The following is a 576716-nucleotide window of genomic DNA, read 5'->3' as shown; positions in this document are numbered from 1 at the left end:
TTTTCTCTTTTCTATGACAATGTTGTGCTACACACAAACAAAAATTCACTGAAGTAACGAACAACACTGGAGCCTTCAGTTTTGGTGAATTCACTCTCTTCCAGACATACTTGTTAATTTTACATGTTTATTTGTAAATAGAGACAGCTTCAACATGACAAACGTCTCATGCATGTCTCCTCCTAAGCTGGTCTCATTTTAGGATGCGCACCTGAAGATGAGAACTCAGATTCCAAATTCAGATTGGTCCAAGGAATAGAGAAACATTTAAAGCTCAGGAGGAACATAATCTCTCTAACATGCCTCTAAATCCCTAACTCAGATAGTTATCTTGGTTTTGTATATGTTGTGGGGTTTTTTTCACTTAAACTGTCAGTATTAAAATACACCAGAGCACTGGGACAAACTATTTGAAACCTATTTTGTGAGGCAAGGCAAGACAGTTATAACTTTGTTTGGAATAAGAGTCAGAAGAAATATTTATAACAACAAACAATATTGTTATAAATTTGTTATACTATATATAACATACAAAGATTTGTTAAAATATATATTGATATACATTTATATAAATTTTAAAATTTTTTATAATAAAGTAATATTGTTGTAATAATGTACATGAGACAATTTAGTTAAGCATTTACTGCAGTAAACTAATTAACAAGTAAATTAATATAAAAAGACTGTGCCCTTCAATGATTTTATTTTTTCATTTTCTGGGAGTGTAATGGTGTGGAGAAATAGAAAGGAAGATCTGAAACTGAAATGAAATCCTTGTTGGATCATGCGTATCCTGAGTGTCACAAGTAGGATAATCTGTTCTCCAACACCTAATGTGTAAGGACAATATATTCTGTGTAAGTATGGCTCAACTGGTTCTTTGTCATAAAGTGACCCGGAATGAGCAAGCGCTACAGCTCTTCAGTGTTTATTACAATAAAATAATAGTAAAATTAAATAGAAGGGTCTCGTTGTGAAAGGATCTTGAAGGTCACCACTTCCAGAGATGAGGCATCCACAACCTCTCTGGGAAAGCTCTTCCATTGTCTCACCATAACAAAGATAAATACTTCCTTCTAATATTTAATCGAAACCTACCTTTGTTGAGTTTGAGGGAATTGCCCATTGTTCCATATCTACATGTCCTTGTGGAAAGTTCCTCTCCTGCTCTCTTGTAGCCCCCTTTAGGTACTGGAAGGTGCTCTAAGGTAGCCCTGGAGTTTGCTGCAGGCTGAACAACCCCAACTCTCTCTGCCTGTCTTCAGAGAAGAGGTGCTCCAACCCTCTGATCATCTTTGTGGCTCTCTGGTCTTGTTCCAAGAGATCCACGTCCTTCTTATGTTGACAAAGATTTCTAAGTCAGTGATGATTCATTGAAAAGGAAGAAAAAATTTGAGTTACAGTGGCATCTCAAGACCCAAGTGAAGCAGGACAGCTTCTCATTCCAGGAATATCAAACCTCTGTCCTTAGGTAATGAAAGTTGATTTGGTAATTTCAAATTAACCTACTCTGCCCTGCACATAGATTGTGAGTATGTTGCTTTTTTAAATTAATAATGAGTTTGATGTTACACAGGAAGGGTGAGAATAAAATTTTGAGTTGTCACTGCATCAATAATTCTCCCAGAGTCACACTGGGCATAACAGATGAGGACTTTTAACTATATGATGTGTTGCACCACAAGTCCCAAAAGCTGCCAGTGGCTAAGAACAGGAACATTTGTTCACACAGCATGGAATGAAAAGCTGCTTTTTGAAGTGCTGAAGTGAAGGGTTGTTACTTCCCAAAACGATGCCTGATGAAATGCAAGTACTTAAAATTTTGTGATTGAATGTGCTCATGATGTCACCATCAAGCATATTTAATGAGTAACATGATCTCTATCTGACCTGCAACAAAATGCCTCTCTAAGAAAAGCTAAATAATGATGTGCTAAAAGCAGAAAGTGTTCCTTTCAAAACTGAAACAAAATATTTCTGAGGAGGCTAAAGGTGGTTATGCAGCTGGTTTCAGGATTTTCTTGTAACAGTTACAGCGTTTTAGAACCATACTGGGAGTTTTTTCATGGCTTAATATATTTGCTCGTATTTCTAGATTTAGAAATTTATCTTAAAACAAGTCAAATGAATTATTTTGTAGCTTCTGATTTGGTCTTAATGCATCCCTGTGTTACACAGATTCAATCTAGGAACCAGATGCCGAGGCTGGTAGATGTGGAAATATGGTACATAGACATCCTCATGTATTTCTGCTTTTTGAGTTACAGGTATTTTTGGAAAGATAGTGTAATTTAGCATTAATGTAGCAAACAAAGAAAAAACCTGACCCTCTTCCCTTAGTGTTTCACATTTTTTGAATGGTCCCTTGCATAACTCTTTTTAAGTATATTCTAATACCTGCTTTAGCATTCCAGGTAAAATATCTTGGTTTTTTTTTCCTTTCTTGGCCTAAGCCTACAGGTGTCAATAACATTTTTTGCAAAAGGATTGTAGGTGGGAGTCACAAAGAAGTCCATGTTGAGCCTCTGCTTTACATGCCAAAAATCACCAGGAAATTCCACATGGAACAAAAACTCAAACTATAATGTATAATTTAAAAGTCTAAAAATTTTTCGTAGCTTTCAATAATTTAGATGTGCCTGTCTAGGGAGTAGAAAATAGAGATAAGTAGAGATATGGGAACAAGGTATGTTGTGTAGCATCACATTACTTCAGTGAACAGTGAACACAACCTAGCCAAAAAAGCTTCTTTTCCTCCTTTTCCTACCACTCAAACCAAAGAAAACTAGAATAAGTAATGGGAATGTAAATAAATTAGAGAAGCCTCTCAAAAGAAAACTCAGAGCATGAGATTTTTCTGAGTGAACTAACTCAGCATGTTGCCTACCTAAATCAGCAGAACACCTGCCTCCATTTGGGATCCAGGACTAAATTTTGTTTTGAGTCTGTGTGAAAGTCAGGTTAATTGCTCTTCTCAAGTGCAACAGGAGAAAGCTCCTGCCATTAATTACTGATAATTCCTCTGACCTCTGGGATGTGAAGGGAGAGAGATTTGGGCTTGAATTCCTTCCTAAGACAATCAAACCCTTATTTGTTAAAATCATCACCATAGAGCATTTTGGCATAGATTACTCATTCTCATCTTGCAACAGTTGTTTGTTTTCTTCGTTAGGGGATAATCTTCAATTATTGCTTCAACAAGCAGATGTGTCTTATTAGTTTTCTTTTTCATGTCACTGCTATAGTCAGTGAATGACAGCATCTCTTACTATAACCAAAGAAATACTGTGTTATGAAAAATAAAAATACCTCAGCAGGGAAAAAAAAAAGTCTTAAATTGTAGTATGTTATCTCTGTCTCTGGACCTGGTTTAGGTTGTTTCACATAAATTGATGTCTTGAAAGTCCCCAGCCTCCTACAGGCCAGGTGTTTATTGTTAGGTCAAATTTGACAGCCTGCTCTTTGCTGACGTTTCAGTAGAACCAAGACTAGTTCTATAATGACCTCTCAATTCCATCTTTAAGATAAGTGAAGAGGAAAAGCAGTTATTGCATGGATATCATTGAAGATTATCCAGAAGATAAAAAGAATTATGATTCATTAAAGCCATAGTGCAGCAAAAACTGCTAGCACCCTTTCCCATTGGAAACATAGGTTTCATTCTTAAACATCTGAAAAAATAGTAAATCTTTATAAGCAGATGTGATAAGGAAAGAAAGTAGATTGACAGGAAGCTAGTGATGGATATATAATGAAGATTGATAGAAAGCTAGTAAGAATGTGCAGGAAGTACTGCATGTATGTATATCTCAGAAGAGATGAAGATGATATATTGCATGATTTTTACAGATTTTTTTTAATTAAAAATAAAATCTAGAGCTTGAAGTAGTAACATTCATGTCCTTCACCAATACTATAGCTCTATGTTCTTTGTATGATAATGTTTTTATTCCTTGAAAGAATGGTAAATTATTTTGAAGAAATTTTTTGGGCAGGATTGTTGCTGTTAATTGTTTACTCGGTACACTAAATCTCAAACCCTGAATTTACACTTCACGTAGCCAAGTTTTTAAATGTGAAAAATAGTCAAAAACCTCCAATATAAAAAAGGTAATAAGAAATTAAATTTATTTTAAAATTCAGATTTTTTAGTGTCCCTTTCTCTTTCTTAAGTTTTCAGATAATTTCAGATATGATTTTATTACAACTTTTGAACTATGTCGCCAAGCTCTTTAATAAAGGGATGCATATGATTATTTAAATTTTCAAAAACCAAGTAACCTTTTATTTTTCGTTAAAATAGGTCCTGTACTCTTTGAATCATCAAGTTACATGGAACCTATATATTCTAAGAAATAAGGAGAACCTGAAACACTGAGCTATTTAGCCAGATTTCAGGATTCAGGGCTCTTTTTTATGTTTAATTAGAAATACTTCCACTCTAAAAACTATTTGCCATTAATTAAGATTTTTGTCTTAAGGATTGTCTACATAATAAACTTTGAGGCTCTTGGGCTCTCTGAACTCAAGTGGGCAAACCACGAAAATGGAGATTAAATAAAAATGGTGATGTGGCACTGCTTATCAATTGAGAAGGATTCCAAACCTATGGTAACACAGAAAGACAGACTTTGAACAGAATAGCTAGCAAGCACTTTTCTCTGTTTTGATTTGCTGTATCACCCAAGGTCCTTTTAACAAAACTGAAACGCTAAACCAGCTGGGCTAATCTGTTATGTTCAGTTGTATGCTTTTAAACCAGGGCACATTTGGAACTGAAATTGGCTTAAAACCCAGGACTCCATTCTGGCTTTCTTTGAATGAAAGGTCAGACTACAGGGTAGCAGGCCAGTTTCCTGTCTTTTCCCTTTATTCTGGTTGCTTGAGGGTAGCTTGTAGATTGTGCTAGAAAATATCTTGTCTAATCAAAATGCTTAGAGCAATTTTTTTCACACTGCTTGAAGGGAAAATGAACAACTATTGCTATTCTAACTCCCTTGTAGAAAACCATCAATTAAATAATGTTTTCTGGGAACTTCAACAAGTTTTATTCTTTTCACAGCCCAGCTACAGCTTGCGCTGACTTAATAAGATAAGTATATATGTATATACACACATAAGTATTTGATAATTTGTTAATAAGGAAATATGAATAACTCCTGCCGGAAAATATGGAAAATCCCTGCCAGGAAGAATCAAACCAGAAATTGCAAGTGGGGTAACTGGGAGTCAAAAGGGGAGTCCCTGAATGCCATACACTCTTATACCTACATGTGGCAGCATCAGAACACCATTTAAGTATCAGGAAAGTAAAGTATACGCATAAGCAAAAGTAAGAACTTAATGGGTACATGGTTCATTTGTCTACTTTGCAATGTCAACATCAAGAGTGAACATTCTGCCATGGATCATCTGTTCATAATTCCTGCAGATGGCTTCCCTGCCTTTACAGAGCATTTGAAAAAGCTCTGTTAAGAACAACACCAATAGTACATCATCTGGGAGTGCAGCTGTTATCCAGAGAGAAGTCAGATAGTAAGATGAAGGGAGAGGAGGAATAAATCAAAACCAGCCTGCTTGTGGCACTTATCACATCATGCTCATTTTCCTTTGCTGGAAATTTTAGCATTTATAGGAATGGAGAAGATTATCTGAAGTACAAAGTGTCCTTATGGATTTTACCACAAGGACATGCATTCTGGAGTATTTGAACACTTTTTTTCAGTCAAGTCATTTAATATAGTCCACTTTGGAGCTGACAGTGCAATGTTTACTGGATCAAAAGAAAACTCTTAAGTTTAGCATGTGGACGCACTTATAAAGTCACATTAGGTAAACAATGCCTATGACTAACTGCTTTAATGCAAAGAAATTATCATTCTTTCAGTTTCTCAATCTCACTGCCTAAAAGAAAGCAAACTGTTTCCTGTATCTGTACCTAAACTGTGAAATGGTCTGAAGGTTCACTTGCACACAGACTCAGGTGGGCTGGTTGAAAAGCTTCTTTTAGAAAGTTCAGAGGTAGTTATCAGCAACAAGACTATTGACAAACCTTTGATAGACTTGTCTTTAAAATGATTTAGTGTAAATGACCAGGATGAATTTTTCACAGAACTTTCTTTAGCCCTGTTTTCTAGGTTCATTCTGTCACAGAGCAACTTCTGAGCTGTATTCAACTGGTTGTGGAAAAGAAAGATCCCGAGTTAGTCACACTTTTGACTACCCAGAACAGTCTGGAATAGCAGTAGGTGTATCCACACACAAACTGGATGCCAAGCCCTATGAAACCACAGATAAAGTGCTTCCTGTAGCAGCTACTTTTCAAACTGCTATTTATGATATCCATAACATTTATAGAATTATCTAGTTTGGAAGAGACCTCCTGCTCCAAAGAAATCAAGTTAAAGAAGGTAACCCTCTTGTACAAGGGATATGAATTCTTTGACTCCTCTGAGCAGCTTGATGCTGTGTTTGACCAAATTTATGGTAATATTTTTTCTTTTTTCTTATATCTACTTGAAATTTCCTATGTGGCAACTTTAATCACTTGACTTGTCATTATGCTTGGCCCCTCTGATGGCAGCCTTCTCTTCTCCAGGCTCAACAACCCCAACTCTCTCCACCTGTTTTCATACAAAAGGTGGTCCGTATCTTTGATGAAATCTTGTGGCCCTTCTCTGGACTCAGTCCAGCAGATCCACATCCTTCTTATGTTCAGAGACGCAGAGCTGGATGCAGTATTCCAGGTAGGGTCTCACAGGAGCAGAGCAGAAGGGGAGAATCACCTCCCTTGACCTGATGGTCACACTTCTTCTGATATAGCACAGAATATGGTTGGCTTGGCTTACATAAAGATCAGCTCCATGATCTTGGCAGGCATAGAGGTAAGACTGAGTGACAATTCCCTGTGTCTTCTTTTTTTTTTTCCTCCTTAAACAACCAGTGGGAACTGCTGTGACTTCTCAAAGATGATGGAGAGAGGCTTAGCCATTTCATCAGCAGGTTCCCTTAGGTCCCATGGACTTCTGCATCTCTCAACGTTCTCACCTCACCTTAAATGTTCTCAGACCTGATCTTCTCCTGCAGTGGGCACTTCTGCATTCTCCCAGTTCCTGCCAATGCCTTCTGTGACTAGAGTGGTGTATCTGAAGCACTTGGTGCTGAGAAATAGAAATAGAATAGAGAAATAGAATAGAGAATAGAATAGAGAATAGAATAGAGAATAGAAAAAGTAATTGCGTACCTCAGCCTTCTCCATATCCTGAGTAACCAGGTGTCCTATTTCTCACTGAAAAGGGCTGACATTTTCCCTAGTTTTCCTTTTATCACCACCATATCTATAGAAGCTATTCTTGTTTCTTCCTCATGTTATGTACCCTTTCACAGAGAAATTTAAATTTGGTTTCTGATGAAGCCATCTTATTTTGTGGAGTAGCTGGAATTCCTTTGTGCTACTCTTGCGCAGCAGGTGCCCTCCTGTTGATTCTGTGATCCCTCTCCAGACTCTGGCCATCTCCTGCTGTCACTGGCATCAAACTGCCAGGATTGGGATGGACTGACTTCCCCTTCTATGATAACTTTAGTTTAAAGTCTCTTCAGAACTTGGCAAGCCTATAATCAAAGATGCTCTTCCTCTTTTCTGGCAGACTACTCAGTGAAAGCCTCACTTGCTTTATCTCCACAGCATGTTAAGTAATACTTAATCAAATAATAGAGTCATTATTTCTTCAGTATATTTCTTAGAATACTTTGGCTGCAAGTGGAAGAGTCCAGGTTATATAACGAATTTTATTTTCCTTCCCTTGATGTCATAACGTGAGTCAGATAAAGTCTTCAAGAGTGTAACTAATGAATCTATTTCTTTCATGAGCAGCTGCAAGTTTGACATTTTGACTTCATTTTCCCAAACTGCTATTATCTGCCATTTACTGTGGAGAGTAAGTACAGTTTAAATGGTTGAAATATATGATCAGCTAACTAAGAAAGAGCATATTGCTGCAAAGAGCTAAATATTAGTAAAATGTTGACTAATTGCATAGTGTTGTGACTACTTTTTATTCCAGTCCAGCAGTGATGGAAAAGACACATTGTTTGGAAGCATGTATTTAGAAATTGTCAGGTATGTCCAAGTCCAATGTCATTGGATAAAAATGTGCATTAAATATACAAAAAAATATGTAAATTTAAATAGATTCTGTTTTCTCTAAAAGGTTTGAGGAAATCATCTCACTTAATGAAACAGGAGAAAAGGTAGAAGAGGGAAAAGATGAAAATTAATTACATGAAATTTATTACATTGTAGGTATTCTAACCTGTGAATTCAATGAACATACTACATGCATGATGTATACTACATATTGTAGTAGTGGTGCTGCACTGTGTGTGAAATCTACGGTGCTTATTATAGGGTAATCATGCCAATACTTTTTCCTTTTTGTTTCCAAAATGCAAATTGCTATAAGCCAGATGAAGGGAACACATATATCAAATAATTTTTCTGTCTTTTTATAAATACCTATTTGGAAAAGTACTGTAAACAAGCATTATAAGGAAGTAAATTGCCTTCATTTTATTGGAGTTTTGTGTATTTTCAGGAAAAGCAGCACTGTGCACTATCTTAACAGAAATAAAGCTTCACAGATGTCTGACACCATCACTGGCTTCTCTGTGATGACAGAAACAATCAGCTTGCCTTCAAGTCCTGGCTAAGAGCCTAGGTTAGAAAAGGGAAGCTTCATTTTATTTGGTGCCCCTAGATAAGAAATATGAGCTTCAAGATACACCTTGGAGCCACAACAAACTTGAACTCTAATGGATTATTGTGGAAAGAGAGATCTAAAATCATTGAAGCATTCCAATGCTGCCAACAGCAATGTCGAGCTTGGGCCGGCTGCTGTCTGGTATCTCTGATGATCAGAGTTGTGGTGCGAAAGTGTGAGCCAAGGAGGTGATGATTCCCCCTAATATTTGGATGAAAAAACACTTTATGCTTTATTGACTGAAAGCAGCTGTCCCCTTTTTATCTGTAAGCAGATTCATATTAGATAGCCTACTGCTTTTTTCAACAGGTGAAGTGGGAGGTACCTAACAGCCAAAATTTTTAAATACGGATACTTGTGTAGTTAAATTCTAGCTGTTTATTTCTGCTGGATAGTATTTTGTTTAATATGACAGAAATCAAAGGAAGGACAAACCTTTCAGTTCACAACATTACAACCAGTCCAAATCTTTTGCAATGGAAGGCAGCAAAGTATATAAGGAGAAATGTGGGTTTTTTACAGTTCTATATTATACAAGCAGGAAAAGCAATGTAGAAGGAAACAGAGCAATCAGGCAGAACAAGCACCCTGGTATTTTGAAAGATTTAAAAATCAGTAGAATTACAATTTACAAAACTAAGATTTTGCTTTTTCAAAGAAATTTGTCATTCTTAGCCATAGGTATTTGAACAATTTAATAAATGCTCTGATCAAGGGATAGATTTGTGTCTTCTCTTCTTGTCTACGTCAAGGGTCTGGTTTTGGAGGAGTTATCTGTCTGGTAAACTGGACCTTCAATTATTTACTGTTGGAGCTATGGAAAGTAATTTTAATCCAGTTTATTAACTGAGGGTTAACAGAACTGTGATGGTAATAACAGTTTCTTTAGTGATTGTTGCTCCCACTGTTATTAAGGCAGGAGGTGGGCACCTGTGGAATCACACTGAAAAAAGGATAGAACTGCTCACAGTTTTTACTAAAGAATCTATATGATTCTGCCCTTACTGCGTGTCACCTGCTTGAATGTTTGCACACAGATGCATTTCAGCTTTCATTTTCACTCTTAGAAGAACAGATTTTTTTCCTCATTTTATCCATGTGTGATCCTTCTAAAATGACTCCTTCACTAGGTTGTAGTGGAATACATCTACTTCAGCTCTTCCCAGTTCTTTTAATTGATTGAGTGCTGTCAGTGTTATTAATACCATAAAAAAAACTCTTTGTCATTTAGAAGTGTTGACCATTTAGTTAAATTTAACAGCAATAGGAGTTATCCCATTCATGTTCATTATAACACCTTCCATTATAACTCTCTTTATCATTACTGATGACCAACTTAGGTTAATCAACCTTAAATATTCTATATAGTATTTCTTGTTAAGCATGATGTTTTTATTGAGATTTATGGAGAGATGAAAAAGAAAGGCAACGTGATAAAATGTTGGAATTGTCTGCCTGGGGAGGTGGTGGAATCACCATCCCTAGAAGTGTTTAAAAAAAAGACTGAATGTGGCACTCAGTGTCATGTTCTATTTGAGGTGTTATGGCATGGATTGGGCTTAATGATATTGGAGTTCTCTTCCAACTTTATGATTCTCTGATTCTATGATTCTTCAATGCAGGATTCTTGTAAGAAAGTATTGTGATTATGTTGTTGGGTTGGTTCATGATCTATATTCAAGAGAAAATTAGCTATGTTTTTAAAATTTTTGCATTGTTCTGTTAAAGAAATATTTTTTTCAATGGACTGTGTGTCTCTTCTGCATTTAATTTACTAGGAATCATCTGGATCACCTCCCTTGAGATTGGTTGATAAACTGGCACCAGACTGCATATATAGAATTGTTTGTGGAAAGAAGTGAGGACTACTGCAAGTAGCACACTGATGTGGTCAAAATGTATGAATAAGGATTAAAAAAAAAATTATCTTTATCTTGTGATGCAAGCATGCATAGCAGTAACAAACTTCAAACTAAAGAGAAGACATAAAATAGGAACAAGATTGCAGTGTAAATACAGAAAGAATAGCGATTACCATGGGAACATAGGTGTGATTAATAGTCAAACACATGATATGGGAAAGACAAGGTGAACAAGGGCACAGTAGCCACACCATTTTCCCTGAAGAGTTGGTTGACAGCTCCTATGGAATGAAGACAAAAGAAGATCTGAAGTCTGCATCATAAGTTTTTTGACATTCTGAACCCATTTAAATATTTTGCATTTGCCCCACAAAGAGATTCAGTGGCTGCTAAGAAAAATGTTTAAGTCTCCTACAGTTCAGGTAGAGAGCTAAAATTCAACTTCATGAGGACGCTATAAGTAACTGTTAATACACTTGAAATTTCTGTTATTAGCTGTTGTACCTTTGCTAGAGGAAAATAAGGAAGAATTATCTGCTTTCTCATATGACAGGTGATATTTTGGAAATATTTTGCTTAGATATTTAGTATGTTGCAATTTTTTCTTCAACTTTAAAACATTAATCTAAGGAAACTTAAAGCCTACTTATTGAATTTGTTGTGGTTTTGGAGTTTTTTTTTGTTTAGGGAATAGAATGCACATATTCTTAGGAAACTATCATCATTAATTACACTACTCAGAGAAAATTTATGTCATGCTAGAAGAAAAAGCCCTTAGTTTATGTAATTTAAGAAGTAAAATGCTTTTGCTGATATATGTTATTTTTGCTGATATATGTTATTTTCATTGGATAATTACTAGGAACTCCACTGTCAGGAAAGCGCTTTTGCGGATAGTGGCTTGACCTAGATGGGGATTTCTGCAGTGGTACATGCATTTCTTGAGTAGACTGGGGATGAAAAACTCCTCTTTCAGTTTTAAAATAATTAGATTCCTTCTACATATCTTCTATCAACTATTTGTGTCTTAACTGCATATACTATTTTACCTTTATGTGTATTATATGTTTTAATTGACAACAGTTTTAACTCTAAAGAGCTTTTTCAGAAGAAAATAAAAATGTTGTTCAAAATACTAATTATGAAATTTTCCATAATGGAATATTTCAAGCTGGTAGTCTACCTGTGTATGCACATAGACATGTATGCATATATTTATATACACACACATACATGGAGATATATGTATATAAATATATATCTCTGTGTGTATATACAATAAAAAGTGTGGGGGTTTTTTGTCTTGTCTGCTGTCTTGGTTCATGAGAGTAAATGATGTCTTAATCTGTTTTTAGACATAGATTTTCTGGGTGGGTAGTATCCACCTGAAAGCACACTTGCTCCCTTGTGTCTTAATTGAACTAGTTTCATTGTAAAAATGCATCAGATGAGACCTCATTTAAATTCTACACATTTTTAGCCTCTTTTATTAATTCCTGATGTGAGATAAAAACAAACGTTTAACTACTATGAATTTCCTTTGGCATGCCAATATTCAGTGTTCAGGTTATTTCAAAGTCCTTGGCCGTCCCTGGAATGTTTGATAATTTTCTTCTTTCCTTACACACTTGTATCTAAATATGTCTCTTAAAAATATTGTAATTATCTTTTGATCTTTTCTTATACCAAAGTTTGCTTTTAAAAAAAACCCTCTTTTCCTACTCTCTTGTATTACTTCAGTCCTTCTGGAATGCAATCCCTGATTTTCAGAAGAAGAGACTGTGTCACACATACATAAAATGCCACCATGCAGAGCTCCCCTTTCCCTGTGGCTGTCAAGTCTCAGGTCAAATGGTCATCTGACATTTGTGTGCTGTTGTTGAACCTCATTATTGCTGCACGTCTGCTCAGTAAGACAAAGGCACCGCCTGGCTGTGAACAGTTTAATGTGTTAAACAGGGTTCAGAGGGCTGCAAAGTGTGCTGCACAAAATGGAATGTATAAACTGGTACTTAGCTGTAGTACAGAAGTGTGCAATAAAATTCATAACTGTGAATTTTACTCAGTTTCAGAAAATGCGATGTGAGTTCAGGGACAAAGTCATGTCTGACTACTTAGATAATACGAACTCACTGAAACAGTTATGTGGAAAAACTCTTTTGAGATTTCTTTTAAATTAATATTATAAGTATAGTAGAAAAAAGTAAGTTAATATTCTTTCTGTGTATTTTAATCTCTTTTATCTTCTTTCCTGACCATTAAGTTATAGTAGGTTTTTTCCTATAAATGTGGAAAAAAATTTCATCTGAATTCATCCTACGATTTCAAAGTGAAAATGTGTTTGAGAAGACAATTACATATTCCTTCCTTAGTCAAGAGCTAAAATTTATATTTGAACTCTATCAGACTGGAGAAATACACTAGCTGGAATTCTAGATACTTGCAGTCCATCATACAAGTACACTAGGGGCTGAGTAGCATAATTTAGTTTTTCTATATGCATATTCTAAGCATTATGTACTAATGGATATGAAGATAATTTGAATTCTCTGTTATATTGTTCTTCCATATATTTTGTATTTGTTTTCACTGTTAATTTTTTCTGTTAGCATCTGCCTTTAAATGATCTTCATGAATATCTGTTCGCTGTTGGAAGGATGATTTTCTTTTCTTTTTTTAAAATTTTATTTATTTATGCATCTGTTTATGTCAGTGATAGAATAAAGTCTATAAATAATGTGTTTGTGGTAATGCCTTTTAAAGAACTCCGCACAGTGTCTTTTGTAAAAAATCTTTTCCTGCAGCAGGACACTGGAGATATCTGAAGGAGTACTGAGGGAGACAGAATCAGTCTCTAAGACTGATCAGACAGTGGAACAGGTTACTCAGAGGAGTGGTGAGGTCTTCACCCTTGAGGACATTAAAAATCTGACTGGGAATCCTGGAGCTGTGGGTGCTGCCACTGCTTTGAGCAGTGGATTGCAGTGGGCAGTCTCCAGAGGTGCTGTCTAACTTCAAATATTCTGTGACTGCAACTGTGGTGAGCCAAGAAAATGGCAGTTTTGTCATGCGCACACTGCAGAGAGCTCTGTTTTCATGCTGAGGAAAATGCTAGTATGCTCCCACCCTGTAACCAGAAAGGAGGAGAATGGCCCAGGATGGACAGGAGAAGGGAGCTGGAGGAGCAGTGGCTGTGCTTCTGGAATGCCAAAGTAACAACTAAATGTTCAAATCTCAGCTGCCTCTTTTCCACAGGTCTCTGCGGTTAAAATATTTTTAAAAGATGACCTTATGGATCAGCAAGAGATGAACTTTATTATGACCCTCACTTCCCTAATCTACTTAGCCTTTTTCCTCTGGGAGCACTGAAAGGATAGCACACTATGTGCTATATTTCTCTCTCTGAAAAATTCCCTTTACTTAGAGAGAAGATGAAATATTTCTGCTTTTCTTTCATCTTCTAACACCAGTATCCCTTTCTGCTTCTTTCATCCCTCAAAGTGTCTCTCTTCCTCCTAGAGTGCTTGAAAGAAAACACCTACCTCATTCAGTTATTATCTAATCTAGGGGCCCTTCCCTACTTCCAACAACCCCCCCCCCCCTTTCTTTTTCCACTTACCTCATTAGTGAACTCAGTCTGTATAGGCTTTCCTATCCACTGTGAATGCTGCTGTTATCATTCTTGCCTAGTGGAGGGGGAAACAACAAAAAAAAACCCAAGGATGCTATTCCTGCACTGGGAAGTACTCCAAATTATGGATTTCCTTTGCAAAACTCTTGGAACTCTATTCCACCTCCTTACCTCCCACACTGGGCACACTGAAAATCATTGTAAAATAAAAATTTTTAGAAGAAATAATCTCAGCCTAGACACAATGATAAAAACATGCTTTACTTACGTAATTAAACTATGTCATATGTTCAAACTGTCTCTGTCACTGTCTTGCTACTGTAGCAGTTATTATTGATACTTTCCAAAAAACCTTGTGCTCATTTTTCTGTAACTTTTTTTTGTCTGCGACTCACTTTCTCCTAGTCTTTCTGATGAAAGCAATATTCTTAGCATTGCCTTAAATAGCAGTATGTGATTTTAGATTATTCTTACTGTAGGTGGTGTCATGCATTTTAAAAAACACACTATTTTTTAAATGAAAATCCAAATTCTACCAGCACAGAGCAGTACAGATATTTGGGTTAGAATTTGTACAGGCACATCACTTGAAGAAAACCCACCCTGGTGTAGTTTCAGAGGCAAACTGCAGAATCCTGTACTGAATCTCAAATAGGGTGTAAATGTATGAGTGGTACCCAATAGCCAGTGCTGCTTCTTGCACCCAAAATATACTTCTCCAAATCTGCTCAGTAGAACTTATTCCTGGAGGTTTGTCACCAACTCTGGAGCTTAGAAGCTGTCTCCTAAGTGTGCTGGTTTCTAGGACCAGGCAGCTAGGTTACACCAAGGTACTGAGCAGTTCAGATGTATATTTTTGTCTCAAATGTTCTTGGTCTCTTCTCCCAGGCAGCTAGCAATAGCACAAGGGCAAACAGCTTCAAGTTGTGCCAGATGAGGTCCAGGATGGATATTAGAAAAACTATTTTCCCTGAAAGCATGGTTAAACATCAGAAAAGGCTGTCCAAGGAAGTGGTGGAGTCACTGTCCCTGGATGTGTTCAAGAAATGAGTGATATGTTTTCAGTGTCATGGTGGAATTATGTCAACAGTTGGAGTTAATAGTTTTGGAGGTCTTTTCCAACCTTAATTATTCTATGATTCATTTGAAACTTGAGAGAAAGTGAGCAAACTTGGCGCTACAGTTTTTTGGAGCGGTTGCCCAGGAAGGAGGCATAGTTTTTGAATTGAAACAAGTTAGATTGGAATACATAAATTGTGCATCAAGACAATGGACTTTCAAGGGTAACAGGAAGTGGACTCAAGTTCTGCTTTCCACACTATTTCTGGGGATGTTCTTTTCTATTTTCCACTGGCAAAACCACAATTATTCCAGTTCTCTGTGGTTCTCAATTTTTCACTCAGTGTCATCCATTACAGTCAGTCTTTGTAAATCTGAACTGTTATTCACACTTAAGTTTCTTCTAGGTTGTGGGAAACAGAATATTACTGTTTTTTTCTAGTAATACTTTAATGTATATGTTGATTTAAATAATCTTACCATATCTATATTTTTTCCATTTCTTTTTTCTTTTTCCACTACCCACCAAGTCTCAGTATCAAGCCTATTCTCTACTGATAGCTTTGAACAGTAGCTTTATCTGGGCAGTGGGGAATCTAGCTCTTCTTGCCTAATTGCAGTTTAATTTTGAAAATAAAATTTTCAGTTTGTCCTGCTTTCTTACACATGCTATCTTCTTGGGGGATAAATAAATTCCATTCTCTCTAGGGCTTATATAGTTGACTGGGCAGTAAATAATACTTTATCACTTTCCAACCTAAACATTTTCTCTGTAAGTCTTTGTTCCACCAGAAAGAGGAGGAGACATATTTAAAATTAATGAAAAGCATTAGGAAGATACTTTCTTGAAGTGCAGGAAAATAAGGGGAGGAAAAAAAGAGACAGCTGTGTCTTAGGAAATGGAGCTTTCAGGTTCTAATAGAATAAAAAGTATTGAAGCCTAGTCCAGTTAATAAACCAATTAGGTTTCTAACAATTTCGTTTTCAATTTTGAAAGTGTTGTGAGTTTTAATGTTTCTGAATCTCTTTAATTAATTAAAAAATAGGATTATTAATTGAGAAGAGGTTGATCCCTTACTGGTGCAAAAAGAAAAATGTCTTTGTTTTTCTCAGAATTTCAAAATTTTCTAGATTTAGTTTAATAAAATCACACCTTTTCAATATTGTTTATTGAGCAGCCACAAGAGCATGTGAATTCTTAACAGTGAAAGGATGGCTCTGTGTTCAAAGATAATCTACATAGCTTTTACAAAACAGGAAAATCACAATAAACTTCTTCATGCAAGTTGCCAAAACAATCTCATCAGGAAGAATTTGTATTGACATGGAAGGAATGAAGAGGGAAATTACAGAAATGAAGATGCACATCTAAATATATTGCAGTTTAAAACATTTCAATTTGCATGCAAATTGGATATTGAATAGAAAAATTATAAGAAAATTAACGTGTAAGTCCTTTTATAAATTAAGAGAATGTACAAAAAGCTGAAACACATTTTGCATGTGTCTCTGCTACTCTTTTGGCATATATAGTATGATTTTTTACTACCACTCGTCAATTAATAAAAGGTAAAAGAGTTTAGATTTAATTCCAATAAGACATATAATGCAGTACATCACAATATTATTGCAGGGCAGTTATTAACATTAATCATTATGCATATATTCTCCTTGATTTATTAAGCAGAAAGATGAAAGGAAAAAAAATTAATTTGAGGAACAAGGTCAAATTAAAAAAAATAAAATCTGCTTTTGGAAAAAAAAATTCAGCTGCATAAATATTAATCACATTTAGTTTTAAACGTGTCTGCAAATTACAGTCGATAAATTACATTGCCACTGGAAATTACATAATGAGAGCTGTTATGCAAGGGAATGCCTGTGTTACTGTATTAAAAATGATACTGCACTCTGCCTGCTTTTATCTGTCTATCATTAAAATTTATGTCTATTGGCCCAGCCACTCATAACAAACTCTCTTATTTTTGGATTAAATACTAATTTGTTATAGCAAAATGAGTGCTCCTATGCAGTCTTTTAAGACTATTGGAAATTTTTATTTACAAGTGCTGAAAAATAATTGAACATAAAAATTATTAATCCCCTCCAAAGAAAGAAAATATTTTCAACATTTCTTCACAAAGTCGCTTTTTTTGATTATACATACGGTGGTCTTATTGATATCTAGAAGAAGAATGCATGTGAGAAGGACAAAACACTTCAAGTTGATTGGCAAGATTTCATTATGGGATTTCATTATGAGAGGTTTAGGTTCATTTGTAGTTAGCAAACTACCCAAAATATAAATTAATTTACTGTGGATTAATATTTGCAGGAACAATATGGCTTTTTTAACATGATCATCATGCTTTATATGAATGTCCAAACATCTAATTCTCCTTTAGGTCTTCTGTCTTTTGTCTTGTGGCTTTGACTAACTTTGGGCTACTCTTTAGTTGTCCGTGTTACAACTGTAATTGTGAGGTTAAGTGAAGGGAAGAAACAATTAGAAAAACCCCATAACATTAATGATGACAAAAACCATTTCCAAATATGCAGTCAATGCTGATGTGGCAATAAAACACAGCAGAATTTCAAACAGAGCTGGTTTTGCTGTTGGTTTTGCTGTTGGATGTTTGAGGGTTACCAAACGGCATCGGGCAGTTTGTTTAGTGCAGCGTGTGTGGGTGGGCTCTTGCCCAGTAACCTCCATAGAAGTGCCTGGGTCTCATTGTGCACCCTCCTGGTAACTTTGATCTGTGAACTAGAAGGAGAATACTCTTGTAAAATGCTAGGAAAGGCAAGACCCAAAGGCAAAGGAGAGAAAACCCTGAGGTTTCCAGTAGTAAATGTGAATTATAGAACTGTCAAGCGAGAGTCAAAGAAAAAATGGGCAAGGAGATCTGAAAAATAAATTCAACTGAAAACTAAGTGTGACATTATTACTTTCTTCTTTACATAAAACCAGAAAAAAGTGTGGTTTTCTTTTTATAAACATGCCTGGCTACATGCTATGAAGTTCTCATGAGAAGCTTGCACTTTGAAAAGGAACTCTGGCACAAATGATCTATTTTTCTCTATAGCTGACAAAACTAGCTGTAACAATACTGGAATACAAACAAATAACACCTAAAAATATGTAATGAGAAAGAAGAAATTGTCAACCAGAACTATGGATTGAGTATTACTTCAGAGACTTGAAGGGTTATCTAATATTTAGGCGTATGGAAATACATACTTTTACATTCCATTAGCTACTTTCAAATACTCTAGGCACTCACCAGTTCTTAAATGTTGATGAGACTTTTTAATGTTAGTCCTTATATTGATAGTTTTTATTTGTGTTTAATTTTAAAGCACTGACTACTTAGTAATTCTTGTAACATGTTATTGTCAAAATTTATCATGTTCATGGAGCAAATACATAAATTCGTTGTCATAAGGATTCTTGTCTTAACTTGGACTTATTTTTTTTGTTATTAAAGGAGACTTTCCTGCTTAAAATTGTAACAGTACAAAATAAATGGATTGGTTCAGTGTCATGGTAAGATAATGAATGCATTTTATCTTTCTGTAGCATGCTAGCAATAAAGAATGTAACACAGCATGATGTTTGATATTTTCTAGCTATTTGTGTGGGTGGTATTGTTTTAAAACCAACTTAACACCTTTCAACAAAATATGTAGTAAATGCTCTTAACTCTTCTAGCTTGAAGTGTATTTGAAGTGTGTCTAATAGGAAGATTTTATGAGAATCTCATTGGACCTTAAAGTCCACTTCTTAGAACTAATAACAATAAGGGAAAACAGTAGAACTAAAGCCAATATTCAGCAGAACTAGTTCAGGGTTTTCTCCATCCAGATCCAAACATTTCTTAAGTTATTGCCTCTCAGATAATTCTGTCTTGGAAACATATATAACAATATACTGCAAGCAATGGAAATTAAACATACAAGTGGTCAAGCTTTCCTCCTGTTATGTCAGATATTTTATATCTTGCTTTGTAAAAAAACAACCAAACTTTTTTTTTCAACAAGAATTTTGTTTTGTAATTTTTATGTATTTATCAAAATGAAACAAAAAGTTACCAAGGGTAGAATAGATTGTGAGCCTTTTAGGGAACATTCTTTATTGGTACTTTTATGCTTGACTGTGCAACTAGAAAATCAAAATGCTTTCTAAACAGAATAAGACTACAATAATAGCTTTAAATACTTCCATTAGTACCTAGATATTCTAAAACTTTTTTCTTCTCTAAAAGATAAACAAAAGTAAGCAGCAAAATAAAACAACAAGCATTTCTGCAGAGGTCAATATATCATAACTATCTATGTATAAATAGAAAACATGGTTAACGTATGAAAGGATCATCAGCAACTCTTAACCAAAAAAAAAAAAAAAAAAAAAAGTTCTGTAGGGGAAACTGACAGGAAGAAATTCAGAATTCTGCTCTGGAACCTCTTACTGCGAGTTCATCCATAGCAAGGTAGTGCAGGAGTCATGGTTTCACCCCAACCACCAACTAAGGGCCACATGGCTACTTTACTCATTGCTGCCTGGTGCAGTGGAGGAGTGAAATGAAAGATTAAAACGCGAGAAAACTTGTGAGTTGACATAAAGTTTAATAGGGAAAGCACCCACCACTTCCCATTGATAGGCACATTTTTAGCCATTTCAGGATTTAAAATTTTGAAGATGATATTTTTGGATGACAACTGGCCAGAAGAACCAATTCTTAGGTGTAATTTTGATTAAAGATTCCATTTATATTGCAGGAATCAAAAGTTATTTATAATTTTATAAGGAGGCTTCAATTCTGGTATGTGTGACGAGGTGCATATTTACCTTCAAAATTATGCAATTCTTGTTGATTCTCACCTAATTGATATGATTTTCTTCTGGATCCTGCCTAGCAAGAGACATCAACTCAGCATTTTGGGAGGAGGTTTAGCTCTGCATGAAATAAATATTGTCATAAAATTTTATTATCATAAAAAAATGGTTAAATTATCGATGGGGATAGCATGGATCCCAACTACTATGATAACTTTATTATCATAAAAAAATGGTTAAATTATCGATGGGGATAGCATGGATCCCAACTACTTGATCCCAGCTACGTGAGCCAGGGCTCATGATTACTGAGGAGAAATGAATGGCCCATGGTGAAAAAGGCACTTCAGGTTCTACTGCCTACACCTACAATGTCTGGTGTTGGTGCTCTAAAGCAGGAGCCCTTATCCAACATATCCACCTAGGAGAAGACACATGATGTCTCTTGCAGTTAGTATAGTGGCAGATTACATTGCAGGAGCTGTGTATTGTACCTCAGAGTAGCAAAGAGTCAACAATTTTTGCCTCTGTGTGTTTCTTCTCATAGCATTATCTTTATACTATTTTTTCCTAGTAAAGTGTGTGAAAAGGAATGTCAAAATTCTGGGCACCGCAGTCATGGGGACTAGGGAGCCCTACCTAGCTCTGCGCCGTGGAGGTCTCCACTTCTAAGGGAAAGGATAATTAATTTGCAGGAGTCCTGCCAGGATTTTGAAGGAAGAAGGGAGTCATTACTGTACAACAATGATATTTCAAAGGCAGTAGGGTCTTATATGCATGAGTTTGTCTGTTAAGTGGACATCACCAAAATGAATTGACGCATCAACCTGACTCAAAATTTCATTCCAAAGCAGTACAATACTCTTAAATTTTAAGAAATACAAGTCAGTGAACATAAATACCATTTCAACACTGTTTATAAAAATAAAAAATTCTGGGTTTATGCATTACTTGGAGATGATTACACATTATCTTTGTCAGATCTGTTGTATGTTATAATTATGAAGATAGAGATTCAAACAACATTTGACTTCTGTAAAGCTATTTCCAGGAGACAATCACAAAATCTTATTTCCCTTCTCTCGGTGACTGTCTGCTTTTGGTCTTAGTCTCAACTACCTCCACATTCTGTCTGCCCTTAGTTTGAGGCTCTGTAAATCCTTTATTCCTTCTCTCTTTCAGTGTCACTTCTCCTACAGAAAGCAGGATCTGAGGATCTGTGCCTTTCTTGTGCTTCATCTCTCCTCTATACCTCACATCAGACTGTTCCAGATGAATGTCGCATCTGTCTCACATTCATCATGCTTCCAAGAAAGAGTTTATCCACTTCTAAAGAAAACTAAAACTCCTTTGCCTCCTCCACCCCTTTTTACAACTTTCAGGATTCAGTTAAATAAATGAAAAAAAAGAGAAAGATTTCCATGAAAATATTATTGAACTCTTCATGCTAAAATAACAGTGGGGCCTCCCTTCCTTCTCTTGTTAGGTCTTCTCTTTTGAGTGATTAACATTCCAATGAAATATGTTCAAAAGCAGTGCAGAAACCCTTTTAAGCATTCTACAGTTACTTTTGACCTATGTCTGAATCCTTGGCAGCAGTCAAGTGTTTGAGTCAGTCAGATGTATGAAAGAAATGGTTTTTTTCCTGTGCAGGAAGACATTTGAAGTTTCAAGCAAAAATATGCAGCTTGGCACTTCCAGTAGTGCTATGGCATTAATGAGAAAAATATATTTCTGTGTCAATTTTTTGTATAGTATCAAGGTGTATTTTTTTTCCTTTTCTGATTGATATTTCATTTATGGCTGCTCTAGCTGCCATGATTTCATGGTTGTGTCATCATGTTGGGATATAAATATCTAGTCCTGTACAGAAGATTAGGTCATGTGCCAGTGTTACAATATCTCAACTACTTCATGAAGGAAGACTGTGTTACTTCCTAAGACAAGGACCCTCCTAAGAGGTTCATCTTTTACAATTTTTTGTTATTCTTAGCATATGTTCCACACAGTTATTCAGATGTCTATGAAAAGGGAGGCTCATTTCCCCATAATTTTTATAACCATTTATAACATTAATATCTAAAAAATGGAGCTTTATGACTCTTATCTTCAGTTATCTTTTCCTCTGTGACATAGCTGAAAACACATTCCATTATCTCTAGATCTCCTCCCTTATCTTTTTGTCTAATAACAAGAAACAACTCCATATACATGAGAAGAGTCTTATCTTTCCCAAATAAGAATATTATAGAAGGAGGCTTCTTTAATCAGGTACTAGTAGTTTTTCCACGGGAAATTTTGCTTCATTATGTAGCCTGACTTTATAATTTTTCCCAATATTCTCAGTACTTTTCTTTTTTTTACAGAATTTATTCTGTTGTGTCCTATTACCTGTCACTATATCATGGAATTAAATGCAACCACATTCTTCTCAGTAACTTTTTTATCACTTTATTTTTGCCTCTGTTTATTTTGGGGACTCCCAAGTAATTCAGTAGCTGATTCTGCAACTTGAATTTCATAAGAAGGCTGCTCTTACTTCACTATGAGTTATGCTGTACAATGCAGAATTGGTTGTAAAATACATTGGCATTCCATCTACAAAATAAGATGAACGTTTTGTAATGGGAAGTAATGCTCAGAGAGACCTAGAATGCACCTTAATGTCTAGCAACAGAAACACATTTACTGCTGATAGGGTTGCAAAAGGCAATAGTAAGGCAAAATTTCTGTTTAAACGGAAAAATTCAACCAGTGCTTGTGTCACAATCAATCTGATTCAAGTTCCTTTACAGTATTTATTTATTTATTTATTCTTCCTTTGAAAGTAATTCAGATTTCATCTGTAAATAATAATGACTTGTGAGGCCTTATTTTATGAAGAGTATTTGAAGGCTGCTAATCCAGTTCCCAGGAATAAACTGAACTACCAACAGAGGGAGCATTGCACTGGAGCCATTCAGATTACTCAGTATTTTGAGAACAAGTAACTGAGATAATGTCCCAAAGGAAATACAGAAAGAAACTACTGACAAAATAGATACATTTTTAGCTCCTGTTTGCTTGGTTCCCAAAAGTTAGTTCAAGAGCCAATTAAAGTTTCTGATTAAAATGAAGCTCACTAACAATTTAAGGAAAATACAGAGGAAAGAACACTGGATTGAGAAACAGAAGATTCCTCCACCAGTAAGGCTTGCTTATTTGGGACGACAGCTAAAAAAGACAGCCTTAGAAAGGGTAGAAAGAAGGATGAATGGAGATATTCACTAACACAGAATCATAGAATGATTTGTGTTGGAAGGGACCTTAAAGATCATCGGTTTCCAGCTCCCTGCCATGGGCAGGGCATCTTTCAATAGACCAGGTTGCTTAGAGCTGAATCTAATCTGGTTTTAAACACTTCCAGGGATGGGGCATACATAAGTTCTCTTTTAGCAATTTTAACAATTTCTATTAATCTAGGGTGCTATTTTCTCCCCTTTATATTACAGTGGATTTACAAGCTACATTTATTTTCTGGCATATTTTATAGTTCTAAATAATATTACCATATTCTAATAGAATTTGGAACTTATCCTCTTCTGTTCTCTTCAGTAGTAAATAAAAAGAAAACAAAAATAAGGCATAAAGGCCATCATTTTATGTCAAGACCATCTGCTACATCATTTTGAATTTACTCCCTCTTACTGTCATTTCATTCAAAGAGTGTAGCAGATGGTGTGGAACCATCACATAAAGTACCTTAGTCTTCTTTTGTTTACAGGTATTCTAAAAAATCTGTCTATAGATCACTGTTAACTAGATACTCTGTAGGAAACCAATAAAGGTAGGTGACTATAATTAACAATTAATGACTCACGTCCTGATGTCTTCACTTATTTTAAATTATAGAGCATTAACCAGTGGGAAATCCTCCCTGAAGCATTTCCAGAGCAAAGAATGACTAAAAAGACCATTAAAGTTTCAGAATTTGCTCTAATAAACTATTATTACATTCACTTTCTGCTTTTGCTGTGTGAAATCATCTCTTTTAGAAACAAAAAACATTATTAAGTTTAGTTTCATGTAAGTCTACATGTCTCCAGTTACCTTTGTGTAAAAGGATCTGCAAATAAATGCAGTGGCAGGAGCAGCCACTAGAGAAAGGAACTATAAAAGACAATGTGGAATATTGACTGCAAATTCTCCTTGGGACTTTGTCCTCTAATATTTTAATGAGAAAGTTATTCTGAAGTTGTGCGTGCTACATAGCCCTTGGCACTTAACTTAAACGCCCCAGTCAGAAAACCATAATCAATTAAGAGGGAGCGAAAGAAAACAAATTATTCACAATGAGATTCAGAGTTGCAAAATTAGTCCCTGGTCTTAGCCATTTTTTTCAGGCAGAGCTCATCTTAGCACAGAGTGATCTTCAGAAGACAAACCAGGCAGTGTCCGTGGCTGTAGGTGGGTGTCAAGAATGCCTCAGAAGGATTTCTGTTAACACAGAGTGGGAGATAACATCAAATGGCATTTGTGTTTAGGTAAATCTACATCAGCTCAAATTTTGACTCAAGATTTTTTTATGGCTTGTGCAGAATAATTGTGTGAGCACAATAAGCAGGGTAGGTCTTGCAGGGATTATGGTTTTAGTACTGCTGAATTGCAAACAAATACGAAAGCAGGAAACGGTAGCTGAAATAAGTGATGAAAATAACCTCTAAACCAAGAGGAAATTTAATTTCACTGTTTAGTCTGTTTTACTTAATTGTGGTTAGTAACAACAGCTGGGATACCATTAAAATAAGTGTGATATAGTTACATTTTTTTCCTAATTAAAATATTTTAATGACTTTTTTACTAAGAATTTTTTATGAATTTTTTACTTTGATTATACTCTAGTATGGAGACATTTTTACTCCTCTTTGTGAGCAAAATAACAAATGTTAGTAAAGAATTTAAACTGTAAGATTGAACACACAAATAAATTCTATCAAAAGTCTGTACACAAACTCGTTTTTATTAATGTGCTATAGCTTGAGTATATAGAAATATAAGCTTTCAAAAAAAATGGCCATGGGATATTACTGGAGGATCAGACTCTGAGGATAACGTGTTTGGTTGTTTAATGTGAATTTTAATGGATTTTAAAGGTATAGTTTGTTTCTTGTTTTTCATTATTTTTTTGAGAAAATAACAGATGCTTGGAACTCTAAGGTGTCTACTAGACTACAAGAGACAACCTGTAAATATGAAAGTAAATTAGAGAATTAAGACTTGTCTTTGTAGCTTTTGTGCGAGCATTGGTCTCAGAGGCAGAAGTTTCTGATAACTTACTCTATTTTGACATTTACAAAAAAGCCACCAAAGACACATGACAAAGAAAAATGCCAGCAACAACCTGTGATGAGGGCACAGCGCAAGAAAGGTAGGACATCTGTTAAGTGTGCATTGCTTTTCATTCTTAGATCAAGCAAGATGACAAAAAGAAATAGATGCTTTCATATCCATAAGATGATAGGTTTCTTTTATCACGCAAGATCAACTTGGAAGTTAAAGCAGATTTTTCTGTTGACTTGAAGCACAGACAGAATTTTCTTTGCTTGTGTTTATGCTGTAGAGATGTAAAATCAAGAAATGGTTTTAAAGAAAATATTCAAGTAAAATCTAAGAGGATGCTGAGCTCATAGTGACCAGGAAAAGTATTGGAATAATTTCAAGGATTTTAAGCTTGTTGTAGACTCTATGTTTTTGCCTATGTTTTCCGTTTAGAAAATAGCTTGCAGTTAGTAGAAAAGTCAGTCTGCAGGTTTTTGCTAGTAAAAAAATCTTCTCCTGCATTTCAGAGACTGAAATTGAGTCAAATACATTAAAATTGTTTAATTGTGCAAAGTTTCTTTGTACAGGATTTTCTTTTGAGAACCCTAATAGTTAGCTGCTTAGAAAAGCTTAAGACATTTTTTGTCCTACAGGATGTGACTAAATCACTCCTTCTACATTTCTTTTTTTGATCTTCATGTGACATTTATTTCTTTTAATGTTTCTACTTGTCATTCTGCTGCTCATTTGCTTTTGTAATACCCAATTTTATAGACAGATGATTAAAATTCTGTTTATTATACAAGCAGGACTTCTATATTCTACATGGAAGTCAGATAGAAAATGCGTTTGATGACTAATGGTATGTCTGTGCAATCTTGTTATTTTGAAATACATTCTAGCATCCTATTGCAGAAAAAGTAATGAAATCAACTTAGTAGACCAGGTTCTGTTAAAATAAACAAAAATGCCGGTAGGGAATTTCTGTCCTGTTTTGAGGCAGGATTGTTTAAAGAATTCTGGTGTTCTCACTTTTAAATTAATTTCGCACTCCTAAATTAATTAGAAGTTTGATTCCTGAATGCATATATTACCGCCCTCAGCTACTTCAGGAAACTCTTATACACTGGGTTTTAAGCACAGTATATAAATGGTGATGCTGTTAGGCAGAATGCGTAGTGCTGACTTGTTTTTTATAATTTCAGAATTTCCCTTTCTTATAAATGTGTGACAAAATGTTATAAAACATACACTTCAAAACAGCTTGCTATGCTCATCTGACCCAATTGTTCAGTCTGACCAGGCTATATTATTAGCAGGCAGAAAAGAATATTCTTGATCAATAACATCATCCTCCATATATGTAAGACAAAAAGATACTCACGATAGCATATAGTCACGACTACACTACTTTATGTTTGTCTATAGTAAGCATCTGGTTCTTGAAATGCAGTTGTAAACCAGTAAATACAGTTTTGTGTATCAAAAAGAATCTGTTCGCTGATAAGAATTTTGTTTTTCTATGTGGCTTGCATTATTTTTAATGCACAGTTTCTTCTCTGAAAGGCATTCGCATCTGACTGGCATTAAAACATCCACCTAAAAAAGCACAAAGATCTTTTCTAAAAAAATTTTCTATCTCAAAGGTTAAGAGCGTGAAGTCAGCATCCTAATACAGTAATTTCTTTAAAAGTGTTTAAAAGGCTTCTTTGGTGATTTAAGCTGTCTGTAGTGATGGAATGTGTAGGTGGAAGGTAACAAAATCTACAATTATAGAAAAGATCTTAAAAACGCCTAAGACAGATCAAATCTCTTATCTCTTAAATTGTGACTGATATTATTTATATTTTTCAGGACTTAGTAGTTAGGGCTATACGTCAAGTACATACATAACTTTTTAAAACAGAAGCTAGTTCTTTAAGTCCCACAGTAAGAGTCAACTCATTGCAAGAATATAACATTTTTTACATTGGATCCTGCAGCTAGAAGTCATCCTAATGCCACTTTCTGTCTGCCTGGGAAAGAGGAAATCCCCCACTATCTCTATATCCTCTACCTACCCCTGTCAGAAGCAGAGTATGAGAGACAACACTTTGTACTGCTCTATCACTCATCCTGGGCAGACATGAGAGCAGTAGAGGCTTTACTTCAACACAAATATTATAAATATATTTTAGAAGTTTTCCATTGTTTCTACCACCAGTCTTGGAGACTGCCTTCCACCAGAGGAGTACCTAATTTTTAATGCAAAAACTGCTATTGTTTTAGAAAAATAAGTGCAACTGTTGATTCTCATTTCTTCATGAAATATAAAAGTAATTACTGTTTATGATGGGAGTAAAGAATTTCACTACAGATGCTTTTCTGCCTGTACATCTTAAGACAAAGTGGCCTCCTTTTACTGTTTATTTTTAATAAAAAGCCTTCTTCTGATTAAACAAGTCAGCTGGTGTAACAAATTGCATTAAGATGAGTTTTTTGGAAGTAACAATTTCCTCACTGTATCATGCTGTTAGATGCTCCTACTGTCAGACCTATGTTTGGATGTTGTGAATGTTCGTGTTTAGCAAAACTCAGCACAGCCTTGGAAAGGAAGGTGAGATCAGAGCTTGCCTTTTGGGGGAGAAGCCAGGTAATTTGAAGAACATTTAAATTGTGACTTAAAAATGTTTTTGTGTGACTTAAAAATGTTTTTCTTCAAAGGCAGGAAAATGGAGTAGCTTTCAAGTATTGAAAAAAGCTCCCAACTCTTTTCTCAATGAGACCTTCATTCTAATGCACTTGGGCTAGAATGAGCATTGCCAAACATTAGGCGTTTATTCCATTTATTATAATCTAAGCTTAACCTAGAGAGAGCATATTGAGATGCTATAATAAATTTCACTCTAAAGAAGTGAAAGAGAAATCATAACACTGAGTTTAAACATGCTTTGATTGCTTAACTCTTCCAGCAAAATATGTGCCAATATCTGAGGGACAAGAAGAAATGGCCTTAAGCTGAGGCAGAGGATACTCAGATTAGACATTAGAAAAATTTTCTTCACTGTTAGGGTGGTCAGGCATTGGAATAGGTTGCCCAGGGAGATGGTGGAGTTACCATCTCTGGAGGTGTTTAAGACACATCTGAATCCGGAGCTGTGTGGTGTGGTTTAGTGGTTTAGAGGTAACAGTGACAGTGCTGATTTGATGATTGGACTGGATGATCTTGAAGGCCCCTTCCAACCTTGATGCTTCTATGATTCTATTCCTTTTGGTAAATTATTTCATCTGGGAAGAAATAATGGCAACCCTCCTTATTGCGTAGAAATACTTGCAAAGATTTGAATTGAAAAATTTATTTTTACTCAGGTAATTCATCACTAGATTCGTTATGAGGGGGTGATAGAAAAGGTGTACTGTTTTTGTAAACTGAATTATAGAGACTATTTTTGCCTGTTCTTACTTTCCTTTTCATCTTAAACTAGTGCAAATATATATTTTTAGTACAAATATTGCAAGCATTTTTAGTCATAAACTACTAGTATGTACTTCAATTCATATTGCTTGGTTTGAAAGTGTAAAATATTCATGGTGCCTGCAGACATTTCTTTTCAGAGCTTCCCTTTGCTGTGTTTTAGTAAAATTTAAACATGTTACTAAACTTAAAATTTTAAATATACTCTTACATGCTGTTGTATGTTAAAAATGTTAAATATGTTATTAAACTTGAACACTTCTATGTAGAGTTAACATGCCCTGTCAGTGCTGGTAGATTATGTCGTCCTTTTTGATTAATTTAATTTTAGTTAGATAAATTGAGTTTAAAATTTTAGGAATAAGCATGCTGTCATGTTCCCATTTTGGCAAAGTGAGTAGAGAAAAAAACATACTCAAAGTATTTCTTTTTCATAATATGAGACTGCCTACACTAAAGGCAGGAGGGAGTAAATATGCATGGCTCTCTGAAAGAAAAATCTGTCTGCATTTGGCATTTACAATGAATCTTATAACCTCACTCTAGAAAATAATCACCCTACATTAAATTTTTGTGGCATTAAGTTTGATATTAGCGTAGTTTTAAATAGAGGCAACCATGAAGAAACTAATCTAGTGCCTATTTAGAGTTCAATCCTCTAGTCAGTTACGTTCATTGAGGTGATCTGCAAAATCAGGCTCATCTGACATTTCTGGCCACTAGTTCTCAAGATCTTGAGATCTTGACTTATCTTTTTCAGAAGAGCATGTTTTCTACTAAATTGCAGAGTTTTTCACTGAATATGTGCTGTTAGGTTTTCGCCATAGTGGTTTTCCAAAGAAGAACAGATGAACTGAGCAATTTTTAAATTTTAAGCTATATGACTTCTGTTAAAATCTCACTTTTTGGATCAGGGACAGAAGCTGATTATCATTTGTGTATGCTGGCTGTGGATACTAGAGAAGGCAAAAATATATGACAGAAGTATTCAGTTGAAAAACATAGGTGATACAATTCTATTTATTAAAAACGGATTCATATTAATATTTTATTAGAAATGGATGTACCACAGAACAAAAAATTTGGGAAAACATGCTCAGTTCCTTGATCAGCTGTTTCATGCAAGAGAAGGAACAGAATAAATTGAAGATGTTTAGAAAGCATCATCACAGACATAATTCTTGAATTCCAATTTGCCTAAACCCAAATGTGTCAATGTATATTATTCAGAAAAGCTCAGTTAAAATAAATTTCTTTTATTACTCTGTAAAAAAGGAGTTGTCAATTAATATTTTAAAGTTCATGATGATTCTAAGTCTTGAAAAAGCTTTTTTCATTTTGGAATTAGACAAAATTGATGCTTCAGAAATGACAATGCAGACTCTTTTGTGTGATTTTTCCTTTCATACATTTTAAAAACAAACAAACAGCATTTGCACATAAAGTGTTAAATAATTTTGACAGCAGGTATATTTCAGAGTAAATGGAGAACTGGGGAATTGTTAGGGAGAATGGGTGATCACCAGGGAAGAGAAGAGAGTAACAGTGACAGACACAATCTGGTGTGTTAGCAGGAATAAATGTGACCAGACTTGGGTAACTGCCAGGACTGTGATTGCTGCAAAGCCCCGTGCACAAGGAACTAATGGCAGGAGGAGGTTCATTACTCACCTCTTCACACCTTAAGTAAAAAAATAATCAACCACTCTGAAGAAGTTTTGGGTGACTCATCTATTAACTACTTCCAGTTTACAAAGCAAGTGGCAGCATAATTTTTATCCTAGTAGGCATTACGGATAATCCAAGCAGTAAAACAGACAAGATATTTCCTCAATAGGCCTCTCACTTTGAGTCCATTAGCATTGTTGCATACAAAATAGCCTAATTATATATAAGAAGAAAAAACAGTAAGCATTCTAATCACATCTGCAGGAAATATGTGTTTTGAAGTCTCCCTTTATGTTGTACTTATTTGTGTAATAGCATGTTCAGCGCTAGTGGAATATCCTACATCAAGAACTATAAAAACTTTTGACTTAGAGTTGCTCTTATATCATCTACATGCATATAAGGGGTCAAAAATGATGTTTGCAGGGTTCTTTTGCTGTGACAATGTAAAACTTCTTTTAGTAGTTCTTATATTATTTTTTTTATGCTTATGTTTCCACACTGTTGTTGAAATAAAGTACAGAGTAAGAGAATTATGGGTTTCTTGGGGTCCTGGCTCACAGAAACATTCCTGATCATGATGGCATTGCAGTTCCCTTGAAAATGATCGATATTTATGGGCTTTAACTGTATGGCAGAATCGTTTAAAGATACAAGTTGAAATATCATTCCCTCTAATCTAAAACAAGCTAGTATTACTCCTTGCACAACTAATAGAGAATGAAGCAGTATGTGAATCAGAGCATCTTTGGAATTTGTATGAATTTCTGTTCCTGTGTATATTCTGACCGCTGTCTTTTGGTAGAAGTGTTAAATAATTTAAGTGCAAGAATCAAAACATTGAAGTAACTCACCTATAATTTTTTGATAATTATTAACATGCAGGTAGTGGATTGCTTAATTTGGAATGCATCTAGAATATCTAATTTCTTTGTTTGTTTGTTTGTTTTCTGAAAGAGATGAGTTCTGGCACCAATACAGCAGCACAATTTGAAAGGCTCTGTTTTATCACACTGAGACTTGTAAATGGAAACAACCAAATAGCAGGTCACAGAACAGCAAAAAATTCCCAAACAATTCCCATGAAGACAGACAGCCAAATCTTTGTTTCAGTAGATGTTAATTTCCACTCTGTAAAATTTTAATTTACGTTCTATAGTATTTACTAGAACGCATTTCTAGGCCTAGGTTTTTCACAGTTTTGAAATCACTGCAATCCTATATTGATTACAAATATATTCGAAAAAGAGACAGATGCTTTTTTATTAATTTACACTTATGCAGAACAGAAAATTCATCCTGCAAACAATGAAAAATACATTAGTTAAATGGATGCTGGCTGTGGTTCATGAAGGTCCTAGGAAGGATGATTCTCTGAAGCTGCAAAGAAATTTTTAGAGACACATGTCAATTATAAGATTTTTTGGGCACAGAAGAAGCAAATCCTATGGCCACAGTTTTAATTTTGGTCAATATAGTAGATTTTTGCCTCAAGGAATAGTGGAATAGGTTTCTTATGGCAGCCCTGTAGGGGTGCCTCCGTTGCATCAGAGATACACGTCTGAAGCAAAACTGTGGATGCCAACTACAAAAGCTGCTGTGATTTGTATGAGTGTGGCGTGGGAGTGCTCAAACTGGATTTCCTTTGGATGAAACTTGACTGGAAACTAGATTCTATCTTTTAGTGTTTGTTCAGTTCATCAGATTTTCACTAATCCAGTGCTAGACTTTGGCACAGAAATTTGGAGCATGTTTAATGCCATCGCATTCTCAGCACAACCCCAGATATTCTCCTGGCCAACATTTGCCCAGGCAGGTGTAGCCATATTGTGTCTAGATTTTCACTTGTGTTGAGTGCCCATTATCTACAATAAAATAAAGCTTGATCCAAATGGAGAAACTCCTTCTTTGTATCTAGAAAGTCTTTAATTTCTTAAACATTCAATTATTTCCTGTTACAAAATCTGGAATTTAAAGGCATAATGCCAAAGGGCACACAACAGCAAGACATCTTTTAACTTTGGGTATTGATTTCATGTGAAATATAAATCAGGTTTTTAGATTTGTTTAAAGCACAAGTTTTAGTTCAGCAGTAGGCAAAAAACCCACAACACGTGAAAAAAACCCAAAGCAAGCAACCAACCAAACAAAAATGAAACAAAACAAAGCAAATCCCAAATCCACAACAAAACCAAAACAAAAGCCCAGTCCTGCTTTGATGAAAGCTAACCTCCAAAGGAAAACAATTTAATCTTGTGACCTCCTGTTTTATAACAACTTAGTCAGGAAGGAAGTATAGGGTGAGAGGTTATTGAGTTATATTTGCTGCTTGAATCTTGTTTTTTACCTTGAAATCTGAAAAGGGAGAAAAAAAATAAAGGAGAAGTAGTAGAAAAATTGAGTTCAAAATGAGGGGTGAGGCAGTCTACACAGGAAATCGCATCCTAACACTTTGAACTGAAGTAGGGTCTTACCTAAGCACAGGTCTTGTTGGCAAGGTGTAACTAAAGAGAGGGCTGCTTAATTCTTAGAGGATGACACAGGTCACAGGTCAGGCTTCTCTCTACCCACTGACAGGCAAACACAAAGGACATCACATGGAATGATCGAAAATTGAATTGTTTGAAGACTCTTTTGCACACCCACTTTATTGATTTTTTTAATTGTTAAAAGCATTTTATATTAGTAGGTCTGCATTATGTCAGCAAGAATAAGAATGTAAGCTAGGACCTTTACATATTAAACCTGAACTTTTAAAAACTTTTCTTTCTTATTTTTAAGGTTGCTATTATCCTTTGATATGTCATATTTGGAAATACTATATATTTCCAAATTGTTGCCAGATCTACCAGTATTTTACCTCAAAATGCCCTAATTCAATTGCAGCATTAGCCATTTAATGTAATGCAGAAGCTGGTTGAACTCCACCCTACATTTGTTATCTAATTGTGTGGCTAACAACATTCCCTGTAGCTTGATCTAACCTTTATTGCTTTAGGTACTTAAATAATAATATAGTAGTGACTGCATTAATCTGAACCCTTTTTTTTTTTTTTTTAATTTCCAGTCAATATGAATGGTTTAGTTGTAGTTCCAAATCTGTCTTGAAGAAAGACAGAAAAGAAAGTGAGAAGTTTTAGAAAGGTCTTTTTAAGGCATGCTGAACAAAACCCAGTGTCGTTAGCAAGTGAGAAAGCCCCATAAGCATAAGTAATCCCAGTTCAAACAACTCCCCAAGATCCACCTAGATAATGAAGGTTTAACAACTGACTGCACATGAAGTTGAAAAGCAATGTTCTATTCTCTTTAACTCAATGTTCTGTGTAACTGCTTTGTGTTTCTCATCAATAATGCAGCCAGTTGCAGTTGTCTTCATGTTCCAAGCTCAACTATAAATTCATTCAAGTTTCTACCCTCTTTTTTATTCATACTTCTGACTTAGAACAATTAATTCATTAAGTTTGAATTGCTTCTTTTGCAAAAATCTTTGTCTTTGCCAGTGAAATATGTCTTTTTTTTTCTATTTTCATTAAGAAACAAAAAAATAAACAATAACAAAAAACCATAAATCCCAGAAAAACAAGAATAATGCCTACAGAGATGCAGGGAACATGACATTTACAAATTGTGGAGTAAAGGGCCTCAATAATACAGTTTTTAGGATGAAGCCAAGAGTCAGAGAGGTGCAAATGAATGGTTTGCAAATTTTCTTGAGTTTAAATGAAATATTTAGAGAAAGATTACCCTATGAATCATTACTTTGACACATACTGATTCCCCAATCACTCTTCATTCTTTTAGAGCACTTTATTTATGTATCATTCAAGTACCCTTTAACTGTTGCTTAAGTATCATTCAAATCTTATTTGTAGTTAAAAGGAGTTATTTAAAAAGTGTAGAACACAGCTACCATGACCAGAGCTAATAATGGGAAATTTAGCATTTAGCAATGAAAAAATAAATGCATTCTGATTTTTAGAAATCAACCTGGATTCTGCTGCAATTATAATCAAACTTATTGAACAAAAATGAAGTTTTCTTATACAGAGAAAAAGAAAAAGAGAAAAAAATCACCACAGGTTTTACAGAAGTCCCCTAGAAATACAGAGTACTTTGAAGTAAGAGACTCAGAGTCCTGAGGTCTTTTTCTTCTGCCCCAGCTTCATCCACTCTTTACTAATGTAGAGTTTTATCTTTCCTGAATGTTTCTGACAGACTTTCCAAGACCTTATCCTTCCAAAAAAAAAAAAAAAAAAATAGAGAATTCTCTTTTTCCTATAATCCATCTTTTTTCCCCTCGCCTTTTTAGGTCAGTTCCTCTTTCTCCAGCTCAAGCCAATCACCTCCTGTTCAACCAGAAAAGACGCAACCTACCTCAAAGCTCTTCACCTCTGTTGCTTCTACAACAGTCCTCGTACCTCATGAATTTATTTTATACAGAAGCTCTTGACAGCTCCAGCCAAGTTTTCCTAATCCTGTTCCATTTTACATTTTCATTTAAATGCTGGCATTGTATTCTTGGAAGATGAATGCTTTCTTCTCTTCTACCACCTCTTCAGAGACATATCTCTGACTTCTGTTTCTGAGAGGGATGGAAAAAATTTAAGGAATATCCGTAGTGTTTCTGAAGGAAATCAAGAGGGAATAAAAATCCAACCTCTGATAGCCTAAAATTTTGAGCAATAATCAAAGTATTTTGTGAGAACAAAATACGCCTGACTTGAAATGCTGTCTTGGCCCATTTCTTACTTATTACATGAGTTCTCTGGCCTCAGGAGAAATTTGTTAAGTATTAAATACTTACCTACCCAATGTACTAGGCCATATATAATGATTTCTCTTTTAATCACAATCCAGAGATGTGAACTGTGGGTTTGGTTTTTTTTTTTGTTCATATTTCAATAGAATTGCAAGTCTTTAACTTCATGCTTTTTTCTTCTCTCAACAATTTTGACAATATAGTTTTTAGTACTTCCTCTCCACTCTCATCATTTTTCTGAGGTATTCCTTTATTTCTTTTAGATTTCAGCCCAAGTTGAATTTCTTTTACAAATGATTTGCATTCTACTTACATGTTTACTTCTACTTACAGGTTTATTTTTACTTACATGCTAAAGTAATTCAGCTTTAAAACAAATTCAATACCATATAAAAAGTATTCTTCATTTTTGCCATTCTATAAAAAGTACTTCTATATTTCTGAGCTTATAAAATCTTCAGATGCCTAATATATTTTTCAGTTACCACAAGCATTCTAAATGCATGTGGCTTATGTCACTACAGATTTCTAGCAAGGTGGTTTAATTCCACATTCATTCATAAAATAGCTTACTACGCATATAGGAAAAATATGACTATGTCAGTATTCTAGAATTTTGTATGTGGACATAAAATGCAAACGCAACCCATCAAAAATGGGTTTAAACCCTGCTAAGCATGTAAGAAAACACTTTTTCTTTGAGACGAAAAGTGGGTTTGTTGTAAATAGGCTGTTTTGGGAAAGGGAGGGAGTTCTGAGTAGAGAAGGCATGAGAAGAGAAATAAAATGTTAATTTACAAAATCTACATTCATTTCCATCTTAATTAAAAAATGAAGAACAATAACAGTAGCTGTACATTTGAAAGCACTTCTTTTTTCAGTTCTGAACAATAATTCATAGTCATGCTTTGGTATCATTTTAACAAGCCCAACTTACAAACCTGTCAGTTATTTGAAACACAAGGATAAACTACTGAAATATTTAATGCTAAGAAAATTCTACTCATTCAAATGTTTAGAACCAGACTGCACAAAGTATTTCAGAAAAAAGAAGACATCATAAAAAGCCATCTTGCTCTCTAGAGCACTGAGATTCTATAAACTCTTTTCTCTGGAGAAAGAGGTATCGTCCTTTAACCTTTTTAGAAGAAAGTTTTATTTCCTTAGTATTTTTCTGAACATATAAAGATATAGTTCTATATTTTGTATTTCTCTCTCTATGATGAACTACATTTTCCGTATTATTTCAATGTCTTTTTTTCCTAAGCTGTCATTATGCATTCCAAGGGAATAATTTTGTCAGATTTCATCGCAGTTCATGTAGTCTATTAGTTTTTAAAGAAAAATGAAACCCTATGTAACTAAATTGAAATTTTTCACATTTGGGATAATGTTTTTAATATATTTTAATATTTCTATATTTTTCTATACATATATAAAAATTAGATATCCAACATTAGAATTTTAAATATAAATTCTTAGGCATCCTCTTGGTTTGTTGAGAAAATCAATATAAAATTACTTCCCTACTTTCGAAGTGGTGAGACATAGAAGATAATTGAATAATATTACTGGTTTTGCTATAATTCACATACACAATTTTCTGGTAAGCAATTATACTGAAAGAAGAATGGGTTAATTTTATATCAGGATTTTTGTATAGGAGAGAGAAGTGTATGCACTTTATCTGATTACAAGCAAGATATTTAATTATTTTGTTATATTTATGGGTATTACTTCACTACATTACATGAAGATTCAATAAAGGAGAGAACGTGAAAGAGTGGCTGTTGCAAATTTGGTTATAAGTCACAAAGGTGGTTTCTTATGCCTCCTGTGACTATGTTGATAACTTTTTCCTGAAATAGGCCAGGGGCCAGGAGGTGAGGAACCCAGGCTTTTAATATCCTGCTGAAAGAGCCCTACCCTCTAACGGGATACCTGGATCTTCATGGCTGGAGAAAATGTCAGGGGTGGCCAGATATGATGCTGATGATATTATTCTTGTGCACTGCTGATGAAAGAAATTGTTGTGACAACTGTGTTAGTTCAGAGAACCCATGGCACCACCTATTATTTTCTGTAATTTTATTAGTGTATCCCAGAGCACTGTCAGGTGTTGAGAGTTAAATACAAAGCTTGCAGTTAAGCTCTTGGTTGAGGAAAGAGCATGAGGAATACCATGCCACACACCTTTGAGTTTATTCCGCTCCCATTTATTCATAACCTTGAACACTAAAAGAAGAAATAACTAGTTTTGTGTTGGCTACTATTTTAGCTAACATACAAGACTGCAAACTAGGCATTGTAGGCCTCTTGCTGAATGAAAAATAAAGTAGCCTTCATGATGTTTCTAAGCACTGATAAAAGAGCACCAAAGGATTCTTTAGCCTGTCCTTTGCCATTTAGCACTAGTTGATGAAATACTCCTATGAAGTCTCCTGCAGAGTGGGTTTGGATATCTGTATGCTGCCCTTAAGAAATGACAGAGCTTCAGACAATTTGTGGAGGAAGCACATGCAGAAGCACATAGGATATACACAGAGTGACAAGTTGCTTATATGTATCTTTTGAAAACAGAAAGCCTGTAATGCACAAAGAGACAAAATGCTTAAATCCTGTGCAAGCTTTTAATAGCACAAATCAGCACAAGTTATGAAGAATAGCCTGAACTTAGAACCTATGATTCAACTACAGGGGTCATGACAGCTGTTTCCTCTGTGGACCATGCACAGGTTTGGCTACAGAAGAACCAGCGATGGATAGATTATACAGACAGTAACTTCTAACGTGGTTGATGTTATATTTTCCACATATTTCTTTATATTTGCCATGTACTTTGCTGAATCATGAGAATGAGTCAGTCACAGAAAATAAAGCAAGTGAGCAAGTTTTCCAGGAAACTAGGGGCTTGTTTGACGTAGCCCAAAGTAAGTGTGAGGGATTTTGGACCATTACTTGCAGAGATAAATGCGTGGAAAAGAGGAAACTTTGTTCAGTAGAAGAAGAGCTTGAGATTTGGACATTTAATGAAATGGACCTGAATATGCTTAAATTAAGGAAGAAAATAGATTAAGTTGGTAAGCCTAAAGGATGACCTCCCAATGGGAAGAGCACACAGCAAGTAACTTAAACAATTTAAAGATAATTAATAATGTTGTGAAAAATTTTCACATGACAGGATTGAAAGAAAATTACTACAAAATTCTTTTTTTTTCGTTGTATGTAACCAAGAGAATAGCCTTTTTGTTAATCTTAGCACCAGAAGGTTTTGACTGTTACTTTAGGACTGTTTCAATTAGTGTCATGTGTAATTGTTGATAAATTCTGCCATAAAAACAACTGGCTTCATGTTGGGGAGATTTTGTGGTTTGTTTACTTATTTTCATTTATTTGTTTTTGTTTTGGCTTTTTCTGCTACAAAAAATGAAATTATCGTTGAACCAGACCAAAGGGAAAGCAAAAAATTTTTGAAAAGGGAACTAGGGAGAGCTCATGAGAACTCTAATAAACAGCTGGAAAATTAAAAATCTAGTATAAGAAAAACAGTGGAAAAATTAAAACATATAATCTTTGCATACGCACACAAATTATCAATAAATTATAGCAGAAACCTCTTGATTTCTCTTAAGAGCTCCATACATCTGTATAAACCTGCAAGCTATTTTGAATTGCTGACAGGTATATTGAGATTCCTTATCCTTTTGTTTATAATTGAAGAACTAAATGGATATACTACATTAACCTCAGAGGGAATGCATTGATTGTGCAGATTTAGGCCAATTACAAGGTGTTTAAGTCATTAGAAAGATGGAAGGTTTTGTTAGTAGAGCAGAATTGTGAAGAGATATGCCAATTCAATGCTAGCAAATTACTTTTTAATACAGAGTAGTGTAAAATAGATTCTATTTTGGAAGAAAACACCCTGAGGATAGAAAACAATTTGCTAATAGAATGCTGTGCCTTCTTTCTTACTTCTCAATATATTCTAGGAATTTAGAAAATCTTAAAGACCTAGAGTTGATAAACTAACTTTATATCTGTTGAGAACATATTCAGGAATAAAATCTAATTGAAAATCATGTTGCATGATTTTATAAAATAGTTACATGACTTGCTTTCTCTTTATAATTTGTTTGCAATCTGGCTTTTGTTTTATGGCCAGGCTGTGCGGTATTTTTCATCAAACTATGAGATGAGGTAAAATGAGGAGACTGCAGGTAGCTCAGTGGCAGAGTGAGGTAATGGATTGCTAAGTCATTCTTTCCTGCATGAAATATTCAGACTCAGCTATGTCTATTTCAGTAGGTTACCGTGCAGAAGAACTGATGATGTAAATATTTGCTGTTGGTTTCTTTATCTCTGAGCTATGCATGAGGTTCTACACTCAGAATAAAAGCAATAAACAAGGAAAGAAATGTCTGGTCTCTCATTTGTAACACCCTCGGCTTAATACTGTACCCAGGACTGGCTTCACACTAGATCCTTGTGCTTCACCTGTGCTGGAGAACACTATTTTCTGTGAGTCCAGAAAACAGTTTGTGTTTCCCACAAAATGTCCAGCAAGTTTGGTGAAATTTGTTGTTTCCCAGTAACTTCACCTAGGAGGAATAAACAAAACCAGGGATGAAATAAAATGGCTGGGAGAAAGACAGGATTTCTCTTCCAAATTAAAGGGCATTTACAGATATGTGAAAATTTTAACTACAGAAAGCTTTTTTTGAATGATCTTGTCACTTGGAAGAGATAATGGCTATATGGATGACTAAGAATCATTGGATATCAAGGAACATAAGTTGTCATTTTTGGTTTTTTCTAAATCTTATCTTACACTTAGGATACGGAATTATAACTGTAGGGACTATATCCTATACAGATATTCAGGAAAAAGGTTTAATAGGGAAAGATGTCAGAAATACATCTGAGATAACTAATAACTACTTATTTTAAGCCCCACACAGTAAGCTGATTACAAAGGCCATGTGTCCTGAAGTGACAGTAACAAGCATCATTGTCAAATGACTCAATGAGTGATCTGAAATATTTTTTTTTCTATGTTTCAACAGCAAGTCTCAAAATGATTGAATTTTATTTAAATTTATAACCTGGATCACCAAAAAAAAAATCAGTTTTTTGGGAGGGTTAGGTGAATTGGTGGAATGCCATGAAGCATTCCTTGGAATAATATTTCATTATTGTGATGAAGTACATTGTGATGCCTACACTCTTTTTTCCATCTCTTTTTAAAGATATAATTACACTGAAATGCAACAACTGACAAATATTTGTGGGATATATATATTGGTCCTTTCTGAAATACATTTTATTAATGCCAAATTTTGTTTTATGATGTAATCTGCTGAGGAAAAGAATGACCACAATTTTCTTTAATAATTTTACTGTGGCAGTTCTGTCCCTCAGAAAAAGATTACAGACTGGAATATCTAGGTAGGAAAAAACTAACTGCATGTGTCCTCAGTACTGTTGTTTGTTACTGGCTCATATCAATATAGACAACACCTTAATTTTCTCGTGTTTAATTACCATATATGTATTACAACCTTCATTCATGCTGCTGCTTCTGTGTTGTAGGAACATAAGACCTGTATTTTTAAGGGCTGCTTCTGATTTCTTATTTTTGTAGCACATTATGTCTTTTTAGAAACTATATTATGTTGATTGCTATATAATTTTTCCATCTTTCATGGCTTTCAGTAATGACAATACATTGGAAGCTATTACAGAGGGGATTCTTCTGGAACAGCAAGTGCTTGACCACTGTCTCTTGATTCTAACTGACTGGGGCATGACTTTTTTAGGTAAGCCTCTCTTGACTGAAGGCCATTTTTTTGTGCTGAAGTTGGTTGAAATTTTGGTGGTTTTTTGCCTTCTGAAATGTGGAAAACTAGGAATCTCAGAAATGGAGAAATATAAACTAGACTGTGTAGACAGGATAGAGGCTTTAACCTCTGCTGAAACATAATCACTACAGCAGTATGCACTTAATGATCAAACTGCACTTCTTCATGATTAAACTGCATTATTTATAGAAATTTTGGGGCAAAAATTATAGTAGGAAGTCCTAAGTTACTCTTTTTGTCATAGATCATGCAGCTTTACTTTGACCAGCTGGACCTTGGGAAAGAAAAATTAATTACCATTCCCTCTTGTGTGCATTCTGAAGAATGAAGATAATGTAAAAACCTCTTCAAAATCACTGAGGGTCAAATAGGCACATTCATGTGAATTTGACTTACCGGTAAGCACACTTTAAATTAGGAGCAAGTTTTTTCTAGGACATTGCCAGGTTTTCTAAGGAATCTATATCATTTCAAGGAAGAAAAAGTGTGATAAAATATGGCATATGTGCATACATCTTAGCTATGCAAAAGGATGTAAGGTAGTAACTGACTGCAAACGCTGTGTTCCTTTCTTGAAAATGCTCAATATAGAGTCATGCGTATTCATTTTTCCTACTTTGTAGATTTAGTTATGAAATAAGTAGAATACTTAGGAGGACAGAACTGTTGCAGGTTTTATGATTATTTTTCCCGGTTTATACTCTGCTCTGTCCAGACTATAAACTTTCTTGATTTATGTATTGTTTTGACAGTTGTCATTTTTAAGGGAGTATTTCTGCTCTTGTGAGTCCTGATCCTTTGGAAACTCATAATTTAAGCATTAAATTGATTTTATCTTTTTACATTTTCATAAAAACTTGCATGTCTATGTAATTCCATGCAAGATATATGGCAGCAACTGGGACTGCCTGCAAAAACAGCAGCTGTTTAAACATCAAGTATCATGAGAATACAAAAATTGTGTATTCAGAAGAGCTGATTGTAATGATTTGTGCAAATTTTCATGCTTTTGTGTTTTTGTGCTCTTTGAATGTAAATGGAAATACCAGCTGAAAAAGTTAAATAGGGAGGGGGTAAGCAGCTTTCACTCCTTAAAATAATCCTTGCTGTAATAATCTTTTTTGCCTTTAATGCTCTATCTTTTTTCCTTCTACTGGATGCATCACATGTTCTATGTGGGTATTTTACAGATGGAAAAAATTCATATAGACTATCGCAATCATAAAATTAAAAACATTTTAAATGGGCATTGTATTTTTGTACAAAAGTAATTATGGAACTCCAGTTTAGCTTGTAGTGGGTAGTCTGTAATAACTGGTTGTTACAGACAGTAGACAAGAGAGCCCCTACAAAGACTGTGAATACCAATTCTGTCTAACTCTGGTGCTTCACACAATAAATGATTTTATTTTGATTTTGTTGTTGAGAGCTACAGAATACGTACACGTCAAATTGGTGCTACACCTGCTGCAGAGAAGCAAAGCAGTGGTTAAATGAGGGTTGATCAGATTTGAGGGATGGCATAGGGGTGTCTGATTTCTCATGGTGTTTCTTTTGCTATTCGGGTATTCTTCAATTTTGTTAAATCAGGTCTCCCTTTTGATTTTATTTTTCACCGCTTTCTTTTCCCATAATCCACTTTTCTGAGGTTTATGCATGTTCTGCAGAGCTCATTGAGTCAGGGGTTTTATCACCTCATGTTATCACATCTCCCACAAACAGCCAACAGTCACTTGATGTTTCCTCCTACTTCTTGCCGACTTCAGACCATTTCAGAGTGGTTTTTTTATCATCGCTGACTTGGATCAAAGGCAAGTATCTAATTTTTTATAGCAGGAGCAAATTTTTTTATTATTTCTTTGTGTATTTTGTCAAATTTTTGTGACTGGGTTTTGGATAGATCTAAAATGTTTTCTGAATAAAAATTCATCCCTTTGATTATGTAAAACAGATTACAACTGGTGATGGCTACAAAAGATTTTAGAAAAAAATTGTCTTTATTTTAGACTTGTGATACTGCTATAGAGGCTGTTGGACCCATTTTAAGCACCAGAGACTAGTTTGTTGACCAATTCAACATAGAGCTGAAAATAGGTCTTCATTCTCTAGATAAAATTATGGTGTAGGAAAATGTTTTTTCAGAATTTCCTGCTCTTAGCTGCCCAGTGTGAATGTTCTTGTTGCTTGACAGAGCAAGGCTTAGTTACATTTTCAGAGCCTAGGGCAGTGCAGAGTGAAATGAACAGATAAAATAATAAAAAGTGCCATGCATTTTGCAAACAGAATGGATGGATGCCCATGGGAGCCTTGCTACTTCCAGCAATATTTCAGAACAATCCAGTGAATCCACATAAAGTTGAGGAAACTCTAGTGTAGCCTGAAGAAATTCAATAAGCAAATCCAAGGAAATACTAAACCACAAGTCCAGAAAAAAAGTCTGTACTGTACTATTGATACTGGAAAGAATTCAGAACAGGGCTGTGAAGATGAATGAAGGACTGGAGCATCTTTCCTTTGGAAAAGGCTGAAGATAGCTGGAACTGCTCATCTTAGAGAAGAGAAGGCTCAAGAGGAATCTCATCAACGTGTGCAAATGTCTGAAGAGAGGTTGCAAAGAAGGCACAGCCAAACTCTTTTCAGTGGTGTCCAGGGACAGGAAAAGAGGCAATGGGCACAAACTGAGAAATGGGAGAGTCACTTTGAACATTGACTGTGTTACCTAGAGAAGTTTTGCAGGTCCCCTTTTTTGGAAGTGTTGAAGGCCACGTTGCATGGGGCTTTGAGCAACCCAGTCTAGTGGAAGGTGTTCCTGCCCAAGGCAGGGGGATTGCAACTGGTGCTCTTTAAGATCTATTCCAGCCCAGGTCATTCTGTGATTCTTCGATTTTCAAGCACTATTTTACTGGGAGGATGACTGAGTACTGGCACAGGTTTCTCAGAGAAGTTGGCAAACCTCCCTCTTTGAGGATATTCAAAAGCTGTCTGGAAATCCTCCTTAACAAGGGGTTCTAAGTCACCCTACCTGAGCAGGGTGTTTGAACCCTATGATCTCCAGAGATCTCTTGCTCAACTAGTCTGTAATTTTTTGACTCTACTTCTAAACTATTTTCTATGCATCATTCCTTCAGTCTCAGTATGCATACATTACCTATGAAATCTTGTTCTTTTATTTCAGAGAATCTCAGCAGAGGGATGATGAGCATTGATTTATCTAGCTCACAATTACTTTCCGAGATGTTTTTAATTATACAAAAAGAGAGCTGAAAAACCATAGAGTAGAAACTGAGGGACTTGTACTCAGTGTATTTGTTATAGTTTTGTTCGCATGCCCTGACCCTCCATCTGTGTTGTTACCAAACAGGGATGATCTATTATCATGACTGCTTTTACTTGCAAAGTAGAAGCATAAGGGGCCAACATTCTTCTCTTCAGTTCCCTTTGCTCCCTGATTCTGGTGAAATATGTAAGGTGCAGATCAGTAAAAATGTTGCTATTTTATGAGGAGAGGTATTTTTAAACTATTAATTTGTTAGGTAATTTTTTTTACTGTCAAGGTGCTAGAGGGAGGCTACAACATTCTTCATTTCTCTTCTCCCAGGCTGGGAGGTCGGGAGATATAAATAGAATTTCTGACTTTCTTCATGGCAGGTTTAAATTGTATGTCCAAATCATCTTTCCTGTTATCCATTGATTCATTTTTCCCTCATCGCTACTGAAAAGGGAACCCCCCACCCCCACCACCACCACTTTCTTCATGTACATCTGATGGGAGATGAAACATTTTTAGTTGAGGTCATTACATAAATACACTTAAAAATATTTACCTTCCCATATTCAACGACGAGAGCAGTTTTCTTAGCTAATTGTCTGTTTCCCATATGAGTATTGGTAGCTATATGGCCTAAAATATTTTTGAAGTCATAGCCCTTGCAGAAGACAGAAGAGTGTCATGGGATGCAGCTATAAAAAGGCAAGTCTTTGACATTTCCTTTTTGCCCCTAATTGACCAATAGCCTCTAAAAATGAGGCAGAGTGATTAATGTTTATGTGGTTTCTGCTGAGGCTTCAGAGTTTCTCCTCAAGGAATACTTCACTCTCTGATCTTTCTGTATTTTTAGGGAAGATATTCCCTTCAGATGGAATGCAAACATCTGACACATAAAGGTTTGTCTCTCACATAATTGCACTCATTTTTCTTCATTCTTCCCAATGAGCAAAACTGTAGGGAGCTGCAGCAGAGTCTTTCAGAATTTACTGGTGATTCTTGCTCTTTTTTCAAGGTTCTTTATACATGTTACCATCAAAAAGAGAAAAGTACTTCCAGTAACTGCTTCCTTTTATCTGGGAGGCTTCATAGAACCTCCACAAAATATTTCTTCTCTTTCTCTCCAGGGTCAGCTTTAATTTCTTCTGACAAAATGACAATAGCCCAATGTAGTAACATTTCAACTTCACTGTAGGGGAGGTGTGAGGAAAATTAATGTGCATTTTCTAAAATTAGGCCTGTTCTTTACATTTTCCGTTTCCTGGTATAAGTTACTGGCCTTAGTCCTTGTCTATAAGATGAAAAAATAAATGTAAGTATAATTACATTACAAGGAGAAATTTGGGGTGTTGTCACAGTTTAAGCTTTTTTTACATTTTGCCAGCAAAAAAAAAAAAAAAAAAGGGATATATACATATGTCAGTGTTAAAAAGGTGGCATGGTATAGCTACAAAGACCTACTTTTTCATAAACACGAGTTGAAAAATGCAAGCCAGACTAAAACTTTTGCAGAAGAAAAAGATTAAATTACTTTTTCTCTCATGAAAATGCAAGAATTGCAAACACTAATGCATACTTCCTGTCATAGAAAAGAAATTCTTATTGAGTTTTCGATGTATGTAAGTACATTTTGAGGAAACTTACAATATTTTTTGACCTCTACTAGCTGTGCCACGCTGTTCAGCTGTTAGAAAATTAATAGAAGGGGGAGTAATTTGTACTCCAAATAAAAAGGGTTCATATCACAATGTCCACAGCAGTGGTCTTCCTATTTTTTTTTTTGAATTGGCAGTATTTATTACGTCGGGCAAAATAGATGCAGTTATTCTGTTTTCTATATAAGATATGTTTCTTATTCAGGATTAAATATTTATCCTCAGAGTTATAGATTTTACTGTATCAACTTGGTAGTGTTGCACTTCTGGCCAGTAAAAGTTCTATAGTGAAAAGAAGAATTCACCTTCAGTATTGCCAGAGGTACACAGTGTTACAGGAGAGAGGATTTCTAAAAGTATTTTATTTATTTTTTTAATAATGAATAAGATTAAGTCAAATCTTCCAGATAACGTGGAGGAAATGAAAGAAGAAAGTCCAAAAAATACAAATGAGATAAGCCTCTTGCTGGCAAAATTGAAATATTAAACTTTGGGAAAATGAGATGTTGTAGATGAAAATCAAGACTTCTGCATTTAAATTTAAGTAACATTTTGTCAGATCAACTGCTTAAAGAAAGTTCTCTCTTGTCAATGGAAACTGAAAAGAGACTGACCCACTGACATTAGGACTTGGAGACTGTAAAGTATTGTCTTACTCTGTTATATAGGTCCATAAATTATAGGTTATATAAATGCCTAGGGAGGGCATATGATCCTTTTATTACTAGAGCAGGTAAGCAATTCTAAAAGATTGAAGATCCCAGAATGCATGTAAAGAATTATAAAAGCATATAAAAAGCTAAGGTAAAGGAAGTACACTTACATCTTAAGACTTCTTCTCCAAGTCATATGCTGGATTCAGAGATAATTAATGCATTATGAAAACTCCTGCTGTAAAATGGTGAGAAAAGCCATCTATTCAAACCATATTTTCACACATTACATTTTCATTTTGTTACTATTATAATCTTTATGAAGTTCGGGGTAAAATTTCAGTGTCAGGTCTTGTCCTTTTTTATAACTCTTTTTTGGGTATGTGTCTGGCAAAGGCCTTGTCCCATTTCTAACTTGTGGATTTTTTCAAGCAGGGTTCTGCATTCACTGCTCTGAAAGACTCACACTCTCTTCTGTCCAGGAGAGAGAGACTCTGCTGAATCCCCAATTAGCAACCGAGGACCACTCTGCAAATGAGATAACTTCATCTTGTCTCTCCCCATAATCTTTCTTTAAAAACTCATTATTTCATTCTTCTTTCTTTTTCTAAAGTCAAAGATTTTGCCACTACTGCCACCCAAACTGAGGGTTTAAATTACATCTGTTTATTCAATATGATGTAATGTACATTGTGAACACCTAATCTATTGATGTCTTTTATAAGTCACCTTCAGAGTCCTTTATTTGAAAATATTCTGACCAGAAAGTATTCCATTTTAATGGAGGAATTACTTCTGGTTTTTACATGCATTCTATATATTTTCACTATTACAACTTTGCAATTTTTTGCTCTTAGATATTCAGTTATATGAAAAAAAAAGTCCCAAATGGTTCTATAAGTATTGCAAACTTATAAAAGTGTTAATCTCTGCTATCTCATCAGAGGTATGTCAGGTCTAAACCTTTCATTGTCTCTGCAATTTTAGTCACCAGCTTTTCTGTGTAGAATCCAATGCGTCTATTTAAAACCTTGGACAATTAAAATCCTGTTCACAAAGCACCTGAAGATTGATTCAACAATCTCATCATTAATGCATATATGCACATAAAATACATTTATATAAACTATATACTTATAAATATATATGCAAATATATTTATAATTTTTTTCTATCACAGCTAATGCTACAAATATAAGGTTTTACTAAGGTTTATCCATTTTAATATTTTAAGGATTCTTAACATCTGTCCTTTTTTCATACTAGAAAGATGTGATTGTAAATATGCTTTTTCAGCCCTTCAGTTCTTGGAGTCTCCTATAACATTTTCGCAAGCATTGTTGCAACAACTGATGGAAAGCCTCTCAGGCATTTTTTATGATAGATTTTTGTTAGCTGTGCTCATTTTTGACTGGGGCTATAAGAATGTGGCTCCAGTGATCCTTTGTTTCTCCAGTTGTTGCATGGCAAGCTGCTTTCACTCTGAAGAAAGTGGAGCAGTTTGGCTGTCTCAGCTGTGTGTGTTTTGTCTTCCTCAACATGATTTGCAGGACCTACTCCCTATTTCTTGGTTTCCTTTACTCTAGTCTGAAAGGATTCCCTGGTTGTTGGAATGCACGGAAGAGAAGTCTCTATGAGCTCCTCAGAGAGAAAAATAAATGCAGGGTTTGAATTAGAGAAGTTGAAATACATTAAGCCACACAGCCTGAAATAGAAGTGTAAGATTTAGTTTTAACTAAATGCAAATATATCTTAAGTGCCTTAAGAGACAGTGTTAACTAGAAAAGGCCCTAAAGCCTAGTTTAAAGTTCAGTAGTGTTATTTTTCACAAGTGTAACTTAGCTCTAGACGTATCAAAAACATAGCAGAATGTTGCTTGCATTTCTAGAACAGACAGAAGTATATGGGTAAATAGATAGAACTATTCATGTAAATAGATAAACTTATATATGTAAATTTTAGGTAAGAAAACAGATGGTACATTTGCATAAATAATATTATATACATAGTTTTTTGATAAGAACTGAAACTACTTTTGTACTACTTTTGCACATTAAAATTAAGCTTAGATTGGTGTAGAAAGAATATTTTAGAATTGTGCTTTTAGCTGATTGGATGATTTATGAATAAAAACTCCCTCTATTGAGGTACAAGGGATGGAGGAAGAAGAAAAAGAAACTACAGGAGCTGATGCTGCTGCTCTGCTTGAAACATCAGGACTCTCTGCCAGAAAGCTTTTAGCACAGACTTTAATAGTCTGAACTCCTTGCCTTTGAGACTGATGCATTAAACCACTTTACTACAACCAACAACAGCTCTCCTCTCTTTGAAGGCCCAAGATCCACGAAAACCTCGACACCTGGTGTTTTATTTCTGACAGCATTTCTTAATCTTCATGCTTCCTTGGTACTTCTTGTTAAAAGGATTGAGCCTCTCTTTACCTTTCTCATAATCATTGCAAGGTTGTTAAAAAAGAGTATTACCCGTGATCTGGTGGGGGGAACACAAGGGGTACTCTCTTACTGACTGCCAAGCTCCATTTTCCCCTTGGCTAGGTGAGTTCCATCTTTATGAAAACAGTCTTAATAATGCTCCAGGTAGTAGAAAGTTCAGAAAATACCAATTTTAATTCGGCAACACATGACATTGGCATGGAGTAACAATAGTGTAATTTTTTTCAATTGCCATCCCACTACACTGTGCAGCGTGCAATGCTGCACTGTTATCTATTACAATATTACACTTTCTCAAAGGGCTTAAATAACATCATTTCCTAAATGTAAAAGAAGATTTTGAAAATATGTGTAACAAATTTCATCATGACTTATGAAATTGAAACATAATCACTGAAGAGCAGAGTTCATATTTCCATGAGTGCACCAAACCAACATTTCCTCATTAGAAATGTAACCTATTGCTAAACATTTAGCACGTAATTACTTCACCGATATCTGAAATTTTTTTGGATCAGAGACTATTTGTATATTTAATTGCTCTGGAAAAATACTCTTACTTTTAGACAAAATATCAGGCAGCTATTTGATAAGAAAAAAAAAAAGAAAATCTCTTTTCTTGCCTTTTTCTGGAGACTTACAAGGAGAAATCTTGGCTCCCAGCACTCATGAGTTTGGAAAGATCTGCAAACTTCATTGTGTACATCTTGCTTTCAGTAGGAAAGGTAATCCAAGTCAATAAGCATTAAATAAATCAAAAAGTAACATAGGTACCCGTAACAACAAAGAATTATCTTCCAATCCTAAGTCCTAGTGAAGACGAAATTGTTTGTTCTTCTAATGGTGTGATAATGGCTAAAGGAAACCACAGGATCTACGATGAATTGTTGAATCACAATAAAATTACAAATTGTTCTTTATTCACTTTGTTATTGAGTATATATAAAGTATTTTTGTCTTTCTTGTCATAAAATAAGCCTTGGATTCTAAGGAGACCACAGTCCCTGAGAGGAACCTCTCCTTGGACCTGTGTCTGGGGACTGCTCATTATCTTCTGTGGTGCTGAGGAAAATTCACACTATGAAGAGAAAGAGAAATGTGTGCGATGGAGGTGTAACTGTTAATATATCTATAAGGTTGTAGTGGTTTCCTGTATAGTCTGCCACAACTTTGTGTCTCTATCCACAGTAATTTGGGAATGTTTATCTCCCAGACTACATTTTTGTTCAGTCTGACCCAAGACTGAAGGCACTATCAGAGCATCCTGAGGGTCCATGCCTGCCTCAAGGGTAGGAGCCAAGAGCCCAGCCCACAACAGCTCAGTGAGGAGCAGGGCGGCTGGGGGGGTCCCAGCCCCAGTGCTGGATGGCATCCTCCTTGAGGATGGACTGAGTTTGGGGATGGACATGGACCCCTTGCAGGGCAGGACGGGGCTGTGGGGAGCGGGAGAACAGCACTCCTAAAACATTGCTCAGGCAGAGGCTGACAGCCCTGGTGACTGCCAAGGGTTCTTGGAATCTGGGCAGCACGGGAGAAGCATAGGGAGGGCATTGTTTCATGAATTTATAGTTTAATGTACATTTGATGTAGTCCTTTTATAATCAGATTGCATTAGTTTATGTTTGTCATGAGTCTAATTTGACTGTATATCTGCAAATTGAAGGGGACCAAGAGCTTAGTAAAGCTTTCTGGGGAAAGCTATGTGAGCTCTTCCACGTCTTGACAAAATCCTAAATTCTTTCTTTGATTATTTGGAATTCTTAAAGGCTTTCACGGGTTTGAGAATACAGATTCTTGATTAAATATGACACGATGTAATTACAAAAATATTTGGCAATTTTAGTCTCAACTGTCTTCTAATTTTTTTCCATCTACCAGCAGCAATGAGGTTCCACTGATATCAGTAGAGAAGTGGTATTATGCATGGTATTATTCCTGTCAGTGTAAAGTCTCACTGGATTTCAGTGGTAGTGCAGCTACCATAAATAATGCATATGTCTTTGTTACAGTAAATTGATGATATGGCCAATTTAGACTGAACTTCATTGAAATAATATACTTACAGTCAGTAAGATACTTGTTTTACTTAATTAATTATTCAATTAGCAAGATACATTATTCTCTGACTTTCTTATACTGAATCAGGTGATGGGTAATGGCAGCAGCTGGACAGTAGTCTAGGTTATTGCCCAAGCCACAGCTTTGTGTGTGTTATGCAGGAAATCAGAGGAAATCACTGCAAATCCTTGGTATCTCAGATGTTCTTTCTCTCTTATTGTTGAATGCAGTAATTTATTTTTTCTAGATGAAAACAGCTCTTCAGTCATAACTAACCAACCAAACACACCCTATTGCTAGACAATCATACAGTAGATTTAAAAAGATTTTATAAAATTTTGTGTTCACACTTCCTCTAAAATCTCTACCTTCTTATTAATTCTCCTTGTGTTCACAGAATTTTGTTAGTTTTTAAGACAGTTAAATCCTTTTGCACTACATTAGGTACAAAGACATTGTGCACCTAATGGCTAATTCAAAAAGAAATGCCATTAATTGTAATAAATATACATTAATTGTCTGCATTACAATATAGGGAAACCTCATAAAACAGAGAAAGCAAGAAACATGAAATAAATGTAAAATTAGGAGGTGAGTTTACCAAACTGAAAGCATATACAAAAGGATTGTAACTCTATCAGCTATCAGTTCTCTATTAGATGTATGCATATACATGTATATATTTATGCATTTGAAATATAAAAAACTGTAAAATAGCTCTGTAACTTTTCTACTACTTAATGAAATTTCTGTGCATTGCTTATTAGATTTATTAATAAGGGCTTGTCTTTGTCATGATAATGTCTCTGACTCCTGTTCAAATGATGTTTTTGTTTTGCAAGTTAAAGATTGCATGCTTAATTATTTTTTATAATAGCTATGATATGATTTTTTAAATAATGTGTTAATCATTATTCCTTTGGCAAAATGCCATTGGGAATATTTTCACTTAAAAACCAGAAATGTGAAGTGTTTCTTTGACATGTGAAGTAAATGTGACCTGTTTATTTCCTTACTCTGTAGTGACTTCAAAGAAAATGGTAAAGCCTTTCTACTGCCTTACCTCCAATCTTGGGGGCAAGTGTGACTTCACTGAAGAAAAATCTTTTGGATTGGTAGCACAGAGACACTTTTGTCTCAATTTTTTTTAAAAGGTGCTCTATTACTATTTAGTGGGAGTTTGTCTTCTTTCTAAACAAAGTTTTTCAAGTTGTTTTTTTTTTTCTCTGCAATTGCTTTTGAGGTCATATGGTTACTCAGATTCTGTGCAAATCAATCTATTTTGGATCTATTTGTTCAAAATTTTAGGCTTACAGGATGAAAGGATAATTCATAAACCTAAGATTATATACTTATCTGCTTTTCTTTTTATATCCTCAGCAATGAACTGAGGATATAAGCAACAGTTTAACAAATACAAATGCATCTTTACCCAGTAAACTTCATTTCTTAATATCTGCTCAAATTCTTGATGTAGTATTTTCCATTATTATAAAGAGTGAGAAATAGAAAAGAACAGGCATACAAAAGGATTTGTTCCTTATTCATGTCACTCTTAGTGTTGAAAAATGCCGATATTATTGATGTTTATTTTATGAACTCTCCTCTTACTGAGGAACTTATTGTTTAAAATTTAAGATTAAATATTGATTAAAAATGTTTAAGTCCTGTAAAAGTCTATTAAATAAGTCCCTTACAATGGCTAACAGGTTAAATGTAGTGTGATAATTTATCTTAGTTTATGCTTCTCAAAGACATCATGGAAAGAGAAAAGTTTTAAGCTGTTTCTGAAACACAACAACATTCTAGTTTAGTTCAGATTTTCAGAGAAATCTTCCCAAGCAAAGGGCAGTCAGAGAGAATGCAGGAGAATTCTTCTTTGAAGCTTAAGAACTGGATAATAGGTTTGGCAAATGCAATGAGCAAGGCAGGAGTTAGCAGCATGGCTATGAACAAGAGAGATGGGATAAAATGGGGTGCACCAGGGAGGATAGCAAATGACCAAGAGTAATGTAGCAGGTAAAGAGAAATCAGTGGTGTAAAGCAAAAGAACTGACATAGTCAGCAAAGTTGTAGACTGGGAAATTGATTTTTTAATCAGCATTCTGAAATAAATTTATTTGGGCAAAAGGTAGGGCAGCAATCCAGAAGTTCACAAAAGAGAAGATATAGGTGTTCCAATTCTATATAAATCACAATATACAGCTGTACTAAATAGAAAACTCAGCAGCGCAAAACTCTTAATGTGGATCGTTAATGACTGCCCTGCATCCCATGACAGTATAAATTTCATCAGCGTACAGGAGAAAATCCCTTTAAATAATTGCTTGTTCTCATATATATAGGGTTTTTTCTCCCTTTCCATGGTTTTAGGAGAAATCTGTACCTAATTAAACCCTTCAGATTTAAACATGTAGTACCAGAATAAAAATTCAGCATTTTGCAAATTATAAAATATTTCTGCAATTTTTGTTAACAGCAGTGCTGTAACTGACAAGCAAACTGTACCACAGGAGAAATTATTTTCAGTGCCTGTGTGCATTAGAAAACGTTGGTCCTGTATGGATGTGCATCATCACTCAACAGCTGAATGAAAATTTTAATATACCTAGCAACTTAAAGGAGATGGTAAAAGACACAAACTACACACATTTATATTATTGGCACATGAAACTGAGAAAAGTCTAATTTTGACTGGACAGCATTTGACAGTACTGTACATGAAAGAAACATCAGTGAATGAACTAGTCTGATAAAAGCTATAAGCACATCTCTCTGAACATTCAGTGCAAGTGTGAAATATTTAATGGCAGAGATGATGCTTTCACACCAGAAGCTGTCAGATGAGCCCTTATATCCCATCTTGAAGCATCAATTGATAGATTTGGAGTGGTCCTAAAAGCCTCTTACAGTAAGACTTACTGAGAACATCTCTACTCACTCAAGTTGAGTAACCATAAGTGAACAGAGTAAGTGGCACAGTTTGTATCCGTGATCCTTCCTAAAAGGAAACTTTGACATTTGTATTTATTTTCATTTAGATCAACCAATCAAGCCTGGTAATACCCACTTTTCACCATGAGATATGCCACTTAGAGATTCAAATGTGTGTTTTATAACTCAGAGGTTGAAAATCATTGCTGCTAGGAGAAAAGCTGTGGGTTTATGGTATTTCAATTGCTAAAAATGTACATTAATAGTTTCATGCCAATTTTCCCAGGTCTGCTAATTGAAAATTTATATTAAATTCAAGATTATTCTTTCTGAAACCCTGTTTTAATTTCCATTAATGTCTGTAAAAGATATTCCCTCCTTGAAGCCCACAAGAGTACTAGAATGCTGTTGACAATTCTTTCCCCACCCCCCTCATCCATGTTTGTAGAATTTTGGGCATGGGGATATATTCAATTTACTCTTAAGCAGCACAGTCACATTTGGCATCAACAGCCAAACCATCTAAATAGGCTAAAATAATCAGGGTGTTTCCTTGGCTTCCTGCTGACAGAGAGCTTCCAACTTCTGTTCCCTTTTTAATTTGGGAAAACATGTACGGTATTTTCTAACAGAAATAGAAAAACTTTATTGACAGGAAGTCTTATCATATTGTCATAAATCAATGAGAGAAACAAAAAAAAGAGAACCTTTTGCTGTTCTACTCGATAGGATTGTCATGGCAAGATTGGATCTATTTGATTTATGGTTGAGATTGTCAATTGCAGAGTCTGGAGGACAATGACTAAACTCTGCAATGGTGTATGCAAATATGACTGAAAATGAGGACAACTGTAAAGATTTCAGGTAAAAGGTAGTATAGCTTTAAAAATGGTATCCAAACTGATGTCAGTACTCTGCTTTCTTCATAGTTTCTTTGTTTCCTGTTTATTTTTCTTTCTTCTTTCTGCTCTGTCTGTTTAATTTATTCATACTTGTTTTTTGAGGGCTTTTTTTGCCTTCTCCTGCCAGGACCACTAAAAAGGCATTACTCAAAGTTTCAAAAGATTTGCATCTGCAAACTAAGTCTAGCATTCACATTTGAAATGAAGAATACTTTTCTCAGCTCAACTTTTGTGGCTCAGCATCAGTAAGTTTCCAACTAGCTAATAAGGTAAAGCAATCTTGTCTTAAAAGAGAGCATATTTAGGGCTAGGCCCGCTTCCAGGTGGCATTTTCTTGGTGGTTGGGCTTTTCTTCTGCTTTTTTTTTCTCATGTATATTTATAGAATTAAGGTCAATTTGTATTATTTTGAAATCTGTTTATTGAGGATTTAGGGGAAGAGTGATAATTTATTAAAATGGATGTTAATAAAATACCAAAGGATAGAGAAACCTAGAAATTATGACGATCAAAAGCCTCCAGAATTCTTTTAGGTAGGTGTAGGTATTCATGGACATGAAAAATTACAGTAATTTACAGATTCTTTCTGATACACATGTTTATGACTATTTATCAGTCACCTCATATGGTGAAAGTTTACTAGTCACCCTTTTAAGAAGGGAACTCTTCACCTTGAAACTGGAGGTTAACCACATAGACATAAAATAAAGGATGATTTATTATGTCTCCAAGTGTAACAGCATGTAAAAAACAGAACCCCCTTTTGGACACATTCAGGGGGGAATTTTAAAAAGAATAATTCCACAAATTATATTCTAGTCACTGGCATGGGCTTTTAAATATCAGAACATATCATTTGATTGAAAAGTAAAAACTACATTGCTAACCACAGTGGAAGGTATGGAAGAGGAAACTGATTCCACACTTACAGTTCTTTCTTGCCAATTTTCCCACCCCATGGACTCAACTGAGCATTGGAAACTGTGCCATTCCTATACTTGTGCTTCCATTAATGACCTTGCTTCCATGTTCTCTTGGCAAATGAGGGTCCATAGATATATTTCTATTGCTTAACTAACTCAATTTTTTCTTCTCTTTTGGAAACCTTTGAAATGAAACCTCATGAATATTTGATTTTTGCTCCATATGAGAGAACTATCAGCAAGAACCATCAGTTTTCTCCTCAGCCTTAAATACCCAAGTCTACCTGTGCAAGGTTGTGTCCCTCACCTCTCAACACTGAGTGGCTGTGTACTGTGAGAGATGCTTACATAGTAGCAGGGTGAATTTTCCTCCATTTGTTTACTCCATTGTTTGCTTGCAGAGCTGTTCTAGGCACTTTAACAGTGAGTCAGTGTCTTCTAAATAGCAGAAGGGCTCCTGGTATTTTTTTAATGTGATATTTTTAATAAAATGGGAAGTTGTCTATAACACATGCTCACTGCTCTTGTGTTAAAAAGTCTATAAAAGCATTGAACCATTTTGAAAAGTGGTTGTGCAGAAGCTTTGAAGTGTTAGAGAGGCTTTGAAGTGTTAGAGTGTTCAGCCAAAACAACAGTATATTCTTCTGCTAAAAAGACTTAGAATGTCTTCTTTTTTAAATCTGTTCAAAGTTGTGAAGTAGAAAATAGACATTATTTAAAATGCTTGTGTTGGCTTTGTCCAAGCTGTACAGCAGAGATATTTCAAGGACTAAGAGCAGCACTGACATAATGAATTAAAGACAGGAGATCATCCTTTGTGTGGGCAGTAATGAAAACCCATCTATTTAGAAATCTAAAGATTCTTTAACATCTTCAAGTTATCTAAAACATAGAAAATTAGTAAAACGTACATCACTATCAGATGGTGAAAAAATATTAACTTGGTTTTGGTGAATCAGACTGAATTTTACAGCAAAATGACAGGCATCATCATTTCAAAAGTTTCAACAGAATGGTAGTTAAGGAATTTGATATGCAAAATAAAGAGTCAACTGCATCCAACTAATGTGAAGAGCATTCCATGTGTCTGTGAGGAAAAAAAAAAATAATCAAAACAAAAATATTGCAGTCATAGAAATTCAACCAGGAAGAACAAAATTGTGTGTTGGAATTTAGTGCATTCATTATCTACCTTGCAACCATGAAACGAAAATTGTTTTGACTATGTATTCTACACAAATATTTATTTATTCAAACTACCTAAAATTGTCACAATGGCATATTAAAATCACCAGAGCGAGCAAAATTACAAAGAACTTATGAATTTCATTATCATACAGATATTATTTGGAAGAAGGCAGGCTTTCCACACTGAAGCTAATGTTTCTCTTTAATTGCAGGGATAATGGGATTGAAAAGCTACTGATATAGCCATTGCCAACAGATACTTTCTGTATAGCTCAGACTCTCTCTGATACAATAGGTGCCACTGTGTGTTGATAAAAACTTAATCATATTTATATATAATTAACTTTTTTGTGGAAAATACATCATACCAGATCTGACAGAATGAGAGAGGTGAGTCTGCCACAGTTCCATGTCCCCAGGTTCACCAGTAGCAAGGCTGAAGATGTATTCCTGCACACATGCACATAGATAGAGCACACATAAATAAACATGTACATACTTAACTGGCCACAGAGATTACAGGCAGATATATAGGACACTCATGTAAACCCAGAAAACACCAATTTACTCATCCTCATCCCCAGTTGGGCTGAGCAGGGTGGAGCTCCATTATTGAGAATATATATGTGAGTACATACAATATGTATGCACACATATATTGTATAGATGTGCATACTGGTCTGTACTTGTCCATCCACACATGAGCTGGATAGGATTCCTCAGGTCCCATAGACAACTCATAGGTGGTTCTATACATTAAGTTTCTAGCCCAAAGCCTCATGAGAATACTGCATTCTGCTAAGTGGCATGGATAAACAGTGACTTGATATACACCAAGTATTTTTTAAATTATTGAAATTATTGCTGGAGACAAATGAGATAATGTTTTTTGACAACAAAAAAAAATAGTTCAAAACAATTGCTCAAATTTTTTGGTTATGTTCCTTATCCTCTCTTTAGAATGCTGAATAATGACACACATCAGACTGCAAATTTAAAAGAAATTCCCCTGAACAGTCATTCTGTCTGCACTCATATTCCCATTATCTTGATGTGTGTTCATTACAGTTTCATACAAACTTTACTTGTAGTGCTGTTGCAGCAGGTCAATGCCTTGTGACAGCTTCTGTTCCACAGCTGCAGCTTCTTATTGATGAAAATATAAACTGTCCTCAATACACAGACATCCATTTTGTTAAGCTGAAAAACAGTAAAATTCCAATTTGCCCAAAAACCTTGAATGCACATTGTGTGTTTCATAGACAAGAACAATGGTTGCATTGCTTCAAGGGGAAAGGCTTGCAGTTGGAAATTGATCACTTTTATGGTGTTTGCTTGCTCTTGACAGGGATATGGAGGGACAGGGGGTGTACATCTTTCAGATATTGCAGCTCTGTAGGCTGGCATGTTAAGATGGAAACCTGAATCCACAATTCCACTCTCAGTCCTTCTTCACAATTTCTTGACTAGACAAAAAAATGCTGTAGAACTCTGTGGCTCTCTAATTGTCTTGGAACATCTGTGCAGCATCAGGATAATGGACTGGGGACTCAGCAATTTTAGACTGAAGAAAGAACTAAAGTGACTCGTTCTGTCTCACTTCTTCTCAGATGTTGGCTGACAGGATATGTGAGTTCCTAAATCCTGTGACACAATTTCAACCAATCAACCAGCCAAACCTTTCTGCTTTAACCTCTTTTCAGGTCCTACCTTTTTATTTCTTTTCTTGGCACAGTTCATGCAAGTAGCCATCTAGCTCTTGAAGGCATAACTTGAACTCCTTCTGTTTGAAAACTCCTTCTTCCTGAAATAATCACAAAACTAATATGTAATGAAAACTAACATGCTATGAAAATCAGAATGAGTAGGACCAATAATATGGACGAGTCCCTTTGTGCAGGAAATGTGCACGGAAAAGATCTTCCAGTCTCTTGGTTTTCATCAGGGACTGAATATGTGCAGGCAAGATCTTCAATGCTGCATTGCTGTCTATTTGATAGAAGTCAGACCAATTATTTTGTAATTCTGCATATAGCCTACAACTAAGAACAGATGTGAAAGAACATCATGCAAATGCAGTGCAGTGTATATTATATTTACATTGTCGCAAAACTGCATGTGCAATCTTGTTTTCGTATGAAAACTGTGAGTGTATTTGGTCCTGTAAGACCAGATATTTCATTTCTTATTGGAATATGAATCCCAATATTATCAGTTAGATGGTGCCTGGGCCAGTCTGACCCTCGCTGCTGGGCCAAAGGCAGCAACTGTGGTGTAAATCACCCCAGAGATACCTTGGCTGCTGAAGATTGCAGCTGGGCACTGAGCAAGTCCAGGCTTGTCAGGAACTCCGTTTACCTCAGGAGAGAGAGCTTCTGGCGATGGTGAAGAGAAAAAGGAGAGGATTCCGCTGGAAGGTTTAATGTCCAGAAGTTTATTCCATGGTTACAGAGGTCTGGACGGGAGCAGCTGCTCCAGCAGAATAACGAGCACATGGCCTGATCACCTTTTAAGCTCCCGGGGCAGGGGGAGGGGGGGGGACAGGTGAGCACCAACCAGGTGAAAGGGGCGGGGTCTCAAGGGACGAGGGACACCTAGACATAGGCCAATGACCCCTGGGCATAGGGGCATCTTTTGAACTTGACCAATCACACGATGCCTTGCTGGAATGTTAAGCAAGGGGGCGAGGGGGAAGGGAGAGGCATATAGGCACACCTGGGAAAGGGACCCAGAAGCTTAAGACACACCGCAACATCTTCTGGGAGTGTATTTGGTCCTGTAATGTTACTGGGAAGCTACTACAGATGATTTGGAATGCTATGTTCCTATGGAGGAAATTTAACAATAAAAAATAGAAGTAATCCTGGAACAAACAGAAAACATGCTCTACATTCAAGTCCCAAGCACTAGTGAAAATTGGAGATTACCATGCTTTCATGCAAACCTAAATTTTTCTTTACTTGTATGAAGATCATGTCTTCCTTTGTGAACGTGTTGTAATGATAAAAAATAATGAATACAAAGTGAAAAACAGACCGCCTGCTAAGGAAAGAAAGGGAAATATTGCTACCTAATAACTAATCTTTTAGAGATGACTAAGGTAGTTGACTTTATTGTTGTATAAACACAACAAGATTTCCATTATAAGAGAAATAATAGGATAAGGGAAACTGAGTGTGAAGCACACAGAAATTCCTACTTTTCCTTAACTATCTGTTGATTGTAGTTGCCATGGTTAGACTCTTTACAACACAAAGTGCAAGGCAGATGAAAATTTTGGGAAGTTCAACGAATATACAGGACCTACTTTTGTAACTTTTATTTCTTTTTATTTTAAAATTCTTTTTAACTCCAGGAATTTAAAAGCTATGGCAATAAAGATTCTGAGTATAGACAGAAAACAGAGGTCAGCATGTGGCAGTTTTTCACACATAGAGTTCTCTGACCAATTGTCAAGAAAAGAAAATTAAAAAATAGAAAGCCAGGTGCCTCATAATGAATGTATTGCTATATACAAATTAGTTAAATTAAATTTTCATTAAATTTAAAGGTGTAAGAGAGCTGCAACTATAAGATAAAGATAATTTCAATCCCTCTAGGCATCCTCTAAGCAAATGTTTGCAGTGGCTCAGAATTTTTAATTTTGTAAATTTGGTCTACCTCCAAAACAAAGGAATTTTCTGTATTTTACATTATTATTCATGCCTGTTCACAAAAAATAGAACCTTTTTGCATAGGCCAAAATAAATACCCTACCTGTTCATGCCTCAGCTCAAGTCATATTGAGATGATTATACAGTGCTATAAAAATGAGGCAAAATTGGATACTCAAACTGTATGCATGTGTGCACAAGAACATCAGCATGATAAAATAGCTTGTGCTTGCAATTAGAATGCTTCCTGTTAGTGGAAGCAGCATCATTGCTTTGCTCTGCTGAGCAGATAAAAGGATTTGCCACTAATCCACCAATCCCTGCCCTGCTTCCCTATCTACCCACTTGTTACTATAAAGTACTTTTACCTGCTGGGAAAATGCACTGGCCAAGAAGCAAAAGAAGTATGTTCTGCAGGATGCAGTCTTTCCACGCATCTCACTGATACAGCATCCCTTCTGTTGAAAATTACCCTTAGATTTCCCCCAGACACCTGTATCTGGCTGGAAAATACCTGGCTTAGAAACGAAGGAAAATGTCTGTAATGCCTAGTGTACGGCTGAATGCTGGGGAGGAAAAGTGAACTAGATCATTCTGACAGCATGCTAAATGCATTAAGCAGCATATCTTCAAACTCTCCACAGCAATGAAATGCTATAAGGATTCTACTGAAGAAGGTAAAAATATGAAGGGCTTTCTCCCCTTCATCTTTTGATTAAAAATTTATTCAAAAGACTGCATGCACTACATTTTTGGAAGCTCCTAGCTCTCTTCAAGACTTACAACATCAGCACCTTAAGGTAATTTTAAGGAACAAAAAGGAGCTGTGCTAATCATCAGAGGTGTTTCTGTTCAAAACCAGCAGGTATTAATCAGTTGGATTTGCTTAACAGGTGAATCTCATTAACATAGCATGTGGGAACAATTTCATCTACTGATATTTTCTGCAGCAGGGATTTAGCTATAAGGGCCATTTTAGGTTTTTAATTATTTATGCATAACATGCAGACAATCTACATGTTGCTGCTGCAGCCCATATTATAGGAGTGCACTTTCTAATGTATTATGGCTTTCCTTCTTTTAAAACCCTTGCCTTTTAATAAGGAAATAACAGCATCAAGAACTTATTTTAAAAAGTTAGTATTCTGTGTTTCCAGTGTGACTGGCTCTATAAACAATTGAAATAAAACATATAAGTAAGGGAACATTTTGTTTGTTTGTTTTTAATGCAGAGAAGTCCGGTATCGCCTGAGAATTGAACTTGAAGCCATTCTAATAAGATAATTCAAGGAAATATCAATAAATGGCTACAGTAAATTTAAAGGTCTGCTAATTTAATTATATGTTTCTTTGTATTTTTAATTCATTATATAAAATAAAATGTAGATGGGAAGAGAACTGAGAATATATTCCTCTTTTAGCTCTTTTGAAACCTGAAGAGTTTTATTTGTTGGCTCATCTTTTGACATAGATTCCATTTAATGAACATTTACAAAAGAAGTAGTGGTTTTGCTTTATACTCTTTAGAAAAATTATAAGTACTACCTTCTCACTTTTTGAAAATGTGGAAGAACTGAATGGTACCACACAGACACTCTGGGAAGATGAACAAAACCACAGAACTATAAAAATGCTTTAGTGGTAGAGACTAAACCACAAGAAATGTTCTGCTTGAAGAACTAAATCAAGGGCAAATCAAGCAGGATAAATGTGCATCTTATTTTCATAAATAATTTTTGAAAGGAGAAAAAACTACAAGAAGCTGGGAATAAAATAATGGAACTTTAAACCAGAAATTTTGGCAGAGTCAACTGCTTCCTCCGTGCTCAAGCTTGTGGCATTCTTAGATATAGGTGTTGATTAGCATTGTCTATTCAGACTAGAAGACTTTGAGAACTTAAACTGGATTAAGCTGATTGATTAATATAAAATGTAAGATCAGGTTATTTTGGATTAATAAAGGTAAAATCTGTGGTAAGCAAGTTTATTTGGTGACTATGGTTTGCTTCATCTATCACAGTCAACCTGTGTGACCATATTTGCTGTACATAATTTAAAAGAGAAAATATCTAGTTAAATTAAACGTCACAAGTGGAGTAAGTGAAATCAGGTGAAAATTGCTTACACATAAACTTTTACACTGGAAATGGGAATAAGAGTATAATGGAAATAATTTTGTATGGGTAGTTATTGTTTGAGATAGTACTCAGAGTTATTAAAGGCCTTTATCTTTTGTTCACCTTCTTATTCTACTATAAAACAAAAAGTCTTACAGCTGAGTGGGACCTCTGGTTTTGTTGAGTTGTAATAGCAACACATATAAATACAGAGGACTAAATACTTCACAGGAAACCCTAGAAAGGGTAGATTATCTTGGCAGTGAAAGTAACCAGCATTTTTAGGTCCTGATAACATCTATGTCTGTGTTAACTTTACCCCACATAAAACCAGCACAATTTCTTCTGCAAAAATTGTTTTATATATAGTTTTAAATTTTTTTTTGGTAGCATATCCTTCAGAATTATATATGCAATGTTTAAATATACATAACTTCATGCACTATATATTGCATGTGATATGAATACTTTGGATACTATATAGATGCAATATGTATACAATATATATTACAATACAGGTAATGTGCATATATATAATATACACACACATATAAATATCTTGATTGGAATCTGTATTTTAGAGTACATTGACATTCCCTAAATTTGGGTGCCTCAAATAAGGTTATCTCATCCAATTGTAATAACCTGTGAACAGTAGTGCCAGCCTTAGCACAGACAAATTTGATTTGGAACCAAGAGTGTTTTAGAAATATAATTGTAAATAAATGGTCAGCTGGACAAGAGGATCACTGATTTTTAAAACTCGAAATTTTAATTTTGGTCTCACCTGCAGTTGCACTTAGATTTTCTGAAGATGTGTCCAAACCTTTTGACCAGCTCTATGGGAATAATTTTAAAATACCAGACATAACATACCAATATGAAAATGTTCTCTCCTTTCTTTCCCTAATAATTGCTTGTTTAAATGCAAAGTAACTGATTGCTGTTTCTGTTGCAATGCAAGTCTTGAATTTCTGGGCAAAACCTTGTTTCATTAAATGCCGCGCAAGGTGCTCTCAGTGTGAATGTTATTAAATATTTTTTAGTTATCAGAGATGTAAATTTAATACCAAAGAGCTAAATCAGAAATAATGTGAAGAAGGGCAGGATTTTGTATGCATTGTTACACATTATGTGCCTAATACTGTGCTATAAATCTTTCTGTCACAGTGACCTTCACACTGTCATACAAAACGAATTATTCCACACTAAGCAATGGAATTTTTTTCTGAGTTCCCTCCTGAATGTCACATTCAGAACACTTCACCAAACTTCTTGATTCTGAGTCATATTATTTGGACTATTTGCATAAATCTTTGAAGTTACCACGTCAGTATCTAAAGCTCCCTTTAAGTGTCCCTTCCAGTTGTGTTGATGCTGGACAGTGCTGGTATTCTTGTGATCACTTGGGGCCTGTAGCATAAATGCTTATATAATGCTTATAAAATATTTTTTGTCAAACATCTTATGAGAGATGGTGCCCCTTGCATTAAATGTTCCTGGGGAAAGATTCACCAAAATTGGTTCTTTTTTATTTTTTTCTGAAAACTCTATAATTTAAGGAAACTATTTCTATTTTCCAGACACTGTGAAACTGCAAGAGATTTACATTTTGGGCCCAGGATTTGAAAAAAACTAGAGTTAATTTTATGGGCTTACTGTTTAGAATATGAGTTCTAAGACTGAAAGAAACATCATATTGTACGGACCAAGTAGAGTTTGAGAAGAAAACTTGCAAAACTCCAACCAGTGTTAAATATATTCCACACCTGCATAGATGCTGGGGAAGGCCTTCTGTACACCATCATTTATTTTCTGCAGTTCACAGAACTGTTTGCCTAGCTGGGCATCTGGAAATTTTGTGTGCTTACAGCTGTGTAGATAAAATCATTGCTTAGCCTTTTACTGAGTCCTCTGAAATATGGATCCTTAACATGACTTTTAACCTAATCTCTTATGCCTATGTCCTTAAAGCTATTTTGGCAGCAAATGCTGAAATAAAATAATACTTAAATTCCTTTATTTTAGAAGATAGTAAAAGGCCTGTGCCTTCTCTGCCTTTGGACCCATCTAGAAAATGAACATCACTGTGTTACTTCATTTCAGAAAAGCAGTTAGTTGGAAGTGAAGTTTTGGGGGTTTCTTTGAGCTTGATTCAACAGTGTAGAGAGTAAAAAGATCTAACACTTGCAAACTGAAAAAAGAGAAAAATCAGTAAAGTCACTGTTAAGTGAGCACTAGCCTTTTGATGTACAAGACTGCTGTGGTTGTGGAATTAAGTTTGCATCCTAAGACCCAAGCAGAAAGGAATGAGATAAAGACAGTACTCTTTCTGAGTAGTTAATTTAAAAACTGGTTTCTCTGAAGTCGTATTGCATGGAAGAATATATATATATATATCATAACTGTACAGTTATGGAGAAATAAGTGCACTTGGATTGAGCTTTCATTGTACTTATACTTGTCACTGCTTGCTCGACATAACTATGTGAGGAACAAGAGGAATATTATCTAGACAGCTAAAATTATTACAGTGGTCAGTTTACCTGCAGTTGACAAGTGCAGCTTCAAAAATTGTGTATTTGAATTCCTGAGAAATGAAATGGATAAGTTTTGTGTGAAATCATAGAATTGATTTTAAATATTTTTTTAAATCTTTGTTACCATTATTTTTTTGAATATGCAGAATTTTTTAAGTAATAGAAAAGACAAACATTTGGCAAAGTTATGATGAGTGTTTGTAAAGTTCTTTAGTAAAGACACTCTGCTTTTTGCATAGCTAAGGATAAAATGCATTAAGTGAAAATATCCTTGGCAATAAAATTAATTGCACTTTGTTTTTAGTTGCAATTCATCTTCTTTTAACCCAATATGAATTATGGAACTTTCTAACTTAATGATATTCTTTAAGTAAGTATTTCTTAAGTGTATGTGTAATGGATGTCGTGATCACAATACATATTGAGTTAACTAGATAGGAAAAATTTATAGATATTAATGGTTTTTGTTTCGTTTTATGTTCCATTTTTGGTAATGTGTTGCCAAAACCCGTAAAAATGAATATATCAAAGAACCAGGTGTGATAGGGCCCTGAGCAACCTGTTCTAGTGAAAGGTGTCTGTGCTAAAGGCAGGGATGTTGGAATGGATGATCTTTAGGGTCACTCCCATCCAAGCAATCATAGGGCTCTATGATTCTATTTATATGAGTTTCTCCCCATTTAGCTATAAGAACTAATCGTCCACAACTTCATATAAGGTCATGGAGTATTAATGCACATTCAACTCCCTTTTGAAAAAGGCAAAATAATCTAGATCTTTTCCTGTGGATATGAATGTCCTTTAAAATACAACTCTGTTATAAAATTGAAACACTTCACCCTAATGCATTTCACTGTAAAGAACTGTATCTTCTGCAAAATTTATTATAAAATGGAGTCCTTGAGGATATTTATTGGATTTTAAAAACTTAGTGCAAGTAAGGACTTCAGTCTCTTTTCCATCTGTTTTCAAGGCCTAAGACTTAGGCTAACTCCCATCTAAACCCATTTTCATGGAGCTTCATATTCTAAATTATTTTCTTCTTTGATTTCAAAAAGGTAAATGTTGACTTTTTAAAGTCTATTGCTGTTCTGAATTCTGAGTTCCAGAAATAGAAACTATTAAAATTATACTAAATTATACTAAAAGAACATAAGAGGTGATATATTACCATCATGGATTCCTAAATGCATAACCCTGACTCTAGTCTTAGCTATTCTTCTGGCAGTTGTGGCATCAAAAGTGTCTTTGACAGTACAGAAGATGCCAGCATCATGGAGACCATGAAATGTCTCATACTTTTTTTGACAGTGGAATCCAAGAATTTCCAGAGCTTGGAGGCGGTTCTGCTTTTTTCCTCCCTGTATTTACTTTAAGAAAATGGGATTTTTTTTTTGGCCAGTGTAATTTTTATCAGCATATACACTATAACCAGCAGTATCTTAAAGGAAATAAATTATATTGTTTAGATAGGAAAAAACATGTAAAAATAAATCTCCTTCACCTGCCCACTCTCTCTCAGAGTGAAGCCTTTCCTCTGAGTTTGATCACACTCTAAGTTTATCCAACTCGGCAACCTCCTGGCTATGTGACATTACTTTTGATAATATTAGTTTTATGAAAACAGTCAGCGCTGGTGCCATGAGCAGACAGCTTGAAGGTAGCCCTAACATTGATTGAGACCACGAGCAGTGGTACATTTGCAGCTGAGGCCTCTCTGACTGACCATATGGATTTAATGGAGCTGAGCGAGGAACAGGCTCGTCCTGTTTGGCACAGCTGTATCAACGCGCTGCAGATGCAACCAGGGACTATTAAAGCAGTCCTGCCAGTACCATCAGTTACCTCTAACGAGCCAAGCCAATCCTAATCTCATAAAACTTAAACTTTCTTTCTCCTTTTATTGATTCTATAAAAACTTTAAAAATTAATCAGCCGATTCTATCTTTACTCAGTTTCTAATATACAATTGGTAGTTGAGGGCTTAATGACTAATTTGATCTCTTTCCTTAAGAAAACTTAATTCTCCTGGGCTTATAACAAAAAAGAAATAGTTCTGCTGTAGTAATCTTTTGTTTATATCTTCTAACACTGCTTCTAGAGGCAATTCAGACAGTTTCCACTTTCTCCATTGTAAATCCCCACTTTCTTTTTAACTCCTCCACACAAAATTCTCAGAAAAATTAGCATACTAGTAAATTATAGACTTGGCAAAACAGTATTTATGTTAACTTGACTTTCATCATTCTTCTCTATAGAATAATGACACTCAGGAAAATTTCCTGTCTTTTTTACAATCTGACAGATATAAAAAGAAAATCAGGTAAACATTTATATAGCTAAAATTTGTGACTTCTTAAGCCAGAGGATTCTGAATTTTACCTTTATAGTATACTTTCTTGAACATATTAAAATATATTAAAATATACATCTTATTTGCTCACATGTAAACATCTAAAAGTTGATTGAATAATATTTAGCATAAGATTGAAAAGGCACTGGTTTGTTTCTGTATAAAATATTCTCTTCTGGCTTTTTGGAGTATGACTGCTAATGCATGTCTGAGTACTCAAACTGGGACAGTAGCTTTAGCAGAAAAAGATAAAACTTGTCTTACTACAAAAGAAATAAAAAACAGAACAAAAAAGTACACTGGAGACATGGAAACACAAAACATTTTAGTTCTGGATAGTATTAAAATGGGTCTTGACATTTGGAAAAAGCATGTAGAAATAGCTTAGCCTACCATTTTCCCATTTTTAAAACAGTAGGTGGTGCAGAGAGAAGAGCTCTCACCTGCAAAATACAGGTTTTATAAGAACAGTAAAAGGCATGAGTAATGCTTTGAAGAAGCTCAACTTTAAGTATCTATGAAAAGAAAGCTCAAGGTGAAGCAGAAAAGGAATAGATTTTGTACATAAGTCTTTCCAAGAAGGTTCTTCTTTTGTGTATGATTACTGTGAGGGTGGTGAGGCACCAGAAAAGGTTGGCAGAGAAGCTGTGGGTGCCCCATCCCTGGCAGGGTGCAAGGCCAGGCTGGGTGAGGCTTTGGGCAACCTGGTCTAGTGGAGGGTGTCCCTGCCCATGGCAGGGGGGTTGGAAATAAATGGTCTTTAGGGTCCTTTCCAACCCAAACCATTCCATGATTCTTCTCAAGAGTTTATTCCCAGTTTTACTGAATTCTGAATTGCAACAAATTTCAGTTCTTCTATCCCAAAGACCTTTTTCTCTCCATCTGCTTCTTTGCTGTGCACAAGAAGACTTCCCAAGACGGCAAGTGACCACAAGAGGAAGAAAGTGGCTCTGATGCTTTACAGAGAGTGCTCCTTGACATGGTATGGAAAACTGGTTGCCATTTATTCAATCTAAGATGAATCTAAATTAAATAGTAAAATTGTTACTGTTTACCACAAGACTAAACTGAAAACCTAGATATTTTCTTTTAAATATTTACAGAAATATTTTCCCTGGAAAAAAATACTCATGATTTCTACTTCTCAAATTTACATCCATTTGCAAGGAGTTAACAAATAACAGCAAAGATAAAGATTACATCATTAGAAATGTAGTACTTATGGCTAACTTTGAAGCTCTAGAGAAATTAAAATTTAAATTTCCAGTTTCCATCCTTTTGCTGCACTATCTTCAGTACAATCAAAACTTGGAGAGGAACATCTATGTGTAAGTAATTTATATCAAATGCTATCAGGTGATTGTTGGTTTGGAAGATTTTTTTTTTGGTTGGGTTTTGCTGCCTTTTTTGTTTATGTTTTTTTGAGGTTGATTATTAACATATTAAGGAATATTTTTAAATTGTAATATGACATTGCTAGTATGATTAGTTTACGTCTACCTCAGCTCCTATTGCTGCTAGAACTTGACTATTCTCTGTGGAGTGTTGCCAAAGTAGATGATGATATCAATTTGAGTGACCTAATATATCTAGTGCTGTAAAATAGCTTGGCAGTCTTTCTGTTCTTCTTCCATTAGTTTTTCCTTTGTAAACTCTTGCAAGAGAAAACAAGGACACCTGGAAATACCCTTGAAGAGGGGATTTTTTTCCCACAAAGTGTAAAATTTAGATTTAATTTTGAAAAGGGATATAGCTAACTAAATAGAAAAACCTTAGCTGTCATCGATCCCACCACAAACCTAAAAATGTAGGCATTTTTCCTCAAGTTCATTGAAAATCCAGTCTCATTAACCACTTTACAGTACCCTTTTATCTAATAATTTCTCCCTTTGGGTGACACACAGAAAAGACAATTATAAATCATAGCTATACATTTCAGAGTCTCCAAATTATACTCACCTTAGAGTTCTCTTTATTGCTTATCTATCCAAGCATGATGAATCTCCAAGACATAAGTTTAAACACAGCTTTGGTTTTAGATATTCTGAAAATAAATAGGTTCTGCAAATAATTAGGTGTTTGGAAGCCACTGACAAAGTAATTATGCCCTGTTGTAAAATAAAATAAGACACATAGATCATACTACTCTGGAGTGTTTGGAAAGGATGATTGCTCCCTATTTTAGTAAAAATGTGGTAAAGGACATTTTTTAATCTGTAAGTTTTTGTGAGAAAACCCAAGTAATATCTCATTTACAATCCCTTTCCATTAGAAGTTCTTGGGCACCCTGTCTACCTGGCAGCCTGCAGCTTTAAAACATATTACATATTAATACAAAATCAAATATTTATTTTTATTTTGATAAAAATAATTTGCTTCAAAACTGGAGAGGCTTTTGAGAAATTTCACACAAAATTTGTAACTTTCACCTTTTTGTATAATGCATATTCTCATATCACATACTCTGAAATGCTGAAAACCTCAACTCATTTATTTGTATGCTTGCTTATTAGATAAAATATGATATATAGTGTTTTTAAATTGGTTATATATTCTACAGAAGATTATCTGTTTGAAATAACTACTAATTTTAAAGTAAACTTTTAAACATCCTGAACTGTCTAGATTTCCTACTGGAGGTTACTTAAAACTAATGTAATTCTGCAAGTCTTTCCCTGAAATGGTTATGCTTCACAGAGAGAAACACTTCTCTTGGTTATTGCAAAACCCACCATTGAAATCCTACTGATTCCTTTTCTTCTGTATTAAAATGTGTTAGACTAAAGAACCTAGGAATTGTACTTTCAACAAAGGTTCCCGTTGAACTTGGATTTTCATTTCCTGTTGTTCATGTTGATCAGTTATTATGAGACTGAATAGGTAAACTTAAAAGCCTTTGCAAAAAGGTTACCCCCCCTAAGTCTACCCATACAGAAAAAAGCAGAAATAAGGGAAGGGGATTATTATGACCATCAAGTTAGCAGCTTCTAGTCTGGCCTTTCCTGATTGTAATCAAGCTCCTTATGCTGACAGGAGGAAAAAAAAAACCAAAACCACAAAAATTGTGTACTTTCAAAGAAACTTGTGATTTTATGATTATTTTTTTACACACAATTTATTTATGTGAAATAAAACTTTATGATTTTGTGTTAATAATGTTACATACTTTAACCCTTTACTGACTGGGCTATTTGCTTACTTACTGCAAGTCCCTGTCCAAATCTAACTGATTGTTTTAGGGATTCTGTAGAGATCACATAGGCAAAATAGTTTTGTTGCTTCAGGAATGCTCTTCTCAAGAAATAGGGTTAAATGGGAAGTAGGAAGAGATTAATGAATTAATGAGGACATGATCTCATATTCTTTGACGAAGCTTGATCACCATTTAATCATTTGACAAGCACAATTTCCCTGTCCAATAGCAGCTTTCCTAGCTCATTCAGCTTAGCTTTCCCCTGTAAAGGCAAAGCACTAGTAAAGAGCAACCCTCACTTTCTTCAGCCATTGAATTGATAACATTTAATATTGAAGATGTCAGCTTTCAGGGTCAGCCAGCTCTGTGGCTTTTGTAAAACATTTTCTCAAGAACAGATGATAGCAACAGATAACTGTATTTGTAGACTTTTCAAATTGTTTTAAATATGATATCTGACAGTCATTAATTTGGGTTATTCTGCAGCCTTGTCTCTAAATTGCAAGACCTGGCAGTCATTTATAGAAATAAAAATTAACTCTTCCTCACTGATGTAAGTGAAGTGCGGATAAAAGAGGAAGAAAAATACAATACTAGCGTGAAAATAAATGACTCGCAGTTTCAAATTTTATTTAACTTCGAGCTAATCCACCCCAACTCGGGACAAACTAGAAGCTTAGACTATGAGGCAAAGTAGTCAATACAGCCATTTGCTTAGTCACAGACGTCAAAGTCATGAAAGCAAACATACAGTTATCCTAATCAATCACTGTACATAGTAAATTCTTGAGTAACAAATTGTGTCTATTCATTAAGTATGTGATATTCTTCAAGTTCTGTTTCTTTAGTGACAAAGACTTGTTTGACTGTGACTGTCTGTGACTGTGACATTTGGAAGAAAGGGCAGGTTAATACCCTGATTGTCATGAACATAATGTAAGTCAATGCGAAGTCACTGTAAAACAGCGTGTGGTTGCATTTCTAGGAGTTCAGATTCAAAAATTAAAACATATGCATTCATAATTTCAAATTAAATTCCTTTCACCCTTTCTTTCTTAATACCAGCAGGGATTAGATTGTTTGCCTAGTACCTCAGATATCAGATAGTGTTTGATTACCTGTGAATGAAATTAAGCATGAACAAAAAACAGGTTACTTCTCTGTTTTTAAAGAGAAGGGGTGGCCATATTCCCTGTAATGAAAGAAAGCAACACATAACCTCACAAGAACTGCCTTGACATGAATGTTTCCTAGAAATTGCTTGTTTGGCAGGAATTTTTAGTGCTAGATTTAATCTTAGATCTAATATTACTATAATATTAGATCTAATATTACTATAAATGCAGCTATTGCAACTGTTACCTGACCACCTTGGGTAAGATTCTACAGACATACACATGAACAGTTATTTGTCTCTTTGAGGTTTTTGTTCTATAGTCTTTGTTCTTTTGGCCATGAACCAGCCAAAATGTATTTATTACTACAATATAGTAATAAGTAATAGCATTTTATGATTTTTTTAATACACGTGATCCATTTATATGTAAAAAAATCTTTCCAATTTTTTTGTTAGTAATGTTACATACCTGAGACCTTATAACATGTAGAGCTGCCATATAGTATATTACTTTTTGTTCTGAATTATCAAGGTTCATTCAGTGCAGATTAGCAGTATTTCAGTACATTGGGTTTTGTTTTACTTTTTGTTTATATTTTGTACAATAAGTGAAAAAGTGATACATTCTTGCTTGAACTTGATATTAATGAAAGAATTCAGTTTGACCAAAACCATTAGAAAAACACACTGTGAAAAAGATGTCTGAAAATATTGAAACCAAAAATACTTGAAAGTTTTTACTCCTCAGGAAAACAAACAATGTTTTGGAACTGGGTTTTATACTGTTAACAATTTATATCTGTTAACATCTCATTCTTACTTGTAAGATATTAAGATGTCTTGCTTTTCCTTTTCTGTTTCTCTTTTCTTTTCCTCCTGTAAATGTCTTTGCACTTAGCACACTTAGGATTCAGAGAATAAACTACAGAGCTAGCAAAGTTTATCCTCCACCTGTTTTTAAAGTCTCTTTGCTAGGAATATGTAGACATAAGATCAAGGATATCTATTCTATCCTTGATGCATGAGCATAAATCCTATAAAGTTTATAGGAATTATGTGCATACTAAGTGAAAACTACCTCTGTGGGGTAATAAAAAAGAGTCTGGTAAGATCAATGGAGAGAGAAATGTCAGTGCCATACATTTAAAGGGTTCTGAAATGTCTGGGCAAAAAATATTAAACTTCCTATAGAAAATATTCTATTTTCCTATAGAAAATATCTATTCACATATGATAATGTGAATTCCCACATTATCAAAGTCCATGTTTTTTCTCCTTTAGGAAGGATTTCCTCATAATGGTTTTTCTCTGCAACTTCTCCAAGGGAGGTAATCTTTATTTTGAGTTTACATCCAGATTTCTACATCACATTAAATGAGGTCATGGATCGTTAAGTGACATCAATTTAATGTTTATTCTGCTTCTGTGGGAGACTGTCACTTTCCTATCTACAGTAAGTTACTTACCAGTATAGCAGATGTAATAAAAATAAGAGGGTTTTATTGTATCTTTTAGTTCTATTCATATCATATATATATATATATTTTGCCCTCATGTTGCTTTCTGAAGGCAAGCTATTTCACAGAAAAGTTCACCTTTACCATTTTTCAGATCTTAAGGTTTCATTAAAGAAAACTCCAACTAAAACTTGGAGATGACTTCTAATAAGTAGATATGTAGGTAACTTCTGGGTCATATGTTGGTTTTCAGTAGAAATATATAATTAGTTTCTTTTATTTCAGGGCTTTTTTTCCTTTTTCTTTTTCTTTCAGTTGTCTATTAAAAAACAGCTTATAGTATTATAGGTGACACTGTTTTTCAAGAAAATTATTTTATTTGGGCATTCTAGACTCCTCTTACATTATTATTGTCTCTTTTTGGCATTTCTTTCGCATAATTCAACAGTACAGTCTGCAGTGGGTAAACTGTATTTCAAGAAAAGAGAACATCCAAATCCCTCTGCTCAGGGATGTTTTACAAGAATTAGACTGCAGGTTGTGTTCTATAAGCTAATATCAGTAAATGCAGAACAATGAGTAATGGTGATCATAAAACACATCTAAATTAGACTCCCCTGCTCTGAGTCAGAGCCTCATGCAGTCAATGCTGTCCACACTGGACAACTGGGCAGTTTATGTGACAGAACTTCTACTTGTGTGTGGCTTTCCCAAGGTTCTCAGGCTGAAACTTCCACATGGCCATCATCTTCCACATAGCCATCATGGTCCAACAAAGTCACAGGAGATGTATGGGAGATGTTAGGCTGCAGGATAACTATGCTGCTGATGCTGCCCATCTGAGAGATGCACTGAGGGGTATTTCTAATGTTTCAGTATCTGCCAAGACCTTTTTCCTTTTACACAAACTGGGTATCATTTTGTGGTACACCTACTATTGAAGAGGTGATAAGAAAGGACACCTAAGAGCAATTTGGGTTCCCTGTGCTAGTGACCTTTGGAAAGGGATAAGTATGTACCTCTCTGGAAAAGAAACAGAGAGAACAGAGAAATTAAATAATGTTCTTGTGAGTTTTTATCTGTCCTAAGCTAACCTTTCCATAGTATTTTCTTAGGCTAATAAGAACAAACCACACAGATTTGAAAGATGATTCCTCAAGGGCACAATCAAGGTAAGACTCAATCCTCCTGTGTCTGAGGGCACAGCAGAATTCCACCAAGCTGCATCAAGGGCAGACCGCTCCAGAGATCAAGGTCAGCCAACAGCTGAGGATGAAAATGAGGCAGGTGAGGATGGAGACATGAGTGCCAAACTGTCCCCACAGTCCCCTCACCTGCGCATGGTGAGCAGAGCAGGTTTGGTGTGGGCAGGAGTATAAAGTACCACACAGGTCTGTAGCAGAGAGGTGCCAGCACTGCTGTGGCACAGCTTGGCCAGGATAAGGGGCAAGAATTACAAAGCAGGGCAGGACAGACCTCTCTTCTCATGGCTCATTCTGCACAGCTCATTCTGGACCAAAATCAAGACTTAAACCTAGGCAGCAAACCCCTAGGGATTTGAAGGAAGAAGAAATTACCCTGATGGCTTACAGACAGCTTTTGAAAGTTACAATAGGATTTAATTTCAATCATGTTGGTAGATACTGAAAACTGAACTGAAATAAATATATAATGTCTTTCATCTTTTCTATAACTGTGTAACCCAAATCAACCTGAAGGCATTGGCAATTTTAGATTGTGGTTCTTGTTACCAAGAGATGGCAATTGATGGTGTGATGGCGAAGACATGCAGCTCTATTGTGTAAATAATAAAGGAAGAACATTTCTGCAAAGTCAGCTCTGCAAGTCAAGCCTGAAAATTTTTACACATATTTCTAAGTTACTAATTATAGAACTTATCTGCTATGAGGATATCTACCTTGTCAATTTGCATCATTAGGAGACAAAGATACATTAGTTTTGCATATTCTTAATGCTTCAAATTAATAGGTACAATGCAATCAAGAGAAAGCTGCTGAAAACTTTGTGATCAAAATCAGGTTCAGACTGAGATATTTGGCACAGTATATATGAAATATAAATTTAGATTGGATTCACTGGCTCAAGGAAATAAGATGTTCTCTTCAGGGCTGCATACCATTTTAATGTGTGACACTATTTTTTTCCAGCTCTGAGAAAGATGAGAACTTTTATGTATTCTCTTTGCAAATCAAAAGATATATTTAAAAAAAAAAGTGGTGGGGGAGGGGGAATTATGCCAGAGCTATTCTAAGAGACTGTTGAAATCCAAGTAATCTGCATACCTGTATAAAAGGAACAGCTGATATCACTGAATGTGTTTTTCAACTCATCTGCTTCAACGGATGAGACTGATTGCAGCCAGCTTCAGCCATGGACTTAGCTATGCACCACATGCAAATTCCCAAACAGAGGATTCAAGAACATTCATACAATATGAACCTGTTTTTCACAGTCCAGTGTGTTTATTGCTGAATAACAGATGTTAAAATGAAATTTAGGCACTGAGGGCCAGGGCTGGATTATCAGCTCCCAAAACTGGCCTGTGGAGCCGTGTTCCTGCCAAGTCAGTGAGTACATGATATGCATTTGGCTTGTATTCAAATCTTACTGTGTGAAAGCTAACAATCTGTGTCAATCAAAAGACTGATGGATTGCAAAATGGTGTGCAATTTTAATTTGATGAGAAGTTGGAGAAGAATTTTGATGTCTGAAGTGTACACTTACTGTTTTGAGGCAATCTAACACTGAAGATGAGAGCATTAGAAGGAAAAATAGGAATGGGTTCAGGTATACTAAGGTAATTGATGAGTCTGTACTTGTATTAATTTCTTCATAAGCAATAACTAAATGTGGTAAATGCAAAAGTATATTCATTCTCAGACTGGAAGACTGTCACAAACAATACAGCCACCACCACTATGTTTCCCATCATCAATATTTTGATAGCAGGTACAGAGTCTTGTTTAGAGACCTATATTTGAAAATTATTGCTGAAGTTTGTTACTTCAGGTAGTTAATTCTGTTACCTGTATTCAATGGCCATTTTTGTTGTATCTTTGTTCTATAACACTGGAAAGAAGTTTGCCTCTGTAGGCACACTTTTCTCTTACCATTTTTCTTCTTGCTGTTCTTCAGATTCCTCCTCTAGGATTTATTGACCAGAGTTCCAGCTTGGGAATATGCTTTCTAGGCTGTCTTAGCTACTTTCATTAGTGATCTGGGGTGATAATGTAGCACAATGAGAACAATGACCCAACATTTCTATGTACTGCCACTTTACGCTGAGAAAAATTGACTTTTTTTTTTTTTTGAGATTTTTGGACAAAGGCAGTTTTAAGTACAATATTTCCATTTCTGGTTAAGGAATAAAGACTTAACCATGAATTTTTGGATCTTTAAACTCAATTTTTATACCATAAAAAGTGCTACCAGGTGACCAAGTATTGCAGCTAGTAGCGTTTTTAGGGGGGAAGTGTGGATGGAGGCAGATGGTTATGTTCCAGAAGGTGTAGAGAGAAGAAATCCATTAGGTAATTTTCTATTCCTGTTCTTTTGCAATTATTTTAATGAGAAAAAAATCCAAATTGCTTTATGCTTTTGCAAATGTTTCCTCATAAAACAGTTCAATGTTAACTATACAAGCAGTAATGCCACTCCAAATATTTGATAAACTGTTTAACAGCAGTTTTGGAAAGACACTAAGTCTTTCTTGGCTTGGCATTTCCTTTCTGCTCATTCAGCAACAAATCAGCCAAATAATCACAGCTCTGTTAATTCACACATCCAAATATTCGAGATAAGAATATATAGGCAAAAAAAAAAATTACTATGGTTACACCTCAATTTCACTATACTGAACTAAGGAGTACTGTATTTGCATTTTTCAAATGCATATTTTAGTACAGGCAATAAATAATTAAAGCCATTGATTACAGTGAGATCTGCTGCAGTGATTTTTTAAAAGCTTCAGCTAAAATGTATTGATGTCCTAAAGAGGGTCTGCATTATTTTTGAAGAAATGATTGCTCTTAACATATTTTAGATGAAAACCTAAAAGAATAGTTTAAGTTGTCTGCGGCCTTTGTAAAAGTTAAGCAAATTTAGATATTTGCTTGGTTTTGAAGTAGAGTCCAGTTGGAGTTAGAACTCAGGTGTGAGGGTGTGGATTACAGCTGACTGATGTTACAGCCTCAGAAAGGACAATAATTGAGATACCTTAAACCAAATCTCCCGTATATTGGTTATAAGGCTAAAATCCAGTCAATTGTGTATGATTTGCTGGCTAGATATGGAGATTGAGTATTTTAAATACAGAATACAGAAAAAAATTCCTAATGAAATTTGTGGAAATACTAATAAAATCTCATGCAAGAAACCAAACCAAACTGAACAGAGTCATATCATGTTCTAAATGGTACTGTTCAGCCTCTTATAAACACAGGAAAAACACCCCAAGCAAACCAATTGATTTAAAATTTCCTTTCCTTTATGACACCATTCTCCTTGACTTTATACCATCATTTTCTATGTGCTTGTATTCATGAAAAGAGAAACCAAAATTTTTACATTCTCTGTACGTACTTTGTTACTAGTCTTCATATGCCAACTGTGCAACAGTTTTCATAATTTCAAACACTGTATGGATAAGTTTTGTAAAATCATTTCTCCAAATGCTCTACAAAGGATTTAGATAAAAGTCTGAGTGGTCTGTTTAAAATTCTGTTTAAACAAAGACTCTTTAATATAAGCTCTCTATGTAAAGATTAAAAGACGTCCATCTGGGAGAGGAATCGTATCCTACAATTCTAAGAGGATGTTACTTTTGTAGCCAAGGCAAAGAATGTTTTAGTCAGGCCTTGAGCATGTTTTTTTAAAGAGATGATATGCTATTGGATGAAAATGCCTCAGAACAGTTCTTCACTCAGCTAATTCCAAAATGGAAAAAGAAAAGTTATACTGCACTCAGAAGAACATGCCATATTGATTTTATCTGCTTGGGATAAAAATATTGTTATCAAAGAAGTAAAAAATTAACAAAACCTAAAACATACCGCTAATGAATTTACTCAGTGTAGAAACTGTGAAGTTCCATATCCTATGTAAAATTAAATCTTAAATTTTAACTTCTCTAAAGGAACCCATACTAATTTTAGGTACTTTAACATTATGTTACTCCAGAAACTAATATTTAGATGTAAACACATTATGAGATATGGTGAGCACTTTTGCTGGAGAACTATGCCCAGTATGTACTGAGGTACATTGAAAATACTCTAAGAAAGAGAACAATAGCAGCTATTAAGTTTTGGTAATGACCGTGTTCTTTTTTGAAGGTTCCTCATGTGAAATTTTTAAAGAAACAAAATTCCCTTTTTGGTTAGTTCAGTATGTGACTCAACATTAGAACTCAACATTTTTAACATGATTTTATTGAGACTTTTTCATTAGTTTTCATTACAGTGGGATTATTCAACTAATCTTCAGGTAATTAACCTCTATTTACCTTTGTAAACTTCTGCATTGGAACTCACGACTAGGAGCTATTGATATTATCTCTCTCTAGTCACTTTGTATCAGTGGATGCGCTATTATATGACAAAATGTTAAGTGTAAAGATATAATGACTTAAATTTAGAGCTATTTCATCAGAAACAATAATACTAAGACAACTTTTCAAAGAAGTGTACCCAGAGTAATGAAAAAGAGCTGATTTTTGAAAGAATTACTTCTTTATGCACAATCCTGAAACTAAAAAGTAGCAAAGGCAGAAGTTTTCTGTTAGTCTACATCGTATCAATGGGGCTATAGAAAGCCAAATCAGGTGTCAACAATTACAAATTACGGGCCGAATTCACTAATCTAAATATGGTCCCCTGTGTGCTACTCAGCTGTTCATAAGTGGGTGAGATGCAGAAAAAAACTTTAAGCAAAGATCCCTGGCATAAGGCAAACTAACTAGTTTGCCAGGACACTTGAAAAGGTGGTGTGGTGTAGGGGGTGTGTGTGGGGGTGAAATGCTGCAGCATTTCTCGACCCTTTGCACTGGAAAAGCTGTCAATCAGCTGATTAAGGGTCCATTAAGGATCCTGCAATGCTCTATGAGCAAAGCTACTAAATAAGAGCTCTAAATGGTGCATAATCACAGTGGCAGAAGTTGCTTCTGGATTTCCCACTGGGCCCTGGGCACAGGCAAATAGCATGTTGCAATTTGTTAGTTGCTATTCTTAGTGGTTTAACTGTACTGGACATTGCATTACTCTCACAGCATGAATTCCATTTGTCCAGCTGCTAATGTTTATTTTTGACACTTCAGTAGAATATAAAGAGCCTGAAAACATCTTAAATATAGTGTATTACTCTTTTTTGAACTGGTCTATCACTACTTTTTTTTTTTTTTTTGATATCACTCAAACAACTGCATATGCTTTCTGCCCTTCCTGAAATGGACCCATGTGGATTTCTTGGTGTTTCTGAGCAGCTAAAAGCTTTTTAGAGCTTCCCAGTATCTGAGGGAGTGTACTAACTTAGATTTTTCTGTGTTTTTGAATGCTTTTCCCCCTCCTGTGAAGGAAGGAAGAATGGCAGAAGCCGGATTCTGCTACTTGAGTGCTGTGAGAGCTAGGGATGATTCTCTCCTTGCACAGGCTTCCTTACACCACCCTGCTGAGAAGGCAGCAGACACTGGTATCAAAGATGATGTTGTTACAGCCTCAATTATTTCTTCCTTGTTTTTTTGATTGCCTGTGGCTGCAAATCTTGTATATGATTTGATTTCATCTCACAGCTCTGAAACGCTGTAAGAGGGTTACTCTGAGTTTCAAGCATCTTTATTTGCATTTGAAAGTCATGTAGGTTTGACAAGAAGACATTTTAAAGTAATTTTGTTCAAAACCTCTAAAAAACCCTGTTGATATTTAGGAAAGATTTATAATATTGGTTTAAACTAAAATTAAATTAATTCATATTGATATGACTTAGATATAGATTGAATCACAATATCCATGCAAGGTTTTGTTGTGGTTTAACAATTCATTACTAAGCTAATATAAAAAGTAAATTTGCTTAGTTTTGATCATAGAAGAAAGATGGTTTAAAACCATATAAGCTCTGAAATTTAAGTTAGGTGCCTTGAGTCTCCATTGGATTTTAGCTCGCACTTTCCTCAGTCAATATATCAGCATATCCTTTAAATAGTCTATTTTACAAATTAGCATTGAGTAAATACTTTGCTAAGAGTTCTTAGAAATAATTACAGGCAAAGAGGTGATTTACAAAGGAAGCCACAGTGTAAGAATTCTGAGGAATGTGATAAGAATGTTAAGAAAGTTAATTTTTTTCCAAATAAATTATTTCATAAAACTCTGTAGTTGGAAAATAAAGTCCTTTGTGCAATTTTTCTATTACAGGGAATTATTTTAATTCTACAGAAAAATCATCAGCTAGCTGAAATTGCTTCTATTAAAGAAAAAATATCTTAATTATTCTTATCTTAATGTGTAACACGTAGTGAAGAATTAGCAGCACTATTTATCTAGCAGCATCTCTATGTCATTTACAGTTCTAACAGCTGTAATATTAATTTGCTTTGTTTCTTAGTGTTATCTCTGGCTTCCACTTAAAATCAGAAACTTCATTTTTTTTATTTTTACTTTGAACTATTGTTGTTCTAAATTGGTCAGCCATGAAGACTGAAACAAATGGGTGAGCAAACACACCTCAAATAAACATATTTTAATGTTTATGCATTAACATAAAAATAAAATTAAAATAAATATATATGTCAAGAAATCTTTGTGAACATGACTCCCTATAAGTGTTTTATAAAAACCAGTATAGATTGGGTTCCATAGACTGGACTTCACCAAGAGCTCCTCATGTGGAGAAAGGAGCACCAATGTTGCTGGCAGAGGGGATAAGAATGTATAATGTGAAACCAGTGAAGTGACAGCTTCAGTTTATTCCCAGTAATTTCATGTAGCTTCTTGGCTGAGGCTGTTGGGGTCCATAACTCCTTGAAAGTCATACACAGGTTACAGATGGTGGCCTTTCAACATGCCTGCCCTGCCTTGGAAAAAATCCACCTCCTTGAAGGTCAAAACTAAAGACTTGAGGTGAACTTTCCACATCTGCAGATTTCCTGACGCACACCTGGGTGGCAGGTCTGTAGTGCTTGGGCTTCTAAACCCCTCACTCTGTGGAAGGAAAGTCCTTCTGGTAAGGCTGCCAAAGCTTTTTAGATGGTGATTACAAATCTAGAAGACGATGGCTTTTGGAGAAGACCCTATATTAGGATAGTTCCAAAGGTGGAAACAGCTTGTCAGGAAGCTTCCTTTTGCTGCAGGAGCCTTCAATCCTCTGTTTCTCAGTGCTGTGTGATACAAAACTTGTTCTTTTAGGCTCTCATGTTACAAAACAAATTTGTTATTATATGATTTTCCCTTTCAGCTGATTTTCTCTTTCCTTAATTCCCAGCCTAACCTGAACAAATAATTTTAATGTAAAAAATGAATAGATGACATTATTACCAGGAGATAGAATTAAACTTGAGGCCTGAATCAGGAATAAAATCTTGCAGGCAGGCTGCAATCAGAAAAGAATAGCTGCATTCCTGTGATGAAACGTTATTAATCATTGGCTGTTACATCACCATTTCCTTGGCTGAGTCAGTTCTTCCATAGCTGAGGAACTAAGAAGGGCATGGATATGTAAATGCAGAATCTTATTTAATCTTCCAAGGCCTAGTGAGGCTGCAGGGAGCATGGAGGGCTGTGGGGAATCTCACACCCTTTCAGTCAGACCATGAAAGCAAGAAGAGCTTTTTTACTGCATGGAGACTGGGTGAGCAGGAAAAGATGATCTCACTGGGAAAATTATTGTTACTATTTCACTATGAGGAGGTAGCCACCTCCAGGAAAGTATTATTGTCATAGTAGTCTATATTAAAATAATACCTGATTCAGAGTGAATTGCTGTCATTTATGATGATTCTGAGAATCTAGAAAGTAGTAAAGTCGTAAATCCTACACAATAACTTTCAGAGTGGTCAGCTATGGTCTGTGCAATGTCAGTTATCTAATCAAAAACATTATTTGTTTTAATATATTAGGCCATTCCAAATCTACTAGGTTGATTATGGCTGCCTCTAATCTAGCTGACCTATACTATAGCTTGACTCTCAATTTAATCTTGTTGCATTGTGTAGCATAAATCTACTGTGTTAAATAAATATCCATTTGAAATAAAGCCTCTAAAACCAGAACAAGTGAAAGTGAACATATTTCTGCTATTGGATATTATTTACTCTTACTTCTAGACATTTCAAAAAATCTCTTGTTTAATGATATCTCTCTTCTTTTCATTCCAAAATTTATCATCTTTGATGTTGATCCAACTAATTCACCAATATTTTAATCTGGGAAAAGATGAGTTTTCTACCTAAATCTTTCCTGTAGTCTCAGCTGCATGCAGCATTAAGTAGAAACTTCCTTTCCATATTAGTGGATGATGATCTTTTAATTTAAACTTCTGTCTTTGAGCTTTAACCATTTGCTAGTATGGGTAAATTAATTTTGCTCAAGACTGTGTTTTAACAGTTAAAGAAAATACCGACAAGCAATCCCATCTTGGTAGTTAAGATGTATTTCCCCTTATAGAAGATCTGCTGTACATCTGAAAAAACATCTTGAAAGCTCTCTACCCTTTCAATATTTTTTGTGTAATTCTCTTTAGTATGCCCTATTTTCCAAGGGATAACCACGCAAAAGTTACAGCTCATTTTCACAGGTTGATGCTAATTATAATTGCAACTAAACCTATTGGTTATCTAAAAGAACAGAAATCTCTACAAATAAGAAAAAAAACACTGAACTGCAGCCCTGTGAGAAGGCAAAGTTTGTGCTGCAGTAGGTTGGAAAGTGAAAATTATGAAGTGTGTAAGTAAAAGGAGTTGATGGGTTCCAAAGAAACTACCCTCTTTGTCAGCGTGAATTGAATACACAGTTACAAAATGTACTTTGTACATTCTTATTAAGACTTACCACTGAGTAATCTACACTCTGCTAAATTCTGGGTATTTTGCATGCAACATTCCTTACTGATAGTAAAGTTTAGCTAAAGTTTAGCTGCAATCAAAGCTATACAAGGCTTTCATCTTTTCCAGTCACTTCATTTGACTAGGAATTTGTAATCTTTTTTTCTGGTAGCAGTCTAAATAACCACCTTTCTTTGCAGTTGCTCTTTAGTTGAAACATTAGTGACATTTCACGTCTTCTTTCCTTCCCTTTCTTAGTTCAAGTTGCTCAAGAGGGACTCTCCTGATAGCAGTCCTCTTTTCCTAACATGGCTATATGGAACCAAACTTAGTGTCTGCTCTGTGCTTTATACTCATGACAAATGAACTCATGTCTGAATGCCACCATCTGTACTTGTTTCTGCCTCGTTTGGTCAGGATCATAAAAGAGCATTTAAATTGCAAATTTGTTCATGATTTCCTATCACAAATATCCTGTATGTGTTCAATAGTGTCTTTGTAAAATACTGAGAAGTAAGCAAATCACCCTTAAATCCTTATAAAAGATTGGCAAAACGTACATCTCCTGTATGAAGAGTTTCCCAGTAATTTTAGGATGTTGGAATGGCACTTTTCTCTTATTTTTTTTTTTTTTCCCAATAGATTCACCAGACATATTTGTGTCATATAGAAACATATTCAATTTATGTTGTGTCTACACTTCTTTGCTATTTTTATTAAAGGATTTGTTATATTATCAACATTGCTGTCATCTTATTGCACTTTATTGACTTTCTCTCACAGTCTAGAAGTTGTTCAATAAAACTTGTCACTCTTTAAAACTTATATTCTTCCAAGTATAGCACTTCAATGAACCAGACAAAGTGAAAGGACAGCTCTATTTTTGAAAGCACAGTAAATACATTGCATAAGACTGTATAAAGTATCTAAGAAATGAAATAATGGTCTCTTTTAGTAGATTTTTTAAACTACCCTTCACTTTGCCAAAAGAAAATATCCATATCTGTTCCTGTGCAAGCAGAGAGGTGAAGAAACAATTAAAACCCTTAACAGTGGTACTCCATTTTACTTAATCAGCCTGAAAGACATTGACAAAAAGAAGAAATTAAAAGTCGTCATAAATGGTGTTTGAATTCTTAATTAAAAAAAAAAGATGAGATTTAGTAGAAAAAAAAATTTAGAAGGTAAAATTCTTAATAATCCCATTTTATTTTCTAGGGGCATTGGTCACATTTATGCCCGTCCTCAGGCATGATATCCTGCCACCACTTCAGTGAGTACTCCTTGCAGATCAGTGGCTTACACACAGCATATATATTGCTCTGATATAAATTATTGCTAAGCAATTTAAATGTATATAAAAAAGCAGGAGAGGGAAGTGACTAATTTTTTGTACTTGAGTGATGTGATATCCTTACTTCTTCAGCAGAAGTCTGGAACTTGAAGATGCCTTCAATAAATCTGAATCCTCCTTGCAAAGAACTGACTTATCCATTGAAACAGAAAATTCTTCTTTTCAGTACTTAACAGCAAAGAAAAAGCTTTACCTGTATGTGAAAACTGAGTGCAGACACCTCTTACCCCTCCCACCTCCCCATCAAAAAACATATTGGTTCAACAAGAGGTGACTCAGTGCACTTAAATCACTGCTTGAACACAAATCCTACACGATAGGCTAAAAGAAATCCAGGTCTGAGAATGAGACTGTGAGCCATCTGCTCTTATTTGAAATACCCACAATAAAATGATCGTATAAACTGTCTTTATACTCAGTGGAACAAAATGAGCACCCTAAGAGGGCTATTATTTCTGAAATATTTTTAAAACTACTCTTCATGATGCCAGCCTCTTCCTTCAAGTTTCTATTAATTTTCCTGATGAGACCAATGTGCTTTTCATCAGAAAATACATCCTTTCTCCTCATGTTACCTGGGCAGGACATACTGTCATAGACCATGGAGCACAAACTCAATTGTAGGCTCCCTTTAGGTACTGGAAAGCTGCAACTGGGTCACCCCAAAGCCTTCTTTTCTCCAGGCTGAACAAACCCAATTCTCTCAGCCTTTCTTTGTAGGAGAGGTGCTCCATCCTCCTGATTGTGGCCTCTTCTGGACTCGCTCTGGCAGACCACATCCTTTCTATCCTTCCTGCTCTGGGCACCCCAGGGCTGGATGCAGCCCAGAGCTGGATGCAGTGGCGTCCCACCAGAGTGGAACAGACTGGCAGAATCCCCTCCCTTGCCCTGGCCACACTGCTTTGGATGCAGCCCATGGTACAATTGGCTTTCTGGACTGAGCCCACATTGACAGATCATGTCCAGCCTCTCATCCCCCAGCACCTCCAAATCTTTCTCAGCAGGGCTCAATCTCCTCAATCTCAATCTCCTCATCCTCAGCCTGAGCTGATATTTTTGTCCCAGCTCAGGTGCAGCACCAGCACCTGGCCTTGTTAAACCTCATGAGATTCCCATGGCCCCATTTCCTGAGCGTGTCCAGGTCCATCTGGATGGCATCCCATCCTTCAGGGGTGTCAGCTGCACCACTCAACTTGGTGTTATCTGCAAATTTGCTGAGGGTGCACTTGATCCTTTCATCTATGTCATTAATCGAGGTGTTAAATAACACTGGTCCCAATACAGACCCCTGAGGGACTACTTGTCACATTCTTAAAAATGAATCAGAAAAATGTTATCTTTTCCCCTATGTCTATAAATAGCAAAAAGATAATAGATTTTGAGGGAGACTGAAATTACCAAGTAATTTGAAGGGTCAGTAGTGACTGTTTCAGGCCTCTAAAAATGTCATTATTTAAAAATTACCTTGAATAACTTAAGGTGGAACTGTGAAGTCAAACATGGTTTTTACCTCAGGTATCAGTAAAGTCAATGCTAAGAAATAAAGAATTCTGCCATGCCATTCTCTTTCTCTCTTTTCTGGTAAGTATTTTGCCATTAATTAAGTAATTTTGGCAAAATGATTGGTATAAAGAAGGATCCTATATCGATGTGGCTGGTAAATGCAAGAGGGTAGAAATAGGTTATCACCTTTGCATAAGGGACTATCTAATTATTTATACAGAATGTAACAAGGTGAAGCGCAGACTGAGAGCACCTACACCAGCTTCAGAGTATCCAGTATGACTATTGAACTCATGATAAGCGTACACCAGTGTTCGCATACTCATAAAAAAGAGAAAAATTCGCAAAGATTTTCTAACTGCAGGTTTGATCCCCATCCAGGGCATTCACTTAAGAGCTGGACTCAGTGATCCTTGTAGGTCCCTTCAAAACCAGAATATTCTGTGCTTCTGTAGCCAAGGCTTAAAACCCATTCCAATTTTGTAATACACATGTCCACTTCTATGCAGGTACTACCACACTGGAAGAGAAGCATTCCAGTCTCGGGAAACATTTCTGATCCTGATAAAAACTATTTGGTAAAAAAATACAAAATTCACAATCTTGTGATTGCTAAAGCAATGATTTTCAACAAACCTATGATTCAACTTCTCTGAAATTAACCTACTTGTATTAATAAATCTTGTAAGGAATACCGGGCCACTCAAAGAAATCTCAATTGCTCTGAAGTTGATTGCTAACAGAAGATTGCAAAATTGTATTATTTGAATAATACAATTTTCATCCAAAATATGTGGCATTATATCATAGAAAATGTACAAAATAATGACATGTTAGCTGCAAAAAATATTATTTTAAATTATTGGTTTGTATTTAAGCATTAGGATTTTAATAAGTTATACAAGAAATTTTATTTTAGTGGCCTTCTAAACATATATTGTAAAGGTTTTTTATTTCAGTAATAAAATACTATGTAAAAAATATGTGAAATATAAACAGGATTTTGTGAGATGAGCACATGATAACATTATATATAAAGCTTCAGTGGCTTGGGTGCATTCAGTATCAGCAAAGAACTAACATCTTGCTAGACCATCTAATGTTTGATTATGATATTTGTTGGGTAAAACCTTGAAATTCTAATGTTGCTTGTATGCAAACTATACATACTGCTCATGTGTAATAATTTTTTCAATTGATGTAAATAAGAATCTTTACAGGTTGCTTGCAATAAACTAAAATTTTGTGAAAAAATTATTTCAGATTTATGTTTCTGGAGACTTTGAAGCCATTTATGTCTGAATAAGTTTTTTCTAAGTTCCTTCATTAAATAATACAGAATACATATTTAAATATTAGCAACCCCTACTGTTATAGGGGCCATGGTAATTTTTTTATGAACTCAAGATGTTTTTAAATGATAAGTTCATTGGGATCACTGAATGTGTGTCTGAAAAATTAGGAGAGATTGGCTATTTTCAAGCAAAGGTTGGTGACATCCCTAGTATAATGCCAAGGAGGTCTGTCACAGAAATACTCAGAAGAGTGGGCATTCTGCCTCTGAGAGAGGGAACAACCAATAGAGATTCCTATAAATGTTCTGTTTTCAGTATCTGAGTTTTGATGAATGTTCTTCCCAGATTTCAGCAGTTCTGACTGCTGTTTCTGTGCTGTACCTTCCTTGGATGAGCTAGTGACTTTCAGGGAACTGTATCTGGAAAAAAAGAAAAGCAGCATGTTCAACTGAACTTGTGCCAAGAATTTTCATTCAAGATTCCTGAGAATTTTTATTCTTTACTTAATCTCTCCCTGTGCTTTCTCTTTGTCATAAAATATCATCATTTTGTAAAATGAGCTGGAAAATTTGGTAAAATCCTACAGGGAATTTAGTACCTTGAGATTTATAATGAACTATTGTAGTCAATCATTAGATCATTATTTTAAAAAGCCCCAAAACAGAACCAACTCAAAAATAAAAAGAAGGAAATGGACATTAAATAATCTCCATATAACCATTTCAATTTTCCATCCTGGAAAAGAATCACGCGTAAGCAGCAGTCCATGAAGTGATTTTAATTATTAACTGTCAAAAAATATCCTCTGATCATTCACAAATCAGTAGATCCAGATCTCCTGTTTGAAAATATGTGTGCAATTTCATTTGTAAAGTGAGGATGCAAGTAATGCAAGTATTGCCTTTTGCAATTTTAGTGAAGATAATGTAAGGATGATAACTATATCAGAATATGTTAACAGCTTCACTTATTTTATCATTAGGAGATAAGGACTTGTGCATGATGTGGTACATATAAGGGATCATATTAGGTATAATAAGTCATATTATGCCTAATAATTAATCCATTCAATGTTGCATGCTATTGAAATGAAGATTTAAAACAAGGACACTGTTTCTATCTGTCTCCTGCATCACTAAGTTGTAAAACCTCCTCCTTAAAAATCTTCTTCCCATTGTTCATAATTCTGACAATGCAGCCAGCAGTCACAAGAAATCAATTTCTTTCTTTGTTTAACGCTGAGCTGAGTAGTCCTTTAAGGGTTAAAGATGGATGACAGTGTATAAATTGCATTTCTTCCATTCCTTGGCTCCATAATTCTAAAATGAAGACCATAATCAAATACCTCCCGTTTTTGTATCCCATAAATATATAAAATAAAACTTAAATTAAAATTTATAAGCAAAAAACACTATAAAAATAGTAATTTGCAACTAGAGTGCATGAGATTTGAAGGTTGAACTGTTGCAGTTGTCTCCACACTTCCTCTTTGCTTGCTCATTAAACTGCTGCTATCATCCAAGATTTTTGTTTGTTTCTTGGTATAAAAAATTCATCACATTATGACAGCAGTGATAAATACATTTGACCATGTATTATGATAGCTTATGGCAGTGTAGTTGTTATTCTCCATAAGATAGTTTTTCATGTTTAAAAATCAACAATTTATTTATATACATTTTGGCACCTATTATAAAAAGGTATTTACCTTTCTTTTCAACTGAAAGATTTCCTAAGCTCTGACCCCCTTACTGCTTGTGTGTGACTTCGTGTCCGTCATTTTGCTTAGTAAAGAAAAACTTTTCTAGTTTTGTTATTAATAATGTACTATCACAACTGTGCCTAACTAGATCACCAGTCTTTGATTTAGCAAATAAGCAACAATCTAGATATTTTTCCATAGCAACTCTTTCATACAAAACATGAAGAATGTCCAACATTTTATAGTGGAAGTAATTCAGTAGCTTGCCTGATCATAGGTCAGTTTTCAGTCACAACTTTAATCTATCGTACTTTTCCATAATGAATTTAAGCTTTTATAGTATTTTATTCAAAAGGGTTTTTTTTAATAGCAGGCAAAGTAATGCAGTTTCCACAAAATCCTTTTTAATTCCTAATGCCAAATCACTACTTCCCCTTTTAAAAAACAACTTGTTCTGGAACAGAATTATATGAAGTGACTCACTGCTAAATTTCATCTTCTCTAAGGTGGAATGCTTTCAAAAAGAAGTAGCTGAGAAGGTGTAATTACACATACTTTATTTTTAACCCATTTTCTTCTAATTTTTTGCCCACGCTTCTCTGCTCTGAATAAGCACTGTTACTTCCATACTATCTATAGCTTTAATCTCTTTAATATCTAAATGTTAGAATATTTGACACAAGGACTTGTGAAAAATTTCTTAAATAAGTGTTCTGTGAACAGTTTTGGTGAATGCTATATTACATTGCCCAAATGCCAACTTTCTATCCACCTGTTTGATTCAAAGATCACCCTTGGTCTTGAGCTTTATTTATATGTTTGTTCTAATATTTTGGAGACATCATTAAAAAGAGAAATTAAGACTTACATGGAAAAATAATATATGGTCAGTCTTTAAGTATAATTCCCAGCTTTTGGGGATGTCAAATATTCTTTTGCTGGTTGATAATTTCTTTCACATGCATCTTCTTGCCATCAATTTTGCCCTTCCATTTTCACTAATTTGGAGAGCTCCAGCGGTTTCCAAAGGCTGCTAAAGCCTATATCTGTACACAGGTAAAAATACAAAAATGCAAATTTTTAACCTAAAATGAATGAATCTGCCTAAGGGTAGTGTTTATTGCTGTTTTTTATGACTATGTTTGATTTAAACTTAGCTGACAGAGGAGCTGACATTGACAAATAAGAGGATTCCTCTGAATAAACAGTGTAGCAGAATCTTACCAACTATTGTTATCCATCAGTAATAATATGGGAAATATTTGCAGGTTCTTGCATAGAAAATGCTTCTATTACTCCAAGGATGTGGTAGGACAATAACTACCTCTAAAGAAAAGACAAATAGTGTCATTTCAATGAGTCAATTTCTGTCTTGATATTTAATCTTTTAAGATTGAGCCACGAGACAATAGCAGTAAAGTAACTTTGTAATTTTCTGGTTCTTTCTGCCTTTCTTATTCCTTTGACTTCCTAAATCTGTACAATTAATTTTACTTGTGTTAATTATGAAGTAGGACTTTCAAAGAATTGCCCACACCCTTCAATGCAGCATTGTTCCCAATAGAGAAGCAATTCCTAACATGTGTGAGTCAAGAGGTGCTTTTCTGACTCATCTTTCTGTTATTTCAGTCTATCATTTAATTAAAAAAAATACATGTACATATATATATACCTCCTTAGAATTTCCCAGATCAGCCCAAAGCCTAATGGTCTTCCAAAATGATTTGTGCTTTTAGCTGTTAGCTCTTTGATTACAGCTGCAGAAATAGTTACCTAGGCCGCGCTCTCAATGAAAAAATGTCTTTACTGTTACCTAAACTTCAACAGTTATAACAAGTATACCTTGGAATTTTGCTGGATTTATAAATAAAGGAATAAACAATCTGCCTTTCTGATCCAAATTTGTGATTGAGAAAAAATTTGTTGCAGGAGATGTAAATTCCACATAAATTTTCCTACTTTGGCTTGCAATCTTGAAGCCTTTGGCTACCTGCACTCAGAGCCCCATTACTCAACAATAATTTTATTCTTGTGTCTTCACAATATTTTAATGTTTAAGTTTTCTTCATACATGTGCATATCAGTTTTATAACTGAATCTTGGAATTTCAGAGTCAGGATGTACATGGAGCAAAGGGACAGGAGTTTTTCTCCATTCTTTTGGTAAGGCACAGTCTTTTCATATTTAGTATAATGCCATGCTTGTTATCGTCAATACAGACTGCAGGCAGTTGTATAATAGTCACCATATCTTTGGTGATAGTGTTTCCAAAGTTTGTCTCCATTTTGTGTTAATCTTGTTCTCAGTAGTTCTCAGGTTTGGTTTCTTTGTTGTTGTTGTTGCTGGAGTGTTTTATATTCTATTTTTTTTTTTTTTAATTTCAGTAAGTTTTCTGGTGTGCTTAAATAGCAAAGTGTGGGTAGAAGATTTCAGAGCAATCAGAGTAATTGCTCCTCAACCATCCCGATAATTTGAAGAGTGGTACTTGTATTGATATATCTGACTCCTTAGGTCCTAGGAGTCATCTCTAATTCACTTTTCACCCCCTTCACAAATAGTTAGAAATACTCCCTTGGAAAATTTGCTGGTTTTCCCCTCCATACAGCATTTCTAGATTTCCTATTCTACTTTTCCTCCCTTCTGACCATAAGACTTAACTGCTTTCCCAGGTCCAGCTTGAATTCCTCTGTTGTGCCCTTCTTTTGGAGTTTGAAATAGCTTTATTTTACTACTATGCAAACTACTACTATACTACTACACTGCAAACTACTATGCAGTGGGAGACTATGCTATATAAACAAATCCCCATATATTGTACATTGAATAAAGAAAATATGTTGTTTGTCCTTTAAATTCTTTGGTACTGGCTCTAAAACCTACCAAGTATTACCTTAAATGTCTCCTAAGTGGTTATGATTTCAAATTTGAAATTCTGCATAATTTTGTGACCTCCTGAACTCTACTTCCCTATCTTTCTATCTGCTTAAAGGCTCCTGATGTGTTCCCATCAATACCTCCAGTCTCTCTTGACCAGCCTCGCTGCTTGTCTCTTGCATTTCTTCTGCATCTGTCACAGCATTTCCTTCTCTAATTTTCTGCATTGGTGAGCTGCCCATTTCTGCCTCACTAGTACCAAAATAAACAACTCAAGTGACTGTCCCTTTTGTCCTATGTACCTACATAGAGAAGAGAGTGATAAAGTGTTTCCTTCTACGTAAATAGAATAGTGGGTTATTTGAACTGATTTTAATACACTGACAAAATTATCTGTGTATGTAAGTGACTCAAGTACCTGCCAAGTGTCTTAATTCCTCTTGGGGCATGGTTGTGTGTTTTTTTCTCAATGTTTTATGACTTGCAAAGAATAGATGAACAAAATTTTAAAAACCTGCAGCTTCAATTGATGTTTTTATGTCACAGATACTTGAAAAAATAATGTATTATTCAATAGAAGTTATTTTTCATATTTTCTCTCACTTACAGAGTTTATTTACTTGGAATTTTTTACCCATTGCTTATGGGACGTAGATCCTATTTTGGTTTTATGCATGTAAATCTTCAGGGCAAAGAAGGTCAATGGTACCTATTAAAAATAAAGTAAATTTACATCCCATGCTTTCTCAGGTAAAGCTTCTCTTTCAGAGAAAGAAATTATACATTCAACTTCCCCAGTATTCTGGGTTCTCTTTAGTTTGGAAGGTTAAGTGCAAGAAGGAAAATGCAAGAGTGTGCTTCTTCTTTGGAGGGGTTATTTTTGTCATCTTTTTCAGTTGAGAGCAGTATGATTTAATGGCTTAAATTTGAGTTAGGGAAATGGGAGTTTCAGCTGATAGCTAATGACTTGTGAAACTCACTTGAACAAATCTTTTATGATGTCCCCATGACAACTCTTGGCTTTAACTATGAGTAACATTAACAAGTGCTTTGGAAAGATGACATCAGACTACTGACTGCAATTCTGAATGGAATTGGTAGACTTCACTTTACAGGTCTTTCTCTACTTTTTGACTGCTCGCCAAACTCTGGCTCAGAATCTGAGATAAATAAGGCCATAAGGTGGTGGTCAAGAACATACAATATAGTTCTACCTTTGAATAATTCCTGTGGACTTACAGTCTCCAAAGCTGCTACAGAGATGAAATGCACCCCTGGTTTGACCAGTGGAGCTTGCAGACATGCCTTCCTATCACTTGCAGAGTACTGCAGCTGTGGGATGTGACCTACAGCCCTCTGTGATTGCCTCCATTTTTCACTAAAAAATCAGTACATAAAGATGTGCATCTTCTGTTCGAGCTTTTAATTTGTGGGGAGAAATGTCACTGAAATAGAACTCTGATGTCAGACCAATCATGAACATTGTCCTTTTGATCTGCATTTCATGTTCCTGTGTTATAAATCCTCAATTTTTCACTTGAAAGTGTTCATATAAAAGGCAGTGCAAACCCTCCTTAATTTTGCATTTTTTTCTTGCCCTGTAGCTGTACAGCAAAATCACTATCTTGCAATTAAAACTATTTTCCTTGGTGGCACACTTCAAGAGTCTGGTTCTTTTGTTGGCAAAAGTTTCTAGTGCATGAACATGTAATCCTAGGTGAGTCATTAATCAGTTGAATGAAGCTCACAATTATGTGGAATATCCAGTGACACAGCTCTTTGAGAATAATATTTCTGGAAATGCATTAAGTGTTTAGCTCTCAGTCAACCTGACGTAAAACTTTACTGGTTTGCAGTCTAAATTTTGGGTCTTCATTTCAGCTATGGCATAACTGAGATATGATATATATAAAGATTCACTAGATTAAAGATTCATTTATTAAGATTCACTAAGAATATTCTAAAACTATTACTATATTGGAGGGACGGAATCTTATTGTGACAAAATGTGGTTAACACAAAATATAGTCTTGTATTTTTCAAAATTCAAATGTGAAGATAAAAAAGAAATGAGCAATTTTTACTAAAGTGATTTAAGTTGCACCAATTGGGGCTGGTAAGTCATGCAGTGATATAAATGATATAAAAAATGATGTGCTACTTCTGAGTACAAACTGCTGCAAGAGTTCAGGTGTTTCTATGGCTGCTGGGGAAGAGTCCTCTGAATGCCCAGGTGGAAGCGGGGAATGCTTGAATGGAAAAATGGCTTGTAGCTTCTCTTTTCTTTCTCCAGTAATTTGTTAAGGAAGACTTAAGTTAGCATTTATATTTCACCCTGACCAAATACACAATACAGCAGTTTGAGAGCCAAAGTGGTTAACTTTATTCAGTTCCATAGTGTTAAGACAAGAGTTTCAATGTGAAATCTATAGCAATCCAAACTAAGCCCAGGCTGGTTTGCCTGGGAGTGATGAAGAGGCTTGTGTTGAGTCTAGGTATAGCCTCAACTGTCTGAAGAAAAGCTGTGTCCTTTAGACAAGAAGAAATGCCAAGGCTATAAATGGTGCTTCTGTGACAGTCTGACACTTTCAAAGACTGCATTTAAAAGCACATTTAAGGATTCCACAGTAGAGAAAAAAAGGCAGTGGGAAATAATTAATTCTTTTTGAAAGACTACAGCCTATGCTGACAATGAAGTTGGTTATAACTTGCCACTGTAATAACTTTTATTATATTTGTCTCAACTATTATATGCAAAGAGAGAAAATTCCTTCTGGATTACAAGTGAAATAATTGAAATAACTAATGAGACATATGTTTAGCTGAAATACTAAAAGTGCCAAATTTTTTTACTGCAGGTAACTGTCAATTTAGCTTAAAGCAGTCACCATTTTTAAAATTGGGCTTTATAACTGATAGTATGGAATGAATTATGGCAGAAAATCTGAAAACGGAGTAAGAAATTATGCAAAGCTCTTTTTATGCAAACCCTTACCTATATGCAACACTGTATGTTCAGTGTTTTCAGGCTCTGGCTTTTGAAATAACTGATCTGGAAATGTGATAGTGACCTTTTTCCCTAAGACTATTAGATATTCCATGCATTTCTGATATTGTTGTAAAAAATCTCTTTCTAGAGAAATAGATATATAAATATTTCAGCTGTCTCCTGACTTAGTTCCTGGGCATAAATTCATGAAGAAAAGAACAACACCTGTTCAGTTTCTTCTAACAGTGATGAATTTATGTGGCAGGACAGAATGTCTGTTTTAGTCCTGTGGTTCAGTACCACTTTTGTAGCTGACTCCTGCTCTTTCTGCCCCTCTTAATTTCACATAAAAATTACCTCTGCCCTATGAAAATTAATTTTATCAGCAAAGTTCTGTTTAGACACAATGTTTTGTAGCTGTTGTCATTCTAGACTCTCCTAAACAATAGTTTTGCAAATGGTCTTACACTTAATGTCTAATATGTTCTTCATTTTTATTTGCTTAAAAGTAGAATGTGTGATACTTAGTATTTTGCATGCACACTAAGGGTAAACCTGAAGGAACCAACATAAAAACTTTCATTAAAAACACACAGAAACACACATATAGAAGACTGGAAGTGGAATTTTACAACAAATAGTTTTTAATAAACTTCAAGTCTTTCTGAGGATATTGACTGTCAGTGCTGTTGAAAACCAATAATACTGCTGAACCAGGCTTTTCTGTGTCTTTAGGACATAGCCGAAAATTTGTGAACAGAATGCTCTACTTCCGTCTAAATCTCATTTCAGTAAGGCTTTTTGAGAAAGTGATACAGGTATACTTGGAAGGACTTTTGCTTGTTTAGACTCTCTGGATAGTGAAAATAAAGGAACTGAGGATGGTCTTCCTGTCTTTACCAGGACACACAGGAATTATCAGCTGATAAACCTCTGCGTCCCCAAAGTGAAGAGGCTAGAAAGAATCCTGGAAATCTGAGTTGTAAAAGGAAGGTTAGAAAATGGATGCAATCTGAAAAAGGAGATAGAAAAGTACAAAGATGTGAAAAGAGAAGAGAAAAGAAAAGAAAAGAAAAGAAAAGAAAAGAAAAGAAAAGAAAAGAAAAGAAAAGAAAAGAAAAGAAAAGAAAAAAAGAAAAAGATCTTCTGAAGAATATGACTGTAAAATTGAGCCTGCAAAGCTGGAAATGTTTAGGAATGGGTAGTCTCCTTTTCCCATTCTCCAGGGAAAAACCCAACTGAAATAAAAGAAGTTACTTAATTTTTCATCTCCACTTACTATCCCAGGTTAGACCAGGAGCACATATTCTTTCCCCATCTTAACACAAGATTATGTATTTTTTTAATTACAAAGGTCTGGAATCCATGTAATGCATATATTGGGGTTCATGTAGGGGTTTATGAACCACAGAGATGAGCAGACAGGGAATATATGCCCTTTGTTCTGATGGAGTATTTTTTGAAAAGGAGTTATCTGAAAAGTTGTGGATCGGAAAAATCATCTTTTCACCTTCCAAGTTTCTAATGTGACGTAAATAGGACGTGCTTTTCAGCATGGCTGGGCAAAAGCCTTTGCCACTGCATGGTGCTTTTTCCTTGTGTTAAGTGCAATCAATAATGAGCTTTTAAAAATGCCTGTTGACAGAAGTGTGAAGGGAGCATATCAATCAGTTTCTGAATATAATGGCTCTGTGTTGCAAGAAATTAAGTACAGTAAATCTCAAAATCATTTAAATTAACTTGATTCTTATTGGTTCTTAATACTGGGTTAACCCAGCAGTACAATACAAACAGCATACAAACTACAATGAAAAAGAAAGTTCTATTTAATTTTTTTTTTCCTCTAGAATCTCCATTGACAGCAATTAAGAAAAAAAGTTGTTTTTCAAACAAGCAATGTTCTGGAAATATCAAGATGACATCCACAGATGCCTGCAGGAATTATACTCAATTTTTTTCCATGTAGCTGGCTGCTAAGAAGCCTTTCAGGTTTCATGTACCTTGTGGTTCTTGTGGAATAGTAGGCCTTTTGAATGTGTTTTGCACTAGGAGGTGTTGGTTCCTTATGATGCAAGTAAGAAAAGACTTTGTAAAGTATCATTCAAAATGGTGGGGTTTTCAGCTAACCCTACAGAGAAAGAAAAGTATGGCTAATTTTACATCTTAGATACTGAGAACCTTGAATAATGCATTATTGAGTGGTTTAACTATCAGGGCACAGCACGCCATGCAGAACCCATCCATAAAAAGCATTATCCAGTTTTGGTAATGTGACCTATTACTGAATTTTCTTACAAGAAAATAGTTCATCACTGCTACTGAAAAGCATAAAGAACTCCTATAAGAACTTCTTGTTGCACTTTAAGATAAAAGCAAGGATACCAAAGTGGTGCAGTCATTTCTACCACGTGGGAACAACCTGCAGGCTCCTTTTGTAAAGACTGACCAAGCCCATCCTGCAGACAGGGGCTGTGGAGGGCCCAGCACAGGCTGAGGGCCATGAGCAGTGCAGCCAGAGGTTCTCCCAGGGACTGCTGGGTGGTCATTACCTCCTTGATGCACAAGGGTTGCCCAGTCAGGAGCATTAAAGCATTTTAGAGAGAATCATCAGACCCAAAGAGAAGATGTCACAGGAATGGAAGAGAGAGATTTGTGTTCATGACAAAAAATTCAGCTGTGGTGAAGAATTACAGGAATTGGGCATTATTTTGTGGTTACTCAATGAATTGTCTAGTGGTTAGAATATAATTTAGCAGGAAGGAACTCAAATAAAAAGAAATTAAAGATATGTTTCACTCTAATATCTGTATGTGAAATCCTCTGAAAGTACAAGACTTGCCAGCATTTCACTGTCCTAAAGTCTTGGTGACTCTGTTGCTCCGTATTATGAAAATATCTATTGTATTAACAATAGAGTATGTAATAAAAAGTGAGTGGGAGTACCAGAGCATTGAGAATGCCAAAACTTGTAAGGAATCACTCTAACTTAATCTTAGGCTGTCAGAAGGGGATCAGTCAGGGCATAAACATTGGGTTGGATACCTTCATAGCCTAATAGTCTTCTGTATCTGAGAGGTACTGTCTGATAATAAAGGTCTGAAGAATAAATATGCTTTCCTGAAACGTTGCTAAGATTGTATGGCTTTGGAAAGTCTTGTTTTTATTCTGAGTTCTTTTTCACAGCCTGATTGGGAGCCATGTTGTTAACTTTCTCCAGCTGAGATTCCTCCTACTGCCGTCTCTTTAAAAGTCAAGTTCTGTGACCACTCTAAATGCTAAACCTTCTTGAAAGCAGTTTCTTAATCACTTCTACAAATCCTGATTAAGGTGTTAAATACACTTTAAAAGTAAAATTGCAATAAATATGCAATAAATTGACTTATTGAATGAACAAATATCTAAATAATTATTGAAATATAAATATTTTGAAACTAACTCCCCCTCCCCCCCCCAAAAAAAAAAATTCAGTTTTTGTTCTATTTACTATTAGATTTCATTAAAATGTGATAGTTTCCTTCCGAACAGCTTAACCCTAAGGAAAACTGCAAAAACAGCTGCAAGCAGTAATTGTTAACTCAACAACCATGCAATCAACTAAGAAACTATCAAATTACTTCTGGAATTAAAATCCCATCTATGGAATTTCAAGTAAACCAAATAAGACTTAATGTTTATCATCTGTCAGACATTATTTTTAAAATAGTGACAGGTAATTTTGACAGAAATTGTAAAACAATTAATATTTCATTGCCCAACTAACTGCTGAGGGGAGCAGAGGACAATATGGATGAGTTTAAATAAACAGTAAGCATCTTCAATTAATCGTTTCTGATATAATCATGCATAGTTTTGGAAGTGAGATCTCTGTTGCTACACTGGGTCTGAGCAAATAACTTTTAAACTAAAAAAACAGCCAAGTGGATAGAAAAAAATGGAAGAGAGGCATTAAGAAAGGAAGTTATTGTGAACATTTGACTTAGACATATCTCAGTAGATGCACGCAATTCAGAATATAGTTCTGTCCATGTGAGACTTCCTAGAGAATATCAGTACAGAGAAAACTTCTTCAGCTTCATCGGGAACTTTCCTGCAATGCTTTTTATGGATTTAAAAAAGGATCAGATGTCAATTGCAGTAAAATTAATCCTGTGTAATAAAAATTTATCTTCATTTTATTTAAGGAAAACTGTATTTTGTATGGGGTTTTTGCTGCTATTTCTGAAAGCACCTACACTGCTTGCGTAACAAGACGTGAGAACAAAAAGCCTAGGAGAAAATGCAGCAAAAATTATGGTAAATCTATTACTGAGAAATGAGTTCAGATATGATGGAATGAGAGATTTCATCTATATTTAATAATAATACCTTGAAGATTTTCTATCTTAAACTATATCATAATTTGATCGAAAAAATGTATTCAGTCATCGTTTCTTTAAATATAGTATCTAATCCATAACTTATAACGTAGTCTGCATTTGTAAACTTCCAGACTTTTTGGACAGAGAGGAATACAAACATTAGAACAAAGAGTAAAACATGGATTTAGTGCAGTAGCTGGAGTAAACAAGGATGCAAACAATGCAAAATGGAAGAACAAGCAAAAGGCCTGTTTTCAGAAGTGTTCTTTCCTATTGCAGAAGCAATCTGAGGAATAAATATCCACTTACCACCAGCAAGGTGATCTTTTGGTAATTTGTATGTGCAACAATAGGGAGTCATATTCAAGGGATAGAACAACTGGTGTATAATAATGCTTTTTTTTTTTTTTTTCTAGCAGAGCTTAGGAGAAGGCAAGAATTAGAAATGCTAGGAATCAATTAATATTAATATTATAAATCCAGCTGAAATGAGGGAGGACAGAGGATGGGCAAGCTTACATTCAGAATATTATCCATGCTTTGTCCTGGGTGGTGAGGTGGTAAAATGAAGACCCTCAAAAAGTACTTCAAGAAATATATATATAAAAGTCTTCAAACATTCAAGTTTAAACTTGTAACTTCAATATATAATTACTATATGGATGAGGGTATTGAGTCTATCATTAGTAAATTTGCAGATGACACTAAGCTGGGAGCACGTGTTGATATGTTGGAAGGTAGGAGAGCTCTGCAGAGAGACCTGGAATGGTTGGATGGATGGGCAGAGTTCAATAAGACAAAGTTAAATAAGTCCAAGTACCGAGTCCTGCATTTTGGCCACAAAACCCCCGGCAGTGCTCCAGGCTGGGGACGGTGTGGCTGGACAGTGCCCAGGCAGGAAGGGACCTGGGGGTGCTGGTCAAGAGCTGACTGAACATGAGCCAGCAGCGTGCCCTGGGGGCCAAGAGGGCCAAGGGCAGCCTGGCCTGCATCAGGAACAGCGTGGCCAGCAGGAGCAGGGAGGTCATTCTGCCCCTGTACTGGGCACTGGTGAGGCCACACCTTGAGTGCTGTGTCCAGCTCTGGCCCCTCAGTTTGGGAAGGACGTTGAGAGGCTTGAGCATGTCCAGAGGAAGGAAACAAGGCTTATGAGGGGAACACAAACCCTGTGAGGAATGACTGAGGGAGCTGGGGGTGTTTAACCTGGAGAAAAGGAGACTCAGAGGTGACTTTGTCACTCTCTACAACTCCCTGAAGGGTGGCAGTAGTCAAGCAGAGTTTGGTCTCTTTCTCCTGGCAGCAACCAACAGAATGAGAGGATACAGTCTTAAGCTGCACCAAAGGAAATATAGGTTGGATATTAAGAATTTTTTTTTTTTTTTTTGTATGGACAGAGTGATAAATTACTGGAATTGTCTGCCCAGGGAGATGAGGGAGTGGTGGAGTCACCATCCCTGGATGTGTTTAAAAAAAGACTAGATGTGGCCCTCAGTGCCATGGTTTAGTTGAGGTGTTAGGGAATGGGTTGGACTTGATGATCTTGAATCCTAGAATCTTAACTGTATAGATTATCAAGTCCCAGACAGGGAATGTTCTCTGCAATTCTAATTTACTGAACTAAGCAAAGCTTTAGAGCATTTTCACTGCAGGTATACTGGAGGGAACAATTCCATAAGACAGCCCACTCTCTTCTGCACTAAATTGAGGCTGACTACTGATTTCCAAGTCTTAGAAGAGGGGGATGTGGTTAAATGAACATGAGAAAGAAAGGCACTGTGCCAGGAAGTCATACTGGGTGTGAAAAGCACACTGTACCAAAGGGCAAGGTATTGGTCTCCATCATATTGCTCATCTTCCAGTTCTGCTAGAATCAGGACAAGGAAGAGGTTAAGGATTTCCTATGAGGAATTTAGCTTTATTGAAGTTCTCATATGTAAATCAAACACAATCTCTATCCTAGAGATACATGTATTGTTGATTTGTTTATTTGATTTAAATGAAAAGATCTGATACTTCAGATAACAAAGGACTGACCTGGCTTTATTTTTATATCTGTTTTTCTTTATTTATATGATGTTTCTTCATTTCCTATTTTGTTTTGACAGTAAATATGCTTTTGTGGACAGATTCCTTTACACATGAGGTGTGTATTATTTTAAGATCCTGATTCTGAGGGAGATTTTAAGACACCTAGGTGGTTGCTAAGTAATGCAGTGTGGATGATGGCCCAAAGAATGGAGACTTGAGTCATAAAAATGTCTATTTCTCAAAAAAAAGGGACATCAAATCACGTTCAGAATCATACTTAGTTATTCAGTGATGGCACTTGCCCTACCCTGAAGTCTTCAGGCTGTTGATTCAAGTTATGCTATTGTGTGACCCTTGGTGTTTGAGGGAAGAATTCTGGTACAACTGAACAAGAAATGTGGAAGTAGATCTAGTTATACATATATTCCTACAAGTATGCATCCTACAGCATTCAATCCTTTCTTATATGGAATGATCATTGACAGAAAAGAATAAAACAACACTAAATACATTAATGTATCATATAGAGTGGTAATTTTAAAATTTTGTTCCTTTCCTCTTTCTTTGCACAATATAATCCACAGGAAAATAAAATGTCTCCAGTTCCACCCACGCTTAACTTTCCCTTGCAGGAGCTGGACATTTTCAATGGCTCTGCACCCATAAGTGATTCCAAATACTCATGGGCAGCCATTTCTTTGCTCTGTAAAAGCCACTGTCTGATTAATTTCCTTGGTTGTGTAACTACTGATTGCCTTTTAGCTTAGCCTTTTCCCTCTGATTTGTGATTTGGCCCAAAGAATAAGTGTCCTAGTTCAGTTCTGACCTACTTATAGTTAAATTGACAGCTTGCTCTTTGCATAGGTTTCTTTATTAAAATCAAAGAGTGCCCTCAAGCCACCAAGTTTTGAGGCAAACCTTAAAGCTGTTGTAATATCATTGATGGAATAACAGGGTAATTTCGGATATGTACCATTTCTGAAATATTTTACAGGAGAGCAAACTGCAGCCAATTAAAAAGGCCAATATGCATATCATAAATATTAATACAGGAGCTATTATCAATAGAAGGATATTCTTTGTAAGGACATCAATATGTTGAAATCTTTCTTTCAAATGCAAAGTTATCAAATATCCTTAATTAACTTGTATGGTTTTTTTCCTATTGACCATGACTTTGAGAGTTTTATTGTAGTTTTCCATAATCCAAGTTACTGGGTTTTTTTAAATCTATTTTTTGGTTTCTCCTTTCTTCAAAAATAAAAAATATTATGATTTTCATATTTTAATTGTTTTCCTCTATGGTTTTTAATTTTCTATTGGGAAAAAAAAAATATTCCTCCCATGTAGTTATTATTTTTCTTGTATGGTAGGAATGCTTTATTTTTTGTTTCCTTTCTTTTTCATTTATTTTTTCTCTTCAGAATCCTCTCTACACAAAGTTTTATCACAAAAGAGACAAAGCAGTGTATAATGACCAGGTGTTTCCATGTAAGCATATTCTTCTTGTATGTGAGGATTTTGCACTGTATAATTCAGAGGATTTTTGAATGCAGAGTGATTGGCATGATATTTCCTTTAGTGAGCTCAGCCCTATTTATTATTTTTATCCTATAATTCACTGTTAACAGCTGCATATTCCTTCTTCTGTCGAAGAGCAAGGGAAAAAAAAAACATTTTCTGTGGGGTTTTTTTTTTCAACTCACTGTCTCAGATGAAGTTGAATATTGAGGTGTCTCAGTTACTAGGTGGAGAGAAACCATCACCTTATTTGGATCACATATTGTGCTCAACATCTGAATTTGCAGCTTTTGAGATGACCCCAAAAGGTTATAAGTGTTTTATTTCTAATATTTTGAGTTCTTTTAAATTTTAGTCAGTTATTAGTATGGACTGCATGCCAGGCACCCACCAAAGTTCTATCACTCCTCTCTGCAAATGGACAGGGGAGAAAAAATATAATGAAATGTTCATGAGTTGAGAGAAGGACAGAGAGATCACTCACCAATTACTACCATGGGAAAAACAGACTTGACTTGAGGCTATTAATTGAATTTTTTACCAACCAAGATTAGAGCCAGATAATAAGTAAGCTGAATCCTAAAAACAGCCTCCACCCAGTGTCCCCTTCTTGCCAGGTTCTACCTCCTCCCTTTCAGTGTGCAGGGAGACAGGGAATGGTCAGTTCATTACAGGCTGTTTCTGCTGCCACTCTGGGAGAGGAGTTGTTGTTCCCCTCCTCCAGCATGAGGTCTCTCCCACAGGAGACAGTCCTCTATAAAGTTCTCCAGTGTGAGTCCATCCTACTGACAACAGTTCTTTGCCAACAGCTCCAAAGTGGGTCACTTTTCCATAGGGTACGATCCTTTAAGAACAGTCTTCTCCAGTGTTGATCCCCCAGAAGGTCCCAAGTCCTGCTAGGAAACCCGCTCCAGGGTGGACTCCTCTCTCCATAGTTCTGCAGGACCCTGCTCCATCATGATCTTCCCACCCATCACAACCTCCTCTCAAGCATCCATCTGCTCGGTGTGGGTATCCTCTCTCCACAGGCTGCAGGTGGATCTCTGTATCCCTACGGTCCTCCATGGGATGCAGGGGCACATCTACCTCACCATGGTCTGCACCATTTGCTGCAGGGGAATCTCTGCTCCAGTGCCTGAAGCACCTCCTGTCCCTCCTTCTCCAGTGACCTTGGTGTCTCCTCACAGCTGTTCCTCTCACATATTCTCACCCCAGTGTTCTCTGGGTGTAATTACTTCTGTGCAGAAATTTTTTTTCCTTGAACTTTATCACAGGGGTGCTGCTACCATCACTGATGGGCACGGCCTTGGTGAGCAGTGGGAGCATCCTGTAGCTGGCTGACACTGGCTCTGACAGACATGGGAGAAGTTTCTGGCAACTTCTTACAGAGGTCACCCCTATAGCACACCTGGTACCAAAAGTGGGCCACAAAAACTGAACATATAGTGCCAGGAGCCAGGAAACATATTGCTGCTACTGTACTTGCTATGTACTAAAATAAAAACAGCTTCAGAAATATTTGTAGCATCAGTTTTGGTTTTCTTAATGAATTCCACTTCCTCCAAGTTTTGAGAGTAAGGAAATGGTTCTATCTTGATTGTGCCATCTGTTCATGGCAAGGGATGGAAAGGACTTGAGAATGCTGAGCTTTTGTTTTAAGCGTCAACCTAATGCTACCTTGGGAAAAAATATTTTGAAACTACCCTTGAAGTTACCTTGATGGATTAGAATTATAACAAGAAGAAAGTTGCATGGGAGAACTGACAGGCTGCTGACCTGCTTTGCTGAAATAACAATGATCAGAGGAAGCTATTTTCAGTGGTTAATTTAATTTTCTGACAAGTATGACTAAGTATAGATGTTGAAGGTCAAATTCTGCTAAGAAGTCCTGATATATTGCTTGTGTCCAAAGACTCACCAGCAATTAGAGATCAAACTCATGTCTTCCTCTCTAATTGACAAGAGTCTCATACTAAAAACTTCCACTTATTTTCTAAAGTTTGCAGATATGAACTTTAAAGTTATAGAACCAGTCATCTCTCTGAGTGGATGCAGAAGTTTGCTGCATTATACAGTTACAATATCTCTAAAATGTTGTCGTCTCCCTGGAAAAGAAATAAATCTTATATTTATATTGCTTAACAGCTCCACTAATCAAAAACTTAAAATCTGTCTCCTTTTTTTTCTTGATTCCTTCAGAAATTCATTTTAATACCACTTTTAATACCACTTTTTCCTCTGAAAGGGGTTAGAAGACTTCCCATTTACACTTGTGAGGGTTAGGGGATTTTTATTAATTTTTTTATACCACACTTTCACCTTTACATGTCATCATTGCCATCAGATTTGTTTTATGAACACTCAAGATTTCTCTAGTTTTTGCTTTCATCTTTCCTGTCCTCTGTTCTCCTGTCCAATTCTAGCTCTGACTATGTAGCCTCTCTTATCTCAAAATTTGTTTATAAAACTAAAACTAAAACTTCAAATTGTTTTACTGAAAATTTTTAATTTAGAATTTTTAATGTTAAATTTGGAAGCAGGCGATGGTGGTATCACCCTACATTTAAAAAAACATGTCTTTTATTGAAGATAAAAAATATATTTGAGAAGATCAAAATCTTTGTCATCCATCAGCACATCTACAGTCATGCTGAATTCAATTTTCTCAGTATTTTTCCATGGGTTTAATTTATAAGAAAACATTGTGATCTAAACCTTATAAACTTTTTGTGCTGTATCTCTGTTTTTAATTCTTTGTTAAGTTATGCCAGTTTTCACTTTCACTGCAGTATGAGCTAAATCCAGGTGTTTTTTAAGATGTGTCATATTTAATATAATAACAGCACATTACAAGGTAGCTGAACTTAGGCAAATATGTATTATGTTTTCCATTAGTTTTTAGCTTGTTGCAAGACCTTGGAAAATTTTGTTAAACTGCTTGAAGACCAGAAAATGACATCTAATTTTATTCAGCTTAAAACCTAAGCTCAAGAGATGCTGCTCAGGTTTCCAAGAGAATTCTCATAATTAAAAAAATAAATTACAATTTGTATGGGAAATAGGTTGTTTTTTGAATAGTGCAAAACCATAGAAGCAGACTTTACTCTTCTGTATTGCTTCATGCACAGGGATTTTAGTATACTTCCATTTATACATTTATTTATATCAATTTGTCACAGTGTATGTTTAATTTTTCTTCCTTCTGTCATCATTTCCTCAGCCTCAGGTGAAAGAGAGATAGAACTCATGCTTAGAAGCTAGGAAAAAGAAAATCTATTGAGCATCCTGTTTCTGATAAGTATTTTATTTCTGAAATACAAGCTTTAGGGATGGATGCCAAAGAAGCTTAGGTTTTTTGTCCTCTTCCCTTGTTTCCTGGATTTGGACTCAAACTTTAATTTTCATCTTAAGGCTGCAAAGATACTTACAAATGAATGCCCAGAGATATGTTATTAACACTCCAGTCTTCACCTTATGTGTTACATGAGGATTATTGAGTGTATATTGAATCAGTACTGAACATTCAGAGAAAGCCAAAATTGGTAAGCTGCTCCAAGCCTGCACAAAGGTGAAAATAAATTTGATTTCAAATACAATTATTTGTTCTAGGCAACACACAACTACCTCTAAGGCTTTGCTTCTGAGGATGGTTTTTCCTTTTTATGCTGGTTCATCTCTGTCAGGCAAAGTAAGCTTCTTTTCTCTTGGAAGGAAGATTGTGCTGCAGGGTTCAATTACAGAACATCTTTGAGTCTCTAATTAAATTGTCTCCATTGTAATTATATGGCTTTTAAAAATAAATCTTGCAAATGTCTTTGAACATCTGTTAGAAGTTCAACATTTTATTAGGAGTTTAGTTGCAAATTATTAGAGATCCTTAACAGTTGGAATGGCTTATAAGAGAGTAGACTCAATGAGTGCTGTGCTATCCTTGATACAGACTCAGTAAGATATAAGTAAGTAAGACTGCAGGTTGTATTTTCCTTTCTCATTCCTTCTATTGTCAAGATAGTTCATTTCAGGGATTACTTTGTTGCAGTTTGTCGAGTAGACAGAAGGTTACTCTTGCTTGGGACTCAATAATAGAACAGAAGCAGGCATACTTCATCGGCAGTAATGATCTGTGCTAATATTTTAAAGGCAGAAAAAATTCCTGAAATAACAAAAAAGAAACAAGTCTAAAACCAAGCACACATGTGTAGGGTCCAAACAAGACCTATCTAGTCAACAGTCCTGCTTCTGCCCCAGTCTACACCCAATGTATTTTGAAAAACCCTGTGAGCAGGAGCAGAACTTTTGCACACTCTGGTGATCTGGGCTGAAGAGCTTCATCAACAGAGAATGCTTTGTGTCTGGTTTTTAAATTTAATCTGGTTGAATGTTCCAACATGTGTGCATTATATTTCAGCGCATTTGGTGATGGACTGTGCCCCATTACCCATTTTGCAGTTCTTCTGTTCTAAAGCATTTTTAGTATGAAGTTTACATGCCATAAGAACTATTTCATTTTCTGAGCTGCTCAAAAACTCTTCACTGAACATCTTCCAGGCCTAGTGATTTGCTGCTGATCATTTTCTAAATTTGCTTTAAAGACTTTTCTACTTACATTTCAATCTGATAAAGATCTGTTCAGCATCTTACCTGGAAATAAAAACTTCTGGTGTGGAAATACCTTGAAATTACTGCAGAACAAACAAGGAAAACACATTTCACTTCATATTCTAGTGTATTTTACATCTTCCGAATATTTTCTTTGTACTTTGACAATCTAGACTCTGCACTACCAGACATTTTTCCAATGTATTTCGAAAAGGATTTATCATTCATGATTTCCTTGACTTTGTTAGAGGCTGTTCCCCTCAGTCCTCTTTTGTATGTTTTTTTTTTCAAATATTATGCTATCTTGCTTATTTTAATATAGAAAGTCCCACTATCTGATGCTCTTTTTCTTGTTCAGGCAAGGGAGGGGGAAAAATATGCCTATTTTCTATGTACAATGTGTATATTCTATACATATGTGTGTTTAGCTATGTATGTGGAGGTGGTGAGGCACTGGAACAGGCTGCCCAGAGAAGCTGTACATGCAGGCCAGGCTGGATGGGGCTCTGGGCATCCTGGTCTAGCAGAAGGAGTCCCTGCCATGGCAGGGGAGTTGGAACTAGATGCCCTTTAAGGTCACTTCCAAAACAAATCATCCCATGATTCTATGAAAGTATTTTACCTCAAGAATGTGCCATGATTTCTAACATGCTTCCTTATCTTGCTCATCAGTGATAGTGACAGTTTTTATACAAAGTCTTTTTCTGAGATGTGCAGTGATTCCAACATCTGGGCATTCATTTGTAAATATCTTTGGGGAATCCTGTGAAAAAGAAACTTCATTGAGCAGCTAATCAGAAATTCTGCAAAGTAGTAACAATTTTTCAAAGAATAAAAAGTATTCAAAAAATAAAAAGTGTTCAAAATTCCTGATACTGAAAAGATGGATGTTTTTATGTATTATTATTGATGCATTTATTTCATTTATAGTTTATTATATAAACACAGCTTAAAAGCTTGAGTAAAATATAATAGATTTAAAGCTTTATGTCAAGACAGAAAGAAGTTTATTCTTCTTTACTGGTATTTGATGGACATTATTTAATCAGAATAAGGAAGAACTGGTTGAATAATATGTATGGCAGACAGTTCATATTCAATGTATAACAAATGCTAAATACTTCATAAATAATACCATTAACTTAGCCAGTGAATGGTACTCAATTACATTCTAATATGGGCTCTCTAATACAACTGCTTTTCTGCTATTAATGGTCTCTAAATTAATTACGATTAATATTAATTAGCTATGCCACACTGACAGTCTACGGAGTGGTTCTTTTTTTGTTATCTAGTGCCGTTTAGATTGCAGTTTGCCTAAAGACTCACTTCCACAAGTATTTCTACATTGCAATATGTCACATATAAACATTCAGTTGTTGCTAAAATTCACTTTTATCAATATGTTACAAATATAATTTGAATCTTTAAAAATTGCCTTTTTTACTGCATCTGACATGCTTAGCTATAAAACCACTTTATTATTTTTAATACAGGGTTTTGCTGGTTTTTTTTCTGCATGTATTTTATTTTCTCATAAAGCACAATTTAGAAATAATGTGTTATTTATGAGGAGTCAACATTTGTTTCCAAAGGTGTGAAACAAAACATTGGTCTTGCAGGAACAAGCTTACTTCCTTATTTTCCTATTTTGCCTTCAATTTCAGTCATTGCCATTTGGTAAAAGTTTATCTTTGCAAAAAGAAACATAATCTCAATAATCAGAATGTATGTAAAGCTTCTAATTTGCTAAGTAGAAAGTATACCTGAAAAAAAAAGTAAAACATTCCTGGGTGAGTTTTCCACAGTGGAAAGAGCAATATTGCATTTTGCCGTGATGTATTCCTGGCTTAATGTAGTTTTTTCACAAAGATAATGAAGTCACTCAAATTTAATTAATGCAGAAGACCATCCAGGAAGTGTACCATTAAATACCCTATTAAATGTAACTGTGTGCTTATTATTTTTTACAGTTTTGCTATGTACAATGCAATGAGTTCATCAGCCTAGAGAATTCTGGTTTGAGTTGTTCATGTTTTGATTGATCATTTATCAGCGGTTTTGAATATTGTCTGGTTTTCTCTGGAGTTTGTGAGGAAAAGAATTATGCTTGCAATGACTGGACTGGACTCTTTCTCAAGTCATATCTTAGGTGATTTCAGAATGAACTGGACAAGTGGAAGGAAAAATTCACCAGAACCTGTTTAGCAAAAGTCATTACATAATTTATGTGCAGATAGATACACATCACTGGATGTAGAAGGGGAGTATTGCTCATCTGTATTTTACACTTTTATCTACATATCTGCTATTTGTGACTAGAGACACAAGAGTTTATTTGCTAAACCTTCTCTCTCCTATTATTTCTACATTTAATTGTGGATAGCAATTATTTAGACACTTTTGTATGTTTTTGAATTTCTATTGTCTGGTAGGGATTTATCTTTGAAGCGAACATCTGCATCTTTACTTCTCTTGAGTCTTAGATTAGCTTTCTGAAAATTTGAAAAATAGGCATAGAAACTAAATACAACTTAAAGTAACTAATTCTGGCTTTTCTCATCTCAGATTCCTCTGTTGATGTAACACAGGAATATTTTATTTTTAAGAGGAAAAAATTTTGAATAGTTAAAAAATCCGAAATATTTATATTATTGAATGTGCAGTCATTCCATTTTTCCCTCTTTAGCATAGTAGACACTTCCTATCTTGTATATCCATTGACTTTATATTTTCTTTGATTTTTCTGCTATCTCTAATATTTATTTGATTTTGACTAGAACTGAAGAAGTAAATTCATTTGTGTTCCTGAGTTATTTACATACAAATCCGATGCCTAATTCCAGATTTCTAATGCAGGTTCAGAGTTGATGTAAAATAGTTTAAAAATTCTTGTCCATTATCTCTTCTCTTGTTGATTCACATGCACCAGGTCCTAAACATATGGGAACATACTTGGAGTTTTTATATCTCTAAGAAATTTTCAAGAACTGCTTTTTTTTTTAAAGATTCTCTAGGGAGAATGAGAACAACCTTGGGGGGGAGGGGGTGGGGGATAGTTTAGACTTTTTCTTTTTTTAATATATGTACTTATTTTCTGCTACAGATGGTACCTAAAAAGAGGCCTCTGTCCTAAAAAGGGTAGTTGAGAGTTTGAGAGCATAAAAAAAATTCAATATGAGGAACAAGACAGGGAGAATTTAGGGCCTGAATTGTTTTGTTTCTTTTCTTCCTGTTTATCACCAAAGAAAATAATTATTTCCTTTTGTAATTTATAAAGATACACATTCTGTTGTTACATTTACTCTTATTTGGTCTTTTCCTCCTTGATTATTTTGAAATGGACAGTATTTTTGAAAAAGAAAAAACAAAAAATTATCTCACATTAAAAGAAGTGCTCCAACAGAAAAGCTCTTCTGAACTTCCAATAATTTTCACTCTTGCTTTGTATATTTTTCTTTTCCTGGATTACCAAATTACATCAAATAGCCTACTCAATTACTTAGTTCAGTCACAATTTTTTTTTTAAAGCTCAGGACTGCTTCGTATTCAAAGGCATGTCAAATTACATTCTCACTCATATCTGTACAAATGTCAATGGGAGATATCTGCCTATTTACTATTATCCGTGGGGAAAAAATTGATATACTGGTTCAATTCTTAACTTAAATTGAGTTGGTTTAACAACCTACTGGCTGCTATAATTTGAAGCACCTGCTGCTCCAATCTTCCCCTGAAACTGAACCACCACAGTAGTTGACAAAATCTTATCAATTTCATGCCCTGCTCTAACTGATAAAATGATCCATTCATTCTGATGCAGATGAACTGCATGGAGTATAAACTCTCCAGTATATCTCAACAATTTGTGCCAACATCTGGCTTGGAACTGTGGCAGGGTTTTCAGCACTGGCAAAGAATGTCAGGAACCCTCAAAGTTCTAAAATTCTTCACAAATGTATCTTTATTAATATTTGATGTCTTAATCAGCAGTGAGGCACTGAATATGGTACAATTAAAAGCAACAAAAATGAAGCTTTGAAAAGCTCAGCTCCAGTTGAGACTTCATGATCTAAACTGAATGACTCTTTGCAATGACTCAAAATCAAATAGTCCCCTGAAATACAAAAATATTATCCTGTTTACTGTCTATATAGGATGTGAAACACCTTGCTCATGGGCCTGATACTGTTTGTTAGGCTTTCCTATACAGTACTTCAGTTTGGAGTCGGCATCTCTGAAGTAATGTATATAAAATTATATTTCTTACACCAATTGGTATCATACAAAAAGCTCTGCTAAGTGCTTAGACTGTATCTTGAACAAAATTGTGATAGGTATTCCACAGCACTCTGGTCCAATGTTTTTTGCCATACACTGAACAAAAAAAAAAAAAATATCTACAATGGAAAGTGGATCACGCCCCATTTGAGTTAGGACTTCAGAAATATTTTCACGTGGAAATGGAAAAAAAGATACATTAGGCAGGCAATCTCATAGCCATACTCTTAGTGGCTTCGGCCAATGACACCATTGACAATTGTCAATGTTTACTATATAATGTTCAAGCAGGTCAGATCTGCGTGTGCATAAATTACTTGTGCAGGGTGCATGCTGCTTGCTCCAAAAGAGTAGTGTTGAACATCAGGTCAGAGTCACTTTGTCATAGCCTGTTGCACAACAGATTCAGAAATGTTAAGTAGCAAGTAAGCTCTGCCTCAGGACAGTGGTGTTGATGTTGACAATATTGGTGTGCCCAAAGGAATTAGCATGCTTTCTTAGACTCTGGTCCAACACATTTTTATTCATGTGAGCAAAATTTCCTCACTGGAATATTCCTATGGTAATCAGCAAAGCTCATGGCAGTAAAAGATAACAAACCCACCGAGTTATTAGCCATAAAGAAATCATTCCTGTTAAAATTCCTACAGTCAAGAAATGCTTTTAAACATGTCTCCCTAATGAGAGGGAGCTAAAACTTACGCAATTATGCTTTTTTCTTCCTGTCTTTATCTCTTGGTGTCTTTTTCCTTACAGTTTTGAGTCCATTCACTCTGATGGTTGAAATTAGCAACAAAGATAGCAAGAGGCCCCTGAGTATTACAAGCTTTATGTCTATAATCAGCCCAGTAGCAAAGACATGAATCAGTCTGAGCTTATACCAAAACCTTCACTTCAATAAACACCAACTCTACATGGGCAGGACACCAAAAATAAAACACCTTGCTTGGCACCTGCTTAGCAGTCAGGTACAATCTACAAGAAAAGTATTCCTAATATGGAAAACCAATAATCATTATTTCTCTTGCACACTGAAATACTCCGCCTAAAAAATGGGCACTTTTTATGGTTCTAACTACAAATATACTGAAAGAAACAGTATATGTTTCAGTTTTATCAAATCTGCAAATATTCTCTACAGTCTTGCTTTCCAGAACATCATTTGGAAAAAAAAATTGAAATAATGAGTAGTTGCCAGCAGGTTATAAGGAACTTCCAGATGTCCCAGAGGAGAACAGGACTCAAAACCAAAAATCAAAAAAGGACAGATTATCTTTAAACTTGTATAAATCAGTCAGATTTTGTATCAGCTCCAAGCCCCTGTAAAGTTATGGAAAAGGGAAAAAAAAAGAATTAAGCAAAAGTGCTCTATTCCTCCTGGAGATGTGGGACTACCTTGTGATCTTAGTTATATATGAAATACATGTCTGTGTTTTCTGATTTTATCCTGCCATAGAGTTCAGTAAGGACTACTGAATTGCCTAGAATAACTAGGCAATTTTTTCATTCTCATAAAATTTAAAATATTGGGTACACTTTTATATTTATACATATACTATTTTAGTTTATTATTAATTTAATTCTAAACTTTCTTTATCTGGATTTCTTAAATTACTTTAGCACTAAAATCCTCCTGAGCTCTTTCTGAAATCAGCAATTTCAGAAGATTCTTGGGGGACATCTTGTATCATGCTTACCATAACATTTTCTCTAAAAGTTTTGTATCTTGAAAATACATAATGCCATGTTTTCCTCATTTCTATACCTACTGTTTTCTACTGAGTATAAAAATCAATAGACAATATTCCCAAAATCCAAAAATATTCTTTGTCTTTGGAACATTTTTGTACAGAGCAGATAGACAAAAACCACCAAGTTATTGGTAATTATTTTCTTTCATGTTTCTACTGTGACTTGGGAGCTTGACATTGCCTTTTAGGATGAGGTTTCCTCAAACTGGCCAGTTCTTTGTGGTTTTCCTTTTTAATCTTTTTTTTTCTCCAGTTCTACTAAATTTCACTTAGTTCTAAGTTAAGCTACATTATGCTTATGCAATGCAGCAAGTAATCACTTACTTGGAGCTATCTGAGACTAGTTTTTACATCTGCTCTAATGATTTTTTTTAGGTGCAGAATAGGAGTCTGAATGTATCTTTGAATTGCTCTCACAGCAATTAACATTTTCTTGAGAGTCTGAAACAATGACTTTTGGAAGCAAAATTAGCAGATACTGGAATTTTGTTTTTAGTCCATTATGCTGTTCATTCTAAAAAATGTTTTGTGTCACTGATTGTCAGTGATTCATTATACCCAAGACGACCTGTTTGTTGTCCATATTTCGTAGCATTTGGATTTCACAAATACTTAATTTTGCTTTTAGTCCTTCTTTCCAAAAAGATTTGGCTGACGAAAAAAAAGAACACAGCTCCCTCTTTGCAGGGATCTTAGGAAAAATATGCAGATATTTAATTTGTGAAGAAAAGATTCTATTCAGTCTTCCAGTTAGATTTCCTTTCTCTCAAAAAGAAAAGCTTAAAAAAAAAAAGGGGGAGGAGGGAAGGGAAAGCATAATTATTACAGTAGATTAATTTGAAAAATACCTTGAGAAGAACATTTCTCACTTCAAGAACTTGTGGCCTGTTTCATTTCATGATGCAACTGTTTACTATCTCCTTCTATTCCTTCATTTCGAACAATGCTTCTAGCTTGTTGTCCATCTCCCTTCAATATGTAGGAGGTTTTATCTCATCTGATAAACAATTTATATGAAGCATAAGAAAATCTTTGTGCATGTGACTCCATGCCTGTTTTACCATTTCATTTGCTCATTGTCTGAAGAGTAGTATAATCATGCGCAATTTCTCTGACTTGGAATTTTGGGAATCTCTTTATTTCTGTGGGTTTTTTTATTGTCAGGGGTTTTCTTTCTTGAATTTCAATTTTCTATTCTACTACTCCATTCTTCTCACTACAGGTGTTCCTTTTACAGTTGCTCATTTTGTCCTTTTCCATTATTGCTGCAGCACTTCACAGTCTGAAGCTGTTGTTTTGGAGCTCTTTCTCAATCTAAATTTGCATATCCCAGAATTCATTCCATCTTGGTTTGAAATCTATGTCTCACAATGAGTTTCATAATTACAGATAGGACTTGTGAATTTTAGATAATTATAAACTTCTGCAAAAAAACACCTCTATTGCAACATTAGGTTATATCAGTCTTTCAGAAGTTTTGTGGTTTTGGAAAAAATATACCTTGCTGTCTCAGCTAGGCTTAGTTTCACACTGTTATAATTGCTTCATATATAATAATAACTCAGTGGTTCATCTCTCTGCTTCTTTTTTTTTAATTCCACTGCATCCATGATTGAAGGTGTGAAGTGTGTCCAGTGAATTTTGCCTGTCAAATGGCTTTACATGCTCCTTATTTCTCACCACCAGCATTATCTTCCCCAAACCTCACTTTTTATGTAATTTCTGTCCTAAGTATTTCTTTGGATACCACTTCTTACAGAACAGGATTTTAGCTAGCCCTCTGGTAAGAAGAGATTTATTAGCATTGGAATTGTGAATTCAGTCATGGGTTGCAGCTTCCAGCAGATTCCCAGCATCCCTAGGAGAGGCCCAGTCATTTCTGTTAAGATCATACTGTAGTCTTTAAAATGTCATGGGCTGATCATAAGCCCCTCAAACTGGGATAGTCTCTTTCTTGGAGGACACATCAATCCAGAAGCCACATAGGAATTTTAAGTTCTATATATTTCACTGTCATGTCATGTAGTTATTCCAGAAGAGCAGAATAGCTTAACTAGAAAACTATATATAATGCAGGAGAGATTTTCTTTTACAGTAAGCCCTTCAGCATTTATGAGGAATATACAATTAATGTAAACTACAAATTCAGCTGATTATCTTAATTTTTTCCCTAAAAGTCTGTCAGAATTTTGCTTGGGTGTTTTTTTTCTTCTTTAGTTCTCAATATTCTTATTCTTGCTTACAATGATACATAAGAAAAAATAATTGTGTGTTTAAAATAGGGGGTTTTTTGGGTTTTTTTTGCAGACATAAATAATTTTGTTTATCTCAACTTGATTTGACAGATCATTACTGAAATTATGTTTCTTATAATTGCAAACCTCTCTTAGATTGTACTTTTTAAATTGAGGCTGTGGTGTTTTCCATCCTCCGCAGTCACGCACTGTGCTAGGGAGTAGAAGAGAGCTATTATCCTTCATTTCTTGCTAGAGAAAGTGTAAAGAAACTAATAGAGTCACAGTTTAGAAACTTGGTTTGTAACAGGATAAGAACTCCTTTGCCTGTGTTCTGTTTCTCATTGTTTTATGAGCAGCAAAAATATCTTCATCTTAGATGTCTGACAAGCACAAGATGTGGAACAGGAACAATTATGGAAGGGTGAACAGCTGTAAGAAGGCCTCAGGGAGAAGTGAAGTGACTGCTGGTAAAGGAGGGTCTCAGAGCATTGCTGTAAGTTGTGTCTGTTTGGCTTTGCCTGAGGACAGAGAATTCATCGTTCCCAGAAAATAACCAGTTATTTAGGTGCAAAGATGGAGAGAATGAGGACTGAGATAGCATCGATCTCTATAAGCATACCTTGTACAATAAGCATTGTTTAAAATCAGTATAGTAGGAGTCAAGTTCCAAGAAGACAGAGAACACTGAAATTAAGGTAATTTATGCAGTCTCAGGTAGTGTCTTGCATCTTCCGCTGCTTCCACTGGTTACTTGTTATGGCATACCAGGTAGTCCTGTAACCGACAATATTTGTGTCCCCTCTTCCTCATCCCCAGAAAAAAGGATCTACACCTCTTTTAGACTGCAAACTGGATAGGGTGCTGCAAATGAATAGATATTTCATATTTCCTACATCTTTCCTCTTGTCTTTTCTTTTTCCCTCCCTTTTTTCTATTTTATTAATGGGTGAAAAACCTGTTTGTGAAACAACATTATTAAATCTGTCTGTATGGATCATTACTCTCATATCTAAGCATTTCAAAACCATTATTTATCTTTATTATCTCTTCTCACAAGGGGCTTTTATTGTGTGATTTACAACAAGAGAAGTGAATCAGTGTAAGAAATGTTTGATATATTTATGATTTTCAGTGCTGTATACTGTTTCTGATATAATCTGCGAAATGAACATCTTATCTAGCGTTTTATGTATTCTAGCACTGCTTCTGCTAAGTGGTATTGCAGGCAGTAGTGTAGTTCTCAGCAGTTGTGCTGATTGGGTATTTGAATCTTGTATTGGGCAGGAAGAAAGTGTGGAACGCAAAACAGACAAAGATAAAAAGACCAAAGGTATTTTTGTAAGTTTTATATGCTGTTTTATGTTTGCTTTCAAGATATGAAAATAAAAAGAAAGTTAAAATGAAACTAAAGTTGACATTGAACTGAATTGGCAATGGCATTTTCAAAATGCAGTACTTTCCATGTGACTATCAAGACTGTCATACCGATAAGGCCTTTTTAATCTTCAAAATGAAAAATGTGTTTGTTTCAGAAAAGTATTTCAATTAAGGCATTTTTCTTAGAGTTTCCATCATTAAAAAAAAAAAAAACAAACAAAAAGCAAAACATACCTCACAGTAACATAAACCCCCAAAACAGATTCTAGATATTAATTAGGTGAAGTGAGTTCATCACAGACAAATTAATTTCCGACATAAATGCAGAAGTAGCCTTTAAAGCTATACTTTGAAATTTTATGAAAACAAAATATGAGAAGTGGAAATATGTCCTCAGAGTTAAGCAGTGGATATTAATAAATTTCAATTTGCCCACACCAACAGGAATCTTTCAGGTTTAAGGGAGACTTTGAGAAGGTACAAGAGATGCTAGGTGATGAGACTCTACACAGCTGTGAGGGGTCTTCCAGTTTCCTGTGACATAATGACAGGTTAGGAAGGAAGGTGATGGAGAGTTCCCTTTGATCACATTGTGGGGACAATCCTGCTGCTTAAAGGACCATGAAATGGCACATGCTGGGGTTATTGTCTTTTCTTAGATTTAGGACAATATCCTAGTACAAAGCTTCAACACTCTCTATACGGATCTTTTTTCCCTCCCCAGAATTTATTCATCTTGCCTGCTTATTTGACTTTTTAATCTGAGGACTCAAATGAAGTTTCTCAGACAACAATATTTGTCATAAAGGACTTTGGTTCATGTTCTAAGGACAGTCTATGTCACACAATGAATTTGATCTTGTAGAGATATGTGGCCACTTCATCTAAAAGCTCATTTTCTTGACTAAATTATCTACTCAGTGCTGTTAGAATGTAGTATTTGAGCATAATGCAGATTCTTGGCTTTAAGGAAAACTAACTAGAGGAAAAAGACAGTGCATGTAACCTTGTGACATACTGATACACAGATGGATCCTGAGCATGGATTGATGATTTTTCATCCACTGCTAAGTCTTCTCTCACCTCAAATGACAGAGTCGTGACTAGTAGTATAGGTAATCATTCTCTGATGCACAAATATTAGCAAAACTTGCATAGTTATGTTGGACTGCATAAGTTACTATTAGTCAGAGAATGATGGGGATTATGGTCAGGAAAACCATTGTTACTGTTGAGGATTCCTACCTCTTGATCACAAAATACTTCTGTGAGATAAACTTTTTGCTGCACCCTTCCTTTCTACTTCTCCTAAAAAAAGCTTTTTCAACTTGTCCTTGCTCTTCACCTCTTCTTATCTCACTCCATCAACTATAATCTCTAAACTGACAGTGTAAATCTCTGTCCCAACCCCATCCTAACCCCAAAGTCGTTTCTGAGTAAAGCTCTCTAGCTTCTTACCTAAGATATGCTTTCTTTCCTTTGCTCTTCATTGGCGATGTGCATTTTCTCTGGCTTCCCATTCAGTTATTGCTTTTCTGGTATCAGTCTCTCTTAATTATATATGTGACCCCAGTTCTTCCTGTACAGTTACCTTTTCTTTACCTCATCTAAAATGCCCTGTCTTTCATCATCTCCCACCCCAGATTTTAATCAGATTTTTTATTTCTTTCTTCTCAATCTCATTCTTAAAGTGTTAGTGCAAATTGACCCACCTATGGCACTGTGTCAGTCCGCCTTGGAATTTAATTGGGCTTTTTGCCTTAATTCTTAAAAGCAAGGACCTTTTTAAGTACAAGTGGAAAGTGTTTTTTGGTCTTGATTTTTTTTATTTTTTTCAAGACCCAGTTAAGAAACTTTTCAAAGCAACTCAAAGTTTTCCACTCTAACCCTGTAATAAATAATTTAAACCCAGGGACTTAAAAATGTGTAATTTGGTGAAAACAAGACAGGTCAAGGGTTTTGAAAATCCTTATTAAGGATACAAAGTTTTTTGACCTTTTTTTCCCGTCAAATTATAGCAGGATTGCATTGAGTTTGTGTGAAAATGGATTCCCCCAGACCCTGCACAGCTAGGTTTGGTTAGATTGTTAAATGGAACTTTAAAGGAACTGATCCACAGTCCCGTAATTCAAAACACAAAGCTCCTTGATCATTTTGAATTAAACTCGTTCCAAATTGTTTTATGTGGGCAACATCTCCCAATTTCATCCACAGAAGGTGGACAGAGGTAATTGAAAAGCAGGATATTAGGAAGATGACTGCTGTAGAGCCTTAATTATAGGTGACTCTAGTAACTGCTTTTATGATAATGGGAAGCACACAAATTTATCTATATCAAATTTATCTTTTATAAACAGATCCAGGCTGGCTTGGGTGACCATCTCAGGCTGGCCAGAGGTGAGATAACCTCTGTCTGAAATATATATAGCCTCTTGAGCATGACATTACCCTGACTGGTTACTCAGCCTGGGCCATTTAATACATGATGAGATGGCTATTCCTACATCACAAAGCTGTGTGTTCCTGGACAGCTTGGGCTAAGGGCAAAGCAAGCTGGGGTCTTTTGAGAGACGCTGGTTCAACTTCACAAGGATTGCGGCATTGATGTAATAAAAAACACAACTTGTTCCATAGAGCCAGTGCTATGGGTAAATGAGGATCCAAGTGCAAGAAGCAATTAAGGCATGCTCTCAACTCAAGTGCTGGTTTACAGTCTTACAAAAGGTTGGGGTTTTTCAAAGTCAAATGCCAGTGTTTACCCAGGTGGTCTTAAAGCAAATGAAGCATAGGCCATTTTAGGAAGCTTAAAATCAGTTTTTCCATACTGCAGGCTGCTTAATCATGCACTTAGCAGTGAGCATGTGCCATCACTGAAATGTAGCATTTGCTGAGTGACTTCCTTTAAAAAAAATCTAAAATATAAATATGCATCTAGGGAAACACAACTTGGCATTAAAATATGAGTAGCTCAACATGAATTTTATTGTTTCCATAGATCTTCATATTCACTTATGAAATGAAAAACGCCTTTTGCATTTGCAGCCATGCTGCTAACTCATTACCTCTGTCTTGCAATTAACTGCAGTGGGTAAAAGCTGGCTTTCCTATCAAGACAATATGCACAAATCTTCTTTCATTTTGTTGTATCAGTGCAGGATTTTTGTCCATGATCTTGCAGGAAGCTGATACATTTCTAAATCCCTAAAAATACCTTTTTTGGTGCCCTTGGAATACTCCAAGTGCTTTTTAGAACTGTACAATTGAATTCTTTGACAAATCTCTCTTGGTGTTTTTGAGAGCTACTTTTAGGTGTTGTGGTGTTGCATATAGAAGCACCTGCTTAGCCCTACTGGGGGACACTGTGTACCTTTCTTATTTGCCCTGTCTTGACACATGATCAATATCCTCACTTACCAGCACGCACACCACTGATACCTTTGAACTTTTGATTTTTCTCAGCCTGAAAATCAAAGAGGATTATTACCTCAAACTGAACCATGTCAGTACATATCAATAACTGCTAATTATTAGCTAATTAGCTAACGCTATTCCTTCTATAGTTATATCTATACACAGCTATCTTTATGCTTTTTGTTGTGATAGTTATCCAATTGATAAAGGTTAAATCAGGTCATCCAGGAAAGTAAAAAAAAAAAAAAGGTGGAAGTAAAATGTGAAAGTATTTCATATTTATTGCTGAAATTCTCAAATGGATTATTTCTGCTATGTGACCTGCAGTCTCTTTAAATGTATAAATAGGGCAATATCTTTATATTCCAAAAAGAAATCACATACTGACTAAAGCAACAAAAGTAATAAATGCTCAGTGGAAAATGGTTTTTCATGTTGATATTCTAAATATGTATTATGAAATTAATTGTTCTTACATGCAGTTGTTTATAATTGAAATTCTTACCCTTGTCCCTCTATGATGTTACCATTTTTGGACTCTATATGTTATTCGTTTTGCCAGGGAAGTGTGGAAAGTTGCTTTGGAACAACTCTGTCGTGTAGTAGAAGAACACAGTAAAAGCAGAAATGTTGTGAGGAAAGAACGTGACCAAGGAAACTAATTTTGCTCTGTATACCATACTTCTCCCCGCCTTCTTCTGCTGTGGAGGAGTGTTGTGTCAGAAAAACTCACGGCAAAGAAATAGGGAATACTGGAAGAGAAAAGGAGGAATAACAGTGTATGCTGGTCTCCTGAGAAAGCATCATTTTCCCAAAGATTGTCTCTGGCATTTATGATTGTTTAAAATGACAAGAGGTACCGGTTTTGGATAGGGTCACTAGACCATTGGTGATTCCCAAAAGCCCTTTGAATCCAGAAGTTATTCCAAGTTAATGCTGGGGAGCAGCAAACAAAATAGCTTTTCAGTCAAGATTTATTTTGTTCCTTAAGCACTACAAATTTCTCTCCTAAGAAACACACTGGTATTTTATTTGGTTTAAATGAGAGACATTGGCACTGTTGGTGAGCCTACAGAGCATTTGAGCAAAATAGCGAAGGGGTTACTGCATCCATATGTGTATTGCTTCAGGGATAAGATGAATCTATTCAGTGAGTCAAATGCCTAGATTTAAATATCCCACAGATTCAAGATTTGTGGGAGCTGTCTTTATTCAGAAAGGACATTTACCAAAGGAATAAAAAACTGTGATAACCCAGTGTATTTTAAATCTGAATCTGAATGCTTGCTTCAACACAATGTGATTCAACTTCAAACAGTACCAATCAAGGCAAACTAAGATGCCATTTTCAGAAATAGTAACTTAATAAGTACACACTGAAGATTTGTAACTCTCCAAAAACTCACAAACTTTGAATGTTTGCTCACAATGTACAATGCCTTTTGCATCTTCTCAAATCTTTAGATATTAATTTCTTTTATTAACGCTCTTTTACCATTATTAATGTTCTTTTTTCCATGAATACCATACAAACAAAAAAAAAATAAAAAAAGAATTTGCTTTTCACTGTCCTTTTTTTGAAAAGTTGATGTTCAAGAAAGAAACTCAGAAGAGCATAGAAGTGTTTCATCAATATATTTTACTTATAAAATATTCTGGTGGGGAATTTTCTGTAAAGTTGAGATACCTAGGAGAAACAAGTTCAGTAAATGACAACATATTATTTCGTAAAATAAAGTTAATGAATGAATGTCAAGTCTTATTGACTAATATTTTCAAAGGGCTGTCCTGAGTCAAATCCTGCTAGGTGTCTGTGGACCTTATGGATGAACTTGAAGTTCTGGACATGTTGGTGGTTTGGTCTAAAGGGATAGCATTGTTAATGGTACTCACTGAAAGAAAATCAACGAAACAGGTGGTTCTGTGTTCTCTGCATTATAACAACATTTTGATTAGGGCAACTAACGGAAATTTCACATTTTCCCTCAATTTCCTTTTTTCTTTTGATTTTTAAATTATACGTTGCTACTTCTCTTTCCACGTGATTTTTTGGTAGTATTTTGATTGTTTCAAATTTCAAACAAAAATAAAATGTTCCTATGAAATTTTCAAGTTTGGTATTATGACCCTTCCAAAAACTAAATGCAAGTCTTTTCATTTGTATTACTCTCTTCAAGACTTTGACTAGGTTTTGACTTGAAGAGCTCTTTAAAATATCTGTAGCTCTCTAACGGCCTTTACGATGATGTTAGAGAAGAGTATGTTACTGAAATAAATTAAAAATTGAAATATTAATGTGAAATGGGTCAGCTCATTAACACAAAATCAAAATCTGAATTTTAGAATTTGTGGGTAGAATAATAGGATGTAAATCGGTGCTAGTGGCAATGCAATTACACAATTTGAGATTCTGTTAACAATCAGTCAAACAGAGCCTAACGTGGTACATTGTGTTGGTTTGGGCTGGGGTAGAGTTAATTTTCTTCACAGTAGCTGGTCTGGGTTTGTCCTTTGGGTTTGTGCTGGAAATATTGTTGATAACATAGGGACATTCTTGTCATTGAGGAGAGGGCTCGCCAAGAGCCAAGGCCTTTGCTTCTCCTCAAACCATCCCACTAGCAAGTGGGCTGGGAATGCACAAGGAGTTGGGAGGGGACACAGGTGGGACAGCTGGCCCAGCTGATCATGGGGATACCCCATAGCATTTGGCATCATGCTCAGCATACAGAGCTGGGAGAAGAAAAGGGGAAGGAGGCAACACTGAGAGTGATCTCATTTGTCTTTACAAATCACCGTTACCTGTGATGGAGCACTCCTTTCCTGGGCATGTCTGAACACATGCCTTCCTTTGGAGTTTTTTCACTTTTACACTTCGGATTCTCTTCATCATCCCACTAGTGGAGGAGTGAGAGGCTAAACCTTGACATAAATTCTTGGTAATTTCAAGCATTTGCATCTGAAATTCTGTAATTAATTTGTCTCATTTTATTGATTTCTTGTTCTGAAATGGAATGCTTGTTATTGCTTATATGCTTATATGATTTTAATCTACACAGGCTTAAAATATTTAATTTTTAAAAAGTTGTAAATGTTCCAAACCCTCAGTGCAAGAAAGAGGACAGGGTGTTCTTCAAATACATATGCATGTCAACAATAGAGCTCTTACAGCAAGGTCACTGTCAGTTGATTTAAAGCTCAGACTCCAGTAGAAAGTACTTAGAAGTCCAGCCATTATTGTATGACTCACTTGACACTGCAGATAGAGCGAACTTCTGCAGATGTGCACATTAGAACTCTGGTTGTCACTGACTTGTGACTGATAGTGTAAGATGGCTAAATGATTAACTTGATGTTTGCATGCCTTGAAAACAGATAATAGATCTATGAAATCTGGCAGTATATTCAAGGCAACACACATAAAATACACTAATGTGGCATTTAAACTGATAAAAACTGTCAGCATTATAGGGGAATGCTTTTCCATGTCTTCTACATCCTGCCACAACTAAAAGTTTCAAGGTCTTATTTTTTACTGCGTGACCAAAGATCATGAACATTCATAGCACCCACCTCATATGCTTAAGGCTTTCCTGTGAAAAACCTACAGCAAACTAAGAATCGTTACCCGAAAAGATTAAAATTTGTTCCGTTCAATGCACAGTGTTAATGCTGTCAACATCACAATTTCTTAAAAAAAATCAGTTTCAAAGATGATTTCTGACCATCATTCTAAAGGAGACTGCTCTAGTGGCAGAAGGATTTAGATAACTTTCCCTGTTGCACAAATCTAAAGAGCAGATGCTACACCAATAGTAAGATTGACACTTGCCAGTTTCTCTCTGGATCTGAAGTAATTACAGGAAAAAAAGCATAAGCTTATGGCAGGAATTGCACAGGACCAAAATATGTACCAAAAGTATTTAATATAGTTAGGATTCTCAAACGTTCTTACACCATGGGGGGAAAAGTGATGCTGAAAATTCTCAGGATTTTAGTGTTTTTGGTAAATGAGAATGGGGTTCTAATTGCTCATGGCTGGAGTCAGTTATCACATGGCAAAAGTTGCAACATTGTCTTTTGATAGATTATGAGTAACTGGTGTGGAAAAAAAGAAAGAAGTTTAATAAAGTTTAATAAAAATGCACCTAAAATGCTGTTTTAAATCTCTCTCTGATTTTAATTTTTATGGGAGGAGTAATCAGTGCTATGAATGGACACTTAGAATTGCTCCTCAAAACCTTTTGTTCAAACCAGGTGACTGGCTCCTAATAGTGCCTGTTGGATGAAGTATCTTTAGGCAAAGGACACTAAATAAATCCATCAGCATCAACTTCGTCTGTCTTCACTTCCCTTTTACTTATTGACATAATTTCAGTGCTTGTGGAGGAGACAAAACCATTAAATTTCTCAGCTTTTTAAAAACTGGCTGTCAAGAAATGTTCAGGAACCCAACTTCTTGCCAATATGTTTTAATTAAAAAAAAGTGTAAAGAAATTGTAGGATTTTTTGAAGGACTCAAGAGAATTCTGAAATAAAAGAAAATAAAGTTGCATAACAGTGTGGTTTTAAGAAGGGATTTAGTTAGATTGCATGGTTCTTAGTATTCGCATGAAACATTTGGAAGGCTTCTGCTGGTAGCACCTTTTCCTCTGACCTGACATCAACATTGAAGGAAGATCTCAGGTACTGAATGCTCTCCACTTGTGACAAAAAGGAGACAGAAGAGGTTTAGTTGAGAGAATTTTGCTTTGCCCACCATTTCAGCAGTGTTACTTTGAAAGAAACTTTAACTCCAGGTGACCTAAAATCTCAAGCTGTGAAACTGAAATCAAGAAAAGCATAAACTCTGTGTCAAGAGCTGTGTGATTTACATGATGCACTTTCTGGTGATGTTAAGCACACAAATAAGACATGACAACAAAAGAACTTCACTGAAGGATACCATGTTCTGGTCCTCATATATAAACATTAACTGAAGCTGAAATTAATGTCTCTTGCAAGGAGGCGGAGCCAAGGAGTAGAATCAGAGTGTTTCTCAGGAGGTGAAAAGTCCCAGTTCACTGTTGGGAAATATTCTTGGATAATACCACAAAATATCTCAATTACACAGATGGTGGTCAAGACAGCAGAGATATTACCAAATAGGAAAGCTTTTGTGCTTGTTTTGGGTTTTTTCTTGTATTTCCCAATATAGACCTCTGAGAGAGTGGCAATGCTCTCTTTTAACATTTACAGGTTATCCCTTTTTCTCTTCTCTCTAGATTAAAAACATTTAAAAAACCCAAACCACAAAAGAGCCCCACTGGTTAATGACCATATTTGTAAATTCTTTAGATAATTTAAAAAAATATCTCAGCATCTGAGAGATGTAAAATTTCTGCAACTTGATTTTAAAATAATTATAGTTTTTTCTGTCTGGACCTTGTTATTAATGATAGTATCTGCTAGGAAGATTGAACCTTCCTTCTGTGTTTACATATCAAAGGACTACATTTTCACATCTTCCTGAAGAACTAATTAAGACCTTGATTTTTTAAAATGGTAATTATGTTTTAAAGTATTAAGGGCTAGCCTGTCTCTGATCGTGTATGAAGATTGAAATTATCAGACACCTTCAGCAACTGTTCTGCCATGGCAATACTAAACTTTCCAGAAGAGGGAAGTGCTGTTTTTTAAAGGTTTAACCATATTTATACATTGCATTTGCAGTTATTATAACCACACTATAAGATATTAATGGAAAATTGAATGTTGGGTTTGCATTGAATTTGGTTTGGCTTGGTTTAGCTTGATTATGTTTTTCAGAGACTTCCTTATCCTATCAACTGTTCCTTGTTTGCTTCTTCATTTGTGTTTAAAAGTAAAAGTCTTCAAGGTAACACTTGTTTGCATTTTTTTTCAGGTTTTCAAATGGAAAGAACACAGCAAATTCTGAAGAATTTGAAATCCATGAAACATAGTAGAAAACAATGGCATTCCCTGAGACTTGAAATCCACACAATTTATTTTAAAAAATAATGTTACTCTCTGAGACAAAAACAAACGGTAAGATTTAGTATAGAGTGCCCTTGGAGTATTTAACCTAACAATATTTTTATATAGTGTAAGTGTCCCCATGTTAGAAACAATGTCTCAGCTAGTTTCAAAGGCATTATACCAAAGATTAATGTTATTCTTTATTGAAGTGGATTCAATAACCTTTGCAATTCCATCTCATATATTGTGCCAAATTCAATGATTTTTTTTTTCCTCATCTATAAATCTAAGAAATCTTTCTTTTTCAGCTTTTCTTCATGGCTGATAAAAGCTTCAGTATTACATACACGTCTAATGAAACTATTGCCAATTTACAAAAATATACTAAGGGTTTATGCAACTGTTATTTCACTCTTTTATCTTGTTAAGCCATTGAAAAGCCTTAAAACAGGAAGAATGTTCAAGTTGAAGCCTATTTTCTGCATTTATTCTTTTTTTTGGCCAAACGGAATTATCAGTCATTATCTCAAAGCACTGAAAGATCACCTCCAGTCACACTATTCCTTGGTAAGGTATGTGTGTGTTACTTACTTTCTTTTAGTTTCTGACAATACTGGCAAGACTTACTATGGTAATAAGTGGTTTTAGTCTACCTACAGCTCACTTTTGGTGTCAAGGGAACACTCAAAGTTTTGAAAATTACTTTTTGTTTCAATCTCTACATATTTCATTGCTAAACCTCCTTTCAAGTCTTTCAGTTCACACCATGATTTGGATTTTCAAAGAAGTCTGAATGCCTCTAAAGGTTCAGCATCTAGTTCCTTCTAACATTGTTTGAAAGTCTCTCTCTGAATCTGGTTTTGTCATCAGGAAACCTTGATTAATCAAAAGACTTTTCACTCTTTTTTTAGGCATCCAGCTATCCATAAACAGTTGCATTTTCAGGCAACTTGCCCAGAGACACCTTCATTTTAATCCTCCCTCACTTTGGCTTGAGTGTTTTACACCTCACCCCTCTGATAAACTCCTCTGTATGGTTTTTTCTGCCTCCTTGTTTTTCCCCCTCCCTTTGTGGTGTCTTCAGGAGTTTGTTTGTCATAAAGATCATTTGATATTATTTACAAGAATTATACAATTATAAATGTGGGTTTATGAAAATGAAATTTCTATAGCTAGTGTTGGTATTTAGAATTAAGCAAATGAAACATCTTCCATTTTTATTCTGAAAAATTATATATTTAAACTTGTGATTTTTTTCAAGGTAGACATATTTTTACTTGTGTCTAAATTAGAAATAGAGCCCTAGTCTGCTCCAAGATGTGCACAGCACAGCTGCCAAGGATGACTGAAAAGGTTACTGAGAGCTTCCTTGTATCTGCTAGCACTCAGGGATAAGTCAGCATGGGTTTGTGTTTGACAACAACCTTGGCTGACAAGCTCAACAACTGAGGCTGCCTTTTTCCTGTTCTTGCTAAATACTGAAACTTTTTCTGTGCTGCACTATGAGCTAGAGTAATGTAAAAATGACAAGAACATGTCTCAAGTGGCTTCTTGTGGAAGTCCTTCCTTGCCCTTCAGCTGGCTCCACTAGCCATAGGCTTTGTTCCATCATCAAGTTAAAGAAAATACCTTAATTTACTAATTTTATTTTGTTAAGAAATGCCTGGATTAGTACATAATTTTAATTTTTCCATCTGGCTAAGGCTTTTAAGGCCATTGAAAATTGTAATGTAGATGAAGAATTTAAAAATGGAGAACTATTCTTTGGAATCTTAACACCAAACTTATTTAAGCCTTGTATTCTGGCTAGGCATCATTAGATATTCTGCTCAGGTGATGTCTGGGTGAGGAGAGGTGGAGTGGCAGCTCTCAGGTTTCGGCAGTTTCTTAGAAATTCATTCATTTATTCTCCAACAGTGTGGAAAGATGGTATTTCTGTGAAGACACAACCATGAACATCCAAGAGGCAGAGGCATCTCTCCATCTCTGTGGAGAGAGTAGGAATGATGATGAGGCAGAGCATCAGAAGCTCCTGGTGTCCTTGGGAAGCTGCCATGGCTTGACAGCTTCTTCCTTTGTCTGCAGGAGGACTTTGGCTATGTCCCTGTAGGCTGAAGGGTGGTTAGGTAAAGCTGACACATGGGGAAATAATCACAAGGGTGACTAAAGACCTGTCAGGAAAAGTAGTCAGGATTAATAGATATAGGCACTTGGGTCTGCCTGCAATAGTTAAGCATTTCTGGTCTGGTTTAGGCATCTTCCTTGAGGAAAATTCTTCTGAATGTTTACAACAGAAAACCAGATATATTATCTCCAGGTAAAGCTTTCTGAATATCACTCTTAAAATACACCCTAAATAAAATTCTAGTTGCATGCTTTTATTTACCCATTAATCTTTCTTTGGGCTTCAGTGCCACCAAAACAGGGTTTACCTTTTCTCTCATCTATTTTGGTGGTCTTCATATATTTTCACTACTGTATGAAATCTTACACTTATCCTATCTAGGTTTGATTTTCTTGCTGCCTTCAAGTTTCTATTAGATAACACAGCAAATAAAGATGAATAAATAAAATTGATTGATACTGAACACAACATACCACCTTTGTTCTGTAGCATGGAAATGGAGGTACGCAGACACTACAAATATGCATTCAGCAAAGGCACTCTGGGTGGGGATGTTAACTTTGTTACAAATTTGTTACATGCAATATCACTAAAACAACTTATCAGTGTCATCTTCAGCAGTCTTCAAGATTCTGATTTTGTGCATTATAGACCTATGTGCCTGACTAAAAAAAAAAAATCAAATAATACTCTTGTCGGAGAATGACCTAAAGAAAAGGCCATGAGACATAAAATTGAGAGAAAAGTATAAGGGAAAAGTAAGGCCGTTTCTAACAGTTCTCAGCCTTCTGATTTGTATAAACAATTAGACTCTCTCAGGCATCATTCTATAAACAATAAAGTTCTCAGCTTGTCTTCCCATGGCAAGCAGAACACCATCCTTGGGAAGGCCTGTTATCCTGAGAACAGATGTAGAGGTTTTGGGAACACTAGTTTCTGTTTTAGTTTCTGGTTTCTGTTTTGGTTTCTGTCTTTAATAAACAATTGTAGGTATTCTAAAACAAAGGGAGTGGTTAGAAATTTCTCTGTTAGCCTATCATGACATTGGATTACAGAATATTCATGGCGTTCGTTAGCACTGTTATTTAAGGTGATTGATTGATCAATAAAGTTGGACTTCGATGCATTACCAGGATGGTCGTTCTCCCCTTCACTTCAATATATGGTGACCCCGACGTGATAGCGAACACCACGGGGAAGCGAACGCCACGCGAAGTGAAGACAGGTTCGGGTTCCGTAAGATCGAAACTGCAGCCGGAACGGCGAAGAAGCGCAGAGGACAAAGCGGAGGGTAACCCGCCGGCCCGCGCCGCGCTGCGAGCGACTATACAGATAGGCTCGTCCGAGACATGCGGCCGCGACCTTGATTTGAAGAGCTGCAACGTGCGCACATAGGTATGGAAAGGCAAGCCGCATATGAACTTTTTATTACCCTTTTGCAAAAACGGCAAATTAAGGGAATAGATTTACAGAAAGATTTACCGGGTCTTTTAGCGTATGGCCTAGAAAGGGGGATCTTTATAAATCCTCACACAGTTCACGAATTGTCTGAGTGGCGTAAATTTGGTGATTTATTGTGGCAGGCTACGTTAGATGATGATAAAACTGCTAAGAAGTGGGGTAAATTATGGCGGGTCGTTAACACCGAACTGTTGCGGATTCAAGCTGAAAAAAGGGCTGCTCACCAGGCTACTGCCGCTTACGATCGTAACAAAGAATGCGATCAAGATAGGGAATTTGATAAGAACGCGGGAATTCCTCTTGGTCCCGCGACGCGGACAGTTTTATTACCTGCTTCACCGCCTCCCTCGGAAAGCCAGGCTATGAGTCATACTATGAGCCAGGCGCAGTCCGCCTCGCTGCCCGCCGCGCAGCCCCCCCTAACGAGCCAAGCTCCGCGGGGTGCCCTGTTGTCTGCTTTGCCGCAGGCTACACAGAGCACCTCTGACTCTCCCGTACCTGCTGCGTCTCAGCAGCTGGGGCCAGATACGTGTACTCCGTTCCCGATAAGCGATCAGCCGGTCCCTGGGTCGGAAATCGGCTTGGCGGCGGCGATTGCGAGGGAAAGACGGGACGCGTGGGCTGCCCTGGCCAAAGATGCAATTGACAAGGGAGATCAAGAGCTGATAAGTTCGGCTCGAGAATTGGCTTGTCCGGTTGTCTTTAACCCCCAGCCTGGAGGAGGTTTTCAAGCCACAATTAGCGCTCTTGACTGGAAGCTGTTATCTCAGTTGCGAGCTACTGTTAGTCAGTTTGGCTTTAAAAGTGAACCAGCTAAGCAAATGCTCGATTATATTTTTGACACCAGTATCCTTCTTGTTAATGATTGTCGTGGGATAGTTAAATTAATCTTTACCTACCATCAACAATTGCTGTTTAATGATCATTGGCGGATACTTGTCAGTGAGTGTGTGGTAGTTCAAAGACAGTCGGGTGACCCCTTGCATGGTATCACTATTAATGAGCTTATGGGGCTGGGGCCTTTTCTTCGTACTGATGCACAAGTTTTAATAGGTCCAGAAAAGTGCCGGGAGGCAATGCGGTTAGTCAGACTCGCGATAGATAAGGTAAAGGAACCAGGAGGGATACCAGTGTATATGGGAATTAAGCAAGGCAAAGATGAGACCTTTGGCGCTTTTGTTGATAGAGCTGCGGCTGCAATTGAGAGAGCCGGAGTAGCAGAATTTATGCGCGAGGCTCTCCTTAAACAGTGTTGTATTCAAAACTGTAACTCTGCTACTAGAAACATACTTAACACCTTAGGTGCAAATTGGACTATCGAGGAAGCATTAGAAAGAATGGCGCTCATTCCCACTGGCCAGCGGGCTTTTGTGGTAGATACACTTAAACAGATAGCAGTAGGCTTGCAAGAACAGGCAAAGTCCTCTCAGAGTCAGGTGTTGGCCGCTTTTGCACCTCTTCAGGCGTCGGCTGCGTTTGCGGCATCAGGTAGGGAGGGCCGCACGGAATGCTGCGGGGGCGCGGGCCGCTTGCGCCGGGAATGCCAAGCACCGAAGAAGCCGCCGCCGCAGGAGCCGAGCCGCGCCGCCCCGAGAGCGGAGCCGCCGCCGCAGAAACCAAGCCGCGCCGCGCCGGAAGTGAACAAAGAGCGCCCGGGGGGAGCGACCGGAGCCGCATCGCCCTCATGTGTGAACTGGGGGCCAGATGTCCACGGGCGGCCAGTTGCTGCTTGGGAACAGTGACTGGATATCAGAGAGCAGGTGATGGAGGAGCAATCATGCTGTGCATTGAGAGTTTTCGTCCTGCACACTCCTTAGCGGATTCCGACTTCAGAGTGCTTTTTCGAGCGGGAGCGTTTCTCCCTCTGCCCCGTAGCCGGCAAAAGCTACAGTTTAAGATCTAACAGCCGTAATAACTGTGACTCTTGTCAACAAAAGAAAAGATTCCTATTGCAATTAAAAGACTAGTGAAACTAAACAAACAACACCAAGGACTATTGCTGTCAGGATGTTTTTCACCTAAGTTAGAGAGATCTTTTGTTCTCCCCAGCACAGACTGTAAAGCAGAAATCAGCGTAAAGGCCGATTTGGCTCGGCATTGGTTATGCTGTCTTGGAAACATCTGTATTACCAGAGACTTTAAACATTAGAAGCCCGGATGGCTGAGCCGGTGGAACATTAGACTTTAAAGCTGTGTTTTGAAAAATTTAAAAATGTTGAGATGTGTTGGATTGATTGTATGAGTGAGATGTTGTGAGTGTGTTTTTGGTATAAATGCTGCAGCAAAGACGTGAGAAAGGTTGTTTTGGTTGAGTGTTTTGGAGTCAGGCCTGTGAGTGAGTGATAGTAAATGTTATATATTATTTCTATAGCAAGTTTTATCTGTTATTAAGTAGTTTAAGTTGGGTTATCAATTAAGTGCCATTAAATGTTAAGGTTAAAATTGTTGAGCTTGTTTTCGGTTGGGTTCGAGGTCTTCTAAGTTTAAATTATATATAGGTTTGAGTTGTGTGGGATTTGAAGAAAATTAATTTTTGCTAAGTATTATTAAGTAAGTTAAGTTAGATTCTGTTAAGTTTGAATTAGATTTAAGTGATTTTACATGATTTGCAAATAAGTCTGTTAAGTTAAATATTTTAAGTGCCTTAAATGCATACTATCTTTTCACCACTCCAAATTAACAAAGGACTGAGAATCACCCAGTTGATGCCATTTGAGCCAAATGACTAAAGGATTACAAACTGAAAACTGACTTTGAACATTTCTGGGAAGCTCATGAAAAAAGGTGGATGTGATAACTTCAAGGACAGAAAGAATCATTTTCAGGCTTTTTCACCTTCTCTCCAGGTTCGCATGAATGAAAACAGTTAACAGCTTTCTTTTCTTAGTCCAATTACCACCTGTTGTGCAATGCCTGATAAGGCCTTAACACGCCGTTGCTGGACGACCAGAGAACTGATTGACATTATTGAATCATTATCATCTTTACATATACGAGGACTGGCAAAAGAGGACTGTTTTGAATATCACAGCCTAAATTGTGCTGCTTGGGTTGCACTGTTTTGTGGGAGTTGTGATCAGTTGTTACTTTTTCATTTATGGTGCCACACCTGTAATTATAGGCACATCTGGGAACATAATTGGGAGCAGGCACTACGGAATTAGACAAGGCTAAACACTGCTTCAGCTTCAGACCTTTATAAATCTCATGAGCAAAAATCTTAGCTTATTATCGATGGGAGGTACAGTGTATTTTGAAAAAGGTTAAAGATCAAAGTGCTTCATATATAGCCTCAATAAGGTGTAGAAAACTGGTGCCTTTAACACAACATTCTGTTGTAGGCCCTATAAGAAGAGATCCCAATCAAGCATTAGATAATTGCAGTTCAGCTTTGATTACTCTAATTTCCAAAGGATGAGTCAGCATAAACAGACATGGGCTACTCTGGATTCATCTCTAAACCTGGAAATAGTGTCCAAACAGCTTTATAACCAGTGTAAAGGCTCTACTATTATGACACCTAAGATATTTTTAATTTGTGGAGATAGAGCCTGGAATGGAATACCAGCCCAGGCGCAGGGTGGATCTTGTTATTTAAGCAAGTTATCATTATTCCACCTCTGAGCACTGGTTCTGATCCTTCTCCACAGGATCACATTTCTGACACTGAGTGTCCTGTTTATCCTCAGGCCTTTGGTGCAGCTGAGCCCTGGCAGAGTGGGGTCTGCACTTCTCTTGACATCTGGTAATGCCTCCTCCACAAGAGTTTCTATGAGGAAAAACTTCACCATTATCTTACCTTGTTGCATTCAAAAAATAGTAAGATAATAGAAAAAACCTGCAAACTAACCTCCTTTCTTAAAAAGAAAAAACGGGGGAAATGTCGGAGAATGACCTAAAGAAAAGGCCATGAGACATAAAATTGAGAGAAAAGTATAAGGGAAAAGTAAGGCCGTTTCTAACAGTTCTCAGCCTTCTGATTTGTATAAACAATTAGACTCTCTCAGGCATCATTCTATAAACAATAAAGTTCTCAGCTTGTCTTCCCATGGCAAGCAGAACACCATCCTTGGGAAGGCCTGTTATCCTGAGAACAGATGTAGAGGTTTTGGGAACACTAGTTTCTGTTTTAGTTTCTGGTTTCTGTTTTGGTTTCTGTCTTTAATAAACAATTGTAGGTATTCTAAAACAAAGGGAGTGGTTAGAAATTTCTCTGTTAGCCTATCATGACATTGGATTACAGAATATTCATGGCGTTCGTTAGCACTGTTATTTAAGGTGATTGATTGATCAATAAAGTTGGACTTCGATGCATTACCAGGATGGTCGTTCTCCCCTTCACTTCAATATACTCTGGCATATATATTTACTAAATAGTAAATGAAGGTTTCTGATAGCAAAATGTCCAGCAAATTATTATAGTTTACATGTATTTATTTTGTAAATATCTTCTCACTTATCTTCACCAGCAACTTCCAACTCCCCAACTGTTCAGAAATTTTGCTTTGGATATTTAAGTTTTATTTGATCTGTGATTCACAGGTAATATAAATATACTTTTTCTGATGATTTAAACACTTAAAAGAGGAGAAAACAATATCGGGTTTTTTTCAGTGTCAAAAGAAGCAAAATCAACTGAAATTTAATTTGAGCTACGTACCTAATTCACTTTAAACTTCACAGAAAATGGGATGCAGCAGAGACACCTCCATAGGGCCATAGCTTCATATTGCTGATGTGTTGCGTACACACTACCAAAGCTCCCAAAGAGACCCACAGTCAAACAAATGTCAAATCAACAAGATGATTGGATAGGAACTCATGAAGGCTTCGCGTCAGGGATGAGAGAGCAAATGGTATCTGATCTGACATGAACCTACAGTGGCAAAGGCAATATCTAATCCAACATCAAATGTGACAGAAAAAAGTTTAACTTTCAGTCATTTTTAATGTCTGAAGCACCTGGGAGGAGGGAACTGATAGAAACTGATGCAAACCGATGCAAACCAAGTGCTTCAAGTCATAGGATGAATAATTTGTGACCTAGAACTAGGAGACTTAAGGCTTCATTTGCTATGTTATTGAATCAAATTTCTTGTCAAATTCAGGGAAAATTGAAACACTCCTTATCCCAAAGACTTTGAACTCTAAAGAACAGCAAATACACATGCGTAGCAAAATGTCAAGGGAACAAATTTCATTACAGGGATGGGTTATCGTTCATGTGATGAGGTAGTTTGGGCAGGTGACAGGTACACAGCTGTTCATTCTTGTGGGGATTAGTTGTAGGGTCTGTGGTCTAAAGGGTTTCCATGGTTTGTTTTGGGAGAGGGGTGCTACAGGGGGAGCTGCTGTGAGAAGCTGCCAGCAGCTTTCCCCCTGTCTGACAGAGCCAATGCCAGCCAGCTCAAGGAGAGACCCACCACTGGCCAAGGCCAGGCCCTTCAGCAGCCGTGGTGGTTCCTCTGGGGTAACAGAGTTAAAAATGGGACAGTGAACCCCCTGAAGCTGCAGCTTGAAGCAGGAATGAGAACATGGGAGAGAAATAGGCCTGAAGACACCAGGGACAGCGAAGAAGAAGGGAAAGGAGGTGCTCCAGGCTCTGGAGCTGAGATTCTCCTGCACTTCCTGGTGCAGGCCACGGTGATGCAGCTGTGTCCCGGCAGCCCATGGAGGAGCCCACGCTGGAGCAGAAATCCGCTTGCAACCCCAGGACAGCTCCACATCAGAGCCAGGATGCCTGAGTGTGTCTGTGACCCCATGGGAAGCCTGTGCTGGAGCAGGCTCCTGGCAGCACCTGTGGGCCCATGGAGAGAGCTCACACTGAAGCAGATTTGCTCCAAGACTTGTGACTCCACAGGTGAGTGACCCACCCTGGAGCAGCGTGCTCCTGAAGGACAGCATGCTGTGGAAGCAACCCCACTGGCGCACTTTGTGAAGGACCACAGCCAATGGAAAGGACTCATTGGAGAAGCTCATGGAGGACCACCTCCTATCAGAAGAACCCCACACTGGAGCAGGGGAAGAGTGTGAAACATTCTTGCCTAAGGAGGAAGGAGTGGCAGAGACAAGGTGTGATGAACTGACCACAACCCCCATTCCCCTCCTCCATTCCTGCAGTGGGAGTGAACAAGTGGCTGTGCAGGGCTCAGCTGCCTATATGGGTCAATGAGGAACAGACAGAGAAAAAAAATTGTATCTCTTTTTGTGCCAAAGACATTTGCATCTGAAACATGTTTTATTCCATTTTTTTTTCAGTTTTTCAACTATGTCATTGTGCCAGCAGCAGCAGATAAAATGCTCTTACAGGCTCTATTAGTCTCCCAGTCCTCAGCAGAACAGTTTTTAAAGGACTAGCTGCACAAGAGATTCTACCTTTGTTTGTTAGTCCAAATAAGATTATTTTTCTATAAACTTCTCCCACTTTTTTTTAGACTCCTGTGAAGGTTTTATCATGAACATCCCCTTATGTCAGAATTCCACAGATTAGCTATGAACTATGAAGAATTTCTATTTTGTTTGGTGTTCCGTTTTTTAGCTAAATTACTGTGACCTGCCTAGGCTTTATTGGAATAGTCCTTTCTTTTTTATTTCTCTATGTAACATATCACTTTACAGGGAAGTATTTTACCCCTTAATAGCTGTTTGCAATTTGTATAACATTTATAACTGTCTGTGATTATTTTCCTTTTTCCTGCTTCCTTTTTGAGATGGTTGTGGGGGTAATAGAAATTGCAAAGAGCACCCAGGATAGCTCTATACAGTATCATAGAACATCATAATATTTATTTCATTGTTTTTCTTTTCCTTTTTTAAATGTCTATTTTTTTTTTTACTGCTCTTGAGTATTGAGCTGACATTTTCACTGAACTGTTCATTACAGATCAATTCTAAAGATTTCATTCCTGTGTGGCAAAAATAATCTCAGAGCTGTTCACCTTATATGTAAAATTGAGATTGTTTTTCCTCATGTGCATCACTGTGCATTTGCCAGCGCTGGTTTCATCTGCTATTTCATTATCATTTTATTTCTTCTACAGTTTGGTTGCCCTTGTTTTTGTTACCTTGAATAACTATCACCAACGAATTTTGTCTTCTCATGGCTTTTTCCTCACTTTTTCCAGTTATGGAAGCATTGAAAAGTCCTGAAACAGCAAACATCCTGTGTGACTCCACTTTATTTATTAGCTAAATAAATTTAAAATCCAACTACTAAAACTATATTAGGCTACTTATATATTTCCTTGTTGAATTTTCCCCTTTAACAAAATGGGTGCTGGATTTTATTTAGGTGATCATGTGTTCCTCAAATACCAAATTTTTAAGAACCATGAGCTGATATGAGCAGTCAAGGATATAGTTTGACAGAGTTCTTTGAACCATGAGAGGGGATGTTTTTCTGCTTAGCCAGTCTTTGTATTTTGTATGGAGACAATTTTCAGGTTCTCACGGTTCTCAAGAGATTTTATTGATGTGATATAAGTGGAAGCAATCACCAACAATACAAGTAATAGAGATAGATAGTGCTAGCCTAGCATTGATTATGTGTTCCTATGTTTCCATATTGTGTGGTTGTGGACAATGTTCATGTGGATAAGTTGATCCTAAAATTCAATGAAACTATTAGGAAAACTTGAATTATCTTAATTTCATAAGCGTAATTTTACTTTAAAACATTATGCACCTGGCTTTCAATGCAGTATTGGGCACTTTTGTTTGCACTAGGTTAGACTATTACTGATTGTAGTTTGATTAAAAATATTATTTTAAAATATATATTAAATTCATTAAGTTTGGCAAGTTTCCAAACCTTCACAGTAGCTCTCTCCCAAAAGGCTTTTCTGTTTGCAAGTAGAACATGTAAGATAATATCTGGAAATGAAGATTTAAGGTGGTCATAACCTTATCTGAGTAATAGAAATAACTGCATCAGGCTAATGCTCTAGGAATTACATTTTCAATTGCTTTTAACACTTCCTGAAATGTGCTTTCACAGCAGCAGTGGATGAGAGTGCTTTTAATGAGGGGAAAAATATAATATCTGAAGAATCAAGTATTTTTTCTGGTTTTATTGTGCTTGAAATAAAACCAAAATTGAATTAATTTTAGGGTCACTGGAATTAACCCAAACAATTTCCTTCAATTTGATCAGGGAGATGGATGTCTGTTGTCAACACTTTTGCAAAAACAACAAAACAGAGAAACAGAAAAAAAAATTTCAAATATAATATTTCCCTTTAAGGTTGAAATATCCTACAGTAACATGCTGAACTTGTCCAAATTTCAGAAAGAAAAGGTCACTATCTTTTTTTTGGGGGGGGGGGGGGGGGCTATGACATTAAAAGACTAGATTTAAAACTAAATGCATGTAACTGGTGCTAACCTATGTTGCATCTTGTCCATAATTTATTTTCACACTAGTAAAATTAAGTAGTTTTTTGTTATCTAAAAAGAATGGTCTGTTGTTTCAGAACAGAATTACTTTGGAATAATAATTACTCAAAGACAATTTCAAAATCACTGAACTGATGTGCATCCTGTTTGAAGTGTTTTTTACAGAGTCTTTTGGTTTCTAGGTTTGGTGTTTTTAAGCTGTTGGAGTGTGCCCATATGTTCAGTAAAACACAAACTGCTTTTCATTCAGTTCTATATCAATGAATAGAATATTAAAAATATTTTCTAACCTCCTACAAGCTTCAGAGTATAATTAAAAGTAGTAGAATCTGCAGAAGATTTTATAAGAAGACTTAAAGCTACAGATCATAATAAGACTAAAATTGTTACTTATAGAGAAACTCAGAGAAAGAATTCCCAGGACTTTTAGGGGGTATCCCAAAGATATTTAAAAATTTCAAACCAGAAGTTTTATTTATGTTTCCATTTGTGCTGGTTTTGCTATACCAAGCCAGACAAATATTCCATGAAGGCATCCTGTTTTGGCTTGAAGATATAAAGATTAGTAAAATTCAGAACTCTGGTATCAGAGTGGTATCTGATAGCTGGCCAAGAAACTTTTTAGCAATTTTTGTGACATTTGCCATTTGAATTGGCCATCAGCTTCTAAATACTCATTCTTGTCATGCCTTTTTTCTATTAGACTGAACAATACCTGATACTTTTAGTACCTGATCTCTGAAGTATGAATATGTTGCAGGCAACACACCTCTTACTATGTGTTTTGATAAGCTAAGTGGGGTGAGCTGTAGGTGTCATCTGCAGAAATACATTTTCTACCCCCCAAGTAATATTTGTCACTCTCTTCTGTATTCTCTCCAGGTCTTCCATATTCTTTTTAGAGAATATGGACTACGGAGCTGTATTATTCTGATACATCTCACTTATATTGCACACATATAACTACTATCCCCTTCTTTAGACAGTCACAGGTCTTGCTATCACTTTTTGCAGCAAAATTGCATTGACAGTTTGTGTCAAATCATCTACATGCTTTACATGTGCTATTTTTATGGTTGTCTTAATCCTGCCAGTTATGAGATCTGTTCCTCAGTATCCAAGTTTTTATTTTCCAAAGATAAATTCATGTTTTTTGATTCAGTTTGACCTAGATCCCTATTTTCTGCTACTTCTGTTGCTTTTTCTTTGATGGATTTTATGGCATAACTGTTTGTTTGATATTTGCTTAGACACAGGTGATCAAAATGATAAATAAGACTGCAATGCAGAAAACTGTATATTTCAGTGATATCTTTTTCAGAAAATAAAAATTAAATAAAGTATTTTCATTAACTCTATTAGTTATTCTGAATTTCAAAAAGAACATTTCCATAGTTTTGAATCACAAGGTTATGGAAATATTCACGTTTGCACATGAACCTTCCCATTCCCACACAAATCTTCAAGCTCCCAGAGAACATAGCAGTACAGCCAGCCTAACTTACTGAGGCAATGAAAATTAAAAACAAAACAAAAAAAAGCATGGTTAAATATGAGAAATAATTTAATTTCAAACATGCTTTTATGTTGAAAGCAATTGTTAATGACTTTAAACTAAATTGTTTATATCTTGCATTTTTTCACTAGCCTTTCAAGAAAGTGAGAAATGTTCCATTTTTTTCAGTCTTGCTTCCCTGTTCTGTTATTCATTCCTTTATTGACAGTAGCAAAGGGAAAAATAAAAATTAGGACATAAATGCAGCAGTTTTATCACACACATGAAGAAATTACCTTTTATTGCAACCACTATGGTTGCAATATGTATTTGAAAATTTACAGCTTTTGTAATTTTTTAAGCTTCTCATTTTCTTGGAAAAATAATAGATAGACTACACAAATAAGGTTTAATTTTAGCCAAATTTTATCAGATTTATCTAAGACAATGCTGAGCATTAGATGCATTTGAATGGAGAAGGCTTGGACCCCTCGCACCTGACTAACCCTAGAAAATTACAGTATTATCTGTTATTTCAAAGACCTGTTCTAATTTATTCCTCCTTCACTTGGCTCTGCATCCTCTATTTTGCCACCACTTTTATTAAAATATCTCCATGCAGTTTAAAAAATGGCTGTGCTTAACCTCAGATTCAGTCTTTTTTTCAAGATAAATAATCCTAAGTAAAAGAAGCTTCCTAAATCACTGCATCTATTATGGACTATAGTGATTTTATCCAATTTTTGAAACCTCAGTGAGATACTATGGATGCCTGATCTCTCTGTTTTAACTTTGATCTCCCTTAAAAATATTTGCTCCTTAATCCAGTTTGTTACATTATTTCTCAGGGTAAGAGTTATCTCAGGAGGTGTCTTGGTGTGTCATTAAATGAAAATGGGCTTTTATTAACATAGAGGCATTGAGGACAAAAGGAGGCTTATCAGGAGGGAAACCATTTACAGGAGTCTCTGAGTGCCCAAGTAAAGTCATCTGGGCCTGACTACAAATAATGTTACAATACAGGAGGGTTTTACTGTAAGAATTGAGCAATGTTCTCTTTGCTCATGATAAAGAAAGATATTTCACAAGCTTAGAGACAGTTTGTATCCCAAAATGAATGTAGCCAAAACCTCAATATAAGAACAAAGAACTAAAGAACTAAAGAAAGGGCTAAAGAACAAAGTTTGTTTCCCTACTGTTCTAACTGGTCAGGTTTATGTTTCACTTAAAGAGTGATGTTATATTAACAAATACGTTGCAGAGCCTATGCACCCAGACGTACTTTCTTCATTGCAAAGTGGTGAAGCAGACAAGTGAAAGCCTGTGCTCTCTCAAGATCCCAAGGATGACCACGGGCTACGCAGTAAAGCTGAGTAATTGTAAGATTTCAGTTCGCTGCACTGGAGCAGGAGACAGTTCTAATCCCCTGTGCAGTGAGAGGTACTGCCTGCACTCTGCTCAGACTCCCTTGTCTGATAGAACATGATGAATCCAAGTACAGGACTCCTGGCAGGAATCTCAGCGTCTCAACAAAGCGTTACGAGGCTCTGTCGCGCCAAGTGACAGAAGAGCACAGGCTTAATACTGCTGTGTCTGCTCATGATATTTCCTATTTGAAATCTGAATTACTTTTTATTTGTTGACCAATTGACCCTGTATATGAAATAACATATGTTGACAAGCATATGTGCTTGTAGATATTTAGTGATCAAATAAGCTATTTCCAGCTATTTCCTTAGCTTCTCCTGCCTTGTAGAGTGACTGCAGTTCCCCTGCTGAATTCTTGGTGATTAACCTGACAGAAGTGTTTCACAGGCAGGCATCTGGCAAGTCGACATTCTGATTAGTGCTTAAGATGCTTTCCTTTATATAAAGTCTCCATGAAGTAACATCAGTGGGCTTTGTTGTTGGTTGGGGTTTTTCCCTACTTTGGGTTTTAGTAAATTTCAAATTAATTTACATTAAATGCTAGATAAAATTTTGAATATGTTAAGCTGAGGTTTCATGGAGGACTTCTGGGTTACTTTTTGATGGACCTTAAATAACTTCATGCTTGAATAGTTCAAACTCTGCCTAAATGAGGGGAGAGTTGAAATTTGACTGAAGTGGAAATGATAGCTACTCTTATGCCATTATACTTTGAGAAAATCCAGCTCTACAGTGTTCAGAAAAATGGAAAAAAAAGTTACCTTCTGATTTTTCATCCATGCACATTACATAACACTGTAACTGTTGTATTTTTATTATCTTGAAATGATAGAGACCTCAGTTGACAATGGCAGCAGTTAATATGTCAAAACTTGCCAAACAAAATTCAGATATTTTGAAATTTCTTCTAAAACATCAGTCTTACCCTTCTGCTATGCATTTTAATTATATTGAGAGTTTCTTGTAGCACTCCATGATGGCTCCTTTAATTTCTTCTAGGTTCATCCTCAAACTTAGAATCCCACAGGTCACAACGAGACAATGAAAAGTATGCACAAATTATCTAAATCTAAGCATAAAACAGTCTATAGCCTTCTATAAAACCAGCTGTTGGGTAATATTTCCTGTCAGACTATAAGCCAATATAATTTAGGGGATATTTATATTTTGTAATGAAATGTCAAGAAAGAGCTTAAGAATGTACCTAGAAAGAGCATTTGGTATATTACTAGTTAATGCTCAAAACATACAATCTTTTTCAAATTAAAATAGTAATTTTTTAAAGTTAGAATTTAGAAGTAGTAGAACACTTAGAAATAAAACACATTTTAAGAAGAAATGTTTACTATCACCCTTCTTTGTATCAAAATTTCACTTTTGTGCTTTGACTTTTTAACTTTTTCTGTCGTGCTCACTGAAGCCAACGTGTCTTAACTAAAATTGAATATATATGAATAAATAATCAGCATATCCTTGAACACAGCCTCATCCTGAGTTGTCCTTTGAAGGAAATAAGGCGAGTTTAATAACATTCTGTCCTCACATATCCCAGAAGTATACAATCTTTTCTGGAAATAATTTAATCAGTAATAGTGAATTTAAAGGAATTAGATCACTTAAAAAGAAGTAAATAGAGAGATGGTTACTTAGAGGCTATCTGAGTTTCTGCCTGTGGTTAATATAAGTTTATTTTTTCTTTAATTTTTCTCTCTCTACACTTTTCCCTTGGAATATGAAGATATTGCATCCCATACAAGGAAGATACCATGGGATGAATTGTATTGAAATTATTCATTTGTATAAAACCAGAACTTTTCCATAAGTGATACTATGAAAAATCTGCCAATACACTTAGAAATTTTTCATTTAGGAGCCAAAATATGCAACTGAATTGTGTTGTCCTATTTGAATGTTTTCAATTGCCTTTCCCATTCTGACTGTTCTGGTTACTATAACACCTAAGATGGACAAGTCTCAGATATATTATCTTCCTTACTCACTGCAGATATGTGTGATTTTTAATTTTAAAAAAAGAGACATAAGATAATCTAAAATAAAATTTCTTCATCAGCATCCATAATTTTTCCTTAAGAACTATGTATTGCAATGTTTATATTAACTTATTTATCTAGTTGCTTCTAAAAGATAACCTATGCTCCAAGACACAAAAGAAGGGTTTCCAAGAGTTTTTGTAGTAGAAGAATGACAAAAGAACTTTGTAACAGGCAAGACTGAATTTATGAAATGCCTCTGTTCTTCCCTGCTTATTTTTAAGTCTTGATTGAATAGTGGCTTAAAATAAATTCTCCAATCATTGAACAAAAATTCATTTTATCTCTTGAATAATTCAATCAATATATTCCACTAGCTATAAAATTAGTCAATCAGCAAAATATTTGTCAGTCTATTCAACTATAAAGTATTTTTATTCTAATCTTAAATGATATGCAAAAAATTTTCTTCCACTTTAAATGGTTGGTAGGTAGGTGGAAGGAACCTTCAATATAAAGTTTTTAAGAAAAGAATGTATGTTCTTGATGAGTGAGCAGTTCCTTTTAACCATAAAATTGCCCAGGGAGCTACTATTTCTCTTTTCTAATGCAATCAGTTTGAATGAAAAGAATTTGTTCTATTAAAACAGAACTCTTAAGTAAAACTTGCTAAACTGCAGAAATAAATTTAGTTGTACAAACTATACTGTAGACCTTCATCCAAACTTTTTAGCAGTAGTTCAATTAGAGTTCATTGTAAGTCAAAAACTATTGTAAATATGGTTTAGGATAAGGACTGAAAACCAGTTGTAAAATACAGAAATTATATAATGGTTTTATAAATAAGAATAAGAATGTGATTTGATGTTTGCTTTCCTTACTCGTGGACCTAGTAGGTGAGATTTCCTCTTCAGGGAATTTTAGCACAAGTGTGAAAAGTCCTATACATACCTAGGTCAGATTTCTTCCATATAGGAATGCTAACGAATATTCACAAGAGACAGCTGAATCCTCACACTCTATATGCTTTCACTCTATTAGGTGCAAAAAAACCATCTTCATTTTGCTACAGCAAGACCTGAATCAAGACCCACGTTTTCTTTAGTCAGTTGTCTATAGCTGGTACTTGATCCAGATTTAGTTTACCATCCCACATGCCAGTAAAAGGTTCCTGTGTATTTCCTAAGTCAGTGCATGGTGCATGTTTTTGTGAGCCCTATGCCTGTGTCTACATAGCTATATATAAACATAAGGGCACTTTATTTGATCCCAACCTTAAGCCTTCATTTCTTTAGGAAAGCACAGTAGACGTATACACATGTACTATTTTCCTGAGCTCAAGAAGTGTTTAGTTTCACTTGGACACAGTATAGCCTTAAAAATTTGGTTTTGTAGAAAATGCAGGATAGAAATTATTCATGTTTCTATGCAAATAGATACTTGTTACTAATAAAGGAACTGTGAACTGCTTCATACACTCTATGCATTGTTCATTGCTTTTCCTATAAACCGAGAATAATGATTTCCCACCTTGCTCTCCATAACAGCCTCACAGTGCTGAATGCTGGAATGCTATACTCCTCCAGGCATTGTGGTGAGAAGGTCCATGTATTGGACCCTTCTCTTAATGTTGTAGTGTGTTCTGTTAGTTTCTTTAATTACTCCCCTATTTCTGTAAATTACTCCCCCATTTTCTGTAATGGTTCTGCCCTCACCAGTTTTTCCCACCATTGTGTTGTCTGTCATTTGGTTACCTTGGTTACTCCCGCCACAGTTTATGTCAATCCTCTCTGTTATATAATTCCCCCCCCCCCCCCCCCCCCCCGTGTTTCCTTATATGTGAATTTGTTCTTCTCCCTGGGCCCAGTCAATCACTCCCCACTCCTCCCAAGCCTCCAGAATCTTCTTCTACCTGGGAGTTATGATTGGCTGTGGCTCTGGGGCCCCTCCCTTATATTGTAACTATTGGTTTCTCCCCAGTGCCTATTATGTTAAGTCCACTCCCTTACCTTCCCCTATTGGTCCTTTGTAGACCCCTCCCTGAGATCCCTCCTCCCCTTTATAACCCTGTTGCACCCTTTGTTCGATGTCACTCACTGGCTGACACCTGTTAGATACCAGCCAGGGCATCACTCCCTAGTTGACACGTTGGGTTCTACAATAAATCTGACAAGTTCCCAGTGAGTGTCTGGACTCGTTACTCTCGTCGGCCAGCAGCGATTCCGTCCGCTGTGAGCACAGCCCGAAGCCTTCTGACACCGAGGGGTGCTCACACATTTGCAGTTGGGTGTTGGCCGCCCTTCTGTCAGCCGCACACCTGACTTTAAGGCCACACCTCGCTGCATCTTAACTCAAGATTAACAATACCAGAATCATAGACCTTGTTTACCTTGCTGGGAGGCTCACCTGCTGCAGTAAACCTTAAGATCTCAGTCTGTTAACCATCTAGTCAAAGGATGCATTTCAATGAACCCTCTCAGCCTGAATTATTCCTAGTGAGACATCCAGGTGGGAGAGCTGGGCTGGGTGCAGCAGGCAAGCCTAATTCCTGCAGGTTGAGCATGGCCAAGGAGTCCTAGAAAGAAGGGGACTAGCTCATACACAGCCCTGCAACAGGAGCACAGGTAGACACCCATATTATAGATCCAGATAAACCTTAATTTGTCCATTTTAATGTCACCAATGATCTCCTCAGCAGATCTCTCCCCAGTTATTCTGCTGTCCAACTGAATAAAGGGAAAATAACAGAAAATAAAAGAAAATAATAGCTTGTGGAACTGATGTGTGTTTGTCTGCTAGTCACCAGCATTGCTTGTGCATTTCAAAAGCCTTGTCTGACCAGTGCTGACATATGGAACTGCTCAGGGATGAATCATGAAGGAAACATATGGATTAAACATTTATGGTATTAAGATTCCACAGAAGCAGAAGCTGGCCTGTGTGGGCCCATAGGGATGATTCATAGAGTCACCCCTATGTTTTCTTGAGGGTGAAAGGAAACTTCATTCCATTTAATGTCTTATTTCCAAACTCACCACTGCTTTTATATCCATTTAAAAAGTTCATGATAAGACTGCTTGGAGAAAAGCAGCATGACTTGGTAATTAAGGTGCAAGATTAGCTTGTTTAGCTGATGGCATTCATTCAAACTGCATTGATCAAACCTCCCATCTTTCCAGATGCAGAGTTACCAAAGCAATTTTATGCACAGCAAGGCTACAGATTTATGCACCTTCCCCAGGCTGTATTCCTATTACTGAAGTCATCCAGTCTCTGGCTGTTCAGTTTTTTTGAAAGGCCTGCTCAATATCTGACATTTAAAAAAAAAAAAAAAAGTTCTGCAGGAAATTTGACTGGAAAACAAGTTTGGGATTCTGCCTTCCATTACGGCAGAAATTTAACTTTGAAATCTGCAGATATACCAAAGGAAACTTTCACAATTAAGGCTAATGCTTTTTTACAGTGGAAGCAATCTACAAAGCCCACTTGCTCTTGTTGTAGTGGAAGTTGCTGAAATAAGGAAAGGACAGTGTTAAACAGGCTTTCTGCTGCTGCTGGTCCTCCCATTAATTCCCTGCTTTCCTGCTGCTGGGGGAAAAAATGCCAAGATGTGTGAGAGTGGTTTACAACTGAGTTGGAATTGTTATTTCTGAGGAAAACTAAGCAGATTTTGACAAAGTATCTAGTGGCATCTGGAATTTTTTGTATCAAGAATGCTTAAATTTAAAAGCCATTTCCTTTCACCCATGAGGAAAATCGTAGCAGGCCATGACAAACTGGTGTAACAGATGCATTATGAACAGTAGTACCACACACGTGGATAATTCTTAGCCAGAGATTTCATGAATCTTCTTTTATATTTTGATGTGCACGTCAGTTATATATAGTTCATAATGTATATGGATATGTGCATCTAATTCTTACATACTACTCACAATTCAGTCACATAACACAATGCACATTCATTATGTATGATGTGATAAATCCATAACTGTCTCACATCTATGTGGTAATCATGATGATTTTGGTTTAACTTCCATTTTTCTTTCAGATTCTTTCTTGTTGGTTTCAGGTTTTATTTCATCCAACCAGAATAAATTCCCTGAAAAGTTTTAGGATCAATAAAGTAAGTAAAAATTCAGAAAAATTTTTTAGCTAATTCATTCTTCTGACCAAAGGAAAAAAAAAAAAAAGAAATGAAAAAAGATTGTTTTACAATTCATTGACTTCAAAATGTTTTTGGGAAGATTTGGTTTTAGTGTTATAGGTTTAGGGGCTTGACTTACTTTGGGTGGTCTTTTTTTCTTTTTTATAAGTAATGTAAATTTCCTAGTGTGTTATTTTAGCTTGTATGCAACAAATTGCTCATCTCATATTTTACCAATTCCTCAACAATGCTTTTTTTTTTTTTTTTTTTGAGCCCAGTTTCCAAAAGATTAGTCCCAACTATGAAATAAGATCCACATATGGATGGCGACTGTTAAATCCCCTTCAACAATCTTTCAGTCCTAGCCCTTTTCAGGGAGAAAAAAATTGGCAACAATACAAACATTCTTATATCACATAGATAGGGACTAGTATGAATTCTGGACATATAATTTAATTATTTTTGAGGTGTGAATGTAGGTTTAGCTATATAAAGAGTATATGAATTTCCCTTTTTCTTTTGAACAGAGAGCATAAAATGGCAATCACGAGCAAAGAAAAGAGAGAAAAGAGAGAAAAGAGAGAAGAGAGAATAGAGAAAAGAGTTCTATTATCTCTTTTCACAGACCTCTAAACACCAGCTGCCTTGAATTTGGACACTGAAGCCATTGAGGAACCATACCCATCAGCTCCTTCATATTGTTTACTCACAGCTAATTTAGGATAAGCTTGTTTAAATCTATTTATTTGAGTATATGTAGAAATAATTAATAATGGAATAGAACGAAATGTTAGCAATGTGTATTGCCAATGAATGTCAATTTAGTATTGTTTCCAAGTTTGAAACAGGCCAAAGTTATCAGTCTTTTAAACACTGCTATCACAGCCGTCTCTAATTCTCTTAACATAGATGTATTTATTTGCATAGATATACATACATATGTATAATCACTTGCAATAAGTTGAAGAAAACTGTGATTATGAATCATGTTAGTAAACATTGCATAGAAAAAGGGTGGTTTAGATTGAGTTTAAAATTCTACAAAATATGTAGCTTCTGGTTAACTAGGAACACATGCAAAACATGTGCTTGAGTAAGACTGCAGAGGTAAACTGCAGGAATGATGCATTTTCCAAGTCACTATGCCTCCAGTCTTTGACAGATCAAAAGAATACTGATATGATGAACATATCTTTGTACACCAGCAGAAATTATATAAATAAGCAACATGAATATAACTTCTGTTTTCGATTTGCTTGAGTAAGACATTGGACTAGGAAATCCAAAAATAGGCAAACCCAACAGAAATCTACTGAACCATTGCTTTTTTAATATGACTCCTTTTGACAAAACCAGTCTTGTTCTTTATTAGGTGCATTGTTCTGAACAGAAAACTAATCTATGAATTATAAAGAATAATCTTATTGTGGACTAAATGCGACTGTTCATAACTTAAATAATCTTCTTACCAAACAGATGGACTTCTAATGATTACATTGACTTTGGGTTTCTACCTTTTGGTTTAGAAAGAAGTTGAATATGAATATTAGAGGTCTAGAATATTAGAGGTCTCCTTGGAAAGCAGCTGTACCTTCTGTCATTATATGTTCTCTAATTTACAGAAATATTTAAAATATATGACTATTTGTCATAAAATGTTCTCTGTAGTGTATTATGTTTTTTTTCTTAACAGTTAATGCCATAGCAGGCCATTTTTAAATGTTACTGAATCCTCTAAGCTATAGTATAGAAAAAAATTAACTTTGCAAGTATCTAGGAAAATGCAGCCCAGTTTTTATGATCTGTAGGTTTTTCTGTAAATAAATGTGTCAATCACCTAATGATAGAATTAAATAAAATTTGTTTGAAAAAACGAAAGAAAAGAATGAAAACAATGCTTAAAATTTTAAACAATAAATTCATTAATATAGTCAACAAGCTTGTTATGCAAAGTTTTAGTTAAGTATAGTTTGGAAGAAGGGAAAATTATGCTGTTGATTGAAAACAGACAGTTCAGAGCTCTTAATATACTATTAACTAATTAATTCTGATTTACATCGAAAATGCTCCTGTATAAAATCAATATGATTGTGCCCACACAATCATGGTATTCATTCTGACATGTCACTGTCTACTTATCAGATAATTCAAATCAAGACACTGACCTATAGATGTTGGCACGAACTACTCTATATCTCATTTATATTTTCTCTCTAGAGTAAGAGAAAACCTTACTTTAACTCCAGAAATGAGAGATCAAAAAGTGTCAACATTAGGGTCAAAGAAGTCTCTGAGTTGTGAATTGCACAAGCTGTTCTTGTGCTTTTCCCTATGTATACATCTTTGACCAATGCTACAGTTATGACATTGGGACATCTCTGTTCTGATTCTTCTTTTCTACTTTTGTTGGACAGCTAATATCTCTTGACCTGCATAAAAATATAAGTCTTATATTTTTTGTGGAATTTAGCATGTTCTAATAAAGAAATATTTGCAGGTTGTTTGGGTATTTTTATTGTTATATACAAACATTCACTTGAAAAGTTTAGATAATTATTGTACAAGTGTTTGCAAACTCAGAAAATCAGTCATAATTTAAGGATTGCTTCCAAAGAAGTGAAAACAAATAAACAAACAAAGGAAACAAGTAGAGGTTATTTTATGGCTGACAAAGTGTTCACTTTGTAAAATGTCATCATATTGATAAGAATATGTTTCCTCTGAGTGTGTTATGCTTTCCCAAAATATGAATGATCTTGTCAGAACATGAAGCATATGCAGCTGTCAAAATGTTACAGGCTAGCCACATAAGCTTGACTCATTTATGAAATCCAAGTCTTAATTTAGTTCTCTATAGATAAAAAGAGTAAAAAGTTTCAAAAATATTATTATTTTGTGTGATATTATCACTCTTGTTGTACAAAATAGAAGAATTCCATTTGCCTTCCAAAAGGTCAAGAATAAATGCAATTCTAAAACCATGTTTTTCTGATGCTCTTCTGCAATTATAAATGAAAATTTATATTTTCTAAGTGGCATAATCATAAAAAGTCACTACCTAACAACAACAATAAAAAATAATGGATGAGGTTATAAAACTAGGAGTGCACTAAACATGGTGAATTAATTTTCAGTTTGTTGGCTGTAAAAAAGTCTCTCTGAAGCTTTCATTAAATATTGCATCTGTTCATAAAATAGTTTTTAAAAAATTAGTATAAAGAGCAGGTTTTTAGAAATATTTTTAGGTGGCAGTCTATCTATTAGGTTTTTATGTTTATGATGGAAAGAAAAACACAACCATAAGGAGCAGTAAACTATTAAAGCTAACTAATCTGAGGGAACACAGCTAGCCATCAAGAACTGTATATACAGATGCTGTTTGCATGAATGCATGAACATATTTTTCATCATTAAATGAGCACTTTTATGGGGAAAGATTCAAGCAAACTACCTGATGCTACTTCTATTCTCTCTCCAGCTGCTTGCTGTATTGAACAATGGGGGTGACAGAGGCATACATTGAACAATACCCTTAGTCTCCTACTATCTTCATGTTTAAAGTTGCATTCTTTTTCAAACTGTTACAACTGAATTAAAAAATAATCTAGGTTATCGTGCTTTATCTCAGATTATTTGAAATTGTGTGTTTTCTGAATTTAGTTATTTCTAAGATGTGGTACTCAAGTTAACCATCTTATTTTATAAGCAAATACACCGGCTAAACAGAAGGCTACTTATTAGTGTTTTGCAATATTGCTTTACAATTTGTTGGGAGTAAATGACAACATTCAGCTCACTTCAGATTATACTTGAAAACTCACAGAACTTGGTGTTACAATGCACTGCTGTTTTGATCATGCATATTTTTCACACAGTAGTAGTAATACTGAAATTTGGGTTCTGATTGATTTTTTAGGATTGTTGACTGATTTTTGGCAATGGAATTGAGCAAAACAGATTGAATTGGCTAAAGGGGACTTGAAAAGAAATTGGCTGCTGATATCTTTTCCATATTTTTTCCTATATTATTTGTCCAGATTATTATTTTTTCCTGTGCATATTAAGGAAAATCCATTCATATTATGAAACATTCTCATTCTGCTGTGATAAATTCCAGGCTTTAAACATTTTAGCCTTGTATAGGTAAAAGATGAATGAAAAGTGTAGCATTGTAAACTGCTCATATCCTGCTTTAATTTATTAGCTCAGAGTGCGTATAATAACATCTTCTGGAATTAATAGCCTAATATTTCACTGTTACTTAGTGTAACAAATAAACTGTTATTTTATATAGGTGACAGTAATCCCCAATGCCATAAATGGAGATTAATAATAAAGAGATAATACCTTCTTTGAAAGGTTTATTGTCCAAACACAAATTTTAGAGTGGCATAATTGTGACTGATATACAGGTGACACCTTCCAGTCTCCTTATGGCCCCAGTAGAGCATAACCAACAGGGCCCTCAAACAGACTTTCTCCCGTGTAAGTTCTTCCTTTCTGTTGTTTGAACCTACTTACCAGGGATGAGATATGACTTGCAACAAGAGGGACAGAAAGATAGGAAGAGCCTGCAGGCCTGGGAAAGTGTCTGAGCTCTGGAGCTCTTATTAGTGAGATCCTGTATGTTGGGAGGAAGGTAGAACTTGCAGGTCACTAACTGCAAATCACCATCTCTCACTTAATGCAGAGACACATATATCATCAAATGTGACTGGAAAAAAAAGTTTTGCTTTTCTTACTTCAAAAACATGGTCCTGAAACCCTAAAATAACATTCAGAAGTCATGGATGGTAAATCAGAGAAAAAAACCTTCACCTAAGCCTTCTGTACAATGCTCAACCTCCTACTTGTTGGACCCTCTAGACTGTTTCAATGTGTATTTTGTTATCATTGAGTTGTGTTAAATGCAAGCAGTTAGTTATTAGAAAGACCGGGTTTTTCTCCTTTGCATTTTCTGGAAGCTTCCCATTGGATTGTTTTGGGACCTGGCTAAGTAGCAATGCTTTCCATTGATCCTGTGAAATGTTCTGCGGCTTGCAGGATGCTGCAAATGACCTTGGAGAGCCTTTCTCTCTCTTAGCAGAAGCAGTTCCCAACTCTTGAAATACCGCACCTTTGCATGTCATCCCACTATTGGAGCTATCTTTGAAGATGGTCTACATCTGTGCTTGGAAGATATTAACTCAGAAATGGTCCCATGCTGAATTTAATAAGCAATTGCTTTAATTGGTCCCACACACAGGTAACGAGCTTGAGGGATGCAGCTTCATGTAAATGCTTGACTTTCTGAAGGCCTCTCAAGACCTAATAACTCATTGGAGTCACTCATCTTTCAGACACAGGAAAGTAGGACATGGACACCTGGCCCTGTGGGATAACATGACTGAGTCTGCAAGTAGAGAGAGGGCGAGAATTAGAGAAGTATTAGGACAAAAAAATTATGGAGGTGGGAAAGGCACATAAAAACTTTTGATTCCTCTTTTGTCACTGTCAGCCAAGTCTTAAGACTAGAGCCATTCAAGAAGCCAAATTTGCCAAAGACCCAGAGGCAGAACTGGGGCATTCCTCAGAAATTGTCCACCATAGTAAGATGCTGCATCTTGTGAGACTTGCAGGCTTCTCACCTGGTTTTCCACCTAGGCACCTCTTATACACAACTAGACCTGCACAAGCTGCAAACAACATCATGAGCATGTGCTTAATGTGAGCAGTCCTTACAAAAAACACAAATACTTTATGTGGAAAACAACATTGTAGAGTTACCCATTTATTGTTATTCTACAAGCACCTGTGAACTATTAGTTATTATGGGCTTGTTTTACAATTTCAGTTGAAAAGGAGAAGCCTAATATTTTTTCCACATAGAGTGCATGATGGTTGTAGGGAGGGGAATAAATATCTTTCCTGTGGTAAGATTGTGTGATGGAGTTGGGAGAAGCACTGTAATCACTGATCTTTAATGGCTGCAGCATTAAATAGCAGCCAGTGCTTTCCTTTCTTTATACTGTATTGAGTAGATGAGATTCATTGATCAGCTTTCCCTCCCCTATTTGCTTTCTTTTTGAAGAATTCAATTCTACTTTGTGTTCAGAGATTACATTTTCATGACTTTTAAAGTTTAGTGAGTTCACTAGTCAGGTTCCATCTGCTACTGTATTCTGTGTAAAAGCACAGTTCTCCATTTTCTCTTTTATTTACTGACAGATTTCACTCTGTTTGGAGGATAGCTTTAGGAAATGGATTGTATTTATATCAAATATGTCTGGTGATAGGGAAAGCTTTCAAGGGTTTACAGGTAAAAATAAACTTATACTTGGACCACTGCTGTCCTGTACACTGTGGCAGTCCAGTGCCTAAACAAAACAAATATTGTCAAAAAACCAGTAATTTTGAAAAGAGGGATATTCTGAATGAAATAAAGTTATTTGCTAACCCTAGAGACAAGGCTGGAGAGATCAAGTTGTTTTGGGGTTGGAAGAGATGTACTTCTACCATGGAAAAAATTACCTCTTGTAGAAAATGTCTCAAAACTGGACTGCTGCTAATAAACCTGTGGCTATAAAACATGAATTTGTAGGCTTTAGTAGTTTGGGAAATAATATATGCAGGATTCCCACTGAGAAATTCAAACTTCCAGTTTGAATGCACATGCTTTGATTCAAATTCTCTGATGACCTGCATGGTACCTAATGTGAAGCACACATGTATTAAAAGGTATCATTCTCTGTGCAGTTCTAGTGCCTTTCAAGTAAATAACACCTCAAGGAGGAATACTTCAGAAATTCATAATGAAGCTAAGAGTCAGAGTTATGCTCCATGCCTTCTGTCAAATGTTACACAGAACAGTCTGAAGTTGCCTGCTGTAAAAGATAATTAAATTGTCTCAAAAAAGGATTTTTTGGAGTGGAGGCAAGGTATATGTAGATTAGTAATAGCGACCATACTATATCTTCTAAAAGTTCACAATTAATGTTATACATTCTTTAGGTTTTATATGTTCCTACATAATTTTTATCATTTACCTTTAAAATGTTTAAACATCCAAACCAAATAAATACTTCTAATGGAAGAATGAGAAAAAAGCAAGGCAGTAAGTGTGATACAGGATGGAAGCTAGAACAGGTAAGAGACATAAAGCACAAGCTTTTATTTATAGTATAGTATTATATATATATATATAAAAAATAGTATAATAGTATAATAGTATAATAGTGTATAGTATATAGTATATAGTATAGCAAGTATTAGTATAGTTTTGAAGATCTTTTCCTTTAAACAATGCCCCTTCTGATGTTTGGAGGAATAAATTTTGGCTGTGTAGAGTAAATCTATTTTCATATTTACAGATTACCTGACATTGGGCATTTCCGCAAGTAGTAAGTTTTCTTGTTGAACAAGTTTCATTTCATGTGTGACAACAGCAGAATTGCTCTCAGGCACACCAAATTAAACTAGCAATAAAATCTGAAATAGCCCACTTTTATTGCACAATGACGTTACTGTGTTTTGTGCCTTCAAAAGTGATTTAAAGCCTAAAACTCAAATTGAAAAACATTTTTATTATAAGGAGGTCGGTAAATCCTTTGAGTGGTCATTAAATTTGTGAGTGTATGGATTGAGCAACGCTATTACTCCAGGAAAATAATATTTTGGTGGACAATTTCAGAGAAAAAAGTATTGATTAGAATTTCAATGATCAGTGAAAAGCTGAATCCTCATTTACTCTTGCTTGTTTTCAATGCAAAAGCAGTATTATCAAAGGTTATTTTATCATCTTACTACTGAGTAATTCATAGTTACAAGTTGTATTTATGGTGGGTGGTGAGGCACTGCTACAGGTTGCCCAGAAAAGTTGTGAAAGCCCCATCCCTGGAAGTGCTCCAGGCCAGGTTGGACAGGACTTTGAGCAATCTGACCTAAAGAAATGTGTCCTAGTCTACGACTGGGGTTTGCAACTTGATGACCTCTAAGGTCCCTTTCAACCCAAACCATTCTGTGGTTCTGTGATTCTGGGTTGAGCTGTAGATGCATAATTAGTCTTGCTACTTATAGATAGTCTTCTTGTTCCTCAGTGTGAAACTTTCTTCCTTGCTGATACTAGAAGCAAATTTCAAGTCCTTACACCATTATATTAGTTGTGGCTTCTTAGACATGAAAATGCATGGTCAGGCATACTCCAGCTGATCTTTTTCCTGTCTTAGCTCACATGACCCCCAGGAGGAGCATACTGCTTGCCCTCCCTCCACAGAGACTGACCAGTTCTGCTCATTCTGCACAATGGATTTTCTCTGCAGTCTGCCACCTTTCATATCAAAACTCACTCTCTTTCTACTCTCTCCTCTACCTCTCTACTTAGCTACTGACTTCTGAGCCCTCTGAAATCATGCCCTCCAGTATATGAAAGATCACTCATCAGATGCAGTAAGGAAAATTCACCAGGCTGAATACACAGTTTTTGCTTCACATAAACTGTATTGATTAAATATAATAAAAAGGCAAATCTATTTTTTGAGCTCTTGGTCGAGCAGGTCCAATTGCTTTGGCTGAACCAGATGAGTGTCTTAGCTACAGAAAATGTTTACATTTCCTTTGTTGTTGTTTACGTCCATTTATCTGTGAGTAGAAGATAATAGGCAAATAGAATTGAAAAAAGGAATGCAATGATACCTTCTGACCCACAGAATAGCCACAAAATTCAGCAAAGACTTTCCAGTGTTATTTAAAACGCTTTAGCAAAGTTGTTGCCTTTTGAAGTCAATTTCAGAGGAAGCTATTTCACCCCATTTACTTCCAATTTTTCAATAAACAAGAAGCTCAACTATTTGTCTGTACAGCAAGTTGTGAAGAGTACTCTTTCACATGACAGCACACAACTATTTACAGAGCAAGTTTAATTATCAAACATCTGGTTTCCATAGCAACAGAAGGATATTTACTATACAAAAATAACTTGCACATTCGTTTCAAGGCTAATGCATATCTAAGATGCAAGCTTCCATAGCTTGGGCTGAATCAGATCAAAGTTGTAGTGATTGTACTATCTTTGCATATAATATCACCCCAAAACCATTTAAAGAGTGGTGTCATTTTGATGTTTGTTTTCATTAAGAATTTTCTGTCCTTAAACCAAAGGTAGGATAAATAAGTATGTAGAAAGAGAAGATTTCAAGAACTTCTCTTTTTGTTTTGCCGGTGGACAATTCCCCATGAATGAAAATTTGTGAGTTGTTTTCTAATTATTAGTCCTCTATGGGGAGCAAAAATTCAGTGAAAACCTTTTTTTAAAAGTTATACTCTAACTTTAGGCAGTCATTATCCAAGCAAAATTAAAGTTAAAGTATTTTTATTCATGGTTAATTTTTTGCTACTGGAGGTTTGGTATCAGAATTGCTTTTTTGCAGGGGCTTTTCATCGGTGATTGCTGAAGGGTGTATAGCCATTAAATGCAAATTCAGCAATTCTAAGTTCAGCAGTTCTAAGACCAGAGAAACACAGACTCAAGCTGCTCAGGAATTAACACCTCTTTATAATACTAAATGATTGAAAATGAAGGATTTAGTCCAAATAAGCAAATTGCTCTGGTTTACACCATGTATTAGGCCATGTTATATAACCAGAAGTGTCAGATCTGATCTTCAAATTCTATCATGATATATAGTATGCTTCCATAACGCAAACAAAAATTGGTCGTTCTCAGAATGATATCAGTTAGTTGTAATAACTGTATTTAGGATTTCAGCACTTGGACTTATATTATGTTTATATCTAATAAACTTCTCTTCCTCTGCAAGTAATACAAGACCGTTTTGGTGGTGGTACTGTAGCAAAAGTTTAACTCCACTTTCTCATCCACTCTTCCTTGTCACCCTTAAATGAGCACAGAAAAATGTCAGATTTTAAAAATTGCTCTAATGTTCAACATGTCTGCACTTTATTGATCAGAGTAGAAAAAATAAGTGCAGACTGCAATCCTATCTTGGAGAAAACTTAGCTGGCTACTGTCTCTTGTTTAAGCTTTCCTGTGTACATGGTGTATTTGAGCAAGGAGGGCAGGAGTGTGAAATGAAATGTCTTCCCTTTGCATCAACAAGTTCAGATAATTTTAGCTGCTGGAAGTTTCATGTAAGGGAAGCAGTATTAGAGTTCTAAAATGTTTAGTACATTGCAGGCAAAAAGCAACATCTTAAAAAGCATCCAGAAATGAACTGGAAATGAAACTGTTGGCAGTGGAGTAAAACATTCTCCTTGATATGCAAAGGAAAAGACATCTTTTAGACCTTGTGAAATAGATGGCAAAAGTCTACAGGCTCCAGGAACAGGTTTTAAAAATTTGTCTTGGAAGAAGAAAATATGCTTCACATAGCAGTAATTGCAGATGAAAAAATAATAACTGTTGTTTCTTTACTAAACAGAAATACACCTTATCATAGCATGCTGAGATGAATTATAAATCAAGAAATTGTGTTGGGAGTGAAAACTTGGCCCCTTGAAGTTTTGAATTGATTCAGAAACATATTTCACTCAGCAGTTGTGCAATAAATCCTCTTCATAACGAACAGAGGAGAAAAAATGTGAAGTCTGAGTACCAAGTATTGCCCCTACCCATCCATCAAGGCAGCTAATATCGCTGCTCTTCTGAATGGTAACAGTGCCTGGGCCTGGCTGGGATGTGTCTCAGGCAGCAATGTCCATTCTGTCTGCAGCCTTCGCTGGTCGGAAATGAGCTGACAGTCCTCACTGCCTTTTCCAATGAAATAGAGCTGTAGAGCTGAATGTCAGTTGCCTAGCTCATACAGCTGGTGACAAAGATCAGATGGGACAAGTAGCAAAAATAGAGATTATTTAGAAGGCTGAAGTGCCTGGCAAACTCTTGTCTATTAGAGATACTCCAGAACTTTAAAATTCAAAAGTCTTAATCTTTTGGGAGAGAATGAGACAAACTGAAAATGATACAGGACATTTTTGTTCTCATGACAACAGTTTAATGGAAAAGGAAAAGGAAGTTAACCCATTCTTCTCATGAAGGGAAGATTGAATCATTGGATTAACTTCTTAATGCTGAAACTTTTAAGTAAACCAAATTTAACTGGAAAGGGAAGTAAGGTGATTATGCATTTGTTTATACACTGCACACATTCTTTTTGAGACATGCATGATGTTTATGATATGCTGTTTTGAAACAGTTAATGGCATGATATTTTTAATATGTTGGTTTTTTGTAATAATTGTAGCAATTGGAAAAATCTTTAGTGCTTTTTCCATTTCCATAAATAGTTTGTTAAAATACTTTTTTTTAGGGTACTTTTTATACCCCTGCCCAGTTGCTTTGTACTTTACACTACAGGTTTCCCCACTGCTTCTTCTCTAACAGATAAAATCTGCCCTGTAACTATTTTCTACTGGTGAAGTGAGATACTGAAAATTTTATTTCCATTCTTCTTACGTAATGATTCTCCAGGTGACGTTTTGCAGCACTGATAATTTTTCTATTGCTTATTTCTACTATATATCAAAGCACCTTTTTAATTTACTGATACTAGCTTAAATTTATCTTTTTTTCTTGTTTTTGTTGTTGTTTCTAATGAGCTTGATGCCACTAAGATTAAAAGGGACTTAAAAAAAAGGAGCTGTAAAGCAGCTTTGATCTCCGAAGGTGAAGCATATTTTTGTGCAAAGCTTTTTCCTCCTGAGGCATATTAAGAGTTGAATTGATCTGGAGGGAAAAGAAAAAAGAAAAACAGGTGGATGAGGAAACTAAAAGGAAGAAAATGTGTGAACCTTTAATAAAAATTAGACCTGCTTACTTTCAGTTTGTGTTACTAGCTTTTTTCCTACATTTTATTTAAAACATAAAAGAATTCAGACCTCCATTGTTCCAAATCCACCGAAGAAAAGAAGCTATTTTCCTGAGAAATTGAATAAGAACTTGGCATGCCAAAGCTTTTTTTTCCTCTTTGATATATGAAAATGTTCCTTTAATTTGGCTTTGCTCAAGATTGCATATTAATTAAAAACTATAAGAAAGAAAATAAATCTACCTTAGATACAACCCAATTCATTGGATACAGATGCAAACAATTTCCTGGTTTGTTAGACACTAGGTAAAAGCTTTAAATTGTTTAAACAGTCTTAATGCCACATAACAACCTAAATCTAAGAATAAACCATTCTAGATAGTGTACATATGGACTAATATTGGTTTCTATCCTAAAGAGATTACAACCAAAATTTAGCCAAGGATGGGAAGGCAATGTCAAACTACAAATCCTGAGTGATAAACCAGCAAGGTCAGTGAACTACAAGGTTTTGTATAAGCAGTAACTTGAGTGACACCTGTCAGTTTCAAAGTCATTGCCAGTTGCTCTGTTTTCAGTTTTGCAAAAACAAAATCTGAGAAAGGGATTTAAAAAGTCACTGCTTGCCTTTCCTAAGGACCCTGGGGAAGAGGGATGGTTGGGTTCTCAGCTTACTTGTTTGCTTTATGTTCCCAGAAATTCTCCTCCTCTATGGAAGATGACAGTTTCTACATCCTTAAAAGGACAGAAAGACTTGGGATTATGTTCATAATTTATCACAGCTTTGCTTTCATTATTGGTTGTAATTATTTGTAAAGGCACAAATGGAACAAGGCATTTGACTGTCCTTTGTGCCGTTGAAAATCTCACCCTCTGTGCATAATTTAATGCATACCAATTAACATTTCTCAGTTTGGTTTAGACTTTAGACTAGGTTATGTCTTTTGCTTTAAATATAAAATTGCCTTAGGAGGAAAGGGTTGTTAGTTTTCTGAATGTTTTTTTCTTTTGTCAGAGATTAAAACATTTTCCATTTCTTAGAGAGGAAAAATTAAGTTTTTTTTGTTTAGTTCTGTTGCAAATAATGCTGCATTAGTATAACAGCATTGCATTTTTCCCCTCAAAGGGAATCTAAGTGTTCTTTGCAAAATTTGGACCGGGCAAGTTAACACAACAGTGCCCCTCCCAATGAAAGGAGAATCTACTAACAGACTGTACTTAGAGCTAGTAAAAAATGAGGTTTATGTTTCTCTCATTGTCTCCTACTAGGGTATAGTTTTCCTGCTCTTTTCACATGGCACAGTCCTTGACAAATTTCAACATCCTCTAAACTTAGGCTTGGAAACTGTGCAAGCTTGACCAGCTCTGATGACTCATAAGATTGCTCATATTATAATAAAGTAAGTTCTGATACATTTCCAGAAAGAAAAATGTCAATAACAGAGACACAAACCAATGTGCAATTGCATTACTGGTCTTTGTAGTTGTAGAGCCTAAAAACAACTCTGAAAAACAAGAGAAGTTCACCTCTCAAAGCTGTCCCTTCTTAAAATTACATGTCTCAGTAGCCTAAACTGTGACACTCCAATGACCAGATCTGATATTGATGAATTGGTTATTGCCCTCAGGGCCCTCTCAATGCTCTCTGGATAAGGCAAAGAAAGAGGAGATAGATGACTGACAAGGACCATTACCTATTACTGCACAAGCATGGAAAAAGTATCTCCATTTGTCAGGAAGATATGTAATTGGAAAAGCTGGAACCTGGTATACACTACCCACAGCAAGGGGAATAAAGACTCTTGCTTTTCCTTTCGTAAGGTGCACTAACAGGGGTCTTAGGAAATTTCTTTGTTTGGAGAAGCTGCTGATTCTCTGCTTCTTCTGGAAGGACTGTGTGTCTATGTAGTGTTCAGCTGGACTCATGCCAGCACTGTTTCCCTTATTAAAAGAAGCTTGTTATGAATAGAGATTTAAAAAATGTGAAAGCCAAGTTGGAGAGAGAATCAGACAACTTATTAGAGATGAGAACATAAATCCAGGTTACGTTAGAGGCTGAGGGATTTTCACATGTAAAATTCTGGCTTTGCTGAGATTGCCTTATCTGAGAAATTCTCATTTATCAGAGAGATAGGCAGATACATATAAGCTCTATAGCTGAATAAGAATCTTTTTATCCCTCCTAATTCAAATGAAAGAATAATTTAAAGATGAATCCAGCAAATACATAGAGGAGCTTTTATGCAACTTCCAAACAGCAATTTAATTTTATAACAACCAGCAGAGAGCAGTGCTACTTTGCAGTTAGAATGTGATCACGTTAGAATCTTGAAAGCTTTTTCAGCAGAAACTTATCAATGTTCTATCTAGCACTTCTTAAATATCTGTATTTATAAAAGTTATCATGTTATGTCAATCATGAACTTTTGACAGTTTTCCACTGAAATTAATCGGGAGTAACTGGAAATATTCTGACAAATAAGGGAAAGAAATTTCATTTCTCTTCCTAGAATTCTTTTAGCTTAACCAATATATTCAAATTTTCTCCTTATTCATTTAAATGTTGTATTTAACTGCTGTAAGAAGAAAAAGAATACTCAACTGTCAATTGGAATTAAGCAGTAAATAAGTACAACAGATCTCATACACTCTCATACACATTTCAAACTCTCCTAGTGCTGGAAACTTTTTATTTCCCCCTCTGGATGCAGTGAGAACATCTGAAGCTACATCACGAAATGGGGAGTCTTATAAGTGGTCGAAGATTAAAAAGAATACTCTTTTGGAAAAAGAGAGAGCATTCATGGCAAACTTTTTTCCTTCGATCTTACATATTGTTGTAGTGAAGGCAGATATGATTGATCAGACATCCATGAAACAATATAGCTTTTTTGAGATATGTTTGTCCAGAAAGTTATGGATTATCTGGACAAAATTGTAAAGGTAAAGACGTGCAGGTGTGATCTTCACAGAATCCTGCATGTAGAACCTAAATCTGAAGTAGTGACATCATTCTAGCCAGTATAAATGGTCATGAATAACAGGTTGCCGATCTGCCTGAACAGAATGAAAACACCCTATATACTTGAACCCAAAACTAAGTAATGTTAGTAGTCATATCTACTGCTTTGGAGGTAAAATGCCCAGCTAAACATTGGATATTATTTTTTCTTCCTTTTTTTTTTTTTTTTTTTTTTTTTACTTCTCTCCTGAAAAACTTCAACAGGAACAGATTTTGTGATCAGTGGATTTGATTTTTTATTTTATTAAGACTACTTTAAAAAAAAAACTTGTATGACCATTGACTTGACATTATGTATTATGATTCATAGAACTTTTTAACTGTTAAGCTTATCTTCTTCTTGGGACATCCCAAGGTACTTAGGAGATTCTTTATCCCAAAAGAGTATCTAAGAATACCATGAATATTTTACACATTCTTAGTGACAATGTAATTGATTTTAAATGAAAAGAAGGATGAAATATCAAGCTTGTGTTACAGCTCTTAATCTGACTCCTGACTGTGAATAAGCAATGGAAAATCCTTGAGTCACAAAGGGAGGTACCCTGAGTATGCTGAAATCATCTTTACCACTTGTCGCATTCAAATCTGTGTGACTTGAGCATTCATGTCAGTTCTCTGAGCACACCAGAAATTCAGTGATTTCAACTCTTTAGCTTCTCCTTAAAATAGTGTATTTGGTGATTTGTGGCATCCAGAGCACCAAAAAGAAATATACAAATGATCATATAAAGATAATCCCAAAGGATTATCAAACTAGAAAGTAACTAAGTGGTATCTCCACTGTAAAAGGAATGTTAAACTGAAGGCTGGACTATAACTTCCGCGTCCTGTTGGCTTAGCTAATACAGACTTGAAGATCTCAGAGTTCAGTACATAATTTTATTTATATATTTTATGCACCTGGTTATAAGTTAAGTCTTCAGCAAAGGCATGTTTTCACAGCTGAATCTTGCAGGCAGTAAATTATGTTTGTAGCATGTTTACCATTACGAATAGATGCAGTCTATGGGTTCTACTTACAAACAAAACGAAGTTTTGTATGAATTACTATCAAGCCAGTAACATTTTGCTTTTATATCATTGTGTGGTTGCCAGTAAATCTTAATATCTTATTAAGCATTAAGCTTCCTTAAGAATTGAAAAGCGCTGCAGGGAGGTGCATGTTTCCGTGTAATAGCAGCACTTTTTTTTGTCCTCTTGATTTGGTACACTGTGCTAAATAGTGAAGGTTGGAAAAGTGAAAAAGAATTGTGTTTGTAAACAAACAATGAGCACATCTTTTATAAAAATGTGCTAATACCCTATAATCTGAGAGTGGGCAAACAAGGAATTTCTGTGTAAATTATTCATAAAAACTGTCAATGGTAAAGGTTTGGTAACAGTTAAAAGAAACCACAGTGAAGTACTCCAAAGAGAAACATATAACCTTTGGGTTAGATGTTTATTGCCTGACAGTCTGTGATGTTCAACTAGAGACATCAAAGCTCTGAATACAGCAACTGTTAAATCATTTGCCATGTGATCTGTTATGTGAATGGTCTGGCTGATAAAAAGCTGTGTAATTCTCTTTTTTATTTTAAATTATCATTTAAATTATACATTGAAGCCCTTTTTAAAATTTTTGTGAAAACAGATATATATAATGCAGTTCTGCATTATATTATGAAAATAAATGTAAACAATGATAGCAGGAACACAGTGGTGCAGAGACAGGGTAAGCCAAGGTCAGTTTTAGTCACTGCCCTGCAGTTTCAAAGCTTTTCAGAAAGGGAATGCATCAAGCAAGATGATGAGTCATAAAGCTGTAAGGAAAGGGGGGGTGGGGAAAGGAAAAGAAACATCCTCAGGGATATAGCTTGCTGCTACAAGCTTATCAGTGAAGCTTAAGTCTACGTTCTGAGCCTGACCTGGGTATTACATTGGATTCTATTTTCTTTGCCAACAAAGTGGGCATGATGGCCTTAGAGATACCTTTTTCAAACATTCAAAATGTTCTGCAGACGTAAAACAAAAGAGATTTGTCCTCCTAATGCATCTGCTGTAGCAATGAGTCTCTAGCTTTGATGACTCTTCCTTTGTTGTAAAAAAAATAACAATTCACAGCAAGACCATTAACTTAATCGTGTCTGAGAACCTGAAATGTGACAATTTCTATTTAGGCTGATCAGAGAAATGTGCTGCACCTTTCTGTAATATCTGTGATGCTGCTAAACTGTAGAAGAGCAGGAGATGTTTGGTGTCCCAGTTGTTTGGCCTTGTGGTCATTTAATAACCTTTAAAAATTTAAGTTATTTTAACATTCCTGACACTTACTGATGACAATTTCTGTGACCTTAGTTTAAAGAACTGTACGTGTAAGATTTCTGTGGTATAATAAGGCAAGCAAAGTCTGTGATAGGTCAGAAATGGCTTTGCATGAATGCATCATTGAATTTGTTTTTGTGTTTAGCTGCTTTTATCCCTGGGAAATCTTTTTATTTGGATGTAAAGAACTTTTTGAAAATTCCACCACACACATCTGTTGCAGACATCTTTTATGAAAAATCCTTTTCCTAGGATTTTTCCTCTTGAGAAGCTGAGAGGCCTCAGGAACAAAATGTAAACAATGGTCATCTGCTGCTGTGGAATGCAACAGGTGGGCAAACTTGGATGTTTCTAATTAATGGCCAATCACAGCCCAGCTAGCTCGGACATAAGAGTCTGAGACAGCTGCCTTTGTTATCATTCTCTCCTATTCTGTTCTTAGCTAGCCTTTTGATGAAATCCTTTCTTCTATTGTTTTAGTATAGTTTTAATATAATATATATAATAAAATAATAAACCTTCTGAAACATGGAGTCAAATCCTCGTCTCTTCCCTCAACCTGAGACCCCCTGTGAACGCCGTCACACACATCATTTGCATGGTTACTGTTGCTTAGTTGTAACTGAATCAACTTCTCAGTAAAAGGAAATACTAATAAAGATCACATTCTCTAGGAACCTTTGGAGAAGGTCAATGAAATCAGAAGTTGGCTGAAAAAAGTAAACAGGAAGATGATTTCCTCAGATTCACACACAGGCAATCTGAGGGTACCATATCCTCTGATTCATTTCTTCTGTGTTACCAGGTGTTGACAAATAAACAACAAGGCAGAAAATCCTTTGATATGATGGATGAGAAGTTTTTCCTTGATTTTCTATTTTAAATTTTTGAAGACAATTTTTAGACTTGGCTTCTCCAGAATTGTTCTATGAGATGGGAATTGATTTTCTGAAGAACTTTGACTCTAAAGTATTAAATTTCATAACGAGTCTCTTACATGTCCATGTCAATTTAAGTCCATACATTCCAGGGTGACAGAAGAACATGTAGCTTTGCTTAATACTTTTCTCTTGCTATTCACATTCAAATCACCAAAATTCTTGCAACTTTGTTTCTCTTTAGCCTTTTCTTTTTCAAATGTTTTTAACAGTCTTAATTAAATTATCCACTGGGCCTGGAAATTCTCACACCTAAATCAGAATGTTTTTGAAAACAGAAGAATTTATTAGGTCAAATGCAATGGTTAATAAATGTTTTCTTCACAGTAAACCAAGCCTCTGGAAAAGGATTAGAATGCTAATAGAAGTGGCCCTCATGGAGTGCTAGAAGTGAGAAGGGTTTAAGTGTTTTGAGACAGCCAAATTGAAACAATCTGAATCAGTTCCTTGCAACACCCAGCTGTATTTTTTTATTTTTTTCTACTGTGGAATGATAGTTGTTCAAATAAATAAATAAAACTGCATTAAAAATTATATGAAAAGTATCTGGAACACAGCCCCTCTCAAATTTATCTGTCTAAACTGTACCTACCCAGGCTTAGCCTAGTTAGTTGCTTTAGTTACACATATAGTCAAATGAAATATGTATACTCTTTCATAGGGCCATTCCTCTGGCCTGTCTGAAGACATCAGGTCAATGGTTTAGACTGTACACCTACTGTTTAGATATCTCAAGTTTGTCTAAGTAAATTCAACTATTATTTAAACAATGGTGAAAGGAGAGGGAGAGCAGGGGCCCCAAAACTTTAGCTCCAAAAGATGTGCAGAATTTAATGAAGAGTGAGATGCGTAAGTAAGGAAGAAGATCAACGCCATCAAAACATTGATTGTGATATTAATCCCTATAGAGTGATTATTCTTTTATTGGGTTTTTTTCCTTTTTATTATAAGCAAAATATTACTCTTGCAGAGGCTGAGTAAAAGGTACATTTATGCACAGGTAATGCTTTATAAATAAAGAAATAGAGAGTATCACAAAGCTGAGTTCTGCACACAGGAGTGGCTTAACTGTTTTCCTAGCTTTCTTACATAGGAATTTTTGCACTGTTTTTTTTTTTTTTTCCTTCTAGAAAATGAGACCTGTATCCAGGTACACTGATTATCTTACACATGCATCGGTGTGGCACAGGGCACGGGGATACTCAGAATCAGACTTTCTAGCTACCCAGAAGAGTATTAACATGCATAAAAGTTTTTTGTTGAATTTTAGGAATATCACTTTTACAACTTCAGGTGTACACTCCATGCATGTATTTGTTCATAATGCTGGAGGCACATAATAAGGGTTCTGCAACCCCTTCTTCCCACTCTGAATGTAGGGACTCTTACTCCATATCAAAATTAATACAAAGAGCTAAGAGGGAAAAATCCCCAAACAACTCAGAAGTTAAAGAGCAAAAAGTGACCCACAACCTAAATGGTATGAAAACAGAATTCCTACAATTGCTGAACTTTTCTCCAAGTAACAAGCAGTTCCTTCTTTCTCAATATACTTTTGATATTGGCATTGTGAACATAAAATTCTGCTTTGAAATATGAAGCTGTAACAGAACCCAAGGAAACACTCACATCACTCTTTCCTATTTTATTTTGAACAGAATGTGAGCGCACAACTTGAACACTAAATTTTTACAAGTGATACTTGCTTACAAAGCAATTTTCCTTAAGGATTGTGCTGACTTCTTTAGGCAATAGAGATCAATCTGACTAACAAAACTTTTTATGAATTTGAGAAATGCAGCACAAAAGCTTTATATTTTTAAAAAAAAAACATTTGATAATGTAAATCACACTATACTATCAACTAAATAGACATTGCAGGGTGATCATTGACAATATTTAAGCTGGATGAGTTCCCTGCGATGGAAAATTGCAGAGCATTGTGAGGAATGCAACAAACCTTTGGAGGCAATTTAGGAAGGAGCTACCATGACACTACTCACAGAAAAAAAAGATGCTTTTTGGCATATCCTCCCCCTCACCTGTTGACTCTGATGTCAAGAAAATCCCATGAAGAGCATTTACCACTGACTGTATCACCTGAAAACATTTTTTATTTAGAGAAGACAAAACCTGATGTGAACCTTTGATTTTGTTATTTTGTTATTCAGTGTGGAGCCAACATGAATAACAATGTACTAAAACAAACATATTAATCAAATTTTATTTTGCAACCAGTGATAAAGAGCCAGTTAGCAAGAAGTTCTAGCATTGAACAAATGAACTGTGTAGCCTTTATCACAGACAGCGAATTTGCATAAGGTGGTTTAAGGAAAGGAAAGGAAACTAAGTGTTGCAATTTCAATTTCCTTTCAAGAAAAGAAATGAAATCCAGCGATTTCAATGAGTATCAATTTGGAAAGCTGTGTTCCATATTCCTGCACTTCATGGCATCCCATATCTTTTGATTGTTTTCCTTTCAGAGAAGATTTTAAAATTTTTTTTTTAGTATTCATTCACATCCTTCCCGCGATGTTCTGTTTTCCTCCTTGATTATTTCCCCTGATTTTGCAGCATCTGTCAGGTTAGGTTTGGCATGTTTTGGTCCTTTTCACTGTACCTCATTTCCTCCCAGAACAACTCCTTGTAGTCACTAAATTGCCAAAGTTTCTGGGGTTTTTTTCAACTGCAGTTCTGTGGGAGGATGGATTGTAGGAGAACAGAGATAGTGCTGAAGGTGATCTCACCCCTGAGGAGTTGCAGATGTACTAATTACGAAAGAATAGGAAAAGGCCTGCCCTTAATTGGTCACAGCTACGTCCAATACAACTTGTCGTTAATAAGTCATAGCCACATTCAATAACGATGGGTGTTATAAATGAGTGGGTTAGTTGGTGAAGAGGAAAGCTGGGGTTTGTTGGCTGTACTGAGAGGAGGAATGCTCAGGCAGTCATGAAAGGGACAATAAGGGTAGGGAGCCGTGCAAAGGACAGGAAGGAGTCAGCCGGCTGTGAGAAAAAAAACAGAAAAGGAGTCAGTGTTGTGAGGACCTGCCTGTGCAACTCACAGAGAGAAAGCACGGAAGCTTTACAGTAAAATTATAAACTCATTATGATAATCAGTCTCCATCCACTGTCAAATGGTGGCAAGAACCAACCAAAAAACATTTCATTTCGTCATACCTCCATTCCAAAAGGTTTGTAAGACTTATTTTTCTGTTTTCAATAAGGATCAAATTGGTAAGATAAGGTCCATGTCCCTGCAGTTGATGGCATGCCATGCCTTTCAATGGCTTTGACTTTGGTGAATTTTTAAAATTTTTTTTTAAGTATCCATACCATGTCCCCGATATCTTCCCCTCTGAGCTGTGTCTTCCTCCTTGATTTTTCCCCCCTGCTTTTGCAACATCTGTGAGGTTAGTTTTGGCCCCTTTTGGTCCTTTACACTGCACCTCATGTAATCCCGGTCCATTTTCTTGTCACGAAATTTCCCAATTTTCTTTTTTGTTTTTTTCCTTCAATTTCATTTCCTTTGATGGTATCTCCATTCCAGAGTGTTCCTAAGTTCTTATTTTCTGTTTTGGCCTTCAATGGGGGTCAATTTTGACAAGCTTTGGTCCATGCCCCTGCACTTGTTGGCATGCCAGGCCTTTTGATGGCTTTTGATTTTAGCAAACATTCGTTTTCTTTTTTAAGTATCCGTGCCATGTCCCTCATATCTTCCCCTCCAAGCCGTCTTCCTCATTGATTTTTTTCCCCTGCTTTTGCAACAGTTCTGAGGTTAGTTTTGGCCTCTTTTGGTCCTTTGCACTGCACCTGATGTAATCCCGGTCCATTTTCTTGTAGTCACAAAATTTCCCAATTTTCTTTTTTTTTTTCCCTTCAATTTCATTTCCTTTGATGATATCTCCATTCCAGAGTGCTTGTAAGTCCTTCTTTTCTGTTTTGGCCTTCAGTGGGGATCAATTTTGGCAAGCTTTGCTGCATGTGCCTGCACTTGATGGCATATGGCCTGCCTTTTGATGGCTTTGACTTTGGGCAAGAATTTTTTCTTTTTTTTTTTTTTTTGACTTTTTAAAGTATCCATGCCATGTCCCTCATATCTCCCCTCCAAGCTGTGTCTTCCTCCTTGATTTTTTCCGTTGCTTTTGCAACGCCTGTGAGATTAGTTTTTGCATGTTTTTGTCCTTTGCACTGCAGGTCGTTTCCCCACAGACCATTTTTGAAGACACTAAATCTCCCAATTTTCTGGATTTTTCAGGGCTTTTTTTCAATTGCATTTCATTTGATCCTATCTCCTTTCCAGATTGTTTGTAAGCCTTTCTTTTTGGGTTCACAAGATTCCCTTTGCCTTCCCAAAAGGAAATTTACTTTCGTTTCGGGGAGGGAAATGGAATCTTGCGATCTCCATGGGGACCAATAGGGGAATCTTTGGTGCATGTCCCTGCACTTGATGGCATGCCATGCCCTCTGATGGCTTTGACTTTGGGCAAGATATTTTTCTTTTTATTTTTTTTTTCAGTATCCATGCCATGTCTCTCATATCTTCCCCTCCAAGTTGTGTCTTCCTCCTTGATTTTTTCCCTTGCTTTTGCAACATTTGTGAGCTTACTTTTGGCCACTTTTGGTCCTTTGCACTGCACAATCCCGGTCCATTTTCTTGTAGTCATGAAATTTCCCACTTTTCTTTTTTTTTTTTTTTTCTTCAGTTGCATTTCCTTTGATCGTATCTCCATTCCAGAGTGTTCATAAGTCCTTCCTTTGTATTTTGGCCTTCAGTGGGGATCAAATTTGCAAGCTTTGCTGCATGTCCCTGCACTCATTGGCATGTCTGGCCTTTTCATGGCTTTGACTTTGGTAGAGATTTTTCTCTTTTTTTTTTTTTCTTCTTTTTAAAGTATCCATGCCATGTCTTTCATGTCTTCCCCTCCAACTTGTGTCTTCCCCCTTGATTTTTTCCTTTGCTTTTGCAGATATGGTTTTGGCATATTCTGGTCCTTTGTATATGCGCCTTGGGACATCAAGGTCCAGAAAGTTGTCCGGGAATGTATTTATGTGTTTCAAAACAGAAAAGAAAGGCTTAAAAATACTCTGGATAGGATATATCATCAAATGAAATGTAATTAAAAAGAACTCAAAAACCCAGAAACTTTAGAGATTTGGTGACTGCTGACAATTCTGTGGAAGGAACAAGTTGCACTTCAAAGGACCAAAACAGGCCAAAACTAACCTCAGAGATGCTGCTAAACCAGGGGAAAGAAATGAAGGAGGAAGACAGAAGTTTGAGGGGCAGATATGAGTGATATGTCATGGATTGTTTTTAAGAAAAAAAAAAATTTCTGCCAAGGTGAAATTACATGGTGGTACCTCGGAAATTTGTGCCTCTATCCCAATTTCCTGGATAGTACCAAGATTGGCTGCTACCTATCCACCCTTTGGGCTGGTCTGTGTGGCAGCGTGAGCAGGGCTGCTTCATTCCCAGTAGCAGCAAGGCTTCTGTGTTAGGCTGTTGTTGTAATCCTGAGCCAAGAATGCCAGAGTAAATTAAAGAGAGGGATCACTTGTGTAGGCTCCCAAGAGGTTTTAATTCCTTAGAGGGTTCAGTGATAAGTGATGGCAAAGGTAAATACAGGGTGCAACACCTTAAGTCCGAGGGAGGAAACAGTGGGAGGATTCAAACTTTAACCAATGGCAGGACACCTGGGGAAGAGCACATGGTGAGGAATACATTGTGACAACCAATGAGGGACAATAGGGGAGGAGAATGGTTTGAACATACAAATGGGGTCTCAAGGGATAAAAGATAGGCATTGAAGGTTCTGGGGATAAAGGTGGGGTTACAGTGATGGACAAGGGAGGAGGGAAGTGTTCCATTGAATGCAAGGAAGGATCCAGACTAAAGGGGGGTTTTCAGGGAGATGGACAGGAAAATGGGAGGGGACAACTCTGGGGTAAACTAATCTGCATGGGGGACAACTGGAAAAAAACGCTTTCACTTCTAACCAGGAAAACCAAATCACTTCAAACTGACAACAGAAAAATACACACCACCACAGTGAAAGCTGTCAAAAGGCATAGGATGCCATGAAGTGCAGGGAAATGCACTAAAGCTTTCAAAAATTGATCCCCTTTGAAATATTGGAAGCAGAAAAGAGGGACTTACAAACACTCTGGAATGGAGAAAAGATCAAATGAAATGCAATTGAAAAAAACCAAAAACCCCAGAAAATCGAGAGATTTAGTGACTACAAGAAAATGGTCTGGGAGGAAATGAGGCGCAGTGCAAATGACCAAAATTAACCTCACAGCTGTTGCAAAAGCAGGGTAAATAATCAAGGAGGAAGACACAACTTGGAGGGGAAGATATGAGAGAAATGGCATGGATACTTAAAAGAAAAAAAAAACCACAAACCACAAAATCTTTGTCAAAGTGAAAGCTATCAAAAGGCATGGCATGCCATCAACTGCAGGGACATGGACCAAAGCTCGCCAAAATTGATCCCTGTTGAAATCTTGGAAACAGAAAAGAAGGAGTTACAAACACTCTGGAAAGGAGATATGATAAGTGAAATGCAATTGAAAATAGAAAACCTCCCAGAAAAGTGGGACATTTAGTGACTACAGGAAAATTGACAGGAATTACATCAAGTGCAATGAAAAGGACCAAAACATGCCAAAACTAACCTCACAGATGTTGCAAAATCAGGCGAAAAATCAAGGAGGAAGACACAACTTGGAATGGAAGATATGAGAGACATGTAGGGATACTTAAAAAAACGTAAAACACCTCACCAAAGGGAGAACCATCCAAAGGCATGGGATGCCATGAAGTGCAGGGACATGGACCAAAGCTTGCTCAATTGATCCCCATTGAAATCGCAAGATTTCATTTCCTTTCCTTAAATTTACTGTAAAACCTTACCATTTGAAAGGTTTCATATCACTCAGTTAACAGTGTAAAGAGAGAGAAATGGATGTCAGGATGGTGAAAAGTCATTCAGGCTTCTTTTAATTGTGGGTATCCATGAATGCAGAGCCCTCTAGTAGCAGGTACAGACTGAGATTTTTGCTGTGCCTTTTTTTTCACCATACTTCTAGTTGTTATGAATTCTTTCTGCTTCTTTTCTCAGCTTTCTGTGTCCTAAACCTGCTCCCTTTGGATTTGCTCCTGTCATTTTTCCCCTTTACCCAACAACCAACAAAGTCCCTTCTTGAGGGGTTGTTTCACCTTTATGTTCCTGTACTTTGGGCTGGTGAAGTCAACTTCATTTTCATCATAGGTCTGCATGGTAACCAAGATCACACTTTAGACTTACAGCTTTCTCCTGTAAAATGAAATGCAGTAAGGATTATTTTTTGGTATGCAAACAAAAAAATACTTCTCACTGTAACATTCTGAAGGGTCCAGTGTGCTGTAATTGAAAAAAAAAAACAATAATGTATCCACAGCCAAACCTTAACTAAGAAATTTGGGAATTTTTATTTTTGAAACACTGCCCACCTGAGAATAATTCTTCCAGATTGTGAATACTGACCTTGTAAGAAAATTTGGCCTTTATGGTTTCATTTTAGCATTCAACATACAAAAAAATGTGCCTTCTCTACATGAGATAAAATAAAATGAAAATTTTAAACTAATTAAATCTGGCATGCCAGCAATATAACTATTAAATCAAACAGTCAGTCTCCTGTCTATATATATGCAGGAAAAATTCTAAACTCAATTGCTGCTTGAATCTCTGGCTTGGTACGTTTTATCTCAAAAGGATTGGAAATGCTTTTCAAGGTTATCTGAATTCAGATCTACAAAACACTTCCTCCATTTTCTTTTTCTTTTCAATATTTAAGTCACAGTTGAAATGGTAAAGGCTAAATATTGCTTATTAAAATGATAAAAATAAAATGTTTCTAATTAATGGTATTTGAAAGTTCCTATGAATTAAAAATGGAATGGACTTTTAGTTTTTAATTTTAGATCTAATTCAAGTCAGAGTAGATGTAAATAATTTTTTTCTGTACTGTATCTAATTCTATTCATATCTTTATATTAATAACTTAAGTTCTTCTATCATTCAAAGTGTCATCCTTGTGTTGCGCAGTAGGTAAAGTGTATTATGGATTGTACCTAAGTACTGTAAATTAAATGCTTTAGTTGATTTTGTAGGTTCATTCCATTAGTAAATCGCATACTAAAAAACCATGCCAAGATCACCTCTGCACATGGATAAAACAGATATCACCACCCATACCATTCAGTTATTGTGTCCTTTGAACACAGGAAGTCAGAGAATTGAGAACTGACATTTTGTATTTTGAAGACACTCAATATGCTTGGAACCAAGTAATTTTTAGTATAAATACCTGTTCCTAATGATGTAGACATGTATAGCAATTCAACCTCTGTAAAACTGGTTTCTCACTTCCTTACATATTTTTCTTACTTGGTATTTTTTATTATAAGTTTCGCAATTTGTCTAAAGGTTCAGTGTATTCTATGACACAATGGTAATTGAAATTACTCTCTAGCACATAACTAGCATGGACTGCTGGTTCTCATTTTATATTTATGAAGGGACTCCTGATACACCCTTCTCCACCCCACACATTGTGTATGTCTTATTTTTTGATAGCTTAATACTACTGTAAGAGGCAAATTAACTGCCTGTGGGTATGGCTCTATAAGTCTGCATGCTGTGCAAGAAGCTCTTGGTTTGGGGAGATTGGGTCTGTTCTTCTGAGAGCCACTGAAAAATTACACCTGAAAGAGAAGGAGAGGTACGCAGCTGATGCTTACTCATTGAGATGCTTCAGAGTTGGTGTGGATGTGAGGATGCATGAGGGAATCCAGGAGACTTGGGTTAGTATACCAGTGACTTGGAGAAGTACATGGATGGTGTTCTGGGTGGTGTTTGGACTGCCTAATAGAAGACTGAAGTTAGGATTTTCACGATAACCTTCTCCAAAATGCTCCCAGCTTCAGGGCTTGAGACATGGCAGACAGGCAAGGATACGGAGTTGTGGTTTGTGGGTAAGACCACAGTGTAGCAGTGACAGGTATTTTAGTACATTAGGAACTGAGAAACTTCTTGAGACAGAAGGAAACCATAAAGGAAGGACAGACTTTATTTTGATCAAGGTGGAGACAGACTGCTGCCTATGAAAATGAAGAAGGTCATGCAAGATTATTTAAACTAGGAACTGGAAAAATGTTGACAAGCATGGAGAAGCACCTTTTTCAGATTGATTCAACTTGGCAGTGTAACCTGAATGATATGCATCATACCTCTGAAAAGGCCAGAAGGGAAATAAACAGAAATAGAGAAGGCAAGTCAGTTTCCCTAAAATATCAGCTGACTAGTCTGGGAAAGCTAAGCCAAGGGCAAAACTATCAAAAGCTGCCTCGTACAACAATTCTAAAAGCCTTTAAAATAATGCTTTGGTTACAAACAGCAACCCTGACATAATTGACATCTCAGAGGCCCGGTGAAAGGATAATTAACAGGATGCAGTGTTGCCAGGCTACAAGCTTTGAAGGATGACAGAATGAAGTGTACAGGTGAGGGTAAGCTATGTGAAGAAATATACAAAGTTAAACAGCATAAAAATATTGTGGGAAAAGATTTCCACACAGAATCCTGTGTGGAAATCTGATACTCTAGTAATAATAATAATAACATGAGGATCATATTTTGGGGTGTTTAATCTGAAGGATGATAGTTCTCAGGTAATGCTGCAAATTTAAAACAGGTTGCAATGGGATGAGATTTTCACTATACATATACAGATTGTATCATTGCTGCCTCAGGACAAGAGACAGAGATAAGACTTGTATGCAGTAAATGTCCATTTCCTAGAATAACTAATATCAGCACTCTTACAAAAAGCTGCCATTTGGGCTTAGGTCCTGAGTAATGTACAGGGCCTAATACAAATGGTGTTAGTTGAAGAGCACTCCATAACAGAAATCAGTATAAAATTAGGCTTAATATTTCAGTGAAAAAGAACAAGCCAAACAAATCCTTAAAACAGAGATTTAATCTGAGCAAAAGGAATTGCATACAAATGAGGTTATTAGCAAAAATACTCCCACAATTAATACTCCAAAAAGCCTGCAAGCAGTCTTGAGGCTGTTTGAAAATACTGTACTGGAAACCCAGGCAAATTGCTCAGAAAAAGAAAACATAATGACCCAGTAAAAGCCCTGTTTAGCTAAACAGAAAACTTAAATGGTACTGTATAGGAATTATTGACTTTAAAAACCAGAAAAGTTGTCCAAATGAGGAGAGCAGCAAAACCACAGCATACAGTATGTACATAGGAACTTACAGAATGTGGATGTGACAGCCTGATTAGTGAGTGAGAAAACCAGGTAAGTTTTCTCGGGATTGACTTGTGAGACATTAGGGAGTTGCAGAGAAACAATGATATCTTGTTATTATAAGCAATCTGTAGATGGTGTTTTCCTACTCTCTGTTTTCCTGTTTTTCTCAAAGATTGTTTATAGGAAAGGTGGTTTTGTTAATTAGCCAATCAGGTGAAATGTATTGATTAATTGACCAATCTGGTCTGTCTGTATCGGAAGTCTATAAAGAGACAGATTTTTGAAGTAAAGTGAGATGCTGTGCAAACCAGCCTTCTGGTTAGTCTGTGTCATTTCTTACTCAACAGCGATAACTGAAAAAAAGCATAAATGAGTTTGCAAAGATACTCAAATGGTTAATAAAAAGATGTTTAAATAGCTCAGAAGCTGAAAGACAGCTCATGAAACAGCTGGACCATCTGATGACAAAAGTGTGTGAAAGTGGCATCTGAAGATAAGGTCACAGCAGAGAATATGAGATTTATTTTCTGTTGGTTTTTTTACTGTTAACGATGTTGGGAATTTTCCAACATGCACTGCACTTTTTGGTAGCAGATTGGTAGGGTAGCTGTACCAATTTGAGCTAAGTATACAGGAAGAATTTGACTACACAGAGTAAGTTAGATGACAGTAAGTCACCAGGATTAGTAGCCATTCACCCTAGAGCTGTCAAGGAACTCAAATGTGAAATTGCAGAGCTGCTAGCCAAAATGTGTAACTTATCATTACAAGGAGTCACTGAGTCAGGGGCCTGGAATATCACCATTGTAAGCCCCATCCACACACAGGGCTCCAGAGAGGTTGACTGAGTCTGTCTTTTGTCTGTGGTTGAAGTGGAAGAGCCAACATAAAAGTATGAGATTAATAAGCACATGGATAAATACAGACTATAAAGAAAGAATCAGCATGGCCTCTGGGAAGGGAAATCTTGCCTTGCCAGCTTGTTCTCAGTACATGCTACATGGATGCAACTGTCAGGAAGGGAGCCAGTGTTTTCCTGACCTGAAAAAATCCAGGTCATGGGAAAAAGGGACACGATGTTGAAGAAGTAGAAGAAAATGTTCAGGACTGACAGGATCACAATGAATTCATTTTGCCTGAAGTCAAGACCCCACAGCAGACCTGCCCACCTTCACACCTGCTCTGACAACCCTCCCTCCCTTTTGTTCCAGTGAGGAACTGGGGAGGGATTGTTTGCAGAGGTGTAGATGCCCAGGTAGAGCAGCATGCCTGTATCCTGCTGGATGCTGAGTGTGAGAATGAACTCACTTGTCCTGAGACACTGGGTCAGATTTCTTGACCTGCTCACCCAGTGAAAGAGGCCATCAAGTCGGTGACTTATCAAACGTTAACTTCCATCGATTCATCTGTGTTTTCACACAGCTTCAAAAGCATGAATCTTCTCTCACTAGGGAAGAAAAAGACAGCAGGTCAAGAGGCAGCCTTGAAACTCTCCCTAATGAAAGTCAAAAAACTTGTTCCAAGACTCTGAAGAACTAAACCAAGACTTCTGCCCTAGTTCATAATGCATCAAGTGAGTTCCACAGAGCAGGGACTAATAGCAATATATAGGGATCCCTACAGTTTATTTGTGTTCCATGTCAAGTGCTTTCTTCTTGTTGAGTATTTGACCAGATAGGATTATCAAAGGTGCTCTGCACAGAATCATATAGGCCTGATCTGACTGAATCACATCTTCCAGCAGAGACACCAGTTGCAGAAGATGGACTTCAGTAGAGTCTTGTGCTGTGGAGAGAACCCAGGAATTTATACCTCAGTTCTCCAACAACTGGACCACTGTGATCCTCCTTCACAGTAAAGTGTAGGGTATCCTACACTTTGAGAATTCCTGCCATTCATGATCCAGGCCAAAGTTGTTTCAGAACACATCCAGGTCAAACTTGTCCCACAGCACATGACAAAATTCTGCAGACAGTCTCTCTGATCATGGAGTAAAGCAACAAAGAGTTTCTGAGAACATGACCACAGTGCATGCCAGCTCCAGCTGGCCCTGGTTGTTCTCACTGGCCTTTGGGAGCCCCTTCTACAGGTTGTGATAACCAGCACAACTAATGGTATCTGTAGAGGAGAAGCCCACACTAAAGGTCAATCCTTTTTCATTCATCTGCTCTAAATCCATAAAAGCAGGCATGTCCTCTGCCAAGAACTAACAATGTGTTCCTTGGCATGCCTCTTCTTTGAAGTGTAAAGGTGCCTGCCAAGATCTTTGTCTCAGAAGTAATGGGTGACTGAGCATGTGGCAGTACACTACACCCAGATGTATTGCAGGGTCCAGAATTTTTTCCTACTTCTCCTGATTTTCACTGAAGGGATATAGACTGTTGCAAAGTGAAGGCAGGCACCTCTCCAGTTCTCCAAATCCTTGCTCAACTGTTTTATCGCTGTGTCCTTCTGCTGAGGGAATATTCTTGTTATTCATCTATAGCTGCAGCAAAAGAGCTTGGCATTTTCGTCCCCTATACTTCTGCATCTCTAAGTTCAAGTGACTTGGAAGGCATCCCCACATTCCCAAGGAGCTTCTCCACTTACCACAGTCCCTGAAACATGCGGGGGTTTTTGTTTTGTTTTTGTGATATGTGTTCTCTGTCATCTTTTTAGGCAGGCAGTTGCCTAAGAGTCAACATACTGTTTGTCTGTTTTGAACAATATGATGCAGAGAGACAGATTCCCCAGAAATCCACTCCTCCAGTTAACTGTGCCATTGGATGAAATGAGCTTTGATATTATCCAGTTACTTGAAATGCCTATTAATTTCAGTCAGATAAAGTAAATTCAAATGAGAGTATTTATTTATATCATCCACAATTGGCAGTATCATGAAAAGTAATTATGAAATGCAAGAACAAATATAGCAAAAACCCCAAATGCATTAATCTATTACAGTGTAGTTAAATTTTAAATATCTTTCACTCTCTCTTTTCTCCTCTTCTTTCACTTTTTTAAATTTTTTTCCTCCCTTCAGGTGAAACATCCTCATTTTGGAAAGACCTCCCTATTAGTTCTTAACTTTCATTAACCAAAGAGGAAACTCTTCCCACTTTGCCTAGCAAGATGATGTTCTATGAAATGCATGTGCTAACTGAAAGTCTGCTGAGAAAAAAAAACCAAAATTTTCCCCCCTGAACCATTATTCAGTCGTGTGAATGTGCTTTGCAGGCTCATCTCCAGCTTGTCCTCCACCAAAATCCCCAAGTCTTTCCCAGTAGGACTGGTTTCAATTTGCTCATTCCCCTGCCTGTATTGATACTGGGGATTGCCCCCACCCAGATGCAGGACCTTGGAGTTGGCCTTGGGTTTGTTGAACCTCATGACCTTCCCATTGACCCATTTCTTGAGCACGTCCACGTCCCTCTGGAGGGCAGCATGTCCATCAGATATGCCAACTATGCCACTAAGCATGGTTCAGAAGTCACTATGTTTCCACAAATTAGGTCCATTTCTGAAAGTCAGTGCCAGCAGACACATAAGAAGCATAATTGAGCAATCACTTGTCTTTTCCAAAGCTGATTTTGAAATCATTTGACTTAAAAAGAATAAGAATTAATTGGATACTGATGCCTTTCCAGGACATAGAGAACATAAGTGACAAAAAAGTATTCAAAAGAATTAAATTTTCCTGGGTATCCATTTTGACTCCCACTAGCATCTGCTGTGTGGACATGCTGAACTCTGCCAGGGGCAGAGATTCTGGGACAAACTACAAAATTCTCATGTATCATCCATAAAAGCAATTGTTAGGAGAAAGACCCTATAAAATGAGATTTCAAAACAATGAAATTAAAATAAATTAAAATCAAATAAATGTACTGTGAGAGAAGAAACTTATCTTGAGACTATTAGAATTTAGGGGTTTCTTTTTTAATTATAAATATAATAGCAGGACAGGAGGTGGTGATACTGTTCCCTGCAAAATGAGGCTTGAAGAATACCATACGCAGACAATCAAAAAAGAATGAGTTCACTAGCATCATCTTCCTGACTTGGTTTATAGGCTTGAGCTTATACAATTCCATAAGGGAGCATAAAATTTTGCAAGTTCTGTTTAAATGGGATCATATTAAATTGGCAGTTAATCATGAACAGCACAGAAACAAGTGAAAGTGAATATAATTGTTTTATGTACACAATAGGCTGAGAATCCACATACTCCAAGGAATGGAGCTAGGGATGTGTCTGAAGGATTGGCAGCAACACAAATATAAAGGTACCAAGGAAGGAGATACAGAGATATACAGGTGGCTAAATCAGAGATTAGAGATATGTGCAAATCTAAGCATTTCTTAATTGCAATAGGAGATAAATATAACTGCTGGAAAGAATTCAAGAAGAAAAGTCTCTTTAGATGACATCCCAGTTTGGCTGAGCAAAATTCTTTGTTGAACTGACGAAATGGAGATGTTTTAAAACTGCTACCAAAATGGCTAACCAGTCTTCTAGGAGGGGAAAAAAAAAGAGTTTGTAAATGCAGATGAAGAAAGAACAGGAAATACATTCAAAAGCTGTCATTTACTTTGTTGCCTGGAGACACTGTGAATCATCAGAAAACTTGGAGATAGGCTTATGGGGGTAGTACACTGTAGAGCACTTGTCCTTTATTCATGTTCATAACTTACATAAGAGGGTGCCTTTAAATTCTTTTTCTAGTATAGTTATTTAAAGATTTAGCTGCAGCTGGAAATAAGATGCAACTGTCTTAATGAAGTTCCCTTTCAGCATGGATTTAGAATATGAATAGCTTCAGAATTTACACAGCTTTGCAGGGTTCTACTGTTAATTTCTATGTTACTCAGGATTATGAGCATTATGCATTTAGTTTGTAATTAATGTGAGCTATTCTCAAGTGAGTTACAATTATTCCTCTAAAAATTTTGGTGGCTACTCTCCAATAATGAGTGCATTAAAGTTCTTAGGCAATAAAACCCCTTAATATAAACAAATGGTAATTATTCTAATCAGTTATGTGGCTATAGCAGCATTGCTTCCACACAACATTGCAAATTTCTTTACATTGGGAATGGAAACCGACTCCCACCATGATGTCTGCTTTGTTGGCCTTCTCCCGAGTCTTACCCATAAGCACTCGATGCTATTATCACCATCATCAAGCTCTGGACAATTGAAACCTTCATGAATATACAGGGATACCCCACTGCCTCTCCTTCCTTGCCTATCTCTGCTGAAGGCTTTTTAGCCAGTGATTTAGTCATTAGTTTATATCCAGTTTATAGTGAGTGATTTCTAACTATTGTGATACAAATAATGATCTCATCAGCTTTCTCTTCATCTTCAAGTGCCCTACATCACACTGATAAGCAGAACAAAGACTGTATGTTCACAGAGTCTTGCTGGGTTTTTTTGTAAAAATCTGTGGAAATCACAACAATGCATGTTGCAGACATCTTTTCATTAAAATCCTTTCGTCAGGATTTTTCCTGCTGAAGCTGAGAAGTTTCAGCAACAAAGTGTAAACAATGGTTATCTGCTGCTGTGGAATGCAACAGGTGGATCCGTGATTGGTCTCGGGTGGATGTTCGGATTTACTGACCACTCACGGCAGAGCTGGCTCTCGCTCTCAGTCTGAGACAGCTGCATTTGTTATCATTCTTTTCTATTCTTAGCTTAGCTAGCCTTCTGAAAAACCTTTTCTCTCTATTCTGTTTAGTATAGTAATAATGTAGTATAGATATAATAAAATAATAAATCAAGCCTTCTGATCATGGAGTCAACATTTTCGTCTCTATCTCATCCTGCAAACCCTTGTGACCACGGTCACAAATGCAGAAATGCTAAGTCAACATAATTTTAGGAGAGAAATGTTCTTCAGGTTCTTCAAATTCTTTTGAAGCTGCTTTAGTAACTCTGATTGAGAATCAATAAAGGTTTATTTCTGAGTAGAAGGTCAGTTGGAGTTGGATATTTCAGGTCAACCATCTGCCCGGTATGACAAAGGAAAATGCTTTGAGCAGCACTCATATATCTTTTTCCTACTGCCAAGCCTGTAAGACCAGATTTGTATTTACAGCCAGGTCAATTGATATGAAGAAGTGCAGAGTAAAAATTTATGCCTTGAGGGCAACTATATTATATTTTATCCGCCCTGAAGAAAGGAAAAATAAAAGAGGATGATACAAAACGAATGCAGTTTTTAATGAAGCACTGCTACAGGTGCCCAACTCATTCACTTTGTAAGTTACTTTGCACAATTCAGCTGATCAACCTGCATATTACTGACAAATGGGTTTGTCAGTGATGTCAGGACCATGGGCTCACATTCTGAGCTGGGAGTGCTCTCACTTGGTAGATCTTACTGGCTAAGAAAAAATATTAAATATATTATTTTTAGAATGGTTTTCAAAATATCAATTTGCATTCATTTAACCAAAAATAAGTTAATTTATACGTTAATTTCAAACATCAGTTCAAGGAAGCAAACCTTGGAATGAAAAACACGTGTCACAGAGTCACTACCATTTCATGCTTTATGTGTCTTTCTTAGAATTGAAAATAGGAAACTAAATGCAGTCTTGATTATTACTATCCTCAAAAAGGAGCAGGAAGGTGTTAGGGGTGGAACCAAGGCAAGTAGCCCTGAAACTGTGCCTGATACTCCTATTCACCCATCATGTGATAGCATTGATAAATTATTTAATATCTCCTGCTTTTATTTGGCATTATGTCTTCATGAAGTGATATCCTGTAGCAGTGTATTCTGCTCTGGCTCAATATGTTTCATTTCCTTTGTACATGTTTTGCTGCCATGGAAGATAATAGAAAAATAAGCTGCCAGGGTTCTACCTCCTGCCAGTTTTGATAGACTTTAGGGAAAAAAATAGCAGAATTTAATCTAAAAACCTTCATTATGTTCTTTCATCATGATGTAAGCTGAAACAACTTATCCATCTAAGAGTTTATTTTAATGTAATGCTAGTTATGCTTCACCAAAATCCCCTTAAATCTTACCCCGGTCTTAGAATGTAGTCAGTGTTTTAATATTGTTACGAGATTTTAAAACTTTGATCAGGAGAGCTAGAAGTATTTTGAGAAACAACAGCTGAATGCCAGCCCTAGAACAACATGAGACATTCATAGCCAGGAAAGAAGGGTAGCAAGGAGGAAAAAGCTGAGACAGTTGGAGACACTTTTAAAGAAATTTGGTAGATTTGACTTCTGCTTTCCATTTAAAAAAACTCATCATTTTAAGACTTTGCATTAGCAAATCTCTCAGGGCTTTTAAATTGTTGCATCCAAGAGTTTAATTCATAAGAATACAGGTGAAGCAAAATAAAAGATAACAATATGTTTCTATGTCATTAGCAGTGTGTGTACTGTGCTTTGAAAATACATAGCAGTTTTGTACATACGAAAGTTCAAAAACCTCAGTTATTTTACAATGGAGTTGAAAATAAAAAAAAAAAAGTGAAAGCAAATCTTCTAGTTATGAATAATTAAATAAATGTAAGTCCAGAAATATTTGACTTGCCTTGTAATGGAAAGTCAAAAATTCAGCTTAATTTTATTTTTTTTAACTGCCATTTCTGCCAGTTAGAATTTCTGATGGTTTCAGTCTCTCAGCTTTTCTTCCTCCTTCTTCGCCAGCTCTTGGAATGAATGAATAGGTTTGGGTAAGAGCCTTGTGGATTAGAGAAGGCTGAAAACAGTGTGTTTCAGCTTGGAGAAAAGTATCAATGTGAGAAACAGAACTGTAGAAACACAGACTTGTTTTATGCAGTTTTTTGCACTTAAGTATCAGCAGTAACTCTTTCCCCACCCCCTCCTACTTTTTAAAATACTGTTTATTGGCATCTATTTTTTGGAAAGAAAATGCTTTCCTAAACTTCTAGTCTCTTTGTGATTTTCTCTTAGATACATACCTCAGAGACTTCTGCAATGGTAAGCAGTTACAGAAATCTATTCATTTTGGATTTAAATATGCAGAAAAGATGAAGCCTGATCACTTGGGGTCTTCAGTCCACTAGGTAAGGGACATCAGTTACTTAAATAGGTGTGACAGAAGCTATTAAGTAGTCTCTGGTTCATAAAATCATAGAGCAAAAGGCTATGCCCTGTCTTTTCAATTGCCAAGCAAACCTGACAGAATTCACAGAATGTGACAGAACAATTATTAATCCATTTTTATAATATAATTCTTATTAGGATGAAAGTTTTGAAGATAAAATGTAAGGATGAGAGAAGTCTACATATTTCACCTAGTAGATATTAATTATCCTCCAACTGTATAGATTCCTGGCATTTACAGAGACAAATTCCTGAATTTTTTTGTTGCAATCTGTTTGATGTATGTAAATCTTGGATCTAAGCTCAAGGTTTATAACGGCTTGTTTGACTTGCCTCTTAAGTAAGAATAAGAGACAATGTACAGGGTTGTATTGGCTATTTTTTCCTCTCAGACTTATGTAAGTTTCTGGGCATTTTCATCAACTGCATCATCATCCAGTCTCAAGAATACAAACACCCTTAATAATAAACAACAATCCTTAAATAATGTATTTTCCACATGTATAAATCATGGAACATTTCTCAGTATAAGAAGAGTATGCTCATGCCTCTAAACTCACAGCTTTCCTAACTCACCAATCTACTCTCATTTATCCTTTCACAGTATCCACTCACACACAGAAGAAAATTATGTCATCCTGCTGTTCACTCAGTGTGTGTGCTACAGTCTCTGTTGGTTTAACTTTCTATCTCTCAGTCAGACTCTGTGTACTCTTCCTGATTTGTAAACTGGTTGTTACAGTAGTTCTTTCTGTGTCAGGTTTTACGCTTTATTATAGATTTCAGTACCATTAATAAATGACTAACAAGATGTCTGCCATAGACCATTAAAATCTCTTGATGTGTATGTGCAAAGTGTATGTGCAAATATTGAGTGAAGACAGTCACAAGTTATATGACATTACCATTTTATCACTCTCAAAGGCAAAAATCTTCCTTTTGTGTACCAGCTAAAGTTCTTAGTGTATCATTGACTCCATGAAACACTGATATTAATATAAGAAACTTGAAATTACAATGATTTCATCTTCACCATAGGAATAGAACCAATAATTATTCTTAAAAAACTTAGATAATGATGCAAATTGTATGTATAGCAGCCAGATGACCATTAATCTTTTTCTGAACAGTTTAGAATTTTCAATTTAGGTGCCCAAGTCTGGGTTTTGTGGCTTTTCCCCTGAGATCAGAAGTTAAATTTTCGCTCCTATGAATATGTATGAAGATCCTTCAGCATTTAGCTCCAGTGTGTGAAATAGCTGTCTGTTTTGTGAGTGAACAGTTAGTTCTTGGAAAAAATAAAAATAATAATTTTGGTTCAATATGTTTGCAAGTAAAAGCATTTACTTCTTTACCAGCCTTTTTTCTTCTCTGCTTAGATAACATTTGAAGTGTAATTTTTTTCTTAGGACATTAATTTTTTTCTTCTTATTCTTATTCTTCTTATTGAGAAAAGTATAAAAATTCCTTTGGTTTTGCCTAGAAATCAATATGATCTTGAAATGTTATTAATTTCATTCTCTGTTGCCATTTTTGTAATTGTGATTCAGCACTCTTAAAGAAAAAAAACCACAACTGAAGGAACATTGGCCAGCTGTATAATATATTCTGAGCAGAATTTTCCTGTAAGAAAAAATTGTGAAAAAATCCAATAGCTTTAATTACTACGGAAAATGGTGCAACAATTTCTCTCTGCAGAATTCAGCCTGGGCCAGCCATCATTTTCAGATCTCTTTTTGTGTTTAGACAGTTGTACACTCACATCTGTGTTTAAAAGGCAAAGGCAAAGCAGAACAGAACTATGCAAATGACAAGTGTTTTTCCTGTGTCCACTCAGTTTCCTAAGTGTAAACCTAACCCTAAGTGGAGCAGTAAAATCAGGATTTTGCTGAGGCTCAAGGTGCCCAAGGAGCAAGGTGTGGAGGGAGCAATGATGGGGCAGTGCTGTGCTCCCCTTGAGTAGCCGCCTTTTGTAGTTGCAGTGTCCATGGAGCTCCGGGTTTTGTGGTTTTTTTGAGCCTAACCCTAAGTGCAACCTAAACCCTAAATGGAGCAGTAAAATCAGGCTATTGCTGAGGCTGAGGTGCCCACCATATGGATGATGCTGACTTGGTTTGAAAGACAGATGTCTGCCAAGAAAGGTGGGAAGCTCCCTTGGAATGGAAAATGTGACCCCCTTCCTTCCTGATTATTATAACTGTGAAATTACGTGGCTTTCAGGCAAAGATAAGGGAAAAGGATTGACAATTCTTTACTAACATTTATATGTATAACAAGACAGAGAAACAACAAAAACAATGGAAGTAACAACAAACAAAACTAGCAGAAAACAGACGAGCTGGGGGGGAGATCACTCCCTTGGTTAGCTCACTGGCAATGCCTGGTCCCAGGTCAGGGGTGCAGAGGCAGTGGTCCCAGCAGGGACTGTGGGCTGCAGGCAAAGCAAGCACTGGCTCTCAGCTCCCAAGCAGCAGAGCAGGAGAGAAGCAAGCTGACAAGCCCTAGCCACAGTCCTGAGGGAAAAGGAAAAAGAAATGGGGAAAAACACAAGGCAAAAAGACAAACAGTAGGAGAGCTGCGCTGCCATGGCTGCTGAGTTGCTCACCCCACCTGAAGGAAGCAGCAGCCCCTGGCACCCAACACTTACGGCATCCTGGGCAGCCCCTCGCCTATGGTGATATTCCAAGAGCCGGGGAAGGCAATGACCATTCTGGAAATTAAAAATAAAAACTATCACCCCCTTCCCCTCCAAAAAAAAAATTGGATATGGCATATAAACCATCCCAAAGAAAAGTTCCAAGAAGCAAGATTCTGAGGGAACAATGTTGGGGCAGTACTGTGATCCCCTTGCATACCTTTTGTAGATGCAGTTTTCCAGGAGCTGTAGCTTTTGTGGGTTTCTAAGCCTAATCTAAGCATAACCCTAACTCTAATAAATGAAGAAAATCAGATGACTGTTGAGGCAGAGGTACATAGCCCATGTTTGATGCCAAGGAGCAAGGTACAGAGAGAGCAATGTTGGGGCAGTGCCTTGCTGCCTTTGGCACGCCTTTCACAGCTACAGTATGCCCGGAGCTCTGGGCTTTGTGGTTTCCTAAACCCTAAACCAAAGCATATGCCTAATCCTAAACAGAGCAGTAGAAACAGCTTTTTGACTAGCCCAAGGACTGTGCCAAGAAGAATGATCTGGCTGGAGAAATATTTTGCTATAGGGTATTGTTTTTATTAAATTAAACTGAGAGAAACCTGCCAAAATGATACTCACTGATATCTCAAAATCAGGGAAGAAGTCAAGCAAAGAAACAAGAAGAGAAATTGAAGAAATGAAACGCTAAAAACCACAGAAAATTCTGAACCGAAGCGAAAACAATAAAAGTGAATGGGATAACATAAAGAGCAGGGAAATGGACCGAAGCTTGTCCAGTTGATCCTCATTGAAATCCTTAAACCAGAGAACAAAGTGTAACAAACTCTGGACAGGACATGAGAAAAATAAAATGTAACTGAAAGAAAATATTAAAATTTGGAAATGGAGTGACTACCATGAAATGGACTGAGATGAAGTGAGGTGCAGTGAAAAGGACCAAAACTCACCAAAATTACTCACATTGAAATCACAAAATCAGGCAAGAAAGATAAACAATGGGACAGGAGGAGAAATTGAAGAAATGAAATGTTAAAAAAAAAGAAAAGAATTCTGAACCAAAGCGAAAACTATAAAATGGCATGGAATGACATTAAGTGCATGGAAATTGGCCAAAGTTTGCCCAGTTGACCGTCACTGAAATATTGAGATTTCATTTCCTCTCCTGAAAAGAAAATTCTTCCTTTCAGGAAAGGATAAAAATTCTTGAAATCAGAGAACAAAGTGTAACAAACAGTCTGGAGGGGAGATATAAATAAAATATTTTAAAAAATTAAAATTATATATATTTCTATTATATAAATATAAAATAAAATGAAAAAGCAAATAAAATGCAACTGAGAAAAACTAGAAAATTTGGAAATTGAGTGACTACCACAAAATGGTAGACACACTGAAACAGAAAAATCAGAGAAGGAAGGTAAACAAGAGACAGGAGAAGATATTGAAGAAATGAAATGCTAAAAGGAAAGAAAAAATTCTGAACTGAAGGAAAATGAATAAAAGTGAATGGGATTACATAAATGCAGGGAAATGGACCAAAACTTGCTCAGTTGATCCCCAGTGAAATCTTGAAATCCAAGAATAAAGTGTAACAAGCAGTTCAGACAGGAGATATGAAGAAATAATAATGCAACTGAAAACAAACAGAAAATTTGGAAATGGAGTGAGCATCATGAAATGGACTGAGATGATATGAGGTGCCCTGAAAAGGATCAAAACTTGCCAAATTTATACTCATTGAATTGCTGAAATCAGGGAATAGAATTAAATGAATGGACAGGTGAAGAGATTTATTAAACAAAACATGAAAAAAAGAAGAGAAAATTCTGAACCAGAACTAAAACCAAAAAAATTGCATGGGATGATAAGAAGAGGAGGGAAATGGACCAAACTGTGCTGAATTGCTACTCTTTGAAATCTCGAAGACATTGAAAAAAGTAAAACTAACTTTCCGGATTTCTAATAAAATGAAATTCAATGTAATGAAATAAAAAATAATTTTAAAATAAAAGAAATTAAGTAGTTGCAATCAAATGTAATGGGATGACACAAAGTACTTCCCTTTAAATGCCTTTTGTGATGGCAACAACCCTGAGGTCTAGGCTTTATGGTTTTCTCAAGTCTAACCTCAAGCATAAGCCTTAAACTAGGCAGAGCAGTAAAAGCAATTTTCTGAGTGCAAAAGCAAAGCACAGGAGTGGTGCAAAGAAGAAAGGTGTGGAGGGAGCACTGCTGGGGCAGTGCCATTGGCACTGCAAGTGCTCCCCTTGGCATGCCCTTTACAGCTGCAGTGTGCCTGGAGCTCTGGGCTTTGGGGTTTTCTCAATCTTAACCTTAAGTGTAACCTTTTCCCTCACCCAAAAACTAAATAGAGTATTTGGCTGACATTGGTGCAAAGCAGAAAGGTGTGGAGGGAACAATGTTGGGGCAGTGCCATGCTCCACTTTGCATTTCTTTTGCAGTTATAGTGTGCCTGGAGCTCTGGGCTTTGTGGTTTTCTGAACCCTTACCCTAAGTGGAACCCTAACCCTAAGGAGAGCAGTAAAGTCAGGCATTTTCTGAGTCAGTTGTACCTGGTCTGTGGTTGGTTTGAAGACAAAATTTTCTGATGGAGCAAGGTTGGGCCACTGCCGTGCTTTACTTGGCATTCCTTTTGTAGTTGCAGTGTCCTTGGAGCTCTGCGTTTTGCTGTTTTTTCAAGCCTACCCCTAATCATAATCTTAACCCTAAGGGAAACAGTTAAATCAGGCTTTTGCTGTGCCTTAGGCACCCAGCCTCAGGGTGGTGCCAGAAACGAGGTGTGGAGAGAGAAATGTTGGGGTAGTGCCATGCTCCACTTGGCATGGCTTTTGTAGTTGCAGTTTCCCTGGGACTCTTGGTTTTGTGGTTTATTCAAGCTTAAGCTTAAGGGGACCAGTAAAATAAGCAATTAGAAAAAGCACCTCAACATTAGTGAAACTCTGATTCACAGAGAAGTGCATTATACAGAGAAGTGCATTATTGGTGAAACCATGGAGCAATAAATCTCTTTTCCAAGGACGTGTGTCCAAATTCATGGTTCTCCACAGAAGGTAAGACACTTGAACACAGAATGTTTGAACAAGTTTTCTTAAAACCCAAACCCCTAGAAATAAGACTGGAGATGGTTGACACAGTAAACCAAAGGACATTCTGGCACAATATATTAAGTGACTGTCATTGGGCTCCTTCTGGCTCAATCTATGTCACTTTACCATTGTGCAGAATTGCAATATTTTGCCAAAAATTAAAGACTGCCATGTAGAAACCTGCCATAGATCTGGCTGTCAAGCAGAAGAAAAGCATAATTTAGTCCCTCAGTTGTAGTTTTTTACCATAAAGGCTGGGAGAAATAATTCATCAAAGACTCACAAGGAGTACAGCTAAGAAACTGCATGGCCTTTCATCTAGAAACCATCAGACTATTTTGAGGTGCTGTATTGCATTTGGAATAATTCCTCACTCTAGCAGAGAAAGATGGATAATCTAGAACCAACTCAGTATAGGAGAAGGAGAGGAATTATATAAACACAATGTACATTTCTGCTCGGCAAAGATAAACAAAAAACTTGAGAAAAAGAAAGGCTTCTCTTAATGATATTTCAAATTCTAAATTTCCTACTCAGATACATTAGAGTGGGACTGGTTGCTGATCAGATACAGTAATATCTACATTACATACTACAGATACAGGAGTTACAGCTACTGCATAATACAGAGGACTTGGACAGTGACCTACAATGCTACTTCATCACCTGGGGTGAATCATCTCAGCCAACATTAGCCACCTAAAAATTAGCAGCCTAATCTCTGCTAGTGATGTGGATTCCTTCAATGGAGATAAATGAACCTCTTCAGTGCTACTATTCTCATCCCTGGGTAGGTATTCATTGTGCATAAGATGAATTGTCCTTTGGAGATGCCTCACTCTCTGTGAATTTATCTGCATTATTATGATAGATCAGGTACCTACATGTTAAGTGGATAAAGTTGGATATGATAAAATTCATGCTTATGCATTTGATAATAATGGCATCTCTTCTGTTATTAGCACAAATCCATGAGGGCATATCTTACTGTGTTACTAAAAGATACCTTGGGAACCAAGGCAGAGAAATTTGTGAGGAACAATTTTGCCCGAGAAGAAGACTGATTTGCTCCAGAGAAGAAGCTAAGCAGCCACTGATACAAAAATCTCCATATCTAGAGCGAGTCACAGCAGTTACAGAAGAATGGGAGTTATAGAACAGCCGTTTATAAAAGAACCTACCATCTGTGAGGTTTAATAACATCAAAAGATCTTCTATGCAAAAAGTTATCCTATAAAAGCATAATGTAGAATACTCGCAATATCTAGGGAAAAGCACATCTTATTATTAATGTTCTTTTTTCTCCTCTCTCAAAAAATAGGCACTCAAAATTCTTAGAACAGTATTTTATTCCTGTGTGACATGAACTGTAATTTTTCATTTGATTAACAATTCTAACTTATCTTTTGCAATAATAATTTATAGACAGTAAATTAAATAGTATGAAAGTATCCACTTTGAAAAATATGAAATACCAGTTTTTCCCAGTTGCACGTGGTGTTAAAAATTGATTTTTTCCCCCCTCCAACAATTTAGAAATATTTCTTCATAAATGGTGGTGTTTACTCTGTGCACTTACATGCACATTGGACATAGGGGACTGAATCCCTTTAATTTAAAATATAAAGCAGCAGATTAGTTGTTAAGAAAGGTGTTTAAGTCAATACTGATATGAGAGAATAAGAAAATGTAGAGATAGAACACATTGCATGAAGCCAAAACAATAAGAAAGCTGTGGATATTGGTTTTTTTGCAGAGTAAAAGAAAGAAGATAACATTTGATAAAATCATATATGAAACTTCTTTTAAGCACTTAAGAAAAATTGACATAGGGAACGGTATGTAGGAATAAAATGTAGGACACACAGAGTAATTTTAAAATGAGTGACCATTACACACATTTTAAAGGTATGCAACTTCAATCAAATTCTATGTCAGTATGACACAAGCAAAAAATATTTTGCGGCATTTTTTTAGTGTTGTTTAAAGATACCTTGAAAATTCTATTGTCATTGAAAGTTCATTTGAAACGTTCTTTTCCTCTCCATTACCTCCTCCATGGTGTTTTGACAGATCTTATATGCTTAGCTGTAGTACTGATTAAAACAAAACTATAATTTTGTAAAGTCATAAGATAAGCAAATACTATTCAAATTAAAGAGGAAAAAGCAGTGCTAAGGGTGAGAGGCAATTCAATTTATTTCAAATAACATTTTATAGTGCACAATTTAAAAAAAACCTAGCACTTTTATGGAATTTATTCCTCTTTTTAATGTATTTTCAGAGAATTCCTTGCAATCTGCATTATGAGCTTTTGGGTTTTGCTTTCTCTTATAATACCATTGAATTTGTTCATATTTCTAGAAAACTGAAGGTGCATTTTTAATAATGAAAAGGGTGATTTGGACAATAACATCACAATTTTTAAAGTAATCTTACAATTTAACTTTGAATTCTAATCCACAGTCCTAAAATTATTTTGAATAACATTCTGAGGCCAAGCATCATTTGGGAAACATCATAGGTATAAAATAGGAGTAGTTTTAAAAAGGTTTCTACATAGACAAGCTGTTATAGGACAGAAGACAATAGGGTGACAATATTTTAATAGATTCATAGAATCATGTAGGTTAGAAAAGACTTTAGAGATCATCAAGTGCAACCATTAACACAGCACTGCCAAGTCCACCCCTAAGCCATGTCTGCAGGTGCCACATCTGCACATCTTTTAAGCACCTCCAGGGATGGTGACTCAACCACTTCTCTGGGTAGGTTGTTCCAATTCTTGTTCCTAATAACTGGGCAAAATAATACTCACTATAAGACATTTGTTCCTCATCTGGCATGACCCTGAAGCATTTTCAGAACTGAGACTCATTAGTCATTAATCTTGTTTGCAGGTTATTAAGTATCAGAGTTACCAGAAATCATGGTTATCAAAACATTTTTGAATGAGGAGAGGAAAGAGCAGGAGAGGATTTTTGAACTGTTATGCTTGGCATTAACTTAAAAGTCTAAAAAATATATGTAGCTCTTGGAACAAACTTTTTTGGTAAACTTGGAAAATGCGTTGCCTGTCTGTCCTAAAATTGTAATGAAAAATAATAGTAGTTCTGTCTAGGAAACTTGGCAGCTGCTGTGGCTGTCCTTAAAGGTATGAACACCTTACCCCAAAGGTAACTGTTTTACATCAGTCATGGGTCAGGGGTAGGCACTGATGAAACATGCAATTTTAACTTTTGGGTCCTGGTTCAAAAGAACACCTTAATTTACAACAGTGCTTAAATTTTTGCACTTGCCTGACAATTCATTCTTAGCTGGACTGAAGGAAATTAAGTGATAGACTGTTAAGAAGACACAGAAAAGATACTTATTTTAACAGCTTTTAAAATTACAATTACTTGATATTTAATTCCACACTATCCCATCCAAAACCTGATGCTTCAGGAGACTTTGTGCTGCTAGTAGATTTTTCAACTCCAAATGTATCTTTGAGATTTTAATAAACATTTACACGTGATATGTTTGTGACTTGATGCAGAACATGCAGCATTCAGCACTCTAATGAACTTAAATAATTGGCTGAAAATCTGGGAATAATTGAACATTTAAATGTCTAAAATAAATGTCCTCTGAGGGGACTTTTCCGCTAAAGCTTTTTGACTGAGTAGCTCTTTATTTGTTATTTTGTGTACACCCACACAGTTCTCAAACTGAAGTTTAATTCTCTTGCACAAATTGACTGCTTTTTATGAGGTAATGTACTAGATATAATTACCATCACAGGAGCTTTGTTTGGAGTATTGCAAGTTTTTAAATGCCATCCTGTTTATCATGTAAGCAGACAGTTAAAATAAATATTTATATAATCATTAATATCTAGTTAAGCAAAAGACTTGTCTAGCTCTATTCTAGCTTGAAAACAAGGAAGCTCTAAGAAAATGCATTTCTTTCCTTCTTGGTATCCTGAAATGGCTGCTTTCTTATTTTGCAGGATGCCATAGCTCTTCCTTTTTCCCATGAAAGTAATTTTTTTTCCAGTAGTAAAATATGATTATGACATCCAGACATATATCTCATGGCACTCTGACTCCAAGTCCACAAATACCTGATTTCTCAAAGGATTATATGTGTAGGACAAAGGAAGGTTGAGGAGAGTAAGATTAACAACCACATTCGATTTCAGCTATTTACTTTCATGGGTTTATTCCTGTCAGAGAATTAGAAATCAGGTCCCATAGACACAGAATCTGGCATGCATTATGTGGAAATTTCCTGTTCTTTACCATTTAATTAGTTCAATGGAGCTGATAATTCTAATTAATTTCTTCTCTGGTTTTCTGAATAATCTGCTTCACCCATGGAGAGGAGAGATGATCTCTTTTTGCATCAATCCTGGAAATACTATTTGTTACTTTTAACTATGGATTTATTGCTAGATGGAGACACAAATTTGGAAGCCTTTCATATTTTGAAATTTCACCTCTGTTCTTCATTTCAGCCTGTCACCCAGTGAATTTATCAGTGCCATTTGTGTCTTGTAGTTGTGAATTTTTATCAAAGCCTCAGGCAGTGACATAAAGAGTCCAATTAAAATATGTTCAATGTATTTTGAAAATTTGACTTTGCTGCAGTTAAAAGCATGAATTACACTGACTCACATGAAGCATTTAATAATTTATGTTTTAAAAGGGGTTCTTCCTGTACTCCAATGAGTTTGATGCTAATGAATTTGATTAAAAAAATCATTTTGAGGATAGGGCTCAAGTTTTCAAAGTTACCTCTAATTCTAGGTATATAAATTAAGTGGGAGTGACTAGACACTTAGGTTAGTCAAGAACTCACATCTCTGAGCTGCAGCTATTCCTTACTTATGATAATCAGGAAAAACCATCCGGAGGCATTTGCATAATCTAAGACTAACAATTGAACAAAACAACAGCAAAACCATAACATTAATATATATTACAAAATCTGAGATGCAACCAAGACTCTGAAATATTGCTTAGAATGTTCTTTTTTTAGGATTTATACTGCATTATTGGGCATTAATGTAAATAATGTATAGATAGATAAAATGATGAAATTATTAAAGGTCTCATTTAAGCCCCCTTTCAATGAAAGATTGGAACAGATGATCTTTTGAGTTTCCATCCAACCTGGACTGTACAATAATTTCATGAGTAGTAGATTGCAAGAGGTAGCTACAAATTTCAGGAAACTCCATCCACATGAATGGTGGGCTGTACATCATCTGGGTAATAGCATATAATTGGGGTCTAAAATGATGATATTATGAATACTATGTGTATAGCCACCTTGGGAGAATCAAGTACTAGGGGCAATTTATGTTATTAAGGTTCCCTAATATTCTTATTTGCATTAATACAGAGTTGTTTGAACAGGAACAAGCATATATTCAACAGCCTCAGTGAGATATGTAAATGAAATCATACTTTTTGGAGGAAAATTATTTAATGGCCTGGATCCTGAAGATACATTATTCCAGTTATAGTGAAATATGTGGAATAGAAAAGCCTGCATAAACAGTAAAACACTCTTTGAAATGAAGGTTTAAGTCTAGTTTGGATTCTTCAGGTTACTATGTATATCTTGCAAAGAAATAAAGGGAAGGAAAACCAAGATATTCTTTATTAGTGGCTATAGTACCAGTATTATTATTAGTATTACTACTGATATAATTAGTACCCTAATTATCATACAATATATTATCACTATTATTAATATCATCATCATCATCATCATTCTCATCATCATAGTTATCATTTAACATAATATATTTAAGAGACTCAGAGCTGTAAATATACGAGTTTGCAGTCTAAATAATGAGTTACAGAGCTACAGATAATACTTTTACAGTGGCCACTGGGACACATTGTGGATTATCTTTTGAAGCCACATCCTAAAGAGGATGCATACTCACATACCCTTCTCAGGAGCAGATCCTCAGGCTGTGTGGACCAGGAGCTGAACTTGAACTATGAAAAACTTCACAGAGGATCCTCTGGGATCTTGAAGAAGTGCCACTGTGATACTAGGACACAGTTTTCTTTATTCACGTGGGCTTTTTTCCAAATTTGAAGTGTGCCAAACCATGTAAGGTCTGTGGTACCTCCCAAAACAGTGGGGTGTTTAAGCTGTGAACCAGGAGCATTGAGGATTCCAGGGATGCTCAGCCCCTGGCATTGTGTGGGAGGACAGAGTGCAGCCACAGCAACTGGACTTTGTTCACTTGTTTTCTCAACTTCCAAGTGGAAAGTACCTTCTCAAAAACACATGTTTTGGCTTTGTTTTGGTAGGATCTCCTGCTTCACACCAACAAAGGTCTTAGGAGCCAACTAATGCTCATGTATCAGGAGCGGGACTTAAAAACAAGAGCTGGAGAGATAAGAAAATTATAGACTGCTGGAAACAGTGCAGATAATATAGAATGTGCTTTTTCTCACTGTTTACTGATATAAGTTGCTGCTTCAAAATACAAAGAGGGAACTATTGCACCACTCTATTCTGTAAAAACACGAAGAAGCTTGGAAGAAGACTGTCTCAATTATTAGTCCCTCCAGAGTCCTTAGGCTCTGTTAGTCTACCAAATTAGTGGTGTCCTGGTTTTGGCTGGGATAGAGTTAATTTTCTTCTTGGTAGCTGCTATGGTGCTGTGTTTCAGATTTAATATGAGAATAATATTAATAAGGTAATGAAGTTTTAGTTATTGCTAAGTACTGCTAGAGTCAAGGACTTTTCAGAGTCTCTTAGTCTGCCAGTGAAAAGGTGCTCAGGGAACGTGGGAGGGAACATGGCCAGGACAGCTGATCTTAATTGGAGAAAGGGATTTTCAATACCATAGATTGTCATGCTCAGTAAATAAACTGAGGGGAGCTTGCTGGGGGATAATTGCTGTCGGGGAATGGCCTAGGCATGGGGCAGCAGGTGGCAAAGGATTTTATAGGGCAACACTTATATCTTTTGGGCTTTTTTCTTCCCTCCATATTTCCCTTTCATTGTATTATTATTAGTAGTAGTAGTAGTAGTAGTAATGTTGTTGTTGTTATCATTACGACTATAGGTTTATTATTTTCCCCAAGGAGAAAATATTCCACACATGTGGGTCTCTGGCCAGGGAATAACTAGCATAGACTCTGTGATTCACAGAAGGCTGATTATAATCTTTATTAAGAAACCCATTTTTTATACCCTAGTTCACTACAGGTGGAATTGATTGGTCCTCTAATTAAAACACCATCACCATTGGTAATTAAGAAACCACCCTTTGGGAAATAAATCTCCATAACACATGTTCACAATACCAGGTGCAACAAGTTAAGGTAAGAATTATTTCTCATTCTTTTCTTTGATCTTCTCACAGGCTTTTACCAGAACAATGCCTGGGAAAGTTGTATTTCTCTCTGTGGCCAAAGAGCTGCTGCCACAAGAAAAAGCAAACAGGAAAATATAAATAGGTGATATGATTTAAATAATGAGAAACACAGGAATAAAATGAAGTATGTGACATCTTAGCAGTGCTCATGGTTGCTTTTTGTTCATCTGGACTATACCTAAGTACTGACTCATCATTATTTCAGATTTTCATTCTATGGCATTTCCAGCTGCACATAACTGTACTTCATCTTGTCACCCAGATTGGCTCTCATTCTTGATATATATATATATCTTGCATATCACAGCATATTCATATTACAATTCTTTAGAGAGTGCTTTAATTCTGCTATTTCTCCCATCCTTTCTAAACACAAAAGCTCTTCTTGCCTTTCCTGGATAAACTGACTGTGCTAAAATTAAGACCAATGAGTCAAACTCTTTCCTGTTTGCTTGCTTGTAGAAGTTGAAATTTCTAATCAAACTGTTTGCTTAGGATATTTTCAGAATACCTATTACCTTCATAGCAACACTCTTTTGTCTGAGCAATAAATATATACACAGCAATAGATCAGATCCATTCTTGTCAAAGAATTTCAAAATCCTCATATGATAGAAATGCAACATAGATATGTGACAAGTAATCATAAATGTTTTTGGGAAAAAGTGCTGTTTTCCAAAATTTGAGCTTTTGTTGACATGTTTGGAAGGCCACAGTAAATGTGAGCTATTTGCATTAGTAGCAAACAGTAACATGGAATGTTACATAGATGATCAAGCATTCAAGTTCTAAAGCCTTTGATACAAAGAAAATCGCTATAATGTCACCAGAAAGAGATATATAAGTTAACAAAAGTATTTGCTTTTTGCACCAATAGGGGTTGCCCATGAAAGGCCGTGTGGTATTTCACACCTTTCACCCATTTTGATTCAATCCCTTGGTCCTGGTAAACACTGATGTTTCATGTGCAACCCAGATGCTTCAGCTACATACAATATCCCGCACCAGGATAACACATCTTTCACAGGGACTCGTTAGCATGATAGTTTAAAAGTGCTTGTAAAATTAGAGTGATGCAGAGAATGGGCCATAACCTACCCTGTGTTCAGATGCTGCCTTCCACACCTCAGTGCTGTCAGGATCATTTCATCTTTCTTTGTGGAAGCCAATGCAATCTTGAGATATATTCATCCTAACCTCCTTGGTGGCTGTGTGGGCTCCTGGGCACAGAGAGGATCGTGGGCAGGAGTGAGATGAGAGCACCTGCATCCTGCAGACTGCCTGCCACCCTGGCAGCCACATGCTCCTCACTGAGTACCCATTATCACCAGAATAGCTGGATCGCTGGAGTAAGACAGGTGTAGCACAACACTCTGTTATGCCTTTTGTAGTCCTAATTGCTAGCTTCTGGAAAGAGCAAAAGAGATTCTTATGGCTAAATAAATATCTATGGAAATCCCTTTACAGCTTTAGATGAGAAACAGAATAAAATGCTTTTCCACAGATCAGTAATATCCACAGATACGAGCTAGAACTTTATTTTTCAGCTTGATTGTCATGGTACTGAGTATGTTATTTCTAACATCTCGATGAACTGGTTTCTTATAATTTAAGGAAGGTCAATGTGCATCCACAATCCTCTATTTTCATAGTTGTCAAGGAAAAAAAAGAAGACTGCTGGAAAAAAAAAGAAGACTGGTTTTGAATTTGCTAAGTGCTCTATTCTTACAAAGTGTCAGTTTATCAGATCACCTGATATCACATTCCCATCACGTCCAAAGTCGTCCAGATTTGAGCTCACAGTTCAGTTTTGAGAGAGCCCCTCAGTATATTCAGCCACTTCTCAATGATGGTTACCCTCTGCAATGCGAGGCATCAAATGTTGTGTATGGTACTAAGGTTTTTCACATTTGTTGGGCAATCTGAAAAATAAAGTTTTTTCTTGTGCTTTCAGTTTTGGAAACTCAGATAAAGTCTTTTCTGTTTAGCTTTATTTATATTTGCTTGTCCTTCCAAAGAGGACGTTCAAGGACTCAGTTTAAAAAAACCATTGGTTATATTTAATAGTATAATCATGTTTATTCTTGCTCCCTTCTTAATGTGAGGCCGGACCAAAGAAATGGAGGTGGACTTTTATGGTCTAGGGAATAGTAATGCCATTTCTGTTTATGAAAGTAGATATTCAGATCTTTCATGGATAATAGTTATGTTGTTAACAGAGTCTACTGCTGAGGTATTTTGCTTTCTAAGTTAGATACGTGAAATGAAGCTGCAGTTGAAAGTAATCTGGCTTTTAATGTCAAGTAATTATTGTTCACCTAACCTTTTTTGGAAAATAATATTATCTCCTACATTTTAATGGATTTCTTTTTCCCCCTTCCTATTACTGGTCTTGGTAGCAACCTCTGATATGATCTGCTAGCTATATATATTGTGCAAAAAGTTAAAAGGATGTTGGCAATATAGATTGCTGAAAGGAATGGTTTTTCACATTGTAGACACCTATGAATATTTAATACAACTTTGTAAATGCATTTTTGGGTTTACTTCATGCCAGAAACTCCAAGGAGTAAATGTGAGATAATTATATTCTACTTCAAAAGTGAACCATTTGGTACTTTAAATGAGACTCTATCTGATGAGAGTTCACCTTTTTTACTGGAGGTAAACCAGCTCCTGTAGCTCCAAATCTACAAATTTTGGTGGTTTTCTTACCTTAGTGATGGAAGCAACCATGGTTCAGAAATTATCTGTTGAGATGGACTTGCAGGATTGTATTTTTAAGGTCTTGGTAAGTCTCTATAAAAATCCACAGGAGCAAAATGCTATGGGAAGGTATCTTTTCATACCAATGACAATTACACTTTCCCATCCACCTCACTCCCCTTGGTAGCTGGCATCCTATGATTTCTTCCAGCCTTTTTGCAAAGAAGCTTATATACATTTGTGACTAATATCATCTACTTCTCCTTGGGATTGTATTGGCTGTTCAGAATCTGCAGAAAAACTTAGCTCCTGTCTCAAAGTTTAATTCTTAACGATTCGTTTATCTGACAGTCCTAGTGTTGGCTGTACTACAACTATTGACAGACCCCCAAGAAAGAAAGATACCATTCGTGTTCTTCCACCATCATTTTCCCAGATGCCCTGGATTCAAATAAAATCTTTCTTCCTCCTTTACCTTTAATCTACAATACTCTCAAGGTGAGGATGACTGTACAGGGATCAGAATCATGACACAGCAGTGATTTACTGGATTCTAATTATTAACAATTTTCACAGCTGTCACACAATATCTCAGTTTTAATTGGTTGTACTAATAAAAGGAGCATTTCTGTGCACTGAGATTCAGACTAGCCTCATATAATTTAGGCAGACTAGTGTAAGCAGTCTTGTGGATAAGTATTTAGAGACTGCTACTTACTAGAAAAGGCTTCCCCAAAATAAAAAATCGTGCATTTGAAATAAAAATAGTGAATATTTTACATTAATAAAGCCATAAGCCATGCTCAGCCAACCTGCTTTTTGTTGCTGGAGAAGTTTTCATCAATCAGATTGTGTTCTCTTTTTAATAGTGTTCCATTGGAAATTGTTCAAAGACCTAAAACAGAAGACCATAATTTATTTTTAAAAGTTCTTGAACATGAGTGGTCACAGCAGTCAAAGACTTTGCATAGCTAACAAACTAATGAAAAGATCTTGTCTAAATTTAACATTCACTCCTATTTAATTACTTGATTCCCTAACAAAGATGGAATGAGTTAGTAACATAATAGCTTGAGATCCTGTCATTTATCAAATCAGGTCAAAAAAGACTTTAAATGTAACAAGTACTGATTATAATGATGCAGCCTAAATCTAGAAAAATGTTGCATTGGTGGGGAGTTACCTTATCTTTCAAGTTTTAATTATCTATCTAGACAGAAGCGACTGTGTAAGTTTTGATGAAAATAGCATATGCATTACTGGGATTTGGAAACCCTGAAAATAAACTATTTTTGGCAATTTTTAACAGATTAAGCACAATTACAGACTATTCTGAGCACCAGTGAGATTTGAAACTAGATCAATTACTAATTGCCATTTAGCCATGAGTCTGTCACTGCCTCTGCTGTATGAAAATTAACATTGTGTTACTAAGAACAACATTTTAATGAACAGACTTCCATCTGAAATTTGTAATCTGATGAGACTGAAACGTATTTTTTACAGTATGACTTATATATTCCAAGTTTCTGCCTAGCTTGTTTTCCATGTCCAAGCTTTAGCTTGTTGTAAATGGTCAAAATCAAAAGAGCTACTAAAATAATATAAAATTTAATATATATGGCAAAACAAATATTGATCTTGGTCCTAAACTGCGCTGATAATTCTCGGAGCCTAAGGCCGTTTGAGTACATGTGGTTTAGAGTAAGTATCCTTGTCTTGAATTAAATGTTTCCTTTCTATGTCTTCTAGTCTGACTTCAGTGTCATAGGGAGAATTCGAGATAGCTATTTGCTTGAAAAATTCCCAGCAACTCCAGTGGGCTTAAGGAGATTGTCCAATAATGTATTTGCTCAGCAGGAGCCCAGATCAGAGACAGACCCAGAATTGCACTACCTGCTCTCACTCCCCTGTGCCCTCATCTCCCAGGGTACGAAGGAGTGGGTGGGGGACCAGCATCACTGATCTGTGATCAGTGTCTGAGGTCTGGGACTCCAGGTGTGCAAGGATGCTCATCAGCTATGCTGTTCAGACATAGCCCAGGTGCACTTCCTACAGGACTCTGACAGCACTACTGCAGAGACATTTTTCTTTCTTTAAAAAATAGAGCCAGTAAAACCTTGTTAATGCAACATCCATTTTATGAGGCTAAACCAAAGGCAGTAAAAGAAACAGAGGGTTTGGTTCATCTTGTTTTCTCTCAGTGTAACTTCAGGATAATTCAGACATCATCTAATAGATCTTCCATCTTCTAGTGGAATATTTTTTTCAAGGACCAAAAACATTTTATACATATTAATATGTAATGTATACATGTTAATATGTAATTCATAGATTTTTTTTGGCATCTATGAGCATGAAAATTTTATATAAAGCTGCACTCATGTATGTCTGTGTGACTTGGCTGGCTGGCTTTTACAATGATAAACATCAATATTACTCATTAGAAAAGAATGTGTTCTGATAGCACACATACTGCTTAAAGCTGTAAGCAAAATGCATATTCAAAAAAAGAACATTTTTCTCCTAGTGATATTATTTATGTATTTTTCCTATTGCATCTTCTACAGATACTGAGATATTGAATACTTTGTTTCATTATCTCTATATACTTTCCAAAACCCAAAATCCTTATCCAGAGAGACTTCAATAGTATTCAAATTCTTTCTCAAAAGACTGGAACATTTTGGTTTTTCTCTCATTTGTTGGGCAACAGATATCACTGCTGGCATCTGAATTAAAATTACTCTTTTAGGCAAAACAGCAGGACAACTTTAATTTTGTTAATATTTTGAAGAAAGGAGATAAAAAGGCCAGATCATTTGTAGCATATTAAACAGAACGTAAAAATGTGATTCTAGAGTATTTTGCACATACAATTCCTTTATCTAAGGGATGTACATTGACACTATCACTGTCTTACACATTTTGAAATGGACTAACAAAGCAGTTGTGACTGTTACTATTAAATGCTAGTAGCCATTTTTCAATTTCCTGCTATAGCTGCTTGCATTCATTTCTCTGTGCGTGTCAAATACCAAATTAATAAATGCGCAGTGATCATCATTAATAAGAAACTGGTACTTACTATAATTTCCAGTACTCATGAAGTGAGCATCTCATCTTCTAAGCATAAGAAATTGCTGCAGATATTGCATTGTGTGCCAAAAACTAACAGGTAATCTAGCAGTTGGATTGACCATCGCAAGGGACTCAGTTTAGGTATGCATGTATAGCCAAGACATAAACATGTCTTTCAGAATCTGAAGAATAAAAAGTGTTACAAACTGCTAGACATCTGTCTCTAAGGCCTCCCCCCCAGAGATACTTATCCGTTTCCCCACATAGAAGTCAGTAAACTGGGCCTTTAAATTGCAGGAATGATTATAGCACCGGCCAGCCTGGCTGAAGGATAACTAATGTCGTCCCCTTCTGAAAGAAGAAGGTCACTCATGACTTTCAGAAGCCATTCCAAGGCAGAGCTGGTTAATATTTTGGTTTGCTTTACAGTGCTTTCAGTATATTTTTAGGAAATACTATTGGCAACTAGGAGGTAGCAGTGGTTCTTCCAGCTTTTCATGGTTTGCCACAAAATAGAGATAAAAACTCATACACATATTAAGTACATTTTTCTATAAGAAAATAAATATTTACTCCCCACCCAACCCAGGTCTTCCCTTTGGATTATCTTTTCCTGTTATCGCAGCACTTGTTGGCAGAAGGAGAACTTGGACAATGATATTTTACTGTTCTAGCTACAAACTCAGTAGTCTGATCTAGGTCACTGATGCACAGAGCTTTCCGTTTTCATTTTTGTCCTCTACTCATGGGAAACACATAAAGAGATTAAAGGGATAATGGGTCTGATTCAAAGCCCTTTGTGGGTAATAACAGAGCTGACAACAGTTCTCTTTCACAGCAACTTCCGAGGTTTGGGGATTTGTTTTCAACCATTCCATAACAAGTTGATATTTCTGCTAATTGAAATTCTTTTGAAATGGTCATTTTGACTATAAAATGGCACCTTTTTGAGACAGGAAGCCTGTTGCTTCGTAGTCAGAGAAATGGTGAGGATTTCATGTTAAGCCCCTCTTCCTGATAATGTGGAATCAGGTCTTTCATCCTCAAACTAAATAGATCAGAAAACCGATACTTCCTTCATCCAGACCATCAAGCAATAATGTATAAGTGGGAAGTAATTTCCATTGATTCAATTAGTCTTTGAATCAAAATAATAAAAACAAATATGAGTTTCCCCCTTAATTTTTAAAAATTATGAAAAAATATTAATGCAGCAATTTCTCAATATTCATAGAGTAAAGTTTCTTTTCTTTACTCAGTCTAAAGTGTTGAAGCACTAAAACCACATTGCATGTTGTTTTTTACAGTACTGTTTTTACAGTAGGGACGTCTCTAATTGACTTTTTTTACTAAAATCTCTAATTGATAAAAGTATTTCATAGAACCAACTTAGAGAAAATGTAGCAATTTTAATTTTTCAGAGTTTTTTCTTTGATGAATTTAGTGGAATTAATTTACAAACTCACAACTGTTGAGTTGTAATCCCAAATTAATATCCGGTTTGTAATCACAAAGAATTAATGATCATCTAAGACATATCTATACGGAATCACATCAGTGTCACGCATGATGAACAGATACTGCTTTTAAAAGCCATTTTCTAAATACAAACCTATTGTTAGAAATACTTAAAAAACTTATAATTGGAAGTCTTGAAAGAATAAGTAATTTTGTGTCCTTTTTTTTAGATTCTGCTAACTCTGAGAAGTCTCAGTCCTGAGAATTGCTGGGAGCCTGTAAGCACAACTGTCATTGTGGGTAAAGAGTGTGCCCATAAGAGTCATCAGTCTAATATATTTTCTTTTTCAATTTTTTTGGACAGCTTTTTAAGTCTCCATATTCTCATCATTTCCAACCAGATTTCCAACTTGCCACTATGTGGCATTTTCATATTTTGAAAGATATTTGTCCATAGATGTAAAATATATAGATTACGTAATTGATGTTTGTGCTGTCAGCATTGAAGCACTTAGATTACGTAATTGATGTTTGTGCTGTCAGCATTGAAGCACTTAAGAAATGTTTTATCCAGGTATCATTGGATATTCATGTTTCACGTAGTGTAAATTCTTTTAAGAAGTAATGGTTTTATTTATTATTTACATGTAAATTAAAGACACTTAGTGAGAACAACACTAACACTTTAGCAATTGGTACTTCAGAGTTCTTTTGCAACTACAGCATTTTGCTGCATTCAGAATAGTAGAGCCATAATTGCTGATTTTCAGAGACCTGTACTGTATATATTGCATGCATGCACACAGCTCCCCATGACCCTCTCCATCCATCATTGAAAAGTGACCATGATTATTCCCAATTCTGAGAAGGGCTGTGTATTGTACTACTGCTCTTTCCTTCTTGGAGCCTTAAACACAACTGGATAGACTATGTAAATAAGCATTTATGTTTTCCACGCTCTGGATGAGCAGCAGTGGACAGGAGAGTTTCACTGGCTGCAATATCAAAAGAAAACAGCCTAAAGACAGCATCTGGGCTGTTACTATTTGAGCAGCATGCAGCTTAGTGAAGCCTGCAAAATAGCTCAGGGTTACAAGATCTCGGGGTGTCTTAAGACTTTAAGCCCCATTATCTAAGAGCTCGGGATATTAAGGAGGCTTGGGGGAATGCAGTTTCTGGAAAGATCTTGGATTATGGCTCAGGCTAGAATATCAGGTTCAGGAGGGTCAATGTGAATAAATCTAAGTTTGCCAGACAGATGTAAGAGGTTTTCTCAGATCCTTTTAAACTGCAAATGTCAGCCTTCAGAGTCTCTCTACAGGATCTTCATGTCTGGGTTGTAGTTTTAATAGGGTACTTAATCACAAGAGACTGAGGAGTATCTCCTAAGTGATTCTCCTCTCTGATCCAGGAGTATTAAACCATTTCATGACCAGAGGAAGCCACAAGCAAAACACATAATTTAAACAAGAGAACCATAAAGACGAGACAGACCCTTTTTCCTGATGCATCAGAAAGAACATGAAGAATAGGTTATGTATGTCCACCCCTCTCTTTTTATCAGAAATAAACTTTAGAACGACAATTGCCATATTTCAACTTTGACTCCTTTTTTCCTCTCAGTATTCCAGTCTGTCAAAAGGTGTCTCTTTCTCCATGAAATGGCTTCAGGTGAACAATCTTTTCTCACAGCAGAGAGGGAGTCAGCATGCTAATGTAAAGCCTCTAAAACTAATCAGCACAGGTGTTGAAAGCAAATTATTTGGCTATTGGCAACTGCAGATCAACTCCTGTATGGGAGCTGCTGCACGATATTGTTCCAGCCTTCAGTTTGATACAACAGCACAGAGAAGCTTTGACAAAGATCAACACCCATCAATCAACACCAATATTATCTTGGTTTCAGATGTCAATCAGTCATAACACCTTGCATGAGCAGTACATAAACTGGTACATGGATTTTTTCTATAAACAGAATTAGTCCCTTTTATTTTGGGGGAGTGTTGGTGTAGTTAGTTAGTTAGTTAGTTAGTTAGTTAGTTAGTTTGTTTGTTTGTTTGTTTTGACATAATGCTTCTGTTGCAGAAAAGCCAATTTATAAAAAAAAATAGCTTTTATCAAATTCATAAATTTATCATTTATCATTTTGGAGGAGAGACACACTGGCACCAACTCAGATTTACAGAATTGTGTTTTGAAGTAAGCATCAAAACAAAGGAATGTTATCAAAACGGAGAATACTTAAATTTTTATCGTGTTAGAAAAAATTCACTATACTGAATTAAAGAAGAAAACATTATAAACTTTTCCATTGATGTTAAGGGAGGTGTTAAGGCAGTTTTTCTGAACTTTTTATTTCTCTGGAAAATTTTAAGCTATTTCATCAACACTACAGCACTTCCTACCAAATAAAAACATACTTTCTGCCCATTTCTTGTCCTATATAACTTAAAAATTACCAACAGATTTAATTTCTAAAATGAATGCATTGTATATATTTAAAACTCTGCCAACTTTTTATAAAACTTCATGCAAATTCTGCGGTTTTGTTTTTGTTTCTTTTACAAGCTATTAATCAAAAGTGCGAAAAAATGTAGATCCCGAATGTTAAGCCAATCTTTCTCTTCAAAATTAAGTAGAAGACAGAGTTAACATTTATTTAAAGCATGCACAGTAGCGTTGGCATAAAAATCTAACTCACTAACGCCACTTTGAGAAAAAAGACAGGAATTCATATTAATTTTATAGCCATGCAAACCTACGCATGATGGTTTTTCCTAAGGATTTAATAACTTTGTGATAAATCTGTGACCCATTTATACTTAGTCTCCAAGCAAAATGTGCAATGAAAAACAAGATGCTTTGAGATGCATGCCTACTCTTTTTTTTTTAATCTGAGACCCATGTTGAAGGCTAATTAACCTATAAAAACTACAGTGTTCAGCTATTATGTACTGACAAGTGGTTTGTTTTCATCATGAACAAGCTGCAATTAATATTTGAGTACATATTAAATTATGGCTATTTTCATCACATCTGCAGATAATACTAGATCATTTTGGATAGGTATTACTAAGGGAGAAACAGATTCAGAATATGCTTAAGAGTAAATTTACTCTTTTGAAATAAATAAATAATTTAATTTGGTTTATTTAAATAGAACTTAGCTTTTTTCTCAGTCAATGTTTCAGTATGATAACATAGTCTAATAAAATAATTAAATATGTACAGAAGAGAATAAATTATTCATTTTTTCACACGCATTTGTAGCAAAGAAATAAGTGTCTTTATGAGCAAGTGAATAGCTACTGGAAAGTAAACAGGAAAATTTGAAAAAGTCAACAACTGATATTCAGATAGAAGCTGATCATCTAAACAGCTTCGATGTCATGAAGGACAGAAAATAGGCTGTATGTTGTTTCTACAGAAAATGGATTATTAAATGCAGTATCAAGATTTTAAGACTATAACTCTGCAATATTTTTTGTGATTTTTTTTTTTTGCAATTCTGCATTTTTTTTCCTCCTTTTATAAGGAATAGCTAAAATGATTGGTCACATCTATATATACTGCATTAATTTTGTTTCTTTCCAGTATGCAAGTGTGACTAAGGTTTTCCTGCAACTGCCTGGGTCAGGGGACTTTCTTCCAGGAAAGGGGAGGATAATGTAGAAGTAAGACCAGAGCACTGAAATGGGACTCAGAGGATGCAGATGTCATTCTTAGTTTTAGCAGATCTCACCTATAACTTGAAAAAAATCCACCACAGCTATTCCATCCCTTATTTTATTTCTGTGAAAAAAAAATATTTAATAGTTACAGAGAGGTAACACTTGGAAGACAGATTATTATTGTAAAATACAAGTAGATATGGACAATCCAAATTAATTTCTAGGTTTCATTGCCACTGAATGCCTCTCAGTAGGAACACTTCAAAAGTACCATGAGAAAAAACCCTGTTCATGACTTCTGAATGAGAGGCTGTGGGCAGGTTTTTTTTTTTTTTCTGTGAGCAAAACAGTGCTGGAATTGCATAATGGCTTGATTTGCCTTGAAATCAACAGCTCTTGGGAAATTCTGTATTAGAGCTGAAGCTTCAGCTTAGTGCCTTCATGTTTTTGTAATGAGAGATAATCTGGCACACACATCTACAGAACAGAAAACCTTCATGATAGGGAAGTCTGGGAGTAGATTTACTTCAGAAGTAGCACTGTGTTTTCTATTTGGATTCTCCACAAGGGCCCTGAGGGCACTAGACCCTGATCTGTGAGTCTTTTTTTCCCAGCCTGACCTTGGAGCTGACTTTGTCACTGTTTCAGCCAGGTCCCCAGGGACCATTGAGCCTCATAGCACCCTGACATCCTGCAGGAAGGTGTCCTGTAATGTATGTCCTACAAACCCCTCAGCTGTAATTCTGGAGCACAACATCGAGGCAGAGGAGTCCCCAAGTGTGCTTCTTCCCAGGAATGGAGATATAAAACTCTGCTAGTTACATAATTTGTGTCAGATCGAAACAGGGAAGATGACATTAGTTTACTGTGACTAAAAGTAGACTGCTTAGAAAGAAAAACAACAACCAAACCAAAAGTGTGGCTTTAATTGCATTTCTACTATTGTCCTTTATCTCCATTTTGGTCCCTGGAAACCATGGAAAAACACTCAGGCAGCAGAGAGTATCCTTTCCGACAGGTAGCTAACCAAGATGGCCCAAAGGCAGGGAAAGCCTGTGCTGAGAAGAAAGGGCTGTGCAGCATGAGATGAGGGCTGAGCAAAGACCAGTGTCACAGAGCTCTACAAAACTGGACTGGTGGGAGCTGTGTGAGTAAGACCCTCATCTGTGTTCAGCAGATGGCATCAAGAGTGGTGAGAGAAACACACAGTGATGTTGGGAACTATTTCACAGCTGTTGAGCTGTTAATACATGGCTGGGAGAGGCAGGAAAACCCCCAAAACTTCAAGACCGGTGGAAAAGCAATTCCTATTTTATTCAGCAGCAAAGGATCTGGAGTATTTGACTCCTTCATGCAGTGAAGTCACACAGTTCTGACCTGGAGTGAGTTTCTGGAAGAAACAACAGAAAATGGTACAGCTACCAGAGCCCAGATGGTTTCCCTAGGGTTAGGTGCAGGTCATGCATGCAACCCTCATGCATTGTGACAGAAAACCACTGAGCTTCTACAGGACAGTCCAAGTAGGCCAGGCTCTTACTTTTTCACATGCACTGAGTTTCAGTGTACAGCATACACTAGCACTTCCCCACATCAAGAGACACCTACCTCCCCTTCTCTGCAGTACAGCTACCGTTCCTTGCATTTACAGCAAACACTGAATTCATTCACAGAGCACCACACTGCTGTTGTGGAACTGAGGAGAAAAATCTGAGCTGAAGCAGCTGTCCTTCCTATTGAAGGTTTGGAGGGATGCTGTGGTAGCTCCAGGGGGGAAGGCTTTCCTCATTCATCCACAGGCAGAACCAACTCTCCACTTCTTTGGCAGCTGTGGAAGCTGCTTCTTTTTATCCCTTCTCTCAGGGAGCTACAAATGTGAAAAAACCTGAGCCATCTGAAAGCATTTACTGATTGAATAGTCCTTGCTCTCTTCATCCTCCCACAGGCACACTCCTGGGCCAGGCTGGAGATGCTGGGCAGACCATGTCCTAATACCCATCTGCAAGGGATTATCTGTAAAGGGAGAAATTGTGTACCTAAGCCACACTTCACAAAGTGGCTTCAATTCTGGAGCTGAGACTTCCATGCACAAACATTGCCTCAAGTATACGCAACTGATCTTTAATGCCAGGAACATACCAATCATTTTTATAAACTATAGCAGCACCCACATATATTTCAAAATGCTTTAAGAAATTAAATTATCTCAAGATCATATCCCAGATTTGAATTAAATTGTCTCATCTTTTAACTATCACTTCAAAAATGGTGAAGAAATAAATTCATTCCCATCCTTAGAAATATTTTATATTTTAGTTTTCTTATGGAGATTCATAAATCCAACAGTATGTAGGTTAGTTATTTTCAAATTATATTTTCATGAGTTATTTTTCTTCCAAATGGAAAAAAAAATTCAAACTCTGCAATGTGTACAATTGATTTTTAAATGCACATAGGGGAATTTTAACTCCTTTTGGTGAAGAAATAGGATAATTATGAGAAAGCAAAGATAGGGGTTTTTTTTGGTTGAGAATGAAATAGAAAAATATAATTGATAATTGTCTTAGGTCCTACTATTTATAGCCTATGATTTGTTACTTGTCTCTTTTGATTTGTAATAGTTGATTTTAATAAATAAATTGCTAAGGCAGATAATGCTGATAATTTCCTTGAGAGTAGTTACAATCCTTTGTTAAAATCTTATCCAAATTCTCTTCTAAGTTAAAAATACTCATTAATGACATGCAAGCCATTTATGGACTACCATAAATAATAACAGAACTCAACATGATATACAGGCTGCATGTAAAATTTAGGAATAAGGAATGATATTGAGATTATGAATTTCCCAGTTGTGCTTGAGATTCTCTGCTGTAAAGTTTCAAGGTATATGGCTTTAAATTCTCCAAGCCTTGAGATGATTATAAAAGCCCAGAATTTCAAAGTAAAAAATTGTTTAGAATTTATGGAATTGCTAATACCCTGTTTACATGTGAAAAGAGGGATTTTAATGTATAACTATATTTGGTTACAATTTGAACAAAGCCCCCTGTTTCTCCTTGGGCCCATGTGAGTGAGAGTTTTAAGTGGCTTGACAAGAGCTCTTGAGAAACAAATCACGGCAGCAAGGAGTTTTACGGAATATAGCTGCAGAATTTTTTTGGCCACCTACAGACTGTAAAAGGCTATTTTGGTCTCCATCAGTTCTCCAGTCATATTTTCAGATTACAAGCCATGGTGACAAATGACACATTATTTTATATAAGGGTGCCAGATACCAGTAAATGGAGTATTTTGGCGAAGCTTAGTTTAGACTAATTGTTGGGAAAAAAAGAGGGAATATGTTCACAGGCTTTTTTTGACATAGTTTTGTGGATTATTATCAGTCTGTGAATGGAAATTAAAACCAAAATTATATAATCAAAAGTTGGGAATGTACATCTTGATATATGAAGTACCAAGGAGCTTATAGATGATCTTTTAGTCCACTTCCTATAAAGTGTGACACCTGTCCTTGATGGTGTTACATTTGCTATCTTTTCCAAAAGTGAATGTTGAAAATAGATTAATTATATTCTCACAGAATCAATTGATAACTTATCAGCCATGATGTGTTTCCAGAGGTGGTAAGACGTGCTACAGGAATGAAAATCTAATGTTGCCCTTCATTTCCCAGCACTTTCAGAGTGAGGCTTATGTGTGACAGACATATGCACAAGGGTTTGGCTGCCAAGTGTCAGAATCCTTGCCCACAATCAAAGTGAGCTATACATTCAGAAGAAAAAAAAAAAAAAGGATGCTGTAGTAATTTCACAAAGAGAAAAGAAGACAAATGATCTCTTGCAGATAGGTAGTCAATACAGTTTTACCAAGGGTGTCACTCTCTTGTTTTGTGGGTAAAGTTCTTCCTTTCATACTCTTATTTTTTAAACAATGACAATTTATCTTCATGCTTAGCCTCTATTTCTTCCATTTTTAATGCAGTTCCTCCTTTGTCACTCCATTCTTGTTGGTGACTTGAGTGGTGCCAGGCTGCTGAAGCTGAAGAATCTAAAACAGATGCCAATCTAACATCAGCTTATTATGTGAAATTTCTTAGTTAACATACTCCATACTACACAAAAACAATTCTGACTCACCCGGTCTGACTATAAATGTTGCTTCACATTGTTGATTACATCTTAGGCTTACCTGACATCTGATTTCTGTATATGTAAAAATCTGATGATGTGTTTGTGCTATCTGAAGCAAAAATACAACACAAGTGTAACCTTGTACAGTTTTACACATCCACCTTGATTGTAAAACTGGAACGCACAATTGTTACATATAATGTGGTTGATAATTATAAAAAACACTGCACACCTTTTTCACCTGGCTTGCTAGACTTCATCTTCAGCATATTCTTAGTGGTAATGAAACTTGCAACACACGTGTATTTTAATAAATGTAGGAATGGTTTGAAAGATACTGCACTAAAATAGAACAGTTTCCTCTGGTGAAATGAAACTTCCTTTCTTGCTTGAGCTATCCACTCTTCATCATCACACAAAGAATGAAGTGGGAGGTCTCCATGAAAGATGACAGATCTTCCCACAGATGGGAGAACAGGATATGTACTGATTAATCTATAGGTGACTTTGATAGTGAAAACTAAGGAGGTTGCCCCTGTTGGAATTTTAATGTGGGACTGACTCTAGACAAAGTAACTAAAAGATCATAAAATATTATTTGTTTCCACTTTGTTTAAAAATGTCCCTCTTGGGTGTTGACTTTGTCAGCAGGGCATGAGAAAAGAGGGTTACAGTTGCAATTTACTCCTTTGATTAGTTTTTGGTTTATTACACTTCACCTATTTCAATTCTCAGACATGTATTTCAATCATCCCAGCCCTCATATATGTATCATTTTAGTAATTTATTGTTTCAGTCTTGTCAGGAGAACTATCAGTTGAAACGGTTCAATCTTTCAATAGAGCCACAACAGGACAAATAACTTGGTTAGTTTCTAGCTATCAAGAACTGTTGACAGCAATTCAATACTAAGAAACAATGAAAGATAAAGATCTGTATCTCAAGATGAGAACTGAAGTACAAATCTGTTCAATTAGGAATGAAACTTATCACTGCATTTTCTAATGCATTTATCAACCCAACAGTCAGCTTCATTCTTCAGAGCAACTCTCTTAGCTTTGCATTAAACTTGCACGAAGCTGCCTGTTTAAATCCTTTCCTCCCTCAATAGCTCACTGTACATTATTGAAGGTAATATTTTTATAAAAAGAGTGCATAAGGAACAGAAACATTTTTGTTTGCGTCAGCTTGGTTGAAGAAAAGCCCTTAACTGTAAGATGCCCGTGAAACACATTTTTCATTACAAGAAGCCTAAAGAAGTTGAAGGGAAAAGGGCTGTCGGAGGAGCTACAGAAGAGCAAAGCTCATTCTCCTTTTTAGCGAACTTTCAATAGTGACCACCCTCCCTGACATCCTCAGCCTAACTGCAGAGAAACATTCCCAAGAGCAGGAGCGGGTCCCAGAGCATGCAGGTGAGACCGCTGCTGCTGCACTCTCAGTTCAGCAGAGGCCCCGGCACCGCCGGGCTCTCCCCGCACCGAGGAGGCGCATTGGGATTCCCTGCCCGCAGCTCCGCAGCGCCGGCGGGCGGCGAGCCCGCTGCCGAGAGGCGGCTCCGGTGGCGGCTCCCCTCGGGTCTCTCTCCTGCTGCTTTTTCCTGCTGCGTTAATTCTCCTCCTGCCTTCTGGCGAACCCGTCGGCAGAGAGATGCGGCTTCCCCGCGGCGGCCGCCTGTGCGTACGGGGGTGTGTTCATACGAGTACATAAATATCTATGCATTATATATCTGGGTGCGCCTGTGTGAGTGACTGATAGCTGCGTTAGAGCGTGTCATTGCAGCGCTGTCCGACGGGGAGGGCCGTGCCTGCGGGGGATCTCCGGCAGGGCGCTGCTGGAAGCACGAACGCGCGGAGCAGGAGGGCGACGAGCACGCAGGGCTTTCGGGAGGCACTGGGCAGCTCGTCCCTCACTCCTTGTGCTCCCTTTGCGCCCCCTCCTTGTCCGAGGCAGCCCGGAGGAGCGGCGCTGGCTGTGTGCCGGTGGCGGTGGTCGCCGCAGAGCCGTGCCCTGGGTTAGAGGCTAGGAGCCGGGGCGGGGAGAAGGCAGCGCCGCTGCCGCGCCAAGCTAGCCAGGCAGAGTGATAGAACCGGCGCCAAATTTCTTCCCTACATTGGGGGGTCGATGTACGTTCCCTCTGGCGAGCGGCCAGCCGAAACCCAGTCACACAGCTGGCAGAAAGGGCAGCCCGGACAGCCGAGCAAAATCGGAGGCAGAGTGAGGCAGGAGGGGGGCGGATAACTTTCCTGCCGGGCACGGGGTGAGTGGGCAGCCGCAGCTCTCTAGGAGAGAGCTCCGGTGAGAGCTCCGCGGGCGCCGGGCGAGCGGGCTCTCCGCGGCGCGGGGAAACACCGCCTCCCCCGGGCGGCTCGGCAGCTCCGGCACCGCGCCCGGGACCGCGCTGTCCCTGCGCGCCGCAGGTCGCGCTCACCCGGTGGTCCCAGCTCGCCCTCCCGCTGCCCGTGGGAAGCCGCTCCCGGCTCCCCGCTCGCTCGCCCCTCTCCGGCACGGGGGCCGGCCCGGGGGAGGGCTGCGCGTCACCGGATCTGGTGGCGCCGGCAGCGGGGCGGCGTTACGGAGCGCCCCGGGAGCGGTGGGGGGGCGGGCGGGGGTCCCGGGCGGGGCCGGCATCGCCGCGCCTGGCTGCGGCCGCGGTGGCGGCGCCGCGCCGCCTCGCCTCCCCTCGCCTCGCCGCGCCTGGCCGCTCGCAGCCGCGGAGGGGCGGCGCTGCTCCCCGCACGCCCCCGCCCGGCGCCCCCGCTCCGTCTCCGGGAAGGGCGCGGGGAGCCCCACGCTCCCCCTGAGCGCGGCGGCGGAGTTCGAGCCGGCGGCGGCGGCCGGGGTGCGATGCCGTGTTAGCCGGCGGCCCGCCCCGAGGTAGCGCCGGCGGGAAGGAGCGCGAGTTGCCGGGGCTGTGGCTGACACCATGGGCACCGGGCGGGGGGGCGAGGCGGCCGGGCTCCCTGCGCTCCTCGGCTGAGCCCGGGGATGTGCCGGCGCCCGGAGGAATTATTTTGGAACTAGCACGGAGCGGTGGGAGGAGGACGAGCGGCACAGCGTTTCGCAGCTGCGAGGAGGTCGTCCGGCGGTGCTGTATAGGCAAGTAAGCTCTTGCTTCCTTTTCGCTGCGTTTCCTTCGTTCTCGAGTGACTTTTTTTTTGCAGCTGCTGGTCGCTTGCTGCCGGTTCGGAGGCAGGATGGTCGGCGGCGCCGCCAGCAGCAGTTCTCGGGGGTTGAGGTGCGGGGGATTGGTGGCCAGGATTGCAGGGGAGCCCCGCTCCAACTCTGCCGGAGTCCGCCGCGGGCGCACTCGCGGTGCATAGCCGGGAAGGCAGCTCCGTGTCCCAATGCTTCCCACTTCTGCAACTGTAAGGGATGATGCCTTTTTTTCAGGCATTTCATAATGTAAAATGCCTTCTCCTCTTTGCTGAGCTGTAACTAAATTGTAGGAGTCCCTTAATTGCTTTCCATCAGTGCTTCTTGTGGGAGAGAGGCAAGAAGCATGTTAGCCTTTCATACGCACTTATGGATTCAGATAGTGAACCCGGAGTTTTGATTTTTATGCCCTTAACTTTCTTAAACCCTGCCTGGTGTTCTTCCTTGAGATGCTCTTGCTGTGAGGTTAAGGTTCGTCCAGCCTTGTTTGTTTGCTTGTAGCCTGTGGGTGTTTATTGCTACACTTGACATGGCAATGAAGGGAAAAGTTGACTGTAATTTATTTCAGTGTATGGAGGACAGGTTGCAGGCAGGGGACTAATTCTTCTCTCAGAGGAACTCCACTTCAAAGGAAGAGGCCCATGGGGCTGTAATCTGTAGCTGAAAACCGGGAGAGCACAGGGCAGACCGGTCACGCTGCAAAGAACGAGTTCTGTTCACCTTTAAGCGGTGACAGCGTTTAAGCTAAGCTGCCTGCCTGCCTTCCCGTACCTGTGAAAAGACCTGACTCTGAAATGCAGGGAATAGAGATGCGAATGCTGGGCAGGTCTGGGAGAAGGCAGAACTTTAGACAATGTGTAATTAAGTTTGCTGTTACTAATTTCTTCAGTATCTTCTCTATGAGCCTGAAAACTGCAATCTGTTACAGTGACCTTGATGCATGTTGTATTCTAACATGAAAGTGGAACAGAATAAAAGTATTTACGCATATTTACAGCTAAGCTCTGATGTTTCACTAGGAGCTCATTCAGTTTCAGGGAATGTGGTGGTTTCAGCAGGGGCACTGGGCATGGTATGTGTGTAGGAAATAACTTGGGAAAATAACTTGCTAATAGTGATGAAAGTAAAAGTTGAGGTGTTGGAAATGTATGTTTCTGCAGAAATGCCACTGTGTGTGAAATGTCTGTTGAGTTTTGGATATTTCGTTCTCTAATCAGTGAGATCTGTACTGAAAGGAGTGTGTGGGTGTGTGTGGAAATCTCAAGGCTTCCCAGGTTAATGCACTTTCAGATGTCAGCAGCAGGAGATCTTTTTGTGCACTGAAATACACATTTTTACGTAGATGCAAGATTGACATGATAAGAATTAAAAGTGTTGGGATGTCAGTACGGTGAACATGCAGCTAACTCAAGTTTAAAGCTGAAAGATAAACTAATCCTTTCCCTTAATGGTGGAAGGTGATCTGCCTGGAGGGAGTGTCATTTGTTTCAGTGCAATTTATGGAGAATGTTCATATTTCTGTCTCTCTGATGAAGCTGTGAAACACAATTAGAATAACTGTTGCTAGACAGTGGGATGCAAACCTATCCATTACTTAAAACACTCAGCTTATTCTGCCTCATATCAAAAAAAGTATAGTTTCTGGCAAAGTCTGCCTGTGGTTCTGTTGTAGTAATTCCTTCCTCTGTTGCAGAGTGGCAGGCTTTCACTAGGCATGTGCAAGGGAGAACATGAAACACTGAAGCATGCACTAGTCTGGAATTCATTTGGGCTATGTATTACATTCGAGGTTTCCACAGTTCGCATAAGTAAGTGTTTATGCCTGATAATATGAATAAACGGGGTTTAAAAATTGTATTGGCTTTGTCACTTGTGATGCATGTTGCAGACTTCTTCCTTTTTAGTCTCTCAAACTAATCTAATGCTATACTCACTCTTTGCCTGGAGAAGAAGAAAACATAATTTAATGATTTATCATTTGGCTTTTGCCGTGTCTTGTCCCATAGCCATAAGATAATCTAATGACGGCCCCCATCACTGAATTAAAGGACATGGTGCTCTAGACTTTCACTTATAGTCAGATTTCCCCTCTTTTACATGGCTAAAGAACAGAGTTTTAACAAGGTCTGAGAAAAAAAGTAAATGTTGCTTTTTCTGTTAGAAACTCAAAAAGAAAGGGGAAGGTAAGACTTGAGGTTTTTAAAGACATCATAAAAAACATCCACTTTTAAGATATTAATCAACCTCCTTTACCTTCACACATTTCTTTTTCTTTTATTTGGTCAGAAAGCCTTCCTGCATAGGAATACTTTATTTCACAATGTATGCAGTTCTTAATTTTAAAAATTCAGGAGTGGCTATCACACACTTCATTGTAAGGCTGTTCTAGAATCCTGTTTAATGATCTGTATTCCACTTGGCTTGTATCTTTTGAATCAGATGTTTCCAAAGTACGTTATATTCAACTTTATAGTATGCATTTTTGTTTTAATTCTATGTAAATCTCTTCACTAGAGAAGAATGTTGACCTTGATTCAGAAATTTCAGGGCAAGCTCAGAAGTTGTTTTTCTTTCTTAATTTTTTCATGTTTTCTCAGTCATGCTTTTTGGGCATGGCTTTTGTGAACTGACAGAAAGACCTGTAAGCAAAATTAAAACCACCACCAATTAAGTGTGATTTTTCTAGTGAGCCCAACCCAGTTGTGTGTGTAATTTCTATTTATTCATCTTAGATTGAATATTAAGACAAACAAACAAGAGCTGTGGTCTGCTCTCAGTTCTTCCTTCTGAAGTGCTCAACTACCATTTCTTCATTCTTGTAACTTAGCACTGGTCCTTGTGCCTGAGCTGCCATCATTTCTTTCTGATAGTCATCACCAGGTCTGCTTGTATTGACTGTTAAAAAGCTAAAGTGTTGTGAATGGTAAGAAACATCAAAAGGATTTAATTTTTCATGTTTCTTAGCCCTTCCCATGGGTGTGCTTTCAGTTCAGGTTTCCAGAGAGAGGCCTGAGTGTGGTTGGGTTGAATCCCAACATGAGTCTGCTGCATCAACGTGTACCTCTGGCAGTATGCTGTGACACTGGCTCAGCATTGTTACACAGACAAACTTCTGTATTTGCTCAGTTTTGTCTGCCATAACTGGAAGCCTCAGAAAGCCTTTCTGTTGTTGTGGCCAACCTAGATTTTCTGCATTCCTGTTGCATATCAGAGGAAAGAGAGAAAGCATACATTAAAAAACCAAAAATGCAGAACTCAAAACAGGTCATGTCTCAAAGATATAGCTGTAATCAACACCAGGGAATGCAGTGGAGACACATCCAGGGAAATTCACTCATGTATTTAATTATCCAAGGAGGAAATTATTATTTATCTTGAGAGATTGATTTAGTAGGCGATCTGCCTACCCCTTATGAAGAAGGGGAGCTATGTGATACAGAAACAAAGCTTTTTTCAGTTGTGGCTGTCACTGTCTAAGCCTTCTCTTCAGTAATTAGCTTGGATTGGCCAAAAGAGGTGGAACACTCTGTTGTGTGATGGAGCTGGTGCTGCAGCAGCCAAGAGCTGGGTTGTTTCCTGGGGATTTGCTCTCTTCAATTTATTTAAGTAATGAGTAGAGAAAAACTAATCAAGAAGAGTGTTCAGGATGAGATTAATTTTATGGTTCATTCTGTGGTTTATTTTGGGTAGTACTGGGCAAAACCATAAAAGTTCTTCACTGTGATACTTATGTGAGAGTAGCAATAGTTTTGACTGACATATATAAATATATGTAATATATATATAGCCACTGAAATTCCTGTGTAAGATGTGGTTCAGTGAAGGCACTGATGCTTTACTACTGGCATGGGTACTGAGTCTGTGAAAGAACTCATGGCTTCAAGGGATGCTATGGGTGCAGTTGATTGATTGCTCAATTCTGCAGGTGGTTATCATCGGGAACAGGGATGAATTTTTAATTTTTTCTATGAGGTTTGTTCCTTGCTCTTAGATTTGGATGTTCATTCCTTGGTTGGTTGAGATTTTGGTTCAAAGGTGTGCTTTTAAAGTGACAAACATCAAGCACTTCTGAAGTGTTCATTGCTTGGAGCTTTTGAGATAACACCAGAGGAGGAACAATTTATTCAGCAGCTTATTCTGAAGTTTGGCTTTATTTTATTTTTTGTTCATTCTCAATGTGAACAGTGAACAGTGTACTTGGTTTCATCTTGAAGATGTTCGAAATGGCATTTTAAGTAAATTTTATATTGCTTTTTGGTTAAATTATTCAAGATTCAAGTGTGAATAATAGCTATTTGAACAAAAAAAAAAAAAACACACATGCCTTTTCCCCTGCACTTTTTGTATTAAATTTATTTTAAAAACAGCTAACCATAAAGAAGTGAGAATGGGAATGCTGTTTATGACATTCATATTTCTTCTGCTTTCTGTCAAAAACTAAAGGCAATTTCATCATCTTGTACAAATGACAGACTGTCATGAGTGATACTAATCATGTCCTCTGATTCTTTCTTGGTGTAAAGACTATTTTGCTGGTTTTTTGAATTTAGTGTAAAAATGTCATTGATTTCAACAGGTATAATACTAAGAACTTGGGAATATTTAAAACTACTTAAAAATTTTGATATTCATACTTAATGTAGCCGTTAATATTTGTCTTAATACCAAGCACTGATTCTTAATTACAGAATTGTTTCTAAAATAATTTGCTGGTTTGCATTTTCTAAATATATATTCATTCATAATTATGTGAGATAGCTTTTTCTAGTTTCTCTGTATGCCAAAATCTTTTGATTGACTCTTTTAACAGTTCTGAATAATGAACTGTATGCTTCAGCTTCAACAACACAAATGGGCATTGATTTTCTTTGACTTGCTTTTGACCCCTAAAGAAGTAAAGTCATTAGAATTATGCTTGAAAGAGCTTTGCTCTATCTCCTATAATTTTATAGATATTTTAAACAGGCCTTGGGAACTAATCTATGCTAATCAGATTTTTTTCAAGTGAAAAAGGAGGGGAAAATCATCAGCTCTACAGTTGTCTTGCAGCTCTAGGTTTCTTCACTCACAGCTGTCTGCCTGTATCTATTAGCAGTTGGTATTGCAGCTGTATGTCCCTGAATGCAGCAGAATTCACAAACAGTTCTTCTCACAACTATCTAATTGGTTATCAAATGGCAAACATTTATGTGAAGAGTTTGGTCAGTGCAATGCAATTTTTATTCAAGTAATAAAACAGGCAGTGATGCATGTGTAGAGTTCCTCCCTGAAGATAAGTTTTGAATAAAAGCATCAGATCTGTGTCTCTACAGGTTTTAATGTCTGGAGTGTCTTAGTTCTCATTCTGTGAGTTATGTGGTTTACTTCTTTATGGACACAAAATGCAAAGGTAAAATGTAAAAAATAAAAAGGTCAAACATAGTAGTAGTTTTCAAAGTCATCTGGAGAAATGGATGCAAGAGCAAATTGGGTTTACAGTGCTGAGGAGCTGACACGGTTGACACATTATGAATGGGGCAGGATAGGGCCCTTCCAGGGGTTCAGCTCCTGGCAGGGCTCCCTGTCCCTAAACTAAGCAACTCCATTAACCTAAATGCAAAATTCGCCACTCTGATGCTTTTTCAGCTGGAGCGACTTCTCTGTTGAATACAGGGACATTCGTGAAGGAGTTTCATTGGAGGAAGCACACTGCAACTGTGCTAGAGGCGTTTCCAAGCGAAGTGCATCAAAATCATGACAGCATCTGATGATGATCACCTCTCGTTTTATTTAAGCTCCCTGAGATAAGAAAGGACCTTCCTGGATAATTTAATGCACAAGGAGACAATTTCTTTCTACACTGTGTCGTTAGTCTACCAGCTAGTTAATTCTTAAGCATTATTAGTAATAGTTCATCATATGCTCCTTTTCACAATTTACTGTCTTATGCAGTAGTGATGTTGTCTGGGCTGGTTCCTGGGGATGTCTTAATTAAAAATACTTCGATTTCAGGTTATTAATCTGTTTCATTCATCAAGTTTCCTTTTCACTACATTAAATAACTTACCTAACCTCCAAAGGGAGAGCTGATCTTAATGATCAGTGATTATATATTGTATTATTCGTCATGTTTTCAATGCTATTTATGTTTGCAAAGTTTTCTTAATTTAGAAAAACCCTAAACATTCTGATTTTTGGTAGGTGGATCAGAGTACTCATTGCATGCTTTGAATAATGGACAAATCCGTTTGCTCACAGTGATTTGATATTGCTATTTGTCACTATGCTCCTGCACAATGTGCCCTTTCATGCACATCTTACTGCCTTTTTTTAACCTCTTCATGATGTGTCTTCAATACTTCTTTCTGAAATGAAAATCCTAAGGTTAATCTCAAGCATTATTCCCTCAAATGATACATCTTTTATCCAGTTGATTGTTTTCTCAGGTCTAAGATTCTGTAGTTTTTTGCGCTGTGCTTCTGTGTGTCTATGTACAGCTCTTTATTGAGTTTGATACATAATTCTTTTTAAACTCTATGTCATGTTTAAACCCATGACTTTTTCTTTTTGAAATGAGACTTGATTTTTTGTTTTACTGTTAACTCTTTACTATTACGTATTAGCTGTATTTGTCTAACTGCAGCAAAGGCATTTTTTGGGGAAAAAAACCACCAACATTTTGGGAAATGAAAGGTAAAATATTTGGGCATCATTTCCCTTTTGGAAAATTACAAGAACATTATCCATCATCTTCCTTTTAGCCTAAAGAGTATGAAAAGACATAACATTTCCCCTGCTCGGTACTGCATGATAGTACTGACCACTATGTGTATGCACCTGTATGCCTTCTCCACAGGTTTTTGATGGCTGCAGAACTGTGAGCCTGAGATCACAAGTAGCTGGGGTCGTAAAGGTCTAGCCAGACTGCATGAAAGAAGGCAGTAAAATATTGTGGGTTTGCTTTTTCATTCTTTATGCTGTGATAGAAAGAGGATCTGTATGACCCTTGAAAAGAGGAAAAGGTGAATAGTTGCATTTCTAGACAAAGCACAGAGAGAACTGCAAGAAGGACAGAAGCAAGATATTTGATGAAAGAGCTTCTGTCTGTGTTTTTGAGGGGAAAGAGGTGCTTTCCAAGACAGCAATTGTTCAGTAATCTTCAGAATTGCATCCTTGAAATAGAGACCTGCTGCTTGTGAAGAGTTCTGCTAGAAAGTATTCTCTTTCCATGCGAGAAATGTTCGGGTAAGGCTGTATTTGGGTCATTTTTCTCCAGAAGTTCCATGAATTCCCCATATTTAAAGCAGAACTTATGTACAAGAACTCAGTTGCATCCTTAGATGGACCACTTCCTTCTTCAGGTACATCTGTGGATCTATTGAGAAGCTCTGGTTTTTTGGGCTGTCTGAGGTTGGCCTCAAAGTGCACAAGAATCAACAAAGAAATCATTGAGGTTCTTGTGTTGCCTCATGTTAGGAGAGACACAAAAGTGGTGTCATCAGAATTTCTCATTCTTTTTGCCCTGCAACACATAAACATACAGGTACCTCTGTCTTCAGATGAATTCTGTCACAAATTTGGCTTCCTACACCCACCTGTTTTAAAAGCAGAATCTACAGTATTCAGAAGTTTATGGAAACTGCGTGGAATTACGAAACTCATTTCACAATTCTAATTTCTTTTCTAGGAAAGTTGTCTGGGCACCTTACTTTCCAGCAAGTGGATTTGGAAAAAAACATCTGGAAGCACTTCTAGGCGCAATTCTAAAAATATAAAAATAAGATTCTGTGCCTTTTAAATACTAATTCTGCTTCAGAGAAAGCAGATGAGAAGGAGGCTGCTTTCATGGATCAAGTGTCAATATTACTTGAGTTACAAAGCAATACACCAGCTTAACTTACATTCTTCCTTTTATGGCAGCAGAATTGTCTTTTCTGGATGGCAAGAAATATCTTAGATCTTCCTACGTATAACATCTCTCTCTGGAGGCATTTAAAGTGCTGAAAAAACCTCTGCACAAAAGCTTGCAAAAAACGTGAAGTACTTTGAAGTTCTGCAATTATGGCTAAATGTCACTTTCTGCAGGTTTATAGCATATAAGTAGCTGGAGATGCTGTTGTGGGAAAAACTAGTCCTTCATCTTAAAAAACACACCTCATAGAAGTAACCTGTATTTATGAGTGTACAAACTGTCCCACTAAGTGTTTGAAACCTGTGGTCAAAACTCATCTGTTTATCAAAGCTTTTTTTTTAGCTTAAAAAGAACGTTGAATTACATAAATAACAAATTTTATTTGAAAGATTTTCTTACCACCATACATCTGAAATACTTTTCTTGGATTTAGAAATCATGATAAACAACCTGAAAACATTCCTGTCAGTACTACAGTGTAATGCTAGACATAAAAATTATTATCTCTAATACAAGGCAGTTGTTTTAACAGTACTGGGGACCATTTGGGGTGAAGATAAGGGACAGTGTTTGACATTTTGGTTTCAGACTATGCAGACTTACTCAGCATAGTAAGTGCTCTTGATTAGGAATAACTTTATGTACCAATAGCACATATCTAGGCAGCCTTCAGTTTAGGGTGAGGGTTCCTTTAGAATCTGCAAATCTAGTCTTCAGAAGGATGTTTAAAACTTCAAAATAATGGGAAGTAAAAATCCATGAAGCAGTAATTTATGAAAATAACTTGGTGTGTTACATGCAGCATATGTCTAAAGGATACTGCTGCTCACAGTCTGAAGGCTTCTGGAGGTATTGCTGCTCAGAATCTGTAACTGCTGGAAAGCAGACACTGCATGTTGTTCTTTGTTTAGAGAAATTGTTTTGGGGTTATGCTCATGGCAGTTGTATTGCTGATTTCCATAGCAGCCTGCCTACAGCTGCTTGGAAGAAGAGTGCAGGTGTTTTGCAAGAGCAGGAGAGGCATGATGTGTGACTGAATCAGCTCCTTCCTCAGCCATGGGGAGGATGTTCTTCCACTGGATGCTCAGTTTTCATCAGTCTGGGAAGTCTTTGATTTACTGAAATACTCCTGGCAGCTTTTGAAGTGTGAAATTACTTGTATGATGGTCTCTTTTGTGTAAAGCCTTGCTGAAGTGCTCCTGTTAAAAGCTTGGACACAATATTTCTGCTACAGGTTGTGGCTGTTGTATTGAGGCTGGGTGAATAAAGCCACATAAACTCCAAAGTCTCAGAGGCAAAATGCCGAGTTTATCAGAAACCACACATTTTTTTTACAGACAGTTTTGATAAAGGTGAAGCTGATTGGTTCTTAATCAACACCCTCACACCACTAGCTAATTAGGAGCAACACCCCTTCTGTAAACAAGAAACAAGTTCATAACACCAGCTGCAGGATTGTTTAAATTCTACCTCTGAGCTTTCTCAAAACTCCCCAAAGGAATGTCTGGGAAAGTTTATCTGACTTTCTTCTCTGCATCCACAGTTCTCAGCATCCACAACAGGTCAGTGAACATGCTGCAGGTGGTTGCTTGTGGCAAACCCCATATTTGGGGTGGGTGTTCTGCCCCAAAAAGCTTGGGCTCTGATTGCCCTCACAGCCATTACTGATGTCTCTTCCCATCTCCCGTGTTGCATGTGATAGCTCATCTTGTCAGTTGCTCCTGTGTTTGCAATATGCCAGCACCAGGAAGGCTATGCATTAGGCTTTTCCTGGCCATCTCCTTGGGTGGTATCTTGCAGGAAACATGGGATTAATCATGGTTATTTATGACATTGATAAGAGAGAGAGACTTACTTTCGGGAAGCCTGTGAGATCTTCAGCATAATAATCCTGTAGTGGTGTGCTACAGTGATATAAAAGTACCTCGTTCAGGAAGAAGTGGTACATGGGGAGTTTTCTTTGTTTTTTGTATGTACAGCAGTGAGCATATATGGTACCTCTTTGAGATAAAGGGGCATCATGATAGAAGTGACATGATAGAGAAGACTATCAACCCATCTATAAAACTTCAGGAATAACATTTGTTTCTTTTTTCCTGTTAGTGATACATACACACAGAGAATATATTTATTTTATATAGCCATAAGGCATGATTTCTGCTTTTCAGCCAGTTTTTCCCTGAAGGAAAGACAAAATTGGCAATTTGAAAACAGCTCATTCTGATGCTTCTGAGAATGGTCTCTAGTTAGAGATTCCCACTTATTATTCCCCCCCACAATATTTGTATTGTATCGTTTACTGGCTTCCAGCTTGGACAGTGTATGTTTTACACATATTTGTGTGCATACATGTGTTCAGAGTAGATAAATGTCTGTAGCAGATAAATATCATATATGTGTCAAATATGATATACTATGTGCTTTTCAGCCTTGGTAGCCCTGGAATTTGGAAATTGGTAGTAAAGCTATCTTTGATCATGAGAGCAGACGCATTACATGGGTGGATGTTTTTGTGGTTTCTATTACACCTATGTAAAGTAGAGAGTGGCCTGTGCTTGTACAGGGATTGACCCTCTTTCAGATAATCTTTCTGAGTCTGCATACCCTTCTCAAATCTATTCAGAAATACAAGTGAGGATCATCTTCCTGGCCTGTTCAATATTCTCTTTACTTGCCTCTGCTAGTTCTACCTGCCTCACATCAAACCGAACCTCTTTTTTGTTTTCAAAGGTTTTGTTTAGTAAAGCCAAGCATTAGGTGCTGTATTTAGCAGTTTATTGAGGTTTTTGTTCTTACCACTGGCCCATCACTGTCTGAATTGCCTGAAATTTCCACAATACATGTTTTTCTGTGCCTTATGAAAGTAAAAACTCCCCACTTGAAAATCTGCCTTTATAACAGTTGGTTGTCATCTTAACTTCTGCTAGGATGCTTCCAGAGGGTTTCCATCTGGAACTGATTTCAAGCCTAAATGAGAAGTTTTTTTCAGTGGATCATTTTCAATAGTTTTGTAGGAATAGCTTTATACAATTCAGTGAGATCTTAATGCCTATTTCTTTTAATAATAGAGATTACTTCATTCAGGTTTTTGTCCTGTTAATCCATTAATAGTATCTACTGTTTTTATACTGCTGTGTATTAATATATCCTGGCTCAGGGCATGAAAATAGTGCTTCTTGTTTCAATAACTATGCTTGACAACTTAATTTTAAACTATTTAATATACATTTCTTTGGTGAAATAGCAGATACTTGATGTGAATATTTTTATACATCTGCCTTTATGCCACACATAACAGACAAGGGGAGATTACCTGGAAATTTATTTTCAGTTTGATAAGACAACCCTGTTTTCTTTATGGAGGAATCTTCAGCATTTGGTGGCAGTTGCGGCAGTGTTAGGTGCCTTGGACTTAGATCTGTTTCCATTTCTTCAGGAATACAAAATTCAAAGTGTCAAGAGTTTAGTTTAAAAATAAAGGGAAAGGATTTAATAATGAACTGCTTGATCAGGAGAAATTACACATGTTAGTCTGAATGTACAGTGAATTAAAAAATGCAGTGAATTAGTGAAGAGATGTCTTGCTCTTGAATCCAGACTGTGAAGATGTGAAGTGTGAGGAGACCCAAAAAGAAGACATGGATTCTGTTCACTGGCTCCTCTCTGAGTCACCATCCCATCATGCCCATGAAATGTTGGACTGGGCAATGAGCATTCCAAGGAGTGGGCAGTGCTGGATGACTGCACAGCTGACCCACCTCCTCCTTGGAAAACAGAGCTTGGTCTTTTGTTATACTCCATACTCTCTTCCTCAGAGGTTGCAGTCCACAAATAATATAGCAACCAACTGTGCTGTTGGAAAACAGGAATGGTGAATCTGTTTTAACTAAACAGAGGTGAGTGGTTGTGGTTTGTGGGTGGCTTGTCAGAAGTTTTGTGAAAACCTGGTTGTAAACTGGTGTGTTAAATTATTTTTTAACTTGCCTTATCTGTATTGTAGAATTTTACCTCAGGCTTTTCTCTGTGTAATATTTTTGTTACTGAAGTTTAAGAAAATTCCAAAACAGTAAGTTTTAATTTAAACCTACTTTTTTCAGTTTGGCAATGCCAAGTGTAGGGAATAGAGCATGGTCTCAACAGTGAAGTGGAACTCTGAATTGGATTTACTGTGTGATCATCACATAGACTTGTGCACATTGCATAAATTTCTTTTGGTTCATTTATCTCACTTAGCTTAAATTCACACTTTGTGCACACATGGTTAGTACTTTGAGACTTCATTAATGAATGGTTACATAAAGGTTTATTTTCAGTCGTTAGAGACAGTGGATGCATATAGTGCGTTAGATATTGATTTACATGCGCTTTTGGTTTCTCAGAATGTTTTTCATGATCTCATAGTAAATTTCTGTATACTCGGTCACTACTTTCTTTGATGTATTAGTTTTTGGAAGAACATTACACAAACCTGGAAAATAATTTGATTTATTGTAGGAACCTTTTAAATGGATTTGCCTAAATCTATTCTTGACATCAATTAAATTTTTTATGAAGTCATATTTGCTCATTTAGCAGTCTCTGTCTTACCTAATACATTGTAAGGAAGAGCACTTGGAAGTCTTAGAATTCATGTAGTGGAATAAACACTTGAATTGATCTCTCTGCAACCATTCTATCTGTGAATAGATCCACAACTGTTAAATAAATGTTTTATTTTTCTACTACCGCACTGTAAAAAGAAATGGTGATTATTATTTAGAGAGTTGTAAATTCCCAAAATAAATTGCATTTTTGTTTGTATTTAAAAAAACCACAGCTGAACAGATGGCAATACTGCTTCTCAAATTCTGACTTTAAAAAAAATCTTTTCCTACATCAGTATTTAATTTCAAAACTGCTCTATGGACAAATGGGCAAATCTGTGTATGAATTTGTTATGACATCACAATTTTCTTGTTATCACAATAGTTAAAATAAAACTGAAATACAGAATAATTTGAATGAAAGTAGAAAGATAACCTAGTATGAAGCCAGCTAGAAAATACTATTAAACCAGTTACTAACATTTGCTTTAGGATGACTTCACTGTCTTACTAAATACTCATGTTCTGGCAAGGCCTCTGCTGTATCAGGCCTGTGTGTGTAGGCTTCATGGTGTAAATAGCAGGGTAGTAACAGTCCAGGTTATCCCTTTAAAGCAGAGAGAGAAGAACTTTCCATGCTGATTCTGTCTGTCCCACAGCACCTCGACAGCTACTCATTCTGTAAGATGAATCAGCAAGCAAGTGTATTAATTGCTGATATGAGACCTTGACCACTTAGAATTTATGTTTTGGTATCCTAGTATTCAACAGATGCCTGTTAGGAAAGATTTGTCTGTGCTTTACTTTGAGGTGGTAGGTTATCTATCAAGAATAAAAGCTCACATCCCTGGTGGATGTGTTAGTTGGATTAATAATGGAGACCGTGTTGCCCAGCTTAGTGTTTGCACAAAACATTTAGGAACTTTCATTGTCTGTACATCTCCTTGTATGACACATTTTGCTGCAATTGAGTATGGGGAAAAGACTGCAGGCATGTAAAAGCTTCAGACAAACAACTGTTGCCCACCCTTTACCCTTGTGTGGGTACATATGTGCAGCATGATAGCAGAAACTTTATTTTCCTGGGCAACCAAATTAAAAAACAATCATGTCTATCCCAACATGTCCTTAGGTTTTTTGTTACTCTCTGGATGTTTGGCCTGCTGTGTTGTATTTCAGAATAAAATTGTGTGTTTATAGAAAACGTATTGTGAGTTCTAGTTAAAGCTTATTTTGGCCAAATTGGTTATTATGATACAACTGGGAAAGGCAGTTCATTAACATAGATTGGGATGTGAGACATAGGCTTCCATTAATTTGTCTGAATACTTTTTAAATTATGGCTGGGGGACTGTGAAATTTACTTTAGTGTTCAACAAATGGGCTAAGAGAAAAAGTGATCAGTGGCAGAAGGCATTTTGCAAAGAAACTGGATGGATGGATGGATGAAAGGCTTCTGCTGCATCGTTTCAGGCTCTGCAGTTCGTCATTATTCAGTCACAAAGATTAAAGCAAATTAGAGTTTAGAAACTATGAACCAAGAGCTGCCCAACAAAATGTCCAAAGTCACAGGGGAGCACTACAAACTGATTCAAATGCACAGGGATAATTTCCAGAAACCCGATTTGTGTTTAAATATTTATTACCACTTTAACTTTTTATTTTCCTATGACATATGTCTCTTTCCCATGCCAGATTTCCAGTCTTTGAAAGAACAGTAAACATTTCTCTCTCTTGCAAAAGGAAGAGTCATTTGGTATTCTCTCATTCCTGTAGCAGTAACATGGGATTGTACTTTGAAACATTTTACTTAGTGATTGGAGTTGAAATTTTTTTTCACTAATGAGTATTTATTTTTTGGACTTGATTTTATTTTCATTTTCCTTTTTTTTTTTTTATGTGATACCTAACCTTCCAAGAAACTTTATAATAAAGTATATTTATTCCCTCTGCATTTTTGGGGAGCAGGAGTACCTAAAGTTACTCAGATCCTCCCATATCCATGGAGTGTTCTTGAAAACTGAATGTAGAATTCAGACCTGCATTTTTAAACCATGTTAAACAAATTGCCCATAGAACTGAAGGCACAACATCTCATTGCTGGCAAAATTGGCACAATTTGTAAACTGGCTTAATGCGTCTGTTGGTTTCTGTTCAAATGAAAGGTGTGAAACGTTTTTGTCTAGCTGAGTGTATTTTCTATAAAAAGACTAAAATTTCATGGTGATAGATTCTAGTAAAATTTTGCTCCTGGCAGAATATTGGTGCACAAATCCTATGGATCCCCAGGAAACTGTGAGCTTTATGCTGAATCGGACTTGAGAGTACTGAAAAACATTTGTTCACAGGCATTTTTGGAAGTACAAAACCATCTATGTCAGTGTAATGTGTGCTTCAGAGGATTTTCATATCCTAAAAGAAGGGAAATACCTTAATATATCTTAGAGGTTGGGGTAAGGAGCAAAAGAGGAATCTGACAGATTTGTAATTCACCTTGCCTGTTTCAGTGCTGTGTAAAAACTGAATGTAAATCTGTAGCAGAATGAGGTGAGGAAAGTGGTCACATGCACTCTTTTCATACATTCTAAGACTGCTAATCTGAAAGGCTAGTTCTGAACAAACAGCAGGATCGGTATGCAGAAAATCTTGTAAACACGTACATGTAATTTAAAAAATAAATTTCTAGCAAGCAGGCTTTTCTAAAACTCATGTTCAGTACTCAAGTTTGTGTTTCAACACAGTAGTGAATTTACGTCTCATGTCTTCACATGAGTAACCTGGTTTGCTGATAACATTGTTTATCTTTCTCAAAATTTTCATCCCCTTCTAGTGGACATGTGCTTTGTATTCAATATACTCAGGGTGCCTTACATTCAACTAGACAAAATAACCAACTTAATCTGGTGGCATCAACCAGGCAGAGAGAACTGTTATGCTAAAGCAACTTTCCTTTACCAAAGGTTGACAGATCACAACTCTAAAGCTGGGGAACAAGTCAGACAAGTTTATATCACAAATGAAAATAGTGAGGTATGTCTAATAAATTTGGAACTCAATTGGAAAAGATAAACTGGGTTCATTGGGTCTAAAGCCAAGAGCATTGCTACAAGGAGTGTATAATTCGCTCTGATATAATTTCCAATGGTAGCTTTATGAATAAGAGATAGAACATATGGAACTATTTGCACAGTACAAAATTATGTGTAGTGGGCACTATGAAAATAGGTAAAAACCAAAAACTGAAGAGAGACAATGAATAGTAGAAGCTCATGTGCGATGGATAGAGAGACTCCCTTGATCAGAATTCCTGTTTCTTCTTCTTTGTTGTTGACTTCTGGAAGCTGGCGAGAGTTTTTCTGGCAGGCTGAGAGAATACTGCCATCCAGGAAAGTCTTCTATTTACTGCAGTCTTAATAGGTTCTTTTTATTTTTTATTTCTGTTTAATCACAGAGATGGACTTCATTTGCTAAATGAAAAGTGAAACTTGAAGTGATGGGCCTTAGTACACTTTGGACAGCACTGTGAAAGAAATTTTCCTTGTCACAGCTAGTGACCAGATGGTCTTTTCCTGCAGATCTTCTGCTTTGATAAACAGTAAATCTCTGCACGTAAGGTGCTTGTGAGCCTTAAAAACTAATTTATTTTTTATTTTACAATAAAATGAAAAAATTCTTGCAATATGTCCCCAAGGAGGGCTTCAACCCTATTCATTCAGTTTCCTTAATTTACTTTACTTTTGTTTTTTTTTTTACTCTTTAATTTTCTTTACTTTTTTTACTGATTTGATGGTGTTGACTTTGGTAGTCACAAAGGGTCAGAGCAAGTGTTGAATGTGATAAGGGAAGTGGGACGTAAAGCTGATGCTAAAAAGGCAGTATTTTAGGAAGGGGATGGTATGTGGAGGAGGTGGTGGTGGTGGCTGTGTTACTCCTGAGTTTGGAGGTGGCAGGAGCAGCTACACCAGGAGAGCTGCATGTGCTGCCACTGCCCTGCTCCCTCCCTGGCCACACCAGGAATGAGAGGGAAGCCATCAGGTGGGAGCTGTGTTGGGGACACTGCAGGTACCAGGGTTGTTCGTGCCCTCAGTGGCTCTGCTGGCTGCTCCACCCTCTGCATCCAGCCAGCTTGAGCACAGCTGGGAACTGTCAGGGCACATTGCTGGTCCCAGCTTCACTGCTGCCAGCCTGGCTTCCTTCCACACCAAGGTGAGACCTTGATCCTGCATCCATTGGTATGCACCAATACTTGCTTAAGGGACAGTGTTTGGATATAAATCAGTCACAGTCATGTGGTGCCTTTGTACACTAAGCTAATAGTATCCTTAACTCACAATTAACAGTTCCTTTCTTGTGCTCTAATCATATTCTCCATATTTCCTGGTTATACTGTAAGTAGTCCTTTTGAAAGTGCTTGTCAACCCAACTAAAGCACAGATGATAAGTTATCTAATGTATTTTTGTGTACTGTTTGACATTCTGTTCTTGTACATAATTTATTAGCAGAGAAATTGCTATGAAAGTTTGACTCTGGCTTCTTTCAGATGTTCATCTTGACAATTTATGATCTTTCACAAAATATTTATCTTACGTTCAGGAAGAAAAATGAACCAAGAGACAGATCTGATATTGCATCAGTGGGTTCATTCCACTTTTACGTGTTTTTCAGTAAAAGAGATTTGAATCCCATCTAATCAAAGTTGAATCAGCTCAGATGAAATGTAAAGAAGCCTTAAGTTGTGAAGGCAGCATGAAAGCAGGAGTGCAGAGTCAGTGAGGGAGGTTACCATTGAAGCTGTCTGGAAACTCAGTTTGTTACAAAGACTAGGCAGTGTAACCTGTTTCATGTTTGTCCCTGATACTTCAGTGTCTCGATCAGAACTCCCTACAGCCCATTTTAAAGGTATTGGAAATCTTTAACAGTTGCTTTGAGCATTTTCACAGTTATTTTGGTTTCTACGAAACAATGTGAAAAGAGTAAGTTGTGATTTATCTGAGAGATATTTTGAGATAATTTATTTCCAGGTTCCTAATAGAAATTCACATTCTGCAGAGTAACAAAGAGGCCAATTTTCCTCCCAGCAACCACCTTTACATTACTCTGTTTTTACATACAATACACATCCATAACAATTTTTTGTCTTTTTTTTTTTTGGTTTTTTTTTTTTTAATCTAGCTCTTAAACTGAATGTTTAGTCTACAGTTTGACTTCATCAAGATCAGGCTTTTGGGATTTCTGCATTCCCTAGTTTTAGAGCTAAAAGGAAAAAGCAGAAGTTGATTCTGCATGTAATTCACACATGTGGTTTATTGCATTCATTAAGCTGAATCAAAGTTGTTTGCTCTGTTATGTGGCAGTGTGATGACCATGCTAAATGGCTTTTAAGCTACCTTGTGTCTGCAGAAGGCTGTCTGTGCAGGAATTAATGTTATTCTTAAGAGATGTTTTAAACTCTAGTGCAGCCTGGGTGTCAGGTTGGCCCTTATTCTCAGATACTTGGCTTTTGAAGTAGTAGTTTATCCCCTCACTGAGAAGAGCATCATTTGCTGGCTCTCAGAGTGCTGTCATGCTGTACTGGTGACATTGACACATCATGTCAGCCTACAGAGGTTAAAATAGATTCTCCTCCCCACATTAGATGGTGAGTGAATGCATGAGTTAAGGTAACACCTCTTAGCTTTGTTCTGGAAAATACTCTGGAATTCTAACACTGAGGGGAATAACATTGCCTGGATGTAGCATAAGATCATAGATGATCTGACTGACATAGGTAAGCTCAGCAGTGAGTTGTCGTACAGTAACAACAACAATCAGTACACCAGGTTTTGCTGCCCTAGTAAAACTTGATGTTTTGCTTCCTATACTGGGCATATTCAGAGTGGTAATTTGAGCCAGGCAGCTTTTATTGCTGTGCTTTTCCAGATCTCCTTAGTGTGCTGTCTTTAGACTCCCTCTCCAAAGCTGTTGCTCTGCTCACAGAGTGCAAAACTGGATTGGATTGGTTGGATTTTTCTCAGCCAGAGAAAATGTGCCCAAGACCTGTTCAAGGAGGTTCCTGCTTGTCCTTTGTGACAGTGTTTTGTGATGTGTCAGTTTCTCTAGCATAGAAGATAAGGTAAAGCACCTTTGAAAAATAGACACTTTTAAAAAATGTGTTAGCTTTGACAATGACCAAGCAGAATATAAGCAGAATATAATTCAATATAAATGTTTACCACTTCTGGAAACTCAGATAACTTCAGGAAATAAATGAAATATTGAAATGATTTTTCCTGCATGTATGCTTTAACATATCAGGAGGTTTCTTTCTCAACATAAAACCTCTACCTGGACACACTCTTATGCCTTTTGTATTTCTGGTTTTCTTTCTTTTAAATTTATACCTATATCTTGGGAACCATACTCCATTTTTAAACAAAATGTGTTTTACTGTCATTTTTGCAGAAGTTTTACCCAGCTTAGCCATCTGTAGTTCTCCTGTGCATGCCTTGTCACAGGATGCCGTTCCTGTCCCTGCAGAGAAGCCACATTCTGAGTCTTGTATTTCAGATAAACCTCATTCTTCCATGAGCAGTCTCTCCCTGGTTGCTCACTGAAGCTGATCGCCACACCTGTCCACTTCTAAGATTTTTCCTTCAGCATTCAGTGGTGACATTGCAAAGAAGGAAATTCTAGGAGGTAACATTGAAGGAGGTACAGCAGCTGCCAATGCAGAAAATCCTGCCAATGTTAATAAATCAAGATCTTTTAAAATGTCCACTCTTCTGAGCAATTAAGGCCAGCAGAAGATGTATCTTAAGGCAAAAAACCCCCCAAACCCACCAAAAAACAAACAGTACATGCCCCACTTCACCCAAGCCCCTTTGTAGGTCCACAGTTTTCCTCTGTTTCTGCACCAGTGGCTTAATTTGACTATCTTCAGAGCCCAGAATTTTCCTTCTGGGAGAATTAGTTCATTAGTCCAGTTTACAGGTAAGATTGTTGAAGTTCCTCATTCTGTTTGTATTCATAGCCAAGAACAAGTTCCCAGGTCTTGTGTTCAGGTATCCACGTTTGCACAGCATCACTCTGCATGGTTTGTGGTGTGGATTGAACTCAGTTCATCTCCAGGCAAGAAACCCATGGAGCAAAGCCCAGTGTCTCTGGCATCTTGTGGGACCACATTCCAGTAATCACAGGAGACAGATTCTCTGTGCATATAAATCATGTGTGTACAAGAAGAAAATTACCATTGCATTTCAGCTACCAAATAAATCTTCCTAATAATATTATAGCATACCTGTATTTTTTACATTATTGTGAATTTGGGGCTTTTTAAGCTTTGAAACTCAACATCAGGAATAAATTTTGAAATTATATGTATTCCTATTTGTTTTCAATAATTTTTCCATAGAAAAAGGGCAGAGCGTGTTTCATTTATTGGTTTGATTTTTGATCCTTTGCTTGTAAATAATCAGTATTCATCTGACTACAGCACCAGAAAGGACCCAAATATTAAAAAAAGTCTTTTAACTTTTTTTTCACTGTGACACTTTGAAAAGAAGAAAAAAAATAACCCTTCATACTAATTTAAAATCATCAAGATTTTTTTTGTATTTGTTGAAAGTTTCTTCAAATATTTTGCATGGTCAAACTTGTGAAGTTGCATTTCTTTAATTTTTGAAAGATTAAAATTTCTAGAAACCTTGTATCTATCTTTTGGGTGAGACTTAGCTCTACTGATGACAGCAGCATTTTTCAGTTCATATATTTTTTCCTGTTTATGTAGGCATTTTTATGTTTTTCCAACCATGAAATGTATATTAGCAGTGCTTCAGACACCTGGGAAGTTAGATTATGTTTTTTGACTGGTAGGAAAAAGCAAATAAAAATGATGGTTCTTGTTCACAAACCTCTCTCAGAAATTGCAATGCCCATTCCAATTTCTTTTGTCTATGCACCAGGGGTAAAGTTTGCTGAAGCAAAAGTTTTGGTTAGCTCTCTTGTATTACCATTTGCCAGAAAAAAAGATATGGTTGATTTTCTTTCCCTTCTTGGGTGGTCTTTGACAGTACATCTGGGTTCATGCACCCTGTGCTTTAGTTGCTGAAGGAGTTGGGTAGGGCAAGAAGTGGTTTATCAGCTTGATAAATGAGTTTGAACTGATACATGCCAAAACCTTATTTTGACAGCTTTACTGTCTAGAAATTAGAAGTACAGTTTATGATATCTGAAGTGAGCTATGCATCCTGAAGTGCTCTTTTAATCCTTTATTGAACAGGTGGACAGTTTTGCTGGTCTGTCCTCATTTTTACTAGGTTATGGGCAAGTTTTGAGTGTGGGAGCAAAATACCTTTTCTTGCTTTTTCAGGTATTTTTAGAAAATACCTGATATTATCTGGTACTGGAAAGCAGACAATTTAGGATTAAAGAGTCATGAACTCCGTATGTGCACTATTGCCCTATAACCAAATGATAGGACGCATGCTGTAGAATTTCTGGTATGTAAAGATGCCTGTCTTTAAGTCTTTAAAGTGTTGGAGCAAGCTGAAAATGGCTAACCAAAAGAAAAAAAGACATTGGAACACCTAATGGAATCTAAGACAATAAATACTTATCTGGGAAGAAACACACTTGTGAACTGGAACCTGAAAGCAGGTTATAGTGAGGTGGGTGTCAGTCTCTTCTCCCATGTAACAAGTGATGGGACAAAGGGAAATGGCCTCAAGATGCACCTGGGGATAGATTGGATATAAGGAAACATTTCTTCACTGAAAGGTTTGTCAAGTATTGGAACAGGCTGCCCAGGGAAGCTGATGAGTCACCATCTCTGGAGGTATTTAGAAGACGTGTAGATGTGGTGCTTAAGGACATGATTTATTGGTGGACTTGACAGTGTTAGGTTTATGGTTGGACTTGACGACCTTTAAGGTCTTTTCCACCATAAATGATCCTAAGATTCTGTATTTCTATGGCTTAATATACTACAGCTCTGAAGCATAACTTGAGTACACTGGGAACTTCCATTGTCTGAACAGAATGAGCTCAGTCTATGTCAGATTGACTAAGACAAATTGGAGAGCTGAAACATCTCTGAGTAATCCTTTATTTTACTGCATGAACAGTTTTCATTTTCCTTTTTAATTACTGGTTTTTGTAGATGAATCAGCTTTGTTTGGGAGGCCTTTTCCACCTTTGCTGTTTTCTGCTGAATATTGGAGCTAAGCAGTTCTATTTGTCCATGCTAGATTACCTTCAGATATCCTCTTCCCTCAGCTTCCCCATCTTCCATTCACACAGAAAACACTCTGAAAGAGAGTAAGGCCCAGGTTTAGTTTCTGGAACCTAGCACAAATAGTAAGGCAGACTGCAGATAGAGACAAAAATGGAAAATCTGGACAGAACAGGTCGGTATCTGGAGAATAAAAGGCTAAGAGACAGAGACAATGAGGAAAGGTCCTGCAGAGGGGCCCAGCTGGGGAGAGGCAGGACAGGTCTGGCAGAGCTCGACAGGCAGGAGGACTAAACTGGGAGCTAGCATCTATGTGTGTGTTCTCAGTAATGAGGGAGGGGAAACAGGTTTTTGCAATTAACTGACTGATTTAATAGCTAATCTGCTAATCTGCCTCAGCTCCCTCTTCTCTAAGATATTGACAGGTACCTTCAATTACCTCACACAAGTAGTAATTAGTCTCTATTTCAGTGTTGGTTCCTGAGGTATTCACTGCATGTAACTATATTGTAGTCAGGTGAATTAAAGATGTGGATGCTCTGTTTTGCTGTGGCATAGATGGGTTTGTATCTATGTTTAGTTCAGTGTATGCTTTCTATTTGCAACATATTTTTGTACTTAAATTCTCATAATAGAAGCTCAAAACTAGGGCTTTTTGAGTTAATGGAGCTATACACTTTCAGTAGTTTTTCCCTCTATCCCTCTGAAATCAAAGCATTGCAAAAACTAAAATAATTTCAGAATTGAGCTTTATGGGGAAAAATGGACTAATGTCCATTTAGAAGAGCTCTGAGTTACAGTAAATGACTAAAGCTGGAGCTTGACTCATTTAAAGTCAGTATATGGAGACTAGCAAGCTCACTCAGAGATTCCCTTGAAAGTAATATGCCAATTCAGGAAATAGAAATCAAATACATCTATTCACCAATGGAGTTCTTCATAGTCATGAATTGATTTTAATGTCAGTTCCAATTTGTTGTGAAATTTTTGAGGCATTTCCCAACAGATGGGGCTTCAGTGATTTAGTTTTTTTTATCAGCTGAAGTGCTCAGTTTTTCCTGGTAGCACTTATTCACTGCTCTTGAGATTTCTTTCCTGCTGTTTTGAAGCATGTCCTCTCTTGTTTGGCTGAGGATGTTGCTCAGTTGAGTGCTGATTTTCTGTGGGAAAAGTGTAAGGAGAGAGTAGTGTAGGATAGACTTTCTGAAGTCTTGCAAACTTCTGGCATAGAGGTCTGATGGGGGCTCTTAGTTACCAGAGAAAGCTTTCTCTGCATGAAATATTTTTGTGTACATGTAGGTTTTACAGTTGACTTTACTAATTAGTCTGCAGAAATTTCTTTCCTGTGTCACACTTGTTCTTTTTGCTTCCAGTAGGACTTAACTGGCCCAGAAATAACTGTACTTCTTCATGTAATTTGTAATACTTGATTACATAAATGTTCAGAAGCTATGACGAATACTTACATTTCTATGCCTTCATAGCTTATTTATTTAATGGATATTTTTAAAATACAGCTTAGCCTTTTCTGTTGAAAATTGAATATGTAGGTCTTTGCTTTGCAATTTAGTATGTAGCCCTTAGGTTTTGCATCACAGTATTATTTTCTTCCATCCCCTTTGTTAAATAATTGCTGGGAACCGTCGGTTTATGGGCATTCAATTAAGTAATTTGTTTCTCATAATTAAATAATGAACCACAACAACCAACCAAGTAAACATGCTCAGAAATGATGTCTGAATCATTTTTCCGTAAGCCTGACACCAATTCAATGGCAGTATCTTGGGTAATAAAACTGATTTATTATATTAGATAATTTGATCAGTCCAACCCAGTCAAGGATGGCCCTGATTGCTGCTAAAAGGGCCTAATTATGATGGCATATGTTGTCATTAAGGCTTTGTTGATCAACCATGGTAATTAAAAATGCTACTTTTTTTTCCTTTAAGCTATAGATTTAAGTTATAGAATTATTTTCTGCTTCCATGACATGAAATAGAAACTTTATTTCAGGAAGGAGAGAAGAAAGAACAACCTCAGTTCCCATCTGAATGACTTTGTGTTGCCTGCTGCCCACGTTTAGTGAATCCTCAATATGCTTCCATTGGAGTAGCAAGCATTTGATTTCAGCATTGTGTGAATGCATAAAGATGCTCGTACCCATCAATAAATGGAATAAATTGAATATTTAAGGTTTCTGCATGGGAATTATCAGGGGAAAGGCAACTTATTTCTGACTGAAAATTCTTATTCATTATTGTAGTGCTTTGAGTATCCCTGTAATACAAAAGGCTGTTTCTGCCTCTGCTCACAGATCTCAGCATAGTGGAGTGGTCATCTTCCCTGTTAAAAGAAGGTGCTCTTTTGGCTTCACCACTGAATGGCATTTCACTTGCATTTTTTAATTTCATGAAGATGTTGGAAAGAGGAAAGGTGAAGCCATGACCTTCATTCTGCAAAGCTTCTCTGGTTAGGAAAGGAAATAGGACCTGTGATGTGTGAAAATGGGTGTTAATTTTCTGCTTTACAGACTGGCCTTGTCCATATTGCTTTGCTTAGTCCCTGAAACAAGGACAGGGCCAAGCCCAATCTCACCTTTTTGCTATCTTCATTTTTTCACGTGCTTTGCAATAGTTCTGTACATCACTATATTTACTTGAAGGACTTACACCTTCAAACCATTCCCTTTTCTTCTTGACTTTACAAATAAGCTTTTAAAGACGTAGAAACTGTCTGCAGCTTGTACACAGAAACTGCATCCTATCCCATTCTACCCTCCAGAACAGCAGAATTACTGAAAGATGAGTGTTATGTTCTAGCATAGCTTTGCTGGTTTGGCACACAGCTGTTTCAGAAGTGCATTATACTTCAAAGGAGCATAATGTTATTTGAAATGTGTGTTGCAAAATAGAGATGAAGCAAAACCTGACGTTTTCTGCATATTTAAGGAACATGGTGCTCCTAACTACCAAAAAATGTTAGGGCTGGATTGTAATGCAGAAAGTGTGAGAGACTTTGGGGAGATGTTTTGACTGTTGGAGAATGTAAGGAGTATCCATCGAGGACAAGTTTACCGAGAAGCATTTACATTAATCAGTGTGTACTTTGCTAGGCAAAACCACAGCAATTCAAGGGTGAGGAAACACCATGAGACCATGGATAAGATTATGCTTTGAAAGGAGGTTTTTGCACTGTTTCAGTTTGTAACTGGATTGTGTTGCACAATTCAATAATTCATAAATAAAATCTTTTAGGAAAGCTGCAACACATATGCCTTCTCCAAAAGGACAGAGCTCATGATGATAAAATACCATTGGAGTAGGTAAATGTGTTTTTTGTTTTATTTACTGTCATCCATACAATGATGCAACAGAGAGATAAATAAGATTTTTAAGTCATATGTGAAAGATTTACCTGCAGTATTTTGTGAGAACACTTGAAGTGTGAACTCTCACAAAGTGAGGACACTTTGCTCCATGTTTCTGCAGGCAGTACTCTGAATAGTGAATGAATTTAATAAGATTAATATAAATATAGGGTGGAGTTGTACGATTATTGGTTATTGACTCTTATTTATGCTTCAGTAAGGTCTTAAAATTCTCTGTTTCTGCAGATGAAAGATTATTTTGGCTTTGATCAGATCTGAAAACCTTTCTGAAATTTTTGCTGACTCATCCACTCCATGCAAAAATCTGTTGTATGCCTCAAATGTTTAGTGAAATATTTTCTCCTGGAAAGAAAAATATTTTGAAATAAATCATACATTAAAAAAATGTCTTACAGACTGTCTTAAAGGACTTAAAGCTTATTTTGAAGTTATCCTGGTGGAATAGTATTTTTCTTGTCATGTTTGTTGAGACTAAGATGATAACTGATACTTATTATTCAATAGGACTGACAAATAATAATCAATCTGTGATTTCCTTTGATAGATTTTTATTATGTTCAGAGCAAGAATCTTGCTCAGTGGCTGTAGCTACAATTTAATCAGTAGAGAATATAAATTCACTGCTTTGACAGCCTAATGATGTAGAAAACTCTGAGGAAGAAGTAGTCAATAAAGAGGTAGATGCTTACTAATCCTACCCTTCCTCAAAGGAAAATCTTACACTGTGTTAGGTTTTGATTTTAATGGTACAACAGGTATCTTAAGCGCTGAGTAACACAACTTGTCTATTAAAATAAATTTTAAAAAAGTTTAACCATGTAAACAAATTTTTATATTATATAAATAATGGAAGGGATTGTCCATGGCCTTGAACTATCAATGATGTAGTCAAAATGCTGTGTTACTCATTTGTGTAGTTCGTGTTGTAAAAAACAGATGTTTACTGTAAGGATACTACTTCTTTATTTTTATTTTATTTTTTTTTTAAATTTAAATGCAAAACTAGTTTTTCCTGGCTTTTCCCAATAAGGACTAATATTCTTGCAGCTGACTTCAACTGCTTTCAACTTCATCAGAGCCCTGCATTTTTTTAAAAAATAAAACTGTCTTACTGATTTTGTAGTTAATTTTCCTATTCAACATAAGAGGAGCATGATGAATACTTTACCTCATGATGAGGTTTTAAAGAAAGTTTTCAGTTCTGCCACAAACAGAATAGGGAAGACCAGTTTCTTGGAGTCCTTTTTCATCCTTTTTCCATTTGGAAACAAAGGAGTGCAATTTTGAGAATTCCAATGTTACTGCTAGAATGAAGTCAAGCAGAAATAAAATAAAAGTCTGTGAGAGTCATTACCTTTTTTCAATGTAATAGGAACTTGAAAATTTGCAAGTGTTCTAAGTAACTGGTAAGCTCTGCATCCCAGAAGTATTGCCAGAGCCCAACTGGTGATACAGTTGCAAGCACCAGTCCCTTGGCTGAAAGGTTAAATCAATGAACAGTATTATCAGGGCCCTTTTCGTTGGCTTGTCAAGAAAAATACACAATACAAGCAGTTACTCTGTCAAATAGAAAACCCAAAACATATTTTTAGGCATTTTGTGTTAGACACCATCTGGATTATATGCGATTTTAGGATTGCATTGATACAGTACTTGGGGTTTTACAACTTCAGAATAATGGAAATCTAATCCCCATTTTAAGGTAAGGCAGGTGAGACAGCTTTACTGTTTCAGAAGCAACATAATTTATTTGGGTTGGTTATCCCTTAGCTTATTTTGTTGTTATTTTGTGAAATGGTACAGTTCCTACCGCAAGTATACAGTATATATACAAGTATATAGTATATATACCACTTTTGTATATAGTATTAAATGTATAAACTTGATAACAGGTTTCTTTTACCATTACTTCTTGTGACTTCAGGGGATATTTAGATGTCTAGATCAAGACCTCCTCTCAGACTCAATCTATGGCAACTGTAGATTTCGGCAGCAGTTCAGAGCTCCTAAATTAGACTCATCCCTAATAAGCTCTGAAGAAATCTCTCTGTTGCTTTTGTAAAGAAGCTTACAGCCTGTAATGATCCTCCTTAAGCATTTAGTATGCTAATGTCTGCTGATGTGAATACTCTTTTATGTTTTCTTGAAAGCATGCTGCTTAACTGATCCAACACACCAGATTAGGGTTTGATACCTGAAGATAAATTTGGAGTGTAGGTAGGCTAAAAAGGTATCTCTTCACCTAATTTTTAAAGTTGTCCCATAAAGCACAGGTTGTGCCTTCTTTAAAGCACATTGCGATTTCACATGTCACAAATATTTGGGGATTTTATATGATGATAAAGTAAATGCCATTAAAACTGTTATTTGAAATTTTTTAAAAATAAATCAATAAATGCTGTACTGCAAAGGGTATAATTAAAAATGAAAGGTGAAAAACACAGACCAAAAAGGGAGAAAACCGTATTTTTTTTGCTGTTAGAAAAGCAAAGTATTCATACTTACAACAAGCTTAAAATGTTTTAAAAACAAGTCAAGTTTTAATACAACTGAAAGAATGGCGCAAGGACATTTGAGCCCGAATAAAAGACAGAATGGAAACCTGCAAGTGTGGAGGACACACTGATGGGGTTGGTTAAGTAACCAGTTGCTGGGTATCATCATGTCAAGCAAAACCCACCAGGCAGTGTTCCAGTCTAATCTGTCAGCCTATGAACAGGTTCTTTGCAGGCACCATACAGTATAATTAAAGTTTAGAAAACCTGTTTCAATCCATGTCTCCTTAAATAGTGACAGTTCTAATTTTGGAAGGTGCTTAACCCTCAAATTTGAATGCATGCATCTTTTCAAGAAAACAGAAAGTCCAATTAAAAGCCAAAACCTCAAAACTGAAAAAAACAAATCCCAAACAATCCTTTTTTCTAAGTTTGCATGAACATCTATATATGTGCATGACAGGTTCAAATTGATTGTGCCAAATGATGCATTGCTACTAGTACTGGGGAAAAGTAGAACTCTGTTCTGTCTACCTAACTTGTAAATTGCTCACTCCCTAGTAATGCCAGTGACATTTCTGGTGCTACTATAGGAAGAAATCTAATTTCCTGAAATATTTTGATGTCAGAAGCCTTAGCTTCTCTGAACTTCATTACCTCTGAAAATTTGCTGCCTGTGTATTGCACACAGTACCTCAAGCAGAAACCCTTGCTGTGTGCATGTTCATGTTGAGTGCTGGAAGGAGACTGTCATAAACATGGTACTGAAGAACTTCCCATGCTTCCTCTCCAGTGTTTCATCTATAGTGGGCATGCTAAGGCATATGACAATTTAAAATCAAATATAGATTGCTTCCTATTAATGCATAATAGAACACTTTTCTCACTGATAGTTTTCAGCTCTTTGAGCATATGATTGGCTCAGCAGAATCAGACTACACTGTCTAAGCAAATTCAGTCTCCTTCCCCCTGGATCTGGTTACTCTGGGAAAGTCCATGTGGGCCACATCCTTTCATGTATTTGCAGTGGGTAGTTAATGGGTTTTATGTGCTCCCAGTCTTAGGGAATAAGATATGTAATGTACCCTCTCATGCCTGCCAACTCCCATTCAATTTTGTGGGCACAAGGGTACCCAGATGTTTGCGTGGTTGATCACATTTCCATCCAGACTGCTGTTTGGGCCACCTGCCCTTTCTTGGCAAATACAGTGCAGGGGAATGGAGCAAGTGGCTCCTGAGGAATGTCTTTAGTTTATGGAGTTTATAGTAAAGGTTAGCAACTGGAAATAAGGAATAAAAAAAGCCAGAGCAGAATAATTTTACCTATTGGTTAAGTATGAAGAAATTTATAGAGCGCATGGTCTTGGCTCACCATGCAAGAAAACCTCTGACCATTTCCCAGCAGTGTAATTTCTTTGAGTGTTCTTTTCTACATACACGGGTGAAAACCAGGAAAGCAGAGATCCTGTGCTCATGCCTATCCAGAGATTTTGTGATGAGTAGAAATAGTTCTTGCCTTTAGGGAAGTTCAGGGCCAAGACTGGAGTACCCAAGTTAAAGTACTGCTGTTAGGCAAGACTGAGATGTACCCAGGCTCACTCAGCCTGCCCTGCTTCCACCACCATGAGTGCTAGCAGTAGTAGCCTCTGTTGGACTGAGGTGCCAGCTGAACAGAGTTTTGTTACCTAGTTGGAACTGCTATTGGAGCCAGACCTGTTTCTGGACTGGGAACCTGTCCTGGAAGCTGGACTATTTTTAACAGGAAACTTTGTTAAATGTTAAAAACTAAGATATTTTTACCAAGTGGGCCCACAGGACACTTTTCTTTTAAGAAATTGTTTTGAATTATTAATTATTTGGTTTTCATGAGGATTTCCAAAGAAAGTCCTTTCAGGCTCAGTTGGAGATTGAGGTATATACTTAGCCTTAAATGTGAGAAAACTTCTACTGAATTATTGATTGATAACTGCTACTGAGATCTTAACCTTAGATAGGTTCATGAAAAAGCTGTGCTCAGACTCCAAAGAAGCCTGTATTTGTAAAATATTTTAATATTAAATATGAATTAAACTAATAAAAGCAAACATTAAGTTTTAATATCAATCCTTATAAAATAAAAGGTATATTAATAATGTATCTTCTGTGGTTACCTTTACTTTTATTTAATACAGGATTATGTATGTAGCCTAAGTGTGTTTGCAGTGACCTGAAATGGTGTCTGCTGAGGATGCTCACTTGAGTTTGTGGGTTCCTGTGGTGGTGGTTTAAGTTAGACTGTTATGTTCATCAGAGTGGTAGGAGGACATGGAGAAAAAAAAAGATTGTTTTCTAACGACTTGTAAAATCAGTTGTGAGTGACAAAACTGATTTGGAGTGGGAGGACTCAAGGAAATGAGACTGGAGGAGAGGAGCATTTCTTCCTTTCAATTAAGGCACCAGGAGCAATTTTCCGAAAACCCAGCCAACCAAGGAACAAAAAATGTCATACTAACTCCCACATTTCCATAAGGGAAGTTATGCCTTGCAAGCCCATGTAAATTTATTTATATTTGCATACTAATTTTCTGGAGTTCTATGAGTAGATATAAATATACTCTAGATATTCTAATCAGTGAGTTATTATATAGAGATTACTGCATTTATAATTTATTTTCCTTTTATTTATCTAGATTTATTTTTTTGTTATGTGGACTACTTGTCAGTTTGATTTTGTAGAAGTGATTTGATATCCATGTTCCTCACTTTCTTGACTGATTTCAAGTTAGAAAAATATTTCCCTGTTTTAGAAGCCATTTAGTGTCAAATACTTTAAGAATGTGACAGATTAAATCTTACAGCTCTTGTGGTCATACATATACCTTGTTATAGCTGTGCTCCACAGGAAAAGATGAGAATATTTTGATGTTTCCTCTGTTTCTGAATTGGAAAGTGATACAGGTGCTGCATTACCAGAGTAATGGAAATTGACATAATACTTAGTTTTATGTACTTAAGGTCTTGGCTTGACTGTCACAGAAAAGCAGAATTTGCAGCAGAAGCCATAGAGAGATTTCTGTAATGCTGACAGTATGACTAGAATTCTTGTTCAAGCCTGTGTTTGCTTAATAAAGATATGTTTGTGTATGCACTTCTCTCTGTATAGGTGCATCTATTATTACAATTTAAATATCTATCAAAAGATGTATTTACAATAAAATCTTGTAACAATAAAAATATTTAAATGTAATTAACCTGTCATTATTCCTGTCAATGAAAATATAATAAATTGTACAGCAAGTACCAAGTAGTAATAATTTTCAAATTTCTATGTTCTTTGCATTTTAAGAAACAATTTTCGAGTTCTTTTTAGGTTCTTTCATGGTTTATAATTGTAGTTCAGTTCTTAGAGCTTTGTTATCTAGCTTTCCTCCTTCTTGGGCCTCACTTTTATGTAAGAAATCAACTGTGTCAGTTTAGGTTCACTGAGCCTTAGTATTTATTAAATATTGTCGTTACTGAGGAATATCTTTCCCATCATTGTTTGAAATACAGGTTCAAACTTTCCTGCTTCTGTTGTATGCTGCATTTAACTCTCCAAAGGAGAAGATACTTTAGGTGCACAGTGTATTGTTTATTCTGAAGATACTTTAGGTGCACAGTGTATTGTTTTGTTCTGCATCGTAATCCAAGACTAGATTCACTAAAATAGGCTATAAGTGTTGAAGAATTTTGCTCAGAAATGGCTTAAAAGGCAGCAGTGAGGAGCAAATTCTCACAGCCTGTTTCTGTAAACAGCTAAGTTCTCAAGCTTGTCTTCAATAACATGGAGGCCTTGAGAATTTTCATAACAGGGCAAGAAAATAAATCTTGGATTCAATAACAAACCACAGGTATTGAAAAGGAGGGATTAATGTTTTAGCTGTAGCCTATGAGGAGCTCGGATTTTGCAATATGCATGAACTTAATTAACACGATTATAAAAAGTGACTGATTGAATCAATAAATCGGAGTTCAATGCTGATTCAATGCTGATCAACAAGGATGGGTCGTCTCCCCTCGCTTTCAACATATAAGTACCTTTCATATTTCTGATTTAATTTGCTTTTCTCCAAACAAATTTTACTTTTTTGTTTTTTGGGGGTCGTTAGGTTGTTTTCTGTTTTTTTTTTTGGTTTTTTTTTTTTTTTCTGGCATATTCAAGGTCTTTGGTACACAGCTGAAGCTTGAAGCTTGTGGGCTTGAAGGCTCTTCACTGAACCCCTTTATAGTTTACTTGCGGTAACCTTATAACTTGAGGTTTGAAGTTTCCTGCCTCTGGAGGGCAACTGAAGCCCGAGGGAATTTCTTTAGTTTGCTATCTGCTGGAGAAAACTGTGTTTATTCCCTGGAATTCAATTCTACATTTTTAACAGAGAATCCATGTTAGGGGATCAGTCTTGGACTAATCTCAAGTTGCCTCTCAAGTACAGTTTATTCTATGTTTGTTAAGTGTAGAGGAAACCACTAGTGAAACATTGGTTGGTGACTGTAACTCAAATTAAAATGGTACATCAGAAGGTCTTGCCTCCTTTTACTAGGTCTGACTTGTTGGCACTTTTGTGGGTTCCACTTGGTCTCATTCGTCTTGCAAATTGCAGAGTCCTTAGAGGAAACGGATGGTAGAACAATGGTACTCGATTTAAACACTGATTTAATTTGGGAGCGCGAGAACTAAAGTCCAATTAAAAATAGTACTGTTCCTGACAGATGAAGCACAAGGTAGCATTGAAGTTTTTCACATGCCTGTTGCATTGTTTAGAATCACTCTGAGCAGCTATTTGCAATCATTTGGTGAATCATTATCATGACCTGTTCACAATACTTGCAAGGTGCTCAGTCATAGCCACGGTAGATGTCATGAGACCATGATGAAGTTTCTTGAGTTAAAATGATAAATCTACTCATTTTGTTAACCTTCTGTTTCAGATTTAAATCTGCTCAGTTAGTATTCACAAGGTATGCTCAGAGCTGTAAGAGAGATATCAGTATATGTTCTCTCCTATACTAATATTAAATAAATATTTGCAAAGTCACTCCTACATTGGTAAACTTCTTGTATGAGCTCCCTTCTGGTCTTTTGGCAGTGTTACAGCAACTCTTCATCACCCTGTTTAGGATTTCCATTTTTATTCTACTGACATGTATTAACATTGTGTTATGATTTTAGGTGTTGACAGTGTTTCTAAATTTGTATGTTCCTGTTTTCTTTGTGATATCTGGAGTTGTACAAACACTGCATCATGTACAGTGATTGCCTAGCAAGTAGTCAGGGGTAACATTTAATTTATAGAGTTAGCCATTACATTTGCGTAATTTAATAATTGAAGTATTTGGTTTATTGCTACCAAACTATGCATTCATAAATTACTTTTTGTAGATGGTGTTTATAATCCTTTAATAATTTAAATATTTGTATTAAATAATGCCTCTATTTAAGGATATTATTATTTTTATTGATTTAGTAGCTTCAGTGCTTGTGGTGCATATGGTGTCTAGAGTGACTTTATATCACAGCCAGCTATGTTTTGATGATCAAATTTGGTTAAATATTTTCAGGTAGAAATGCTTTCACTGAAAATGTAATTTTCAATAGTTTGAAAATTGAAATACTGTTTGAAAATTTCAGTAAAACTGGTTTTGCAGAATCCCCAGAATCTGTGAGAATATTATATTCTGTAAGAGACAAAAATCTCTAAAGGTTTTCAGTATGAGTATGATAATGTATGTAAGATATATAGTCTATAAATCTGTAGATTTTTGAAATAGAAATTACATGGTCTGTAAATTGAAACATTTTCAAAAATTTTTTTTTTTTTTTTTTGCTGCTTTATATTTGAAATATTTTGTTTGTTTATTATTGTATTTATCAAGTATTTTAGCCCTCGATCTAACTTCTCTGCTGGGTGTGTTTGCAAGGGTTTCAGAATTTAGTGGTATCAATAGGAATGACCCAGATATACATCGTTAAATTGTTTGGAGAAAAGTTTTATGTATCTTGTATTGTGTTTTGTAAAGTGCGAGTAACATGGTTGTAGTGCATGGCACGTACTCATACATGCTACTGCAATGTAAAGAAATAAAAATGGATAAGAATTATGTGTTTGTTTTCACTATGATTCTTTTTTTGTTTATTATTAGCCATATTAATAAATCCCCCAATAATCAGGTCCTTGAAAGTCTGGAGATCTGGTTTTTTGCAAGTAATGTCAGAAAAAAAAAATCAGAATTTAGAAAAAACCATCAAAAATGTATTTTTTTTTTCTTGCAAGATAAATGATGCACATCATGGGTTAGGGTCTAAAAAGAAAGAAGGGGCCTCAGACCCTCAGTTTTTTAGGGTACCTCAGGATTTCAGAAATTGCAGGAGTTTTAAACTGTCATGGATGAAATGATCTAACTAGTGTAACAGACCTCTGATACCAAAATTTGAGTTTCTGTTGGAGCTTTGTGAAAGACCAATGCAAAAGCAATCATACAATAGGCATGTTGCTGCCTAGGTATTACCAGCACATCAGCAATCAATTACAATCATTTACTGAGGTCAAGAGCACATGCGTACTTTGTAGTTTGAAGCTGAATGTGTCCTGAGGATGAGTTGGTTTCATGAGTAATGATCCTGCTGATCGGATGGAACAGCATCATAGCAGAAAGAATACTTTTGGGTATTAATCATTGGCCTCTTACACACACTGTGCTACAATACTCTGTAGTAAAAACAGTCTTCATTTGCGATGACACACTGGATTGAAATGTTACCATACTCATTTTGTTGAACTGAATGTTTAAACGCCTGTTTTTAACCTCAGAACAAGGAGGATTTTTTGTGCAAAACACATAAACAAGATCTCACTTTAGGCACATTTGAATGTTGTTGGGTTCTGCAGCATTTTAGAGGGAAACAGTTCTCCTTCCAACACAGTAGTCAACTGGGTAGTAGTCTTTTCAATAGTACATTTCAAGAGTACAAAGTCATATATAACTGTAAAGGCCAGTTATTATTTGCCTTACTATTTCTTACGCAGATTAATTGATCTGAAAACAAGGTACAAAGCTAAAAAAGATAAAAGCAATTGTGGAAAGTGTTGAAAACAACCACAATTGAAATGAATACTGAAGAAAACCCATGTTATGTAATTACTGTAATATCAAATTTATAGTAAGAGATAATTCCAAAGATTGGTAAAGATTCAGTGAATTAAACCTACAACATGCAGTAGATCTTTCCAGACATAAACACCCTATGTAATTTGCAAATTAATGAGTTAGGAGTGTACATAGCACTTCATTTTATAAACTGCTAACAAGAAGTTCTGTATGGAAATGCATTGCCAATATTGCATTAAGTCAATCTGCTGTGTAAATAATTTTCATTAAGTGTTAGTGGAGGATCTGGTCAAAGAGCTTTAAGAGCAACATTACAGGGTAGGAAGGTGTCTGGGTGAAGAAAAACATCATCCAAAGTCACTTGCTTGTAGCTAGCTTTTAAGCAACTCTCAGGTTTTCTCACTGATCATGCAGAAGTCTTTACATTTAGCCTTTAATACTATGGACTTGTTTTAGAGGAAAAAAAACCCCTGATGTGTCTTCATTATGGAGAAAAAAAAAAAAAGTTGAAGATAGTTAGGTTCTGGAACTGAGTAAAATCAAATATTGATGCACGCTTTTCAGAGAGAAACCATATTAAAGAACAAAAGCACACATCTTGAAAACCACAATAAAGATGTTGAGAGATCATTTGATAAACACAGAAGGGATTATTCAACCATAATTGCTAACAAGCGATTAATTAGTGGAGTGTGTACAGGCAATGCAGATTTATACTGCAGAAAACCATCCTGATAGACAGATGTGGATGTACTAATCACTTAATGTCAGTAAGTGATTATTAGAAAATTTGGAAGGAGGACTTCACTACCAGAATTTGTCTGTCCAGTGTAGGGTGCTGGGTCCTTGATTTGGTTCACAATAACCCTGTCCAGTGCTATAGGATTGGGACAGAGTGGCTGGAAAGCTACCCAGCAGAAAAGGACCTGGGGATGCTGGTCAGCAGCAGCTGAACATGAGCCAGTGTGTGCCTAGATGGCCATGAAGGCCAATGGCATCCTGGCCTGTGTCAGCGATAGTTTGGCCAGCTGGACCAGGGCAGTGATTGTCCCCCTGTACTTGGCACTGGTGGGGTCACACACCTGATCCTGTGTGCAGTTCTGGGCCTCTCCCTACAAGAAGGACATTGAGGTGCAGGACTGTGTCCAGAGGGGGGCAATAGAGCTGGGGAGGGTCTGGAGGGCAAATCTGATAAACAGCTCCTGAGGGAGCTGGGGGTGTTTAGCCTGGAGAAAAGGAGGCTCAGGGGTGACCTTATCACTCTCTACACCTGCCTGCAAGAAGGCTGTAGCCAGGTGAGGGTTGGTTTTCTAACAAGTGATAGGATGAGATGAAGTGGCACCAGGGGAGTTTCAGGAAAACTTTCTACACCAAAAGGTTTGTGAAGTATTGGAACAGGCTGCCCAGGAAAATGGAATCACCATCCATGGGTGTATTCAGAAGGTATGTGGATATGAAACTTGGAGATCTGGTTTAATGATGAACACAATGCTGTTAGGTTTATAGTTGGACTCCATGATCTTCAAGGTCTTTCCCAACCTTAACGATTCTATGATTCTAATGTTGCTGGGTTTCTCAGAGCTAAGTGTTGATTCTGTCATGGGAGATGTAAAATGTAGGACAATCACACTTTTCAGGAACTTATACAAACACCTCTTACTTCAGATAAGAAAATATTGTCTGTACTATGCTATGATTTCTTTTACTGTGTGATGAGTTTCATAGACATGTAATGGGAAAAAGCTTTAATGGAAGTGTACTAGAATATATCAAGGAATAATTTAAAAATGCTATTGAGCAGGAAACAAAGTGAAGAACATGATGGAAATTTGTTCTTTTTTTATCCATTACTGAGATATTGTCTTAAAAAACCCCAAAAAACAAATCTATTTGAAGTGTTGTTAATTTACATTCAACATACAAATATGTAAAAATACTTACTATTTTTAGTAAGTACATCTATCAAGGTATTGCCGCAATATTTACTAAAAATGTGTAGTTCTTCCTGTCAGTTTAACTGATCATCTCCAATCAAATACAACACCACTTTTAAGACATGCATTCAACGCAATATCCATCCAAGTTTGAGAAGCTTCATAAGATACTCTTGCACATTTAGGGAGGGCTTATAGTTTCTCCTTGCAAAGTTTGATAATATTAAATGACTTTTTCTTTTAAAATGGAAATGACATTTCTGTGTGGCAGATTTTATATTCAATTCTATTTGATCTTTTTTGATTTTTCTGTGTATTTTCCCTTGTGGTAATTACACAGTAAATTCATTTGCTCAGCTGTGAATTTCTCTCATTATTTGTTTTCAGCCAGGTCTGCCTTGCATGCATTAAAAAATACTCTGAGTTGCAAGTGTAAACTGCACATAAAAGCCTTTTCAATTACTCTGCAGACATATTCAGTTTCTGTAAATATGGTTTCCATGCTGTACTGAAGTATGTTGAGAACTTCCTATTCTGAGTTGTTATAAATAACAACTGGAATACTGGAATGCTGTACTGAAGTATGTTGAGAACTTCCTATTCTGAGTTGTTATAAATAAAACTGGAATACTGTTTGCAGCTGAAATTTGTGGCTTATGTCTTCTGTGTATGTGTGGGAAAAAAGGGCTTGTTTTTCCCTTTACAGTCATGCATGTTTCTGTATCTAGCAAGAAGTATCGGCTTGGGTTTTTTTTTTTTTCTGAAATTGGCAGATTGCAGCAAGTCATTGCTTTGTCAGATCAGTATTGAGTTTATGAAGGTTATCAGGCTTGAGGTACATTTGCAAAACTTTAAAGCCACATAAATACAGTTCAGATTCCATAATCAAGTGTTGTTCTTAAAATAGTTGTTTGATGTTTAAATTTCTCCCTTTATAAAAAAATAGCTAATGACATTTTTATTTAGAATTACAGAACCATGTCACTGTATTTGCACTTTAAAAAATAGTTTGTACAGAGATGATAATGCATGAGTTTTAAGTTGGTTAATGCCTCACAAAAGGTTGTTCTTGTGGATACTTTGTAATATCATAGGACATTTCTGAGAATACTTGCTTTGTTCTGCTTCTTTCTTGCCTATTTCTAAGTGGGCAAATTTTACTTTTTTGAGTAATTTGAGAATTATACAAATCCTGTAAAATAACTTTTACTCTGGATCACTATGTTGACAGGTTTAATACAATGTGCCAATTCTAGGCAGTACAGTTGAGATGCTTTAATGGTTATTATGCTGTGAATGATTTCAGATTCTGTGCTGTCTGTTTGTAAAATAACAGGGCAGGAGCTGGATGAGGATCTAGTTGTGGTTCCTCAACTTTGCCTGGAGTCCTCGTATTGTCCTTGATGAGCACTGACAGATGGGAATGGCTGGCTCTGTACTCCATCATATCCCTTAGGCTACATCTCCCCCTTGTTTTGTTCTGTGTTTCTGATCCTTCACTCTCCTCTTGTGCATACTGGAAGCTATTCACTGTTCAAGGTCTGAGAGGAGATACTGAAACTTCCACTTCTGGTCCTGCGCTTGGTCAGGCTTCTCCTTGTCCCCAGCACAAATGAAACAGAGCATGCAGGGGACAGCTGCTGCAACTGATCAAAGCAATGTGGTGAAACATGCTGGTGCCAAGTTAGGGAGGCATGATGAGTTGTTCAGGAAACTTGGACACAGTGGGAAGTCCCTTAGAGAAAATGTGTTTTTTACTTTAGCGCCAAATTTAGTTTCTGTAAGTGTTCTATAAGTATATATCTGTTTACCCTACATGCATTACTGTTTGATATAGTCTAATTGGTTTGTGGCTTCTAACTGTTCAAAGGAGTGGAAAACAGACTTTTGTTGAATATAGGTAGAATTAAGAAGGGCTGAGAATTATGACAGCTTTCTTGGAGTAATTTTTGAAAAGAAGAATAAAGCATCATAAACTTCAGTATTCTAGCTGTGTGGAATAATGAAAAAAGTCTAGGTGGGAAGACAGCTCTGAAGATCGTATGGTCCAACTTTCTGTTGAAAGCAGGGCTTAAGATTAGTCTATCAACAGCCCTGTCAAGCTGAGTTTGGATATTTCCAGTGAGACAGATTGCACCACTTGTCTGGCAGCCTGTTTCCAACGTTCAGTTGTTGAGGAATGCATTCTGGTGTCTCTGTGAGCAGGGTTAGAGCTGCAGGTTCAGCTCTAGGTGTTGAGAGCCCTAGACGAGAGGCCATGAAGTGCCAATCCTTTGCAGAACAAAGGGCACAGGGACCTGTGGCCCAGCCAGGGGTTTGGGTACTCAGGGAACACAGCAGAAACTGATGGCTCCAGACTTTGGTGCACTTACTCTGTGAGATTATAGAGCCCAGGGTTTCCTTTGTTGAGAGTCCCTGCTCAGAGGCACGCGGCCTGAGCTGTTTTTCTGATATTGTACCATGATTAAAGTATTTTAAGCATTCAGACAGCTGAAACTCTGCTATGGAAAACCTTGTCTGAATGCTTGAGTGTGGGGTGTTTAGGGAGCCAAGCAGGGCACCCATCAGGTCACTGGAGCTGCCCATGTGAAGGGACTTTGATCCCAGCTCAGTTGGTCTGAGTGTGACTGCCAGAGTGTCTCCTGTATCGCTGGACAGGAAGGTTTCCATAAAATAGTGATCCTCCCAGTATGGGGTTTATTTATTATTATTATTATATGAGATTGGCATTTTTACTGTTTTTGTTTCTTCCTGTTGCTTCTGGTTGTGTCATTTTTAATTCCTATATAGAGTGTACTTCCATCTGCACTATCAACTGCCTTTCAAATATTAGAAGCCGTCTCTTCTGTAGGCTGAGTAACCCAAAATACTTTAACCACATTTATTATGTCATGTTCTTCAATGCTTTACTCATCTTGGAGACCTTTCACTTCTGTTGAGAACATTTGGTAGCCCCTATTCTTTTTCATTGTTGCTCTTGAACTGGGGTTACCAAAGTAATGCCAATGGAACATATTGAAATTGTGGTCTACTAGATACTGAAGTAAAGCTGGGGAATCAAATAGGATAGAATGGGGGAAAGGAGGATTAAATTACAATGTGGTATTAAAAGTACGTAAAAATGTGCCCTTGTGTTATGTATTTGTGTTTTGGACACAGTGCCTGCCTCCCATCCCTTCTCAGCTGATGTGCAAATTATTGTGGATTTTTCTATGCTTTTTAAGGAATCTTTTTCAGAGGAGGTTTTCTCGGCATGTCATGAAACCTATGTTAGCAGTTCATTTCTACAGAGGATAGTGATCTTTTTGTTCTTAAAACTGCGTGATAGTCATGGTGTTTTACTAAACCAGCAATCATGTAATTCAAACAAGCATGGCCCCATGTCACCAGAACCTGTTATTCATCATGCAGATACTGCCTCAGCAGCCCTTAAAGACTGTGCATTGAAAGTCTAGTCCTTTCTGATTTCTTGGAGAACTCCGTCCTTGGAGTTCTTGATAACATGTGAATTCATGCTCCTTCAGAGAAACTAAATGTAATACCTTTTGACCAGGACAGAAGGCAGTATTTACAAACAAGTTTGCCTAATAGAATGTGGAAGAAGGTGCTTCCAGCTCATAGTCTTTAGTAATGCGTTACTTGTCAGAGAGAAAGAAATACAATAAAATAGTCAAAAATATTTTTATTAGCAACCTGCTAATAAAAGTAATTGTGGTGGCTTTTATCATATAGAAATCAATGTCTCTGTGTGCTGTTGTCTTACTTCTTTTTTGCTTGAAAAGCTCTCAATGTCTTTGTCAGGTCCACTGCCCATTTATTATTTGTGGGTAATTCTTAAGAAAAAGCCCAGCACTTTGTCTGTCAAACTGTGTATTTGGTCTGTGTGGTACTCATTGTTCATGGGACACGACAGATTGTAGGTGAACATCTCTTCGTTAAAAACAAAATAAAAAGCGCAATCTCCTTTTACAGGCTGGGAAATCAACAGAAGAGAAGAACTGAAAAAGTCAGAGTTCCAATTTTTCAGTTTTCTCTACGTTAGTGTAGAACTGTGTTCAAAGTGAAAACCACTACAAAAATAACACACTAGCTCTTTTTTGTTGCCCGCTTCCACAATATCTAGAGAGTACTTGATTTCTTAATTGGTTGGTTTTCTTTGCTTAAAATAATAGGGAGGGAAAAAAAAAAAAAAACTGGGATGCATTAGCATTATGAGACTTTAGGTCCAGGTCACCAGCCTTTCTGGAACAGAGGGCCTGTGCTCCTTCTTCAGTGCTGGGAATTTTGCAAAGCTTGGCTTCCAGTAATGTACATCTTTACAGTGAGATAATTCAGCAGTATTTTCTGCTTTTCATACAAGTAAGAAAAATGCTGGTAGTATTTTCTGGGCTACCTCTAAATCTATCATAATATAGCAGAATGTTCAATCATTAATTATATTCCTATTCAAAATGCTTGTTCATTTGTTTAGATACGTCTGCCTGCCATCAGGGCACGCTGCTATATGGGGGGAAAAAGAAAACTACCCAACAAACCCGACAGACCTTATGTGACCTTAATATAACTGAAAGTTCCCTAAACACTAAGAGATATGCTGAACAGATATGCCAGAACCAGCTTGGTTCTTGGAAAGGATCAGACATTAAAGTAGAGGGTAGGAATAATCCCTGGTCCTTCAGGCTAGAGGAGAAGCAGTTGGCAGGTTATTTTTGCTATGCCTCCTAGTCCAAAAAGATTGTGTCCTAGAAAATTACTTGTAAACTTAGACCTACACATAAACCCACCAGGATTTCATTGTTCCCATGTCTAAATTGCTATTCCTAAGAGTGATACCCATCTCTCATACACTGGGATACATCACTGCGTGTTATTACCTAACTGTGTGTTGGGACAAATTCCAGGTATGTGCTGTGTTTTTCTCATGTGTTATGATTCCCTTTGAAGATTTCTGTGCATAAAGCAGGGAAGGAGCTAAAGGATGTAATAAAGGTACCAGGGTTACTTAGTGCTCTGTAGAGTGCTTCTGCACCACAGTTTAAGTGTACATAGTATTTGTAATCCATCTTTTATGGCATAATAAGATTGTTGTGGAGCACACAGTGAATGTGTGGGATCACAGCAAACTAGGGACATTTGAAATCACTTGTGCTCTTGGCAAGATCACAACAGCAGACTATGTGGATTCCAAAAGGGAAGGTGTTTATTATGGACAGGAGAGAAAAAAAATCTAACAACATTTAGAATTAGAAGCAGTCCCACTGTGAAAAAACTAGACAACGTATAAGATAAACTTTTGGAGCATTTTCATCCCCTACTGTTGTCAGGCAAGTCAGTGGAGCTAAGATGAATGAGGTATTTGTGTAGTGAGCATTGTGCTCTTGTTGGTCCCACTGTTCTGAATATACATGCACATAAATTTTCTGCAGTCTGAATGAGGTGCAGCAGTACCTTTTATCCATACCTTTTGATGAGCATTTGGGTCACTGCTTTCTTCTGGTTTTCACTTTCACCAAAGGCTGGATCCCACAGTGCAGTTTTATGCCTCTAAAACAAGGACTGGCACTTCGGTTGCCCAGAGGTAGAGATGTACCCTTACCAAAAGCTCCATCTCTGAAAGAGATGGATAGTTGAAAATAAAGGTATTTCTGGTCTGTTAACTTAATATTTTTCCTCTGTGGCATCTATTATTTATTATTACCACAAATATTTCAAACCAGCAGCGTTTGAGGTCACCATTCCATAAAAAGTTAAAGCAGAACGTTGGTTGTTGTATAGCAAGGAAAAGTGCCAGAAACTGACTGGAATATCCAGTTTTAATACTATAAATACTGAGTATGATTATTTTAATCCCTTTCTAGTTAGTTGTTAATTCTTGAGAACTGAAAACATGGCAGTCAAGATAGGTACAGCTGCCTTATTTGGAACTGTCTCCAGCTACATTCTGAACTGAATGTCTGAGTCTGTATGATCTGTATGGATTTCAGTGATGGATGTACATTTCTGGTTTAGGCGCAGGGAAGGCAGTTATTGGATTGCTTTTACTCAGTGATGATAACTTCACCCCATGTTGCTTTTCCAATTATTTTTCTGTGATACTTGGGTTGCACAGAGAGTCTATTTTATGAAGTTTGGGAAATCAACCCACAACATTTTCAGAATTTATCTGTTTTGCTTTCTGACAATCCACAATAATCTTGTGGATAGCTATGATTGGTGTCTGTGGCGTGTAAAAGATTCTTGCTGAGTATAATGCACAGGGGCTTTTTTTTCCATTTTACATGAGTTTTAAAAGTATAGAGGAGAAAAGAAAGAGTAATGGAGACCAGTTGTATGTGTTAAAAAACAAAACAAAATAAAAACCCAAACCAGAGATTGCTTTAAAATGGCAATGTATTTTTAAGTGTTCTACAGGTGGTATCTTGAATAAAGATACATAATTTTGAGAGACCTGCTACCTCATTGTGCTTGGTACAGATGCATTCACCTTTTTCTGTGTATTTAGGGAAAAAAATAGTACTCCTTTCCCAGAAGCAGTGCTTCTAAATCAAATCAAATTTTCTGGAAGTAATATGTAATAATTCACTCTTACACAGACACAATCATGCATTGAAATGTATACACTGGGTAAAATAATTCAAAATCACAGGCTCTATCTCAAAACCATTGAGATGGTTTGAGATATAAAGCCACACATCTCTCTTGTTTCTTACACCATCCTCTTTACCTCATCTCAAACAATGCACGAATGATTCACTTCATCTTTGTATCTTAAATACAAAGATAAGTGGTTGTTATGTCCTTCCATATATTTGAAAGGGGAAGTATTGCAATACTTTTAAAGAAAATATATTTTTTTTACATACTTAAATTAAATGCAGAGACATTTTATACACAGTATCTTCATTCTCTTGAATTGACAGTTTCTCAATTACAGTTGTTTTGAAAAAAGAAAACTTAAAAAAAAAAAAAAAAAAAAAAAGCCAAACCAAACCACCCACAGGCAGGAAAAGCTTACACATGGTTTCCTAACTTAATAACAGAGAAATTTAAATGCAATTCATACACTTAAAGACTGAAGAAATAAACAACCACAGTTCTTAGTAGCTATATACACCATAGGCCTATCTAGTAAACACACAATCACACTCCTAATTAATTGCTCCCTGAATATGTTTGATCATTTTTCGTCTCAGGAATATTAGTGCTAAGGTTAGTGCATTTAAAAAAAGTCTTATCTAAATGCTAATCACTGATAATAAAATGGAAAATGCAGCAAAGTCACTAATAGACTTCTGTGGCATGAAGCATCCAAAGGTAAAAAATACCAAATAGAAACATTAACTTTGTAAGTTATTGACTTAAGCCTTTAGGCTTAAAGGATTTTTTGAAGGTTATGAGGATTTAGAGATCTCAGTGATTATTTCTTCATTTTATCTAATGTGTTTTTTATTTATAATTTGGGAGTTTAATTATTAATTAATTTAATCTTGGTAGTTAACACAAATGTATCTTTAATATAATTTTGTTCCTTTTTTCTAACATTCCTTCCAATGTAACAATACTCCTTTGGTGCTGGAATACCTGTTGTTTATTGATATAATTTAATACTGATTCTGTTATAGAGTAGCTATAGCCATGGATCCCTAATTGATACTTTATTGCACTAAAAACCCTAAAAAATTTAATAAACAATTTTATTTTCCATCTAATAGGACTGTGCATGAGTAATCTGATGTTGATTTTGTTTACATTTTTTCAAGCAAGAAGCTATGTAATTTTTCTTCTTTTATTTTTCTTTTTATTTTTACGGACGTTGTAGTTTGCAAGAGACCAGTGCTAAAGATCTGGTGGATCTATTCTAACAACAAGGCTATCTACACAAGTGAGAAAAAAATAATTGGAGTGTGTGTACAATCCCACAGCATAGGGCAGGCCTTAGAACAATATTGGTTTAAACTGGTCCATTACCTTCTCTGAGAAAGGACGGATAAAAACACCCTTGTGTCTCATTGTCTCTGCTTATGGTCAGGCTTGCTTTGGTGCTTTAATATTTCATTAGTTGCTTTGTTTTGGAAGTGTGCTGTTTTTAACTGTAAGGCATACGAATTGCTCAGCCCCCTGAACACCTCGTGGGAAAGGAGAGCACAAGCTCAATTTTTGCTGTTGTTGTGATGTACTCAAAGCAAGTTAAAGCACATTGTGGCATAGAAATTACACAGCAGAAATAAATATGTAAGGAGTACAAGACATTTATGTCTGTGCTCTGGCTACCTTGTTATTCCTTTAGGCATCTTGTTACTAATTCTAGCTGTCCTCAACTTTTATAACCCAATTAATTTGGTCACCAGCTTAAAGTTATATGAACAGACACACTGCATGTCACTGAGCACGAATGTTTTCAGTGGCCTTTGCCTAACTCCTCCTTAAGCAAATCAGGTTGTCCTGCTGGAACCTGAGACATGTATCTGTTGTTTCTGGAGTTTTATCTGGAATCTGTAGTCCACAAGTTTGTTGTAGCTCCCATTCAGGCATCTCAGGAGGAAAGGATTTGATCCTTTGCCTCTTGGTTGGAATTTTTTAGAGGTCAGGTGCAGTCCTCTTTTGTAAGTGGCACTTTGCTTTTGCTTTTTACTTAACAAATAACTTTTTTTGTGTGTACTTGATTTCTGTTCCGTTCTGTTCTAGGAAAAATAGGCTAAAATATCTGTTGTTCCATGCTGTCCAATATTCATTCATTTCAAGGACATACAGAACAACTTCACCCCAGACCCATTTCGAGCAGTGACCAGAGTTCTTGAAGTGACCTTGCCCTATGATTTTTACTGGTAGTGGCAGCTGCTGCCTGCGCCTACCATCTGCCCTTTCCTGTAATCACCTGCTTATAATCTACTCAAGCAACATTTCTTCTTAAGAACAAGAGCTGGTACTAGACAGTGCCAGTTGGAACCATCTATTTCATTCAATGCAAGAAATTAGTTCTGAGGAAAGGATAGAGCTTCCATGTTGAGGATGGCCAGGGCTGTGCAGTTTAGACATAAAAATGAGCTTAGACAGCACTTGTCCTTAGTGTTAGAGAAGAGGCAGGTTCCCATATTTTCCTGCCAGACCAATAAGGGCATTGGTGATGGGAGGAGGAGGCATTTTATCAAAATTTCACGGTGGCTTTTCTCTATTTTAATAGCTTGGAGAGGTTTTGGGTTTTTATTTTTTGTTTCTTTGGTTGGTTTTTTCCGCTTGGGTTTTAATTTTTTCTTTTCCCTTGAATACTTTGTGTTTTCTAGACTGTACCTGCCTGTAGAAAATGTACATTGTTTGCTTTATTGGTAGGGCCTAAGTGAGGCTGCAGAATCTCCATAAAATGTGGCAAAACATTATCTAATTACAGATCAATATGACCTCAGTAACTAATGAAATTTTATGGAACAGAATTGCAGTAAAACCTCATTATCCTTGGACCTGACGTAAGTAATTGAAAATCCTGATCTGTTCTTGTGAGTGTCATACACTGCAGGTAGGAGAAACTGTCAGTCTGTTCTAGAATGGAATACTTGTAATCTGAAATGTACCTAATGTGGTTTAACTAGACTTACATCCTCTGCACTTACATTTCTCGTTCTGTGGACTGAAATAGAATTAGGCTGCTCCTTTTAAATACTGATTTTATTTTTTAAAAAAAATATCCTAAAAGGATGCAGGCTTTTAATGAAGCTTTTAAAGGTTATTTATCAACATGTTTACTTTAATTCGTTATGACCTGGCTTCAAAAAATTATTCTGCCTTGTCAAGTTTGTTGTCTGCCTTTGTAAACGTCTTGAAATTATAAGGTATTTTAGTTCGTCTTTGGAATGGACTCACATATGGCACGTCACTCAGGACTACAGGAATATTGTCAAAGGGAATTACACATTTATTAGTAAGGGAGATCTAGTTGTCTAGGAGGTACAGAAAATGCCTGTTAGTTTCCATTCTCTCAAAAGCAAGTTTTATAAAAGGACTGTTCACCCTTGAGGTAATAAAGAATTTTAAAAAGGTTTGGAGAATGGGTCAAGAAAAGTTCTAGTCTTCAGGGTTTAACAACTGCATTTGCTTCTTAGACTTGAGGTTCTTGATCCATCAGATTTTTAACCCAGGGAAGAGCTCATGGCCACTCAAGGTTTTATTTCAGCTCTTTTCCTTGTGTGCCTGGCATTGCTCACTGCCCTACCCCAAAGAGGATTGCAGGACTCTTATTTAATTCTCTTTCACATTCTCTACAGTCATTGATGGTAATGCAAGACAAAAATAGGTGTAAAATCCATGCCAAAACTGGAAATGCCCCAAGATTAATGTCTTGGCAGAAGGATCTATCTTTTAGTTGGTCTACAGAAATGAAGATAAAAATAGGGCAAGGAAGGCAAGAGACCAGCACTGCTGAGGAGGGAACTGCTGCTCAGACTAAAGGGAAAGAAGCAAATGCATAGGCAGTGTAAGGTAGGACAGATAACCTGGGAAGAGTTTAGAGGTGAAGTTCACTTGTGTAGGGATAAGGTGAGGAAGGCCAAGGCAAAGCCGGAATTGAACCGGGCAAGGGATGCAAAAATTAACAAGGGTTTCTACAGGTATGTCAGCCAGTCTAAGAAGGTGTGCCCTCAAGAAAGAATGCTGGAAAAGTGGTAACAATGAAATGAGAAATCTGGGGCACCCAACAAGTTTTTTTGCCTCAGTTGTCAATGGCAACATCTCTTTTCAGACTTCTTGAGTGATGGGACAGTAGGATGAGGACTTGGGGAGCAAAATCCATTTCACTGTAAATAAAAATCAGGTTCATATTGACTTGAGGAACCTGAATATAAGGGCCCCAGTGTGGTGTATTCCAGAACCCTAGGGAAATTGGCTGATGCAAGTTGCCAAGCCACTCTCCATGATATTCGGGGAGTCATGACAGTCAGGTGAAGTCCCAGGTGACTGGAAGAAGAGCAATATTGTAGCCATCTTTAAGAAGGGCAGAAAGGAGGGCCCTGGGGTCTACCAGCCTGGTTTGCTGAATCCAGGTCTGGAGACACCAACATAGGAAGGACATGGATCTGTTGGAGCAAGTCCAGAAGAGGCCACCTGTACGGTCAGAGGGATGGAGAGCCTATCCTGTGAAGACAGGCTGAGAAAATTCAGTTTGTTCAGTTTGGGAAAGAGAAGACTTTGAAGTGACCTAATTGCGGCCTTCCAACGTCTGAAGGAAGCCTACAAGAAAGATGGAGAGAGACTGTTTGCAAGGGCCTGTGGTGACAGGACAAGAAGTGGATTTAGATTAGATATATTAGATATTAGTAAAAAAGTTTTTCTCTGTGAGGGTAGTGAGGCACTGCAACAGGTTATGGAACACTTCCAATCTCTGGAAGTGTTCAAGGCCAGGCTGGATGAGGCTCTGAGCAACATGGTCTGGTGGGAGATGTCCTTTCCCATTCTGAGGAGGTTGGAACTAGATAATCTTTAAGGTCTCTTCCAACCCAGGCCATTCTGTGAGTCTATGATTCTTGTGTATATCTTGCTTTTCTCTCATCTTCCATACATGCATTATGTTTTTGAGACAGTTGGTACTGTCCAAATTCCTTTTTTGTTTTAATATACTTAACCACTTGCAGGTCACAATTTTCAGCTCTCCTTTATATTCTTTTTCTCTGTTTCACTTACCATATTATGTCAAAAGGTTGGTCTTGATAAGTGCTAAACAAACACTGAAGAAAAGATTATATGGTGGCTGTCTTTTGCAAGCAATGTGGTAAATTCTGTTTATAGTAGCTATGTTTGTGTTCCAAGCCATCAATTAGTATAAAAACTGCCAAAACTCATTTTTGCTTTAGAAATAATAATCCTATTTCTGGGATTTTGCTTCTGTCTCTGGGTTTATATAAAGGTAACACAGAGCTAGTAAAATGCCTGCTGCTCGCCGCCTATTGGGTTATCCTTACCTCTAAGTAATGGTGAGTCTCTCAGAATATAGGACCATGAAGACGTATCTTGAAGGGTCTCATTTCTCATGGCAAAATGAGAAATACTTTCAGTACCTTAGTTCAATTTTCTTTTGGCTTCATTTTCAGATTTTGCAGGCTTTCTTTAATGCACTTGTGCTGCCAGTTCCATAGCTGTTTAATATTTCAATTTATATCAGTATGAAAAAGTGGAATTTATCCTTTCATTATTCAGCACTTGTAAATATGATTATGTGTTTTGTTTCCATAAGGAGGGAAAAACTCTGTGCCTAAAGTGTCCTTTTGGTGGTAATAGAAATGTACAGGTCTTACTGCATCAGTGAAAAACGATTCTGTACACACTTTTTGTGTACACAGAATTGTTTAAAATGTTCATATGAATTAATGAAATTCTGTGTATGTGCAAACTGTATTATTTCACAGTCCGGTTTGTTTTAATTTCGAATAAATAATACTTTGTTTGCTGATAACACTATTGTATGCTACTGATAATTTCATTCTGTTGATGGATTCCAAGGATAAAATGCTCTGTGATTTCTGAACTGAAAGTAGTACATATTGTTGTGCTCTCGTGAGATTGTCCACACAATGGAGGTTCTTCTGATATCAAACTTTTGCTTCATCACCTTTTATTTTCTGTGTTTTACAGAACTGTCTTCCAAAGTACAACTTCAGGGATATTTATCTGTCCAAGGGCTCCCATTCACCTTCATAGGGATTGTGCACATTCAGTTTTCTTAGGGCAGTGATGGATTTTCAGTGTTCAGTTCCTTTGTAATAAATGAGTATTGCTGAATGCACACCTCTGCTATTAATAGTTTTCCTGGTAAGTTAAACATTTTATCTGTTTTACAGATCACTTAGGTGGAAAAAATTTATTGATTCCTTAAGTTTATGTTTATAGAAGAGAATAATTTATAAAAATATTTTTAGAGTATTTTAGAGGTGTTATAGCTAGAAATTTTGGTACAGCTATTAATAGAAGGGTATTTTTTGTTTTAATTGCATTTCAAGGGTGAAATATGCCTTTCTAAATATATGTGAAATTTCCGAAACAAGTATTTTCTCAGTTGTATAGTTTCTGGCAACCTCCATTATAAATTAACTAAGAAGAGAAATTACATTTTTATCCATTTGGTTAAACAGAAATTCTACTTTGTTTACTTAAGGCATCTGTTGTGGTAATTGACCAACTTCCATGATATAGACAGTGTATATGAAGTCTGCCTCATAAATTGTGTTTTGGGGAGAAAAGAGAGGGAAGACACGCAGATATTAAGTGCACATAGTGAGACCTGTGCACAGTCTGACAGGCTTTATGTCATGATAAAATATAAGCAAACCTTTTATATTAGTGTTTTTTTCCTTATTTTTTAAATTTCCTGATATACATGTAGTGTTACCTTTGTATCATTAAATCAGTTTTCTTAGTCAGATTAATTTTGCATCATAATTATTCCTGTATGGAAAATGTTTTCACAACATTTGCCAGTGTATAAACAATAGCCATAGAAATCTACTTTCTTTAAGAAAAGTTTTGTTTTAATGAATTTCTGAATTTATCCAGTTTTGGGTTATTTGTTTGCTTTTTTGGTTTTGTTTGTTTGGTTTTTTAATAAGATATGACTCTGTCTTTGGGCGCTTGCTGCTTCCTCACTGATGGGGTGGTGAAAGCAGTAGAAAAGACCTTGAGGCTGTTCAAGGGCTTCTCAGCAGTAACAAAAACATCTCTGTGTTAGCAACACTGTTTTCAACTCAAATCCAAAGCATAATGCCATAGCAGCCACTGTGTAGAAAAATAACTCTATCCCAGCCTAAATCATTAGAGATAGGAAGTCCCAACACCTGCAGCACTCCAGTTAAGCTAAATCTATGATCAAAATGTGATCCAAGATTTGTGAAAACATAGATTTCACTATAACACCCTCCATTTTTTTTGGCTTTAGTGAAAATTTTGGGCGTGCTACACTCACTATTCTGAACCTGGAATAAATGTCAGATATGAAACACAAATGGCTATTCAATCTGTAAAGGATTGATTGGTGGTGTGCAATTTATCCTTAAGGGAGGAATGTATAGTGTTACTTAAGTGTCCATAGATCAGTGTAAAGCAGGGTCTCTGCATTTAAAAAATAAAAATTAAATAGACTTTTTTTTTTAATACCATATCTATACAATAGAGTTAGTAATGCTTTTTTTTCAGACATTTTAAGAACAGCAAGGATCACCACTGGGTATTTGGTTTTACTTGAGCCTGACAGTAGATAGCATTTTTAGCCAGTAATTCCTGTATCAAACAAGTAATGGCAGATCAGTAAGGAGTGCTCCTTTGGGGAGGGCACCAGATCTTGCTTCCAAGACTTAGAATGAAGACTGTATTGCATTCTTGATAAGATGATAGTTTCAGAGTTCAACATATATAGACTAATTTTTTATTTTAATCTGTTTGGCTTTGGTGTACAGACACTGGATGTTAAAACTTTATTGTTTATCAGATAATGATTATTTTACAGTAAGGAAGTGAATTAATCTCAATTAGATAGTCACTGGATGCACCTTATCTGCCTTCAGTTGGATCTGTATTGCACTGAGAAAGGGAGATAAAAGTTGCTATCCATATATCACAGTTCTGTAGTTTGCATGTTGTGACCTTAAAATGTGCAATCACAATCTGTGGGTGCTGTTTAGGAACAGCTGTTTGTGACCAATTCAATTTCTTTAAGTGAGATAGATTACAGAAACAGCTGGCTATCACATTATTAGAGATTAAGTCTTAAAGACACTGCAATTAAAATAATTATGTTATTGTTTCTTTCTGGCTGCAGAAATGCTTCTGGGGCTATGGAGATTAGTCTTGTTCACAGTGACTCTATATTTAGAAATGACTGACTTGTTTAAACGGTGAAAGAAAAATATGCAACTTCAGTATAGCTTTTTAAATAGAATTATTACTTGAAATATTTTTTTTTCTTCTTTGTTTCCTGTTTGACTGAGGAAGCCTGCACCCTTGGAGCACTTTTAAAAGTCTATGCTCTGGGCAGGTGTAGAGCCATTGAGAACTGCAGTTCAGGAAGCTTTGACTCTTCTCTGCTTCCACTTAAGTGAATGAAATGCTGTACAGAATTTGGATTATATCATAAGGTTGTCAGTGCTATCTTCACCATCACATTGGTTTTAATTGATGTCAGACCTCAGGTACTTTCACTAACAGTCATGAGGAAACTTATCTTAAAGCTTACATAATCACTCAGCCACCATCCTCTTCTGTGCTGCTCATGGGGATTGAGTCATCCCCCCAAAATAACCCTTCAGAGATCGTGTCTCTTGCATCCTCGGAATTCTTTGGGACAGCTGCGTTGTTTGATTTTTGAGTTTAAGTGAAAATATTAGACACACACCTCTCAATATGGATAGAGGCGGTTTTCTTTACAGCGCCAGGCAATTTACATTTCCCTTAGGAGCTTTGTCTTCAGCTCCATCTCTTGTTTTATTTTTGGTACAGCCCAAGACAGCCTGTAGTGTGCTTTGGAGGGAGAAGGTGCAGGAAGAGTGTTTTCGCTCTGGTTCCAGATAGTGAATAAATTATTTGATTGTTCCCTGGAGAGCAAAGCGGCACGGCCTGCCAGTGAGCTTCAAGTCGCCCGCAGGACCTTGGGAGTGCGACCAGATGGGCTGGGAACCCGCCCAAGCCCTGGCTCCCGTGCGCTGGCTGCTCCCGCCAGCCTGCCTGCTGCACCCCCAGCTCCGTGAGCATCCTGCTCCAAGGCCGGCCCCAAGGCAAGCCAGCCTCTGAGCCTATTTCTAACAGGCTAACTAGGCCCTTGGGTCTCCTGGCCACACTTAGCGCTTTCTGGAACAGTAAGGGAGGGATAAATCATTTATAGATGTGAAAGCTGGTGCTTCTCTGGACTGGTAGGAGAGGCTGGTTCTAAAGCCCTCATTGCTCACAAGTGGTGCTGAAAAGTGCTATGTCATGATTTCCTGTTTTTCTGAATTCTGATGTAGGGGTCTTATTAGATGGTCTGGAGGGGAAACAGAAAGTAATAAGGACAGCAAAAAAAAAAAAAGTATTGCGAGCAAAAGAGATGGCAAAGGCTTTTTGAATAAGCATCATGATTTTTCAGATGCAAAGTGTCAGCCTTCATTGTGTCTGTGTTCCCAGGCACATTTTAGCACATGTTTAGATTAGAGAGTTTGTTTGTAGCTCAGAACTGTGACAGAAATATGGGATCCATATTTAGCTGGTGCAACTGTAATTCCTCATCTGATGAAAGTAAAATTATAAGAAATGAAAGATATTTTACTAACTGGAAATATTTCCCTTGCCATGTTAAAAGTCAGTCTTCTACCAAGGCCTTTCTCTCAGGGCTCCCTCATACAACCTCTGGTTGCGCCTGAGTTACCAAAGTGCTTTGGTTAATTTGGAATAATAATGGATGTTCAGAGAGAGTGAGAAGCATTGCCTTCTCCAGAACAGAGACATGAGCATGGATGGTGGGCTGAAGATTTATATCCATGTATTCTGGCTACTCCTGTCTGGCTGCCCAGGTATTTTGTTCCCACAGCAAACAAATTTTTGAAGATGGTTGTATTAGGTCTGGCTGAGGTGCTCATTTTCCCATAGCAGCCCTCAAAGTGTTGTATTTTGCACTGGTCCCTAGAAAAGGGGACACACAACATACCCAGTGTTTTGGCTACTTCTGAACAACACTGGCACACCATCAGTGATGTGTCTCAACATTTCCTCCCCCAAATCAAGAGGCTGGTGGGCAAGAACCTGGGAAGGGACACAACCAGGCCAGCTGATGCCAAATTAACAAAAGGGATATTCCTGTATGACATCAGCTCAGATATAAAAGTTGAGAGGGGGAAGATAAATGAGGGAGTATTTGTTATTTACAATGTTTGCCTTCTGAAGCAACCACTCTGCATGTGAAAGCCCTGCTTCCCAAGAAGTGTCTGAACATTGCTTGCTGATGGAAAGTAGAGAATAAACTTTTTTTTACTCTTTGCTTATATGCACACAAAATTTTACTCTTGCTTTAATAAACTGCTTTTGCTCCAGCTGGGAGTTGTTTTCCACCTTATTTTCTCTCCTGGTCCGCTGGGAAGGGGAATGGTAGGCTGGCTTGGAGGGCATCTGGTGTCCAACCAAGGTCAACCCAGAACGGTGTATGCAAAATAGATAAAGTAACAGCTTAAATAACTGTCACACGAAGTCAAATGATTGAACACCAAATTTCCAGAAAGTGCAGTCAAAAAGAGTGGAGGCAGTATTTAATGATGGAGTCAAAGCACATGGGAAATAAATGCTGGTTCCACAAGTCACAACAAAATTGCATGGGAATGCAGTAGTAGAGCTATTCTTAAAATTCTGCTGCTATTTCTGAAGGTAGGAACAGTTTTGTTCCAATTAGGCTAGAATGAAGTAGATGGCTAAGACAGTATGGCAAAAAACTGTGGGTATGTTCTCTAATTATCCAAGGATAGTCATATTTAATAATTATTGCAGTAAACAGTGGAAAATATTTGAAGTGCTCCTGTGCAAGAAGCCACATAACATATGGCAGTCATCACCAAGGCACAGTTGAATGATTGTAGGAGGACTGTGAACGACACATTTTGTGTCCTTCCAGGATAACATATTTTCTTTATACATATTCATTCCTTTGGGTTTTTATGGGATTTGGAACCTGAACATCAAGTGTGGAGCGAGCGGTGAGAAGTCTTAGAGGCCAAAGGGTGCAGGTGCATCATTTCCCATGAAGTGTTCTAAGGATTGTTAGCACCAACATGGGTAAGCTGGAGTGTAGCACATCTGTGCTGTGCAATGGGTTCAAGGGGAGAAACCTCAGTGTTAATGCAGGCCCCAACGGATATATATGCATGTACAACACAGAAAAAGTTAGCCTGAACATGGCACTGCCTTGCTGTGATCAAGGACCACATAAGTCTTTTGTGTGTCTTTTCCATTGTACTATATAGCAGGCAGAAGCATTCTGTAAGAATGTAATAAATTTGGAGCTATTCAGGATCCTTGAAGGAGGTTGGATATCCAGCTAATAACCTATGTAAACTAGATGTTCATTGCTTCAGTATTACTGCATTTATTGCACTGAGATTTGTCCTTGCTGATTTTTTTAAGCTAGTAATTGTGCAATATTTACAGAATGGCTTTGAGTTTAAACAGAACAGCTACAAAATATTTATACCCAGACTGGAGTTAAGTATAATGGGCCTTTATGTTGCCTCTCTTTCCACCAGTTGATCTCCTTCAGCATTGCATCCAGTGGATGTATGGTTGTCTGTCTTTCACTACTTACCCATCTCACCCACTCATGCACCTCTGTAAACCTGCTTCAGATCCCAACCTGCTGTGGCCTCATTCCCTCTCAGGCAGGTGCTTGGCTCCTGCTGAGGTGGTGTCTGTGCTGAGCAGCCCACTGACCCTGGCAGTGACCTCAATGGTGATGTATTGTCTCTGTGAGCAGTGTCTCCTGCCTGGTTTTCTGATCCTGAATAAACCACAGCTCAGATACAAACTCAGGCACCCCTTTAGGCACCAAAAAGTCTTTCAGCAAGAATTTTCATTTTGTCTCATATGTAGATAGCTTTTAAGAAGAGATTTTTTTGGAGCTGTTAAACACAGCCTGTTTCCTAAGAGAGCATAGATGCAGGGATCTGAAGAAAATCTCTTTTTGATTATTTGGTAGTCTTTTGTGACACAGGGAAGACTCAGGTTAAAATGGGAATCATATCATCTGCTCAAAAGAAAAGAAAACATGAATGAAAATGCAAGGGAGCAGCACTTCACCTACCTTAAAACTGTGAATAGTCCTCTCTTGTTGGGTTCACCTCATTACAGATTGAGTTTATATTCTTTTTGATTTATGTTGGTTACTTTGGAGATAGACTTTTATGTATTGCCTTACTTTTAGACAGAAGTCTTTCCTCCACTGGGTAAAACTTGAATTCTATTTTTCTGCAAATGCTGACAAGATAGGAAGTAGTTCATTCTCAGGTGAGCCATTTTTGCTCTTTATCCATGATATCATGGTGTTCTTGCAAACCTGAAATACTATTTTAGAGCATGCTTATAATAAAGGAAGGAGTGCTCAGAACTCTTCCTGCAGTGACTTGTTGCCTTTGGCAAACCTCATTTAAAAAGGTTGTGAACACCTTTTCTTGAGAGGCTCTCTATTCTTTCAAAAGAACTTGTTAATCAAGATGTGATGCTACTCATTTTTTGGCAGAACTCTCTTTAGGTGTTTCTGGTGTTGAAAGGGTTTTCCTGCTTTAATAATTTTCAGCTTTTGAAGGTTTTTCTCATCTCAGTTAGATGGAATATCAAACATAATTTTTTTAACCAACTGGTTGGTTAGAATAAAGAAAAAAAGCATTTTGTTTTAAAACTTTTATTTTAAATTGTTGTAAAACCAGAAAAAGCTAAATCCAACTGTTTTAAAGTTAAAATATTCCTGTTTTGTTTTAACTTTTTAAATAGAAAATTTAAACAAAACTGTTCCCTTTCCCTTGAAATCTAAATGTTAAATGTAGCACACAGAACAAAGGATTCTCAAGAAGTGTTTTAGTTTAGACTGTCTGATTTAGGTTAGGGTAATCTATGCTGGGAATTTCTGGTGATGGGGTACTAAGCAAGGCATAAGTAATTCTAGGTTAACAAGTTTGGCACTATGTGTGGCAATGATTTCAGAGAAGCCTTCTCAAGATGTGCCTCTGGAACCAGAGCCATGTAGTTACTTATTCCTTGCTTAGGAATAGTGCTTAGGATACAAGGCAAGGAATAGTTGAACTCTTGGGTATAGGGCAGCTAGAATACTTGTTTCAATTCCATGTTTTAGGTCTACTTTTTATATATCAATGAAGATCAGAGCCAAGTAAAAATAAATAAAGGAAACCCAAAAGATTCTGAAAATTACTTCTAGCAATTATCACTAAGCATTCTCTGCATTGCTACAGAGAATTTAACAACACGAATCCAGAAGTAAATTCTATTAAAATCTTTCTGTTGTAGCATTCAGTAACCATAGTAATGATCAGAGTATGAATTCCCTCATCATCATAGTACACTACCCTGGCAGTAGTATGATAGTAGATGTTGGCAGCTGCTCTTCAAACACGCAGCAGATAAGCAGGGAGCTGGTAAAGGTCACTTATTCTATAGCTAATAACATTGCCAAGTCACCAAGCTTTGTGCTACGATTCGTGAGGTATGGCAGTGATTTCAGGGAAGTCTTTTCAGTCTCCTCAAGACATGTTTCTGGAACCATAGGACAATAGATACAGAAGCAGCATATGTCCAAGAGGGAGGCAGTAGGTTGCCATAGTGAATGTAAATGCTGAACTGGTGTTTGTCCTCAACTGAGCTGCTTTAATGTTTTTACTCACTATAGAAGTTCTGTATGTTTTTCCATAAACAAAAATTACAGCATGATTGTTCTTTGTCTTCATATTAAATCAGATTTTAAAGACTTTATATTCTGTGGATTTTTGACCATTCTTGTGTATTGGGATGAATTATTTGTGTATTTTTTTCCCCTGACTGAGCTGTGTGATTTCCAGCACATTTAATGATGCAGATCTTTAGCCCTGATAGAAAATAACATGGAACAGCTGTCACCACATAGCTGGGTCTGTGCTCCCTGGTTCCTGCCAAGACCAGAAGAGCAAAACTGCTGAGTTTATGCCTGTTACCCATGACCCAGATGAGGTTAAAAGTGCTGCCGGTGATTGTGCTTGTAGCAGGGACCTGAGGTGACAAAGGAGTTGTCATAGAAACTCCCAGGGATGAAAATTCTGACTTTGTTTTTCACACTCAAATTTAAATTTCTGATCAGGCTTCCTGGTTAGATATGACCTTTGGAACAACCTCTCTCTTTCTGTTTTATTGTACAGGGGAGCTATAACTGTAGGTTGTTTCATATCTCCTGTAATCTTGTTTCACCTTTGAATTGTGGGTAACCTGATGAGTGCTGCTGTCAAGGTTCCCTGAAAATGTCACAAACAAAAGAAAGAAAAATACCTTGGCTGATGACTGGTGCCTGCATATCCTGCCTTCCTACCTTTCATCGTCCTTGTGTCTCAATGTCTGTTGGGTTTTAAAAAATGTAAAAATGTTTCTGAAAACCAAGTACTTGACTAGGAAAAGAGTAAGAGAGCACATTTTTTTCCATATTTTTGTAAATTTTTCATGTCTGTTGCTTTTCCAATGTGAAGGTTTGGGTTTTAGAGGACAGAGGGCATTACTACCAGAGAAACAGAAATGCTATTTCAGTTTTGAAATACTCGGTGTGGTTCAACTTCAGTTGTTCTCACAGCCTCATATCCAGCTGCATGGAAACTGATAAACATTCAAATTAAACACAAATATGGATTCTATTATTTAATACCCTTCCTTGAGTCTCTCATCTGATTTCAGTGTTTCTCTGTCAAGAGGTATATTTTTTTTTTTCTTGTTGGTTTTTGATTTTTAATAAAATATTTAGGCTTCTTTGTTCTTTATTTCAAGATCAAATCGAAATAATTTCATCTTGAGGCACTTGTCTGACAAGGCATTCATGTCCCACTTTTTACTGGGCTGTTTTAAAATCTTACCCCCAAAGAATCTAAGTATTTACTACACTTAGGTTTTCTTTGTTTTGTTCTGGTGGGCTCCTGAAGGCTTTCTGGCTTTGAGGGATTTGTCAAGGTTAAATAAAGGAAGAGTGATTTTCAGGCATTATGCTGCACTGTTTCTGAAGACACTGTGTGTTGATGTTTTTGTTTGTCAGCTTTGTAACTGCTTTTGAAATCTCTTTTCACATTTGTCCTGAGCAGCTGTATTAAAAGGCTGAGATAAACTTCATTACAATGAAATATTGGCAAGATGGAATATTGGAAGCAAGAATAAATTAAAAGAATAATCTCAATGTGTCTTAGGATAATGTTCACCTTGTAAAATTTTGCTTCTCTTTTGTCACTTTAAACTGATTGAATGTGGTGGTTACAAAAGCTCCCATAAACTTTCAAGCCTGGTGAAATCATTTGAGAGTGCTAGCTTGAAGAATTTGGTTATGAAAATGAATGACTATCTACAGATGGACAAAAAGATTTTGTGATGCAGATATTCTTCTTTCACTGCCTTTCACTGTTGTCTCTGCTGTATTTCAAGGGTACAGATGATAAAGAAATTTTGCTCTTTACTGAATATCACTGGGCTGTCTTCAGTCTTTTGGGGAAATGGAAATCTCTGCTTTCAGCAGAGGGATGTTTGATGCTGTGAATGCAAGTGGTGAATGCAAGTGGGAGTCTAAAATTACTAATGGGAATCTTCTGTGAATTACTTGTGTTGATGTAGACATGAGCTAAATCACATATCCTTAAAACTGTGACTTGACATAGATTCTCAGAGGAATGTGCACATAACTGCATAAAGTGCCTGGAAAAGAAAGACTTTACTAGGATGCAGAAAGAAAAGTACAGTGGAAGTAGGGGCGGTAGAATGAATTAACTCACCTCAGTGCTTTACCCCTGTAGGCTCTTCATAGAAACAGTTGCAAAATATAAGTATCAAAACTTAATATTGTAGATGATACTGTCGAGTTGAAACCTGGAAATCATTTAGTTGCAAAGAAATTTTGAATTCTTCTGTGTTAATCCAAAGCAACAAAATATTCTGAGTTAGCCAGCCTCAGTTGAAGATCTGTATATAGCAAGCTGCCTCACAAGCTTTTTGTTTTCTCTTGATCCCACTAAAGCTGAAAATTGAATGAAAACAGCTGTTATTTTGTATTTAAGCTTTTAATTTGTACTCCCAAGGTGCAAAGGAAGATAAGAGTTAAGGAAAAAAGGAAGAGATTGGGACTGCCCAGGAGATTTGTTTGAGTTTTGGGATTTTCTGATTCATAGATACAAACATAGTTGTAAGTGTCAGCTGTGTCAACTGATGTTTTTAATGTCTATTTTGAGGACTCTAAATTAACACCTCACATTTTCTATATGAGAGGTTTGTTAATAAACATTTTTGTCCATATTTTCTTGAGCAGTATGAACACTTTGAAAAGCTGTTAGAGGCTACTTGAGTCTCACAGTCCAGATTAAAAATATATGGGTTTTTTTTCCTTCTCCTCTGTGTAAAGGTTATTTGGCCAACATTTTGAAATTAGGTGAGTCCATTGCCTTTTTCTTTAAAATAAACTCATCTGAAGAATCTCTGTTTTATTAATACATTTTATCCCTAGTTCTTATTAAAAATATTTTCTCTATCTCACCAATATCCAGTTCTTTTCAAAACAGATATCAAAGTCTGAGTGCAGGTCAAGGTTCTTTCCATTTTTCAAACCTGACTTTTGTTGGAGTATGGCTGAAACTGGTATCAAGGTCATCATACATTCAACTTCTGCAGTTCTCCTAAACTTTATGGATTTCTTCTTGGAATAGCTTTCCCATGATTATATATTCAGTTTTGATGGCAAATTGGCAGTTTGTGGAAGTTTCCTTTTCTAGGCCATCAGGAAGCCAGCTCTGATCTGTCTTTTCAGTGTTTATAGGAAGGTAAAATGTGTCAAAAGTCAGCATGTATAATATTTCAATCTTGTAAAAAGATTAAAAATTTAAAATATAATTTCATTTGTTTTTGAGAAACTGTTTAATGTCAATAATTTCTGGCATGCCTAGAATTCTTACTTGAATTTTTTCATTTCAATTAGCTTGTGTTTCTAGCTAACACTGGAAAAATAAATGAGTCAGATGAGTGTGTATGTGGTGATGAGTCAAGATTACTGTCTATAATGCAGAGAGCAGGAGGATAGTGGTGATTTCAAAATGGTTATTAATGTGTTAATGAGTGAAACTCACAACTCATTTCATCTAAATGAAGAAAGACCTGTCAGATAGTAATGTATTTTTTGTTTTATGCCACTTGGGCAGAATTGGACATGCTAGTAGCAATATGCTCTTTATGCCTCCCATATTCTTTTTATGATATTTCATTCTTTATAGAAAACTGAAAATTGGGGCAAAAACCATTACATGCTGCTATAAATGATTGATTTCTTGGTCTTGACAATCCAGAAGTGATCATTTGTCAATTTATGAATCAAAGTGCAAAAGTAGCTGAGTTTGCAAGATACATTTTAATACAGCTGCCATTTTGTATGGCACTCAGGTCCATTTAAATAATACCTTTCCTTCTGGTACTAAATGGAATATTCCAGTAAATTCTGTATTTGCAAGGTTATCCTGAAAAATGAATACATTAATATATACATGTGAACATGTGAGTGGATATAGTTGTGAGCTTCTATGTAGTGTGCATAGCAGTGTATTCTTTAATAGACAAATAAGAATGCAGATGAATTTTTTGGCTTTTTTCCTCAAAACTATGAAAAAGACAATTTCAAAATTTAAGATTGCATGAATACGTAGCTCATCTCTTATATTACAAGCTCTACAATTAATCAGCACACAGTGAATTTCACTTTGCAGTAGTTAAATTCTTCACTGAAGACTGATATGCATGTGAATGTGAGGAGTATTTTTCACTTCCAAAATGTGGTATCAGGAAAGCAAATTCTCTTTTTTTAGAAAGATAGTTTATAGAGACACATATATTTTTTCTGTATTGGTAAAACTCAATATGAAAATATTTTCTGGCATCTGACATCTGCATATGTTATGATAGTATAAGTAGAAGTGGTTTTGCTTTTACTTAGTTGAATGGAGGTGCGGACCCTTCATGCTTATAGGTCAAAACTTCACTCAAGAGGGCTTTGAGCAAATCAGCTTATGTTGAAGTTGAATATGAGATCATATCCAACTTTGATTAACCGTTTAGTAATCATTCAGACTCTCCCTTCCAACCTTTGTATGACTGTTGAAAAAAGAAAAAAATTGAGAGAAAAAAAAAAAAAAGCAACCCCCCAAGTTCTTATGAAAAGCTTGAAGACTTGCTCTGTGTTTATTCAAGAAATTTTAGCTTTTTTCATGCCCTTTTTTGGTCAAATATACAGATCCTTGGGTTTAAAATGTACTGTAAAGGAAAGTGAGTATTATTATTTCTAAGTCAGTAATTTTGTAGTTATTTTGTGATAGTTTTCTAAGAAAATAAGCCCTGCCTTTGGTGACACTAGGTAAGCACAATCTCTTTGTAACAAATATAATTCTTGGAATTAAATCACTCTTGATTTCCATCTATGCAGCCATCCAAGCTACCATGTAGAAAGCTGTGTTGCACTGTCTCAGTGATTTATTCCTATTTCTGTGATATTAGAAATAAAATTCTGAAAGAAGATGGTTTGTCCAGGTAATATAGGAAGTCTCTGAAAAACAACTATAAATTTTATCTCAATAAAATTTTCAGTGTGGTGAATTAGTAGCCAAACATGCTGCATAAGAACACAGAATGCATTGAAAATGTGTTCTGACATTTTCGTGGTTAGAAAAAACATGTAATACACTCTCAACATTTAGGTGATACTGTATAAGACATGTTTGGAGCTCAGCACTGCAAAGATTTCAAAAGATGTGGCCTCAGGTGTCTGTGGGCAGGTAGTGGGAGACATGCAACAAGGTTTTATTCTTTAAAAGCTGCAGGGGAGCAAAAAAGTACCTTGATAGATAGAGCTTAACAAAAAGAGAGGGGCAATAAAGCCAGAACTCCTTTGTCAAAACAGGAGTTGAAGGAAGCACAGTCTATGGGAAAATGTCATCTGAGTGCTTATTTGAGTCGCCAGCCTTTGTGAGTTTTGAATCTGGGTCCTGGAGAATTAAAGAGATCTAAGTTACTCTTCTGTGTCACTTGAAGTAGATAAATGAGTCTCTGATGCGAGAAACTAAGTGCCCCCGAGAGATGGGAGGCACGGAGGCTGGGATCCTGCAGAGGGTAATCTTCAGATAACCCTGCTGGAAGGTGCTGTGTTGACAAAGGAAGACAGCAGGTATATTGGAGGTGTTCTGTTGAAGTGGAAAACCATGTCAGTAGATGCAGAAACTCATTTTTCTGCAGGTTATGTTGGTGACATGGAGACATACAAATAATGTCACAGATTCAAGCTCACTTGAACTGTCAGCAAAGGTCAACATGCACACAACTGCGATGCTGTTAGTGAAGCATCTATGAAACTGATTCCAGCTGATGGGGAGAGGTGGACTGAAGAGGAAAGAGTGTTCTTACAAGGTGTATGTCTCAGTGCCATGAGCTGCTCAGATCCTGCATACCAGTACTACCAAGATAGCATAAGATAGAAAGAAATGAAATGTAAATAAAAAGGACAAAATAATGGTATTGACAAGTTCCAGTTAAATAGGTCATGTGGGAAGACACGTATCTCAAACCAAGTGTAACGTGCTGACATATGACCTTTGATCAGGGGAAATCACAAGGAGAAATCTCAGACCATTTACTATTTCATACGATGACAGGAAAGAAATTGCATGCTGCATTTAGGTAAAATGAACAGTTGGCACAAAGTCTGCTGAGACTGAAGCCATGTTCTCTTTTAAAGTCTATGATACAAGGTAATTGTCAGTGCACGTTGTATCTGTTATTAAGAAAGGTCTCTGTTGATGGAAACTTGCAGGCTTCTGATTCAGCATTTCACTTTCCCCATAGGAATTCCTTTATATTAATATAAAAATGATAGAAAATAAAAATTAGTGGAAATGTCCTTGTGAACACTTAAAAATAAAGAACTAGATAGTCCATTTGTTACTGTGTATATGCTTTTTGATGAAGAGAGATCAAGTTATTACTTTTACAAGACAAATCACTAAAATTCAAGAAAAGCAATGATGCAATGCAGATAAAGTGCATAAATATAATGGATTTGCCAAAACTATATTCAGGAGACATTGTCCTTAATATAAAACTCTATTAATTCAGCAAATGAATAGAGGGTTGTACTCGGTTCATTGAACAGGAGGCAAAATTGCAGAAAAAAGTCATTGTGAAACTGGGTCAATGGAGTCTTATGAAGATTAAAAATGAACAATGAGCTGAATTAAAAAGAATTTTAGTTTCAGATTATGATATTTACATCTTAATTTTTGCTTCAGCTCTTCTTTTCTGACTACCTGACAACAGGAAGTTAAGAGATGCAAAGATGTCTTGGAGACAGGATTTCTGGAATAACTTAGAGGTCCAGGAAAACTAAGGAGGGCATGATTTAAATTAAAAAAACAAAAAAACCCGATCTTGAGACAACTGAAACTTTATTAGTGTTTTTTACTAACTTTGGAAGCTGTTAATCATAGTGGACTAAGTCACAGACTCAGAATCACACAGATTGGAAAAGACCTTCAAGATCATTGAGTCCAGCTATGCATGTAACACTGTCAAGTCCACCTCTAAACCATGTCCCTAACTGCCATATCTGCTCATCTCTAAAATGCCTTTAGGGATGGTGACTCGACCACTTCCCTGGGCAGCCTCTTCCAATGCTTAGCAACCCTTTTGGTGAAGAAATTTTTCTTAATATCCAATCTAAACATCCCCTGGTGCAACTAAAAGCTTCCCTCTTGAAACGGCTGCAATGGGAGAAGTAACTGGAAGGTATTTAAGCAGTGAAGGTAATTAGGAGGGGAATTACAGAAACAACAAAACCAGTGAGTTACCTGCTGCTTTCTGTGCAGTCATATTTGATGCCAGAGCATGGCTGGCTGTGCGTTAGTCCAGCACATTAGTCTCACCTTCCCAATTCTATTCACTAATATTTAGAAACCCAGATGCAGGCAAAGTGAGGCAAGAGAAAGCTCCCAGGGTAGGGAAAGGGGGTGTTTTATTAAAGGAGCCCCAAGAGAATATTCCTGCACTCTGCAGGAGTCCCTGCCTGAGGGAGCCTGTGTGGAGCCAGTCAGGGTTGGGCAGCTCTGCCCTCTCCCAGCCGTGTCCATCGGCTGTGCTGTGCTGGGTCAGCTCTGAAGCTCTGAGCCACAGGCACTGAGCTTTTTTGGGGTACCTGTGTCAAGTATAGGTCTCTGCGTGTCGGTGAGTCAGGGGCTGCTTACTGGGTTTGCTATTCAGCACTTGGGTAGAGGCTATGTTTAAAAACATATCAAATAACTGCAGAGAGGCAGGGTTTAAACAAGCCAGTTTTGGCACAAGAAAAGATTTATTGAAAACTTAGGAAGAAAAAAAAGTGGAGAAGTGCAGTTCTGAAACATTTTTTTTTAATGAGGGAAGGAACAAAAGACAGTTCAAGATGTGTTTGTACAATAGTTTTGGGCACATGGTGTGACTCTTGGGGATGGTCAGGGCCAGAAGTTGGACTCAATGATCCTAGTGCATCCCTTCCAACTCAGAATATTCTGTGGTTCAGTGAAAAGTTCAAGCTTTTGAAGTGGTGCTTGGGATAATAAGAGGTTGGACCTGATGTTACAGTGGCTCCCTTCCATCCCTGTGACCTTTGCAACCTGTGTGTGAAGACACACTGCGCACGATGAATACTGGAGCAACTGGAGCTGATAATATAAATCATTAGTATTTCACTGCCTCTGTGGTAGCTGGAGAGTTTGTTCCAGAGAGCCCACCTGTGGGAGTGCATCTGTTCTTCTGCCCAGTTGTGGATGTGGAGGCACCTAAATGTAGTGTATGAAAGGACAGGTAGATTTTACCTAGAAATTTTTCTTTGCATAACTGATCTCAGAAGTGAGAGGCTTTTTAAAAGTCATATAAATTTCAAAACCTTCTGATTGAAATAAAAGATTATGATTTTGTAAGCGATCATATTTTGGTGCCTAAATGCTAATTATTTTTACCTGTTTTCTGTCTCTGCACCTAGCTGCCAGACGAGATGCTCGGTGGATTGTGGGTTTCATTGTGGGTTCCCTCTCCTCCAAGAGGTGATAAAGTGCTGGTTTATATGGAGGTAGATGTTTCAGGCATTGGAACTGCTATATGAAGAGTTTGTGGGAACAGCGCTAAAGAAGAGAAAATGTGAAATAAAGATCCTTTTCTAGGATGAGGCCTGCTTTAGAGAGGAAGATTGTAGGGAGTGCCGGGTATGTTTTCTATTAACAGAGCTGTGCTTTAGCTTCTCATATTTTTCTGTGCCTATTGTCCTGAGCAACAATACCCATTTTTCAGTTTAATGAGCACTAAAATTCCTGCCAGTTTTGTTTAAAAGAAAGAAAATCTTGAAAACATATCTCTTGTAAGGAGTGCAGATTCCATATGAGTCACTTTATGTTGACAAACTTTTCTCTTTGAGTGTGGATGGGTAAACGTTTTATGCACTTAGCTCTTCTTTATTTTAATACAAGTTGCTACTTCTGTTTTTGAAGTTCTCTTTCTCTTTTGTTTTTCCCCATTCTAGATGGAAGATACGTACAGTAGCTTTGTAATATAATTATTTGGAGTTACAATACCACTGTACTTCCTGATACATTTACTCATAAATGGATATTACATGTTATAATTTTCAAGAGAAAAAAAGGGAATTTTGAGGATGTTATGGTGTTCCTTTTAGACAAAGAAAATAGCTCTCCTCAACCTGATTCCATAATGGTGTTATGGTAATCTGATCATCAGACTGCCAAGGGAAAAGAGTCTTACAGAGCCATGTTATGTGGGAACTAATGAGTGAGAAACTTCAGGGGATTTAGTTGCTTTTACAATTACAGGTAATTACAATGAATGAATTAATTACAATTAATTAGCTACATAATTGGGATTCACGGACATGACAGTAATATGGTTATTTGTAAAACAAGCACACAAAGCAATCTTCCCCCCAAATCCATTCTAAAATCTGAAAATTATTTAGTTGGTATTATTAAGATTAAACCCAGGCTTAATTTCGACTTTTAATCTCCAGTGTCCTCAAAGTATTAGAGGCTTTTTGATACACTGTGATTTCCCCCACTGTAAGATTAAACAAAAGCCATCATGCTCATTTAGTGTTTATGTAAGGCCACAGATGCTCAGAATAAGCTGCATATTTCCTTGTTTCTTGAAATTTTTGGGTGAAGTTAGATAAACTGAACAGAGCTCAGTTACAAAGGAGTTGAATGTGGTGTATCTTACTGAATTCACTGGATGATTTTGTAGGAGAGGATTCACACCTTAATTAATTAAGATTGTGTGAATTCTTTCAGAATACCAGGAAATAAAAATAATATAACAGCAGGGATAGCTTTGGATGGCGTGATTTGGACAATAAGAGGTGAGAGGTCTCAAGAAAACTTTATGTTCTATATATGATTTATACATGGTTTATCTTCTTAAATACAATTAGAAAGTAACAAGTGTTGTCTAAACGTGCCTTCTTAGACTTGTAGTATTTACAATTCACAACATTCTCCTTAGGTATCCGTGAGGAGCTGTGATGTTATTGCACTGTAGTACAGAATTCTGTAGTGGCTTTACAATGCTAAACCTGATTCTTACCAGACTATTTCTACAGTTTCCAATTACAATATCAATAGCATTTAAGGCCTGTTGCTACTGCTGAGTAGTTACCCGAAGCTGATAATTAAATACCAAATGTGAGTTTCAGCATACTGAATTTACCTATTGATTCTATTAAAAGGATATAAACATTTACTAAAAAACTAAGTACAGTATTACTAATTAACTTTTGGAACAATTTCCTATCTTGTGCTGCTAAAGAATATCCAAAGGTCTTTTAATAGTAGCTTACTGGTATTAATGAGAGCCATTTTTTCTCTTGGTTTTCTTTGTCATTGAATCAGAGAATGGTTTGGGTTGGAGGAGACCTTTGAAGACAATCTAGTGTTTCTGTCATGGACAGAGGCACTCTCCACTAGACCAGGTTGCTCAAAGCCCTACTCAGACTGGCCCTCAGCCTTGCCCAGGCACCTTGCAAGCCTCACCCTCCTCATGGGATGTGGCAGCTGCTGCTGCTGCTGGCACTGGCTTCCTGCTGCTTCCCAAACTAATGCCTTTCTCTGCTAACTGTATTGAACAGCTGGAAGTTTATGATAAGATCCAGCTAGAAGAATGTAACTTCTAAAGTCAGCAATAATATGACATTGTTATTAATAACAACTTATTCCCAAAGGTGTTCCTGCTCCTTTTCCAATGAAGAGTAAAATTTTCAAAAATACAGTTATTTCCAGATTTGTCAACCAAATCTTCGTCATAGCTGTATATTACTCTCATTTAAGAAGAAAACTAAAAATTATGAATCTTTGTGGGGAAAAAAAAAAATGGCTGTAAATAATAATGGCTTTTCTAATGAAGGACACCAGGTATTTTCTGCTTTTACATTTGCTGGAATTCATCCTCGTATATAATGAGTAATTTCTAGAGGGAAATAATTTTGTTTAGAGTATTTATGGTGATTGTCAAAGAATTTTTTCTCCCTTTTATTGTAAAAATTCAATAAGAAGGACATTAAAAAACTACCATTTTCTCATGAGTCTGTAGTCTGAAACTCAAATATAATGTTGCCAAATGTTGGCTCAGGGTCTTTAATCTTTTATATATCAGAGTGGCTTTTTGTTTCTCCCATTAAAGCAAGCTCCCTAGAATGAGATGAAATGTGTTAAATGCTTCAAGTGGAGATCATGCATCTATGTTACACATGCAGCACCCCAAGAAATGGAAATTTTTGTGTTTACATCAATACTGATTATGCTATGATATGCCACAAGAAACTAATTTCAATACTCAGTTTTTTATCTTGCCTCTGGGAGCTTGGATTGTGGTTCACCATGCTCATTAATTTCTGGTGCTTTTATGGTTCCTTCAGCCCAGTGGAGCTTAGTGGTTGAGCAGTGCTTTATGAAATACTGCTTTTGTTGTTTCAAAGCCAAACTTCTGATTTGTATTAAAAAAATAATAAGCAGGGTAGTAAAAGCAGAATATGAAAATAAGGCTGTTTCTTGAGCTATGATACTATTATTTGGATAAAAATATTTTTCAGCATTTATATTTAATGCTCTGGAAAATAAAAAAAAAACAAACTTGGAAGTTAAATGTAAGCAAGCATCTCACAACTGAAGTCATGGCATCTGTTCAACACAGTTTTAGACTTTAAATTATGGATTTCTCTTCTTTTTTTCTTGCTTAGATTTGCCCCTGTAGAGAAAATTGCTGCAACTTCATCCAGCTGTTATTCCAGAAATGGATAAAGAATGTCCTTCCCATTTGTTGAGCAAATGCCAAATTTACAGAGATCTGGGCTCATTTCACAGTGTATGTAAATCTGCAAAGAACTATTTTCACTTCTACTACCAAATAAATGTTTTTTTTATTAACATAAATGAAATTTTTTTTTGTTCATACAACAATACTTTGGCAATTCTATTGGTTGTATACTTATCCTAAGTTATAGTTCACAGGTGTTGCCTTGCTGGAAAGAGATAAAAAGGGTTTTGCTGCAGATCACATGGGAAGTTTGTGTAGCAGTAGGAAATGGAAAGCAGATCTCTGGACTGAAACTCCTTGTGCTGTGCAGTAACTCTTCCTGTGTGAGAATGAAGGATGCCAGAAGGGATCTAGTGCCTACAGGTAAAGCAGGTTATTTGGTGTATTAAAAAAAAAAAAATCAGTTCCAGACAACAAGACTTGGAATTTACCTGTGCAAAGATTATATCAGTATTTGCCCCCTATTGTTAGTCTCTTAGTTTACCTTCTGGCATCAGGTAATATCTACTGAAGATTTTATCTCAGGATGTCAGTAGTGCTTGTCTCATGTTTTAAAGATTAACCAACTCAAATCCCTGAATATATTTTTCATGTTAATTTTTTGTGAGCCATGTAAAATTGCTAAATTTTGTTCGTTCCAAGTATTTTTTTTCAAATAATTTTGTCAAAATGCAGTAAGGCATAAATTCTTTTTTTCCTTCGAAGACCATTTTCTTATCTTGTAATTCTAAGTCGATGTTTGAATAGGATTATTTAAAAGGAAAATTAGACTGATACAGTCTTTCAGATGCTAATCCTATGAAAGCTACTGCCTTTGAAGTTTTTCTTGAGTGAATTCTCACCTTTTCCTAACACATTAGTTTTAAAAGAGAAGCAATTTCCTATCAAGCATTCTAAAGGTGAACTTCTGTGTTATTTTTAACTGCCAGGTTTTTCCAGGTCCTTTTCCATACTAGAAGAGTTTCTAACCTTAAGGCAAGGTGGGGACAGATGCCTTTGAATGAGTAAGTAGGAATGGGGACTTAAATGTTCCTGTATGATCCTGCCAAGTGTATAACCTTGTGCAGTGAAGTCTGGGGGCCTTGAGGAAACATTAGTCTATGGTAAATGTTAAGCTGATGCTGTGGCTCCAGTCTCTTCCTGGGCGAGGTGCCCAAAGGAGGGGGAGCTGTGGGGTGCTAGAGGGAGCCCCATGCCTGAAGTAGGCACCACTGCACCTGGGGTTTTAGCAGGGTGTGTGTGAAAGCTTCAGAGCTGAAGATTTTCTCACTTAGCAGGTAATGCTGAGACACAGTCTGACGAGATCTTGCGTGTGAGAGTGAAGAGGCGCTTGAGCCTGTGGAGCTCAGGCACAGCAGGATGGCTCTGCTCAGGGCTGCATTTACTGATGTTTCAGGCACTCTGCTTGTTCCATGGCAGATGTGCTTTCCCTCTGTAAGAGGCAGCAGTTGGGAGATCCTAATGAGCTGGGAGCTCAGCTAGAGATTGTGTGAATCAAGAGCTCTTGTTTGCTGCAGTGGCAGATGTTGTTTCTGCAAGCAGCAGACACGGTTACTGTCTGAGCAGCCTTAAGATGTGACAAGTGTTATCTGCTTGGAAATTTGTCATGCTTGACCCCAAGCAAAGACAGACTAAAGCTTGTCAAATAGGGATAGCCTACAGATGTTTTGGGTGCTTATCATCCAAAATCACAGGGAGGTTTTTTTTTTTTTTTGTTTAAAGAGAGAAGAATAAGAAGCAGTTCAGTCATTTTGAACCTGAAGTGCTCAGTAAGGCTTGTCTTCAGTTGTAATAAACCTGTGGAATAAATGGGATTTTTAGGAATATAATTGCATGTTTATCTTCAGGAAAGAGATTTTACTAGTTGGTGTTGCAAAAGGAAAAAAGTTACAAATTCATTGAAATTCATCTGGCTGTTAAGATTTGCATAGTCCTTTTTTAGAGTTTCCTGAGAACTCTGTGTTTCAACATACTATTTTTTGCTTGGGAAACCCCCACATGCCTAAGCCTAGCTGCAGTTAGTTTAATAAGGGTAGCTGCATATCTTCCAAGTGGTGTTGAAGATTCTGGCCACACATTTTAAAAGTTGGTTGAGATAGGGTGCACCTGTTTCTGGTTACATACCCATACCTAGAGGAGAAGAAAGTAATGTAAGAGATAAGTGCATCAAAGAGAATATGAAGTTCCTCTTATTCCTTCTAAATAACACAAGTAAGTTTAATCTAGAAGGTCAGAAGTGACACACCATTTTTTAAAGTGCTATGACATTTGACAAGCTTTTATGGACAATGGGATGCTTAGTTCTGGTCAGGTGTTAATGTGGTGCCTGTGGTGCTGAACTCCTAGTAGTCATGTAAAAGACACAAAGTCAAGTAAACTCTATTACTTTTAGAGTAAAAAGTAATAGAGTTTGCTTGACTTTGTGTCTTCCCCTAAAAAACCAAACCAAACCAAACAAAAAAACCCACAAAACCAAAAAACAAACAAACAAACAATCAAACAAAAAACCAAAAAAGCCAAAAGAAAAGGACAGAAGGATGGATAAGGGAGACATAATAACCAAAAAGCTTGAGGAGCCTGCACAGTGATAAGAAAAGTGATGTATTTTGTATCTGATAAAACTAGTGCTCCTTCATTTCTTCTCTTTAACCTGTAATAGCTAAACTGAGAGGAAGAGCACACATTTTCAGGCAGGGAGTAGATGCTGTGTTTTCAAGGCAGACTGCTCTGCTTCATCAAGCCATGCCACAATAGTACATTTTTGTGTTATCTTAAAATCTTCTTTTAAAGTTTCAGGAAGTTCTAATGAAGGAAATAGGTTCCATAACATGAGTCAGTTAGATCTAACTGTTTGTGTTATTCCCTGTGTTTCTGATTTTCTTTCTTCCTGTTTTCAGTTTTAGTATAGATCTTCAGTGGCAGTATCAGAACTTTAACTTGTCTATTTCAGTTTGTCTGCCCTCTAGATAGAATATTTCTTTTGGATGTGTTTTATCTTTGTATCAAATACATTATTTGCACAGAACATCTTTACTCCTACTGATTTGAGGCAGAAACGTGACAGTCTCTTGCAATTAGATTAGCAAATCCCAACATTATTCTTGAAGTATTTATATCTGGCTATCATGAAGTGGATATAGAGAACTATTATCTACCAGTATTTGCTTCTGTTGTAAGTATATTTTGGTAGAAGGAGACTGACTTTCCATTGGAAAATTAAAGCTTGAGAAAATATGTTACTGGAAGCTAGATAATCATAGAAATGTTTGAGGTGTCTGAGCTGTCCAACATATTAAACCATACTTAGTGATCTCTGTCACTTTTAAAGTAACAAATATGTTGAAGAAATTTGACTTGCACTGAATAAAGCAACATAATATAGGCTAATAATAGACAGAGATCTGAATGCCTTCCAAAATTGATTTCAAAATGTGAAGAATCCTTGTTTTGTGGTTGTACAGATAATTCCATATCATTTTACATATTTGTCAGGAGATATATATAAATACACACACACACACACACACACACACACGTGTGTGTATCATGCTGGTAAATATCAAGAAAAGGAAAGGTGATGATAGAATATCAGTGACTTACTTTGCTGTCCACTGCCTAGATGAACAGTAAATCCTGAATGATAGTTTAAAAAACTCCCAAAATTAATCTAGATACCTATTTAAAGACTGATTTTTAAAAATTTTTCAAGCTAGTGCAAAATACAGAAAAGACATGAGTCAGTAGAAATAGTAGTGCACTACACATTGAAGCTGACATCTGATGTTACTACTGCCTTTGTATATGAAGGAAAGTAAATATGGTTTTTCTTCATATGCCACTGTGGAAATAACTATATCAGCTGTCCAGTGATCACTCTGTTAGAGGAAATAAGATAATTATTTCATGATGATTTTTGTAGCTAACAATGATAGACAGCAATGCACAAAACCTAAAAATAACTTCTTCAGGTGTAATAATAATTAAAGAAATATCAGCCTCTACAGTTTAATGATGGCTGAATCTTAAAAGACTCCTAGCACTAGGTTTGCTTTGTTGTTTGGGGTTAGTTTTAAATACTTTTAATTTGTTCTTGAGCTTCTCTGAACATACTTGAATATATAAAACTAATATATTTTGGATTAAAATAGTATAGTTGACAAAACAGAGAATAGGGGGAAAAAAGGACTTGTCATAGACAGTGGAAAGATCTGGGCAGGGAAGACTCCTCTTATGGAATACATTTACCTATAATTATGTCAGCCATAAAGGCAGTTATGCATTGCTGTATCACAAAATAAAAGGGTATGTAATGAGTCTGTGTGGAAAAGAACCACCCAGGAGAAATTTTCTCTATGTCTGATTTGAGAGCTCTAGAAGGTACAGTGGGGTATTGGAATTGCCTGTGAACTATATAACAACATCTTGCTTTATATAACAAAAAGGTAATGTTTTCCCATCTATTTGTTTAGTAAATCACAAGAATCTCAAGAGACAGAGACATGGAAGTCTCCCATAGTGCATTCAGATTTATATAGAGCCATGAAGTTAAGTCATTATGCTGTATTAAATGCCACAGTCTCAAGTAATTTCTCAAAACATTTGTAATTTATGAGATTAGAGTGTGTAACTAAACAATTGTCTAGGAGAATGAAAAGTTGTAAGACATGTTTTTTTGTTGTAAAGACTTCTTGTAATGAAACTTTTATAAAACTATTCTCTAATAGTAACTCTTAACGTAAAACACAACAAAAAAATTAATACCTGACTGACTTTAGAAAAAAAATAAAGATTGTCTTCTCAAGAAGAGAACAGCAAAAAACTCATTATGTGTAGTAAGATTGATACAATGAGTCAAGACCAGACTATTTGGCTAATGCTTTCTAATGTCTCTTGGGCACTGTCCCTGGATTTCAGTGTGGCACATACACTTAACCACTGTTATTTCCTTCTGCAAGCCTCACTTGAGATGCTGCAATTGTGTAAAGAACATTGCTGACCAAAAAGATGAGAGTCTCAGGGACTGATGTCTTAGAAGAACAGTGTTTTAGAGCAAATTGAGACTTCTTGACAAGACCTCTAGGCTTTCTATTTCTGAGATACACAAAGTCTGTAAACAACTTACATATGCCACTTGCTTGGTGCCAGATGCTTGCAGCCAGGTTGGTTGAGTCTTAAGAAGCTGAAGGGAAGAAAATGTATCCTGATTTTAAAATATTTTTTGGTCTTTGTTTTTTTTTTCATGGTGTGTTATTTTTCTCAATGCCATGGGAAGGCTGAAAAAGGATCGGTTCATGTGAAGGTTATTAAAAAATGCCAGTATTATCCATTAGACCTTATTTGCTTTTGCTTTTTTTTTCAATAATGAAGAAGCAAATTCTGAAAAAAGCCTTAGTCTGCCTTATAAATCAGGGGAAGAGTCTATTATGATGAGTGTGGTAGGCTTTAAAAAAATAAATATATACATTTGTATTTTGTTGTGATTCACAGGATAGTGATAGGGCAAAACCTGATGATGGTTCTGATTTTCAGAATTGGATCTACAACATTAATTCGTAGTTACCTTTTGAAAAACCTTGGTTTTGTTCCTGAAATGGAACAAACCAGTGTAACCAGTGTAACCAGTGTATCCCATGACTTCACATGTGAGTGAGTGAAAGTGCTGCTTTCCTGTGTTCACTTGTACTGACCAACTAATCTCTGTTATATCTGCATAGAAAAGTGCATAGAAAGTTGCACTTTTAGAGCACATACTCCATATTTTTGTATAGCAATAGCTGACATCAAATCAACATGAAATATACTTATTTCCTTGCAGCCTGTTAATTTTTAGTTTAGTAATTCCCTTTGATGTAAGGACTATTAGTGAGCAGGAGTAAGGTTTATAAGAGTTATTGGTAAATAAGCAGCTTTTAACCTTAAATCCAGATTGCGCTTGGTATTTGCATCTCTATAAAGAAATAAGCAACTTTCTTCCTTCTGTGCCTTGTGACAGCCTTGTGAGCCATCTGTGAAATCTGCTGGAAGATCACTTAGGCATGTCTTTCTTTGCATCAGTCTTGAAGACAGTCACTTCTAAAAAGTGGTTGTCTCTAAAGATCATTTATGTAATAAAACTCAGATTGCTAACATGTGTTTGAAATATGAACACATCTCACGCAACATAGATTTGTAATTAAGTTCCTATTGAAATTATGCCTCGCATAAGCTAATTAGATGTTTTTAATATGGTGAGACTATATGTTTAACAAATTCAAAGTTTTGACTGAATGCTACTCTTGTGAAGGGGAAAATATAAACAAAATATGTAATTTGGGAGCGAGGGTCTTGGGGTGTGTGCAAGAGATCTTTCTGAAGTAACACGTTACAGTGACATCACTATGTTTTAAAGTGCAAATTCTTATATATCTTCTTTTCTTCTAAGATCTGATTGGTCTTACAGCTCTGTAAAGGACTATGACTGATGAGGATCTGGTGTATGGTATTGCATCAGTTCTGGGTTATGATACTGTTCATTTGTGGGAGAAAGGCACAATTCTGATTCTCATACTTTTGAACCCTGTCATACTTGGACCATTTCTACTCTGTTTGCTTTATCTGAAAATAATTTTTTTTAGTGCAAAGCCAAAATATTATCCTTATTTTATTTGCAGGGTTCTAGTACCAAGTGTGCTGATATGGGTAAACTGGTGAATCCACCTGTTGAATCAGATCTTACTCTCACTCCATTTTCCTTTTCTTGACTGAATAATCATGTCCTTTGCTCACACAATGATAGGAATTCTTTCAGAAATAGTTAAGAATTATAGATTGAAAGGCAAATATTTTAAGCCATAACATTTTTTTCCTGGTTTAAATTCTATGGATTTCATGGATTTAGCACATAATTCCAGTGGATATGAAAGTCAAATATGTATTTAGTGTCTTATGAATCAAAAAAAACTAAGACATTTTGTAAAGAATGACCTAATGCTGTTGGAGAGGAGCTGCTGGTCCCACACCCAATTTCTCTCTGCACTGCCTGAGTAGACCTGTCATTGTTTGCTTTCAGGAATTACCCTAACTGTTTTGACAGAAGATGAGCTTAGTAGTGAAGAGTTATGTTATTGTGACTTTGTTTTTTGGTCTTAGTGGACTAGAAGGTTTTTGGAAGTGTTTTGTGGAAATAGACCATGTCAGTAGTGGTGGAGTAATGCAGGTAGGGCTTAGGCATGCTCCTGTGTGTGCATGGGAACTGTCAAATGTATGCCATTTACATAGCTTTATCATGGGGAAATGGAACAGTTTTATTTAGTAAAATAAAAAATTATTAAACTTGCTAATTACTTTAAGCAAGCAGCTATTCCCGCTTTCTTTCTTTTTTTTTTTTTTTCTTTTTTTTTTTAATTGAATGGAATGTCTTCTGCCAGGCTGTCCTCCCAGGTTTGGCATACCGAGGACATGCAGGAAACATGGCTGGTCCCATCTGTGACTGTGCCATTTCTTAGGAAGTTTTCCATGCTTGAGAACAAAGGGATGAAGTTTTTCCAGTACAGAATTGCTCTAATTGATGAGGGCTACAGACAGGGTGAGCCAAGACCGACACTGGAAGTAAAGGAACGTGTAGACTTTGCCTTTAACTTAGAACCAATTAATTAAGAAAATTGCCAGAGTGTCTTATATAGTTTGGTTTTGCCTGGTTATTGTATGATTGTTTGGAGTTACACTTCTTGTGTTTACATAAGACTTTCAAAGATGCTTGTGCTAATTAACTTAGAGTGAGTCTCCAGTCTTTATTTAAGAGTAAAAGGCCTTAAAATGTCGTGAAGTTTTTGCAGATATTTTCACCTGTGAAGATAAAAAAAAATAAATTCCTACAGAGTAAGAAGAATAAAGAATCTATTGGAAGCACCCTCTCTTTAAAAAAAGCCTTTGAGATGATTAACTGTATTCATTCTTTTCGAAAGTATTGTTACCCATTCCAAACTATGAATATTCATGATTCATTTATTTTTTTCATAGGTAATTTTCCAAGCATTTTAATATTAGAGAAAGTCATAATATGAATTAATTCCTTGCCATTGTCACTGTTTTCTTCTCATTGTTTTTGCAAATTGCAGATTGTGATGTTTCAAAAAAGTCATGGCAATAGAGCTAAGGAAGACAAGGAGTTTGATTACTCATACAATGAAGCTTGATACATTTACAGAGAAGGTTATGTGCTGAGGCTGCTTTCAATTGCTGGAATTTATACTCAGTAGATGAAGTTTGATCTTTCAGCCTTATATCCTATAATCTGGTCTGGCCAGTGCTCAGTCCTGGACACCCCACTGCTTGAAAGCCAGACTGCTTGTTTATGTGATAAATAATAATATTGGTTTGGGACGATGATTGTTTTCTTTTTTTTTTAAATCCTTCCTGAACAGGTTAATTTCATAGTAGGCTACAGTGGAGTTGTAGTGGTGATAAACTTTGTCAAGTACCTGGTTTTTTTTGCCTCTCTCATTTCTAAGTGCCATTCTGTGATTCAGAAGGCTCCCTGCCCTAAATTCCATGGTTAGCCTTTGTTGTAATTTTATTTTCATTTTCATCTATTTTTTTTGCCATAGTCTGCTGTCATCAATCCTGTTAAAAAAACCAAAACCCAAAAAAACAACAAAAATTTCAAACAAAACCCCTGAGTTCCAAAAAGAACTCCCAAATCTCAGGGACTTTGAATCATAGTGAACTGTGGGGTTTGGAAAAATACTGTGTTTCATGTGTTGTGTGAAGATATAAAGCATATATGTGTGCTTGACCCTCTTGGGCCAAACAGATTTTCAAAATTTGATCAAGATTGAGAGATGCTTGAGTTAAATGATCAAGACTTCCAATGTCAGTCTTCTGTTCCTAAATTTAAGAGCTGAAAAACTTCATCTTGGGTGGGATGTCTAGTTGTCCATATGGAACAGGATGTTATTTTAAAAATGTTGCCCTCAGGAACTGTTTTAACCAGCCCACATTTTGCAGTGTTGTCACTTAAATAAGAAATTAGGAACACGAATCAAAAAGTTTCTTAGATTTCTGGGTACTGGATACAAGTGATCTTGTATACATTATATTCCTACACATGGAAACTTGAAGAAGAGCCTAATTTAAGGTTGTCCCTATAGTCTAAGGCACAGTGTTTTGTAAAAAAACCCCTCTGCTGCTTGAAACTCTTGTTTTTGGAAGAGAGGTGAAAATACCATCCATTAGACTTCATCACACACTTAGAGCATCAAGATATAAAATAAGATGCTCAAAGCTGTTGTGACATTTTTGTAAGACTGGTTTTAATTCACAATTTCTGAACATTCCTTCAACAATAATAATACTACTTCAAGATTTATACTGCTTCTAATCTTTCTATCACTACATCCAATATCTGAAAAAAAAAATTGCACTCCATTCCTTTCAAAAGTATTAAATCCAAATGTGAAAGCAGGTTCTCAACATATACAAATTATTAGGCTTGTTAAAATTACTGCCTTCTATAAAAGAACTATGGAAAAATTCCCAGCTAACTCTCAGGACTTTGGTGGTTTTCAGATTTCCATTTTTTATATTTTAGACATTCTTATGCAAACTTGGCTTGCTTTGCTTTCAGTTACCTGGGGATAGGACCTCCCTAATCTTGGATTCATGTTGCTACTGGATAAATTTCAAGTTCTGTATTTCACTTGCTGTTACAAGAAAAAGAAAAGGGTTTTTCTAATATGAGAACAAGAATTGAAAAACTCATCCTTGCTTCTATTTATGCTGATATTATCAAGGCGTGCCATGTTTCTATGGTACGTCTGTAGAGGTGTATTCTGGTAGCTGATAGGAAAAGGAACTCTTTACTCTTTGTACTTTATTGCCATCCACCACATTTGAGTAAGTAAAAGTTTGAACTTGATTTTCAGTTCAAAAAGGAAAACAAGAGAAAAAGGAGTGCAGCTATAATATACATGTTTACATCCAAATTAACCTATCCTATGTGAAGAAATCTTAGTTATAATGCTAACCAAGGAAGTATAATTATTCAAAACTTCTTTTTTGCATGTGTTGTTACATCACCATTAATAACATGTAAAATGCGTGCCTCTTTCCCTCTTTTAAAAAGACTGTGACCTGCTTTTTTTAGAGGCTGGATAGCAACAAGTGAGAGAAAATAAACTAACAGCTTGCTTTCTTCACTGCCAGCCTCTAGGTTGTGAAGCCCACCACATATTTCCCAACTGCCTGTCTTTGGTCTCGAGTGTTTTCTTCCTGTAATAGACTACACTGGTTATTTTGTTCACCCACCTAAGGGACTGAGTACGTCCTTGGTGTGGGGCTGTTGGCAGTGCCAGAGGTCACAGACATTACAACACAGCTCTGCAATGTTGAATGAATCCTCTGGATTCATCAGCTATTGCCCTTATGTCAAGGTCTGCCTCTACCAACCCCTATGGTGTCTTCTCAGATCTCTTGATATTTTCTAATGAGAAGAGTCTTTCTCCTTCACACATAGGTTTTAGGGCAGACTCTCCTTTTTTTGGTTGAATATTTTAACATAACTCAGAACTGTGGAATCCAGCTGAACTGTGTTTGAAAAGCATTTCATTGTGATAGAAGAATGGACAATGCGTAGGTGAACCTGTGTGATAAATTTTAATCTAGAATTTTCTTGCATTGAAATGTCTGCTCACTTAGAAAATTGGAGAACATAAAGGGACAGACTTTTAAATTCTGTATGTAATGTGATTTCTATGCCTGCTGCAAATAAGACTTGTTGCTGAAATTGTCATATATTTAAATGAAAAGGTTAAATTAAACCTTTGTTTCAGGAATGGACCTTAGAAAGCAATGTGGTTTCAGTCTCCTAGAACATTTAAATTGAACTGCTCATAGTCGAAAAATTTCAGGTTGTTTTCCCAAATTGCTGCGTATTTTGCGTCACTTCAGGCAATATCTCCTTTTCCAGATTTTCATTAATTTCAGTATTACTGAAATTACTTCCTGCTGCAAAGACGTCATTGGAATCCAGTTGTCATACAAAGGTAGGATAAAACGTTCTCTAAGTGAATGGGCAAAAGAAGAATTTATGGCCTACTGTCTGTATTTGACAGAAATCAACCAGTGATAGAAGTCACAATCCTCGAATGAGGCTTTAAGTGAGAACTTGTGATAAAAAGTGCAAACAAAGAATTGCTTCCTGTTGAGAAGAGGTTACACATGCTGAGTACGGCACACAGAAATAAGAAAGTGGTTTAGCTTCACTGAGCTCATAATGACAAGAAAGTTTGTGAGTTAAATGTTCTGTAAAGTATTGTCTGTTTCACATTTAAGCAGCCTGAAGATTTCAATTAATTTCATTATTCATGCAAATGTGTAATTTTGTTAGAGCAGCAAGTATTGTTGCAAGAAATAGAATGCTTTGAGATGCAGGGTCTTTCCCTTTATATACAGCAAAAGTGTGTTTAAAAAATGGTTGTTATTTTAGTTTAGCTATGTTAGTATTTGGATAGCTTAGGGGAAATGGCTTCTGTGATCTAGAGATGTGTTAGCTGGAGATGGAGGTAACTGCCTTTGACTCACTGGGACAGAAATAGAAATAGCACTCAGTAGGGTCAGCAGGGAGATTTGACATGGAACTCCATTTTTCTGTAGAATCACTGTGAAAACTTTTGTCAACAGCAAAAACAGCCCACTGAAAACCCTAGCAGAAAACAAAATAAGACCACCATAGCCTTCTATTCTATGGTAGAATATGGGTGGGTATATCATTAAACAGTTACATTTTCTAGGAAAGATGAGCATACTGTAAAATAAAATTTCTGAGTTCCATTCTGTGTATATCATAGAAATTTAGTGTATTGAATATTTTCCTTCACAAAAGGGGACTTGCTGGTTGCAGATTATTTTTGAAAGCTGTTTTATTTATCTGCCATGTAACTTGCTCCGTGGAAAATTGTATCAAACATTCAGAGGGTGTAGATTAATATGCATTGCTGAACTGACTGATGATGAGCTTGTATATAAACATAAAAAAAGATCTTTCCTTATCTCCATTTACTCTTTTTTTGTATTATATCACATGCATATACTTCTGGAATAGATGGTACCTGAATTTCTTATTCAAGTATCTAGAGAGAGCAATCCAATCTCCCAACAATCTTGCAGAATTTGTTAGCAACTAGAAATGATTTGATCATCCATTACCTTTGAGTTTATGGTGCCAGAGTTGCTGTTCTATATTTGTGGTTAAAAAGATAGATCCTTAGCCAACTGCTAGTATGTCCAACTCTTACTACAATAGAAAGTGATGTCAAATACAAACAATATTTGCCTTCAGGATATCATAATTCTCTGTAGGCTACGGTTTGTTTTTCTAATGATGCTTTTTGCTTCATTAATGGCATATCAAAATTATTGTGGTCCTTTGATTTCAGTAAATGACATGGAGTGTAAAACAGGTGTGAGCAAAAGTTAGAAAATAATTCAGGTTGAAATTAAGTTCACAGAAGTAATTGCATAAAATGCAAATTTCAGGGGTTTTTAAATGTTTTTAAAATGTGTTACGTTGGCTTAATTATTTCAATATCAAAATATTTATGTTAATTGCTATATATTGACAAATAGCAATAACTTAAAATTTAAATAATTACAAAATCTTTAAATGCAAGCGTGTCATTATCAAAAGGTCATTGCAGTACTTGCAGTTCCCAAGCACAGAAGAGTTAAGTTTCTACCTTATATTTCAGATTTTTTGACAAGTGATTTTTATGATGAGAGCAATGTAGTAAATCGCAGATTGTCTAAGGAGCTATTACTTTATGTTTTAGAAGATGCTGGACTTGCAGGCTATGTATAGTAGCTAGAATTTAGTTGTTGGCATTGTTTCTTAAGACGCTTTGACTTATACAATTAACACTTTCTCAAACAGTATTTAGGAACAACTTAGGTCCTAATGCAGGTCACTGACAATTTCTGATAACTAGTGTAGATAAGACTTCCCTGTTCTGAAATGGAAGGGATTTTTGCATGCATGCCACAGCACTTGCTCTCAGTGGCACAGAGCAGGCTTGACACATTTAATCTGCCAGAGTTCATGTAACTGCAGAGTTCTCAACTGAAGTGCTTCCAGAATCACTTGTGAGATTTAGATGAGGCTGAAAATTGCAATGAATGTAGAATTTCACTATATCATGTTAAACAAAAATTGAAATTATAATTGCTTGAATTATTTCTTCTTTCTGTCATTATCATAAAGCAGAGAATTTCAAAGAACTTCACCTGGTTTCAAAAACCTAAGTTTAATTGCTGGTATTCTGCAGCAGGTGAGCCATTATGGGAGTTTGTTTTCTATTTTTAAGAATTGTCATTGTTTTGTAAGTCTGAGCATTGTAAAGATTGCTTGCATTTAGAGACTATGGTTTATTCCATGTCAAATGAATCTGAAAGTTGTCAGGAAGAAAGAGTAAGGAACAGTACATTAGAGCCATGGAAGGGAGGAAATAAAAAAAGCTTAATTGAAACAGAATTGCCTGAGGACCTTGCTTTGTGGCTTTTCATTTTCTGTGCCCAGAAAATTTTTAATAATTATAAATTAAGTGTTGTTTTTGTTCTTATCATTACTGCAAACAAAGTGCTATTTGAGATGAAGCTTTAAGGGAAAGGACAGTGGATATTTCCTAGCATTTGTTGTATCTTATCTAGTCTGCCTCTTTTCATGCCAGGTTTGGATTTGGACTATTGGTTAGAATTTTCTACCCCATAATATTTGACTGACTGAAACATCATTTAAATCACAGTAGATTGTTTCCATAAAGGAATATTACCTAAGCTCTGCAACTTTGCAACTTTTAATAATTTCTTCAACTAGGTCTTCAGGGAAGTGAGAGTTGAAAACTGTTGATATTTCATAATTCCAATAATTCTTCTGGAATAAACTAATATTCAAGTCAAAAGAAGCAGTAAAGTTGCAAGAAGAACATATAAACCCTGTGAATATAAATAAAAAAAAAAAAAACAACATTATTTTTGCACCTCTTGCTGTTCTCTGGCAAGATTGCAGAGTCAAAACCATCATCAATTACAGTTAACAATTTACACAGTGGGATTCAGTGGAGTTGGGATTTAACCCAGTGACAAAATTGCCTTTGACTTTATACATGGGATAGCTAAGCAGAGAGTTGAGCTACTCTCATCTCAAGAACACCATGAGATTTTGTCTTCCAATCTTGTCACCTGAGCCTGTGATAGGAGATATTTCCAGTGAGTATAAAAGCTGGCTTAAAGAGGAGAAGGAGCCTCTCTTTAAGGTTTGTGTTTTTGCATGGTCTCATCTGTCAGGGCCTAAGTGAGCTTGTGTGTGTTCACCCACAGTCCTCATCCAGTGGTCCTAAAAAATAGTTATCTTAGCCACACCAGTTAGCAATATAAACATAAAACTCATGACTTCTGAAATTAATTTTGTTTAATGCACTTATATTGTTCCAAAATAATACAGTATTTAACTTGATTTCACTAGTTTAATCCATTTGGTAAAGAATTTTTAAGAAGAAATGATTTTGGTTTGTGATTTTTAAGTTGTTCTCTCTGCTCCCCCACCATCAAAAGCCTGAGTCAATAGTCTATATTTATCACAAACTAGCTGCTTAAGTGTAGAGACAGGGGTGCTTAAAATAAAGAGCATCTTAAACCACTAAATATTTGTTTGTGCTGAATTGGATTGAATGTAAGCTCCAAACAGTAATTAAAGTTGTTTAGTGAATTAATGATTTCTTGTGAAGGGGAGTAAGTTAATCATTGAGGAATTCAGCTCTATTCTATTCCAGAGTGCCAAAATGAAGGGAAAAAAATTTCAGAACAATTACTAGCAGAATTTTTTTGTAGTGAAATGTTTGGAAACCATCCACGAACTGCTTTAAATTTCTCACTTCTATGAACTCCTTTAACTCAATTAAAAAAAAAAAAAAAAGAGAAGTACGTCTGATAAATATTGGAAAATAATGTTTGCATAAAGATGGGAAACTTGAATGTCAAGTTCTAGACAATATAATTGCAGTCTCTAAATTGAGAGAGTTGGTGTACACAGCAAATGTACTTATATTCTGTTTATGAGGCCTGATTGATTTTTAAAAAATCATGACAACTTATGCTAGAAGTCAGAGAAAGAAGCCACAATAAAGATCTTGACAATTATATTTTCCCTTTTCTTCCTCTCCATACATTGGAAAATCTTTTTTGTTTGTCCTTCTGTGTTCACACAAACCAAGCACGAACCAATGCACAGATGTGAGTGGAGATATTATGAAGAAACATTTCAGCTTTAATCTTTTAACTTTAGATGTGCTAGATCTGAATTCTATCCAGTTTCATTTAGGAAAGAAAAAAAAAAGTGCTTCAAAATGTTTTAGCTGAGGAGAGGAGCAACTTAGGTTTTTTCCTTGACTTAACTTTAGGCTGCCTTAAAAAAACCCCAAACTTTTAGTAGTAAGAAATACAAGAATAAAGAAATAAACCATCACTGTAAAGAAACATTATTTTCTAGCTTTATTTGTTATGATTGATTTAGATGCCTAAGCTTTTTTAACTGTGTTCATACCTCTGAAGGAATAACTTAAACGCATTTCTCTTGTGTTGCCAGAATTTTCACACAATTAGCACCTTGTGCACAGTAGAAATCTCAGGGTGACCTAAATAAAGAGTTTAGCCACTGAAGGCATTTGATACCACAGCAGAAGCACTTTGAATGAGTGCCCTGATGAACAATTCACAGAATGAAGATTGAGATGCAAAGGCCCACTGCTTCAGGGCTTCACCAATATTAGAATGTTTCATCATATGCCTTGCATTGCATAGCGTGTGAAAAGACAAAGCTAAAACAGTAATCTCACAAACATGTCTGTACTTAAAATCAAGCATTTGAGTAATTCTGTTAAGCTTTGGGACACTAAAATGTTCTTAAAGCCAAGCATGAAAACAGTGGAATAGGAAAACAGGCTCTGATAAGCTGAAAGAATTAGTAAATATGATACACTAGCTATTAGATTGGAATGATGTAATTGTGTCATATTTGTGTTTCACTGCATAAAGCTTGAGCAATCAGTGCTGTTTTCTGAAAGTTTCCTGATTATGCTGAAATTCTAGAAGCAAAATAATCTGATACCATAAATCAAGATGCAATAAATGGTTTGTCCTTTTTGTTTGCCATTTATAAATGTCTGTTTTGCATTTGCTGTGAGAATCACAAATGATACCTCTGGGCACAAAAGGAATTAATGGAATTATAACTTGCTGCTGTTGTGGAATCTTGCTATCATATTTCTTGTGTCAGTTTTGCTTTCTGCTGAGTGCTGTGTGATTTTCCTCAGCAGGTGGAAGAGACTCTTGCCCTGCAAGTGACATGTTAATAAGCAGATGAAGTTTTAGGCAGAACATTAGTATATGGAAGGTTTAGAAATTCAGATGATCAGCCATGCCAGCTTTGAAATTGTCACAATGAAAGGAAGCAACATTATTTTTTGAATTTAGAATTAGAATTTAATTATAATTTTCCTGCTGTTGAGTAAGTTAGACAGGTAAAAGAAACATTCTAGTCCATACAACTAATGTCTGATCTAAACTACACAGCTGTCACTTATGGACAAGTGGAGCTTAGCTGTTCTGTGTGATAGCGCAGGTCCATCTGATTATTGTAGATTCTCAGAATTTATTTATCTGAGCAAAATCTTAGTTTTCAAAGCCTAGAATAAGATCTTGGCTGCTATGATAAAAGACACAATATAAAGATCTTAACGAATCATGGACACTGTATCTCTGTAGAACAGGGATAGGAGAAGAATGAGGTTTATGACTGCTGATGTTTCATGTAGCAAGGGAACGACTTGAAAGTTGAAGTCCCGGGCTAGGGGCGTCCTTATGTATTCTAAAAAGTCATCAGAAATTCTTCAGGAAGAGACACCACAAGTTAAAATTGTGTAGAATATTTTAATTCAAAAGTGGGCCCAGAATCTCCTGGTTTTTTCATCTTGTAGTTGCTGTTTATTCTTCACCATCTTCTGGTGGTGCCTCCCCAGCTTCTGCAAGTGTAAATATGTGATTTATCTTGCTTCCATGTAAAACAGAGGATTTGGATTCTAGTACGTTGATTCCCATGTTTAGCTCTATGTTCTGCTTGGTGTTGTGGGAAGTACTGTGGCTTCAGTAAATGGACTTCCATTATGTACTTGACAATGCTCTACTTGGTCACTCATCAGCTGTCATCAGAATCGGTGTGTGCAACTTGCTGTTAGTACTGCAGTCAGAATTTCTTCTGCTAAGCTTTCTGCTGTTCCGAAATTGTAATCCCTCTGGACATTTTATGAAATGTAAGTCTAATTCATCTGCTGTAGAGTTGTCTCTTGGCTTTGCAATTTGTAGTGGACAGCTGCATTTTTGAAGTTCAGTGAAGATGTGTCACATTGGCTCATCTTAATCTCAGTTTGAGATTCATTTGGTTTGAGGTCCTGTGTCTTTCTGAAGGAAAAAAAACACCCATCATCTGTGTCTACAGCACTGAAGCTGGGAATGTGGAAGTAACTCCTTGTAAAGTGGCTGTTTAATGCCTATGATAATTTCAAAGTTAATCCCAGTTTTACAATGAAATAGCATCCTGTAGGAATTTTGAGCCTAAGATTTAGGACCTAAGGAAAAGAATTTATTTCCAGTCTAGATTATGAGAATGATCAGTGATATCCAAAATTTGAAGGTTGCTTATCAAATACTACAGAAAAAATTGAACTTCACTTCAAAGAATTTTAAGACTCCACAGTTTATTACATGTGAAATGAAATTTCTGATTTTGGAAATATAAAAAGAATACTTTTTTTTTCTGAAATAGCAACATCTGTGTGATCTTGACTATACTACTTGTAGAAATTTGTAAGATAAATACATCAAGTATTACCCACAGGATTGGTTTTGTTGACTTGATTAAATGAAGTTTAAGACAGTCTTGTCACTTAGATATTGTCAGGTTGATGAGAGTATCTGAACAATATCTAGAAATTTTTTCTGGATCCATAGAATTCAATGACATTGCTTAAATCAGTCTAACAAGAGTTCAGAATTTAATTTTAAAGTTAGAATTAAATAAATGTAGATAAACCCTGTAATCAGATTGTGCTTTCTTCACTTCACATGGAGTTCAAGTACTGTCAATCGTGTTTTAATTTCTGACTTATTTGTATGACATATGTGTATCTAAAAGTACCTCCAACAGGTATTTTTTGTTTCTTTGACTCATGCCCCGTTGTTTGGTGTCCCAGTTAACCATATTCCTTTCACCAGGGATATCCGTTGACATGTTTTTCTTCGTGAAATTTCTTGTGAATTTATAACAATATGCACCCTAAAGGTTTTGCACAAAATATTTTTCTCTTTTAAAATTTTCAGAGACATTAGTTGTAATGAGAATGTGAAGCAATACATCCTGTAAGGTGTGTCAAATTCAAAATCCATACTGGCAATACTGGTGTTTTAACAGGCTACTTATACTTAATAGAAAAAGAAATGCTAATGACATGAAGGAAACAGAATGATACAAATTAACACTGGAACAAATGTTGCTTTGTGACAGATGGAGATGAAAATAATGTGTATAATTCAAAGCCACAATAAATAAATAACAGAAAGCAACCTGTGAACAAATGCTTAATCAGTCTGTGCTATTGAAAACTCTTCTACAGTTCTAAATTTGTTTTTGTTCTTCTGTGTAGTTTTTCATATCACATCTGGATGTTTAGAACTTGATCTATGAATCACCTTTTGGTAGGTTTAAAAATTGCATGTTATATGCTAGATACTGTCATAATCTAGATGATACATCTTAGTTGCATCTATTTCTTGAAATGCAGATAAAAAAAATTGACAAATGGAGTTAGAAACTCTACACAATTTTTAAGTAAATTGGTTTTATAATCTGGAAAATGTTTTTGTGTTTCATTAATCAAAACTCAAATTATGGGATAATGCTGTAAAATTTCAGAAATGGTATTAATTTCTGCCTAGTTCAGCACTCAGTAAAACTTGGTACACATTATTAAAACTCAATTATTACAAAAAACAAAACAAACCCTCACAATATTACTGAGATGTTGAGAGAACCTAAATTATACTCTAATCCTGTGCAGGAGTGTTTCCCAAATGCTTCTTTTTGCAATATGTTGTTATTTCGTATTTTTGATTAGATTTTGCATTGCTTTTGTATGGTGTCTTCATTTGCCTTGATACTTTATTCTGTCTTCCATGTTTGCTTTTCATTCTTCTCTCCAAAGCAAACAGCATGGAATTTAGTAAACAAGCAGGAGAAAAATGAATACTCTGAACATTTGTCTTGAATTATTGGAAAGCATGCAATTATATTGTTATTTATTTGCTTATTAAGAACTGAACAGAGAGGAGCCATATGTCCTCATATTTCTGATCAGCCCCAGGTTGTGCACCAGCTCTACAGGTTATATGCAGCAGGAAATAATTCACAACTTCTGTGGCCAGTCTTTTCTTCTTTCACTCTATTTCAGTTCCTTATTTTTTGTCTTTTTAGGTTCATGTCATGGCAACAATTTTTCCCAGCAGCTTGAATATACATGTGGCAGATAAGGTTGTGTTAAACAATGTGATCCTTACTTGTGGCTATTTGGATCAGATAGAAGGTCTAACTTCTCTTAGGATACTGAACCTGTGAGCTTTCTGGGATTGTTGGGAACGCTTGAAAATGATAAAGCCAAAATTTATGTTGTCAAGGTAGGAAATGTTACGTCATAACTTCCACTGCTGAACATGAAATATTTCTGAAATATTGTTAAAACCCTTCTGAGACTCTACTTTCATAAAATAGTAGAAAAGGAAAGGAAAAAACCAAAACAGAGCAAAAACCTGCAAAATAAACAAAAGAAAACAAGTCTAAAAAAGCAGCATCTTCAAGTACTTAAGAGTTACAAGAAATAACTGCCATGACTAAATTATGCTATTATGTTGAGGTTATTTCTTTTTCCAGAATACTTTAGTAATTAATATAATAATAGGCCACAAGCCAAACAAAAAACATAGGGTTGATTTCTGTCCTGCTTGAAATATATTCACTTATGCAAATCTTCCCTTATATGAATATTCAAAATGCATATGAATAGCTGCATATACACATATCTATCTATATATATACACACACCACACATAGAACAATTGCATACAGCCGTTTAGTAATTAACACTCATTTGCATATGAAACTTTTAGAGTTAATTCTGTGCATGCTGTACAATGGTACAACAGTGCTCACATTCTAATGCATCTTAACTGTCATTGGTCGCAGTCATAGCCAGAAGATGTCAAAGGGGATTTGCTTCCTTCTAAAGGATGTGTCTAAGCTAGATGGGATGAATCACTCTTGAGATGCTGATGCTTTTCTCTGAACTAGGGGAACTTTCTCTGAGAGGGAAGCCAAGGCTAGATGTCTACCTGTTAGGTGTTGAATCACACTTGGTAAATTCTACCATCAAAGCCCTGCATCAGTTGTCTTGCCACCATTCTGCTGACTATCTTCTGATTAAAGACTGATTGTACATTTGTCTGTTTTGATCACTGTAGTATAAAAATATCACTCCATCTTCCAAGGAGGAAGCGTGACTTGTTTGTTAAGTAGAAGAGAGAGCAGTGTTACAGAAATGACTGAAATCATCAGAAGGGAACCTGCTGGTGAGGAGCAAAACAGCTGAGATGGCAGTTGGGTATTTTGTTTGTCTGACTGAGAGAAAAGAGTGGAAGCTCATGGGAATGACAGACCACTGTCAGTAGTGAATTGCTCTGAAAAAGAAGAAGAGACATTTTCTATCTTACTTGTCATGATTTCCTTGACTAGAAAGAACATGTCATCAAAGAAAATGTTTATAACTTTGAACATTTCTCTGTTAGTGCTGTAGTCAGTGGTGCTATTCTGTGGTAGAGAGATTTTGTGATAGAAAAGGATAATTTTTCTCATTCAAACTGCCAATTTGAGAACCTTTTCCAATAGCTATGAGGGATGGGGAGAATTTGATACAATCTTCAATATTTTAAAATATTTTTGTATGAGTAAAGATATTAGTTTTTCTTAGAAATTATTTGCTAGTTATTTTCATTACTTGATGTGGATAAAATGTATGTTAAATATAAGAGAATCATTTAGGGATGTAGATAGCAGTTTTTTGAAAAAAATCTCAAAGTTTCATAATTTAGCAGTTTGCTTAACTTGTTTAGAGTAACCACCTTCTTTAAGTCTTATCTGAGCATAACTTTTTATATTTCCATTTACTGAAGTTATTCTAATAATCAGAAAATACTTAGTGTACTTTATTTATCTTACACTAGGCTTTTTAATCTGCAATAAATCAAGTGTCCTTCTGACTCTGATGTAGATTATGATGAAAATCTACCCTCCTTGCTGTAAATACAGTAACAAAACTGCTGTCGATTATATTATGTTTGCATTTATTCCTTCTGGGAGCCACACATACTGTACTACCTATCAAGTAATGCATATGGTTGTATTTTCATCTGAGTTTATAATTCATTCCAAACAACTTGTTTTTCCTTTCAACTTTAATGGGCTAGTTATCTATGCTTTACAGCCATGGTCAAGATAATTACTTTGAGTCCTTGCCACAAAGAGAAAAAACCCAGTACATTGAGGTGATCGTGCTTATCCTCATGTATAAAGGCAGAGCCTGGGCTTTTCTGACTTTTTTGCTGACAGTGTGATGTTTAACAATATTTCAGTGTGTCACTGTTATAACGAAAGGTTTCCTCCATGTCTTTCTTACTAGTGTGCTCATTCAGACAAGAAACAATTCAGCATTCTTTTTTTCACCTTTAAGCACTGTGTAGGAAATTGCAGAACCTTTTCTTGGGCAGATCCATCCATTGTGGTAGAACCATTAACTGTGATACAACAGAACAAGAATTCCAGTCCAGAAAGAATGAAGGAGGACAGCAAAACACTGAGCCCTGGATTAGTCCTCTCTAATGGTAAAAGTTTGAGGGTGGTGTGTCTACTGACTAATCTGGGCTTCCTTGCAGTAGGAGGAGAGAGAGCATCCTCTGTGGCACTCAAGATTTGGATGGGCTTGACTGTGCTGCAGAAGTTCCTGCCTCTCCACCAACTGTAAAGGGAGCAGAAGGCAACATTCCTGTTATCCCATATGGCTGTGCACCCACTAGATTTTTCTTGTGTAACCTTTGCAAGCAGAATTCACACAAAACATAATTTTAGTGACCTTCAATCCAGTCTGTTTCCAAAACTTATCTGCTATTCCTTTTCCATAAATAATACATCTGTGGCTTGGGGCTCCTACATCAAGATAGCACTAATCATCAATTGCTTTATCATAAGAGGTGTTAGTGCTATTATGTCGGTGAAAGAGACAATGTGATGCAAATCTATTTTATGGCAGCCAAAATAATTACGATGATGAGCACTACTGTGTTCCTGAGTATCAGTAGTCTACTGGAATGGTCTGTATTCCTAACAACAAAGTATTCTTTGAAATCCAGTGTTCTATTTAAAAAGCCCAAAGGAAAAAAGTGACAATTTGAATAACCTGCTTGAACATCCATACTACACACTTAGTATAATGAGTCAGTTGGGGTCATTCTGTTTTAGTAATGAAATCGGAAATACCACAGAAAATAGTGATCTGCACTCAACTGGTTAGTCATGCACAGAATTTTGTCCTTTTTAACTTATCTGTACCCTATGCTTACCATAGATGTGTATTTACTTGATTTTGCTCTTTGCTTTAATTGCTTCAAAGTCATTGATGTAAAATCATTTAGAAATAGTGCAAAATAAGTCTAAAAATAATTTAAAATTATTTTCTCTTTCTCTTAGCAAGTACCTTACTGAATGAGGGAATTGCTGCTCACAAGAGTAAATCAGGTGCTTTCTGACTCTGTAGATCCAGAAGAATTCATTAGTTGTGCAGCTAGTCTGTGACAGAAGCATGTTAACCTTGGGCACTAGACCAGAGCTATCTTGAAGGAAAATGCAACATATGGGAAGGCAGAAGAAAGTGTGTGCTGTGGGAGGTTCTTTTTATGAAATATGGAGTCTCTGTGAAAGCTGCCCAGAAAATTAGGAAAATGGAATTGATCCAAACACAAATAGATTAATAGACACACTTCAACTAGCAACAGAGTTGACAGACAAATTAGTATGTAGTTGTTACAATGAAAGATTCAGCACCCAATTCCCATCTTGTATATTGTAACTGGCATATACTTGTTTGAAAAATTGCTTCATGAAATTAAATTGGATTGTACAGACTTGTATGTAGTTTAAATTCATTTAGGTGGCCATGTGGATCCAAGTGAAAGGTCAGTGCATGCTTCATTTTCTTCTTAACCCTGAAAAGTGATGCCTCTTGCATGCTGTATTCCTTTATTTGTATATCTGCTCCCTGGGTATTTCTCTAATATCCCACATATTCTGTAGCTAGCTACCTGTAAATTTTTTTGTTTAGAATAGATTTAAATTACGTTCAGTTTAAAATTCCATGAAAGTTATATAACAACCTCTTCTAAAAGGAAGATTTGTCAGATGCAAAATCTTGTTTCTCTTAAGATGGTAGTAGACTGCTAGTAAATTGAATGGACATGTGTAGGTAGAGCTGACACGTGTTCATATGGCCCTGGGTATAGGGCGGTGGGAAATGGTTTCTCCTTTGAGGTCACTGGCCAAAATGCATGCTTAAATATTGTTTTTGAAAGTTAAGGAACAAGAGGACAATTTTTCAGGTGGAGTATCTTCACTGTGACGAAGACTTTATTCATTGTATGAGGAGTATTTGAGTTGGTGTGCATAAAGATCTTTTGCCCTAGAACATATTAATCAAATATTAATAAAAATATTTTTGTCAAATCAAACCAGGTTTCAGACCTAGCATTGAAGAATTAATAAAAGTATTAAGAAAATTCAAGTCTGAAATATTAAACCAATATAATTTATAACAGAATATCACAAATCAAATGCACAAAGTGGTACTTGTTTGCAAAAATGTCCATGTATCAGGAACTTCTGTTGTGAAGTAGAATGCAGTGGGATAAGTGTAAAGATACAAGGTATTATTTTCTCCATCTATCTATGGCTGGTTTTCCTCAAAAATCTCTTGTGGACCAAGCCTGGCTGGGATAGAGTTAATTTTCTTCACAGCAGTTGGTATGGTGCTGTATTTTAGATTCATGACCAAAATGGTAGATAGCACACTGATGTTTTGGCTGTTGGCTGAACAACATCAAGGCCTTCTCTCTTAATCTGTCTCCACAGTGAATAGATTTGAGGGGGGTAAGAACTGGGAGGGCACACCACTGGTCAGATGACCCAAACTAACCAGTGAGATATTTCGTGCCATAGTGTTGTTCACTATTGCAGTGACTTGAGAGGGCTCCTCAGGGTGAGAGAGATGGACGAGAATCTTGCTTCATGATCAGAAGGCTGGATTTATTAATATATGATATATAATACATTATGACTATGCTAAAAAGAATAGAGAGAGAAGTTGCAGAAGCTGCTAAGCTAAGAATAGCATAGAATCTAAAAACAAGAGAGCTCTCTGTGAATCTGTTCCAGAGCTTGGTCCTGTGATTGGCCCTTAATTGTAAACATGGAACATGAGCCAATCACAGGTGCACCTATTGCATTTCGCAGCAGCAGATAATAATTGTTTACATTTTTCTTCTGGGGCCCCAGCTTCCCAGAAGAGGAAAAATCCCAAAGAGAGGATTTTTATGAAAAAATGTTTGTGACAGTGCTCAGCAAGGGAAAGAGGAAAAAAAGGGGTTTAGTCCATTTTAGGACAAGCTGTCAATCTGTCCTTGAGAAGTGGTTAATGATCAGCTTTGCATGTCTTGTTTTGTTTTGTTTCTCTCTTCTTGAACTTCTGTTTCACTTATTAAACAGTTTTTGTCTTGATGCCCAAGTTTTCTTGTTTTTGCTCTTCCTTTCCTCTTCCATCATCCCACTGTTGGTGGAAAAGAGGAATGCTGTGGTCGTTTGCTTTCTGGGCATAACACACAACAGCTTGCTAGTCTAATAATTCACTTGCCTCTCTCCTATCCCACATGCCTGTAAGACCTAGGAACTGTAGGGTTCAAAAGTGCTAAATGATCTGTATGATATTCATTTCAAGTTGGGAAATTTTATGCCTTATTTCTTACTCAGATAATGTGTTATGTATCACTTAGTTTTACTGTTTAGCCAGAAGATGTCTCAGATTTAAAAAAACTACCACTTGTCTTTTCAAAGCAAAATTAGAAAATATGCTGTTATTAGAAGATTTTATGCCTGAGAACTGTTAGAATTGGTAAGTTTTGCTTGCTGGAATATGCAGTGGAGCTTGGGATGTTCAAAGCATGGAAAACAGATTACTGGCAAAATGGGGGAAGAAGGTCCCCAAATGGTATAGGACCTTTCTGTACATTTCCTGCAACAGTACAGTATGCTATGTCATTTTATATCTTATAAGAAAATAAAAACCCATAAACACTCAGATTACAACCTCATATTTTGAAAACAACTGTTTTCCATCACTAACAAGTTCACAAATTTTGCATAAATGCTTGTCACCTTATTTCACTTTCTGCTGTTCACATCATAGTTTGTGAGTGGGGAACAGACCTATATAGAAGCTCTGTAGATGAAACTTCAGTATTTAATGCTTCTGCTTGTTTCATACAATAGCATTGGTGGGAAGGTGCTTCACCCTTTTTGGGTCCACCTGCCACCAAATCAACCAATAAGTATGTGGCTTATTCTGCAGTCTTTATGTTATTTGATTCAAAGTTTTGACTGAAAACTTTAGCTTTACTGTAAATATTATGATTCAAATTTCACCACATCAGGAACTCTGTCAAGGTTTCATTACTTTCATTTATTAGAAATTAAGAGTTCAAACATCAATGTAGCTTACTTTCACCACTTACTTACTTACTTGTAATAAACAAACCATGTTAAACCATGAGACCATTAGAGCCCTGAAATGTTGAACATCCAATTAGAGAGATACATGTTAGTATTCTAGGAAGATTTGTGGGAATTTATTTTAATAAGAAACATAAAGCTTCTGAAGTGTGGTAGGGACAAAACATTTTCTTGGTCTAAATCTTATTAATAATTGTGTAGATTTGATTCATTCATTTTCTCCTTTCTTCCTTCCTTCCTTCCTTCCTATTTTTTTTTACTAGATCCTGCCTCCATATCAGTAACATTTTGGAAATGCTTATTTTCAAGGCTTTGGCAACTATACTGAGTTTCACACATGTGAAATTAGTTCCATGTCTTGTAGGTAAAAGGGTTATAAAGACCCATGGACCTTGAAGTGCTGTCATAGTTTTAACGGAGGATTACTGTCCAATTCAAAATATGTTGTTATGATAGAGGAACAAGAAGTTCACTTTGTTTTTCAGTTCTCTTGTAATTGCTTTGGGGGAACATGAAGAGCATTTTGTCCCACTTTTTGAATTCCACTGCTCTAAATAATTTTACATTGTAAATTTATCTACCATTACACTCTTGTAAGGGAGCAGAACTATTTTAAATAGATGTATGAACACACAAGCAAGTTGAATACTGAATTTGTTCTTGCTAAACTGACAGAGATAAACATTTCACTTCCTAACAAAGAAATATAAAGAAATCTTTTTTGGCTGCTGTAGAGGAATTATTTAGCCACTTGTTTTGGTTTTTTTTTTACCAAGAAGACAATGTCAATGTACACAATGGAGTATTTTGAATTAAGAATCCCATGAAAAGGGATTAACTGAAGTATTAACTGAATTATGTTCACTGGGTTAAAAGCATATTTTGAAAATCTGGTGCCAAAGTTGCTTGATGCTGCAAACTAATGAAATTCCCACCTAAAGAAGTAAAAAGATCACTGATTTTTGAAAATTTGTTACTTTTTTCCTACAATTTTTTAGCAAAATTCCATATTGGAGAACTTGCACAATTAATTTTAAATAGATGTACATGCTTTTTGTCCTATGTGCACCCATTCAAAAGGTTTATTTTATTGCAAGATTTTGTATTGTGAGTTATTTTGTATGTATTTAATATGTTATGATTTATTAGTATTTTTCCAGCACTGCTTTTACTATGACATCAGTTGAAATAATTAATTTAAAGTTTTTCCTTTTATAGAAACCTGCAGCACTTTACATTATTCCTGTTGCTGTGACAGTGGAAAGAGCACTGTTTTCTGTCATGCAAATAAGCTCTCCAAACACCTTTCATTTTTCTCTGCAGTCTTTATGCCCATTCCTATTAGCAGAAGTGCCTTATTTATTCTATCACTGTGTTAACATAATCATATATTCGTCTCAGTGAGGGAGCTAAGTGCATGTGTTGATTCATCACAACTTCTATCCAACTGTCATCTGAATGTGTTTGAAATTACTGAGAGTCCATAGGATTAAAAGGTTCAATAGTATTACCCATATTACTGTTTTTTAAAGTATCTGTTGTGTGTAATCCTTTAAGGTCAGTCATTTGTTCAGGAGAAGAATTCAGAAACAAGCAGACCCTTGCCTAAATATGTTGAAGATATTCTAAAATGTGTCTAGCAGAAGTTACAGGTGTGCATCTGCTGTTGTGTTTAGCTTGTACAGTTGACATTTTCCAAACATATATTGAGTTTTCAATTATTTTCCTTCTTGCAACAGGGGAAGGGTCTCTGCAGCACTTCCTTTTACTGCTTTTTTTAATGCATATTCTGCTATTATGTCTTTACTCTTCCATTTCATTAATATTTGGCTGTTATGCAATAGCACACCCTTTTACTGATAGATTGGGTTTGTTAGTGGTGTCTTAAAGCTTAGGAGTAGAATCATAGAACAAAAGAATGGCTTGGGTTGGAAGGGATCTTTAAAGACCATCTAATTCCAGGCCTCCTCCCATGGGAAGGGACACCTTCTCTTAGACCAGGTTCCTCAAAGCCCCATCCATCAATATGCTTTCATGATATAAATGTGGTGAATAATCTTTTAAAATTTTGCAATTTAAATTTGATACCCAGAAAGATGATTTCCTCTTCCTGTTCCTTTTCTTACCTATCCTGGCCTTTACTTTTATCTCTTTTCTGTTATTCATGCTTTTCATCTTCACAATCCCTTAATTTATACCTTTTTTCTCACCTCCTTTCTTGTTCTTCCCTTCCTTCACTTTGTGATTTTTATTCTTTTGATATATTAGGTATTAATATTTCGTATATTAATTTTTTCTTTTTTGCTCCACATTATCTCTGGCCTTCATGTAATTAAAAAAAGTATTTAATTATCTAATTAAAAAAATTAGGTGAATGAAAGAATATTCATACCATATGAATAGTAAGTTCATTCCTTCTCTTTGCCTTTGTGCTTTGTTTTGGTTTTTTTATGTGTGTGTAAATGAAAGACTTCTCCTTCAGCCGCATTCTAAGAGATCTGCAATCAGGCTTCCCTATGTTTTGCTCTTTAACATGCATTCTTACTGTTAAAAATTTATTTATCTGTTATTTCCTTATACCTTTTCTGCTGTCTCAGGCATCTTTGTTGTAGTACATGACTCTCATTCCTCATCTGCTTTCTCCCTTCCTGAATTCAACTTTACGCTTCTTTCTTGGTTGCATTCCTCCTATTTTTTTTGTCTCAAATGCTTTTCCAGTAAGTCTCTTCATATCTATCCATCCACCACTTCCCCTCTGCTTGTCTACCCATTCTGTGTGTCAGTGTACCAATATAACAAAAATATCGTTATTGACAGTTATATCCTTCTAACTACATTGGTTCTCTCTTTGAATCCTTTTGTGTTCTGTCTTTTACCTTCAGAGTTAAGTTTCTTTTCTATCCCTTCCAAACCCTTCTGTAGTTTCTGCTCTGTGAACTTCTGCATCATGCTCCAAATATCTCCTAATTATTTTGTGCTTCAGTTTTGTTTTAGCTCCATTAGCCTAAGATTTGGTCTCCATCAGTCCTGTCTTCCAAAACAATGCCCCATTTCCTCTCCACTATGGGCTTTCCTGTTTTCTGAGCACTCAACTTCAAGCTCAGAAAAGCAGGTCTCCTTCAATCCCACTGAATCACAGAATACCATCCAACTTGTCTTCCCAGTAAGAACCACATACTTTCTTTACTGAAGCTATGTGCTCTCCTGTGAAAGGTGCTCTGAGAGCTGATTCTAAAGGGCCATGTAAATGCAGTGTTGTATAAAGGGTGATGAATATTACTATGACTTTATATTATTTCTGAAAAATATTGAAGTCCTTTTAAGATACCTATGCTTTGTACTTTTCATCTCACTGTTTTTGATTCTCACCTTGTAATGTACTTTCTGCTTCACTAAAAGTATGATAATGAGGCATGCATAATTGAAATGGAAACCTTCAGAACCCCTTCTGATTGAATCTGTTGAGAATCATAATCATGCACTCCTGAAGTTACAGGAAACTAGTGTATTGATGTGCTCTGTGTGAGTTGCTTACCCAGCTGACATGCTGTCCTTTGAATTAATCTACTTTCGAGAAAAGTATCAGGGGTACACTAATGGGCTGTAAAAGAAACCAATAATCTTATGTATGCATGATGAAAGAACTTTATAGATAAAGTAATTAAATGACAATGGAATGACAGTAGTAGCTATTGGATGCATCTTATGTAGAGAAATCTTTTCCAAAGGAGCAGAAAATCCACAAGAATAAGGAATCTTCATGTTCAATGCACCTGAAATTTTCTCTAAAGATGGATTTTTCCTTGTTGTAAATAGTTATTTACTTTGATTGCATTTTGAAGCAATTAATTTCTGACTTTTGTGACAGTGTTTCATGACTCTGAATTTTAAAATTCTAATCACAAAAACATTTTCCAACAATTTTTGTTTAGGAGGATTTTTTTTGAAGGGATGATTTCTTTCTCTGAATTATGGATATTACCAAGTTTTTTAATATCCATCTTTTTTTGGCTGAATAATTACATATGTAGATAATGGGAACTAGAAATATGTTTAAAATATCAATAAGAAAACCAAGGCCTAAAAAGTTAAGAAATGGCAACATTCTCTGTGCAAAATTAATACATTTTCTAATCCTTATTTGTGTGGATAAAACTTCGAATTTTATGATGAACTGTTGAAAACCAAAGTCAATCATTGTATCTGACATAAGACGTCGTTGACCTTATTGCTCTCTAGAGCTACCAGAAGAGAGATTATGGCCAGGTTAGGAGTGGGCTCTTCTCCCAGGTAACAAGTGACAGGACAAGGGAAAATGGCCTCAAGTTGTGCTAGGGGAGGCTTAGATTGGATATCAGGAAGAATATATTCACAGAAAGGCCTTTCAAGCATTGGAACAGGCTGCCCAGGGAACTGGGTGAATCGCTGTCTCTGAAGATATTTAAAATCCATGTAGATGTGGCACCTGGGGACATAGTTTTGTGCTGGATTTGGCAGTGCTGGGTTTATGTTTGGACTCAATGACTTAGGGGTCTTCCAACCTAAACAATTCTACGATTCTATCATTCTTAGTCTTACAAGTTTGTGTGCTGTGTATTTCTACTGAAATTAAGGTGTGTCCATTTCCTATGAAAATGTCTAAAGAAAGAGTTCTGATGATTGGTTCCCTGTGTTCCTGGATGTTATAATACATTATCTCAATTTCTAAGAAAGTGTTTTTAGCATGAGGGAAACAATTTTCTCAGTTTCACTCTTAGAAAGAATGACATTTTTACAGCTGAAATTTTCCAACCAAAAAAACCAAGGGAGAGCCAAAAAGACCCACTACATTTTCGGTCTGCAGTATTCTCTGTGTTAAAATGAGTGCAAGTGCTCTGCATTATAATTGTATTCTGGGTTAACTTGGATTTAATACAGGTCCTTCTGTTGTAGGCAGACTTTTAAGCTAAGGACTGCAGCTCTGGACATTATCCAACTCTTGCAGTTAATTAGAGCTGTAGACAGTGTGCTAAATTTTGAATCTCAGTTGTATCTGTAGTGCTGCTTCCCCTGTATCTGAAAGACGTTTGGCTATTAGCAGAAGTCTGTTGACTGAGATTCTGCCCAGGAAGCCTGAAATTATATCCATGAGCTGAAGGATTAATTTAAAGAAATGGAGGTCTCTCGATTCTTTCTCTTCAACATAGCATTGTATACTGTCCTTTTTTTCCAGGAAAGTATTTTTCTTTTATTTCCTGCCATTATAGACAGGTACCTTGGTGTCTTTTCCATATAAGACCAGTCTTAAGACTGTTAGCTTTCCAGAAGCTGCAATCTTTCTGTTGCTCATTTGCTCTTTTGTCATGTTTATAATTTTTTTCTGGATATTTAATTTTAAATGTTGTAATCTTTATGACCTGGGGTAGTTATAAATAATAATAGAAAATACATGCCATGCATCTTTTCAGTTCTGTTAGTAGTCCTTAAGGATAACTTTTACACCACCAGTTGTTGTAGGAGCTGTCTTCCCTTTCTGACTTCTCACACACTGTGTTAATGTCCAAGTCAAACCATGGTGTGTTCTTAGCTGTCACACTCTCTTTGAGCTTCCTTCAGTCTTCATGAGAGTTATAGTTTGATAAGTCATGCCCCAGTCATACATTTGTTCACTTATGTTTTTAAATTAACATTAATGTGATTCTTTTTTGGTCCAAGCATTTTTATATAAATGGCATAATACTGTGTAATATCTAGTAGAATATTAAGGCATTCTTTATTTTTTAAATTAATGTTTGCATAAAGAAATATTAATTATGGAGAAAGAATATTCAGATGTAGAAAATGTAAATTCAGGTGTGGAAAAATCATAAATACTCTTAGAATACTGCCAGTGTGCCTTTTTAAGTACCCCGATTGAGAAAATGCAGGGTTTAAGTTCAAAAGCATGTCTTTTAAAATAACTGTGAGAAACAGGTAAAATACTTGACTATTCCACTATCAGTTCAAAGTTTTACTTGCTAAATGTTAAACATTGTAGAGTTTTTCTATTCTTAATGCTCAATACTCAGTATACCTAATTGGCAGCTCCCAATTACCTGTAGCAGCAAATTACTGTTTTTCCAGTAATTTCCACTAGAGGCAAAGGTTTGTTGGATTCCCTTCCACCCTTGCAAATTTTCACCCACAGTGACTGCAGGACTGGTCTTAATTCCTATTGCTCTTTACGGTGTATTTAATAGGAGTTTTTTTTAGTTTTGATTGTCTAAGGTTATGATAGCAACAATTTTTTAAGGAGAGATACTGTAAGCCATGTTGCTAATTAAAAAAACAACCTAAAAGGGCAGCAGATGACTATGGAGCAAATTAAAAATACCTATTTCCCTCTCAAGTATCCTACAATGCTGAGATTACTCTATTTTTCAATTCCAGATTCTGATTAATTAATTAAAATTAGAAGGAAGAAGGAGAATGGGAGCCATAATCACAGCAGAGAAGCAAAACTTAGGAAGATTAGTTGCAAGGCAAATGTGTCAAATTAAAGCAGTACATTTTCAGTGAAAGGACAAGCTGCGGGAAGTGACCAGACATATATGATGGAGAATACTGGAAAAGCCACAGGCTGAAATGTGAGCATTCAAATACTGAACAATTTTATTAAGGATACAAGTGCATGGATAAAGGCTAAAGTATTCATACTATTATTATTATTATTTATAACAAAGGAAGATGACATATTTCTTTTCTACTGTTTTGAGGTTTTATAGATCTCACTTCAGGAAACCTTATGTTAGTAGAGTAAAATGAGGAAGAAGGTTGATAACTCTTGCCTTGGAAAAAAAGGTGCTTTGTAGGAAGTGAAAACATAAAACTATGTCCATTATATTTCTGCCCTTCTGTAATACATCTCATAAACGAAGGGCTTCCAATCTGTGTCTGTCTCCCTTATGAAGGCAAGAAACAAATGTGTGAGAAATGGATATATATAAAACTGTTAGGACATAGTGGCCAAGACAGAGGAATAAATATCACGCCTATAATTTTAGTTGTACAAATCTTTCAAGGATTTTTTTTTACTAGGAAAACCACAGCCATACATTTTGTGACAAATTCTCAAGTTTTACTGCAAGTTTTGTCACAATGATTTTTTCAACCTTTAATTGAGCTGCTGGATCCCAAAAGTAGAATATAAGAGATTACAGTCCTCAGTGCTATAGGACCTTGTCTTTATGCCAACATGAGTCTTTGTCATGTTGGTCTGGAAGATGTGTGTGATCAGATAAAAAGGACATCACTGTGCTCTAGGGCTTAGTGTGGGAAGACTCAAGGGTAATGCTCATTTCTATACCATCCATCTTTAGTCTTAGAAATGATGAATAAAATAAATCAAAATAATGTGCTGGAAACCTGCACATGATAGTTGGACTCAGATGGATAAAAAGGGTTAGTTTGGTAAGTAACTGCTTGTCAGGAATGAATCCCAACTTTGTACCTGTGCAGTGTTTTATTTATGGGGTTTTTACTTGTTTGTTTGATTTGTTGAGTTTTGTTTTGTGGATTTCTTGTTTGATTGGTTCAGTCTTGTTTGCTTTGTTTTGATTTCTTGTTTTTGGTTTTTGTTTTTATTTTTTTTTTAACTGCGTGGGTTAGAAAGGGATTGTCTGAGTATTGGACTTTCATTTCTTTTGTGTTTGGAAAGAATTGTATCTATTGAAGTAGTTGATGTTGTGTTGGCATGTGGAATATAGAGAAGAATGAAAATAAAAGTCGGCTTTTGGGGTTCCAGAAATAAAGAATAAAACTAAAAAGTTTTGAGTTTTTTATCAATTGATTATGCCAATAAAGTAAATGACAGCTATCCTGAGGTAAAAGTTATTTTTTACTCTTAGAAAAGACTACTGCCTAGTTACTGATTCTTTTCATGTACTCTGATAGAGAAAATGGCAAAATAATATCATATTACAAGATAATATGGTTTCCTTTGAATCAGTAGATTTATTGAAGCCATTGGGGTTAAAGTTTTCTGAAGCAAAGCTTATGGAATCCTTTCTGAGCTATTTAAGTAGAAAATCATTCTATTGATATCTTGGTCCTTCCATGTTTCTCTGGGGTCTCATGCTTTGTTCTACTTTATATACTTAATGCTGCTGTCATTGTCTGCATTTCCCCCTTAGTTCATTCCTTTTGATGTGCCTCTTATGTCTTTAGGAGAAGTCTCTTCTCATGTACTAAATTTTCACCTAAAATCTCCTTGAAAACTCACAGCTTTGGGGCTTATGCTAAGCTCCTGAGGTGACTGGACTGAGCAAAAGAATCTTGAGTGTGTAAGCTAGAAAATGCTTGGAGGACAATGGCTGCCATTCTCCAGCAGCTGCCCAACTGAAAAGAATGCACAAACCTAACAATTTTCATAAAGTAGCAGCCTTGGAAGAAATTCAGGTTGTAAGGCAGAAGTCAAGTAAAGATATAGCACTGTAACAAGATGGTAAGTTGGAGGAAAATGAATCCCAGGATTAACAAGCTGCAGAATTTATGCTTAGTCAACTGTTAAAAACCAGTGAAGAAGGAAAATGAGAGCTATCAACAGCTGCAGAGTATGAGAAGCATAAGAAAATGAGAGGTGCCGGCAAATAGAATGGCTTAAACAATTACATTTTGGAGTGGAAAAGGTTGGAAACATAATTTTCCAGTTTTTAATTAGACAGACTCTGATTTGAAAATTGAAATAAAGCAATCAAGAAAAGCTGTGAGAATCTGGTGTCTTCTGAAAAGTCAGTTAGATTTCTGTGGCTAATGTGCAAATTTGATATATTCTTTCCTGAAATAGTAGAAGAAAGACATTGAAAATATTACCTAGGTGACTTTATCATGATCCATATCTCTTCTCCAGCACAACCAGTGTGGAAAGGAAAGAAGTGTTTACTAGTGCAAATGGGCAGTTATGTCACAGTTCACCCCAAATTCATTTGAGTAAAGTAAAAATTATAGAAAACAAAATTGTTTTCAAAAAGTGAAGTGAAAATGAACTGTGTTAGCAAATTGTGACCAACTGAATACTTCAGTGGGCTTTATAAATGTCATGAAGAAGTGCTTTGATACTTGTATTATATGCAATTATAAATATGTAGTCTGTACTCTTTTGCTGTACATTAATGTTTGGAGCAAGTAATTGGGAACATGCTGGTGAATACATTCTATTTTGGTTCTATTTTTTGTATTCAATTAGTTTAATCAGCAAAAAGAGGTATGTTTTCTGGGAAAATTTAGTATGAGTGTGCTATATTGATGAAAGAATTTTCAACTCACTAGATATCTTAATTAGTTTGAGTCATTTCTTTATTCAATCACATTGTCTTAAAGATTTGAACGTTGTACAACAGTGCACTAGTCATCACTTTATATGTAAGTTAATTTTAATGCTGGAAAACAAATGGAAATTTAGAAGTGACAATATTTAGCTTGGTTTTTTTACCACAATACCAACCAAGGTTTCTAGACAGAAAGGTGTTCATATATGGTGGACAGTGAATATCATAAAATAAGCTGAGTTGGAAGGGACTATGCTGGTTTTGCATTGGAGCCACCCATGGAAGTGATTTTTTTCTGTGAGGAGCTGCTGAGAACTTCCTCTGTACCTAGCAAAACCAATTGCTGGCTAGCTTTGAGAACAGGCATGTTAATGAGCCAATTAAAACTAGATCTGCCTCTGTGGGATTCACATTTTAAAATGAACAAACCCTGGGGACGCTCTATTTTCCTTCTGGCCTGGGAACAGGCAGCAAGGCAGGCCTAGCCCCCATTTCGGCTAGGCCAGCCCGGGCGGGCTCTGCTGCGGGGCTGGGTCCCTTTCCAGGGAGCCCGGCAGTCCCATCCCAGCCAGGTCAAGCCCCAGCCAGGCAGAGGGAGGGGAGGCTGCAGGGCCCTGGCTGAGGCAGGGTCGGGCCATGGCTGCTACCATCTTGCTGCCAGGTCCCCTCGCAGCATGGCCGCCACACAAAATCATGCGGCCGAGGCCAGAGGTGGCCCTGCGGCCTGCACAGAGTGGCCCTGCGGCTGGAATTGAACACAGCAAAAACCAAAGACCAGCCATGCGGCTTATCCTGACACAGCCCCCAGCATGCCTGAAATACATCACTGTAAGTGTTCTGGCTGTAACTCAGCAGAGATCCCATGATGGCCCACAGGCCTGGGTGAGATTTAACTCTTCACTGCACAGATGAAACGTGCAAAGCGTTGGCCCTCTCTCTAGTGAAAGGAAAGGACAGAGTGAAGACACGTAGAGGAGCAACATAAAGACGACAAGGTCAGTAAAGAAAAGAGTCAAGTCCCAGATGGAAGGAGAATGAGGTTTGAGGTGAAATCCTATTGTAAGGCTATGGAGAGGAATGTAATAGATACATCAGACTATTTTTCCCTGTAACTTGTTGAAAAGTTTGGGGATATGAAGATTCAAATTGTAGGTATGAGCAAAGGCGTCTATGTTAAACCAAGCAGATGTTGAAGTAGCTGTGATCCCATGAGAAGTTTGAACAGACAGAGAGAGGAGTGATGGAGACCCTTTGCCCCCAGGAGAAGAAGACCTCTGTTCCCAGAGATGAAGATGATCTCGGAGATAGATGAAGGGGACCTTTGCTCTTGAACAGCTCATCTTTAAAACAGTACCCCAGAAGTTTACATGGCCCATAAACGTAGCTGTGGGAAAGCTGTGAAATATGGGAGGGACTTCATGATTGCAGATTCCTGGGAGACTGCTATTTGAGGAAGTTAAAAGCCATGAGAGAACTGTTTTCATGTGGAGAAATCTCCATAACCTGACAAGATAGACTCCTCTCCCTAAGTGAACTGCGGAAAGACTATTCTAGAAGTGATAAACTGACTGAATTGTTTCTGAATGTTGTGAGTGGGAAAGAAAAGGTTGCAGGGGAGAGGAGAAGTGTTCTGAAGGTTTTATTCTGATTCTTTTTATTCTTTCTTTTAGTTATTGTTAATAAAGTTTTTTCTTTATACCCTTTTAAAGTTTTGAACCTCCTTTGCCTTTCTCCTATCTCACAGCAGGAAATTAGTAGGTATATTCTAGTCCCACCACATTAATTGGTGCGTTGGCCAGGAAAACTCAAATTGGTGAACCAAAATCATTACAGGGACTCATCAGGATCATCAATTCCAACTCTTGGCCCTGCACAGGGCATCTCAAGCATGACACCCTGTGCCTGAGAGTGTTACCCAAATGCATCCTGAACTCTATCAGGCTGGTGCTGTGACCACTTCCTGGGCAGGCTGTTTCAGTGCCAAGCCACCCTCTGAGTGAAAAACTTTTTCCCAATATGCAGCCTAAGCCTCCCCTGACTAACTTCATGCCATTTCCTTGAGTTCTGTCAGTAGTTATGAGGGTAAAGAGATCAATACCTGCCCCTCCTCTTCCCTTCTCAAGGAATGTGTAAACTGCAGTGATGTCTCCCCTAAATCTCCTTTTCTCCAGGCTAAGCCAAGTGACCTCAGCCACTCCTCTTATGGCTTCCCCCTCCAGATCTTCACCATCTTCATGACCCTAGTTTGGATGGTTTTTAAGAGCTTAATATCTTTCATATACTATAGTGCCCCAAACTGCCCTCAGCACTCGAAGTGAGGCCACCCCAGTGCAGAACAGAGCAGGACAATCCCCTCCCTTACTCGACTGGCCATGTTGTGCCTGATGCCCCCCAGGACAGGGATGGCCCTCCTGGCTGCCAGGGCGCTGCTGACTCGTGTTCAACCTCACACCAGCCAGGACCCCCAGATCCCTTTCTGCAGTGCTGCTCTTCAGCATCTTCCTCCCTAGTCTACCTAGACAGTCAGGGTTGGCCAGGTGCAGAATCCTGCACTTGTCCTTAGTTTGTTGAGGTCTCTCTGCAGTGTCTCTTTGCCCTTGAGGGAGTTGACAGCTCCTCCCAATTTAGCATCATCAGGCAGCTTCCTTAGTATTCCTTCAAGTCCTGCATGCATGTGGTTAATGAAGATGTTGAAAGCAACTGGGGCAAGGATGGAGCCCTGCAGAACCCCACTACTGGCAGGTCACCATTCTGATGCTATCCCATTCGCTATAACCCTTTAATTTTAAATATTTTGTTCTCCCTACACACAGACTGTACAGAAAACCTTGAGACTCTAAATTCAGTGTATTACACAGTTGTTAGGGCCTTGCATGGAAGCGTTTGAGGATGAGCAACTTTGCTGCTATTTGAACTAGCTGTTCAAAAATCCTCGGAAGCTGTCTTGAATATTCCAGCTTCCAAGAAGAAAAAAGAATATGCGCAACAGTTTTAAGTGGTTTACTGAAAACAAAGTGCTTCAAAGAATTGGTGACTTCAAGAGGATAAGCAGTAATCTGTGCTTCTCAAAAGCTTTGTAAAACTTTGCAAATTAATAGAGAAAATACAGAAATGGTGATGAGATAAGAGTGAGTGAATGAATGTCATCTGTGAGGCAAAGCATAATAAATGTGTCTGGTAGCATATACTGGTAGGGCAAGCATTTTGAATTAGATTTGGGTAATGATGTGTAGTTGCTGATAAAATGAATGTATTTGTTGAAGAATCATAGACAAAATGTAGAATACAATCGGTAAAAAGACTTACTATAAATCCACTGGTTTCAGATCTATAAAATGAATATTAGGGAAGTTTTTACTGCAAATGTTGTACTTTTTCATTACTATGTAGGTGGACACCTAAATTGTACTATGTAGCACTCATTTATACAGTTATTGGTACAATTTGTACAGTAATCTGTTGAAGTCTTTCATGATGCAGAAGTGTTGAGATAGTATCTGAGACCAATTTCAAGTATCTGCTTTGAGCCTCAGATTGTTAAATTCTGCAAGATCAAACAAGACTCAAGAGTACCATAACAAGGCAAATTGTAATAATGAAGTCAAAAATTAACTTGGAGTGTGAATAATAATTCAGACATAAGAAATATAAAAATAAAAGCAAAGTAGTCAGGATTGGATAAAGGAGAGGTTGAAAGAGTATAAATCCCAGTGTGATTTAAATAGAATTATTTCAATCGATACTGAAAAAAACTTTTGTAACTCTTACTGCTTGTGACAGTCTTTGCAAAAATAACTGCAGTGTCTAAATTAATCAATCAAAGATTAATTATGTATCATCAGATAGTCTGCTGCTAGAAGTGTATGAATTTTTTGTTCAGCATGGGTTCTTGCCAGAACAACTTTCTTTTTTTGTATTAAAACATAAGTGAAACTTTAGCGTTTGCTGATGAAGGATTCCCAAAATCTAATTACCTTTTTTTTTTTACCTCCTAGATGAGTTGATTTTTAATTGTTTAGCTCTGTCGATACATTTGTAAGTGTGAGAATTCAAATGTATTCTAGAATTTACTGGTTTGACTTTGGTTTTCTTCTTGTTTTTGTTTTGATTTTTTGTTTGGTTTTTGTTTTGTTTTGGTTTTTTTTGTGTATGGGAGGTTGAAGAAACAACACAACATGTAGTTGAGGGTTTGGATTGGTGCTTTAATTGTGTTTCCATCTCTATAATTTGAATTTTCTTTCTGTTTGCCGTGTCAGTCTGTTTAAGTCCTTGCAGGTAAGTGGAAAAGAAATGGATTACACTTCACCAGTTAAGTGGCTCATTACTGGATATGTATTCTGCTGAATTTAGGGTCTTTTATTTATAAGGATGGTTAGCAGCATCACTGGTGTTATGGAAGATTTGGCTTTGTCTCCAATTCCTCAGAAACTCTTCTTGCAAAGAATAAGCATAAAACTTTATAACTACAAGTTATGTCACAAAGCACTGGCAAAAGACTGCATTGTGTTGAAGCAAGCAGTTTCAGCTCCAACTTTTGCATTTTTAAGGAATGGTTCTGAAATCATAACAGCATTCTCCTAGTTTTGTTAAGCTGTTTAAAATAAACAAAAAATCCTATGTGTTTGTCCATCAATATCAATTCTGCATTAATGCTCCATTTTGTTGTCCTGTCCATTAGTTCTAAGAAAAAAAAATGGATCCCTTGCTGAGAGAAGAGTGACTATTCTTCTCCATATCTTACAGTTGAACTCACACATACTCATGAATTCATAAAATAAAAAAACCCCAAAACTATGTAGAGATTCATGTGCATGTCTGCATGCAATTTTTTCCACTTTCTTAAATATTAAGATTGCTTCTGTTTTCTTACCCAGTTTTTTATTATTTTTAACAAACCAGTGATCTGGTTGTACCATATACTCTCTAATGTAACATTTACAATTTTAATGATCAATATCTGTGCAGATATCTTAGATGACTGTGAGAAAAATGCTTTGTATTTTTCATACTGTCTCCCATTATCTATTCTAACCATCTGAACTGACCTGACACACGTGATAAAGATTTATGAGCGTGTTTCCCTTGCAGTATTAAGTAATGTTCAGGTTATTTTTAGTAAGGTAATTAGTGGGGTTTTTTTGGAATTAGTGTATCAGCACTATTAATGAGCTGCTATTGAGTACCACTAAAAAAACATTATTATGTCTCTTGTAATTTTCACTTAGAATCTCAGTAACATATATCTATTATCATTTTAATCTTAGAGTTTTAGTCACATATGTGAAATAATTGGCGTTCAATTTCTTCATGTTTAGCTTCTGTCATAGGAAGAATTTCCTATCTCCAGTTAAGATATATTGATCAGTGGCAACTGCATCATTTTCATTAACTTAGTGGGTTTTGGTTTAGGATCAAAATATTATTTCTAAAATGTATACAGGACTAGAGTAAAACACATCTTTTATCTGGAGAGTGCATTGTTAATGATGATGATGATGATGATGATGATGATAATAAATGCTAAATAGTATCATTCCTCTTAACCCCCTAAGTCATCTGAAGCCAATTCAACTCAAAGTAATTGAAAAAAGTCTATTTAGTCAGTGTTTGAAATAGAATAGCTCAGCTCTGAATAAACAATGTAAACTAGCATTCAGGAAAAAAATATTTATCAGAGTTTTCCATCTTGAAAGCTTTTTCATGTCTATCAGCAAGCCCATAGGGAAAAGCCTGAAGATTCTTTTGAGGCACTGTATCAGGACTGGCTGCCCTGGGCTGCAGCCAGTTTGAGCTTCCCAGCTCTCAGTTTTGGAAAATTTGATTAAATTTTTGAATTTCCATTAACATTAGGAAGTTCTATTCCTTGAAGACGCCAAAAGCTTTGGTAATACAATGTTAGTAGCATAAAAAGGCAGGAGGGGAAATGAAGTGGTTTAGGTCTCCTGGCTGAAGGTAAAGTAGACTCAGTGGTTAGGATCTAAATTTGCCAGGTGTTCTATAAGTTGCCTTTAGTCTTCAGTATGGCAAAAGACAAGTCAGAGTGTCTATCTACTTGTTCTTGATATGTCTTTATTTTTGTATTTTATAGTGTATTTTTATTTTGTGCTTTAAATTCAAGATCAGTCCATGTTAAATCCCATTCTACATTTAGCCATTCAGTAGATGTTGTGGAAGCCCTGGGCAGAAACAAAAAAAGGTCAGGTTTAAAGGTTGAGTCCATATTACTCCTTAGCGCAGTCTGAAGTATAGCATCAAAGAGTTACAGAATGGTTTGGGTTGAAAGAGGTCTTTAAAGTTCATGTAGCTCCAACCCCGTGCCATGGACAGTGACATCGGTTTGCTCAAAGCCCCATCCAGCCTGGTGTTGAACATTTCCAGAGATGGGGCATCCCCAGCTCCTCTGGACAGCATGTTCCAGTGTCTCACCATAGTCCCAGTATAGAATTTCTTCCTTATATGTAATCTAAATCTACACTGATTTTAAGATCATTATCTGTTGTCCAGTCACTTCAGGCCCTTGTAAAGTCTCTGTCTCTGCAGCACTGATTCCACTGTGGAGGAGCTAAGCCTAAGATCTTTTATCCCATACTCTCTTGGAGACACATCCTGTGGTTGACAAGACCACAGTTTATTGGGCTGCGTCCTTTACTTCCTAGAGTGACACAACACCACATACACTATAAAAGATTAAATGTGCCCAGGCTTCAGGCATCCTGTAGGGTATCCTGTCATTCTGTGGATTCAGTTTTCTCTTTTAAACATGCTTAAGGCTGAATTAGAGTCTCTTAAAGCAGAGAGCAGCTAATGTTCTGTGTTGCTCTTTAATAGTTTTTTTCAATACTCCCTTGTTTCAAAATGTATTGTAAATTGCAAAATACTTATCTTTGCTGGAGAACATATGTAAGTAATGTGCATGAGCAGAAAGAATCAACCTTCTTCTGCAAATTTGTTTTTGTTTTCATTTAGTCTGAAGTGTGTTATAAGGGTAATTTTTTGGGAACATTGTGGTGATTTAACATGGCAGCTTTGCATGTATCCGGCAATAGAGATCTGTGGAAATGACGATTACTTAGGAAGAAAGGAGCTTGAAAAAGGACTCCTGGAACCTCTGGTGTGATCTTCATGCATTCCAAAGAGCTGATTTTTTGAGTCATTTCACAATGAGAATGCTTCTGACGACGTTGTTGGGTTAAGGGAATGAGTCAGACAGCTTTCTCTCACGATGTATAAAAAGCTAGCATCCAAACAAGAATTCTTTCTGACAAAAGCTGTGACTTATATCAAAAGTGAAAATTAAATGCCAGATGGATAATTCAATCCAAAATGATGCTTTAGCCTTGAGGACTCTCTACTTTTTATTTTTTTCTGTTGTTCAATCTGTAATTAAAAGCCAGACAATATCTCGATATCTGAGTGTAGGGCAGTAAAGAAATAAGGAAGCTCTACTATTTGTGAAATAAAAACATGCTAAGAAGTTTGACTATTTGTGAAATAAAACATGCTAAGAACTCAGCATACTACCGATGAGTTCAGATTTTCGTTAATTGTGATATAATTTACAGGTGTTGCAAAGTTAAGAGAAAAGAATCTATCTGGGTAAAACTCTTAAATGAGCACTTCTTTAAAAAATACATATAAAAATACATTTAAATGTTTTCAGAGGAGGAAGGAATTAGGAGGAAGATAAGTGGAATATATATTTGCTGCTTATTTTTGTTGATCAGTTTTTTTTTCTTCTACAGGATGGATTTTCATGGTTGTCCCAGTATAACTGAATTAAATTTAAAGGAAAAATGAATCAAGTAGGAGTAGCTAGTTAATCTCAGATATTTCCAAATCATGGTTGTTAAAGTTTCTGTTAAAGTTTAGAAATACAATGCTTTTTTTTCAGAGACGGGTTAGTAAAAGGGCAGAAGAAAACAGCTAAAATAAGCAAGAAAAAACCTTTTAAAAATCACCAACTAAACTCAAGCAATTCTTGTATCTGTGCATTATTTGTACATGAGGTTATTTACTTTAAATGTTCATATGTAAAAACATTGATAAGAACAGTACACAAACTGTTACGAAAAATTAGTTTTCTGGTTTTTAAAGCTGCTAGACCTAAATCCTTATGATTCTCAGCTTTGTGTGAAAACTTAAATGCTGGGCTTTTAATCATACATTTTTGAGCTTTAATGCAGCTGTAAGCCATCTACAAAGGCAGCTGCTGTAACAGTTTTAGGCTGAAGCAATAACAGAGATACATAGCATTCTTTTCCCACGAGCAGGTTCATTCTGTATTCACCATTTAAAGGAAACTCCAAGCGCATTCATTAAGAAATTCTAAGTCCACATCTTGTGCTAGATTATAAAGTATTTAGTATGTGAAAACATAAATTGTTTTAACAAGCTACTATACTTAATTGGTACAGCAAAGCTATATGTGCTAGTCTTTTTTTAAATAGAAAGAAATGCTAAATACATTACATTTCTAGTTCTCCATGCAGCATTCTCAGTATCACATATAACAAAGAAAGTACAGTATTGTTCACAAAGAGAGGATGATGTTAAAATGGTTACATTACAAAGGAAGGAAGGAAGTGGCGGAAGGAAGGAAGTGGCGGAAAGAAGTGGCGGAAGGGAGGGAGGAAGGGAGGGAGGGAGGAAGGGAGGAAGGAAGTGGCGGAAGGAAGTGGCGGAAGGAAGTGGCGGAAGTGGCAGAAGTGGCGGATGGAAGGAAGGAAGGAAGGAAGGAAGGAAGGAAGGAAGGAAGGAAGGAAGGAAATAAATTATAAAGAAGGGTAATTTTACACATTTCTTTACCTGCCTCTGTGTATGTTATTAAATGATGGGCATCTGTGGGAGGTCGTGGTCATTAAAAACAGACTGACACATTTTCATTTTTGGTTGTAGTGGTGTGGACACAAACATAATAAAAAGGATGACTGACATCTTAAGGGAAATGGGGGTAGGTTGAACACATGTTTTCCAGGTCTATAAGTAGGCTGAATTTGCAAAAATGTTAATTCTGCCCTACAATAGTCAATAGTAGCAGCGCTTCTTAGGGATTCCAGATATTTAAAAATTTCAGAACAAAAATTGTTTATTTACTTTATGTCCTATTCCTACTAAAATAGCTGAGAGCAGTGTTCTATGCTGGTTTGAGTTTACCACAGCTTTCCTAGCATAGCATTTTCTTTTAAGTCTTCTACTCTTTTTCAAAAATATCCATGTATTCCACACATGGACATAACCTGTATAAACACTGGCTGTAGAACAGTTTTGATTGGACTGTCCCTTCCCTTTTAATCATTTTCTTTATTAATAGCTGTACATCCGAAAAGTACAATGAACTATGTCATATCCAGTTACTACATGGTTTTTTCTCTTGTCTTTTTGACTGTTCCAAAAAACCTAGTTTTCATTTTTTGTGCCTAAATCTGTCAAGGAATACATAACTTAATTTAATACTAAATTTTTAAATGCTGTATTGTAAAAGCCATGCAAGTTTTGTTTGCAGATGTTGACAGTGGGCCAAATTTAAAGCTGTAACAGAAGACTGGCTTCAGGCCAAATTCTCTGCCACAGCTTAATGAAAACCAAACTGAAGATTTTCTGATACTTCTTTGGAGCTTCATTTCAGATGGCTAAACTTATCCTATGTGATTAATTTCAACAGCCTCCTATCAAGTAGAATGAAATGTAGTAAAAATATGTATTTAGGACATACAGAAATAAGAATCAGTACAGCTTAATTAGCCCTGCACCTACTTTATCCAATTACTGTTATTAGAGCAGCATTTGCCAACAAGTTTCTCAGTGATTAAAATGCTGGATGCTAGAATATTTGGCTCAGTTTTCTCTAATGCTGGCAGTTCTTGTGGCAACCAGTGGTCACACAAAGTTCTTAGGAACATTGTCTAGGTGACACACACCCCTGGAAAGATCACAGCTACAATATGCTGTTGTAAAATAAATAGATATAGACCTCTCTCATCCCCAAAGTAAACTCTGGGTTTTGTTGTTATGACTTTCAGGGATTGTACCACTGAAAAGGACCTCTGGGTTCATGAGTCATAAAATGGTGCAAACCTTTCTGTTTCATATAGCAGAAATTTTGCAGAGTCTGGGGCTGGTCATAGATAGATGTTGAGGATTCTCTGAAGTGTTGTCTTCTAGCATCATCTGCAAGACCTCCATGGCAAATAAAATCCTGATGACTTAAAAAAAAAATCTTGGTGTTTTTTTTTTTTTCTCTAAGCAATCATGTTTTTTAAAACTTCTTTAGATTTTAGACCTGTCCTGTGCATCACAAGGAATTTGGGAATAGTATACATTCTCATTTTGGTTTTACTTCAGTTCTTTATCTTCCTCATAAAACTGTGTTGGTAGATGCTGAAAAAAAAAAAAAAGTCGAATGAGATACAATGGTCTGGCCTCCCTGCAATTGTATCTCAAACTTTCATGTAACTTTAACTACTTTATGAAGCAAAAATTTGCTTCGTAGAGACTTTTTATATCTCAGTTGTAGATTTCCTCACCTGCATTTCGCAGACCTGATGCAAAAGTTTTTATAAGAGTTTTGGCGCATCATGTTTGTGTGGCTATCTAAAAAACTGAGCTTCAAGATGCATAAGGTGTCTGAAGGGGATCTACCCTGAGACAGTCATGCATGCAAAAGATAATGTAGTCTGTAAGCCTCTTTTGTGAAAACTTGAATGCTTAAGCAGTTAGGAAGGAATTTGGTGCCTGAAAAAATCTTTCTATATATTCAAAAATATAAGCATCTAGGTCATGTCTGTAATGACTTGGGGTTCTATGTTTCATGTTCTGTTTTTCAGTAAGAAAAAAATTCACTACTTTCTTTTCTTTCTCCTCTTTAAACAAAGGACCTTAAAGTCCTTATATAGGAATAGCGTTTTTACCCTTCATAAGTGGAACTATTCACCCAGAAATGTACTAGTGAGTGAAGAAATCTCTCTTGTACTGGATGATTTGCCTTAGGAAAGACAGTAGAAATAAGCCAAATGGAAGCAGCAATATTACATTCAAAGCAAAGCATCTGAGCAAATTCAGGTAGCTTCTATGTGTACGTGTAAAGCTACAATATTCACAAATTAGATCCACATGTTTTAATATTATTATGCAATGTATTGTGAGGAAAATGTTAGCACTGCCTTTTCTAGTATAGTTTTTTGATTATTTAAACTAGAGATTCCAAAAATCCAATTTTCTTCTCACTGTTCTATAGTTTGATTTTAAAAATTGTTTTAATAAATGAAAGGCTCTGCAGTTAGTTTCACAATCGGACTGAGATTATTTCATGATGTTATGCAGTGGAATGAGAGTACAAGACCTAAGCCTCTCATATCTGGTAAGAAAGTTTTAATGAATCCAATACTACATGTGAATGTTTGAATTTTCAGTGCAGCAGCAGAATGCTAAATAGCATTTTTTTAAAAAAACCCCATTTTAATGAGATTTTAAAAACACTACAATTGCACTGTAATTAATTTTTTTAAAAATCCACATTTTGAGCCAATACAAAATTCAAAGTTCCTTCAGTTTAATCACTTTTGTTTCTACAAAATTAAGTTATCATTATTTTGAATACTCAATGGTCTTGGTTATCTTAACTACATTTCAAACATAGCCCAGACAGTATTTAAGTCCCAAAGGATTTATGTCATTCAGCTCATAGAAAAATATCTAATGAACTGCTTTGCTCTTTTCTCACTGCTGCCAGTCATTCTTGCAATTACTCCCTAGTGTTACAAGGGTCTGGCCTCTCTGTAGGTGTATCTCAGATTTTCACGTGACTTAATTATGTTATAAAGAAAAAAACAAAACAGATTTTTTAGCTTTCAGCTACAGACCTGCTGCGAAAGTTTTATGGAAGTGTATTGATGCATTGTGGTTATGAGGCCATCCAGCAGAGCCTCAAGATGCTTAGGCATCCAGAGGGGAGCTGGCCTGAGATAGTCATGCCTGAGAAAGCTGCTTTAGTGCACAAGTCCTTTATTTGAAAACTTGTGGCCAGGAGGGCCAGTGGTATCCTGGGGTGCATTGGGAAGAGTGTGGCCAGCAGGTTAAGAGAGGTGATTCTCTCCCTCTACTTAGCCCTGTTATGTCCAGTTCTGGGCTCCTCAGTACAAGAATGCTGAGGAGTTATTGGAGAGGGTCCAGTGGAAGGTCACAAGGATGATGCAGGGTCAGGACAATCTTTCTTATGAGGAGAGACTGTGTGAACTGGGTCTATTCAGTCTGGAAAATTTTGAGAGGGGATTTCATTAATGCATATAAAGGCAGATGCCAAGGGGATGGTGCTGGATCCTTTTTGGTGGTGCCTAGCAACAGAGTGAGGAACAATGGCCATAACTAAAACACAAGAAGTTTCACCTCAGGCTGAGAAAGAACTTCTTTATATTGAGGATGGCAGAGTACTTGTACAGGATGCCCGAGCAGGTAATGAATGGAGTCTCAGTCTCTGGAAGTTTTCAAAACCTGGACAAGTTGCTGTGTAACCTGCTCTGGGTGACCCTGCCTTGGTAGGGGGGTTGGACTAGAGGATCTCCAGAGATGCCTTCCCACTATAAAAGTGCAGTGATGTAGGGGGATACAATATAAGAAAATGTAGGATAGAAAGCAATCTTACCCCTTAAGGAGTTGCAGCTGAGCCAATTATTAGAGATTGAGAACAGGCCTGACTTTAACAGGCCGCAGCTGTAGCCAATAAGAAGAGCATTATAAAAGAGTGGATTGGTTGGTTGAGGGGGAACTGGAGTTAGTTGGCTACTGTGAGAAGAAGGATGAGTCAGTGCATAGAGGAGATGCCTACAAGAAACATTAAAGAGGTACGAAACTCTAGCAATATGGAACCTTTGCAATATAAGGACAATAGAGCTCTTGAAATATGATAACAACTCAGTGATATTGTGATTAATACCTGATAAATGAGCTGAGATGTCTCAGAAGTGTGGACACATCTGCAAGTGTTGGAATTCCACTGTGAATGAAAAGCAAAAAATGCTCAACATTTTTGGAAGTAGATGTAGGCAAAGGTAGATTGTGAAAAGCTTTTCTGTGTGAGTTTTAGCAGGCAACGGAAACATCCTTGAAAATTCATTTTATGTGCTATAAGGAAAGCTTGGTGAAGGAAATATAAAGGTATGGTCAAAAATATGTCTAAGAAGAACACATGTAAAATTAATGTTCCAGATACTGCAGTTTTACTGTGCATTGAAGAAGTCAAATGTACTGTACACGGAAAACACAGCTTTATATTTGAATTGTACAAGATGAGCTATTAATGTTGGATGCTGTTTTGACGATCTCTAGTTCCTTGGACTGTTTACCTTTAATAGTTCAGAGGTTAAATCTGCATTTACCCATCATGATTGCTATATCTGGAGAGCAATCCTACAAGTAAATACAGCTTTTGATATACCTTCTGTAATCTGCTTTGTTCTCTACCACACTTGTACTGGTACCAGGCCAAATATCACTAAAAAACCAAACACTCTAAATTGTGCTTTAATACCTAAGTTGCTTGGTTGCTGTTAATTAATGTGTTACAAGGAAGCTGTAATTGTTAAATACTAGGAAAGAAGAAAGTAATTTTTATCCTAAAATATGGAATTCTGCATATATTCATGCTGGACAACAGTGGACATTGCTCAGATGTAAAGAGGCAAACAGACTTTCCTGAATGGATTGCCTCTCCTTTGGGTGTTTAGCTCTGAACTCTCTCCAGATTACCGAGACTATTTGCCATTGCTATCCTCTGCCAATCATATTCTTCTATATCTCTGGTTCAATACATTAAAAATAGTAGTCACAATTTCTTCTTGCATGTACAACATTCTTCTGGTCTTTCTCTAAATCTCTAAGGAATTTTCTTCAATTCTTATGTTTGTAATTTCTCATGACCACACTTAAAATCACCCCACTCTCTGGGCCATGCTTTATGTTCAGGTGGCTTCCAGCAGCTATCTTTGATGCCAGTCTCTCTGGCAAAACTCAGGGCAAAATGAAATATTAAAATGGAGACCTGATCAGGAAAGAAATATTGAGCTCAAAGTCAGAGCCTAACAAAATAAAAAGTAAATAAAGCAGTCACACATGGAGCATGGTAATGTGTTTGAAAGCTGAGACATTTGGAAGAAGTAGTTTGAAGTTTAGTGGCTTGTGTGACTTCTCAAGGACTTGTAACTGATAGCAGAATGTGCCCAGCATGTGCAAGTGAAGTAGTTCAGGAGAAGTTGTCTCAGAAAGAATGAACCACTTTACAGGAGATGATATGAGCTTACAAGCAACTTGTCAGGTTTGTTAGTTGTGCTTCTGAAAAAGGTTTATGAAACAATTTGGTCCCGGCAACACATGTATTAGTGCCAAAAAATCAGTAACATCAGCAATTAGGTAAAGGCAGGACTTACAGGTACAATCCCATTCATGTTGACTGCTCAGATAAACCAGATAGATTTGTCCATCCTTGCTGGGCAACAGAACCTCCAGGATCTGAGACGGCCATCAGGAGCTCACAGCTGTGCCACAGTGGTTGGTGGGACCTGGGCAGGGCCAGAAGCAAAATTGGCCCAGTTCTCCAGACGTATAAATGCAGCCCTTAAGGTATGCCAGCAACCATGGGTGCAAACAGGACGTGGCTGTGGCGTGGCAATTCAAGCGAAAGGTGAGGAAGCTCTGCCAACTTGGCCAGGAAGCAGTAGTATCCACCTGGATGAAAGCCGTGACCTCTTTAAAGGTCTGCACCTACCACAACTGATAGAGCTGCCCAGGCTGAGCTCCTGGTGAGAACACTCAGCTGCTCCAGTGCCAGCTGTGGGCTCTGCTCTTCTCTACCAGACACCAGCACCAGCCAGAAGCAGTGAGCACCCCTGTGGGAGGTGTGCCCAACTGGTGCCAATGGCATCCTGGCCTTTATCAGAAATACTGTAGCCAGAGGGACCAGGACAGTGATTATTCTCCTGTACTTGGTACTGGTGAGGCCACATCTCGAATCCTATGCTCAGTTTTGGGCTTCTCAGTTCAGGAAAAAATATTGAGGTGCTGGAGCATGTCCAGAGAAGGACAACAGAGATGGTGAAGGGTCTGAGCAAAAGTCTGATGAGGAATGGCTGAGGGAGTGGGGATGTTTAGTCCTGATAAAGGGAGGCTCCGGGGAGACTTTATCACCCCTGAAAGGAGGTTGTAGTGAAGTGGTGGTTAGTCTCTTCTCCCAGGTAACAAGTGAGAGGACCAAAGAAAATGTTCTCAAGTTGTTCCAGGGGAGGTTAAGATTAGATATTAGGAAAAATTTCTTCACTGAGAGCATTGTCAAGCAACAGAACAGGCTGCCCCAAGGGAAAAGATGACTCAGCCCAGGGTGAGTCACGGTCTCTGGAGTCATGTAAAAGGCATGTGGATGTGGCACTTAAGGACATGGTTTAGTACTGGACTTGGCAGTATTAGGTTGTGGTTGGATATTATGAATTTAAAGGTTTTCTAACTTAAATGGCACTATGATTATATGATATTAGCGTTCTAGTGGGAATGGTGTTTGGGCTGTCATTTCCATCCTAGATATTTCCCTGAAAAACTGCATCAATTTTATGATGTCTATGGAGGTAGAGCAGTTCATCTGGATGGTGTGTTGGTCTGGGGGAAAAATATGAGAATAGGACTGGTGACTCTAACTGGCTTTAGAAAGAACCAGAACCTGCAAAGAACATGCTATTGATGACTCATAAGTTTCTAAAAAACCCAGAGAAAAAGCAGGCTTAATTTTGACGCCTGTTGTTGTCCTTCCTTTCAAAATGTAGTCAGAAGAGGTGGAAATGAAAATAAAGATGGGTTAAATGGCATTGATCTGTCTGTGATTGGCTTTTGCATATGATATAGATGTGATTTATTGTGTCAATCAAAGTTGCTTATTAAATAACCAATTCATTCTCCATTCACCCCTTTAAGCCAAATCCAGCTTTAATAGATCAGGACCTTCTTTCCTCCTTGATGCCTAGGATGTAACTCCTCACCATCTGATTTTGAAACCCTTGTTTACTTCTTTATAACTCCTTTGACCGGATCCTCTCCAAGATCTTTCTATTTCTGTGCCTGAAGGAGAGGCAAATAAAAGACTCTGTGAACACTTAGTCCTTAAAACTTTTTTTTCTTGTCCTTTCTGTTGATGTCTATAAAGCTTTAAATATAGAAGCATTAAGATCTGAAAAGTGTAGAGTTATCAAGAGATAAATACCCCTATATAATGTCTGGGTGTATTTATCTTTTCCTGTAACTATAGCCCTTCTGTGATGGGTTGGTGTACATGATAGCAGTGGAGATTTTATGTGTCAGCAAGATATCGAAGTGCAGAATGCGGCAAATCATCCTTCATTGCTCATCATCTTGTACTTCATCTGTACAGTAACTGACAGCTGTGGTGTTCTTACTGCAGCCTAGCCTCATAATTTGCCCCAAACCATATAGACCTTGTCTCAATAGGAGTTGTTTAGGCAAAGAATATCTTTCTCTTTTGTATTTATTGTTTTGTTTATGCTTTACTGTAAGGCATATCTGCCTTTCATGTTATTAGTCTGGTAATGACCTTTTCTTTTATTTGCATTTGCTGTTCCCTTGACCTTTTTCCAGCCCAGAGATATTTTTCAACATAGGCAAAAGTGCTCTTCTGTTTGCTGATATGTGATCGTAGACTAGTAGTGGTAGGTTTTCTAAGCAGCACTCAGATAAAGCAAAGCTGTTGGAAACAGTGAAATCTTTGCATGGGATGGCAGTGAAATCTTCATATTATGCTGGTTTACCTTGCATCTTGTATCTGCAAATTTTCTGGTTGGTTTTCATAAAACTTCTATGAACATCTTTTTCTACAGAAAACCCCCAAACCCTAATTGCAATAAATTTCTTTTTGAAATTGGGTTTATAAGTTATGGAACTTATATGTAGTTTCTTAGCCTGCTTTCTATTACTGAAGATGCATAACTTTCTCAGATCAGCTTTTGTTTCTTCTTCAATTTCCAGTGAAATAATGAATGTTGGTTTGCTCACTTTATTGCCTTTTCATCCTTTATGTTGTAGGAAGTATGACATTGCAGCTTGAGCAAAAGCATTCAGTTTTTGAGCAGCTAAGGACATAGGGAAAGGGCGGTAAGTAATATCCATAGTTAGAATAACTAGGTGAATTCCTAAGTATACAAATACCCTTTTCATTTTTAGCTGAAAAGTAAAAATACAGCTGAAAATGAGTTGGAATGAGGAGGGGAACCAGACCAACCCAGAAAATCGGTTGGTCTTCAATCTTTCTAATTTTCTTTTTTTCCTTTATTGCATCATGGTAAATTTCAAATCTTTATGTTCTGTGTCAAATCATATAATGTTTGTTCTCCTGTTTTCTCTCTAGAAGGAGAAATGCATGCAGTAGAGTAGGAGTTTTCTGCTTGAAGCTTTTTCTTTATAATACATACATATTATGTTTCTTTATGTCAGCAAAAGACTGCACCCCATTGTCCTTAATTCCCCAATATTCTGGGGCATGTTGATGCTCTCAAAGACCTTATTTGGCATTGTATGCAAAAAATGAGGTTCTCCAAAGAGAATTATTTTTTCTTAGAAGATAAAGTAATTTATTTGAGTTCTTATCTGGTGCTTTAGGAAGCTTCATTTATTCTCAATCTAATTATGGAGGCCCCAGAATAAAGATGACAGCAAAAAACTTGAGTTCATTACTACGCACTCTAGAACTTACATTTAATAAAGTAGCCTGGTCAAGCTTCATGTTTAATTACTTTTTAGCTCTATATATTTATTAGGGAGTTTCCTGGGTACTCAAATGTTCCCAGTGTCTCCAGGCAATTCTTAGCTGTACCATGGGAGGGTAATGAGGTGAATAACAGATAAGAGTTTTATAAATGGGAAAAATCTCTTAGTGGAGAGGATGTAAAAAATGCTTTAAAACTAATATATAAAAACTGAGCTTTAGCAAAAAACTCAATAATACAATCGAACTAAGGCCTTAGCACCATTTGTCATCTGATCTTTCAATTCAAGGAAATTTTCCAATGGGATGGCTTGTTCTTTAGGGGAGAAGGAGAGTAGGAGAATTAATTTTTGATTCCAGTTTTGGATGCCTATTCTTCACCAGTGACCAGATTTTCTTCAAAACGCTTGGACCAGTTTGGTGGACTGTAATAGAAGTATTAAGTCGGTGGGACAGTGTTACTTTCCTGTTTGTACTTAAAACTGTGCTGTGACAGTACTACTTCTGCAAGCAGCCTTTAATTTTTGAAAAGGATGAAGAAATAGTTTCATACAAGGGAGATCACAAATAAGAGGTCTTTTAAGCAGGTTGCCAGGAATCTCTCTGTCCTTGTCATGAAGTACTACCTTACCTTATGGTCAACTTCACTGAAGCCTGCAGAGAGAAATGGAACAAGAGAATGGCCATTTGCCCTTTATTGACTAAAAGGAGAATGTCCCTGAAGAATCTAAAATTCACTTTTAGCTACCCCTGACCTAATGTACCATCTTTATCACATAAATTTTTCTGCCACCCCAGGTATGTTCATGTCTCCAAATGAATCTTCATCAGCTATGCGTACATGCTGAACTTTTCCACCTCACAGCCTTTCTAAAAACTTCTGAAATCTTACATTCTGAGTGAATGTAAAAATATGTCTTGCCATAAACGGTTAAGTTTCAAACTGTGCCTGTCACAAGCACTTCTGTTTGACTTCAGAAGACTATAATTTGAAAGTCTCAATGAAACTTTTCCTATTTACAGAAACTCTAAAACAAGCTACACTTTTCCATTTAAAGCTTCAAGAAAACAAGAGAGAATTTATAACATAAATTGCTAGTTTCCAAAGGTACCATTTAATACTAATAATGTCATTCTGAAGCCTGAGCAACTCAGCTAAAGAAAAGCTATTTACAGCATACTGCTGTGATTGTGGTGACAGAATCCCACTGAGAGATGTGTTTGCACATTTTCTAAGTCACAGCTCTGTTCTGTTTCCACAACGCATATTTTTTTCCTCCTCAATTCCTTCTAACAAAAAAGAATGATGATTTAGTGTAAAAATAATCAATTACGCAGTAGAAAATAATGGTCTGCAGTAAGGCTAAAGAATTGTCTGGCCATGTTCACCATCTCTGTACCACAGATTCTACTCTTTATTGGATGTCATGATGTGATCTGGAAAGGTAAGAGAGGATTTATATTTGCTGGAGATTTATCAGAGTCAGTGTTTAAATTGGTTTAGCTTATGATGACATAAAAACTTTGTTGGATTACAGAGCATCAAAGTGTTTTTCTGTTATCTTCAGCATTCCCAGAGTTTTTTTGACACTGTTCAGTTAGTGTATCTACCAAGAGCTTCCCTCCCTGTCTCAACTACTGGGTCTTTCTTCCATTTGAAACATGGGCCAAAAATACTTAATGGTGTGTCGTAATAAGATCCATTTCTGCAGTTCTTGTGCACATCATCCCGTAGGAAGGATGCCCACTGCCATCCACAAGCTGCAAGAAAGCCTGCTAAATCAACAGACTTAATGGTTACATTGTTCAAAATGACAAAGGTGGCTTTGGTAGTTAATGATTTTTAGATTGCTTGAGGTGCTTTGCACTGCTGTGTCTGAGAAATGTGCAGTTGGGTCAGCAATCTGACATCTTCACTATGTTTGGAAAGAGTGAAAAGTAATCCTCCTTAGAAATTTTTTGAATTTTGAATGATATAAGAAGGAACTTTATGTTATTTTTTTTGTTCTGTGGTTTGGGATTTTTTTGGGTCTTGACATATAATTTTGCATCTATCTTGAAAAAGACCAAAATAGTAAAATAAATGCTCTCCAATAATACAGGAAAAAGGCTTTACCTTCAGGTAAGACAAAAACAGTGTGGAGTACCAGTTTCCAGGTAAATATATATATAGACATATGATGCATCTCTAAGATGGAACCTAATTATTTTGTACATTTGGAAGTAAAGTGGCTTAAAGAAAAAAATTCAACCTCTGCCACTCCTTTATGGAAGGCCTAATATTGATGAGAAGTTCTTGTGCATAGATTTGATTGATCCCTCTTTCTTATTTTAGGGAATAGGTATAAGTTAATCAGAAAAAAAAGTTAAATTGCAAATTTGTTAAGTATTTAAAAGGTGTGATTGTATACTCATCTATACTTTCAGAGTGATTATTCTTTGACATTGGGTAAATTGTATTTATTAAAAAATAAAAAAGGAAAATGCTTATAATTTTGAGAAATTGGATTTTATCACACTGATAAAAGAGTAAGTATATGAGTAAACATAATATTCCAGAAGAAATAGTTGCCTGTTTTGTTTTATATACTGCTGTATATGTTTATGTTGCTACTTAATTGCTTGGATGGGAAGATAATAAGTCCTTGTGCATACACAGTGTGTCTGTTGTAATAATTTGTAATTTACATTAGAATAAACTGGTAAAGAGGCACTTACAAGGCCCTGAAAATATTTACACATCCTGCACTTTAAAAAAATTAAATCAAGCAGAATATTTGCAGTTAATTAACAGCCTTAGTTACAAGAGTAGTCAATGCCTTCAAAATGATTCTAGCATTAATATCTTCTTGAATCCAGTGTGATCATCTGACTTTCATTTTCTGACTTGTTCATCCTTTGTAAACTAAATTATGTTTTAAGAAAAATAATTTATGAAAGCTAAATAGCAGATATCATCCCTTTCTAAGAATAATTCACATATATTAACTGTATTATCTAAACTGCTGTCCTCTCCTTGTTTCTGTCCTGTAGTAACAAATGTACCTTAGAGAACTGAGATTGTCCAGGACTGCCTAGATCAAAGGTAATCTTGAGTAGCTTTCAGCTCTGTAATGAAAGAAACATATCACATGTAAAAGAAAAATCCTAAGGATGAGATGGTGAATAGGATTTCTGTAAACAACTGTAAGAACAATGTGGAGAAATTTTCAGTTAGTTTTCCCTTTCTGTTGCCATAAAATATTTTGTGTTATTCAAAATGGATTGTGAAAGGACGTGCAACTGTTTTGTGGTATCTCTAAATTCAAACTAAGATGATTGTGGAAAATGCACATCACATACTAGTCTCTGGGACCTGAAAGAGATGAAGACTTTTGATTTCCTTATTTTATAGTTTTTAGCAAGGCTGGTAGTACTAAAAAAAATTGATCCTTTACACCAAATACAGCTTTCCTGAGACAAAATAGCATTTAAAGTTGTATTAAGACTATACTCAGGTGGAGTTTTTAAGCTTGGATATTTTCTTCATATACATATCTGTGTGCTCATCTGGCTTTGCCATGCGAATGTGACTGTATTAAAAAAATTTTTAAACTGAGTTCAAGATAGGGCTGTGCCCAGCTTGTTAAACATTTGTTGGCTGTTCTTTTGGGGTGACTTTGTAGCTGGGGGTAGGCCATGCTTTGGACAGGAGAGTGGAGGTGGTGTTTGTGATACAGATACAGCAATATTTTTTGTGTGTGTGTGTATGTAAAACTTAGGGTAGACATACAGCTTGATTCATTGTTTTGTCAATTATCATCACTAGTACAAGGCTGCTGAAAGATGGAAGTAAGGCATCTCTTTAGATGAATACTGTACTTACAGGCCAATGGTGCTATGTGGGAAATGAAAATCAATTTTTACTCAATGATATGCCTGTCAAATAAAAGTAAAAATGGAGTATCTCTTTCACCATCTATAGGTATAAACTTAAAATTCAAGTCATACCTGTAGGAAAATGCAAGATATTTACATTTAGTCATTACATTGAATAGTTCTTGAAAGAAGGATGAGACATGTCAGTACTTACTTGTAATGGTCATTACTATACATTTGAGTTAATATATTGTGATTAATTTAAACATATCATTCTCCTGCTACATTTTGTGCTTTACTTGGATTGTGATTATTTTCTTATTTTTGTGCAGGATAAAAAGTGTACTAAAGGGTCATCTAACTTTGCTTATGCTTGTTAGTTGAAGACTGTAATGAAAATCTGCTAATAAAACACCTGAGGATGAACCTGAAACAATGCTGATACTTTTGTTCTGATTGGCTGGCTTTTATGTATATATTAGCCTTCTAGAAATTCATAGGGACTGTGCACAGATCAAGTGTAGGACTGAATTGTTTTGGAAGCATATGTCTGTCAGCAAAGTGACAGCAGAGCTTTGTGTGGTTGCTAATAAAACAGAGAGTACCCTTCCAGAGAAGTTTATCTACATTGCAAAACATTGTTCTGATTCCATAATGTGGGACTAGAGATTTTTTTCTGCTATAGGAGAGGAAGAAAGTTATGCTGATGAAATATTTAAAGAAAACCAACACAGCATTTTGCTTGTTATGTAATTCTGGATTGCATCTGTGCTTAATAACCTGATATTTGAATTAACTTGTTATCAGCAGGGCATAATGAATGCACTGGCAAGTTTGAGGATCTTTCCAGGCTTTCCATTCAAAGTGGTTTAGCATCCTCAATTGAATTAATAGGTAGAAATAAAGAAATAACAGGCTACTGTGAGAACTATTTCATTTTTAATCAGTCTCATTTATTCAAAATAGTCACTGGTCCAATACTGAAGAGTATACATAGCTTCCACCTGGTAGCTGCTTACATGATGTAGGCTCCCTGTAGAGGTAGGTACTTAGGAAATGGAGAGCACCAGCCAGGTGGAAGTGGTTAGACCTACCCTATTTGCAGACTAATTGCATTCTTGGTAGGGTGCTTTGGATTCTTTCCAGATGATTAAACCCACGGCTGGGTATTTTAGAAATTGTGTCTGTATTTGCTGGACAAATAGGAATTTGTTTGGTTTTTTTTTTTCCCATGAAAATTGTGTTTGCATCACTTCTGATACGGATATTCTCAATATGCAGCCCTGCTAGTGCTATAGTCTAACTATATGGGCTTTGTTAGTCTGAAATGACATTTGCAGACAGGCACCAGTCTGCCACATCCAGTATCTAAAGACTAAGGTCTTGGTTTTGTGTGTCATAGGTTTAGGTATGTCCTAGTGATGGTCCTACTGTATTCTTTAAGATTTTTTTTTTTTTAAACTCACTCAATCTACCATAAAAATGCAGCAGTTAAAAATCCCATTTAAGTACAAGATTTTGAACACAGGGAGCCAGCTGAATTCCACTGTCAGTTCAGTTGGTATTCCTTTTCCAATTGCCTTTTGATGTGTACTGTATTGACATGTACTTTGCCCCTCCAGTCCCTTCATAGCAGCTCCTCCCTAGAGACCCATACAGCCAAATGTTCTTCTCATGGAAATAAAGGTTCAGAGTGAAAGGGGAAAGAGGGAAGGAAAGGAGCATCTAAGCTTTCTTGAGGTACTGAAAACTGCTCAGGATGCATGTCTGAGGTCACCCATCACCTCAGACATCATCACTGGCTGTGAAATCTCAAGCAGGAGAGCTTGTTGCCTATGGTGTTATAAACAAGGGGAAGAAAAGGCTGACTGATCAGAATCCAGATTGGCTGCAATATTAAGTTGATGATCACCACTGATACTAAAGAGGTTGGTATGTACATCATATATCTTTAGTGTCAAGCATTTAAAAATGCGCGTCTGCAACCAGTTGGCCCATAATAATATTCCGTTATGAGGAATTTTTAGTGGCTGAAGACAAAAGTCTTTCTTGGTCTGGTTAACTTAAGCAAACATTTATCTTCCTTGAATAAAAACAAGCGAAGTGCAAGATAATCGACACAAAAGAATTATTCTGCTTAAATTTAAGTTCTTATTGTTTTCAGTTTTGATTCCCCTGTTGCCAGAATACTGTGACAATAACTTCTAAGAAGGTATTCATAAATAATTTAGTCTATCCTTGTAGTTTGAGGCGGGAATATTTTTTAGTATTTATTACTTTTAACATATATATTTGGAATATATCAAAGGAATGTCATTTCTAAGGCATGTGTTTACTTGAATCAAGTTAATTTGCTAACATTAAGTTGCCTTTATACCTTTTCTCATACTGGAGGGTAGTAGAATCCTGTTTCCACTTTATTTTTTCATGTTTCTGTCTGGACTTCTAAACACTTGAGCCTGTGCTCGTTGCAAATCAGACATTTCTGTAGCTTCAGTCAGTTCTTAATTGTTTTCATGTTAGTAGAGATCCCCTCAGCTAGAAGTAAAAATATTTTCTTTAACTATTATCGGGGGCTAAGATCTTTAACTTTCTTCACCATGCTAGTGACCTTCTTCTGTACTGCTTCTGACCTATATGAGACTTTTTCACTATGAAATAATGGCTGTTTCGGGCATGTTTCCTAAATCTATTGGGCTGCAGTTTAGCACTTCTTGTTTCCTAAAGTTATTTTATTTTCATCAAAAGGCCTCATATGTCTGAATAGGTCATGATGGTTGATTTTACAGCTCTTAATTTTAGATCCCAGTTACAAACTTTTTCAGTGAAAATTTACTCAAGGGGTTTTCTTTTATGTTTTTGTTTCTGTTTGTTTTTTGAGTTATTTTTTGTCTTTTTCTTAGTATGTTACATTATTTAGAATTTCTTGTACTGCATTTCTTTACTATGTCACTTCATATTCTTCCCTGGTTTATATTTATTATATAAAAATATATTCCAGTTTGAAATTAACTTTTCATAATCTGTATTATGTTAATTATTTCCTAATTATTTACTAATTATTTGGATCTTCCATAATAGTTTACTGTTATCTTTTTTCTTGATTATCAGGCTATTGTAATTCTCCATTATTCATGTTTTATTCTCTATCAAAATTACTTTTTTTCAAGATAGTAGGAAAGCATTTTTTGTGCTTTGTTCTTTTTCATTTTTCTAAATTACCTGTGCCCCACAGTAGACAGATCTCATTTAGTCTGTCTTGTTACCATGCAGCTGTCATGATGCTTTAAAACTGCCTTTATATTCATATACTGATAGATTTTATTTTAAAAGTTACTAGTTCTCTCATGAATGTCCATTGTCCAACTAATTACATCATAAAATGTTTTCCTGTCACAAATGGGTTTTTTTATCTCTTACCGACTTTTTTTACTCACACCTAATGCATATTTCTTTTGTGATTTTTAAATGTCTACAGTAATTTTAGAACTTTTCCTACAAGTTCTCTTTAGCAAAGGCAAAACTAAGACTATTAATGCTTAGCTGCAATCCATTGTATCTGTTCAACAACTTCATTCTGTCCATATAAACCAAGTTCAAGGGCACCTTGCTTAACCTGAAATCTCCAAAATTGTCAATAAACATAATTTGTTTCTGCCACTGAAATACTTTAAGGTTTGGAAATGACAGTAGATTTCTATAATAAAGAAACTGCTTTTTGTGAGTAAAAAAAAAAAGAGCTTTGCACAATACATGGTGGATTTTTCAGCTGCGTCATAAAAACCTGTCTATGTAGGTAGTGTCACCTGAACTATGGAGTCTACAGAGGTTGCTGTTTTCTGAGAAATTCTGTTTGACTGTGTCTTGCAAGCAGCTCTGCTTGCTGGATCTGGAAAGGTCATGGATATGAGCTCAGGGTGTGTTTGCTCATCCTAGTTAAAATAGGGATACCTGAATGTAAAACTTGAGCAAACACGTATACACTGAAAGAACTTGCCCAGACAGAAGGTTTGGTGTTTTCTACCTGCTTCTGCTGGCAGAGTTTGGAGTAAGCTGAAGATGTATTTTGGATCTCTTGTCATAAAGTTATATCTAAATGTTTTCATTCAAAACACAATTTAAGTTTGTGTTGAAGAGGAAACTGAATCCAGTTCTAAACCAAATAAGCTATGTTTTTATTTTCCTTATTTGTGGAATAAAAATAATCGGACAACATAAGTGTGCTACACAGACAAGAACATGTCCATATGATATTTTTGATAAAGGTAAAATTTACTGGCATGTGCCTTCTTAAGACTGAGAACTCTGCATCTCTGCTCATGCTGTTGTGCTTCAAAGCCTAGTTACATGCCCTCCTGTCTGTAGCTGGGCCATGTTTACCTTAGATTATAGATTCTCTGCTGTCCTGTACTGGCAAATTGCTGACACAATCCCACAAACAGACATAGCCTAAGATACGATTTCCAGGGGTACTTAGGGACGCTTTTTTATGAGTAGACTTGGCAGTTCTGTGTTAATGATGACCTCAGAAATCTTTTCCAGCCCAAATGATTTTATGATTCTGTGACTTTAATTGATGCTCACCAAGAACTAATGGTGTTTGTCTTAAAATGTTTCTATAAAAATAGACATGCTTTTCATTTCACTGTTCCTGAGATTCAATATCTGGAAAGAACCAGATACAGTGTATCAAAGCAAAGAAACATTTGTACCATTATCAAGAACTATGGTCCATACATCTACACTGAAACTGTGCTGCCTCACCAATGTCTGAACAACACTGAGAGAAACCAGAGGGAAAAGCACCTGTTGGACCAGGTAAACATGAGGACTATTTATTCCACTATGGGATAATGTTTATCTGCAATTTTCTTAGACATACTTGGTTGTTTAGAGATGAATGGAGCTTCACAGTCAGCAGTCAATTGTTCCTCTTTAACACTACTTCTCTCTCTCTTTCCATTCAGAAAAAATAAATGAGCTGCTCATTTTATCCACTTTATACTACAGGAAGACAATAAGCTGCTTCTTTTTCATATCCCCTAGAAATGCTGGTATCCCAGTCTTCTTCCTTTTTGTATACTTTTGAATGCCTACCTACAGGATTCTTAAGCAAATCTGTATAGGCTCCTTCTCTTTAACTGCTGCAATGAAAAAGGAAAAGGTTTGGCTTCTAAAGGTGAATTGACTTCTGTACATGTAATAATTGATACTAATAGTAGTACTAATAGAAATTTTTGTTACTGTTATTAAATTATTCAACTACATATCTAGAATATCTATACTAATCAGCTTGACAGAGGGAGAGAGTGTTCCTTTTTATGTTTCTAAATATGATGTTTTCTTTTTCTCTTTTCAAATGTATGGAAATTCTTAGTTATAAAGGATAAGCCAAAGCTTCTCATTGCAACAAGAAGAGAAAGCAGGTAACTCTGAAAATGTATAGAAAATTATCTAGTCTAATTAAGTTGGAATGACTATTTCAGAATTAAGCCTCTGAACTGTATGCAAAGTGAAGACTGGTAGGATTTAGGTACATTGGGTTGTGTCCCCAAGGTTTTTATGGTCAGACAAGTAGTGAGATTTGGACCTATAACTAATAAGTGCCCTGTCATTTTTCCGGAGAGTCAATATCAGAATTGCTTTACATCAACCAAGAGTCATTTGAATGAGGGAACCATACTGAATGAAGCAGATTAATATTAAAATACTTGCAATTAAATTTGCTTTCAGGCTGATGTTTTCCCTGAGGATATTTTCAGCCCTAAGGACAATAAAATCATATGCTTAAGTATGACAGCTTGAAAATTACATAGAAGATACAAAGATTCCTTGTAGAGGAGTCTGTGTTTTCAATAGCAAATCAAATCTGTTTGCCTTTAGGTTGATATCTAGATCTAGAAACTCAGAATTTACCATTTCTTTTACCTGAAGCATTTTGTTTTTTTATCTCTTGGTATGAATTTGCCTCATGTCATGGTAGTGTACTCACCATTTTTTTTTCTGCCCTGCCTGAAAAAATTCTGTTCACCCTTCAATTTCTGAACATGGAATCTCAGATCCAGGCAGCTGCCCAAAAGGGTCATCCTGAAACAGTGCCAGATTCCTTTTCTTCTTTATTTTCTTTTCTCGGTCCTACTTTTGATTGTCTGAGCTGTACCTTAGAAAGGGAGATGGTATGGAGAGTTGGTTAAGTTCAAAGAAGGAAGTCTGTGCATGAGGGGTAGAGTAGTAAAATAAATTGGTGGTCATCACAGTGAGAGACACTTAGCAGATAGTGCTTTCAAGGCCTTAGAGTGCTACTTGACAACAAAATAATGACTCATTAATGAAAAGCAAAACATAGTTTTAAATGTACTGTAAGGGTATTCGTCTATGTGCATACCCAAATCTTGTTGCAGAAGGTCTGATAATACTGTATATTGGTATTGGGTATATGTAGGGCACATATGTCCTTCTTTATTGAAAGATGTAAGGGAGGCTGTTGGTTAGAGTCCTAATTACAGTAAAAGTCCAATGGAGCCTGCATATTTTGTAAGCTCTCAGTCAGGAGTATACACCTTTATTTCCTTCTCCGTCAAGAAAATTTCTGTGCAGTTTTTCTTTTGAGGGGGACCTCATTTTGGTCTTCAACATCCTCATGAGGGGAAATAGAGGCAAGTGCCAGTCTCTTCCCTCTCGGAAACACCCTGAAGCTGCTTCAGGGAAGGTTCAGGTTGGATATCAGGAAAAGGTTTTCACCCAGAGGGCACTGAAACAGGCTCCCCAGAGAAGCAGTCACAGCACCAAGCCTGTCTGAGTTTAAATGTGTTTGGACAATACTCTAAGACACTCTCAGATCTAATTTGTGGGGCTGTCCTGTGAAGGACTAGGACTTGATGATCTTCATGGCTCCCTTCCAACTCAGCTTATTGTATGATTCTGTTTGCGCATGAGTTATTGCATGTGCTGGATAGAGACATACTAGGGATTTTTATACATACGGTGTTGAAATTAGTTCCAACTTTTCCATTTCCTTGAGTTTGTGAAACATGCCCACTTCACAGAACTTTCCTGCTTCATACTTCTTTCTTGTTTTACATCTGTCTCTGCCCACCAGTACAAGCTCAGATCAGATCATGCTTCTGACTATTGATTTAGCTACAATCAGGACTAAAGAAACTACCCAAACTTTTTACTCCTATGAAGTGGAAAGAAACAGCTTTCTGCTTCAGCAAATGCTTATACATATTTATTGACTAGCTGCTTTGTGGATATTATGATGAGCTTGCTTATCAGGGAAAATGACTTGAAGTAGTCTCAGATCTCAGTATCCGTGATTCCAATTAGGAATTTAATAAATGCTGAAGCCTTTTAAATCTTTCACTTATTCATAATGTAGCATGACAATAAACAGCAGGTGATAGTGGAAAAATTCAACCGGAATCTACTGTCTAGATTAATTCCTTTTTTTTTTTTATTAGATTGCAGAGCCTGCATCTGGGGCCATGGCATGTCTGACTTCAGATAACTCATTATTACTTCCATTGTGCTCTAGCAGTTTTCATCCTTCACAGTCAGAGGTGTGCAACTGCTTTTGAAGAATTTCCATGCTCAAGGGAGTGATAAACATCGTTTTATAGTTTCATGCCCCAATAGGACAACCAGGTCTTCTTAAACAGTGGAATAAAATTACAGCATTGTTAGAGGGACAAATTTACCAGTATTTAATTTTACCTTCTTACAGAAAGATAAACTAAGTGTTTTTATGCTTTAAAGACTAAATATATTCTGGCTAAAATTCTTGGGAGAGTTCTCAGGCCCCTTGCAACATCTGAGGAGCTTCTCTGAGTTTTGCAGATCTGTCACAACTCCTGAGGCCTGTTGTGCAGTACTAGTTGAAGGACTGTTGAGTGTCAGGAAATTGCAGTGATTCCTGGGCTTGCACTGCCCAGGTACAGCATTCAAGGCAGCATGATGGACATTTCAAGGAGGCACAGACTTGCAGAACAAGCAGATATCAGAAGTGTATGCACAAGTGCTGCTGACCTCGAGGCTTCCAGATCATCCAGTTGCTGGAGGTATTAAATACATGTCAGAGACACTGAATTTACCATACAAGAAAAAAAAAAGCATAAAATGCTGAATTTTTGTAATCCAGCTGTTGCTCAGTGTATTTGCATATGATTCTGTGTGAGGAGAGATGACAATTTTTTACATTTGAATCAAATAAAACTTAGATAACTATATGCCATCTCTAGTACTTGTTTCCTCTATAAAATATTTTTTGTCTGTTTTGTGATCTATTTTGCTGTAGAAAACAAACAGGAAGTGGTTACTTTTTTTTATTTTGCCCAATAGGTGAGAACTTATAGCAAACTCGGTTGTTGTGAAAATTATGAGGATTTTTAGCTTTTTAGCTGGGTGTTTACTGTATTGCTTTCTTATGTGAGTAGAAGAATAAGTAGAAAATATTTTGATCCAAAGTGTGCAAAAAAACCCATGAAATTTTGGTCCTGGTTACAAAATTTTGCATTTTTGTCAATGACAGAAGAAGCGTACTTTGGACATGGCCTATGAGGATTGGGACTAATAAATATACAGATGGAGCCACACATCATGCTGCATTGCTCTTTAAACTTCTGCAGCATGGGTCCTGTCTTTTCAGTCTTTTTGAATGTCAGCTGTAAGTTTTTCATTTTTATCTTGAGAGTTGTTTCATTATAATATCAGATCCCAGAGAAATCTAGACTTGTAGCTTTGAAGCACTTCATCCTTTATACTGGCCAAAGATATTATAATGCCTAGCTTGATGCATATAAAAAACTCTCTTAAAATGCTTATGATGCATCAGTGGATTTCTACACTCCAGTTTTCTCAATTAAAACATTGTCTTCAGAATAAAATATTTTATGTACTTTTGATCATTTGGCCAATGATTATAGGCTTTTTCTTACTGGACTTTCTCCAGTCATTTAGGAAAAAAAATCATTTTTAATGGAGCAAATGTGTTATTTGTCATTATATTTTTCCACAGATGCAATTTCCTGAGAAAAGCTCATGAGTGGAAATAATCCAGGCATGCTGGTTTTGAAGGTTAAATGTTTTCAGGGGAGATCATAATTAGAGATACCAGTTTCATAATTTTGTGGTTTGATTTATTTTCCCTTTGAGCATTTCAGTCTGTTCCAGGCTATTTAGACTTTCTGTCTAAACCAGTAAATTAGAGCTATTTATGATGGTAAATATGAATTGAGATTCCTGTATATGGTAAAATAAAATGTGTCATCATCATCACTAATGAAACACTGGTGATAAAACAAGTAATTTGTACATCTGGAATGTCACATGAAGCAGGCTTTTTCCTGACATAATACACATTTTCCCTCCAGTGCTTTTTTTTTTACCATGATTGCCAGCTCCTCAGAAAAACTTCTGCAGCTCCAGTAATGGAATTTTTTCTGAATCACAGTAAGAATTACCTCTGCTGGAGTTCAGCACTGATAAATTCTGTCAGCACAATGTCTATGCCCCGTGAAAGTCCTGTTTCAAGGGTGAATTTTAGTCTTTTGGATAACGTTTACATCTTCCAACTAGCAAACTACTTGTTCTTGAGTACTCTTGTGCATCTGAATCATGGCACTGGTTGAAGCCTGCCAATTTTCTGAAGAGTAAGGTTTTTTGCTAAATGTACATTTTATAATGCCACTTAAGCAAAAGATAAGAGGCAGAAGTTTAATAAAGAAGTTTATCATTGAAAATATTATAAAAAAAAAATTCCCACAAAGAGGGCAGTACCTTACAAATGTATTTAAGTCTGCCTTTTGTAGCTATGTCCCCTTGTTTATATGAATGAAACAGCAGAAATGTAACCATCACCATTTAGAAATCACACATAATAGTCATACATCGCTGCTCTGCACTTTCCTCTTCTTTGTCACAATGGACACAAAATGGAAAAAATGGAACCAAAAATCATTGACTCCCTGCCAAGAAGAAATACAAAGCACATAGTGAAGGTCTGATGTTCAATATGAGTAATTTTATGTTTTCTTTAAAGAGATTGTCAGTGGCAACTTTCAATATTGTCCATAACACCAGTAATAATTAGTAACGTAAATTAGGCCAAATGACCTGAATAGAAATGAAAGCTTGGATTTGTACTTTTCGCACATCTGTGTGTTTGCTTATAGTAAATTAAACTTTTTTTGAAGTTGGTGTCTGGGCTGCACCCAGTTTCAGTAACTTTAATGGCTGAAGCATTAATATTTTTTAATTGCTTTTCAAAATGTTCTGCACCTTACTAGTTCATTTTTTCTTCTGAATTTCTACATAAAAGCAACGCTTTGGAGCACAACTGATTTTTTTTTTTTCTCTTGTGCAGTTCTGTTTTAAATGTTAAATCTGCATGCACAGCCTGCAAACAGAGTGCATTAATATTTGACATGTAATTAATGTACCCAGAGACATATTTTTGTTAATATAATGCTGGGTTTGGTTTTTGTTTCTGCAGATAAAATGCATATAAGGTGAAGCTTACTTTACAGGAAAATTAGCTTTTAAAAATGATAATATAGAAAAACGTGTCAGAATCAGCTTTGAGAGATCATCCTGAAGAATCCATCCCTAGAGCAAAAGATCAGCTGTATTTGAACCAATCCTAGAATACTTTTAATTACTGGGTTCTTGCAACAGAAGTTCATAGCTTGCTTAATTGATTTCTATGAACTGCTCAATGGTTTCTACTCCTGGAAAATTCTTCCTTATGTGTAACTCAAGTCATTCTCACTATGAATTAGTTCCAAATGTTTGTGTGTGTGCATGTATTTATGTGTGTGTATTTGAAAGTTTTTGTCTGCTGCCTTTTCTGTATTCTGGGTTATATGGACTTAAATTCTCACAGTCTATAGGTCATATTTTGTGTGTTTGATTATTCCTATTGCCATCCCCTGATCTGTCTCCATCTGCTCCATGTTTGTTTCCTTGATGTATTGTACCCAAAACTATAAACAGTAGTCCACAGGAGGCTTTTGTAGTGCATGAACAGATTGGATGGAACAAATGCTCCTATGTTGTAGTTATCTCAAGCCATCCCCCATTGGCAATGTGTGCTAGATAAACCTTATTTCAGCTGCTCCAAGAGTATTGTTTCTGAAATTAAAGTGAAAATTCTACTAGTAACTTTTGTTGGAGGACAGAATTACACTTCTGTTTCTGAAGTAAAGGTAATCTCTACACAGTAGCTAATATTGCTGTCAGTGGTATTCCAGATATTGCATCACTCTGCAGGTCACAACTTCAACACCCTGTACCTCACCCCAAACCTCCAACCCACAACAGTGCAGGGGCAGCTGTGTTTTTACAGTACACTCTGTGTGTGTGTCTCTGCATGTCTGTGTGTTCACAAAACCACTGTACTAATCTGGCCAAGCTTGTTCTTCATACATTCTCACAAATTAGTAAGTGAAAAATACCGCAAGGTTCTTTTGAAGGTAAGACACAAAGTAATGCAGCTTCTGACCTTTCCTGCTCTCTTAGGATCAGTGCACTATTGTGTTTGGTACTGTCCATTTACTGAGATAGTGATACATGGAGCAATAAAGGATATTTATTCTTCTTTTGGGGAATGGATGGCTTAATCATTGATGTGATTGTGTGAGTTGGAGTGCACCCTCAGGAACTTTTGATGCATAAAATGCATCTCCCTTTACCTTACAGTTTTCTTTCTTTGATGTGCTTTCTCATGTGGATAAATATACTCTGCTGTAAGGGCAAATTTCTTTTTGATAAATCCCTTTAATATTTATCAAAGAAAAATAATACAATTGAAAAGTATACAAACTTGATGAGATTTTCAGTAACATCAAATTTAAGTCCAGTATTAGAGTTTTGAGTCTGTGTTGCTCTGAAATTTTTTAATTTAGAAAGCCTGACTACTATGCTAAACTGCAAACATGCCCTCTGTTTGGCATTTCAAGCTTATTGAAAAGTCTAGATTGGTTTTGTATGTATTTATATATATAACTGTATTCCAAAATAGGTGCATATAATCAGGGTCATGCAGATAGTGTTTTCAGCAAGTCTCTGAAACCTTTCAAGGCTTACTCCTGGGGAGAAAAAAAAAAAGGTGAGCTTTTCTCTCACTTTCTGCAGAATATCTCATCTTCCATGTGTGTCTTTCAGGCACTCATTTAGCAGTTCTTTAATGCTGTCAGATTGCTGTTCCTGTTTGATACTGCACTGATTTTGGTGGGACACAATTCAGACACAGTAGCCTATCAAATATTGATCAGTGCTGAGGGTGTTCTGCCTCCCCATGGCAAGGACAACGTTAATAATGCATTAGACACAAGATAGAGGTATTACTGAAGTTGATCCTGTTGGATTTTCATTTAAAGTGTAAATCTGTCATTTAAAATTTGCTTTCATGTTCTCATGCTTTTTCTGTGTGTTTTTTTTATGTTTATAGTGGGTAAACTTATGTATATGTTCTGTTCTAAAGCTCAGAATTACCATCCTCTGCTTAGTAGTGATGGTGTTAATATGTATTGTGTGCAGTGGCAGAGAGCTGTGTTCAAGAACTGAAACACCTGTGGGTGTAGGTAAAGCAAAACAAAAAAATTTAATTTAATTTTTAGTTGAGAGTTTTAAAAGTTCCAGGGAATTGTATGAAAGTAAAAATTAATACTAGATTAATGCTAGTATTTAATAATTCATATCAAAAGCTGCTGGTTTTATATAGTGCAAATCAGGTTTGGGGCACTTTGTAAAAACAAAGGCTGACAGGAAATTAAATCTGAATAAGAAATAAATATCAAGACTATTATGTTGTGGTTTTTATTCATCGAGGAAAACCCCAATGAATTCTGCTGATATTAGAATGGAGTGAATAGAATTGAACATCTCTCACTTGACTATTTTTATGTCTGCTAAAAGGTTATTATAATAAAATAAAGTTGATAAACTTTTCATGTTTTGGAGCTTAACAATATTTTAGAGCTTTTGCCCTGGTTAAAGCTTTCTCCATCAAAAGTGGTTGCAAAACTGTCATGTGAAGAGGTGTCATGTATTGCTCACATACTGGAAAGTTTAGAAAATGTTCTATAGATTCAATCATCAACTTATCCTGTAGAAAGTGGAGCTGACTGGGGAGCTCAGAAGGAAGTTAATAACCATCTTACTTGTAAGTGGTATCTGTGGTTGATTGTGCCCTACCTAATAATTTATTGAAAAAGAAAAAAAAACCATCCTGCTTCTGAAGTGCAATCTATTTGTTACTGAAAGAAAAAAAAAAAAAGTAAAGAGAAAAAGCCTTAAAGAGCTTTCAAAAATGGTACTTTGCAGAAAAAGGTGAGGAACTTCCTTGTAAATATGGGAAGAATGTGGTTTCAGCTAAGAAGAGCCTTTCTGTAAACCAGAAATTATTTTATGGATCGGACCAGAACATATACACTTTATAAATAAAATCATTAAGCAGCTGGTGTCATCAAAGTCCCTTTACTGACCTAGAGAAAGGCTTTGAAAATATGGTGAACAGGAGAGGCCTTCACACAATCAGATAAAGAAGATTATGGCCCAAAAGTGACAAGAGAAGATACTACTTTGGTGCCTTTGGATGGTGATATAAGGTGAATGTAATTGGAGATAATCAGCATATGAGTGATGGAATGTGAGAAAATTACTCTTTTCTTTTTAAGACTTCTAGCATTTTCCCTATCAATCCCCCACAGCTTTCTTTTTTGGCTGCTATGATTGAGGCCTTCTGATTACTTCATACATTTCTCCCTGATGGTTTTCTTACTTATTACTGAGGTAAAGAGAGTGACAATGATGCAAATATTTAAAAAGTTTAAGAGAGTTAGTTCTAAAGTATTGTTTGCTCATCCAAAATTTGCTTGAACTAACATAAGTATTTGGCCTCCAAAACTGAAATGGAATATCAGAAATAAACTTTTCTTTTCATTAACATTAACATAAAAATATAGTTCAGACATGTCTTAAAGATGTCCCTTGTTCTGATCCCAAAATGAACAGTATAGTACAGACTATAAAATGTAGTTTTTAATTGTCATTTGGACATTTTTTCTGTTCACATTTATATAAAATTAATGGGGATGATTTCCTTTTAATGAGTTCAGTTTGTATTAAATTTGGGACTTAAGTAGACTCTTAAGATTTTTGAAACCAAGTAGAAATCATTCAGTCTCCAAAGTGAAGCATATGTCAGCCTATAAATTAAAATAAACCCTTATAAATAACATTTTAGGGAAGTTGAATCATCATTAGTGGCCATAAAAATGCAAAATAATGTTTCTTTTCTTCACATGAGATAATTTATTTTCTGCAATTTGTTTAATAATCTTAATTTGTGTTTAATTAATAATATTGATAATTTTAAAGCATTTTGTTTTAATATTGTCACATTTCATCATTACAAGAGCGATGAATTACATTCCATTCCAATTACAACTAATTTATAAGGAATTGCATTTTGTTTGGAAAATCAGAACTTAGTCTTTCTGCTTAAAATGCTTAAGCATTTTGGTGGGCAGAATTCTTTTGATTGATTGTAAGAGATTGGTGCCCAATCAATGGCTGTGAAAAGAAGTGCCATGACTGACAATTCTTTTAGTGAAGGAATTAGTTATATTTATATGCTTTTTATGAAGGTAGATTTTGGTGCTAGTGGAATGTTGGTCACCCAGTGAAGGACAAATGCGGCATGCTCTTCTCACAGCAATGGTCCCTGTAACATGTTCTTACAGTGTTGCTAAAAGTGAAATTGTGAACTTTAATACCATGATTGTATCACTGTATTAAACACTGATGTGTCTTTACAGAACAAGAACTTCAGGGTACTGTCAGTTACTATGGCTTTAGAGGTCCCAGTGTGTGAAATTATAGTTAGGCTCAACACCTTCTTGTTAATCAAAAGTAATCTCATGAGAAACCTGATGTCCTTAGTATCCTTGAAGATAATGGCAAAAATGTCTATTCAAGTCATCAGAGGCAAAATCTCATCTTCAAAACTCTGAACAAATAAAGCACAGTGTTAGTGGGTTTTAGTGATAGTAAAAGATACTTGGAATTGGTTAGAGTTGTGCAGAATTAATAAAAAGACAAAAGTGTGAAATAAAATACAGGGCAAGTTAGTTAATTTCCACTTGTAAAATTGTGTAGGTTTTCTCGTATATGTATGTATGTGAGATACTTGGTTATAGATTTTGTCTTCATTGTTTAACTTCATCTGATTTCACGAAATGGACAGAAAATTAAGAAATGTTGTCATTTCAAGAGCAATATTCTTTCAAATCATTGACCAGCCTTTAATAATACTTAAGATATATGTAATCCTTTCCATATTCAGAGTAAATTTTATTTCTTTTTAAGATTTGACTATAAAAATAAATATCTGCCCACTTCTTTGAAAATTAGTGTCAGACATTGCAGTATAAAACTTTAAAACAGGCCATGTTTTTAGGTACATTGCTAAAGACAGAATTACTTTATTTTCATATTTACTGCATATTTGATACAAAACTTTAATATATAGCAAATATTTACAAAACAATATTCCACTGAGGTTTGGTTTTACTATGCTCAGTCATTATTTTCCCTTACCCCGTGAGATTGGTCAGCATGTTGTAGTTGCCTGATGTAAGTTTTCATTTGTGAATCCATTTTTCTTCATGTTGCTGATGCAAAGTTTTTGTAACAGCGGTCATAGAAGTCAATGTTTTCATAGAAACAACTTGTCATCCAGTCACTCGTGCAACAGTTCTTAGGACAATCATTGCATCTCAATAAGAAAGTCTCACGCCAATCAGTTGCACAAAACTTACTGTAAAAAGCGATTATCCATCACTCTAGGGTGACTGTGAGTCTGTGGCATGTGAGGAAAAGGGCAGTGTGCTTGTGTAAATTAATCTGAGTGAACATTTGGAGGGGAAATGGAATTATTATGCAGCATTCATATTATGCTGTTGCTAAAGGCATTGAGTCTTCCTGCAGAATTGTAGCCATAATTCCTGCTGCAGCAATATATAAATTTTATGGCATTTATGAAACACATAATGAAAAGGAGAACTATTAAAATTATGGTTTTGTAGCAAGCTCAATGATGTATAGAATAGCAAAAAAAAAAAAAAATAAAGTTTGTATTTACTAGGTGTAATTTAAATACCATTTATTTGTTTTATTGAGTAAAGAAGAAGCAGCAAAGTGTTCAGTTTCTTATAGGCAGCATAAGGAAATCGATTCCATAAAAAAACTGTACAAACATATGCTGTTATGCATTGTGGCTGGGTCCTACAACTCAAAATTAACTGGATCCATCTACCGAGTCTTTCAGCTCATACATGCTCCTTGTGCATCAGCTTAGGCAGGGTTAATTTGTCATTCACTGCCAAGGGGAAAGGAGCAGCCTCGATGGCACACATGAGCAGTGCCTTGGTGTGGCCCCCTCTGCCCCTCTTTAAACACTTTCTTCCACCCCCATGACTGAACGTTCTCTGTATGAATTTGAGAGTGTCAAAAGGAGGTGATTGTTGGGGTTGCAGAGCTATGTTTCAAGCTCTGGATCTGCATTTTCCATGTGCTGAGGAGTTAGAGAACCAAAGGAGGGCCAGCACATCTGTGTTGTGTGACAATGATCTCATCCCAAGGTTTCTATTAAAACCCAGCTGAATTAATGGCTTTTCATGTCTGAAAAGGTGGGCTGAACCTGAAAGAAATCATGCTGGGTTTAATTTTCTTTACTGATCCCCTTTTATCTAAAACAGGTGAAAGCAAATAGATTATTGCTAATCTTAAAGGGCTATTTGTCTGACAGTGGCAGAGCTGATGGCCTTTTGCCCTTGGTTAGACAACTGCGAATTAACAGTAGGACTTTGAAAGGAGCAGCAAATTATCTATATTATCTGTTTTTGATATGCATCAGAATGCATAGTTCTGATGTTATTCAGTGCAGCTATGTCCTGAGATACTTCTGCAGCAGCCATTCATGCCTTTTGGAACTGGAATTTTGAAATTAATTGTTACACGCAGATAGGTGTTTCTGTTTAATGATTTGGAATTTATTAAGTGAAGGAAGAGTGAGCAGAAAAAGGCTATTCTTTACTGCACATTAACTGGCATTAGAGCTCATAACTGACTGAACTCCACAGTAGCCACTACAAAAATGTTTTAAGTAATAGAATGATTTCTGTATAAATTAAATTGTATATATTGGCCTTTTCTCTAATTTTTCCCATAATTGGCTGCATTATCAAGAGAATTCTGAAGAAAACTCTATGATGTCTCTTCCAAAAGAGATGATGACTTTTCCAAAAGGCTTTTAATATACAAGGGCTCTATATATATCATTCAATTTTAGTACTATACCTATCTTTGCAGTTTCAGAGGCTATGAATGGTCTTGCACCTAATTTCTGTCTGGATTGGCAGAGTAAGATGGAGTAAGTGGGTACCTGCTGAATGTGACTGACATCAATTGTTCTTTTCACCAAGGATTGAGAAGAGACTGTTAGACCTTGTACTACTTATTGCTGTAGAGCAGGAGTGTGGATCTCTCACACGGTGGCTTGTTTAACATTTCAACTGTTCAGATCTTCTCCCAGGAATTCTAATTCTGCTTCAGCAGGCTAGTCCTGACATGGTTTCATGAAATGTGAAAGGAGAGGCAGCAAAGAAAGAAAGGAGTATTAGTCAATGCTTTAATTTAATGGCCCTCTGAATTTTAATCTCAAAGTAGGACACATTTCTGAGATCCTTTGTTCTAGGTTTTAGAACAGTGTCTCTGAATGGAACTGCCTGGGGGATTGCAGAACACAGAGTATAGTGGGGTTGAAACATCACTGTGTTTCTGACTTCAAAAGCATGAGAGCAATATCTCAAACCTGTTGCATTGTTTAAATCACAGTCAGTTTTCTGCATGATTTCTCAGAGTAGGAGGTCAGCTGCTGAGAATTACTTGCATTCTTTTCAAAAAAAGATTGTAGAAAACTGAGAATTTGGAGAATTGCCTAAATTCAAATAGCATTAATATATCTCAAGTGTGTATTAATTTAAGGAATTACATCATGTTAAAAAAAAATCTGTGAGCAATAGGTTTCATCCTGGACACAGCTAATCCATCAAATGAGCTTCATATTGAGAAAGACGTTATTTTCCATTATACAAAGCAGACTACGATGTATCACTTAAACTCTTGTGGATTTTCCTCCCTTTCTGCTGCAGAACTTTTCAACATTTTACAGGGAAGTTTTCAAAATTCATCCCACTTATATTTGGTCCAACTTTACTTGCATCACTCTTTAAGTACATAAATGAAATATAGTCAATTTTTTTCTTTCTTTAGCCTTTGAGAAAGAGACTGCAGTATTATTGCAGTGTAATTTTCTTTTCTGGTTTTGAACCACCTTTTGTTGGAAAATGATTATTTTATCTGGAATATTAAGAGAAGAAAAAAATGTTCAGGCAGATCTTTAGGAATACTAGTTTAAATGACCTGCAATTTTCCAAAAAATGACAAAAACGATACCTCATCTTTAAAAATTAGAAAGGAGAAAGCTATGGGACTTGAAGCTAGAGTCTTACAGCAAATTCTTTCAGTCAAGTGTATATACACTAGAACATTTCTAACACTGTAATCTAAGAATGGATGCTGTTGAGCCTTGCCAAGTATGCCACATCCAGCTTTCTTACATAACTTTCAGATATAAATAGAAGGAAATTGAGTTTGGGAGGAAGTCCAGCAGAAATTTAAATTGAGGCCTAATATAATTTGTAAAAAGATAAGCAGACATGAAAATTCTGAAATACTAATAAGGATACTAATGGAGTTGTGGACATGGTAAGATGTCACAAGCAAAAGATTAGAAGTGAAAATGATAAAGGAGTGCCGATATTTTATGTACTTGTTATTAATTATCAGCTTCTCGTTATTCTTAGCTCTGTGCAATTTAGTGAAATTCATGACTGCTTCCCCCAAGGAACTTAAAAGTCAAATGTCATACAAAAAATGCAGTTCATTTTCACCTAACATACAGATGAATTGCACCTTCATCGTGGTCCACATATATTGGGTGAAAACATAATTCAAGTACTATTTTCAGTTATTGTTCTTTTTGTGGAGGTTTGGTTTGTTTGTTTTTTTTTTTTTTAATGGCTTCTGCTGAAAATGGAAGCTAAGCAAAGGAGGTCATAAAGGAGATGCCCCATTATAAATTTCACTAAGTCCAAATGAATTAGTTTTGAAGCATGTGGTCTTTTACAAAAGACTGAATATTCCTGCAATTACTGCTAATATCTCACATCAGCAGTAGAGGCTAGTAAGATCTCTCTGACCTGGAATTCACCTTTTTATTTATTTTCTGTTATCTATATTCCTTAAAATAAAGGATAAAAGAAAAGTACAAAACAGCAGCAGAAGAAAGGAAATTATAAGTCATCTCTAGATAACCAAATTTTTAAAGTTAAATTTTATATTTCAAAATACAAAATTCTTTTGTATCAGTGTAGTTCAGAATCAACTGATTTATACTATGCAGGCTTGTAAATATGAAAGTTTTCTCCCTGAGACTTCTCAGTAATGATTATAACAGTGTATTTAAGAGGTTTTATTTGATGTTGTTCATGTGGACTATTTCAGATTACCTAAATTTCAAAGGTTTCTTGTTAATCTACAAAGATGCCATCTGATATCTTTATATTTTGCATTGGTAACGTTGCTTTATTTTATGTTCAAAAATGTAAGCCAACTATTCAATAAGCCTTATTGAATCTGTTGCTTCTGGAAGTTAGATAATCCCAAAATGATTCTAGCACCATAAATTTTTTTACACTTAGAAAGAAGAAAATTCAGCTCCAGTCTTAGTAGATGTGAAGCCTCAGTTCAGCAAGATAGCAATTTTTCCCTAACTTTAAAAATGAGAAAAGGAAGGAAAAAGGAAAGGAAAGGCCTTTGCTAAAGTCTTGTCTTAAAAGCACCAAGACCTATTTTACAGTAAAAAAAAGCTCTCAGAATAGAAGCTATTTCTTTTTCTCCTGTGTTTTTGTTCAGCCACAACCTACTTGGCTTATTGTTCCGCAGAAGTGGTGTTGGGTGAACACATCTGGGGACACCACAACTGCTTCCATGGAAATGGGGAAAGGTGTTCCAAAGCCATATCAGAGCAGGCTTCTAGTGGAGTGGTGAGAGATATGCACAGGCAGTGCAGGTGATCTGATAAGCTGGGCAGTATAATGTGTTTATTCTTTAAAAAGAAATCCAGATGGGCAGTTATTTATAAATAATTATTATTTATAAATAACTATTCTGAGGGTTTTACCAGAGAATATTGAAGTTTATTCATAACTACAGAGACACTTCCCTTAGTTTTTTTTAGCTGAACTTAAAATGATGGTCTATAAGTGAAAAAGCTTGGCTGTTTGAAGCCATTATCCCAATTCCTGCAGGGACAGGCATGATCCACTTCATGACCCCTTCACATAGGTTTGTTTTTGACAGTGGAGGAAGCAGTTTTTTTCACTAAGTTTATGTACACTGAGATCAAGAAGGTCACACATATTGTGTTCTCAAACATTATGATGCAATTGTGGCAGCAGATTGTTTACCAGTTGGTTTTCCCCTACGACAGTCTCTTGTGAAAATCAGAGGTGTGAGTAGAAGACCATAAGACTATGTATCTTAAGGGTGATTTTTTTTTTCTTTTGAACTAATAAAAACTAATCATGAAAGTTTTTTCTTCCATGTTTTAACAGATATGCTCTCTTTTTTTCAATTTCTTCCACCGTATTTTAAGATTCCAAAATAACTGTGAACTTTGATGGATATTTAGTGCTTGTCAGTCCTTATCATCTTTCCCAAACCAAGCTCATGTTCAAGTGGTAGGTTACAAATTGTCACAGCAGTACTTTCAGACTCTCATGATATTTTTTAAGTTCACTTTTAATGATTGCTAAAACTGCTGCTTGAAGACTGCTACTATTTTTACAGAAGGCATTTAGTATTCAGAAGAAGAATAAAAAAAGGAACTTGACTAGTTTAAACAGCAGGAAGATTAAATATTTCTCATGGAGCGAGCCATTGTTTTAAGCAGGATTTGATGGCTGTTAAACCATGAAGAAATGCAACAACCTGGAAGTTGTGCTGTTGCTAGGAGAGGTAATATCAGCAACACACACACAAAAAAATCCTAATTTTCAAAAGAGAAACAATTTCCCAAGGAGTGAAACACTCTCTAATATCTTCTTTAGCATTTTAGTTTTCTCCTACTTTTAAATCAGGCTCAGCCAGCTTTATGAAAAATTATTTCAAAATACGATCAATTATCACAAGACAGCATTAGAAAACACTTTTGAAGCCAGAACCATCAGAAAAGATTTTCTCTCAAATTTAATTATTATACTTCACAATTTTTTTCCTGAAAAAATTTCAAGCTCAGATAAAACTGCATGATACCAGTATTTCTTAGACCAATTTTCACTTGGGCACAATTTAAGTGGCAAAATAGCATACATTTTGGGTTCTCTGAGTAGCAGAGTCCTTGAAATTAAGTTTACAGAACTTCTACTAAGGCATCATTTCTTATTGTCATGTATATGTCTCAGATTTAACTTGTCTGCCATTTACTCTCAGTATGTCCTTGCAGTTTACCCTGATGGCATTGCTGTCACTTACCCTGAAAGCAAGAGGCTAGTCTTTTCCCTGGGCTGTATGGTCATCAACAGATTCTAAAAATAGTATTTTGTTCTACTGCATGATCTTAATTTAGCTGAACTTCCTGCCTTAATCATTCCTTTGTTACAGGTTTGCCGAATCTCAGATCCTCAAACCTGCTGTACAGCCCCACAACACCCATATTCATTTCCTGCATCACTGTCTAGTGCTAACATTGACTTAATTTGCTTTAATTCAGTGTGTCACTGGACTTCTCTACAGAGCTTGTTCTCTTTCCATATGTCTCTTTCACTTTAACATTTCTAAAATGATAAAGGATGCTTTTAAGCAATTATGATTTAGGTGGTGCCCAAAACTGCATGTTGAAGTAATTTGTTTTCAGTAGGCATGTCACAAGCAATGAACTTTGAGAGTTCTAGTAATCTTGTGTAAATATTTCTAAAATAAAGCCCAGTTACCATAGCCATGTGACTGAAAATGCTGGGGAATTATTTCTTAATGCATCTCTGACGCTCTTTCCTCAATATTTTTACTTATAGTTGGCTAATCCCTAAGATTTACATGTACTTCTTTTTTCCCAGTTTCTATCTCTTTTTCCCAAGTCAGCTAGGAAGGAGGAGAGAGAGAGAAAAGAAAACAACATGTAAAGAAGTTAGGTTCTTTATGATGCCTAAAGTACTTTCCTTCAGCTTACCAGGCATAATTAGCATAGGGAATACTATTGATGAAATAAAGTAGCAAAACTTCTCCTAGCAAATAATAATGTGTAATGGGGAAATGAAATCAGTTTTAAAATATGTTTCCATTTTCTCCTCCTTTTTTCTTTCCTTGGTCTCATTATTGGCTGTCTCTTCCGTCTTCTGTCATGTTTTTCTCTTCCTGTTTAATGCTCTTTCCTCGTTCATTAGTCTTTTTGGACTGGTACTGTGTTGTTGTGTTACTTTAATTAACCAAGTCTCACTCTCACTTTCTCTCAAATTTTGTTCCTACTTCCAGTAATTTGGGGGAAAATGCCTGCTGGAAAAGAACCCCATAGCTTCCTCTACAGGATGAGGGAACGGAGTCTTTAAACTGTAACCTTTCCATTCCCTGAAATAGATTTTAAAGTGAATAAAGAAATTGTGACCTGAAGTCTGTCCTCTGCCCTAGTCTCTTGCCTGAAAGACTTGGAAAGTAAAAAGGAAGAGCAAAACTCCTGCTTTGCTTCAGTGACTGTGTCTGAAGTGAAGTCCTTTGGTACTATTTTGTACACCCATATAGATATTCATCTACTATACCAGTGAATGTTGGTGATATAATTGGAATTTTTGAAATTTGAGTCCTATTTGATTTCAGAACTTATATTTAAACTCTTTCAGATAGGTTAAACATTGGAAAATTCTTGAATTAAAGGTATACAAATTTAAGACATCATTTTGTATGCTGTATGATTCAGTTTGTTACACATTCACAATCTAAATTTTCCACTAGAAACTACTCTTGAAGAAAAGTTCACATAAAAAGTAACCTATAATGAGGTATCTTCTGATACTCTCAGGTGTAAACACTTCAGAGCTGTCATTTGGGCTAATGTACTGGCTGTTACATTCCGCCATTTCTTGTGAGTTTCCAAAATATGAAGTTCCTAGGTCATGTTTATTATTATCAATGAAACTGGCTTCTGGCATTGAGAGAATTGCATAAAACAGCCTACATCCATGGTTTTTAACTTTCTTTTCCTATGCAGTAGTGTGGCTGTGAGAAAACTGTCTATTAACAGTCACCTTTTACTAATTCCTGAGTCATGGAGTCTTTTGCTTTGGGGAGTTACTTGTCATGGACTACATTCATGTGAGAGTCCGTACAAGCAGCTTAAGAGCTGAGACAATGAATTTGCTGGCATTGCTTAATTTTTGTATTCTATGCAGAAGTACTGCTGTAACAATGCCATGCTTGTGGAATTTGGGTCTGATTTTGGGTGCATTTCCCTAGAATCAAGTTTTCTGTGGTGGCTACAAACCTTCACATCCGCTGTCTTGAAGGTTGTCGTCTTCTTCCTCATCCCTCAACATTCCCAAGGAAACAAAAGCTTCTACAGTTTTACATACCCAGCTCCTTTCTGCTGACCTACAAAGTTTTAGATTCCCTTCCCCATTCTATTCACTTTGCTCCTGGTAAAACCTTTTCATCATGAATTCAGCATCTTCCAGCCTGCTTGACTCTGTAGTGCATGTTCTCATTATCTTTTTTCATCTACATTTACTGGTATATGAAAGACAATCATAGAAGAAATTAGTGATATTAGTCCCACCTTTTATTACAATTACCTTGCATCATAAATGTGTCCAGTATTGTACAAAGAAAAATCCTTACGACTTCCAATGTTTGCTGTCTTGGCTTTTAGTGAGCTCAAGAATCCGTTAAGTAAAATCTAATCTAAACAGTAGTTAATTATATGGAAAATGTGATAACCAAAATGAGTAATTCCCACAATGTGACTCATTAAATAGGGATGCTGTTTGCAGTTACCCACCTATGTGTGCCCTGCACAGGTTTCATTGTGTGGTAATTCAGTGTTCCTGGATCAGCACAGTTTATCACTAGCCAGTGTTTGAATTTTGTGTGTTTGTTTCTAAAAGTGGAACACACTGTTGTTGATGGTTTTTTCTGCCTTACTGTGATAGCCTTACAGCAGGATTAACACCCTGCAGGATAGGGATGTGTGGACAGCTGGGATGACCATTCCACAATCCTATTTCAATCTACTTCCACAAAAAAGGATTTTCAGTGAGGGGTGCTGCTCTCACAGGGATATTTTCTACTTAGCTGTAAATTATTTCTCACTGGCTACTTAGCTTTGTTTGGTTTAATTATACAGTGCTTTAAGTGCTGTGTTTTCTGATGTGGCATATTTTGCATATCTCAAGTTCCCTTTTTATATATTTTGACAATATACTACTGCAGGAATAGTTTGACAGTAAATAAACTTGACTTGATGATATTACAACAGCACTGCTACAAATTCCTGCTTTCTGTATTCCAGAGTAGCTAAAGAGGCTTTTGCTGGAATCATATAAAAACTCAAGTGGAAGATCTAATTACTTTGATTAATTTGGACCCAAGATGTTGGTGTTTGTTTTCTATATATACTGAATTCTTCTATATGGAAGCATCTACTGTAAAAAAAATTTAAACAAAGGGAAAATGTTGCAGACTGTGCAAAAAATGATCATGGTATCTCTATTGGCTAGAATTTCCTAGTTCATGCACTGCATTATTCCTCCTTCCTTTACTGGCAACTCTTTGAAACAGGTGACTGTTTGGGGGGGGTTTTTTTGTTTGTTTTTGGGGGGGGTTTTTTAGTTGGTTTTGGTTTTTGTTTGTTTGTGGTTTTTGTTTGTTTGTCTTCTTGGGTTTTTTACCTTAACCTGAGGAAGTGTTTTGTTTACTGGCAGCCTTTATAAGTGACTTTTCAGATAAGGCAAAACTGTAGCAGCAACTGCAATAAACCTTGGTTTTTCTCTCTGTTACAGCTATGCTGTCCCAGGGATGACAAAACAAATGCATAGCTTTTCTGGGTGACCACTGGAATTGCATGCATGCTTGTTGTAATACGAATTCTCAGACAGGAATATTGCTGTTGATTACAGGATCTGATACTAGAAGCTAAGTTGCAGTTCAGATTTAATTCTAGATCTGTCAAATGGTCAGTTAAACACATTGATTTAAATATTTCTATGGACTTATTTTTTTGTTATTGACTTGATTATTTATGGGAAATCTGTAAATTCATATTTTATAGACGAAAGGAAGGGGGGAAAAAAAAGCAGTGAAGAAAATCAGCCATATTCAAGGATCAATGACCTGACATAGTAAACAACAAGAGTTTGTCTTTGCAGTAGTGCAACACAGAGATGCCTTAGTCCACTTTAAATAGGAAATCTGTGATGTTGCTCTTATAATGTGCACAGGGATTTTTTAGTTCTCTGGTATTTTACCTAGGTGAATCGGATACCAGAGTGTAGTAATTTCAATTCAATGTCTTTGCAAAGATTGTTTACCAAAAATAAGTACCTGGTTTCTTGTCTTTTTTCCTGCTTGCACTGACTTGGTTTTCTTGTATAGGTTCTCAAACTGCCTCTCTGCCCATCTTCTTTGGTAGCTTCCAGTCATATTCCCCAAACCTTTTACCTCTGATAGCCCAATTCTATTTCAGCAAAGAAACTGCAGTTGCAAAACTGGTGATGGAGGCAATTTCTAAATAGAAAGCAAACTCCAAATAACAATATGAAAATATGCGTGGAAAGGTAAATTATGCCAGTTGTTTAAGTGGACTGCTGTGATTTCTGTTACCATCTCAGTGGGAAGGACTGATAAGGTCTAGTGCCATTACAAATGTATCGCATTCTAATACATAAGTTGGTAATGTAAAATAGACAGTTTTTTGATTTTTTAAACATAAAATAGAAATATTATTTTCAATGGTAGGAATTTAATATAACCTAATAAAACAGACCGAAAAGTTTTGACCTTAGTCAATTAATTTCAATCCCATCAAAATAAGATAAGGTCGTAATTAAATATTGATTGGTTATGGGATTTCAAAGGATTTTTTTTTTGTCCTGGGTCAATTAAAAATTACTTATTCCTATTGTTTTTCATTGAAGTTAATGAAACTTCTGATTTTCTCTGAGAAGAGATTTGTAATTTCTTTCAGTTACTCTTCTTGGTTAGTTCAAGCTCTCTCAGGTCATACTGGCATTTGTGATTCAAACTTTATCAAATGGGCAGAAATTATGTTATGCCTATTGGAAAATCCTGGTTTGCATTTTCCTTAGTATATGGAAAAAATTTTAGTCAATTGAGAAAATGAAATATGTGCTTCTTTATACTCTTGTAAACTGGAAATAAAACATATTCATATTATTTTAATTCAATAATCTGTAATAAGTCTGACATCATGTCCTTTATTTAATCTGGTTACAATTTTCATTATTCATGGCATATTATTATTTTAATTTTTCTTAAGGAGGATATACAGATTTTAAAAATATCACTGTGAATGCTTTTTTTTTTCATTAAGAACTGCAATTTACTTTGGAAATGTCACATGCTTATATATGCAGGTATAAATATATTTGTCGGGTGTTCATGAAGGATCTAAGAATCTCAGATAAGTACTTCTCAATTTATTTTCTAACCTCCTTTAGGACACTGATACAATGTTTTCGTTTCTTTTAACTTAAGTGAAATCAAAAGATGCAGTATAATGTGGAAAGTCTCACTGAATTATTGGCATGAGGCATATTGCCAGGAGCATGAAATTTACATTTGAGTGTGAAACAATTGCCTTGGCAGAGGAGTGCCATTATGTCTTCTATCTGAAAATTTTGTGTTGAGAGATAATGGAGGGAAAATCCAGACTGCAGTGCCAAAAAGAGAAGAACTTCTCTTTATTTATGACAAAAGGCACTGTTATTTAGGCAAAGCTGAGACATTTTCTAGATCATGTCACAGTTCATGCAGCCTCCAGAGCAGTGAAGAATAAGGAGACATTTAGTACAAGCTTGGGCTCTGACATGTGCACTATCCTCTTCGAAATCATGTACATAATTGTATTTAGACACATCTACTGAATCACCAAAGGGTAACATTGGAAAAGTGAGAAACCAGGCAAAAGATTTTTTTTTTTCCTGACAGCATTCGAGGCTTTGACCCAGAGCCAAACTTTTATGCTCCTGTTTGCCATGATGCGTTTCACATAATGACATGCAGCGACAGCCCACTGCCATTTAATATCACTGCTTTGAGATTATTATTCTCCTCTAATGCTTTTTTTCTTTCTGAAAGATTGTGTGTTGTGTTGTTTCGGGAATTTTTTTTTGTGGGTTTTTTTGTTTGGTGGTTTTTTTTTGCCATTTGCAATAGCTTTCTTTTGCCAAGCCAGAACAGACTGGGCAACTCGTTAGGCCATTTTGTGGTTGTTTGTTCTGGGGGACACGAGATAATTGTTAATGCAAACACCACTGAATAAACAAACAGAAGCCCCAGAAAATTTATTCAGTTAATAGTGCCTTCTGGATCACTGACTATGGAAAAATTGTTGTTTATAGAGTGAATCATTAATTTGGCTTGCATATTAAATAAACTTGCCACTAAAATAATAAATTATGACTGGCAGATAAATATCGTATTTTTTTTCACCAGGGTAAAATGAATGAAACATTAAAAACCATGTTAGTTGCTAATTGCCAACTTCAATTCTTTTGAAGCATGAGCTTTGCTAAAACCTGGACATTTTGTTAAAAAGCTTTGTCAGGTAATTATTTTCCTCCCTGCCAAAGAACTGCACAGGTTTGCTGATTCCAAAGTTCATCTCAGTTTTTGTACTATCAGGTAGATTGAGGTACACACAGCTTAGGGTCCTCCAGCCTCTTGAGCATCCTTCTTCTAACATTAATTTATTAAAACTATAATTCTGTGCAGTGGATCTACAGATCCCCTTTCATGTATTGAACTTTATGAGGAGGTGTGAGGAAGTGCTTGAATCTAGAGACTGTCTGTTGCCAGCTCAATGAGAAATTTTTCAGCAAATGAGTCCAATATGTAAATTACTAAAAATCATTATGTTAACTGGACATAAGTAACTCAGTGGTCAAACAAAATATAATTCAACTGTGCCAGAAAGCAATAACTGAATGAGAGTTTATTAATCTGCAGTTACTCAACTGCTCCTTTGATTTACTGTGGTGTTTGCATGCCTCTGACCACTCTCCAGTACCCAACACCTTGTGGCAAACTGGTGGAATGAATTTGGATTTGAAGTAATGCTTCTCTTTTTCCAAAAATATTTTTATTTCCTGTAAAGCAAAATTAATAGCTATGCTATATGTAAGGATAATGTCTAAATCTATTTTCCCTATTTATATTAGAGAAGGTTTGGGGTTTAGTTTTAATGATTGATAAAAAGGCCTTGCAGAGTGACAAATGTATGGTTGTTTATTTTCCTAACACTCACAAAAGTGATAAATATGGTTTTCTTCAGACATTTTTACAATGAAGAGCCCAAAATATTTTGGCAAGAATAGAGGCAGAAGGACTTCAAAAGGCAAACATTACTAGTAGACTATTATCATAAGTAGTTGCTGATCTGTGATTTCTGCCTTTGAAATAGGATTTTAGTCTCCTTCCCCATTCGCAGTTCAGACATTTCTCAGACAATAAGAATTTGTGATTTTTCTCCATCAAGTAAGACTTGTACAAGTGATATGCAGTGATATCATATGCTAAATAAAATTTCATTTGATAATGCATTATTTCTGCTTACATTTGTTATTTGTACATACAGTATTGTTTTCTTGCTTTGCATTAGTGACCTTGAGAATGAATTGTTTCATACTATCAGAAGTATTTAATTTGGCTTGTGGTATTTCCTACACTTCCCAAAGTATCTCTTCTTGATGTTGTGCACACAAGAAATTTTCTTTTTGTTTGCTATCTTATTTCATTATTGTATACTGGAATATTCAATCACTGAAGTACTTTGTGAAATTACATCTATTATACCACTGGAATATGACCTGATTTATTATAAGAAGATCAGAGCATAGCTCAAGTGCTCAGTGCATTATCCTAGATGATGCTCTGTCTCTGAGGGCTGCCATAGCCCTCATCTTTGCTGTTATATTTTAGCCATTGATTTCTCTTTAGAACACAAATGTCATAAAAATACTGCTTGGTAATGTTTCTTCAGTATTGAATAACCTCTTTTTCTGCCAAGGAGGTGTCAAAGTCTCTTCCCCACCTGTCTGTCACACTCAGTTCCTTTTACGTGCATCAGCAGAGGTCAGCTAAATAGGTCTGATAACTCAGTTTTGGGGGAGATGCAGATTGCAAGACAAGTGGAAAGGAGGGCAGGTAACTGTTCAAAGCTTGCTTGTTTATGTATCTTTGATTGCAGCGGTTCCCAGCCCCTCTGGAGAGAGGCACACTGCTTTTGGAGCCTTTGTTTCTCTTTGAGTGGTACGTGCTGTTCGTGCCTCCCTCTGTGCCTGCAAACCAGGTTCTCTCCTGGAGCTGTCCCCTTCCTCACCTCCTCAATTCAAAGCCACAGGCTGCTCCTTTCTCACATTCTGAAGCACAGTTTGTCCCAGAGCAACCTAATGGTGGGGAGGGGCAAAAAAAAAAAAATTATCTAGGCTGAAAGAAACTCCTGTGAGAGCTAGAAAGTTGCTCAGGTGAAAGTGGCTGTGATTTGGAGATGGGGTTGCAGGGATTAGCCAGAAGCTTATCACGGATCTCTGTAAGCAATGGGTTTCACAGTTTATCGTTTTACAATATTTTTTTTCAATTACTTAGGTTTATATTTTCTGCCTTTTTTCATGTGTTACAGGAGGAGATGATTAGTAATCATTGGGGCTTTTACCAGCATAAGATATAACATTTCTGCATGATGCATGATATGTATTCCTGTAATTTAATTATCTAGAGTGTTTATTTGGGGTATAAATGCTGGAAACAATGACATTTCTGAGATTATTTATTAGGTACTGCACTTTGTAATCAAACCTTCTGTGTGCTGTTTGTAAAACATCAAGTGTTATAAAATTGCTGATAGTTGGAAAAAGAACATTGATAATGGGCTGACATTCTCTGTGCAGCTGCAGATGAGAATCAGTAGGAAATAGAGGGGAGCAGAAGCTGTGGCAGCTGTATTGCAAAGATTAGTTACTGAGATGTTGCCTGCCTGAGAAAGACAAACTCTCTGCAAGGAATTTTTTTTTGCGATGAGAATTATGTAGCTCCAGCTTTACATTTTAGACAGTATTTTATTAGTAAGAATTCTTTTTTTCTCTGTGATAATATGAATATTTCTGAATTAAGTAAATAAATGCATTATACCTAAAAAACAATAATAAAAAAGTAGTCATACTGAGTTATAGAAATGAACAGGGTTAGACAAGGTTTAGATCAAAGAGTAGCCAAAAGAGAATGAAAATGGAGTTGTCATTGACTGTGGAACCAAAGTTACCCAAACTTTTAAGAACTTTTATTAAAAAAGCAGAACATAACACAAGAGAATAAACTTTTGACTGCAGTAGGAATTAGTGACCTGCCATGAACAGGGCCCAAGAAAGGAGAGCACTGTGCATTACTTCAGTTTATGTTTCAAAGATGCTCTTATAGTTCCAGAAGGCTAAGAAGTCCTCAGAATATTTGGCTAAGGTGAGTGAAGTCTCTTTTTGACTTAAGTTTATTTGGCTGAAAAAAGAGTTCATAAAGATTATAAGGAAACAAACTTTGTAACACAATGACTGACCCACCAGGGAGGAGATCTTTGAAACCGTAATAGTGACCTTGGTTTTATGAGCGTTTTTGATAGGAGGATTACAGATACAGTTCGTTATTGGATCTTGCTGCTCGTGTAAAGGTGATAAGGAAGGAATGATGATGGGTCGTTTTTAAATTTCTGAATTGTAACCTAGCCAATCTAGGCTATCTCTGCTAGAAATTAGTCTAGAGAACAGGCTGTGAACCAGGCAGAGCCCAATAAATAGAGAACATTAACCTCATATGTGTGCTATTCAATCAAACTGCATTCAGGCAGGCAAAATAAATCAAGAGACTTTATGAAAATATTTTACTATTATTAAGAGGTTTAATTGTAACTATTGGGGTTTAAACTTTTGTACTATGTGAGGAATTCTGAATTTTACTTTAAAGTTAGGCTAAGGGTGCAAATTTTGTGTTGGAACTTTGTGTACTATACCTATACAAGTAATGGCAAGCACATTAATAATGCAAAATAGCAATAGAATACTTGGTGGAGAGAATTTTATTACAGGATTTTTTTTTTCCAGGCATTGAATGAAACAGCTGTTTTGCCCAGGACTGTTTTGTGTATCCTGAAAATGTTACTGACTGATGCATGAGTGTTTCTGCTGCTGCCCCAGCAGCAGGACACTGTTGGTAGCCTCTGCTAACACTCTGTTCCAGTGGCTTTATCACATAAATAAATGAATGCATAAGTGTGCTATGGATACACTTTAAGTAAAGGCCAGGCAAAGTAATAATCGCAGGATTTGGTGTGACATTTTGCCAGCTCTCACATGTAGTCCTGACTTCTCTAACATTTGTTTTTCAAGTCATAAATATTTCTGGAAAGTAAGCACTCTTTTGAGTGACAGTGACTTCTGTGGAGAGATTAGGTACATTAATAAAATATGAGATAAAAGATACTGGTGAGTGATGGTTTTTAATTAGGGGAGAAAAGGGAAAAAAAGGCATTTTTAAAAGAGGGTGTGTTCTGAAGAGCCACACTCAATTGCCTCTATTTTTGTTACTTTTGAGTATACTCCTACTTAAGAAACAAAAATTGGAAAACCTAAAAGGAAAGACATTTACACTTGCAATAAAACAAGTATGTTTCAATGTCCTGTGAGAGGGAGGAGGTGTTGGGAACACAATCATTCCTTTGATTATATTCAATGAAACCAGGTTGTGTACTTTATAAGAACAGAAACAACTTCTAACATCTTCCTAATCCTGTTGCAACTTTGATCATTTCTCCTTTTAAGCAGTGGCTATAACTGGACCTAGCAAAGAGAAGTGCAGTGGTTCATCTCAAACAGATAACTTTTATGTGTTCCTATACCTTTTTTCATTCTAATGAAGTCTTTCTCTCCATTTTAGACAAATATCACTTGCTGTGTCATAGCACATGGATTTCAGGACTGCCTGTGAAGAGGTAGGATCAGTTTTTTTTCAACTAGTAGAATGAAAATCAATGAACTTTTAATCCTTTTTATATACAAGATACTTTTCTTTTCCCCCTTTTCTTCCCCTGAAGTTTTAGGAATTACATAGTCAAATATAAGTTATTCAGCTGATCATTTCATGGTGGCAGATGGACTTTGTAGTAGAAGATGAAAGAATTTGCGCAAGTGTATTCATCTCTAGACCTCACCTCTGTTCCCATTTACCTCTTTAGGCACAATGTAGGTGCAGGCAGCTACATTTTGTGTGAGCTTTGCTCTTCTTGAAATTGTTTATATCTGAAAGCCTGTACATGAAGAGAAATGTCAGTGGGACAAGGAATCTGCCTGGTGTTGCGCAGCAGAATCAAGGGGGAAATGTAGAAATATGGGAGAAAAGTGGGTAGGGAGAACGGAAGCTATGAAGGTGACCAAAATGAAAAACAATTCCATTCAGATTTAGTGAGGTAAGAGAGCAATTTTTGCCTAGAATCGGTTTCATAATGTCAATGCAAAGTACTTCAGTCGCTCTCTACTAGAGATGAGGAAAATGCTTTCTGTGTTTATAATAATTTTCCTTAAAGAAAGCAAATAAAATGTATTTGTAGACATTAGCAAGGGCATCTTATTTACTCAGTGATTGTCTATGTACAATTGTTTTAATGTGATTTTAACAACTTCAGCAATTGAGACACAGTGAGAACCATTTACAGCAAATTATGTAATGATTTTAACGCATTATTATAATTTAAAAATCATGACAATTACCTGCACACTGAAAACCACAAACACCATTTAGGAAGGTAGGACTGGAAACAAGAAAACTGGCTAGAACTTTAGGTGTGACCGTGATCCCATGAAAAAAAAAAAAGTGAGGGGATTGGAACAGCACTAAAATCAAGAGTTAACTGCAGATATAACCAATTGTGACTTGAGAATCAGTTGGAATAAATTAGGGGAGAAGAGAAAAAAAGCAGAATAAACAACACTAAATCATAACAGCATTCTGGAGCAAGTAGTAGGGTAAAAAAGTAATATTAAAATGAGCCCTGCCTTTGGGAAAGAATACTGTGATGTTTTTCCAGGATGTTGTTTATCAGGCTTTAATACCTCAGAAGATGCATGCATGGTGTAAGTTCTCTAGCAGTATATCCCAGATTATTTGGAAGAAAACATTCTTACTAAACTTGAGGTTTGGCTTTTCAAATAGTGTTTTCAGTTGGAGGGAGCCTGCAATGATCATGTATTCCCATTTCCTAAGTGCTTCATGGCTGCCCAAGAGATAAAGAATGTTATTAGGGAATTTTTGTATTATTAGTGTTATTATTGTTATTTCTTTTTGAATGCACTTATTCAGAAACAGAGGAAGATGAGTATTATTTTCATTTTTTTATGTTGTAATTCTTTAAACTCTGTAGACTATTTAAACTCTGAATACTATTAACTTCACTCTGTGTGCAGCAGGCATAATGACAAGAGCAGCCACAGAAAGACAACTTGGCATAAGAGTCCTGTCTTAGCCTTGACAGTGCAAGTACACTGACAGATCTGTTTCATTCTGTATCTAGTTTCTAATGGGGGCATGGATATCAAATTTAGCTCTTTAAAAATCTGCTGATTTACAGACCTTCCATGGTAGACAGGGGAAGGAGAGCTTGATTCCATCCATCCAAAAAAACTCCATGATCTGGAGACTGCAAAGAAGAGTTACTGAGAAGTTTTTGATAATGGCAGTAAAAATTTTTGTGAAGCATCTTGGCTGTCTGACCTTCCTCTTCCCCTTTTTGTTTCCTTTCATCTGCATATCCTGGTGCTGTAGCCACTACACTGCAGAAGAGCTGAGATTGCTCACCCAAACTGGTGAATGCAGCTCAGATTCTTGTTGGTGCTTCCATCCTTAGTAATGACAGTAAATGGTTTGAGCAGGGTTTCAATTAGCACAAAACCAAAATTTGCCACATAGATGCACTGAAGCTAAAGCATGTTTTTCATGGTGTCCATGACATACTCAATTTTTTTCCTTAAATGACTTTTCATTCTTATTAACTGCTGCTCTAGTGCACTGGTGGTCTCTGAGGGAAATTTAGTTCTTTCATAGTGCTGATGCTTTCATGCATCCCTAATTTCTTTTAGTGTCTACTAGTGAGATTTGGTTTGAGACTTGACACTGAAATGGTCTTTTCTCCTTATAGGTACCTGCATGTGCACTTTGTGCCCAAGTTCCTGCAGCAGATCTGATTGGAGAAGTCAGGGTTATAATTATAATGAGAAGTTAAACACAGATATGTAGACAGGCAGAGTTTGTTTCCAATCTCAAAGTGATTTCTAGTATCCTCATGATTATTTTCTCCCCCAAACATCTTATCTTCAGGCTGTGCTGCCTTTCAAGGCATCTTAAAATAGTTTTAGTCTGCAGGAAAATAACTTCCATGCTAGGCAATTCAAATGGTACTACAAAAAGAGGACATCTTAAACACAAAACCACATTTTTAAAGAGAAACTACCTACTATCTGAAGAGGCGATTTTTTGTTTTTTGTGTGTGGTTTCTCTGCTTGCTACTTAGGCGAATTTTTTCACTATTTCATTATTCATTATTCAGTATTTCATGCTCTTTTCCCTCACTGATCAGCAAATATGTCCATTTTTTTGGTCCTTCTATTTAACAATTTCCTAACCATAAGACTATCCAGTTCCTCTTTTACCCTTTATCCCAAACTTTTTGAACTTTACAAGAGCATAAATCACAGAGTCACTGGGTTCTTAAAATGCTCTCCTGTACTCACTTGACCTTATTCTATATTCTGAAAACTATCTCTTGGAAGATAACCTCAGTCTCTGACATAATACTGTCCTCTGCAGTGAAAGTATCCTTCTGTTGAAATTGAACACTTGGGATGATTGTAATGCATTAGAACATCTTTCCCTGTGATTTTTTTTTTAAGTTCATCTTTTCCATGTACATTATGAACAAGCTTCATTAGCAGCTTTCTAACTATTTGAAATCTCATTCTTTGCTTTTAGTCGCTTGGCTTTCCTTCCCCCCCCTCCCCCCAGTATAGCATCAAACTTATTTAAGTTAATAAATACCCCATTCATTTCCCTGCTTACACTCTATTCATTTGTTTTCACAGTAGTGTCCATTGTTTCTTTGAAGGATTCATTTGAATTGGTAAACTGTTTTTCCTGTGCTTTATGAATTCTATAAATGTTCTTGCAGACTTCACAAGCTTTATAATTTGATATGTTCTGTTATTCAAACGTGTAGTGACCTCTATTTCAACATCCATCTAGTTGGGGTGGGGCTTTCCTGCAACAAAGCGTGTTTTAAATTTTAAGCCATATTTAACTTTCTTGTGAACTTCTTCCCTAAATATCATTATATACTTTTATGGTCTATTTCTAGTCACCTTTATGCCATTTTCTGATTCACACATTTCAGACTAAGCTGCTGTTTTCCTTTGTTTATAAATCCTGTTAAAGAGCAATACAGTGGGTTTCTGAGATTTTTCAAAAATGAAGCTTCAACTCATGATTTAACCTCAAAATCACATGATGGAAAATGACTCATAATTTACAATATCTGTTAGAATGCAATAGGTGAAGTAAATTTTAAGAAACATCCATGTTGTCACAAAAGGCTTCAGTTTTACATTACCTTACCTCTTGGGTTCTACTCCATAGTCACAGTAAGCTCATTGGCAACTCAGACTTCAAAATGGCATTTTACAGTGTCAGAAAAATAAAATTTTCTCTCTGAAAAAGTACCGTAGCTTAGTAAGAAGCTCATATATGTACATATTTATGTCAATATATATTTTTTTTCCAAATGTCTAATTTACATTTTATATTTCAGAAGGACTTTCTTTATAAGAATTAATTCTTTCAATAATATCACTTAGAAAGAATACTACAGCAAATACTTACCTGGCAAATACCTGATAAATGAAATTAAAAGAAGTTAAAGTCCAAATTCAGAATTTTTCTGCAATTCTTTCAGACTGGAGTGTGCAATTCATATGCAGGAATGGACTTGCTGTCCCTTGGATTGGAAAGTGTTGGTATCTGATTGAAGAGGCTCTGAATGACAAGCTGAACACATCCCTGTGTGTCTGGGCCGCATTCCAGTTTTTGACAATATAAGGGCTTTTCACTTAAGCTAGGAATACCTCCACAGAATGTGTAGCTGGACTGTTTAAAAAACATCCCATAAATGGTTCTGACACATATTCCTGCCTCTTGAATCCATTGCTATTACCTCCTTAAATCCAATGCCATTACCTCCTTAAACCTCTGATTCAATTTCCTTTTTTATTATTATACTTACGATTATGAAGCAGTGACAGGCATATCTCCAAATATTCAGAGGTCAGCCTCAGTTCAAATAAGCATCCAAAAGGGTAGATATTAATCTGAAGGAACTAGGTACACATTTAAGGCAGTTTTGTAACCCATTCTCCTTACTGCTATCATGTTCTTGATAGTAGAAATAAATTTCAAGGCTTAAAGCCAAATTGCAGAGGCTTACTTTCTTTTAGGACATAACAGTCAAAGTAGAAACTAAAAATCCAGGTCACCTTGCATAGAAAATGTGCTGAGTTGGTTTTTCCCCCCCCTCTTTCTTGCTTCCACTTTTTCATGGACTAAACTATTCTGGGATATTTGTTGAAGTCTTTCTGCTGATATGAAACTATGAAAAGCAAAGCTAAAGAAATTGTTTTATTACCGTAGGGCCAAATACATAGGAAAAGTAGCAGAAAGGGCAAGATATAGCCATGTCTTGAAAGCTACAAGTATTTAAAATCACCTGAAAGACCGAGAAACTCTCTTTGAGAACAAAACAGGAAATAAATGACAAGAAAAAAAAATGACAAGAAAAATAACCCAAAGACTTAAAAGGAGAAAAAAAAAATCAACAGAAAATCTGCGAACAGACTTGTATAGGCCAGATAAATTAAAAAAAATATTTATTTTGGAAGTTCTGCAGGAAGTTGACTTCTAAATCAACAGATAACTTGAATGATGTTTCTCCTGCAGTATTTATTTTGGTATGTGTTTTGTAGGTACCCTGCTGCTAGAATAAATATAGGAGCTGTAGTTTTCATGTGTATTTTCCCTGAAATTAATTGTTAAATATTTGTGAAGGTAATTTAACAAATGTGAAGTGTTTGCAGCTTGCCCATTCTTCTCCCCCCGGAGAACATGTGGTATCGTATTTAGCAAGCAGAGCATAAAATTCAGCTTTACCTTTTGCACTGAAGTTTTTAGTCATTTTGTGAGGGGACCAAAGCTACACCAGGAAGTTAAGTTACACAAATCACACAGCCTTTCCACTGTCCCCTTCGCTTCCCTAGGTAGTTGAAGAGACAAAATCAGTCTGGGAGGCTCTGTGTGGTTGCTTCAAATTTGTCTCTTCCTTCCCAGACAGTCCAGATACACACTCCCATGAACACACGCACACAAATGTTTTCTTTGTGAGGGGACCAGAACCTAGAACAGGGGGAAAGCCACTCAGCCTTCGCTGGGCTGCCCCTCACTCCCCTGTGTAGGTGAAGGGACAATATCTGTCTAAAAGGCACTGTGTGGTTGCTTCAAGTCTGCCCCTTCCTTTTTAGACAGTCCAGATACAAACAAATACAGCAGTAACAGTTTCACACAAATACAACGGTAACAGTAACAGTTACCCCTGTTTTGCACCGAGAGATTCTGTCCGTGATGCCAATTTAATGTCAGGATCCGTCCTAGTGGACAGATGACCTGATGGTTCATAGGAGTGATCCCAGAGTGCAAAAACCAACACAGTACAAGGGGGTTTGCAGTGATAATCAAAACAAATGCAGTTTTATTGAAATAACCACAGCAAAAAATGCAATACAGGGATTAAGGGAGAGAAAAAGATAGAGAAAGAAAGAGGGAGAGAGAGGGGGGGATATGGCAAACAATGCAGAGACAAAGTCCTTTGGTCCAGTCCAGTCGAGGGTCCGCCTGCTACGCTGGGGAGATCTCAAAGGCTCTAGCTTACTCTGGGGTTTTTATTATTGAAAATTGTGAGGGGGAGGAAACAAATACAATAGGGAACAGATGCGACAGGCAGTCCATGTTCTCAGCAGTAAGTGAGAGCCATTGTTTTCTTGGTTCAGTGGTCACAACCTGCAGGCAAACATTGCTTTGGTCAGCTTGCCTTCCCCACACCCCCCCCCCCCCCCCCCCCCCCGGGTTGGGGGTTTCAGTCCCAGTCCTTGGAAGGAGGAGAGGGGCCTTTTCAGTCTCAGTCCTTGATGGAGAGGCTTCTTACATCTCAGTCTGTCTGTCATGGTGGTTGTAAAACAGGTGAGGGTCTTCTGTGGGAGACCACCCGAAACTCAGGAGAAGTGCAGCCAGGCCGAGAGGTGGGACAGCTTCCAGAGCTGCTATTGTTGCAAACAGGGCACGGTGCCCCTTCTTAGCATACAGCAAACACACTTGTGAAAATATTAGCTTAACACTGAGCTTTCAGGTCTCAGGGCCTGTGGCGTGTGACTTGTCTCCTTCAGAGCCAGATATTCTAGACAATGGGGTCTTCTCTTCAGTGGTCTCCCAAGGACGATCGTGAGGCAGATGAGGGGAAATTCGGACAAACTCTCACAACCATATTCTCTGGAAAAGCTGTCTGCCTTAAGGGCTCTGCCCACCTCTACTGTTCTCTGATAGTAATCTGAAGCAGAAAGTTCACCACAGACTGGTGTGATGAAGCAAAGAGAGATCAGTTTTCAGCCCCTCTTGCAATTATATTAGTTCAGGAACTGTAAGCACTTCCCAGGACATCAACTCTTGCCTCATCAATGTTCTTGTCTAACTCAGCTTAAAACTGTGGAATGAGAAGACAGAGGCAGCCTTGTGTGGGTGCAACATTCACTGCATCTCTTATTTAGGTACCACTACCTTCCTTCATCACTGCTTTTGCTTGAAGCCACAGGCTCTTGTCTCATGTGGAAACCCTTTCACCTCTTTCCAACACTTCCATATGCATTCCCTAACACACCTCCTCTGCTTCATAAAAATGTGCAACTTCAAGCACTGAGTTTTCTTCCCATCTTTGCAGCATGGGAGCCCAGCTCTATAAGTAAAGTTATGTTCTTGGTGATTTGGGCTCAGTCAAGGTTTATTGGCTTAGCAAACTGTTATCAGCTGAACTCTGCTTCTCTCTGCATGTTTGCTGTGAGGTGATGCAATGTACCACATGTTTGAGCACAAGAGGATGCTTTGCATGGCCCAGTAGCTCAGCCAGTGTGCTGTTTGTCCTATTGCTGTAAGACAGGAGGAGGGCTCAGCTCTCTGCCAGTGACACAGGAGAGGCTTGGAGGGAAAAGTTTTAGCACAGCCTGACATGGAATCTCTTAAAAATTGGTGTCAGGAACAAAAGCCAATATCAGCCCTAGCTCTGCACTCCCACACCTCATGCACACAAATACACACATGTGCACACCATCTAAGCTCTTAAAATATAAGAGAAGGCAGGGCTATAGGCTATACAGCTGATCAGAGTAATTTTTCTGAGGCCACATGAATAAAAAATGTTGGTGTGCGCAGCAGTCTACATGAAAGTACATACACAGGTTGTCTTCCCTAATTTCCAGCTCTGGAACAGGAACTCACATCTTTATTTTACTCAGTTTGTGGAACACCTTGAAGGGGGTGAGTGAGAGCAGCAAGAAAGAGGTTTTAAAGACAAAAAAGAAAAAATTTAATTCCAGTCTTTGTTCTCAAGGTCTTCTTTTGAAGTTACCTAATGAAACTCGGCTACATGCTTCTCTTTAACATGGTTAATGCAGCTGTCAGGTTGGAGAGGGAAGGAGCTAGTATAACTGAAGATTTAATTTTGAACTGTGTTGTAAACTAGCTTTCATAAAACCCAACAACAGCAAAGTGGTTCATTATGTTTTAGAATGTCTGATGTAAATAAGGTCTCTGAGTGTGTGTGATCAATCTTACCAAGGGCCAAAATATTTTGCTGTTCCCAAGCTTGATTTGCTTGTTCAAGCTGAATAAGCTCAGCTCATATGCATTTAGAAACTGACTTGAATTTTAATTTTATTATAATGTCTAATTGTGCCTGTTGTGGTTGCCTCTAATTCCTACCAAGTAGCCCCTCATCTTTTGCAGAAAGACTCTAGATATTTTATAAAGTTATTGACCAAATCAGAAACGTGCAATCAGTTAAGGCAGAGTTACTACACCCAATGTATGAAAGAAAGAATTTATTCCATTGCCGATTATCCAGGGAGGAGGAAAGGCATATTGCAAACTTTGCTGCAGAAAACAGATGTTTTCAAAGTTTTAGTCCCTTTGTTTGACCATAATTATTTACAATCTACATTGTTTAACTTCCATTGACACTTACTGCTTCATTCACAACTTCAGGGAGAGAGGAGACTGTGTAAAGGAGTAATTCCAAGGACATGACTACTCTTTATTTTAATGTTGTAACATTTTATGTATGATATGAGTGAATTATTCAGTGGTACTGAAAATGTAACTCCTGTGATCCATTTATTTTGTCTGTGTACATTAATCAGTTTCTGTCTTATCCTGTTCACAAAAAACAACCCGCAAAAAAGCACCTTAATATTAGAAAAATGGTGTAGGATGAATGTTGACCAGTGGTTCAACTGACCTCAATGTGAGTTCAATGCATAGAGCTTTTAATTTTTCTCTTCTTCTTACCTGGATTAAAAAGAATAAAAACAATGTCAAAACCACTTTAAAAGTCATGGCTGAGTTATATGTATTTGCTCCTGGTATCCAAGAAAAACAATTTTCAAAGTTTGAGTGTTGAGTATGGAGCAGAAGTGACAGAACAGTTTGTCAGTGGAGAACATTATATAGAGCTATTTAAAGACTGTCCTCGACCTTTCCACCTCTTTTAAAACCTTGTGAGAGAGATTTGAACTTCTCTTTTGCCAGTGGCCTACTGTCAGTTCCATATTTGTGTTTGTTCTCTCCATGCTATGGATGTAAGAGCACATTATGGAGAGATCTTCCAAATCCTCTTTTAAACTCTTGTCTGAAGAAGAGCCCTGAGATTCAGCCAGGTCAACCTTGGCACTTAAAGTTCAGAGAAATACTTTTCTTTCCTTGATCTCCTCTTAAGCCAACTTTTCACAGTTGTTGGATTGAAATCTGACCTCTGTGAAGATAGTGAAGGTTTTATTATTGGCACTGATGGGTCAAAGGTTTTCAATACTTTCTAGATGTGAATTTTCATCTGAGATACATATGTATATGTATCTATATATCTCTATATATATCTATATCTATGAAAATACTTAGGCTGATAAATTACTTGTAAGGCAAAGGTTTTAGATTGTTTGTAAGCAGGATTCTCATATTAAAAAATGTAAATATTATTCATTATATATATATATAATGTAAATATTTCATATTAAAATCATCCAGTAGGAATTTCGTCCATGGATGACATGTTACAAAGAGTGCTATTTTCAACATAACATTCAGGGGAAATGAAGTACTGATGGTACTTTAATGTGCCAACTTTTTCAGTGCTCACTCTCTCATGTATAATGCCCCAAAAGATAGTAAAAGTAGGTGCTACCACAAAGGCACTGTTGATTGCTGGAAAATAATTTATTTTATATTGAGGAATCCTACAGAATTCCTGATCTTTAGCTATGAGTGTAAAATACAGAAATGGAGCCAGAGCTAAGTTACTACAGGGAGTTTTGGTCATTGATTTATTTTCTCTTATTCTTACCTCAGCACCCTCATTTGAAAAGGACCATAAAAAAGTTAAATCAATATTGTATTCACAGAAAATAGCCCTCAACTGGGTTTATGTAGCTGTTGATACTCACATCTGGCTCTTTTGGAGGTGTCATTATATGTGTTTCTGTGTCAAAAATGGTGTAATATGTGGGGGGACCAGCTTTTATTTTGTGTCCAAGTGGGGTGTTTCATCATTTAATGAAAAGATGGAAAGTAAGAGCACAGCTGATTTGAAGCAATTTGGAAGGAGTTTCACAAAATCATCATGGGTGAAATAGCACCTTGTTATTGCAAATCTGCCTTTAATATTTACTACTGTAACATTTGTTCTCTTGTAGTCTAAACACAGTAAATATAGTGATCATTGAAAATAGTTTTGGGGTTTTATTAACATGTTTATGGTGACTGTACCTATCTATCAAGTATTCTTATTCAAAATATCACTTTTAACAATTCTAAGTGCTAACTGAAAACAACTTTTTTTCTTTATTCCCTCCTTTGAAGACAAAGACAGGGGTTTGTTTGCTGCAGGATGGTAACCAGGAACCTTTCAAAGTGCGACTGCACTTAGCCAAAGATATTTTGATGATCCAGGAGCAGGATGTGATCTGTGTGTCTGGTGAGCCTTTCTATTCTGGTGTAAGTAGTTTTTATTTCTTCTTTAAGATGTTCTTTACAAAGAAACAGTGCTGTGTGTATGTGTGTGCAGGTGCACACACACATCTTTATGCATGTTCTCCCATGGATTGGTATTTCATTTTACATTGTAAACACTAAGTGTATTTTAGTGCTTCTTTTGTGAGTAAATATTAGCAATACTCATCTGAGAAGCAGCAATGAGATAATAAGGCATATGCATGACTGCAGCACTGTTTCTCTTCTCTCACCCTTGGGTTTTGGAGCCAGTGAATGTGGGAGGAATGACATGAGCAGTGGTTTTTGCAGGGAGTACAGATATCTCAAAGTACCTGTATCTAAGTATTGTCTGAGGAGGTGATAAGATAATTATGTCAGGGCTTTGCTGATAGAGGAGTTCCCTTTTATCCTCTGTTGGTTGAGTTCCTTCCTGTAGTAGGCCAGCACTAGACTTCAAGAATGCTGTGGGAGTCACTATCTTTAACAGCATGTCATGTTAACAGAGATGGAACAGAGGGATAATGGGCTTTATGTATCACTGTTTTTACCTGATGTGTCACATTCCTTATTTAAGCATCATATTGAATTTTGTGCATGAGAAACTACAATTATTTGGAAGATCTGTAAAATTTTATGCAGAATAATACCGTAGGGTTTAGAGCTATTGTAATGCAAAGTTTTTATTTAATATTAGGAGATAGGTACAAAAATAAATCACTTAGTATTAATTTCTGTATACATTTTTATAGATACTGTAATTATATTTTGTAGAGATCTCCCTTTAAGCTAAATAAAATGATCACAGAATTTCATGTTAAGTCTTGTGAGGCACAGTAGTAGAATATCTGTTCATAGAAATGTTTTGTTAATGCTATTATGTCTGTTTTATTATTTAATTGCTGCTGTTGCCACCTACTTGCATCTCTAAACACAAGCACGATAAAAAGATAGAAAGCACAAATCAAAAATAAATTGGTAGAATGTTAGCAGTGCAAAGAGTGTGAAAGATTAATGAAAAAATGTATCAAATTATCCTTCTCGTGATTATGAATATGTCAAGGTGAATTCTTCGGAGCTTTTCTCTGAAACAGGAGGAACACATTGCTTGAAGTCTCCATAGAGTCTGGCTTTATTTGCTTGACAAATCTGACATTAGCTTCTGACTGTTTCATGCTGAACAAAGGCAGTTTGCTAATACAGGTCTGTATTCTTTATGTAGAATATGGATGCTCCTTTTACCAATCAGAGTCACATGTTCTTCAATAGACAGGATGTCCAGCAGCCAGGATAGAAAGAAGTTTTGAGTTCAAGCTCAACCCGTAGTTGTTCAATTAGCAACGTACACTGTGGCACCAGTATTTCACCAACACCATTCTGACTTTATTTATTAAAAGATTTTATCACTCAGAAATATGACTTTCATTATTCTGCTGTAATATCTGTAATATCCTGCTGAACTTGTTATTTAAATGTCTTCATGAAATGCATATTAATTTTTTTCCCTTTTCACAGCAAGGCTTTCTCTTACAGTATTTCTCTCCTTAGTTTTGCAAAGGCTATGTAGAAAATAATGGATTATTTGCTTCCCAAGTAAACTCCCCCATGTTATTTGCATATTAATGCATAACTCATTAACTGATTGATTTTAGTGTGTTGATGCAGAGTTTATTTTCCTGGCAGTGTCGTTGTTAGTGACTTTTGAGCACTTTAGTCTTATTTCCTTTAGGATTTAGACTAGTTTTTTTTACCAGTATGTTCATTCCAAATAAGGATGATTGGCATTTCACAGACAGTTAACTGTCCTTTTGTCACAGGTAATTTGAATAATCTGGAATCATGTACCTTGATTGTATACTATAATCACAAAAGTCCAACAGGCTTCCTTTTTTTTTTTTTTTTCCTATTTTTCCTCAGTTTTATTCCTGATTTATTAGGTTTAATTTGTTTGTTTGCTTATTTTTCCTATGTTTTACTTTGGCTCATTTTGTTCTGTTCTTTCTGGCATTCTAGATAACTGATTGCATTTATGTTTCCTTTACCTGAATTCTACAAAGCAAGGGATTTCATTGGCAACTGACACTTAATGCCTCAGAGAATGAAATCTTTAAGCATAAAAATAAAATTTGTAAATGAGGAACAATAGTATTGCTAAATTTTACAGACAAGTAGCTACAGTAAAAGTAATTTTTAATCTGTTTAAATAAATAATCTTTAAATGATTCATTTATAAGGTTTTGCTTTATCGCTGCTGCACTGGTATGGAACGAAAGGCTATTACTGTGTTTCTAGCTCAGAACAGTGTCTCTTCTGTTTGTTCAGTCTGAATCAATTTGCATGCTCCTCTGTGTAGGACAGTCTTTAAACAGGCACTTAACGTTCCAGCAGCATCAAGATCTGCATCCTGTGGAATAATCTAAATAAAATCAATGGCTCCTTAGGAATGAAGTGCTGTTTAATGTGAGTGTATGGGATAATGACCTGGTTCTTAATTTGGAACACTTCCTTTTGGTGTTAGACAGTTCTAGTTTCCAAAACTAAAGAAGCGCAAAGAAACATTGTTTCTTCTTTTGTTGTGTACAGTTTGGAGTAAGAAAATAAAATTCATAAAAGATTATAAGCAAAATAAATAGTGTTATACACTAAAAAAGGAAAGCATCTGTTTCTTTAATGGGCTGAAAAAAACAATAAGCATTAGTGAGGGTTCTGCAGCAATTGTACCTATAGCAATTCCATACAGCATCAACCATCATTCAAATGATCATGGACTACATCTAAATTTGAGCATCAGTTGCATCAATAAGTATTAAATATATTTCTTTTTGTGTGCAATAAGAAAGTCTTGCTTTCCAAGAGAAAGAAGTGTAGCGGGTTCAGCATTATGCTGCTATGCTGCTAGCAGATATCCAGTGTAGATTTGAGCTCCAGTGCAAATGACCAAAAGTGTGATGAGAACATATTCAAAGTGTAGAAGGCAGTGTTATTACAAATCTAAATTAAATCCTTACCTGTAGAGAGGTTTTATGTTATGGGCAGTGTATGCCTCAGTTGGAGTGGCTTGTGTTGGAAGATAAGACTGCTGTCCCTAGGTCAGGTAGAACCTTTTTCTCCCAGAGCAGTTACTAAATGTCCTGAAAAGAGTTGAATTGAACCATGTAGGAACATCATCACTATTCATGGCAGAATTTTAGAATATCTTTATCTATTCTTTTAAGCATATTTCTTTAATTACTTGAAATTATGCTCACAAAAGTTTGCTGTATGGTGGTCCACATAAGAATGTGCAGTGAGGCAACTCCCGCTCTTTTTAGACAGACATTTAAATAGCCTGGACTAACCAGAATAGCCTAATGCTGAACTTGGTGAAAATTATGATGGGAGAGGAGATAGCCTAAGGTATGGCATATCTGAGGAAGATTTATTCCTAAGAAAGGTTTTAATATTTGCCATTCCAGAATCAATGATTTTATTTTAGAGTTAATCCTCACAGTTTCTATTACCTTTCATGAACATCTGAAATTCAAGGAAAAGGATTATTGTGCTATATTAAGATAAGCAGTTTATCTGTTTAGGAAGCTGTGGATTTTTGCTTCTTTTCTTTAATAAATTTCATTCATTAATTGTACTCAGAATTTTTTCTACACATAGAGTCTATGTGCATGTGAGATCCATAAATTAAGGATATGACAATGAACCATGTGACAGAATGGATGATTTGAATCAGCTACTCTTTTTTCTAAAAGAATCAAAATAAACTGCAAGCAGCTGGCAAATCGTTAGCTAACAGGATAGTTTGTATTTCTACAAAATATTCTTAAATGTTCTTTTAAATGGTCATAGATTTTACAGAATACTGCTAACTCACCTGATGATAACGTACAGATGAGTCACATCTCTTTCAAGTAATTTATTTCTATGCTGCTGTATAGTAAATGCATTAATTAATTAAAGATTAAGAAGTTCTTTTAGTGGTTTGATTTTTTAATTAAACATCTTTGGGGAAAATTTGTGTGAAGGTCAATCATAATTCAATACTAATAAAAAATGAGTGAATGGTTTTTGGGTTTTTTTGTGAATTGATAGAACAACAGTTCTCGGAGCACCGTGGCATTTGTCCAAGCTTTTAACTGAGTTTGATACAATTGTATCTAAATGTAACCTATGGGCTGTAATTGGTTTTGTGATTAAAAAATATCAATAAACACCTTTACTAAGGCCAGGATGTAACACTGTCTCAAAATGTTGCACTGCAGCCAGATCTGTTTTCTGATGTTGAAAACCACACAGTCTTTTTTTTTTTTTTACTGGAAGCATAAAAAAAATTAATTATGTCTCACTTTTAGGGTTGTCTGTATGCTATTGTGACATCATGTGCTGAAAGATTCATAAATATATACAAAGCCCATAAAGTATTAAAAAAATGTTATTAGAGATTTTCTAACTTTTTTAGCTTTGTATAAAAAAAAGCCTTTTAAATTAAAACTTTACACAATAGATATTTTTTTATTTTAAAAAATTCAATAATTAAGTTATTAATTTTTAAGAATAAATTTAAATTCAAAACACATCACTTAGGAATGACATGCCTGAGAAGTCACATTAAGTTATTACATTTTCCTTGCTTGAATATTTAATTTTTTTGAGATTTTTTTGAGAATTAATTTTGTATTTGTTATATTGGATCATTCTCTTTTGAACATTATGAATTTTCTTGTCCTATATTTTAGTATTGCTAAAAAAGATTCAATTAACATTAGCAATTTAATGAAGAGAAATAGAAGGAAAAAAATTAAAAGCTTAAAATGGTAAATTATAGTTTTGACTTATTTTCTCTATTGTCTTTATTTACAATTTTGATTCGGATGTTTGATTGAATATTACAAGTAATGCCAAAATGGAACTCCCTGTCTTGTAAAGAATTGCAAATATGTGCACAGATAGGTCACCTTTCAAACACTTTCCATTCTTGTTGCCTTCACAAAGCTACCAGTAAGAATCTTTGGCTTTTTTTATCTTTTTGGTATCTGTCAGCTATTCAGTGGAGTGAATCCATTTTTTCACTGAAGTCGTCAAGTATCCATCAGATGGGGGTAACTTTTTTCCCCTGCCAATCTGGACAGCTTTAAAGTGACAACCTGACAGATGTAAATATGATTATTTAGGGAAAGCCTAAGGCAGCTTATTTTTTCTGCAGCTACTTAAAAGTAAAAAGCATAGCAATCAGCTGAAGTTAAAAATGACATAATGCCAGATTTGAAAGAAAATAATGACTTTTCCTCATTGGAAGAAGACTTGAAAGAAAGAAAAATATTGCAAATCAGAAAAGACTCAGAGAACCTAAAACATTGATAGCAGTGGATGATGTAAGGCAGTAGCTGGAAACTACAGAGAATGTTCCTTACAAAACCTGGTGGGAGTTCAGATCCTGACCATGGGTTTATAGGTTTGTTTCTCTTTTGTTTTTATACTAAGAAATGCAGTATTTCTGAAGTGAGACAATAGTATGAGTGGAATTTTATAAGTAGATATTTAGGTGAGTGTTTCAGCTTTCAAGCGTACGCTGCCGGACCAGAAACATTTTGAAGTATGAAGGGTTGAGAGCTTTTTTTTTATTCTAGTCACTGTATACAGCCTACATGACACTGCTATGTTTGCCACCCTCAGTTTCCAGCATAGATGCAGAGGAAGGGGGATTTCCAGTTGGCCAGGCAGGTTGCAGCCCTCCCTTACTGCCAGGCTCCTCCAGCTGCACAAAGAACTGAAATAATGAGACAAGCTTCAAATGCCACATGATGGAAGTTGGTAGCAGATGAGCAAGTGTGCTGGCAGACCTTGTTAACACTATTAATTCAAATTGGAAATGTGGCTGACCTGTGTCCTGTGTCCTTTACACTCAGAATGAGTATGAAGCCTGCCCAGGTAAATTAATCCAAAGAAATGTCACTAGGAAAGAGCAAAGCATTATCAAAAAGAGGACTCAATGAGTCCTCTTGAAAATGTATGTAAGGATTCAATAAAATTTTAAAAATCTACATTATATTTTCTTATTTCAAAGTTTAGTAGGATTACTAGTAACTGATAAATTATATGAGAGTGTGAACTTGAATGTATTTTGGCATTAAATGTTACCAGGCTGATCTATGATGTTGCTGCCAATGTTTTGATTTTATCTTTATACTATTTCATTTTAAAATTTATGTTCTAATATTTTCCTCCATTTTTCCACCTACATCTTCCATGTCACTGTACTATTGTAGATTCCTCTCCATGTCTATTCCTTTTTTCCCCACCTCCTGTTTTGTGCTTCAAACCTTTAGCTTTTTATCATTTTCTTCCATATGTAAAATACCTTGGTCTCTCTTCTAATCCTCTGAAAAGAGAGGTCTTCTTTTCTGTCTGTACCTAGACAAACTAATTCTTTATACCTTTACTCTTGTGAGATGAATCTCCAGACTCACCAGATGAATAACCACACACTGAGAATAAGGTGGAGAAATGGTATATTTAAGTTTCACATGCTGTTAAGTCAGTTTTGTGAAGATTTTTGAAGTTTCTTCATCCTTTTGTTCAACGTGTGTTTGACTTCTTTCATAGAGACACAGTATTAGATTATTAGATCCCATTAGATGACTGCTTTATATTATACAAGATAGATAGTTTGAAATAATAGCTAACAAAATATTTTTTAAGAGTCAGTTAAATAACTATAAGCTTTCTTTTGCATCATTTGCCATTCAATATGAAATACTTGAATTTTTACTCTGCTCCAAGATCTAACTTAAAAATAACATTAACTCTTGACTAAATATAAATAGTTAATGATTATCTAGGATTCTGTTTTCCTTTCCTCTCTGTTTATGTTGCTCTGTGCTCACATGGTCACTCTTCACTTCTGATCTTACATAACGAAGACATTTATGTTCCCCAGAAGATCATATGGATTTTAAGAAATATTAGTATCTCTTTAATGAAAGCCTCAAACACATTGTTTCTCTTTCACTGCATAGCTCTGAGGAAGAATTTTTTTTTTTTTGGCAAAACTCTTTGCTGTCCTTTCCAGTCAATTTTCTGAGACACATGGAAAATGCTGACAGCACGGCAGCAGCTTTGTGTTTTTCAATAAAATGATAACTACTTTTGTTCTGTTCCAGGAAACAGCAAGAACACTACTCTGAATCTTACTTTTAGGAGTCCTAGGAGCTCTAACCTTCCTTCTGTTTCATATCATGTAGATAACAAGTGTGAAAATGGAATTACAAGCTCACAGAACTCTTTGTGCAGTCTTGATAGTGAACTAAGTATCTTTTCATCTCAACCAAGTTTTATTTTGTAAAGTTGGAAATGAAGTTGCTTTTGGAATTTGCAAAACCACTGCAAATTCATAGAATATCATGTGATGCAAAAAGAGGGGAACACACAAGAATCAACAGAACATCAGTATTTTTTACCTGAACAACAAAATAGTCAGTCAGGATACTTAGAGCACTTTGTCACTTGTACAAAATCTTTTTGCCTCCAGAGTTCTTGCTGTGTTTTATTAATGAATAGTTATAAATCTTTTTAAGAACTTAAAGCTATTAGACCAGAGAAAAGCATTTTATTATTGTTATTGTTCAATTGAAATGCTAATTAAAGGCATCAGAACAAAATAATTTGCTTCAGATTGCTGGTTAAATTTATTTTGTGCATTAATCATTACAGTAAAAATACTTTAAATTAAAATATATTGCTTTGTTGACAAGGTATATTCCATTTACCTGGGTTGAAAATGGCACTGAAAGTTAAGCTTGGTTTGGGGTTTTTGATGGTTACATAAAATAAGCCATGTGCAGATCAAAGGAGTTAGACAAAACCTCCTTAAGCTCTCCTTACTTAGATAAAGGAGTTTTCTGCTCAAACATTTCAAAGCAAGTATCTATCATGAAAATACTGACTCAAGCTACTTTGTAAGTCAAAAGGGAGGGATTTATCTTTTTCAGGCTAAATTTGACATCCTGCCTCTATACTCGATGCAGTTAATTAATACCTAATTTGGACATCTGCTTTGACCCACCAGTATTGGATATGTTTATTTTTCTTTATCGATTACAAAAATTTATCAATTACAAAAGTAAACTTGCATTGACCAATGGCTGATTAGAGCTGGGGCTTTATCCCAACCTAAAAAAAAGGTGTATGAAATGTCTTATGCTTCTTACTGTTCTGCAAATGCTGTTTCACTATAAGGCTTATATGGGGTTTTAAATTGCAGACTAGGGGATTATTGGTGCTTTAATAAAGAAATATACAACTTGTATGTAATTCTGATTTGTACTTTTGAAGATCATTTGCATGTTTGTTATTGTTAGCTAACTTATGTAAAGAAAATGCAATTCTGCAAATAAGAAAAGTGTTATTTCTTTATTGTAGGACTGAGAGGTGTGTTTATGTAGCCTAGATTAAATAGAATGCAATGCCTTCCCTGCATATCACACATCACTGAAGTGAATCTACTTTGCATTATGTTTTTGAAGTGAAATTCAGTTCAGTAACTCTCTGGTCCCAAAATATTTAAGATCAAATTTCAATGGAGATAGAAAAGAAACTAGCAAAAATACAAGGCAAAACCCTCTGATACTTTATGCTGTCTTGAAATTTTTCTGGTTTTCTTCCTTACTTCTATTCAGTTTTGCCTATTTAGAAATCTTCCATGCTAGCATGACTTTTTTTCACATAAAGAAATGATGCTGAACTCCAGTGTGAAATCTTTCTAGTTTTCTGTCAGACAGCATTTGCAAACTCACAGAAGACCCTGGATCAAGTGTTTTCAGGACTATCTTGATTCTGCCTTTGCATGAGTGAAAACCAAAAAGTGTGTTTTATTGACTCTTTTATGTCAGTACTTTTTTATGGGTACTTAGGCACATGTTGGGCTAAGAAAGACAACAAGGACAGAAATATTCTGCAGTATAGTTTTCTATTAGGTTTTTTAAAAATGTGGCATCAGCTTAGAATATGTTTAGATGCCAGTGTTTACACTGACTACTGACACATCATGAATTATTTACAGTGACTACTGACATATCATGAACTACAAATTTTATGAAGTTACATGTTTTTCACTGAGAATATTACTTTGCTTGAAATTTAATCCATGTGTTGTCCTTAATTCCATTCATGGTTGATGTAACACTAGCCAGTTCAAGCCAGTTTAGTGAAAGGTTGCTATTTTTCAATGTCATCTTAGCACAAGTCTGTTCTATTTGATTTGAGCGTGTATAACAAAAAATAACAGAATATATTGACAAGAGTGCACAAGTCAAGTTCATGTTCTTAACTCCATGTTCAGCACAAGCTGGAGGTGGAAACAAGATAAAGTTAACAGGAAAAATATAGCTCCCAGTGGAGCCACAGCTGAGTGTTTTCTGTTCATTTATGTAAACTCAGCTTAGACCACACAGAAGACTGTGGCTTGTATTGGTTTATCCTGAATATATTGTCAACACCATTGCCTGCATCTGACACTGTGACAGACAAAAGGTTTTCTAGGTTTTCTGAGTACAGTCTGTGGTCTAAACTCAATCTGTGGGAACTGCATTATGAAAGTTCCTTTTTAGAGGTTTATATTAAAAAAAAAAATTGAAAAGTTTAGTTATTTAACAGCAAAATATATACCTTTTTCTTAGAATAAATATTTACAAGCATTTTGCATTTTGCAAGCATTAGCCTAAATGAATAAATGGTAGTCTCATTTTAGGCAATCCAATTTGTCTTTCAGTCCAAAATAGTGGATGAGTCTACCCTTGTTCTTTCCACAGTTACTCAGTTCATATTGGTCACAAATGTGAAAAAATAAATAAGATGACTTGATTTTCATCAAATTTCTGAAATAACAGTTTTCCAAAACTTTTATGTCGTACCTCCTTTATTTCCCTTTCTGTAAATGAAGTAGGGAAGAAAAAAATACATCTGTATGTATTTCATCCTATCTGTCACTGCTACATTCTTGATGATCTATTAAAATCTGACTGACACTGACCATCTATGCTAATTGTGTTGAAATAAATATAGTTAAATGTCACATGCATGCAGACTTATGCCACGAATTGATAATAGCATAATAGGTAATTAAATGAGTATAAAATCTAGACCACATGTAGAGAGCATTCAAAAATCTACAAAATTGTTATATCTGAATCTTGATATTTGGTATATCTGCTAATACATTATTTCACCACTACCTAAATAATCTAATTCTAAATGATCTGGAGTTATAAAGTCAACAGAGAGAGTTGAAAAAAAAACCCAAAAAAAGTCTTTTTGGTAAATGTTTATATCTGAGACAGTTTTTACAGCACAAATTTTTAGATAAGCAATAGAAGGAAAAAGATGGGCTGCTTTTAATAATTGTAGGTTATGGCTTATGATTGTTAAAGTATTACTCTGATATCAGCAGTGGCTCTTTTTGTATCACCTTCTGGTGGTTTTGGTTTTTGGGTTTTTTTTGTTTTGCTTTGTTTTTTTTTTTAATTTGGATTTTTACTGTGCTTTGAAATGAATTCATGCAATGTGTGCACTTGTTAGGCTTTGGTTAACATCAGTGACTGGTCTTGGCATGCAAAAGTTGCTTTCCTTTCATGGGGTGCAAAAGTTGCTTTCCTTTCAGATGAAACTGAATTGAGAAATGCACTGCAGGAGTGAACTGTATGTACTTCAACATGTAGTTGAAGATCTGCAGATCAATCTGCAGATGGGACCAGTTTAGGACTAGTCAAGGCCTTAACCTCTGAAACGTATGTGTTGTACCATAATTTTCCAAATCCAAAGTTCTGGGGTTTTTTAAAGCATTACAGTACTTGCTAGGATGGTGTGAACTGAACAATTGATTTTTTTTTTTTTTTTTTTTTTTTTTTTTTTTTTTTCTTGACACAGGCTCTCTTCTTTTCTTCCAGGCTTTGTCTTTTTTCTGTGGAGCATAGGTTTCATGGTACTTTAAGTTGAGGAACTCAGAACTTCATTAAAACAACAAAAATCAATGTTGAAACAACTTACTGAAGTATGAATATAGTTGTTTTGGCAGAAGACATTAAATCTAGCAAAACTTGATTTCGTTTTTCCAGGAAAGAACAGTAACAATAAGAAGACAGACTGTAGGAGGATTTGGATTAAGTATAAAGGTAAGATGATATTTTTGGTCTATTTATTGCATATTACACAAGGCATGTCTTTGTATATAATCAGTGTTACTGTTAATGTGTCCAAACTATTTTAGAGAACTAGAAACAAGACAGGAAACAAATTTTTGTGTGTTAGATACTGTTACAGCAGGCAACTAGAGCTATGCTACGCTATGGAATGGAAGGCAATCATTCCCTTAAAATTCAAGCTGACCAACTCTGTAATAAGGTTTGATGTAAGAGTTGCAAAGTGTTTTCAACTCTATAGACTGTACTTGTTCATCTTCTCTCTAATTTAAATAGTTATTAATGAATGCTAAATTACAGTGGCAGGCACAAGGAACAGCCAATAAGTTCATCATCAATTCTGCTACAGAGAATATCACATTAATCCATTGCAATTCATTAGTGGGACAGAAATTGTTATTGGATGCTTGTATTGTTTATTTTTCCATAGATCAAGCCCAGACAGCAGTTTATCATGTTACTGTGGTTTTTTGCTTTTGTCAGTAAGATTTAAGAACATATACAAGTGTAGATGATCCTATTTAGGAGAGGGAGGAAGGGTTAATAATTTTTGTCATTGTAATGTATGATTTTGAAAACTTTACCTTAGCTTTGAGTCTGAGTGTAGACAACACAAGATTAATTTTATCTTCTACACACAGCAGTTCTCAGTCTCAAGATAGCAATGGAAAAAATGAAGCATACTTCACATGAATGCAAAGAGGCCTAAATTATGCACATAAAGTGCAAGTATAGATTTTCCTATGACATCTGCTGGTACTGACCTTATAAGTAACTCAAAAGAAGGATAAATGTGCATTTGTGTTGTCATTGATAAGAATATGACTGAATAGAAGTATTAATTTTTAAAAATGTACTCGTGCACTTGCTGTTATCTTGTTGACCCATGAAGACCTCTGTTCAAGGGAAACTAATTGCTATTTTGTCACCAAAGTTTCTCTTCAGTTTGGTCAACAGCATTTAATTTTTTTTTCCCCTCTGGTATCATTATAGGTTACAGTACACTGAATAATAATGAAGTAATGAATGTCAGTGTAAAATGAAGTGTATGTGTAAAGGTGGTTTTATTTAAATGCTGCTAAGAAGAAACTGGTTGCTAAGTAAGGACTTTAGATGATTGGAGAGCAAATCTCAAGAGTCAATATACTTGATTTTTACATATAATTTACAATGAGCTATATAGAATCAGTATCACTGACAATCTCAAGATCACATAATTTAAGTATTATGTACATTGCATAAAATAAAGCATCACTTAGAAATATAAAATAAATAGAGAATGTGCAATGGTCTTTCTTAAATTAATAGTTAAGTTATTAACTTTTTAGAGTAAGACATTTATTTTCTGTGATTATATATATCATAGATATTTTGATCAAAATTAATCAAAGTATTGGAAAGGTGAAGATACATAAAGTCAGGTGTGAATAGAAAATTTTTCGTTTTTTAAAATAACTAGCAATCAGGTGGTGAAATCCCTTCAAAAGAGCAAAGAGTTCTCTTTAAAAAAGGAAACTCAAACTTGTTTGGATGGCACAGATTAGATAATGAAAATGAAAAGTTGAATTCTGTGGTCCAGGATGTTCTGTCCATGTGTTTCAGCTAGTATGATTTATTACTTTAAAATTACTTATTTTTTTAAAAATCAAATTGTCCAGTCATTTTGTTTGTTGGACCTTTTTTGCTAGGTCCCTTTATTTGTAGTTCTACATTCTCACAAAGATGGACAAGCGGTTGGATAGCTAACACAATCTAAAAAAAAATATTATAAATTCAATTATTATAATTTTAAACTAGTGTAAAAAACTACTTAGAACAGGAACTTACAGCAATTTTTCTTTTTTAGTTTAGTAGGCAAAGTTTATGAAGACTCACTGAAATGGACTTTTTATTTATGGCATGAAATGACATGTCAGTTCCAAATATTCTGAAAAGTGCCAGTTTTCTCTTTAAAATTCAAATATGGTTTGCTTCTTGCAGATTAATACAAGTTTGCTGCTATGTTTTTGGTTTTTTTTGTAAGTTTCCTGAACTTATATTAAAAGATTAATTTTAAGTAGAAATGTAATTATTTTGAATTTGTGCCAGAAGGTAGAGGTTTACAAGTCCCTCTGAAGGAGTGAGAAGCACTCAGGCCTCTCCTCCTTATGTGAATAACTTCCATAGCCCCTTGAACTACAGTAGTTTCTGTTGTCTTACTACTCCCAGACTAATTAAAGACAGGGGTTATTTGAGGACTTGCTTTCTGGCTGTGATGTATGTCAGAGGATGCTGTTTATCTGAGGTGTTAATTACATCAATACAGTGATTAATGACACTCACTTTGGAATACTTGCTTGGGCTTGGTTATGAATTTGCCTAGTTTCAGCTGTCAGGTCTGGGGCATTATCTTGTCTTTTTTTTTTTTTTCCCTACTAACTTAAAACATCCATTTACTGTCAGAAAACTCACATGAAAAAGTCACCTTTCAACTTTCTTTTGAATAAATGTTGAAAATGTCTTATCCCACTGCAAGTATTTTAAACCCTTGGAATTATTCTTTTTCTGAAGAGCAGGGAACAAATTCCTAATAATGCCAAAATTATTTTTTTTACCTGTCTATGAGGGAAACTCTTCCAACTTGGATATTCCAAATGTATTTGTAAAAATCAGAGATTTAGCTAACTGCTTAAGAAAAACCCTGTTTATAAGGTTGATTTTGTCCAAGACCTAAACTTCAGCCCTTTCAGAAATAGATTATAATCCACCCTTTAGGGCTTGAAAACCTGGTGTGTGGCTGTATCTCTTAGCTGAAGTTAGTGGTGAAACTGTGCTTTAACTTGAAGCAGACCTGCTCTGGTTTACACTCTCCTGAAAGAATAATTTTCTTTTTTCTGAAGCATCCTGTCAAATGTTTGTTTGTGGAGGAATAGCCATAGATATAGAATTTGGAAAATGTAGTATTTCAGTAATTTATCAAATCTCTGACAAGTTTGAGATGCAGAATCTTGACAAAAGAGGCTTCTCGGTGTGTGATTTCTGAAAGAACATTCTGTTGTTCAATAATTGGAGTGTAGTGTTCCTGAAGAAATAGGCAACAAAATTGAGGGTTTATTAAACAAATTGAGGTTTTTGGTTGCAGTCTGACTTCTGTCTACCAGGGCTCAGTACACTGCCATTATTCTGCCTCTGTTTTGATCATTCTTTTAAAATGGTGAACAGCATAACAGATCCTCTGAGATTCAGTTTGACTTTCTAATTTAATTTAAATGAAAAATTCAGTGTCCATAGATCTTAAAGCTATTTTTGCTAGTGGAAATGCTTCCTTTTACTATGAAGTCATAGTTCCCAACATTGTCTAACTCTGATGATGGTAAAGTCCAACAATTGGTCTGATCTTTTATAAACTCTTTTTTTTCTTTAGAAAATAAAAAACTGATTTCCTTGTTATACTTAGAACCAAATGCCTCCAGCCTTTGTCAATAAAGTTACTGCTTTCAATTGCCCTATTTTTCATATGTCAAAAACTTCTGAAAAAAACTCTTGCCCATAAAAACTGGGATAAGAAAAAACCTTTAGGAGTGTATCAGGTGACACTTTGAAAGGGGGTGTGGGTGACCTCTCACCAGTAGTGGCCAACATTCAGGACAGTGACCTTCAAACAGCTGCCAGTGATTAGAGCTTCCTCTGCCCCTTCTAGCAGGACCACCTCTGCAGGTGGGAATCTGCTGTCATTCCAGATTTATCCCTGCTTGAGGAAAAGTGACAAAGAAAATTTGCTTGACAAAGATCATTGTTAGAGTCTGGCAGAGGTCTGAGCCATTAAGTCTTCAGCAGCACTATTTGATGTATTTCTGTCCATCCCCTGGTCTGAGGTTATAATTACATGTCTGTACTGGAGGAAGAGAAAATTTAAAGCAGTGAAAAAGTTGCCTCTTTTCCCAGAGGTTTCTTCAGAAGAGTATCCCCTGAGACTGTAAAACCAGATTTTAGACATGCATACACTTCTTTGTCTACAGGACAGAGAATCAAGTATGGAGAATGCAAAATGCAAGGCTGCAATGGCAACCCGAAGTAGTATTCAACAAGGTGTTGGCAGAATACCCACAGTTTGCTGCAAATTGCTAATAGTGACTGGGTATAGGTAGTTGGCCAACTATTTACTGTTTCCAGTTTTGATTTTTTGTTTCTTAGAACAGCAGGTACTAAGTCCTTTTACTGATTTAAAAAGAAGCCTTCATACAGGTCAGACTCGGATGCAATGAGAAGAGATAATTCACTTCAGTAGGAAAGTACTGAAAGCTTCCTCAGATCTTTAGTGTAAATGGGTTTAAGTGGATTCAATACAATGAGAGAGGAATAATCATGTTGTGTGCATTGCAGGCTGGCTTAGTAATAAACGTAATTTCCTACTTTAAGGGAGCATTAGATCTAAGGAGGCAGGGAGGCCGTTTTAAACCTCACACTTCTTTGCTGGGCTTTAAGTATCCTGGATATTGCAACATGTGTGTAACATTGGAGGCTTAGGAAGAAAGTGACACAGTTATTTTTTCTGTTTGTTTGAAAAGTTTTGAAGAAATTAAATTTGCATGTGACTAGAAACTTTGGAGGGTATAGGTTAAAACTTATGAATTTAGTGAGCTTGAACTCATTATCTGCAGTGAATCCAGCTTTTACTGTTGCTGTTCCTCTGGTGAAAACTATTGAAAGATATTCAGCAAGATATAGTAGCAATGTGTTCCATGCTTGTCAACACATATCTCATGCAATGCAAGAAGAACTTTACCTGTAGACATATAATTGTTGTAATATTGCTGAGATCCCCATTAACTCAGTGGTTTTAGGGCCATTTGCATTGATAGACACTAGCAAAAGGAATATTTATCCTATTTAGCATTCTGTGGCTACACAGGAAATTAATCTTTATTCCATGACAGAAAGAGGTGTTGAGTGCAGGAGTCTGTTCAGTTTCAAACACTTTGATACTGCATGAAGAAGGGATGTGTGCTGTTCCTTAGGGATTGAAATACACGTGTCAGTCCTTTTCCCAACTTGACACAGGGTGCCTGGACCTATAAAAGCCATCATTTCCGAAGTAAAATCTGTCTGCAGAAAAGAAGAGTAAGAAAACACTTAACCAGTATTCCTAGTCAAAACAACAGTGTGGCAGACATTGGTTTCTGGTGACCTGAATTGGTTCAGCTTGCATTTGAGTGTATGCTTTGATGCCCTTGGCAGAGAAAAAAGTATTTGTGTCTCTCTGTATTTTTGCCTTTACCTTCCTTTGAATTTCCTTTTCATTTAAGGTTTATTTTTATTACTTTTTTCTTAAGCACCATAAATATTTCCAGTCCCAACAGGATAAATTGAATGAAGCAACAGCATTGAATTGTTGTCGAACTGTTGAAACTATCATCTGGTTTTCCTTTATTTCTCCCCATTATTGAACACCTACTGTTCCATTTCTTAATGCTTCTTTTTCTGTTCCATATTACTTATGCCACTGCTTTCTTCACTCTTTGTGCTTGTGTGACAGACAGAAACAAATAAAGGCTGCTTTTGACATGAAAAGTCTAAACCTTCTTTCTTGTGCTTTTGTTTACCTCCTTCTTGCCAGCATGAAAACTAAGTGGTCACAGTGTGATTGCCATTATAGCTGGATGTCCATTCTGCTTTTACAGGACACATTTCATACATTAGGCTCTCCAGAATTCACAGAAACTGATGTCCTTCATGTCTGGTAGAGTTCTGAATTCACTTCCCGAGCTAATGATGGCAACTTATTTATGTGAGACAATAAGGACTTAATCACAGTCAAATATTCATTAGAAAAAGAAGAATTGCAGAATCAGAGTTATTTGCTCAGTCTCTCTAAAAACTGTATATAGAGAAAGGGTAAAATATAACTTTAGGTGATAAAGATATTTTTAGTGACTCACAAAGATTGCTCTTTATTTTGTTTTCAGGGTGGAGCAGAACATAATATTCCAGTGGTCATTTCTAAGATTTCCAAAGAACAAAGAGGTGGGTATCGGGTATCAGCTTATTACACTGTACTTTAATGTTCTCTTTAGAAAAAGATGCATTAAATCTTGAAATTCTTTAGTCAATATTATAACAAATACTGTTGTTGAACCCTTTCTCTCCCATGTCTTTATGATCTCTCTCTTCCTCAGAAAATTTTTCTGAAAAAGTAGAGAATTGATATTTGGAATACTTTTTAAGTCTTCAATCTTTATTTTTATTTTTTAGAAAATAGAAATAGTAAAGTAATAGGAAAGTATTAGAAAAGAAATAGAAAGTATGGGAAAGAAATAGGAAAGTATCAATAGAATGAAAATGCTTAATAAATTTTATAAAAAGCAATGATTTAGTGGCTTTGACTTCCCAGTAATTATTGTCTGGAAGTTGTAACAGATTAAATGTTTGGCTCTTAAATCATTGTAACACAGCAGGAGAATGCATGACTTTTTAACCTGGTTACTCGGGTTGTATTTAGACTACTTTGAGTACTGCATAAAGTTTTGGCCATCCTTATTTTTATTAGGAACAGAACTGGTGCTGAATTTCTGTATTGATTTAACTGGCAACATTTTGAAATTATTGGAATGATACATGGATAATAGTTAAACAGCTCAAGATGTTCACAAGTATGAAGGAGGGAGGTCATGAACCAGTACTAATAATGTGTACTTAATATCTTTGTTACATTTGTATGTAACTGTATAAGGCCGGAAATGCAAACTTGGAAACATTCCCCTCCATCTGTAATGCAATAATTCTAGAACTCAGCTTCTCCTCAACTAAAATGTGTCAGTATTAAAAAAAAAAAGTTTCTTACTCACCCACTCAGATAGAGAGGTATGGAAGAATCAGCATATTGAGAGCCAAAATCCAACCCTGAGAGATAGATGTAAAAGTTGGAGTTAGGGAGAATAAGGAGTAGCATGGAGTGAATCCCTAAGGAAGGCAATAAGGTTAACCTTAAGAGTTTATACTTGTGACTACAGTCTTTTCAGTATACATGTAACTAATACATAAAGATGTGGCATGTATTACATGCAGTACCTATTAAAATGCTATTAAGCACTGCAGGAAAAATAAGAAAGATATACTTCAGTTTAATTGAGCACACTGAAGTGCAATTTTATTTCTGTCATAAGTTTTTTTGCTGCAGTAGCTGTTGCATTGTTTCTAGCCCCAATACCTAGCTGTGATATAATTTTCATTACTGCTTTCAATAAAAATATTGCTGATTTTTGCAGAGCTAGTTTTGAGGGATATCTCTTTTGTAGGAGACTGCTGTCTTGTGATGTAGAAAGTGTCATGCTGTGTTCCTGGACTAGAGAACTTTGATAGAGAAAATGCTGTTTGACCCGAAGCCTATGCCTCAAAATAAATGAAAATATCTGTCCTGCAAAATTTTAACCATCTGTTTTTAAATACAGCTAATAGGATCATTCCACCAAACAAGGACTTGAGTATCATAATTTACATCAATATTGATTCCGGTTTTGCAGCTCATATAAATATGTAAAGTTTTTGGATCAAGTCCAATACTAGATTTTTTCAGACAGTCTCTCTATGTTGATATGGAGTGCTATAGGTAATAATTACATGTAATCTGTTAGTATCCTGTAGTTCTCATGTTCATGTTCTCAAAGGTTATTAATGTCTTTACAGACAAATAATCTTTGTTATATTTCTGATATGCTTATAAGGTGTATTTGAACGAAATAGCTCTGAAATGGAGCACAGTGTTTAAAAATTGGAAGTGTAGAATTAGATTTTATAAATTTCGTTGTGATGCAACTTTTTTCTTAAAATCACATTCAGTTTGGCTGGTGATTGTTTTACAATATATTTACTTTGTAGCTCTTCAGCATATGTAAGTGTTATCCAGCATTAATAGTCCCTATTATTTATCAGAATTTATCAAAGATGCAAAATCTAAAGGGTCCTTTATCTTTGGAAAAAATCTAAAAATTCAATTTGTTATTCATGAGTATCCCTGAAGTCTCCATGTTGCTTTTTTCTCTTTGTAAGAAATTATCTCTCACAGGCAAATAAGACCGAGTCCTGCAGTCATTTTCTATTCAGAAAAATATGGCCCACCTTACCAGAATGGCCTGAAAGGTGCTAGTGACTGATGGATGAAGTTTCATAGTTGTGTGCTTGAGCTGAATAGCCTCTTTTATTGTAACACTGATAGACAAATATTTGGAATTTTAAAAATAAAATACGAGTAATTTTATTGGAAGTTTTATGTTGGACTTTTTATCATGTTTTTGTTTGAAAATTTAAAAAATTATGCAGAAGACTTAAATTAAATAAAATTTTTGTACAAAAAATGTTGGATGTTTTGTACTAAGTGAGTGAAAAATATGCTTTCTGTTTTCAGCGGAACTTTCAGGTTTGCTCTTTATAGGAGATGCAATTCTGCAGGTGAGTAAAACTGCAAATTATTTTGTCTGTATTTTTCTAGAAAAGTGAAATGAAATCTATGCTTATGAAATGTAGAGTAAGTCTTCTCTTTATCTTTTTAATAACAGATTAATGGAATTAATGTGAGAAAATGCAGGCATGAAGAAGTGGTGAGCTTTTCTGTTTTTTAGTCTACTTTTTTTGTCTTTTGTAGTTGCTGAAATGATAGTGTATGCTGATAGCAATGCAGTGGCGTCAGCTGTTTTATTGTTATTCCTAAACAAATATGCCTGTACCTTCTAACATGACAAGCAACAAAGTGCAATCTCTTCTTCCTAAATCTGTGTAATTGCTCTTCTCAGATAGACTTTTCTATATTAAAGGTGATTGTTTTATTATGAAGATTTGAGCTGTACAAATTCCAGCATTTCTTCTTCCAGCTAATAGCTGTCAAATTTCAGCAGTGCTACACCTTTTTGGCTGTGTGGGGTCATTTTAATTTCAACAGCTGTAATTTGCACTATGTTGGAGATTTGTTGTTTGGTTACTTTTAATCCTATTTAAAAAATGAGAGAAAACTATTCATCTGCCACTCATCCTCTGGCTGTTCCTTATGAGGATGCTCTTCTCCTTTAGTTAAGATGCTATCATTTTGGGTATAAAACAAAATTTTATTTAGGAGATTTCTTCTAGAGAAGAAATTTTGAGAGATGTGTAGCAGTCTGGTTCCACTGGTGAATCAGCTTTGCTAAATGCATCCTGTATTTTAACCATATTTTCTTTTTTGTTGACTCTTCTTAAATACTTTCAGAAGCAGAAAACCTTTTATTTCAGAAAACAATGCCAAAAGTTAAAAGATTACCAAATAAGTTACCTTTAAATCCTGTTTAGCTCCATAGCATTTGTACCTGTGTTTTTAAAATAACATAGTACTGACATATTTGAATGCTTCTCTTTCTGACTCTTTGCCAATTCAAGGATGCTCTTTGTGTTTCATCCAGCATTCTGCTCTGTGGCAGATCAGTGAACATGTGCTGTTCAGGTATAGAAAGCAGGAGTTTAATATAGATGAAGTTCTGATGAAGAAGTATATTGGAGGCTGAAAGATTAGATCACTGCATTACTCTTCAGTGTTTTTGCACACTTGTTTCCTTTTGGAAATCTACTGAAAATTCTGCCTCATTCCTCAGAGCCTTCATCATACCCCCTTCTGTATAAACTGGCTAATAGTTGTATTTATATTGCTTTTAAGTTTTGTCTGTGCAACAATGATCAGGTTGTAAATATTTTATACGTTTACTGCAATGAATTTGTTTAATATGCATTAATATGGCAAATATTTCAGTGGGATTTCAATGTTGGAATTACAAAACATGAGAAAGATGTTACTAAAAGAGTAGCCTTGTACACTTGAATGCAGATTGAAAATTAGTTAGGACATGGGGCTTTTATTTTCTGTTTTCTGAGACATTCTTTAAACCCTCAAAATGATACATGAATCTGCTGGGTATTTATGATAAGGTTGAAACCCATTCATGGGAAGAAAAGAGGTTTTGGAAAATTTGAAAGGGCAGATTGACATGGAGGAGCAAGTGTTGTGTTAAATTTTGATTTATACCTTATTTATCTAACATAATCTGCTTTTTAAACTCCTTGTAGATAATTCTCTATGAATTAAAAAAATAGTATCTTACCAGTTTTGGATGTGTATTTATGTATTTGCCAATGGTTTAAGAATTCAAGAAGCAAATGGGTTCTAAATGAAATCCTTTTTTTAATTAAGAATAATTTTTTATATTTCATAGCAAATATTGAAAAATATTTAAATAGGATCAAATTTCCATATGACATTTTATAAAAATATGCATAAGATTTATGATATGTAATATAAATAAAAAAGCCAAAGTAAATGAACTCTGATAATCCGTTCTTTTTCAGAAACATTCACTGTTATACACTACGAGTTTATGAAGTAAATTTGTTGTAAAGCTGCAATTGTGGTAATAGATGTGGTTCTGCATTGTGTGGTAACCTGTGAGTTAAGGCTTAGCCCTCAGTAAAGAGTAAATACATGACCTGGTGTGCCAGCAGGAGTCACAGGTAGGGTTTTGTCTGCAGCACGTCCTTTGCAGCTTGACTTGCTCTTGGACTTCCATCCTGTGCGGTCTTTATCAAATACAGGATCTGTAGCTCTAATCTCAAGGTAGTATAAAGTAAATAGAAGTATGTGGAGCCTAGTTGCTTGCAGCAGGGAGTTGAACAGGAGTTGAAACTTAATTTTCAATCCATATTGCATCAAGGCACTTTCGCAGTGGCTCTGCACGACACCTGAACTTGTAGCTTTGTTTTGTTCTGAATTTTTCTTTACCTAATTAAGGCTTAGCAGGCACAATGTTCTGTAGGATGTCTTAGTGTTTGGGTTGTCTTAATGTCTTAGAAAATTTCCATTGTAAACCAGTGGGTAATGTTTTTCAGTGGATAATGCTGAAGATACCTGTAAAGAATTCAGATTTTTATCTACAGTGTTACACTGATGAGCATTCATACTATTCCTACATGCAAAATGTGTTGCTGCTTATGGAAACTTCTTAAACATATGTCATATCTTCATAGCTCTGCAGTGAAAAAAATCTGTGGCGTAATCACTGCAGCCTATTGTATGAAACTGATGCTTAGTCAACCCTGGAATTTAATCTTGCTTTACTGATAACCATACTATGTATATAAAATGATTTGAGCTTCAAAATTAGGTAGTTTAATCAAACTCATGGCATCTTTAATAGCAGGGAGAATCTTTCCCCAAAGTACAGTGATCTTGGGCACTCATTGTGGGCACTCTGTTGTCTTTATTGTCTTTCATTAATTTTGACACAGGTAGGTAGGTAGGTAGATAGATAGACAGGTGGACTAATAGACTCTCACAAGCGTAGATAGGTAGGTTTAGTCAGTTCTTAGTATACCTTACTGGATTTCTTTACATGGTTCCTTTCTTTTTTTTTTTTTTTTTAGCTTTAGGTAACTCACTTAATCTTGGGTTTAGTTTTTATAGAAGGTGAAAATATTGTTCATACCATGAAAGCACATGATGAGTTTCTATCAAAGACTGTCTGTAAGCTTGTTGGTTCTCTTGGGTTGTGAAGAGCCCCAAGTGAATACCAGATAACATGGATTCAGTATTAGTGCTCTCATGTGGTAAGGTAAAGACATGGTCTCTCAGGTGTAGTGTCAATACAGGAGGAGGCTGCAGAAAAAAATAAACTAATGCAATGTATCATAAAAAAATATCTCTTAGCACCTCTCAAACCAGCAGTTTCAGCCCAAAAATGCAATATGAACTTTTATGTAGGAGAAGAGTCCATTATATCTGTTTAAATACGTAACTTAGTGCTCTTTTTACTCAGGATGTTTTAATTATTTCTTTAGTAGACTCTCCTTTAAAATATTCAACAAGAATTTTAAAAGACTGAAATTAGGATTATTCACAGACAAATCTATGAGTTTTGGCTTCTGTCTAATTAATAAGGTTTAACAAAACAAGCACAGCTTGTCAGTCCACAGACCTAGTGGATGTGGTTATCCACCGCAATTGATATGATTATTTTTAAGGCTGGAAATTAATGTATTTCTAGCTTTTACCTCCATTTATTATCCAAACATAAAGTTGGATAGACACGCACCAACATGTTATGGTTCTTTGGATGTTTTTGGTGGTTCTGGGTCTATCCACTACATCAATAAAAATGGACAAGATTCTGGGAGAGAGTGGGAGTGGCCCTTGAGACACTTGTAAATGGCTATGAGTAGGAGAGTATGTCAGTTCAGTTGGATACTACCAAAAACCTTGTGTTGGATCTGCTGCTCAGGGTTGTAGTGCACCAAATCATCTAGAGCCAAGGTAGAATTGCAGTTGAATGAAGGCTGATATGTCTAATTTTGTCTCTGTTCTTAATGTTGTGAATGAAACATCTCAGATAGTATCAATAACTATTGTTACATATCTCTTTGCATCTTAGCATCTGTTTTTTTCTCTTAGGAAATAGAAGAAATTAAATGACTATGGGTATGAAGTAATTTCTTATTTCTTCTATTTGGGGAACATTCAGGGAATGTTTCTAATGAAAAATGACAGCTCACATGTGTCAGTTAATGTGGCATTTGGGTTTTCCTTGAAAAGTAACAGGAAAAGCTCATGTAGTTGCTGATAGCTATAAAGACAGAATAGATATTCAGGCTTTGGTGGATTTTATGTAAAGGTAACTACAATATGTAGCACTGTGGTTCATTTCAAGCACTGCTTGCATTTTGCACAAGACACCATTTTTTTCCAGAAGAATGACCTGATGTGAGATGTCCTTGTGCACTGTGTTGAACCTTTTGCTTCCCCCTTTTCTCAACATTCACAGCAGAGCTGTGACTGTGCTCACTCTCCATGAGTCATTTAAGTTATGTGAAAATGGCAGTGTAGGGATTGTTGCTGCTTAAGTGCAATCATTGCAGCTAATAAAACTCTTACTCTGGACTTTCTCTTTAAAACTATGGTCTCATTAAAACTCATGTTTAAAACTCATTATGAATAGCTTTGGCAATGTTTCTTGTAAATATTTTTAAGCAGAAGAATAAGCGTATTGTATTTTTAAGATGGGAAACCAAATGATCTGAAATCTCCCTCCATCTTGACCTTACAGATGTGTCTTTTGGTAAATTATGTTATTATCTTGTTTCCTTAACTATGAAACAGAGACCTAGACTAGTATAGGATTTAGCTCTCTGAATTTTATTAAGTACTTCGGAATCTGTTATAGAAAAGTACCTCTGCATTAATATTTTGCAGTTTCATGAAGTGATAATAGCAACCTGCAAACATAGATTACCACTTCTCATGTTCTCCTGTACTTTATAACTCATGGCACAGCCATTTAATCCTTTCCCCTCCAGACAGAATAGCGACTCTATATGTGGAAGCTGCACAGCCAGTGCTTCTAAGACTATAATCAATCTGCAGCTTTTAACTTCTGAATTTAAAAGTGAAATTTAAACTTTCTGGAAATCCAATAATCTTTCCATACAGCTGCTGTTTTCTATCTAAGACTTGAGTAATAACAATAAGAACAACAACAATAATAATAATAGTAAACTGATGTCACCTTAGCTATCCCAACATAATTAATGAAAATACCTGTTATTGAATATCCTAATGCTTATGAAATTTGAGCTAATAATCATGTGTCAAATATTTCAGCACTGATTTGAAATAAGTGCCCATCAAGTGGAAAAGAACCAAACAGCTAAAAATAGCCTGTTTCAGCTGTTTTCAGCTCTGTGTTGGAAATTCCTGGAATCTGGATATATCCTGGAGCAGTATTCTTAATGTGTGTTCATCTGCTTTTCTAATCTGGTTTTAGCTATGTTTTATTAGAGTTTAAATAATTTTTTAAATTGTGCCAAACTCTATAAAAACTTGAATTTATTCAAGTACTATGATGTTAGGCTTTTAAAATATGTTAAAATGTTGCTAGTCTTCCTAATTTATGCTTTCATTTCTTTTTCTCAAGATACCTGATGTTCTATTAGTCATTTTATTAAGATTTCATCTTTTGAAACTATTCATCATTACTGCTGATTTTTAATAGAAGGGAGTAGAACATTCCGTCATGACTAATACCAAGCCTAGATGATTGTTATTTCTTTATTACTTAGCTACAGTCCTCAAAGCAAAAATCCATTAGGGTTTAGCGGGATAGAGTGAAAGATTGAATCACCAGTTACGGCACAACATCCTTCAAATAACTGTCCTTGGTTCCTCCTTTGTCATACAGGTCTATTAATTCTGAAAGCCTGAGCTGCAAAGAAAAGAAACAGTTGAGGAGTGGATTTAAAGTGTGTACCATCAAATATGCTTTGTTTGTGACCTTTTGTTTACATTGATATTGTTACTGTAAAGGCTCAGGTTTCTCTTCTTCCTTAGGAAGCAAATTGAAATATTTTCATCTTTATTTGTACATGAGTGCACTTTACCCTACAAAAGACTTTTTGAAATATTTCATTCAGCACAGCATCTCCTGGTTGTGGAGCTAAACCTCAATTACACTTTAGTCCTGGGACCCAGTGTTTTTCTTTCTGGGCATAGCCTCCAAAATGTAGAAAAATTAAACAGACACAAAACACTCCAACTTAAGGTAGGAAAACCAGAAACTCCTATGGGCATGGAAATTATCTTCTCTGGTCACTGTTAAGAAGATTTCATTTACTCATGACTAGAAAATACTGTCCAACTGGCACCAGTTATGTTTTCTTTATATAGGTAACAACCGTGTGATATAGACTGAAAGCAAATGTTCACCTCCAAAAGGCAACTTCTGTATTTCTAATGGCTTGATGTGGACCTGAGAGAGCAGTGGGAAGAATACAGCAGTTGTACTCATTTAACTAGCCAGGAGGAGTCAGAAGTAGGAGGTGTGCTCAAAGAAGTGGAAATGTGCACACACATAGTCTTCTGACAACTTTCCAGCAGTAAAAATACCTGATTTAACTCCAGAAATTCCATTGTTCTCACCATAGTAAAGTCAAGTGGTGCCAGGAAAAAGCTTTTAATCCAGGGATTATCTAACACCTGTACATATTTTTAGGTCTTTTTTTCTCTACATTGGGTCTTTGTCTTTTGACAGTTTGTTCGGTGGAGGAGGAAGAGGAAAGGAGAATGGACTCTATATAATTTTTCAATAGTATCCAGTGTTGGCCTGTTCCAGCCAGATACATGGAGGTTTCCAGATGGCCCACCCCATATTTCTCAACCACTAGTATGGTACAGTATGGTACTGGTGTTTTGGTATCTGTTTGTCAGAACTGGGCCTATTTCTGGATGTTTTTGGGTTTTTTTTTCTTTTGCCCTGATAGTACTGATGCTGTTATACAAGTTCAGTTTGGTACTACCTGTTTCTTGTTAGCTGTTTTGAAAAACTGTGGCCAGTAAAACAGCTTGCAATAGTAAGAGTTTCACAGGTCACAAGAAGAACTTCTGTGCAGGTTTATTTACTGAGGGAAGAAGCTCTTCACTAAAAAAATTAAAACAGTTACACGTTCTCTAGATTTTTGGGCAGACGCCTGCAAGAGTTACCTCCCTGTGCTGTTAATCCTTTTCTGAGAAAAATGGGAAATAATCACTCCTGAGGCTGAATTGGCATTACCAGGATAATGACATATATCTTTAAATGTGATCTAGGAAATGTTCATAGCTCTATTCCACTTCACTTGCCCTTGTCAAGCCAGTAGTGATTGAGAGAATTTAAAAGATTTTAATTGTGCTGACCTGTAAAAAGGAATTTTCGAGGGATTGTTCTACATCAATAAACTCCCATATTTAAGCATTGGCTTGCAGTAGGAAGTAATGAGGAGGTTTCCAGATTTTCTGAAATGCATTCCCTTCTTATACTATTCTGAGTATGAAGTACTTATGTAGTAAATGGATAGACAGGCATGTTTCACAAAATCTCCACCATTTTTCAGATTTCTTGAGGTTTTTTTGATATTGCTTTTCAGTTTACCATATGTTTATATGGGAAATCAAATACAAAACATATTCAAAATCCCTTGTGCACTTCAGGTCATGTGTGATTTCTGAATGAGTGATTGCAGAGAAATGTTGATAAGAGCTAAAGTTTACCATAATGAATGCTAACAGATAAAATATTTTATTTAAATATCCATCACCATGAAAGATTGCAAGTTTTCACAGACTATAAAGCATCTTTCCATCAATCAGTAAGTGAGGTTTTAGGGTAAAGTGAATCACCTACACAACAATGGCAACAACAAATCTATGAAACAAAGTTTTTGGTTGTGCGTTTTTTTGTTTTTGGTTTTTTTTTTCCAATTAAAACACTGGGAGCTTTGAAAATTGGAAGCTTTAAGACATTTAAATTTTCGATTTTACTTCTACAACTGCAGCTTTTAGTATTCCAGGATCATTATATCTTAACAGGAAAGTGCTGTATAAATGGGGGCATGCTTTGTTGAGTCAAAGCATCTTTATATTATGTTCCTTAGATATTATGGAGTTATAAAGCATCAGCAGTGGGGTTTTTTTTCTGAATTTTTATAGACTATGAGAGTACAGAGAAAATTGTTAAACTAGAATTATTAAAGTTTGAGAGGCTTGGACTTTCTAAAAGTGAGACCTGTAGTTCATGCACTCATTTGTAATATTCTTGCATAATAACCTAGCAGCAATGTAATAGAATTATACAAATCATTCTGGTTTTCTTTTATTGTTGATGTTGCAAATTTTGTTTCTGAAAACACATTCACTCTATATAATAGTCGATAAATTATTGTTTTTATAAGATTTTATACTCTCAAATGGTAATTAGCTGCTGGCAAGAATGGATTTCTGGGGTGTTATTGCTTAATTAAGAAAATAAGAAAAGGTAAAATAAGGGTTGCAATCAGATAAGTAGCCTAATCAGTTTTGATTAATATATCAGATTTATGCTTAATTTTGAATGTTACAAAGACCTCATGCTATAAACTGATTAAAACTGTAATTCAGCACTTTTTTGTCACTGTGCTGAAATACAAATCTTTTTTACTTCTTTGAAATTATAAGCTAATCTTTTTTGTTTCCAAAATATCTATAAATGTACTCCAGTTAATTAAAATACAGCATGAGCACGGCCAAATCCAGTTTTGCCTTTAAAATTTAGACACTGATGAAAATTATTTTAAAAATGTTAAGGAAATATGATTTCTGAAATTTTCAAATTATAATTATTTGGATCCCAGTTTAGCTGAATACGTATGTATTTGCCTACAATTATAAATTTACATATCATATTAAGTTGGGGAATTTCTTTTTTACAAATATTTTTGAAGAACAAAGTAATTTTCTCAACTTCAACTAGATGCAGTGCCATTAATCTGGGGCAGAAAAACTGCTTCTGCATTAAATGGCATGAAAGTATGTTACAGATTCACAGAATTCTTATGTGTTTTCCAGCTGAGAACTTTTCCCACTGGGCACTTTCCCTGAAGTACTGCAATAACTTTCTCAGAGATTAGATCCTGAGCAGCCAAGAAGCTTAGAAGAATTAACTGCTTATATTGATCTAAAACATTACTTCAAATACAAATTTGTCCAGGAATTTATTTTTTGTCATATTGAAGTTGATAACATTCAAAACTGAACAAATAGGAATAGGTGTGTAGAGTAATATTTATTCAAATACAGAATTAGAATTTGATTTCATACTCTTTAGGACCACTTTTTTATTCATTTTTCATGAGCATTTATATTCTGGTGCTTGATTAGTGTGACTGTTCATGAAAACTAAATGTTAAGGTCATATTTGCCAACAGCAAATTTTATATTGAATATGTAAATGTGAAATTTGCTACTAGCTGTGTGTTTGACCCCAGCCTTGCAATGGGATTAGTGTGAGCAAACTCTTGGTCTGGGAATGATCTTTTTTTTATCCTCAGACCTGGAGCTCTGCATAGTCAGGCAAAATGTTCAAGCCATGCAACATTTGCATTGTTTTCATAAAATTACTTACCATTTTAAGACTGTACTTCAAAATACTGTGTCAACTGTATGTTTTTCACTCTTCAACCACTAGGAGCAGAAACAATAGCTGGCATGTTATAGAGTCTGGTAATGTGTATGTATTTTGAATACTACTAATGAGGCCTTCAAAAATTGTAAACATAAAAAATTGTACTTGTTTAGTGTTTAGTAGCTGTCTTAGAAATTTCATGGAGAATTCAACCAGGAGGGCACTTTTTTCCTGGTAAATTTGAATTGTAAGAACAATTTGACTAAAAAGAGCAGGAGATTCTTATATATTTAATGGATTATTAAGCAGCTTCATTATTTCGTTAATAATCAGGATTAAAAAGCTCAAACCATTCAAGATCATTACTATAATAAGAAAAAAATGTCCATTATGATCAACTATGAAAAGAAAGTCCAAAAATGTAAAGTAATCAACATTACTTTAAATGAGTAATTTCATTAGAATTATTTCTTCCTGTTGAGGAGTACACATTACCTGAAAATTTTGAAAACCCTAATTTCAAGTTATTGTCTAGTTTCTGTCACAGTTTACTGGGAAAAAACATTTCCACTTTTTACTTTGTTTTGATTTTTACCTTTACTTAAAAAAAGTTTAAAAAGCAAAATTTCTGTATGAAGCTTTTTTATTTAGCATAATATGTTCCAGCAAAAGAAAAATACATATCCATTCATAAGAGGGTTTCTAGTGATCGTCATTTGAATTGTAACTGGGTAAATCTGGGAATCATGCAGATAAATGGAAAATTGTGCTTTATTCTGTAAATATTGATTTTGGTTTTTTCTTTATGTAACATGGGTAATGTCTTTAGCCTTTTGCTATATTTTGTATTTTTTTTGACTTTTGTATTGGGAGTGGAGAGTCATAAGTGCAAAACTTCTAAAGTTTTCCTGGATAATTGCTAAAATGTGGCTTTTGGTTTTGAGACATGATATACAATGTTTTTCTTCAATTCAGCTCATGATTATGTGCTGCATTATTGTTTTCTCTTACACTGTTGGATAGACTATGTGTTATACACTCTATTTTTTTCTAGAATAGTCATTGCATTATCATGCATTGTGTGCTGTAAAACTTGCAGGCCACGAGCAAACTCCTAATATTCTACATAGGAGATACTGATACTATTACCTGGTGTGCTGGTTTTCACATTTCATTAATTAGTAATTTAATGACTGAAACTCTGGCCTGTATAGAGCACAAAGTTTGTTTGTTTGGGGCAATTTTTATCACCAGAAAGTATTATTCCCATATAGTCTGTCATTTTTTGTAGGTTGATGGATGGTAATCAAAAGCTGGCTTAAATAGATGTTGGGGAAATCTGTGATGGGATATGGGATATTTAGTTGGTGTGTATTATACTGACCTTAAATTTTTTTTTTTTTTTTTAGTCCAAGAGAATGTGTTTCATTAATTTTTCCTGCTTTCTTTTAAAGATGATTTTTTTGATCTATTACTGTCTGAAACCCTTATTAGAGAATAGCACCACCAAAGATTGGTTGGTAGCCTACAAATAATTTGAAAATTACAATTCTGGCTTATGCTCAACACTTTATATTATATTGGACTAAAATTCACTAAAATGATACTATTTCTATGAGTAATAAAGATTGATTCCACAAGGGTTTTGTGCAGATATGATGAGTCAGTAGAATTTCTACATAATATCTAAGTATTAAATTATGGCCTGCTTAAAAGAAAAGAAAACATCTTTTAATTTTTATGTCATGCATCTTTGAAGGTAAATGTGCAAAGCCTCTGGAGCCTACTTAAAATGTGTTATAGTTGCTACAGATGTTGATAGATTTTTCTGAATATTCTCCATAACTAATTGGAAGGAGAAAAAACCCCAAACAACATTGTCAGCATAGACTACCATCATGGTTGCTTTCCAATTATTATGAAGTCCAAAAATCTTGTATCTTAAATTAGAAATCCTCTGTAGATTGATGGGAAAGCCTATCATTTATCTGGCTGTACGCACCACTGCACACACGATGCTGTGCAAGACTGTGGAAAGCTGTGCAGAAGTCAATAGATGCTGTTGCAACACCGGTGTAAATTCTTCTCCCATTTTTTTAGGAGTGTTGTTTGCTTAAAGGGTTCACACATTTCTCCCAAAGAAGCTTTGGTAAACATCTGGTTTTGACAATGTTGATTGAATTGATCCCAAACAAAATCTGGGTCCTGTGTAAATTTCTGAACTCTGCTGATGAGAAGTGTACTGCCATATATACAGTGATAATGAAAGTGTGTTGTACATGAAGATGAAACATACATGTAAATCATATGAGTTAGAATCTAAATTAGGCTTATGGATTTATAGCATTTGACTAATGGTGGAGTTGAGTAGGTTGCCTAAATACATATGGGGATTTTATAAGTCTCATAGAGTTGTAATACACAGTTAGAATCATGCAATCACGCAGAATCACTAGGTGGGAAGAGACCTTCAAGATCATTGAGTCCAACCCAGCCTTAACACCTCAACTAAACCATGACACCGAGTGCCACATCCAGTCTTTTTTAAATACATCCAGGGATGGTGACTCCACCACCTCCCTGGGCAGACCATTTCAGTACTTTATCACCCTTTCTGTAAAAAAAAAGCTTTTTCCTAGTATCCAATGTATATGTCCCTTGGCTTGGCTTAAGAATGTGCCCTCTGGTTTTATCAGTTGCTGCCTGGAGAAAGAGACCAACTCCCGCCTGACTACAGCCACCCTTCAGGGAGTTGAAGAGAGTAACAAAGTCACCTCTGAATCTCCTTTTCTCCAGGCTAAACACCCCCAGCTCCCTCAGTCATTCCTCACAGGGTTTGTGTTCCAAGCCCCTCACCAGCCTTGTTGCCTCCTCTGGATGCACTCAAGCCTTTCAAAGTCCTTCCCAAACTTAGGGGCTCAGAACTGGACACAGCACTCAAGGTGTGGCCTCACCAGTGCTAAGTACAGGGGAATGATGACCTCCCTGCTGCTGCTGGCCACTGTTCCTGATACAGGCTTTAACTACCTGAAAGTTTTTATTGTCCAAAAGTATTCAAGTTTCCTATTTCATATTAAAAAAAATGTAAATTACATGCTGTTTAATTTCAAGCACACTGTGAAAAATTCCATTGGTATTTCTGTCATTTTCAGTGTTTTTAAGAGATTTATCTTGTTCTTCTTGGCTAGTTGCTTTGGAAGCCATTACATATCTAATTTGAAAATATGTGTTCATGAATTAGCTTTGACAGAGAGAAAGTGCCCAGCTGCCGAATACATAATCACATTTAAAAAGTGGAACATCTGTGAGTGTTTAAAATGGAGAACTCTGTAACTAGTTCCTTTGTAACTACAACGTTCATTTACTGTAGTTAAATAATCCTGGAGAAGTAGAGCCATTCATGGAGTAGATAATGTGAAAACAAAGATAGGCAGTTCTGAACTCTGGCATGTACTTACTACAAATAGATATACCAAAAAAGCTCATAAAGCTTGGAAAGAGTTTGGCTTGAAGTCTTCTAGCTCTTTGGGGATTTTTTTGGTGTTTTCATAGGTATTTTCTTGTCCTGAATAGCTGCCTATCATGCAGAGCTGAATGGCTATTAAATGCATGTTTGTGTATTTCTTCAGTGGACCACAGTCCCACACAAGTATTAGTCCATAGGTTGAGAATTGTTAACAGGATCCATTATTTGATATTGAAATGAACATTTGCATTAGAATCAACTACCAGTTGGGATGATTCAAAGAATATACTGGCAGATCATGATAAATAGTGTATTGTAGTTGGGATCTATATAAGGAGTTGTTAATTTCCGTATTTCAGAATATGGTATGAAATGTTTCAGCCCAAGGACCCGTGATGTCCCATATGACCTATGAGTCATGGCCTCCAGGGTGTGTTCTCAGTTTTGTAAGACATAGCATTTTTTAATTCCTTGTATTTTGTAGTTTGTGTGTTGGAGTAATGGCCTTCTAATTATTTGCTATGAACTATGATGACCAGTATGTGCAGCTTTTAGAGAAACAGAATTCAAAATTAGGGTATACGACTTAAGAATGCAAATTAAGCACATAGTAGCAGTATTTTTATGAGTGATATTATTGATGCTAAGATTAAGGGAAGAAAAACAGGAAAATGCTGCAGACTTTTTTTTTTGTTTGCATTGATACCTTTTTCTAAAGCACTACTATATTACTTTTCAATAAATAAACATGCAGCGAAGCAATAATTAGTTGCAGCATGCTGCTATTCTGACTGAAAGAACAATAAACATTTTTGTGTTGACTGTGGAACATAAGAAAGGTTAAAGAGTTCCAGAAAACTGCAGTCAGATCTTTTAGACAAACTTGGAAGTGCTGCATTCCACACGTGTTAGACTTAAAAGTTTGAAATCATATTCTTTTTGTGCATTGAAGGAAGAACTGACAGGAGTCTATGTCCTCTGTGTGATCTATATTTGGTTGTCTATTGCCTGGTGGATGTTTTTTATTTTGTAGGTTTATTATGTTTTCAATAATTTTTTATTAAATTAATCTCTTTCTCCTACTTCCTCATTACACTTATTCATATTGCTTGCATCTGATTATTTTAGTCATTCCTGTGAAGGAAATTCTGTACAGGTCTCTCAGTGTTAGCTAATGTAAGTGGCCTACTTGGCATGTAGTCTTGAAAGACGATGAAATCTATTTTTAAAGGAGGATCACTTAGTTTTCTACTTATACAGTGTCAAGATTGCATGTTCTGGTACTTTTGTGACTAAAGCCCATGAGCCTGTGAAAATAGGTAGAGCAAGGATCAATGAAGGAGTTTATCTATAAGATGACTGGTATGATGCTGTACATCTGAGAAACCACCTAATGGTCTAGCTAAAACATGTGCTGTCACCTGGGATCAAGAGTAATTTTCTTTCGAAGTGGCCAGTCTGATGGGACTTGTCAAAAAGCATCAAACCCTGAATCTCTGTGTATGTTACTCTGAAATGATCTTTTTGTAGTAGCTTTAGTAGCTGGAACATTCACTAAGCAAGCACTGCCTCAATTCCGTTGCTTTGTCATCTTGCAGGTCCATAAACCTCTATCTGTACTTTTCAGAATAACTCTTTAGAGGTGGGCACTGGAGGGTGTCTTTGCTGTAAATTCCTATGTTACTGCATCCCCCTTCACTTTTTCAAAACAGTGCTAGCAGCAGGATACAAGCAGAAGAGAGCTCAGAATAGAAGGTTTTCCTGTGTTCTTGGGAAGTGCAACACTCTGCTCTGCAGCTCCTGTCCCCTTGTTTGAGATAGCCCCCAGTTCTAGTGTGCAGCCCTTGGGTTTGTGTCTAAATATCTAACATGGTTTTTGGAGCCAGACAGCAAAAACTTTAAAATGTACAATTGTGATAGTGTCAAACTATAGCCTGAAGTGTACTTTTAGTTGTGCAGTCTGAATAGGAACTTCTGTCATAAAATTGTTTTCTATATACAGCCATATACACCATACACAGTTCGCTCTGTATATCGGAAAGAGAAATTTTCTGAAGGGAAGCAGCTTTGATATCTCTTGATAATATGTTTCTTTATTAACTTCAATTATTGGCAAATACTGTGATAAATATTTGGTCATAGGAATTAAAAACTCACTATGCACTGATGTGTTCCTAAGAGTTCTGTATTAACTGCATGATGCTTTTACTAAATAAAGAAGTAGATTTTTAAAATAAACACAAATTCAAGACAGTTGTGTGCATGAAGCCTGGTAGGTTTTGACCTCTGTGTGATTGTGTTAAAATGTGTGTTTTGTTATCTGCTGATGGACCTGATGCTTGGGCATTGTGCAACTGTAGAGTGGCTAGAAAGGTGTCTTCTAACTTTTCTTTTTTTTTCTGTTTTCCCAATCTGTGTAGTTCAAGGTAATCACCAAAAAATTGAATTTTTCTTAAAAAACTGAAAAATGAAATTTGCTTCAATTCAAGAGAATATAGATCTTGGGATCTAAATAAGTATTCTGTTTTAAATCCTTACCACTTTATTGGTGGGTGAATTTCACTGGTAATTTGAGAGGGGATTTGCAGTCTTATTCATGAAAGAATACGTACAGAAGGGACTTCATCCTTCATTGCTTTCCTGAATATATTGAGAGAGACTTCAGCATATGCTCAAATGTTTACTTGAACTGGGAATTTAAAAGGGTTTATAAATGTAAAAGGCAGTATCATTGTAGACATTATTAAAAATTCGGATTAGTGTTGTTACTATGTAGATATTTTCTTCAGCAATATCACACATCACCAGAAAATTTACTTTTTCAAATAGCTCCCTTACAGTCATTGCAGCAATTGCATAAAGATATAGTCACTGTCGCTCCAGAAACTCTGACTCTCTTGTCACTATTTCACTAGCTACTGGCTCAGACATGCACAACTGGGTTTTTTACCTCTCTCATTTCATTCATGAACGTCCTAACTTTATATAGGGCTATTTGTTGTAGAAGTAAATTAATTCTTGGTCCCACTGGTAGTAAGGTTATACTTTTTATAACAGAGTTTATTGACAATATTTAATGCTTCTGTTTGTACGGTTCTTTCCATATGTACTCATTCTGAATTAAAAATATATATGATTTTTGAAACAGCAGCAGGAATTTAATATATATAGCCATAATGTTGGTGAGATGTTAAGATTTTTCTGTGTCATGGCTTTTTCCTGTTACAGGAGTGATTTTGTTAGATGCTGTGCACCAACAAATGAATAGCTGGTATTTTTCACTAGCTGAAATAAAAACATAAAGGTAAATAAACTAGTAACAGCAGTGCTAAATGTCTTTTCATCATTTGATATGAAACTTCTATATCAACATATTAAATGTTACTATTATTAATTTTTAACTAGAAAAGTTAAAACTTGACATAGTTAGGTAAATTCATATGCCTAAAATCTAAGGATTCATAGAATATCTCAAAAATATTAACAAAAAAGTCTATCCTGACTAGTCTTGAATAGACTAACTGAATAGTCTATATAGCCTCTGAAAGTAAAATAGATCATTGCCTTTCAATGATCCAAACAATAAGCAATTCTTTTTAATGGTGTCTGGTCATGCATTTTCTGCAATTTAGGACACATTGTTTTAGAAATTGCCAGATCTCTTCTGAAGGGAGTTTATCCATGCCCTACAATGGGTATATATGATGTAGTGGGAAATTGGAAATTTTAGGTCTACTGCTAAGTTAAATTTTTGTCATAAAAATATTCCCTGCATTTAGCACTGGGAATTTTGTGTTGAAGACCAAAGTGAGTTCTCCCCTCAGTCTCCCCACTGTCAGGCTGAAGATACCAAAAATTACCTCATATGGTTTCAACTTCAGACCCTTTACCATCCTCATAGCTCTCAGACACTCTCTAATAGCTTGATGTCTTTTTTTATATTGTGGTGCCCTACACTGCCCCCAGCACTGAAGGTGAGGCTGCCCCAGTACAGAGCAAAGCAAAGCAAGAAAATCCCCTCCCTTGCCAGGTGGAGATGTTTTGCCCAGGAGATGTGGTTGGCCCTCCTGGCTGCCGGGGCACTGTTGACTCATATTCCACTTGCCATCAACCAGGATGGCAAAATGTTTTAAATATTTTTATTTTATGCAAGTTTAGACATGGCTTCTTTATTAGCGGTAATGAACTGAAAATCTCTTTACTTATATAGCTATGTTTCAGTAATATTCAATTTTGTTGACCATTTATACACAGTGGGAATGAGGCCCTAATTTAAATTCAGTACTGATACAGACTGTTATTTGGGGCTAGCATTATCTTTAGTAATTTGATTTTTCATTTCATATGTAAATTAAAGGCAAAGAATGTAAAATAACAGTAAAGCTTTCAAATGAAAGCTAGAAAAATACAAAAAAGTAATTAAAATGCTCATTGTCTTCACCTAACCTTATTTCCCAGAATGGTATTGTTAATGACTAGAAAGTAAGCAATTGGAATCGATAACTCATCTGCTCTTTGTTGAATCATTACCTAGTAGTTTTCTCTTTTAATCTTTTATCTCTCTTTAGTCTTTATTCAGCATGTCAAAATCTAGTAACTTTCTGGATTATATGCTTCATACACTCCAAAATACGTTTCACTGAATAAGTATTGCTGATTTCAACTGAAATGTGTTCCAGCTTAAAGTTTTAATCCTATGAGATAAGGAGGTTTGAGGGAGAGAGAGGTAAGAGAAAAAAGTCACAGTAGGCTACTTATGGCTTTATAAAGCAATATATTATCCAGTGAAATCATGTAGACTCTTGGAAGAATGATTTAGGGCTGTTATTGTCTCAGCTTCTTTCACAGATGATATCCACTTATCTTAAAAGGTGACTTTAATATATAAAAGTTAGTAATGCTGTAACGTCTTCACTTTTTTATTTTCTGTTTCTGAGTAAAAAGAAATACCTTTTTTTAACAGCAGAGAGAGTAGCTGTATTTTCCTGTACCTTATCTGTCCACATCTGTTGAAACAATACAGAGTACATACCTGTAAGCTTCTGCTTTGGTTCTGACTACTCTAAACTGTGTGACTGCTACATAAGAGAGGAAAAGAATGAATTTTCTATGGAGGCTGAGGATATAGGATGCTATCTCTCATTGAATTCAGGACTTCAGAGCCTTGGTCTACTTTTCTGCACATTACAAGTCGTCTTTCTAAGAAATAATTGCTGCTTATAAATTTTAAGTTACAAAATGCACCAGAACTGGGAGCAGCTCATCAAAGAGACTCATGTTTTAGCCTAAGTTATTCGTTTATTCTGTTACAGGTGAAGTTTTTGGATGCAGTATAAGTTATTAAATCTGTTGTGATGTTTCTGTGTTTATTTGCACGCATACTTATAAATACATACTAAACTGCAAAATGTGCATTGCCTGCTACTGTGATATTCTAAACAATAAAGACCCTAAAATTTCAGTTATTGAATCAAATATTCTGTCATCATATTTCAATCCTCTGTGGCAACCAGCCTGGAGTAGGCAATATTGTGTTTGAAGGCAAAGTTGACATTTTTTCCTGAATTACTTTAAGTTTACAGCATAATGCAGTGATTGCATGTGAAAGCATCCCAATGTATAGTTATACATATGCATGTAAATAACTCTGTTGAGTGGGTTATTGACAAGCATAATTAAAGAATAACAGTGCTTCATGAATTATTTACAAGGCTTTCCCACAAGCAGCAGCATGACAGAAGAGTTGCCTATGTGTTATCCAGCTACACAAGAGAAAGGGAGGAAATATGTTCTAGTTTAAAATGATTGCCTAATGTCTCACTGTGTGCAGCTCTCTCTCACAGCAGCTCTCAGCTGCCTGTGATCTGGCTCTTCACAGTATGAGCACAGTCACTCAGAGAGACATGACATTCTGTCATTGTACACCCAAATTAAATCAACCCTTGAAGGATTTTGAAGTTATAGAGCCAGAACAGGAAATGGTTGTTCTCTGAAGCAGATCTGGTTGTTCTTGGCTCTCATAAACCAATTCAGATGTTCCTCCTCATCCATTTAATACAGCATTTGGCTTAGTTGCTTTTGTGCCTCCTTTCTGCTACTTTTGGGAGGTGGCTGGAGTCCCTCACTCTGCTGTATGTTTGGGGTGTCTACAGCTATATCCCACAAAAGCTAAAGATGAACAGAAGCCAAAAGGGTAACTACTGGGAGAGTACAGGAAGGCTAAATGTATTCCCAGCTGGATAGGTTCTTTGCACATTCTATGTCCAAAATGCAAGATGCCCTTTGGCAAAACCTAAGCTTGTGCTTATCTAAGATTTAAAGCTTAAAATAGGTTCTTTTCCTCTGTGTCTGTGATGAAGATTAGGTCTCTCATCCATGCCGGAGTGCCTCAGCTAAATTTAACTCTGAGTGTTGGAAAGACTTGCTCATAGGATTATGGTGCAGCTGTGGAAACTACTGCTGTCGTTTTGGTTGAGGATTTATAAGACAAGCGAAAATATATGTGCAAAGAGAAAATATGTATGTATTTTTTAAAATAAATACATGCTAGGGGGGATGATTCTTGATCTTAAAGAAGGAGTTACATAGCTGAATATTTTCAAGGAGAAAGTCTGCAACAGCACAGGTCAAAGCCAGTACTAATACAGAAGGGTAATGCTCCCCTCACCTCATTAACTGTATGTGTGGCTAGAAACACAATAGACAAGTGCATAGCAAGCTTTACATCTTGCTTTATTCTCAAAGAAATGTAATTGCAATAAACTGCTAAGCAGTTACATTCTGGTATGGGAAAGCTGTGTGGTGTTGCTTACATTTGCTAATGCATTTTGATAATAAGTTAATTTCAAGGTGTCTGCCTTTATTTCTTTTCCAGGTACAGGTCCTTCGCAATGCAGGGGAAGAAGTGACCCTAACTGTGTCCTTTCTGAAAAGAGCACCTGCTTTTCTCAAACTGCCACTGAATGAAGATTGTGCATGTAAGACTTTATTACATGACCAAAGAACCCTCAATTCAGACCCATGAACACTTGCAGCTTCTGAACTACTGTGAGGGTGATTGGCAGCTGCTTTTACAATCAGCATTGGTGTCTAAATATGAGTTGATCCTATTGCCAGGGTTAGTGGCAATAGGAAAAATTTTTCTCTTTCTCAAGAGAAAAATTGCTATCTGTGGTAGAAAAAACAGATAAACAGACTGGTGTGAATCAGTAAAGTTGCAGGTGAAACAGTAGAATTACATTAGTTTGCAATAGCTCACGTCCTGGTGCAGCGTATTTAAAATCAATTTTTCGGGCAGCATCAGCTAGTATTTTAGTCCCAGGGAGTTTTTTCTTGTAAATGTGAAAATGAGATTGTGTGTATATATTTAGAGGACTTTGCTGTTTAAAATTCAGAGGCTTTGGTGGAGATGTCTGTCTACCTAAGAATAAATTACTCTGGAATGATAAGTATTTTGTTTTAGTCCAAACTGAGTTTTAGTGAACTAACCCCATGAGAGTCATATGGAGACAGCTGTCTTCCTTTAATTATATTAAATTGTAAGTGTGGATGCATAATTATAGGCAATTGCAGCATATCTAACCATATTTATATATCAGCCTGTGCCTTTTGCCACCTCTGCTTTCCTTCTGCTTTTTACTCCCTAAGAGAGTAAATTAAATTGCTCAGCTTAAAGCAACAAAACAATAAATATTGGATTTCAATACCTATAGCCTTTAAGTTTGTAGGAATTAAATAATCTAAATAATGAAATAGCATTTTATACAAACATTTGATGGAACCTTGTCTTTTTATTTTGCCTATGTATTAAATTCATATGAAACAAGAAAAAAAATCAGAACACTGTATTCTTAAATAAAAAAAAATGTATCCCAGTACTTTTTCCCTTTTATGAAAGGCTGTGGTACCACTGAGTAGCCTGAGTGATGCACAGGAATGTGCATTTGCATGGGTCCTATCTTGTCACTTTTGAGGCGTAGCACTGTAATTTCCTAAACCATTACAAGAACATTTAGAACTGTAAACTCCACTGAGAGTAACAAAAGGGTTATCTGACAAATTCCTTCCAGTAAAAACTGACAGACAAGGTACACACTTCCCTTTTATTGTCAAATTTGAAAGAAGCAATGTGGGATGTTTTTCTTACCAAGCAGACAATAACTTTTTTTTAATCAAAGCATTGGGATAGGTTTTCTTGAGCCTCCATTTAGCTTACAAAGGCAATCCCCTCAAGCCAGAAAACTGATACTGGCTGAATAGAGAAAGTAAATGAATGTTATATATGATAGAAGTTTTTTGGTTTTATGGAGAATGCATACATACATACACAAATTTTAATTATAGATTAACAAATAATTTTCTTGTGAATTTGTATTTGTATTAGGTGCCCCCAGTGACCAAAGCAGTGGCACATCCTCTCCCCTGTGTGACAGTGGTTTGCATCTCAACTACCACCCTAACAACACGGTAAGAGCTTGTATCTCCTTGATGGAATTACACAGAAGAGTAATTATAGTATAATAGCTAAGTGGAAGTACTAATAAAGGACATCAACAGGGAGGAGCTCTGGCTAACTCTGGAGACAGTTCTGTAGAGGGAAACAAGAGCAGCCAGAAATTATGTCTGGGAATTAAATGTGGCAAATGATTACAGCTGAGATTGTGCCTTGATGCATATGATTACTGTTTACTTGGGCAGTAGGGATTTTGCAAAAGTTTTTCCTTCTACATTTTTTGCTCTGCATAGAAATTAAAATTCTTAAAATGCAAATATATTTATTTATAAAAAAGGGAGAAAGGTTTTTGAGAATTTTTTCCATTACTTATATTGCATGCATTATCTAAAGCTTTTGTCAAAAGATGATCAGGTGCATGTTTTTGCCTATTTTTAAGGTGAGAGTGTTCTACTTCTAGTAATGTGTACTTGAAATCTTTCCCAAACTGGGATAACATTGTGGAGCAGAGTGCCTCTGGGATAAAATGCTACAGATGTCTGATCAGATATTTAATGAAAGACACTTTTGAAGTGCAACAAGGGCCTTTAAAAAGTTTTCTTAGCCACAAAATGCAAAATTTCCTTTGTTTTATACAGATCTAAAGCTTTTTCGTTCAGTATTTGGCTTTGTGATAGATGAAAATAGAATTATAAACCAGTATAAATCATAATTAAAAAAAAAAACTAAAACCTGAAACGTAAGCCATACTGAGAAGCCATTTAGTTTCCATCTTGTTTTATTATACTTTCATATTTTCTATAAAATGTTTTAATTAGCAGCCCACAGATTTAAATATCAATACCATAGATTTAAACAGAATTACAATCTGGAAAACTCTTGAGAATTATGAACATTTTAGGAAGTGGAATTTATGAATAGATAACATCAATAAAATTGATATCAAATAACAATAAAAATACATGTAAGTGATGCAGCAACAACAAAAGCAGACATATCTAAGGAATCTATATAGGTATGTATGTCTATATGTAAAAAAGCTATGGCAGTAGATCCTAAGCTGATTTATTCAACTAGCTGCTACAATTCTAATTTTGCTTTTATGATAAAAAACATGCTTTCATTTGTGAATTCTTTTTTTGCAGATGTCAAAACTGATCTAAATGAGCTGTAGTTTCTGTTTGAACTGACAATAATTTACTGAAGCCAAGTGTTTTTATTTCAGTTTAAATAATATAATCTGGTATCACGAGCCTATAATTCACCCTAAATTAAATCTTCAAGTGAAGACCAAGATGTGGTTCTGACATGTCCCCTTGTGATGGGAACAGAGAGCTTCATAAAACCAAACCTCTGAATGAATTCCTAAGTTATGTACAACTCTTATGTCACAGCTCTTAATTTTTGTCAGAATATTTTCTAGAAGGAATTATGACACCTGGATAAACATGATTGGTGAGCAACTGGCTCATGGTTGGACACGAAGAGTTATAGTAAACAGAGTGAATTTAGGTGACTGCTCACTAGTGGGGTTCTGCTGTATCTTAGACCCAGTGGCCATCAGCATTTTGATCAATGTCTTGGGTTCAGGACTCAAAGGGAAACTAAGTAAGTTTGCAGAGGAGGAGGAAAATTTGGAGGAACTTTTGATTCCCTCAAAAGCAGAGAGGCTTTACAGAGAGACCTCAACAAATCTGTGGGCTGAGCAGCCACCAACCTTATGAATTTTAACAAGGGCAAGAGCTGGATTCTGCCCCGTGGAGGGGCAGCCTCTGGATGTACAGACAGGCTGGGGAAGGAGAAGCTGGTAAGCAGAGTCACAGAAAGGGATCTGGGGGTCCTGGTTGGTGGAAAGTTGAATGTGAGTCAGCAGTGCACTGGCAGCCAGGAGGGCCAGCCCTGCCCTGGGTTGCATCACGCACAGCATGGCCAGCCAGGCAAGGGAGGGGATTGTCCTGCTCTGCTCTGTGACTGCTTCACCTCGAGTGCTGGGAGCAGTGTTGGGCACCATAGTATAAAACAGGTACAAAGCTGTTAGAGAGCTCCAAAGGAGGTCAAAGAAGGTGGTGAAGGATCTGGAGGAGAAGCTGTATGAGAAGAGGTCACTTGGTCTGTTCAGCCTCAAGAAGAGGGGACTGAGGGGAGACCTCATTGCAGTTACAACTTCCTTGTGAGAGGAAGAAGAGAGGCAGACACTGATCTTTTCTCTGTGTGACCAGTGATAGGACCCAAGGGAATGGTGTGTCTGCGAGGTTTATTTTGGATATTAGAAAAAGGTTCTTTGCTTAGAGGATGGAACACTGGAACAGGCTCCCCAGGGAGGTGGTTACAGCATCAGCCTCACAGAGTGCAAGAAGAGTTTGAAAAAACTCTCAGGAACATTGTGAGATTCTTGGAGATATCCTGTACAGGGACAAGAGTTGGACTTGATGATCCTTGTGGGTCCTGTCCAACTCAGACGTTCCATGATTCTGTGGCATACAGCCACAGTTTTGTTTCTTAATTTATAGTCTTTTTAATTACTTTGAAGGAGGCTTTTGATTCAAAACTTGGAGTAGACAAGACTTTGGTCTTTTGTCAGCAGTTTACAGAATTATGCAGTCTAAAGGCAGAGTTAACATTTTTGTTGTAGCCATATCTAGGCCTACAGTTTGTACCTGAACTTTTATTGCATTTCATCTTTTCCTTAAGTTTAATCACAGGTGAAGAAAGGTTCCCAGAAGCAGAGAGAAAGCATTAAAAATTCAAGATGTTCAAAACAACATCCTAGTGTAGTCTTCCTAGATAATAATTTATTTATTTTTATTGAATCTGTGGAATTTCTCACCAGAAATTTAGTGTTTTAAATAAGTGAACTACCTATGAAAAGCTTGCTGCTCAGCTAACATGATATTTATTATGATATTTTATTTCATATACATAAAAGATATACGAACATATATGCAAAAGCAAAGTTCAAATTGGTAAAGCTTTATAATTCCATAGATCTTACACAGAATGCACACTCTAGAAAAATATAAGGTGCACCTAATTTTGGTAATATTTATATTATAGAAGATAGCAGTAAAAAAAAAAGAAATTTGAGATTAAAAAGAATGTAAATCAGCAGGTTTAATTTTACTGATATGTTGATATACTGTCACTTGTTACTTGGGAGAAGTGGCCAACCCCCAGCTGGCTACAGCTTCATTTCAGGTGGTTGTTGAGAGTGATAAGGTCTCCCTGAGCCTTCCTTTCTCCAGGCTAAACAACCTCAGTTCCTCCAGCAGCTCCTCACATGGCTTATGCTCCAAACCCTTTTCCAACCACGTTGCCCTTTTCTGGACATGCTGCAGCACCTCTGTGTCCTTGTTGGAGTAAGGGGCACAGAACTGAACATGGCATTCAAGGTGTGGCCTCACCAGTGCCAAATACAGGGGCACAGTCACTGCCATGGTCCTGCTGGCCGCACTATTTCTGATCAGGCCAGGATACCGATGGCCCTCTTGGCCTCGTGGGCACACACTGGCTCATTTTCTGTTGACCAGCACCCCCAGGTCCTTTCTCATCATGCAGATTTCTAGTCACTCTGCCCGCAGCCTGTAGTGCTGCCTGGGGATTGTTGTGACAAAAGTGCAGGACCTGGAACTTTGTCTTGTGAATCTCATACAGTTGCCCTCAGTCCATTGATTCAGTCTGTCCAGATCCCCCCTGCAGAGCCTTCCTACCCTTCAGCAGATCAGCACTCCTGTCCCACTTGATGTCAGCTGTGAACTCACGATACACTTCATCCCCTCTTCCAGATCAATATTAAATATTAAACAGTGCCGGCCCCAACACTGAACCCTAGACAATGCCAGTCATGACTGTCCACCAACTGGATGTGTCTCCAGTCACCACCACTCTCTGGGTCTCTCCATCCAGCCATTTTTTTTACCCAGTTGTCCTGGTTTAGGGCAAATCTGGGAGAAAACCTCCAAAAGGGCCCCCCACAAAAAACCAGCCCACACAGCCCCACCCACAAACCGGTTCGGAAAAATTTCCTCGGAGAGAAATGGAAAGAACCTGTTTATTTAACAGGCAAGGCACTCCCCAGCACAGAAAATGAACAATACCAGATGACAAAACTCATCCACTGCTCTGAAGAGATGACAAATTCAGAAAGTCTCTCTGGTGGGTGGTTGCTCAGTTATCGGTCCCTCCGGCACTGGGAAAGGCTGTGGCCTAGAGTAGGCCCCGGCAGGCTACAGAGTGCAAACTCTCAGTGTTTCCCCAGATCCTGGTCTGGAGCAGGTTCGAATGGTTCCAAGAAAAAGGGAAGGAAAAACAGTCCAGGGAAAACTCGGACTGCCCCAGCTAGCTAAACTAAAAAGCGAAAGGACTGTGATGTTCTGCCCCGTCCATGCCCACACAACTGCAGTGGAGTTCTGTGTTCCAGTAGACTGTGGGGGAAAGTGCAGCTGATAACGAAACTCTGTGCTCCTTCTTCTCCCCGCCTCATAAACAGAACAGACAACTGGGGATACAAGCATCATAATGTCACCCTAGGACACCAGTGAACTGTGGACCCATTGAAGTCATGAGCAGCCAGTTTCTTTAGGAGAATGCTGTGCCAAAGGTTTTACTAAAGTCCAGGCTGACATCATCTACAGCCTTTCCCTTGTCCACTAGATTGGTCACCTGGTCATAAATGGAGATTAGGTGCAGGATGTGTCTTACACAAGCCTGTGCTGGCTGGGCCTGATTCCCTTGTTGTCCAGTAAATGGTGTGGGATGGCACTCAGGATGATCTGCTCCATGACCTGCCCCAGGTCCATCTGACAGGCCTGTAGTTCCCCAAATCCTCCTTCTAAGCCTGTCTTGTAGATGGCATCATATTTGCTGACATCCTGTCAACTGAGACCTCGCTCGTTAGCCAGGGCTGCTGGTAAATGATGGAAGGTGACTCACTGAGCTCTTGTGCCAGCTCCCTCAATATCCTTCAGTATATCCCACCTGGCCACATTGACCTGTGTGTGCCTAACTGCTGCAGCAGATCACTGGCCATTTCCCCTTGGATTATGATGGCTTCCGTCTGCTCCCTATCCCTGTCTCCCAGCTCAGACATTTGCTACCAGGCAAATAATTGGTCATGCTATTAAAGATCGTGGTAAAGAGGACATTAAATACCTCAGCCTTTTCTTCATCCTTTGTTGCTGTGAGAAGGCACTTTGAAGAATCCTGCTCTCTCAGAAAAAAACCATCATCATTAGCACTATTTTTTAAAGCATTTTATAAAGAAAGAGGTGTTGTATTTTTAGAAACAGATGTTGATAATTTTACTTTCTATAATCATTTCTCATGCAAATTGATATTCTTTAAGAAGGCTGGTCAAATTAGGCTCTAGATACTTAAATACTCATTCTTTGTAGATATGATCATAAACATGATAAAGTTCAGTTTTCATATAAGCAATGTCTTCTGTAAGTAGGTAAAATTAAAATATTCATCACTTCAGCATGTAGTTTTGACAATTTTGACAATTTTCATCACATGTAAATTCCATTCCCAATTACCATGTTTTGAGGTTATATCATTAGAAAAGATATTTATGTAAATGTGTACAGAGCCACAGGAAACTACTGAATTATGGTTGTATTGTGAATAATTTAGAGGTCCTATTCAGAGTCTTTCCAGTGCTCACTAAAACTAATGACAAGTGATTTAGGAAAAAATGGAACACTGCCAAATTAAATATAAGTCTTTTAAGTCTATCTCATTCTTTCCAAGTTCTTACAATGAAGTTCAAAACTGAGAAGAACCTTTTAATGTTTTTCAGGATACGTTATCATGTTCCTCATGGCCAGCATCCCCAGGACTTAGGTGGGAGAAGAGGTGGTGTGATCTTCGATTAATTCCACTTCTTCATTCACGATTTTCCCAGTACCTTCCAGGATCAGATTTGTGCAGGTAAAGAATTTCTGAAGGCTGAAACTTGACTTCTTGGTTGACAGATGCATGCCCTAGGGAGTTGCCTTGTTGGAGAAATTGTGTTATTAGTTCCATGGCAGCTGACAGATATATGAAATATAGGAGCTTTCATAAAGGTCTTTCTACGTCCACCTTGGCTCATGTTCTCCTCTGATATCAACTGGGACCTGGTATCATGGGGAGGAGATGATGGGTGATCTGATCTTTCTGCTTACATCTAGTGCTCAGCACCTTTTGCAGTTTGAGGTGAAACATACATCATCATATTTAATAGCTGCTAATGCTCCTGTCCTCAAAAGCTTCTTTCTAAGTGGCTTGATTTTATGTCTTTGATTTTTGCAATGTGATTATATTTTTAAAATTTATTTCCTTCTGTTTGTGTTAAATACATAATCTGATACCTACATTGGGTGAAATAATCTTGTTTGACAGCAGCAAGGGCTGACTGCCCCATGAGGAACAAACCAAGAGAGAGGGTGGCAGTGAGGCTGGACAAGGCATTGTCGATGCAGAAAATGATCCTACCCCACTGCTCCCCATGGAGGAACAGAGAAGGCTTAGGGACAGTCTTTAGAGAAGTCCATCATGGTCAGGTGGGGCTCAGGAAGTCAGCCTGAAGGTCCAGTTCAGTGGGATGCATGTCCAGGCACAGGAGTAGCTGCAAACATACTCAGGTGAGGACCATGAGCAAGAGCCTGAGCTGATAAGCATCTCCCAGTTTTTGTACTTCTGTGCTTTATGTTTATGGCTACAGTACAGAGTTGAGGGTTTTTTTTGTTCTTTTTCCCTATAGCTAAGGTTATTTTTTCCCATATTTTACTTTGCATGTGTTAACATTTAATTTCACTGCAAACTTGTCACAATCACTGGGATAGCTTTCCAAAGCTCATAGTCAGGTTTAACTTTATTGCGTCATTGCGATGGGTTGATGATGGCTGGATGCCAAGTATCAACCAAGCTTCTCTATCACTCCCTTCCTCAACAGGATGGAGGGAAGGAAAATAAGATTGAAATATTCTGGTGAGTCAAGATAAAGGCAGTTTAATAAAGCAAAAGCCACACATGGAAGAAAAAACCCAAAATATTTGTTCTCTACTTCCCATCAGCAGGTGATGTTCAGTCACTTCCTGGGAAGTAGGGCCTTGGTACATGTAGTAGTTGCTCTTGAGCACAAGTGTCATAACTAATTAATGCCCCTCCTGCCCTTCCTTTCTCCTAGCTTTCATTGCTGAGTGGATGTCATATGGTATAGAGTATCCCTTTGATCAGTTGGGTCAGCTGTCCTGGCTATCTTTTGTTTTGTTTCCCCAGCCTGGTGGTGAAGAGGGAATGTTGGAACAACAGCTCTGATGCTGTGCCAATACTGCTTAGGGGTAGCCAAAACAATGCTGTGCAATCAATATCTTTCTACCTACCTATACAAAGTCCAACACTATGAGAGCTGCTATGGGGAAAATAAAATTCGTTTCAGAAAGATCCAATACAGACCTGAAACTTGACATTGTTTAATTTAATATTATCCTAATAAATCAGAAGAAATTAGGAGTGATGACAAAAAATTCTGTAATGATTACTTCTTGCAAATCAATGAAATAGAAATGAAAATAGCTACAAAGTCCAACAAGGCAAGTATATAAGATCATACTTGTTAAAGGTTTTAAGCATCTAGCTATTGTATGGATTTGTTTATCATCTGTATGTATAAGAATGAAGTTCTCATACTGAAATACTTCTGTGAGCTCTAGTATGTAAAGACATTATCTGTAGGAGAGCTGTGTACAAGTACAGAGCAGGTTACTGCATAATTTCTTCTAATGAACCCCCTAAAACTGTATTTCTGAAACTCCCAGAAGCTGGGGGGAAAAAGGTTTTCTTCAATCTGTTTGGAATTTTTGTGGAGTTAATTTTACTGTTTCTTACTGGTACTCAGTAAACATTTGAAAGTTGCACAAAAGCTGTCCACTGCCTCAGTTGGTTCTTAGGGCTCTTTCTTATACACTGTTTCTTTCAATACACTGCCTAGGTCTGCCAGCCATTTCTCCTATTCACAGAGCTGAAATTAATGCAGGTTAGGCAGTAGCTGTTGTAGATCATTGTGGAGCCAAGGCCAGCCTGCAGCTTTTGACCAGTAATAGCAGGGTCATATTTACTTGGCTGCATGAACCTCGGTCTGTTGAGGAGCAGTGGCTGGCCCAGGGAGGCAAGGTGGAAACCAAAGGCTACAAAGGCTTCTTGGCTGGACTTAACTGGAGCAGGATCAAGTCACCAGAGAGGCAGAAGGTGTTTTACTAAATTCTAACTAAAGCCTTCAGCTCCATATTTAACAATGAAACATAAAGCACCCAAAACCTTAACATAAAATCTGAGATCTATTCTACTGCGTACTTCAGATAAGGTATTGAATTGAATTACTCGCATGGAAAATTAGCGCATAAGCAGCTGTTCATAGAGCTAGGGTTTTAAAATTCAGTCTTCTGCATCAATAAAAACCAAGGTTAAAATTCATATTATAGAACTTGTACATAACAAAGGAAGTGGTTTAGGTAGTAATGATAAACCTGAGATCTGAAATTCAAAAAACAAAGGTATATTAAAATATAAACAAAATACCTGAACTCATAATGAAACCTTGAACAACTGCTCTGAGTCCTTCTATTCTGTCTAATATGAAGAAGTGTCTTAAAAAAAACCCAAAAATGCAGGATGCGTATAAGAGAGGGTTTTTCTTAAAGCATACAACCAACATTTTATGTTACTAGCAAGACAGTTTATATGACCATTTTAAATTACTGTAAACATTTTTAAATGTTGCTCCCTCTCAGAATTTGTTATGAGAGAAAGGGGTAGGTACATTTTAAGAGACTGCCAGAAACATCAACATAAAAGAAAGAATATAAAAAATAATATAAGGAAGCGACATGAAATGAAAGCTAATGTATTACATTTTCCATAGTTACTATTTACAAGGCTGTTTTCAGCATGTAAAACCTAATAACTTTTTATAATTCAGAGTTTGATATGGAAACATATTGTTCTCACAATATTAAACCCTATATTCATGTTCTAGCTTTTCCAGTTGAGTGGTTGAAACACATAAATTCTGGAGCGTATTCATGCGGAGTTCTAGAAGACATTCAGGTTAATCTTGCAAAGCTTAATTATTTCAAATATAGCTTTTGTGTTCCAGAAGGCCTATAACCTGAAACACGTAGTTGAATAAATGTTTATCCATTCTCATTTTTTTTGTGTGAATTATAAAGTGATTATTCTACTATATGTTCCATTTAGTACAAAATATCTATTTAATATATTATGTTTTCAAGTTTGCATGGTATTATGGACTTGGACTGGTAGACTTTTTCAAGAAAATACTGTTACAATAATCTAAGGCTATCTACTGCCAAGACACATTCACAAGTAATTTATTAGGTGGCCATATATCATACTATTGATATTTGAGTAATTTGCTGTTGATACTTGGGTAATAACATTATGGAGAAATGATTTTTTACTTGCACAGATGAAATTCCTAGGAACAGTAGGAACAATCTGATGCCCCAAATGCTCTATATTCGTTGTGTTTATAGTCCAAGGGAAATATGTGCATGAGGATTGAATCTGGAACATATTGAGCTTTTTGTAATTGTGTTAATATTATTCATTAATAGATATTTTAGATCCCTGCTTTGATTTATGATGTGCTGTGTAGAAACAAGGCAAGTCCTGAAACTAGTGTTATTTTTCTTTAAAGACATCATCAACAATTTTGAGCCCATGCTATGGTCCTCATGTAAGGATTTAGAAATTTATTCTGGAAAAATTTGTTATTTCTATTTATAGCCATCTAAAATAAAGGATAGATTAAATAAATGCTAGCAACACTACCTGAAGATTCTTTAAATAAATCATCTTCAAAACTTTACTAGAATTACTGTGAAAATGAGTCCCTGAAAGAAGTCTGTCTTGGTTGGTATTTTTGTGAATTTAAAGAAAAATCACTACACCTTGGAAAGACAACTAAACTTCTGGATTTAAATAAACCAAAGAACCCTGAAACACCATGGTAATATAAGCCTCATTATCCTGCAAAAGCTGGTTCTCATGCTCGAAGACTCAAAGCAAAGGCATAGTTCTAGTTCATTTCTATTGCTTCTCTTGAGTGAAGAAACAGTCTGTTCTCAACATGGATGGAGTGAAAAGAGATATTAGCCTTACATTGTATACAACTAGAATAAAATTTTAAGAGTTAAAAGATCCCAAACAAGCAGCTTTTCAAAACTGCTATCTGTCTTCAGATGCCAGAAGCTGTCATTAGTGACACTCAGTTTTACCCTGGAGATAACAGGCACTTTGCTTGAGCCTTTCTCAAAGAATCGGAATGATGTACTTAATCTTAACTATGAATTGATCATTAACAGTTGAGCTTGTAGCAGAATGTCAGCAGTGGAACTTGGTATTCTCTGTATGTTCTGTAATCTCCTCCTCTGGGATATGGATTTTTATTGATGTTTTTTGGTTTTGAATGCAGAAACCTGCGAGCCTTACAAGAGCTTTTAGCAAATAAAGCAATCTACTGAAGAAATTAGATCTGTTACTGCTTTAGCATCTGAAAATTTTTCTCTTGTTCTATAATTGCTCAGTGTCTGGAAGTGGAAAATCAGTATATAATGCATGATGGATTTTGGTATATGTGCCCAGATTGGTGCTGGGGGTAGAAGCAGAGGTAGGAGTGTATTTTGGTAATGATCCTATATTCAGAAATGCAATTGGAAAAATCATTAATGCTACTTGATCAATTTTGACTTCTTCAAGTTTTCAATCAGTAGTTTAGAAGAGAAACAAAATTCTATAAGCTTGAGCACCCAACAAGGGCCCTCCAGACAGTAATCCAAATGTGTTTAGACACTATATTATAAAAATAAAACAAAGGTATTGAGAAAAAGATACTGGTAATCACTGAATTTCGTAAATTATTGCCCATGGTTTCTAATGCACTTTCCTTCTCTGTAGCCTGCTGTATTAAGTCTGAGATAAGCATCAGCTCTATCATTTGTTCATCTTCTGAGGTTGCACAGCCTGCTGGTCAAGATGCTGTGGAGCTGGTCTAAGGAATTTTTTTTGTAGCTTTATGGAAGCTTTATGTTTTCTGAGTTGACCTTTAGCATGATTGTTTTAATACGTATTTATAAAACAGGAAAACCAGCATTTTGTCGGTGTTCACTGGCTGACCTTCATTGTAGTTGAAAGAAAAGCATTTTTACAAGTATTGTTAAGATGATATGCTAGAAAAGATAAAATTTTATTCTGACCTGATCTGTTATGATATGTCTGTAGGCAAAATGCGTTCCAAGTAATTGCTGTGGATGGGGTTTGCAGTGGAATAATTCAGTGTCTCTCTGCTGAAGACTGTATTGACTGGCTACAAGCAATAGCAAGTAACATTTCCAACCTCACAAAGCACAATGTAAGTATGGATCCAAGTAAGCCAGAAGGTTTCCCAATCATATTTGATTATAACTGTCATAAAAGCCTAGTGGGTTTACATACAGAATTATCTGCATATAAACAATGCTTGAGGCTGTCTGAGAGAAGTCAACTCAAGTTTGTTGTCAAATCAGACTCTGTGAGAAACCATTGAATAGGAAAATATTCTTCCCTGCAGTCATATAATTCACTTTGTCGCTATCAGAGTTATTCGCTTCGTAGCAATACCAATTAGGATTAGAAGCAAAGACCAGAAGCACAGGGGGAGGCCAGGTGTGATGCAGGAACACATATAAAATACAAAAATTCTGTGCTTTCTTCATAGTGCATCTCTTCAGAAACTGGTATAACCAAATCTGAATTAGATTTTAGGTCTGTCTAGGTATCGTTTATCACAATGGGAAAGGCCAGGTGCTTCTGTGGTGTAGATACAGATACTCGTTATCAGCAATGATTAAATGCATTTATGCTTCATGCACTGCACTCTTACCATCTGAGCTTGTGGCATAGATACCACTATTGTTGGAGCAGGAATAAATGTTATGTAAATATTTTTTCAAATACTAAGTTCAATTGAGAGGTCTTCTGGACCTGACTGGGATGCATTTACATTTAAAAATGAGCATGTAGTTCTCCCTGTATAGGTACCTGTATGATACCTTCTGTGGTTTTCCTAAAACATTGAGAACACACGGGGAACTCCATTATTTTGAATTGAGTTATAACAAGGAAGCCCTTGAGGATTTAATTTATATTTCCTTAAATCTGCTTTAGCTTCCCATATCTGTCTCTGAATTTGCTTTTATTTCAAATTTAGGGAACACATTGAAGGAATCTGTATTTTTTTGAGATTTATAATCAAGATGCAAAACTGTGTTCCATCTGGCAGCAATATGTAAAAGTCATTGTATTATAAAAACATGACAGACATGAATTCATCTGCCATCTGCAAGCTTCCATGCAGTACCAGCGAACTTTATGGCTATTTATTCATACTTAAAATGCTGTTGCTATGTAGAACCTTTCTTGTCTCACTAGGCACCCTGACAATTGAGGCTTCTGGGTTTTTTTTCTCTTACCATCTTTACTTCAGTTTACTAATGGTTCTTGCTACTTAAATCTGTGGATTTATTTGCTTGTAACAGTAGGCAGAGACACCTAAATTTTACAGGTGTTTTGAAACACCTCAGCTCTGATGAGACTATAATTATGGTTACTTAGCATAACTTGAATTTTGGCAATGCAATGGTATTACATGATTTTTTTTCTGACAACAGTTCATAATTCTACAGTGGTTTCCATAAAATACAGAAAGAAATTAGCTAATTTTTTATAAGAGGTGAATAGCCTAAATTACACAGCAGCTGTTATGCCAGTCTTTGTATTTACTTTATCCCAAAGACATCCTGTAAAGTAACCATGAGAGTTAGGGCTTATGATAATTATCCATGGGTCTATTTTTAGAATTGTCCTATTTGTTCATAGCTCTTACAAATTTATGGAAAACAATGACACTCTCCTTCCTGTAATATACTTTCCTTTTAAATTGTCAGTTGCCAGAAAGAATTAGTTGTTTGACAGCATAAGTGATAAGTGAATATAAGAAACCTTAGGAACACAGAGAGGGAAAAAACCCAAACTGTTACAGAGAAAAATGATTAGATGTGATTAGAGGTCCCTGTATTTTTTTTCTTTACAAGATGGTTATTGACATGCACATACTGTTGATGTTAGCATTTTTCCTATCTGAGAGAGGCATTTATTCACAGTCGTTCTCCCTTACTGTGTCATCCAGAGCCAAAGAAACAGAGCTAAGGATTTTTTCTAATTCTTTGGATAAATTGACCAATTTTTAGTTTCAATTAACTATCATTTCATTCCTATCTAGAGGTTACAGAAAATAATTTGTTTCATTAAAATACCATGCAGCTTGCAGAAATATTTACTTACATGATGTTTCTCATATCTATCTACCTTTTGAAAAAAAAAAGGAAATAGAATTAGAAAAAAGGACTCTAACAGCTAGATTGTCAATGAAAGCACTTCTTTTTCCCTTGTATCAAATCTGGGCTCTGTAGATTTTGGTGGGATTTCTCTTGCGTAACTTTAGATGTCTTAAGGCAGAAAAACCAGAGTGAATCTTATTATTTACTCTTGATGTCCATTTTATAATGAAATCAATTCCTTCAGGACATGTCTGTCTTTCCTTTGACTGGTAAAGGACCCTAGGGTGGTGAGTTCATACTTGATGCTTAAGGAGATAGATACATATCCTGATAACCTGTCATTTATTTCTTTGGGGGGCCAAAGCGAATTTCTCTGAATAAATCTCCCAAAGACATGCCTGGATATTTTTGACCAAAAAAAAAAAAAAAAAGTGTTATATTAGTCTGAGTCAGAAAATCTGAATTATTTTACTTTTTCCACACGCAAACTATCTGAAAGAAATTAACTGATGGTTCAAACCCCAAAAATGTGAATAACAAGTCCTATGTTGCCACATGTATCTAATAGTTGTGATTATGGGTCCCTAGCTCCAAAATACCTTGTTGAACCTATAATCAATTCATTGTTTCTAAGGATTTTTTCAAAACCCTCTTCTCTCATGATCCAGCATGTCCATATCAGACACAAACATGACGTGACTGAATTGCAGGATCAGCAGTATAGCCAGTATCTACCAAAGCCATAGCAGAAATGCAGAAGTAGAAGCTAATACAAAATGCCTTGACATGACTACCATTTTTAAAAGACAATGTTGCTAACTGAATGGAGTCTGAAAGATGATGTCTGCAAGCAAACAATTTTTCCTGTATTGGTTATATTACTAATCATTGTACTATACAAGGTAGAACTCATATTATTATGCAAAAAGTTAAAATTTTAATGCAGAGATGTAGAAATTATATTCTGACTATTAAGAACAGATTTTATAAAATCCATGTGCTGACTGATGTAGTTGACTTTATTTCAGATTATCTTTAACAGACAATCCTCAGGTATGCACTCTTTTTCTTCATCTTCAGGAGGTTAGCACAAGTGTCCTCTAGTGTTTTATGGATGCTCAGAGTGATACTGGTAGTTTTAATTTCGTTTGGTCCCAAGAACCTCATATTTCATGTAAGGTGAAATACATTAAATTTGCACAATATGAATGGGGTTGTATACTGGCATGCAACCAAAATGCATACTACATAAATGCACTGTTGGAAGTGACTTAATATCACACTGTAATTGATGAATCTATAAGGATCATTCATTTCTGAAGACGGATTCCTCTCCAACTTTAGTCACTTGAATTGCACCTGTGGTAAAAATTTGCCAGCTTTATCAGTACCCTCAAAAACCAGAAGGGTTATATTAAACCCGAACTTTTCGTCTAAGCAATCCTGATACTGAAGTTAATGTGCTGAAATCTGAATATGCTAAATTGAACCTGGGCTTGGGAACTCTAATTTGTCTATGAACTGATGAGGTTCTACAGCTTTTTCTTGCCAATTTAGATGGCTGGCAAAAGCCATTTAAAAAGGGAACAAACTGCTGCTTCTTTTCTTGCTAATGGTCCAAGTAGGAATTTTCAATTCAGTTGTTCAATTCAGCTATGAACTATTTGCCTTTCCATGAACTTTTAAATTGTATTAAGGTAGGTGGTAATTGATACTGATTTCTAGTCCTTTACATCTCTTTTATTACAGAATTTTAGGATGACAGTATCCAATCGGTCATATACCTTTTAAAGAAATTAAGCTCTGGAAGAGTCTAGGAAAACAATCCAAAACCATGTGCTCTTAAAGAACCACCAGTTGCCAATACATCCCTAATTCATGTGCTGCAATTGTCAGGAAATTTAAAGGCAAATTTTTTAATGGTTTTAGCACAGTGGAATTCAGACATTTTGGATCTTTTTAACAGAAGAATAATAAAAAAAGTACATTTGAGTTAGCAACTTCTGTGATATAGCTTTATAGAGTTTTTTGAGATTTATCTTCACAACTCAGTATTTGTCACTTGCCTGTTGCTTTCTCTGTGGCAGATTTTTCTATAGTGAGGGCAATCATATTTCTTTTCCCTTTCCTCTTCCATAATATCTTTGAAAAACTCTGCAACAGTTACACGTTTATGCTTTTTACCTTGGAGCTAGCACTTGACAGCAAAGGAACAACATGAACTTCATCAGACAGGAATGACAGGATAAAGTTTCTAAGCAAGAAGTGGCAAAAAATTTTAAGCTTGTCTTGAGAATATCCACAAGATCTCACAAGATTTACTTCACAGTGACTTCACTTTATCCCATTATGTTGCATTTTTCTGGGTAAAATAACGCATTTGTGAAATTAATGAGGCACACATAGTTGATGGTAGAAGCCCAGCAATAGCATGAAAGCTAGCATGAAGAGGTCTACAAACTGGGTATTGGCCCAATGGGTGTGCTTTTCAGAACCTAAACCTTTGTTCTGAAGAGGTTTGGTTTGCTTTGTTTTGGTATGCTTAGAAAGTAGTGCCTAGTGAAAGAAATTGCTGCTAAGGAAAAAAAAAAATTATTTCACTTCCACTAGAAAAAAGAAAATGATAATACCTTATCTTTACAATGCTGAAGTTTGGGTACAGGGATTATTTAAGTCACAAGGTAGAAGAGGAGACAAAGAGTGAAAAAAAAAGGAAAGAACGGATTAGACTAAAACAATCTGTTCCACTTGTAGGAAGAATAGAAGGTCACAGGACTATATTCAGTGTAAGCAAATTATTGAAATAAATTAGTAGAACATGTTTCTTTTTTTCTGATGGATGCTACCACCAGTAAGGACATACTGTAGAATGTTATATTAAATTAATAAATAAATATCCCTCATGTGAAGTAAACAGATTTAATATTTTAGTTTTTCAGTTACAATACAATGGCAAGCCAATCAGAAAGCTCCAATTTTACTAATTTTTGAGTTTTCAGGAATTATATGCTCTTAAATGTCCTATGATCTTTGGATTACAATAACATTTATCTCTTTTTGGTTGCTCAGCTATGCATGTTTCAAGCAAATCCAAAAATAGCAGCATTAGTATCAAACATCTTATGCTATAATCTGAGTAGTGCAAAAATCAAATACTCAGTAATTTAGAAGTTGAAAGCATTATAAAATGAAGGCCAAAACAAGAGAGAATTATAGGAAGTCTATAAAGTATTACTAGCAGAATATTTTTACATACATGATTCACATTTCCCATGACACAAATACTCAGATAAATTGGACATTAGCTAGTAAATATACATTCAACACTTTTTAAAGCAGTATTAGCCATTCAGGTGGTCACAGTGTTCTGACACTTTGAGTTTTGCTCTCCATTCCATTCTCAACCTTGTAAAGGGAAGATTACGAAGATAATAATTTCAGTACTGATATTAAGGTCTTGGCAAATTTAAAAACCAGATCTTGATACACTTGCAGCATACTGCTGCCATCTTTCTCCATCTGTGATTCCCTTAAGTCACGTAGATCTACATGAATAACTGTAGTCAGTGAAGCATCAGGATTACATAACATAAATCACTCCGAATTTTCCTCACTTTTTTAAAATGTAGGCTGTTATCAGGTGCACAATTAAAATCACATTTGTCTCTATGTCACTTTTATCAAGTGTTACATATGGCCCTGTCTGATATTTACTTATGTTTTTGACAATTTGAGGTTTGCCTTATTTTACAAACTATTTATTTGTACCTTGTTTAAAGAATTGTAGATAATTTTAGACTCTCTTAAATGTACAGATTTAGCTGCAAAGAAATTTAAGTCTTGCCAAACTGTACTGCTGTTTCCCAGTATTTCATCTGCATTTCTATAATATAATTGAGTCTAAATGACAATGAGACAAATAGAAAAACAGAGCAAGAAAAGAGTATTTGTTTGAGAAATATTTCTTCAAGAATATTTATTCCAGAATTATCTGGGAAATTTGTAACAAGAAACTTCTGTCTTCATAGTTGGAATATTTGTTATGACACATTCTGATTATGGTGACAGCATTCATCATAAAGACATGAAATCTTGCAGTATTGCTTTGGAATATACAGCGTAGACTTCAAGTACTCATGATAGATTTTCAAAGTAAATTAAATTTTCTTTCTGTACTTCTCAAAAATATTACATCTATTCATGTTATTTTTAATAGTATATTTTTTGTTTTACTGTATACAAGGGCACAACTTCTGCAGTAGTCTTTAATGTCTGATTAAAATATCCACATCTCTATTTTTATTGTATAGAACTCTAATATACAATTTAGGAGAAGCAATGCCCCTGGAGAAAATAAAATCAAGAGGCGTTCCTTTTAAATTTATCAGTTTAATGTAAATCTTAAAAAAAATAGCAACATTCTTGCAGAGAGAATATTTTTGGAGTTTTATATATGATTCTCTCACTCAGTAAAGAATCCCTGCACTTTGATTCATCCACTTTCGTATGGAGTCAAATTAAATTTTAGCCTTGTGCTAGTATTTAAATTAAAGCAAAACAATATTCAATATATTCTTTATTTTCTGCAGGTTTGTATGAAGCTCTGAGACTCTCTTTCCTCATTCTATTATTATTGACGGCTTAAGTTAACACATTATAATAAAAACTGTGATCTGTTTGATCAGATCAAAACAAGACACTTTGAAGGAATGTCACACTTGCTCTCAACATTCCACCCTTGTGAAAGGTAACAGGAAGCCTGTCATTTAGGGGAAAAAACCTAAAACCAAGCAACACCTCTTGATTGGTTTTAAGTGACAAAAAATGATGACAAGAATAAAGAAAATAGGACTCCAACTGGGAATAAGGGTAAGCCATTTGGGGGTTTGCAGAGAGGTAACACATGGAAGAAGAAAGGACTCATTATAAGTTGCCCTTTCATGCCAAAATGCCAAGCTGCCCTTTCAGTAGCAGCTGGAGACTTAGAGCTACTGTAACCTAGTTTTTGTTGTGCAGAAAAATGTTCAATATTCCACTGTTGGTTTATTTTCAGTGAGAATGTGTTAAAAGTGCAGTTGAATCACAAACTGCAGTTGATAAAATAGCAACTGGGAAATGGGAGGCTAGGCAATAATGACCTTTCTTTTTGTATTGCTTCTTTCTGCTATCTTAACAAACCTACAACAAACAAAAATATAATTATTCATATTTAAGGCACTATTATCTTGTTTTGACCTCCATTTCCTCTTACTCACTTTTAAAATATATTTTTAAAGGTGGCTACATCAGAAGCTTTGCCTTTCTTTCACAACCAGAGAACTAAAAGATAAAAAGAATGAAAAGAAATTTAAATGCACTCAAAAAGATATAAAACACCTCCGGGTACACGTTATTAGTAGCCTAATGTGTTGAAAGCACTTTCTCCATTTGTTTGTCTTACTTCATAAAGTGCCATAAAGAGCAAGTGCATTCAAGTAGTGCACACTTATATTTGCCTGTGGAACAGAATGGAGTCAGAGGAACAGGCAGAGGTGTGGGTTAGAAGGGAGGGATTCCAGCCATTCCAGGACAGGTTTAAGAGGTTAGAGCAAATAAACACAGAGAGGCAAAGGCAAAACAACAAATGATCACTAAGCTGCAGAGGAAATGAGCCCCAAATTGCCATTGGACTTGCCATTTCTCTGCTAACAGAAGGTATTCTGAAACTCTGTGACAAGTTCTTTATCTCCTAAAAATACCTGGGGTAGTTAAGTGACAATACCTGTGGGGGAAGTCTGAAATATCTGAAGTTATAGCTGTGTTGATCACCTATGTGGGCACCAACATGATTGCAAGGTTCTGTTGCTTCTTCTCACCAGTTTGTTTATTTCAGAGAATGAGGTAATTACATCCAAAACTTGTTTCAGGCTGTCATTGAGGTCATGAAGTCAGGCTTGAAAAACTGAGAATTAAGCACCTTGTTTCATTCTCATTTCCCAGTGCATGGTACTCTCTGACTTACTGCAGTGAAAAACTGTTAATTTCCTTTGAGAATTAGTAACTTTTTGAACATTTCATAATGAGTGTATGAAGGTTTCTGCTTTTCTCCTTTTTTTCTAATTGTTTACAAATTTTTTGACAATTTTGCCGTCTATGTAAAGGCATTTGCCTAATGATATCAATCAGGAACTCTAGTACAGTGAATCAAAGGAAATTTTTCTTTACTGCATTTATGAAATCACTTGATACAGGTTTTGCCTATAAAAATTGTATGAAACAACTTTTTGTTGCTCTATCTCTTTCTGAAGTAAAGCCTGCAATCCTTTGCTATATGAAATAATGTCTCAGAAGCTATTAATCACACATATTTGACAGGTATTAAAATAGATATACATTTTTATATTTGACGCATGTAATCATGTAATTCTTATTCCCAAACTTTGCCTTTTTTATGAGCCAATTACCAGTTATGTTTGGGTAGTTTGTCAAGAGAGCACTTTATGTGCTAAAGAGTACGTAACAGGATCCTAAATTCTACTTTTATATGAGACCTCCTGTGATAGGAAAGACAGTCACTAATTTTTAGACACAGAGAATGAAGAAATCATAAAATACTGCTGGAAAGGAGGCAACCAGGCAGTTAAAGAATGCCTGTCCATCTCACCTGTGACTACTTAATAATTCAGTTCATAAAATACAACATAAAATGCAACTGGGGGATAATTTGATTTGTGTTAATACTTACACTTATAGCTGTATTAGCAGAAAGGTGATGTAAGGTCAATGCAGATACACAATTCAGCTTATACACATGAAAATTGCCTGATAATTCCAATTGATAATTACATGATAATTCCAATTGTATTCATAAGGCTACTTCTTAAAAGTCAGTAGGAAAACCTTATTTATATTTCTTATTACTAATAGATATTCTTCTTCTTTTCCAGTGTAATGCATTGAAATCACACGAACAGTAAAAAGGGTCCTTTTAGCCCTTTGTTCCCATTATACACTGACCATTCAAATAATAGATCACATTTTGCAGAGGTAGATTTAAAGATGTACACAAATCTATGTAGATGTGATATATTTGCATGTCTCATTAGTTTCCTGCTTGTACAGATGACAGATCTTGCTAAAAAACCAAAGCAAAACAGTATCTGTTCAAATTCCAAAAGTGTTTATTAGTCTGTTGGTGAAGAAACAACACGAGTTTATGGTTGTTTACTCCAGGGAAAAATCTGTTACCTGCCTAGCAGAAAATATTGTTTTCACTGTATTTATTTCCTAAAGCAATTTTGTAAAGTAATAAAAAGGATGAAAAACTTCCTGTGGTGTGTCAACATGCTGGCGCTTCTCACATAATTCAGTCGATTTAACATTGTTAAAGGAGCTTCAGCAGTTCTTCTTCTCTGGTATCTGTTTGCCAAGGAACTAGACTTCTCTTTTTATAACTATTTTCTACTTTAGCTGAATTAAGTAATGTGACAGAAATGGTAGCTGTTTGTCCCTAAAAAGCAAGATCCTCTCTACCCAATCTCCCAATATAATAAAGGAATAGTAAAAATGTCTTTAAGAGTTGAAGGAGTAAACTCATCCTCTTAACAGAGGCAGTTACTTCTATCCCATTAACTATATAAAGACTGCAGATATCTCCAGAGGGTAATTCCATCTCCTTGAATTAAATACTTACCTATCCCACATCTAACAGGAAATGGCAAGAGGGTACTTTAGCATAATAGCCTACAGGTTGGTAGAGTCACCCTGACATGAGAGACAGGAGCTCTCTGTGCTACTCAGCCTGCAGCCTGATGCCATCTGCCTCACTGCTGGCCAAAAGATCTCCGGGGACAGCACAGGGCTGAGGCTGTGCTTCTCCTTCCAGAGGCTCTTCTCTGTGCTGTCCATAGAGCCACACATAAAAATCTTGCCAATACTGTTGGCAGGGGGCTCATCCATACTGTCTGGTGCGATTAATCCAGCAGGAATATTGCTTAAGTGAAGCAGATGAATGCTTATCTCCTGCAGCCTAAGAACTGTAGCTCCATATCCTGGGTGGCTACTCTGGTATTACCTACCATGACCAAATAGGATGCTTTACTCCCTATAATACGGAGTAGATTTTATTTTTGCAGATTTTTAACCCAACTTAGTTTTCTGATTTTATGAACAGTGCAGTCCCATGAACAGTTGTTTTAGCACAACTAAAAGGCCGGGTACATAGCACGGATACACAGGCAGGATGAGAAAAGTCCACATACATTTCTGCAGACAAGCCTTCCATGGAAGAGAAAGATCAGCAAAAATAGGCTGATGTAGATGTCTTTAACTTAGCAGCTGGGGATTTTCTGTATTTGTGAATGTTGTACTCAGATAAGCCTTCTTTACCCCTTTCCCTCCTTCTGTAGTCGTTTGCAATTCCCTGAAGTTCTAAAAACTAATGAGAATGTCTCTCAGGTTTTGAGAAGAAATTAAAATCCATGCTTCTTGAGATTCTCTCATCTCATAGGAAGTGTTCCACACCATTTTGGAGCATTTAGACTACTTAACTTGTGGCATAATTTATGTGAAAAAAACAGCTTCGGGGAAGTCGGCTTGATGGAAAATGTTTTGGTCTGCATGAGCAATGGACTCATTCATTGCTGAAAATAAAGGGTGTAAATAAAGCTGTTTGTTGCTTTTCTTTTCCTCTTTGCATTCCTATTTATTGTGGCTGCTGTTTTCCCTTCCCAGGTACAGATGTACCTGGGGAAAATTATAGCTTTTTTATAGCATTATTATTGCATAGGGAAGAAGTTTTACTGGGTGATTCTAAATATATATTTGTTTAATATTTCTTCACTCAAATACCAGACTACAGCAGCTGTGTAGCTGTAGAAGAACTCCTAGTGTCCATTGCTCTGCTTTGCTATTTTGTTCAGAAAGGAAAAAATATTTCTCTTCTAATATATGCATTATGAAAAAGATAAACTGAAGGTTCCCATTCATAGAGGAGGAGGGAGGTAATCAAAACATTGTGCAAGCAAAATGATTGAATAACCTAAACTCTCTCTAGAAAGAAAAAAAAGGAACATAAAAATTAATCCTCAAAACCTTTAGTAAGGTGCATTTTATGGGTAAATGTCCACAGAATTGTGACTATCATTTTAATGAGGACCATTCGCAAAGAAATGTTCTGGCAAAGAGACAAAAAGACCTGACATTCAGATACCTGTTCTACTGTTTCAGATCCCATTTCTTGTATTAATGTTATTAATGACTTCCATGAAGTGCTCTGAGGTGTTGAAATGAGTTTTCTTGAGATGCTCCAGATATCTGCAAAGAAGGTCATGAAGTTTTTTATTACAAGAGGAGTCATGGAAATGCAACTGCAAATGTGAAACAAATCAAATGTGAAACAAACAAATATGAAGAGCCTTTGCTTTATATTTATTAAATTGAATACAAGTGACCAATGACTACATTGATGATTGGGCTTCCACCTGTACATATTTTTATGTGATGAAGATCTTACAGGGAATGAATATATTACTTTTTCCAATTAGTTTTTTCTATGCCCGGCAAAAAACCCACAGGTGGCTTCTCAAGCTTATATTTAAATAGTACGTGCATTCCATTTAAATGTTTTTCTCATTTTGAAACTGTAGCAATAATAATTTGAAAGGGTTTTTTGTGTTTTTTTTTTTTTTTAACATCATAGATAGAATGTTTCACAAGAAGAAAAATGTCCTTAGGCCGACATAACCCCTATAGAGTTGTGGATTTAACATTCTTTTCCAGTTACTCTTTAAATAATTGATAAATCATGGTGTGTATGCATGTTTGATATCAGAATTATTTCTTTTGCACCAGATTAACATAAATGTATCTTTATATTGCTGTATAAACATAAACTGTATTTTAAAATATTATAGCAAGCCAAATCCTAAGAGGCTGTTGACAAGCTGTTTTAAACAGATTATTTTTAAAGTTATGTGCTTAACGAGATAGTCAGCATACCTCTCCAGACTATTTAGCAATGTATGTCTGCACCTTAATTAAGCTAACTACTCTTGCTGCAGCAGTATGGCTATTAGCTCATTCATTTACCAAACAGTAACCATAAGCAGCACTTTCATCTCAAAAATATAATAAGCAGCAGTCAGGAAAACAGAGTATGCAATTTGAATTAAAGAAAGTGTATTCCCTGTTGATCAAATAGCAACTGGAACTCTAGAACATCCAGGCTTGCAGACGCCTCTACCAGTAAAATAATTTTCAATTTACGTAGCTGGATAGATTGCATGCCAAATGTAGCCTAAAGTAATTATATCTATCTGACCTCTATTTAGTCTTCTGATCCAAAACCCACTTCCTTTTACCTTTGTAAGTTCATAGACCAGACCAAAATAAATGACATCTTATTTGTTTTATGCTAACATTTTTTTAAAGCCATAGAAACAGACTTGTGGAAACTTCCTGCTTACTCCTGGTTATAGTACCACTTGGTCTTTGCAGTGGGGTGACTTAGGAGGCAGTTTCCATCTTGACCATATCAGCAGCAAATAAAAAAGAAACCAACTTGCCTCATCTCTGGTCTGTGTAGCTTCACTGGCCATGTTGGGTTTATGTTGTCAAACTACAACTCTGATGAATTCTTTTTTTCCTTTGGATTTGAATAGACAGCCCTTTAGGTCCAGAAATGTTACCTTTTCAGCATAAAAAAAGACTGCTTTTTCTTTAATATATATTTACTTCTTCTATCCCAGGCATTAGAAAATTGTAAAAGTTCATATTAATAAAGGAATTATTTTCAACAGTGCCAATATTTTTATCAGTCTTTTATCAGCTTCTTACTAGCTCTTTGTATTCTTTTCTGTCTCTGTGTTTACTCTTGTTATTCCATTTGTATTTCCTGTTGAGCACAAGGGAGTCTACCAATAGCATTACCAGTGCTAAATAACTTCTTTTACATTTTCACATATGAATACTTTAATAATCAAAACTCACTAGATAGCCGTATTTTATGTAAGATGCATACTCTACATATCCACTGGAAAGAAAAGGAAGTCTCATGGCTAAATGATTAACTTTTAATATCCCAAAACAGAGGAAATAAATATCACACTAGAATTTGTAACTAAGAGTGGGCTTGGGAAATATCCCTTGTCTACATAGAACAAGAAACATGATAAGGCAACGTGAGATCTCCTCAGCTGGCAAGCAGCAAGAGTGGAAAGAGTTTTGATATATACCATTAATAACAAAGAGGAGAAGATAAGGGTTGGTTGACTCCATTTTGGAAAGAAAATTATTGTCAGGCAGTGACAAGAAAGGAAAGATATTGAATGTTCTTTTTGATCAGAATTTACTCAAAAGGTCAGTTGTAAACAGGTGATTGTCACCATTGATAAGTGTGACACAACTTGAATAAAATCAGGTCATCTTAGAAGCCAAAGAGAGTATTAGGTATACATTAGTGAAAAGCTTTTTAGATATATGCATTCCAAGTACATCCTCATTACATTACTTAGAACCTTCAAGAGATTGAGCCTTTGTTCTAAATCCATTTGCTATGTACAGGAAGTTTCTAGATGAAATAAATAGCAGTAAAGTAGAAGTTATAAATTTTGTGTGGCACAGAACAACCAGTGCATATGGTTTAAGAGTAAAAACTCTCTTCGTATAGCTTTATTTCATCACTGTTTTTTTTCAGTTGTGACCAGCTCCAAACTAAATCTTTTGCAAATTGTAATGTGTGTGTTAACATCCACCTAATTACTGCTAGGAACAGTTAGTAGTCATGCTGAAAGAGTAATTCTGTATTTGATGGAATTGCTGCCTTCATACATCTTTGGGATTCTCTTCTTCTTTGGCTTTGAGCATATGTTCTCACAGCAGTCTATACTTTATGAATAGGCATGATACTAATCAGATATTTAGTTGCTTTGTTCAGTTCTAATTTCGTAAAATTACACACCATTTCTATATATATTACCATTTTAAGTGGTTTTTATAATAAAATCAAATTTATGCAGTTAATTCTCTCATTGTGACAATATATAATAATGTAACCTCGTATAATTTTACTTATTGTGCAGCATCTGTTTTTCTTAGAGCTTGACATATGCACTTCACTTGCAAATTATAGCTTTTATGTTCTACTTATGCCATTGTCTTCATTATACCTTTGTTGAATAATTTGTTTCCTGATTTTTCTTTTAACTATGGTTCTGGAGTAATTTTCTCAGTAAGTGTGTGTGTGCCTTTTTCTTTCAGGAAAGATAATGTCCATAATAGACAACTAGAATTTCACTGAAGTAATGGGAGAAGACATTGTGGGGGGGGAAAAAAGAACATTTTTTTAATTGATTCCAGTAATTTAAGTGTCATAAAGATGATTCTTCCTTTGATATCGCTTTTAATGTTGAAACTTGGAGAATTGTACACATCTTTGTATCTTGAAAATGTGGGATAGTATTACTTGTATTTATTGTCTTATGGCATTATAGAATCTTAGAATATCAGGTTGAAAGGGGACATCGAGGATGGTCTGATCCAGTCTTTCTTGGCAAAGGCACAGTCTATACAAAATGCCCAGAACCCCATTCAGGTGAATCTTAAAAGTATCCAAAGCTGGGAAATACACTGCTTACCTGGGGAGGTTATTCCAATGACTGATTGTTCTCATTGTCAAAAATTTTCTTCTTGTGTTTAATCAGAATCTCCAAGGGAGTATCTTGTACTCATTACCCCTGTGTTTTCCCTGTGACTCCTTGTAAAAAGGGAGTCCCCATCTTTGTAATAACCTTTTAAATACTGGAACATGGTAATAAGATCTCTCCTAACCCCTCTATTTTCAAGGCTGAACAATCCCAGTTCTTTCAATCTTTCCTTATATGGCAGGCTTCCCAGTCTTTTGATTGTCTTTGTGGCCCTTCTATGGACCCTCTCTAAATCATGTTTGAACTGCAAGAAATACTGATAGAGCAAAAATCCATACTTTGACTAAACAATCTCCTTTACTGCTGAAATGCAATTAGACAGGGAGTTGCTGTTCTGAAATTTGTCCAAAATGCACACTTAAGTAAAAGTCATCTATAAATTTGCTTGTAACATCCTTAGTGCCTGTCTTAGCTGTTCTTAATGCCAATAAATTGGAAGTTTATGAGAGGTTCGAGAAAATCCCGTTGATCTTAACTATTATACCGCTTCCTATTTAAGAATTAAAAGATTGTATCCAAAGCAGGAAAAATATGCCATCTATTACTAGTGTCAGTTTAACATTATTGTTAAAATTAAATGGTCCTTTAACATACTTCTCAAAAAAGAATGAAGAAAAAGTCTGAGATGAAAATGAATTCATTTGTGCAAAAATCTTTACCTTACTTTTTTTTCTCCCTTGAGAAAAATCTTCTACTGCTTGGCATATCTTTCATCCATGGTCCCACTGAAACACAGCTCTTTACATTTGCATTTGACCATATTGATCAGTATTTGAGGATTTCTTTTCAGAAATACCAGAAAATACTTGAGAAAACCCATATTTATAGAGATTTTTGCATACTATTTTTTAATGAATTCTTAGTCATGAGGTGAAATTGGAGATCAATAGAGAGTACTGTATTCCTTAGAAGGGAATGAAATTCAACACTTTTTAAGCTAAGGCTCAGCAGCTTCTTAAGAGAAGGAAGGTTAAGGAGAATCCAATCTTTCCTATTTATGGCAATCTGGAAGCTTTATTGCAAAAGACTTTATCATTAAAAGTCAGCTCAGGTTATAACTGAATACAGTGCTAGAGTCAGTCTGTGATTAATCTGAATAGAGAGTAGAGTGATATCAGGAGGAGGGGCAGGGTGTATTTTATAAAATATGAGGACATGACTTTTAACTATACAAGCAGTACAAAATAATTTTGTAGTATTTCAAGTGAAATTTAAAATTATCAGTTATACAGATGAATAGAGAGCTTCCAGAAAAAACAGGTACTGAAAAACTCAGGTGTTTATAATGATCTTATATATGAAATTTCTTTTTCTTTTGTAATATAAAATTTAGCAATTATGTTGATACCATGTTTGTTATCATGTGAACCTAATTCTCAACCCTTATTTCATCTAATGTCAAGTACATTATCTAAGTAATGTAATAACAAGTGATTTTTAGCTTACAAGAAGTTTATCTGGTCCTGTCAGACAAATTGTCTCATAAATATTGCTGTTATTCCTGAGAGCTTCAAGAGAATAGAATTGTGTAATTCTTTTAGACAGAAGAAGTGAAATGTGACATAACACAACAAATACAAGATGTTTCTATAATTTTATTTTTAATCCACTCAAACTAAAGTAAATGAATGGGTTGATTATGGAGTGATGGAAGATACAGTACCTGTAAACACTAAAGAAAACCTCTTTAAATTTGTTGTAAAGATTTTTGTTTATTCCACTGGCAACTGGCCAATTTAATGAATTTTGTCATCAGGAATTCATTTAGACTGGCATGCTGTGGTGTAAGTATTAAATGTATTTTAAAAATCACTAGCTACATTTCTATTAGGTTCTGTCAAGGCAATTAATTGTCTCCTTTTATATAGAATTGTAATGGTATAAAATTCCTCATTTCTTCTGTTATTTTACAACTCCTTGTCATAATAAATTCTGGACTATGAACTGCAAATGTTATTATCTGTACAAAATTGAGGAATCCTGAAACAATGCAAACTTGGCAAACTGTTAACTCTTCATGAGCAAGATCAGTAGATTGTCTATGGACTGAGGGCAGAAGAACAAAATATGTTTAGTTGCAGTCTTCAACAAACTGCATTATTCTATTTCAGTCCAGTCAGAATGAAAAGACCAGGTTGGAAAGAGGGACCTAAAATGAATGGAGCTATTTGACTCAGTAAAGAAATGGCTCAAAAGCTGTGGATAGGACTTTTAGGGGGAAGGAAGAAAAGAAGGGTAATGACCTTCAGCAAACATATTATATACAGAGCAAACCTCTGATGAAAATGTCAGTTGGCTTGTGATGTATTTTTCTTCCAATACTTGCTAACAGTTCAGTTGGAAATTTTAGGTGGGAAGCAAAAGTATTGATGTCTACATCCAAATTTTAAACTGAATTTTTAGGAGTTATGGTTTGCAGTTCCCTTCCCAAAGAAGGCTGAGGAAGATGCCTCAGCTGTAATGTATGTGCTGGTGAAATCTCTAAAGAAGTAGAGAAATTGCAGAGGAAAGCTGACAGAGAGGGTGAAATCTGGAATGGGGGTGTGGAGAGAGTGATTGGTAACAAGTCAGGAAGATCTACAATAGCACCTACTGTGATTGAGAAAAACCTAGCTAACAAGACATTTCAACTCAGATTTTCTTCACAGGGAAATTATCCCTCCTCAGGCAGTGATGCATTAAAATGCTGCCCACAGGAGCTGAAGTTTCAAGCTTAATGACGGAGTGGATTAAAAATAAAATGGAAGCCTGGCAAGCTGGAAAAGCAGTGAGGTTAAGGATCATTCTTCTCATGAGGAAATGATGTATTGGTTGGTCATGAGTGACTCACTTCTGTGTGTGATGAAAACTGCTCTAGTGTCTGGACCTAATGTTGTGGGAAGTCTTCTACCAAGAGCTTAAATCTGAGGGATGTAGCCAAAGCCATCTAGTCAAATGACAATTACCTGGGACTGCTGCTTCTTGCAGGCATGAATTCTGTGTCACTCTAAGCAGATAAAAGTGGCTGCAAGACTTTTGGAGGAAGGCTGAGGGGATCAGAGCTGTTGTAGTGCTCTAGTCAGCTCTCCTGGTCATTTAGGAAAAATGTGTGTCATTCAGTGCTCATATGCAAATGTAGCTACCAAAATAAGCTCTGGCCTCTTTGACAATAGCATGAACTTGGAAGATAATACAGGGTGAAATGGAACTGGCTTTGCCTGAAGAAAAAAATAATGTTTTAACTTAAGAAAAACTACACAAAGGGCAAGCAGTTTGTTCTTTGGGTCTGTGATGGATTACATGAGAAGCAATAGGATTAAACTGCAGCTGGAGAGTCTGGTTCAATATAAGTAGAACTTCCAATGTACTAAGTAGAGGTGTATTTTCTAATAGATTGATTTATGAGCATTAAGAGACTCATCATGGCAGGACTGTACAAATGAGTTCCACAAACAGCTTTAATCAAATGAATTGCTTTTAAGCAACTGTTGCTGTTCTCTTATATTACATAGAATGAACAAATTCATATCAGTTCTTGCAACTGCATTCAGAAATACTAGGATAAGATAAACTGTGGGTACTATTAAAGTTTTTCCCCTATCATTCTGTGAAAAATTCTGAAAGTAAATAGTATATACTGGGTATCATATTGTCTAAATGTTTAGTTTATTGAAATGGTAAGTGAAAAGTAAAATTGAAGTTGGCTTATCTATAATATTTAATTACCTTGAAAAATCAAGAGGTAATGAAATCTGGTATTTTACACCAGGAGAGACATATGGATCAATTTTTAATAGTTTAATTTAACAGTTTAAGTCTGGTTCCTGCTGGAAAAGTGTCATGATTTCCTTGCTCTGTAGTAATAAGTAACACCAGCTTTTTTACCTCTTAGTGTGATTGATACTGCAGTAATCATACTCCAGTGAGTAACTACTATTATGATATAAGCCACAATTACTCAGTTGCATTTCATTATCTGAAGCAATGATTCTGGTGTCTCCTTCTGGGTCAGATTTTTTTCATACCTCTTCAATTCTTCTTTTTTACAGTACTTCTAATAAGTTTCAGTACAGAGACACATGTTTCTTACTTTCAGATGGGACCATAATAGCTGCTTCAGGCACTGGATTTAATTTGCTTTCAGTGTCTCTAATAGTATGCATGTTGCTGTTGGTATTTTGTTTATGGACATTCACTGTTATAAAACTCTTTGTAACACATGTATCTTCTTTAAAGAGGCACAATAGAAATATTGTCATTAAAGTGACATTCACTTTTAGGAATGGCTGTTAAATATTGCAGGATTAAGTGATGCCATTCATCTATCAAGTAAAAAAAGCACAATGATTTTTAAAAAAGAAAATTTTAATTGGGGTAAAATTAATTGCAGTCCTATTGTTGGAACCTCACAGATGTTTTGTGAGTAGGTTTTGTGTTTTTGTCCTTAGGGCTCCCACTGTGCTTCCATGTAATAGGCACAAATCTGGTATTTCTTTCTGATATCCATCCATTACTTCTGTGTTGTGCTGTTCAATGTATCACTGAATCCGTTTGAGTGAGAAAAAAAAGGTTTAATAATATGCAGGTTTGTGATCACATTTCAGATGGCCATTTGTGCTTTGATAGTGCTTTTACGTGTCCTAAATTACTAATAACTCTCAATATATTTTCTTTCAAAAGCTCAACACCTCTTAGCAATGATTTGTATTCATCTGCTTCTGTTTTTGAAGGTGCATTCCTGACTTTTACTAGCTGTATTTTATTGTCCCCAAAAGTATTTATCAAATACCTTTATTTATTGGAACTCACCAAAATATGGAAGATCTCTGCTTATTTTGTACAGCTGGCTAATAAAGGCAGTCAGTAGGATTTAAAAGGAATCTTGTACAGTTCTGCTTTCCAGATGTGACCTCGAGATTATCTCAGGCCACTCTTCCTCTACTCCTATATAGAATTTAAATGAAACATTTTAGTTTCCATATGGATTAAGATGATTCATGAGAACTGTTAACCTGTTCCAGAATAAAGATCCATCTAGTCCTGTGTCTGGTGATAACAAAAGAGTAGTTATATTTCATTTTGTCTTTCCAGCCATCTGCTACTTTAGGACTTCTTCAGACAGCTGATTAGGGACTTCCTGAATAATGTCTTCTATGTCCTCATTGTCTATAAACTTTACAAGTATTTGATCATTTTTTTTTACATTTTTTTTTGCTCATTAGAGATATTTTATAACATTGATTATATAAGCTGAAACATATAATCTTGGTTCTCACTTTTGTTCTCATCTAGGAACCATAGTGAGGATGACTCAGCCTGCAGGTATCTATAGGAACAGACTGGAAAGCAGAGGTCATGCTTGTGCTTATGCATTATTCAGTGTTAAATCAAGCCTCTCCTCTATGTAACTGTTCGTACATTCTGGAGTTTTTCCCTTTCTTCCTTCAAGGAAGTTGGTGCCGAGTTCCTTCAGGCTGAGTGTGTTTGCCATCCACTGTGTCTAGTCTTGACAAAAATCCAACTAGGACATGAAAATGGTAGGAATGATGGAAGTAATCCTAATCTTTTATCCTTTGAACCATTCAGCTGGTTAAATATCATCAACACATGACAGAGAATGGTGCCGTTCACTGGTAGGTCAAGAGGCAGATGTGAATTAAATACTTCCTATGCTCCCATATATTCCAGAACATATTGACTGATCATTTTGCATAACTTAACTTATACAGATTTTTAGTGTGAATTCTAAAATCTACTGCATCTTGCAAAACCAGCACCAAGAATTGCTATATTTTTTCTACGAGCAATTACATATATTTGAATGCATTCACCAATATAAGATGTATTTTGTGGGGGCTGTTGCATGCTTATTTCAAATCGTATTTGATTCTTTCAATGTGAATAAACTCTTGGACAAAAAAAATTTCACATTCTTCCCACAACTTACCCATCCCTTTGAGTAAATAAAAACCTAGCAAGGACAGAAAGACTAGCTAACCGGCAATTTGAAGTATTATGTATTCTTTCTTATTCATTGACATAAGATTATCACAGCATGAACTCGTGTTTTCTTCCAAATTTTAATGATCTGGCTTCCTCTTTGAAATCACTTAACATCCCAATAGCACAAACTGTATTGTTGCTTGTCTTCATCTCTATGCATGAGATGAGCAACTATGTAATGAATTTATGTTCTTCTCAAGCTATTCTATTTTAATAACCTGTTATTGAATGTGAGTCAGCAGTTGTGTAGTGCAAACAACTGATAGAGAAGGTTAGAGAGTCTAAATTGTTTGTGGAAATCCATAAAAATGGCTAGCATAAATTAAAATAATAAAAGGTTCTTTTAAATTGGAAAATGACTGTGACCTGCAAAATTATGTGATATCTACAGACTGCAAGAAAATGAGAGATCAAATAATATGTGAAAGTGTGGGGAGTATCTTATTTACTGCCTAAGTCAGCAAAAGACTGAGCAGGCACTGGTGCCCACTTGTTTCCTTGGCTGTTCCCCTAGGTACTCCAATGGAATTGTCTCTGCCAGGATCTCTGTCCTAACAACTAACACCTACTCTTATTCTTTCTTCTAGAGGACCAGGTGTATTATCTGAATCTTAGTTGTCTATTAATCCTCTTTCCCATTATCCCTTTAGAACTTTGAGTCTAATTTACAGTATAGTTTATCATGAAATAGGATCAAAGCAAGTGTGGTATACATAGAGTTTTCAAACATCTGATTGCTTCTATTTAAATTTTTAAGGGTTGGAGAAACCTGAAATCTCTTGATCTTACTACTTTTAAGAGTACTTGGAGCGTATTGAAAGATACATTTCCAGATCATCTCATGAGGATCCTGTGATTAAATGGGAATAGCAAATTTCATTAATATAAATAGATAAGAAAGGGGAAAAAACTCCTAATAAATAGTAGTTTTCAAATTACACTTTAAAATCCTCATATGGAAACTGAAAATAAATATTGCTGTGCTATTGGCCCCAAGAAGGTCTGAAATGGTATCTCTCAGAGGAGTGAACAATTCAGTTCAGCTTTAACTGATTGTGAAATTTTAAAACCCAGCTTTTATGAGCTTAATCAGCTGCATTTCAGCAGAGGGCAACAATAATAGGCTACAATTAATGGGAAAAGATAATAGTATGGAACAGTGTTCTTCTGTATTACTGCTTCTCTGGCACGAAGACTTTTAAATAACAAAAACTAAAAAGCCCGAACATTTGCAATCATTGTGCACACCTGAAGCCAAGGGTTGCTCATTTGTGTTCCTGCTGAGAAGTGCTGTGTTCCATGTTCTTGTTTGTTTCCTCTGCAGAGCAGGCACAGCCATTACTGTGAAAATACCCATCTGTAGTTGCAACATCTAGTGCGCAAAAATGACTGAATTTGGCCATGGGACATTTTTCATCATGTCATTTCACTTCAAATCATCTCCCTGCCCAGTATTCTTCTTGTCTGTGATATCCAAACATACTGTGAGATGAATTTTTGGAACATATCTAGTAAAATTTATTGTACCATTAACAATCACTTATATTTTGAACCAATCTTCTTTGATAGCTTTCACTAAAATATATTCTTCCCATCCCTGAAAGTTTTCAAAGCCAGAGCTCTGGGTGGAGCTCTGAACAATCTGGTCTAGTGAAGGTGTCCCTGACCATGGTACAGGGTTGGAACTAGATGATCTTTAATGTTCCCTCCAATCTAAACCATTCTATGTTTCTATGATACCATTATTGGTCTTGTATTATCACCATTTATTTCTTTCCTTGTCAGATGCAGGATACTGCAGAGACCTTATTTCTGACTCCTTCCTCCTTCCACATTGAGTTGATCGTTATTTCCCAAATTACTTTCTCTATGGTGTTCTTAGATTTTTTTCCTCCTAATTTGCATTAATGGAAATTGAATCAGAATAGAATATCATCCCTCAGCACCTGTTTTTTTGTGCTTGAAGCAGAAGCAGGTAGTTCTTGCTAACTTCAAATCAGCCTACATTGTGTTTGTCTTCAGACAAGAGTCTGTTATCTAGCTTCTTCTGTCTCCTTTTGTGCCATTCTGATTTTTAATTGCTCTGCACAAACACATCTTTCTAAAGAATATTCTCAGAATGTCTTTTTAGTATAATATCTGCTGGCGTGTTTTTTAAGAAATATTACATTCGTTTTTCTCTTTTTTTTAATTTCTGGAAAATGTTTACTTTTAGGTTTTAATCACCAAATAATTTAGGTCTGGAGATTAAATTTTACTCAATATATATTGTAAAAGGCTGGGAAGAACATATGTATGCTGCCTAATTGTTGAACTTTTTAATTCTGTAATGTTCAATATTGATGCACATGAATGATAAACATTTAGGTGTTCCTAAGATTAATCATACTTAACAATTTTTAATTTCAGGTAGATTTGAACAACTTTAATACAGTTTTGAAGTTTCTGTAAAAGAGTTAAAAATAATACATTTCAAGAAATCACCTTATTACCTGAAAGATAAACATAGTTGTTTTAGTTAATCAAAATAACAGCAGTTAAAACAACCATGTAATGTAGGTGCTTAGATTGTATTTTAGAAAATGAGCTGGAAATTTTTGAATGAGAAAATTATGTTTCAAGTACGTATTTACATTTTAGAAGAACATTAACAGCACACAATGCACCTAATGTACTTTGTAAAAAAAATGCAGTCTGTATGTTTGAAGTAAATAAAAACACTCCTAAATTATTTGATATATAACTGTAACTTGCCACTAAGTAAATATTTACAGTATTTTGTTTAGAAAAGTAAAATTTCTTTTTCTTAACATTGTACTTTCAAGCCTTAAAATTTTCAGGCTATTAACTGAAGTCTTTGCTTAGATTAAAATACATCATTTTCACGAGGACTTTAATAGATTCTACTAACCCAAACAGGAATTTATCATGCTGGATTAATTAATATTTGGTTTAGGAATAAATCCCAGAAGTCTTCAAGTATTTTTTAGGTCAAAAAATGTGGGGTTTATCCGCTTTTTATTTTAAAAATCACATTAGATAGTTGGTATCTTGTATGGATTAATGTTATACTATTTCTTTGTCGTTTGAATGTCCTTGTTCCTCTAATGCTTCTCCTTAACTAGCATTGAAGAAAGAAGGAAGGGTGGAAATGTTCTTCTGACACTTTTGATGGAGGATACATTTGAAAACCAACTGAAATTGTGTGCCAGCATGTCCTTGACAGTGGGAATTATCCTTTGATAGCAAAATTGTGGGATGTCAGTGGCACTTGCTCAGTATTTGCATGAGGAATTCAAAGAGCTTGTTACTACAGCCTGGTTCTGAAGCCTGCAAAACACATTGCCACTCACATCTCTGCATGTAGTTGTTCAGGGACAATATTGTAAACACTGGAGGAAATTCAGTGGTGATTCTTCTTTTCTTCTAAAAAGATGTTGCAGGTTGGTTGAAGAAGTTTTATGTTTTACTGTGGTTTCAGGGCTTCCCAGATCATTCAGTTACATTCCATATAGAGACCTAGTTGGCAATATCTTCAATTTAAATATGTTTTTTTTCTAGGTATTAGGTAATTATCATGATTTACAAGGTTTTAGATTTAAAAGGTTGTCAAAAGCTTTCACAGCTTATGCTTAAAAAACAACATCTTTCTTCTAATAATGGTAGGAATGGGTATGTTCTACACATAATTCTCTTTGTATTGGACACTTGTGTCAGAAAGCTGGCAATGTTTGTTCATAGGGAGTCCATGAACTGCAGGGCTAAACAGAAACTCATCAGGGAATTAGGTATCTCAGCCTGCTTTTCTTGTTCCTTTTCACTTAGGGATATTGTTGAATGCTTTAAGAAAAAATTACTTGAACAATTATCAGAACTGATTTTGCATACTTAATTTTGCACCTAGGGTAAAAGGGTAGAGTAAATGCTGTTTCCAAAGCTGTTCCAACCCAAAATTTCATCATTCCTTAAGGAAAGGAACTTGCCTACAGATTGATGACTTTGGTAATTGGCAGTAAGTTGCTCTGAAATAATTTTATTTAGAGTCTAATATTCTAGTTTAGTTTATATCTTCTAATAAGAAGAAGGAAAAAAAAGAAAATTGCACTTTGTTTCAGAATTTAGAATTAATTTTGTGTGTATGCACCACTTCTGGGTTCTAAACAGCAAAATGAACCACAGTAACCACAGAAATATCCCATTGTTCAAATGAGCTTGCCAAAGGTTTCAGTTCCTTTACTGCAGGAGATTTTATTTTCTTTTTTGCAAGCATAATTTGGAAGGGAGAGTCTAATATATGTGTCTAAAATCCAGTTGGATTTATTTGTTTTGTTTCTCATCCTAGTGACTGAGTATTAATCTATTTCTTTATTCATTTTTATAGATTAAAAAAATCAACAGGAATTTTCCCGTAAACCAGCAGGTAAGAAAAAGAACATTTGGGCTTTTAAATTTATAATCCTAATTCTCACTTGAACTATCTTTATTTTTGTGTGGTAGCTGTTCATTATCTACCTGAAGAATTCTCATCAGATTTTCTTTAGAGAGTACCTTGGTGTTTTTACTTTCTCAACTCAAAGGGAATTAGAGTGTTTCACCAAAGTAATCTTTTCAAATTTACCTATTTGATGCAGGTATATATACTTTTCTTCAGATTGTGTCTTACCAATTTTACTATAAAAGAGAAATGTTATCATTATCCTTTACAGAATTAACCAGAATAAATCAATGTTCCAAAATTCTTAAAATGTATGGTTGGGTTTTTTTTGGCCTATTGACAAATTCAGTCATAAAAAATTAGTATCTGCACAACTATTTAAAAAAATATGAATAAAAATTACCGGGTAAAACTCAGTACACTGTACAGTTAAGTATGTATATGTTGTGTATGACCACTATTAATTATATAATGATAAGTTCCACACAAAGAAACATGTTAAGGGGAAACAGAGCAACCTGATTCATAAGAAAGAAAAAATTGCTTACTCATACAAGGGGAAAAATATGTGTAGGACTAAGCTGTAAATTTACCTTCAAGAGGGGAGATTTGAGGAAGAAAAGTGCTTTCACCTCCCTTACACCAAATCTTCAGTTAGCGAACATATTTCTCTGTTCCCTTTCTCTGGTCCAACTTTATTTATATGGAATTGTGCTGAGTGTAACTCACAAAGGAAGGAGATACTTCTATTTTGTTTTCTGTTTTCTTCATGAGAAGATGCACAAATGTAAAAAATTAATGAAAATAATATAATACCACCAATACTAACAATAATAACAACTATATGGGTAAGTATAAGTGAAGCTACAATAGATGAAGTTAGCATTTGCATTTGGAAATTTTCATAATAGTTTTTTTTAGCATCAGATGCATAGAGTGCAAAGATATGCTCCTATCTCAAAAGAAGGAATAAGATACTGCTTAATGAAAAAAAGCAGTTAATTGGTTCCATTTTCACTGTTATGGTGAACTTACCTCTTTGCTTTCATTACTGTAAAAATAAAGACAAAAAGTATATAAAAAACAGTTAAAATGTTCCACCACTCTAACATATAATTTAGGGATCTCTGCTGTTTTGGTACCCTTGGCACATGGGGTCAACAAGGCATTTTATTCTTCATTAGAACTCCTGTGTAAAGCAAAAATATCTTTCCTGGCTTGAATAGCTTTTTGGCCATGATCTTTGTCAGGACAGTCTGCAATTATAATGCATTCATCTCTCATCAGCACCGATCATTATACTCCAAAGGAATTACTGTGGAGCACTTCAAGAAACTCAGTCAAAAGGTCAAACTGGAAAGAGAGGCTGATTTGATTAGCAGTGAGACTGGAAGGGTCTTGTTGCCTGTCAAATACTGGAGAAGAAAAAGGTTTACTTATCTGTGGATGTCTGAAATTTTAGGGAACATTGAATTCAAAAACAGATTTCCATTTTGGCTTACGTTATGTAGAGAGGATTGTAGTTTTTTTATCATAAAATAAGTTAGGGAAAATCTAATTTAAATGAAATGACCTAATTTTAATGAAATAGGTAAATAATATTTTTGAGTAGAGTCAGAAAAGGCTACACATATGTAAGGTTAATTTCTGTCTTCATGTGCAGCAAGTATCAACATGGTACGCAGAGAAGAAAAAGGACTCTTTACTTGTTATATCAAAACATAATTTATCTTAAAATTAAAGTACCATCTCAAATAGTCTTGTCATCTTGATTTTTTAAAATAAAATAAATTTTTGTCTAAGAGGTTAAACAGCTAATTTTAACTTCTTTCTGCAAACACATCATGAACTTGAAAGCTGTCTTCATCCTGTTATACTTTTTTTTTTTTAAAAAAAAGCTGTGTATATTTAATTTCACTTAACAAATACCTACAGGTTTTTTTAATGAGCACTAGCAGGGTAATTGAAGTTTTTTTTTCACTTAGAGTATATATATATATATATTTGTATATATATATGTGTGTGTGTGTGTATATATATATATATATGTGGATTTTAATTAGTTAAGTAAAAAGGAAAGACAGTTGTCAAACTAGAGTCAAGGAAACAACCCTTAGGATTCCTTAATGAAAATATTCTTGATATAGAGAAGACAATAGGAGCACAGGCAGACCCATTAGCATTACCACGAGGAAACAAATGTACCTGAAAAAGTGTGTAAGATGCTGTAACTCCAGCAGTGTTATCCAAACATCTCAATGTTGCAACAAGTTAATAAGATGAAAGAAAAAGTAATTAAAAATGACTTGTTGACTGTACATAATGTGGCAGCTTTCCTTTAATGCAGTAATTGTGAAAGTAGGTTTGTCTGGAAAATCGTTAGAAAGATAAGATCTATTAATTAAAATTTAAGGATCAAAGGTGATGGGTATTGATAAGAAGGTGGTAATTATTTGGACAGATGAAACAATAAGAAGTTCTCAGAATGGTGGTAGTACATTAATAGTGGTGGAAAGATGATGCAAAAAATGCTGGAAGAGGACCCCACAGAAAAACAAAAGAAAAAATTGAAGAAGATTGTGGGACAAAAGGGAAATAAAGCTCCCCTTCTCTGAGTTGACAGTGATGAAAAGAACTCTTGAATTGGTAAAAAATAGAAAATTAATTGTGTTTTCTATATTGCAACTGCATGCAATGGATGTAAATAGTAACACTTAGGAGTATAATAGCAAGTAGTTGAGAAATAAATTAATTTTGGACTCAAAATATACTGAATATTTCAAATAGGCACTAAGAAATATGATGTCAACAAAATTTCCATAAATTCAGAGAAAAAATTATATAGACTTCATAGCAGAGAGGCACAAAGACATTAGAATATTTCAAGGCACCAGCCAGAGGCTTCTCTGGTTGATCAGCCAAGATGAGAGTGGAAGCATGGTCATGTTTCCTCTGATTACAGCAAATGTCAGCTCCTGCAAGAGCCATCATTAGGCAGGTGAGTTTGGAAAGGCAGCATCAACTCCCTGCTAGATCTTTCCATATGACAGGTAGTAAACTGATGGTGTAATGAGAACAAGCACTGCCCATTTCTTTTCAATTCCCAATCTTTTCACTGTCCACAATGAAATTACAAATGTCCTGATCTCGGCTGAAAATTGACTTGATAGCGTCTTAAGAAATGAAAATTAGGCAATCCTTATAAAGCCTTCTGCTCCTTTTCAGTGTGAGAAACCAAATGTAGCCTCCAGCTAGTAGAGATTTTACTACAAATTATAACTCTCATTTTCTATTTGGAATTCATTGGGATTTGGCTTTTACTGGTTGCCATGCCAGGAGGATGAATTGGCAACATGTGGCTTAGGTACACAGTGGAATTCAAGGTTTAGATAGAAATCTTAGTCAGGCCTGCAGTTCACCTCTTCCTGTCCCTACATGAATAAGTAAAACATTCATAAACTGCAGCTGGGAAAGTCAAAACTTTCTGGCTCCCATTTCACTCCACAAGGCAGTGGTACAAAGCAGATACTGCACGTGGCAAATTCGGGGAGTGGATTTTTCATTTCCTTGATTATTGTTACGTTCACATACAAGTTCACAAATGTAAGAAATAGACACTTGCTTCTCTATTACATGGCCAAACAGTCAAATCTCAAGGTTTCACATGAAACAGATAAAAACATCATGGCAGAGGAGTGTATTTTAAATTTCCTTTTCTTATGTTGTATGTCTCATCTCTGTTACGATGAATATAAAGGGTATGACCCTCCACCTTTCATATGTTGAATTGACTAAAAAAAAGTATAATTGGGAAGAATGCTGTAATCCTTTTTTATCCTTTTTTTTTTAGCACTATTTCTTTTCTTTCCACAGGTAGCATGAGACTTTTTGAAATATTTGTGTCTACAGAAGATAGGAAATTTTCATGAAGTAGTTTTGGGTTTTGTGTGTCATGAAATAGTTTTGGTTTTGGTTTTTGGTGTCCCTTTAGAATGTTCCTGCTTTATGGGAAAAGCATTGGTAGCTGGTCTATTCAAAGTGGACAGTTAATAATGGGAATCATGCGACAATGAGAAAGACTGTTTAACTGTGTTTAACTCAGTTTTAAAACAAGATCATGGCATAATGAACTGATGCCACACTAAGGCCAGAAACTGGGGTATCATTATGTGTGTTAGATTCCACAGTCAAGAACCCTGTTTTGCAGATAATATTTTACATTCTTGATGGCCAAGAATGGGGTGATGGGATGCATCTGATGTCATTAAAGTATACATTGTTATACCCATTTCCTTTTACTTCTTATATAATGTAATAAAAACAGCTGTACACATCTGTACCAGATCAGCTGTGTTGTATCACCTCACATTCTGCTTCAATAGGGTGTTTGTTGTCCAGATTTATTAAAGTTCCACGGCAAGAACAATCTCATTTAAAATCAATTCTAAAAGTCTGACTTGGTGAGCTTATTTAATAAAACCTAACTTATATTTACTATATAAAGGTGAGTACACACAAATGTCATGGTGACTGTCTTGCCTGTCAGTCAAGCCAGTGTTCTTTGCTTGGAGACACAACACATAAAGATGTGTTGCATCTCTATTGCATCTGAAAAGGTGAATTCCATTGCTCAGGTGAATTGATAGGACTGATGGGACATCTATTCTACTAATAAACACCTGTATGAAATAAAACATATATCTTTCTTTTTTTATTACTAATTGCAGGGTAATAGGCTCCATTGCTGTGTATTGGTAGTTTAAAATGCAGTGATTAAGCAGAAAGTTCTGAAATATGACGAGTCCTCAAAAGAAAACAAGTCAGTTCTAGAAGTACATTAAGACCAGTGCTTTTTTCCCCCTCTCCTTAGTGTATTCTTTTTTTCCTTCCTAATTTTGCATGTCTGTTGAATTAATTATTTTCCAATATTCTGTTCTGTGGTACCTCAGAGTATCCATCCTGCAGCTCTTGACTGACAGTTACTGAACTTTCAGATGAAATGATACATCTGCTCTGTCACCATCTGTTGTCACAGTAAGGATTTGATCAGGTTTATTTTGAAAGAAAATCTCTGGAATGAAGCTTCTATTGTTAAATGATTATATAAACACACAGGGGAAGCTGAGTTCGTGCTGTTAAATTAAGCAGAAGTGCACAATAGGGTGTAAATTGTGTTGGGCTAATTCCCTGCCATTGTCAGTCATCTATGGCACTCAGCATGGATTATTGCTGCATAACATATACCCTTGAAAGGCTTATGTTGCTTATTGATACTTAATTGAACTTTCTGTAAAATAAACTGAATATCTCGATCTATATATATCTATCTATATCAAAAAGTTTCTGTGCTTGACACGAAATATTTTTCCCTGAGCAGTTTCTGTAATTTCTTTAGATGCTTCTGAGGCAGTATTTGTTATAAAAACTTTGCTTCCTGTGGCAAATAAAAGATTTTTCTTCCTTTTACACTGTAGTTTGGAATACCTTCTGAACTTCAGGGCATAAAAAATTTTAGAAGGGCAATACACATGGTAGATTGTCAAAGATTTTAGGCTGAGGAAACCATGTTGACTTTTGAGAGGAAGGTCAGGCAGCTTCCTGAAGCTAGTTGATTACCTGATGAGCTAGATAAAATTCATGTTGTGAGCCACTTGATGTAGTTATTGGATAGCAATGCTTCTGTCCTAGGGCTGCATACCTTATAGCTCATGAGAGGATGAAAGTAATTGGGACACCTGCTGGAAGTTTAGATGATACAAAAGAGTGATTAGATCAAGTTCTTATTTAAATCTCAAAATATAAGTCTCAAGCTGTGCATCAAATATTTTCTGCATGTCCAGCAAATTCAATTTTGCCTCAAGTAGAATTTCATCCTCATTTACATATTTTCTCATTTATTTTCTTGTATTTTTTTTTCTAGTACTAACTCATTAGTGTTACAAGTATTAGCTTTTTTTTTTTCCCACCTGCAATCTTAATATCTCTCTCTGAAAGTTCCTTTCAGTAAGGGTAGTTTTCCTGACCAAATTCAATAACCACATCTGTTTTGGATGTGTGTTCATACTTTAGGCAATATGTGGTGAATGTACTGTATCTCCATTAAAGGTTTAAATAGGACAGGTGAATGAGGTTGTTCTAAATGCCTTGGTCCATTGTAGACCTTTCAAAGTGAGTGAAATAAACAGACATATCCCACACAATAAATTGATAAGGAGATAAAAAATTTTACTTACTTTTGGGTTTGAGAAGAAGAGTTACTAGTTATTGTACATTGGTGCTCTAAAGAAATAAGCAGATAAATATAAATAAATAAATAAGTATTAAAAATTATATATTTATGCCTATTTTGGGGTGATAGCTATGGCTTAAAGGTATTTAACTATGGACAGCCTGATCTACTGTTTCTGAGATTAAGGTACTATTACCAGATCCATCACCTTCTATTTACACACTTGGGTGTGAATTCAGGCTCATTCTGATCCCACAGGTCTTGTGTATCTTTCTGTATGGTGCCATAGTTTCAAAAGGAGTCATATACCTCAATTGTTACATTGGTGGTTGGGTTACAAGATGAAAGACACAGGTCTGACTTTGTGAGTGCTGTAATTTCTAGGTTACAATAATAAGAGCTTTCCCTTTAGCTGTTACCTTTTGCAACAGGATGATCTTAACATCCTAATAAAACTGGATCCTGTCTGAATGCATCCCAAGGTGTTTTGAATCAGAATGCCATAGCAGATGTAATCAAAGGAATAATTGCTTCCTGTTTTGTCATAACATGAACAAATACTTGTTCTCCCCAGAAGCTTAATTCTGTATCTATGGTGAGGCCAGACAGTGAGAAACCACTGAGTTTGAATAACAAGCAAAGGCATTGCTTTTATTGCATCATTTTACCCCATCTTCTATTTAAATGATTAAATCCCACTTTAAATATATTTGGATCTGATATATTGCCATTTACCCAAGAAATGGGATATGTAACATAATGGGACAGTGAAAGGAATGCCTGCAATTTAAAGGAGAGATTTTCTGCAGGATTTGGATAGTTATGATATCTAAGACTGGAAATAAGTAGCAAACATTAAGCCAAGAAAGGCCTTTTATTCTACTAGAGTGAACGTTTCCATTTTTTCATGTGTCTTTTGGTTGGATGGGATAGCTACTATTCAAACAGGCCAACAAAGCAGTGGGACAGGAAGCAACTTTCAGCATTCTTTATTGGAAATAGATGCCTTAATGATGCATATGTCCTGTAGAAGTTCCTGAGAAATGGTAACAAAAAGAAAAAATAAGGAAAAGTGGGAAACAGAGTTACCGTCTTGAGCCTGTCTGAGTTCAAGAAGCTTTTGGACAACGTCATGATGCTATTCTTAGGTGTATTCTGTGCAGGGTTAGGAGTTGGACTGAATCATCCTTTCCAACTCAGCATATTCTATGATACCCACAAAATAAATAGGTCTTTATTTTCTTTTCCTTTTCTTTCCCCCCCAGTTATACATAGAAAGATTAACTGTAGGTGAAACCTTTTCTTCCTTCTAGCCTCACCTTAAATAAGGAATTGTTAATATCCGTAGCTTACAGACATGAATTTGTTCTGTCTGGTCAGATTGTAATTTTCATTGGAGGCTGAGGCTAGAAGTAAAAATGTTGCAATGCTTTATTGTAATGTCTCTTTTATTGCATCAAGTGAGTGTAAAATTTCCCAGGAAAAACATTAATTTTAGTATACTAGAAGGAAGGTGTTCAGTAAGCCTATACACACATTATTCCTTGGGGAATTGTATCATCTAAAGAAATTAATTGGAATCAATGAAGCATATACTTTAACTATAGATTTTTCTATTGGAGGAGCAGATGGGACTCAAAAAGGCATAAATAAAGTATATTTAATTACAGTTTACTTCAAGAGGAGAAATGAATAGCACTTCATTTTTCTCATTACTTATTCTACATCTGTGCAGATGATCGGTGCTTCAAATCACAGCTTCTTATCAGAAAAATATTTATTCCCTTGAACTTCTAAAAACAGTGCTTATACAGAACTCTGTTGACTGCAGGTGGTCATTTGTTTTCTCTCTCATCACAATAATAGTCCATGGGACCAATGACAGAGTTGCTACCTGAATTTCAGAAAATAGTTGTACTATTTATATAATAGTACAAAGTAATTGACAATTTATGGGTTACCTACAAATGAGGAAAGAAAAAAATAACACTGAGAAGTATTAATCACTGAAAATGTTTGAAGGAAAACTGTAAAAAACGTAAAAAAATGTAGCTAATTGCAAATGCAGAAACATCCCCTAGAAATACATAATGTTACAACACTTTTTTGTCTTTCCAAAGAGTTATATGTCCTGGTAAGGAGACGCTGCTCAGCGAGCAATATCTGTTATATGGTTAGAATAATAGAAAATATTTGCTTTCAATCTTAGTGTTTTTGGAAGCAAAACTTAGTAAGTCTGTCATATTTTGTGACACAGCAAATAGATACTTAGCAGTGTCAGGTCAAAAAACTATACTCAGGAGCTGACAACTGACAAAATTATTTCTTTATTTATTCATTAAGAAACATTTTACCTTGTTGGAATATCACTCAGCAATGCTGGGTTGCAAAAAACAAAACAAAGTCAAGTGATATAGCGTGTGCAGGTCTGAAGGTCTGAGGAGGTGTAAATAGGTAGGAAATTCTGTGCCTGGGCTTCTTGCTCTAAAACAGGTCTCCTCCTTGATGGCTCTTTTAGTATGTAAATGCTGAGTGACCAGAGTCACCCGAGCCAGCTCAAGAGTACTCACAAAGCCCAGCAGGATCAAGATACAGTAGTGTACAGTTTCTGGCTGTTTTCTGCAAATATACATCCAGAAGTCCTGCTGCTTCCCATTATTTCTTTAACAGCCTACTGTTTGTAGTACTTGCTTAGAGGAAGCAATAGTCACTCATCACTCCAACCTATTGCTCCCACGCGCCTGCCCTGATGGCAGTAGGTGGAATAATGCAGCCAGCTCTTCTTCCCCTCCTGCTGAAGTAGGCTGCCGTTCAAAACCAAACCCAGACAGTGGGAAAGAAGAGGATCTGGTCCTATTATGCAAATAGCATCCAGACCTCTGAGACCTTGCAAAAAAAGCTTGAAAGAAGAGAGGCTCTCTTGCGAGAGGAGTGACTTCTGGCTAAGTATTAATTGTGAGTTTGCATCCATCAATTGTTAAATAATGTTCCTGCAGGTCACTGTTTGCACTTCACAGGGCCTTGAATTATTTTGCCAGGATCTCTTCTTCAATCAGACAGATGGCACCCTCGGAGGAGTTCTTAAGTTATCTTTCTATGGGTGAAGGAGCTTGCTTGTCCCTCTGTAGAACTCTGTGGATAGAGAGCCTCAACATCTTACACTGAAATTTGGGCTTCATTCGGGACACAATCTTAATTTTATGGGTTGCTTCCTTCCATTTCACACGATAGTGGGACACTTTGTGTTAAAAAAAAAAATATGAGTGGAAGAAAGCTCTGATACTGCAAAATGAATCTCACTTGGTACTTTTTAAAGACTGAGCTTTTCCAATGAAACTGCAAAATTCATGGAAATGCTGAGATGCTAGAGACAAATTAACTACTGACAGGCATTACTCCACTCCAAAGTAAGTGTAGTGTGAGTTCAGTAAATATTATGAATGCTACTACTAACTCCCTGCCACAGGCTATTGGCATATGACCAGCTATAAGAGTCCTCAGGACAGCCTAGATTCAATCTAAACACCAAGAAAATTAAAACCGTCTTTATTATAATGGAACCAAAACAGAACCAAACAGAAACAGAAAAATTAAAACTATCTTTATTATAACAGAACCAAAACCCCATCTTGTTAATAAATAGGATATGGAGAGAAGCGTGAAAATAATAATATGTAGAACATGCTGAATATAATGTTCTTCATCTAATCACCCCCTAAGATTGTTTTTAGCTTCTGGAGGTGATATTTTAGCAGTAGTTATCCTCTACCTTGCCTTGCTCTTTCAGAATGGGACTGCATGCTGGTTCTCTTTCTCAACACATTTGAATTTTAATACCACTGTTTGCAAATGATATTTAAAGTAGTTCTGGAGTAGCGTCATTTTTCTTTTCTTCATAATCCAAGAAGAATTTTATTTACTTTAAGAATGTGTAAGAATGCAAGTTACATATCATTACTTTGGTCCTTTAGTAGCAACTTTATTCTTGTCTCATCTGACTTCTCACTTCCTTTTTCCCTTCCTCTTCAATCTCTGTAGTATATCAGGGTCCTTCACAAATCATAACATTTTCTCCCCCTGTTTACAGTTGAGAAGGGGTGATAGGATATATCTTTCATTGCTGCTTGTGAGCAATGTCTTCATTCTCAAGGGTACTTTACCTGCAAGCAATCTGTACTAAAAATTCCTTTACAGAGTGTATTTTAGGGATGAAATCTCCAGTGAAAGACTTGATACACAGCCTCTCTGAAAATTAGGGTAGATAAAAAGGGGGGACATTTAGAAAATCCTAGGCAGCCAGATGGATTATGAAATGTGAACTACTGCATACGATTTGTATATAGCAATGAAATAATGTGAAGCTATAATAAAAACAATGCTGAAGCTGGTTTTTTTTTAAGAGCAGTAAGTCAAGACCACTTTAAAACAGATTCCAAGACAGATATGGCTGCTTTGAGATCCAAGAATCACAGAATAATTTATATTGGATGAGGTTTTGTAGGTCATCTGGTCAAAATCCTCCTCAGAGAATGCCCTACATAAATCAGATTGCTCTGAACTTTCCCCCATCAGATTGTGACTGTTTTTAAGTATGGGGATTTCATAACATCTCTCACCAAAAGTAATTGAGAAATTTAAAAAACCCTAAAAGGCATCAGTGGTGCTTTACTGCATAATTTCTTTGCCATAGTGCTACAAAATGGACAAAGTGAGTAAATCTCACTGTCTGTCAGAGTATTTACTCTGGATTTCATCTGCAGAGTATTTATTTGTTTTTATAAAAACAGCTTATTTTTCAGGCTTTTGTGACTGAAAGTTCGAATTCTGAAGGCAGTTGAAAGAGAAAAGCAGTGATCCATAACATTATCTCTATTCAGCTGTAGTGGAAGATCATTGGGACCAGTTTGTTTAAAAACAGGTTTTATGTGTTCAACTGTTATTTTTTTCAAAAGTAGTCTTCATTTCTTTTATAGATATATTTGAAATACATTTTAAGTTGAAGGAAGATAGTGTATAAGTGCTGTTTGATTTTTCTAATAAAAAAGAAATACTTCTGTTATCTATATATATTAAATTTATGGATTAATTTACAATTTTTATTACATTATATGATTTGAATTTTTACTGCATTGTTCATTTTTTATAAATAAAGAAGAGTTATTATCACTTCCTATTTAGAAATTAAGCTTAATTAGACCTATTGCTTAATGGTCTTGAAAACTGTGAAATCATTAGACAAAAGATTATTTGCTGAAGCTAATAAGATACAAAATTACCTTAGGGAGTATTCTTTATTGATTTGATTAAAATTTTATAACACCTCTTGGATTTTTTTTTCCCTGTTAGTAACTGGTAATAGTAACATTGATTCTCCAAAGACATTGTGCAGATGCAGCAAAATTTCTCATCTGTAGGTTTCCAAGTTCTGTATTGAATTTGAAAATAAAATTTCAACTCTTGTTGACTTATTTTTCTTTCAGTTACATGCATTGAGTGCTTAAAAGAATTGTTTTATTTCTGAGAGGCAAAGTAATGGTGCTCTAAAATTTTTAAAGGTTTTATTTTCAATTTTCAATTTAAATTTTTGAAGGTTTCATTTATTTTTATTATTCTGGAAGTTTAAAAGCAGTAATTGTGTTCTCTGAGACCCCTGAGAAAGTCCTAAGGACAGTTTCAGCTTGCAGAAGTCTTTTTATTTTGATAATGAGACAGGCCTGAAAATAACTGTTCTTCAGTAGAAATAGTAAAAGAAATTCTGCAAGTATTGATAGCTATTTTCATCAGCTGCCATCTAAATTATTGAGAATGAAAATGTAAAAAAGTACGCATGGATAGATTTATTCTATTGAATATTGATGTTGATTCCATGCAATATTTAAATAAAATATTTTAAGTTTAAAAAGGCTTTTGTATAATTACATATATTTGTGAACTACTAATTTTCAAGCTTTGTTCTCACAAAGATATAAAAATATTTCTAAGCCAGATCTTGTGAGATCATTGATACCTAAAAAGGGGATTTCTCTCAGGTGTGTTTATTTTGCTGTGCAAATAGCAACACCAGAGACTTCAAAGACAACTTTAGGATACAGTGATTATTTGCAGGTTTATTCTGGCTTTGTGAGCACTTTGAAATGTAAACATCTGATTTTATAGAAATGTAATTCTGATGTTCTGCAAACTCAAAACATTTATTACTAAAATTCATTTCAAACAACCTGTACCCCCTCATCTGTATTTTCTGTATACTCAGTCATTTGGGGTTCTTCCGTGTTACCATCTCCTTTGGGCTCAGTTTAGTCAGCTCAGGATGTGAGCAAGGCAGCTGCACGAGCACTGTGATCTCACAGGGACAGCCACGTAGCCTAAACTGCCCTGGTCCTGTCCAAGTTCTGCTTGCCAGTCTTTTTCAGAGAGACAGAGAAAGAAAATCCAAAAGTTATCTATAGCCAGTCACTGAAATCTAATTGAAAGATACTCCTGGGACAAGTTAGGAATGGTATTAAATGTTTCTGTAAATATTTCACTCACCCTGGTACTTAAGAAAGATAAATATTTAGTTGTTTGCTCAGTTGTTTGCGCATCAGAAATCTGAAAGGCACTGTCTGGTGACTTGTAATATTCTGATCTTTTTCTTCATTCAGCATCTTTCAGTAGTCTACCCTGAGGTGAAAAAGATGAACGTGATAGGTTGTTCATCAAAAGGGAGAGGTCATGCCCTCCAGTGTGATTATTTGAAGTAATTTTGTTTGACCCATTTTTATTTTAGGCATGAAAAATACATGCTGTGTACTTTTAGAAGAGGAAAAAAAATGCCATTAATCAAAAGACAAGTCTTAAAACCAGTCAAGCTACTAGACTTTAAAATAAATGATGTTTACTTTCTTTTCACATGAGTGCTGAGCTTGCTGTATTGTACTGTTATCTATTTTAAACCCTTAAAATCCCCCAGAAATTTCCTCCTGGAAAAAAATTTGCAGCCGTTCTTGTGCTTGTTCCTAAATTTCACCTCCAATTTCAGGTGACAAATTAACAAGTAGGGATTCAAAAATGGCCATATATCAAAGATTTTTTTGTGTTTTTCCATAAAAGAAAGCAGAACCCTACTGGTTCCAGTAATACAACAGTGAAAGGAGGGGGAAATGATGGTAGTGTGATATATAGTAATTATTTTAGTCAGGAAATGTGTGAGACATGCACATTTTCAAAGTGTTTGCTGAGAGCTGCTCTGTTGAGAGTATCAGTGAAGATCTGAAGCCTCTCAGGTCAGCTGTAAAATGCCTCTGATGTCATCAGGAATGAGTCTCCTCAATGGTAATCCTGGTAATCAAATTAACCTGCTCAGGGCTGTTCAAATTGTGTTGATGTGTAAATTGCTTGGAAGGTGAGTTATGTGGTGAATAAATAAGAGAAGTCTTCAAGAAGGAGAAGGGTCAGTCAGGTGAGGAAGGCAGATTACTTTAGATAACACGAGATTTTATTTTTCATCATCTAGCTACCATACCTATTTAGCAGGAAGATGCTTAATGCTGTATAAAATGCACACATTCCTTGTGCATTTCAGGGAGTTTACCACATGCTGGCTAGCTACTCTAGCTAATTTTTTATCTTTTTTTAATTACCCAGTCAATATCCTGGAAGACAGGACTAGCGTGAGCTATTTTTATACTGATTCCTACTCATAATTTCACACACATAATTTCACTCCTGAAATTAATATAGATTGGTATCTAATACTGCAGTTTGCAACCAAATCCATCTTTGCAATAACAGCTGCATAAGGTCTTTCTTGGAAAAAGTCTGTGCTTTCTAAAAGCTAATGACCCCTATTAAAATGAACAAATTCTAATTGTAATGAATTTTAAATACACGTAATTGTGCAGTGACTTGAATAATTTAAGAGAGGCAAAAAATCCCAACTTCTAATGGTAACATTTTGACAAAGGCACACAGTTGCCCAATTAAGGTTCAAATTGACTTTGTTGTTAGAAGAATTTATTTCAATAAACAGCTACTTAGAATTCTTAAATAAGTAAAATGAGTGCTTTGAAATAAGCTGTGACTATTAACATGTAGCACTGGATAAAAAACCCAGTGAGTGAGCCAAAATGTTTCTGTGGATTAGTAGATAATAACAAGAAGAAGAAACCTGGAAAAGCAACACACAGTTCTTTACCTGTTTGGGAAACTGTCCTGTATCCACATGTAGCCATAATTTTTCAAACTGTGGAGGGAGTGATGGCATGCATCAGTCAATATATAGTCCTGAGTTCTAGCAAGATCCAGTACATCTCATTGGGAAAGTTTTTGCAAGTTTATGCAAAGTTTTTTCATGGGATGCTGTTGGATGTAACAAATTGTTGTGCAGGGTTTTCGAACAGCACTGCTAATTTTTGACAGATCTCTATGGAGGTCCAGGCAGGTTTTACTACTGTAAACAACTGTCTTTGCTCTGATTCTGATGTTATTTGATAAGAGAAAATGTGCTCTGTTTTCAGTTTTTGATACCAGTTTTCATTTATCTGGATTGTAAGCAAAAAATCACCTTTCATAATTAAGAAATATTTTCTGTTTTCTCTGACATTATTTACTTCAAGACCTGATAATATTGCCTCAATTTTTGTATGGTCATTTCAAGAATAGAACAAGACAAAGCCAAACGGAAAACCTATACTCAGCCTTGGTCTGGTAGCAAGATGACAAAATGAATTCTTACACAGAAGAAAATAAAGTTGTGAGATACAGTACGTGTGTAATCTTAGATTAAATAATCTATCTGTAGTTGAGTGGTTCAAAAATATGAAGGTGATCTTTAGAGCTGTCAGTGAGAGCTGAAGTTTTAGTGAACTATCTTTTATTGAGAAAAAAAAAATTCGCGGGAAGTAAAAAAAATGTGGAAAGATTAGCAGGCTTTTCAAAAACCTGAAAAACAGGATAGGAGACATTTTTACTTCATTTAAAATAGGGCAAAATTTTTCAAAATTTTATGTCATTAGTTCTTCTATTGACTTTGAATTTTTTTTTAAGCAGCATAAAATTCCTAAGCGTTTTCCTAAACCATTTCCTAAGCAGAATAGATTTTGCAATGATTGCGTTGTGACTACCCTTTTTCTTCCATTTTTTTCTGACATTTCCAGTGTGTTTTTAAATTGTTTTTCTGCTAAAAATTGACTATAATTAATATTTAGACTATACCAAAAAACTATTTTAAAAGTAAAGAGAAAATTATATTAAAACCAGAGTAGAGAGCATTATCTGAATTTATCATCCCTCATTACTTTCCCTTCTGTATTGTCTGACATATTTATTAATCTTTGGATCCCATGTTCATCCTGTCACCCTACAGCACAATTTCACACAAAGTGAGTATGAGTATTAGACTTGCCAGATAAAAAGCTGTCAGTGCATCCTTTCTGATCTTTGAATTGCCTCACTTTTATGATGTCACATAGATATTACATTTCATTTTGGGGAAATGTTCTTGTATTTTTGTCTTACTATTCTTCCTAAAATATAATGTGTAAAAACTCTGAAAAAGTCACCCTGATAGTCAAGGCTGTTTAAGTCATTTTTAGCAATATGTTGGACTGATGTAAAATATGGCAATTCATCTTGCTTGATTAGGATGTCTCTGTGATTTAAGAACATACTAAATTACAAGATTATGGATTTTTGACTGAAGAAATTGTCCTGTTTCATTTATCATTTCGATATAGATTTTTTTTTAAATTGTCCATGATTCAAGTCATAAACCATAATGACTTATTGAATCTTTGTTACTGAACCAGCAGCCACTAAGTTAACTAATTTGTGTCACCATTTGATTTTGAAGAATGAGCTGTTGAGGTAAGTTAGAAACCAGGAATACAAAAATTATCTTTCAAATGGAATGCAAGTTATAAATAAAATCTGTTTTCACCACCCCTTCCACATTTGTTGATAACAATCAACAGTTTTATAGGGACTCAAAAAAACTTGATAAAATTAAAAACTAACTAGATTTTTTTATTTTATAAAGGAGCAAGCTATGCACTCTCTATTTGTGATTAGCATTTATATCTGTTCATCACGTGTCTGTGCTAAGCATTTATTTTCAGAAATGAAATTTCTGAAATTTCATAATTTCATGAAGTGCCATATGTGCCAAGTCCCCATGTGCAGCTACACTGAGATACAATCCAAAACTCTCAGTCATATATTGTATTCATCCAATATTTCTGTTCATATATATGCATGAACTATTAATTTTGTATATTACATGAACTAATAATTTTGTAAGTTACAATCCCTTTCAAGCAAATAAATTTCTCTAAGTTTTTTTAGGTCAAAGCTTTTTTAGAAGTCAGAATGTTTCCCAGTAGCTGTTTCAAAAATGTCATCTACTTTGCCACAAAAGTGAAAATTTTCAACAGTTTCTCACCTTCATTTTATAAAAAATTGCAATATTTTATATAATTTCACACAGTTAATATGTTTAGATAAACTGAGATCACTTTAGGAACACTAAAAGTCATCATAATTCTCATAGTTATCTATTAAAGTAGTTATCAAGTATTTGTTTAGTTTTGCCTTGTTTTCCAGAATGTAGCCTGAGCTATTTTAATCCACAGATGTGAATATGCACGTGCACTCAAACAAACTTGTAAATGTTCCTAATTATAATCATACAGCCTTTGCTTGACAGTTCCTCTGTGTGTTGAATAGCAGGTATTGAGCCTGAAAGAGAAATGTTTTTCTGTTAATAAAACTTTTGGTGTGGCAGGCTGTCAGGAAAATCAGTCTAATTTTTCCTCATGATCTACAGGGGCAAAGGAGAAATATCTAAGGGAGCAATTGCTCTAAATTTCATGGCTGCTTTAGTATTGAGTCAATCAAATGTGGAATATCAATACCTCTGCACAGCATGAGTGACTGTATCCTGTTATTGTGATGAATAGTAGATGTAGAAATATGAAAGAGAAAAACAGAAAGAGAGGATTACATACAATGTTACAGGGATATTAAATATCATCAGGCAAGATGATATCTTACTGTGTGTCCAACTTAAATTAAAGAAATCAAGATGAAACCAAATTAATTCAATTGAATTGATTTTGAAGCATAGATGTCTCAGTTCCTAGAAATTAGACATCATGCATTTTCTTGAGTTATAGACAGAAAATGTGCCAAACTTCTGCACACAGTAGTACAGTTTGTTTATACTTTCACACCTCTTCTTTGTAAAACCACCTCAGTCACTGAGATCTAGAGACTAAAGTCGAGTCAGAGGGATGAGGATCTTATTTATGGATAGCATATGAAACAGCAGAAATGAGAGATATTTGAATAAACATTGAATTGAAATAATTTAAAACTTCTCTTACTTTACCAGTCAGTTGTTTGTTTGTTTGTTTGTTTGTTTTTTCCTTCTGAACTGCTCTTCATTCAGGAATGAATGAGATTTCAGAGAACATGGCTTTTTAGTTATTGCATAAAAATACAGTGTTTAGCATTCTTTTTGATGGTTGAATATTCTGGTACAGATCTGTCTTCTTTTTGACTTTTATAAACTTATTTAGTCACCAAACGAGCAGATACTTCAACACATGTTCTTCATTGAACCTGAGACTATATGACAGTTTTAGTGTTTGATATTGACAAAATAATTAAGTATTGAGGTGTCCCTGTAGTAAGAGAAAAATGGACCTTCTCCCTGTCTCTGGTTATAGACCATAAAATATCCAATAAATTGTGACAGAGACTCATAGTGTTGATTTCATACAAGGGGATTTTGAAAAAGCTAATAATTTCCAGTGTGTTATGAAAAAGAATACAACCTCCCCTGTCACCCCCCCAAAAAAAAAAGAAGAGGGAAAAAGAAAAACAATAGACACACTATTTATTTAATGCATATTCCATGAAGAAATGTTGCTGAAAATTCTCTGCCCGAAAGTACAGAAATAAACTAGTGTAAATTTCTTTTCAAAAGGTACACAATGTTTAAAATCTGGGAGGATAAAACATGCAGTGAAAACATTCATTTTAAGGACATTCATACCACTGGTGCACTTACAAACTTGTTTAGATTTTTACCTTTTTGTTTCATAATTATTACCATTTTCTTTACACTATTATTATTGACATTGAAGACAATGTCCTGTAACTTCTTTGTTAGTCTAGAGATCAGTTTCCCAGAGACGTTTAGAAATAGATCTATCCCATGAGCAGTCCTGTATGAAATATGGGTTGAACTATTTTCTGCAGCAGTAGTGTATCTGTGTGCACTGGCAAATGTATTTTATTACTAATGGCATGGTTATAAATCAAATGTCCCTTGATGTGTCTACTCCCTGTTCAGTGGTTCTTCAGAAGTTGGTATACTGGTGACTCAAGTTATTCTACTCTTTAAGATTTTGATATTGAATAACTCAAAATTAACAGGGTAGGTAGGAAATTACATCCTAAAGTGAGCTGGAATAAGTTATAGCTCAAACATCTGTGTCAGAAGATCTGCTGGTAGTGGTAAGACTCTACAGGATTCTACAACTCCGTTGTAGCTACAGATGAAGTCTGTTCAAAATAGTGACTGAAAAATAGTCGGCTAATTTCCTCTTTCTAAGCAAAAAGGTTCAAAACTCCTACACAGAGATTTTCAGGGAGTAAAAAAAAAAGAAAAAATTGTCATTATTTGGAAATGTAATTTGTAATGTCATATTGTTTAATGTGTGACTGTGAACTTGCATGTGGAGGTTGTATCTATGTTGCTGTATAATAGCAGCTGCTTGACTTAGAATTCCTGACTGGTGGCTCCTTACACTTCACTTAGATTAAATTTCACTGACATGATCTGTCAGCAAATATGTGGAATTCACCTTTAACACCCCTGGAGTATGTGGTTTAGGTTTTTTGTTGTTGCTAGTATAATAAGTATTTCTTCTCGTGCTTTTGCATTGTCCTAACAGGCGTCATTTATAGAAACTGTCAATGTATGATATTGTGTCTGGGGTTCAAAGTTTGCAGCTGTGTTAAATTTAACAGACATCAGTTTATGCGCATGAAATACTTGCAACACAAGAAAATTTCTGAGAAATTGTCAACACTATTGATTTTTTTGTCAGATAGTCTACATGGGCTGGACGGAAGAACGGGAACAAGACTCCCTTCAGGACCGAATGTACACACCAAAGTTTCTAGCACTGAGGGGATCTTCCCTGTATAAATTTATAGCACCTCCAGTAAGTATGTTTCTTATGCTTAGTGGGAATAAATGTTATTAAATAAAATATTGTCATATAATATGTACAAGTCTTTCACAATGAGATACCACTCATTGGGCTAGCAGGACTGTAACTAACAGCAGAGTTTCAGGGTGTGTGGTAGAGAAGTGATGGAAAACAACTCTTCATCAGATTGGGTATCTACAAGAACTTATTTTCCCACACTTAAATGAACACTTAAAAAATAAAAGAGAAATCTGCTCATGTTAAAAGAGAGCTTTTAATTTTCTTTTGGCAGACAGAACAGGCCCAAAGCAACATGGTTAGATTTAAACTGAACAATCATTCTAGAGAAACTGCTGAGATTTGGGGAAATACCAAAGCTTTTTGCATGCTGTAGAGATGGCAATATGTCTCTATTTAGATTCCATCCTGAATGTAAGTTTTTGTAAGTCTGAGAGCACCAAAAGGAAGGTAGGGAATAAAATGAAATTGGTTTAAGTTAAAATATTAATTGGAATCTCACTGGGAACACCAGGCAAAATTTTAGTGCTTGTCTTATACTCAGCAATTTACTTTCACTGTCTTATGGTACATCTAAGATGCAGTAAAGATCCTCTAGCTAACTTTTAAGCCCGTTGCTAAGGAGACAGTAGCAGTCGTATCCATGCCTGCAGCAGGAAGAGTCATGTGGATTAATTTTTCCTGTTTATTGGGTGACCTTTCTGACTGCTGCTAAACCCTGTGTTTGTCAGGCTGTAGCTCCTTCCTGCCTGAAACAGAATCATAAAATAGTTTGGGTTGAAAGGGAGCTTTAAAGGTCATCTAGTCCAACCTCCTTACAGCAAGCAGGGACACCTTCAACTGGGGCAGGTTGCTCAGAGCCTGTCTAACCTGGTCTGGAATGCTTTCAGAGATGGGGCATCTACCACCTCTTGGGGCAATATCTTCCTGAGGTAGTTCAAGGTCATCTTGCAAATCTTTAGATTGATCATCAGTAACTATTGGTGTTCATTTAGCAAAAGGTTTAAAAACATGTGAAAAACATGGGGAATGGAAGTAAGTATGAACTGAAAACATCATATGTTCAATGTTTGTAGACTAGTTCATGGGTGTGGGATTTTGGCTCTCTCAGGTCTATTAATTAATTTGTCAGGGTCCGATTAAAATGTCAGATTATGATAACAAGCACCTTAATTCAAAAACATCTATCCTGTCTTTGCCAGACCTACTTCAGCATTTGCTGCCTGTCAAGTAAAACCAACTCCATTCTGGGTACTAGATAGAATCAGAAACAATGATGAGAAATCCTGTTCAATACAAAAAAGGAAGATTATTCTTTTCCAAGAACTATGGAAGAGACTGCAAACCTCTTTCCTAAAGAATCATAAATTTATAGGAATAATATGCTTGTAGGGGGTAAATGTCTGATGGGGGATGATTAATGGGTGTGAAAGGAACATGTTCATATGAAGAACCTGAACCTCACTCATGGTGACATGAGTAAGGAAAATCTTGGCAAGCTGATATTGTATAAGACAAGAAATCCATCCTCAAGTTTTTATAGCTCAGCTGCAAGCACAAAATGAATTTGTATTGCCAGATTCTGATTCCTAGTCTAAAATAGAAAAAGTGTTCAAATGCAGAGAAAAATGTTTTCTCTTTATAGAGTAGGAGGGAAGCAGAATGATGAGAATGCTTTTTTTAGGACAGAGGAAGAGCTCCTACAGAGCTGCCTTAAAGACATAGAATCATAGAATGTTTATGTTAGAAAGGGCATTAAAATTCAACCAGTTCCAACATGTAATGTATATAATAATGGCACACTTCCAAAATCCTATTTTCTACATGCAAACTTTTCCATATACATTTAAGTTTGCTATTCTGAAGGTTTGTCTCTTCCAGAGATTAGAAAATACTATGAACAAAGTTTCAATGACAGTTTCAGAGCTTCTTTTTAGGAGATGTATAAAGTGTAGCTAAAATTAAAACTGCTTTATTTATATGTGCAGTATAAACTACTTGGACAAAGTTGTTTTCTGAAAAGTGGTGTCCTGCAAACTTTCTTAACCAGCAAATCAAACAAGAGTACTTCCCCAGGCTCTGCCAAAATCTAACACATTAGGGAAGCATGTGTTTAAACGATGTCTATCAGCAGCCTCCCCTGCCTCTTTTTTTATCTGTTTGATCAATAGTACTTCTACTTCCCATGCTCAGATAAAAGAGCAACCCTAGTATTTCTTATTTTAATTTTGAAAATTTTAAAGAAAATTACTTCTTTACTATTATTTTTTCTATTATTTCCTGGCACATTTTCTTCTTGAGAATTACTAATTTTGTCAACTCTAGTGGTTTTCAATTTCTTCCAATTTATAATTGGAAATTTACTTGAGAAAGAGCCACTAACATCCTTTCTTTTGCTACTCAATATTTTGAATTAAAACATTAAAAGTGAATGGTGCAACAATTTCTATGGGTGTCTTCATTCTACAATTACTTTTGTTTTGCACATATCTTTGTACAGAAAGAGTTTTGTTTTGACCTGAAAAGAACTCCCTTTACAGTTACAAACAAAATCAGGAAACCAGGGGAGAAGAGGGAGCTCTGATATTCTCTCCCAAAATGTGGAGCTTATCGTAAATTTTTAAACATTGCTCCAAATGACTTTGTGCTTCAGGAGCAATAATAATGACTTTTCCTCGTGGGACAATAAGACTTCATCTGGTGTGACTGGGTGTTGTGGGCTCAGTGGGACTGTAGCAAGGCTCCTCTCCCCATTTTTCTGTTCATGGTGAGAAATTTATCTTTTTCTCCATAGGAGAAAGAGTAGCTTTGTGGTTTAATACCCACAGTTCAATAAGATAGGGAAGAGTACATTTGACAACGACTGTAAATATAGAAAACTCTAATAGAAGAGGAACTGTAACACTGTGTTTTTGAACTTTTCATTCCTACCTGTGATTTCCTTAAAGGACCTTCCATTACAGCAATGTTTATAACTAAAAATTAGTTAGATATAGAATTTTCTCATACAGCATCAAAATAATTTTGATCTATTAATGATTACTTTCTCTTTAAATAAGAAATAAATTGATCTCATATAATATTTTGTTCCTTTGGCTCTAGAAACAATTAATTTTTTTTTACACTTTCAAAAACTTTGTCATGAATCTGGTAGAAGCAGTAATGTATGTTTCCATCAACCTCTTCATTGTGTCTAACAAATTTAATGATACAGCTGTCTTGCTTTGGATACCATGAAATTGATTATTCTTTCATTTATAACCTCAATTTGATCCTATTTTGTGCTTTCTTGTTTATTTTGACATTTTTAATATTTTCCTGTTTTCTGCTCGCATTTTCCTTGGAAATTTTATACACTGTTCTGATATTGCCTTAACTCTTCCTTTACTGAATACATTAATCTATCTCTTTCTGTCTCATTTAAGTCTTTACACCAACCCTTCCATGATTTAATTTAATTCTTTTATATATGCATTTTTCTGAGTAAAAACAGTTGCTTAAAATGAGCACAGTTAAAAACAGTTGTGAAATCCCAAAACAAAGAGGAAAATAAAAAAAAGACTATTCTTCAAATTTTAGTTTGTTAGAATTTAGGAGTAGATTGATCTTGTTAAGAAAAAAGGAAAAATTAACATCTGCCTGTGTTGCTTCGTGCTTGTTTTTTTTCCCTCTGGATCTCAAGGGGTGTGGGGTAAGTGTCTGGGACATTGCAAGGTTGGGCTCTGGTTTTATGGATCTGCAAACGCTGTAGGTGATTGGGAGCAAATAGTGGCACACAGTTACAAGGAGGAAAGTGATGAGAAGCGTGTTTTCTAATGGGGCAGGGCCCTGGCTCTGTGAGATGAAAATTCAAGGGCTTCATCCTCTCAGGATCTCACTGCAAACTCTGCAAGTTCCCTGGGGAAGAACCTTCATTTTGCATAGAGCAGGCTGCATGCAGAGGATCTGCATTGTAAGGACAGGGAGGACATCTCTTAGATGGAAGGGTCTGGTCCCTGCTAGATGTTGCTTTGAGGCAATGCTTGGTCTTTCTGAATATATTTCAATCAATGTAAATAATTTAGGGATTTTTTGTTGTTGTTAATAAACTTAATTCTTAAAAATCAACAAAAATAACTTCATTTCTTTTTCTATTTATTTTGTGTTTTGTTTGTTTTTTAAAGGTCACAACCTGGGATTGGACACGAGCTGAGAAAACATTTTCAGTTTATGAGATAATGTGCAAAATTCTCAAGGTATGATAAGAAAGTATAAAATAAATTGCCACTTTGACAGACAAGAGCATAATACTAACTACCTTGTAGAAAGAGATCTATTTTTTTCCCTTTAAAGTCCAATATAAGAAGTTCTGGTGTCAGTAGGTACAAAATTGAAGTAGAAGGCATGGCAAAATTGGAAATAAACTGATTTTGACTAGGAAATGACCTCATTTATCCATAATGCTGTATGGACTTTACAGCTTCACTTTCTAGTGTAACACTAACTTTTCTAACAGAGGACCTAAAGAAGCAGTGATCACTTTCGTTGTTTTCAAATACTTTGATGGAACTAGTAGCAGCTGCAATGTATGACTTCACTAGGACTGAGAGCAGAGCCTTTAAAATATGCAATACACTTCTGAAAACTTTTGTCTTATTTTTTCCATTTTCTTAAGTCTGTCTGAAGTGTAATAAATGAGAAGAGATAGTGATACATGTTTAGAAAGTTAAAATTATGAGTAGAAAGTTAAATTAGACCATTATTGTACATTGTTTCAATTTTTTTTAATTATAAATTCAATCAGAATTATTTTATCTGCTCTTTTCTCTATTTTAAAAACAGTGAAAAACAGATGCTCAAAATTTCTCAAATGAGAAGGAAAAGAGATGCATTTTTCTATTCATGTGAAGGGCTTTCTGATTTATGTTGGTCTTGGGGTTTTTTTGGTCCAAATTACATAAAATGTAATTTTAACATTTCTATCATTTTATCTAGGCAGAGGCAGACCAGAATCAATGAGAAATATGAAAACACCATACTTTTTTAAAGTGTTTTCCACTGGGTAGACCTTTAACTGACATAAATGGTACATTTCTTAGGTTTGTAGGTCACATAGGTGCACTATATTTTCCTTAGGGAGACAGATTAAGGTTGCAATGGCTCAATAAAATTTGGAAACTCTTTACCCTTGAGATTTCAAAAAAAAAACCCAAAACGAAAAAAACAAAGAAAAAACCCCGCCAAGTTTATAGTCTGAAAAAATCCTCTTTGCTAGCCATCTGAGCAGAGAAGTGGAAAGTTTCCTTTTACTGCTATGTTGGCTGTGAGGTCTGGAGTCTTCATCAAGGAGTAGGACCTTCCAAACATAAAACTTCCCATCCCTTGGGATATCTTTCAATTACTAAGTGTGTGCAAATATTGGCTCCTTAGCATTGCTCATGTAGGGAGAGGAGTAACAGGACAAGTTGTTCACTCGGTGAAGGCATTTCACTGAGGGTGTAAGTGAACAATGCTCTAAGAACACAGTCAGGCTTTGAAAGAGTTGAAAAATGCCACTTCCTACATGCACTTTTTTCCTCTTTCCCTTTGGTAACCTCTGATTCCTTCAGGCCTTGGACTTAATGCAATAAGCATCAAGGTAGCTCTTCTTTATTGGAGAACTCAGTGCTTTGGAGCCAGGATGACTCCTCCTTGTGACTTATCTAAAGATTTTTTTATACTCTTTGAATAGAAATTTATGGAATGTATGCCATATAATTTTCTGTAATTTAAAGGTCCTTCTTCTTTTCTTTTAGCCATTTGCCGTTGTTAATGGTATTCTTCATTTACTTGCAATTTTTGCCATTTTTCTGTTCCCCTCTTTGTTCTGTGTCTCCTATTCTTGTATATCAATACATTGGTTTTTTGGTTTTTTTTCATTTCTCAGCCATGTAGCAAAAGTTATTACAGGCAAGGAGACAGTCCACAAAGCAGTAAAACCTAAAACAGTTCCTTTCTGGCAATGTTGTGTGGAAGCACAGAAAAGAGTGCAAATATGCTGGGGCTTTTTATCATCCAGCCATCCAAACTGTCTGGGAAGAGGTGTAGATTTTCCAGCCTCAGTTTATATTAACAGAGAGGCAATTCCAGCATAAGTAATATAAGAATGTAATTTATGTGTTTCTCTATCACTTTATTCATATTTAGTTATTTGTGTATTTTCTGTAAATATGGTCAGGCTTGTAAAATGCTGAAATGTTTCAAGCAGGTTCTGTAGCTGACAAAAACCTGTAAATAATAAAAACTGGAAGTGCGAAAATCATTGCAATGGAATTGCAGCTTCTGACATTGGAGCATTAATCTTCACCATATTCTAGTTTCCTACAGCAGTTGCTATAGAACTTAACTATGGTTTCACTAAATATAAAAGCAAATAAAACCAAGAAAAACAGTTTCCCATTACACTACTACATTGAACATCTGTAGAAACTCAAGGTTTTGTTCAGCTTTTATGCCAGCATCTTAAAAGTCTCCATTTAAGTAATGAGTGGTTTTTAGACCCATTTGAACAAGCCCCATGGATATTACTGAATCAGAGACCACATAAAAAAAAAAAAAAAAGGTTACTCTGGTGTTTTGTGATCACCTTCAAGCTTCTTCCCTCTTACAGTACCTCAAATGCTACTTTTATTATAAATCTATCAGACTTGTAGAATGATACAGGTTTTCTGGCTAATATTCACTTCAAGTAGGACTTGCAAATAGGCTGTGCTAACCTCTGCATGAGTTAGCTCAGGAGTGAGAAGCAGTGCTTTAGAATCAAGTGTTACCACATCATTTACTTAGCAAATTAAGTGTTACCATATCATTTACCAAGCAAAGTGTATCTGTATTGCATGGCTTGCTTGCTTTTGAATGAGATATTTAAAAAAAAAAAATTGTGCATATTCAGACTTAGATTCATTAGGATGCAATGTCACCCAAGGTAGCTGGTGTTTTCTTTTGTATATATTGGCAATTTCAATAACTGTCCCTCATGCCACAAGGACAGGACTTTACTCAATATATCTGTAAGTATTTTTTCTCCATTTTCCACTCCTTGATTGTGACTAAAATTCTGATGAACTTCACAAGGACAGTCTGGATTACAGAGACTTACTACCCTAAGTTTGTCTTTTAAAATAAAATTGTAATTTTCCTCAGTTTGAGACTCCTTTAAGTCTCTTCATGACAGAAGCAGTACAGTGGAGAATATGAGCTCCCAGATCCTACTGAATGCATATTTCAGTGTTTCAGGATGAGAGAATAATTCCTCTTCTGGTAACAGTAAAAATATTCAAACAGTAATCAAATATTAATGTCTACACAATGCTTTGTCTACTACAAAGTACTTAACTGATTTAATCTTCAGGAAAAGCATATAGTCCAAAAATGTTAATTAAAACCCAAAACTTGGCTTCCACCATGTTTTCTTTATATTTACTTGCATGTGTTTAGTGTTCTTTTTCCTTTAGTATCCATTCCAAAGGCTCTGATTTCTTTCACAAACAGTAAAGAAGACTGGGATGCCATTTTAAATTGTCACAGTTGCCTTAGTGTCAAGCAGCTAAAAGGCAGGATGTTCTGCACTTTATTCAGAGATTTCAGAGAATATTATGTGATTTATAGCTAGTGGATTCATATTTATAATGCTCATCAAATAAATCACTATTTTGTTGCAACTGTATACTTTTTTCTTTTATTTTCTGGATCAGATTACAAAGAAAAGGAAGCAGAAGCAAGGCATTAAGTCTCTATTCTGATTTGATTAGGATCTTCTAAATGACCAGGAAGACCTTAAAATTTGAAGCATAAAAATACACTTTAAAAAGCAGTCTTTTCACTGTGTGAAAAACAGTCTTGTTGAAAGAAATTTAGCAAAATGTCATTGAACCTCTAATTTAGTATTTACAATTTTATAGAGTAACGAAATAGGAAAAAATCCCAAATCCTCATAACCACTTTCATACACTACCATAACAATAATGTAACATAAAAAAAGATTCTGTTTAAAGTTTACAAACTATCAGATAAAAATATATATCATATAAATATGAAGCTCTTAATTGTCAAGATTTTGGTGATGAAGTAATGACTATTGACATGAAACCAAGGTAAAGCTGGCTGAGTATGAAAATCACATTTCAATTTCATTGGTTTAAATTATTAATTGTGAAATAATGGCAAACAGCAGTAGCTATGTTTGATGTAAAAGGAGCATTTATGGAGATGCAAATAACTTAAGACCTGAGGGGGTAAATGCATAAATTGGTAAGCATTTGAAATTATTTGTTAAAAATTCAATAGATCTGTTTATTAAGGGGTGGAAGCAGAGAGAAAAAAAAGCACTGAAGAACTCTTTAACCCTAAAAATAAGCAGGTATAAAGAAAGTGAGTGGACATCAAAGTCAGGAAAGTTAAAATGGCAAAGAAAGTCAGGCAAGTTAAAATGGCAAAGAAAGTAGAAGCTGTGCTGATTAGTCAGTGAAAGAAGTTGATACCATTTAAATCACTTGAACCAATACCACCCCCCTTGAACCATTAAGAAGTTGATAGCATTTAAACCGCTTTTTTTTTTTAATCACAAATTTATTCAGACTAGTGCTAATGTGGATGAAAATCTGTGGTCTGTGTTAAGAAGTTTGTGAGAAAAGATAATTTAATGATACCACTTTTGACATTGAAATATATCTCTGAGTAATTTTTAATAGAACTGCTGGTAGAATTTGCTATCAATAAATATTTCTAACTTATTCTCCCAGAAGCTTGTTTCACCTTATCCTTTGTTTTGGAGAGTAAAGTCCCATTAACAGCCAACTAATTTTAATGTTGCAATTGAACAATATTCAATACTCCAGAAAAGCAGGTAATTCTATCATTAACTTCAGAAAGGCAGGGGCCCTTATTGTGTTCAGTATTTCAAATCTGATTTAACTGTATATGTCTTTTTAGTACCAGTTTTAACATGTGTATTTTGACAGTGTGTACATGTGTAAGTGTGTATAATTTAACAAGATTTAAGTACCTTTGATAAATTTGTAAATAATTTAAATATTTAAACATTTTTTCCATATGGTGGTAGAAAAAGTTTTGTTGTGTGTTTCAGGTAAATGATGAAGAATAATATAAGAAATTGCACTTTTCTGTCCTTTTTGCTTCAGTTTTTATTATTATTTTATTATTATTTATTATTATTTATGGTCTTCAGCTCGTCCAAATATCTCCTTGTAATTGTGAGAAAATGCTTTCTATAGTTTAGTCACCTGCCTCCTATCTTCAGTGGCATGCAAAAATATTTGGAGATTCACAGTTAGACCATGCCTTATTCAGGATAAAACAGGAAACATATTCAAGTGTCAGATCAGCTCTGAAAAGAAATGTGAGATAACTGTGGAAGGCAGTCTGTGCTGGCAACATGTCAGGGTAGTGAATCATTGGTGTTTACACTTAGTACCATTCACATCAGTGCAGCTATAATTTTCTTGCTATATTAATCAGGACCAACTTGGTGTCTCAGAAGACTTGTGATTCCTTCCTTGTTTTAGCTGTTAGTATGTGTAAAATCCTCAAAAGTAGTTATGTTAATTTTTCCTACTTGAATTAATTATGCTGTCCATTTCAAGTAAGCCAAGTATGGGAAAAGGATAATATAAAAATTATGGGAAACTACTGACAATGTTATTGTATTCGGGTAAGTTTTAAAAATAATCCCAATAGACATGCAGGTAGAGAACATGTTTTGAGGTCTGTCATTCATATGGTTTGCTCAATGGTGAGCCTTGCATCCTGATGTGATTCCACTAAAAGACTGGCAACACTAAAGAGGCAGAAGTAACGCATGCCTTTTATGAATAAGTTTATGCTGCATCCAAGGAATATTAGATTTTCAGCTGAGGTTTAGCCAGGTTCTTGGAAAGAATACTAACTTTTGAGTATTTCATTTGAAAACAATTGAAGTAATTTTCATTCTTTGGTTTGCCTTCAATCATACATTTAAGACTATATAATGTTTCCACATGAAAGAGGATAGTAATAGTCAGAAATATCTCCATGTCCACTGGCATCAAGGTTAACACTAGGTTGGCTTCAGTTTGGCCATAAAGAAAAATTTCTGTATTGAAATAGAGCTCCTGACAAGGCCACTGAATTTCCACCACTGGATCCTTTTAAGTGTAGTCTGGTGTGTTGCAGCTCCTATCATGCACAGAGATAGGCACTAGATGTCTGCACCTCAGGCGAGATCATACACAACTTCTGTGATTCTGTGTGTGATTTCAGTTCATTTCTCCTCAACATCTACATAGTTATACAAGCCCTAATCCATGTTAATCTGGATAAATTTACTGGGCCCTATGTGTAAAAGGTGTTGATGTTGCTGTAACTCTGCAGCACTATGTAAAAGACTTTTCTGAAAGCAAAGAGGCAGTGTTATTACGTGCATGACAACTACCACTGTACCAAGACTTATTCATTTTTTGTTTGGTTCAGAGAGAAAGGACAAACAGTATTTGAAATGTAAACTTATTAAATAAGGTTTTTCTGGTTTCCCCTTAACTTTAGAGAGATTTCTCATTTTTTATTAATTCCCCCCCTCTCTGCCTTTTTCTGACATTTCTTATGCAATATTAATATAAACTGTCACATTTTGGGTGAAAAATAAATGACTTGCGTTGTGCTGGGGCTGCCAATCTAAGAGTCTGATCCTTCATCCTAGAAGAAATAACAAGATAAACACACAGAGGAAAGCAAAAAGAATAAACAGATACAGAAAATAAACTCTTAAATTACTTCTGCAACCTCTCCGTTTCAGAAATTGCTTTTTGTTGCCTGTCTAGTTATGAGACTGACAGTGCTGTTGCAACATCCTTGAAAAGCAAAGCCAAATTAACTTTTAACATAAGTCAAAGGGAATGTTGAAAAAGAGCAGAAATGAGGTGCGAAATATAAATACTGTGTAAGGATATTTGGGAAAGACACGTATGTGTCTTAAATCCAAGATACTTGAGATTTATCTGCAGCTTGAGAAGTTTCCCTCCATTAACTTAATCTAATCAGACCATTTCTAAAGATTGGAGTGATTCAGTATTGTATGAGCTAATATACTCTAACTCATCAATTTTAGTAGATTTTTGTGAAACATTTTTCTCTTACTTATCAATTTTCTCTTCTTTTATGGTCATGGATTTTAATTATTTTAGTTTTTTCTTATCTTTATTTCTGGCTATTGCAATACTTAAATTTTGCTTGAGATGCCGCAGTATTATTGCACAAAGAATTTGTGACTCTAGGCATTAATGCAGCAGTGATAATTTTTATTTTTCACCAAAATTGTGTTCCAATCCTCATATGAAATAAAGTGTTCCTGTCTCAGGGGCAACTATTCAAAACTTCATTTGGTGCATTCTCTTCTCAGTGGAGGCCTAAATGTTGATTACTCTCAACAGCCAGAGCCAGCAGTGAAGCCAGAAATATTAATTTCTTTAAAAACCTTTATCTTGTTGTTTTATGATAGGAGCCTTTTTATCACAGTCCTTTTAATTTTTTTTTCTTAGCACTATGAGCAAGTACATGTAAAATAATTTATTTTACACATTTGCTTATACAAAATTTCTGACATAGTGATATTCAACACAAATGCTTTTCACTATGCTATTCTAATGTACTCCCACCTTGACATAATGTATTGACAAGGTATTTGAGTAAGGAATTCTGTGCAAATAAGAAAGGAAGCTAAATAAGAAAGAGTATGCAGTCAAGTAGGTAATTCTTTTAATATAACAAATAATCAGTCTGGTGGTTAATTTTCCAAACTTCTGTTAAATCTAGTTTAATTCTTCCCCTTCCAGTGTTTGTGCCTTTCATGAGGAAGACCTTTAAGAGATCTTTGCCTGCCTTTAAAACAAGTACATCTAAAGATGGGGGGAAAAACCCAAACACAAAAACTGACAAAAATGAGAATAAAAAGCACTTTTCTTCCATGTAATGTCTTTGCCCACTTCTGCTGTTGAGCCAGGTGGTTTTTCTCTTATTGAAGAGGTGCATAGACACTTTAAGAAAATATAGAGTATCCTGTTCTCACCATGGCCAGTAGAATGGCAACTCCCAACAGCTGGAAATATAAGGAAGGTTCTCTTCCTATATACCATGGAAATGCAGCATCTTCAGTATGATATCTTTAAAATATCAAAATATGGTCGAATTTTGCCCAGAAACTAATTTTTTTTTTGGTAGATCTTAACGTTTCTTCCCAAGGACAGCAAAAGTGTCCCTGTCCTTAAATCAGCCATTGCTAGTCTGAAGAATGGAAGTCCCAGAGCAGCCCAGAAAGCAGATTTGGGGGCTATTGCTTCTCTGTTTATTTCTTTCTTTTTAACTGGGATAATCTAATTTAATTCCTTTTCTAATTTATTTTACAGAACTGATTTAGCTGTTTTAACTATAATATAAAATACAACACTATCCTCAGACACACAACTAACATGGGGGAAAAAAAATCAGCTGCAAATATTTAAATTTGAGAAACTATTTTAAAAAAGGATCAGAATTAAAAGATAGGATCACTCTTTAACATTGCTATCCATTATCATTATATTTATTCTTATGGGATCTATTCTTGAATTTAATTTCCAACAAATAATATCTCAATATTTGGAGAGGTAAAAACCTTAATAACTCTCTAAACAGATGATCAGCACATTTTTTAGTATCTATTCGTAATTATACTCATCTCTGATTTCTCTGTGACAGAAAATAACCACTAATGCCTCTCCAGAAAGTATTAGAATAATTTATTTCCTCAAAAGATTAGTTGGTTTGTTTTATGAACATTTTGAAAATTTTCCTCATATGGCAAAAAAATAAACAAGTTTCTCAGTAGAGTTCATTAAGTAATAGACACAATTATGGCACTGACTCAGAAGAAACCTCTTTTCAGACTCTTGCTCTGATTCAAATGTGGGTCTTCAAGACTGTCTTTTAATCAGGCAAAATAGGAAATTAATTTTCCTTTTCCGACACAATAGGAAAGTGATTCAAGCTTAATGCTGAACCTAATGGAATACAGGGAAGGAACCTTTCTGTTTCTCTCCAGCCATCAGACAGATCTTTCTAATGGAAATTTAATTGAAAGTAAAATTTCTCCTGCAATTATAAACAGTGTCCCCCATGAGTAAACTTACTTTTTGTCAAATCTGAACATCAAAATATTTTCTGTCCAGTTTTAGTTCTGCAGTTCTGTGTTTGCCTAAATATGTGTATGCATAGATATCTGCAATTTCAACATTTTTTTACATTTCTTAAGAATGAAATTCAGAAGAAGAAGAAATAAGAATTTCTTCAGAAGAAGAAATACGATGAGCTATGTACAAACGCATACCTTCATGGATATTATTTATTTATTACTTGAGTAATGAGGATATGTTGGAGAAGCTGCATCTTTTTTTCACTCTGGAATGAATCTGTTCCCTGCTGCCTGTAAATGCTATTAGAACCATCACCATAGCAACTAATGGTGATGCTCAAGCAAAGTGTTCTGAAAATTCCAGCTGAAGAAGTAGATCATTATATGCCCTCAGAAAGAAGGATGTATGTTTATGTAGCCAGAACTGATTTGTAAAATGAGACACAAGCAGTAAAACTATCAGGGCACTGATGCCAGAAAGTGTAAAGGCATGATGTGTTTCATTTCTACAGTTGCTTTGGAGAGATTGCATGAGAAAAATGCTTTTTATCTTCAGAGAATTTAGGTGCTAGGTTTGAATCTTGATTATGATAGGACCGATTTCTTTTGGTAGAATTGTCTGAACTAGTTAACAAAGAAAACATTTTCTCATTTATGTGTTTTGAAGAACTGTTATAATTAATATGAGAGACATGAATTCTTACCTCATTTTAACATCTGAAATATAATTTTCTTGAAAGTCTTGCAAGTAGTATAGTCAAAAACTACTACTCAATGTAGTATGGTTTTGACCATCTTACATGAATTGTTGTTCATGTCAAAAACTGCTCACTGGTGTCACTAACATTTACAGTTCCATGGCAAAAATGTATGTGCCACTCTCTATATTACATGTAACTTTATAGGTAAATTAGACTTCCAGAAAATTCTTGAGCATCTCCTGAGTAAAAATCACGCCATGAGCATGAAAGTGCCAAATGTTTGTTTCTGTTGCAGAGAGCTTTGTAGAATAGGAGAACTCAACTCTCACTGACTATCACAAGAGGTGAGGGCCTCCTGCATCTTAGCAGGTTTAAATAATATCCAAAATATGAGTATTTAATGCACTCATCATACTTAAATGAAATGACACAAGTAATCAAAAAGAAGTGGTGCTGCTTCTGGAAAGAGCAGTCTTTCAAAAGAGAAGAGATTACCCCTGCAGAAGCGAAGGCAAAGTCACTATTTAGTGATAAAGAGGCATTCTGCCTTAATTTGGAAGGACCTGCTTAATGAGCCATGCTTAGTTCCCATGGACAAATTTATTACTCTCACTTAACATGGATATCATTATTAATTAGGCAAGCAGGAGTCATACTGTCCTGTCAGCAGAGATTCTGGATTACCCTGAAGCTGGCTGTGAGCCAATGTCTTTCGTCACAGCCCATCCTTCAGCAGGACTACAGTCCCTCCAGTGAGAATTAGCACACTGCTAAAAGTTTATTGTGGGCTTCTTTTCAGAGAGTTTTATTAATTCACAACGAGAACATCAGGGACAAATGGTACAACTAATCATTATCAGTATGAAAGAGTTCTTAAAAACTCAACATGAAATTGGCTTGTGTCCATCATTGACGAAATGAATATAATAATAGCAGATTCTTAAATGGGTAGACTGACATTTATATTTTAATTGAAGTAGTGGTTTGGTAAAAGTTAATTAATGAAGATTCCTGTTTCATCCAGACCTGGTTTCGAGACTCTTGACAAGTTTGTTTTTTTGTTTTTTTGTTTTTTTAATTTGCAGACTTTTGGACAATTTCCAGATGGATTCCTTAAAAAAAAAAAGTGCTTTAAATTCCTGTCTTTATAAAGACATTTGGATAGCTATCTTTTAGCTTTGCCTACATATTGATTTGTCCAGTTATCTATTGCACAAATTATTACATTCTATAAACCTAGAATGCAGATTTTTAATGCATGAGGAGAAATGCAAAACTAAAGAAAGGTCTTGCAGAAAAAGCAGAAAAAGTTTCAGAAGCAGTACTAATGGGAACCTTACACATAACTTTTTTTACATGTAGAATGGAATACCACTAGTTAGGAAAGGAATACTTCATATGTATGCTAGCAATTTTAGAAAAACTAAAATACGTAATTTAAATATATTTGGCTTACAGTTCTCTTATCATGGACCTAATCATAGATGATGATATCAAAATCACAAGTATATACATTAGAGCTAATCACAAATTAAAATTATGATTAGGTTAAATTATTATTTCTGGGGAAATGTTGTATTTTGTTTTCATTCTGAATAGGAACTTCACAGAATGGAAATTCCAATAATAAATGAGTCCATTATGTGTGTTGTTTGTCACAGTATAATGTGGTTGATGAAATATTCTGAACTTTTTATATGCAAAACACTGAGGGGAAATACTTCCTAGTACTGATTAGGTTTTTCCTAAATCAAAGCATGCTCTCATTTTCATACCTAAGTAGCAAAAACTTGGATAATTATTGTAGATCCCACTTAGCTTTCTATTCATCATCTGGGTTTGATGTAATGCTTAGTAAAATCTAGTACAATTCTTTCTTACTGGCAATTTTCATAATGAAATACATAGGTTTTTATTTAATCACTTCAAAGCCTACAGAGATTTTTGCAGTTTTCAAGTGTTTTTTAACAGAGATCAATCTCAATCAAGCTTCTAACATTTTATTTTTCACAGTCTGTGCACTAACTCTACTATTTTCCTAGACAGCATATTCTTTTCAATAGGAGACACAAAAAGCACATAAGACTGGAAGAGTCTAAGAGTATAATTTAAAAGCATCAAAACTTAGCTGTGCCCAGCTAAATAGAGATATGCATTCTGAAACTCAGCTATGCACTAAGCTCTGTCCCATTTGAAAACAGGGATTATATTAAAGTCAATGATTAGTGTGATCCCCCACAGTCGTGTTTCCGAAAAGCTTTAAGCTTCGTCACTAATAATTACTTACTCTTTACTAACTGTAGTAGACATAAATAGGTAAAGATGAGTTCAAAATATTTTTAGTTTCTTCTGTGGTTGTAGCTATGAAGAACTAAAACCTTCCCCAGGAAATACATGTACCTTACACATGAGTCTTGCCAAACTCCATGCTGAAGAGGCCCTTTGGGTTTTGGGCTAATAGGCCCATTCAATCAGGTTTAGCTCTGGAAGCACAGGGAGTTCAAGATCCCTTTTAAGATTTGTTAGACAAGAAGTGCTACTTCTAAAAGAAGTAGCTTTTCTGCCCTGGAGGAGTGAGGGTTTTCCAGTGCTTTTGCTCATCCAGAATTGAGATTGCTCAGCCTGGAAGAGAGAAGGCTTCAGGGTGAACTTACTGAGGCCTTTCAGTATCTAAGGGGATTCTATAAGAACGATGAAGAGGGGCTCTTTTCAAGAGCATGTAGTAGACAAGACAAGGCAGAATGTAGGAGACAGTACTCATGACAGAGAATAGGCTTAGATTAGCTGTTAGGAAGACATTTTTTGTTGTGGTGGTAGTGAGGCACTGGAACAAGTTGCCCAGAGAGGTTATGGATGTCCTATCCCTAGAAGTGTTCAAGGCCAGACTGAATGAGTTCTGAGTAACCTGGTCAAGTGAAAGGTCTCGCTGCCCATGGCCATAAAGGGTTGGAGCTGGGTGATCTTTAAGGTCCCTTCAAGCCCAAGCCACTCTGTGATGCTGTCTTTTGTTGCTACACATAGCCACAAGGTTAAACATTTGTCACAGTGCTGCTGCTCTGTGTGCTTTGAGGCTCTGTGTGCAATGGAGCATAGATGTCATTAGCAACAACCTGGACATTATATCCTCTATTTTGAATGCTGGTCAGGACATACTGTGAACAGAATTAACACTTCAGTTTTAGTAGAAGGGCCTGAATGAAAAGGAAAAAAAAGGGGGAAAGAAGTACTAAAAAATACAAAAGGTGTTTCTGATAGGACAGAGACTATTATTTAGCTACACCTAACTGGTTCAACTACACATCTTTGTAAATATTTGGAAGAAAAATATGGAACAAGATTTTTTATTTTTTTTTAAATGCTGTCTTTTAAGATCAAACATGTTCATGCTGATTTTTTCATACATGACTAAATATTGTACAGCTACTAAGCTTAGCACTTGATGGAAGTAAGGAGGGAGATTTTTCCACAGTGACTGGTCATTTTAAAATCATAGTGACTTGTTTTTTCATGATGATTGAAAAGAGTAGATATGATGCCTCCATAGCTGATTCTTCTAGAAATTGTAAATGACGCTTCAGCTAGAAGCACTCATGAATGCATGCTGTACTGGCTTTCTTGAACAAGTCGATCACTTTACTACTGAATGAATGGAAAGGGGAAAGTGGTGCTTGCTCTCCCCTTGCCTACTTGTATACCTGAGAGTGATAGTTTCAGGCAGGTTCCTGTTGTATATATTTTGTTCTCAATCAGCTTTTGGTTGCTGGTTCTCTGCCCCAGGGAGAGCTGACATGAACAATATAAGCTACTCTTCCAGCTTGTATGAGCTGGTTGTGCTCCCCTTGGTCTATTCAAGTTGTGTATAACCAGAAGGCAATACTGTCCCGTGAGTCTCCTATGCTCAGCTTAACTCTGCCCTTTGCTATGGGGTAACTTTGTGAAAATTGCATGCAGGCTACTTATACCCAAATCTCCAGATGTATTGGCATTGACAGCTGGTGAGCTTGTGACTTGTGGCAACTTCTTTGATGTAGCAGTGACTAAGTTAATTAAAGCTGTTTCTGCAAACCTGTTTTTCACAAGAACAAATTACATGCGAGAATTTTAGCATAAAGCATCCTTTTTATTAAATAAATGAAGTTTAAAAAATATTTTAAAACAATTTAATGAATGGATTTTCTGATTAACTTGCTTATTCTTTGGTTTAGTACTGATTGCAAATACTAGCAATCATTAATTAATAAATATTTATAACCCGATGTCCATTATGTGATGTTATGTTGAAAGTAAAGCCAAAAGTAATGTTCTCCTCCAGGACCAAAGCCAGCAACCTAACCATGGGCAGCCACTCTAGTCTCTACCTGCAGCTTCCATTTAAAGACTAATTTTGTAAGCCTGCAGAAATATGAATTTGTTTTCTCTAGCCTCTATAAAGAAAATAGAACATATGGACTTTTCATTCTTCTTAAAATAAATATATTCTTTTGACCAACCTTCCAGAGTAGAGTGTATAAGTCAAATAGGTCAGAAAAGCTGATATTTGTGTTCCTCATGTGAATAGAAAGTGGAAAACTTTCACAGAATGTATCTAATCTAAAGAATATAGCTGATAACATTTTTAAGAAGTGATTTGTTAAAATATTCGAAGTTACTGCTGGAGATATGCTGTTCTGTACCATTCTGAATGTAGGCATCATTTTTAAAATTCATTGAAGTGTCAATGTTTAGACCAAACCCCTGATTTTCAGTTCCTCAGCAACTGTGGTTATTCCTGTAATTTAAAATGCCTTTAAAAATGCTGGGTTTGACGCATAAATGTTGCGATTAAAAATATTAATTGATGTATGCCAGATTATATAACTTCAGGTTTTCATCAGGACAGTGATCTACTGGACCGTCGGAAACATTGCTTCAGTGTCCAGTCTGAATCTGGAGAAGATCTTTACTTCTCTGTGGAACTAGAGTCTGACCTAACACTATGGGAAAAAGCCTTCCAAACAGCAACTTTTTTAGAAGTTGAACGGATACAGGTGAGAACAACTGCCTTGTTGATCATCTTTTGGTACATTAAAAAATTAGGCCCATATGAAATAATGATGTAAATTAAGAAATTTTACAACCTCCTGCAGCTCTCAAGTTATTACTGTTTTATGTAAGTAATTGCTTTGCTGTTCCCGAACAGCTTGCAAGCCAGCCTTCAGAAGAGGTCACCTGAAATACAATCTTTGAGTTATTATGACAACATGATACATATTTGTTAACTGAAGTTCACGGACAGAAAAACAATCTATGGATCAGGGAAAAAAATGCAGGTGTTTAGATATTCTTACTGGCTTGCATACTACCTTATTTGTTACTGAATATCACAAGAGAACTTTGCAGGAATTAAGTAGTCCTTCTAATAGCAGGAATGAGAGTATACTGAGTGAAGTACTTGCTAGGTACAAGTAAGAAGAAGTTGTACCTCACATGCATTATTCTTTCTTCACCCATTTCCTGTTCCTTGTGTATGTGCTCTATTGTTAGGTGTCAGCGCAGTGATGGACAACATTCAAATACAGATTACTAGTGACTTTTTATAGCAAAATTACATATCAGCGTGTTTAAAGATAGCTTCTCACATGACCAAAAAGTCATGACTTTTTGACATAAAAAAGGAGAAAAAAGCCACCCACCACAGTTGTAATTCACCTAATCCCAACTGTAATATTGATTTTCTAATAATGAAATATACATGTGGTTAGAACAGCTTTAGTTGCTGTTGGCAACAGTGATACACACCTACCTGAGCCGTATTAGCATATTAGCCTGTGCAAGTATTGGCTCACACATTTTCTGTGTCCTCCTGGGAATGCAAGCAGTGGCATGTTTTTATTCAGAAAAAACTGTTAGTTAGTTATATATTAGCCCTTTTCTGACCTGCAAACCACCACATGCAGATGCACTGAAGTAGTATATACTCATGAAGATCCAATATGCGAAAACTACCCCGCTGTCAGTTTTGACACACAGCTACTTTTGTTGCAAGAGGCGTCAGGGGAGGCTTGGCTTTCCTGTTTTAAATTCATATATGCTGTTACCTTTTATAAAAAACTATTCTTATCTTTTAAGCTGTACTCGCATGCTGGAAAATCTAAGACTAGGTTTTCTGTGTAAAACTTGTGATAATGTTTATCCTCTGCCACTAAATATTTGAGAGTTGTTGACTTATATAATTCACTGCAACATACTTTATAGTAGCACTGCTATGCCATCAGTAAAAGAATATAGGACATTTTTCCTGAATAAATTTTATCTCAGAAGCCACCTCATATTTGTTCTACTTTCAGATTGATTTATACTGTAGCATTCCTGGTTTAGCTTTTTCTTTTGAATTTTAGAATTGCATTTATTCAAAATTGCCTTCAGGCTTCTCCAAAATAGTTTCCTTTATAATCTTAATCTCAGATTCATCTTAATATTTTTACCTTTTTTTTCCTCTCTCCTCATGTTCAATGTAGCAATTAAGAACTCAAAGTAATGATTTCCTGATCGATTGGTTGGTTGATTATAGCAGATCTGTGAAAGTGGAAAAACAGGCTTCTCATGATAGAATATTATTGTGGAACTCACACTCATTATTTCACCTTTTTTTCTTTATTTTCTATATCATGATTTGGAAAAAAATATGGAATATTTTAAATATAAATGGCTTTTGCCTCCTCATTTTTCTTTTAGCAATCCATTACTGCTTTCAGCTACCAACCTGCAGATGCAGAAAAAATCTGGTGGTATACTTTGTTTCTAACAAGGTCTTTCATTGCTATGTGAGAAGAAAAAAAGTGAGAGGTTCAAAATTAAGCTGTCAATGGTACATTTTTACTAAAATTTTGATCTATGCAATTGTGTTGATCTAAATATTCATATTTAAAGTGAATGCTAATCCAGTAGGTTTGTCTTACAATAAAATAATATAGCTTTGAAAATATAACTTCAGTTTAAACCTACCATTTAAAAATATTCAACTGTGTTGTGTGCTACTCCATAATCATGCAACAAGTAACTCTTATTCATTGGCTATAACCTCCAGAAGAGGTTAATCAGGGGGCCAATTCTAATCTAATTTCAAAGAATATATAACAAATTCAAATATTTTTAAATGCATTACCATAAATATATAATGAATTCTGTTTCAACCTAATTCATAGCTTCTGCCAGAGGTATATCTAAACTAAAAATTAAACAGTTGCTTTTTCTTAGAAAATAAATATATTAGAAGAGGCATAGTCAAATTGATAATAATTTAGCAATAACATGATACAATGATACAGTGGTGTCATTTTGATGTGTTACACTCACTCTTTAATTAGTTTTGTAATGTAGTAAGTGATAGTAATCCATTTTCATAATTTCCTATTAAAAAACAACATACTTGAAATGAAAATCCTTTTTCCTTACTCTCTCACTGCATTATTGCACAAAGAATCTGTGACTACTATAACTTCCCTAATGATGTGCAATTATATATATGCCTGTCACATTCCCTTTATGTTCCTGCTACTTTAAGCTAATATTTTCACCTCTTGCCTCATGAATTTTTTTCTTGCTGTCCTTGCTTGTATTGTAGTTGTTTGTTCTCTAATGTAAGGATTATTATGTAAACTGTTTTAAGTTACAGTACTTTAACATATGTTTTCATTGAAGTTGAATCTGAGTTTAAAAGTCTGAATTAAGTCTTAGCTTTAAAATTCACTTTGTTTCAGCTTCAGAGAGGGCTTACATGAAGTTCAAAATATATTGTTCTTTCCATAATTTAAACGGTGCATATTGAGGGAATAGTTTTTAAGGAACAGCTTCGAGTTGTCTCCTTCAGCCTCTGCCTCACCCATGGAATTATTAATAAACCAAAGTTAACGTTCTGTATTCTGAGGAAGAACAGCAAATGACTGCTGAAGCGTGTTCTGCTTCTTTTGGGAAGGGGATACTTCAGTTCTGATGAGGTTTTCATGAGTTCTTGAGAGAAATCAGCAACCAAACCAAATACCAACAGTATTTATTATTCATAGTCACTTAAAGTTTTAAAATGTTAGATGTATAAGAAATGTTAAATTATCTTGTACCTTGATAACAATTTTTGCCTTTCTGTTTTCTCCAAATATCTGAATTAAAAGGCATCTTAAAGAAAATAAAGATGAGAAAAGTCTTAGAAGAGTTAACCATTGTCTGAAAGTTCACATCCCTACTCTGACCTGTCACCAGAATCATGTGCAAATGGATACAACACCTGCAAAAACGAAGGGACATTCTTCCCCAAGGAAACTAAATTCTCGCTGTCCAGAGATCTTTTTATTATTTTCACATTTTTTCTTCTCTGAATTGTTTTGGAAATCATAGTCTGAGGGCATAGAATGGTCTTTTATAAAAGTAAAGAATAACTAAATAATCAGCTGCTACTAGTGATCTGCAGTTTCTTCCTGTAAAGAACTACACTGAGCTGAACAAGATGATATTTCTCCACAAACTGAGCACTGCATTTTGTAGAAATACCCTTCAGTCTTGGAAGTAGGTTGCTTTTTCAGTACAGCCTTGAAACAAGGCTGGTGTGTCCTGTTTCTCATGAATCTTAAGTTCCCAGTGAGGCTAATTAGCCAGTCCAAGTTCTGGGCTTAAAAGCAGAGGGAGCTGTGCCAGCTCAGCATGGTGCTGCAGGGCACACTGTGGGTTGGCCTCTGGTGTTGAGGTGGGAGGTTAGAAAACTTTAGATGACAATATGTATTTTAAATCTGATGCACATTTTCCATGCCACATTTAATTTCCAGTAAAGGCTCTAAGTCTGTTGCAGATCTTCAACATTTACAAAATGCAATTTGCATCTTGTAAGATGTTTGCAAGGTAATTCCACAAAACCGTACATTTTTTGCTTTGCATGCAAAGCTTGAAAAGTTTTGCATATGTGACTTAATTAACTATAAGTAACTGTGAAATATATTACTTTACACTTTTTTCTTCTATTAATGAGATAATACCAAAGGCAATATCGTCTTCTTTTTCAGCATTGATTTACAATCAAAATTTACACATTCATAACAGTCTCATGGTGTAGCTGATCAAAGGGAAAAAAATAAAAAGCCACTTTTATTTGTTAATATAAACACTAAGTATGAAGTTTTCAATTTTCCTTCATTGCATTTTCTATTTAGAACCTGTTAATGCAACTTCCAGCTTCTTGTGTTCTATGAAAGACCATTAAGTATCCAAACAGCACCCTCTTACAAGAAGAATATATATGTAAAGGCATCTGATTTATCTTTATAATCAAAATGCCAAAAATAATCATAGGTTCTTTTGTAGTACTTACAATTTGTAACCCACATTGTTCCCACATTTGCAATTTGTATTTTGATTTTACTGACACATTATGGGTCATGGAAGTCTTTGTTCTCATTTCATAATTTTAGCAGTTACAGCAGTATTTGAAGAGTATAGCTGTATTTCATTTAATCTGGAGGGCAAAATGCCTTTAAAATAAGAATAATTTATTTAAAGAACTTGAATCTGATTTAGAAATGTTTTGATTTTTTAATGTATTTTGTGATGAAAAAGACAAGTCTGTCATTTTTCACCTGCAGTCAGCCTTCAAGCACAGCTTGATGCTAAAAATTTCACTTATAAATGTCTCACAGTGTGTATTCAAGTGGGATGTTATGGCAATAAATAGAAGTATATATTTAAAAACATTAGAATGCTAAAGTCTTACAGAATTCCAAGGTTTCTCATAGAAACCTTTGAGATATATTGATATATTGATCCACTATCTGAAGAAAAAAAAAATTTCAGATAATTCCATTTAGCTGCTAAATGGTATGAAATACGAGCTTTTTCCCTGAGATTTAGGACAACAGAAAACCACAAGAAACAGTCTACTAAAGAGATGCTTTATATAAGCTTTTTTTTTTTTTTTTTGCTTGAAAAGATAAAAGGACTATATTAGCCTTAAAAATTGTTGGGTATGAAAAAAAATAAGGAGGTTTGAAAATAATAAATTTTTCCTTTTAGAAAATGTTATTAGTAAGCCACTGAGGATATTCTGAACCTTTCATTTTTTCCCTAATGGAAGCAACGCCTGTTTTTATATGTCTTAGATATCTTCATCACTGATAAAAATCCTTTTATTTGAAATACAAAACAATTGACATATTTACACACAAATGACTTATTTCTGATAATAATTTTGAGGTATATAAACATTAGAATAAGGACTCAGAAACAGTGGTCCTAGAAAAACATTTAAGAAGTGTCTTCTGTGGTAACTGCCTTCTCTGATTTTTCTTTTACAGTGCAAGACGTATGCCTGTGTTTTAGAGAGTCATCTTATGGGACTTACCATCGACTTCAGCACGGGCTTTGTTTGTTTTGATGCTGCCACAAAGGTAAAGTTCTAAGAAATTTTTCCATCACACTGTTATTATTCCTCATTATTTCTAATATTTTGAGATAAGTAGTACATCCTCAAATTGTCCTTCTCTTTGTTATAGAAACAGATTGTAAAATCTCTCATGCTTTAGTTTAAATTCGAGACTGATTTCTAATTATGTGAGAAATAGTATTCTGTTATTTGCTTGTTATTGAAAAATCAATACTGATACCAATCTGAAACAAGCATCAGATCTTTATTCTTTAATTTCACATGAAAGCCCACACTAATTCAGCTTGATGGTTTGTTTTGCTGGTGTGCCCTTGGTTTTGAGAAAAGATAACTTTCTTAATTTCAATCTCATCTGTGAGCTTGAAAATAATCTTCCATTCTCTTCCCTTGTTTCATGGGAGGGAGTGTGTGCTTTTACAGCTATTCCACAATTCCTAGTTTATATTTTAGCTATTATTTTTCAGGCATCTGTAAAAAGAAAAACTAATCATAGTGCAAATATCTCACCCATCAGCTTTTCCTGTCAGTCTTAAAAAAGCTCAGTAGAACTTATAAAAGAGTTTGCTTTATCAAGCAGATAGTATGGAATCAATTTCCATATTGTATTATTGCACGTCCAAGTCTCAGTAAAACCACTGAGACCCTGAATATGTCATATGTTGACATTTGCACTAATTGCTGGCAAGTCCTAAAATGTGCTCAGGCTTTACTGCTACTACTTGACTCTGCTGTTAATGGTAGAATCTTTCTTCTGAGTGAAACTGTGAAATCTTTCTTCTGAGTTACACTTACCTTCAGTACCTATTTTCCTTTGAGATGCTGCAACATTGCCACCACCAACTGCTGAAAATGCCCTTTTGGCTCCAGAATTTGTTCCTATGCTCTATTTGAAGTCAACCCTTCCTACCTCATTATTCTGCTAATCCAAACCCCTTTATTCTTCCCACTCCATTCTGTTTGTTAGCAGAAAGTGATGAATTTTAAATTTAAACACTTACATAACCTTGTTTCTTTTTGTTAAGCAAATAATCTTGTGTAATTCATCAATGGAACGTGACTATCAGTTTAGAAGGTATTACACTAAAATATCAGTACAACAGAATTAAAATGCAGTAGCTCTGTAAAAAAAATGGTTTTCCCCCACCCTCCAATAATATTTATATATATATATATATTTAAAAGTATAATAAAGAATTTCTTTTGTGTATCTAACCTAAATTACCCTTTCAGTTTTACCCTTTCAGTTTGAACCCATTACTTCTTGTATTATATGTACTGTATTGTATTGCATGTTAGAATTAAGCATTACACCATGAATAAAAAAAAAGGACATTGTTTTGTTAGGTAATCAGGCATTAGGCAATGTGAGATAAGGATGACAATTGCATTAGAAAAGATCAGAAACAATACAATAGGAAGCAACATAATCTGTTGCCAAGTGATTGCTGCAATTAAAATTGTCAAACAAGCCATAAGGTGAAATGTTTGAAATCTAAGTGTGTCAAACGCGTTTTAGTGGGTGCTCAAATAGGAAAAACATTACTTAGTCTCCATCAGTTTATGGAAAGATGAAGATTGTAGTGCTCTTAGCCAAAAATTTATTCAGATATCTTTATTATGAAAATGACAAGTGTAAGTTATGTCTGTGCTGGCAATATTCAACAATATTGCTAATCTCATATATACTGAAATGCAAACTAGACCTGTATAGGCACTAAAGCTAAAAATGCTATTTTCCACCTAATGAAGTTCGTATGAAGCAAACTATGCTTAAAAAAAAGAAAAAAAATTGAAAAAACAATGAGAAATGGAAACCATTTTTTGGGACAGGGAAAACATTAGTACGCTTTTAATTAACATATACCTATCTTAGTAGTATTTATATGTGCATTTGTGAATTAAGGGTATCCAAAAGTCCTAGCAAGTGTTCTGTGAATTAACATACTCAGTATTAAAGACAAAAGCATTATTTAAAATGTCATACCATTTGTGAAAACAATATTTACGCATAATTATTTATAATTTCTGGGATTTTTTGCAATTTGTATTTGAAAAATCAGTACAAACTATTATCTTTCCACTTCCAGTGACAGGGTATCCACAGCTCCCTGGGGCATCCTGTTTCACTGTCTCACCACCTTGATCCTCTAAGAGTCCTTTCTTATGTCCAGTCTGAACTCTACCTTCTTCTACTTTGTCCCTTGTCCTGTCACTGTAGGCCTTGGTAGAAGTTCTTTCCCCATTTTTATATAAACCTCCTTTAATTACTGAGAAGCAGCAGTAAGATCTCCTAGAGCCTTCTCTTCTTCAGGTTCAACAGACCCAACTCTTTCAGCCTGCCTTCATGAAAGAGATGCTCTGATCGTCTTAGCGGTCCTGGTCCTCCTCCTGTACACGTTCTCCTCTGTTATTTTGCTGCTGCTTAGACCAAATTCAGCCACTCCTTTTTGGGTAAAAATTAACTTAAAGCCATATTTCATAGAGTTCGCGAACAGATTGAACTGTTCATTCTGTATTTCTCTCAGAATAACTCAGAATAGCCCTGCAGATGCAAGATATTTTAGTGAATTCACAGGTCTTAGACAAGTACCTGGAGGAAAAATATTATTATATTTTTCCTGCTAAATATTATTAAATCTTTAAAATTCTTATTTATTTATGACATTTTCATGTTTTGGAAACAAAATAGTTTCTGAGAAGTCCTATCTAATATTTTATTGCAGTGATATCTTCAGTAAATCTTCAGGAAATTTCAGTTTTATATTATGTGCTCATGGTATTTAAAGTTTTCTTTCTTAATTGCTAATGAAGTGACTGTGAATTGTCTTTATAAGAGCATAATTACTAATAAACTGAAATGAAGGAAGCCAAGTTCTTGTGTTCATGATTTTTACAGTTATTCAGTTATTCAAATGTTCTAGTTATTTAAGCAGTGCCACAATATTTAAATTCTTTTTTCCTCTCCCATTTCAAGTAAGTGAATAGATTTTGTCCAACATGCCCTGACAAATTGCAGTCAAAATTTCACAAATTTTCTAAACCCCATGCTCACCCCCAGTCTTCATGGACAAGTGTCTAGGAGATAATGGCTCTCATTAAGTTTATGATTTCCAGACAAAAGCCTTACAACCCTGTGTAGGCTTGTTTCCTTGTTTGCTGTCATTTAATCCTTAAATAATACTTAACTATGTAAATTGAAATTAGTGGTTAAAAACTATCATCTGTGCTAAATGTATTTCAAGTCAGACATCATAATTAGATAAAAACATTCTCTCTGTGTCTGCACAGACCTATGATAAATATGAGTACACAAAGTATTAAACTGAGTTATTCAGAAAAAATCTGTGCTGTGATGTGATTATAACAGCACTAGCATAAATCATAGCTGTTTCTGCTGCATATTTCTCTGCTTTCTCGTATTCATTTTCTGACTGATAACTCATAGAGTCAACAGTAGTTTGTCATTTGGAGTATTTTCAAATGATGCTTTATAAAAAGCTGTTGTATTTTCTTGAAAGGAGAATGAACAGCTTTTAAGACTACCTGGTTAAATCTAGTTATGTCAAAATTTCAGAAAATTACTTCTCAATTTAGGTAAAAAAACAAATAAAATTTTGGCCACAAAGTAATTTTTCTCCTTGCACCTTGAAAAGTAATGATGCGTATATTTATGCCCCTATTCTTCTGCAGCACTTTTCAGAGCCAAAGCACCAGTGCAAAATGTCGTCTTTTATTAGCAATGTGTGGTTTGACAGCAAACTGTGACACACAGCCCAAGCCAACACTGGCACATGTTTGATTATGATAATGTTGGTGATGTAGTCCTTAATTTGTGGTAGTTATAAACCTGGAGTCAAAAAGCCACCTGCTTCCTGTGTTGGCATGCACTGAAATGTAATTCTAATCAATAGGGAGTTTCCTCAAGACATCTCTTCACTGGAGACTTCTTCCAAAAAATGCCCACCAGCTTTAACCAATTTTATTTGCTTTATTTGAAATACAAGATGTCAAATAGAATCCCCTCACTGAACTTCCCTCTTTCTTAATTGCTGTTATTCTGTGAAAAGTGAATTTAGCTAATCTTTGTGAATACCCTTTAGATATTTTGTTTTCTTTTCTGCCTTAATCTCATTTCCCAGATTCTGTTTAGTTACTCCTTGAACTACAAGGTGTCTTAGTATACAGGATCTACTCCAGAAATAAGTTTTCACTAGACATGTTCCATATGCTAAATGTTTTGTTTGGTTGGTTTTAAAATATGAAAATTCTAAAAAATGTGCAAAAGGTTCTGTGGCAGTTCTTAGAAGTTATATATACCAAATTTTATCCTGGGTAATTTTTGCACTATTGTGTATCAATGTTTACTGGAGAAAACATTTTTCTCCCATCCTGCCCAACTATATCCTCGCACTCATGTCCTGAATTTGTCTAATATTAGCTAGTATATAAACATCAATGTTTTAATCAACAAATGTAACTCTCATGGGCAATGTCTGTTAGGTATGGACGTACATAGATACTGTGATGAACATTTATAAATAAGATTTGCAGCTGCAATAGCCACCTTAAGAATTAAGTATGGAGACTGATAGGTTAAAGAGAATAACAAGTCATGTACAGAAGTTAATCTGTAACTACTATTTTGAAAGTGGTCCAATGCATAAAACTACTTACTCAAGTGCCATTCAGTAACTGATTCTTAATGTGCTTCCATAAAGAATATATGGGGGGGATATACACCGAAATATGTATATTATATATATTTCTGGATTACTGACATATTCAATAATTTTTTTTTCCATAATGCGCATATTTGCATCATCAATTCTACTAATAATATATTATGTGTTTTTGTGAATATACATTGCCATATACCTCCCTGAGCAAAGTGCTGTGTCTGTAGTCCATCATATTTACTGATCATTAAAACAGCAGTCAAAAATATTTATTTGTCAGAAGAGGAAAAAAGTATCCCTTGTAGGACTGAAAATAAATTAAGGTGCTGCTGAATTATATGGTGGTGCTAGAACAAAGTAAGAAAAGGCTCCATAATGGCCCACAAGGCACCTATCAACAAACTTCAGTGTACCTGGCCTGTGTTCCCTTGCAGAAACCTTCACCAAAATAAGAGAATATTCCATGAACAATAAATAGCATTGCAAATATCTTTAATTTGGTTTCCATACCAAAAGCCTATTAGATCACACAGATCAGTATTTCTCTTAATTTCTTTAAGAACAATCTCCCATGTTTTCTAGGGATATAGACCTTGTCTGTCTCTTCATGAAACTAATACATATACAGCACATTGAAATAAAACAGCATATAAAAACCTTCTTGATATTCAAATTTCAGTAGTAGGGAAGGCAGAAAAAAACAGGTTCACTAGAAAATGGAGATTTAATAATCCAACTCTTGTGAAAAAATATTTATCCCATGCTTCAAGGTTTAAATGTTGAACAAATAGCTACTATAACTTTAATATAAGACATCAGCATGCTTCATTCAGTTTTATGTTCTCTGGCTAGAAACAAATGTTGGTAGGTTTTCCATCAGTGCTAAGAAAATACACTGTAGTCTTTTAGAATTTTATGTAATTTCAGTAATGGACAAGAACAGTTATTTTAAAAGGGCCGACTTTCATGCTTTTTTCCTTTGTCTCATTTTTGTTCTTTATCCTCTGTGTCCTCCCCTGTCTTTCCCTTTACAGTTATAAAGCTGCAGCAGCTGACAAAGGAAATTGCCTTGGACCATAATTCTTTTGCAGTGAGACACTCTCCAGAGATCAGTAACACAGTAGAACTGAGCATGAACAAGATCTTAATCCTACTCAGTTCCCTACCGCTGCTATAACTCTGGACAAAGTGTCACTTGGCAAGAATGAAATCTTTCTCAATTAGCTATGAGACAAACAGACAAATTAAGGTGTATGCCAGGCGCCTGAAGACTCAATTACTTTTATTCTTAGAAACAAGGACCTGGAGGGCTTAAGCTCTTGATTTAGTTTGACTTGTAGGAGTATCATGTATTTTAGTTAGACGACAAACAACATTAGCTTTAAAGGTGCCCAGTAAAGTTTAGCATAATTCTGTAACATATATCATACATTAAAAAATTTCCTTAAAAATCTTAAAGGAAGAATAATCCAAACAGTCAGAGTATCAAGAAAAAAGGAGGCAGTGTTGGAAACAGCTATAGATTTTTGAAGGTGTGATAGAAAACACAACAAAGGAATTTGTTGGAAGTAAAACTTGAAAAGTGACCTCAGACATCCTTTCCTTAATAAAGATGGTTTCTTTGTTTACTCCACCATTTACAGGTGATCTGGGATGTAGCTGTCTAATCAATATAAAACACTGACAGACTTAGGTTTTTTCCAAGCATCCTACTGAAGGCCAAACTTCTTTTGCTATTATAAAATAAAACCTGATTCATGCCTATGGAATGGCATTGTTTATGATTTCCATAGATCATGTAGGTAGACAAGGCGCACTTCATAAAATCATGGGATATCCTGAGCTGGAAGGGACACATAAGAATCATCAAAGTCCAGTTCCTGGTCCTGCACAGTACAGCCCCAAGAATCACACTCTGTGCCTGAGAGCACTGCACAACTTGAGCTCTGTCAGGCTTGGTGCTGTGCCCCCACCCTGAGGAGCCTGTTCCAGTGCCCAAGCACCCTCTGGGTAAAAATCTTTTTCCCAATATCCAACCTAAACCTCCCCTGACATAACTTCAGGCCATTCCCTCAGGTTCTATCACTGTTCACCACAGAGAAGAGAGCAGTGCCTGCCACTCCTCTTTCCTCACAAGGAAGTTGAATAGTAGTGAGGTCTTCCTTTAGTTTCCTCTTCTCCAGGTGGCTTCAGCTGTTCCTCATGTGGCTTCACGGCAGGTGAAATGATGCCATTGTAGCATGTGGTGCAAACACTATTGCTCAAGATTATTAAGTGTAAATAGTCTTTCAGCAAGAAGAGGGCTGGTCCACAGTGAGTAATTCGACACAGAAGAGACAAAACTGTTAAAAATAAATTAAAGTTAGTTCACTTAATCCATAGGACACAAATTAAATGTGTTCTGGCTAGACATTCTTATGTTGACAAAATACACATTTTATTTCCTAGCTGCAATGCTTAATGTTTTCTGTATCCTAAATTATATATCTATCCCAGAACCATGGACTAGTCAGAGATTCACATTTCTATGAATGTTACTTAGAGCATGGTAAGTAAAAATACAGTCACCTATTTATTCTGTTTTTATTTGATAATCTGATCTCTATTTAGGATTAAAACAAACTCCTTGACCCAAAATGAAACAAAAATTCTAATGAATATTTCTAGTCATAGCCCAGGCAAAGATAGTTACAGTTATTATGTATTTCCACATTTCTGATGTCATTACCTAGATGGAAAGAGATTTTGTTTGATATTATCTTACCAAAATTGTATGTTCCAAGATTCTGGGAATGAGTAGCAAAGTGACATATAATATGAATGTGAAAGTCTTTTCTAGGGTGCCTTTGTGAATATGTGTTCTAGATCTAGCACTATTGCTAAGAGTAGAAACAATAATAATTTTCTTCATTTGTATGGCTGTATTACAGGTATAGACAAGTCAATAGCTTTTCTTCCATGTGTAATTTGTACGTTACATTTAAGTACCAACTATAAAATAAAAATATGCACGCAGAGAGCATCCTTTTTAATTATAGTAGAATAACACTAGCAGAAGATAATAGACAGTAATTTGTTTGCAAGACTAGCACAAATGAGTCCTAGATGATTACTTATAAATAAAATATTTCTCATTAAAAAGTATTGGTGAAGAATCTTGGTCCCTTATATGTCACAGGAAAAAAAATCCTGCTAATTCAGTGAATACAGGTTTTTGCTTTTTGATGATTTGTTATTACAATAATTTAATAACATCTCAAGAGGAGTCTTAAATCTAATTTGTCAGCTTGTCTACACAGTTTGTTTGTTTGCATTGCATTCTGGTATTCTTTGAAGTTAATTTTATTAAATGGTGTAAAATGCAAAAGGCAGCCTAAGCAATATATGAATAATAATTGGAAAAAGGATTTATATCTTATTGGTTGTTGCCAATTTTATGCATGATACGTACTGTATTTGTTCAAAGAGATTGTCTTCTTACAGTGCATTTTTCAAGACATGGATTAATTATGTCAGATTTTCTGTGGCCACACTGGGACTGTGCAAATTGTGACACTGGTTATATTTTCAGTGAACGCCTTGGTCCCCACTTGCTGAATTGGACTGCTTGTTATTGTTCCTAAATTCTATCTCTACTCATTAAATGAGAGTTCACTTTTCTCTCATTCATTGAGAAGCAATAAACAGTGCATAGTGAGTTCTCCTCTTCATCTTTCATCAAGGCATCCTAATGTTGTGTGCCATGACTTAAAAGGTGTGCTAGGGTCCTCAAGAGCAGCTGATGCCACTGTCTACAACAGAATCTTTTTTACTTCAGTTGCAATTTGTGCTTTAAAAGGAATTGGTACCTGGCCCACCTGTCAAATCTATTTTAGGGCAAACAAAAATGTATTGCTTCCTATAAATGCTGTATATAGAGCCGTAAAGGATTCTCAGTGATGCAGGTTATGCACAGTTAATGAGGAAGCCCCTTGAAGAGAACATGCTGTTTTTGTCAGCTAAAAGTAGCCCTATGAGTGCTGAGCTCAGTAACACTGCAAACTAGTAAGTACTTCTGCTTATAGTTCATACTTCCTGAAAAATTATTTAGAAAAATTTTATGTGACACACATTTAGATGTTCAACAATTTTCGAAAAAGCCAGCATGTTTTACAAGTGTACTTATTGGTTAAAAGTCAGTATGTATACATAAATATATTTATACAAAATTATAACAGCCTATGTTAACTTTCTGAAGCAATCATTCAACAAATGGTTTCAAGGAACTCTGATATTCAAAGACATTAAAAAATAATGACTGTGACAGTGATGTAGAGCAGTATTCCCAAGGATACCTATACATAATGCAGGAGAATTAGCCTTTAAAATTAGAATTGAGAAGAGTAACCACAGTGAACCCTTAAACACTGAAGTCAAGCTATAGGATCATGAAAGACATCACATGAAACTCTCTCCTGTGTTAATGTCACTGCTGTAGTTTCACATCTGTGTGAAACTGGTGCTCAGGTGAGTGGGTCTGGTCTCATTTCTTACTGTGGCACTATAAAGTAGTAGTTGAAAAAGGATAGATCTGGTCCCTGTTCATTGCTTATGCATTTTGCAGCAATGAAAATGAAGAGAACCCCACTCAGAACATATGAAACCAGAGAGATTAATCCAGTGATCCCCAAGATACTTTATTTTAAGCAATGTGACTGCAGTCACAGCATTTTGTCTGCCTTCTAGACATTTTATGCATACAAAATGGGCTGCACAGGGCAGCACTTCAACCTCTCTGGTAGGAGAAAGGATTTAAATGGGTCTTCCTGGGCATATAATTAACTAATTTACTCAACTTTTGCTATCTAGAATTTGAACTTCTAGTTTAAGTGGTTTAAGCTATCTGTTACACTTATAATGTGGTATAGTATATGGAAGTAAACACACATCCAGACTCTATCCTAACTAACCAGTTCTTGCCATTTCAAACCAGGATGTAGGATTTTTAATTCAGAGCTGCTCTAGAAAAAGAAATAGCCAGAGTGATTTCTTGAAATACTTGGTATTCATGACTTGGTGACTTAGAGCTCTCAACATTTCCCTATTCTTATTTTTGCAAATGACTGATCCCTCACGTGGACAATTTTGAGGGAAAGTGTATGCAATTTGTTGAAGATCACTCGAAAGGAGCAGATAATTCTTTCATGTGGGAATCATTTAATGCATTGTCAATAGCATTTCTACTCCTTACACTTTAGATGAAGAGTATTTAATTGTCTCTGCAGAGACTCAATTTGAGGAGCTTGTTTTAGTATCTTGATGTTGAAGTGCAGTTTTGTTGAGATTAGTTCTCTCCACACTATAAACCTGATTTGGAAATGTTCTTAAGTAAGAGCCCTGGCTGAGTAGTAGTCTCCAAAACCAATGTTATGCATAAATTGAAGTGTGTTCCTGAGTTGTGCCTGGGATTTGGTGTGACTGTCATTCTCTTTCCTCTGAATGGGAATGAAGTACATGGCAAAGTATAGAAATGTCAAAGTACCTCAGTTCTATACATCCTTCATCTTCATTCAAACTTAATCTGACTGGGAATAAGGCCAGGTACCCTGGGATTTTGCCTGCACATCTAAGGGTCCTTGCTAAAGCTGCATCTCTGTCCTGGCTTCTCCATATATCATCAGAGAAGAGAAAGATGATAGCTCATTGCTTTGATTGTTTTCTCCTGAGATAAAGAGACAATCAGTACCCTTTACATTTCTCATCCAGGAAATGACATACCTAAGTAGATTTGCTGTCCCTGCAGAAAGGCAATGGTCTTGATCTTCTGACAAGATTTCATAGATCTGTAAAATAAAAAGGAGTTTACAAAGCAGGTAGGAATATAGCCAGCTGAATGATGTTATGTACTGGATTGTTTTGCTTAGATGGTTTTTTTCTTACCTCACTATTTGTAAAATATAAATAAACATCTTTGATCAAACAAAGTCAAAGGAATTTCACACACACAGAAATGAGGGAAGCTGTTCTATTTTCTGTAGCACAGATTGGTGGGCTCAGGAGGACGACATTTGAAACAAATAGGATATATTTTCACATAAACTGCCAAATTCCTGTGGTTTATGTGAAACAGTATGTCCTTAACTCTGTTTATGGCAGATGGGAGCTCACCTGTCACTTACACACAGAGAATGAAAGTGGTGCTGAGACTGGGGCTCTTTCTTTTAATCTGGAAGGGGGAACTATATAGAGACAATTGTGGAGAAAAATTCTAGCATTTGCTTTGTGTATGGAGCACAGTTAAGATGTCCTTGTGGTTTCTTCTCTTGTTAGGTTGCTAAGAGAAACACAACAAACTCTATTCAGCTTGGTGCAGGGTAGAGATTTTTGCCAGGCATAAAGAGACCAATACATCCCGAAGCAAAGGGCCCTGCATAGATTTAGGACAGATTTTAAAGATTTGACCTCCCCCATGTTCAGTTTAATTCCCAGTAGATAGTAAACCATTCATAGATAAAGACTAAGAGCACAGATGGAAGTGTCGTCCTACACCACTGAGAGGGAGTAATTTACAAACCCTTGTAAAAAAGTGTTGCTTTAAGTTTCTGTGCTGTCAGATGCCTGTAAATTAATGTTCATCAAAGCAGTAGAACAATGTAAGTGATGATGACCTCCTAATTATGTGAAATGCTACTGGAATCACAGCAAAGCATTTTAAGAATTGAAATATCTGGACGGTGGGGGATGTCTTTAAATGAGGAGGAAAAGACAACAAAAATAGCTCTTTTCCATTTTTAAGCAAAGTAGTTTAAAATTGTTTTAGTCTCCATAAATCCACACTGAATATAATTATAAAAAGATTTTTTTCTAGAAATCTGTACATTTTATTAATTGTATATTTACTTTGTAAAGCATTATGTCTTTTTCAACAAGATGCAATGTGATTCATAATACAATTACTTGAAAGGCCACTGATACAGTTAGAGTTAATTACTTGCTCAAATTCCTCACTTGAGCTCTCATAAATAAACTCAAAATATGGTCTCCTTAAAGAAATTTCTTTTGTTACTTTATCTTTTAAAAATAGAGATTTGTTTTTACTATGATATGCCCTTTATGTTAAGACTAGAATTTTTTAGTATGGAAGGAAGGGTCTTTTATGTCAGATCAACACTCCAGATACAGTAGCAAATCCACAGATTCATCAGTGGAAAAAAAATCCTTCTTTTTTCTTTAAATGCTAAGTGTAGATAAAGGAATTTCAGGGTAAATTTCACAAATGTAGTCTGACAGCTGTTATTCAAGCACTGCCAAAGTGTAACATATCTATATGATTAAAGGAACATCTGACCACAGAACACTACATTTATTTAATTACACACCATAGAGATGTTAAAACTTTCCTTGGAAGGAGATCAGCTATTTCTAATACAATTTTCAATGATAGCTACATTGATTTGTGTGTGATTTTTTTTTTTTTCCCTTTAGGCTGTGCTTTGGAGGTACAAGTTTTCCCAGCTCAAAGGTTCTTCAGATGATGGGAAGAGCAAAATCAAATTTTTGTTCCAAAACCAAGATACTAAACAAATCGAAGCAAAGGTAAAAACAATACATTGTTTGTATAAAGGCAATATACAATTTTCAAAGCAGCTAGGGGAGCAGGGAAGTATAGTAAACAAAGTTACTTGGAAATATTAGATTAACGCACAAAAAATGCAAAGAAAACTGATGAAATTGAAGAAAACTGAACAAATTACTTTTATCCAGTTAAAAGTTTTTTGAAATGTGTAATTAGATTTAAAAATAATAAAATGCAGGAAGTATGGTATATATGGGTTTAGGCATGTTTTCCAACTCTCCTCTTTGTCATTGTGATAAAGCTATCTGAGAGCTTGAATACCCTGTTTATTGCCTATAAATGTATCATGAAGAAATGATGGGAAATATATCCTTAAGTCAAGCAGGGAGAAAAACTCAGCAAAGGTTACAAATCTGTTTTTATTTCTCAGAGGAAAAAAAAAAGTGTGGATTAAATACATATTTCCCAAGACTGAAGTGTCTGTATGTAGTGCAAAATCAGAAAAGTTGTATTTCCAGGCATGCTTTTGATTCAAGAGTTAATTCATGAAAATAGTAGCTGTGAGAGATTTAAGCTTACAACAATTTATGTCTTTTGAGATGACGGCCATTTACTGTCTCAATGTTTGTGAGCAGTGATCTTCCCAAGGTCTGCAATGGTTGTAACTGCCTTAGAGTCTGAGTCAAACTTCTTTTTTTTACTAGAATCCAAATTTTAGTGTAAACCTACAGACTGTCTCTTGTTGATATCTAAGCTTTGCTTTTAAAGCATTTACTATACTGCTTTTCCTGACCATGTTGGAGACAAATTTGCTGAATGAACGTGATAACAAAACAGTTCCATGAGCAAAAAGGAAATAGTTAAATAAATTGTCTGTAAGTGCTAAATATGTAGAGTATTATAAAATATGTCAAGAAAAAAATGCATTGTTTTGGGGATAGTTATCTATTTAAATGCCAGTAGCTACTTTAGGCATCTTTCTCCATGTCTCTTTATGCTTCATGTTATTTTCAACCCAGCAGCTATTTACTTGATTTTGAGTGTTTTACTCAAATAAAGTATAGTAAAATAAAGGTATGTAAGAGTTCCCATTAAATCAACAGCAATAAAATGTGGGGACCACAGTTTTGATACATTCATGTTCTGCTGCATCTCGAAGATAAATATTTTCTTATTTCTGATTTCCTTCAGAAATATTTTTAGTGGTGCAGAACTTTTTTCAGCTCTAATAAGACAATAGAGTTTAACCTAATGTCATGAGGATGATTTTCTCTTAATTGTAAAATTTTATTCTGCTCTTATGTACAGATGAAGGATGAAAGTCATCATTATTTTTCTAATATCTGTCTGCTATTGCTGTCATATTAACACATTATTTTACCACTAATCAAAATTCATAGGAGTCCAAGAATGACTGTTGGGGTGTTTGAGGATTTTGGGGATTTTAGTTTCCTTTTTTTTTTTTTAAACTGGTAAAATTAGAATGTATTTCTAATACTGAATTACATTTTTAAAATAATAATAAAATACAGATTTTGAAAAAATAGGGTTTTTTTAAAGTTTTAAATTATATCTGTCATATAAGTCACTTGGAGATACATGAGTATGTTGGACATACACAAGCCTTAGAGATAGCCTGTGCCTTTATTGTACCTGTTATTATTTCCACTCAAATTGAATTTTAGAAAATACTACCAAACTTGTATTAAGGCAGGAATGCTAGTTACACCTTATGAAGCTAGGGTATTATAGAAACCTGCTAGCATGCTTGTTAATATGCTGTCTTGTTCCCTGGTTGTTTCTCTTTACTATAAATTTAAACTTTCTCATAACTCAATTTTGAAATAAGAATTTATTTATTTATTTTCTTGGTGAGCAAAGCATATCAACTACATGCAAAGATGTCAGGTTACATTCTCTTTGGAAGGTGCTGTGGCATTTATAATAAGCAATTCTATCTATTCCAATTTGTTTACATATTTAGTATGTTGCTTAATCTAAGAAATGTAGATAAATGTGTCTGTAAAATGAATGTGAAGGTTCTGGGGTCATATATTTTCAACTCTGGCTACCTTAGAATTTTATGGATAAGCCCCTTCTGTATCCTTTAAATCTTTCATAGATTTAAAGCACTTTCATCGTAAGGAGAGGTGGAACAGTCTAGCCTCTATTTTCTTGCTTTACATTCCTGAGTCAGAAGTATAGCTATTTGTGGAACTGTTGAGTCATTAGGAAATGTTAATCAGATTTTCAGAAATATTTGTAATGCCAGATTTCATGAATACTGTATGCAGACTTCATTTGAAATCAGAGGATGGAAATTTTGTAAAACATTTGTTAAAGGTTGTGATGAATATTCATGCCACAGCTATCATCACCTGTTAAATGCAGCCCTGTTTTGCAGCTGGCCTGGAGACCCACTGCTGCAGCATTTTCTTTATGATTCTATTATTTTTTTCCCTAAGTTATAATACATGGGGAATAATCAGAATGTGGTGAAAGGAGAACTCTGCAGGGAATAAAAACCAAAAATTGAGGAGCCATTGCAGCAATGTATTAGGGCTCTTTACTTACTTATTCCCAAGTAGCAACGTGGAAGCAGGGCATAGCAGGTGACTTTCGACACCATAAATACTGTGTTCAGTTTTGGGCCACTAACTAAGAGAAAGACATTAAGGTGGTGAAGTGAGGCCAGAAAAGGCCAACAGAGCTGGTGAAGGGTCTGGAACACAAGTGTGATGAGGAGCAACTGATGGAGCTGGGGTTGTCTAGCCTGGAGAAAAGGAGGCTCAGGAGGAATCTCATTGCTCTCTACAACTGCTTAAAAGGAGACTGTAGGCAGGTGGGTCAGCCTGTTCTCATAAGCAGCAAGCAATTGGACAAGATTAAATGGCTTCAAGTTGCACCAGGGGAGGTATAGATTGGATACTAGGAAAAATATATTCACCAGGAGGGTTATCAATAATTGGAACAGGCTGCTCAGGGAAGTGGCAGAATCACCACTCCCAAAGGGACAATCTAGATATGTAGAGGTAGCACTGGGGACATGCTTTAGTAGTGGACTTGGCAGTGCTGGATTAACCATTGTACTCAATAAACATCCTATTCAACCTAAATTATTCTATGATTCTATATAATAGCTTCACAGAAAAATATGAGTTATCAAAACCAAATTCTTCCCATCTTCCTTCATTTATAATGCAGAACATTTTGTATATTTCATGCTTTCCCAGATGTGTGTGATTATGGCAAATTGAACCTCTGTGATAATACCTTTTAGCTTTAGAACACTTATTCATGATCTGCAGAATCAAGAGTGTCAAAATGCTCATCTATTGAATTTTGATCCAAACTTAGACAAATTTGTTGTTATTCTAGAAATGTGATCCAAATTGTAGATATACATTTCTTGGGAAAAAAATAAGTATGCACCCACATTTTAAATTTTTTCATACAATCTTCATAATTGTCCAGCACCTTTTCTGTATTCTGGTGGAATATACTGAGATACCAATGTTAATGTTAGAAAAATCTAGGAAAAATGCATTTTGGAGTAAAGTCAAGCACCACGTACTGGTGGTTATCAGTTAGCTTTTGTTGTTATTATTGTTGTTGTTGTTGGGAAAAACACTTGCCACCAAAGTTTATATTCTTAAGTAAAAGAAAGTCCTTCACTGACAGTGAAGAGCTAAGATTTTTATGATACTGTCAACATTTTTTGTAGTGTGTTTCATGCCTGACTTAAAAAATTCAAAATGGCATGCCTTGAGACATACAGCTTGTGCGATGGATTTAGTTAGAGTTTGACTTATTTCCCAGTATTGTTCTTTTCAGCTTTGAAATAATTTTAGGTGTTTAAACATTTCAAATACTGCCTTTTTTTCCTGTAGAGACATTGTACTCATGCTTTTTTCTTTGGCTTCTCTCTAAGTGAAATTATGTTATTGTAAAGATATATAATGTAGAATAAAAGAAATGTGTCCTCATGGATTTAAGCAGTTCAAGTCTAAAAATCTGAACAATAATTACCATAGGTCACAGCAGTGGGTCTATGGCAGGGGGCCTGAAAGCAAACACCTAACTGAGAAGGTATCTAAGGCAAGGTCTAAGTGGTTTCTGACAAGAAAACCACTTAAGGGTAGCATTAATCACTGATACCCCTTAGACATTCCAATCTGTAGGTTATTTCCCAGCTGTCACTCAGCAGGAGATATTGCACAATTTTGCTCAGTGAGACAAAATTTTTATGAGTGAGAGCTACAAAATAGAGCTGTCACCTTGACAGAATGTGGAGCCAATGTGTCCCTATATTTGTTCTTACTGAGCTGTTTGGGTTAAAAAAAGAACTAACTTGGGTTAAAAAAAAAAAAAAAAAACTAAACACAGGAGGGCAAAGCTTTCTCTGCATCTGTACGGCTTCCTATCTAGTTTCTTATCAGTTTACCTGTTTGTTTAGCTATAGTTTAATGATCTATTAGTGTCTCAATAGTATCACAGCAGCTTCTGGAGGTGATACACAATCTAAGGACTGTAATAAACTCAGAGTGGTGTGACCTTCAATATTAAGAGTTACTGTTTTGAGATAAACATATGCTTCCAAACATAGGAGTAAATGATGTGTATAAAAATCAGCATCTTACATTACTGAATTTTTACCAAACTGGGAACTGAGGGTCTTTCTGTGCTTGGTAAACACGGATGACTCAAAAGCTGCACTTCAGTCTGTGCTTTCACCTCCCCAGCTTGCAGCACAACAGTTCTCTCAGAAAAAGGCAAAGCCATATTGCTGTGCTACATCAGGCGTGCTTTTGTTCACAGGTTGGGTGAACTCCTAAGCTGAGCAGTGCAAAACTGTAGTAGATACAAAAATAAGTTTATCAAGATGAATGTCCAGTCAACTGTCTTCATCTATTTGAATATGGAAAACCAAAGAAGGCACAAATATTGTATCAGCTAAGGAAGAAATTAAACTTCAAGGATTTCACATTAGTCTCATTATTAATTAATACTATCTTAGTATTAATTAATGCAAATTAATAGTACTTGAAATTATCTTGTAAAGAAATCTAATCTAAATATCCTGAATGACTACTGATCACATTACTGTGAACAAAATACCCACTTTCTACTGTTGCAAGGTGACTTGATGGGTGCTTGCATCATTTTCCAGGCTGACATTTCTGCTCATTTCAAGTCTGTTCTCCAAAATGCAATTTTAAATTAATCCTTGTTCTTAGCCTTGAGGGTTTTTCAGTGAGCATCACAGTGCTCTTCACATTTAGAGTATCATCTTTAAATGGGTTATAAGTATACAGCCTTAAGATTTTTATAGAGTGATTGCTCAGTTGCTGTTACTGAATTTTTGAATTCACATTTCTGACTTGTGTTGATTTCTGTGGTTCAGTTTTTAGTTTCCCCATGTCTTGCACATGGATTATTTGTCTAATATCTATTTTAGATCAGATTTTATGCAAATTAGAGAGACCATGTAACTCCACTTTTGATGAACAAATATCTTCTCATGTCAGCTGTTTATATATGGATGAAAGAGAAAACTTTTTTAAATATACCAAAGGTACTTCAAAACAAAATTGCTGGATTTTGTAAATGTATCATTTATGTAATTGTATCATACTACATAATATATGTATAATACAATGCAATAAGAGATTGCTGAGGTTTGTTTTTTTATTTTGGTAAAACTCCCTTTTTTCTCTTTCTTTCTCTGTCTTTTTAATCACAAAGACTTTCTTTATGAAAGGCTACTAGAATTCCAATATACTTCTGGTATTTTCACTGACTGCATCTTTCTCACATGCCCTTTTGCCCACTTATGTTGTCCTCAGCAGGAAGTGCAGATGTTCAGATTAACAATCTGGTGTAATGACAGCAATGTAAGGTGAGAGCAGTTTAATCAAAAGATAGCTTAGAAAGACAATTTGAAGACCAGAGGGTACACTGATACTCCTCAGAGAGTAGGGTCTTAGCTGAGCTGTACAGGCAACAGTCTGGAAATTGTAATAATAGCAAATTGTGTGCTTGTGCATAGCCAAGTAGAAGTGGCTTAAATTAGGATTTCTTTGCTTTTTGGAGGATTCAGAGCACATGACTTTCCCTACTGGTATCAACTTCAAGGGTTTAATTGCATATTTTTTCAGGTTTCTTTGGATTTTTCTGTTTGCTCACTTGAAACTTCATCTGTCCCATGTGTGCAGTACACACTACCCTGCCTAGAGGAAAGTGTATGCAGACAAAAGTATGGCTGAGGACAAAGTGTGTACAGAAACAACCAGGGTGGCTGGGGGTGCACAAGAGCCTGTGGGTTCCCCTCTGTCTGCTGGCAGTAGTGCCAACCTGGAGACACCTATAGGGGCAAGTTCCCAGCAGAATTGAGGGCATGTTTTTTCCTGTCAGCAGCCCTGGACATGGAGTCGTATCTGTTTGTTAAGGTTTATTGTGATTAGGCTGATCTGCCTGAAAAGTGTAGTTGCTGATGATAATGTCTTGTTCCCATCAATCAGGCTTCTGGGAACTGAGTTGCAGCCATTAATCAGACGCACTTGTACTTGCCACATACCAGTCAGCCTACTGTGCGTCAAGGTGCTTTAATTTCTAGTTAAAAATGCATGTCTTCATTGGAAATAATAACTGAGCATTTGCTGATTTCTCAGTGCTGTTCTTTTCAGTCAAAGTAATTTCCATGTTGTGTCATTACTGTTGATAACAGTTATCAAGTGGGAACATCCAGAGGATGTTCTGTTGCCTCACCCATTTCCCTTGATGGTCAATTGAGCAGTGGATACTCCTGATGTGTTACTAGTGCAGAAAGCTGTGATAACTCTTGGAAATAATTATACTCATGCTCTGTGAAAATTCAGTGTCCAGTAATTATGATGGTAACAACATTACCAAATTGACTTGAACAATTTTCCAACAGTAGCATTTGTTTTAATATGGTTATCTCGTTGAGACATAGGGGGAATTGGAGTCTTTCTACAGATAATACATGCAATTGATATTAAAAAAATTTCACGGTTCCACTGAATATTTATTCCCTTATCTAAAGCTTAGGGTGTGTTTTTATAGTACTAAAAAGGTAAAAAAATAAATTAATGAAATGAAGTTAACTGAAAAGCAACTTAATTCCAATGACTCATAGTTGTTATTCTGAAATAGCTCCCATAATTCCTTGTTTCCTCATCTGTGAATGACCATTGTTTTCTTATTTATGATAAATTTTCTTATTTTAAAATTTAAAGGAGGAAAAATCCACATTGATGGAGTGATAAAATTTCCATCCTTTTTGGGTTTAAAACTGAGAATGTCTCTAAATGGATTAGTCTTTTATAGAGACACAGCTGGCAGGTTTGTGAAACTTGGCATAAATTTTGTCTTCTTTATTGAAAATTGGTCATCAGGGGAGTTTAAGGAACCTCATGAGATGTCATCAGTTTGTTTCTGAGCATGTCTGAAGGTCATGTGCTGAGGCTGCAGGAGACCTGAACAAAGCTTCACCCATTCAGTACATCGCTAGACACTCTGCACATCCAGCTGTCTGCTTTCACGCTGTTGTCCCTCACCCATGAGGGCTTTATGAATGTCCCCATGTATTCTGTGAAGTAGTGTCTTCCAGGAAATCTCAAGAGGCAGAAAATTGCAGGTTGATGTCCTTTGAGAGATTTAGCAATTTTTGTTCAATTTACAACATTTTCATTATTCTTCCAAACAAAAGAGCAAAACTCTGGCACTATACAGCCTGGCAATACCAATGCTAGACAGAAAGACAAGTAGAATATACCACAGATAGCAATTATTGGCTTCATGTTGCAATGAAAAAATCCGTATGGGCAGTGAATCAAAGCAGAAATGTAAAATCTGTACTGCTTCCCCTAGACTTATATTGAAGTATTGAAGTATTGAATTACTGAGGTATTGAAGTGCCTCTGTAATTGCTTACAAATGCAACAGATATTTATTGATTAAATACCAGCTTCAAAAACACATACTGAAAATAATCTAAAAAAATTGATCAGATAAGGTCAATTAGACATAAAGGAGCAAACTTATATGTGCTAAAAAATGTAGTTTTTATTTATTTTCTCTCTGGTGTGGTCCAAAGAAGTCCAGCTAGTCTGCTGAACAGGCTATAAATAAATGTAAATAAAAGCAGAAAAATAAGGAATTTTTATAATATTCCTAATAAATTTAAAACATGGAATATATTCATTTTTTGTCCCAATAACAAATCCAAATTATCACTATGTGATAGTAGCATATTTTGAAAACATATCCTCTCTTTTTTAATATGTATTGAAGAATCAGGTAAGAAAATAGCTGTTTAATAGTGTGATTTAATAGCTGATTAACAGTGCGAGGAGACGTGAAGAACAAATGTAATATATGTGTAACTCAGCATTATTAATTTTTGTGGGCACATTGGTTAAATGGTAGTAGTCCAGAGGTGTGCAGACTGTTACAGCACAGCCATAAAGTTTCTATATAAATTAACCTGCAAAAGTGCCAGATGTGCATTAACCTGAGCAAAAAAAAAATTATATAGTGTCACTTTCTTTCCCCTTTAGCTAGTAGGATCTCATATTTGTATGAGGCACTTAACCCAGAAATTTGTCCATCTTAGCCTCCAAGCAACTATTTACAGAATGTTCAATTTTCAATGCCTAAGTCTCTATAATGGAGAATTGTAAGGCACATCAGCGGAATTACATCAAGGTATTAAAATTATTGCTGTTGTAACAGTGGTTTATTCCTGGTTATATGTTTATGGGGTATTTTTCCATTTCATGTTTAATCTATTTTTTTTTTTTTTTCCCACTTCCAGGAGCTGGAGTTTTCTAACCTGTTTGCAGTCCTTCACTGTATCCACTCATTCTTTGCAGCCAAAGTGGCTTGTTTGGACCCTTTGTATGTAGGCAGCCAAGCCACAGCTTCTGCTGCTCCCACAACTTCTGGTACTGGCAAATTAAAGTATTCTACTTGACATCCCCCATGACAGCACTGCCACTTAACAAGGAGACATAAAAATGTATAAATATTCATAAGATTTAGACCTTTGGTGAACCATGTATGTGGAAACCAATCCTGGAGGCAAGACATCTTGCAGCATCAGCAGATAAATGGTCACGTGGGATCATAATTTCATCTCGGTTCTGCAAGACATCAGTAAATAATCCTAGTCAAAACCCCAGAATAGGATGGATATGCTTTTAGTATTATCTATTTGTACTTAGTGCTTTAAGCAACAGTGGAAGCAAAGGAATAAATGGCGAAATGAAGCACTTGAGTATTTAATAAAATTTTCAAATTGCTGTAATAATACACAAATAGAATTGTCATTTTCCTCTTTTCAGATGTTTTTTAATGACAATGTGCTAAACTCTGAGTATGAACATAATGCCCTATCATTATATTATAAACGAGACCAAGCATACAGTACATGGCGACAAAGGAGATAAGCATGAAAAGACATATGTGTAAGTACCTCCTCAAATAAGAAAGCACTTTAAGCACTGTTGTACATCCACACTTGTTTTCATACATGGAATCATGCTGCTTTTTCCATTTTGTTCTCTTCATCTAACAGGAACAACAGCAAACATATAGCCATACTGGTCTGATACATTAAAAACAAAACACAACAAAACAAGCCACAAAAAGAAAAAACACTTTCATGGATAAGTCCCTCTTCTTCAAGTAAAAATAATGGCATATGAATTTAATTTTAATTATAAATTAGTGCAAGTACAAAACATAGTGTGTCATCTGTTTATTTCCTCCTTTTTTTTTGTTAAGAATTAAATACTGTAAATCTAACAGTCTTTGTTCACAAGAGTTTGAAATTGTTTCAGACAATTCACTTAATATATTGTTTCCATGGCTAACCTGGATTTCACATCATAGTTGGAACTTATGTTTCATTTAAACTCTCAACAAATAGACATTTTTCATTATGCTTTAAAAATTATTTTACCCTTTGAATTCTTAATAAGTTATTTAATAAATATATTGATAGTAAGACAGGAATAAATTGAATAAGCTATAAAGAATGCATTACAGAATGCATAATTTCTTTGTTTTTTAAGACCTTTGCATCATTCTGGATCAAGTACCAGTTTCAGAGTATCATTTAATGATTAAATATAAAGGACTTTAAAATTATTAACTTTGTTTAATTGAAATTTTAAAATATTTTTGTGCTATGACACACACGAGTGAAGATGATGGAAAAAAGGTATATATTTTCAGGAGTAGTTTTTGGGGTTTCTATTTATTGTTTTGAAATCAAAACTACCTTTTCTTTCCCCCCTCCACTTAGACTTGTTAGAGGCACTTATGAGATAGGGCCACTGTCTTCCTTGTGTAGCAGAAAGAGTAATTCTATCACATCCATTTCTTTGGGTTAAGATGATCAATACTTCAAAAGTGAAGCCAGAGGAGAACTTATCCAAATGGGAGCAATTCAAAATGCAAAGCAAGGACAAAAGATGAATGAAATTAAGGAGCAAATCAAGTGTCTGGTTTTTTTGCTTTGCATTAGAAATATTTGGATTTACATGTGTGAGAGTAACATTGTTTTGTAGCATAGCTGATCTAATTTGATACTAGTTCCAAATAATCTGAAAATATTTGGGAGAGGGGAACTCTTTTATCACTTTCAAAGGTCTTCTGGTACACACATATTTCCTATTAGTACACCTTCAAAGGCTACACATTTATTTTCTATCCTGAATTCATTGGAGTGATGTGACAATCCAGCTATTAAATGCCACTCTAAATGGCACCAAAATTAAATGTTTTCATAGACACCATCATGAACTTTTTAATAAGAATTGTCCCTAAATAAAGGGGACACATCTGAAGGATAGATAAAGCTACCATGGCTGTCCATAGGATCTTGAGCTCGGACACAAACCCCAGATATTTTGGATCTAAAGCTATAACAGTTAAAGAGGTTTAACAGTGGTAACTCAGGCACTGCCCTGGTCTAGAAAGCATATACAGGAAACACAAATTTTGGCAGAGCATTGACAGTGCTGAAAAGAGAAGCCTAATATCTTTTAATGAGAGTTCTCAGTGCTCCCAAATAATCTCCTCCACTTCAGTGCATTGCTGTGGCACTGTCACAACAGTGTGGCCATGTGCTACCACCTCTGCTGGCAATAGCAGAATCTGAAACTGGTCAGCTGCTGGTTGAATATTTTCTCTTCAACTCTTCATGTGATGTGCAGTTGCATCACTGAATCTGAGGGGTGTTTAGGAGTCGTGCTTGAATGAGCGTAACATTTACCCAAACCAGCACAAAATATGCCATTGCAAATTTCTGTAGATGAAGGAATATGAAAGCCCCTCTGAAGATCTCTTTCAAGAATTCTCTTTATAGAACACCTGGATTCATCACTGAGAGTTTTGCAACTGAGCATTAAATACAGGATATTTAAGAAACACATTAGCCTGTAATTTTTTGTTGTTGTTGTTGTTGCTTTTCTAAGGACGTAAACTGGTGGGACTACATCAGTACTTTTATTTTCAAGAAGAAAAGTGCTGTTGAGAGAATATAAGATGTCATAGCCTTAACTGCAGGTCAGTTGGTGATTTGTAAATGCAGCAGGCATTTGTGCAGTGATCTGACAGAATACTCAGAGGCGACTCTGCATCCAACATTGCCCTTGTACAGCAACTTGGTCAGAAATTCAGTCTTGAACCAAAGAGGCAAAATTTAAAATTCTGTGTTATAACTAATCCTGAAATATCAAAATAAAATTTACAAACATATTAAATGGCTACATTTTGCATTTAAATGCCTACATTTAAAGCATAGTGAACTCCATATGCATATGTCAAAACTCAGGCTTTGCGTTTCAGCCTGTCATTTCACACATAGAGTATAATGAATACAAAAGTGTTTTTTAAGTCAACACAGCCCATTGACAATGAAAAGACAGAATTATAATGAGCCATCAGCTTTTGCTAAAAATCTGTATGCAAGTGATAGCAAATATTTTAACAAGAAAGAGTAAACAAACCAATTCATAGCATAATACGTAATTTGTTCTCTTTATGTCATGATATTTTCAAGTAAGTTTAATAAAGAAAATTCTTTATAGTACTGTGCCCATTGATGTTATATATTATTCCAAAAATATGTAATCTTAAGTATAACTAAATGTATTTGGCTTGATTTGGTTTGCTTTATGATGGGAATTTTAGATTGTCTGGTCTTCACAGAATTAATCATATGCTAGGTTATAGTGTTAGCATAATTTTATTATGGAAGTGTTACAAATTTGAATACATTTATTCTTGATTTCATTAGTAAATGAATATGCTTCATTTTCTAAATATTTTTGAAAATGAAAGTTACAGATTTTCAAAAGAGCTTTGCATTCCAGTAACACAAAGGCACCTTTGAAATAAAAATCAGCATATATTTAGCTGTTGGCCATTTGATCATGTTAATTAAGTACATCAAGAACTTAGTGGAGAAGAGCTAGTTGTAAGAGGGCTATTTTTTTAAACCAGTCATTTGAAGTTTTATCTATTAAACTAGAATTATTAAGAATGTGAACCAATAATATACAGTATCAATATGCTTTGAGAAAAGAATAATGGAAAATCTTGTTTTCTAAATTAGTTCTTGATTCCACAAAATGATATTTATTTATTTTAAATGCAGAGACTTATCAGAACACCTCAAAGTGCATGATTAAACCTGTAGTTGTCAACACTGCAGCCCATTACTTTAAATTTGATTTGGTTTATTCAATGCCTTAAGATGTTTCTTGTATCAGCTAAAATGTTAAAAAAGACTTGAGGTCTTGAGAATGTACAACTGTTCCCCTTAGAAATTCAGATCAGTTTTCATTCTTTCTTGGCAGTTCCAAGAAAGCTTTTGGAAATTTTATTAAGATTGAAAACACTGAGCCCTACATTTAACTTTCTATTTCTTTATGTGGTGGTTTGGTCTCTGAAAAAGTCTAGTGTCTGAAAAAAAGTTAAAGCTGATTTTAAAAAGTTCTGTCTCATGCAGTTATGAGTCTGAGCTTAAAGCTCACACCTCTGACTGGTTCACTATGATGGGAAACTTCAAAGACTCACTTAAGATCCCAGAATTTAAGTACCTGTCTTAGATGCCTGAGGTTGCACCTCAGGCACTTCAAAAGGGAAACAGGGTGGGAATATAGCTTAAGATCTCTGAAGGTGCACGTGTATGTGTCTCTCTTTCTCTTTGTTTCTTTAAGGAACTAGAGGTGCTTCTATTTTAGGGTTTTCATTTTATCAGGAGTATGCTTTTTAAGCCAGGCTCCTGCCTACAGCCACTCATGCAATTTTTCTTATCACAGAGCAGTCATCAAGCACATGCGCTGTTTCTTTCAAGATGACACTAAGCAAGCATCCCAGTTCCAGGTCCTGGTGGGCTTTCAGACCATGCAGCCCAACTGAAATGAGTCCAGAGGAAAAAACCCTCTGAGATGCTACCAGCAAGAGTGTCAGGTCCTGGTGCCAGCCTTTTCTGGGGCTGTGGCAGCTGCTGCTCATGCACCATGGAGAAAAAGCTGAAAAAGCTAAAAAAGCTTAAAAAGCTGAGCTTCACAGTGTGGCCCCCTGGAGCTCAGTGCCTGGAAGGGGACGCTGTGCTGCAGCAAGGGGCAGAATGAAGCTGAAAAAGGCTGATGCTGCCCAGGCAGGTGATTCTGCATCACTTTTTCCCTCACCACACCACTATTGGCTGCAAGCAGGCTGCACCATGCTGGTCAGCCCTCTGCCCCTGCTGCATCTCTCTCCCCAGCTGCCACAAACACAGCCCTGAATATTGGCTCTGGGGTCCCCAAGCACACTTACACTTTCCATTAGTTTTGACTCCTATTGCTCAGACAGATGCCAAACCGGTTTTAGCTACATAATGGAGCCTCTAAACCTTGCACAGGGCCAGGGGACAGAGCTAAGGTTTATGGCAAGAGCATAATGGCAAGAGCTTGAGTGTGTGATTAACTTTCAGGTTATAGCAAATAAAGTCTTATCTGTGCTTAAGTGCTTTCCTGACTTGGAGGGATATTAAGTGGAATTACTTCATTTTCCTGGAATAAGTTCTAAAATGTCAATGCATTTCTACTTGCTTGGCTCCATTTTCAGGAAGTTTAGCAGAGGCAGTGGTTCATATCCTCTTGAAACCATAAAGAAAAAAACATTGGAATGCTGGGAAAAAAAACCAAAAAAACACCTCCTGTTCAGATTCTGTATATTATTACAGTACATTGCATAATCTATTGAAATATATTGAACAATGTGCAAACAAATGCTTTCATTTGCATTTCCTTGTCAGTTTTCGCCATGCTGTACATGCCTTCCACTTTCAACAACTTTCTCCACAGGAATCCCAGCTATCTGATACAGAAATCTTTTGCTATTCAGTATATACTAATATATAATGGTGTGTGTGTATGTGTGGGTGTGTGTGTGTATGCATGGGGGTGTGTGTCGTGTCTATATATTAGTATATACTAATGGAATATATTCAGTATATATTAATGAAATTTACATATTAGGCACAACTGTAAAACAGAAGCATACATCCATGAAGCTTTATATTTAAAAACTTACAATACTATAAAGAAACATATGTATATTAGTTGAAGAAATGGCTATTTTTGCAGGGTATGCACAATCTGGATATATGATAATAAATTGATAAACATTAACAGATTTATTATTTCATACCTCCAGGAACTTAAAGATTTTTTAAATTATTCTTATCCCTTTAGCATATTTGCAATATATGTCATAAATTTTAATTTGTTATGGATTAAAATGACTGAAAAAATGTAATAGAAAGTGCTATATATTTTATAAATATTAAAAAAAATAAGAAAAGCTATTCAAACTATTTATTTCATTTTTAGTTAAGGTTTTGTGATTGTTTGTAATATGTATTTGTGACAAGCATAAGTCACCTAGTTGTTTAAGCTCATTAATGTACCACTAATAAAATGCTATCTTCTGTTTTGTTTTTGTTATGCTTCTTTTTGTAATGGAACATAGCAGAAAAAATAGAAAATAAATAATTTTTTAACTACTCTTTTGCATTCAGTCATACAGTGTATGAGTTTTATATTGTTGAAAGCCAAGCCTGGGAAATCAAGAAAGTATTTGAAGAACTGGGGTGGTAAAGTTATTTCCCAAAAACTGTTTATTTAATAGACATAATGACCATTCCTTGCTTGTATGATTGTGACAGTGTTCACAGGGGTCTTATGTTGAGGCAAGAGATGAGGATCTGACTCCATGTTTCAGGCTTGATTTATTATTTTATCATATATATTACATTAAAACTACAGTAAAAGAATAGAAGAAAAGGTTCTCATCAGAATGCTAGCTAAGAATAGAAAAGAAAGAATGACAACAAAGGCAGCTGTCTTGGGCTCTCTGTCCGAGCCAGCTGGGCTGTGATTGGCCATTAATTACAAACATCCAACATGGGCCAATCACAGACCCACCTGTTGCATTCCACAGCAGCAGATAACCATTGTTCACATTTTGTTCCTGAGGCCTCTCAGCTTCTCAGGAGGAAAAATCCTAAGAAAAGGATTTTTCATTAAAAAATGTCTGCGACGGTATGACCATTTCTACAAGGCCTGTCACCCACTTAATGCCTGACTAGGGCTTTGGAAATATCCCACTCTCCCCTGGCTATGAAGCTCAACTATCACCCAGCCACCAGATTATTTTACCATTGACAGTAAAGTGCTTAGTTGGTTGGAATTAACCTAGGCCCACTATTGCTCTGCCTGAAGTTATTTTGGTATATCTTTGAAACCAAACAGTTTTCAAATGGTCCTGCAACTACTAGAGCAAAAACAATCTTGATGAGTTTAATTTTTTTTTTTTCTTCTGACTGAGGGAAAAGATTCTGGAAGATGGGGAGTCCCTGCTTTTTTTTTTAGGCACATTTGTACCTTTTTGTCAATTTAGGGTGGGAGTCTGCAGTGCATATCTCACATGCACATTTTTCATGCCTTTTTTGTGCTCCAAGTGTGGGAATGCCAGGTAAACTCCCTTACAACAGTGCTGCTGTCACCTGTCTCTCTCAGCCCTTCCAAAAGCACTTCCCAAGGCTTTCTCCAGTGGCTGGGGTTGCCTTCCTCAGCCCTCTAGCCAAGGGAATCTTCTTTGGTGGACCCAGCCCTTTCTTGAAGAGAAGGACAAAAATATGAGCTAGTTTTAAGTGTGATGAATACCTTGTGTTAAAAAAATTCTCAGTCCTCATTCCCTGAAGTGATTAGGCTGTTGTGGATCAGCAAACACCCATAGCTCTGCCAGATCAGTTATCTTCCTGTGTCTAAAGTTTGGGTTTGTACCTCATTTAAGTAAAAGGGCAGAAAAAATGAGGGGAGTGAGGTCTTTAAAAAAGAGGTGAAGAGAAACTTAGAATATTACAGTTTGGAATACCTTGATAGTACATATATTCCAAATGTACAGGAATTCTCTTATAGCCACCATTTTCATTTGCACATTAAGTATGAACTATATTTTGTATTGAGAGCATGAACTCACATAGGACTGAAAGGTTTGTTTCTTCTGGAAATACTTATCTTCTTCTGAATTATCTTTTTGTCTTCTTCTGAATTATCTTCTAAATTATCTTAAAAGATAATTTACATTTTCCCCACATGTTTTGTCCTCAAATGAAAGCTCTTGTAATCAAAATTTCCTAAGATATAGTCCTTGAATAATATTCTTTAATTTCATGTTTATTATGTTCCACAGCTAGTATGCTTTTACTTCAAGCCCTACAACAATTTATTCTTGCAACATTTGAAATTATGATCTATTTACCTGTCATCTGACCAACAACAGTTTAAAAAGTAAAATATTTGTGTCTTTTCAATGATAAATTTTAGTTGTCTGGTGTTTCTTTTTCAGTTTTTGGACAGAAGTTATTGCATTTATCTATCAAGCAGTAGGGTTTTTTTAAGTATTCTTAAAAAGTCCCCTTTATAAATTGAAAATTATATCCTTTTAATTTTCTAACCAGAAGCAAAATAATTTATTCTCTGTAGTGCTGTGGTTGTTCTTGCTATATATTTGTTCAGAAAAGCAGAGGATTTCACTCCTCATTTGGCATTTGTTGGCCATTTGCTTTGTATACTTTGCATGCACACTCTTCTCACCACTTTGAGCAGAATTTCTTCCCAGCCCTTTCTTCTTTGTCATGTACATCACAGATTTCAACCAGACCTGGACTCCTTAACACTGTGAGAGCAAAATTTTACTAGCCTAAAAATGCTTCCACACCATTCTGGAGATGATTTAAAACTTAAGGCCATAAGTGGGGATTTATTCTTTTTCTTAAATTACACAGCATAAAAGCAGCCCCAGCTGGAAGAGGTTGTGTGGGAACACTGCCACTCCATATTCCCTGACTTGGCCTTGCAGAATTGTGGGCATAGAAGATAGTGTTTTTGTTTTTCTGGATTACATAAGGCACAACCTGAAACTTTTTAAGATTTTGTTTTTGCTGCCAGGTGGAGGATTAAAAAGATTTTTATGAGATGCTGAGTTTGTCATGTGAAGCTATATCTAGAAATGGAGGCTTTTAACAAAGGGTTTTTTTTTTAAAAAAAAAGCTCCATCAAGTACCATGAGCTGCAATGAAGTGACCAGTTCTGAGACCAGTTTCAGTGGAAGTTATTATGCTGACAGATCCAAACTTTCACCTTTCTCCTTTGAATATATACAAAATCCTCTTAGCTTAATGTCTTTATTCTTTCTCTCATTTTGTTTCAAGAGTCCAGCGAGGGAAAACAAAAGGTCCCAGAAATGTCAAACCCCTTAACTGAGGCAAGGAAGCGAGATTGTGGTCCTTGCACTGCAGTTCCACCAAGTGCAGCAAAGGGTCCTACTTGGGCAAGATCACAAACAATTTAGGTTCTCTTCACACCAGAAGACAAATATTTGAAAGAAGTGTGAATCTGAGGCCTTTCAAAATTTCACAGGAATCAGGAGCTCAGGCTGTACTTAGCGTGGAAACTCAAAAGCGAAATGAGAACTCGTGTCTGGGTGCTTCATGCAGCTGCAAGCAGTTCCACATGGGCACACACAGCTCTCTCCCCTGGCAGAAAGTTTAAGAGCCCCAGTGGTGGTGCAGTATTAGGGAGATCTGAGCTCTGTGAGAAAATTAGGGCAATCTTGTGACGACTATGAACGGCCAAGGGGCTCATGAGATGGCAGGAAAGTGTTCAGAGGAATATAAATTTAGGAAGTGCTGCCTGAGCTGCTGAATCTTATCCAGTTTCCTCAGGCAGCAATGTCATATAACCCTTTCACAAATATTTAAACCTAATCTTAAAAGTAATTAGGCTTTTTGGCCCTCTTCCTCTTGTTGGAAAGCCTTCAGGTTCTCACTGCTCTGATGGTTTGAAACTGTCTTCCAATTTCCAGCCTAAACCTATTTGTGACTAGTTTATATCTATATGACTTCATGCCAGTGTTATCCCCTAATTTAATTTTTTTTCCAGCCCTAGTATCATTCCCCCATCTCCCCTCCTCTTCTTGATATATTTATAGCAAGCAATCATATGCCCTGACAGCTTTCATTGTGCCTGAATGCACAAATCAAGCTCATACAGAAGATGTCGATGCAGTGCAGTGAAATTTGGTGCAGAGAATCCTGAGCTATTGCTGACTCCAGCTGATCTGTCTACCTGTTGTGCTGCAGCAAGACCAGCTCAGGGCCAGAAGCAGTTCATCCACTTTAATGCACTTTGAGATAATAAATACAGCCCATCAGCACCATGCTGTGATGTACTGCTTCTAGAGCAGATAAAGTCCATGGCAGCTCAGGGCTTTCAGCGCTGCTCTTCATTGCTCAGTGCAGACATTCTCTAATCAGGCTCTCTGGCTTGTTTCCACACCATCCTAATGGGGTGCAGCCTTACTCTAAATCTCTTCCAAATTCTACCTTTTTCCCAGACTGTGACTACTCCTGCACCTTATGCCATGTCCAGATATGATCTCCCTTATGTCCTGCCCTATGGCCATGATATTTGTCACTGTCTGCAAGGACTGTGACTGGTAGCATGAGTTATTTCTGTGACTACACCACACTGGTGACTCACAGGCATCCTGTGCAAAGCTAGTATATCATGGAGCCACTTGCTCTTCTAGTCTTGTGATCAGCTCTCAGCTCATCAGTAATGACGATGGGGTATGGGAACAGGTCCATTTATCATCCAGAACATAAACTAGGACTTTTTCTTTTTCCCCCCCTGCATTATGGGGATGGGGAGGGATAGAGAGATGAGCCATCATTTTAAGATTTAGCTTTCTGTGAGACAGCTCCAAAGGGGGCCAGGGTAAAGATGCATATTTGGATGCAAATTTTTTTTCTTATAGGCAGGTTAGAGGATGTATATCCCAGTTCTACCCTTTCCGCATCTTTTGACTTCCAGCCATGACTAAATACAAGAAAATAAAAAGCCCTGAAAAGGGCAAAGGAGAAAGAATGAAAGGCACATAGGAAACCTTTTCTTTATGGTTTACCAGAGATAAAATATCTCTAGCATTTATCAAGTCTTGTTCCATCTTTGTAATCAGACAGTTTATTTCTGAGTGATTTTTTTTTTGACCCCATGCAGTCGAATTATATTTCAGCAGCCTTGGTTGGGACAGAACTCCAATGACAAAATCAACACTATATTCTATATACTTGCTTTTGTTTGATCAGAGAAATGACATTTTTCAAAGCCCATTCCCACTTTATGTGAGCAGATCTTTTGGAACACAGATAACTCTATAAGGAATTTTAACTCTTCAGTGAGGAGGGAATTTTTTTGGCTGTTCTGTTTTCTTTTTAAATATGAACAGGTGAAACTCAATGATTCAATGTCGTTTCCTTTTTTTTTTTTTCTGTGTATAAATAATTTCCTTTTTTTGTTTTTCCCTGTGTATAAATCATTTATTTTGGCTGCTCTGTGATCAGCTTCAATGACTTTTACAAAGAGATGTGCAAATTAGTACAAAATTTAAAAAAAATTATTTGCAAATATCAACTTCAGCTGGGGTCAGGGAGTTATCTAAGTTATTGAAAGCTTGTGCAAAACAACATTTGTTTTAATGAACAGAAACATTATATTTTAAGTCTATACATATATTCACTGTTAGCTTTAAACCATGAGTTATGAGCTGTTTCCATAGGAAAAAAAAACCAAACTCCTGATACATAAATTGTCAGACTGCCTCATAGTAAATGCATAAATTTGGCTAAACTTAAATCAAATACAGTGTGGTGGCTGTAGTGCAGAGAAGATAGATGACTGTTTAAAGTGGTCTTTTACCCCTTGCCAGTTGACTGCTGAGAGGATTTGCAGCTGAGCCCACGAGCAGGCTCATGAGAAGTCTGTAGTCCATGGGTTCAAGCTGCTCAGAGGAAAGCAGGCCTGTTACTCTGTCCTTCACAAAAAGACCTGTGTTAATCTGATCCTTTCTAATCTCAGTGAGGGAGACTTCTGTCTTCTCTTCCATTATTTGATGAGAAAAAATCACTGGCCTCACAACACTGAGTAAAGATGAGAAAAAAAACAGTGTCAGGCTAGTTCAGGAGGACATCTTTTCTGAACTCCCATGCTCCAGATGAGAGGATTAATAAATAAAAGAGTATAATATCTTTTTTTTTTTCCCTAATTCCTATTTTTATGATTCCCCAGCTTTATGATAGATAGTGATAACCCCGGGGTTAGGAGCATTGGCGGTCTTCATTCAACTGATGCATGAGAGGAGCAGAAGAGGGTATTTTTATAAATTCTTTGCTGTTTAATTCTAAGCTTTAATACTGTGATTCCAGCATCTGTGACTTGAAAAAATTATTCTGTGTTTTATTATAAGGCAAAGATTTTAATTAGAATAATTTTCTTTATTGTATTGATATCATGATTCTTCTATATTTTTTCTTCATGTATCTGTCCGTTCCCAATTCTGTTCTACCACAATTTTTATGAGATGCCTTCAGTATTTCCAGGATTTCCATTCACTTTTTTGAAAAGATGCTACATTCAGTTTAGATTGGTTTAATTATGCATTGTAATATTATGAATAGTGCTTAAGAAAGGAAGGGGAGGAGTCAAGGGAGAAGATAGAGTGTGTTTCAGTACAAACAGATAAAATTGTTGATGCTTTCTGTAAAATTATAAATCATAATTCTTGATTTTTTAAAATTTATACAATATATAATGGTATTGTTGATGTGACTGCATTTTCCTTTATGAGTTCTGATACTTTTTGTATGTGCTAAGTAAATTTTTCCCTTAGGGTACAGATGCATTTATCTAGGTTGAATAAACCCTGCAAAGTATTGACTTCTATGTGAAGTTTGCTGAGACCAAATCAAGCTGCAAAATTATTGTTATTCACCTTATTTCTAAAGCTTGCTTTTTTTCTGTTATTAAATCTTGTGTGAACATGTAATCAGAGAAACGTATGTGAGTTGTAAAAGGAAGTTTGAGTTGCTCTAACCCAAAAGATGTGTGCTTTCTTATGTTTTGCTGAATTCCAGTACTGAATGGCCAGATGAAAATCTTAAGTTCCTTAAGAAAAAATGCTGCAAATCTCATGCTTTCAGAATCTCTCCAGGCAACGTCTCTGATTTCTGTGTGCTCTCTCAAATAGTCTCTGGGCCCTGGTACTTAAGGCATGATATTTTAATGAAAGAATTTTCCTACAGCTATTTAAATGGATGGCACTATTTGCTAATATTTTTCAGCAGTACCTTTTCCTGAAGCATGAACCTCTTTTAACACTGGGTTGTTTGTTTTAATGTTGTGTTGCTTTTTCCTAAAGCCTTACTCTTTTCAACACTTTAATACCAGAGGATCCCAGAACAGATAAGTGTTTCGACTGGAAAGAGACTATAAACATAAAAGAATCTATAGTTAATATGTTGACATTGTGTGTAAGTTTATAGTCTAAAATACTCTACTTAATCCTATTCACATGTTTAGAATTCATCTGTCAAGTATCTTTGAGACAACAGAATAAAGAATTTCCAGACCTGTTTCAGATAAAGGCCTCCACTTTCTTTTTTCATGAAGAAAATTACTCAAGGAGGAAGAAACTATAAAGTTTACCATTTTCTTCTAATATCTGGCAGAAGCCATAGTATACAAAACATGGTTCACTTTAAAACACTAAAAAAATTTCCCTTTTTTTAAAAAACAGTTCTGTAATGGTCACAATTGAAAATAAACATTTTGTTAACTTCAGGTCATTCCCTCAGGTCCTGTAACCACTGATAACCACAGAGAAGAGATCAGTGTCTGCCCCTCCTCTTCCTCTCACAAGGAGTTTAATATCTTTCTTATATTGCAAAACAGCCCCCAGGCCTCAAGGTGAAGGTGTCCCAGTGCAGAGCAGGGCAGAGCAGAGCAGGACAATCCCCTCCCTTGCCTGGCTGTGATGCTGTGCCTGATGCCCCCAGGACAGGGTTGGCCCTCCTGGCTGCCAGGGCACTGCTGACTCATACTCAGCTTGCCACCAACCAGGACACCCAGCTCCCTTGACTGAGCTTCCCTCTTGCTCCAGAAAACAATTTTTAACGTCTTTGCCCCAAATTGTTTCATGACAGTAATTTTTTAAAGTGTAAACTAATTCTGGCCTTATTTTTTATGTCTTGCAGCACTTTACTGTTGATCACTGCCTGAAATGTTTCCTAACATTGTAAATGCATGATCTAATGGGCCCAAAATTTAGACCTATCCACGTCATCCTTTTCATGAGTACCCCAAGCTGATGTTCACATAGTTTCTGTAAATGTGATGCTGGAAGTATGGCCAGATAATGATGGTAAAAGGCTTGATTTAAATTAACAGTAAATATTCCCATAATTTTCTCTTATAGCCTTTTTTTCCCTTCTCAGGTACCTCAGCTGACTCCTTGATATTGTAACTCATAGTGGAGCAGAAGATAAATTAGGCTGGAAAGTGCTTAGAAGGCTAATAGGAAATAGAAAATATTAGGCAACATAAAGAGATAGTGATAGCCAGGGAAATCTTTACTCTGCGGGAAGATGGAAGCTTCCTAGATGTTAGCAAATATAAAGGCAAATAATTTCATCACCAATCCAACATTATTATCAAACCAAAGTGCTTTTATTGTGGTATTGCTGAGATGCTTGATAAAAAATAGGGGCTACAAGGTAAAATAAAACAATTTATATGCCAGTTTTCTAATTTCAGGCCTTTCCAAATTACAATAATTGAAGAAGTCTCTGCTCATTGCATAGCGCAGTAGGTCATGAGAAGGCAGAAAGTATTCCACTCACACTACAGATGCTATATCAAAGCATCTGTATGCATCTGGGCAGATGCTTTCCAGTCTGAATATCAAGTCATAGCCGAAGCCAATGTTCCTTTGAGTAGCACAAAGGTGTCTTCGTTGGGGTTTTTTTGGTTTTTTGGGGTTATTTTTTTTTTTGTTTTGTTTTGTTTTGTTTTTGTTTGGGGTTTTTTGTCATTGTTTTTTTTGTTTTTGTTGGGGTCATTTGTGTTTTTGTTTTTTGTTTTTGTTTTTGTTTGTTTGTTTTTTTGTTTTTGTTGGAAGGCTTTTATACCTCCTCAGTCTAAACCAATTCCATAAGCTGGCAGAGGCCAAAGGCATCAGATCTAATAGTTCTGCCATTATCTCTTAATGACTCTTCTGTCGGCTATCATGAGTCATATATTTTCTGCTTGACCCATTGCAGACAATTCTAAGTTAGAGGCACTTAAGTCAAAGTATTTGTATAGAAACCACTATGTCCATTTACAGAATTATCAAATTATTTTAGAGTAGCTCTAGATGAGTCACAGCAGCAACAATGCATTGATGAGTCCAGCAGAAATCCATAACACTCTGCATCTGCTCAGCAATCTGTATAAATTATCATTGTAGACCCCAGAACTGGGGCCAAAATTCAACATTCTATGTAAAGATTTACTTTGTCTTGCATATGATCTTGAAAATGTTCAAGATCATCAATCAGTTCATCAATCTTTTAGAGGTCAGTGAGAGTCACACAAGGATGGTAGCTAGAGGACAAGATCCTAAAAGTTTAGCATACAGCATCTCTCTAAACAGCCAGGATGGGTTGCTATCTCATATAAGGGACAATGTGACGAGTGGTTGAAAGAAGACTTTGGATCCTTGCTTTCTCCTCATAAAGTATAATTGTAAATTTTGAAACCACCAAAACTACAGTAATTGAAAAATAAAACTGCTGCTTCTTGGCTTAAAAAGAAATGCTCCCTGAGCTGTGGATAAAAGGCTACCATTATGTAAAAACCAGCTATTTTTTTTCTGCCTCTAGTGCTTTGTGGTGTGCATGTTTCCAAGTTAACCTCTAATGTTATTAGTGAGCACTTGCTGTAGAATACTGATAAATTTTATTGTAGTACAGCCTTTTCTCTTACCATGGTTTTCAGCATATATGGAACAGCATATATAAGAATAAAATGGTACAAAACCAATTGTCATATTTTACTATTGTCTTTGGCAAACAATATAAGTGAGCAAGAAAATTTCTGTAGTCTACTTCACCAAGGCTACAAAAGTTGATCCGAAAGACATGTTCCCAAGCTAAGGGTCTCAGCTCCAACTTGAAAAAGGTATGTGGGAGCATAAACCTCAAATCAATTGGATTTTATTTTGAGACAAAATCAATTTAATTAGCTAAGTATATCATTGGATCACATATTGGTAAAGTAGGAATAGAAATTATTTGTAAGTGGATCATTACCAGAAAATGCTGGGGCACCACTTTTACAACAATAAAAATGAGTTTTCAAATTTATAAAGACAGTCTTGTGAAGCTACTTGTTTCTCTTTTTCTTTCTTTGTTTTTAAATTTTTTTAAAGAAAAATTTCAACAGATCTAGACAGTAGAATTTTATGATAATACATTTGATATACACCTTATATCAAAATGTACATGTACGCTATATCAAAATGTTATACCGAAATGCAAGGAAACCTGATAGTTGATATCACTTCATATATTGTCACATCTCCCTCGCAAAAAGAGGACATGTCAATTCTTTGACTTCAAGGGAATTCAATTGTTTTCAAGTTTTCAGTATTTAGAAAAAATGCCTCTAGTTTTCTAGACATTTATTATGAAGTGATATAAAAGATATCCAGCTTAGATGGCAGGGTATCCAGCCAACATAACTTCTCAGTAAGAAATGATGCTGGAAATGTGAGCTCGGGAATATTCCTGGGTGTTGGAACTGAACAACTTTTACTACTCAATTGTTATGTCCTACTTATGCTGTTAAATGATTGATTAAAATGTTCCCTGGCACATACTTGGCCCTGGCTGTCTCCAAAGCAGTTCCTGGTGGGATTACAGAGTGTGCCCTGATCAGGGCCATCCACCACAAGGAGACAGAATGTCATCATCCTGTTCTGGAGAGGGAAAGAGTATAGTGATATGTGTGAGGACTACTCAATGCCAGCTTGTCTCAATTCCAGAAGACAATATGGGGCATGTTTAATTTAGTAGGATAGACGTAGCCTTGGAGACCTTTTCCTGTGTATTAACAGAAAATCACCTCAGAAATCAAAGGCTTAATTAGAACCAAGACATTAGTTTAATTTATCCCTGTCTACTGGTATTTTAATGTGTTTGCAGTAAAGCTGTGCCTGCCTTGTCGGTTTTGCATTTCAAATGTCACTGTTACTGTCAAGGCTCACAATAAGTCTTCTCTTATGGAAACATTGTGTCAGGACTTTCTTATGGGGAATTGCATAAGTTTGAGTTTGGTCTCTCCTGCTGTTCTAGGGGCATGAAACATTAAATCTAATTGGATATATCAGATTAGAAGGGTCTGTTTCACTCTTCTGGGAGATGGAACAGCTTATGTTATCTGTTTGGGAGCAGTTTCAGGAAAGTCTTCTGTCCCATTGGGACAGAAGATAAATAACATCATAGATGGCTCTAATAAGTATGCTATCTTGCCAGACTTGGGATATGATATAACAAGTATGCAATCACAGTAAATTTTATAAAGAGTATTTTTCCCTGGTCCCATTGGATGATTATCAAAGTATTTTAATTACTCATCTAGGGAGATAAGTAAATTCATTGAAAATATGAAGGAAAATTCAATCACACTAGTTTTTTTCAGAGTACAAAATGATTTTATGACATTTGTAATCATATTAAAATGTTATTACCAACTACTCTGTAAAACTTCTCTTGCTTAAATTGTTAAAAACATGCAATAATATAGCAGCTCACTCAACAACTGTGCAAGACTACCTCTTGGGGTGAGTCCAGAGGAGGGCCGCCAAGATGATTAGAGGGATGGAGCATCTCTCCTATGAAAAGAGGCTGAGAGTGTTGGAGCCTGGAGAAGGGAGAAGGCCCTGGGAAGAGCCTAGATCAGTCTTCCAGTACCTAAACGGGGCCTTCTGGAAGCTTAACATGGAAAGAGAGCCAGTACCTAAATCACCTACTCATGCCACCACCTTATGGTGTGTAACAGGCATTTTCATTTGGGAATGGCTAAAAGCAGCTCTAATAGCACAGTGGGCTTTTGGCTAAATTAATATCTCCAGTGTCTTGAAATTCCAGGAGCAATTTACAAGCATCCAGCTATTATTTCGTCTTAAGTTGACTATTTTTTATGTGTTCAAAGCAAACCTGAATGGGAACAGTTATTCAAGAGAATATCAAAGTCCTCATAATAGAAACTTTAAATGAACATGGCTAAGAAATAAATTGGCATAAAAGGGAAAAGTGAAAGTGCTAGTAATTCTGACATAACTTTTCATGTTTGGTTCTGAGGCTATAAACTCAGCTATTTTCAAGCAGCATTTTGTCTTAATTTCTATTTACTTTCTTGAGCAGAGGTACACAGTGGCTTGTGGAAAAACATAGACATAAAAAATAAAAATAACCCAAAAACTAATGGTCACGGGAAATTCGGCTTTTATGCTGTAGATGGTTTTTAAATTTTTGTGGTGCTCACAATAAACTCGAGCTCTCAACAACTCTTGTAGGGTGCTGCTGTTTCCAGTCCCCAGGGTTAGCAAGAGTGGGAGCACTAAAGAAGAATTTTGGCAGCAGCAGCCCATGGAGACTTTCCTTTTCCATGGCAGAGCCATGGTGTCACAAATGCCAACATGTTGAAGGAGACAAAATCATCTTCTGCCACTTTGCAATTCAAAGCCTTTCTTGAAGTTACCTGCAACTAGCAGATAAATACAGAGCAATGGGAATGCAATATATCCAATCAATATATATTTTCCCCACCTCTCCAAGGCAGTTTGGAAAGCATTAAGTATGGTTAGTATAAATTCCAAGCTCACTTAGAGCAACTGAGAGCTGGAAAGACAAATTCTTCTGGCTTTTGCTCCAGGAGAGCATTTATTCATTAATATATTGCATTAATTAATAAGTTGTATTGCTTATTTCCCCTACCTATTCCTAAGCCCCTTTGCTTGGGAACTAAAGCACATTTTTTTCTTTTATGCCACCTGCGCTGAAAGCAGTTTAAGGCAGAAAATCACAAATGTTTGAGCTGTGAAGTAAAAGAGGGTGGACACAAGTGTGTAAATTTATGTGAATCCCCCTTTTCTGCAATGTACTGTAATTTATACTTTGAATTAAAGAATAGATGCACTTTCCTGTTGTCAAACTTACATCAACCTTAATGATACAATCACATTTTTCTCCTGCTTATCTGAGCTGCAGCCCATATGCAAAAAGTACTGTGACAGCTCCATTTGTGAGGATTTTAACTGATATTTTTAAGATGTTTAATAGCATTTATGGGGGTAATATTAATGAAAGATATTAAATTCTTGATAGGTTTGAAGATGTGTCTACTGTAAGATCTCACCTTCTGTAAAATTTCTGTGACTACTTACAAGAACTGAATATTATTTGTGTCAATTTAAATGCTCATGTAAAAATCACCCTTTATAAATTATGAGCTTTAAGCACAGAATAAATATAAAGGAACATGCTTGATATGAATCTGAAAAGAAAAACCCATAAGTCACAGAATCAAGAGAAATCTAGTGCTCCAGATGATGTTCCAAATAAAACATTATTTTTTATTAAAGGATGTTCAGTTCTAAGGTTTTTAACTGAGTTAAATAACTTAAACACCTGTAAAAAATCATCACAGAACTTTCCTATACCATGTCAGTATTAAACAGATAATAGAGCAGGAAAGAAAGAAGATAGAAAATGTATTTCAAAAATATATGAAGATAAAGGTAATTTATTGCAATGTAAATTAAAAACTAAATAAGTTAACAATGAAAAAGTTTGCATATTATCTGTTGATGGGTAAAGGGAAGCACCAAAATTTTGATATCTTTTTTGTTGCTGTTTTATGAACCAACTACCAGACAGGTATACTTTTAATCCTCTTTTGAGATAGGATCTAAAACTGAATCACAAAATTTTATATATTACCTACATCAATGTCCAATTTACCTTTGAAACTTGATACATTCTTTGTGTCAGTGTCATGATGTTCCAGCTCATTCTGTTGTTCAATTATTCATTGTTCAGACTTTTAAAAAAAGACATGATTTGGTGTATTTCAATCTTGTTGATCAGCCCTATCTCTTTAGAGTGTAAGACAGAGTAAAACCTTTGAACTTATCTTCTCTAATATATATTTCTTACATGTATTTTCAGCATTTTTGTACTTCTTCATTGCATTCATAGGCATTAAACACAAGTTTCCTTACCGTAAAACTAAAGAAAATAAAACTTCCAAACTCCAAAAAAAACCTCTTGTCAAATGAACAGATCGATATTGTGATCACACCTAAATCCTACTTTGTTTAATTATATCACTTTCTGCTTTGTTACAGAGGCCTCCTGTCTTATTCAAAGCACAAAATGAACAGTGCTTAATAAACAGCTAGCTATTCAATATTTTCTCTTTTACTCATCATTCAAAATCTAGTACATGTCTTATTTACTGCATGCTCTTAAAATCCACTCTGAAGACAGAATTATTACATCTCCTGGGGTTTCTGACGTTATCCTTTACTGTAATGTCTGAATAGTGCCAAAATGCTAACCCATTTGTTTCCATAAGACACTGGAGGAACACTTGGAATTATGCATCTTTGCAGACAGCAGATTGAAGACAGGGTGATTAGAAGTGGAAGTTGTCCACTCTCATTTGGTGTCAGTCTTTCAGGACAGTTTAATAGTTTCCACAACTGCAAGTGCTCAGGACAGAACTCTCTTGCATCAGTCACAAGTACGCACACTTGGAAATTTGGAAACAAGACACTCTGACCTAGGTTTAGAAACCCAAGAAAAAAATTGCTCTTATTACAAGAAAGGGTTGCATATGTTTCAGTGGCCTTGAAAGAAAGGTATCAAAGACAGAAAGAAACCAGTTCTTTGCTCAGAATTCATTTGCTTCAAAAATAAGACCCTTCTTTCTTTACCAGAAATGTTATCTCACTTGTACCATTTCATTCCACAGCTACAGAAGAAGAGGGATCACAGGGATCACCTGTGCAAGCAGCTTCATTTCCTAAAACAGCACTGTTTTATTGCCATGCGGTCAAGCCTAGCAGAAAGCGCTGTTCAGTAAGTGACATCTTGTCTGAATATGCCCAGCTATTAGATGATTCTTTTAAGTGCTGGGGAAAAAAGTGAGCATAGATAATTTTCATGGGAGAGGCTTCCCCCAAGATGCTAAATCATATCTTCTCTTCTTTAATGGTTTAGATCTTCACAGAAAAGAAACAGAGAAGCAGAACTGAACTCTCAGTGACTTTACAACCATCTAACATGCTTAGGGCAGGACACCAGAAGGTGACAGTGAGCCAGGTAACAGCAGTTCATTGGCTTTAGGTACACAGAAAATTAAAGAGATTGGCCTGGGGTGACAAGATGAACAAATAATTTAAGAATAGGCACTTTCTCTCCTCACATTAATTATTCTGACTACATTTCTGGAAAATATATCCTCCTCTGAATCTCATCTCATGTAGCAAAACTGTATGAAAAGCTGCAAGTATATATGAGGTCTTACCATATATTTCTGTAGCTCTATTAAAATGTCTGTAAAATTTCCTGACCTATTATTTTGCTGATTTTCTTAACTGTCTACATTTTTCACTTAGCTGTCTGCTGTGATACTCAAGAATAGTGCTTAAGAATTTTTAGGGAACACCCTTCCAAACAATATTCTCTATTTTTGAAATTCCCTGCCTGCAATTTTTCTGCCCAGAAGGCATTTCTTTCTTCTTTGCTAATATATACAAGGGTTCTGACCACAAATCTCCCTTGATTTCCCTTATAGCTGCATATCATTAGAAGAGCCATTCTCACATCTTGATCAGTGTCCTGCCTTGTCACAAGGTTTTAGTTTTTTACCGACTGAAAAAAAATTTGAATTAGGATCAATTAACTGAAATAATTCCCATTATGAGCAATATATAATAGAGGTCTCATTTATTGTCGGGAGTTTTTTTGTTTTTTGGGTTTTTTTGTTTGTTTTTTGGTTTCTTTCTGGATTTTATTTTAGTATTGTTGGAATTACTAAAAATTGCATGCTACTTTATAAAAAAATTCTAACATTAGTATTTTAACTTTTAAACCATCAGCAGCCACTTCATGAGCATCTGATGTGGAAATGAAAAAGTCTGAGAGGGCATTGAGGAGAACAACTGAAGCAGGGGCTGCAATTTGTACCATCCTTTATTGTCATTAAGCATACAATAGGAACATACAGATTTACATATCTTTATGGAAAACACTCTTTAATCCTGATAATTCTGCACTTTGGAACAATAAAAATGGCAGAGCACCCTTACTTCCAAGGTATGAATATTTGTGTCACAAATTTGTCTAATTTAGACCTACTAGGAAACATTTTGGTTTTGGCATTTGGAGGGTAAACACATCCCTATTGCTCACAAAACCCCAGGATTCTGGAAAGTTTAGTCCATATTCAAGTTGTAAAACTCACCAGGGCTTCACAGCTTCCAGGAAAACATACCAGGCTGCAAGGGCAGCTTAATTATATCCAGAGTGCATAATGGGACTGGTCAAGATACATCACCTTTCCCCATCTGTTCCCACCTTCTCCTTACCTGGTGTCCTAGTTTCCAGTGAAAGTAAATCAAGATATGTCACAGAAAGTAATGTCTAGCAGGTCTGTGCTGAAAGTAATAAGAAAACAGGAGTTGAACATCCCACTTAAAAAACAGTATTAAGTAAATTTGGATGGAGAAATTAAGTTGGCAACTCCACATTTGGAAGCTCTGGCCCTAGAGGACTTTTACCAAAACTGATCTTACAGAGCTGTAGGAATCCCTAATCTGGTGCTCAATTCTTAGCTGTCCCAGCATCTAGCTGAAGTTATCTGGGCTCTTCTTTTATATGTAGTAGGAGCATGTGAATAAGAATGAAGCATAAAGATTTTCATATTATTATTTATTCAGATGAAAGTATAGTATATCATTGCCTAATTAGGTTGTGACACTTTTAGATGCTGTGTTAATTTCTGCATGAATGGAAGGATGCAAAAAGAAGACTCTCAGGACTGCGTAGGGAAAAAATGCATCCCAGGGGATAGCAATCTGGGAATTCTTAAACAAAGCTAGAATATCTCTAGATGTCTGTTCTTGAAGGATGGCTTCATTATGGCCTGCATTTCTTTCTGTCTCCTTAAAAATAATCTCCGTTTCCATAGGAACAAAAAGACAGCAGAAAGATCAGGTAAATTTGATAGAGGGAAAGAAAGCTTTTGGTGTTGTAGTTATGTAAGTGTGGTAGAAGAAAAGACTCAAGAAAATAAGTAAAGAAATCAAAATTTTACAATGGTAGGCAAATCATAATTATGAGCCCAGAATAATATTCAGAAGACAATCCTGTCTAGGGAGAGCAAGAAAAAGTCTTTGTGACAATAGGACTACAAACCAAATGCGATTGAGAGTGTTCACCCCATCCAGACCTAGACAAACTGCTTTTAATTTCATGGTTTGAAGAATAAAGTATCTCCTAGTATTCTGCAGTTTTGCTTACTACCATGTAAACAGTCACAGCTAAGAAGATGAATTGCTTATTTAGAGATATATTGTAATATGCTCTAGGGTTGCTTCCATTGCATTCCTAATCCATCAGGCAGATATCTTTATTCAAAAACTCTGGACTTTAATATTTGTCCAGTGACTTGCTGAACAGGACTCAGTTGCTGCTAATTATCTTTTGTTTCAGAGCAAACCTCTCTTTCTGAGTTTCTCATCCCTATGAACTGCTCTATGCACACCCCCGCGCCAACACATTTCTTTGCTGATCTTCAAGCTGCCATTAGGTCTCCCAGATGTCCTTGGTCTCCCATTATCATCCGAGGAGCTGAAGTGCATGAAGCCAGAATTCTCAGAATGGCCAGCACAGTTGGACAGGTGAAAGTTAGTGAAAGAATATGTGCAAAGAATAACACACAATAAAATACCAGAGGGTTCAAGTGTCTGATTCAGCAGTGTTGGCTCTTCCTGACATCTTTCTGCTGCACACAGTATCCCTGTACATTTTGAACATCAGAAAGAGCAGCATTTAATTTGTTAGATGTACTTGAAATACCTGCTAAGTAAGTTTCTCAGTGAGTACCATAAGGACCAAGGTGGGATTCCGATCAAACTTTATCCTTAAAAGGCTCTTGACAATTTTCCCCACAGGCGGATTTTTTTACTCCTTGAATTATAAAAATTAGACCATAAAATTATGGTCTTGGTAAAGCCTAGCTGCTCTGTCAAGTTGCTCTTCTGATGTAGACTGCTGTGCAGTGCTACTGTGTGTTAAATAGCTTTCACACTTGGACCGGCAGAGTTTAACTTCCCTCTTATGTTGGTCTGATAATTTCCAGTTTGACACATGGAAAATTCCATACACATGGCATTTATGGGTTTGGCCTGTGAAATCAATTGATCTTTTTTTCTAGCAGAAACTTAACAAAAAGTTACAGGCAAGCTGTTGTAGTATTAAACAAGGACTAGAACCCTTCAGATGCTTCTCAAAAACTCTAGCAAGCACCAATAATGTACCTGTAATTAGTTTATTTTATTAATGAGTAGAGGCGTGCACCTAATTGTAGATATACCATAAATCTCTTTCTACATCTTGTTGTAGAAATTATAGACTCTTCTAGTAGAAGAAATAGTATTTATTTAATCTTTTCCCAGCCATAACAAATTATATTATGTTATAGAATTTATATGTTCTATATATTTACTGCTATCCAGGAGGCATCCTCATTTTAGTCCATATAGAAAAGCATGTTCTTGCATGCTCTCTGGGTATTAAAATTAGATTTTTATCCTGGATATTGCAACTGACAGTTTTCAAGGGCAAAAATTGTATAACGTAAGCAATTGCCCATTCTTTGAAAATGAAATGCAATTCTCAGTCAGTGAAGCTGAGACAGAAGAGTAAAATTCCTGTAAAATTGTATTTTATAAGAGTTTATTTCATTGTTGTGTTCTTCAACAACAAAAATGAGATTTTCAGTGAAATATCTTATATCAATACAATTTGTTTGCTTTGACAAGTACTTTCCACACCCTTGAAATGCATTAGTAGTGATTACATTCTTTATTCACAAAGTATTTTTCATTGTCAAATATACTGAAAAAAGTAAGCAATAGCTTTCAGCATTAGCCATTCTATCTCAACATTTTAATTGAATTAGCCAATGAACATAGTGTTCCATATATCTAATGGCAAAAATCCTTCTGTTGTGCAGCGGAATTGAGAAGACAGGTGAAAAATTACCTCTGCTGTCTGCTCTACCTCCCAACTCAAACAAAGGAATAATAGGATCAGAAATATGTGTGCTTAACAGCTACATGCAATAACTGTCAAGGTACTTATCTTACACTGGGCTTGTAGATTTTCTGGACATGAGTGCCCTTTTGAGTTTCCTGGTTCCTGAACCATAGTCGCATTTGGGGACGGTCACGGGGCTGGAGGAAGGAAAGCAAAAGTGACGGTGTGATGGGAGAGAGCAAAGCCAGGTTCCTTTGTCTGGATCCTGAGTCACACTGCTACAGTAGGCAGGTACCAAACAACCAACAAATCTTGGAAGCAGATCTGAAAGTTGTGTATCCAATTTTGAGTTAAAGCACTAGGAGAGCAGCTGTAACCCTATTCTTTCTTGATTAGGTTTTATTATTTCTCTCTGGCTACAACATTTTCCTTGCTTAGCACAATATCAGCCTTGAAAGAAAATGTTCCTTTTTTTTTCATTTTGCATTAAGTTTAAAGGCATTCACTAAAGAAATTAGAGAAATAAGTTCCAATCTCCCTGGGCAGACACAGGACTTTGATTCAGGTCATACAATTTACTGGACAAGTAAATGTTCTAGGCTAGCAGGAGGTCATACGAACAATGTACTGCTTCATTCAGTCTGGTTTTGGCTCAACTAGTCCACAATTAGAGATCAAACTATCATTAGGCTATGAGGTGAAGTCATTCAACTCATGAACCCTTGTTTGCATTGTACATGAAGCCAACACATTGTGTAGTAGACAAAACTAAAATACTTAAAAACGCATCAAGAATCTTTTTGCAAATAGCGTGCAGACACCTAACTGACATTTACCTGATTAGTGTCCCTGGTGAAAGACAAACAAATGCCAGATAAGGAACACTTCAAATAGCTAATTATTCTTTGGAATCACAAGTGCATGTAACATAACATTCCTGTAATGTCATATAGAATGTCAGTGTTTTCTACTACACTAATGAAGTGTCTGAAAATAAATTGCTGAAAAACGTTATTTATCTCCAACAAGTTCAGGATGTCAACTATTTGAATTCATGTCTGTGCATTCTCTCATGAAATTACTAACTCTGTGTATAATGTCTGGTTTTCTATATGCTTGATGGGAGAATTTTGCACTGTTAAATAGAAATATTCATATATTTAACAAAGTGTCACAGCAAATCAGAAAAGATGGGAGACAGAGCATCTGAAATTCCACTTCTGTTCTGAACTTATGTGGCTTTAGAAAACTAGAAACTGTTTTCCACAGCTTGTGTTTGTAGCACATAAACCTTTCTGGCCTTCAATACTTAGAAGTCATTTCTTTAAGATCTATCATAAAGATGGTTAAATTGTCCACCAAGGAAGTTCAGGGTCTTTTTAAATACTGAGTACTGAAATTCTAGGTATCAGATCCTTGTATTTCTAATTAAAAGGTGCTAATCATTCTAATAATTCTAATAAATGTTATGATTCTTCATGTATGTTGAACTGGGTGATTAACTGCAATGATATCTTACCAATGTTAGACGAAGGGAACCAAAATATTTTTCTGTTCATAACACAACCACTAATTCTAGAAGTTTTTTCTTCATTTGCAGTTACAGATTACTGTTGAGAGCACAGTTCCATCCTTCAAGATGGAAATAAAGACCTATCCCTCATTTTCCCTACAGCTTTGAAGCTTTCACTGTCTAGACTTACCCTCTAGACAGATGTCAGAGGGAATTCTTGCATCGTGAATACCTGACTCTGTACATGGTTCCATCAGAAACTTTGCCGGGCTTACCAGTGATCTGCCTATGTTGCAAACCAATATGTCAAGAGCTCATTTTTTCCATCTTTTGGATATTGCCATACCAGAACCATGGATCGGATTGGTGTGTCACTTTTCACAATGAAGATCACACAGATATTGCCAGACAGCCAAAGAATTTGGGATTTGCTTTTTTTTTTCTGGAAGTGTACATTTTTTTGGTAGAAACTGCCAATAGTTTAGCTGTGCTTGCTGTCTGTTAATGAGCCAGTGACCATACATTGCCAGTTTTCAATGCAACAGTTAAACGAAATGTGATAAAGCTTCCCATTAACTTTTCTGTATGATGGCATAGCATTGTTGCTTTGGAGGGGCTATAAGGACAATCCTTTACAGATAACAAGTTGGTGGGTATTTACAAGTGCTGTTACTTTTAGACAATCTGTTTTCTAATTAAGAGGACTACCATAGACTCTGCTTCAGGACTTTACAAAACATTATGCTGAAGACAAAAGCAGAAATACAAGTAAAACTTTAGTGAGGCACTGACAACGAATATGACTCAGATATGACAATTATCTAGAAAGAGGTAGGTCAGAAATTAATTACATAATCCATTTGACAATGCTTTTAATGTAAATGTTTTTAGTAATCAGTCATGTTATGACAGTATTTTATCCTGACTCATTTTAAATTTAGGATTATCTCTCTGTGCACACACACACCCACATAAACATATATAATTTCAGCACCTAGTTAATGATAAGTAAAATACTCAGGGCAGGCTCCAACTAGCAACAAAGAACCAGAAAAGAGAACTTGAGCAAAAGTGATTATTAAATGGCAGATATTGTATTCTTTAAGAAAGGAAGAAGTAATAACAGAAAAATAAAAACCAATAGATTTGAGGAAGAGAGACTTTAATAAACTTTGAAACCTGGCAGTCTCTCAGTTGAAAATCTGTTTCAAAGGGAAAAGAGAACTGGCAGGTTCTTAGAGAAATGATACTGAGGTCACAAGTACACACCCTCCTAATGCAGAAGAAAAATAGACAGAGGGTAGGTGACTAAACCATGACTTCTTTGACTTGAGAGAAAGAACGTATTCAAGAAGTAAGATACTTGTAGCAGAAAATAGGTCAAATGTGAATGTAAACAGCAGAAACATAGAGAAAAAATTGAATGCTTGGATGTTCATATTTATAAGTTAGTAGGAATGGTATAGTCTCTACAGGTGATATGAAGGAAGTTTAATGACCTTTTTTTCATTAATCCTTAATAAAATGGTCATTTTGGATCAATTATAGAATAAATTCCCCCATTAAAACTTGAAGGGCTCAGCCTTCAGTAAAGAAGATTATGTAAGCATAGTGAGTGCTTGGATAAGATGCTTTTAAATGAAGAAGTCTGGAAAAATCCCATCCCAGGATATGCAAGAAATAGCTTCTGAGTTCTCATAAGCCTTGTGGGTTATTTTTGAGTTTTCACACAGCTCAGGTCCCAGGAGAATGGAAGAACTTTTCTTTCTTTATTTGAAGAGGAGATGGGCGAACGTTTCTTTCTTTATTTGAAAAGAGGAAAAGGAGGAAATATAGGCCCACCAACACTCAGTTCTACTACAAATGATAAAAAATCTAATTGTGTGTCACTGGAAAGGAAGAAGGAAATTAGTAGCAGACAAGAAGGATTTGTCAAAACCAACATATGTCAAACCAATTTAATTTCTTTTTGTGGCAGGGCAGAAGACTCCATGGATTGGGAATAAACAGTGAATGGCACCTATCTTGAATTGAGGAGAGATCTTGACAGAGTTTCATGACATCATTTTAAGTAAGCTGTTTGGTCTCTAAAGAAAAATATTGGAAAAGTGTTCTTAGAGAATAACAGAGTAACAAAATAGCATTAAGGTTGGAAAGCGCTACCTGAAGTCATCTAGTCCTCCCCATGAATCTCCCCTGCTGTCTCCCACTCCATGCTCATGCAGAATCAGCTAGAACAGATTGCCCAGAACCACGTTTGGTAAAATATTTGGTATCTCCAGAGGCAGAGACTGTAAACCTTCCTGGCAAACCTTTTCCAGTGTCTAGTTTTGCTCATACACCTTCTGTTCAGATGGCGTTTTGTGTATTTTAGTTTATATCCATTGCCCCTTGTCCTGTCAATGAGTGCTGCTGAGAGGTCTGGCTTCCTCTTCTTCACTGTCTCCCATCAGATCTATAAACACAAAAGGCTCCCTCTGAGTTTTCTGTCGCCCAGGCTGTAAACAGAATGTGAAAGAAACTCCAGTCCCTTCACCACCTTTGTGATCCTTTGCCAGACTACTCCCATCACAGATGTGTTCATGTTGCTATAGTGCCTCTCTAGTTTTGTGTCTATGTAGAATCACACACACACAACCAAGTGTGTGAGATCCTGCGTCAGTCACATTGCAGAATTAATCTCAGTTAAGGGGAAAGTAAAAAGAAGTCAGTAGTTGATGGAAGCATTACTGTCCTTATCTTATTTCTGTACTATTCTATTGCCTATAGCACTTTAGAGAGCACATAACTCTTTTACCCAATGTGTATTAAAAACTATTTTGCAAGATACCCCATTCCACTGTGCACAGTCCTATCATATATCTACAGATGCTTAAGACCATCTTCCAATCTCTAAAATCCAAAACAAATACCTTTTACTTGCATAAAACTAAAACCCCAACTTACCTGGGTCATACATGCAAAACATTATTAAGGTACAAGGATTTAAATTCTTCTTCTTTCTTTTTTTTTCCCCTACAAATAAATGTGCAGAAACATGACTTGATTCCATGACCTTTGTCCCAGTCCAGAAGGAGCTTTAAATCTACTCAATTTCATATATAAGTTTATTAGAAATATATTTGGAATAAGTTCAGCATGATTTCTTGGAGCCAAATTAATTTTCTCGGTTAGAAGATGTAAGTTTATTGTAAAGAATTAGTTCATATTTGCTTAGAGATTAGGAGAATTTAGGATTAAAAATATGCAGGTCAAGTTTCTAAAACCTTTCATTGGCTAATGTTTCTTAGAACCATTTTCAGACATTACTTGAGCATTTAGTTATATTTATTTCTTTGAAAATTAATGAAAAACAGGAGTCAAGGGACAACAGAAAATACCACTTGCAAGTGGTATTTTATCTTGCTTCTTTATCTGTCTTTTAAAAATATAGAGATTATAGAAATTATTTGTGATTATCAAAAATAGGGATAAATTACATTTTGAAGTGAATTTTAAAAAGAAATGATTCTCCCTCTATGTTTAAGTTCTGTAGTATACTCAGTATTTAAAAGAGCCAATGAAAAAATAGATTTTAGTTCTATTAGCATCACAGCACAATGCAGTATCAGCTCTCTGATTTCTAAACAATGGTATTACTTATAATAAATGCAAAATTCAAACAGAAGAAGGAAGTGTATGGCATGTGGAAAAAGGGACAGGCTACTTGGGAGTAACACAGGAAAGCTGTTGGAATGTGCAAGGATGCGACAAGGAAGGATGAGGATTTAATTTGGACTTAAATCTGTCAAAGGGTATAAAGGACAACAAGAATGAGGATTTCAGGGAAAGCCAATGTCACTAGAGTTTTAAAAAAGGCCATGGGAGAGGACACAGGAAAGTACAGGCCAATCAGCCTCACCTTCACTCCTGGATAGGTGATGGGGCAGATCATTCTGGAGGTCACCTTTGAGTGTGTGGAGCAAAAGAAGGTGATCAGGAGTGGTCAGCATGGATTCGCCAGGGAGAAATTGTGCTTGGCCATTCTGATGGCCCTCTATGATGGCACAAGTGGCTGAGTGCATGAGACAAAACCAGTTTATGCTTGGCTCCAGCAAGGTTTTGGCACCGTCTCCCATAATACCCTCACAGGCAAACTCAGGAAGTGTGGCTTAGATGAGAGGACAGTGAGGTGGATTGAGAGCTGGCTGACTGGGCGAGCTCAGGGGGTTCTGATCAGCAGTGCAGAGTCCAGCTGGAGGCCTGCAGCTAGCTGTGTTCCTGAGGGGATTGTACTGGGTGCGGTTGTCTTCAAAAATTTGCTGTCAATGACCTGGATGAAACGAGACAGTGTGCCCTCAACAAGGTTCCTGATGATATGAGACTTGGAGGAGTGGCTGATTCAGCAGAAGGCAGAGCTGCCACCCAGCAAGGCCTGGACTGGAGATCTGGGTGCAGAGGAACGTAGGGAAGTTCTACAGAGGCAAGGCAGGATCCTGAACCTGAGGAAGAATAATTCCCCACACCAGGACAGGTACAAAGCAGCTCTGTGGAGGAAGACATGGGGGTCCTGAAGGACTAGTTGCTATGAGCAAGTAGTGGCCAAGACAAGGGATTGGAGAGGGTCCAGAGGAGAGCTATAAAGATAAAAAGGAGAATAAAGCATCTCTCTTTTGAGGAGAGGCTGAGAGAGCTGGGCTTGTTTAGCCTTGAGTAGAGAAGATTGGGAGGGGGTCATGTCAATTTCTAAAAATACCTTAAGGGCAGCTGTCAATAGGATGGGAACAGAATTTTTAAGTGGTGCCCAGTGACACGAAAATTAACAACAGGTACAAACTGAAACAGAGAAAGTTCTGCCCAAATATGATGACAAACTTATTTACTTTGAGTGTGACAGAGCGCTGCAACAGACTATTCAAAATCCCTCCAGACATGAGCCTGTGCAACCTGCTTTAACAGTGGAGTTAGACAAGATGACCTCCAGAGGTCCCTTTCAACCCCAACCATTCTATTTTTCTAAAGTGGTGATAAATTTTCAAAATCTTTCATTTTGTACTTATGAATTTGTGTTTGAAAGTCTTTGACTCTTGACAGAATCATGACATGTAGGTGTTGCCTTAATTTCCTATGTAGCTTTGTCTTTGATCCCATACTGCTATCCTTACAGCTGAATTCAGTTACCAATATTGACACCATAGAAGGCTTCGTACAAGCTACTTGTCATTTTTAGAAAACTCTTTTTCAAACAAGAAAGGCAATAAGTAATAACACAAATGGATTCTTATTAAAAAGTGGCAGATCTGTGAACATGTACTGAGCCAGACTGTGAGCTGTGTAGCGGCTGTAACTAAATGCAAAACTACAATTGACCTTTACCTGTTGTGTGTTCACCAAACAAATTGTTATTGACTAGTTGAATGTCTGTAGTGGTCAGACAGATTGATTAAATTTATAGAGATTTTGGGTCTTATTTTGCAAAGGGTCAAAGTCAGCATGATTTTGTAGGAGTAAATTGTTTTTTTAATACATACAGGATATTTTCAGCCTTCATAGCTCATGTGGCATGTATAGTAAACTCGTGATGAAAGGAATTATAAGGAAAATGTGTGGATATGAAAAACACTCTTTGTGTTAGTTTTTGATGATTGACATCTGATGCTATTTTTGTACTAGTCATTTTTCTAGGGTTCAGTTTCTCCCTTTCATCTATATATATCTATCTATCTCAAAAATTATCTTCATACCCTCCCCTTCTATTATACTTTACTGATTCTCATTTCCCCTTAATAAATGGCTCTTCACAAAATTAATATTTCTTAAATAAAGAGATGCATTAAAGAGAAAACTATAAGTAGTACTTTGCTTTCATTGCTAGGCTAAACCAAGTAGCTTTTCTGCTTTTTTCATGGGGAACAGAAGCCAATTTTCCTGCTGAATTAAAGGAGAAAGAAGATCAATCTGCGGGAAAAGGCTATAAAATGCTAGTTTTTCTCTAAAATAAGCAGTAATGGCTGCTGCTGTTTTCCATTCACATTGGGGAAACATGTACTTACAGGCCAGATTATTGTTATTTTACATCAAATGAGACTACGAAGAAAGAATAAATTTGTAAGGAAAATGTCTCTAGTGTACTTGGGCAGAGTGTCATTGCTGCATTGTGTGAGTATTAACAGTGAAAATAAATCTCCTGAGTTTTTGGGGTGTTTAAGAGGGAAATTGTTATACTTTTTTGTTTTTTCTTCAACTATAGCTTCAACTCTGTTTTTATCAGCTTGAATTAGAGAGGGGAAAATGAGGAAACAAAGTGGACAATTATGGACAATTATGGACAAGGTGGAGAAATTGTGGACAATTATCCTTCAAAGAAACAATCCCTTGAAATTCTCCTTCAGTCTTCAATGTGAGAAGTTATACATCTAAAAGAATGCTTCAATTTTATCCTTGAAAATTTTGAAAGTACATAAATGAAACTTTTTATTGTGTATCTCTTGTAAAAAATTAAATATTGCATTTATACATGATTGTATTATTAATACCTAATGAAATGGCTTTTGGTATATTTGTATTAAAGTTATAAAGCCTATTCATAACTTTATACTAATGCGTGAATGACTGTGGGAGCTGAAGTAAAAATGCTCCTTAGTTTATCTAAAAAGACAGTGTTTCTCCAAGAGAACTAAACAAAGACAAAAATCATGTAGTGTTGGCAGCAAGGAGCAAATTAGTGCTCTGTAGTATTTAATCTAAAAAGGAGATAAATACCTCAGTTCAAACATTAAATAAAAATATAGACCAATAGATATCAATAAAGAAATTCTTTCTTTTGCCTGTTTGTTTAGATTTTTCAGCTAATATCAAGCAGGTCTTTAACACAGAGCACTCAATTTCATTTAACTCAACAGCAGAGGCACTGGCTCTTAACTGCCTGGCTGACAACAGGCTATGAAGCAAAACATAGCTAAACATGGACTACTTCCATGTATAAAAATCTTTTGATAAAATTTTTAAACAATTAAAAAATTAAAAATTATATCACTCTGTTTTTGAAGTTGTTTAATAAAATAATAGCATGAACATAAAGGTGAATTTTTTAATATCCCTGAAATTTGCTATTACAAGGCTATTTGTGCAAGCCTGAATCATAAGTGCATGGGGATGATTCTGAAGTACACTGCTTTTCATCACTATCTGTTTAGAGCTAGGCAACATCAAAATGATTGGCAATTACTTGATGTACATTGTGAGCTGCTGATTCTTATGCCAGGCCATGTCTAGTTATTCAGACGTCCACTTCCAAGTCTGATTTTCATCAAGGGGGAAAATCAGAAGAAAATTGTTGCGCTAGCATTGAACATGCAACAATTTCAGTTTTTACATTAGTAACACACAGCAAAATCAGTAAATACTTCTTTCTTAGCATACCAGGATGTTAAGGACCCTCTGCTAATTAGTGGAGTTATGTTAAAAAATCCTGATCCAGGTAGTCTTACAACCTGAAATTTGGCAGCTGGGCTAGTTTTGCTCTGCAGATTCAAAAGATAAGAATTTATTGCTATAAAGCAGTACCTAAGTGCTGAACAAGACAATTAGGTATTCATCAAACTAATGCATCATCAGACTAAGGTATTCATCAGACTATTTATTCTAATACCAATATAAATTAGCATGCTATAAGGGATAACAACGGTCTATCATTAATGAACTCAGTCTTCCATAGCAAACAAATAAAAAAAAATTAGAAAGAAGACTATTAATTGATTTCAGGTACTTAAAAGATATTTTATTGCTTTCATTAGGTTCAAATAATAATGACCTGACATGACACAAATGATCTGAGCATCCCAACACTTTAGTGAATTTACTATGCAATGACACTTTCAGTAAAATTACTCTCCCAAAAACCCCAAAACAATATGAACAACAACAGGAACAAAAACCAAAAAAAAACACCCGAAAACTTAAAAATAAAACCAAAAAATCAAACCAAGAGAAAAATAACCCAAAGAAAAAACCCCAAACCCCCACAACTCCTCCAATAATTAAAACAAATAAAAACCCCAAAAATAAAACCAGAACCAAAAATTCCCACACCCCAAAGCAAACAAAAAAATTATTTACCAGGTAAGTTTAAAGGAGGAGTGGTTGGCAGATAGCATATGACAGACACCTTCTCAAAAGCCAGAAGGAAACATGAATAAAGAAGAGCAAAGCAATAAGGTGGGAAGATTGCAGAAACCCTTGGGACTGTCACAATAACAAAAGGAAATGAAAATAGAAATGTAAACCAGGATAAGACTATGTAAAAATTTTAAAGAGAAAGATATACTGGAAAACAAAATGCATCACACTGAGGCAACAGCCATCCAGAATGAGATTTCTGCAGTGAATAATGGAGTTAAAGGAAAGGAGGAGAGATTATGCAGAATTTTGAGTACAGAAGTAGACATTCTTGGAAGTTGAATGGAAAATTATGTTAATCAAACTCTTTGAGGAGATAAGTGACTCAATCCTAACATAGATTTGAAACCATTCTATAACTGGCATGGAGATTTAATCTTTAACTGCATTCAACTGATTTTTGTTAAAGCCACTCAGCATTAACACATACACTTATGCACTCTGAGGAGGAATATTCCAGTGGAAGTAATGAGCAAACTGCTGCCCGTTTCCCTTGGCTATTTTACTTGGAGAGTTCATCTATTTCAAAATATGCTGAACAATCCGTGGGTAAAACTACATATTACTGAACACTTGCTTTTTAATGTTCTGATTTCCTATTTTGCTATGCACTGTGCAGAACTCAAATTACTTATGACCTCAAGTGTTCCCTCAGAATTTATCAGCATTAAAGAGCAGAGCTGTGGCATTTGGAATGGGTCTTGGATCCTCAGTACAGTGCTGGGCTATGTTATATGATGCAAGATTACACTATGATAGCTTTCATGATATTTCAGCTGCATCATGAGAATCCTCCACACAGTAATCCACAGGGTTTCTTTCCTCCTCTGAATTTCATTACCACATCATCACTGTGTAGTTTTGGTAATCAAGTTGTTCTAATTATGTTACTCTTTTAATGTGATTGTGCAGGAACCATGATGTTAAAGCGTGTCCAGTTAATAGATTGCCCAATTTAAGTGCATTTGCTATAGCAAGTGCTTGAAATTGCAAGTTGATTTTGTAAGCATCCTTGTCTAGGGATATACATGTTTTGGATTTGAAGATGTTGATGACTTTTCAGGTAGCTAAATTTACATAAGATCATAAAAATTTACATAAGATCATCAAATTTACATAAGATCATCATCATATGCAGACCATCTCCACCCATAGACTCAAAGCTCTCATGAGTAACAAAGTTTGTAATAAAGTTTAGATTCTGCTCCCAGTTTTTTTTCCTAGATTTGCTATTCAAGAAAATTTATATCACTTGCACTGTACCCAGAAGAGAAGGCTGATTGATTTTCTGTTCATGTCTCTACAACTTCATCAGTCAAACAGACCAGAATAACTTTGTCTTGTACCTTTCCAAGCAGTTGTCAGTTAAGGAATGCCCTGATGATTATCACATGACGATTGATTTCATTTCCTTGCTCACAGATGAAAACTGATAACATCTTTGAAATCTTTTTCCTAGGCTCCTCAATACTGAGCTTTCTTACCAGCTTGTGCAAATCTTATACTTTGACATTTGCTATTTATTTGTTAGTTTTCACAGTTGCAAAGATACTTAGTGATCTTGAAAGCTGATCAATTATTTGAAACAGTTTGCAATTATCTTGCACTCACTGTATACCAAACGATCATTATGCTTAATATGTTAAATATGTTAATGACTTCCCCATTTTTTCCAGAAGCATTGTGTGACTCTTAATACAATGTTTATTGACATTGAAGCAGAAATTTAATTTTATGACTACAGACCATACACAGCTTTAAATTAATCAGAAACAAGTTGAAAGCTTTTTGCCATCTGAAAATTCAGGTAATTCAATTTTCTTCCATAAAATTGTATTGTCCATTATTTGGAATAAAGATGTTTTTCTTCCACTGCAGAAAAGCTGTACTTTACTTCCTTTGATTGTTTAGCATTCTGTAATGCTGGGCAGATAATCTGAAGACTGGGTGGTAACTATGAATATTGTGTGCAGAAATGAGACAGACCTGGCAAAAATATAAAAAGAGACAAAAACCTCCATACTGAATCACAAGGTTTTATGGGTTTTTTCTGCTTGTTTTGTCAGAACTGTTGTAAAAAACCACAACAAACCCAAACCCACAAATCCACAGCACATTTGGCTTTTTTTTAATGTGCTGTTTACAATCCTAATTAGTAATTCCCTTTTAAACTCTGTACTTAGTGGATAAATTAGAGCACTGAGTTTTGGAACTCCAAGACAATGGCTGTCTTTTTACATCATGGCAGTAAACTGTGAAAGTAAACTATGGAAGTTGTTCAAACCTTTTGAATCTTTCTTTACTCATTATTTATAGAATAACTATATAGCACATTAACAGGAATATACTATTAAGAATAGACCAGAAAAGGTCTCTTGAAACTTTTAGACAATGTAAGAGGAATTAGAATGAAAAAGAAATATAGGAACATGCTGTTTAGAAGATTACTTTTTGCACCTTTTTTCTGATTTAGTTTTTAATAATTTCCAGTTTTTAAGTTATAGCAAAGAGACGTAAACTGTAGGTCAAACAGGAAGAAATAAAATTATATTATTCATCCTGTTTCTGCAAAGAATTACATACAGATTAACTTTTAAACAATTTTAGCTGTCTAATGGCCAATTTCCTAGTCTTGAGGTATTTATGAATTTGAAGCAATTTTTTAATAGATGTTTCCACTATTAATGGCTGGTGGGCACATCTTTGAATCCTTTAATGTCTTCCCCAGATCTTTCCTTTCACCAGAAGACAGAACACTTAGCTATTGGTAACATCATGCTACCTATCCAAATATCAGCAATGAAATTGACAAATGGAAACAAATCAAGCAGTGAATGACTCTTTATTCATGTGGGCCTGATGCCATGCTCTGGTCAGCCTATGCAGAAATTTCAGTGCCCTTCCCTCTGTCCTCATCCTGACCAAAAGCCCCAACTCTGAAACCAGGGCCAGCTTCTACAGAACTTCTTTTCATTAATCTAGACATGAATAACATTTTGATGGAACTGTTTAAATAAATATCACCTATTTGCTTGCATTTTACATTTCCATCTCTGTTCAAAATGTCTCTATTTTAGGGCTGTTTCAAATTCAGAACTGAAATACAAAGATCCAGTGTATGTAGGAACTGGTGAGAAATCAAATATAAGTTAATCAAATATTACTTTAAGATAGTGCAGTTTTAATTTAATTCAATTACTAGTGTAAATTTATTTCAAACTATAGAAATAACATTCCTTCTAATGTAGCTTATATTGCTTCCTCACTTCAAATCTACAATCAGCCACCTTTTAAAGACACTCATGATTTGTTCCTTTGCAGTTCTGTGTTTGCTAAACTGCCATTTGCTTTGCCTAGAATTAAAAACTTTCCACACCATAGAAAACAGTGTGAGCACCATTTCTATAGGTTTGCCTTAATTTTATACTTTTGAATTAGTGTGATTTCACTGCTAATGTGCTAAAGGGTTATTCTCATGGAATTAGGAAGTTGAGTTCTCTTGCCTGAGTTCATTATGAGAAAATCAATATTGTAAGGTCATTAATTGTTTAGAAATCTTGAAAATTAAATGGTGAGATGACGCATTTAAACCAGTGTTGACATGAAAGTCAGTTTCTACATTCTCAAAATAATTTATGCTTATTCATGCACTTCCCTAAACAGCAGTTACTTCGATAGTCCTTCTGCCTTCTTTCAATTTTTCTTAATTTTTTCTTTTAATTTTTTTAAATATTCAGATGTATCACTCTGTGAACAGCAAACTGGGCATTACCACTTTCTCTCTCTCTCTCTCTCTCTCTCTTTTTTTTTTTTTCCCCAGGCAATGTTTTTATGATTAATTTTTTTTTTTTTTTGGTATTTGAACTCCATTTAAATATATGGCATATTAAGGTATAGGCTTTTTCTATTAGGACTACCCATTTGAAGTTTATTTAAGGATTCAATTTTAAATTTCTAGGTTTTGATGCCTTTTAGGCTGTGATTGAAAAACATCCAAACAAATTGCAAATCAAACAGCTTATAGCATTATTGCAGTTAAAAAGACCAAGGTGGCAAGAAGTATCTTTTTAAGAAACCAGCTGATACAGTTGTACAGTTGTGAAAGTGAGCAATTTTCAGGCCCTCTAACTTTCAACAGGTCTGGAAAGACAGATCAAATAAGCAGCTATGTATAAATTGAGAACAATGTCATTAACTTTGGGAAAAAAAAGCATCGAGCCTCTCCACAACAACAACAGAGACAGGGCTTAGCATCTCCTTGACAACCAGGAATGAGAGGTCAAAAATGGAGATGTATTTTTTAGGAATTTTTTTTCACTGCTAGCTGCATGTCTAAGTTCTGCAGATTGTATGTAAAAATTATTGTTGTATACAGCAATTTCAATAGCTGAGTGTCTGTATGGTAATTCACACTTCTGACGAAAAATAATATGCTTATGTAGGATCCATGAAAACTAGTAGGGGAATCCTGCCACTTGCAGATTCTCCCAGCAATCAACTTATTAAGGACAGAAGCACACAAAGAACAATTAAACAATGGTTTTCATACAACAGCTATGCCTTCTATCTCAACCCTCAAAATCTGAATCTTTAAGGGAGATCTGCAGGGCAGCCTCAGTAGATAAAATGGAGAGTAAAATTCTATTAAATGCTAAAACCGTCAATGTAAAAGACGCTGAGACTGGAGACACCACAAGTCTTGCTTCTCACAGGCTGCTAAAAGTTCATTCCCTCACAAATGCAAAGCTTTTTTCCACACCCCTGATGAACATGTGATCTTTTTGCTCATTTGTATCCCATTACGCCATGTTATCACGAAGTAATTTTCTACCTCAGAGTGTATAATGGATTACCATAATTCACAGGTTAATGTTCCCAACCTGGTTTTGGATTTGCTTATTCCTCTACCTGTCAGAACCAGTGTGTGGCTTATCATAAGAATATGTCAATTTTTCCAAATATATCAATTGCTCAACTAAAGAAACTGTTTCTTAATGCAAACCTTACCTAGATTATATTTTCAGATATATCCAAGCATACATTCAGTTTACTTATACATTTCTATCTAAAATGGTACCATGGTTCTGCAGTTCAGTGGATCATCTGAATGACAGAATATTGAAAAGAAAATTTTTAAAGAAATCTACATAGAGTAGGCAAAAAGTTAGTAGTGGTAGATACACATGCTAAAAATAATGAGCTATAAACAAGCTGGTGTTGTTCCTTTAAGATCATCTTGCAAGTCTTGTAACTAGTTTAATGAAAAACATTAGATATGAATAATTACCTTCAGTTAAAAGAGTGTGAATGGAAGGAATGACTTCATGCATCAATAAAAAGGAAAATTTCCTTACATTGTTATTTGCACTTAGATTATACCCAGTCTGGAATATTTGTATTCTGTCCCTCTACTTCAAATGGTAAAAAGGTATATAAAGGGTTATAAATGATGATTGAGGGGCTGAGGTGACACCTGTACTAGGAGATATTGAATAGACTGTGACACTGCATCAAGAAAAGCAATGACCAGAAGAAGGCATTAGGGAGGTTTTATGTAGTGGGATGAAAACAAATAGAAAATGGTAATTTTTCTTCTAACCATACAAGAACACAGCAAATAAAAGGGTCAGGCAGCATGCTGGAAACACATAAAAGACAGTTTTTTCAAGCAGAAAGCAGTGAACAGCTGAAGTCCTTGCCAAGATATTTACAGTCCAAAAGCATAAATAGGTTCATAAAAGATTAGATAAATGCATGGGAAAATTACCCTAGAAACTGCTATTAAAAACAGATCTTTTGGCTGAGGCAGTCCCTAAGCTGCAAATTGCAAGGATTTTTCATTTCTCTGCTGTTAAAAGGAGGTTTTCCTTAAGCAGTGCTGTCCCCATTCAGAGGGAGGATTCTGGGAAAGATGGATCTTTAATCTGACCTAAGGCATCTATACATATGTACTTACACTGTCCTGAAAATCTCCAGCTCAACATGAAACCATAATTTCAGCAAGTACTTTGATGTTTTGCCAAGCTCTAAACATTTTGCTAAACTACTACCTTCTACAGTAACATTTCACCTTTGGTGCTGCAGAGTATATTTTCTTTTTCCATCTCTATCTTTGACTGAGACATAGTTTACACTAAAGCAGAGGTTATGACTCCATTAACACATAGGTCAGTTTTATTTAAATGGCAACATTGAGCCATGACAGGTGAACAGTGCGCTGTAACTGGGTCCTTCTACTCAGTAGGACATACATTTCTGTTGAAACCTATCAGTAAGTGTCATAATATCAAATAAGAAAGAATGACATCTAGCAGCCATCCTCATTAAATGCAAAAACAAAGACATCAAAAATAAGTGGACAGTTTTTCCACTGCAGGATTTAATAAAGTGAGGAACACACTATTGAATGGAGGGGAGAGGTTGGAGGAAGAAATGGAAAGCTGTCAGTAAATGTCTTTTCATATATACATATATAAAAAGAACATCTCATATTTTGCAGAGGGAGACTATTTGAGTTATGAATTAAATGTTCTCATTTGGGAGACAGTTTTCCAGAAACTCCTAGCAAAAAGAGGGCTGAAACAGATGTCCCAAATTTCAGCTGGGTCTCTCTACTTAATGAAAGAAGAGATCTGCCCTGATCTGCTCCCATGCTGTATTGCCTTGGGGTCATGATTTGCCCACCTGTCAGATGCCCCTGTTCTGAGCCAAGAGTCAGCATGCAGGTTCATTTTCCCCCTTAGTTTCCCTTCTTTCCACAATCTCCACTCTAATTTCTGACAAAAAAAAAAAAAAAAAAAAAAAAAAAGAAGAGAAAAAGCATTTTTTCCTACTTGTGTCCAAGTAACATTTTTTTGATAGTCAAGATTTTTTTTAATGTGGGCAAGTGGTACTTTTTATTTTGTTTACTGGGACATAAGCTCACTGTAGAAGGTAGGTAGGTAGGTAGGTAGGTAGGTAGGAAGGAACGAAGAAAGAAAGAAAGAAAGAAAGAAAGAAAGAAAGAAAGAAAGAAAGAAAGAAAGAAAGAAAGAAAGAAAGAAAGAAAGAAAGAAAGAAAGAAAGAAGAAATTTATACTAAACCCATTGCACACAGGGATAACAAAAGTAGTAAGTTTTTGCTGTTGCAGTGAAAAAGACACTAAATTGCAGCTGAAGCAGGTCAGAATGTGCCATTATTCAGGTATTGTCTATTTTTGTGTGAGGGAATGCCTTTTGTTTGATGTCTCTCTCCTTTTCCTATCTTACAGAGGCTTGCATTGCTCATAGGGTCTCAGGACAATTGTTTGTGCTCAAGTCAATCACCACAGGCTGTGCCATGCAAATAAAACCAAATAATCAAAAAGCCAAAGGGAGCTGAGTGCTGAGAACTTGAATACAAGTTCCTGCTGAGTGTGTGACTTCTGAAACGGCTCACAGCCACTTTGGCAATGTGGGCACTTTTCACAGTTTGCCCAGTCTATGAATTTTTAGAGCAGTTTAGCTTAAGATTTCACTGGAACACACGAAAAATGCAGTAACAGTATTTAGGATATATATTTTTTTAATGTGGAGTAAGAGAAGATATCCCAAGAAATCACCATACCAAAGGATCACATTGTTAGAGAAAAGAGGAAAAATTCTAGCTTTCCACTTTCTTTTCAGTGCCAATGACAGTTGTCTTTCAAACAGTAGGCAATGCTTTTACCAGAGCCTAGGTAAACAAATAAGAGAGAAAATAAAGTATTTAAATATGTCTAATAGGGAATAAAGGTGGTTTTTATCAGTGCAATTCAAATAATTTAAATTAGCATACTAAAACATAACAGTATCTCTCAAGATTAGTTATACTTTCAGAGAAATAAGTTTCCTCCTCTAGACTACAGAAAATGCATTTTGTATTTTCAACTAACATTTGCTTCTCTCAAGGCCCATTTTGCAAGGTTAGTGAAAGCCATGTAACCACTTCACATGCAAGTCATTAAAACCGAAGTACTCAATAGCTTGTCATTGTTTGTCCACAGTCTGTGAAGAAACACAATCCAGGTAATTTCAGAAGACTCTTCACAGAGCCAGTACACAAAATTGAATAGAACAGCAGTGATCCTTCATTCCTGGAAAGAAATTTGGCAACACCAGGAGAGTGAATTTATTAAAAGTGAGCACTGGGAAAACATACAGAGAACTAGGACCGAAAAGAAGGAAGTAGGAAGTCCTTCCTTTAGCACTTCATAATCCCTTGCATCTTTCTAACTATTGAGAACCAAGTTGAGACTGGGATGTTTCTTTGAGCTCTGACTCAAAAAAATATGCCTTATTTGTGAAAAAAATTCAGCATGCAATTCTAAGAAAAATAAAGGTTAAAAAAAAATAGAGGATACTCTGGGTACTTGTCAAATTCTGGGAGAAAATGACATGAAATTAATTCAGGATATTTTCTTTTTTTTTAATTTTAAATGATGAGGAAAAAAATTCAAAATTCATCATAAGATATTAAGGATCCTTCTGTCTCAGAGAAGAAGGATAAAGATAGTAAAGCAGCAATCTCAAGGGATTGGTGCTTTTTTAGAAAGCAATCTCGCATTACATGTTTTCCAACACAAAGCATTAGGATTTCTTTCTGCTGTGAGCAGGAGCATGCAGGCAAAGAGCTACAAGCAGCTGGCATGTTTTACTGGTGTGTAAAGGTGAACAAGAGCATCTCCCTAGCCAGGTACTTGTCCCTGAAGTGCATCCTCTCCTCTCCCAAGAGGGAGCTGCCAATCCTGCTGCCATCTGGTGGTTTGTGTTCCTTGCGGCTGCCTCGGTTTAAACTTTATTTAAAAAAGTAGCATTTCTCAGTTGCTGTTTGCAAACTGCTTCCACCAAGGTGTCTGAGCATTTCTTTCTACAAAATGATACTTTTGCAAGTAACAGTTGACCGACTTCTTGACAGTGTGTTTTGGCACCTGTGTAGAGGGGATGCTGTGATATCATTTCTCTATTTTTTTTTTTGAATGAGTTAATGGAGGAGAAGGTTGAAGAAAAACACTGAAGAACTTAAACATTTTCTAGAGATAGAGGTGTTGTTAGCACTATCAATACTGGACTAATGAGGAAAGGGAGGATAACAAGGATTAAACAAATAGTAGATAAAAAATGCAGAAAATACCATTTAAAAGCTTCAAAAATAATAGGCACATAAACTACAAAATGGATACTTCACCAGAGACCTAGCAAAATCAAGGACAGCCTGTAGGGTCACAAAGTACAGTTTATTCTCTGGGGATTTATCAATCCAGTCTGCAATTAGTCTTCTGTAAATTGGTTTTGCAACTATTCTGCAGCACATGGACATCTAAACATGAACAGTAAGATGCACAAAAAGCAATCTTCCATTGAGGTTGTACATATTTATCACTCTTACAAAATTGTCCGAACAGTTTTGATAGCAAAAAAGCAAACATATTAAAAATATTTACCCCTGTATTTTCAACTGAAATAGAAAATCAATAACTTCTATCTATTTTAGTCTGATTTTAGAAAGACTTCTCATTAAAACATACATACCATAATATACAATATTATAATAATATTAAATAAATGAATTTATTTCTGATTTACCCTGGACAAGAAAAGGTGTAGGAGAAACTATTAGCTCAATGTGAAACCTTGGTTAGAGAACAAGTGAAGATTAATTTTATATTGACATTTTGTAAGTGCATCCTGCCCGAGCAATTTGTTCAGACAAGGCAAAGCCCTACTATTTTGAATGTTACTATGAAATTAACTGTTCCTAATTTTGCTGGAATAGGTGAAAAACCACTCTCTTTGAGGGTATTGGGATAGTTTAAATTGAAATGGCATGCCTCTACTGCTGTATAACTTATGAAAGCAAAGTAACAAAGTAACCTATAGTTATCATGCGCTGTTCAAGCCTATTATTTTTAAAAAGTGCAGCTTGGCAACCTCATGTTCAATTTCCTCATAGAGCTGTGAGCATCAGCATGTACCTATCTGCCAACCACATTCACTGAGTAAATGCAGCAGGAGATAATCTTCTGTGTTAAACTGGGGGAAATTAAAGCACAAGCTTTTCATACTGCCTCAAGACTGTTTTAGGTTTTTGGTTACAAACTGGTTGTCAATAGATTAAACCTATAACTACTGGGTTCATACCAGAAGCATGCAAAATAATGTATTTGCCCTGTTTTTTAAAGACAAACATTTTAATCTAAAAATATATACAAACAAATTGTGAAGGTTTAGAAAACTTTTATGGGGAACTTTTTTCTTCCCTAAATATCATAATAAAATGGTAATCAAATGTTGTTTATGCAGGAGATATTGCCACCTTGAAAAAAATTTCCTTTTTCACTTGGAGAAAAAATGCTGTTTGGGAATGAGACTGAGCTTAACACTAATGAAGCGGCAACTCTGTCCATAGCAATTTTGTAGAGTTATCTGAGAACCTGAGATTAAATTTACAAAGATGATTCTATAAATGGTAGAACATGAATTAAAGGTTTTGAAAAATTAATTTCTGTTGAAGTATATGATATCACTGATTAAAATTTTACTTTTAATTTACTTTGAATTTAGTCCTATATTCTAGATGAGGACATGTTTTGACATGTCATCAATTTTCATGAAGTTTTGTCACAATTCTTTTTTCTTTTAAGAACTTTTTTTGTCCTCTGCTTTCATAAGGCTCACAAATTTTCTCTTTCCCTTCTCTGAACCTCTTATTTCCCTAAATTCAGTGACATAATTATAAATACAAATAGAAAAACTGTCAGAGAATATTTTTTCAGGCAGCAAAGTGAGTTAAATAGAGTGAGACACCCTGGCAAGTAGGGGTTATTTTGCTGTTAGCCATAGTTAAGATCTCCAGTATAGAAGGATGAAATTGATATAAGCTATTCCCTTACCTTCTAGTAGAAGCACATGGCAGTGGGTTTTGAATAAGGGGTAGGGTGAAAGCAGAGAGAGAAGAGAGGAGAGAGAAAGAGAAGATGAAGGAAGGAAGAAGGAAGGAAGGAAGGAAGGAAGGAAGGAAGGAAGGAAGGAAGGAAGGAAGAAAGAAAGAAAGAAAGAAAGAAAGAAAGAAAGAAAGAAAGAAAGAAAGAAAGAAAGAAAGAAAGAAAGAAAGAGAAAGAAAGAAAGAAAGAAGGAAAGAAGGAAAGAAAGAAAGAAAGAAAGAAAGAAAGAAAGAAAGAAAGAAAGAAAGAAAGAAAGAAAGAAAGAAAGAAAAAAGAAGAAAGGAAGAAGGATCACCATTCCTGGCTCCAGTGTTGATCAAGGTGATGGGGAGTCAAAGGTCCTGAGGATGCCAGCTGGGTTGTATGGGTGTGCTTTTTTATAGACAAGTTTCCCCTGCCCTGGAGCTACATTTCTGGCTTTCTATGGAAATTAATTATCATACACATTTCCTCCTTACAGACCTTTCTGGAAAAGGGTCAGAGTGCTTTTAGGGGCTTTGGTGGTTTTGATACCCCATAATGAGTTTGCCTTTGCTCTACAGTCCATACCTGCTTCTTGACTTCACTCCTGCACAATTCACACTTGCACTGTGCTGTTGTGCTTGTCTCCAGGAGCCAGAACAAGAATGTTTGTCCCAGAAAAATGCTGCCCTACCTCCCTATGGTCCCGTTCTCCAACAACATCCTGTTCTTTCTCTCAGCATGCTCTTGCCAACAGTTGGTAATCCATATATGTATAGGTGTTTGACACCTACACATTAGCCCCTTGTCTTCTGAGATTTTAAGACCCCTGGCAGCTTTTCTCAGCTGAACTATAGCTCTTGCTCTAATTCCTTTTGGAGTAGGAATTGCTGTAATAAAATCTGAGTAAGGCACCACCTTGATTTTCCAAGGCATTAAACCTTGTGGAAAACTCCACGCATCTCAGTACCAAACATCTCCACTGCCAGTGGCTCACTAGCTCTTGCGCAATGTGTTAACAGCAGATAGCATAAAAAACACTGAACCAGTCACCATAGTCCATGTCCCATATTCTCTGGCATAAGAGGAATCAGTGTAATTACAAAGAAAGTGATTTAAGAGTTTGTGTCATGCGTTCATCTCGAGGCTGGGAACAAAGCATTAACAGAAGCTTTTTCTCATGAAAGCTTTATTTTAGCAGGTACTGAGGCAGCTTGCCTGGGAGACATACTGTAAATATTGGGCAAACCAGTTGTGCAGCTCATGAGGATAGAAGAAATTAATATTACAGTCCCATGGCTGAGAAACTGGGACATGGCTGGCAAGAAACCTGTTCATTATATGCCTGGCTGTTGGCTGCCTCCAGTCTGGGTCCATCTGTTCTTTCTCCATCCTCTTGTGAGCCCTAGAGCTCTTACTGTCTTCAATGGAAGTCAATTATGGGCTACTTGATGGCTGTGCAGCTCTAAAGAGCCTGTGTAATACTGATGCCATAATCTGAGATCCATTAAAAGCACACTGCAGTGGTGGTATTTCTCTGCAAGAGACAGGAAATCAGATGGTCTCTTTCTTTGGAGTGGTCTGTGTGACTTCCAGTTATACACAGACACACTGTATGTTTTTATTTATTGCATCACTATTGAAACAACAGGAGAACTAGGAGTAACACAGAGAGTCAGCTTCTAGTATTCAGCTTTTGGTCATTTCAGATTGATCATGGTATTTTCTATATCTTGCAATGAAAATAAATGTTGTCAGAAAGAAAAAAAATATCAGCATCCTTTTTGCTGTTATTTTCATTAAATAAAGAAAAAAGTTACAGTTATAGTGAAAGACTCGATTTATTTCTCCTTGAAACTGAAATGTGGTACAAAGTCTGTTCTTTTAGAATCTTTGCAGACTGAGGAAGGATAAAAATCCCAGAAAATAAAAATCCCTGATGGACTCAAATAATGTTTCTTGTCAAATTTTTGCAGGTAAAATTAAATTACTGTTCTTCTGATTCTTTTTAGTCCTATTGATAGGAAATGTGAATGTAAATAGAAAATGGAAGACAATTGCCTTTCAACAAGTCTCATCAAATGTTTAAATACGTGTCTGTTTACCATTGTTTTATGCTTAAAGAAGATTTCTGTGCATCATTTATTTATATGATAACTAATGTGCATATAAATATAAAGACATAATTCTTTTATATTAGTTATTAATTATTAAAAATAGTACCCTAAAATCTTGACTCACAAGTAATCTTTGTGCATTTTCTCAGGGTGATCTTAAACCTTCTTAGCAGCTTTTATAGAGAAGTGCTAAACTATAATTTTCAGACTGTGGGAAAATGAGAGCGAGTAATAGGCACAAGATACTTGTGATTTGGGTCATTGCTATAATTATTTTAGCAACATAATTAAGTCTCAATCAACTGCAGTCACTAAGCACTGTAGTAAACAGTGCAGTACAAATAACTGCTGAAAGTAATTTAGATAATGCTTCTTACTAAATTCTACTTTCACTATCAAGCTCTCTAATAAAAAGATATTTTCCTGGGATGCCTTGCTTTGAAAACTATTTTATTCTTCCTACTCCTCAAATGCAGTAAAATTAAACCTTATCTATAGTTAGTCAAGCTTCTAGAGCTTGCAAGACAATTATTTGTGCTTACAATAAAAGTCAATAAAAATGGTAAGCATACGTAGAGAAAAAAATGAAAATAATTAACTTTTGAAACCCACATTTTTTCAATTGTTTGTTTCAGAGATTGCCCCTCATATACCTCTCTTTTCAGTCCTTCTCTCATATGCTTGCATTAAGCTGATCAGAAGGTTGAAATTTAGCCTTCAAGAATTCTTCACAGCAGGAAGAATTTAGCATTTGATCTTTTCCTCTGTTCCATGCTGTGTGGAAAATGTTCCATTTTATAATGTAAAATGGTGTTTAAATTATGAGAATCTGTATGTAATCTCAGAGAAAAAGGAAAAAAAATCAAACCAAACAACCAAACAGGTTTGAATTCTAGTCAAGAAAAAGAAAGTATTTTTTTTACCAATCCTTTGCTCCACACTCTGTTTTTATGGGACTATTTACACTAAATGAACAAATAATCACATCATAGCAGTTTGGACAAAGGGAGGTCCTTTACGTATCTTTAGGGAAACAGAACTTTTTCACTTTTAAAGTTGCATTTTCAAAACTTAGTATGTATGCATGTGTAAGTGTAGGATGTATATGTCCAAAACAGGCAGAAAGATCACTGATAAATATCATTATAATGGTGACTATTTTTGTATTTTAATCATATTGTATATTATTCCTATCGAGCACAAATGAAAGTTCTTCTGTTCTGCTTTTCAGAGAAATTAGTTAATTCTTCAATTTCATCCAATGCCAACCTAATAGAGGAGGAGGGGAGTCTGTTCTGCGCTACTGATAATTTCATAACTTGCAGTGCTGGTGTTTTTCTTTCCAAAGTTGTGTGTTGATTAACTGGGGGAAAAAAAAAAAAATTAACTGGTGCTATTATGCTATTATCAGTATTTTTTTGCATTGTGACTCACAATGTGAAAGAAAATGCATCACCTTGGATATCAGTTAGCCAATGTTAACACATGCCATATTTAGATGGTTGAATTTAATATGGTTGCAGAAAGATAGAGAACAATAAATGTGGCAGGACAGCATTTTTAACACCACACTCAGTGCTCACAGCTGGGATTGAAGTCTGTGTCTGGGTTCAAGGGTCTCATTTTCTTTCTGCGCCTTGAGCTTTCCTCTTCAGATGAGTTTTTTCTATGTCAAAGGCAAAGATTTCTGTTGAAGTAAGTCAAAGTTGTATTCTGTGACTGAAAATAATTTGTTTGAGGGGAATATTAATCTATTTTGTCAAAGCGAATTTTGTTACTTGCAAGAAACAAAATGCATTTTATTGACTAGAACTCTTCAGAATGGAACATGAACAGCAATGTGCGTGAAAGCAGGCTCTCCACTGTGGAAAGCAAAGCACAATTTAAAAAAAAAAAATTAATCTCCTTCTTTATTATTCTATTCCTTGGTATTTGATTAATTAGAAGAGCCCTCCTCCCTTTCTTCTCTCAAATTGTTATGTCAAGGGAATGTGATATTAATTGAAAATTCTTCTTTCCCCTCAGGTACCCAAATGTTCATATGGCAGGATTAATCCTTCCTGTTAATTTGATTACTAATAAAAAATTACAGTTTTTATTTATTACTCAGTTTAATAATTAATTTCCTCCATCTGCTGTTTGACAACACTGGCCTACACTGAGACGGTTATCATAAATATTAAAGGTTGATGGATTTCTGCCAATTTATGCCAAAGTAAAATTTGCCCTGTGCACAAGCACTATCCCATTTTTGCTGGCAATGCTATTACCCTATGTAAACAGTGGAAAATAGGGCATGTTTTCTGGGTTCATAAAAATTTACTGAAATCAATGCCCAAAATCAACCCTAATGGAGTACAGTACAGAAATAATGTACCCTACCAATTTTTTCATGGGCTCAAAGAACAAGTTAGATGCTTATTTTATCTCTGAAAAACCTTTTTCTCAGCGCTAATTGCAAAGAGGCTCATCTCTGCTGAAAGAAAATTAGGTCAGTTGAACTGAGAACAATATTATCTGCTCCAGGGAAAATGTAAGCTTATGGCTTTATGGATAGATACAGTCTATATGTATAAATACATTTTTCTCTCCCTATCTATAGA

General features: G+C 35.9%; 1 protein-coding gene across 2 annotated transcripts; it reads left to right on the top strand.

The window, feature by feature from the left end:
* Positions 1–215424: 215424 nt before the first annotated feature.
* SNTG1 (syntrophin gamma 1) lies at positions 215425–527395 on the top strand. Of its 2 annotated transcripts, none has more exons than XM_054284649.1 (18): positions 215425–215746; positions 373681–373735; positions 384007–384141; positions 395235–395291; positions 401264–401321; positions 403699–403742; positions 403850–403891; positions 423610–423712; positions 425119–425201; positions 430985–431115; positions 436471–436600; positions 461613–461651; positions 480993–481109; positions 485279–485350; positions 499868–500020; positions 505307–505399; positions 517536–517646; positions 526466–527395. In XM_054284649.1, exons 2-18 carry the CDS (start codon positions 373709–373711, stop codon positions 526622–526624), a joined length of 1554 nt encoding a protein of 517 aa, XP_054140624.1. In that variant the 5' UTR covers positions 215425–215746; positions 373681–373708; the 3' UTR covers positions 526625–527395. The 2 variants fall into 2 exon arrangements, with proteins under 2 accessions (XP_054140624.1, XP_054140626.1); XM_054284651.1 differs by having other exon boundaries at positions 215425–215750.
* The last annotated feature ends 49321 nt before the right edge of the window (positions 527396–576716 follow it).

The sequence above is a fragment of the Melozone crissalis genome, unplaced genomic scaffold (genome assembly GCF_028551555.1).
Source record: "Melozone crissalis strain CALT ecotype California unplaced genomic scaffold, PUWL_Pcris_2 ptg000042l_1, whole genome shotgun sequence".
Taxonomy (NCBI): Eukaryota; Metazoa; Chordata; class Aves; order Passeriformes; family Passerellidae; genus Melozone; species Melozone crissalis.
This window is presented reverse-complemented; position numbering and strand designations above follow the sequence as displayed.

What these genes read in the sequence shown, in the direction of transcription:
- SNTG1 (XM_054284649.1), top strand. Translation starts at nt 373,709, where the DNA reads ATGGATTTCAGGACTGCCTGTGAAGAG. An exon ending in GATTTGGATTAAGTATAAAG is followed by an intron (nt 395,292 to 401,263) that starts GTAAGATGATAT and finishes TTTTGTTTTCAG; the next exon opens with GGTGGAGCAGAACATAATAT. An exon ending in GATTTCCAAAGAACAAAGAG is followed by an intron (nt 401,322 to 403,698) that starts GTGGGTATCGGG and finishes TTCTGTTTTCAG; the next exon opens with CGGAACTTTCAGGTTTGCTC.